The 517,275-nt window shown below is 39.5% G+C and overlaps 5 protein-coding genes across 8 annotated transcripts; 2 read left to right on the top strand and 3 right to left on the bottom strand.

Annotated features, from left to right (window-relative positions):
• Positions 1-6,861: 6,861 nt before the first annotated feature.
• On the bottom strand, positions 6,862-17,182 carry RIDA (reactive intermediate imine deaminase A homolog). Its single transcript, XM_006191957.3, has 6 exons — positions 16,991-17,182; positions 15,153-15,258; positions 13,394-13,448; positions 12,016-12,084; positions 11,416-11,471; positions 6,862-10,318 (listed from the first exon to the last, which is right to left on the bottom strand). Exons 1-6 carry the CDS (start codon positions 17,053-17,055, stop codon positions 10,256-10,258), a joined length of 414 nt encoding a protein of 137 aa, XP_006192019.1. The 5' UTR covers positions 17,056-17,182; the 3' UTR covers positions 6,862-10,255.
• A 45-nt stretch (positions 17,183-17,227) lies between these two features.
• POP1 (POP1 homolog, ribonuclease P/MRP subunit) lies at positions 17,228-51,526 on the top strand. Its single transcript, XM_006191955.3, has 16 exons — positions 17,228-17,360; positions 22,473-22,613; positions 24,216-24,383; positions 25,370-25,545; positions 27,018-27,266; positions 28,331-28,418; positions 28,854-29,041; positions 29,727-29,983; positions 30,107-30,200; positions 32,634-32,745; positions 33,345-33,464; positions 40,108-40,223; positions 42,240-42,431; positions 43,542-43,696; positions 48,136-48,465; positions 49,409-51,526. The coding sequence occupies exons 2-16, from the start codon at positions 22,475-22,477 to the stop codon at positions 50,049-50,051; spliced, it is 3,027 nt and encodes a 1,008-aa protein (XP_006192017.2). The 5' UTR covers positions 17,228-17,360; positions 22,473-22,474; the 3' UTR covers positions 50,052-51,526.
• A 26,753-nt stretch (positions 51,527-78,279) lies between these two features.
• NIPAL2 (NIPA like domain containing 2) lies at positions 78,280-150,046 on the bottom strand. Of its 3 annotated transcripts, none has more exons than XM_032467982.1 (11): positions 150,028-150,046; positions 127,885-127,953; positions 126,676-126,847; positions 112,035-112,094; positions 104,326-104,447; positions 96,937-97,033; positions 88,145-88,280; positions 86,102-86,190; positions 81,648-81,711; positions 80,452-80,546; positions 78,552-79,152 (listed from the first exon to the last, which is right to left on the bottom strand). In XM_032467982.1, the coding sequence occupies exons 3-11, from the start codon at positions 126,761-126,763 to the stop codon at positions 79,040-79,042; spliced, it is 864 nt and encodes a 287-aa protein (XP_032323873.1). In that variant the 5' UTR covers positions 126,764-126,847; positions 127,885-127,953; positions 150,028-150,046; the 3' UTR covers positions 78,552-79,039. The 3 variants fall into 3 exon arrangements, with proteins under 3 accessions (XP_032323874.1, XP_032323873.1, XP_032323875.1); XM_032467984.1 differs by lacking the exon at positions 150,028-150,046 and adding an exon at positions 149,587-149,961; XM_032467983.1 differs by lacking the exons at positions 126,676-126,847; positions 150,028-150,046 and adding an exon at positions 149,587-149,961 and having other exon boundaries at positions 78,280-79,152.
• Positions 150,047-258,173: 108,127 nt separating this feature from the next.
• Positions 258,174-260,967, top strand: KCNS2 (potassium voltage-gated channel modifier subfamily S member 2). Its single transcript, XM_032467981.1, is given in 3 exon segments — positions 258,174-258,379; positions 259,021-259,756; positions 259,758-260,967. Coding segments are annotated over 2 exon segments (1,434 nt in total). The 5' UTR covers positions 258,174-258,379; positions 259,021-259,063; the 3' UTR covers positions 260,499-260,967.
• Positions 260,968-278,945: 17,978 nt separating this feature from the next.
• Positions 278,946-512,252, bottom strand: STK3 (serine/threonine kinase 3). Of its 2 annotated transcripts, XM_032467979.1 has the most exons (11): positions 511,991-512,216; positions 487,127-487,207; positions 478,193-478,321; positions 466,612-466,726; positions 444,770-444,934; positions 444,079-444,246; positions 380,007-380,144; positions 374,000-374,125; positions 348,024-348,216; positions 337,070-337,245; positions 278,946-280,316 (listed from the first exon to the last, which is right to left on the bottom strand). In XM_032467979.1, the coding sequence occupies exons 1-11, from the start codon at positions 512,014-512,016 to the stop codon at positions 280,158-280,160; spliced, it is 1,476 nt and encodes a 491-aa protein (XP_032323870.1). In that variant the 5' UTR covers positions 512,017-512,216; the 3' UTR covers positions 278,946-280,157. The 2 variants fall into 2 exon arrangements, with proteins under 2 accessions (XP_032323870.1, XP_032323871.1); XM_032467980.1 differs by lacking the exon at positions 380,007-380,144 and having other exon boundaries at positions 511,991-512,252.
• Between the last annotated feature and the right edge of the window lie 5,023 nt (positions 512,253-517,275).

The following is a 517,275-nucleotide window of genomic DNA, read 5'->3' as shown; positions in this document are numbered from 1 at the left end:
TAGCAAAGTGCATTCTGATCCTAAGGCCCCAGACTCAGAGGAATTCATCAGTTTTGCCTCCAGATTCAAAATGCACGAGCAGGGTGAAAGGCTTGAGCTGTTTATAATGAATTAATAGGAAAACTACCATCAGGGCGCTGTACAGCCACTTTATAGTCCAGTTTGTGTTCTGTTAAGATGATCAATGAGGCAGAAAAAAGAAAAAGATGATCAAAATATGTTCTGTATCTAATTGGGAGAACAAACGATTTGTCAGCTGGCATCCCCAGAGTGAAGTGAATGTTTGCATTTGCCAACAGAGTCAGTTGCAAATCTAGGAAATCTCCAATCCAGATTCCAAAACTCTTGGCCAGAGGTGCTTTGTACCCAGTCTCTTGGAGGACCCACAGGTTAGGACTGTTTGGCCAACCTGTGACCTCTTTGCTTTTTCCACTTAAACTTTGGAGTAAGAGCTCCTAACATAGCTAATAGCCTTTAAGCAATCAAAACACCCACATCACTCTTAACAAATGCTGTATTCCACAGTTGGTCTTAAGAATGGCTTTTGAAGGAAAAAAATTTTTTTTTTACATTTAACTAATCAAAGAGTGTTCAATGGTCAAATAATCTGTGCTGTTTTGGAAAATACAATCACTTGTTAGAGCATCTAACATTACAAGCATCTCATTTTTATAAAGCTAACTTGGTGACCCAATTCTGAATTTTTTCACAAATGCCAGCGATGTGGACATCATAAAGCCATTCATGTAGCCCACATGCATTTGTCAGGTAGAAGGAGAATGATCCTCTAATAGCAAGGCATGGCTGTGTGTGAAAAGTTGAAACCATTTGCTCACAAGGTATCATTTAATCTAAAACTTTGTCAGTGCCTCTCTCCCCAGAGTTTATAAAGTGAACGAGTGGTTGGTTGTAATCTCAAGGTTTTAATTGCAGAAATAGAGTCGGTGTAATCTCAGAGAGCCGTTGACAGGTATGGAATTTCTCTTTTCATTTCTTTGTACTATCAACAAAAGTTAGGGAACTCCTCAGCAGTACTAATCCATGTAGAGTCAAATTGAAGGCCTTTAGCTTTACTTCAGAAATAGCATTTAGCAAGTGTATTGGGTAATATTTGAGATATTGCAGGCTTACAATTGTACCATAATTGTTATGCTTTATAGTGATATTGATTTTTATGATTATAATATTGATTTCTGCACGTAATAAAAGACATCTCCAGATACCAAAGCCAGGCTTTAACAGCTTTTGAAGGCAGAAGAAGGGCTCGTCTATATTATATTAATCTAAATTATCATTTCGTTTTAAAAGTGTGCAACTGACATGAATAAACACACCACTGTATCCACTACTAGGGACAGAGATCTGAAAGTCTCTCTGGTTTCCAGAAAAGGGGTTCTGAGAAACCAGTTAGGGACAATAATTTTGGTTTGAAATCTGCCTCTTTTTTTTTTTTTTTTTTTGTAAAATGTAGCTAGTTTTCAAATTTTTCTTAATAAAGTAAAAATAACTATAGCAACATCATCCATACTATCATGTAAATTTATGAAAAAAGTAATGCTTTTTATATTAAATTGATTCATGTGACCCTGATTCCAAATACTTAAATTATTCAGTGATGAGGAAAGAGGCTTTCAACAGTAGCTATCCTGATGTAGAGGGGCTTTGGGCTGGGAGGGTTTCAGCCCCAGCACCTCACTGGGAAGTCACAAGGTCCGAAAGTGACTTTTCCAACCACCTTCACACTCATAGCAATTCAGTGTGAGGACAAACTAAAAGTCATTTCAGCTAATAGTTATTCAGTGGATTAGTATGGATTTGCTTCAAGTTTTCTAAATACCAGAGTTTTGTTAAAAAGGGTTTTTTAGGGGGAAAACCACTGCTTTTGTCTAAGTACTTGAATGTGACACAGTGATTATTTAGGTGATAATTACAAGGGAGAATTCTTTTATCATTAAAATAATTTTTCTCTTAGTATGAAATGAATACACGTTCATGGTAGAAACTTCAGAAAATATAAACTTTAAAGGATGAAATCTAAGTATTATACATAATTCAGTCAGTCAAAAAATCATGTTCACGTATGTGAGGGATTGTTATTATTTTAGTGTTGCAGTAGCAAGTTAGCCAAAGCACAAATATTAATAGAAGTCTAAGTCTATTGAACCACTAAGCACAGCATTTCTGGATTTCCCTCGTTGGAATCTGTTGGGGATAATGGGTTGTAGAATGTTCCAATAATACTTGTTCTATTAGTAAATATTGATTAGTGCTATAGAGAGAGTAACTGTACCCAAGTATTTTAGCACTCAGCTGACCACAACTTCTGATAAATAATTTTTTGATCTCTTAGGGGGAAAAAAAACACTGAGTGAGCTTAATATTTTATTTAGAGTTATTTTTAATACTTTCTAATTGTTGACCAAATGGGAGAGAAAAGATTGTAAGCTCTTTAGAGAGCAGGAAAAGTGCCCTGTAGGGCCTGGTACAGATTTGGCACTCTAAATGTTTGTTGATGACAAATGCTCTTTATTCTTATATAATCATGATAATTTACTCAGAACTGAATATCGTTGGCTATCGGAAACTATGGCCAAAATTTTTATAAAACTCTTTTGTACTGCTGGTTCAATATTTACAATGTTGATTGAGTATGTTATTAGAAATAAAGTGTTTGAAAGCTTTTCTTTGTATTTTTAATGTGAATTTTTATTATAGAAGCATATTCCTTTTGACTCATTGTGTCCTTCAGAAAGAAGAGCATTTTTTAAATTACACACTCCATCAAAGGTGAGGAATGTGACAACAGCAGGGAAATAAGGGTGACTCTTTAGACATCTTATGATTACTTATTTAATGATAACACACTTCAAAGAGATTGCTATTTCTGTATGTGTGAAAGGCTAATAATATTCAATAAGTGTTCTTTTTCACATTTAACAAAAATCGTGATTCTCCGTCAGTGTGGAAAGACTTGAAATCCCAGTCCAGCCACTAACAACTCAGCATTTTATTTCCAGCTTTCTCATTGTTGGGTTTGAATTTGAAGTCACGACCTATCTGTAACTGTGTTCCTTAGACCACAGCCTGGCCATAGTATCTAATTTCCTGGCACAGTGATTGGTTCAGGAATGGGTCCCTAACGTGGGCTGGACCAATCAGAGGCTTCTCTGAGACTCTCCTGCCACAGGTATCAGGAAATGATGTCTTCCTGCTGTGGTTAGTACCTTGGTGGTCTATATGTCTGGGCCTGCAGCATCTTTCCCTAAGAGCCGGATGGAGCCAGGAGATTTCTGGAACACACATGCTTAAAGCCAACTGTACTCTGGATTTCTCTGTTATATGAACCTATGAAATCCTCTTTATTTCAATGCTATTTTGAGTTGGATTTCTGTCACTTTCAAACAAGAGTCTTAAAAGTAGAAAAAAGTGTCTTATAAATGAGCTGGAGAAAATATTAAGTATAAGAGCCAACAATAATGACAAAGAAAAGAAGGATATAATGGAAAGAATCAAAAAAGCCAAAATATGATTCTTTAAAAAGATTAATAAAATCGATAAACTTCTGGGCAAGACTGATTTAAAAAAAAAAAAAATAGAAGCCCAGATAGACTGTATTAGATGAAAAGAGGGCCCTTGAATATAATTGCAAGTGATGCTGTGGGACCCAGCGAAGCGGGCTGGTGACGCGGGTTGGGAAAAGAATTTACCAGAGGCCAAGGAAAGTTTAAGACCAAATTAGAGTTTAATAGTTACGCTGCTACAGACAACAGTGGGCCACGCAGACGAGAGCTGCCGGTGTGAGCGCCGAGGCAAACGTGTACCAAAGGCAAGGAGAAGTTTAAGAATAGGAGAAAAGTTTAATAATTACGTTGCTATAGGCAACAGCAGGCCACACAGACAAGAGGTCTGTGGAAAGAATCAAAGCATCAAGGGTGGGCGTGTAAGGTCTTTTTAGGAAGGAGGGGGCTGTGCACACAGGAGTAGGGGCTGCATGATCAATTCGTGCACAGGTACCTGATTGGTTGTAAGATCTGTCAGGGACTCCTCTGAATAATATGATTTATGACTGATTAGGCCAGTTTGTGAGGCCTGTCCGCCTAGGGTATTGTGAGACGGGCTGTCTCCTGGGGCAAGGGGAAGATTTTTTTTCTTGCAGAAATGCAAGTATGTGGCGGGTCCTGCAGTGGGGAGTGGGGGTTAAGGTGTCTCCAGGCACACAGAGAGCCCTGGGGTGTGGGTTTTCTTTAGAGTTGCTTCAGGAGAGCACCAGCTGGCTCCACAAGTGATTAAAAGGTGAAATTTAGATGCAGTGTGCTGTATGGTCAGGCCGTTCAAGGTGGCTTTTCTCCTGCTCTGGGTACATCTGCTGGACCAGTGTCTGCTTCAGCTACACCCAACTTACAGGACTGACCTTCCTGCATACTTGCCCCAGGCCCCAGCTACCGACTGTTCTTATAAAAGGGAAGGTGAGGGGCATGCGCCTCTGCTGGTTTCCCCGGCAACAAATGAGCCAACCTGATGTCAGTTTCCGGTATAAATGCTAACCTCCGCCCGCCCCTGAAAGTGAGGACGCCGCCGTGTTGTCTTCTGTCCGCCGGACATAGCGAGGGGTCGCTCCAGGACCTCGCTTCAGACATGTAAGCGCCCCCCCCCCCCCCGTCCATTAAACCACCGATGTCTTTGTCACTGACTCTGAGTTCTTTCTTCGGTCTTGGAGCTGGGTGAATACAGGTCTTGCAGGCCTGCGAGGGGCAGCCCAAAATGTGCAAATTCTGTTACAATGTAAATGACCAAAACTGACTTAAGAAAAGACTAGAAAACCTGGATGCTCCTGTTATGAAAAAAATTGAATCAGTAGCTTAAAATTTTTTCCCGGAGGGAAGGTACAGCTCAGTGGTAGAGCGCATGCCTAGCATGCAGGAGGTCCTGGGTTCAATCCCCAGTACTTCCATGAAAAATAAACAAATAAACCTAATCACCCCCTCTTCCCGCCAAACCAAACAAAATAAAAACACACAAAAAATAATTAAATAAAATTTACATGTATAAATTTTTTTTCCCAAAGAAAATACCAAGCCTGAGCAGTTTTATAGGTAAACTATCAAACATTTAAGGACAGATATTTACCATAAACTCTTAAAAGAAGAAAAAAGCCAGTCTCACAGATGAATATAAATGTAAAGATCCTAAACAAAATCACATCATTCTGAATTTGAGTGTGTGAATTGTTGTGTGCACAATGGGGTGGTCGGTCGGTGAGCCAGTGACACACAGGTTGGTAAAAGAATTTACCAGAGGCTAAGCATAAGAATAGAAAGGGGTTTACTGCGGTAAGTGTCAAAGACAGCAGCGGGTCACACAGGCAAGGGGTGCCTGCATGAGCACCAAGAGCCTGTTTTTGGGGTGTTTTGTGTTTTATAAAGTTGGTCACAAGGTGCCTGGTCGACTTGTGTCTCTGGTTGGTTGTAGGTGAGGTAAGAGGTTTAGGGTCCGTGAAGGGCAGTGGGGTTTGACTCTGATAAGGTAGGCATTACCTGGGGCTATCAGTTTGTTAGGGGAGACACACCCAGCAAAAAAACATCAGACATCTGAGAGCCCAGAAATGGGTGCTGTCTGACTCTAAAGGACGTCAGCTGGCCCAACATGAAACATATACGTTATAAATATATATGTTGACCAAGTTGAATGTGCATTGACTAACACGTATATGTTGACCAAGTTGAATTTATCTAGGAATGAGATTGGTTCTACACTACAAAAAATTCATTACTATAGTTGTATCTTACTATATTAGCAAACTGAACGAGAAGAATCATATGATGATCTCATAGATACAGAAAAAATTCAATGAATTTCAACAACCATTTTAAACTCCAATGTCACCTCAATGACCCTGTTAAACTTGTAATCCCCAGTACTCTCCAGTCCCCTTGCTTTGCTTTTCTCTATAGCTCTTAACAATCTAACATAATTTTTGTGTCTTTTTTAACTTAAAAAAATTGTAGTAAAATATACATAAAATTTACCATTTTAACTGTTTTTAAGTACAATTCAGCAGCATTAAATACATCGCAATGCTGTGCAAATCATCACCATTATTTCCAAAACTGTTTCATCACTTCCAATAGAAGCTGTACCCATTAAGCAGTAACTCCCCATAGCTTGCTACCCCCAACCCTGGTAACCTCTAACCTATTTTCTGACCCTATGAATTTGTCTAATACATAATTTACATGTTTTGTTTGTCTGCTCACCATAAGAGGAAGAATCTTTGGCTGTTTATTTTGGAATTACAACACATAACAATATCTGGGTTTTGACTCATTTGTAGATTCGTAGCTATTTATTGTAGTATATTCACAGCACTCATAACAATATCTGGCTTATTAAGTATTTGTGGAAGGAAGGAAGGATGGAAGGAAGGAGGGCTTTTAGCAAAGCCGGGATAGAAGGAAACTGTCTTGATTTAATAAAAGAAATACATAAAAAGCCCACAGCACGCATCATACTCCATGGTGAAATGTTAAAGACATTTCCTTTAAAAGCAAAAAAACAATGCAAATATGCAAATATGGGTTCATTTTGTTTTACTTCCGAAACTTACAAACATTTTAATGATTCAAACACGTAACAGAAGAAAGAAGAAATGATAAATGCAAAATTCAGGATATAGGTTTCCTCTGAGATGGGAGAGAAGGGGACAGGACTGGGGCATCATGTCTGGTCTTCTACAGCAGTAAGAATGTTCTTTTTCTCACTGTGTGGTGGGAATGGAGGAGGCCAGCATTCTTTGGTATCTGCTTGATATTAGGTGTTTGTTTTTTTTAAACCATAACATTGAATGAAAACAAGTCAGACAAATATATTCCATATTTTATTAACATAAAATTCAAAACCAGGCAAAACTAAACAATCATTTAAATGCGTAACTTCTACGTGGCAAAACTATAAAGAAAAGCAAGAACGATTAACACAAAATTTAGGGTTGTAGTTACCTTCGGGGGAAGCAAGGAGAATGGGACTGAGAAGGGCTTATGCGGGGCTTCAAGAGTATTGGTGATGTTGCCTTCTTAAGCTGGGTTTGGTATGTAGCTGTTCATTTTATTATGCTTTAAACTATGCATATAAATTATATAGCTTCTTTCATAAGTGTGAAGTAGATAATAAACTGGTTTTTTTTTTTTTGATAAAAAGCCAGTTTTGATGGGTAACTTAAATTCAGGTATTGTCCTAGACAAATTTCACCACCTGTCAAACATTTTTCCAAGCACATTTGGAGGGGGGTTGGTGGTGTTTGTCACTTGCTGATTTTCCTAAGTTTTTATATTTTTAGGCAATACCAGTTAACTATGAGCACCATCTTCTAATTGAAAGGGAAGAAATTTTCACTTAACACTCTAACACAGATGGCATTACTACAATCCTTAAAAACAAAAGGTTTAAATTTTCTAGGACATTTTTTTTTCACTCTTTTTTTTGTTGTTGTTGGGGGGAGGTAATTAGGTTTATTTATTATTATTACTTATTTAATGGAGGTACTGGGGATTGAACTCATGACCTCCTGCATGCTAATCATGTGTTCTACCACTGAACTATACCCTACCCCATCTAGGACATTTTAATGACAGAGTACCCAAATACTCCCTCTCCCCACTGCAGTTTCTGTGATTATTAACATGTTTAATTACTGTGGTACATTTGTTACAACTGATGAATACTGACACATTATTATTAACTAAAGTCTGTAGTTTACACTGGGGTTCACTCTGTGTTGTACATTCTATGGTTTTTGATAAATGCATGACACATATCTACCATCACAGTATCATACATAGTAGTTTTGCTGTCCTAACGTCTCTAGTCATCGGCTGATGGACATTTACGCTGCTTCCACGTCTTGGAGTGCATTTGATTATCTTTTCAAATTTGAGTTCCCTCCGGGTATATGCCCAGGAGTGGGATTGCTGGATCAAATGGTAAATCTTATTTTTAGTTTTCTGAGGAATCTCCATACTGTTTTCCATAATGGCTGCACCAAACTACTAATCTTTTTATCATCTCCATAGTTTTGCTTCTTTGGGAATGTCATACAGTTGGGATCATGTAATATGTAATCTTCTCAGACAGCATTTAGTAATGCTTTTAAGGTTCCTCCATGTCTCTCTGTGGCTTGATTGCTCATTTTTATTGCCAAATAATAGAAAGCCTTCTATCATCATCATAGGTATGTGCCAGGCATTATTCTAAGTGCTTTAATACATACTAAGTTCTTTAATCCTTACAACAACCTTATAAAGTAGGTACTAGTCATAGCCTCACTTTACAGATTAAACACAGGAGATATTTTACAGGAGAAACAGAACAGAGCACTTTAAGTAACTTGGCCAAAGTTACAAAGCTCGTAAGTGGTGAAACAGGATTTGAACTCCAGGATTTTGGCTCCACAGTCATGCCCTTAACTACTGTGCTATACTGCTTCTTGTAAAAATGTCTACAATGATTTTCGGTGCCTACTTGTTTTATCAATTCACAGTGCTATACTCCAACTCTGCCTGCTTGAAGAATCCTCATCTTTATCTTTTGTCAATAAATTTAGTTGTAAAAATAGCAGAAACTTTTCCATCTAGCACATTATTCCATATGATTAACAATTATTAAACACTGCTGAGTAGTGATAGCTTTTCTGAGCCTTTACTGTATGCTAGACACTAAGTACTTTCCATAAACATTATCTTATTCAATTCTTATGACATCCCTTTGAGAAGGTGCAATTATTATCTCTCAGGAAACTGAGGCTTAAAGAAGTTGAACAACTAGTTTAAGGTCATAGAGCTAATAATGGTAGATCTGGGCCTAGAACCCCACTGGAATTGAAGTCTGTGCTCTTAAAACTGGTATTCTTAGGAGGGAGGGTATAGCTCACTGGTAGAGCTTGCACTTAGCATGCAGTCCCCAGTACCTCTATTAAATAAATAAATAAACCTAATTACCTCCCTCCCCCCCCCAAAAAAAAACCCCAAACACAAACAAAAAACTGGTGTTCTTAACTGCTTTTAAATTGTCATTTGGTAGACCAAACCTTTCAAATTAGCATCACATTTCTAAAATAACCTGAAACAAATAAGTAATATGGAAGAATGTTAGGTGTGTGTGTGAAAATGTTACGGCAGCACTGGTGTTAATATTTTGCAAACATCAAATTGTTCGGAGGAATGGTTAAATCACCTAAGGTATGCCCACACCGAAGAAGACTCTGCAACAGTTTTTAAAATGAGGTAGCTCTATATGTATTTATATGGAAGGCCTGCAAGACAGAAGAAAGCAATCTGTAGAATAATACATACAGTAAAGTTCCTTTTAAAGGCTCAAAACTCTCAGCAGTGGCCGTCTTTGGGGAGGTAAGCAGAACGAACAGCGAGTGAAGGGGGCTTTCGCTTTATAATCTATATAGTTGTGTATTAAAATTTATTCTGCGACAAGGAGGTACTCACGTAGTAGTTGTCTAAAAATGTTAAAAGACTTCAAAGAACAAACACAAAATAGTTATACACAGCCTTATTACAACACTGTAAAAATGTACAAAGTCAGAATTGTAAGCTTTGAGAAAAAAGTTGGAGTTTAAATTTCATGGTTCCTCCACCCTTAATTAGGTAATGTAATTTAATGTATGAATTAAAATGTTAAAAAAAATAAGTGAACAGACTCACACCAAGGAAAATCTGCATGCTATTTTATTTCCATTAGAAAAGTATCATCTATATAAAATTTTGGCCCAGTTTCTTCTCCTTTTGGCCCAGTTTCTTCTTCATCTCTACCATTCAAACTCAAACACTTGAATTTTATTCAAGCAAAAGCAGAATCATGTATCTGACATGAGAGCTAAATATTTCACATCATTGACTTAATAGGGTTTAATTGAATTAGGTGTGCTCTTTATTTCTCAGGAATTAGCGGCTCATCTTTCCTACATGCTATTTCCCTTTCCTTTTATTTATCTGAGTAACTATGTAATGTGTGTCTCTTTTCCCACATCCAGTGATACGAGTGTTATAAGTGTACTTTATAACATCAGTAACTAGATTCATCATTAATCTTCAATTTGTGTTCAATCCCCCTTATTATATGGTATTTCCATAGTAACTTCAGATATGCCCATCAACCTTACACTTCCCAACATCAATTATAAAAAGTAAGACATTAGCTGAATTAATTAAAAACATTATTAAAATTCCAGATTAAGTAACACTGGGCCCACTTAGAGTGATGCTGTCTGGAGAGGTCCTTGGACAGCTACTGCTTCGATCTCAACATGGCCTCCCTGTCAGGAAAATATCAAAGCGATGTTTAGATCATTTTCACAGATTAAGAGAGGGCCACAAGGCCTATTAAAAGCACGTGCGATTAACAGAAAGACATGTATTTTTAACATTAAGCTTTTCAAAGGACAGGAAGGGGGACGTTCACTACGAATCGAGGAGAGGCCAGGCTAGCACGCTAAACGTGGTCAGCTCTGTTAGCTCACATGACTCTCATAGCTGCTCTATTATCAAGTGGGCTCTCAATTCAGAGGATGACACATGGAAGCTTGGAAAGGTTAATTAACCTGTTCCAGGACGCAAAGCTAAACAAAGAGGTTCAAACGCGTGTCTTGTGACTCCAAGTTCAGAGCTCCTTCAGTCACACTCTATGCCTTAATTTGATGATGCTGATCATTCCAGCTAACAACCAATTAAAGCAACAAAAATACCACTCATAGAGGAGAGATATATATATATTTTTTTTAAGGAGGCACTGGGGATTGAACCCAGGACCTCGTGCATGCTAAGCATGCGCTCTACCACTGAGCTATACCCTCCCCTCATCATAGAAGATAATTTTCTTCAGTGGAAAATTAGAATCGGAAGTCAGTGAGAGCTGCTTCTTTGTAGGTGGGAATGTTGCACTAAGGGCAGAGGAAGAGCTTCTAGTTATATTAGGGCACCAAAATAAGAACAGTGAGATAAATATATGAGCCACTGGTTTTGAGATTATTTTTTCTAATGGAAGGTCTAGATTTTTTATTATACGATAGAAAAGTAGAAATTTTACCGCAGAACTCCAGACCTGGCTCAATGTATAGTCTCTAAGTAACATGAAAACAGTGCAGCTCCCATTTTACTTTTTCTCACAATTTAAGTACTCTGATTCTATTGTGTCCATGTTCATGTGTGGTCTTGCTTTTTAATTTTCTTAACTTTTAGGTCAAATTTTAAAAATTTTCTTAAATTTCTTTGTCTCCCCTCCCCGCCATGCATGTAATATTGGGTGCTTCCTTTTAGACTTTTGAGTTCCTGCCACAGTGCTTAGTTTGTTATATTCAGAAAACAATGTAGAAATTTAAAATTGTGTACATGAGTCATTTTACAGCGTACTTACTTTGGGCAAAGCAGCAACCTGGTAGGCAGCTCTTGCAGGAAAACTACTCTTGAAATCTAAATTTAAAAGAATTTCATTTTAGTTTTCAGATATTATATTGTTACCCAACCCTGCATAATTAAGAATCTAGCAAGTAACCAACGTGAAAAAAAAGCAGCTCACTTTCATATTTGTTTGATAAAATATCTTGCCAGAGGATTCCTATGATAGGTAACACTTTAAAAAATATCTTAACTTTCTGAGAAAAAAATGAAAATACCCATATACTCTGACGTGTTCATCTTGTTTGACATGAAGGGGGTTGTTTTTAAAGTGATACTTACAGAAAGCCTGAGAAGCGTGTACCAAAATTGAGCTTTAGGAAAATGGATTTGTCAGGCTGTAGTATGTTATTCTAGAAAATGCAATAGAAATGCCTTGGATCTTTTTCACGAGGGCACACTGCATGTTTCCAACTAGGCTATTGATTCTTTTAGGACAAGATCTACGACCATTTCTTCAGCATCTCCTCACACTCTTAATTCATAAAGGACACTCATTAAGGGTAATAGATTCATTTCTCTTTAAAATGGAAAACAGTAATAAAGCCAGACTACTTACACTCTTTGTAGATGTCATTGACAGTACTGAAGTCATTTATGTCAGCCAGCATAACTGTTGTTTTCACCACTAGGAGATATATAAATTGCCATTATGTTTATTTAGTCACCTGGTCGGATCCAAAACATACTTAGAGAAACAGTACTGATGAAATAAAATTCACATTTTAAGGCAAGACAAGAAAAATTTAAACGTAAACTTTTTTCTCTGCCCATTTAGTCCTCCTCCCTCCCCTCTAGGGTGCATTGTGCACCTGCAGTGAGCCTTACCCAGACCTCTCCAATGACAGAAATATCTGCCCAGCCACAAGGTTCAATTCTTCTTCTTGTGCCAGCCATGTAACTCTTTAGAAGATAACATTACTTACTTATGACCTTATTAATGTCACTAGTTGTATTACTTGTATTCTGCCTATTTTACAAGATTATTGTTTCCTGCTTTACCAAATGTGTGACTGAGCCTCCAATAAAAATAAGGCTAACTGGATGACTTGAAATGACAGTTTCACAAGAGCAATGATTATAATAATGTAACTCTAGGTATCGGAGGAAGCAACAAGAGAGAACCACTTCCTGGACTGTGGCTTTTGCTACTGTTAACAGAGCCCTAGTCCCTAATAGTACACCGAGTGGCCTATCAATGAAATCCTCACCTGACCTGGGAATGAGCATTCCTAGTGCTGTGGGACCAACTGATCCTGAAATGCCTCCCAAACCCAAACCTTGGTTGGAATTAAGGTCAAAAGGGAGGGAATTGTAAAATAAAGAATGCTGCCCACCATCCAGTCCTACAAGAATCGTCCTTGGCCACCGCAGTCGCTGACCTACAATAATATATCCTGAAAGGAACTGAGGGAGATCAGGATAAGGCACTTTGTGCTCTGGGACAACTGGCACAACTGGCTCTCAGATATTTTCAGGAGAAAATTTAAGGAACCTAGTTTTTGGAATCTTCCCATACTTAGAAAAGCACTAAAACCATTAAGAAATCTGTTCCTTGTGAATAGCAGTAACCTTCTACTAAGGTGTGTGCCCTTTGACTGAATGTACCCCTTCACCAAAATCATATTATTTTCTGGCCTCTCCCCTTACCTCTTCAGAACAGTTCTCAGAGCTTTCTGAAAGATTGTCTCCCAAGTTATAATCCTCAGGTTGGCTCAAATAAAATTTTCCAATTTTTTCTTAGATTGACTACTGATTAATTTTTCATCAATAGTATGTATATGGGTTGGTGACTGATTCTTGATTAAAATGGGATTGAAATTAAACCAATTTTAAACAACAAATATTTGGCATGACATATTACTGAATGCCATGTATTCTTCAAAAAGATCAAAGAAATATCAAACAGAAATGTGAAATAATATCAAGTTGCTCACCATTCGTGAAGTCACAGCCTGCAGCTTTCAGAATTTCACCTATGTTTGTAAGAGCCTGTGAACCAAGGCAAAAAAGGCTTAAGGCACTGATGTTACATTAAAGCTTTAATTGAATTCAACTAACCATGTTTCCCTAATACATCCTTAAATAGCCTATGCTGCAGAAAAAATTTCCTTTTCTAGGAAATTATACTCTTGGGAGGCCACCTCTCTACAAGTGAATTGCTTCTTGGCTTTCTTTAATGGAAATACAGTGAGAATTTGTCTACTTTTGTGAGGAAAAAAACTGAAGTCTCTTCCTCAGTGCTGGGTGTGTGAAATTCTCAGCCAATGTCCACTAAGCTAAAACAGAAATAATTACTGGGGCTTCTAATTCTGTATCAGTATGAGAATAAGTATGAGCTAGTCAGCATTAAAACATGTTTTTTTTAAAGCAATATTCGATTTTTATTTATTTTATTCTGGGGTGGGGAGGAAATTAGGTTTATTTATTTATTAATTTTTTTGGTGGAGGGACTGGGGATTGAACGCAGGACCTCGTGCATGCTAAACATGTGCTCTACCACTGAGCTATACCCTCCCTCCCTAAAGCAATATTCGATTTTTAAAGAGTTCTTCCTTTTTATCAAAAAACAATATTAGCAAATTGTGTATATGTTTGACACTATGGCCTTTGGAAAAACATTGGTTTTTCACCCTGTCCTTAATTTATTATTTTTTCAGCTCATTCTTCCACTTGACTGGTCACATTATTTGATTTTTATAAAAAAGTAATTAATCTCCTAAATAAGTAATACATGGATATGGCAAAAAAGAAAAAACAACCTCAAAAGCTATAAAAAAAAGCACATACAATGAAAAGATGTCTCCTTCCCTACCCACCCTATCAGTTTCCTTTATCAGAGGTAAGCATTGTTTCTAGTTTCTTGTATAACCTTCCAGAGACACTCAGTGCTTATACCAATGTAAATGATTATATCCTTAGACAGACACACACTCAGAGGTGGTAGCTTATTGTGCATGCTGTTCTGCATCTTGGTTTTATTTTATCATGTAACAACTTATCTTGGAGATCTCAATATATTAACTTAATTGAATGGATCTAGCATGATTTACTTAACTACTTCCTTATGGATGGATATTTGGGTTGTTTTTTATCTTTGAATATTACAAATGACTCAGTGAAAATATTAAATTATAATTTAATTCTATTTATTGGATTAGAATTCTATCCCCCATTCTGATCTTAAAAGACATACTGCATGGAACCTTTGCTATATCTCTCTTTCTAACAAATGTTGACTTTTACTTCTGTGGTAGTGGATTTTTTTTTGCAAGTCATTGGCCCTGATAAGAAAATTTCCCAATCCATTTGGAAGTAGCAAGATGTTATCTGATCAGTAATTCAGGGTTTCCCCCTCCCATTTTATTGAAATATAACTGACATATAACATTGTATTAGTTTTAGTTGTTTAACATGATTTAATATATGTATATATTATAAAATGATTTATCACAATAAGCTTAGTTAATATCCAATAATTCAAGTTTAAAGTCACCTTTATCTTTTTTTTTTTTGGTTGTTAAATGATTCATAACATTTTCAATTTTCTACTGACAAAAAACTGTCCTAAGTCAATCAGTAACTTAAAAAGCACTTATCTGATAATCTCTATAAAACAAATCAGTCAAGGGGATTCCTAATACTCCTCAATATTAAAAAGAGAGAAGGGAACTTCAAATATGAAAAATCACTCACCTGTTTAGCTTCTTCTGCCACTCCTCCTGGCACAAGCTGTCCACTTGCAGGGTCCATGCCTAGCTGTCCTGAAATGTAAATGGTCCTGTCGACTAACACAGCCTGACTGCAATGAACAAGAAATACAGTGAATATATAAAATATAAATATAAAATTCAATGCTAAAAGACTTCTTTCCTAGGACAAAAAAAGCACAAAATGTAAAATAAAAATGTTGATAATTGGACCTCGTTAAAATGAAAAACTTTTGCTTGTTGAAAGACATCTTTAAGAAAATGAAAACACTAATCACAGACTGGGAGAAAATATTTGCAAAACGTGTACCTAACAAAGGACTTACATCTACAATACATAAAGAACTCTTATAACTCATTAGTTTAAAGACAAACAACCCAGTACAATTTGGGCAGGAGGTTTAAACAGATACTTCACAAAAGAAGACATAGAAAGAGCCAAGGAGTAATGTAAACCAAAACCACACTAAGATACCATTACATACAATAAGGCATCACTGATAATAACAAGCACTGAAGAAGATATGGAGCAACTGGAACCCTCATACATTGTTGGTGGGAATGCCTGGCAGTACAGACACTTTGGAAAACAGCTTGGCAATTTCTTATAAACATATACGTAACATACAACCCAGCAATTTCTCTCCTAGGCAACTACCGAAAAGAAATGAAAACACATGTCCAAAGACTTCATGAATGTTCAGAACAGCATTATTCATGATAGCCAACAAGAAAAACAAATAAAAAAACACCCACTAATAGATCCAACTAAAGGCTACATATTATTTGATTCTACTTATATGAAATTCTAGGGAAAAACAAAACAAAACCCAGAAAGTAGATTAGTAGCTGCCTCAGGTAGGAGTGGGAACTGACCACAAAAGAGTATGAGGGAATTTTTTTTGGTGGGGAAGGGTAGGTTGACGGAAATACTCAAAACCTTGTTTGTAGCAGCTGATGCATGAATATACATTTACTAAAACTTAGAATGGGTCAGTTTTATATGTAACTTGTACCTCAGCAAAGCTGTAAAACAAACAAAAGTAATGCCAAGAGTGCTCTTAAGAAAATGTGTAATTATTATCAGACAAGTTTAATCACTGCTGCTGCAGGGTCAATTAAGGCTCCAACTCCAACTGTGAGGGTACTCTTCATTTCTGCAAAGTGCTTTTGGAACTTTTCTTGCAGCGAGGATACTAAATTTCAGAATTAGGATAAAATCACAGGAAAGCGAATAGACTACACTGAGACTTGAAAGAGAGACAAACAAATCAACTTTAAAGGCAAATTTATTCGTTTCTGGATAAAGAAAGCCCCTCCATTGTTTCTTTTTTTTAATTGTGATATATATAAAACAAAATTTACCATTTTAAGGTATACAATTCAGTAGCATTAAGTATCCCCGTTTCAAAAATGTTGATACAGAAATCTTAATAATCAATTTAAATTTAGAAGTAAAACTTGTTTTACCATTACGTGTTTATTGAGAAACAGGATATCCTCATTTCTAATCTTCTAGTTTCCCATATTTTGCTTTCGAACATGCTCCAAACTTTCCTTTTACTTCATGACGTCCCTGATTTTCCCGACCATATCTCTTTTCTTTATCATTTTAAATATAAAATTGATAACTTTATAACTCGCAGCAGGTCTCCGGATGTGTTGCCCCACTTCCTAGGTTCACCTTCCCTGTTCGGCTTGTTGGGCGGGGTTGCGGGCAAGTAACCCTGAGGCCCGCCCCAGCTCTGACCCCAGCCCCTCCAAGCCCTGAATCCTGGACTCCACACTCCTGGAGTCAGTCCCGACTCCCACATGCCTCAGTACCTGTAGGGACCAAGGGCCGCTGGGGCCTTGGCGGTGCTGATTACCTTCCTGATCAAGGACGACATGGCTAATCCTGTTCTCTCGCTGCCCCTGGGTACAGCTAACCAGTACACTAGCCCCACTGGCGTATCACGAGACTAACCACCGGGGCTGAGAGTCCCCACTTTAAAGCATCGCCCGGGGTGGTTTCGCTAAGCATTCTGGGAATTGTAGTCTCTGCGAGACTCTGGGCCACGTGGAGGCAGCGGTCGCATGGGCGCATGCGCCGTCCAGCTCGCTCGCCGCGCACGTCGCGTCTGTAAGGACTGTCGCAGAGCCTTGTCATTCTGACCTGGGGAGCTCTGGCTTCCTCCCACAGAGTGTCTGGCAGGTAGGTCGTGTTGGGGCTGGCGTTCGCCAGGATCCGCGAGAATGAGGGGAGTGTGTGGGGAGGTCCCCTCAACCAGCGCTGGAGCACTGGCCAGTCTCCCCTCTGATTTTCTTCCTCACACCGGGGTGACCTGGTCTTCTTTCCTTGCTGTCTGGGCAGGGGCCCCCTCTTCCTGCCCCTCCTCCTCCTGTTACGGAAGAGCTAGGTTCACCTCTTGGTGGGTGTTGAGCCAAAAAACAAAACAAAACAAAAAACCAACCAAGCCAAAAAACCGGGAGAGGGAAGGATTTATTACTTGATGCAAGTCAGGTGAACACCAGCGGTCTTTCCCAAAGCAGTGTCTCCCTGAACAGCAAAATTGGGGAAACTTTAAGCTAAGGGTACATACATAGTCAAGAAGGGGCTTGAACAGAGGAGAATTCGGCATAGAATTGGGGCGAAGGTCAACAGAGTCTAGGCGTTAGTTGATTGAAGGCATGAGGGTCAGAAAATGTCAACATCATCTTCCCTTAGGTTCCATTTGATCCTGTGATTCAGCGCCCAAGGGGGGTTCAAATTCCACAAAACTGCACAAGAAAGTGCTTCAGGCTAGTCTTTACCATGGAAATGGAACTGGGAGTTTACAGATGATTTTTGCTCTTGCTACTTCTCTAACCTGATAATAGCTGTTCGTTCTTTTGTTTCTTTAAGATTATTATTACTGAGACCTGTTCAAAGGCAAGCATTGGGGCCAGGCTTAGATCATAAACTGGCTTAGGCCAAAAATGGCTTCTGTTGTGTTAAGAAAGCCATGCCTGGTTCTCTTCTTCTGGAGACTACACCCCCCCCCCCTAACTGCACGCCTTAACTACTTACACTTCAGCCCCTGCGCTCATGACCCCTGCCTCTGTCATTTCTCTGTGTTGCCCCACTGGGCAGAGGCTGTCCCTCGGTATGGGCTCACACCCCTCTCCTGCCACCCGAAAGGAATAAGATGGGTCATTCAGGGGACAGCACGTAGATCTGGGCGTCATTCACTTCCCTGCCCCACCCATGCTCCTTTCTCTGGAGAGCACGTAGAGCTTTACAAGGTGTCTATGTGTTCCCTTTCAATCTCAGCAGAAGCCTAGTGACTGGGGTCTGATTTCAAATAGATTATTGATCTTGGTCCAGCAAGTGACCCCAGAGCTGGTCTCTTGGCAGATATTCAGTCATGCTGTATCAGAAGCAGTGGTACTTGGCTAAATACTTTTTAACTGTTAATATATGCATTATGAGAGGCACGTTTCACACTTTTATGCGTTCACATGTACGTTCAGCAAGTGTATGTATATACTGAGCCTCTGCTTTGTGCAAGGAACTTTGTTAGTTGCTGGAGATGTAACAGAAAGAATCCCTGTCCTCTGCTTCTGAAATGTAATATCAGAAAATCCTCTTTATTCCCCCTCATTTTGTTCCACATACTGCTGAGGTTTTGGCTTTCCTACTTCCAGCACAGGAACCGGCAGAGCTTTCTCATTGGTTTAGAGTTTTGGCCTCCCCTTGCCTACTCAGTTTTATCCTCTTCTGCTCTCTCTTCCCTCTCTAATCTACTTGTCCAGAGTCCTCCTGAGTTCACAAAGTAGATTCCTGAGTACTCTTTCTTCCCTATCCAAGTTCCAACTAATGAAATCCTGTTTTCTCATTGCTTTTTCCTGCAGATTCACACTTTTTCTTTCCTGTATCCAGTTTCCTATTGCACTGTACTGCAAAATTTAATCTTTTATTATATGGGGTCTATCTCTCTAATTGTTTTTTTTTTTTGTTTTAAAAATAGTGAATACAGGGGGGAGGGTATAGCTCAACTGGTAGAGTGCATGCTTAGCATGCATTAGGTTCTGGGTTCAATCCCCAGTACCTTCTCTAAGAATAAATAAGGAAACCTAATTACCTACCCCCACCAAAAAAACCCCCAAAAAACAAGTGAATAGAGCCAGACTGCCTGGTTTGAATCCCAGCACAATCACAAACTTAATGTTACCTACCTTCATTTTATATCTTCATTATAAAATGAAGATAGTGCTAGTATTTCCCTCACAAAGTTGTGAGAATTAAATGAGTAAGGCATGTGGAATAGTACCCGGCACATATAGTTCTCAGTAAATGTTGGCTGCCTAAGATGACTAATTCTTTAAGGGAAGAGGCCACACCCCTATACTACTTCGGCATACACACAGCCCAAAAGTTTTATGCACATAGTAGGTGCCCAAAAGATTGTTAAATTTGATTAAACTGGATAACTAGGAGATATTTTTTATTTACAAAACAGTTCACCATATGATTTTTTAAATAAGGAGTTCTCTTTGAGCATTACAAATAATTGAACTGGAGTAAAATATTTCTTGTGAAACAAGGTACCTGTATTCTTAAGGCAGTTATATTAAGTCTGAGTCACCAGTTTTTTGGATCTGAAGAAATTAGAAATCACTTGTTTAATCCCAGATTTTGAAACCAGTCTACCAAGGCATGTGTCTGATCAACCAGGGGATAATGTGCTACATGAGAAAACATGACGTGTCCAATTTATTTGAAGATTTGGGAGAAATGACTTTCATGAAGCCTGACACATATTTAGTTCTTACTAAAGTTTTGATTGAATGAATATGAAAACAAACACAAACAATATTAGGAATAAATGTAAAATTCACTTGAATGTTAAGGTAAGAGACAAGATTCCTTCTGGAAGCTATTTTAAGCTAAATCCTCAGACTTCATAAGGATGTATTCTATATTCATTCTCTTCTACTGTTAGAACTATTAGAGGACTATTGCTAGTTCAATCGCTAAATTTTTAGTCTGGAATCTAAGCTCAGAGATGTGACTTGTGAAGGTTACCCTAATCCTGGACTCCCAGCCTGGCCCTGGCCCTGAGCAGAGCCAGGGTTCCCAGGTAGTGCTCTGTCTTGCTGGGCAAGTTCTGATTCAAGCAGGTAATAGTAGACTAAGTTGCAAGATAATTCTGAATAGTTCTTAATGCAGACTGATCTGAGTCATGTCCTTCACCAGCCAACCATTTCTGTAGAACTCCATTTACTTCCTACCTATTTTTTAGTTTGAAAAATGTTTTTGGCTATAGATGTAGTTGTCTTTCATTTAGGTCAAAGAAGAATGGAGTGAGAAAGTGGAAAGACATAGTTCGTTTATTATTGAAGAATAATAGCTCATAAGAAAATCCTAGTTAGTTAGTTAGTTCATTTATTATTAAAGAATAGTTAGTTCATTTATTATTTAAGAATAATAGCTACCATAAAAACCAAGCCCTTAGTTTATGCAAAGCCCCATGCTGTGTGTTACGGACATTACCTTATTTAATTCTCACAGCAGCCTTGTGATTATCCCCATGTACAGAAGGAGGAGACTGAAGCTCAAAGAGGGAAAGTAATTCTCCTAAGATTATGTGACTAAAAACTGCTAAGGAAGGTATTTGAATCTAGATTTAACTCCAAAGTGAAGGCTCTTAAACACTATGCCACGTAGATAACTCTTAATTTTGTGTGACATCTTACATTGGAAAGAGGTAAGTGAATGCATGGTAGTTAATTCAGTGGTACTCACTGGAAGTGATGCACATCTTGATGTGGCAGTTTGAAAGTTTTGCATGTGCTTTTGGTTGGCATACTGATTAGGGTAATGCTGCTGCCATCCCGCAGCATGCAGAAAAGTCCCACAGTTGTCCAGCCCTGCTTTGCATAAAGGCATTTGGCTGCATAGATTCAATATACACACAACTTTCTAGGAATACAGTAAATCAAGGCAAGATTCTACTTAAAAAAAAATTTGTACTTTACCAAGGAGTGTTTACCAATTTGGAAAGTTAGGAAGTGTTAGGAAATTCGGAAATGTCACCAGTGGCATTGCTACTTTCTCTTTGAGGTACTAGTACAACACACCTCTATTGCTTTGCCTTTGTAGCTGTTTCATTCATGGTACTTCTGTGTATAGGTACGAATAAAGACTAATATTAATACTAGTATTAATATTTAAATTCTTAGGGAATAGCTTGGTTCTGCTACTCTGAGCTTCCCAACCTCCTAGTGTCCCCCTTCCTTCAGGGCCCTTCCCTGCGTCAGACCTCCCTATAGACAGCAGGGAAAGCATTCATGACTGTTGTAGGGGGTAGGAAGGGGGCTTCCAGCACCCTTCTCCAGCTCTACAGATTGTGCCAATGCCTCTGTTGGTGCCTGTGTCAATGATTGTCCTCCGGGTTAAAAATATCTATTTTATGATGTCATCAAGTACAGTTACAGTGAAATATTTACACACAGGAAATACATATTATTTTATTAAAATTACTTTTAGTCCTCCTTTACATTACAATTAGGGCACATATTGTAGGACATGTTTTGATAAAAGTTATGGGTCTAGCAGATTATGTTAATGAGTTTCATTTAAAATAGAAAACTGGTGCTTCAAATTATTCAGTAAAAGAAAGGAGGTGTTGAGCTTGAGAGCTGAGAACTACTGAGTAAAGCCATCAGGCTCCACCAGGTTTTTGTCCTTTGTCCTTACTTCAAATAGAAATCCTTTTGCTGTTATAAATTAAAGGTACAGCTGGCCTCAGCTCAGTAGTAGAAATGAAAACATCAGTAATTTATGTTCAATTTTTGGTGAAGTTATCCTGTCGGAGTAGTGTGGCCCGTATCTCATGGATTCATGTGGCTCTTGTTTCACCTAAGAATTTTGATAAAATGTTTTAGCTAGTTTGTTTATTTGTTTATTTATTTTTTTGCCACAGCATAGGGATCTTTTCACACCTCATTTTTCATTCTTCCAACAGACTTTATGCAGTGTCTGCAATGGTATATGCCTCAATTATTTGGCAGTGCAAAATAGAACTTTTTTTTTTCTGTTGAATCAGGTTTTTGGTGTTGAGACCATTCCTGGCTCCCTTGGAGATCCCTCTGGTTAGAAACCCCTGCTGTAGATCAGTATCAGGGTGATGTTTCGATATCATCAATCCACCTGTGATAAATGGAGATTTATTATATTGAAGAGGCAAATTTTGAGTCACATGAACGTTTATTCACTAAATTTATTTTTACTTTTGAATGGAAGTTTCTTCTCCCTGTACTAAATTTATTACTTTCTTTCCAGAAATGTCTAATGCAAAAGAAAGGAAACATGCTAAGAAAATGAGAAACCAGCCCACCAATGTGACTTTATCCTCTGGCTTTGTGGCTGATAGAGATGTAAAGCACCGTAATGGAGGTGGAAAACCCTTCCAAGCTCAGAAAGGTAAGGTACACGTGATACTGCCTACACGCACTGCCACCTGGGTTGAATTGCTGCTGTCCGCTCGTTTTGATAGTTATCTCAATAGTAAATGAGCTGATTAAAAACAGATACAGTTGACCCTCATTATTTGCACATTTTGTGTTTGCAAATTCACCCAGTTGCTAAGTTTGCACCCCCAAAACTAATCCTCATGGCACTTTGGAGGTCATTCATGAACATGCAGAGTGAGAAAGAAGTTTAAATTGTCTCACAGGGACATTCCCAGCGTGTGTTCCCAGTTGCCTTCTTGTTTCAGTCTCGTGGAGGTGACCAGAGGACAGAGACTGGCGGGGCAGGGCCGTGTGGTACAGGGAGCTCCCCGCTCTGACCCGGCTTTGAGTTCCAAGTGTGGGCCCGCCTCGGGCAGGTCACGTAAGCTTATGAACTGTGTTTTTCTCTTTATAAAAGAAAGGACATAGAATAGACTAGGATGAGTTGTTTTTATGAGTTAAGATCACCATCGTATATACATGCATGCATAGATACGTGCGTGTTTTCTCTAGGAGCAGCGGTTCACTAATCCAGTGTTCCCTGTGACTTTCTAGAACATAACTGCTGGGAATAACAGGAATTGGCTGTACATGTCTTAGAGCTGATATATTTTATCTGTTCCTAAACAGTTATTATTAAATTACACATCTGTATTTCCTAATAGGAATATAGCACATTTATCATATCTGTATTCAGTTTGTGTGCTGATTTTAGAACCTTAGCAGGTGTTATGATAGTTGTTCATTAGGTAGCAACAGAAAACAGAAAATAGATTCAGATCCAACACTGGTGCCCAGCATGCCGAGTGAGAGGACTGAGCACACATTATCTTGTGTAAACCTCACAGAGGCAGACCTCGCAGCATGTCTGGTGATCACAGGGGTTTGATGATTATCACTGCAGTGGAAGTGAGAGGGAATGCTGCAGAATTCTCTGCTGATCTCTCCCCACTATTCACAGAGAGGGATTTGATGTTGTCTTAAGGCAGAATGGTTTGAATGCCCAGACATTTGCACAGAGACTCTGCTTTTATTTCTTTTTTTAAAAAAAACTTACTTATTATTGTATCATTTAATTATTTTATTTTGGTAGGGAGGAGGTAATTAGATTTGTTTACTTTTAGAGGAGGTACTGGGGATTGAACCCAGCAGCTCGTGCATGCTAAGCATACGCTCTACCACTTGAACTATACCCTCCCCCCTTGCTTTTATTTCTTTCTTCAGTTTTGCTTAGTGGCTCTCAATTTGATATACAAAATCATTTGGATTGTAGTATTTAAGGGAGCTTAGATGTAAAATCCACATTGCAGCATTTATATGGAGAAATTTCCCTGATATCTAAGGGTCTTTCTTGTGTCACACTGAGGTGATTAGCTAGTATGCTGCCTACTAGCTGTGTGACCTTGGACAAGTTAATTCACCTCCCTACCTGAGATCCCCTCTCTTTAAAGGGAAGGTAGTGATGGCCATTTGACAGGGTGGTTACAGGATTGAAAATACGATCAACACTCTAATCCTTATCTCTGATAATAGTGACGTATTTGTTACTGTTTTCTTTTTGAAAATATACTAGAGCCTCATTCTGGGACTTCACGACAGCGGCAGACCAGAACAGCCCACCACACACTGGCCGAGTCGGATGCCAACGAGCAGTCTTCCTCCAGAGTAACGTTTAAAAAAAAGGGAGGCTGGAAAGCAGGTCCCGAGGGCACTTCGCAGGAGATCCCCAAGTATATAACCGGTAGGCCTTTGTACTGAAGCGAAGTTTGATTGTACGATGAGCTCTTTGTTTCTCATGCAGCCAGATTTCTAATGCCTTCCCTAGGGTCTTGGCCCTGGCCTCTGTCTCTCTCCTCCGTCCACGTCGGGTGCTTCTCACCTCCAGCCTGGACTCAGGCCAGAGCCTCCCTGGGCCTGACTGACTGCTCTCCTTCCTTCAGTTTCTCTCCTTTCTCTTACCATCTTTTTACAGGTCTTTATTTGTGAACTGTTTGTTCCTTTTAGTCTTAAAATCTTTGCTGGCCTCATTTTCCCTTTAAAAAATGTAAAATGCCATCTACACTCCTCAGCATAGTATTTCCAAAGATAAAGCCAAATTTAACATACTGAGGGCAACAAAAGCCTTTGACTACCTGTCTCCAGGTCCTTTTCAGCCTCCTTTTTCAGCCTCCCCCACTACTGTACAGCCCTATATTCCTTGTACACACCTTAGGGCTGCCTTCTCATCTTTCTTTATGGCTTCTTGGAGGAATTCACTTAGATGGCTCCAGCACTCTGTTCATTCTTCCCCAAAAGTCTAATTTTCAGTCTAACTAAATATTTGCCACATATTTGCAAAAAGCAGAAAATATTAAGAAAAAAATCCTTGGTGTCAAAATCTTTTAAAATTTTGTTTTTTCTTTGTTTTCTTGTGGGATTGTTGCACTTAAAAATGGTTGTGATTATATTGCACATAGTCCTTTGTTTCAAAAAATTCTTTTAAAATTTATTTTTTAACTTTATTTTTGAAAAGTAAAACTGAGTCCTTATAGAAAACTTGAAAAATATGTAAGTTGAAGAACAGCCTCACAGTCATGTAACACAGAAATAATGACTATTGGTGTTCATCTGTCGGGGGTGAGGGTGGTCAAAGCTCATATACTTCGAATCGGGCTTCCTTCTGAAACCTACCAGTAAAGTGTGGATTCAAGACTAGTCTTTAAATGATGGTGCTGTTTCCTTTGACAGCTTCTACTTTTGCTCAAGCCCGAGCTGCTGAAATCAGTGCCATGTTGAAAGCAGTGACCCAGAAGTCTTCTAATTCGCTGGTTTTCCAGACTCTGCCACGGCACATGAGACGAAGAGCCATGAGCCACAACGTCAAACGCCTTCCTCGACGGTTGCGGGAGATTGCCCAGAAAGAGGTAGAGTACAGGCCTCCCTTAGTGTAATCGTTTAGCTTAGGTTTCGCCTAAAAGAAATGGAAACGTATTAACCTAATGGAACTTACTAAAAGGAAAACTAAAAAACCACATGAATGTTTTGTATATTTTTTGTTTTAATCATTATCTTTCCCACTTTATCCCCCTCTTCCCCCCAAAATTAGCAGCCTGTTGGATACTACATTTGCTTTTTTTTTTTTTTTTAAATGGAGGTACTGGAGATGGAACCCAGGACCTCATGCATGCTAAGCTTGCTCTCTACCACTGAGCCAAACCCACCCTCCCTACAGCTGCATTTGGCACCTCTCTTTTTATTTATTTATTTAATTAAAAAAAAATCTTTTTTTGAGAGGGGGAGGTAATTAGGTTTGTCTGTTTATTATTTTTAATGGAAGTGCTGGGGATTGAACCCAGGACCTCAGACATGCTAAACATACACTCTACCACTAAGCTAAACCCTCCCCTCGGAACCTCTCTCTTCTAATGATGTTAAATAGTTGATGTTCCCCTGCCAGATTTAAAATACAATTCTGACTTTCTTACTAGATAAGCAGTTTTAGCTCTGCATTTTTGGGGGCGTGGCCAGTTTGGAGTTGAAAGGTTAAAAAAAAAGGCAACATCAATGCCTAGTATTTGCCTTTTGTCTTTTTCAAAGTTGAAAACTTGAACTTATATTTAATTTTTGTTCAAGTCCAGTTGTTTTTGGCTTTTCCAGAATTCTTGGCTTGGACATTCTATGACTGTCTAAGCACCCCATGTCTTTACTAATTGACTCAGGATTTCTTTATCAAGTGCCTTCTGTGTTCTGGTAAAGCTAGGGGTGGGACTAGAGTCTGTCAAGTCCTAATCTTTAAGGGGCCCACAAAGTAGTGGAGAAGAATTTTTTCCACAGTTTAGCCTAGCTATGGAAGAGATTAAGAGTGAAAACTAAGCAGGAATTTTGTACTTTCTAGATTTATTGTAAGGTCTACTTCCTGGTGATAGCATTTAGCATTTCTCTCTGAATACCTGAGAGATATGAAATGTGTAGATTTAACCCACTTTTATATTTTTGGTCTTAAGTTTTGGCTTTAGTTATAATCTTAGAGGTTAAAAAACAATAAAACAACAACAATGAAAAGCTAGCAGTTGATTTACTCCCTCCTGCTCTCTAATATTAATAGCCACAGAAGTTTGCGTTACTGTAGTGAACATTGTATAAATGACCTTCCCAGTCCCTGAAGTGTGCCCACTTAGTAAGTGCTTCCTTCCTAGGTTTGCCTTTCTTTAAAATCTTCACTCTTTCTGTTGCCTCCTCTACTTTCATTGGAGAAACCACCAAGTTAAAAAATTAAGTAAACTAACGGAGTCTGTGTGCTGCTCCACTTCACCTAAAACTAGCTGTTTGAATTTCTAGATTTTAACTTTTTTGAGATGGTTACAAACGGGACCTGCCTCTGTTCTTGAAACTCTAGGCAGAGAAAGCAGTTCATCAGAAAAAAGAACACTCAAAAAATAAGTGCCATAAAGCTCGACGGTGTCACATAAACCGGATGCTAGAATTTAACCGTAGACAAAGGAAGAACATATGGTTGGAAACTCACATCTGGCACGCGAAGCGGTTTCACATGGTCAAGAGGTGGGGCTACTGCCTTGGGGAGCGGCCGACCGTCAAGAGCCACAGAGCCTGCTACCGAGCCATGACGAGCCGCTGCCTCCTTCAGGTGTGCTTTTCCACTTGCCCTCCTTCTGTTTTTGCTTAAACCCTTTCTGATCTAGACTCTTAGAATAGTTCATGGTGTGCCAGAGCTCTGTCTGAGAGTATTCATTTTAAAACCGATTACTGAGCATGGGGCATCCTGCTTGATGCTGGAGGTGAAGCAGCGTAAAGTTAATGGGGCAGACTGACATTATCAAATAATTAGCCGGATATACCATTGTAGGGGAAACTACAGGACATGAGGAGCGTTCGTAACAGGAACAAGAAAGCTTCCCCATGGAAGTGAAGTTGAGCTGAGCGCTAAAGGATGAGAAAATGGGAAAGTCGGGAAGGGCAGAAGCAGCCAGATAGGAGGGAAGGCTTGAAATAAATTCTGTGTGACAAAGATGGAGCGAGTGAGAGCAGGGCTAACATTAGGGTGAGATGAGTTCTAGAGAAATAATAGGAAGCAGATCATGCAGGGTCTTGTTGGCCATGTTCTGGATTTATTCAGCATTGATTCATTTATATTTTTATTTTTTAGAGAATTTTTTTATTTAATACTTTTTCTTTTTTTAAGTTCTTTTTTTTTTTTTAAGTTTTTTTTGGTGGTAGGGGGTAATTAGGTTTATTTATTTATTTTTAGAGGAGGTACTGGGGCTTGAACCCAGGACCTCAATGCATGCTAAGCATGCGCTCTACCATTTGAGCTATACCCTCCCCCACCCAGCACTGATTCATTTAGCAGTCATTCATCACCACACATATTTGAGAGCCATCTGTGTGCCCTGAGCAGTGTTCAGGACGCTGTTCTGGATGTTTGTGGTTCAGCGGGATGCTGGGAAGTTTGTTTTTGGGAGGATGGTTGGTTTTAGACTTTCACAGTAGTATTACCCTCCAATTTCTTACTTTGGGTCGATTCTGGGGAGGAATAATCCTTTACTTGGAGGCAGCAGTTTTTATATCCTACTTAGAACTTGTCTGTGAATATGGGATAAAAGACAGATTTTCTTTCTAAAAAGTAGGACACTGCCACTTACATTTTAAATGGAAATTCAAGTATTTACCTGTATCTCCTTCTTTGTGCAGGATCTATCCTACTACTGTTGTTTGGAGCTGAAGGGCAAAGAGGAAGAAATCCTAAAGGCACTTTCCCCAATGTGCAGCGGAGACACAGGTAACCTTGCTTCAAAGCTGAACCCTGTTTCAGTCTTTGTGTATTTATTCATTTCACGAACAAGTGTCTGCTGTAAGCATTGTGGAATTTAAACATGCCTTACTGAGACAGTTCTTGTGCCCGGTGAGTATGTTAATATAAGGAAAGCTTGGGGTAGCTTTTAAATCATTCCTAACATTGTTGAGTGTTAAGTGAGAGAACCATTATTCTGGTGGAGCACATTTAGGCAGGAGGAAACTCGGAACTCATTAAGTCATTTATTCAATAAATACTTTATTGAGAACTTCTTGTGTGTCAGGCTTTGATCTAAGCAGTGATCAGAATGAACACCTCATCCGTCTTGCAGACAGACAAGAAATACCGGTATATCTGTCAGGAGCTAACACTGCAGTCTCGGCACTTGTGTTCATGGCGTTTTGTTCTTGTTTATGTCAGGATTGACTTTTGCCGCGGTTCACTATTTGTCTGGAAAGTGCCAAGGGAGTCTCTTGCTTTACCGGGCCAATAAATATCCTCGAGAAACGCTGGGGCCTGTTACATTTATCTGGAAGTCTGAGAGGACCCCTGGTGACACTTCTGAGAGCAGGCAGTTGTGGATCTGGCTTCACCCAACTCTTAAACAGGTATAACCCTTGACACTATTTCCTCATCGCTCTGTTTCTGTGTTCTTGAGTATTGTTGGAAGTCAGTGCTGTAGAAATTTAAATAGTATAAAAGTTTGGCTGACAGCTTGGTATTTGAATATAGGGAGGAAAGTTATGTGACTATTAAATGAAGCAAATCTTGCCATCACTTTTAGGAAGCCCTAAGTAGAACTAGAGATGGGAACCAACCTCATTATGCAAATGGAATGTTGCATTGGGACTGAGGCTTCCACCAGCCTGAATTGGCTCATTGGTATAGATGCTTGTTAGAGCCTACCTGATGATGAGAAGCTGTTTAGAGTAATTCTGATGGTTTTTAATACTGCGTTTAGCTTTGTTTTTCTTTTTTTTTTTAGCATAGTCACTGCTTTTATACAGTAGACTGTAAATTTTCTCCTTAAACTAGTTCAAAAAAAATTGGTCAGAGTAGAGTTGTTTTCACTAATCTTTGACATTCAGGAGTTCTTTTTTTTTTGTTATTAATGCCAAGCACTACTCAGAAGAATCAAAAAAGCTTTCTGATGATGGTAAATATAGTTTAATTTGTGAGGGATAAAAATGTAAATTTTTAAAGGCAGAAAAAAATAACAAACTAAACCAACTTAAATTGATAATGTATTTAAATTTCAAAGTTTAAAAGTAAAATGTTTAAATATGTCCTTAGGATATCTTAGAGGAAATAAAAGCAGTGTGCCAGTGTGTGGAACCCACCGGATCAGCTGTTTGCATCCCTGACCCCCTTCTGACACCATCCCAAGAAAAAAGCCAAACTGAACTGCCTGAGGAGAAAACTGGCAGGAAAAGAAAACGGAAAGATGATGGAGAAAATGCTAAACCAATGAAAAAAATCGTCGGTGATGGAACTAGAGATCCACTTCAACCGTATTCTTGGATCTCTCCAGCCACAGGCATTATAATCAGGTGTGCGCCGAATGTGCCCTGAACCTTGGAGCATTTTTGGTGAAGGCTTGCTTTATTTTTGCCAGTGGCACAGACCTCAGATACGATGGAAGTTTTCATTTTAAGACCTTTTCTTTCTTTCAGTGATTTGACGATGGAGATGAACAGATTCCGGCTGATTGGTCCACTTTCCCACTCCATCCTAACCAAGGCACTAAAAGCTGCTTCTGTCCACACTGTAAGAGTAAATGTGATCGTAGTGTTTTATTCTTAGCATATTTGTGAAACCTAACATAAAATTTGGTAACATTTTGGGCTATGGCTTATAAATGTTTATTTCCCTACTTAATGCTTATTATCAAAGATTTTATCTTTCACTTCTCCTAGAAGAACTAATCTAAGTAAATGTAATAAGTGATTTTTTCTTATTTAAATACAGACTTCTCTTGTAGCTTCTGAGTCTTGTAGAAGGGTTTTCACTTCTGCCCCATAGTTGGGTAACAGGGAGCCCCTAAAATCTTGAAAGCGTATGCCAGTTTTTTTGTTTGCACTTGTGTGATGCACATTTTCTGGGGCTGGGTTTTTTGTTTGTTTGTTTGATTTTTTATTTTTTATTGAAGTGTAGTTGATTTACAGTGTTTTAGGTATATAGCAAAGTGATTCAGTTATATATATACATACGTATATATTACATTTCAGATTCTTTACCATATATGTCACTACAAGAAATTAAATATAGTTTGTTGTGCTATACAGTAGGTCCTTGTTATTTATCTATTTTATACATAGTAGTATCTGTTAATCTCAAACTCCTAATTTATCCCCCGCCCCGACCCCCCATGCGTGCAGCTAGTTTGAAGGGTGAGCTCTAAAAGGTTGACAGCAATATGCCGAGTGCATCTCTGTCCACTGGGACTTTTCTGCGAGCATGGTGTTTCTCTTGTGCTGTCCAGTATGGGAGCCACCAGCCACATGTAGCTACTGAGTGGCTGGTGTGACTAAGGAGGTGAATGTGTACCTTTATTTAATTTTAACTAACCAACAAATTCGAATAGCTTCTGTGTGGCTAGTGGCTGCCGTGTTGGCAGGGCAGGTCTGGAGAGCAGAGACCAGATTAGGAATGAGACACTTTGGGTTCGGGTTTGGTTTGTTTTCCTGTGTTAGTGCCATTAACCTTCCAGTGCCTGTGCCTCTCGCGGATTCGACATGTCTAATATGGTGATAGATCTGAACAGATTTTGAACTTTTAGAAGACAGTTTCTTTAAAAAACAAAGGTGACTTCTCTCTCTCTCTCCATTGTTTCCACGCTGGTCTCAGCCACTGTCGTTTCTTGCGTGGATCCTGAAAAAGCATCTTAACTTTCCTTCATTGATCCCCCTTTTCACTTTATTCTCCAGGCAGGAGGCAAAGTGGTCTTTTGACAATATATTCACATCATGCTACTTCCTAATTAAAGCTTTGGGATGGCTTCTCATTGTTTTTGAGATAAAATCCAAAGCCCTTCATTGAACTGGTCGTCTTGTACCTTCATGCCCGTCTGGCCTCATCCCCTCTCCCCTTCTGCACTTCAGCCACGCTGGCCTTCTTTCAGGTGCTGGAATATGTCAGATCTCAGCTCCCTTAGAGCCTGTCTGAATTTTCTGCCTCTCTCACTCTTCTTCGCTAAACCCTCCTCATTCCTTTAGGTTTTGACATCTATGTCATTCCTCCCTAGACTCTTTCTTTGATCCCCCAAGTTAAATTTTATCCCTCCTGTTGTCTTCATCCCATCTTGCACATTTCCTCAGTTTATACGTCTAGATTTGTTTGCCTGTGTGTGCTGATGTTCCTGTCTCATTAGACTCCGAGCTTCATGGTGGCGAGGACAGGGCAGGCAGGGCGGTACTCTGTCCCCAGGGCTTAACACCGCATCTGGTGCGGAGCAGGGACTCCCCTCAGCTAATAAGTTGCAGAGGGAGGATTTGAACCTAAGATGATTCCAGGGCCTATACTTTGAACCCCTAAGCCATGCCACCTGCGTTTCCTGTGAGGCAAATGGCACGTATATTACAGGCTGCTTCCCTGGGACCCGTAGGAGCACATCCTACTTTGGTGAACCTCAGGCCGAATCATGGCTATTGCTTCTCTTCCTGGGCACGCGTGTGGTGCCTGAAGTGCTGTCGGAAACCCTTCCCAATTCCTAGTTCTGTTCAGAAAAAAACGCAAGTAAAATACTTGTGTGCCTTATTTGAAATTTCTGGAAATATTATACTGGTAATATATCCTTTTGCTAGAGATTCGAAAGGTATTGGTTTTTCTTTGGTGAGGAAAATTTTATTGCTTAAATTGGTGGTGGTGAAGTTGACAGTGGCGGGAGAGGGGCAGGGAGCGAGGCCCGTCTTGTTGGCCCTGGGCTGCTGTGAAGTTGTTCGGTTCAGTAGTCTCTCAGAAAACCAGGGCTGTTTTTCTTAGTGTGTGAAATCCTGAGAGAGATATAATACCGCGTATTTGCCTCAGGTTAGAAGAGTACTGTAGTTAGTCCACTGTTAGTGACTATGTCAATTGTAGTGGCAATCTCCCTACGTCCCTCCCATAAAACGTTCATTTCCACACACAGCCAAAAAGGGTGGGCCCAATATCACCATCATTTTAACCAAAATTGTTAAGTCTGAACCAGTATCTGTTTTCCAGGAGGCAGAGGACACAGAGAAGACACCGCACCACTGGTGGGCTGAAGCCTGTAAGAATCCGGACAGCGTTTCCCTTCATCACAGACAAGAGGCCGTTTTTGAACTGTTGGGAGGTATACGGGGGAACACTGGTTATGCTGGGGAAGAAAGGAGGGGTGGGAAGTGGCTTAAAAGAGCATTTTGCAGTTGGGCTCCCTAAATGTAGTGGTGATTTTTAACTTGTAACTGTTATAATCCAGTAAGAAAGCAAGTCAGAGAGGGGCCTGAACTCAGTGAATATAGATTAGACACTATTTCAATTTGTTTATGAAACAACAATCAAATGAGAAGTTAGTATTCTAAATAACTGGCATTCTGATACTGTAGATAAATGCATAAACTAGGTACTAACCTAAAATCTGTACTCACCTGCGCATGATGGCATTCTTGTGTAGAGCTCCAGTAGTTATCATTGGTAGAAACATACACGTTCGTGTTGTAAAGTAACCCATTGTGTTCATTTAATGCTTTTTGTAAGAAACTTCACTCTTCATGAATGTTAATTCATTTTCTAAAAGTATCAATGGGATAAAAGGGGAATACATGTCTTTAAATAATTAGACTAAGATGAAAGTTTCATTAGAAAAATTTGAAAATAAAAGCAAATATATATGGACTGTGAATGATTTTGTATACGCTTGATTCTTTTTTGTTCGTTTGTTTCTTATTCAAGGAGTAACATCGCCAGCAGAAGTTCCAGCAGGTACTGTTCTGGGACTGACAGTTGGTGACCCACGAATAAATTTGCCTCAGAAGAGGTCCAAAACTTTGCCCAATCCAGAAAAATGCCAAGGTAAAGTTGTTGAGACAACCCTGGTTTTCCTTCCTGTTTTGAGCAGTCAGTCCCATTAGAAGAATTCTGCCTGTGATGCCTTTGCAGTAACTTTGCCTGTAAAAAAATTAGGGTGATCTTTACCTGCCTGCCTTTCAAGGTGATGATGATCAAAGGAGATGGTGTGCGTGGAAGTGTCTTTTAGCTGTAAAATACGTAGCCTGATTCTTATGTTTGTTTTTCTCCCTGAGTTCTTTATTTTTAGTATCTAGTAAAACCTGTCTCTCTGCAAACTGGGTTCTCTGACAATGCCGGGCTTTTCAGAATTTTAATTGTGAGGAAGGGATCGGCACCCGCAGCTGGTCTTGTGCTCTTTGGAAGCCTCTGTCTGACCATACAGATGATCCAGGTTCGAATCCTGGCAAGGCCACCCCAGGTGCTGAAGGGTAAGATGTCTTGGTGTAGACTCAGTAGAGTGGCCTGAGGGAGTTCTTTGGGTTGGTAGAAGAGGGTGGGTGGGGGACTGGCTAAAATTTTAGTCTGATCTGTGATTTGCAGCAGTTGTGTTAATGTATCATTGTATTTGCTGTCATTTAAACAAGATTAATTGGAAGAATAATTAAAATCAGCTTGTGAAATTTTGGAAAAAAGATACAGGTGTGTGTAGTAACAACTTCAGATTTTTTTTTTTTTTAACCTCCACATATAGTCAGGTAGCTTATTATGGGGGTGATAAATTACTGTCAGAACTCCATGTGAAAGGCGGATTCCGTAAGAGAGAAATTTGAGATATATTAGTAAGTTAGTTAATTGTGGAGCCTAACACTTTAGTCAATGAGTTATTGCGTCTTTCTTTTCTTTTTTAATGGAGGTATGGTCTGGTGCAACCATAAGAGTCTACTATACTGATGAAGGTTGACTGTCATGGTTTCCTCAGAGCTGTTAACTCTAGTTTCTCTTGCTGCCTCAGATCCTTTTTTGAAATAAGGCAGTTAGGTATTAAATCCTTTCTAATGCTTTTCTCTTAATATGTATCAGTTTAAGGCAAACTAAAATCAACCTTGAAAACCATGATTTAATTTCTACTGTAAAAGCTTACCACCTTATTGATCTTTTTTTAATTGAAGTTTAATTGACTTATTATATTAGTTTCAGGTGTACAACATAGTGATTCAGTATTTTCCTACATCACAAAGTGATTGCTACAATAAGTTTAGCTACCATCTGTCTCTCTACGAAGTTATTACAATATTATTAACTGTGTTTCCTGGGCTGTACATTACATCCTTGTGATTTCTTTTATAAGTTTGTATTTCTTATTCTCCCTCACTTACTTCACTCACTCCTCTCAGCCCCCTTTCCTCTGGCAACCACCAGCTTTTCTCAGTTATCTATGACTCTTTTTTTTTTTTTTGGTTATATTTGTTCGTTTGTTTTTTAAAATCCACATGTAAGTGAAATCATGCAGTATTTGTCTTTCTCTGCCTGATTTATTTCACTTAGTATAATGCCCTCTAGGTCCATCCATGTTGTCGCAGTTGGCAAGATGTCATTCTTTTTTATGGCTGAGAATATGCCATTGCATATATATATTGTATATATATATGTATTGTGTGTGTGTGTGTGTGTGTGTGTATATATACACACACACCCCAAACCTTTATGCATTCCATCCATCTGTGGACACCAAGGTTGCTTCCATATCTTGGCTATTGTGAATAATGCTGCAGTGAACATAAGGGTGCATATATCTTTTTGAATTAGTGTTTTTGTTTTCTTTGGAAAAATACTCAGAAGTGAAATTGCTGGGTCATATAGTAGTTCTGTTTTTTATTTTTTGAGAACCCTCTGTACTGTTTTCTTTGGTGGGGTACCAACCTACATTTTTACCAACAGTGCATGAAGATTCCCTTTTCTGCACATCCCCGCCTATACTTGTTATTTGTTGTCCTTTCGCTAATAGCCATTCTGACAGGTGTGGGCTAATACCTAGTGGTTTTGATTTACATTTTCCTGATGATTGGTGATACTGAGCATCTTTTCATGTGCCTATTGGCCATCTGTACGTCTTCTTTGGAAAAATTGTCTATTTGGGTCCTCTGCACATTTTTTAATCATGTTATTTGTTTTTTGATGTTGAGTTGTATGAGTTCTTCGTATATTTTAAATATTAACTCTTTATTCAGTATATAATTTGCAAATATTTTCTCCCTTCAGTAGTGGGCCTTTTTATTGAGTTTCCTTTGCTTTTTGATGCAGTTCCATACCGTGCTGCCCGTGGAACATTTTTTTCCATCCCCTCACTTTCAGCCTGTGTGTATCTTTAGATTTGACGTGAGTCTCCCATAGGCAGTATGTACATGTATATATGTGGTCACATTTTCTTATCTCGTCAGCCACTCTGTTCTTTTGATTGGAGCATTTTGTTCATTTACAGTTTAATTATTGACAAGTGTGTACTTATTGCCATTTTGTTAATTGTTTTGGGGGTGTTTTGTAGGTTTTTTGTTCCTTTATTCTTTTGCTCTCTTCTCTTGTGATTTGGTGACTGTTTTTGGTATTGTGTTTGGATTCCTTTCTCTTGTGTGTGTGTATCTGTTACAGGTTTTTGGTTTGTGGTTACCATGAGGTTCATATAAAATAATGTATATGTGTATGTATGTGATTATTTTAAGTTGATGATCTCTCAAGTTCAGACACCTTCTAACAACCCTATATTTTTACTCCCTCCCATGTTTAATGTTTTTGACATCATATTTTACATCTTTTTGTTCTGTGTACCCCTTGGCTACTTATTGTAGATACGGATGATTGTTTTTTTTTACTTTGGTCTTTTAACCTTTAATTTTTACTTGTCTGTAAAACTCTTATTCTCTCCTTCAAATCTCAGGCCTTTCTGGGCAGCATATTTTTGGTTGTAGGTTTTTTTTTCCTTTTATCACTTTAAATATATTGTGTCACTTCTTTCCGGCCTGCAAAGTAGGAAGGCAGCTAATGGTCTTATGAGCATCCCCTTTTTCCTTGTACTTAACTAGTTGCTTTTCCTTTGCTGTTTTATGATTCCCTTTTTTAAATGTAATTTTTACCATTTTAATTGCAGTGTGTCTTGGTGTAGGCCTCTTTGCGTTGGTTTTCTTTGGGACTCTGAGTGCTTCCTGGACCTGGATGTCTGTTTCCTTTCCCATGTTAGGGAAGTTTTCAACAGTTATTTATTCAAATAAGTTTTCTGCTCCTTTATCTTTTCTCCTCTGGGACCCCCATAATGTGAATGTTAGCACACTTAATGTTGTTTTAGAGGTCTCTTAAACTATCCTTGTTTTAAAAACATCTTTTTCTTTTTTCTGTTCATCTTGAGTGACTTCCATGACTCTGTCTTGCAGTTCTCTGCTCCGTTTCTCAGTATCATCTAATCTTCTGTTGATTCCTTGTAATGTATTTTTTTCCCCAGTTATTTGTATTCTTCAGATCTGTGGTTTTTCTTTACATTTTCTAACTGTTTGTTAAACTTCTCACTTTATTCATCCATTCTTTTCACAAGTTGTTGAGCATCTTTGTGATCATTATCTCAAACTCTCATTGAATAGATTGCTTAACCCCACTTTGCTTAAATCTTCTTCTGGGGTTTTGTCTTGTCCCTTTGTTTGGAACATATTCCTCTGTCTCATCATTTTGCCTAATTCTCTTTATTTTTATGTATCAGGTAGGTCAGTAATGTTTCCTGACCTTGGAGAAGTAGATTTGTGTAGGAGTTGTCCTCTGGGGCCCGGCAGCACACTCTCCTCTGGTTGCCAGGGCTGTATGCTCTTGGGGGGCCCCTTTTCTGTTGTGGTGGGGCTGACTCCTGTGGGTGCAGTGGCAACTGGGACTGGCCCCCGGCCCGACTGGCTTCCAGGCCCTGCTTCATGCAGTGGCTGCTGGCCTGCTACAGGCACGGCCAGGCTATGGAGCAGGTCCTGGGGTTCCTGGGACCGGTGCCAGCCCATTGGTGGGTTGGTCAGCCCCCGGCATGAATCAGCTTGATGAAGGACTCCAGAATGGCACTTGCCAGCATCAGTGACCTAGTGGTAGAATGAGTTCCAAAAAATGGCTCATGCCGGTATCTATATCCCCAGTGTAAGTCCCAGTTGCCTCCTGCCTCACCGGGAGGCTCTCCAAGATTAACATATGGGTCTGACCCAGGCTCCTTTCAAATTACTGCCACTGTGCAGGGTCTCAGAGCATGTGGAATTTTATGTGTGTCCTTTAAGGGTAGAGTCTCTGTTTCCTACAGCCCTCCTACTCTCCTGTACTCAAGCCCCTCTGGCCTTCAGGGCCAGACATTATAAGGGCACGTGCTCCCCATGCAGGTTGCCGGGCTGGGGAACCTGACGTGGAGCTTGGATGCCTCACTCCTTGGGGAGAACCTCTGCAGTTGTGATTATCTTCCTGTTTGTGTGTTGCCTACCCCGGAGGTGCGGGAATGACTATACTGCGTCTCATGCCCTGCCTACCTAGTGCCTTCTTTATATCTTTAGTTGAAAATCTTTTCTGCTAGTCTTCAGGTCATTCTCATGGAGAGTTGCTCTGTAAATAGTTGTTATTTTTGTACCTGTGGGAGATGAGCTCAGATGTTAACCGGACTCAGGTTCTGCTGCTCCTGCTGGAAAGCCAGTATTCGAGAGACAACTGTCGGTTGGAAAAGAAAAGGTTGCTTTATTCAGGAGGCAAGCAACCTGTTCTGCAAATTTCATTTAAAATGGAGTGAGTTTGAAGACTGTAACTTTAGTTTATTTGAATTCCAAATGGTAAAACCTTTTGTTAATTTCCTTTGCTTCTCTAAGAAAAACTTACTAAGGATTTTTTAATTTAAAATTTGGTGATCTTTAAATACATTTAAGAAAGGTGAAAATAAGCTATTTCCTTCAAACTTAAAGTCACAATTCTGGAGTTACATAGTTAATCAGAAGGCTTTTGTCTGGGCATGAAAGAGAATATGCTTTGTATGAGTCTTGGGGGAAGGACTTAGAATTACATTCAGGATTGATAGTCATTCTGGGTACCCTGAGGTACATGCTGACTCAGCTGATAGTAGTCTTTTTTTTTTTTTTTTCCTCACTAGTGAAGACTGTTGAGTTCAAAGGTCTTCCCCTTTGCCTTCAGACATCTACGTCATCATTATAGTATCACACAGAACAGGTTCAGGTAAAAGTAAGCCGTGTTCCACCTGCTCATCCCCCTAGACCCTGATCTTTTTACGGTCCCCATAGTTTTGCCTTTTCCAGAATGTCATATAGTTGGAATTATACAGTACGTAACCTTTTCAGATTGGTTTCTTTCACTTAGTAACTCAGTTAAGGCTCTTCCATGTCTTCATGGTTTGATAGCTGGTTTCTTTTCAGTGCTGAATAATACTCCATGGTCTGCATGTGCCACCTACTTTGTTTCATCTATTTCCTTGTGATCAATTTTTAGAATATTTGGAGATGAGATTGTGCTTTCCTATGCTTTATACCCCAAGTATTAGCCATCTCTTTTGTCTGCAGCCAAATCTGAATAAAATCCCAACTCTGTCACTCAGATCTATGGCGGCACGCCACAGGAAAGCCTTCAGGGTAAATAGTCTTTGATGGGGCTCATTCGCTCCTAGACAGGCCACGTGAACTCGTGCAGCACACGCGGTTACTTGAGATGCTGCAGCTTATTCTCTCGGTAAGGAAGAGCCGTGCACTAGAAAGAGTTGCTACTTCTAAAGAGCTTTCATCTCAGATCTTTTCATCAATTTTACTTTTTCTGACTTGTTGATCCCTGATATCTGTTATGTTATGACCCAGTCACTTCCAACTTAATCTTTTTCAGCCATCAGACCCACACAGGTATGTGCCATTGAGTGACCTTTCTGTGTTGATATTTTAGGACCTTAGCCTAAACTCAGCAATTGTCTGACTTTTTTTTTTCCCTTTTAAGTCTTCAGTCCAACAAAAAAAGATTCGCAAGGTTTTTTTTCCCCACCTAGTGTTTACATAATTATTTGTGGGACGTTTATTCTACCAATATACATGTTTATGACTGAAAAAGTTCCTTCTCTTTTCCCACGAGAGTACTTTTTGGCATGATATGGCTTGTTTAAAGGGATGAAACAATATATTTTACAGAAAATATGCTCATTTTAAAGGAATGGGAAAAGTATGTTTTATAGAAAAGAATATTCAGTTCAATAAAAAAGGGTTATTGGAGACTTGAAATAATGGGACAGAAGAACAGGGTGCTATCTGTGGTTCACCGCCATTGGGCCAGGGATGATATAAGGGCCCTGCAGCCAGCAGTTAAAGTATGGCTCATGCCTCATAGCACATTATCAGGAAGAGCCTCTGCAGTAGTGCCTAGAATTTGATTATCTTAAATGTGGAACTAGGCAGTTCTTTGGAGGTGGTTCAGTGTGATATTTGCATCTTTTACACTAAAAGTAAATGTCAAAGAAATAAGTTTCAGAGCCTTTGCTGTTTCACTGAAGATGAAACCAACGGTAAGAATAGCAGTTTCTACTCAAGGAAACAAACTCCTCTAGAGAAGATAAGTAAACGCCTGTAAAATATTGTCTTAGAACAACAGGTCACCTGGCATTGTTTAGAATTTGACCTCCCTGATCTAAAGAATGTGGTGTAAGGCTGTTTCTTTTCCCTCTTAGATAATGAGAAAGTTATTCAGCTGCTTCTGGAGGGTGTGCCTGTGGAGTGTTCACATAGCTTTCTTTGGAACCAAGATATCTGTAAGAGTGTCACAGAGAATAAAATCTCGGACCAGGTAACTAATGGTAAAGTCATGAACACAGGTTGAGTTCATCACTTTAGAGACCATGAAAGTTATCTCATACTTTATAGACTCCCATAGGCTTCCTTGTATTTTCAGCTTATTGATTCCTTACTTATAGACTATGACATTTTTCTGTACTTAGAGAAAAGTAATCTCTCGAAAAAGTTAATACAAAGACTTTCTGTTGAAATGGTAATCTATGGTTTAAATATATTTTTTTTTTTTTGCCCCCTTAAACGTTCTCTGTCTTTCATTTCACGGTGATTGCGCTCCTACCAGCACCAGGTATTGTACTAGATGAACTAGGTGTAGTTGAAGAAGTTCAGGGCACAAAGGAAGGCCAAAGAAGGGGTGCAGTCCAGACTAGGGAATTTGGGAAAACCTTCCTGGGTGGAGGAGCTGGCATTTGAGTGAATTCTTAGGTTCATGGTCAGAATTAACCAGACTTCTTGGGGCCAGGAGCCAAGGCTGCAGTGGAGAAAGGATTGTTGGAATTGAGAACAGCACTTAAAAGGGCCAAAAACAGGATGATGTGTCCAGGAGTCTCCAAGTCGATCAGTATGTTGGGATTAAGGGTAGGGCTGGAGCATAAAAGACCTTGAGGCCTTTTGAGGATCTGGACTGAAGATTAGGGCACCACTGAAGATTTTAAGCTGGGCCATGACATAATCAGATTTCGTTCTGGCAGTGCTGCGGAGGGTGGATTAGACCAGGGAAAGTCACAGGGGCAGAGAAGCTGGAGAGAGGGTTTGTGGTTGGATGGCCTTGAAAGAGACCCTTGAAATAGTGCAGATGACATGATGGGGGCCTGAATTGTGGCAGTGTAGCTGGAGTGGAGGGGCTGGGGTTTAATACAGATACCTGGAAGGTAAAACTGGCAAGACTCACTGGCTGATTGGAAGCTGGGAGTGAGAAAGGAGGAGGCTTGTAGGTTAGCTCCTAACGGTCTAGCTTTGTTTTAGGAGCTCAGCTAAAATAGAGCCAGAGCCAGGTCTGACCTGTCATTGCTGTCTTCCCAAGTTCTAACAAAGTGCCTGGCACGTAACAGGTGCTCAAGAAATAATTGAATGAATGAGTAAATGAGTGAACAGTAAATATTTGAAAGGATGAATGAATGAGTGAATGAACCGAGCACTGTGCGTCATTCAGCTAGCTGGGGAATGCAGGAGGAGAGTGATACAGTTGGTGGGGGGAGTGAGGTCAATCTCAGATATGCTGAGTTTGAGGGGCCTCGGGACATCCTAGAAGCAGATGTCCAGGAGATAGGTTTTGATCCCAGGGGGAAAAGTTGGGGCCAAAGAGATAGTTATTTTGGAATTACCAACATGGAGAAGGTACTGGCAACTTGACAAAAGATAAAAAAGGAGACTCAAGACCTGGTTGTGCGTGAAGGGCATCCATGAGTTAGACTTGTAGCATGGAGGTGGCTTGTGTGATTTTCTCAGCTGAGAGCAGATTCTCTCCCACCTGTTCATCTCTGATTACAGCCAGCAGCAAAGTCTGAATAGATGTTGTCATCTACTCCTTACAGTCCACTTAACAGATAACTTAGAGCATCTTCTATCTTAAATCATTCAGACCCTTCAAGAAATTTTCTCAAGAGCCAGAGTATTTTCCCTCTTGCCCCTCCTTGAGAAGTTGTTGTTACCTTGTTTTTACTTCATGACCATAAATCTTAACCAAAGTCAAAGTGGGGACAGAGTATCAAAATTTAAGATTAATCCTGATAAAAGAAACTAGCAGAATGTATATCTATTATTCTGTAACTTCAAATCATCTAGTCTATTCTAGCCCAAGTTTAAGACAATTTGGCGTTTTCTACCAAAGCTCTTGTATAGAGGAAAATCACCCTTGTACTTAAAATGGTTCACATTTATTTATTGAGAACACTTTTTTTCATGCTTTTCAAGAGTGCATGTAACTTTCTAAAGCTGCTTACAGGGAGGTGCAGTAGGATCTCCCAGAAGACCAGGCTTGTTTGTCTTGAATTATTTTCTTCCACTTTAGGATTTAAACCGGATGAGAAGTGAATTGCTGGTGCCTGGGTCACAGCTTGTTTTAGGTCCCCACGAATCCAAGGTTCCTATACTTTTGATTCAACAGCCAGGAAAAGTGACTGGTGGCGATCAACGAGGCTGGGGAAGTGGCTGGGATGTCCTGCTCCCAAAGGGCTGGGGCATGGCTTTCTGGATTCCGTTTGTAAGTTACTCTTTGATTCCAACTAACAGTTATAACATTTGAAGTACGTTCCTAATAAATGCCAAGCACTGAAAACATTCCTGACTGGATGCACAGTCTAGAAATTGAGTGCTCTTCTCCTGCCCTTGGAGCTATGGTCCTGGATATAAGATACCCATTCATAAAGCCCCTGGAGCCAGGTTTCCGTTAATAAGAGTTGTGCTGACATTTCGTGAGTTCTTGAGGTTTTAAAAGTGGTCTGGTATTTGAATAGCAGTGACAACAAAATGCTGAGGTTTTTTTTACTTGAAGAAATTTGTTACAGTTTAAAAGCAAAAGACTTAATTTTTAATGAATGTATAGAATACATTTTTTGTTTTTAAAGTGCTAACCATATATTCCTGTTTACTAACTGAAGCTAAAAATTTTATTAAAATCGAATGTGTGTTGTTTTCCTGGTTAGTTTAAATATTCCTTTGAGCTGGAGAGCACAAAGGAGATGTAAGGCTGTTAGATTCACGCAGGTAATTAATTTCAGCGATTATGCCTAGCACAAGGGGCATCCAGTTAATCACTTAGGAGTGGGAATATTTTTAAATCTAATTTTTAAATTATGAACTGTTTCAAGCATACAGAGGGTATAAGATACTGATGTAACAAATGCCTGTGTGTCCTCCACCCACCCCCCAGCTTAGGAAATAAGGCATTACAGGTTCATTGGAAGCACTCTGTTTATCCCTCTCCAGTGCCGTTTCCCTCCCTCCTTTGGAAGGAATCACTAGTCCTATTTTTGGTGTTTGTCACTATCATGCATGTTTTTATAGCTTTATTAAGTATCTGTGTTTCCCAAAATAAAATAACTATATTTTACATGTTTTCAAACTTTATATAACTCCTTGTATATATGCCTGTGCAACTTGCTATATTCACTTGACATTGAGGTTTTTACATATTGGTTGATGAAGCTCTGTTTCGTTCACTTTTATTATTGTGCGGTAACCCGTCGTAGGATCCCCCTACAATGTATTTATTTTGATGGGTGTTTAGGGTTCCCATTTTCGCCATACAAAGAACTCAGCAGTTTCACTGTAAGTCGGCACATTGACAGGATCTTTCCGGCGTTTCTTTTAGATCTATCGAGGTGCAAGAGTTGGAGGATTAAAAGAGGCCGTGATGCATTCTCAGTATAAAAGGTCGCCGAACGTCCCAGGTGACTTCCCAGACTGCCCTGCCGGGATTCTGTTCGCTGAAGAGCAAGCTAAGAATCTTCTTGAAAAGTACAAAAGGTAAGAAACTGACCTGTCCAGTTTGACATCTTAAAGGGAAGACACCTTGGCCAATAAAGTTTGCCCTGGCTTCAGTGACTCTTACTGTACCGTGTGGAGTTCCTAGATCTGTCAACATTCCTGAGACATAATGAAGAAGGTATTACTTGGGTCAGGTATTGTTCTATATCTGGCTTTTGTAGCCCATCCAGGTTACAGACGCTTCTCTGGGTTACTTGTTCATTGGTAATGATGAACACCTAAGCTGTGGATGTGCATTCTAGATGCTTGTTAATAGATTCCCAGTGTCGACCCCTGCCCCCTCAAAATGGAAATTGTGTGTTTTTGTAACTGGTTATAGATGTAGTACATATTTATGAAATTTTAATGCAAGTATGGAAGTGTATAAAAATACTTTATGAACTGGTATATTTATTCCTTTCATCCAAAGAGATAGCACTGTTTTTACATTTTGGTATCCATCCATCCAGACTGTTTTCTTTTCTTTTTTTTTTTTTTCCATCGGAGGAGTGGCCAGTGAGGGGCTTTGTTTCCTTTATACTGGGGACAGGAAATGCTGGGCATCCTGTATTTCCCACTCAACTGGAGGCTCCCGGAAGCACAGAAACTGTCTTATTTGTTGTGGCACCTGCAGGATCTAGTCAGTGCCTAGAACAGTGGGCCTTCTGTTTGTTGACTGATGAGTGGCTGAATAATTGAATGTTGTCTTCCTTGACTGTGTGCTCCACAGTCCTGCTCTCCTGTTCACTGCTGCAGCCGCAGACAAGACAGGCACTGCCGGCGTTCCAGCTGTTGTCTGAGCGCGGAGGAATGAGGGAGTGAGTGACCTGGGATACAATCCTGGTCCTGGAGTGCTGGCTTACAAGCCCTTTGAGGGCAGCCATCGTGTGCTGTCGGTCCTGTGTCTCCCATAGCGCGCAGTTGAGGGACTTCTCTGTGCCTGTTAAATAATCATAGACAATCATGCTTATTTCTCACCCTTTAGACTTTCTTATGTATGTAAATTTTTCGCAGACACAATTTTTTCTAAAGCATTGTATATCATGTACTGTTTTGAAACATACATAGTTAAATGCTTTCTTCATTCAGCTATGTGTTACGGAAAGTTTACCTATATCATTAAGTATGACTCTAAACCAAGTGTTGGCAAACTTTTCTGTAAAGGGCCAGATGATAGCTGTTTCTGGCTTTGTGGGGGTCTTTGGTTTCCATGGCAACCACTCAGCCCTGCCAGCGTGGCGCAGAAGCAGCCACAGAGGATGCGTAAACGAGCCAGCATGGCTGTGCCCCCGGCTCAATCTATGGACACTCAAATTTTAATTTCATATCATTTTCATGCGCCATAAATACTATTCTTCTGTTTTTTCCAACCATTTAAAAATGTAAAAACCATCCCTAGCTTATGGGTCATACAAAATCAGGCAGTGGGCCAGGTCTGGCCGGTGAGCCCATAGTGTGCCGACTGCAGGCTGGCTGTTCTGTGACTGATCAGTGGCCCCTTAGGTTGGTTCTGATATTCCACTCTGTGCTTCTGCAAACAGCTTTCCATGTGCATCTCTGTATATGTGTTTGACTTACTCATTTAGCACATGTTTGTTTAGAACCTGCTGTGTGTGAAACATCTCTCTAGGGCTGTGCAGTGGGCAGGGCAGGCAGACTCTGAGCTGCCCTTGTGGGGCTTATTCCTGATAGAAGCGCATGTTTCTAGGCTGAGGGAAGGGAAGGGAAGGGAAGGGAGGCTAAAATTGCAAGAGCAAAGCCCTTGAATGGGAGGAGGGGGCAGCATCCAGGGCACAAGGGGAGGAGGTGGCCTTCCATAGGATCAGGCTCAGTGTGCTCTCTCTCTCTCTGTCTTTGTTTTAATGGAGGCACTGAAGATTGAACCCAGGACCTCACACATGCTAAGCACGCCTCTACCACTGAGCTATACCCGCCCACTGAGCGCTCTCATTTTAATAGACTGGAAGGCTGACTCTGAAATGTGAACACAGATTATGTAGGTTACATTCTGTGGAGAGACTGAATAGTGCTCTCCTGATTGTGACCATCCTCTCAGTGAAAAAAGAGACAAGGTTATCAGCTAGGGGTAAGAAGGAAAGAGAGGTTGTTGGAGATTTGAGGAGAGGAATTGATGGAAATGATGTTCTAGGAGAGTGGAAGATAGGATTGACTGGAAAAACATAAGAGATGAATGAGCAATGTCAGAATTCATTCGACTTTTGTGTTTCTAGTGAGACCACTCAGGACTGTGGCGTGTTCCCCAGCCACGTTCTGCCAGTCGGGTCCTGGTGCGGAGTAGGTGGCGGGTTGGGTGTGACCAGGATGGGCTTTGCCAGGGGAAGGAGTTGAGGGTACATATAGAGGGAGTCACTTGTGAGCAGAGGAGTATAAGCTTATGAGTAGGGATGTGAGAAGGGTGGTGAGCAGTGATGAAGCGGTAAAGGAATAATAAATTCTGGTGGTTGAAGAATGTTGCCAGGGGAGGTAAATGGGCTGGAGAAATAGGAAGCATCGCTCAGTGAAGAGTACTTGATTTGAGATTTTAAGGTGGAGCAGGTGCTGGCAGTGACCAAAGCTAAGGTGTGACCAGAGAGTGGGTGGTTGAGGTAGGGTGAAGTCAAAGACATGAAAAGAGAAGAAAAGACTGGAAAAATTTCTGTTGGGGGCCCAGGGTCTTAGAAGGATGATGTACGAGGCTGCTGAAGCCATTGAGAATGAGTCAAGGTGGAGGGGAGGGCAGCGTGGCAGGGAATGGGGAAGCCCCGGGAGCTGGTCCAGGACCCAGCTGAGGAGGGAGTGCCTGGGGTTAACCGAGGGCCTGTGCTTCAGGGGAGCAGGAGGGAGAAGCAGATGGTCTGGGGGCATCAGGAGGACATCTGCCCTTGGGATGTGAAAAAGGAGCAGCCAGAAGCAGCCGGCACTGGAGAGGAGCTGTAGGGGAAAGAAAGCAAAGACCTTAGGCTAAATCCCGTAAGGAAGATTCCTGCTTTAAAAAAGAAAAGATGCGCACGTTGAGGATCTGATGTACCTGACACGTTGCTGTTTGTATTCATGTGGGGTTTTACCTCCGGTCCTGAGGGGGCCTGTTTTCCCTCACTTCTCACCAACACAGGCTGTTACCAATCCTTTAACACTGACAAAGCTGATAGATGAAAAACATGACAACTTACTGTTTTAATTTTCTTGTTTGCTTACAAGTGAGGTTGGATATTCTTAAGTGTTTTCACCTTTTTTTTTTGGTCTCTTTTCCTGTAAGTTGCCCATGTCTCTTTTTAAAGCCCCTGTGAGACCAGTTTCCCGAGAGTGGTTTTCACTGGCTATCCCTCCTGGGGGCCAGAGCGCATTTGGTTCAATCTCCAGAATATAGGCTCAAACTGAGCCCTCGATTAAGCCCGCAGGTTCACTGCCGTTCAGGGTCCTAGGGCACAGCACATAGTCAGGAATACATGGGGGAAGGCATGTCTGGGCCTGTCCCGGGGAGACCGTCAGTCAGGCGGCCCGTCCCTCTGGAGGTCATCACATACCAGAGCAGGTCCTGCTTCCCAGCAGCTTGTGGTTTTCAGAGGTTCTCCTTCACTCACACGTTGCTGGAAAGGTCAATTGGTACCACCCGTGTGGAGGGCAGTTTGGAAATACCTGTCAAAATTGCAAATGCTAATAAGACTTTTTACCTTAGCAGTTCTGCTCCCAGAACTTCATCCTGTGGGTAAACTTGTGCTCATGCGATATGTTCGAGATCGTTCACGGCAGCATCATTTGTAGAAGCAAAAGTTGAAAATAACCAGTGTCCTTCAGTAGAAGACTGTCTAGATAACTTAGGGTACAATCATCCAGTGAGATAAGCCTTGTGCAGAAGAGGTATTTTGTGCTAATAAAAAAATGGTCTCCAAGATGTTTTGATAAATAAGGTTAAGCAGAGTACAGTATGTTTGCCACCATTTATGTAAAAATTGGTTTAAAAAAAAGTATGTATATATCTGTATGTTCATAAAATATCATAGAAGGATATGTAAGAAACCGATGACGCCGTTGTCTCTGTGGGGGACAGCTGGGTCACCAGAGGTCAAGGGCGAGAGAGAAACTTCACCATCACCCCTTTTGCACCTTTTGAACTTGGAACCAGTGAGTGTGCAGGGGCATCACTGCATGGCTCCAGGGGCACCACGTACTGGCAGTCCTTCAGGAGTGGCGCCCCTGGAGTTGTGCAGTGGCCACGTGGGCGACTGTGTGGGGACAGTATCTATCACAGTAAAAACTGGAGAAAACAAAATAACTTGGCCAGTAGAGTTGGGTTATTATTTTTTTGAAGTCATATTTCATAGAAAACTTTTTTTTATATGTTTGTTGTTTAAACAGAAGCGAAGTCCGGTGGCCATCATTATTTTAATAGTCCAGTCCTAAATTGTTCAAAATTGGTTCTCCTCTTTGCTCTCCCTCAGACGCCCTCCTGCAAAGCGGCCCAATTATGTGAAGCTGGGCACTCTGGCACCTTTCTGCTGCCCCTGGGAGCAATTAACTCGAGACTGGGAATCCAGAGTCCAGGCCCGGGAGGAGTCGTCTGCAGCTTCCTCTCCGGGGGGTGGGGAGATGGGTCCGACCGGAGACGTGGTGCCTGGTGCTCCCACGCCTGGAAGGACTCGTCAGCTGTCTGGGGAAGCGGGCACCTCCCTGAATGACGCAGAGGTAATGGACATGGATTGCCCAGCCCGGGCAGGGCCTGAGTGGGCAACGAGCCGGGGTGCCACCAGCAGCCTCTTCTGTGTCCTGAGGTGAGTGCACACGACTTCCAGACGCGCTTTGGATTGTCTGTTTTTTTAATACTGACCAGGCTACAGGATGTAAAAGTTATTGTTCCTTTATGCAAAGCCCAAGTGAATTTACAGACTTTCTGGAAAGGAAAGCCAGTCCCTCAGTGTGTCCTGGAGGGCCTGGGGAGACAGCTGAATCCCATTTGACTTGGGGCATGATGCTCACTGACGAGGTGGTTTAGAATAGACCTTTTTTTTTCCTATGATCTGTTTTGTTTAGTCTTTGTTCACAAAGCAGTACCCTCACAATTGTGACAGGTGATGAATGACTCCTGCAAGTGTTCTTTACTTTAAATCACTGAATTAGGTGTCTTCTCGTCGCTTTTGAATGATCTGCATTGGTGGCCAACTAGGTCCCGTTCACGGTGAGCCTGTCATGACACAGCGGCTGCCGTGTGGCATGTGTTCCACTCAGTCCTTCTGCAGGCTGTTCGGTTCTGCGGATCAGTTTACCCTTTATTCTGTGTCCTGATTTTTAAAAATTACTCTTCCCTCTTGCAATATACTTAGTTTTCTGCACAGTAACCTATAATTTCATATCCTTCTTTGTTATTTTTCATAGAACTGTCCCTAGAGTTTCTTTTCTCATCAGAATATCAGCTCCTCTTTAATCCTCTCACTGGGATTATAGCCACAGATTCTGCCTCCCTCTCATTTTTCTCTGCCTTCAACTTCTTAAACTTGAATCCTTCACTCTCAGAATAGTAGACACATGAAAAGAAAAATATCATTACGAAAATGTGTCAAAGTGTATTTTAAACTTTTAAAAAATTAATGGTTTGCTCCTTCCCCCACATAGAGTATAAAAAAATCTAAAGGACTCCTAGAGCGTCCAGTCTTCTAACTGCGTATTTTCTCCTTGAATAACAATATCCTCAAAACATGTGTCTCCAACTTCACGCAGGAGTAGAAAATTACTGAGGCAGCTGTCGGCCTGGTGCGGGGACCGTCGGGCGGCCCGGCTGGGTCCTGGCAGAGGGCAGCAGGAACTGAGCAGAGAGGTCTGCTTGTCCGTCTTGGACTGCTTCCCCAGGGCCCTGGTGTGGGTCAGGCTGTCCCTGCTCAGGAAGGGCAGCCCCGAGCCGCACACCATGATCTGCATCCCGGCCAAGGAGGACCTCCTCCAGCTCAGCTGTGATCGGCTGTACCGCGGGCCCCAGGAATCCAAGCACTGCGACCCATTCAAGAGCAAGATCCGGAAACAGAAGGAGAAGGAAAAGACAGAGAAGAGGCAGAACAGAGGGAGCGCCGCATCCGAGGGCCTGGCAGACGGGGACCCTGCCGCCGGGCCCCATGCTCTGACCCTGGGTTTGTGGTCCGGCCCTCTCCCGGCTGTGACTTCTCACTGCTCCAGAGTTCTCCTGGGCTTTGTCACCCGGGGAGATTTTTCCATGGCCGTCGGCTGTGGAGAAGCCCTGGGTTTCGTCAGTTTGACGGGCTTGCTGGATATGCTGTCCAGCCAGCCAGGAGGGCAGCGGGGCCTCGTGCTGCTGAGGCCGCCCGCCTCCCTGCAGTATCGATTTGCGAGAATCACTGTTGAGGTGTGAAGGTCGGTTCACCTCCGGGCAGGGCATAGATAATAACTGTGTTTGCCAGTCCCTGCCATGGGAGGGTTGTTTTCACCATCTTCTGTTTTAAAATTTCATGTGAAATTCCTTAGAAACGAGAATTTTAAAAAATTATGTATTTATGCAAATGGATGAAATGTTTACATCATTCCAGTAATCTCATTGCCATCTTTCCCTGTCCTTGCTGTCACACTTTAGAATTATTTGGCACATATAGGCAACAGCTTTTGTATTTTGATTTCTTGGTCTGTGTAATTCTTGCTGAAAATAATTCAAAGCTCTGTGTTTTCTTGCCTCCCTTTTTATCAGGAACAAAGGGCTGTCAAGTCTGTTGGAAAAATCTTGTAGTCCTGTGATAAGTGACGATGGTTGTTTAATGATTTGATTGTTATGGAAGAGGAAAAGACCAGAAACATCTGGCCTCCGTACATGAAATACGGGCCCCCATCTGGGCCAAGTTCAGTTCTGTACTGTAATCAGCCTGCTCCACACTTCACACCATAAAGAAGGAAATCGTGGAAACTGTATCGCTGCCTCTTTTCAGGCAGGTTTGGTTTATGGCCAAGGTGTGGAGATGGAATTAGTGGTGGTCTGTGATTTTACGACCCCTTGTCCTGTGGTGTTGACCAGCACGGGATACTAGGAGTTACTTTTCTGAGCTTTTTGTTTCTGCAAAGATTTTTTTAAAGCCATTGAGGAGCATTTCTCAAAATATATTCTATGAAGTGTTATATAAGGAGAAGATTCCAAGGTCGGAGGGATTTGGGAAGCTCTGGGTTAAATACAGTGAAGCATTTCTTTCTAAAGGACTTCTGGAACCTTCCATGTGATAATGCCCATTGGGTTCTCCAGGAAGTGGGTAATAGTCTACAGTGTTTTCTGAATCTTTTGATCCCCAGATTCCTTTTGCAAAGAGCACTTTGTAGGACCGGTGTTCTTAGGGACACACTCTGGGAAATGTGGCTGTGCAAGGTGACAATTAATGACAAGCTACTTTTAAACGTTCATGCAGTCCCATCGTCCACCCGACCCTGGGAGCGGGTCTCATCCTGTCCCACAGGAAGGGTGGGATCACTGCTGCTTTTATTCACTTGCAGGGAACCTAGCTGCTCACCAGCTTTTAGTTGCCATCTGTGACTCACTCATCCCCTTACTCCATCATATTCCTGCCACACATTTCTAGCAGAGCGTCAGTGGCATTTTAAAAATGTACAGCGAGGTATTATTTCATGTGAACGCATTGTGTGTTTGCAGTAGCATCTGGCAATGAATGTCTTCAGAAGTGATAAGCTGGGGAGAGACACAGCAAGCATCACAGTGGCCAGTGAACTGTCTCATGCTTTCCCACTCACTGTGCCTCTGGATGTATTTGTGTCCAACACAAATGCAACTGAAAAAAAATAGTATAACTCAACGGTGTCTGTGAGCAGAATAAATGGAAATGTCACCTGGTGCTTGGTTGTTAATGTTTATAGGGCCATTCCTCATTTGGTCCCGAGGCTCTCAACCACATCATCGTGGCTTTGCTCACTCGATGACAGAAGTCTGAGCGAGCTGTGTCACTGAAGGAGCCCAGCACCTCCCTGGGGCACAGGGCACAGGGCGCAGCTCCTCTGCTTCGTGGTGGTGGGTCGAAGAACCATGCCTGAAAGGATAGCCGAGCATTTCCCACAATATATTCCTGGGAGCGCTGGTCCCTGGAAATGTTTCTTGGAAAAAAGGGTTTCGTGGCTACATAAATTTGGGGAAAGCTATAAGCTGCATTCTCCTATTGCAGATGCACAATGTATTTTAATAGAGCTGAGGCATTGCAGATACCTGCAGGAAGGAAATCTCTTTCACAGATGCTACCCCCCGCCTATTTTTTTTAGCATACCTATTGTCTGGAGAACACTAGTTTCATGGCATATACTTTGCAAAACAGTGTGACCAAATCTGCTCATAAACAGATAAACAGTAAAAAATCCATTTGTCTTATGAAAAAACTGATAGGAATGAATGGCCTTATTCTCTGTAGCAATGGAATGAATGAACGTGTTTATTGAGATCCTACTACGTGCCTCCCTGCCAAACTACCAACCAAGCGCAGCGGGGGCCCTGCCCTCTGGTGGAGGGGCAGAGAGAGCGGTCAGGAAGGGTCCTGCACAGCAGAGGTGTGAGCCAAACCTCCAGTTCCACACCTGAACTGTGTGTGAAACAGTTGATTCTGTCTGTGATTGTGCTCTGCTTTTTAAAAACATATAGAACTAATTATTAATCATCCATACTCAAACAGATAACCTAGAAAATGCAGATAAGCAACAACAACAGAACTCGTCACCAGGATGTTCCCCACCCAGCTGTGACCGCTGTCCCCTTTCTGGAACGCAGCCTTCTAAGCGTTGAGATGTGTGTGCGTAGTTTTCCTTTAAGTAGCGTCAGCAGTAAAGTATGACAACCCCCACGCAGGGCACATGCGCTTCAGTGCACATTGCCAGTTCCTCCTGGAGCTTGGTTATCATGAACCCTGATGCCCATCCTTTTATTGGAACTAGGAGGTCAGCAGGTAGCCAGCCCACTGTGCACTCAAGGTCGCATTGCTGTCTTGGCCGCCCCGTGCCGAGGGGAGTCTTCCCGGCCTGTGGGAGGTGAGGGCGGCAGCTGGCTTCAGGGTGGACCCCATAGTCGTCTTCACTGGTCTGCTTGTGGCCGCCGGCCTGAGGCCTGGGGAGCGCAGGAGCTGGGACTGGGGCTGGGCTCTTAGCATGTGATAGGAGGTAACAAAGACGGGGGTTGCTCGGGGTAGTGACCCCAGTCCCACAGCGGGGCTGGCGGCCCCAGAACTGGAGGCCTGCGGGTGCTGTCTTGCCTTCGACAGCAATGGTTATCAGGCTTTTGTCCCTGGCTGCACACTGGAATCACCCGATAGCCCAAGCTGCCCCTGGAAAGTAGTCACAGGTTGGGCCCCAGCCTCAGCACTTCTTCCAGGTCCCCAGGCCATTCTGCTGTGTGACTTGGGCTCAGAACTGCGGCTTCAGGGGGTTTGGAGCCCCTGAACCCTGGGAAAGCAAGAAAGAGTAATGAGGCCGGGGAAACTGAAACAGAGCCCCCCTAAACCTGGATTCCGTTTCCAAGTTCATGGTTAATCTCTCTACCCAATACCTGATTCCCTTGCTTGTCATCTCTGACCTCAGTCCCGTGCTAAGTGAACTCTAATCACCCAGTCAGATGACCCAGGTTGTTACTGTCTACTAAAATTGCTGTTGTCAGTAACACAGCCTAACAATAATGTTATTCACATATAAACTCATGTTGTGTCTCCAGGTAAGCTAACAGGCTCCCCCAAGCCATGGACCACCTGGTCAAGAGAATCATAAACCAGAGACAACCTAACCTCTGAAACTGCAATTAAGAAATGTCGCAAGATGCTGATTAACCCCAGCTTCTTTGTTCTTTCCCTTTAAAAGCACTTCTAACTCAGAGACCAAGCTGGAGTGGATCTGAGGCTTGCCACCCACTCTCTTGCTGGGAGCCCTGCAAAAAAACCCTTACTCTGCTATAAACCCACTGTCAGGGTTTCTACTCCGCGGGCACGTGAGCCTTTGCTGGGTTACAAAACCTTGCAATTCCTGTACCTGTAGCAGGCCCAGCGCACAGGTCTGTTGACCTGTGAAGCAGCCAGGTGGGACCTTAGGGGAGGTAGTTGAGAGGGCTGCAGGGTCAGGAGTGGGGGCTTCCACCTGGGGGAGACGCCTGGTCTCAAAGAAGAAAACAGCCTGGCGCCTTGTATAACCATCACCACTTGGGAGTATAAAATGAGGTTATTTTTCGCTTTCTCTTGGGGCCTATCCTCCAGGCCAGCTGTTCTCAACCTTGGCTGCACATTGAAATCACCTGGGCGCCCTCGAAGCCCTGGTGGGCGAGCCCGCCCCCAGGGCTGCCTATTTAAGGAGTCGGGGGCGGCCTGACGCTGGGACTCTGACGCACTTGGCCAGTGACTTGCAGCCAGGGCTCAGAACCACGGTTCTAGACTTCAATATGAGCTTCAAGGCAATTAGCCAAAAACACAGCTTGTCAGCGGCGAGGAGCCACGCTGGACCGGAGCTGAAGGCACTGCTGTCTGCGGATGGGGTCCTGCTGCATCTGCGCAAACGGCCGCATTCAGGTAACGGCATTTTCCTTCTCCCTCTTTTCTCAAAACGAAAATTCCACGAGCTTCTGCCCTGGAAGAACCCACCCTAAGCATCCGTGTGCTCTCTCCTGGGGAAATGTTTGCGAACGCGGACCTTCTCGAGGTCCTCCCCCGCGTCCCGTCGCTCGCCGCCTCGGCCTCTTCACTTTGCGCTGAACACACTGGCCGTTAGGTTCCTTGAGCAACCAGGCTCTTGGTGCCACCAGGACTTGGCCTGGGCGGTGTTTTGCCTTCATGGAATGTTCTCGCCTTCCCCACCCCCACCCCCTCTCGTCCCATCCCGCCGGGCGTGGCGGTGTTTCTCAGGGAGGCCTCCTCCCGCCTGCGTTTACTTCTATCGCACGGGTTTGTCACGATATATCATGATTCTGCTGCTGCTGACTTGTTTGTCTACTTGTTTGTCGTCTCCTTTAGGCTGACAGCCTCGTGAAGGGGAGACCGTGTCTTACTAGTTACTGTTGCACGTCAGGCTTCATCACCGTCTTCACCCATACCTTGTATTTAATAGATTTTTGTTGAATCGATGCATTAATCAAAGAGTGTGTTTGTGGGTGTAAAAATTCACTATTCTCTACATGTAAGATATATGCATTTTGTGTATGTAAGTTACAGCAACATAAAAGAAAACCTAAGTGTCTGATTCTGAACATAATTATTCAAGTCCACGAATTTGTATGCCTATTTCAGGGCCCAAACTGCACTCTTTTTTGATCACTATAACTTTATAGTAGGTTTGCTACCTACAAAATAAGTCCACCTATTTTCTTTCACAAATTTCTTGCATGTGTATGCTTCCAGGTGAATTTTAGGATCAGTTTTTCAAATTCCTGAGAAAATTTGTACTGTGATTTTTATTGGGCTTATGCCATATTTTTAGCTTATGTTTAAAGTGATTATATTTTTACAATATTGACTGTTACCATCCAATTAACATGGTTCATTTATTCTGGAACTTGCAGTCAAGTTTGACAGTATTCTTTAGGTAGGGCTTGAACATTTGGGGGTATATTTTATATATATATATATATATATATATGATGTATATTACATAATTAAGGTTTCTGTTGGTATTATAAAGGAAATATTTATCCCATTACATTCTCTAATCATTGGTGGTATATAAAAAGGCTTTTTTTTCTGTTAAAAAAAAAAGAGGATGTTTGTGGCTTAAAAAAAAAAGGATGTTTGTGTTAAACTTCAATACTACTAATCCCCAGTACGTGTTGTAATGGACTGTTGAGCCACTAGGTGGTGCCAAGACCTCACAAGAAAACAGCCTGCTCTGGAAAACAATCAGAACTACAATTCAGTTCAGTTGTGTGTGTCCTTGGATTGGGGCAGTTTATGAGGTTACAGATCAATCAGTATTCCCTCTTTGGAAGCAGACCCCTACTCCTAAAATCCTAGTTTGAAGGCCTGTGACTTTTAAAGAGGGGCCTAGAGAAGAAACACCTTTAAATGCTCTTATCTGAAAAATGAATCCCAAGCACATTATTCCCAGTAAGTTTGCCTCCCATCACGGCTGAATTCCTCCAACGACGGGGAGCTCATTACTTCACTCGAAGATGCCATCTCCCCCTCGGCAGCATGCTGATGGGCGAACTGCCCCCTCCAGCCTCAGCTTAATCCTGTCTCCCTGCCTCCCTACTTCCATCAGCCAACACTGAGAACAGCCCTGTATTTTTAGGAAGTCAGTCATTAACCTTTCTGCTTTCTCTTCTCCAGGCTAAACAAGCCTCATTACTTTTAGCTTTCCTTCCTTAGGTTTCCACCATCTCACAGAGGACCGTAAGTAATTTTTTGGACAAGGCATGATTTGTTCTCAGAACACCCCCGCACAGCTGCTGGAGCCTCAGGCAGGGGCTGCTGGCTTTAGGGAGCGCCTCAAACGTTCTGGGTCACCGTGGGCCCTCTCTGAAGTCTCCAGCCCTCTCCTCCCTTGCTCTGCAGGATTGAGCTGCTGCTCCTTAAGGCCTGTGAGAGCTTGGTTTTCCTCAAAAGCAGAGCCTGGCCAACTTACATGCAGGTGGTTTCTTTTAGGAAGTGACCTAAGGGGACAGGAATGTGGAGAAGGGGCAGAGGGAACTGGGGAAGAAGTGAAAGCTGAAGGAGTCAGGCAGTGTTCAGCCAGTCACCCGTGGGGGTGAGTGAGTGCATCCACCCTGCCTTGTCCACGTGAGGCCCAGGACAGGGGAATCTCTTTACCAGCTCTCATTCCTCCCAGGCATGGGCTGCCCCTGGGAGTGTTAATTTCCTGGCCCCTCCAGGTTTGCATGCGGCTTGAATGGCTGGGTCTGCTCTAGGGCATCCAGGGAGGTGGAGCTAAGGCAGGGAGCTGTCAGACACCCCTGTTCCCAGCACGTTGGTGCAGCAAGCGCTGAACAAAAGCTGCACCCAAGGGTAGGAGATGGCAGCACAGAGCACCAGGTGACTCCTGGTGCCACTTTCGAGGAGCCAAGGGGTGTGTGTGTGCGAGCATGCATGCGTGCCCATGCACTTGTATGGGGGAGGCGGGAGGTGCTTGATGAACTTTCTGGAATAAGTGCCAGCAGCTGGCACTGAAGCCAATCCTGCCAAAGTGGGGGCAGCTATGGTCCCGCCCCCACCAGCTCTCAGACTGGGTGGGTTTCTGCAGAGAACCTCTTGTGAGCCTAGCTCGGTGTGATTCTGAATATTCCCTATTGTATGCCTGCAACAATCATTAGGAAACAAGTCCCAAGACTGGCCTGGTAAGAGAATCCCCTGGGGAGACGCTCTGCTGGCTCTCCAGCTGGCTCTTCCCAGTCATTCCAGCCCAGTAGGCATCCCGCCTCCCGTCTCCTCATTTTTTTTTCTCCTGGTTCAGTGGTTCCCTTCTCAGCTTTTCCCAGGCCTGCAGCTGTTTATCTGTTTCCCCAGTAATACCGGGGAGGCTGGAGAACCGTCTTACTACTTAAAATGTGGTCCAGAGACCAGTAGCATCAGCATTAGAAATTCAGGGTCTCAGGCCTCACCCCAGACCTCCTGAAAGCGGTCTGTGCTTGAACAAGACCACCGTGCGATTTGCATACACAGGAAAGCTGCAGGGGCAGTGGACCGAGTCAGTGGTTTCTAAAGCTGGTTGTCATTGGAAGCATCTGAGGAGTTTGCTAAGAACATAAATTTCTGAGCATCTGTGGGGTGGCCCCAAAATCTGTAGTTTATGAAGCTCCCTTTGTGACTCCAGTACGGGCCGTTGGCACCATGTCTGAGAATCACCAGAGCAGGCATCTTTTGGGTTTTTTCCACTTCTGAAATTCTGATGCTCTTGCCACTCACTGGCTTTTCTCAAATGTGAATGTCACTCTTTTTGAGTGTTATGAATTAGCAGGGCCTAAGGGTGTGTGTGTGTGTGTGTGTGTCAGGCCTAGTTTCTAATTTCTGAATATTCTGGTCAGGAACTTGTTTTTCTTCCAGCATTTAATAGATGCCCCTTGAAGTAACTCTTGGGGACTTTGCCAGGCCTGGCGAGCTCCCACTGGGGACACTCTGATGGCGTTTTGCCTCAGCCCCTCAGGCATTAAGTGTTGGATGCCTTGTTTAAGATGCCAGGTCCTGACTCCTGGTATTGCTGTTGAGAGAGGGAGCCGGGGGTGTCTCCGGAGAGAGGTCAGAGTGTCTGTTTGCATTTGGTTTCATCAGGCCTCTTGGATGCCCTGAGCCGGTCCTGTCCACCTACCTCACGCCCACGCAGGCCTGAGCGGCCTTTGAGAAGCAGCTCCAGCCCCTTGCCCGGGGCGCCTTGGCTGGGGCCTCTGTGGTGGCACCTCATGTGCAGAGGACCTCGGCCAGCGTGGCACTAACTGGCCCCAGAGCACAGGACACTGAGCTGGGAGGATTCCTTTACGTGTCACGAATTGTTTTCTGCTCCTGAGTGGCCCCAGCAGGTCTACCCCTTTGGAACGGAGAGGAGAGAAGGTAGGGATTGTTCTGAACCCAGGGCAGACTTTGGCTTCCCCGAAACCTTGCTCTTCATTCAACTGAACACACTGGGGGTAGGGTACCCCCCTCGGAGAAGCAGGTGGCAGGCAGGGGGAAGCCGGCCTTCAGCACAGGGTGAGCGAGGACTGGGGTCTGGGGTTTGTTTTTCCTGGACCAACATTACCACAGGGGGCTCTGTCCACCCCACCCTCCCAGAGTTTGGAGGTGAGGGTGGCCGTGGGCTGGGTGTCCACCATGTTCACAGCCTGAATCAGTAGACGCCTCCCCAAGTCTGACAGGGCCTGGAGAGAGGAAAGGGGGAGCAGTGATCATGCTGGGCTCTGGCCTCCCCTGTCTTCGTCACCAGTGATTCCTCAGCCTGGATCTCCCTGTGGTGTGAAAAAAATGAACTTGACCAGTGCAGCCTTTGGGATGGCTTTTCGGTTTTCAGCTGTCATCAGCAATAACAAAGGGGGCACTGACTGAGTGCTCGCTGCCCACCAGGCTCTGTGTGCAATATTCCAGTTAATATTTACAACCACACTCTTATCATTGTCTCCATTTTACAGACAAGGAAACTGAGGTTTAGAGAGGCTCAGTAATTTGCTGGAAAGACCCAGGTTCGGGATCTGGCTCTAAGTCAGCCAACTGGGAGCCTGAGCTCAGCTGCACGCCACGTTGTGCTGCCCCCGTCCTTCACCCATGTGGGCCACCAGGGACGTGGCTGTTCTGTGCAGGCACCGGAGGGTCAGACAGAAACGGACGTGAATCAAGCGCAGGTGTGGGCTTGTCCTTAAGCCATTCAAGGTCGACAACGGACTCCCTTGGTGCCATGTGAGCGTGTTTAAGAATTTCTTGGTCTGGCACAGGGATCCGGTCTTTCTCATCCTGATGATTTCCTGGGAAAGATGGCCCTGGAGCCCCAATAAACGTATTTCATTTGCTTTTCTCTCTCATTTTGTCCCAGTAGGCCGCTGTTATTTACGAGTCAACCACCACCCAAGCCATTCATCTTGCCATCGATAGGCATTTCTGAAATGCCCGTGATTTCGTCTCCCAGTTGGCCGCTCATGTTTAAAACATCAGCCAAAAGCAAAGCCATAAAAAAATACAGCCACCCTTCCACCCAGAAAGGAGTGGGTACCCCGCACAGCATTCTCCTTCTGAACCCAGAGCGCTCGGCTTGAAGCCCTCGCCTCTCCTCCCACTCTGCCCAGTCTTCAAAGCCTTGGCTCATTTAATTCTTTTCATCCTGCCCATGAGTCCGAGGGCCTGGCCCCCTCTGCCTGCATCACTCTGAGCCCGGCCAGTTGGGTGGGTCTCTTTAGGTGCAGCTCTTATGCCCAGTGAGGATGAAATGTTAATCTCCTGTTCATGAGATTGAGTTAAGAATTCTTCTTTCCATCTGTCGCCCTCCCAGGCCAGAGTTCTGTGTCCTGTCTTCCTCCTACCTGAGGTCTCTGAGGACCAGCGGGGATACCCCCCTTCCCTCCGTGGACGTGTGCAGGGCCTTTGCATGGCAGTTGGGTGACAGGTTGGGCGCTTAAAGGCCCTGGGTAGGTCACTTAAGAAATCTGATCCTGTGTTCTTGTCAACAAAATGGATGTAATACTAATGTCCACCTCCCCATCTTGAAGCGAGACTCGAGTGGAGGAACGGAAGCACAGGGGCTCCGGGTTTACATGGTCGAGCACTTGCCATGCGCCACTCAGGGAGCCTTAGCTTGTTTCCTGCGGCTTGTCTTTTAATCCTCTCAGCAATTCTGTGAGTTATAGAAATCTGCATTTTATAGACAGGGAAACCGAGGCTCAGTGAGGGGAGGCAGTGCCCGCGTCACACAGCTAGTTGGGATCAAACCCATATCTGCCCGTGTCCTTAACTGGGTTGTCAGTGACCTCCCCTTTAACAGATTCTTGGCAAACAGGGGCTTAAGGTATTAAGGGCCAAAATAACCGTGGTCAAAGCATTGCCTGTCCGTTCGCAGAGACTTCATAGGGGAAGAGGGGGCGCTGAGGATGACCAGCGCGGGATCCCTGTTTCCCTCAAAACTCGGGATGAGAGGAGGATCATACTGGCAAGAGGGAGGGCTCCGTTTGCTCCCAGTAGGTGCAGTTCCCCAGCCTGGCCGCGGGGTGGCGCCATGGACCGCCACAGGCGCTCCTGCAGGCGGAGCCTCAGTTCAGCCCCGGGACGTCGCGCTTGGAGGGATGGAGGGGTTTCAGAGATTCAGGAACGCGACCCTTGGGGGGTTTGTTCAGTCTTGTTGTTCAGTGCTGCAGCCCGGGAACTGGATGAGGTTTACGTTCCCTTTGATTCCTTTGGAGGCGCTCTGGCCAGGGAGCAGGCCGTAGGCTTGGGGGAGCCCAGCGGCATGTATGACCAGGTCTGTCCCTGGCCCGTGGGAACCTGGGGAGGCCGACGCCGATACTGCTGCTCCCTTCGAGATGAATACGAAGAAAGCAGGACAGTTCTTCATGGCCTTAAAAACAAACAAACTTGTATTTTCTTTACCACAAACAAATGAGAATTTCATGCTTTCCTCTCTCCCTCTGCCCCCTATCCCTGCCTGCTCACTGGGAGTGACCCACCCCCATATGAAGTAGTCTGAGGGTCGTAGAGCTAAGATGAATGTCCTAAAGACCAGTGAAGGGCCCCCTCTTGCTAAGCACATCCTGCAGTCAGTACCGACCCCCCATCTCACCTGGGGCAAACCTTGGCCTCATCTAACCCATCTACCCTTTTTGGGTCAACTTCCCTGAATCCTCCAGAATTAACCACTCCCTCCTGCGTATTGTGTACCCTCCAGTCATTGGGCGTTTGCCACGTTATGTAATAACCTGCCTGTTTACAGGGCTCTCCTGCTAGACTGAAATGTCCCTGACTCCCCAGCCCCCAGCACAGTGCCAGCAAGTAGAGTGTGCACTTTAGGCACTTGTTCAATTTAACCGAGTTACCTGAGAGAGAGAGCATGTGGGATTTTACCTGCTTCAGGCCTCGCAACAGCCTGTGCACTTGGTGTTATCTGCGCTGTTTTCCATATGAGGCAGCACTAGTTGCTGCAGCAGGAAGTGTGAGATCGCAATGCCTAACGCACTGGAAGTCAGAGCTCACATTCACCTCCGGGCTGTTTCATCTAGAAATAATCTGTTTTAGTCTGCTCTGGCTGCTGTAACAAAATGCCACAGACTGAGTGGCTTTAACAATAGACAGTTACCTCTCACAGTTCTGGAGGGTGGGAAGGCCAGGGTCAGGGTGCCAGATTTGGTTCCTGGTGAGGACTCACTTCCTGACTTGCAGGTGGCTGCCTTCTTGCTGTGTCCTCACTTGGTGGAGAGACAGAGACAGCGAGAGACGGAGAGAAAAGAGAGAGAGAGAGAATGCTTTGGTTCCTTCTCTTATAAGGACACTAATCCCATCATGGGGGGCCCTACTCTCATGACCCCAGCTAAGCCTAAATATCCACCAAAGGCTCCACCTCCAAATACCATCACACTGAGGGTTAGGGCTTCAACACAGGAACCTGGAGAGAACACAAGCATTCAGTTAGAAACAGCTGCCGCTACACCGGCACACAGGCTGCCCTAGCCCAGAAGTCACTCTCGTTTGCAGTTCATTGGCCAGGGCCAGCATGTGGCCCCAACACAGAGGCAGGGGGAGCTGGGAAAGCATGGAGCACAGGCATACATGGTGCGCACGCTCAAACGGTTGCGCAACCACCGACACGGGTGCTCACACAGCCATCCGCACATATGCACGCGTGTCCACCTACACGTGCGCATACAGGAGTGTGCATACCTATGAATCGTGCTCCAACACAGGCACTAAATGTGAGCCCACCCTAGCAGACACAGAGCCTGCAGAGCATCATGTGTCTGAGAAGCAGAGAGCAAGTGTAAAAGAATCTGCATGCTGGGAAATGAAAAAGGCCTGTGCTTCTTAAGCTATTTTCCCCGCCATTATTTAGCAAAGTGTTATGCTTAGGACTAGGGGAAAAAATAATGTTCTGGGAGAAAATCTTGCAGAGCAGCAGGCGAAAGCAAGGATGACACAGAGATGATAATGTTCTCTCTGTTTCTGAGGATAATAGAGTTCTGGAGACAAGCCGTTCCGGGCGGTTTACTGAGGCAGCAGCAAGACGTCATTGCTGCAAGATTTAGCTTGAGTCCCAGAGACAATTGTTTTATTTCTTATAACTCTTTTGCATAAATATAGAAACAGGAGAGGCAGGAGGGGGCGACTGCACCTACTCCCCGCGGCTTTGTGCTGCGCCTGCCTTGTGGGTGTTGATGGCTGACTCGGAGGTTAAAAAACGACTTCAGGGAGGTTATCTGATGACATTTTGACATGACTGGAGACTGGAGGTGACATGTCTTTGTGGGAATTAAAATATTTGGGCCAATTATAACAATAAACATGCCTTAAAGGGGAAAAAAGAAAAAAGCGAAGGTTTTAAGCCCTCAGTGTTGATTGATCTCTTTCCCCCGCTCTTGGGGGAGGCTTGAAGTTAGTGTGTGGGACACAAAGGCATTCCTTCACCCCAGCATTCCTGGCCCTGCTCAGGCGATAATGAGAGTCCCTGAGAGCTTTGCGTTTCACACCCACAATTCAGTCCAGTTTGATAAACATTCCTGGAGTGACAGCTGGGTGTCCGGCACGGCCCTGGGCACTCAGAACACAATGTTCCCTTGGTTTCTGCCTGCAGGGAGCTTGCAGTCTGGTGAAAATGAGAACACACGCGCTCTAGTAACTGGAAGACAGGGGAAGGTGGGAGACCCTGTGGAGGGGTGTGTGTGAGGGGGGCGCATGGGGAATGGCTGCTGGAATCTTCACACTTGCCCTTGGATCTCGGTACCACTTAGCTGCCTGGCGTGGGAGGAGCACAGACTGAGGCACAGAGGGGCTTGTGTGTGGCGGACCCCTGCTGAGGAGTGCGGGGGGGGGGGGGGGTGGCAGGCAAGGGGGAGGCTGGGGCGGGGTCTGGAGCCACGTCACGGCCAAGGCCGCGCTGCGCCTGTGACCCTTGACTTCCCTTGGCCGCCGGAAGCCCCGCGCCAGCTGAGAAAGCTGTGTCTTACAGCGGGGCCCTGGCTGATGGGAGCACGGAGGGTCAGAGGTGACGCAGCAGTTTGGAGAGGAGGGCGTGGCTCAGGAACAAGCGCTTGTCCCCGCGGGGTCTGCCCTCAGCTGCCTGGGTGAGGAAACCAGGACCCTAGCAGCGGCCGGCACTGCTGCTCACTGTACTGTCCGTGTCTGCCTTGTGCCAGGAATCACCCCAGGTGCTTTCCATGTGGAGCCTAGGGTTGGGGAGCCCGGACTGACAGTCCTGCTCACCTCTCTGGCAAGTTTCTTGACTTCTTCAGTCTCAGTTTCCGTATCTGTGTAGTACAGCAAGTGATGGCAAATACTGGTTGGGCACGTCCCGTAAGTCAGGCAGGTAGTTTCTGAACTGGGTTGTTCGCCATGAAGCTGTCCTGCCTCGTGCCCCCCTGCTGGAGTGTGAGGAGGGTTGAGGGAGAGAATGAAGGTCAAAGATTTAGCACCTGGCACACACACAGGACTCCTCAGTGTCCATGACTGTTGTGGACTGAATGTTTGTGGCCCTTCTCCTGCTACCCCCCAATTGCTGTGTTGAAGCCCTAACCCCTCAATATGATGGATTTGGAGACGGGGCCTTTGGGAGTTAATTAGTGTTAGATGAGGTCATGAGGGTGGGGCCCTTATGATGGGATTCTTGCCCTTCTAAACAGAGACACCCAAGAGCTTGCTTGCACTCTCTCCACTCTCACATGAAGGAGGTCACATGAGCACATAGCAAGATGGCGACCACCTACACGCCAAGGGAAGGGGCCTTAGAATGAAACCTACCTCACTGACATCCTCATCTCAGACTTCCCAGCCTCCAGAACTGTGAGAAAGGAGTATCTGTTCTAGCCACCCAGTCTGTGGTATTTTGTGACAGCAGCCCAACGCAACTGAGATGGTTACCCAGCTCAATCCTTGGGTCCCTAAGTCAGTAATCATTAGACCCACATTCCAGTTGAAAGACTGAGGCAGAGGAGGTTTAAGCAGTGAGATCTGCACAACACAGCTACACAAGCTCCAATTTTAACTCAAACATGGAAACAGAGGCCCTTGCACCCCAACTCTGGGAGATGACTTGATGTCACAAAAGATAGTGTAGAGATTGGCTTCCAAGAGAGCTCCCAATGACCCTCACCTCTGGGTATGCACACCTCATGTAGCTTTGAGTCAGGGATGGCCTGTGTGATGGATAAACAACAATAGAAGTGACAGTGAGTGACTTCCAAGGCTGTGTCAAAAAGGCATTGTAACTTCTGCTTTGGTCCGTGGATCATTTGCTCTGGAGCAAGCCAGGAGGAGATTCATGCAGTCCCATGGAGAGACCTGTGTGGGCAGGACAGAGGCCCCAGGCTAACAATTTGCCAGTCGTATGTGAACTCCTTTGGGAGTGGATCCTCCTATCACAGCCAAGCCTTTGGATAAATGCAGCCCTAATGGGACTTCATGAGAGGCTCTGAGCCATAATTGTCCAGCCAGGCTATGCCTAAATTCCTGACTCACAGAAATGATGTGAGATAATCAATGGTTATTGATGTTTAAGTCTCGAAGTTTTAGAATGATTTGTTATGCAGCAGTAGCTAATGAATACAGACATGACTCATGGTAGAATTTCAGACCTTAAGACCTTTCTGGGACTGAGCTGCCCACTCCAGGAGCAAGGCTGATGCTGTGTGGTCTGGGAGCATGTTAAAATCATGTTGCTGCCACATGTGTTCCACATTGTGGGCCGCCCGCCCGCCCGCCCTCCCCTTCACAGCCTCAGTGTTGCTCCATGTTCCCACGCCTGGATGTCGCCTGTGTTCCATGGTGGCTGCCCTGGCATTCAGCACCACCAGCACGTCAGCTCTGCTTGCTGTTAGCATCTTGCCTCGGCCGTGGGCCGGCTGGTTTGTGTGAGGACCACGAGGCAGCAGAGGGTTTTCCTCCTGAGTGTCTCAGAGTCTTGGTCATGAGCCATGACTGTTTTGGAATAAAAGACGGAGATCAGTGGGATTTTTGGCTTGGGATCTGGAGGGCAGGGCTGCAAATGCTGACACATTTTTAAACATCTTACAAGTGAGATGAGCTTGTGTTGCTCCTCAGTTGTTCTAAGCATAAGGATCTGCTCAACCGGACAGGTGGGCCATTAGGGGCGGTGACCGTGTGACATTTCTCCCTTTTTCTCTTTTGTTCCTTTATTCATTCAACAGTGACTTGTAGGGCATTGTGGTGAGTGCTGTCGGGGAACAAAACAGGTCACAATCCCTGCCCTCAGGGAGCTCACATGCTTGTTGGCGCTCACCTATCTGAGTGTCACAGCCAGAAGCCAGGACCTTCCCCCCTCTCCCTCATCTTTCGTTTGCCCAGTATGAACTCCACTCCTCTTTTTGAGACAGAAAGACCTGGGTCTGTTGGGGGTGGAAGTGGTGGCTAGCTGTCCGAAGGCCCGGGCCGGCTAGCCAGACTCCCCGGGAGCTCACACTTGGCGTTGGCATCACTGCCTCCTGAGATCCTGTCCATTCTCTTCTCCGCTTGTCCCATCACATGTCCCCATGACTGGTTTTCAGCTCCTGAGAGGTGACCACTGGGTCCTGTTCTCCTCTGTGGGTCTGTCTTGTTTCTTCAGCTCCTACCAGAGTGTTGGTCCCTGGTGGACCTTCAACTTAATGCTTAATCCCAGAGTCACGTAATAGGTGCTTGGTTGCTTCTGGATATAGCCTGAGACAAATCCATCAGCTGACCTCAGACCCGCTGGGCGCTCTCTCTGTGTGCTTGTGATTTGCACACGTGACGCACTGTGTGGATGCCGATGACCACATGGTCGCTGTGTCCCTTTCCTAAGCAATTTTCAAGCTGGGCTGTTGTCCTCGCGGCTCTGGTCTCTTTGCCATTGTTTTTTCCATCTTTATTCCTTGGACCTCATCTGAGATAAATCTTCAAGCTCTCCACCCTGCCTTGAGCTGGTCTGTGACTCACAAAGTCCCATCTTTGAGAACAAACAGGACATCCCCGCTCTCCCACCTCCGCCCTCCACGACCCAGCACTCTCCCCAGCGATGGTGGACCTTAACTGTAGCGATTGGTCAGGGTTTGGTCCTGGGTTGGCGATGTTATTGAAAACAGATTTAATAATATTCCAAACAGTGAATCCCCTTGTCCCATAATAGTTCATTATAGTCATAAAGCTAAATGGGACTGTGAGGGGTCAACTAATCTCTGCTTTTAAAAGGCATGACCACACCTACGTCATTCCAGACAGAAGGAATTATCTTTTATTTGTTGTTATGTTTTAAAGACCTCCAGAGAGAGCTCAGCCTCCTTTGGAAAATCTCTCTGGTGATACAGTATTCCCTAGGCCAGGTCGAGCCCAGTGTGTGCGTGTGCATGTGCTGTGCGCCCTCCAGGGTTTCTGGGACCGTTCCTGCGCCCGCCACGTGCCCTCTGTCCCCTTCTGCAGGCACAGGGTCTGGGGCAATTACAGTAGCAGAGCGTACAGAACAGAGGAGGTGGGAGCAGCTGGGTGTGTGAAAAGGCTGCAAGCTTTGGTGCCTGGATTCAGCTCCACCCACCACTGACTCGCTCTGGGACCTAAGGTGAGGCTGATTAGAATCCCTGAGCCTCGGTGTGAGGCTTGGAAGTAATATACGTAAAGTGCCTCAGCCATAGTAGCAGCTTCATAAAGTATCTGCTAATATTGGGGATAGAGAAAAACGGTGCCTGGGTGAGGCAGTGAGAACATCTGGACTTGAGAGTCTCCCGAGGACGAAATGTGTGGTCTGCGTGGGCACACTCCCATCAGGAGTGAATCCTCCCGGTGTGGGGGGGGGGGCTCTGCCGCTCACAGCACAGGGCTCCCAGGAAATCCCAGGGCCACCCGCTGAGCTGGGAGGGGTGCTAGTCCCTCAGGCATCCCAGATACTTCCAGCTGACCGGTCAGTGCATTCGCACCCCAGGTGGTGGAGAGTGTGGGCACACGCCTGTGGGTTCCATTGGGGGTGAGGCACGTTGCCTGACTTGATGAGAAGCAACCTGTCCTTGGGCTGTTGGTTTCCATGGCAGCACAGGGAAGAGCAGCCAAGCAACCAGGCAGTTAATGTTTGAAGAAAAAAAAAAAGCATGATTTGGGAACCTAGTGATGGTCATAGCTCTGGGTATGCAGAATACAGAGATTCATTTATGTAAAAAATGTTTATTGAGCATCTACCATGGACCGGCCACCTGGGATACGTCAGTGAGCAAAACAGACGGAGATCCTTGTTCTTGGGGAGCTCACATTGTGGCAAGTGGGGGCAGAGAGGCAGACAATGACCAATGAGCATGCTAAATACATAAAATATGCAGCATTTTAGGAGGCGAGCCATGGTGTGGAGAGAAAGAGGGAACGGGGACTAAGAGTGCTGGGTGGAAGTGGGATGGGTTGCAGTATTAAGTAAAGTGGTCAGAGTAGGAAGTAACATTTGAGCAAAGACTTGAAAAGTTTCAGGGATTAGCCTGGCAGAGAGAACAGCATGTGTAAAGGCCCTGAGGCAGGAGTGTGCATGGTGTGTTCAAGGAGCAGAGGGGAGGCAGTGAGGCTGGAGAGGAGTGAGAGGAGGCAGGGGGTGGTGCTCAGGGCAAAGAGGGTTGTGGACATGAAACCACATCAGGTCATCTGACTCGGGCTTTTCTATTGAATGACCAGTTAGCCTATGGCGATAATCCAGTGGGGGATGGTGGTGGTGGCAGTGGAGGTAGAGAGGAATCTAGGGCAAGTCCTGTTCCACAAAGAGTTGCAGTTGAATACCCGAAATCGGATGAGCACGCAGATGACTGACTCAAAGTGGAATAACCTAAGAGCTGGACCCCTACAAAAATAAAAAAATAATAAAATAAAACAAAACGCAGAAGGGAATCTAAGGAGGAAGGAGCATGAAGTCATAAAAGTCTTCAAGCATTAGAGATGGGCTTTGAAGGATGGATAGATTCCACCTAGGGGCAGGGAGGACAATTAAGACAGGGGCTGCATCTGAGCAGAGCGTGAAGGTGGGAAGGTAGGGACAGAAGCAGGCCTTTTTGCACCTGTCCTCTCTCTCCTGCCTCCCCTGGCCCGCAGCCCCCAGCCGAGCATGCAGTGCATCAGAGGGAGTGGAGACAATGGGCCAGGCCAGTGGGGAAGCTGGGGCGGTGTTTCAGGTGGGACGGAAGGAGGACCTAAAACAAGGGCTGCACTGGGGGTGTGGGAAGAAGGGGAAGGTGGGATGCCGGGGAGATGGGCCACGTGACTGTTCAGTGACTGGCTGTCGGCCAAGGTTGGAGTCGGAGATGGCCCTGAGGCTCAGCCGCGTATAGGGGTACAGGCATGCCACTAACAGGAGCAGTTGGTGGCAGGCGTGGAGAGGAAAAGAGGAGAGGAGAGAGGCAGTGACTCTGCCTTTGAGCATACGGAGATGTCTGTGGGGCCGTGGTCAAGCGGGGGTTGAAATGCTGGTCAGGGTGTTGAGGCCACACTTGGCTCTGTTGATTTGCACTGATCTGTTTCCTGGAGGCTCACAGGGTCAGGGGCAAGACTGCAGGGTTAGGCTGGGGAAAGATACAGGAGCCAAGTGAAACCAAATGGCTGGACCTACGGCCAGAAGCAGGCTTCCGGCAGACGCTGGGTGGCGTCACTGGCACCTTTACAACTGAATGTTGGATGCCACCACTGCTGGTGGCAAAAGAAGACATTTTCAACCAGTCCATGCTCCAGACTCAATGTTCTGGGAGGAAGTGTCAGCTGCCAAGGGCTGGGGACAGGGGGTCTCGTCTTTCAGCTTTCACAGTGGACGTGTGGGAAGGTCTGCTCCCCAGCAGGGTTCTTGTCATGGTCGATTCCCCAAAACACAGCACGTGGACACCTGCTGGGAGCTGACGGGGACAGGGGTCCCTGTGTGAGTCTGCTAAGGCTGTCGTAACCGAGGACCATGAGCCGGGGGGCATCCAGACTGAAATGTATTGTCTCACAGTTCTGGAGTCTAGACATCCAAGGTCCAGTGTGGGCAGAGTCGGCTGCTTCCAAGGGCTGTGAGGCAGCCTCGCTCCCGGCTCTCGGCGGCCTCAGGCATTGGCTGGCTTGTGGATGGTCCCTCCCTGTGGATTCACGCTGTCTTCCCTCTGTGCATCTCTCTGTGTCTACATTTCCTGTTTGCATAAGGACACCGGTCATATTGGATCAGGGCCCACCCTAATGACCTCCTTTTTTACTCGACTACCTCTGTCAAGACCCTATTGCCAAAGAAAGTCCCATTCGGAGGTAGTGGGGCTGAGGACTGGAACGTATTTTTTTGAGGGGGGGCACACTTCAGCCCATGACAGTCCCCTCCAGTAGCCTGTGGTTTGGCTTTTTGTAACTTCGATTCACTTCTCTTCCTCGCAAGAACAGGATGGTTTTCATCCTGATGGTTTTAGAAAGATATTTGTGTAATTGTCAAATTGTAAAATTATGGAAATGAAATCAATCTGCTTTGCTGTTTCAGTCATTCATAAAAATCAGTTAACAAGCTCCGGTTTGCTCTCAGCAGTGTCTTTTGATAGGTTGTAGATGCGACATGATGCTCGCGGAGTGTCCCGGGCCACGGGAGAAATGTTTTTTCCATTAACTTTACTGTTGCCGGGAAAGTGTGGCTGTTCTCACTGCTTCTGGGCAGAGAAAACACGTTCAGCTCGAGGGCCGTGACTGAGGGGCCGAATGCCAGTTTGCAGCAGAGACCTGTCGCCCCTGGCCCACTAGGGGTGGCTGCTTCACCGGGGAGACCTTCTCCCCACACATTTGACGTCCGTGTGGTTTTTCAGAAAGGATGCTAAGTCGCACCCGCGTTAGGCCTGACGTCTGGGCGCTTCTGCTCAGCCTCAAGAGCCTTCAAGCCTTCTCTGTCTTGTCACCCGGATCTTTGCTGTCGAGTCCATCCTCTTGTGTGCGTTTTTCTGCAGGAGGATATGAGGCCTTGGTGGTGCCAGGCCCCAGTCCCCTCTCTCCGCCGCCGTCTCTTCACATGTGTGTCATCTGTATTTCCTCCTCCGTCTTCCCTTAAGGCCCAGCAGGCCAGGAATAATGAGCTTTGCTTTACAAACAGGAAAACAGGGTGGTCAGAAGCAGACACGCACCCAGCAATGGGTCTCCCTCAAAATAGGGAAAGAGAAGGGAGATTTGGAAATTAACCAGGCAGACCCCCCTCCCCAGACAAACCTACATGCAATAGAAGGAAGAGAAGCAGAAACGTGGAAGGAAAAAGCCTCACTTTCGGTGTCTTTGGAGGGAGGGGTCTCTCAGTACAGATGTCAGGCGAGGCCCCCGGCCGTGCTGAGTGAACAGGAAACGCCAGGAACCTGTTTTTATCTGGAGCTGCCTTTCTTTCCCTCATTTCAGTGGAAAATGAGTCTGCATTCCACAGACCCCGGAGTGAACAGCGACTGCAAGCGGAGGCAGCGCCGAGGCTGTGGTTCCTCCGCGGAGGTTTGGCCCTGGCTCCCCTCTGCACGGACCTTGGAAGGCTCAGCTGGGCTGGAAGCAGGTGGTTTGCTTTAGAAAAGACCCGCGAGAGGCGAGGGAGAGTGCCTGCACCCCGGGTGACAGATTTCTGTCCCCCTCTGCAGACGCCTGCTTCCTGCTTCCCGACAGCGCTGAGAGGGGGTCAGCCCTGCTCCTGGCCCCACGCTGGTCTCCGACATCCACGCTAAGGGGAGAAGATGGCTGTGGCCACCAGGCCTGAAAGGATGCCCCAACCACTCCTGGAGGCCGAGCAATCTTGGCCTGGGGGTGTGGGGAGAGACAAGGGTGGGGTGGGGTGCACTGCCCGGTTTGGCCCTAAGGCCCGCCTGCTCAGATCTGTGCGCCCGGGGGGCAGAGTTGAGGTATGAGACATTTAAGGGGCTCTTTTGTGGTTGAGCGCCCCGGTTTTTTCCTGTCTGTGACTCGGGGTGACTGATCTTTCTCTCCACGTTGAGAAGGCTTCACCTTATGTCTCCTGCTCCCCTTGGCACCCCTTTTTTCACCCCCTCTTTCACTCAGCAGATGCCTTGGCCATCCTTAAATCCCCACATGTCAGGATTACTGCGCCTTTAAAATAAACAACAAGGTGTTAATGTCATCAAGCCCAGGACCTGCCAGGGTCTCAGGTCATTTCCTTGGGCTGATCGTCTGCCTCTTTGTCTGAAGACTGTTCTTCAGTCTTATGAACTCCCAGTGAATGGTTCTGCACTATACTTTTTTTTTTAAAATTGTAGTTGATTTACAATGTTATGTTAGTTTCTGGTGTATAGCGTAGTGATTCAGTAATACATATATATACTTTATCATTATAGATTATTGCAAGATATCGAATATTGTTCCCTGTGCTATACAGTAGGACCTTATTGTTTATCTATAATTTGAATACTCAAAACAATGTCCTCTTGGTTATCATGAAGCGTTGCTCCAGGGGGCTCATCCTTTCCCTTTCTGTGCTGGCAGAGCTAACACGTGTCCTTTGGAAATCCCATGAGCCCTGGGAAAGTCAGGCTCTGTGGGTGGCCAGGCACAGACATTCTCTGCAGCCAGTCGGGAAGGGCCTGGCTGGTGGTGTGAGCACACCCGTGAGCCACATACACCTGGGCCTTCCCAACACGGGCCTCGGAGACTCTGCTTCCCGTGGAGGATCTGCCTACTTGCCCTTTCTCTGCCAACAGACTTGGCTCTTAGCTCTTCTATTCTCATGAATCCTTCTCCCCTATAACTTTAATTTGCTGATAACCGTGGTTGCTCCTGGCCCTTAGCAGTCCTTCTACCTTCACCCCTTTCTAGGGTGCCATCCAGCTTCAGCTCCCACTCCTAACCCCTTGGCTGTCTCCATGTCTCCCAAGTCAGATTCTGGAATGTGCGGCTCCAGGAGGCCCAGCTCACCCTCCTCTGGATGGAGGCCCAGCTTTGTTGCCCGAGGCCATCTCAGCGGTCTCTGTCCAGCCCACGGCCTGCCTCACTCGGTCATTTCTCATAGCACGTGATGTGCCACAAACTCAACACTTGAATTCAGTCACTATTTCTTGAATGTTGATTATGCCTTCTGATACTGATAGTGAATGACTAAGAGAGATGCAGGGGAAATGTCATTAAATCCTGATGGGTGAGTTTTTGAAAAGACACTGATGATGTCCTCAGGTCCACTGCACACCCCCAGAAAAGAGGTTAATGTCATCATTTACCTCCCTAAATCAAGCCCATTCCTGAATCTCCATCAGAGCTGACCACTCAGGACCTTCTCAGCTGCCTTTCTAGTCCTATCAGGTTGTCTTCCTCTTCATGTGACCCATGTTCCAGACATTGACCACACTTGCTTTGAGCTGCTCAGCCTCTGTCTTGCTCGTGGGCCTCCTCCTGTGTCCAAAGTCTACAAGTGCTTCAAAGGCCAGCTCAATACCTGTGACCATTTTCTGTGGCAGCTGCAACAAATCACTGCAAACTGGGTGGCTTAAGACAAGAGAGATTTATTCTTGCACACTTGGAGGGCAGAAGTCTGAAGTCAAGGTGTCCACAGGGTTGCACTCCCTCCAGAGGCTCCGGTGGAGAAGCCTTCCTTGCCTCTTCCAGTTTCTGGTGTCTCCAGGCGATCCTTAGCTTCTGGCTTCAAGACTATTCCACGTCTCCAGCTTCATGTGGCTCCTCTGTGTGTTTGTGTCTTTTCCTCTTCTGTTTCTTATAAGGATGCTTATAAGACCATCCAGGTAACCCAGGATGACAGCATCTCAAGATTCTTAATGACATCTGCAGAGACCCGTTTTCTAAATAAGGTCACACTCATCAGTTTTGGGAGTTAGGCAGTGGACGTATCTTCTTTGGTGGAGGGGTCACCACTTGATCCACTGCAATCCTCAGTTCCCTTGAAGACTCACCTGGCCAAAAATGACCCTTTTGGGCTCCCAGGCTCTTATTCAAGGCTCTAAAAGCCCTCTGACGTCCTCTGGTGCAGTTTAGAGGTTTTGGTGCTAGTGGAGGAGTTGTTCTGGGTTTGAATCCCAGCGCTGCCACTTGCCAGCTGAATGGCACTTGTCAAGTCACCTAAGCCCCCTTGCCAGGGCCAGAATGCAGGGAGGCGCCTGGGGCACACGACTTAGGTGGCCCTACCTCCCAGGGCCTGCAGGTGTGGGATTGGCCCTCTCTCTGCACTGCGGGTGAGCTCTCTGTGGGTTACCTCACATTTTGTGCCCTGGGTGCCTCTTCTCTTATGCCAGTCCCTGCCCTGCCTCTTGTCCTGGTTTTGTTTTTTTTTTTTTTCATCTATAAAGCCGGGCTTTCTCTTTGAGAGAAAAACTGTAAGGACTAAATGAATAGCAGAAGGCTGACACAGCAAGGGCTCAGCAGATGAAAGCTGTGGGTTCCCTGACCAGGCAGTAAGTTCCTGAAGCGCTGGTCTTCATGGCTAATTCATTTGTATATTTCTAATAACTTTAAACATAGTACACTGAAAAAAGTATGTGTTCAATTATGTCTGAGTGAATTACTGCGTATTTGCTAAGGTTGAGGCGTGTGGTAATTGGGTCAGTGTCTACAATCAGGCAATGAACTCAAGCTTCAAGTCCCCGGATCAAGAGTTTTTGAACTGGTTCATTTCCCTGCTCGTGTTTGGAAGGTTTAGGTGAGGTGCTTTGGACAGCAGCAGTAGAGCCCAAACCTCAGAAAATTGCTGAGGCTGGTTTTCAAATTAGAACCATGAAGGGAGAGGCTCCAAATTCGGGATGCGTGCGCACTGGAAGGATTAGCTCGCGTCTGGAGAGCAGCAGCTCAAATGTGCAAAGTGGCTTTGGTCCATGCGTGCTGGTCCCATCAAGAACGGATGGGCTCCTTCTCCGTTACATGCTTGCCAGCTCCCTGGGAAGCAGATTCTTTTCCTGGAACACGGAGACTATCTTGCATCTTGCCTGAAACTCTGTGAAACTCTTGGCGGCATCTGGCCCAGATGGGCGCATCCTGAAACACTGCATTTATGTGATGCTGGGACTGACAGTCCTCTTTTACATTGTGGTTGGGACTCATTAACTCTCAGTAAGGATCGACACTGAAGGCAGAGCTTCCTCTCTTTCTAGCAAAAAAAAAAAAAGTGTTTCCTTGGGCGGACCACAGCTCCTGTAACTGATTTGCCCTCCTGGCAAGGGATGGCATGTGCGGTACCCTGAGGCTGGTGAGAAAGGGGGCAGAATCAAGAATTCCTGGGTGGGAAGGCTCTTCCCTCCCTTCACCACAATTGCTAAAACACTACATTTAACAGCCCACAACTGGTCTGTATTTGCATGGAAACGGTGTATGTGTGGAATTTTATCTTTTTACTTCGAGATGGCCATAATAAGAGCCAGACTGTTGATGGGTCTAATGATTAGAAGCAGCATCTAAATTCCCCACACAGTCTTGTTGGGTTCAGTTCTGAGATCTTGTTCTAAAAGTTCAAACTGTGTGGTGTTTATCTAGCAACCTCACTGAAGTATTCATATTGGCTGGTGCCAGACATGTGCATCAGGTCTGCAGTTGCCCAGTTCAAGGGCTGCTCTATAACCAACCCTGGAATTTAAGTCAAGCTGTCTGGAAGGGTGTTGAAAATGTTCGTTTTAGTAACTGTTATATTTATGTCCATAATACCACTATTAAATTGGCAAGTATGAGGTAGCCTTCGGTGTGGCTGAGCGTGTATAGTCACCACTCCTGGATGAGCCATGTGTTTCGAAACAAGGTGTATGAAAAGGGTTCCTGGCTTCAGGAATTTGGCTCAGTGCTTCTACCCACGTGAGCTGTGTCCATCATTGCACCTGTTTCTTTTGGAGCCAGACTGACACATTATCACCATTACTCTTCAATAGCACTGATATTGCCCTCATCTATGAAATCTACCATTTCCCTTTCTTTCTCTGCCACAAAATAGAATCTCCAGGAGCTTGTGGGGCGGGATGGGGGGTGTTTGAGAACTACATTCTGAGTCCCTGCTTGGGAAGTCTTTTCATTGTTGTTATTTTCTTTTCAAGTGATTCTGGTGGTGAAAGTAGGACAGTTACAGGGCAAGCAACATTTAAACTGAAAACAATCTGATGGTAAAGACCTGTGCTTTAATCTGCTACATGAGAGGTTAGCCACTATTTTCTGAAGCAATTATCCACTTGGAGTGTGGGATTGGAGAGGCTCTTCCAATGCAGTTAGTGGTGCTCACAAAAGAACCACCGTCTTCTAGAGAGGAGCTGGGGCACCAAGAATGAATTCACTGCTTCCGTTTGCATCTTACATAAGCAACAAGATCCTAATGTAAATATCAAGACATGGCTCATATTCCTATCATATCCAGTTTGTTTCTTAAACTTTTTTTTTTAATTGAGTTATAGTCAGTTTACAACGTTGTGTCAATTTCTGGTGTAGAGCACAATTTTTCAGTCATACATGAATGTACATATATTCATTTTCATATTGTTTTTCACCGTGAGCTACTACAAGACCTTAAATACACTTCCCTGTGCTATACAGTGTAAACTTGTTTATCTATTCTATATATACCTGTCAGTATCTACAAATCTCGAACTCCCAGTCTATCCCTTCCCTCTCCCCTCCCCCTGGCAACTACAAGTTTGTATTCTATGTTTGTGACTCTGTTTCTGTTTCATATTTAAGTTCATTTGTCTTCTTCTGTTTTGTTTTGTTTTTTTAGATTCCACATATGAGTAATCTCATATGGTACTTTTCTTTCTCTTTCTGGCTTATTTCACTTAGAATGACATTCTCCAGGAACATCCATGTTGCTGCAAATGGCATTATGTTGTCAGTTTTTATGGCTGAATAGTATTCCATTGTATAAATATACCACATCTTCTTTATCCAGTCATCTGTTGATGGACATTTAGGCTGTTTCCATGTCTTGGCTATTGTAAATAGTGCTGCTATGAACACTGGGGTGCAGGTGTCATTTTGAAGTAGGGTTCCCTCTGGATATATGCCCAGGAGTGGGATTACTGGGTCATATGGTGTCTATTTCTAGTCTTTTGAGGAATCTCCATCCTGTTTTCCACAGTGGCTGCACCAAACTGCCAACCAACAGCATAGGAGGGTTCCCTTTTCTCCACACCCTCTCCAGCATTTGTCATTTGTGGAATGATGGCCGTTCTGACTGGTATGAGGTGACACCTCATTATAGTTTTGATTTGCATTTCTCTGATAATTAGTGATATTGAGCATTTTTTCATGTGCCTATTGGTCATTCGTTTGTCTTCACTGGAGAATTGCTTGTTTAGGTCTACTGCCCATTTTTGGATTGGGTTGTTTGTTTTTTTCTTATTAAGTCGTATGAGCTATTTATATTCTGGAGATCAAGCCTTTGTCAGTTTCATCTTTTCCAAAAATTTTCTCCCATCCTGTAGGTTGTCGTTTTGTTTTGCTTATGGTTTCCTTTGCTGTGCAAAAGCTTGTAAGTTTAATTAGGTCCCATTTGTTTATTGTTTTGTAAACTCTTGAATGCCCAAGGAACAAAAAGGAAGTTACACAGCAAGGGCAGCGGAGTCAAGACCAAAGGTTGGAAAACTATATGGCCCATGGACTGGCCACCCACTTTGGTAAACAAAGCTTTACCGGCACCAGCCATGCTCACTTGTTTACATGTTGTCTCTGGCTGCCTTCATGCTACAATGGCAGAGCTGAGTGGTTGTGACAGACACTGTATGGCCAACAACCCCCCAAATACTCACTCTCTGTGTCGTTACAGGAAAAGTTTGCAGACCCCTAGTCTAGACAGTCAGATGAGCCAAGTGTTGGCTAAAGGTCCCCATCTCACAATGCCAAGAGAAGTACTGGGCTGGCTTTGGCTGTTGTCATGTGCTGCGTAATTTAAAAATCTTTACAAGCCAGTACAAGTAAAACTCCTATTCACCTTACTTTGGAGAGGCAATATGGAAAGTAAAGTTAGGTCTGAATGTATTTTAGATGTTACCTGGACTTCTAAAGCACTGCTCGATTATATAAATGTGCATAAATCAATGTCATTTCTCAAAACTTTTAAGAGATGCAAATGCTGGCGCCCACTAAAGTACTGGCATTGTGCTTATGTCTGCAAAATTCTACAGTGCACAAAACCACGTGCTGTAGCTTTAAATGTAGTCCTACTTCAAGTAAAACCCTTCTGCCTAGTTATTTTCCAAATCTTTGAAACCAGTGTTAAAGAGTCACCAGGAATCTGTAGTTAAAGACACCAGACATATTTCTTAGCTCAGCCTTCCAGTGCCAATATGTTGGACCAATTCAGTAAAACATGCTGTAAATTATGACTGTTTTATTTGAATTAATGAGACACTTTTCCACAACGGCAGGGATTGTTACCAGGAGTTCAAAAGCCAGACCTGGGGTCTAGGTTACTATTCATACACTGGTGATGGATTCAAGTCTCACCTTTGTGCCCCGGTTTGGTGGGTCTGGTCAGGGGGGTAGGTCATGACAGAGAACAAAGCTAAAAGACCTGAAGCAGTTAAGATGACAGTTTGAATAGCCCTGGATTAAACAACCAAACAAATGCAAGCCCACTAGCTGGAGTACCGCTGGACTGGCAAGTCAGAGGTGGCCTGAGGGCTCTGGAATGTCACTGTGGATGGGGCTGATTATTTGATGTTGGTTACAATGAAGGCTAGCTCTTTTCTTCTATTTTAACTATTAGGGGATTATTCATAATGCAGATATGTTGATGAACTCTACCTCCAAGTGCAGCTTAGCAGACACGTGACTGCTGCCGCAGAGCTATTCAGGGTACGGGAGGACCTGGGCTCCCTCCCTGGACTCGGGCTGGACCACCTGGCCACGTTCTGCATCTGCAGATTTAACTGGCTGAAGCCCAGCTCTCTAAGCGTAACTGTACTTTTACTTAGAAGAATTTTGTTACAAAGCTTGATGTAATGACTTAGGGAAGAAACAGTGTGTTAGTGAAACTATCACTAAAGTCTCAAAAATCATGTTGAAATTCTAAGTTCAAAGTTAAAACATAAAAACCCACCTGATAAATTATATGACCTAAACAAAATAAAGGCACAGGACATGAAATTTCTCTTGAGTTTCAAGTATAATAGGATCACATAGCTGAAGAAAACGTCACCATTATGTATTTTTATGACAAAAAATTTACCTTTTTTTTTTTTACCGTTCTTAAATTTTTCCTTTCTTAAGCTGAAAGAAGCCCACTAGCCAAGTCTCTGGTTTTGGTATACCCCAGCAGAATGCCAGTTATAAATTCTAATTTTAAAGACACTCTTAATTTTCAAAGGACATTCATGATAGGGGCTAGTTTTCAGAAAAGGCGAATCACCATTGTAATTTGGGAACAGAAAGGTGAAAGCTTTATGGGGAGGTTCATAAAAGATGTCTTAGGAAGGATGAATGCTCTTGAACCTCTGGCTTAGGAGTGAGGTCGTAGGGCTAACGTGTCTCCTTAAAGTGAAGCATCCGACATCACAAGCCGTGTGGGAAAAGCAGCCCATGTGTTCTGAAGCCGCATCGTGAACGCACATTTTTGCGTGACACTCCTGCTTGGGCAGCCAGGCTCTACAATTAAGATCTAGCCCGTTAGATGATCACCAGGGAGAGGTCCCAGGTGTGGGGAACACTTGAGATTACATTCCACGAAAACATTAGACTGTCAAAGCTTAGGAAGGCCCTGACCGTGCACAGGTATGGGGAGGGGGTGAAGGACTGACAACAATGCTAGCACATGTCAGCATGAAATAGCTGCTGACACAGACTTAACATGTGCCGTTTTTTAAAAGGTGGTATTGAGTAACAGGCCAGCAGCCGTCCCCTCGGCACTTCAGACCTCTTTCTTCTCTCCACTTGGGTTCTTTGCTGAGTCACTTCCATCAGGCAGAGTTCCATAGGATAAGCCATTTGAATCTGGTTGTATTTTGTCCAACATTTGCTTCCCTGTGGAGATAATAATCACAAAAAATCTTCTGTGCTCTTACAGTGGAATAAATCTTAATAATTTCTCCTCTATCTAGGCCATATTTTTATTCTCTCTCTCTCTTTTTTATACTATGTGGCCACCCTCTAAGTAGAAGAGATCAATGCTGGGGAAGAAAGGCCAGTGGAACTCCATGTGTCTTGGTGTGTAATCAAGCTTCCACGTGGCTGAGCCGTCTCCCCACCCAGGTTTGCCATGCTGGGCGTGGAAACCAGGTCGGAGCAGTCAGCAGATTAACATGAAACACCCGCTCATCTGGCCTGTCTCCCCAGCGCTCCGTCTCCTTTTCCATGCTTACTCTAGTGCATGTAACAACAGAGAAGGTCTTTCATAGTGGCTTCTACAGATGTTACTGATCCTACGTGTGGTGCTTTATAAAATGAAAAATAGAGTTAAAAATAAGTCAACTTAATTTCCTATCAAAGAAAGCCTGACCACACAAGGCATCTCTAACGCACACCCTTGCTGCGAAGGCCCGTTCCTGCACTGAGTGCTTGTGGCTGATAGGACGGCTCAAGTGGGGAGGAGAACACAGAACTCACAGGGCAATATTTTCTCAGTTGTTGGGATGAAGCTTTAATGGTTTTTGCTTCAAAGGCTTGGTCCTAATGGAGCAGTGGCAGACGCTGAGAGAACATCACTGCTCCTTGTCTAGAAACCTGTGGGGCCCCCCAAAGCCCTAGCAAAGCCGGAGATTGCTGGCATGGTGAGCAGGGGCGGAGGTGAAGACACAGCTTCCGCTGTCTACCTGACGGAAGCGGGTCATTCTGGGAGAGAGTGGAGAACGGGGAAGATGATGTGTGTGAAAATGCTCAGGATGAATGAGGTAGGGGAGGAGGCTCTACGTGCGGGTGACTGCAGACGTCACCCATGGCCCCAGTGCACAGGCCAGCTGTCTTCCCAAGGAATGCTGTCCCTCCGCAGCCTCGCCTTCTGTCCTTAGCTGTCCCCTCCGGGGTCTGCTGCTGGTAGCTATTCCCACTCCTTCCCCTACCCTCTTCCAGTGTAAGGAAACCTAAGAAGGATATTTACCACATCATGCAAATCAAGAAAACAGGGGCAGTTCTTTTACATCCCAGTGTTCTGTGCAAAACTGATATTCAGACAAATGATTATTAACATTTACACCTCTGGTTTCATCATTAGTGTCCAATTTCTGACAATAAGGTTTGTTTTATATTAACAGCCCCCATCATACCAACAATTAATTTATAAGGATAAAATTTTCTGTTATAAAATTAAGGAATGTATAGCTTTACCAGGAACATTTCCAAAATCAATGTAAGACTGTGGCAGATGTTCCTTTTCTCGATTTCTTGTGACCAAAAATACACCAAGGAATGACAGAAAACACCTGTAAGAATAATGTTAATAAAGAACACAAGATTACTGAAACAGCACATGGTATTAAATAACTGAGCTCCATATTCTGCATGATGACATAAATTTCACCATTTTTTTTTCCTTCCTGTTTCTCATGGTAAGATGCCTAGAACTTGTCTTAATTACTGCAGCCAATAATATTTGTCCCCAGAACCACAACCTGGGCAGCTTCCAATAAATCTCTGCCCCAGGTTTTTACCATCTGGAGGCTAATTTGGGCTCTAAACCCTTTGGGTAGATGCTAGGTCTCATTTTCTATCCATGCATGCCCAGACCCATTACTGGCATGCAACACGAGCAAAAAATAATTTATGCTTTAATTTTCTAAGAAATTTCGTTGTCCTTGGCCATGAGAACAGTCATAGTTTCCAGACCCCAAGAAGTTTAGCCTCACCCAAAAATCTTATGAAATTGAATTTTCAAGATAGATGGGTTTTTATGTTGAAAATAGTCTGGCCTCAAGTTTGCACAGCAATGGTCATGCAGAATACCACACGAAGCAGCAGCTAAGCAGTAATGGAGTGCCAGCTGGGGCCAACGGAAAAGCCAATACGTTAGCGATATTCTGTCCAAGCTCTGCTCTCTGTTTACAAGAATGCCAGCAGCAACTGCCCCTCAAATCTCTAGGCACCCAGACACAAGAGAGGGACCAATCTTATGTTATTAGGTCCACAGGCAGTGATCTGCTCCAGTCTTGGCCTTGTATTCTCAGTGATCCTAGAGGTGTCTGTGGTTCCCTAACCTAGGGGTTCGCAAGGGTGGGGTAGGTCTGATGGAGTACGAAGAGGTGGAGTTGCTACAAGGGCCAGTGAGTGGGTTTACCTTGACTTTGGCTGGAACTGAAAATCCCCAATGTTTCAGAGCCCTCTTAAGAGAGATACTTAAATCACAAAGTCAAGGACATTGAGCCCTGGGTAGGGTGTTAAGTTGAAAAATATGTTTCTTTTAGGAACTCAGGAAACTGATGTTTCTTATATTATTTTCCAATTTTCCATGCCTCAGGTATAATGCCAAAAATCCCACATAAAAGTAATAGGATTTCACATACTTTACCTCTGAGACATTTACTCACCCAAAAAGATATATAAATACAGTGAGAAAAGCTGCACCAAGGAATTCCTGATAAAATATGATACCTATAATAGGAACAGAAGATAAAATTAATTTTAGGGTAAGAGTATTTACAATAGCTATGCACTGGTTTTCAAATTATGTTAATATATTTTTTTTTCTAAGTATAGTTACCCTTAAAATGCATATCCAGTAGTTTAGTTTAAAAATATTTGCATGCCATACTTACATTTTCAGTGATTCCAAAAGAACATAGATTTGTAGACTTTATACAACGTCAGTATCATTATTATAAAAGCACCACCACTGACAGACTTTCGCCAATAGAAATTTCTTATCCAGTCCAAGATCTGTCCCGCTGGAACATGCAAGAAAATAAAGCTCCAGTGACATTTCTCACCCACATTTTAAGCCAGGGGTCAGTAAGCCTGGCCTGAGCGTCTGGGCTTCTCACATTGCACTTACACCTCAGGCTCGCTGCTGCTCATGCCGTCAGTCTTGGCAATGCCCTGTGGCCTGTGGGTCTGGCCACATGCTCACTCAGGCACTGGAGGATGCTGTAGCGACCGACGTCATCGTCAGCGCCCTCTCCATCACCTTCTTCTGGCCTTCTGCTTTGGGTGGAGGAAAACATGGAGGTGTCATTTACTCTGAGGAGCTTTTCTTCTCTCCTTGTTGGTCTCAATGATTTCTTCTTGGTCTATGGTCCCAAAGCCTTCATAGAGTTTGTTTTTTTATTGAAGTTTAGTCAATTTACAATGTTGTTGATTTCTGGTGTACAGCACAGTGATTCAGTTGCACAGATTTTTTATATATATATGTATATATTCCTTTTTATTAAAGGCTGTTACAAAGTATTAAATAAATATAGTTCCCTATGCTATACAGTAGCACCTTGTTGTTTATCTATTTTACATAAAGTAGATTGTATCTGCAAATCTTGAACTCCCAATTTATCCCTTCCTACACCCTTTCCTCCCTGGTAACTGTTAAGTTTGCTTTCTATGTCTATGAGTCTATTTCTGTTTTGTAAATAAGTTCATTTGTGTAGACTCCACATGAGTGATATCATATGGTATTTTTCTTTCCCTTTCTGGCTTACTTAATATGACAATCTCAGGTCCATCAGTGTTGCTGCAAATGGCATTATTTTATTCCTTTTTATGGCTGAGTAATATTCCATTGTATATATACACCACAACTTCTTTATCCAGTCATCTGTTGATGGACATTTAGGTTGCTTCCATAGCTTGGCTGTTGTGAATAATGCTGCTGTGAACACTGGCAGTACCTTTTTGAATTAGTTTCCTTCATACGGTTTTAATTTAAAGATAACACTTACTTATCTCTTACCTGGAATCAAATTTTTGTAAGTGCGATGTCAGCCTTGCTACCCTGTCGACAAGTCCTAAGTGCCAGCGCTGCTTAGGTGCTGCAGATACCATGGTGAACTAGGCAGAAGCTTTCTCAGTCTGAAGCCCATCCCATCTAGAGAATAAACTTCTTACTGGATCAAGCCATGTCTCATTCTAATGAATATTTGTTGAATGAATCAACATTTCTGAAGCATTTTTCCATGTTACTACACACTTCCTTGTAGTCATTTTAATGTTTTCACGTTATTCTAGGCTAGTGCCCTATAATATTCATTTCTCTAATGGCATTTTAAATTGTTTCAAAAATTTTTTTTGCTTTAGTAAAGTATCAGTAAGGTTCTCTGTAAATATTTTTCTCAGTATTTTAGGATTTTTCACTTGAAGTGGAATTTCTGTTATACAGAGTAAGAACATTTTTTTGAATTGTAGTAAAATACACATAAAATTTACCACCCTAAACACTTTAAAGTGTACAGTTCAGCTTTGTTAAGTATACAGTCATCACTCGGTATCTGCGGGATCTGGGTGCAGGACCCTCCATGGTACCACAATCTGAGATACTCAGGTTCCTCATATAAAATGGTGTAATATAACCTACGCACATCCTCCCGGAATACTTCACATCACCTGTAGATTATAATACCTAATACAATGTAAATGCTATGTGAATAGTTGCCATCATGTGGTAAATTAAATTTCTGCTTTTTGGAATTTCTGGAATTTTGAGGGGGGAGGTATTTTCTGTCCACTGCTGGCTGTATCTGCAGATGCAGGACCATGGTTATAGAGGGCCGGGTGTATTCACATTATTGTGCAACCAATCTTCAGAACCTTTTTATCTTGTAAAACTGTACTGTACTCTTTAAATAAATCTCCTCACCCAGCCCCTGGCATTCACCATTCTACTTTCCACTTCTGTAAGTGTGACCACTCTGGATACCTCATGTAAGTGGAGTTATGCAGGGTTTGTCCTTTTGCAACTGGCTTGTTTCACTTAGCACGTCCTTGTGGTTCATCATGTTAGTGTGTATCAAACTTTCCTTGCTTTTGATGGCCAAATAATATTCCATTGTATGTGTACACTACATTTTCTTTCTCCATTCATCTATTGATTAAGGTTGCTTCTGCCATTTGGCTCTTGTGAATAATGCTGCTATGAAGCTAGGTGTACAAAATCTGTTTGAGTCCTTATTCAGTTCTTTTGGACATATACCTGGAAGCAGAATTGCTGAATCACATGTTAATTCTATGCTTAATTTTTTGAGGAACTGCCATAGTATTTCCCATAGTGGCTACAGCATTTTGCATTCCCACTAATGGTGTGCAACTGTTCCAATTTCTTCATATACCTGTTATCTTCTTGTTTTTTTCCCTTTTGCTCGCAGTCATCCTGGTGAGTGTGAAGTGGTATCTTCTTGTGGTTTTGATTTGCAGCTCCCTAATGATGAGTGGTGCCGAGATCTTTTCATGTGCTTGTTGGCTGGCCATTTGTACATCTTTGGAGAAATGTCTTAAGTCCTTTGCCCATTTTTAATTTGGCTATTTGTTTGTTTTCGAGTTGTAGGATCAAAGAGTAGAAACATTTTTAAGGCTCTTGATAACAACTGTGAAACTCAGTTCAAAAGTATAGTGCCACGGTACCCAGCTCCACAAGAGTGCCCACAACACTTTGGCCTTGTCAGCACTGGTTATTGCAACCAAAAGAACAAAACAAAAGCTTTACTAATTTAGCAGGCAAAATATGGTATCTCATTTTAATTTTAAGCTATACTTTTTGATGGGGGCAAAGAGAAGTAAGTCAGGAAGCTTCACGTCTGTTGAACACAGCAGTACCACCAGATGAGCTGTTACCACTCCCAGAAAGTCCCAAGCCTCCCTGGCTCATCACTTAATTGATGTGCTAAGTACTCAGATCAGCCCTGTTGGGCCTCCTACAAAACCCTTTTTCCAGGGGAACTACATGATTTACACGTCTTCAGCACAGTGACCTTAACTCTTACTCTGTAGGTCAAACCTATAACTGGTTTTTGCCTTGCTCTTTCTTTTCCACTAAGTCTAGAGCACACAGATGTACAATCTTTTGTTACTTCCATAAAATGCTAAAAAAAAAACCCCAAAATTAGATGTCTTGGGATATAATCTTTCCCAAAAGTAAAACTTAATTTTAAAGAGAAACAGAAGATGCATTAATTACTTTAAAAATTGCCCACTGGCAGTCACATTGTTTGCCATGAAATAAAATAGATGTGTCCACTAGGCAACAGCTATCCCTAATTACCTCCAAAGTGCATAAACTTTGCATTGGGAAATGAAGTCCCCATATCACAGGGTAGTAAAATACATCCAGTAAGCCAGCGATCTGCGGCATACCAGTACCAAACATAGGAGTGATGTCCCTGAATCGACTGTAGTTTGGTTTGGACAAGTTTCAAATTTATATGTTTTAAACAACATTGTGTCTGACGTATTTTAAACATTATTCATAAAAAGGAAAGAACTGCTGTAGTAGAAAAATAGAGACCAGAAGAGCAAAGGTAGCGGTTTCTGTTATCTGTCTGGCCTTCCCTGGAACACTGGCTTCAGTTTTGGACCCACTTGCTGAACCAGGTGGCGAGGGACAGGGAGGGAAGAGTTAATGGAACTGGGGATGCTCGGCCCAGACACAGGACACAAGAGGACCCTTCAGCTGCTTTGATTACAGAAGGGCTGGCAAGCAGAAGACTCCAGAAAGCAGAACTAAGATAAGCATCTTGAATTCACAGGGAGGCTCATTTCAGCTCTAACAGAAGGAAATACTTTCTAATAATTAGAGCTCTCCAAATCATTAGAGTGATGCAAAATGCAACTGAGCTGTCTCCAGGGGCAGAGAGCACTGAGGGTCATTCACATCAAGTAGAATAACCTGTCCCAGGAAGTGTTATGGAGGAAATTCAGGCACGCTGTGGTGTCTGATATGGAGTGGGCTACACAGTTCCTTATCACCTAAAGATGCCTGGACTTTTCTTGTTACTCTAGGAGAAACTTCACTCATGCCTGTTGTGTGGGTGAACTCACCTAAGTGTAGAGGGCCAGAACTCACCTGCGATGATGGCACTGGTTGTGAAGAAAACATGGTTCACCGGCACCACCGCCGCGGTGTTGTAGAGTTTCGTGGCTTGATTCAGGAGCCTAGAGCAGAAGGCACTTACTGAAGGTCTGTCTTTAAGAGAGACGCTCAGCAGTAAGTTAACAATAACATCAAGAAATGCATGTTCTTTAGCTACAACTACAAAGGGAAAGGAAGTGCAGTAAAAGGGCATTTCCAATCAGCAGTCATAGCTTATATGCATCTGATGTATGAGATCAGATGTCAGGTTTTACGGTCTGTTTAAACCAACAACAGTAACAATGAAAAGCAATTAATCATATTCCGAGGCCACAGAAGTTTGAGTTGGAAGCGATTCAAGCTGCTGGACCAGTATCACACTGGGGCTGATTCATGAGGATAGACTCTAGAATCTGTTAAATATCATATCTGGGGAATGGTATAGCTATCCACCGACATGCCACGTGCCAAGAAAGAAGATGGAGAAGTAGAGGAATGTTTAATGTTTCAAAAACAATGCTCAGCACTCCAGCTGCAGAGCACATGTGGGAGCTCAGCTTCCCACTCCGGCCGCCAGCCTGGCTCAGGTTCCCACAGCGGCGCTGTGCTGCCCTGTCAGGGACCAGACCTCTCCTGAAGCAGTGCATTGCGCTGACATCACCTGGGCACTTACAAAAGCACTATGGCTTGGGTCCTATTCCAGAGTAATTGGGAAAAAAAATGTGTGTGTAGAGCCCAGGTTCGCCTGTGTGTGTGTGTGTGTGCGCACACGTGTGGCTGTGTGTATACAAACATACGCATGTGGACTTGCGTGCTAGTATATATGTGCATGTATACATATATGTACAAACATCCTCAGGTCATGTAAGTGTAATGGGCAGACGGGGCTGAGAACCACCATTCCATAGTTCTGGTGTCTTCATATCATTCTGACAGGTTCAAGGACTGAAACAAGGGTGATGGAAATGTGGTTTGCCTTCAACTGTATCTGGCTTTTAAATTCATGAAGCATAGTTTAAAGATAATGATGCTAATCACTAAATTCCAAAAGATCTTATAGCAGTACTGATTAATTCAGAAGGAGAGAGAGAGATGAAACAAAACAGTAAGATTCAAGTATTAGAAACACAAGTGGTCTTATGAACAAATGAAAGTTTGTTTACAACAAATGAAACAGTGACAGAACATTGGGTTTCTCCAGTAACACACTCCTTGTAACAGGGTCCATATTCAACCCATAACAATTAGACTTTACTTCCAGCATCTAAGGAAGGAACCACTCTCTTCCAGAGTTTGGGCTCTGATTTCCTGGCTGGCACTGGGATGGTGCTTTTGGCACAGAATTTAGGGGTAAACGGAAAACTTTCTGTGGACTCCGGAGAACCTAACAGGCAAAGGCAAAACCACAATGTGAAATGGACGGGAAGTGACTGGAGCAGATGGGGGGAGGAGGGGAGAGAAAAAGAGAAATTAAAAGTGGTCCATGTCACCACTGTTAGGCCCCAAGAGAAACATAAAACAATCATTTTGCAATCCCATGGGGACAAAGAAAATTCTGGCGAAAGATGCAAAGTTTTGGGGAAAGGATTTCCCTCCCGGCCAAACGTCTGGTTTTGTCCATCTCTGGGCAATTAATGAGCATGAGCTAAGAAATGAAGGTGAAGGGTTCATGTATTTCCTATATTTAGAATGAAATCCTGGATGTGGACCTGCCCCTGTGATTTATTGCTAATGACAACCTGTGTACGATGGATATTAATTACAAGCAGAAGAGCATCAGGAAAGTATCAAAGTGCGCTTGGCTGGATTATGGCCACACTTCAGAACTCACAAAATGTGAAGGCAATGATTAGCAAAAACTTATTATTGGATGTGAAGGATAAAGCGAGGCATATGGGCTGAGGATAAGCTGTAGACCCCTCACCTTTAGAAATCAGTTGCATCTAATTTTAATTGTCATCTGAAGCCAAGAAAGATGAATGCTCAGGGAAGCACGGGAATGTTGAAAGAGTAGGGAGTACATAGGAGCTAACTTACTTGACTTGGAAAACACAAGATGCGATCATGATGATAAACATGATATAGAAGATGGGATAAGTTAGTTGCGTTTTATCCGTCACAGAAAAAGTGATCATGCCTGAGACAGCTTTTACTGAAATCACAGTCAATGAGGCTGAAAAAGAAAACATAACACACAAATAGAATACATATTTGAGACAGAACTACAAATAAAGGTCTTAACTTTACACGGTAGAGTAGCAGATACCCCTACGATGCTTTAAGAACGAAGACTGCCGGGAGAGGTGGAGGGTAAGACGTGACACTGGCCGAGCAGCGGCGGCCCGGTGGCGCTGGGCTTTCCGTTTGCTTAAATCAGTTAAAGATCTGCTGTGCGACTGGGTGCTTCTGATAATCTTGGGAGCAAGATGCTTATTTTCCATCCCTTACTGTTGAAAGGATGCGGCAGAGGTTACAATTACTAGTCGATGGGAAAGGAGAAAACAATGAAGGGAGGAGACAAGAAAAGGCAGATTGCCCGTGTGACATTAATGGGAAAATAACTATTAAACTCTACTGAAGAAGTTGAAAGCCAAATAGATGAGAAGACTGGAAAGTGAAAAGCGACTCACCCCTTGAGTTTACTAAGGGTTATACTAAGTAAACATATGAGCCCTGTTGTTAGTAAACACCTAGGAGCTTCATTAAAAAAAATTTTTTTTTTGACAAAGACATTAATAGGAAGCAGGACAGAGCTGAGTATTCTTTTCTCAGAGTGAACCTTAAATCTCAGATTTACATAAGCAATGTCCATTTTCTTTCTATGCTAAAGAGGAACCTTTCCCTATGAGAAGAAATTTTTCATTGGTTCCAAACAGCAGTGAGGAAAAAGTGACTTGATAAGGTTATGTCAACATGAAAGCAATGAAGCGTTTTCTGGAAACACCTTGTTTCTGTAGGAAGAAGAGAGTGTTTTCTTTTTGTCTTAGGTCCCTTGAGATTACTGTTGCATATGATTCTATAATTTAGCTGAAACCTACAGAAAGTTAAAAAACAATTTTTACATGAAATCAAATAACTGTAAGTCAAAGGCAATGGGAAGAAATACACCTTTGTTGCTGTTGACCTACCCGGGCATAGTATTTCTGAGCTTTATTCGTTTTAGCTTTTAAAAAGGTATTTTGTGTGTATGTGTGTATATATACATATACATGTATGTATAAAGATTATGTTTAAGATAGCAGGTGCTGGCCAACTAGAAAAGCCTTCTCTAATCTCCCTTTCCCAAAACTGAAAATATCCTTTAAGGGTACCAGGGCACACTTCCCAATCAGGCATTTTCTTTCTGTTAAAAGTCAGCATTAACAGAGGAGACCAGGTGATAAATAATTCCAACAACAACCTCCCACTGTGAGCAGAGAGGCCCTTACAGCTGGGCCCCCTTCACCTTAAATGGTTTTTGATCTGATCCTTTTACATATTTTCTACGGATTAAGAAAATAGTCATATTTTTAGCTGATCTAGAAGTTTTAAATATTTATAGACGTGTATGTCACTTGATGGTTTAAGTCTATAAGGTTAGCTCCTGAGGGACCTTGACCTCCTCCTCAACAGTTGGCTTGAAGTTAGAGCACAGCGTGGTGACGGGCTTGTGGTCTGGGCAGCCAGATTCCCAAAAGGGGTTGGTCACAGAGAGGGAGTTGAACACACTGTTCCTTTGGCCTCAGAAACTCAGGATCACATAGGTCACCTAATTCAACCACCATCTGATGTGAAGTTATACTTAAATACAAAACAAGAACAAAACTAGAATTCTAAATGAACTATCAGTTGCTATAGTTAATCATTATATTTTCAAAGCATACACAGTCTCCATCTGATTAATCACTATTTATGGTAACTCTGCAAGTTATTTCTAGGCTGGCGTTGGTCAAGTACATCTAAGTTTTTTTCTGAGGGTGGGGGAAGGTGGTTGATGAGGGCATGGGTGGAAATACCAAATTGTAATGCAGTATCATTCTAATATATATATATATTCTATTTATATATATAAATAGAAAGTACTTACAAGTGCACCCAAAAAAAAAAAAGGCTTGACGAAACTACATTAAGATACTATCAGTGCTTATCTCTAGGCACTGGGATGATGAATAACTTTTAAACTCTTTTTTTTAAACTATAAAAGTATACATGTACATTTAAGAAAATTTGGAAAATGCAGAAAAGTCTGGAAAGAGAAAATCACGTGTAACCTCAACACTCATCCCCAAATCATTTTTAACACTTCAGAATATTTCTTCTTAGTTATTTTTCTATCAAAGCATGAATATATCATAACATGTGAATCATACAGTATATACTACTTAGGAACCTGTTTTCCATTGCCATTAAGTATTTTCTATGCCAGTTAAGCATTCTTCTAAAGCATGATTTTTATCAGCTGTAAAATATGTCTTGCTGTGAATTTATGTATTTAGATTGCATCCATTTTTTGGTATTAAAAATGAAGCTGTGAGGGGGAGGGTCTAGCTCAGCAGTAGAGTGAGTGCTCAGCATGCACGAGGTCCTGGTTTCAGTCCCCAGGACCGCCACTAAAAAATAAAATAATTAATTTAAAATTATGTAAAGAAACCTAATTACCCCCTCCCCAAAGCAAAAATGAAGCTGTGATGAATATCCTTAAATATAAATCTTTGTATATCATCCTGCCAATTTCTGTAGAAAAATCACCTAAAGGGCAACTACTGTGTTGACAGCCACCATTCTTCTGAAATCTACTGGCAAACTGTCTTCTGCAAAGGACCAGACACACTCCCAACATACCATGTTACAGTGCTCAATTACATGGATCTTTATATTTTATACTGAAATATTTTATATTTTCTTGGTATCTTTCTCTGTTTTCTTAATTCTTGGCAGTAGACAAATATACTGTACTGTTTTTGCCTAACCTTATGCTGACCCGTGTTGAAAATTCAGCCCTCGCAGTATATTCCTAGTTCTTCACCAATTGCTCCTTCCGAAGTTTCCCAAGTGGCCCTCAATGTCTCCTTATTAGAGCCATAAATATTTTATTTATTAATCTGGCTGTGGCAATCCGAGTGTGCTAAGTAAGCACAGAGAAGGAACCCTAGCTTTCCTAGCTTCCTAATCAACTGAAAGGATTCTGCTGTGAGTGTTCAGATGCCTTTAAGAAGGGAGGTTGTGGGGGAGGGTATAGCTCATACTTAGCATGCATGAGGTCCTGGGTTCAATTCCCAGTACTTCCTCAAAGAATAAATGAGTAAACCTAATTACCTCCCCCTACCAAAAAAAAAAAAAAAAAAAGTAAATAAATAAATAAAAGGAGGTTGTGGCCACAGGCAAGAAGAGCCACTCACTAGCAGCCCGATCTCTTTCTTCCTGGTTGCCCTCACTTTCCATTTTTTTAGTTCCATTTTCTATATATCACACAAACAGTAACACCAATAAAACAAACAAACAAACAAAAAAAGCAGCCTCCTCTCTACTACCAGTACCTCTCATTCATTTTGTTTCCACATCACGTGTGCTTTCAGTCACAAGGAAGGTAGGTACAATGTGGTGTGTTCCTTTTCCATTTAACATGACACTAGAAATATTTTTCAAAGCTGGTACATGATTTTCATAACCATTTTTTCTTGTAAAAGTCATTAATGATCCAAGCAGCATCGGTGAGTATAAAGATCTTTTTTTTCCTCACTTACTGTAATGAGAACACTTCTGGTATTTCACCATCAGATGTGCTTCAGCTTTTGGTTTAAGAGAAAAATGATTTTCCGATTTCATGGAAACAGAGAATAGAATGGTGGTTGCCAAAGGCTGGGGGCAGGGGAAATAGAGGGTGATGTAGGTCAAAGGGTACAAATTTTCAGTTATAGGAAGAGTAAGTTCTGAGAATCTAATGTACAGCATGGTGGATATAGCTAATAAAATGGTAGAGTTAAAAAAAATAGACTTAAATTCCTGAGAATAGAGCTTAAGCGATCTCACCACACACACACACACACACACACACACACACACACACACACACACACGGGTTAACTATTAGTTATCAGGTAATGGATATGTTAATTATCTTTAGCTTGTAATCATTCTACAATGATAACAATATGTGTATCAAATCATCACGTTGTAGCCTTTAAATATATACAATTACGCTTGTCATTTCTCAATAAAAGTTTAAAAAAATGTTTTTAATACACAGGTATCTCTATGCCTCTTGTATTTCAAATTCCTTATTAGGAGTGCACATTAAACCTTTAATATGCTTTTTCAGCATCTATGAGATAATGACACATTTCCTTTTTGAGTCATTAACGTGATGAATTATATTAATGGATTTCCTAAAGGGTCAGCCTTTCATTTCCACAATTAGTTCGTTGGTAATGAATTTAAATCTTTATCTCACTATGCTCAGTTCTAGTAAAGTATACATAGTGTAACTAGAACAGACATGGTCTTTGTTCTCATGGAACTAATCTGTCAAGGAAGATGCGCTCAAAACAATTTATAAATATATAAATAGAACACATTAAGTAGAAGTGATTACAAATGTGAAAAAGAACTGGTTTCATCAAGACCACTTGGTCATGAAGTATGATGTGTCTTGCATTCCATTTGCTAATTTTTATTTGGGATTTTTACTTCAATATTTGTTAGTGAAATTAGTTCATAGTATTCTTGTGCTATTTGAGAGGAGTGTTTATACAGATTATGTAAAAAAAAAAAAAAAAGAGCAAAAGCTTTCTTCTTATGTCCTCAGGTACTCTGAACAACACCGGAATAAATCTGGTCCTCACAGAATTTAAGGCATCACCTATGAAACTCTAGGCCTGGTTCTTTTTAGGATGTAGCCTTTTAACAACTCCTCTATTTTCTCCATAGTTATTTTCCTTAAAAAAATAAGTGCTTCATTCAAGTTTTAACATTTATTTTCATTATCTGTGTATTATTTCTAATTTTCAGTACTCGATATATTTTGTCTCATGCGGATCTATTTTATTGTCTTTTAAGAACTGATGCTTGGGTTGATAAATCAACCCATTGCTTTTCTGTTTTCTAGTTCATTAATTTTTGCCTTTACTAATTGTTCCTTTCTGCCTGCCTCAGCTTTATTTCAGTGTCTTTTTTCCCCCCGAACTTCTTGAGTGTTTAACTGACTTACTTAAATTTAAAGCAATGAATTTCCTTCTGAATATAGCAGTAGTCATAAACTATACATTTAATATTAAGTGTTTTCATAATAATTTAAGAAATATAATGCTGTAATGAAATCTTGGTTTCTACTTCGGCCCAGCTGCAGTTAAGCATCTGACATTTGCAGGTGCTATGGTTTCACTGGTTTCTATTTTTGTTATTATTTTCTGTTTTTATTTCACTGTGATCTGAGAATGTGGTCTGTACTATTTCAACTTCCTGGAATTTATCAAAAATTTCTTTGTGGCCAATTATAAGATCAGCTTTTGTAAATGTTACACAGGCACTTGAAAGAAGGTATATTCTGTTTTCTGGATTTGGCGTTCAACATAGAGCTGCCGGATCAAAATTAAGCAGTTTCTCAAATTTTACCTATTTTTCTGTCTGCTTATTTCCAAGAGCTTAGAGAAGTCTCCTGTTCCTCTTATATTTCCGTTAACGTAGTTTCTGAAATAGCTGCAGCCCAGTCTACTGAGGGCCCCCTTCCCCAGCTGCCTGCTCCTTCCAAGCCCCAGTCCTGCCCTATTTAGCAACTAAATGCCAAGAGGGGCGCCTTCCAGGATCCTCTGTTGCATTTAATGCTTCTGCCTTGATTTTAATTTAGATGGTAATACCGTGACCTTCTTTAACTTTCAGTTGGAGTTACGGTGTTTTAGATAAAATTTACGTATTGAAGTCAAAATATTTCACAACCAAGGGTCAGTCGGAAAGGGTGCTATTTCAAAAACCCTTATAGAGCTGAACCAGGGCAAACTGGCTGAATCCAATTTAAGAATCGTTTTCAAAATCAACATGTGAATATTTCTGAGGTCCAGTCTGGGAATCTTCCTGTTTTACTTGGTAAATTTACCTGATTTACATTTATGATCATAGCTGGTATGTATGGTCTTAATTCTATTACCTTATTTGAAATTTCCTTTATTTTCGATATTTTTGTGTATCATGTGCATGCTTTCCCTTAGTTTTTCTCCTTCACTGGCAGTTTGGAAGAGAACAAATATAAAGTTCCTTTCCTGCTCTTTTGATCAACAGCATACCTGAATAGGTTCTAGAGTACATTTGTTTCTGTAAATAACTATCACTGATGCAAATCTTCCAATTTGAAGGAGAGAACTAGCTGATGAAATGAAGAAATGAAAGCTCCAGCACCTCATGAACACAGGGGCTGCAGCTGCCCCAACAGTCCAAGTACTATCCATTAAGTCAGAGCGAACGACACCTGACGGACGGGTCATCTCTTGGGCAAAGAAGGGGCAAAGGAAGAATTATAAATAGATTTTTAAAAAGGGAATCTTCCAAATGATTAGTGAGATCTCCTAGTGTTGATATATATGACTGTGTGTGTGTGTGTGTGTGTGTGTGAGAGAGAGAGAGACCAGAGTGGGTGGGGAGCAGTGGAGGAGGAGGAGTGGGGAGGGAGAACAGATTTCAAATGTATTGTGGGCTTATCTGAGTAGTTTTCAAATCTTACGGGTTCCTCCAGAAAAAAAGGAAATGGGTATGTAAACAATGAACAGAAGTAACGTATTTAAGAAAATCATACTGCTTACATTTATGTTTCATATTATCCACATTTTAAGTTTTTTTTTTAAATGTAAACAGGATAGGCCTCGGTAATCAATTTGTGATACAAAAGTTTCAGTTGGCCAGGTTCATTCATTTGTTCCTCTTTTATATTTTTCATTTATTTACTAAAAGTAAAAAAAATCTCCAAATTGCCAGAGAGCAAATAAAAATAGATATTTAAGAATTTTTATTTCTTGGTAATTTTAAATAACAGTTGTAGCAATGGACATACAAAACGTAGTTTGCTTCACTGAGACTCAGTTTCTTTCTAGAGATCAGAATTGAAAAGTAGAAACAATGAGAAAAAATAGGATGCTCAAATATTTTCCTTCAAACTCTTCTAGGATTTAGCATTGCTAGATTAGAGAATTAGAAACAGTTTACCCTATCAAATTCCCCAGGACATTTTTCACAGAACTAGAATAAATAATCCTAAAATTTATGTGGAGTCACAAAAGACCCAGAATTGCCAAAGCAATACTGAGGAAAAAGAGAAACTGGAGGCATAACCTTCCCAGACTTCAGACAATACTACAGAGCTACATAATCAAAACAGCATGATATGTGCAAAAGATCAGACATATGGATCAATGGAACAGAATAGAGAGCCAGAAATAAACCCACACACCTATGGTCAACTAATCTTTGACAAAGGAGACAAGACTATATGATGATAAATGACAATCTCTCTCTGGGAAAGCTGCACAGCTGCATATAAATCAATGAAATGAGGACACTCCCTCACACCATACACAAAAATGAACTCAAAATGGCTTAAAGACCAACATAAGACATGGCACTCTAAAGCCCCTAGAAGAAAATGTAAGCAAAACTTTCTCTAACATAAATCATAGCAATGTTCTCCTAGGTCAGTTTCCCAAGGCAACAGAAATAAAAGCAAAAGTAAACACATGACACCTAATCAAACTTATAAGCTTTTGCACAGGAAAGGAAACAAAATGAAGAGACAACCTATGGACTAGGAGAAAATATTTGCAAATGATGTGACTGACAAGGGCTTAATTACCAGAATACACCAATACTCATATAACTCAATATAAAAAAAAAAAACCCAATCAAAAAATTGGCAAAAGACATGAACAGACATTCCTCCACAGAAGACACACAGCCAATAAGCACATGAAAAGATGCTCAATATTGCTAATTTTCAGAGAAATATAAATCAAAACTGCAATGAGATATCACCTCACACCTGTCAGAATGGACATCATTCAAAAATCCACAAATGATAAAAGCTAGAGAGGGAGTGGAGAAGAGGGAACTCCCCTATGCTGTTGTTGGGAATGTAAATTGGTGAGGCCACTAAGGAAAACAGTATGGATATTCCTTAGACAGTTAAAAATACTTACATGATCCAGCAATTCCATTCCTGGCATGTATCTGGAGAAAACTCTAATTTGAAGATACATGCACCCTGCTGTTCATAGCAGCACTATTTACAACAGCCAATGCATGGAAGCAACTTAAATGTCTATTGACAGATGATTGGATAAAAAAGATGTGATACACACACACACACACACACACACACACACACACACACACACAAAATGGAATACTACTCAGCCATAAAAAGAATGAAATAATGCCATTTGCACCAACATGGATGGACCTAGAGATTATTATACTAAGTGAAGTAAGTCAGAGAGGGAAAGAAAAATACCATATGATATCACTTATATGTGGAATCTTTAAAAAAATTGATACAAATGAACTTATTTACAAAACAGAGACTCACAGACATAAAAAACAAACTCATGGTTACCAAAGAGAAAAAAGGGGGAGAGGTAAATTGGGAGTTTGTGATTAGCAGATACAAACTACTATATATAAAACAGATAAACAACAAGGTCCAACTGTACAGCACAGGGAACTACACTCAAATCTTGTAATAGCCTATAATGAAAAAGAATATATATATGTATAATTGAATCACTATGCTGTATACCAGAAACTAACAACATTATAAATCAACTATACTTCAATTAAAAAAATTTTTTTAAGAGAAAACAACATATCCTTACCTAGAAGTGCCACCAGGGTTAGCAGAATCACAATGTGCTTCATTCCTTTTCTTTTATGGAAATACAGGAGGATGCAGAAAATTAGTATTTCTAAAATCTAGAAATGAAAAAGATGATGAATAATGTATACATTATTCTATGCAAAGTTTTCAGAGTGTCACACTTCTCTTTTTGATTTTGCAACAATTCTCCTATGAGATTTGAGGGTGACTGGAGTTCCTAAGGACAATTTCAAGTACATGAGAACAGGATAAGCTTCAGCCATCCAGAGCCAGGGCCTATTTGGCAATGACGCCCAAATCAAGATCTCCAGTTCTGACCTCCCTGCAGCTCTAGTCTCATTTACCCAGCTGCCCACCAGACACTTCCACATGCATGTTTGATGGCATATCACACGATTACAGGTGACACTTACCCCGATTGCCCACCTTCCTTACCTGTTCCTCCTGGGCCTCCACTCGGTAGGTGGCCTTAGCACATGCCCTGTTGCACAGGGTGAAAACTCTCCCTCTCCCTCACTCCCTGCCACCCTCTCTGTCCACTGCAGGAGCTGCTAATTCTTCCCTGATTTGACTCTTGCCACCTTACAGCCCAGCCATTCCACAGCAAGAAGAATCATTTAAAAACACAACCTGGATAATGAAATATTTCATTCGTAGAGGATGTACAGGAGATACATGTAAGGTATTTACAGTAATATGACAGGTGCTCATGGGCCCTCTGCCCAACCTGAGAAACAGAACCTCTCGGTCCCTGCAAGGTCTCCCCTCCCCAGTTGCACACCCCTCCTCCTGCGACCTCTCTGGGCACCACTGCACTGCATTTTGCATTTACCATTCATTTTCTCTATGGTTTATCGCATTTCTATGTATCCCCATGTGACACTGCTTATTTTTGCATGTTTGGACTTCATACAAGTGGAATCATACTTGCTTTTTTTCACTATGCATTATGTTCATGAGACTCATTCAGGATGATACATGTAGTAAACATATAAATTAGATCTAGTCATTCCTTTGCTTAAACCTCCTATGGTTTCCTATCACATTAAGAATAAGATCCAAACTCCCTCCTGCATTACAAAGCCCCAGCAGACTGCCAGGATCGCATCATGTTGTACAATTGGCTCCTGGATGGTCCAACCTGCACCAGCCACAAATGGCCTTTTTTCTCCCACCAGTGCTTTGCAGGCCTCAAATCGCTCCTGCCTTTAGGTCTTTGCACTAACTGTTTGCCCTGCCCGGAAGGCTCTTTCCCTGAGCTACTGTTTGTACAATGGCTCCTCCTAGTCACTCAGCATTCAGGTTAAACGTCCCCTCCTCTGAGAGGTCTTCTTGAATCACTCTGATCTAACAGAGCCACCCAGTCGTCCTATCACAACCCTGAACTCAGGTGGCTCCTGTGGAGCGTTTTATTATCATCTGGCGTGTTTCCTGTTCCCACGTTTATGGGCTCTTGTCTATCTCCACACTAGCACACTCTGTGAGAACAGGGACCTGATCTGCGTCCAGGGCCCGGCACACAGTTGGTCACTCAATAATGTATAATATTTGTGGAATTAATAAATTACACCTCAAATTTAGTACGAACAACTTGCCAACAACACAGACCCAATGTCTAATAAACAGTGTTCAATAAGTATTTGAATGTCTAAAATTTTCCTCCCCTTAAGAAACTCTAGTATAATTTTGAGTTCTCAGTTTTATTTTTTATTTTTTTTCTTTTTTGAAGCCCTAAGATAACTTAAATCAAAGGGTTTTTTTTTTTTCCTCAAAGAGACAGTACCTCTGGACTGAAATCATACAGTATGAATGTTTATGTTGGATAAATAAAAGTACGAATGCTAATTTTTTTCTTAAAACTCACCAGAGTTAGGGACTTCACTACTTTCAAGACTGCATTTTACTTATGGAATCCTCTCTAAAGAAACAGAAGTCTCTACTGTTCCAACTCAAGGTTTTGCTTGTTGGCTTGTTTTTCCCTGTAGTCCTCCGTGGGCACAGAAAACAACAGGACCATATCCTTCTCATTTAAAAATCTTTTCATCTAATGTGGAAGATTAACTCATCCCTTAGCCTTTTCGTTTCCTGGTAAATTAAACCAATTGTTTTAACTTCTCCTCATAGGACTTATTTGCTAGACCTTTCGTTTAATCAAGCTGTGCTACAAAAGCTATTAAACTCCTATCTCTTTGCCTTCCCAAAAGCTACCATCAAAACAGAGCTCTCTCTCTGGGCTTGGTCTCCCCTCAACCATGGGTTGCCATTTCTCACGAGATGCAGTTACAAACAGCTCACAGCGGCACCTGGGACCACTGAATTTGTGGCTGGAGAGAAGAAAGCTCTCCCTGCACTGATGCTCCAAGCACGTTAGCTAAATCTGTCAGCGTGCCGATTATTAATTTGTGGGGGGTGGGGTGGTGAGGGTAGTTATCTGCTCTAAAAATCACGTGTGACTTTTTTTTTTTTTTTTTTGCAAATTCCATCTCTGTGGCTTCAGATAAATAAAACATGAGTTTCTATTATTCACATAATGACTGTAGTGGCCTGGGGTTCTGTCCTGGGGCCAGAGATCATGGAGCGCCTAGGAACAAAACATTCAAGCAGCATGAATTAATGTTAATTCCACCCCCTCCTCTGAAAACACCAGCACTAAAGCAGCTGTGATTTCTGCAGGTTGCTGCCACCCAGGAAGAGGCTGCTTTGCTGCGTGCTGTCTCAGAGGCCAGAAATAATAAGGGCACGGTCCGCACACTCACCACATGATTTACTTGAACTCATTCATTGCATCCTCACAGCAATCTTAGGAGGCAGGCACCATCATTATCTTCACTTTACAGAGGCGGAAACCAAGATTCAGAGGGGTTAAGTGGCACAGCTCTGGTAGGCATAAAAATGCCCTTCCCACTCCCCTCGGCTGCTCAAGATGCCCACATCCTACCTCTGGAACTTACGTTACTGTACATGGCAAAGAGGCTTTGCAGACGTGATTAAGGCTATGGACCTGAGATGGGGAGATTATCTGGGTGGGCGCGGTTTAGTCACAAGGGTCCTTTAAAAGCAGAGAACCTTCCCAGCTGTGGTCAGAGAGAGATGTAACGTGAGAAAGACCTGAGTTAAGGAATGCTGGCCGCCTCTAGACGCCGGAAAAGACAAGGAAACAGACTCCCCCAGGGGTGCTAGCAAGGAATTCAGCCCTGCCAATAACTTGATTTTAGTCCGTGAGACCCATTGTTGGACTTCTGACCTTCAAAACTGTCAGAAAATAAATTTGTGTTGTTTTAAGCCACTACTTGTGACAACTTGTTATGGAAATAATGATAAACTAATTCAGGTTTTGGTACCTGCAGTCTTTCCAGAGGAATAAAGTTTTCAGGATGAGTTTTTCTGAATTGATTCTGGGTTTTCTGGATTCGTTCTCTACTCTGATTTGATGTAAAGGCACTCACCCTTTTTTTTTCAGTGGTAAAAAGAGTTCACGGGATGATGTGACAACAGAGATACACAAAACTTCACCACTGGTAGCCCCACTTCCAGTACCAAAATCTGACCCCACATTCACCTCATTTTCTCTCACCAAGTTCTTTCTTCAAAGTACAGCCTTTGATATGGCTTCCCTGTCCAAAAGAAATGAGCTCACGAAGGTTCTCTCTAAGGTCAAGTGTGGACAAAGATCTGGTCCTTCGAGGTCAGCCTGGATTAATTCCACATGGAGAGCTATGTGGGGAATCGGGCTGGTGTGTGCACTCTGGAGGTGGACTACTGGGTTCTGAGTTCTGGCTCTGCCACTCAGTATTTATGTAACCTTGGACAAGTGACAGAACCTCCCTACCTCTGTTTCCCCGTCGGCCAACGTCTAGGGCTGCTCCGCGGGTAAAGGACAGATGGCAGAGAGAGCAGGCACAGGGCCCGGCCTGCTGGGTGGGTGCTGGCCGCCGCAACCACAGAGGCACATCTGGCGCGGACCTGCAAGTGCTGCCTACGTTCAGACAACAAAGCAAATGAACTGCATGCAGGAGACCTAGAGGCCTTAAAAATATTACACAGCTTCCTTCCTTCAGGATTTAACATCTGGCGGTGGGTGTTGAAGTGGCTTTTGCTGGAAAGGCTGACTTAATAATCGGCTTTAGGGTTGAGAATTACACCGAATCACTGGCTGGACCCCTGCTTCTGCTGATCTGACTTTTCTGTTGGGGGAAGAAAAAGCGAGCACCGTGCAGATTAGTCTGTGAAGGATTCTATGTTCACAGAAGAAGTTTCCATCTGAATAGTCTGCTGGGAAACCTGGGTGGGCAAGACAGCCCCGGTCAAGGCTGCCGAAGAACACAGAGTAACCGGGGCTCAGGGCCACACGCCGTCCTGTGGCTTCTGCAGGGACATTACTAGGTGCTACTCAATCAGAGGCCCCTGGGGAAAAGGGCCCCATGGTCAAATATGCCTGGGCGGGTGGAATGAACAGAGTTATGCCTGTCTCTTTCCTAAAGGACTTCTCGTTTCTAACATGCCAGCAGAGATGCTGAATTTCTCAGGGGGCCGTGCGTGTTTCATAGCATCTCTCCAAACTAGTATGACCTTGAAAACCCAATTGTTTGCTTTTTTGGCAAGCACCAGGTGGGACTACCCATCCGTGAATACAGGCTGGGAAAGGCTGTTTTAGTGGCCAGTAGACACCAGGCTTCTCAAATCCTTTTCCTGCCAGAAAGAGCCCCAGCTCAGAGGGGAGGCTCCTGGGCCTTGTTTTCGAGCTTCCATTTCATGTAAGCCTTCAAGGGAAAATGGGCATTGGCCTGGTACAGACAAACACTGGACACAAGGAGACGCTATTAGCTAGTCTGTAATGTGACCTTACAGTCCCCTTTTGAGATATGTAAAACGTACCCATGCTATTAATTATTTGATCAGTCCTGAAAGGTAGGTCAGGTGCTGCATTCACACTTGGTGTAATACAGAAACAGTCAGATGAATGATATTTTAAAGAATCATCTTAATTACTGCAATTATGAGGCTTTGCAGTCATGGTTTGCAGAAAAAGCACAGAGGCTGCTACGTCGAAGGATTAAATATTACTTAGATGCTTAGCAGATTTAAACCAAACTTCAATTCAAGATCTTAGCATATAATTGATAATTTCTAGTCTTCAGAGATATGACATATAAAGGGGTCAATTCCAAACTAAGGTAAACTAAGATAATATAGATCTGTTCCCCAAGAGTCTAATGCCATCAGTGTTACTCAAGTGTGACTTTACTAAATGTTTATTTTATGCTACCTTATAAATATCTGGAATTCTTTACATTTTCGGTGACATTTACTTTAAAATATATTTTCATTATTTTATAGTAATATGGGTATCTCCCAGGACTGTAAAATTCCTGCTTCAGGAATTCTCTTTCATATCCTAGTTTCTAACGAGTTGAATGAATTAGTGAATAAATGAATGACTACATTTAAGAGTTAAATTTGGAAAATGGGAAAATACAAGTAATTCCAGAATACTTTTTTTTTGGTGGAAATTTAAAGTTTAAAAAAGTAGTTTTGTTCTTTTAAATTTTTTTCTCTGGTGTTAATATAAGATACATCATCATCAAACAATGCTGTTTATTCCAGGAAATAAATCTTGATGCATCTTTAATCTCCAAAGGATTCAGCCCAAGCTTTTAATTTTCTGGTCACAGACTATGTGACCCTTTTCATACTGAATAAAGAATTTGTTTTGCCTGTAGGCAAAGAATAATAATGTGTTGGTAGGACTTCAAGTCTAGACTATCACGAAATACTCAACGAGTCCTAGTGCTTAGAAGTGATTGATGAAAGCTGTAATAGTTGGAGGACTGTGTACGGTAGGACAAGTAGGAAGATAAAAAGAGGAAGAGGGGCAGCACAAAGTATGACAGACCCGAAGAATGCCCGTCTGAGTTAGGAAGCCTGATCCTAGTTTGATGAAGGGCAGGGACAGAGGAACTGTCCATTTTAAGTGAGGAAGGAGTTTAGGGGAGAAGATACTGAGTTCAGTGTTTGAGTTGTTACATTTGAGGAACCTACGGGACATCCAGGCAGGGATGAGCAATAAGCGGACAGACTGAGAACACCGATTTGCAGCTCAGAAGAGACCTGGGAAGGAGAAGCAGGTCTGGATTTGGAAGTGTTTCTAAAGGATGATGGCAGTGGAGGTGGACAAGGCAATCACCCTAGGAAACCCTGGAAGAGTCTGCAGCATGAACAGTAAGAGTGGATGTCAGATGAGAAGGAGGTGCCCACCAGGAGCCTGGGATGGACTATGAGGAATTGTTTTAAACAGAGTATCTTTGTTGAATGAGAGAAGGGAGTAGAGTGGGAGACTATAGAGAAAAGCCCTATAAACATGTGTGTTCCAGCACTCAGAATTCTACGCCAGGAATGGCCAGAGAGGGTTCTCATCACGTGACTAGGGGCTGCCGCACGACAATGTAATACCATGCAGTTCCTGCCGGGATGTCCTGGGTTAAATTGCACTTAGAGCAAAGACGTTTACCAATAAACACGCCCCTGCAAATGCTGGTGCCACACTTTCAAACAGTAGGTGTATAAAGCAGGATCGTACTACTTTACCTGTCTTAATGGCAGAGACTGGACCAGATGGCTTTTCGAGGTCACTTCTAACACTTAAAATACACAATTCGGTGTGCTTTGATTTTTTTTTTTTTTTTTTTTTACTGACTTCATAACTATTTAACCAATTCAGTTCTTGGTTAAGTGCTCATCTAGACTCCCAATTTTCTCTGTAACCACCCGCCCTTCCTAGAGTATTCTTACTCTCCAATCTAAACTGACTTCCATAACAAGTTACATGCCAACCATTTCAATCAGTCCCTCGTTATCCCCACTGGATACGGCCATTGCATCAAACAAAATATCCCCATCAGTGGCTTCCGACTCCTGCATCAGCCCACTCCATTCTTTTACACGGCTCAGTGCCGTCCCTCTCCTCGGACAGTCTGCTGCATTCTCAGTGAGTGCTTTTTTTGAAGAGAATAGTTATCTTGAATAAAATCAAAGGAGTAAAATGTGTCTTCAGGCATTTTCCTTTGACTTGGGAAGAGAGGTTTTTTGTTTGTTTTTACTTTGAGTTGTCCTAAAACATTTTGCTCTGGAATTTGCCAGATAAAATTCCATTCAATTGTGGAAACTGTTCTAGTGACAGGTCACCCCCAAGGAAAGGATACTTGGGAAATGCGGGTGCTTCTGTTGCTGATTTAGTGTTTCAAATACTTTGGTCCTGGTCAAATATATTTACATTTTGGTAAGATATTAATGCTGGGAAGAAAAGATTGTATTAGTTCTTTGACATCTGTATGTCCCAGTGGTCTAGATAACATCGTTTCTAGGATAGTAAAATTTTTAGAATTCTTACCACATAGATGAGGAACTGCCAGCGAACAAAGTAATACTGCACTGTTCTTGCGGAGATAGTCTGAGTTATATTTGGAGCAAAGTTCACCAATAAATATGTTCCTGCAAATGCCAACGTCATGCCTTTAAATAAAATTGAAAGACAAACCAAATTGAAAGAGGAACATTTAAACCTTTTTGTTTCTGTAAACATTACCCATAGACTGAGCATTACTTGTAAAAGTCCATGCCTATTAAAATACGACTCATCAAATCCTCCCTGGACGGCATCGTGCATTCACCCAATGGCGTTACCTTTAAAGGCAGACAGGGGCCGGGAACGGATGGAGTAGGATGTAACTTCTGATTTTTCTCTTTTGTTCCAGAGAAACACATCCAACCTGGCTGTGTGTTTCCATGGGGACCAGTAAGTGCGTGATGAATCTAGATCCAGGTAGATCTAGACGGCTCAGAGCCCGGAGAGTGGGAAAGCGCATCACCTGATGATCTGCTCTGCACTTTTTCACCTTTGGAGCCTTTACACACACACACACACACACACCCACCCATAATTTTACCCTTTGAAACTCTGGTAAATGAACACCTTAATCATTGCCGTTTACTAGAGTCCTTTTAGCAGAAATAACGAAGGTGAATGCTTACTTTGCTGTAAGATTTATTTGACTCAATTTAAAATCTAGAATTTCAGGGATAGCTTGGTAAAATATCACATAATAAACCTAGTGTAGGAATGTGTTACTGTCATCACTTTGGCATTACTTATACTAATGGAGTCAGGGAATGTGTGTGGGAGGAGTGACCACCGAAGGAGGGGACTTGCCTTTCACACTGAGAACTGCTTATTTATCAATAATTAGCAGCCTAAGAAAAACTGACTTATGTAGCATTTTTTGAATAGCACACTGGAAAACATAATTTGGCCTGATTCATCACTGAGGTTGGCATTGTTGGGTATATAATTTACAACCAGCATTCACTCCAACCTGAAACAGTTTGGTTTGTCTATAAAATCTCACAATTTGAAGACACCAATTTCCTGTTGCTTTTAATCAAATGATTTTGAGTTTTGAACTCTAGTTCCTGAGAATAAACAGCATTTGATTTTTCACACAAGCTAGACAACAGCTACTCATGGTATTGTAGAAGCTATAAAATAAGCTTCCTCTAATGTAACAATTTGTTCTGTAATACTTTGTGAAGACAGAAATTATACACACAATTTTAAAAGCTATTTTCTAATAATGAGAAATTTTAAAATGAAAACAATACACATTGTTAAGCTTGTAATGAAAGGAAAAGACTAAAAACCATATATAAGAACTTGAGAAAATTATTGATCAGTTTTGTCTTTTCTTTGGGAAAAAAAGATCTTATAAGATAATATAAGTTCAATATTATGTTCCCGGGAGGAAGGGACTTAAAAAAAAAAGTTTTCTCAAACTTATGGTTACCAGTGGGTGAAAGGGGAGCAGTGGAGAGATAAATTGGGATTTGGGGATTTGCAGATACTAACTACTGTATATAAAATAGATAAACAACAAGGTCCTAGTGTATAGCACAGGGAACTACATCCAATACCTTGTAATTGCCTATAATGAAAAAGCACATGAAAAGGAATATATATATATATATATATATATATATATATATATATATATATATATGTAACTGAATGTATATGTATATATATAACTGAATCACTATGCTGTACACCAGCAACACAACAATGTAAACCGACTATACTTTAATGAAAAATAAATAGTAAAAGTAGAATAAATGCATTGAATACAATTTAAAAGTCTGAGTTCCAACTTACTTTCATGAAATCCAAATTTCTTATTTATAATGAATTCTTCTGCATATTATTTCTTTATCTCATCTAACTGTATCTAGTGTCAATTAAATTTCTTTTTTTCACATTTAGTTTTGAATGAGTTAACACATGCATACAGTAACAAATCCAAAAGCCACACAAGAGGGATCATGAAAAGTTAAGTCTCTCTCCTACCTCCTAGTTCCCCTCTTCAAAGTCAGCTACTGCCACTAGTTCCTGATCTGGGACCATTTCAGATTTAGCTTGATACAATATAGAAGTATTAATAAAATCTCTTCCTATAAACTTGTCATATGTAAACAGGTAAACAAGCTCATCCCTGCTCTTTATAGTAGACAGACTAGGTATACTGGGAAGGCATGTGCCAAGGAAAGGTAATCATTCTTTTTAAGTGATGTTCTTAAAACTACAGATTTCATAGACACTTGGGGCTGACAGGAGAGTTACCTTATGATCACCACCATAGTAAATGTGATGAAAATAAGAACTACAGAAGTAACAGCTAATACTTAAAAGCGCAATCCTAAATGCTTTATACATATATAACAACTCTTAGAAAAAACCTGCAAAAAATAACTATATTCTCATGTTACTATACTAACATACACTATATGTGTATTACATAGTATAAAATATACAACATTGTATACTATTAAACTATTTCTATCCACATTTGACAGGAGAAAATGGAGTCACAGAGGGAATAACTTGTCTGGAATTTTCTAGTTAAGTGAAGAGCTTGGACTGGAACCTAGGTAGTCTGTTTTCTTAATGATTACACTCTCTCACCTGTCGTATGCATGACACACCAGGGATGATGAATGGACAACTCAAGACTGTCAGTCACATTGCAGTCTCAGTGAGTGGTTCCCCAGGAGCTGTACAGAGCAGAACCTGAGGCTGGATGCAGCATCCCCACTGGGGACAAAAGGAATTGATTTCTCCTGGCAGTGGTCCCTGGGGTCCCTGACTAGCCCTGAACTTCCTTTAGAAGAGCATCTCCAAACTGCTCCCTAGGACTAGTTTCATAAGATGTATGCTCCACCAAAAAAGGTCTCAAGTCAAATCTATCTGGGAAGGGGTAAGTTAAACAAACTGAAATAGTTCTTTTCCTGGAAGACCCTTGAGATCGTCAATGTGTTAGTGTTTATTGTGAATCTCTTAGGGGAGGTTATGGTTGCAATATTTTCTAAACATACTTGACCATTTATATCATCCTGAAGTAATATTTGGAGGAATATTTTATACTTTGATAAATGCCTGACACTTAACTGGATCCAGCTGTGAGAACACAGCCTCTGTTTCAAGGGGCTACTGAAGTTCTGTTGCGAAAGTCCCTTATAGATACTTGCAGACTGAGGCTGATGCATAGAAGTGGTTGAAGGGAAAACAGCCTAGAATCAGGCTCCTTCTGATGCTTCTGTTCACTGGCATGTCTAACCTGCTCAGTTCCTCACCTGTGCAAGCCTTGGATTCCAGAATCCACCTGCACTGTTGTTCCTTAACTGACATCCGGTGTCCTTGCCTACCCTTCCTATTAAGTAAAATCTGAAATCTCCTTTAGTTGTCCCCACTCACCAGCTCAATGCCAGTTAGTATTAACTGCCTTTTGTCTCGCTTCTGTAATCTGGCTTGACCTGACTCCTGGTAGCCTTAAGAGTTTTTAAATACTCAGCTAACCTGACTCCAGCCTACACTACTGTCTGGTTCTCCTGGTGTCTGCAATATGTCTCCTACTCAGTTGGGGTCCAGCTCTCGCTTTTGTGGGATACCAGGCGTCACAGAATAAACTGGACTCCTTAGCACCAGACCATTTGGGGTACCTTCCCCGTGGTAGGTCTCTCCAGATTCCTCAGGTTTATGGCAGATCAATCCTGAAAGAGCCCCAGATTGAGAAGTCTCGGTCATACACAGAATCCAAATAGTTCTGAACCACCATCAGGAAGTCTCCTGTTGTTCAGGCAACTTTACAACCAAATAGCCAATCTGTCCTCTCAACTAGAAATGACAGTTTGTTTGGCTAGGTTAGTATTCTAGACACTGGCTTCAAACCAAGCTGACCTCTGGTGCAGGAGAAGGAAGGAAGGCGATGGTCTTTATCTCACTGTTCATCTCCTGACATTCAATCTGGGGAAACCATTTATAGGTGACTTGAAATAATCAAGTTACTGGTCTCTGGGGAGTGCTGATGAATTGACTGTAATCTTATTTTTATGATGACACTATCTGGACTTAAATCAACTAGGATCTCACAGACTGTTAGGCTCAGTATTTTGATGACTAAGGGAGAAGAGGGGAAAATACTATAGTTTTGGCTGTTTGAAGGGGAGAGAAATTTGGTGCTTTCCAGAGGAAAAATAATCATTAAAATAATACGAAGTTATTAATCCACTAAGAATCAGAGCACAGTCCAAAGCTTGTCATTGAGTTAATAATACTTGGCGATTCCTTTCAGACATAGCTTTTGTGAGGTCATTTTTTAGAGGCTCGTGGTGAAAAGCTTCATAGCCACAGAGCAGCATTTGGCAATAAATTAGTTCAGCTTGTTTCCACATGGTCCAAAAAATCTTCATTTGTTCCATCATGAAAAACAAACTTTCATTTGCTTGAAGCTGGGAAAAATAAATGATTTTCTTTTGTACATTTTGACAGTTAAATTTTTAGCATGCTTATATGTTAATCTTTTAAAAAATGCCACTAACTACTCTTTTTTTCTGTTTGGTTTTAGTCTCTGAAAAAAAAAAAGCATTTTTAGCTTTTAATAGAAAAAGTCAAATTTTCTCAAGGCCGCAGCAACACAGGCCCAAAGAAAATACATGCGACTTACCACAGTACTGTGTACGGCTGGGGAAAATTCTGTCCCTAAGCATGAAATGGGTTATTACATCTCAGTTCATGACAGTCAGGATATTGCTGTTGGGGGCATGGGTGTAGAATAGGTGACTAAATCCTTTCTTTTTCCTGTGACGCTAGATTAAAGTCAAGAAGTGGTCACTTTTAGCTATAGTATGAGACAAATGTGACATTACATAGATCCCTGCTCAAAAAGCATCACGTTAAAAGGCAAACAAATCCAACCAGAGTTGTGGGAACTGTTACCTGGATTACTAACCTTATTAACGTTTGCAAAAATATCTAATCAAGCTTTCCTCTCATGAACCAGCCGCGTTGTGGTGCTAGTAGTTATAACAGCAATAGCTAACATTACGGGGCACTTACTACACGGCAGGCCCTGTTCTAAGAGTTTTACACACAGGAACTCATTTACTCCTATGAGGTAGGTAATACCATCTCCATTTTAAGGATGAGGAAATTGGGGCTTAAAGAGATGAAGTCATTTTACCAAGGTCACACAGCTCTCTGATGCTAGAGACTCACCCTCACCCATCACTTGATGATTATATCAAGCTGCCATTATTAGAATAGTGGTCCACGACTTTGCTAGTTATGTGACCTTGGGCAAGTCAGTTCTATAAACGGATCATTCCTATAATTCGAACGAGACAGTTCATGTAAAACACTTAACAGTACCCGGAAAGAGTAAATATTTAACAAATGCGGGCTCGTATTAAAGGGAAATTAGCAAAGAATCAAATGATTAATAGAGGTTTTTGTTGTTGTTGTTATGTGTGTATGTGTGTGTTTCCTATTTCTTATGCTGCGGTTTTAGTATTTATTACCTCTTGGGAATGAAGTTGTACAGAAACGATAGCAGTTATACTAATAGGGCTTTACATTTCTCAAAGTGCTCATATCAGTTACGCGATCTAACCCTTAAAAAACAGTTTCTACATTTGTCAGCAAACTGCGGCTTAGAGAAGTTAAGTATTATGTTGGTCACACAGTTAATAGGAGAAGTTGAATCCAGATTTGAACCCATGAGAGTGAGTTTAATTTATATCCTCTGATGCTGGGCTAGTTCATTGATTTTAGTAATGCTTAGCTGACCTTGGTTTTCTAAGTATATAATCAAACCAGTGGCACGTATTGCTACTTCTGTTTCTTCCCTTTCCATAGTTATGACTTTCACTAATTTCCCCCTAATCCTCACTGGCAGTGGTTGTAGCTCAGTATCACAGAGAAACCGCCTTACCTTTCTGCACCTCTGTCAACAGTTCTCGTGTTATTCCTTCCGTATGCCCTTTTCCAAATGCCTGGATGTGGCCCATGCTTGTCCTATTCAGCTGTCAGAACTGATTCAAATGGTACCTCTGCTGTAAAAAATTCTCTCTCGGCTTCCAGGCTAGAGTAATCTCTCTTTATTCTAAATAAGTGGTTCTCAACTGGAGGTGATTTTGACCCTCAGGGGACATCTGACAATGTCTGAAGTCATTTTTGGTTGTCATAACCAGGGCAGAAGTTGCTACTGGCATCCATGGGTAAAGACCAGAAGGGATGCTGCCACTGTACAATGCATGGGACAGCCCCTACAATAAAGAGTTACCCAGCCTAAAATGTCAGCAGTGCTAAGGCTGAGAAACCCTGTTCTAAACTAAAGGCTCAAGGCATTATGATACATATTATTTTTGGCTTTTGAAAAAAACTTAAGTATGCATGTATTTTATCATTGACTGTATTATTTGAGGGCAGGGATTCTGTCTTAATCATCTTTTAATCTCAAGGGTTCACGATAACTGGCAAGTCTTCCTTTATATTCATCTATATTACCTCATTAAATACCTTACACTGATTTAAACATTAATCAACCATTAACTACAAAAGATGACATACGTTAGATTAAATGATTTAAAGTTTCCTTAAGACATTTGGATAAGTGAGAAACATAATGTAAAACCTAATTGTTTTAATTTATAAAACTGAGGCATTGCTCATTTTTATATCTGATCCCATACAACTTCTCCCAATGATTCCATAAACCATAATATACAAAAAGTATAGTAAAATAATATATTTGAAAAGCCACAATGCACATATGAATGCATTTTAGAAAACATTTTAACCATGAAAATTTGACAATGTTGACTAAAAACTCTACTAGCAGAATCAAACCAAGGAGGAAAAGGAAAAAGTGAAAACTCTTTCAAGACAGTAGGCTCAAGGGAAACCTGATCAGGGAAACAAATGTTCAACATACCAAGACTAGTGTCACAGTTAAAGCTCAAATTGAAAAAAAAAAAAAAAAAAAAAAGATCTCCTTAGAAGCCAGTAGACATTGCTTTATATAAAGTGCCTGAAGTATCATATTCATTATCATATGTCAGCAGCAGTTCAGACCGGATTTTGCCAAGGAAGAAAATATGAATCTCCATAATTCTTCTCACCAGTGATACTTCCAACAAGAGATAGAAGATGCAGTCAACAAATGAGAGCTTTGCCATGTAACAGAAATCTTTCTTATAGCCAGGAAGGCCACTGTTATTTTCCATTAATAGCTGTATTTCTAAATAAAATTTTGAAGGTCAACATTCTGTGTGACTTTTGGAAAGAGCTAAATACAAATTAGGTAGTTAATTGGTACATCTAATTTCTGTACATGGTTTTCATTTTTATGTAGTGCTTTCATGCAACAATCTTAACAAAAATGTCCTTTGAAGTGGAATACTCTGTTAGGTAACAGATGTTTTCTTAGATTTTATTATGTTCATAAAAATTTTGTAACATTCATAATAGTAATAATATAAAATATAATTCTGTTGTGGTCAGTAGCATGGGCAGCAGATACAAGGAAGATGCAAGTGTCTCATGTCAAGGAGCAGGTGGCAGCTCCAAGAGACAATAATGTACGCCTCTAAATGAGAATATATTCATTTCAGTAATTTATGCCCCAGTTTTTAAAGCACATATTTTTAGTCGGTAGGGTTATTCATTTCCTGATCAAGCAGTGCTATAATTACATGAATCAAATAATAACTTACCTAGTAAATCTGAGGCTCTCAAATTTTCTTTCAGGAACATAACAGAAATAATGGCACTACCTAGAAAGAAAATGGCCATTAGTGATGTTTCCAAATATAAAAAACATATTATGCAATGTCATTTGAAAGGAATTAAGCAGTTTGTGTCCTGGGCCTGACTGTGTGTGTCCTGGTCAGAAACACCCGGCAGCTGTGGCTGTGGGGATGGCTTCTTTCCCTGCATGGCTGAGTGTTTGTGGAAGCTGGCCTGGTTTACAGTGGACCTAAGGCAGCGACTGGGATAGTACGTGGTATACAGTGAGGGCTTAATAAAAGTTTACTACAGGACTAAATGAATGAATAGAAAGAAAGAGAGAGAAAGAAAGAGAGGAAAGGAAGAGAGAAAGAGAAGAAAGAAAGAGAAAGAAAGAAGGAAGGAAGGGAGAGGAGGAAGGGATGGAAAGGCAGAAAGAGACAGGAAAGGAGGAAAGAAGAGAAACTATATCCCAAACTGAAAATTCATCATTTCCCATCATCTCCTCCTAGGATCCCTATTCCAGTGACACCTCTATGGGGCACCAGCATCCCGGGCTGCTCCTAGTGTCCCCTCCCCTTCACAGACTGCTGGGTCTGCTAAGTCTGATTTTCACTATCTCACAAGTCCACCCCCTCCACTTCATTCCATTGTCACTGGCTCAGCTCAGGCCAGCTTCACCTCAGGCTTAGACCATTGTAACAGCTTCCCTCTGGGGCCCCCCATTTCACTACCCCTGCCCCATAGCACCACCAGAGTAATCTAAAATGCAAATCTTATGTAAATCCACAGCTTTAAAACCTCTTGTCAGAAGCCATTAATCCAGAGGACAAGGGCCAAACTACTGAGCATGACGTTCAAAGACAGCCATGATTTACTCCTGACACTTTCCTTGCCACATTTGCCCATGATCTCTTTTCCACGTCTCCCCTTACTAAAATAATCATAATATCCCAGGACCACCACTGAGTTTCATGCTGAAGGACTTTTGTACGCGCTGTTCCCTATGCAACTCTGCCTCCACCCTCTCATCCAACTACAGACTCAAGCTTCACCTCTGGATTCCCCCAGAATTGACCACACCACCCATATGTAGTGATTACCTTTTATAATATATAGCTTTTTCATTAGACCTGAGATTTTTTTGCCTGTCTCCTGAAAAAGATCATCAGCCCTTTTTACTCTGAGATCTATCTTATTCTTTGAAGATCTCCAGTGTGTAGTTAGTACCCAGCACATAAATAAAAGTGTGTGTGGGACCTTCTGCATTTGCTGACTGCGTGATGTTTAAGACCTCCTCTCCCATTACTGATGCTACTGAACTCTCAGCCTCACAACAGAGCCATGACCTGCTGCTACAGCCTCAGGTATGTGGGGTAAGTTGAATCTGAGTTGTTCCTTTTACAGATTCATGGGTAGAGGGAAGGGAAAATCCAAATTTGCAATAATACAAAAAAACAAAAACTAAAACCCCACAACAATTTGTATTTTAAATTTTTAACAAAAACTATTATGTAAATTTTTATTTGTTTTTTAAAGCAAAAATACAGAAAGAAAAATCATCATGAAATAACTTCATCTAGCAAAAACAACAGTTAATACGTCTATGTGTTTATTTCCCTTTGGTTGAGATCAAACTATAGTGCAAAATTTCTTTGTTTCCTCAGTTACTGTATTACAAAAAAATTTGCCATGTCACTGAAAATTCTCATAGATATAATTTTAATGAGTCTGTATTATAATTCATTAAATCAGTTAAATTTGAATGTACCTATATCTGGTATTCTAGTAATTGATGTAAAGCAAAATAACAAATCCACACCAGAAATCCTCATTCAAAATAAGGTGGATTCTCATATGTTTTCTCCATCTTTTTCTCAGCCTAGCTCTTTCTCATTCAATTTGATCTGTATCCTTACACGTTTTTCCTGGGTAGGTTATTTATAGGGATAGATGTTTCACACAAAATAAACAGAGCATGGGAAATGTCCACCAAGCATGAATTTAATTGTGTGGTGTGGCTTTAAAACATTAAAGCGATGTTTTCTGTAGATAAATTAATGTATAGACATGTAGCCCATTACATTAAGAATTGAGATTGGGACAGGTATAAAAAAATTTCTATTTCAGATTTGGACCAAAATGATTCAGGGAAACATTTCTCACTAGAAAAAGTATAAAAACCAAGACCCCCCACCTCCACCCCTATTACTGACTTCCTGTGTAATTAGGTAAGGAATGTTTCCAAGAAGAAGGAGATAGATTAACAATAAGAGGTGAAGCATTGTGACACTAACACATACCAAATGCATTCCATTTTAACAGTCCCTGAGATGACTATTTCACAGCAAAGGATTCCAGTAGGAAGGGAGACATTGCTTACATGGAATAAGGAAATTTTAGAGCTAGTAGGAGACACAAAAATAATCTACCCTAGGTTCTAAACTTTATAATTGGGAAACTGAGGTCCAAATAGATTGTATATTCATTGATCCTTTCATCTAACAAACACTGATTTTACAGCACAGCTAGAACCAGCACCCAAATCTCCTTACTCCCATCTAGAGCTCTCTAGTTCACTGTACTCCATTTCCTCCCTTGGAGAAAGAAAGGCATCATTTTCCTTCTCTTCTTGTTGTTCAGCCGCAGTTTCATAAATAATTTCACTTTCAGAAGGAAGAGGGAAGAATGTTATGTAGGGCACAATTTCATTGCTAAAAGTAAAAAGAACACGATTGGTAACAATAAACTTAAAGTATACTATATGTATCAAATTATATCAATTGCTGTAAAGTAGTTATCAGATTTATGAAACATAAATATGCTTTTACTTTCTGAAAGAATTTATGTACCTGATGCATTTCTATACTCATTTTTTTAATTTTAAGAGAACATGAGATTTTCTACAAAACTTTTAGATAAGAGAATGAGAAGATTTTAAGTTTTATTTATCTAGCAAAGAAAGTAATAAAAAAAAGAACATTCTATTCAGATACATCTACTTATAACTCATTTATCTTGCAAAACATGGTTAAAATGAGAGCTGTGCTGAGCAAAAAGACAGTTTCTGTGAAAAGCTAATAACATGACTCCTAAGTAGAGCAGTAAATTTTTAAAATGAGAAAAAAATAAACAAACTGAAGTGCTCTCACATATATTTGCAATCAGAGATCTGTCAAACTCAACCCTGTCTAGCTGTTGCTATAACAACCATTGTCTGATAAACAAGTACAAAGGGGGAAAACTATTATTACACTTTTATCCCTATAGTAAAATTTAATATTTAAAAATGGAACATTTCAAAACCTCCTAGATGAAAACATAGGCAAAACATTATCACATACATCTCAAAAATGTTCTCCTAGGGCAATACCCAAGCAATAGAAATAAAAGCAAGAATAAACAAATGGGACTGAATTAAAATTACAAGCTTTTGCACAGCAAAGGAAACCATAAGCAAAACAAAACAACAACCTACAGAATGGGAGAAAATTTTTGCAAAAGATGAAACTGACAAGGGCTTGATCTCCAGAATATATAAGCAGCTCAACGACTTAATAAGAAAAAAACAAACAACCCAATCCAAAAATGGGCAGTAGACCTAAACAAGCAACTCTCCAAGGAAGAAATACGAATGACCAACAGGCACATGAAAAAATGCTCAATATCACTAATTATCAGAGAAATGCAAATCAAAACTATAATGAGGTATCACCTCACACCAGTCAGAAAGGCCATCATTCAAAAGTCCACAAATGACAAATGCTGGAGAGGCTGTGGAGAAAAGGGAACCCTCCTACACTGTTGGTGGGAATGCAGTTTGGTGCAGCCACTGTGGAAAACAGGATGGAGATTCCTCAAAAGACTAGGAATAGACTTACAATATGACCCAGTAATCCCACTCCTGGGCATATATCCAGAAGGAACCCTACTTCAAAAAGACACCTGCACCCCTATGTTCACAGCAGCACTATTTACAATAGCCAAGACATGGAAACAGCCTAAATGTCCATCAACAGATGACTGGATAAAGATGTGGTATATTTATACAATGGAATACTATTCAGCCATAAAAACTGACAACATAATGCCATTTGCAGCAATATGGATGGACCTGGAGATTGTCATTCTAAGTGAAGTAAGCCAGAAAGAGAAAGAAAAATACCATATGAGATCGCTCATATGTGGAATCTAAAAAACAAAAACAAAAAAAGCATAAATACAAAACAGAAATAGGCTCATAGACATACAAACTTGTGGTTGCCAAGGGGGTGGAGGGTGGGAAGGGATAGATGGGATTTTAAAGTTGTAGAATAGATAAACAAGATTATACTGTAAAGCACAGGGAAATATATACAAGATCTTATGGTAGCTCACAGAGAAAAAAATGTGACAATGAATATATATATGTTCATGTATAACTGAAAAATTGTGCTCTACACTGGAATTTGACACAACATTGTAAAATGATTATAAATCAATAAAAAATGTTAAAAAATGAAAAAAAAAGGTAAAAGTTAGCATATGAAAGGTAACATGCCAAAATTCAAACAGTGGTTATGTGGGAGTCATAGGGTAAAAATAGAGCAAGAATACTATTGTAAAAGGACAGGACAAAAAACTTTCTTCCAGTATTTGGTGCAAAACAGTGTTCCCATAGGTAAGTTTATTAAGGTATTCACTTGGCCTTGATCATAGTACTGTACAGTCAGGAGAATCTCAACAACAATTGTAACAGACTGACTCCTACAGGTGAGTCATCTACACTCTTTTCAGCTTAGCAATCAGAATGGAGATGCTTTCTAGTCAAGGTTGATCTAAGGAAACTTACACATGAGCATTCTGATCTGGATTTCCAGATGAAAACAGAAGTCAAGCAAGACCCCACTGGCTTCAGCTGAACCAGGTCTAAGTATGGGAGAGGTTACCAATCCCAAGTGTAGACATGTGCCCTGGTGTGGAGCTTCCTAATGCTTCCTGATTTACACAGGAATAAATCCTGAGTTTGCTCTTCATTCACCTTGACTCTGACATCACAAAACCTGGCTGTTATTATGGAAGAATTACATAGCTTCCTGTGGTCAAGAGTTGGTACATGAGAATTCACATAGGTTGTACCAACTTGATTTGGATTTTCTTCTGTAAGAGCTACTAACTGGGATTAGCAAATCAGAAGTTAAGAATCAACTTCCTGTATGATCCAGCAATCCCACTCCTGGGCATATATTTGGAGGGAACTCTAATGTGAAAAGATACATGCACCCCAATGTTCATAGCAGAACTATATACAATAGCCAAGACATGGAACCAATCTAAATGTCCAATGACAGATCACTGGATAAAGAAGTTGTGGTATATTTATACAATGGAATACTACTCTGCCATAAAAAGAATAAAATAATGCCATTTGCAGCAACATGGATGGACCTAGAGATCATCATTCTAAGTGAAGTAAGCCACAAAGAGAAAGAAAAATACCATATGATATCACTCATATGTGGAATCTGAAAGGAAAAAAAAAAGACACTATGAACTCATCTACAAAACAGAAACAGACTCACAGACTTAGTAAACAATGGTTACGGGGAAAAGGGGGTCAGAAGGGATAAATTTGGGAGTTTGAGATTTACAAATGTTAGCCACTGTATATAAAAATAGTTTTAAAAAAGGTTTCTTCTGTATAACACAGGGAACTATGTTCAATATCTTGTAATATGAAAATGAATATAGGTGTTTATAGGCATGACTGGGACACTGTGCTGTACACCAGAAATAGACATATTGTAATTGACTGTACTTCAATTTAAAAAAAAAAGCAATGATAAAAATAGTTAATATTTCTTGAAAACCAGGTATTCTTCATTTAATCCTTATAGCCACCCTTTGACCTGGATCCTATTATATTCCCATTTTACAGATAAGGAAGACTGAGAGAAGTTGACTCACCCTCACTGCTCTTTTTTCTGATTTGCCTTAAAAAAAAAAAAAGAATCAGCTTCCTATATGTTAGCAATTAAACTCAAGGGCAGACTTTTACATGTGAGTTTAGATTTTTGTGTCTGTAGAATAATAGGTAAATTGGCATCCCCTTTTCAATCTGCAACATTAAGATACACATGCATATTTAAAATTCTTTTTCCCCCTCAAATAACAACTTTTTATCAAAGATTTACGAGCACAGAAGAGAGCTTGATAACCATTTAAATGTGTTATGGGATGGCTATTTTAAAATGATTTTGCTCATTTATTTACTTCCCTCCGTTTTTTTCATCCTTTTATGACCACTTCTTAAAAGACAAATTGAGCCCAAAGTTAAAAAAAAAAATCAATTACACTTCACCTAAATGTGATTATGGATATGATATTCTTACCTGATTCAGCTGAAAGGGAAACAAACTTTGGTCCTCAGGTCACAAACTCAAATGCCTACAGGGGCCAGTCAGATGGGAGACGAAAGAACAATGAGGGTGGTGGGCTGTGGCGATGAGGGGTCTCAGGCATGGTGGCCTGGAGTGCATTAGATCAGCGAAAAGTGGCAGCCAGAATTCAGCCCTGGCCAACTGCAAGGCCAGTGTTACCAAAGCTGATTATTTAAGACAAAAATCCAGTTTTTGTGTATCATGGTCCAATTTTTAAATATGGGAAACTGATTCGTATTTTTTTAAAAGGGTTGTTTGAGCCAAACAAAATACAGCAGTGGCCAGATCTGGTGTACAGGCCACCAGTTTGTGAACTCTGATCTAGCCCGCAAATGGAAATGTCATCAATTTTCCTTCCTAGACATTTACTTTATTGTTTAACCTCTATGATCTGAAGAGAAACCAGTGTCCATGTTTATAATACAGGAAAGTAGAAGACAGAGTAGCAAAGAAAACTCTTTTATAAAGAAGGGACCCATGACATGAAAAGAACATATTTATATAATAATGCTACAAACAGATCCTCACATGTAAATATCTGGCTTGTGGTTTCTGACCACTTTTAATGGCGACTTTATTGTACTGCTAGAATGCAAACCACAAAAGCACTTTCATGTCGGTCACAATCAAGCTTCAAACACGTGGACATGCCGAGCGTGCTCACGGGCTCAATCAACTAACCACTGGAAGTACTGACTCCTCCGTAATGATCATTCCCCGTTAGTTGTACAGTTGGAGGGGGGAAAGCATGTCAATTACAATGTATTCCATGGAATTAGGATTTGAAATTCTGAGGATGTGGTACTTAGAAAATGTTTCTTTACAGAGAGAAAAGTCCCACTAGCTTATTGGCAGGAGTGAAAGTGTCTAGTAATTCATCTTAATTAAAAAAAAAACTGCTATTGTCATTTATTGAAGGTAATGAAATTGTAGGTAATGTGCATAATTCCAAATGAGGAAATTTACCTGGGTTAAGGACAACCATCCTTTCTTTTCTACATTTTTCTTGACAGACATTAGTGATTAAAATTGAAAAGACTCCAAAAAGGTAAAAAAAACTGTCATTGACAGGATTAACTCTGTATTATAAATGCATCAGCATTTATACACCACCATTAGCAATTTCTCTAGAAATACTCTGGCGTTCTCAAAAAATAAGGATGGGTGGAGAAGATGTTTCAAATAAAGTTTTTTAGGTTTTAGGAATGCTTTCAGCTGAGAATGCATGAGCAGACATAAAAGGGGAACTTCAGAGTTTTATTCCACACATTTTGTTTAGGCTGGTTTTGGGACAAATGTGCTAAAGCAGGCAACCCAGCAAGCCACTGAAAAAAGGGGTATTTTCTGCATATTCCCAACATTCGAATAAATGTCCACATGAAGTGCCACTATCACAGGCAGCCCAGGAGGTGTGCTGACCTCATCCCAGGCTGGCACCAAGCACCGGGCCCTACAGGACTGAGAGAATTCACAGCATCTAGGTTTGTGGAACACTGCAGGTCATTTGCTCATTGGTCTGTTTATGTTTCCTTTCATTTGTTTCTAATAAAAATCTTGGAGACCCAAGTTTCTGCTTGAGATGACTTCTTTGGAATTCCAAAAGGCCTCACCAGGGCTTTCTGGCTACGCTATGACCATTGTTTAATGGAATACAGACACATTTCAGTTTACAGCTTCATAACAGCACAACAGAAATACACGAGACAACATATATTCCACGTTGCGAATTTCAACTTGAGCAAACGCCAGCATGTTAAGGAAAACTAGAGATGGGAAAGACTTGCCAGTCATCTGTCTCATTCTCTCCCCATTTCCTCAGTGCAGTCAGCTCTCCAGCCTTAATCCAAATTAGCCCAGGCACAGGGTGACTACTTCTCTTAGGAAATTATTCCAGGGCCAAGGAGCCCTCCCTGCTATTAATTTTATCATTCCAAGTGTTTGGTCTCAGGTAATTCGTCTTGAGTTTAGTCTACTTATTACTCACTTCTATTCATCTGGGCAATAATTATGTAAAATAACAAGGTTGTGTGTCTCATATAGTACCCGGCATAGTGGATCCTCATTTAGCATTAGTTAGTTGCCTTTAACTGTTTCTGAATTATTGCTGGAATTCAACATGGAAAAATAGGAGATGTATTCTCTGAATTCTTTTCTAATTAATTTCAATCAATATACTCAGAGGTACAGAACTGAAAAATGTCCATCAGGTTCTCTTTCTCCCACCCTCCCTGCCCCTACAACTATCTTCTTTCCTGTCCCACTCACTTGCCACCCCTAGATAAGTTAATTCTATACTGGGTAAAGTCTACCATGAATCTCCTTAATTCTTTGTGGCTTTAACTCTTTGGACTGTTGACAATATTATTTTTAATCATCTCTCAATGCTCAGGCACAGCATAGACCACAGTCACGGGGATGAACAGAAAAAAGAAAACATTAAAAGTAAGGTCACACTTTGCAGATGCACAAATAATCTAACTCAAACCCCAAAAGATGAGCTTATAATTCTTTTAAGAATTTACGCGAGTGAATATTCATGAGTCTTTTACAATGAAATGTTTAACCATTGTGCTTCATCAGGAATCGAAATCTTTTAAGCAACACCTTAGAACAGAACAGAACCCTTTCTTCCAACATCCTGTAACAGAACATCCTAGAACATCCAATCCTCATTTTATCACAATTCAAATTCAAACCAATTCTACAAGGCTGTATTGTGTGATTTCCTGTGCCATGCTCTCCTGGGAAGAGCAGACAGCAAACAAGACACGCACAGTCCTCAGTCTCCTGGGTCTCAGTTAACTTGCCAGGATGGACATTAAATAGGTCATTGCAAGCCTGATGAGAGCTGCCAAAGGGGACGTGTAAGGTCAAGGCTGCTGCATGCAGTCAAGCAGGTTGTGCACAGCACAAAGACACTACAGCTTAGGAGGCACCACCCACATCTCAGAGCTTGCTGATTCCTGTATTTCTCGGGACAGTTTTCTGACAGATGGCACCAGAGTGTCCTGTTCTAATCAAATCATTGTATTACAATAGTCTGCAGACAGACAGAAATAAAGCATCATGAGACAGGCTGCCTTTTTCTAATAGACAAAAAAGGCACCACATGGAAGAGGAGGGCCAACGTCAGGCGCTAAGGGAGCGGAGGATACGCCTGTTTAATTTAGTGCAGAAGCCAAGAAAGGCCTCCTGAGGAGAGGGACAGGAAAGATTAGCAGTAGTTTAAAATTTTATTACAAACTCCACAGAACATCCAACTTACTTCTTTTCACTGGATTTCTGGTATAATAATAGTTTCTCAGAAAACACATTCTCAAATTGCAGTTAGATCTGAAGGCCTCTCTGAAGTTAATTAGCCAGTGAACAAAAGTGCTATGAAGCCAGAGCAAGAAGACAGAAAGTTGCACGCACATCTCAGACTGCTGTGTTTTTCCTCTGACAAACTTGTGTGTCTGTGTTTTAAATGTATTTTGTCTTGGTAGGTTATTTGGCAATTCTGGTATTTTCCAACATGTTTTTTTTTTGAGGGGGGGCGGGTATGTGGAGGAGTTAAAGGGTAATTGCTGCTTAATGGCTGAACAAATGGCTGTGAGAAGTCTACTTTTCTGCTCCCTGAGAATTAATTATTGCATGGATAAGAACAATAAAAAGCATTTCTTGAAGTGGTTCATCCATTTTAGAGAATTTAACCATCAGCCATCTTCGGGGGCGTGCAAGTGCACACCCTTATAAAAAATAATGCACTTTGTTTCTATGTAATAATTGTAAATCACAGTGACAGTGGGTAGTTTTGTCACTGTGTCAAACACTGCCCTTAAGTGTTTGTGCTTACTCAATTCTTCCCCATGACAACTTCTGAGATAAGAGCTATTTTTATTACCATTTTACAGACTAGGGAACTGAGGCATAAACCCATTTAAATAACTTGCCCGAGGCCATAGTGCCTTCTAGGGGCAGAACTAAGATCTGAACCCTGGCATGGGGTCCCAGGGCTTCTGCTCCTGACCACTCTACTGCCCTGTTTTATTGGCAAAACTATCCAGTGGAGGCTGTAGATGAAATTGGAAAACCATTCCTTGAGCTTTCTTAATTAATGGAAAGACAAACACAAGTCAACATCTAGAAATAACCATACTGCCAGTATACAACCTGCATTTTAGTGAGAGTAAGCTTTTGCACCTATTATTCACCAGGAAGGCCCTTCAGGGAGAAAAGTAGGGTAAAAGTACAAGGTGACACAGTATATGAGGGCTGTGACCCTCTCCTTCCAAAAGCTGGACCCAGGCCTGGGCAATCAGACCCGTCTGTGTACCAGGATTCCTCCTCATTACCCAACCCCACGGCGGGCACCGGCCAGTTACCTATCCTGTCTGCGCCTCTAGGGTGCTGTGTGACTGCTTGTGAGCACTGCCTTAAGAACTCCATAAAGGGTTTTCTGCACAACTGCTGTCCCTTGAGATGCTTCTTTATAAAGGCATCTTGTGGTCAATAGGTTCGGGAAAGCTGGCTTATCGCATCTGCCTCTGACAGACTGACCGCGTGCAGGGGCCCATCCCAGGGCCCCAAGAAGTCCTCTGCTGCTAACGAAATCTGCAGAAACCTGCTTGGAATTCTTTGTTTCTTAGAACACCTATGTAACCACCAGTAAAACGAGTGCTTGAGAAATGCTGCCTCCAGGTAGGTATGTCAGTGTAAGGTGGCAGGACACAGAGAGTAGGAAAGAAGGAACAGAGGGGAAGGTGGCTCAAGGTGAGAATGTGGGTCAAGTACAAACTGACATATCCCCGGGGCTTGCTGTAGTGCTTCTTACCTGCTAGTCCTTAAAAAAAAACCCAACTGTTTGATTGAAGTATACAAAGGGAGCAGGAATTTTGATTATGTAAGACAAAACAGTGGCTCTGACATGTTAGCAGTCTGGGTATAGTGAGATGATAATCCACACAGTATCTCCTTACTTCTGGAGATGAGAAAAGGAACACAGGGTTGGTATGAACCCTGTATTCCTACCTAAGAAGGAGGAGGAAGATGGAAGAAAGTACCTTCACTAGACTTTAATTTTCCTTCCATGTTCCCTCCTTCTTTCCTTCCATGTTCCTTCCTTCCTCCCTCCCTCCCTTTTTTTTTAAATGTTGAAAACCATAAAAGACAGAAGCCAGAGAAGAATATGCAATCTCTTTTTCTTAATTCAAAGGGAGATTTGATTTATTCCTTAATGCCCCCAAGAAATAATAGGGAAAAGGAAAGTTCTAGCACAGTTAAGTGTAGACAATCTTCTGCCTTATCTGTGGACAAAGCCGTAAGATAACGTCTGTTTTAAAAAATACTTTCCCCCTTTGCCTCAATGTTTTTAGAGTTTCTAAAATCTTTATAAAGAGTCTCAAGGTAGTAGGGGGTTGTTCTGGGGAATACCCTCAATCCCCAGCACCCCTTAGCCACCCACAGCACTTCACGGCGACCTCAATTCAGCTCAGGAGCGCTGCGGGGCTATGGTTTATGAGCATACACTGCTGCTTGCAAAGACTGTAAGGCAGGAAATGATTTGTGCTTGAGGCTAGAAGTTTACTTCTTGGAATTATTTTAAATGGGCAGAGAGGGAGGCTGCTAAAAATGTTCTAAAGCTGAAATACGAGTTGGGGCGAGGAGCAGACCAAGAAAAATGATCTGTGGCACTGAGAGAAGTCCATCTCCAAGTTTGAAGGTGGGGGGACCAGCACCCCCAGGAACTGTCCAAGGGCAAGGTGGTTAAACTGAGAGCTTCCTGTTATGAATGAGAGCTTTGAGTAAGTCAGGCCAAGACGAGGAGCTCCACAGGTGGCTTCCCGGGAGGTCTGAGGGGATCGAGGCTAGCCCTTCGTCCCTGGCCATCTCCGAACCCTCACTTCAGATCCCGAGAAGCCTGGCTGATATTCCATGCCTATGAAATCTCCGATCTTTACAATAAATCCAGCCACATCTCCCCTTCTCTGAGCTAGCTGGAAAGGCTTTTTTCTCGTGCCCAGAAAAAGTTTCCCAGGACTGGGGAACTCGAGATAAATGGAGAATTTCAGTACAGTGTGGTGCACTCAACTGTCCCGCAGGCATCTGTTTGATGTACCCAGACACTTTTTTCCTTGGCTACTCCATGTGTGTGAATGAATAATTTTGCCTGCCATACCAGTAAACAAAGGGTGCTGCAGCCATCAAGGCATCAGCTACTACCATCCCCCCGCCCCCCTCAGTCCACATTGAACCGGAGGGAACTCAGGATGGAGACAAGTGGGCTGCCTGGCCTCGGCAGCCACCCCCAAGGTGCACCCCGAGGACACTCAGGACAGGAAGCACAGGAGACTGGCCCTAGATGGCTAGATGGGTATCAAAGGAATGATTTCAATGAGCCCAGACTTTTGCATCTCCTCATACACAGAAAAGCACTAGAATCATTAACCTGAGATATCTGGTTTTCTTAATTAACAGTAATCTTTTGAAGTTCTGACTACTTGGTCTTTGTTACAAAAACTCATCTATCCTGGCGCCCCCCCACCGCCCACCTCTTGGGCACAGTCTCTTAGAGCAATCTGAGAGGTCACATCCCAGGCTTGAAATCCTCAGTAAGTCCGCCAAATAAAACATAATTCTCAACTTTTACACTGTGCATTTTTTTCAGTTGACGCATGGAAACTGAGCATGAAACAGAATAAGAAACGAAACTAAAGATCAGCTCTAAGTATATAGTCACTAACATTTTCAGAACAATTGGGACCTGTAGAGGTCCCAAGGTGACAATATAACTATACCTTTTATTTATTATTTCTCAGAGTTTGAGAAGAAAAAAATATCCAGAATGTCCATATACGTGGTATGTGCAGTAGTAAACAGAGATCATATGTACTCAAATTGCTCATTTTATCTGAATGTTAAAAAAGTCAAATAATTACATAAATTGTGTGCCTATTTAGAGTAACAACAGTAGGGTGATTCTAAACTCAACAATTTCTAGAAAGCCAAAAACATGTTCCTTACTATTCTACTATTGTACATCATGAAAGTATTCTATTTTTTTAAATTTATTTTTTGTTGTAGTTGATTTATAATGTTGTGTTAGTTTCAGGTATACAGCAAAATAATTCAGAGATATATATATGTTTATACATGTATCTATACACATATATATATTCTTTTTCAGAATCTTCTGCATTGTAGGCTATTACAAGATATTGAATATAGTTCCCTGTGCTCTACTGTAGGACCTTGTTGTTTACCTATTTTATTTACAGTAGTATGTATCTGTTAACCCCAAACTCCTAATTTATCCCTCTCCTCTCCCATGAAAGTATTTTAAATAAAATAGTTTAAATGATTAAGAAGGGGAAACTACTTCCAAAATAAAATAAACTTCTCTTTGAGTATAAATTATTTCAACTTAAACTATGCTTTTAAAAAGAATATTATATAATTGTTAGGGGAAATATGAAATTGGGATATGTGAGCCCATATTATGCTTGATCTAGTTGTTACCAGACAAAAACCATTGCCTTGTTTCTATTTCAGTGAAGGTTCTAAATTCACAAACTTAGAAACATGCTGTTTCCATAGCATCAGATAAAGGGTAAAACGAACAAGATTTTATTGATTTTAACAAGGCTTAAAAAATTTGTTCTTATTTTTAGCAGTGATTTTTGCTCTTTTTTTTTTCAGTCTTTAGCAACATCTCATATTCTGTTTTCTAAATGTATTTGGTAAGTCATATAAATTTTGAAAGTAGGATAATTGTGACATTATTGTAAAGTTACACATTCTTATAGTAATGTAGAATACCTGATATTTAATTCTTAATGTAAAAGAGATGCTAAACAGTAAAGTCAAGATCAGGTATCAAAGACCCTAACTACACATAATGTCAGCTTAACATATGAATAAAATATAACATTCTATTACAAACACTTTTAGACAATTCATTAATGATTAAAAAGCATGGTGTAATATTTGCTGTTACTGTTAATTTATGAGGACTCAGACCCTTGGAATCAGGCTTTTAAACACAAATGTTATAGCTACAAAACGCAAGTTTTTTCATAGTAAATGTGGCTCCATGACAGTGAATAACTGAGGTTAGTAGTACAATTGTTCCAAGTTAATGTGCTAAGAAAACAGGAAACGGATCTTCTTTCGTGCATGTGTTCTGAGCTCTTAAAATGTCTATTTGACAAAGCACAGAAAAATGGCTCACCTGTAACAGACATACAGCCTAACGGAGCAATCAGAGTGATGGGGGCAAATCCATAGGATGCAAAGTTTCCTATCTCTCCCACGGCCATCAGTACGACCCCACCCCACCAAAGCACGCTCTTGAAGCACGGCCGTGGGTGTTCTTGGTGTGCCAATCGAAGATGAGAATATTTCTGTAAGTATATCAGAATGTAAATAAGAAAATATTTCCACCCGAATAAAATCTGCCTTGAAATTTTTGGTCCTATAAAATTGCTTCATGGTTTTAAAATTTATTTGCAGATTACTATAGAGCAATTATTATGGTTTTGTTTGTTCCAAACACATTAACAGAAGTGACTCATAATGATATAGCATCTTACAGTTTAGAGGGCCTTCTCATATATAAATGTTATTTAATGCTCATCACAACTCTGTGAAATAAATATCATTATTACTATCTAAAGATGAGGTGTATGTTAAGGAGTTAAGTGACTTTTTAGTCCATCAAACCAAAACACTTCTTTTAGACTGTCAAAAAGAGTCCAGATGCCAAAATAAACATAATTGAAATAAAGATAATAAATTAGTAAAAACACACTTTTGGGAAAGGGATTCGAACTTACGAGTCAAAGTAGCTACCACAATAAACATAACAGGGCAGAATGCTTTGACAGCAGGGAATCAGGATGGGAGAACTCTTATTTATATCTGGTTTGATTATTTCTTTGTATTTGAAACATATAAATACCTGAAAAACTAGCCATTAAATAAACCCTATTTCCCTATTGATTTTATGGTAACTGAACTTACTTCCTTATAATAAGCAGGTACCATTATAGATTACTTTAAAAATTTCCCTTAAAAATTTTAGAAGTTATTTAGAAAATAATAAAAGAATGAGAAGCCAATGTAGAACATTTAAAAAAATCTTGGCTTCTGCCAAGTTTATGAATATCTATCTAAATGTAGTACAAACTCACAGGCATTTTGTCTAAGGTACACAATACTATTAAGTGGACTATAAAACATTTAATTTTTTAAAAATCAGAAGAATAAAAACATGGATACAGTCCAGCCTGGATTATACTTGTCTTTATATCAACAAGATCATAAAATATATTTTTTATGGAAGAGGGAGTCCAAGAAGGCAAATGTGCCTGAGGCTCATTAAAGTCATAATGTGTGCCTGGATGTAACTACAGAGTTTGAAAAATAAGCTTCTTCTTACCTGAATATTTAGGGAAATGCTGATTACCAAGTTTCCCAAAATGGCCAGCAAAACTCCAAAAAGGTGAATCTATAAAAGAAAATGTTTTCTTTAAATGGTACTTTAAATAACATTTATAAGATATTTACCAAAAAAACTACAAAAAATTTAAGTTGATACATTCATACAGCAAATATTTACTTAGTACCCATCTGCCAGGGTCATTTGGAATATGAATAATGGTTTTATTAGGATTAATTTGAACTTTAATGACATATTTTTTAGAACTAGCTCAGTTCTTTACTGAATTCTCTAGATATTTGCTTCATTCATTAAAATAAGAAAATAGTCATCGGGTTGTAACTTTTTCCCACTAAGATACCTCTTGTTTACCCCTTCTGTCAATCTTCCTCAGCAACCCCTCTGATTGGAATGTTCATTGCCTCAAACATGGACTATATAATCTCTCTTCATCTGTTCTCCCTCTTTTCTTTCTCTTGATATTTTCTGGAAGACTGTGGTATTAAAGAAAGATCACTGGCCTTGGGGTTAAAGGATGAATCTGCAATTCAAATCTGCAGTTGTCTAATGGGTGACCTTGAGCAAGTTATTTCAGCTCCCTGGCCTCAGTAAACAGGGGATGTTGGATAAGATATTTCCAGAAATCCCTTTCTCTCTAAAGTCCTATGATTCCCACTGGAGACAGGCTAAATTTTCCCACCACTCAAGAGCCCACAATGCCTATCTACAGTCAACTACATCAAATATAAAACTACCATACCAGCTCCCCATAATTGGTCCTCATTCTAACTATCCATTTGTCCCCGGCACACTTTTTTTTTTTTACATACATACATACACATATATATTTTCAGATTCTTTTCCATTATAGCTCATTACAAGAAACTGAATACAGTTCCCTGTATACAGTAGGTTCTGTTGTTTATCTATTTTACATATAGTAATGTGCATCTGTTAATCCCAAACCCCTCATCTATCCTTCCCCCTGTCCACAGCACACTGAAGGTGCTCCCTCTACCTCAGGCACCTGACCCATCACATTCTCCAGGCAGATGTCATACTCTTGCTCATGTCATACCTCCCACCTCAATAGAGCATCTCCTTCCCTCAGCCCATTCAAATCATAGCACACCATCCCGGCCATCTGAGCTCTGCCTCCTTGTGACCTTCTCAAACACCATAGCCCATCTTCACTTTCTTAGACTCTAAATGGTGAACATCCCTTATTTCTTCTTTTATTTTGTCATTATATCATTATGCTCTACAAATAGATGGTAAATTCTCGGAGGGAAGAGATTCATGTCTTAGACTTCCATTGGGTCTTCTACTATACAAAATTAGGGGCTTAAAAAATAACTTGCTTGAAAAAGTATATAATGGTTTAAAACAATAACTGTAGAGGTGAGGGGAAGGATATAGCTCAGTGGTAGAGCGCATGCTTAGCGTGCACGAGGTCCTGAGTTCAGTCTCCAGTACTTCCACTAAAACTAAATAAACCTAATTACCCCCCTAAAATTTTTTTAAAAAATAAATAAAATTTTAAAATAAGTAAAATAAAAATTTTAAAAACATTTAAAAAAGAACTACAGGTTAAAAAAGAAGTTCTCACACATTGCCCAAGACGGCTACTACAGATAGCACATGTACTATCCAATGACTTCAAAAGACACACATGCTGCTCCTATCTAGGTACAAAGGTATACTATCTTCTAGCAGTATAAATTAGCAGTGATAGACGAGATCGTCCCCCTTCTCCTACACTACATAACTTTAGCTAGTTTCAAATTCCAGGCAGTTATTTGAATTTCAAATGAACATTACATCCACAAAGAACCCTTTTCAGTATGCAAACTGTCTTTGAAGTTTTGGAACTTTATTATATGTGCTGAAGTGAAATTCAGTATTTTTAAAAAATGAAGCAGAAAACTTGAAAACCCATTTAATAGTTGATATATAATATCCATAGTCTTTAATCAGTTAAGAATTTTCTTTTCCTAATAAAGGCAGTTGGCAATAATTTTGATCACTATTCCTCATGCGGAACAAGTCTATCATAATATAATGTGCTATTTCCATGCTTGTGATTTACAATTGAGTACATTTGGCAGTAATCAGAAAAAACTCAGAAGACATTTTGGGTTGAATGGATAATTATGAAAATCTTCTGTAATTATAAAAGTAAATTGTTGAACAGAAATAACTTAATTCAAAATTCTTTAAATCATTCACTAGTAGTTTAAACACCACCAGGCCAAGTGTTTAGAAATTGGCTAGCTGAGAGCAGCTTTAAGATGGCAGAATAGAAGGATGTGGAGCTCACTCTCTCCCACAAACACATCAAAAATACATCTACGTGTGGAACAATTCTCATAGAATACCTACTGAACTCTGGCAGAAGACCTTGTATGAATGGAACTACAAGGAAAATCATTACCAAACCGAGTAGTAGGGAAAAAAAGAAAAAGGAAATTGGGAGGGAGTGGTGAAAGAGGGTAAGTGTCCTCACCCTGAGAACCCCCTCCAGCAGGGAGTTTAGCTGGGACACAGCAGAGCTTCAGAGGACTGGAGGAGAGCACAGAAGCTGCACTGTGGCAGACAGAATGGAGAGAGGCTGGCACAGAGGTTCTGTGAGATCACTGGCTCAATATGTGACCTGGCTGGCATTGGCCGGGACTGGGTGCTGGAGCTCAGGCTTTAGAAGATGGACCTGGGGAGAGGACTGGGTTTGACTGTGGAGAGGCAGCCTCAGAAGCTGGAGTGTGGTGCAGGCTGAGGCTGGGAGTGTGTGCAAAAGAGCCTGGATCCACCATGGAAATCTCCACTGCCGGCACACATGGAAGGAAGAGTACAACGTGGCTGGCCATAGCAGCCTTCTCTGCTATCCCAGAGGGCATTGCTCAGCACCACTGCTAATGCATTCTCGCAAAGGGAGGGATGGGATCCAGAAATAGCAGTTTTCTCAGCTTGTTCTGGAGGGGCACAATTGCTGGTGTGCAGCTCTCAGGTAGAGGCAGGGCTGAAAATTCAACCTATTCCCAACGTTTGCATGACTTGGCAGGTGGAGCTGAGATTTGAGTTGAGCCCCAGGTAGCTGTAGCAGATTTGCTCTGCTCATGCCTTTGTGGACAACCAAGCAGAGTACTGGTGCACAGTGAGGGCAGGTCTGGCATTAACAGCAGGTGTGCGTGTGTGAAGGTGGGGCTGGGGCCTGGGTTGACCCTGTGGCTTATGATGGATCTTGATGCATGACTGCACATGCACTACAGTGGATCCCGATGCCTGACATCAGTGGATCTGCAATGATGCCTTTGAGGGTGTGGAGCCTGGGGGAACACCAAGGGTGGGTTGCTGGTGTTCCCATGGCTGAAGTGGGGACAAGGGCAGCAACAACAAACTGTACTTTGTAAACCTGTACAATGAGTGACAGGTGACACTGCAGAGGGCACCTCTAGTGGACAGCTCCTATGGAGGAATACTCAGTGTTTCCTCTCCCAGTGGAAGTATTCCAGTCCCGCCTACCATACACTGCAGCTCAGAAATGGATCTGGCAGCCACTATTCTAACAACACGGAGCAGATCTGGCCCCTGACAGGGCTGTGATAACCACAGAGCAAATAGGAGGCCCAACTCAACATCCAGTGCAGGCTCTGGTCACAACACCAATCACACCCCCAATCAAGGGGCTTATAGCCAGCACACATGGAGGAAAGATGTGGCAGCCATCCATACTAAAAACAGCCCTTGCAACAAAAATATTAGATGCACAGAGTCTATACAGAGATGCTCCCGCATAAAACAGTCCTTCAAGACCACAGTAGATAACCGTTACTTCTAAATTTATAGAGTCAGAGAAATGTAAGTAAAGTAGCTGAGAAAAAGGTGAGGAACCACTCCTGAAAAAACAATGAAACAGACCTCTATAGTCTACCTGAACCTGAGTTTAAAAAGGCAATGATAAAAGCAGTGAAGGAAATAAGAGAGGCTATAGATAGAAATGCAAAATACTATAAAAAGGAAACAAACTATAAAGAGGAGCCAATTAAAAATCAGAAAACTCAACTGCTGAGATAAAAGCCAAGCTAAAGGCAATCAATAGCAGATGAAATAATGAAGAAGAATGAATAAGTGATTTGAAGATAGAATAATGGAAATCACCCAATCAGAACAGCAGAAAGAAAAACAAATTTAAAAAATGAAAGCAATATAAGGGACCTATGGGATAATATAAAGCATGCCAATCTAGTAATAATAGGGATCCCAAAAGGAGAAGAAAGACAAAAGAGGAATGAAAAGTATTTGAAGAAATTATAACAGAAAACTTTCCAAACCTAAAGGAAGAAACAAATATCCAAGTACAGGAAGCACAGAGGGCCCCAAACAAGAAGAACCCAAACAGACCAACACTAAGACATAATTAAGATGGCCAAAGTTAAAGATAAAGAAACGAATCTAAAGGCAGCAAGAAAAAAAACAAAGAGTTAGTTACAAGTTAGTTAGCCCATAAGGCTATCAGCTGATTCTCTACAGAAATGTTACTGGCCAGAAGAGAGTGGCAAGATAAATTCAAACTCCTAAAAGAGAAAAACCTGAACCTAGGATACTATACCCAGCAAGATTACCATTTAGAACCGAAGGAGAGATACAGAATTTCTCAGACAAGCCAAAACTAAAATAATACAGCAAAACTAAACTATACTAAAAGAAATATTGAAAGGTCTTCTCTAAATAGAAAAGGAGGAATCTATAGAAAAGATAAAATCACAGTTGGAAATGGGGTAACTATAATGAACAGCAAAAGAATAAACATGGAAATGTAAAAGAGGACATCAAAATCATAAAATGTGAGAGAGGAGAGCAAGAATGGGTAGATTTTTTTTGTTTTTTTTTCTCCTTAGGATGTGTTTGAGCCTATATGATTACCAGTCTAAAGCAAACAGAGTAATGGATTAACATACTCGAAAAACAGGGTAACAAGTAAAAACATGCAACAGAGTCATAAAAACCAAAAAGAAAAGAAATCAAGCTAATACAAAAGAAAATTATCAAACCACAAAAGGAAAGACAAAAACAAGAAGAAAGGAACAAAGAGGAAATATAAAATCAACTGGAAAACAAAGTTTAAAATGGCAATAAACACATATCTATCAATAATTACCATAAATGTCAATGAAGCAAATGCTCCAATCAACAGAGTGGCAGACTGAATAATAAAACAAGAGTCTACAATATGCTGCCTACAAGAGATCCATTTTAGGATAAAGGACACACATAGATTAAAAGTGAGAGGATATTTCATGCAAATGGAAATGACAAGAAAGTGGGGGTAGCAATACTCGTATCAGACAAAATGGACTTTAAGACAAAGGCCATAAAGATAAAGGACACTATATAATGATAAAAGGAGCAATATAAGAAGAGGATATTACACTCATTAACATATATGCACCTGATATGGGAGCACTTAAATATATAAAACAAATACTAACAGATATAAAGGGAAAACTTGATGGGAATACAGTAATAGTAGGAGACTTTAACATCCCACTAACATCAATTGGACAGCTCTTTCAGAAAGAAAATCAATAAGGCAATGGAGATACTAAATGACACAATAAAACAGTTAGACTTAATCAATATTTTCAGGACATTACATCCCCAAAATACAGAATATACATTCTTTTCAAGCGTGCACTGAACATTCTCTAGGATAGACCACAGACTTGGACACAAAAGAAACCTCAACAAATTTAAGAGGCTAGAAATTATTTCAAGCATCTTTGCTGAACACACTGGCATGGAACTAGAAATCAATCACAGAAAAACAAGGCAAAAATGGCTGCATGGAGACTAAACAACATGTTACTAAAAAACCAATGGGTCAATGATGAACTCAAAGAGGAAATTAAAAAGTACCTTGAGACAAATGAAAATGAAAACACAACCATACAAAATCTATGGGATGCAGCAAAAGGAGTCCTAAGAGGGGAAGTTCACAGCAGTACAGGCCTTCCTCAAAAAACAAGAACAATCTCAAATAAACAACCTAACCTACCACCTAAAAGAATTAGAAAAAGAAGAACAAACAAAACCTAAGGTTATCAGAAGGAAAGAAATAATAAAGATCAGGGAGAAAATAAATAAGATAGAGATTAAAAAAAAAAAAAAGTCAGTCAAACTAAGAGCTGGTTTTCTGAAAGAGTAAACAAAATTGACAAACCTTTGGCCAGGCTCACCAAGAAGAAAAGAGAGGACACAAATAAACAAAATAAGAAATAGAAGAGGAGAAATTACAACCAACCCCACAGAAATACAAAAAAATCATAAGAGAATACTATATGGCAACAAATTGGACAATGTATAAGAAATGGACAAATATCTAGAAACATACAGTCAACCAAAACTGAATAAAAAAGAAACAGATAATTTGAACAGACCAATCACAGAAGTGAAATAGAACTTGTAATTTAAAAAAAAAAAACTCCCTTCAAACAAAAATCCAGGACTGCATACCTTCACTGCGGAATTCTACAAAACATACTTGAAAGAACTTATACCAATCCTTCTCAAACTCTGTCAAGAGATTGAAGAGGAGGGACTACTCCCAAACTCATTCTATGAAGTAACCATCACCCTTATACCAAAGCCAGACAAAGACACAACCAAAAAAAGAAAATTATAGGCCAGTATCTTTGATGAACATAGATTCAGAAATTCTCAACAAGATATTAGCAAACAGAATCCAACAACACATAAAAAAGATTATACACTATGAAGTTGGATTCATGCCAGGAACACAAGGATGGTTCAACATATGCAAATTAATCAGTCTCTTTGGTAAGTGGTACTGGGAAAGCTGGACAGGTACATGTAAATCAATCAAGTTAGGACACCCCCTCACACCATACACAAAAGTAAACTCCAAATGGCTGAAAGATGAACATAAGACATGACACTATAAATCGCCTAGAAGAAAACATAAGCAAAACATTCTCTGATATAAATCATAGCAATGTTCTCCTAGGTCAGTCTCTCAAGGCAATAGAAATAACAGCAAAAATAAACAAATAACACCTAATCAAACTTATAAGCTTTTGCACAGAAAAGGAAACAAAATGAAAAGACTGGGAGAAAATACTTGCAAATGATGTGATTGACAAGGGCTTAATTTCTAGAATATACAAACAGCTCATATGACTCAATAACAAAAAAATAAATAACCTAACCCAAAAACGGGCAAGAGACCTAAACAAACATTTCTCCAATGAAAACATACAAATGTCCAATAGGTACATGAAAAATGCTCAATATCTCTAATTATCAGAGAAATGGAAATCAAAACCACAATGAGATATCACCTTACACCAGTCAGAATGACTATCATTCAAAAGTCCACAAACGATAAATGCTAGAGAGGCTGTTGAGAAAAGGGAACCCTCCTACATTGTTGGTGGGAATGTAGCCATTATGGAAAACAGTAAAAAGATTCCTTATAAAACTAAAAGTAGACTTACCATATGATCCAGCAATCCCACCCCTGGGCATACATCCAGAGAAAACTCTAATTCAAAACAATACATGCATCCCAATGTTCATAGCAGCACCACTTACAGTAGCCAAGACATGGAAGCAAACTAAATGTCCATTGACAAATGACTGGATAAAGAAGTTGTGAAATATGTATACAATGGAATACCACTCAGCCATAAAAAAGAATAAAATAATGCCATTTGCAGCAACATGGATGGACCTGGAGATTGTCATACTAAGTAAGCCAGAAAGAGAAAGAAAAATACTGCATGTTATCACTTTTATGTGGAATCTAAAAAATGATACAAATGAACCTATTTACAAAACAGAAACAGAGTCACAGACATAGAAAACAAACTCATTGTTACCAGGGGTGAATAGGGGCGTGGAGGGATAAACTGAAAGTTTGGGATATGCAGATACTAACTAGTACATATAAAATAGATATAACAACAAGGTCCTACTGTTTAGCACAGGGAACTACAGTCAATATCTTGTAATAGCCTATAATGAAAAAGAATATGAAAAGGAATATATACACACATGTAACTGAACCATTATGCTGTACACCAGAAATTAACACAACATTGTAAACCAACTATACTTCAATTAAAAAAGAAATTGGTCAGCAGGATTTGGCAATGATTTCTTGGATATAACATGGAAAGCACAGGCAACAGAAGATAAAATAGGTCAAGCTGGACTTCATCAAGATTAAAATATTTTTTGTGCATCAAAGGACACTATTAGCAGAGTGAAAGGCAACCCACACAACAGAAGAAAATATTTGCAAATTGTATATCTGATAAAGATTAATATCCAGAATATATAAAGAACTACAACTCAACAACAAAAACAAATAACCCAACTGAAAAATGGTCAAAAAACCTGAAAAGACTTTTTCCAAAAACGGTATTTTATATGAATTGAAGGTTTGTTGCAATCCTACATTGAGCAAGTATATCGGTGCCATTTTTTCCAAGAGAAGTTGCTCACTTCATGTCTCTGTGTCACATTTTGGCAATTCTCACAATATTTCAAACCTTTTCACTATTTTAACATTTGTTAGGGTGATCTGTGATCAGTGATCTTTAATGTTACTATTGCAGAAAGATTATAACTCACTGAAGGCTCAGATGATGGTTAGCATTTTTTAGCAATGAAGTATTTTTAAATTGTTTTTTAGACATAATGCAATATGCAGTGATAACTGCACATTTAATAGACTACAGTAAGTGTAAACATAACTTTTACATGTACTGATGGGGAAACCAAAATATTCAGGACTCGCTTTGTTGCAATACTCGTTTTATCATAGCGGTCTGGAACCAAACCTGCAATATCTCGGAGGTATGCCTGTACATGGTATTAACTGGTGTATCTTATTCTTTGTTTTTTTGAAATTTTGCCTAATTATTCAAGGTTAATTACATGTTCATTAAATTCATTTGAAACACACCTGTAAATAGTAGTGATTCAATAAATCCTCATTCCTGACCCTAATAGTTGGGGAGGGGAACTTCAAGCTTGCAAAGTTTCTAAAAAAGGTGGTTTAATTACCTTCAAGGACAGACAGTAACTTGCGGTAACCACTACTGAATGCTGTTTCCAATTAGAGGCTCTGGTAAGTGTGTTTTGACTACAAAATCCTCCTCTGCCTTCAGAAGCATCATTTGCATACAGTGAGCAGGCCCTTATAAACCTGCCATTTAAATCAAAGATATCTGTTTACTTCATTACTTTATTCAGAGTGTTACCTGTTTTCTAGCATTTTAGAACTAGTGGAAGCTTAGAGCCCTTCTCGTCCCCCCCATTCCCTTTTCCTCCCTCCTTACCGATCTGGAGACTGCTGGTCAGGAAAGAGACCAGAGGGCCAGAAAGAAAAGTGACTTGGGCAAAGTCACCCAGGCAGACAGACAGCAGGCAGATTTTGGCCCCAGGGCACCCAGCTCATGTCTGAATCACCATTTATTCTTAGACGGCAATAGGTAACCGCCTGGCTAGTCAATGTCAATTTACCACAATTTTAAAATGAGCAGAATCTGTTTTTCTCAGCACAAATAAAGATAACAGAAGGAAAGGTTGCTTTACATCTTAACAATGCAGTCAGAAGTATAGGCCAGAAACACAGAAAAATGCCCTTAATTTTTGCATTGCTCACTCTTGTCACCCCTGTAGCTTAATTTCTGGCTCTTCCAGGACATCTTGGCAAATAGATGGTAGGGGCCACAGCAAACAATTTATTGAGAATGAGGTTCAAAATATCAGCACTGATGAGGACTAAGGATGTTTTTGTTTAATTTGGAATAACAATCTTCTATCCTACTTTTGGTGCCAGAATGTTCTTTAGATATTTCACATAAAGTTATTGACCTAGAATCCTTGGTGGGGCAGTTTGGCCGGATGGAGACGGCATATGATAACAAGAATGTGGTCGCTGGTACTTGTCTGTCCCAGCTCTGGCTTTGAACTCAGCCATATTCCTGGCTCTGCCTTCAACACATAAATTCGGAATCAGACCCCAGTGGAGCTAGCTAGCACATGGTTCAAAAGAACCCTAGATTCAGAGTTAGTTCTGAACACTGTAATAGTCATATTCAACTCAGAACTAGAATAAGGCTGTCTCCTGTTTCAGGCAGTAAAATGTGCCTGAACTGGAAATGAGACGGATTCAGTTTCCAGCACTGGAAATACCACAGGTTGAGTGATTTAGGTCAACTAATCACTGTAGGAATGAGCTTAAGAGCCTAATCCTGAAAGGGGATGATAGGTCTGTGAAACGGGCATTCAGTTCACCTCATCTGACAGGAAACTCTTAGGAATGAGCTGGGGTTCTTTTGCATTTGCACCTAGTAAACGGGCAGACACATCTCACCTCCAGAACAGCTGGGAGGGGTCAGGAGGACATTCAAACTCTTCGTGATACATCCTTAAGTATCCAGGAGTGAAGACTCATAATGGGTGCAATCTACTTTCAAATGGTACGTGACAAAATAAAATAAACAGAGAGAGCAAACAAAAAATATTTCACAATGTTAACAATTGTGTCAATTGTTAATAACAATTCAATCTCCAGGTGAAGGATATATGGTGTTTGTTGCATTATTCTTAATTTTCTATAGGTTGGAAAATTTTCAAACTAAAAAGTTTTTTAAAATCTGCTTTATAGACTCAATGAAATGAAAGAGAATATGGATTCATTTTAAGAGTTGAAAGAGGAGATGATAACAAGAAAAGAAATAAAAGCATGAAATAAAAAGGAAGCTGGATGAATCAAAGAATATTAAGGGGAAAAATAAAACCATTGTCCAACTTCAAACCATATGTAGACACTGCCTGGGAAAAACACACAAGGTGGAAGAAAAGGACATGAAGTGAAAGTGATGAGAGAGGAGATGGTGGACATGGGAGACAGACAACTGGAGGAAGCTCTCTTCCGACGCTATTCACACAGTCATGCATCCATTTGGTATTTACTTAGCAACTGCTAAATATTAGGTCCTGTGGCAGGAACTAAGGATGCAAAGTACCCTCTAGAAACTCAGAAGTAGAAGAAAAAGCAACCAATAACACAGATTACCACCTGTGGGATCTATAATCGAGGTATGTTCTGTAGAACCCGCGGGAACAGAAGGGACAGAGATACAGGCCTGCTAAGGCTGGACAGTATGCTAGTTTCCTGTGGCTGCTGTCACAAACAACCACAAACCTGGTGGCGTAAAACAACAGAAATTTATTCTCTCTCAGTTTTGGAGCCCAGAAGCCCCAAATCAATTTCATTGGGTTGAAATCAAGATGGCAGGGCCACACTCCCTCACAAGGTTCTAGGGGAGAATGCATTCCTTGCCTCTCCCAGTGTCTGGTGGCTGTTGGCATATCCTTGGTTTATGGTTATATCATTCTCATCTCTGTGGCCATGTTGCCTTCCTCTTCTGTGGATTCTGAAATCTCCCTGCATCTCCTTATAAGAAAACACATGTGATGGCATTTAGGGTCCATCCAGATAATCCAGGATAATCTCCCTATCTCAGGATCTTTAACTTAATCACATCTGCACGACTCCAATATAGCTGGACCAGAGAGGCAGGCAGGAGCCTTTCTGTGCCGTGGATCTGCCGGTGGTGCTATGGCATGAAAGGCTCTGAACTAAGGAGGATAGCCCCAGATGTGACTTTTAGAAGACTCATCCTGGCTGCAGTGTGTAGGACGGACCAGCAGGGAACCAGACCAGGGAACAGGAAACCCAATTAGGAGACCACTTCAGGATTCACAGAATAAGCAGAGGTAATGAGGAGCGTTCATTACAACAGGGCCAGAGAGAAACAATATTCGTATTCATCGCAGCAAATGTTGGAGACAACCTGACACACGAAATGCTTTTTAGATTACCGAATGGGTTGGACTATTCTTACCACTGATCTCCTTTGCCCTTGTAGATAATTAAGTTGTCTGCAATACTAACCCAAACTGAGTTAAAACTATAATCCCCTATGTGAAAAAGAAGAGAGAAAAATTTTCAGTCAAGAACAGACTTTTATTAATTTGTTATCTTGGTTTTTGTATGCTATAAGGTTATTGCCTTTCTATCCTGAAAAAGTCTCATGACATTGGATCCAAATCTGATGCTTTAAAGCCAACAGAAAAGGTCAGGGTTACATAACACAGTGTATCTTTGCTCTTCCATGAGCTGTTCTATGCCAATTTTTAATCAACCTTAAAACCTAGGCAGAAAAACCCAACATACTGCCTTCCCATACAACTAAGAACTATTACATTTTTGTCTTTTATTCAGGAACACATTTACTCACATAATTGTACATTCATTATTTTTAAAAACTGAACTTCATTAAGGATAAGCCCTACTAAGCTTACTAAGACACCACCATGTTTTTTGCTTTTGAGAAATTTGAGTTTTAGCAGAACAAATTTATGGGGAAAGTTTAATAAGACATCCTTTAGGGGCTTTTAACACTTCGTTCAAAGGAGAAGCAACAACAGGCAAGAAAGGTGAGATATCACTTAAGGAAATCTTAAACTTGGTTCTATTACAAAACACAGCAACCCTGTCTAATGTTGGGAAGGGAATCTCTGAAACAAGGACAGACATGTTGAACATAAAGAATGCCATTGTTTGCATCCAGATCAATAGGAGGTCCCATAACTTTCAAATTTTGCAAGCACATATTCATAATAAGAATTAAGAAAAACCTGTCATCCTTTGCTGCCAAAGAATCAGGATTGCAGGCTGCCTTTTGCAGGGTCAGCCCAGGGTCAGCAAGAGGATTAAAGCTGGAAACCTGTGAGCTTGCTGACTTACAACTCTTTCCCCAACACTTGCTTGGGTTTTCAGAGTACATCCCCTCCTTTGAGAGCAATGCCTGCCTTGAACTCTGGGTGTATTTTGCCAGTTCCATCCCCCTGGAGACTAAACTCTATTGTCTTTGTCAGGCCCCAGCCACTGGCTGAGTTTCTGCCTCCATATGGGGGTAGGACTTTGACATCACCATCACTGATGCACTTCTGCCAGAGACTCCTGCAGCCCCTGCCACCCACGAGACCAGATCTTTCTGACATCAAGGCAGGAATCAAGTTCCGATTTTCTACTGTAGGGCACTGTGACTGGACTCTTCATTGCCACTAAAGGACCAGTCCTCATAGCCAAGATAATTTCCCCCATTCCCCAAGCCCCTCATTCCCGGCAAAGTTCTCACATCCCACTGGCCCAGCAGCCAGGTCCCCAAACACCTCTTGGTCAACCCACATGTGACACCCACAGACTCATCGCTGGTGACTGTGATTTGGAACTGCAAGGATAGTTCAAAAGACTAAGAAAATGCTCTGCACGTAACTCACACTTAGTCCTTCCCTTATGGCTGTGGCAGCTGCTCGTCCTGTGGGGTCTGCTTGTACCTTGCCCACAAAGAACCGCTCACTTCTCCGCTGCTGTGACTCAGGCAGCTGTTTCCAAAGGTACGTTGCAGTCTTTCCTCTTCTGCTTCGGCTCTCTTTACTTACAGTTATGCAACTGTACTGTGTTAGTCCTAGGAGCTCCATGTAAGCAGTCCATCCATCAGGTAATAAGGGCAGCGTCACACCAGCACCTCAGGTGTTGTTTTTCAAGTTATTTCTAAAGCAATCTCTCCCTCTTTGTCTCTCTCTCACACACACAAACATTGCATGTTATATAACGTATAGTGTATACGTGATATAATTTATGTATATTACACATATACATAGCTACAACTTGAGGACACAGTCCATGTTTTCTGATTTCCTTGATATCACTGCCAAACACTGCTCTATTGAGAAGGGCTCTCTGTGATTTTTATCGAGTGGAACGTGGGTTGCATTCGGGTTCTCACTGTTGATTAGCTGATCAAGCTTAATGTGGGCTGTGACAAGAGGGAACAGAATGTAGCTATCACCCAGACAGCCCTGGAACAATCAGAGCTCTGCAAGTCGAGTGGCTGAAGAAGAAATGAAGACTCTCCCAGAACTCACCGGGTCCACCTCAAGCTTGAATGACATATTGGCAATGCTAATAGGGCTTCCAGAATGCCATATAGCATCACACTCATATACCATATCTATTTCACTGAATCCACTAAACTTTTAGGAGATTCCTCCCTACTGAAGAGGTGGTTGTTGATGGCACAGAAATCACTAAGCAGGTAGAGGCAAGATAGAGATTAAGCAAGGGACACTGCCTATGTCAGGAGATACCCTCTGACTTTTCCATCAATAAGAAAGACAAGAGGCCTTTCTAGAATTCCCTTTTGGGGAAGGGAGTGGGAAGAGGTGGGTAAGTCTACAATTTAGAAATAAGTCACTGCTTAGAGCTGATGTTAATAAAAATATTTCAGAAACTGATCCTATAATCTAAGCTTTTAAGGGAACCACCCACAAAGACAAGGCAGGCTAAATAGGGGCGACTTTTCAGGGACTGCTCATGTGAGGCAGGATGCAGAAAGTGAAGGTCCTCGAGGAGCTGGCCTGAGAGCTGCCCAAGGAGACAGCAATCTACAGCAGGAGGGTGCAAGCCCGCCCAGGGGTCACTGCTGTTAGGGCCACACGGTGCCCCTCCTCCTGGCTACAGGACCCTCCTTCATCCAGCCCTTCCCAAGGGCTCATGTTCTTCTGGACTTGGCTACTGGTACAGGAAGGGACATGGACCTCATCTCGTCCAGTCAGACAAAAGCCGGTGTATTTTCATTGGTTGAGTATGTCAAGCCTTCCTGCCCAGAAGAGAAAGGGAGAATGCAGGCCGGAGGAGTGAGCCTGCAAAAAATGGAACCAATGATGCCAAGGAGCAAAAGCTGAAGAGGGGAGTGAGAGCGTCTGCCATGTTGTTAGAGCCTCTGGATCAAGGCTGGTGTGTGGATCCAGAATTCTGTCCTCTCACGTCATCCAGACTGATTAATTCCCTTTATTACTTAAGTCAGGTAATGCTTGCTTTTCTGTGATTTGCAAATCAAAGCCTCTTAACTTACAAAGTGTTCTTGGTAGGAAAGCCAAGTTCAAAAGCCAGAAGAGAGACGGACTCCTATTGCAAGCTATAGAAGTCAGGCCTGTGGCCCAAGTTACTGAAAGGAGAAAATCTGAGAGGTGCCGAGAGGTGAGGGGGTGACTTAGGAATCCAGCACTGAGGCTGCAGGCAGACCTCAGTCTGACCTGCCGAGGCCAAGGTGGGTCTCTGAAGGAGTCACGCCATGACAAACACAATCTTTAGGGAGGTGTGCAGCTCATGATGAAATGTATGTTAGCCCATGTTTACATAAGGGATGAGTGTGTCTCCTGATGTGTGCCAAAGATGACAGAAGACCATGCTGGGAGTGGGGAAGGGCAAGGCAAATGACAAGGTGAAGCAAAGGTAGAGGTGTGCACATGCTGAGATCTATGTGGAGGGGAAGTGAGGTGTTACCTACCAGCCCTCAGGCAAGTGGGACACCCTGGTGGACCAGGATAGACCAGTGAAGGACTCTGACTTTATGTGAAGTGTAATTCTGTTGGATGGAGCACGTGGGGCAGGTTGTAAAAGGTGTAAACTGAAGAGAGGAATATTAGACCTTCAGGAACAAGACAAAAACAAAAAAACCCCAAGCTAAATAGCACTGAAGTCTTAACATTATCACTGCAGGAGCCTTCCCAGGTTGGGGTGCTGGTCCTACTAGTTGGTTAAACTACAGTCTGTCTGGAGACGCGGTCCCCCTATCGCCACCAAACACCTCTGTCAGCTGTTCCCAGTGCTGCATACCCATCCTCCCCAACCCAGAAGTCTGGAAAGTGGTGGAAGACAGGGAAGAAACCTTGCCTTAGTACTCCAAGATAACAAGTGTTCTGATTAGGAAATTACTGTAATTAGGAAGTGTTCTGGAATGTATGTTTGGAGAGTGAAGGGGAGGCACTAGATGTAGAGAAATCAGTGTAGATTATTAAGAAAGCAAAGTCACATCAAATAACTGACATGATTTCTCTTATTTCCATTTGTACAATAATTTCTAATTATTAGAAATATATATTTTATGACATTTCCTATAATATAGGTTGACTGTAATACTTGTAATAATAGCTAGTGTTTGAGTGCTTTCTATATGTCTGGCACTGCTACATTTGATATACGTTATCTTATCTCATTTCTGCATCAACACTATACTGTATGTAGTGTTATTATCATTTCAACAGAGAAAGCCAAGGTTTGGAGAAATTAAGAAACTTGCCAACACATCTAGTAAAGAAGCTGAGCTTTTAAAACTTCACTGTCCAAGAAGAAAAAGGATAGCTTAGGGAAATGGCATCCTTTCCATGGTACACTCTCAAAAGCCAATCTGAACAATTACCAACATTTAAAAAAGAAATTATTTAATTCTCCTAATAAAAAAAAGGAACATGGTATATACTATTTTTGACATTGTGTGGATAAAACATGCAAGTTGAACAGTCATAGCAATGCTAATATTATCTTCAAAACATTTTAAAATTGTAGAATATAACAGATACAGGCAACTGCAAAGAAAATGATACGGATGAACAAATGACTAGAATGAATGATTATAAGGCAAACGCTCTTATAATACCATCCAGATCAAGAAACAGACATTGACGCCCACCCAAAACCCTCTCTCTGCCTCGTCCCATCACACCTTCTCCCCTCCCCCAAGGAAACACCGGCCTGACTTCCCGGCAATCACTTCCTTGCTTTTCCTTATATAGTCTGATCACCCAAGCGTGCATCCCTAAGCACTGTGGTTGAAGGTTGTCTTTTTTCTGATATGTCTTTTAGGTGTATTTTAACCTACAGGTTCTCCCTCTATCCATGTGCTCCCCTTTTTTTCTTGTAAAAATGATTTTTGAGGAAACTGACCCCTGTACACCTGTAAACTGGTGATGTTTCCCACAGCCTGAACTTAGCTGACTGCATTAATGCAAATGTTATAATTAGTGTGAAGCAAGCCATAAAGAAGATATTAGGTGGATTTAAACGTAAGCACGTGTTTTCACAAGAGCATTAAGAGTCTGCCCTCTAATGAGGACCATGGGAGGATGCTAATGATGATTACAAAAGCTTTGATGCACTTGCTTTGAGGTAATATGTTTCTTCCTCCTTTTTGCTGCCTTAAACATAAATCTCATAGATAATCTGGTAAAAGGAATGCCTTGTTGGATATATAAAAAAGGCAAAAGAAAAAAAAAGTAAGCATAAACAAAACAAAAAAAAGGACTTTTTTCAAGGATCTACTGTATAGCACAGGGAACTAAATTCAGTGTCTTATTACAACATATAATGGAAAAGAATCTGAAGAAAATGTATGTGTATGTTTACGTATATTTTTAAAAAGTGATTTTTCTTGGGAAGGAAATAGAAAGGACCAGCGACCTCTACCTGGCCCTTTGGTTATTTGTAAGTTTTGGCATTTTTCTTTCTTTAAAAAGACAGTCAGATGCAGCTACTGGCAAAAAAGAGATAGATAGATGGTCGCAAAGCAAAATCAATAAAAAGGGCAATATAAAACTCAGTGCAATTTTTCTTTGGTACAGTGAGACAAGCCGCACTCATTTTCCCCCACCACGTTCTTTTCAAGCCTTAGTTTCTAAGCCTTCAGGCATAGTATAAAAATAGCTTTGCAGTTAAACCTACTTGCTGTAAGATCTTGGGGCAAGTTATTTAACATAAGTTTCCTTACATGAACAGTGAGGATAATATGTACCTTACGAGGTTGTTGGGGGGCCCCAATGAGATAATAGCTATAAAGTGTCACATAGTAAATGCGTAACAAATGTCAGTCTCTTCGATTCACCTCTTCCCTGCCAAGTTGTATCAATTTTCCTTTATGTTGACTTTAAAAATTCAAGCCATTGAAAATCAAAAGTTCAAATAAAGGACAAAAAATTTCTGAATTTTCATTTCACCCTGTGCAGAATAAACCTTTCTGACAATCTCCTTGTGAATTTAGATATTTAGTAACATACATAAAGAAGCAGCCACAAAACCCTTCCTTCACAGTATTTCCCACATTCATCCTTTCTTGCCCATTCTTTCCACAGCCTTGCTGGGTTGGTATTTATTTACTCATCAGACAGCAAGAAGGAGTCTGGGGATCTTCTAGTCTAAGCCTAATTTAACTGGTTAAGGAGAACTGAAGCCCAGGGTGACCTGCCCAATTGCACTCAGCTAGTTGACAGCAGAGACTGGACAACAGCCTCCAACACTGATTGCAAATTAAGTACCTACAGGGGCCAGCAGGTAAAAGAGATAAGAGCAAAAAGAAGGGATTAAGTGGGGAGCACAGCTGTTCTAAACTGTGAACGTCTCCTCACAGTTATCACGTGGGAAAGAGGGCCAAATTGCTAGAACTTCTAATATTTAAAAAGATCATGGAAACTTGAAACTTTATGTGTAATCGACTCATTTTTAAACTTTGGCAATGTAGTAAACATTTTTGAAACCTCTGGCAGTTTGACACAAGACCCATCTACAGGCTGGATTCAGGTCCAGTTTGGGGCCTCTGTACCCTATTAACCTTGATAAGTTTCTTTAATTTGCTTTGATTTGTTCACTCCCTATTCAAAACACCTTCAACGGCTGCTCATTGTCCTCAAGCTAAAGTACAAACTTCTTAACCCATCCTTCAAGGCAATCTATGGTATCTTGGTCTTGACGGTACCTAAGACCCCAAACCAGAAATAGACTCACAGATATAGAAAACAAACTTACAGTTACCAAAGGAGAAAGTGAGCAAGGGATAAATCAAGAGTGTGGGATTAACAGATACACACTACTATATATAAAATAGATAAGCAACAAAGACCTACTGTAGAGCACAGTGAACCTTATTCAATATCTTGTAATAACCTATAATGGAAAAGAATCTGAAAAAAGAATATATATAACTAAATCACTTTGCTATACACCTGAAACTAACACAACTTTATAAATCAACTATACTTCAATTAAAAATTTTTAAAAAACTGTATTTCTACCTTACAGTCAGTGCCAGTCTTCTACTGCAACCAGAATGGCCATTGATTTCTAATCTAGGTACAAAAATGTTCAGAAGGACACCTGCCCAGGCCACGTGGGCTGCTCCCTGGTCTCCAGACTTCTCCCCTTCTTGGAACGCTGTCCACCTGTGCTCTCCCATCGATGGAACTCTGTCTTCAAGTATCCAGCTCAGACACCACCTACCTGTCTACAAAACATCCCTGATGGTCCCTGCTAAAAGCCACCTTCCTCTGAATTTCCATAGGACTTCATATCACTCACACAACACTTAAAATCTACTGCCTCGTTTTGGAGTTACCTGCATAGCTTGTTTCCCCAAGCACCTAATAACATTAGGAAGGGAGGAAAGGTTTGAGTCTGAAGACTGAATATCCCACAGTGCTTTGTACGAAGCAGGGCGCTCCATAACCATCTTAGAAACATTATCCTTTTATACTGAAAACTTGTGGATCAAACATAAAGAAAATACCTTTGCAGAACTCTACTGCATCTATACTTTTATAGGTGGACTCCTAAGTGATGCACATGAGACAAAGGCCTCACTTCCCTGGTTCCCTAAAATATTTTCCCCACTGAACTGCTACTTCCTACTTGCTTCAGGATTCCTTCCTCTAGCAGCATTCACATCTTTCCTTAACAACGTTGATCTAAAAGGCCACTGACAAATATTCATCTGCTACCTTAATGTGTTTCAAGGGAGTTGTTCTTTTTCTATGAGTAAGTCTCATTTATCAGATCTGGTGTTTATCACTTGAAAAGACACAGAGAGCTAGGGTATCAGGAAGCAGACACTGTCCAAACATTTCAGTGGTGATAAAACTGATTAATCCCAGCTTTCTAGCAATCAAGGCTAATTTTGAGTATGGGAGTCCTAAACTCATATCTCACACTTTGTTTTTCTAGAGCCACCCCCATTTTCAGCCATCTATATTCAGTTAGTGTACAAAAAGAAAAAAATTAGACCCTCTTTTATTTTTACTGGCCTGGCCAGCACTAGAGACACTCAATAAATCTTTGCTGAATGAAGTTTTAAAAATCAATGTTCACTTTTGCTTAAAAACAAAAGTGATCACTGAAAGGATTAAACACCACAATCTTGTAAGATGGCCTAAATTTGTACAATAGTGGGAAAAGCTGATACAGCCTTCGCTGTAGCTGTGGCTTAGATGTCAGCTGAGCAGTTTCAGTTAGCACATTCCAGATACAACCTGTACAAATACATACTGTCAAAGGCCAGTTACACCTTGCAAACACAAAGTTAAGTTCTCACATTTATGTCACATGATAAGCTGTGTTTGGTGTCAGAGAGCCAAGACAATCTTGAATTCCTGGAAACGTGAAAGAAAACTGTTTCCACTCTGAAAACAATGATGCCATGGTAGGTCACACCTACTAACGTTCTAATTCCTTTAACAAAAGCCAAAAAAAAAAAAATCATACTTAAATTTTGGTATTGTGAGTGCTTCTAGCATAAGTATTGTAACATGCTTTATAACCTATGCCAGCAAGAGTGTAGCATAATAAATGTACTCAAAGAACTTCCCATAAAAAGCAACTCTTGTCTTTGTACCTCTTGAGTGGAAGAAAGGAGACATGGAATAAATTACTCTGAGTTCCCGCATTTTTCCTATTTTAGCATGTTTTGTGGTAAAACAGACCCAAAACGATTCTCTCCCCTCTGTTACAAACTTAACAAAGTGAACATGCTTGTTTTGCCTTTATATAAATTATCTTGCGTTAAATGTTCAAAAACAAAATTGTAACATTTTAGAAACTAACATCCAAAACACTTTTCTAGCATAAAAGGATTCTAGACCTTTGATTATTGGTTAAAACACCCGATCTAGACCAACAGTAATATTTTATGATTATATTGTTGTAAAATAAAACAACCCATTGACTTGTTAAAGAACAAAAACAAAGTAACACTTATGAAAACAGAAGGAAGCCTGGAATTCACCATATCAAGATCAACCTTGCCCCACTTGAAATATAAAAGCCTAGAGGAAGGGCTTTTTTTCTGATCTTAAACCAAGCCCCAGACAGGCAGCTCCAATCCCCCTTGATACTGTTAAATATGTACTTTCAGCTTAAATTGGCGTTGTTGAGGCTGACGACACTTTCCCAAAGGGCCCATGAAAAAGGAGAGACACCTGCAACCTGAGACTATCAGGGTTCCTCGCTCGGAAAGGAAGAGCTGCTCTGGCACCCTGGGGGCTCACACACGCACAGCATCAGTACCGAGGTGACATTTGGTGGCCCTTAATGAGTTCCCTGCTTCTGAGAACCCAGTGTCACTTATTTTTTTAACCGTAAAATGCTCCTGGGGGGCGGGGGGGGGGGGCACCGGTTGGAGGAGAGCCGCCCCACACTCCTAGAATCCTTCCGGGAGAAGGAGGCGGATTCAGAAGAGGCGGGATGGGTCGGGACCCGGAGGCCCAGAACCTCAGACCTGTGACCCGCTCGTGGGGACTGATGCCCAGGAGAGGCAGAACAGGGGTTCCCCGCTCTTCCAAACGAGGGGCGGTTAAGTCAGCGTGTGGAAACCATGTCAGCTCTGCCCACCTGGGCAGCCCGGTGTCCTCCTGAGAGTCGGCGGGAGGGCGGCGGAGAGGGAGGCGCCGCGGCCGCGCCCCGGGCCCCACCGGGCCCGGGGCGGGGCGTCCGGCCCTTACCTGGTTCCGGCGGTACCATGCGCCCGACAGAGAGCCGTTGCCAGCGCCCGGCGCCCCGTACGTGAAGTTCCGGGACAGCTCGTCCAGGGCGGCGGCCCCGGGGCCCCCGGGCTCGGGCGACGCCATTAGCTCTGGCTCCCCGCGCTGGGGCTGGGGCTGGGGCTCCGGCCGCGTCCCGGCCCGGCCGCAACGCCAGGCGCCGCGGAGGAGGCGCGCCCTGCGGAGGCCGCGCCAGGGCCACTTCCTGCTCGGTGCCCCGGCGAGGCGGGCGCGCCGGGGCCACCTGGCTCCCGCCACCCCCCGCGCGCCGCCAGGTGCCGGGGAGCCCCGCGCTCTGCGCCCTCCCGCGGGAAGCCGCCGCCGGCCTGCGCGCGCCGAGGCCTCGAGGGCCGGACCGCCCGGGGGCGAAGCGCCGCTCTGATATGCGCTCGGGGCCCGCACCTGTCGGGCCGAGATGCTCTCAGGGCTAAAGCCCTTTCAGCTGCAGCCGCGCGGAGTCAATGTTTGTTGAAATGAGTGGGAGTGAAAGGAGGCATGGGCTCACCCAAAGCAGCCACCTTCTCTCTGTACTTGGCAATTACAGGCCTCTATCACGGATGCAGTGTTTCTCACTTGTATTTTTAAAACTGTATATGGAAACGTTACGAATTCCAGGAAAATTTTGTAAGCAACATGAGAATGAAGCTTGGATAAATAAATCTCAGTGCCAACACCTGACAGAGCCTTAGCAAATATTCCTGGAGTGAAGGAAGGACTCTCCAGTGGTAGATGGAGGGCCCTGACGTGTATCTAAGGCTGGATGGGATTTCCTTCAGATGGAACCAGAAGGACTTGCTCAAAAGTCGCCAGCCACTGGAAATAAGAATTTAGGTTGGGAGATAATTGTTAATGGTCTTAAACTCTAACCAGATGTTCTGGTTTGATCTGTATTCAAATTCTACCGTGTTACTACCAACGATCAATTAGATCTCTCTCACTTTGAGAATTCCAGTGTTCTGTATTGTTGCCCGAAGCCCTGGAACTCGCCATTCTTTTGTTTACACAATGCTGAGATTCTTCTTATATGATGTGCTTTGACTGCCATGACTACATGAAATAGAAAGAGAGAATTGTTACCCAGCTGGCAACAGGGAGAAAGTTTTCAGTGTTCCTTAGGGAAATGTGAATGAGAGGTGAAGATGGGAAAAAATCATTTCAGATAGAGAAGAAACATCTCCTGATCTGTATAGTCTCTTGCTCGAGCACCCAGAATGTTCAGTGAATGGTTAATATGGTAGCTATGGAAAACTTTATGAGGCTGATTTATTTCAAATAAATAGCTGAAGGAAAAAGTGTCTACTTTCAATATTTTCTGTTACATTACATTGATTTGTATCGGTGACTTTATTAAAGCTTCTTTCGGTTGAGATGGTTTAGGATACAAGTAACAGAATATCCAAGTAAAAGTGGCTTAAACAATAATCATGTTATCTCTAGAGAGAATGTGGCTTTGTGTGGTTCTATGATGTCATCACTTCCATCTTTCTGTTCTGCCATCCCTGAGGTATGCACCTTGTCCCTATTCGTGGTGGTGGCTCCAGTCATTACATGCAAGCATGATCACATTTAGAAAAGAAGTGGGCTTTTCTTCTCATGCATCTTCTCATGCCTCGTTACTAGAGAGGCAAACCTTTTCCAGAACCCCCCTCGCAGCCTCCCCTCTCAGGTCCTATTAGCCAGGACTGGGTCACATGTCCATGGGAGGCTAGGAAAGTGATCCTTGGGCATTTACAGCCTTCGGAGTGGGAAGTGAGCTCTGCTGGCAAGGAAGAACGGGGATGGGGTGGGAGGGCACCACCGGCAGGGCTTGGCACAACCATTCTTCAGTGTATTCTATCAGCCAGATTGTAACTAGTCATACAAGCAAAATAAATGAATCGTGTTACTTTCCTGTTTAAAAGACTTCCAAACCTCCCCATTGACACAATAAAGTTCACACTTCTTAAACCTGTCATTTGAGATCCTTTATGATCTGGCCCCCATACTCTGCTACATTCAGCTCATTTCCATTTTATTTTTTAATTAAAAAATCATTTTCAGGAGGGAGGGTATAGTTTAAGTGGTAGAGAGCATGCTTAGCATGCATGAGGTCCTGGGTTCAATCCCCAGTACCTCCTCTAAGAACAAATCCATGAATAAACCTAAATACCTCCCCCTACCAAAAAAAAAAAAAAAAAAAAAAGAATCATGAAAAAACTAATTTTCAGTTTCTTGGCATTTGTTTAAAAACCTTTAACTTAGGAGGAAGATGGCACTTGGTGCAGAATAGGTCCGATGTGCAGCCTGGGATGTGCTATTCTCCACGTTCCCAAGATGTCACTGCAGTTGCTGTGCCTGTCCTAGCACGTGGGGGTGGTTGAAACAAAGAATTCGTGACCAGTGTTCCTTCCCACACAGTTCACAAGGAGGAGGCAAGAATGCCGTGTGAGCTATTTTGGTCCAGGCAGTGTAGGCAGAGCTGGAGGCTGTTCCTGGCTCTGTGATGGCCTCTGCCTCTTGCTGTTCTCTTCACAAAACACCAAAAGCCTTTGATCAGCCTCCTGTCCTCAGGGCTCAAACGGTGGAGGTCAGTTAATTCAAAGAATTCTATTCTGGTGCCACATCCTTTGAAGCTGGACTTCACTGTGAACTTAGCAGAGTCACATTTTGCTCACCTTGCCTGGGATCACTTGCATGTAGTAGTCACAGAATAGTGTTTTGTTTTCTGTGTTTTTAAATTCGTCTTTAGCATGAATCAGTCAACACTAGTTTCACTAATGATGAGAGTCTAAAGGGCTGAGGTAGTTACTAGGGTAAAGATTAATTCAGATATTTCACATCATATAAAAAAGCCAACTTCAGATTAGGTACTTTAATGAAAGAGGCAAAACTTTAAATCTTTTAGGCTAACCAGATGATCTCTACAGCTGACAGTTTGAACAGTCTTTAAAGTGCAGATACTAAAGGCAGACTGTCTGGATTCAAATCGTGATTCCACTGCTTTTATTTGCTGTGTGACATTGATCAAGTTGCTTGATTTCTCTGTGACTTGCATTCATGATCTCCGAAAGGGAGATGAGAGCCCTGAAACACAGAAAGTAGTAAGTGCTGGCATTTGCTGTTCATGACCTCAGGATAGGGAAGGCTTCCTTCAACAAACAGAAAAAAATACAGACCACAGAGAAAAAGATTGATACATACAATCACAATAAAATTAAGAACTTTTATACATCAAAAGCCCATAAAGTATGAAAAGACAAGTCACAAACTGAACGTTTATTTGTCACACATGTGATCAAGGAAGGATTCACTTACGGAATATCTAAATAACTCCTACAGGTCAATAAGAAAAAGTCAGACAACAAATGGAAAAATTAGCAAAAACATAAAGAGGCATTTTTCACAAGAGAAAATATAAACAGCTAATAAACACATGAAATGCTTCCATCTCACTAGGAATCAGAAAAATACAAATTAAAACCCAATGAGAACCATTTTACACCTCCCTGGTTGGCAAAAACATTTTTTTAAAATTTCCATCTTAGTTTGTTTGGACTGCTTTAATAAAGCACCATTGATTGGGTAGCTTATAAACAACAAATACATTGCTCACAGTTTTAGAGGCTGGGACGTGCAAGATCAAGGTGCTGACTTGGTCCCATTCAGGGAGGCCCCCTCCCTGGTTCAGAGCTGGCACATCCTTTCTGTGCCCTCACATGGTGGGAGGGGCTCGAGATCTCTCTGGAGCCTTCTTTTATAAGGCACTGATCCCACTCATGAGGGTCTACCTCCTAAAGGTCTCATCAGTTTGGATTTTAACAGATGACTTCCAGGGGGACACAAACATTCAGATCATAGCACGTATCAAATGCTGGTAATAATGTGGAGCCCCAAAAACTCTTATTCGTTGCTGATGCTATTGACATTGGAAACAGCCTGGCATTATTTGGTGAAAATGAAGATGCACAGATGAATTTTACTCTGAGGGCATAGACCTCAGGGACACTTCTGTACAGGGGTAGCAGGAGAAGTGCACAAGGATAACAACATCCTTTTAATAGCAAAAAACAGAACAAACTAAAACAAAAGCTGGAAACAACTCAAGTGTCCATCAATGGGAATAGTGGGCAAATGAACTCTGACGCATTTATACAATGAAATACTACACAGCAATGAAGTTGCCTTGTCTACGGCTATCCGGCACCCACATCGACATGGATGAACCAACAAACATAGTGTTGAGTTAAAAAAGCAAGTCCACAGACGATTATATACAGTACGTTTCAAGAGCATGCAAAATTAGACAATACATACTTTAAGAGAACATCCGTGTGTGGGAAAATCTAAAGAAAAGCAAAGGGAGGATAAACACAAAATTTGGGCAGTGGTTCAAAGGTACTGGTGATGGAATACATGGGCTTCATTTTATTATTATTCTTAAAGATACACGTCTATGTGTAATATGACATAACTTTTGTACTATTATGTGTTTTCTAACTAATACAAAAGCTTAATTCAGTTAAAAACACAAGGTTTTGTGGTCCTAGTTTCCAAAACTTCAAGGTCAGCAGACCTGGATTTATGTTTAGTCTTCTCCTCATCAGCTGTATGGCTTTGGGCAAATTCTCTGAGATTCAGTTTCCTAGTTCATAAAGTGGTAATAATGATATTTATCTCCAGGCCTGTTGCAAACTTTCACTGATAGGTAATGCGAATGTAAAACACCTTCTAGTTCAGTTCACCAAGTACTTTGCGCAGGAGCCAAAGACACAGGGATGAATGAAACATGGGCTCTGCTCCTGGGAGCTTGCATTGTAGTGAGTGGACAGGCATGCAAATGGGTAAACTCAAGTTAACTTCAGCATGAGAGCTGGGAGAGAGCAAAGAAGACGCACTCAAGGTGGGGAGGGTATAGCTCAGTGGTAGAGCGCAGGCTTAGCATGCATGAAGTCCTGGGTTCAATCCCTAATACCTCCGTTAAAAAAATAAAATTAAAAGAAACCTAATTACCTTCCCCCCAAAGACAATGTTAAATAAATAAATAAATGTTAAAAAACATGATAAACAAATGAAAAACTAGATAAGGAAAAAAAACGTGTACTCAGCTCAGCTTGGGGAGGCGGGCGCCTGAGAAGGCTCAGGGGCGATGTCTGTTGCGAATCCTGAAGGATGAGGGAGGTAGGGCGTGTATGTTTCCACATGATGAGATAGACCCTAAAATAAGGATAGAGAGACTGGCAGGGCCAGGAAACTGAGGATTTTGTGTGTTGGATTATCAGAGTTGGACTTGACTCGTAATAGGAGACACTGAGTGACTTTACTCAGAGGAGCTGCGGGACAAGATTGGTGCTGTAAAAGACCCCTTGCCGGAAGGACAGATGGAAAACCCCAGAGATGAAGAGTTAAGTGAAAACACCGCAATGGCTCAAGTAAGGATATTTGAGAAAGGCTGGAGAGAGGGAGAGTTTAAGAGAAGTTTAGAAGTAAAACCAGTCCAACCTGTTTGTTGATGGGACAGGGGAGGAAGGCAGAAGGATGAATCTATCTTGAGCTGCTGGGTGTGAAGCCAGAACCATTACTGATGAGAAGTGGAAAAAGGATCTGGTCTGGGGGAAAGGATGAGTTCAGTTTTAGGTTGAGACTCATTGAATTTGAGGTGCTTGCAGGGCATCCAAGCAGAAAAGGTTGTACAGAATTAGCCCAAGATGCAGGGGTGAGGTCAGGGCCAGGGAAATAGACTGAAGAGTCATCAGCTTGCAGGTGGGTGAGATTGGCCAGGGAGAGGACATGGCCTCCATCTTTTAGAGTGGGGCTCAGCACACTTCTTCTGTAAAGGGGTAGGTAGTAAATATTTTAGGTTTTGTGGACCATATGATCTCTATCTGAACTATTTAACTCTGTAGTATGAAAGCAGCCACAGACAATAGATAAATAAGTGTATGTGGATGTGTTCCAATAAAACTATTTACAAAAACAGTTGGCCCACCAGATTTGGCCCATGAGCCATAGTTTGCTGACCCCTGTCCTAGAAAGAGAGCTGAGTGTAGACAACAAGGCCAAAAAGGATCACTTGAGAGGGAAGAGACTATATTTGCTAGGCCTCTTGGCATCTGAATGATAGGATCCCAATTCAGAGGGAAATACAATTAACTCATAACTAAAATCTGGGAAGACAGGGATGGAGCCAAACCCCTGGATCCAGGAACTAGTTTCTGGGTTTGGGCTTCATCCTCAGATCAGCTTCACCTGGTGGGGGCATGGCCACTGCAGCTCCCTGTGTCTATCTTTAGAGCCTGGGATCAGAAAGGTAAAGGGAATGTGGCAGATTGGAGACTGTTCCCAGTTCTTCCTGCCCCTACACGCAGAGATATTTGCATTACACAATCCCTCCCATTGCCAAGGGGCTGCAATTCCTCCTGCCAGAGGCGTCTTCCCAGTGATGGTGGGTGTGGCCACATGACTTGCTTTGGAAATGTGGGCAGAGGGACAATGTGACAGTTCTGGGCCAAGACTTTAAGAGGTATCACATGTTGCTGCTTGCTGTATGCTCCAGTGCTCTATCCTGAGAAGAGTATGTCCCAAGTAGCCACTGGTCCAGAGAGAATAAAGAAACCTGTGAGGCATACCTGAAGCCAATCCTTCCCATATCTTGTTGCAGCAAAGTGTGTTACAGCTCAGTTGTGACAGCAACCTGGATCTGGCGAGAGACCAAGCAGCATTTGGAGGGTTGAAGAACTCAGGTTTATTACACCAGCGGGCCCAGAGGAGTTAAAACTCCAAGCTCTGGACCCCGTCTGTAGGTTTACACAGGCTTTTATAGGCTGCCAGTTTACACTTTGCAACATCATATGCAAATAAAGTATAACAGAAGTTGACTATTTAGGAACAAGCTTTGTAGAAATGGACCAATCAGGAGTGAGCTCCATGCAAATGAAGCACTACAAGTGGATCAATCAGGAGTTAGCTCAGGGAACCAATAGAATTTTAGGGGTAAGTTCCACTTTCCTAGAAGTAAGCCAGGGAACCAGATGGTGCTGGCAGGAGAGTAGTGGCCCTGCCTGGGGGTTCTGCTGGTCTTTTATTATGGGGCTTCTCACCTCAATCTCACCTATAGACCCAAGGGCAGGAAAATAAATGCTGGTTGTTATAAGCCACTGAGATTTTTGAGAGTGTTTGTTACACAGCAAAACTGATTGATTAAGGCTATTCCAAACCAACTTCAAAAATCCGGGGGAAAATTCTGAGTCGCCTGATTTGGGATATGAGACCCATCTCTGGACCAATGACTGAGGACAGAGAGATTTGGTATTATGATTGGCTCACCTGGGTCATATGTCCACTCTATTCAGGGAGGTGGGGCAGTTCCCAAGGTGAGGAGAAGAGATGCTGAGCAGACAAAAGCATGTTGTGGAGAACCAACATAGAGTAGTGCCATGGAAACTTAGGAAGGAGAGAGTAAAAAAAATGAGAGTATGCTGAATAATGCCATCAGCAGCAAAGAGGACACAAAGATGATAAACGACATCTGTTTCTTGGTTTTGGCCATAATCGCCAATAAAAGTCATTGGTGATTTTTGCCTGAGTAGTTCCAGTTGAATGCTGGGATGACAGCCAGATTATAGTTAACAATGATATTTCAATAAACTCTAATTTACTGTAGGAATGTTACTTATAACTAAAAAGGGCCTTTATAACTAAAAAGATAGGAGCAGGTTAGGAGTCTGTTAAGGTAGAGCCAGGAGTTTTGTTTACTTGCACATCACTATGAAGCCACAGGAGGCTTAGGAGAGAGAGTGTTGGGATCATCCACATGAGAGGGACATGATTCTCAAAGTGGGAGATGTTCCCCGAGAGTGGAACCAGGCTGAAGGGCGGAGCACAGTCCTGGTGTGACCCTCAGAAGCTATGGCAGAATTACACCTTTGGGAACCAGACATGAAGACAAGATCCAAGCAACATGAAATTTGAAACAGAAGAGTCTAGTGAGAGATCACGAGGAGGTGGGAGAGGCCAAGGGAGGAGAGAGCTGATGAGAGTCTCTGGTCTCAGGCCTGGAGAAACAGGAACAGAGCCAGCCAGTTGTAACACAAGTATCTGATTGACAAAATGTTAATCCAGTGTCCATCCCCTTGTCAGAGCCTGACCTTTTCTTGACTTCTTTCAAGTCCTCTTTCCTGACCCCTCCCCATCCCCTGTCCTCCATCCTCACCCTATCCCTCCTGCTTTTACTGATTGTGTACAACTTCCCAAAGCTGTGTCCCACCCAGGCAGGTCCTCCCCAGACAGTATCCCAACATCTCTTCCTCTGCCTCATCTTAAATCATACTATCTCATGTCTCATTCCTTTGTTTTCTATTTTCAAAGAGGCATCTGGGAATAAATTATGCCAAGTTCTTCTTCTTTTGTGGTTATTTGCTTTCTAGATAGTCTCCTGGTACCATGATGTCTTAATCCAAAGGAGTATTTCTGTCAAAAGAGTAAGAATCTGGGCCCGTGGAAGTGGGGTGTCCAAAATTGTCCCATAAGGAAAGTCGACTTTGCAGTTCAAGTTTGAAGACAAGAAAAGACTGATGTCCTAGCTCAGCAGTCAGGCGGTAGGAATTCCCTCTTACTTTGCCTTTTGTTCTACTGATTGGATGAGGCCCACCTACATTAGGAAGGACAGTCTACTCTACTCAGTCTACCAGTTCAAATGCTAATCTCACCCAGAAACACTCAAAATAATGTTTGACCAAATGCTTGGGCACCCTGTGGCCCATCAAGTTGACACATGCAATTAACCATCATAGTGGGCTCTTCAAGGAAGAGAATGAGAGAGACAGTCTCAGTTTTGCTTTGAATACTGATAAAATGGTCTATGAAACTGGATGTCATGAATGTGGCAGGCAGAAGTTTCACAGACATAAATCTTATTTTTGTTCTACCATTTTCCTGGAGTTGGATCTCTAGAGAAATCCAATTTTGTTCTGCAGGTTTCCATCACCATCCTACGTGAACAGAATTTATTTTCTATCTTTCTTCTCCTCTCCATCTCCTCCATCACCACAGTCATCATCACTGTCGTCATCAACATCAACATCCAAGGTTTACTGACTACCTGCTGCTTACATGGCTCTGGACCAGGAAGGAATTTGGAATTCACAGGGGAGACTAGATCTGTCCCTTGCTTTGAGTGGCTGAATTCCAGTTTAGGAGACAGAACATGTACACAAAGAAGTAAGTAGAAACCAAGTATGAACTAGATAACTAAGTGCTAAATGTAGGAGGATATTAATCTTAGATTCCAGAAAAAGGAGTGCTTAGCAGGCTGATCATGGTCTGGAATAGCTTCAAAGAGATCATGATCCTTGGGAAAGTGTGACCAAAACAAGTGTCGGGAGGAGAAAGACTATGATAGGGACACAGAAGCCTGGACAAAAGTGGAGGGTGGAGGTCTGTGCAGGGAGAGACGGTGAGCTGTGGCTTGGTGGGCACCTGCACCACTGAATAGCTTGATGCCTGGAGAGCAGCATCCAGGAACAGCTTTAGACTCAGCTTGCTAATTAAATTTTTTTAACTGTGTGTGAAAATTTCCAGGATCAGCATGGAGTGTCATTTGTGTCTCCTGGAGGCGTCTCCTCCCAAATACGCCTTCATAAACCTGTCCAGACAACCAAGCATCACTGCTGCTTTACTGCGAGTTACATCTTAATCCTCTGAAAAGCCCTCCTTCCAAATTTGCAGGTGATCAAAAGAAAAGCCACGAAAGACAAAGCCACTCCTTGTTTTCACGTGTGCAGTTAATGCTGGTCTTATACTGTTTGCACTGTTGATCTGGGTCCACAGCACTGTGGGGTCTTCATGAGTGCTTTGGGGACACGACAGAATCTGGGTGTGCTAAGAGACAGTGTAAACTTTGCCTCCTGCCACCAATAGGGCAGGACGCCCCGCATCCTGGACCCCCACCGTCCCTGAACTCCCCCCGCCTCCGCTTCCTTGGTCCTCAGTGTGGGTTGTGGAGAAAGCCGTGTTCTGTGGGAAACCACAGGTGCCTCACTCCCAACCAGCAGCATGACCTTGGGCAAGTCGTTTTATGTCCACGGGCCTCATTTTCTCATCTGTAAAATGAGAGGTTCAAACTAGATGGTCACGCAGAGCATTTCTACCCGTGAAGGATGAGTCTAGGAGAATTTTATCTTCCTCGGAGTATAGCAAACAGTTATTTTCCCCCTGGCTACTTAGGGGAAGAGAGAGCAGCCCTAGAAGGGGTTAATCCCTCTCCCTCACACGTCTCAGGGTGTCTGATGTCTCTAATCAAAGGGGGCTGGCTTTTCCTTACTAGTCACATTTTAAAAAACATCTTTTATGGGTATTTTAGAGAGATGGTATATTTAGGGGACATTAAATGTAGGCAGACTAAGATTCAAATAATGCCACAGTTTAGTGGCTGTGTGATCTGGGGCAGGTTTCTTCACTTTTCTGGGACCCTGTTTCCTCTTTTGTATAACAACAAGAAGAACCACACTCCCTAGTGTGATTGTGAGTTAAATTTGTGAGCACCACGTCCTGAGGACACGCCTACCCTTAGCAGACTTCCACAAACTGGAGCCATTAGTGCGACGGTTACCTGTGTATAGGTGAGGAGTGAGGTGTAGTGCATGGTGGTTCGCAGGGGCCCTGGCTCCAGGCAGATCTGAGTCTCACTCTGGGCTTTGTCTCTAATCAACTGTGTGGCCTTAGGCAAGTTATTTTGCTTCCTCAAGTCTCAGTTTCCTCCCCTTTGTGGGGATAATAATAGTTCCTGCTTTGTAAGATTATTAACAAAGATTCAGCGAGACAGGCATCAAAAGTGTTCAAGCCACTTACAGAGTAAACATTCAATAAATTTAATCACTATAATAAACACAAATAATAATAACAAATGCCGTGCTTCCTTCCCCCACAGGCTTCCTTCCAAGGACGGCAGTAATGGAAGGAAAATCTCCTGATTCGGGAAAGGACTGAATCCTGGTGCTAGATAACATGCTTCATGAGTGTAGGACCGTCTCCGCCTGGCTGACCTGTGGCCGCAATACCTAGCCCAGGGCCCAGCACCTAGCAGGCACTGGGAAGAAAGCCTTTACTAACGGTGGAAACAAGACAGAGATGCTCATAAATCATCCTCCTTTTACAAGACATGGCTTAGCTGCCAAGCTTTTGGTCCTATTTCATCCATGGCCTTAACAGCTCCACCCAGAAGAACATTCAGAGATGCCTAGACCTCCTCTTAAGTCAAGCCCAGAGCGTCCAGAAGAACTGTAAGGAGAGCCACATGTGGAATTTAAAACATCTTAGTAGCCATGTTTAAAAGGTAAAAAGAAACAGGTGAAATTAATTCTAATAACCTATTTGATTTAACCCACCATATCCAAAATATTATCAACACAGTCAATATAAAAATATTAATTAAATATTTACTGGTTTTGGTACTCAGTTTGAAAACTGGTTTGTATTTCACACTCGCAGCACATCTTTTACAGACAGCACGCCACATATATGTCTAGTGGCTGCTGTACTGGAAGGCGCAGCCCAGACCAAGCAAGATGACATCTCCCCTTTCACCCACCCTCAAGCCCGCCCCTCAGCTTCACTTCCTGTCTGAGGACCCAGTTCTTTCCTGGGTGGCTGCCCTGCAGAAAGGCTTCAGGCTTCTTAGAGGACACGCCCACCACCCACATGGATGTGCTTTAGCCTTACATGTCTTACCAGGAAAACCGCATCAGCAGACAACACCATAACCTCACCATCCACTCAGCAAGATACACACGTGCCACGGGGAGTTCATTTTTCAGGGCACTCAAGCATGTCATTTGAAGTGTCAACCATCATTCTCTTTTTCAGACACGCTTCTGGGCAGCTTTATCTACTGTGATCTTGCCTACATTCAACCCTCTCTGATAATTCATTAGTGCCTCCTATGTGTAATGGATAGGCAGACAAGTAAGCGGGATCTTATAACAGAGTAATGGTGGAAAAAGTACTACATACTCTGGAAGCTCACAGGAGTGTGTGTGTGTGTGTGTGTGTGTGTGTGTGTGTGTGTGTTTAAGGGGCAGTCAGGGAAGAAACATCTAATGTAAAACCTGAAGGCTGAGTTGAAGTTGGAGCGTGACTTGTTGAGGGGGTGTGGGGCTGGGGGAAGGAGGAGAGCATTCCAGGTAGGTGAGGAAAGAGCAGTCATGTGTCCCAGAAGGTGCAAAGACCAAGTAGGGGGCCTGCAAATCACCCCTCCCAGTTGGAATCCAGGAAGAGTAAGTCTGGCTTGGGTGGACAGAGGGGCGGCATCGTCAATAGTGTGGACTTTATTTAAATTCTATAGTAAAGATCTTGGAAACTTCAGCTCTGGTTCTGATTTCTCACTTACCTTCTTAATCCGTATTTCTAGCTGTTTACAGGGTATCTCCATATTTCACTTAAAATCAACATGCTCAAAGCCACTCATCACCTTCACTCCTCTACTAAATATTTCCAACTGGCTCTCTGCCCTAATTTCTGTCTCTCATAATGAGATCAGCGTCATTCTAGTCCCCTACCCCAGCTAAGACATCATTCATCCCTTCCATATCTTCACCCCTGTACCCAAGTTGTCACTAAATCTCACTAATTTTTTGATTGAGTAGGTGAAGGCTTTTGGTTCAAGCACTTTCTGGCTTCCTTGAGGATAATTTATCACTCATCTGTCTATAATAGCTTTAAATTTTCACCAAGGCTATCTAAACTCCAAGTGGTATAACTTGCACTCCTCTGAGATATCATTTGGGAACAAACCAGCAGTTTTAAAGATCACATCAGATTATAAAGTAGGAATATAGTTCTGCAGTCCAGAAAAGCCTCAAGTAATTTTTTTTGGAAAAAAGACAATTTTTAATGCTTTATTTCTTTTTGAATCCACTGTATTCTATCTTAAAAAAAAAAAAAATCATCCTCCTTCCTCCTGAAATCTTAAGGTTTTACAACCTGCAGAGAGAATCCAGAAACAGGGATTTTTATTTGTCTAATTGTGTCCCTCCTTTTCTATTCAAGCCTTTTCCTGGATACATTACCTGAATGCTCACTCACCCTAAAAAAATGTTCAACATTGTTTAAACTTGCCTTGATTACCAAGTATCTTACTTCATATTGGCTCAACAATTCATTATAACCGCACCCTGAAAACTGGACATGGAAAATTTAAAACACAAGAACCAGATTGCATTTTGTGTGTCAGGAATAAATGAGAAGAGAAATGATAATTTCCCCCAGTTGTATTTTGTCATATTTTAAACAAAATGTCCACTGGCTGGAAATTCCATTTCAATCAGTTAAGTATTTAGTGAGATTTAAGGACTGTGTTCAGCATGAAACTACTTGTTAGAGGAATGGGAACCATGTTTTCTACAGGACACATGGTGTGACAATGGGACAGAGTGCTGGAAATCAATACCACCCTGGACAATGGGGGTTCTATGATTGCCATAGTTACAGGAAATGCAAGAGAAATATTGTCCCTCAATTTATAATTTTTTATAATTGAAGTACAGTCAGTTACAATGTGTCACTTTCTGGTGTACAGCACAATTTCCCAGTCATGCACATCAGACATATATTCATTTTCATATTCTTCTTCATTGAAGGTTATTACAAGATATTGAATATAGTTCCCTGTGCTATTACAATTTTATTGGAAACACAAGTCTAACACAATTCCTTTACTTGACCACTGAATAAAGAGTTCAGTGAACACCTAGTATAGGAGGTAGCCAGTAAGATTACAGAGATGAAAAGTACAGATAGTCACCTTAAATGCTTTCTCCTTTTAGGTGCCAGCTTGGCTAGGCTAGGGTGCCCAGTTGTTTGGTCGAACACCAGTCTAGATATTGCTGTGAAGGTATTTTTTTAGATGTGATTAACATTTAAATAAGTAGACTTGAGGAAAGCAGATTATCCTCCATAATATGCATGGGCCTCATCCAATGATTTGAAGGCCTTAAGAGCAAAGACTGAGGTTCTCCCCAAAGAAAGGGAATTCTGCTTTCTGTCTCAAAACTACAAAACTGGGGAAATTTCCAGCCTGCCAGCCTATCCTGCAGATTTTGGATTTCCCATTCCCCACAATTGTGTTAGCCAGTTCCTTAAAAATTAATAAATCTCTCTCTCTCTTGCTGGAGAATTCTGGATTTTTTTTTTGGAGGGGGGAGGTAATTAGGTTTATTTATTTATTTGATGGAGGTACTGAGGATTGAACCCAGGGCTTTGTGCATGCTAAGCATGCACTCTACCACTTAAGCTATACCCTTTCCCCCTTGCTGGAGAAGTCTAATACAGGTCTCATAAGAATTGTTATTTATTTCCCATTCCTGAAGTGCATTATTAAGCATACTTGTATAATATCATTCCTCCCCAAACAGTAACATCCTACGTCGCAATATGTCTTCTAGCAATGTTTTTAAACATATGGCATTCACTTTCAAGACCCAACTTCCTGCTAAAGAGAACATTTAGAAGCTGATGTGTAATTACCAGATGGAACAAAGTTGCCTAATTTCAAATGGAGTGGAAATGAGGGAATTCGAAAGCTCGAGGAAACCCAAGAGTGCTCAAATCAGAGAGGCAACAGGAACCAAAGTACAGAGAAGGCAGCTTTCTGATGACAGAATTTGGAGACAAGAAAGAGTCTGGATGACAAGGTCTGTGTCTGTGAGTATCTTCATAGTGGAAAAAGATACTGTGGGAAAAACAAGGACAGGAGAATGAAACTGGTCAAAGCAATCGGGATAATAATCAAAATTGTTTGCAGGGAAAAAACGAGCAAAGAATGTCATTTAAGATCTAGAACTATGAGTTCAACACTCGATTAATGTTTGGGGGCCTTGGGGTTTCTGTGAGCTATTCCAGTGGAAAATGATACAGGTTGATCTGTTCTAAAAGGAAATGTGGGTGCTTCGCAGCAAGAGAATTTTGGATGGAATAAGTGATAGTTGATTTCCACATCTGATTTGAGCACGTAGCAAGCCCACTTCTCTGAACTGGCAATAGGGAACACTTAGAAGGGGGGAATCTTATAAATAATTAGACATAACTAGGTTGTCAGCTCATATATCATTATGTCTTGCCTCTCAGGGATGTTTTGCAGATTAATTAGTTGATATTTGTAAAATAAGCTTCAAGTGCCATGTATCATTGGCATAGAATCTGATTTTCAGTGTGATGAATATAATCAAGTCATGCTGATTTCATATGAACTTTCATGGCAGGATAACATCGATTCTGGAGTGTTCTGGGGGCATGGGCTCACGGGTACTGGCATTTCATCAAGAAGAGGTCTGATGCTGGGAGCCCCATGGCAGGCATTTTGCATCGTGTGTGATACGTATCTCAGGCGAGATGAGGCATTTAAAGTGTTAGATTAGAACTGTGGCTTCTACTGATGAATAAAGGTTATGTTTGTAATGATACCCAATTTGACAGTATAGTATTTAAAAGCAAATACTTTAATATCAAGATCAGCAGGAAAAAAAAAAAAAACTAAGGGTCTCAGTTGGTTACCTATGTATTCCTTGCCTATTATATGATGTGTACATTAAATATTCTTCAGTTAGGAAATTCACTTTTTTGGGGGGGTAATTAGGTTTATTTTGTTTATTTGTTTATTTTAATGGAGGTACTGGGGGCTGAACCCAGGACCTTGTGCACACTAAGCACACGCTCTACCACTAAGCTACACCCTACCCCGGGAAATTCATTTTTTTAAACCCAGAAATGGCTTTAAACATTCTCCCACTCATACCTGTTGGTAAGCACTTCTTAAATAGTATAATTGGTTGTTGACTAAAGCTTAAATGTGTATTCGTATTTTTGGTTTGAGAGAGGAATCAAAGAAGGTCTAGGACAGTGTTTTTCAAACATTTTGGTCTCAGGGTTCTTCATACCCTTAAAAATCATTGAGCGCCCCAAAGAGCTTTTATTTATGTATGTTATATCTATCAATGTTTACTATATTAGAAATTAAAGCAAAGAAAAGATTTTTTAATTTATTTATTCATGGGAAATAATAAGCCCATTACATAATAACATAAATAAGGGACTTTTAAAGAGAAAAGGTGAGAAGTGTGGCATTGTTTTACATTTTTATAAATCTTTTAAATGGCTGGCTTAATTGAAAACAGCTTTAATTTCATATCTGCTTCTGCAACCAATCTGATGTGATACATCGTTCTGGTTGCAATAGATGAAGAAACTTTGGCCTCACACAAATATGTAACTGGAAAGGGAGGAGCATTTTAACAGCCTTTTTGAATAATTGTGGATATTTCTTTTTGACTTGACACTGGAATGCAACAAGTGATAGGTTTTTAAAGGTTGGTTTCTTAAAAGTTGGTGGATTCTGAAACCATATCACTGACTTTTTGTACCCCATTGCTTTAAAAATCTATTGGTCTGTCTTGTACTGGTGTCATGCATTGGCCATTTGGAAAATATTAATTCACTGAGTTATGCAGATCTTCCAAATGTTGACACATTTCATTATGCACTTTCAAACAATCCCTTTTGTCAATATCACCACCGATTTCATCCTAAAATTCTGTAAGTATTGGTACACTGCCAAGTTTTCTAAAATTGTCATTTTTGTTATAAAGCTGGAATTTTATTATTGGCAATAAATACTTTCAGTTGTTTTTCCTTGAAGTGATAGTCTCACTTTGTTCATTTTAGAAAAAATGTCTGCCAAATACCCATCCCTGAAAAAGCATAGTTTAAGTAAAAATGGTATCCCATTAAAAAGCAGCTAGCCCAGCTCACAACCATCCTAACTGGTGTGCACTGAGGTCTCGTGAGAACTTCCATCTCACACACACAATGTTAAAATGAGATGTGCTCAAGGGTCATCATTTGCATAAAGTGAATACTTTTTACTGCTTTATCAAGGTCACTGTGAAGTGAAACTGGCACTTTAAGAAAAATCCAGGAGTGCATGGCAGTGCCGTATGTATATATACACCAGCTGTTACAATTTGGTGCCACGCTGCCTGGAGCTAGGACCCCAGCTGTTTTACCCATTTTGCCTTTGCTCCACCAATGCCATTGTCAGCACAGTGAAAATACAAATAATGTCCTCATCTTACAATGAAATTGTTTTGAACTTGTAGACGCTTTTCAGAGACCCCAAGGGTCTGTCGACAGCACCCTGAGAATCACTGGTATAAGAAATGCACTGAAGGTGAAGCAGAGGAGAGAGGCAGGGTATCTTTTTAAAGCAGCTACTTCAGGTATAGGTAGGATGATGCAAAGCAGTATAATTGGATGGAATTTGCTGCTGTTATTGTTTGCCTGTTTTTTAAGCAGCAAGAACCATAACATTCTGCCCCTAAATCAGTTTTGCAAACCTTTTGACTATAACACACAAAAAGATTTACTTTCTGCGTTGTAACACAGTGCACAGGGACATACAGATATATTTACTGAAATAAAAGTTTCATGAGATGTCCTTACAATTTGTGATGCACTCTAACATTTTTATTTTATTCTATTTCGTTTTTTTTTTTTTAAATGTTGATCATGATCCACTAAAGTGATTTTGCAGCTCACTAATGAGTGGGAAACCACAGTTGGCAAAAATCTTCTTTAAATAAAGAAGCTTTCATTTTTTAATGTGCAAACCCTCCTAAGGGTTGATTACCTTGGTTGGAGACCAAATGTACCCAGGAGTTTTTAATGGTTGCTTATTCTTGATTCAGTTGCAAATGATTTTAACGTGTAGTCAAATGAGAACCACTTTGCTTCAAGAATGCAATGTATATATTACATGAAATACCTGTTTGATTTTGTTTTCTCTGATAAAGTCTAAATGTTTACTTGGGGTTAATAAAACCTAACACTTTTCCTCCAGCGTTGGTGGATAAATATACACAATACAAATTTATAAAGGAGATTGGGCTGAGACTGGCACAGTAGTAATGATTGCTCTCATAGAAAGAACACTTTAGTACATCCCCGGGATGCAGGTTTATCTTATTTAATTCTTCTCTTTCTACTCTGCCAATTTTTGGAGAATCATTACTTTGACAGGTGCAACTAATTGTAAAAACCAAAATGAAGTGGCTGTCAATTTGGGGTTTTTTGCTTTAATGGTAAGTATTACTTCTTGTTGGTGAAATAAGAATATAGATGTTAAGAAAGTAGAGTGTATCAGAGATAAAGAAGTAACTTCTTTGACCTCTTCAGTGTTTTTCTCCTCCCTGCTTTTCCTCCTTGACTTTCAAGATCTCTCTCTCTCTCTCCCTATATTTTTCAATAGTTTTAAAATATTGACCTATAGATCTATTCTCCCTCAGTCCTTTAAAGTCAATTTTCCCTCTGTTCAAGGCCAAGGTACTTGCCTAACTTTGCCTCCTCTGCTTTGGCATCATCGACTTCCCGGCTTCAAGTGCTGTGTGTGGGAAGGACTGGGGCAGGGAGACAGCAAGTGAGAAAAAGCATTAGCTATCTACTGCAATTGTTCAGAAAAGAGATGAACAGATTCCGAATTAGGGAGCTGCCTCTGGGAATGGAGAAGAAGGAACAGACCCATAAGATTTGTCTGGTGATGGGAGTAGGGATTCAGGAAAAAAAAAGATCATTTTGAGATTCTCACTTGGAAGAACTTGATAAAGTAGGTGGAGAAGCTGATACAGGAAAATGATTAGATTATTTAAAAACCATATTGCAGATATTCAATAGACACTGAAAAATACAATAGTGGAACTAGACAGAGGGCAGGGCCAGAGACTTGAACTAAATTGGGCAGTTGTTGAATTCATGGGTATAAATGAAGTCAATGATGTAGAGAACGCAAAAGAAGAAGGTGACTGAAGATAAACTTTGGGGAAATTTGAAAGTGGAAAAAACAATGAGATGAGGATTTCCCTTCCTGAAGGAGACAGAGGACAAATCCAAGGAGCAGAGAACCAGTTAGAAGAATGTAGCTTATAGAGACAAGGTAGTTTGACAGCACGTTGAAATACTAAGTTACAGTCCTTTGAGAGAAAGGGCGGCTTCTTTCTCTTCCTGAGCAAAGAGTGACACAGAACCCGGTTCAAGGAGACATGTGTTGTGGAGAGAAATACTCTAGAATTTGGAGCCAGCAGCCAGGGATTTTACATTTTCTCATAAGTGCTTACTCGTCATGTAACTTTGGGCAAGCCACAAAACACAGATGCACAACCACAGGGGACAGCTGAAAGCTAATCTGCATGCCGTATATTGTTAGATGTGTATCAGATCGGAAGGAGTGTAGCCACCCGGTTGGAGGAAGGCAGAGAACATCACTGAGTATGTCGCATGTGAGTAAAGCGTCAGGAGATGAAAAGGATTTCAGCAGATACAATGGTGGTATATTTATACAATGGAATACTACTTAGCAATAAAAAAGAATAAAATAATGCCATTTGCAGCAACATGGTTGGACCTGGAGATCGTCATTCTAAGTGAAGTAACCCAGAAAGAGAAAAATACCATATGATATCCCTCATATGTGGAATGTAAAAAAAAAAAAGAAAAAAAATGCCACTAATGAACTCATCTACAAAATAGAAACAGACTCACAGACATAGTAAACAATCTTATGGTTACGGGAGGAAAAGGAGTGGGAAGGGATATATTTGGGAGCTTGAGATTTGCAAATGTTAACCTCTCTATATAAAAATAGGTAAAAAGAAATTTCTTCTGTATAGCACAGGGAACTACACTGACTATCTTGTAATAACTATATATATATATGACTGGGACATTATGCTATACACCAGAAATTGACACATTGAAACTGACTATACTTCAGTAAAAAAAGAGTAAAAATTAAAGTGAAGGGAGAATACATGACTTAAAAAAATGATGGTTCATTATCTGGAGAAGAGAGAATTGAAGTCATAAATTCACCCCAAAGAGAATCTTTGTGCTTTCCCTTTCCTTGGAACTTAGGGTTCTTGCTTGTTTGAGATGTTGATAATCTATAGTTTGATGCTTGATAGAAGAAGAAAAAGAAGGGGGCAAAGTATATACTTAAATGAATAGCCTTCCTTTAGGATGGACAGGTTGCTCTTTATGTTACTTTATTCACTTCATTTGAGAAATGTCCCCCAAAAGGTTTCAAGGAGACACTTCTTATGTTATTCTCAAGGAGGTTAGTAGCGCTTTATGTAGACAGTTAAGCATCTACCTGAAGATCCCTTCACTTTACAAGTAGGAGGCACAAATAAGCAACTTACTGCTTAACTTCGAGATCAAAAGGGAAAATCATACCTACAGCGGAGGTCTGGGAGATGCATATTAGATGTGAAATGAGAGTGTGTGCTCTTGGATCACATCATAGAGAAAAACAGGACTTGATTTCAAACTGAAGAGAGACACAGAGGGAACGCACTCCAGAGGAATAAACTGTTTAAGAGTATTGTGACTTTAAGATAAAATATCAGTTTGGTAGTAAACCAACATTCTTGGGCCATGATGCTGGTTCTTTGGGGGGAAAAATTGAACAAGCAAACATAAAGGCATTTTATTCCACTATCTTTGGGGAAAACACCAAAGTTCCATGTTTGACCTCTAAGAATCCTTTCCAGGAGACACTGGGCTTTATGGACCATGCAGTGGGACAGGATAGTTCGTGTGTGTGGCAGACACCCTGTCCTGGCTGAGACCCGTTTGTGAGGCACTACCAGAGGCTACAGAAATGGTCTCGGCGTGGTTCACCTTGCTTTGAGGGAAACCAGCGAGATCACCAGCACTCACTTCAGCTGAGGACAAGCTGAGGATTAGCAGCTTTTCAAAATAAAAACCAGCGAGTACTAAATGTGTCATCGTTGGGAGGGGGTGCTCTGGGTTTAAAAGGATTTGGACACATACAGGGATCATTATTATGTTATTAGGCACTTATAAGTTAGTTTATACTTGCCAAATGCAAATATAAAAATCATTTCTTAATTATACAGGCATTAAAGTCTTGCATCATTAACCACATATTTAAAACAGCTTTGTATCAGTTACAAAAACAATCTAAAATATCAGATTATTGAATTTCCTCTGTTCTAATGTCCAAGTGCCTTACAGCCAAGATTAATCTGTTTATTGCGTTATAATTAAATACATTAAAAAGTGTTATTCTCTCATTTATCAAAAATTGAAGTGCAGGGAAATGAGGCAATTGGTGCATATATATATTCATCAATCCAGTGTTAAAATCCAAGAATTCAACTCTGATATTTTTCAACCTGGTCTGTGTTTGTACAGTATACCAGGCAAGCAGCATACTGTTAAGAGAAAAGAAGGAAAATAATAAAATTTTTAAAATTATTAACTTTGAGTTGAATAACAAAGAAGGACCAAATGGAAACTCATCCATTAGCCAAGAAGGGCTATAGTTCTCTCCCCCATCCGTCACCACCAGCTGGCAGATGGGCTCAGGAGCACTGCAAGCCTCCTCAGATGCCAAGTTCTCTGCTTATGCAGCAGCCTTTGTCCTTGCCATCCAGGGAGGGGGGATAGGGGGTGGCTGGAGTCTCCAGTTCCACGTAGCAGTACATCCCGCTGTGAAGGAAACTCTTGGGGTTAGCCAACAAAAATGGAATTCAAATTTGGAACTAGACCTCACCTGATATATTTTAATTGATTGCCATGTGATTGGCCATCTGTTTATAATTTGAGTGTCTTTTCTTTGTATGAGAAATGCTTTTGTACAGGGTGGGACCCATGCGCCTCTCAATTTCTATATGGAAAAAAATATTTTCTATCTTTTCATTGCTTTGCTGAGTAGCTTTCAACAAGCTTTTGGAAAAAGTCTGGATCCAGATTTATAAAGTATCAACTGATGCTATGCTAAAACAATGGGGTATTTTATGGACTGCAAAGCTCTTATTATTAAGTAATTTTTGGTTGTAGTAATTTTAATAATAATAGTAATAAACTATTTTAGAGGCTGATGAACCTTTTAAAATCAGTTGAGATTGTTTAAACTCAATTTATGCTTTAATAACTGAATCCTACATATGATTTGGCTATAGCTGTAGTCATAGAATTTGGTTGACTATCACCATGTAGATGATTCATAGAAACTGATGCTAGCTAGAATTATGGATCAAAACAATTGGGCCCTAAAATGTCCAGAAATGCAAAAATTGTGTTCTTTTTTCAGTTTAAAGTATGCTAATCTTCATTGGGCCAACGTGATTCTCTTGTCTAAACTTCCCTTTTTTGAGTCTCTCATTAAAATTTTGGTCATTAACATAAGACGTTGGAACTGCATTTCTTAAGGAAAAAGAGCAGAGGCTCTCTAATTCTGGTGCCTCAGAATAACTGGGGGTGCCCCAGGCCCAGCCCAAACTCAAGGGATCAGAATCTGGGGTCTGGACAGCCTTTTCTGTCACAAGTTGCTCAGGTCATTCTGATGCACACCAAAGTTTGAGAACAAGTGAACTTGAGAACAAGATTAGCCCGAAGGCCAAATCCACCCACTGCCTGTTTTTGTAAATAATATTTTATTGGAAGATGGCCACAGCCATCATTTTTGTATTGTCCATGGCTGCTTTCCTGATACAATGACAGAGTTGAGTAGTTGTGACAAAGACCATATGGCCCACAAACCTGAAACTATTTACTATCTGTCCCTTTATGGAAAAAGTCTGCCAACTCCTCAACGAGATGAATGATATAAAAAGAAATAACGTTTTTCCAGATCTAGTTATTTCAATGCACCCATTCATTCATTCATTTACCTAGACAAACAGGAACTAAAAATCACAGAATCACTCAGGGGGTTAAAAATGACTTTAGATAATTGCCTTTTAAATTTCTTCCAACCTTTCAGTTGTTTCAAACAAAGAAATGAAAAACTAAGCTGAATAGTATTTTTTTAATTAGCTGTATTTGATTAAGATTTTGGATATTTAATGATTTTTCCAACTTATTGCAAAATGACTCATCACCAAGTTAAACTCTGCAATATCATGAATTTGAGCAGTGATGAAAAGAAAATTCAAATGTAAGAAAAGAGTAAACCTTTTCATCTCAAAAGGAGGATAATGTTAAAAGATTAAAGGGTCTTAGAAGTGTGTTTGGATTCAGCAAGGCAGTGAAACAGGGAAAAAGGCTAATGATCTTTAGGGCTGCCTAAGCCAAAGATAGCGATCATAAAACAAAGATGCTTTCTGGTGATACAGTACAAGAATGCTCTGTACACAGTATGAAGCATCTTGAAATGTGAATAAATTGGATGAAGTTCCAAAAACAATAGATAGGCTCAAGTGAATGGGAGGATGGAGCGGCAGCTAGGCTTTTGATTTACATAGCATGATTGTTTCAAGGCGCACACAGCCCTTCCCAAGAGCTGCGGTGGATTTTCCTCCCAGTGCCTGCAGGAGATGTTGAATTGACATCACAGAAAATTGTCAGCAGAGAACAGACTGATTGCCGGGCTGTAGGAGGGAGTTGGAGAAGGGAATTAGGTTCCTTACACCTTGTTCATCATGTCATTCACTCCCTTCTTGTTCAAAGATCCTCAATGACTTCTTATTACTTAAAGGATTAAAGTCAAATCCTAGCTGGCATTTCGGGCGTTCTCTAATCTGTCCCTTATGTGGTATCACAAAGCATTTTCATGCCTACTACCTCATTTGATCTTTACAGGTCAATGCAAGTCGGGGGGTGAGGGCGGTTTGCATTCCCATTTTACAGATAAATAAACTCAGGTATAGCTGGTTTAATAGACCGGCTGAAGGTCACCCAGCAGTAAGGGGCTGAGTCGGGGCTGGAACTCGTGTCACCTGCAGGATGAGACATATTCATGGATCTTTTCCTCTAGGTTAGACTTGTTCCTGAAACACACCTGATGCTTTGCCTTCCTGGTCTTTGTTTGCCCCATGGAATGCTCTCCCTTCTCCGTGTACAATGCCACCTTTTGAGTTCTGGTCCACTCTCCGTCTGTTGGCAAACCTTTCCTGAGCTCCTCCTCTGTGCTCACATACTTTTTGTTGACACTGTTCCTTTTCCTCAGAATCCTACTATCTTTGTGGCACCTCTACCTTGTTGGGTGTTTGTCTTGTGCAGGGAGACTTAAAGTGCTCTTCGACTTTGCTCATGGGGATGCCCCGTGTCTCCGCTGTATGCTCTGCGCGCTCTTGGAGGGAGTGTCTCAGTAGCATGTACTTTCTCCGCCATGATGTCTTGCGTAGGGCATAAAGAAGGTGGGGGCCCAGTAAATATTTGTTGGGTAAACAAATGATTTTATTCTCATGCTCTCAGAATATGATTAAGAGAAGTGAGATGAAACTGAAAAATGGAGACCAGGTCGTCTTTTTAACAGCAAATTCTTTTCTAATGAATCGAAGTATTCCAGGAACAGCCACTGATGCTTCATATTTAGCTGAGGCCTCGGATTCATAAGGGCTGAGTGATCCTAAACTGGGCATAACGTAAACTAGCCCACAGGAAACCAAGATTTGGAATATACACTGAGAAGACAATCCTTTCAGGGCTTTCGCTTCTTTAGGCCAGAAACTCACAGGCAGTTGGCACCACAGGAAGAAAGAGAAAGAGTGTTTTCCTTTCAAAAGGCTAGTGTTGCCACCCCCCCGCCCCCCGCCTCGAGGTTAGTGCAGCTCTGTGCTTTCCTGGCCTGAAACCAGGGGTGCAGCTGCAACAAGGCAAACCTTCCTTGGAGCTTCGCCAAGGTCCTCTCATCTCTCTGTGGTTGTGGTTACGAACTAAACGTAGTCCCTTCGGAAAGTCTGATACGTGGGAAAAAAAATTCATGGAAGTGTCACCTCTCAGGTTTGGTGCTTGCCCTGGGGCAGGCTGGGCTAAGCCTTCACGCTGCCCACTTCCTGCCACCCTCGCTCGTAGGCGGCACTTCCCCCCTTCCCCCCACATCTCCGTGTTGTGCATTCCCTGCCCCACTGCACTGATCCCACCCCATCCCCCAGCCCGAGGATTAGTGCATGATAGAGGGCTAATCTCACCTCCTGCATTGACCACACCTGCGATCAGCATCCTCTGGGTTCAGAGTCCCAGCCAGCTGGGCAGGGCCATGTGGTCTATACCGTTCCCCCTCTTGCCAGATGAGGATACTGACCGAGTTACAACTCAATTCGAGGTTATACCTCTTTACATTGATGACTTCCTCTCGATTTAATAGGTCTTCCTGTCACAGAAAGTGATTATATTAATCTGAGTGCTACCTGGGAAGTCGAAAATTTATGTGGTTTTTATTACTTCTGCAAGAGCCTCTCAATTATATTCTACACACATATTTCTTCACTTAAGAGTAAAACAGAGCCGTGTAAAGTGAGCAGCATGTTTACACTAGATCCCTATGGCTTGCTATCAAATTAGTGGCAAATCAGTATTATAGTAAACAGAGGTCAAAGATCAAACCCACAATTTCACATAAAATTCAAAACACAAGATACAAAACACAAAATAGAGGGCCCGTGTCACAAGACCATCAACTACTCTTAAAAAATAATCAAAACCAGGAAAAGATGAGAGGAAACAAAATTTAAACATGATTTTAGTCCAGAATCTGATGCAAAAGCCAGACCTTACGGAGATCTTTTAAAAACCATGACAACTGACTAGATGTCACTCATCTTAAATGGAAACACACATCAAAAGGTGACAAGAACCAAACTTAGCAACTCCCGGATTCTATTCATGGACTTGATACTGACTGTGGACAAGTCAAAAATCTGTCTTCATTTTTCACTCTGGAAATTAGGGTGAAAACGATTGTTTTACTTCTCTTGATGGACAACTCTGGAGAGAGTCACGCTGATAAGGAGACAGTGATAATTCTCTCCTAGATTTGATTAGATGCATTTTCGAAAGGTCATATTATTTAGTAGCATGAAATTATACACGCCACACCCCATTTTTACTGTGGGCAGCTCTCCACTCTTGGCTTCTAAGCAGGAAACTAGAAGAATCACATTTATTCCATGTTAAAGCATTCCTTGAAATAAAAAAAAAATCCATAAAAATTGATTACTGTTGAGATCTTATTACTGAAATTGGAGTCAAAAATTAGTCAACAGTTCACACCCATCATTATTAATCTAGGATTAATTAACCTTGAGTTAAAACATAATGTTTTACTCAGTGGCTTAAATGAACAGACTAAGCCAGATGACAAATATTACAGAGGAAAAGCAAAGCCTTTTAAAATAGAGTTTAGAAAAGCTCTAAAGGAATTCTGAATATTTAAAAAGAATTCAGTCAATACTTTCAATTACAAGGCTGCTTATTAATTCAGAAGTGTTTGCTTAATTAATGCCACCAGGTGTCAGTATATTCTGTCTGATTACCACTGAGTTCTCCAAACCGTCCAGTTTTCATTACAGTTAATGAAAATGATGGAGTGGCCAAATAATTAAGGCTCTCCAGAGGATTATAAATCCTACTCCTCAGCGTTGGTTATGTTATGGTAGAGGCCCCTCGGTTTAGATGCAAATTCCCAACTTCCCAATAAATCTTGGCACTGAGGTTCTTGAAAGTATGAATGCCGTTCTCTGAAAGTGATGCATGGTCTTTGAGCTCAAACAGCACGTGGAAGAACATAAACTTAAGGACCACTTTGGCTGGGCCAGCTCTACACCTCCACTTTTGTGTTTTTTCTAGCCTAGTGATCTGCATTTTCCATTTTGGGAAATGTCTCATTGGCATTTGGTGTTTAAACCAAAGGGGCTATCAGCGAGATAAGGGACATTTTTATTAATGGAGAAGATAACTTTTACTGAATTCCTAGCTACGTGCTAGGACTTTTACCTGTGTTATCTTATTGAAACAAGAAGTTGAGAAAGAAAGTTTAAAACACCCTGAAAGCTTACCGTCTCTTTTTGACAATACGAAGGACTTACAGTGAGTTCTCAAGCCTTTCAGAGTGTTCACTTCAGTTTACTAAGGGTCTTAGTAAAACTGGCAACCTTTTGCCTTTATAGGTTATCATTAAACAAACACTGGTCCATTCTTTCACAGGATAAATCTGGGGGGGGGGGTTTAAAGAACTAGTAAGGGTATGCCTTTAATTGTGAGATATATGTGCATTCTGATAACAGTAAGCTTGAGAAATACTCAAAGTCCCTGGCACTTTGCTATGTTTTCAGGAAAAAAAAAAAGAATTTTGGATATACAAGGTCCATGGTGGAACTTCACATTATGAAGTCTCAGTGTGGGATCGTCCTGGGCATGGTCCCTGGGACAGCATTGTAAGGTAGCTCCAGGCTTTTTGCTGCATAATTAAGAATGCACGTTTTAATTAGGAATAGAAGGGTCCTCCTTGATCCAAGAAGTTGATCTTGCTGTAGGCTTTGCCCTTGAAGAGAAATCCTTTGACTATTTCTTTTCTTTCCTTTTTATTTATCTTCTTTGAGGGGGTGGTAATTAGGTTTATTATTTATTTTTAGAGGAGGTACTGGAGAAACCCTTTGAAATATTGATCTCCTGTTGTGTGAAAAATGTTACAGTCTTGTTCCTTTAGGACAAGAGGAAGAAAAGCTTGACAGAATTCTTTAGACTCTACGTACAAAAATATTGCTACACCTGCAATCATGTTTGGGAAAAGATAACTGAATTTTTTAAAAAGATTTACTGACTTCAAAATGTTTGTGAAATTCACCACAAACAAAACTCCCCCACTCCCCAAACACACATGCACACATATTATTTCTTTAGCACGTAGAGATTGCTGAACCAAAGAATTAGGATTCTCTGTTGGACAATGTCAGGTCAGGAGTTTTAGCTTGGTAACACGTATGGTTCATGAAATAGGAGCCATGGTGTTTTTTGATATCTGGACTCACATACCATCATAAAGCCTTAGAAATCAGAACATTTTACCTAGGAAAAAGAAGATGCTACAGAAGTCACTCTGAGACAAATCCTACTTGACCTAGAATGTTTCCTTGTGAAAATACTTTTCACAAACTACAAAGTTAGTCATTGGTTGAATCAAAACCATGCCAGCTGGGGGAGAACTTCAGTTTTCATGCAGTGATAGTAAAACCCTCTGCTTCCCCCAGAGGGTTTCTGGGGGCACATTGATGCTCAGAGGAGTAACTTGCTAGGGTCCCGTAGGTCAGCAGTGGCATATGAATCCCAGCCACTTTCGGACATGTGGGCCCTTGCACTACTTAATTCATTATCATAGTCTTACTGTAAACGGTTTTACTCACTAAAACTGGTTTCTAGGCATTAACTAATCTTAACTAATCTTCCCAATAGATCATTAGACAAGTCAATAGCAAGTATAATTCATCTTTTAAAGCTGGAAAAAGAAAACTAGAGGAAGTGGAAGACACTTTATATACACCACCTTATTTATTCTTCACAAAACTGTATGAGGGAAGGCAATCCTCTTCATTCGACAAACAAGGAAACTGGTTCAGAGAAGTTAATTAACATATCCAAGGTCACTATCTACTTAAACAGTAGAGCCAGGATTGAAACCCAGATCTTTCTGATTCCAGACACCATGCTCTGTCCAGTCCAAGATGTTTCCAATTAAGTTACTTTCCAAAAATTACATGATGAAGGATAATGGAATTGGACACGAAACTCACTGCCAATGCACTGGACTATGTTTGAACAGGATCCTTACAATAAAATCCAACAGGACAACTCTTAGCACTAACCAACAACATTCTAATTTTTTTCCTCTCTTTTATTTCTAGTCCTGATTTATTCCACATACTCAGTATCTTAACTAAATTACAGGTTTGCTTTTCTCTCGAAATCTGTAACTCCTTGAGAAGGATAGTCCACAGATCACCAAGGAAATCAAATGTTAAGGAAATCCCAGCAAGGAATAGTATTCAAAAGTGGTTTTAAAAGCCAATGTGCTCCATGGGTATGGCCAGCAGGCTCCTGCATGCTCATGACTTTGTTCAAATGGGGCAGGAAGAGGGAACATGGACTCACAACCCTCAAGCCGGCTCAAGGCTCCACGTGTCCTGTTCTCACTTTGTAGTTCGTCTTTCCCCCATTTCTCACCTCTAATTTGAAACATTATTTCCAAAACAGAAGAGAAAGAGAAAGAAAAACAAGAGTTGATATACCCTGATGATTTTATTATCAAGTTATGTGAGGTTGATATTACATTGACAAGTGTAGGGTCCAAAAATGGGTATGTTTTAAAATTCAGTCTTGTTTATTCAACATGGGTCTCAATAGACTTAGGGGGTATAAAGTTCTCAAACAGACGTCAATACCAAGGGAGCAATGAGAAATAAACCTGTTTCCTAACCAGATAGCTCTGTTTGTTTTTAACTGGATGACTGAAGCAGTGTATACTCTGGTGTCTAACTGATGATCCCCAGTGTTTTGGAAAAGCAATAAGATCCTTCCTGGGGCCAATTTGGAGCCAGCCCTCAAAAGATCACAAAGTATTGGGCCAGAGAGGCTCCTAAGGACACCAGCACTTGCTGAGTAAACACTCATGGTCTAATGGCTGCCATTTTGCTCATGGGTACATGGAAACATGTGTAACCAAGGGGAGTGAAAAGGAACATAATTTCACGAGATTGTGCAAGGATTACTTATAACTTTCCGCTGGGGAAATTCACAGAGTTTAAGAAGCCACCTCACTTGGTGCTCACTCACTAACTGGTCCTGGCTGGGCGGGCGGTGTTCCACACTTCATCCAGCCACAGCCTTGAAGGTCATCTCATAAAAACTCCAGCTGTCCTGACACAATGGAAGGGAGATTCTCATTCCTGGGTGTCTGCGTATTCTGTGCAGGAGATGAGGCTTTCCTTTGGTTCACCCCTCTGCAGGTCCTTTGGTTATGAATGACCCAAAGCCTGGTCACAGTCTTTGTATCACTCTGGACGGCCTTTCCATAGCAAAGTGGCCTTTCCCAAGAGCTGCTGTCAGAGGGCACCCTGAGTAGAGCCAGAGATTTCAAATACTGCACATCTTCTGCTTCATTTTTAGGGTAAACATACTTCTACGTGCAGGTAAAGGAAAAAATAACCAATTGACGTTTCATTTGACCCAAAAAGGGTAAGTTCTGAAACCTCTATGAGACAAAAAGAATCTAGGTTAGAAAGAAATGAGTGACTTTTGCAAAGATCTGCACTGACAATAGAGTCCATGCATTAAAAAAATTTTTTTTAAGATCCTCAATATAGGAGTTTGGGGAGTTAGGAACCTATCAAATCACTCTCACCATCTGCCTGTTTTCCTTAATCATGTCATAATATTTCAAAGTAAATTGGCTGACTTTCTTACCTCCAACTGTTCTGATACAATGAAAAAAGAGCCTCTCTCTCTTTTTTTATTTTTAGAAACTGTTTTTTTTTCTTTTTTGGGTGGGGTAGGTAATGAGGTTTATTTACTTATTTTTTTTAAAACAGAGGTCCTGGAACTTGAACCCAGGACCTCATGCATGCTAGGCATGCACTCTGCCACCGAGCTACACCCTCCCCCTAGAAAGTGTTTTTATCAAAGTCTGGATTCAGCTTGACATTGCTGACAAGATTCCTCCCTCTGGCTCTCCACTGTCATAGCACTAGTTTGTGATCTCAACATTAATAATAAAATAATAGAACTAATAGTAATAGCTATTATTTATTGATTAATTTGCATGGACCATTACTCTGTTGAAAATCTCATATACATTATTTAATTTAATCCTCACAACAGTAAGTGAATAAAGAAGTCTGACCCCAAGGGCTTACTGTGTGTGATGGATAATTTTATGTGTCAATTTGCATGGGCCACAGGAGGCCCAGCTCTCTGGTTAGACATTATGTCTGGGTGTGTCTGTGAGAGTGTTTCTGGGGGAGAGTCCAGCACAGGAATTGGTGGACAGAGTAATGCAGACGCCTCCCCCAGTGTAGGAGGGCATTATCTAATCCCTCAAGGGCCCGAATAAAACAAAAAGGCAGAGGAAAGTTGAACTTGCTCTCTGCTTAACTGAGCCAGACATCAATCTTTTCTGCCCTCAGGACTCCTGGTTCTTAGGCCTCCAGGTCCAGACTAGAATCTACACCATTGTCCCTCTGGCTGTCAGGCCTTCCAACTAGATCGTTGGCTCTCCTGGTCTCCAGCTTACAGCCCACAGGTGGTGGGACTTCTCAGCCTCCATAATCAAATGAGCCCATATCTTTAATAAATCTCTTTCTAGTCCTGTGGAGTGATCTGTTCTGTTTCTCGGAAGAAGCTTGATGAACCCACTATGGATCACACTTTTTTCTAACCATTTACATATATTAACTCATTAATCCTCAGTAGCTGTCTATGGTAGATTTTTATCCATTTTTACCTTATTGAAAGACTACTGTACTTACTTTTTAGTTGAGTACAGATACCATCTGCCAGGCTCAGAATGATTCAATAGCTTGGCCCAATCTCGCATCTGGACTATGACATTAATTTTCAAAATGGTGCCAGTTTCCTCTCTTGCCAATCTGTCCTTCAGAGATACCAGGGCTAAAAATCTTCTTTCAATGCCTCAGTGGTTTACCACTGCCTTTAGTATGAATTCCAAATTTCTTGGCACGGTACTGGAGGTCTACCAACATTTGGGTAGTTTCTACCCAACTGACATTCCCATCAGTTCTACCATTCTCTGGGCTGAAACCACCTTGTGTGGCAGCTCTCAGCACCACTGTCATCTCTGGGGCCTACTGGCATACACATGTACTCCTTGGGTCACCTCTCCCCATCTCTACCTGCCATTACCACCCATTCTTAGGTGCCCATTTTTCATTTGAATGAATGCAGCCAGCTCCCAACAGGTCTTCCTGCCTCTATTCCTACCCCCCCCCCCCATTCATTCTCTACTTGGCAGCCAGACTGATCTTTCTAAAATGCAAAGATGAACTGGCACACACATGCTTAAGGCCTCTCAATAATTTCCCATTTCCAGAGGAATAAAGTCCAGATTCCTTCCAAGTGTCCTTACAAGACCTTGTCCCAGCTTATCTCTCCAGCCTCATCAATCAATATCCTCCTAAATGGACCCTTTTGCTCCTAGACATTTGCACAGAACGGCCCCTTTGTCAAAGTGTTCTGTTTCATCCGCACCTGGTCAATGCACCACTCAGCCGATGCCTCAACCTTCAGGTCTCAGCTGGGATGTCATCTCCTCTAGCACACCACCCTTGACTCTCGCCTCTACCCAAGGCCCCCCAGGTGGGAAGCACACCGTGCCGCCAGTGTGCCCCAGCATCCTGTGCTAATTACTCAAGTTTGCTCTTGTCCCCCGTATGGTCATGGCCTGGTTCTCATCAGTTTCTGGCACTAGACGCTGTATTCCCTAGCTGGCAGGACTGCCATCTTAGTCACTATCATTGCCCCCATGCCTGCCACTTACGGGAACTCAATACACGTCCAGTAAAGATGATGAGCAAATGAACAAATGAATGGCCATCTGGACGCTTGCCCTGCCTTCACTCCCTGATGAAATCCCTGCCTTCCTTCTTTGGCTCTAACTCCAGTTCTTCTCTAAAGCTGATCCTGCCACCGGCCTCTGCCCACCTCACTGTGGAATTAGCCTGCCTTTCTCTGTGCTCACCCGAAAATGTGCTGCAGATATGCTCCTGCTGAACTGTTAGCTCCTTGAGGGTAGGGATTATATTTTTGCCCCCTTCAAGTTTAGTCTCCAGCATAGGGCCTGGCACTTAGCGAACTGTCAGCAAATGTGTATCAGATTGAATCCTGTATTCATTCATTGCCTCTCCATTTACAACAGTTGAGAGTTTTCATTAGGGTTACATCATGTGGAAGCAACCTAAATGTCCATGGACAGATGACTGGATAAAGAAGATCTAGTGTATGTATGTGTGTGTGTGTGTGTGTGTGTGTGTGTGTGTGTGTGTGTGTGTGTATAAAATGGAATACACCCAGCCATGAGAAGGAATAAAATAATGCCATTTCCAGCAACATGGATGGACCTGGAGATCATCACATTAAGTGAAGTAAGCCCGAAAGAGAAAGAAAAATACCACATGATATCACTTATATGTGGAATCTAAAAAAAAACACAAAAGATACAAATGAACTTATTTATAGAATAGAGACAGACTCAAAGACAGAAAACAAACTTATGGTAACCAGCGGAGAAAGTGGGTAGGGAGGGATAAATTGGGAATTCAGGATTTGTAGATACTATTATATATAAAATAGATAAACAACAAGGTCCTAAAAAATAAATAAAATAGATAAACAAACAAAAAGAATTGCATCATGAAAAGTGAAAAAAATATAGAGGATACCAACAGAAGAAAATTAAGGAAAGATGTAGCATTGTGGTGAAACGATGCACCCCGCCCCCCCACGCCCCCAGCCACATAAACACCCAGCTCTGCTCCTGGGGCTTCCTGCTTCCTGCGCCTGGGCACCTGGGGCCCCTTGTCTCAAGAGCATTGCCTTTCTCCTCCACCTTCTCTCCACCCATTCTGCAATGCGTCTGCAGCCCAGATGTGCTTAGCCTCTTGGAAAGCAAATCTTGTTTTTTCCACCACATTAACATTTATTGCTGAGACAAAACTACAAGCAAGCAGGTGGCAAGTGCTCGGAGGGCTAAAGCTTGATGTCATCTGACACTTCAGTCTGGGGGCTCAACCATTCAAGGAGGTCTCTCCTCAAAGAGAGCCAGATCACCCCTTCATCTTGGCTTTGTGTTCAGTCCAGTCTACACCTTCCATTCAGCCAGAAATCCCCTCTCCTCAGCCACCAAAATGGATACTCTCCCCACCCAGGACCCCTCTTCTACACATTTATAGTGCCACTTCTGTCCTCTTGAGAATCTCCCTCCATAGATACATTTTCTAATTATTGTTACTGGGAGTTCTTCAGTCATCACTAGTTACTCTGATTTTTCCTCACAACTCAGTTCCTGTATGTAACTTCCTTCTCCTCTTTATTCCTGCTCCCACAACAAAATGGTGAGAAGATTTTGTCAGTGTTGGTTCGTCGGCGTGGTTGTAGGTGGCAGGGAGAGCTGGGCGGACAGGCAGGACGTTCCGAGCCTAGATCGAGGCTGCCCTCCAGATTTGTGGAACATACTTTAAATCCCCTACAAGTACGTTTTCGCTTCTGGCGTCTTGTTTTCCTTTGGTTTGTTTACTCACTTTGATAGAGGGAGGGATTTCCTCTTCCTGAACTTCTCAGTTTTACTCTAGTCATTAACAAAGTCATGTGGAATAAAGATCTCAAGGAAAATGTGGCATTTTCATCTCTTATGAGGAAGTGTAATTTGGGGCTAAAGGCGAGCTGAGCCTGTGTTATTGACAGAAGAAATAAGACCCTCTCGGGGGAAAATAGAACAATATGGATTGGGATAGTCTTACTTCAAACATACACCACTGTGTTTAAATAAACAAGTAACCACGAGGAAAGCACATTTAGCAAATTATGATCATGTTCCACCTACGCATTTCATCTCTGTCCGAGGTGTGTGACTGTCAAGATTTTGCTCTGCTGCCTGAGCCCCCGCTAAGTCTTAGCAACAGCCTTTGATGATAACTTTCTCTTGAATATTGTGTTTTACTCCATCAGCAAAGAAAAAAAGAAAAAAAAAAGCCAGTGACATAAACAAAAGATATTTTGGGGTTGTCCTTGTTTATTTGATTTCCTTGAAAAAAAAAAAAAAGACAGCTGGGGGCCAGGGAAGGGAAAGGAGGGTGAGAATATTTAAAAGCTAATTATAGAATAAAAATCATCCAAGAGCTCTGCTCTGGCCTCTGTGAACGTCCCAGATTTGTCTTCATGCATGAGTCAGAGCTGCCTGGGGGTCAAGCGTGTGACTACCAAATACCATAACTGCATTTGGTTGTTTTTGGGAATTCTGGAATGTAGTTAGCACCGATCCCACTCTGTAACATAAGGCAGAGTTTCTCAGTCTTGGCACTATTGACATTTGGGGCTGGATATTTTTTTTTTTTTTTTTTTTTTTGCCGTGGGGCCTGTCCTTGCCTGGCAGGATGTTTAACAGCATCCCTGGCCTCCATCTGATAGATAGATGCCAAAAGACTATCGCTCTCCAAAGACGTGACAACCGAAAATGTCTCCAGCCTGTGCAGAATGTCCTCTGGAGGGCCACCCTCCCCCCACCCCATTTGAGAACCAATGACACCGGGTCACAAAATCATTGCTGTGGAAGCAAATATTCCACAAAATCTAAGTGGGTCATTCAGAGGTTTTTTTTTTTTTCTGAAAAGAATAAAGGAAACAGGTTTTCCCCTTCCTCCCCTTTGGTCTGTGGTTGCTTCTTTTCTAGTTCTGGTCTCTTTATTGCCTGAAAATAACATTCTGCTCTAACACTTTGTCTTTATTTGATTTTCTCAGTTGTCCCAAGCAGACTGTGGCTGCCAAACAAAATCCAGAACCCTGGGGCTTGGGAACCTTAGCAAGCTCATAATCAAACATTTCTCACGCTACAAGGGGAAAAAAGGATTTTTTTTTGATGTCCCTTCTATTAAAAATGCTGTGTTGTAAAATTATATTATTTTCAATTTCCAGAAAAATTATCAAGGTTTTCATCTCCTTGAAGACAGGAACCTGTGAGTATAACTGAAATTGTTCAAAATGCTTGACATAAAGAATATACTCAATAAATATATAATAATTAACTGATTGATTAAGATTGATCTACGAGGAGCTCGACTTCCCCTAGTCTCAGTCATCAGGGACCCAGAAACAGACCTTTGAATGTGTCACTAGTGAGAAAATAAGTGTCCCTCCAATCCACATCCTCTTCTCATTTTAAATCTGCTCAGTAAATATTTATCGAGGGCTTGGGGCAGTGGGGCTGGGACGCAGAGGTAAAAATGATGCAGTCTCCACTTTTAAGGAATTTAAAGTCACTTAAATACACATCAGTGGATAAATTTAACACAATGTTGTACATTCAAAGATATAGGGGCTTAACCAGCAGGTACCCCGTAGAGGGGCACCAACCTGGCCTCTGCTAGGAGATAGGAGCAGGGTCAGGAGATGTGACAGCTGAGCTGAGTGTCAAGGGACAACCAGAGTTGGTGGCAGCAAGGGCCTCCAGGCAGAGGAGTAGCGCAGACCAGCACACGGAAGCAAGTGATCTGATGTTACTGAAACTGGGAATGATGGGAGATGAGTCTGGAGAGATGGAGGGGCAGGCCATGGAGTGGGAGCCTTCTGCATGGGGAGAAGTGAGAGGTTTTCAGCAAAGGGTGAGGCAGTCTGATTTGCATTTTGCTTCAGCATGAAGCACGGATTTAAAGAACAGAGGCCACATGAGAGAATAACATGACACTCAAGGGAAGAGGTGGTTTAGGATCTTCTCTGGGTAATGGAAGGAGGGAAGATACAGAGTCAAGAAGTGGAACAGCGTGTCCCAGAATCGGCTGAAATAGAAGTGGCAATCCTCTGAGCAAGGGAGCATCCCAGTGGTTGGGTGGCCTCTCAGAGATGCATCTGAGCTGTTGAGACGTAAAATGTGCTCCTCCCTCACCTCTGCTACTCCCTCTCAGATTTTTGGGTTTTTTCAGGCAGAGAGGACCAGCTGTCTTGCAGATTTTCCTAACAGAGGCCTTTGTGTTTTTAAAGTTCTTTAGGCTCATCAAAGAAATAAAGTTGGATGTCAAAGAGGGAGCAGCTGGTTTCCCCAAAGGGTGGTGTCACAGCAATGAGAAGGAAAAGGGGATTCAGACTTTGAAAGGAATGGAGGCCTGGATTTCCTAGGCTCAGTGCCTCTGGACAACAGAGGGCAGGAAGAGACCAGCCCGAGTGGGCAAGTAACATTTGATGTGATTAGTACCCACAAATTCAGGTGTACTTGGGAAGTTCAGGGCAATGCTGAAATCTGGAGCACAGGTGAAGGCACTTGGAATTGAGGAGGCCCAAAACCCAAAAGGTTAATAGTGTATTGGAGGGGCCACTCACAAAACCATTGAAATGTCCTAGAATAAAGCAGGGATTCTGCCCACCCCTAAGATTTGTGCAGCTTTGGCAAGAGTGCAAATGGTGGCGCCTCCCTTCTCTTCCCAACCCCAGCCCTGCTCCAGTCCCAGATGGGGTTGCGGGGAGCTTGGTCTCATGGCTATGAGACCTCAGCCTGCACACCCAGGCTCCACCCACACCCTTTCAACCACAGCAGCACTGTCCGCCCTCTAGAGGGAAGAGCCTTTAGAAGTCGGTTCAAGGCCATTTGTGTAGGCATTCCCAGGGTCTTAGGTACCCAGAACATGATCTCAAAAGAGGGAGCATGGACTTCCTATGGGATTCTTCTCTTGGCTCCTTGGATTCTTTGCCCCTCGGGAAGGGAGATGGCTATAGGAGGGCCACAACAGTGTCCTCTAAAAGGGGGTGCCCAGGGTGGGAAGCCTGGTGGGCTGTGTCTCCGGGCAGTAATGGCTGGGACTGCAATGGAGGAAAAGACTGTAAGTCAGGGCCTTGGTCTTCAGTGAGTGTGTGTGTGTTTCTGTGTGTGTGTGGGGGGGGGTAGGTGGCAGTGACGACAAATAGAGGGTGATGAAGAAGAACTTACCCTTCCTCCAGTTCTACTGCCTTAGAATCAAATGATCAAATGCAATATAAGGATACTGTCCTAGCAGACTGATTTTCTGGTTGTCCCTGGTGACCTTTAGTTCCTGCAGAATTCAAAGCCAAGCAAGCAGAGTGGGAGATGCTAGGAGAGGACACACTGAGAAGTGTAGCTAGCAATAAACAAGAGACAAAAGAGTCCCCAGATAGAAAAACCCATTAGTTGGGGGTCATTTAGTGCCAAAGGAAATGGCCCTAGTGCCTCAAAAGTTCCTCGGGACACAACTCCATTACAGCCTGGAACAATGATGAATGTGCTTTTAGAAGTTTCCATTTGAGGGGAAGAAGCATTTGCTTTCAGCTGTCTTTAAAAAAAAAAACACATTAATTTAGAGCTCCTATTCGCCCACAGTTCAGGATAAGTAAGTTGGGCATTGCTGCAGTTCCCGTTTAAGCTGGGGCTTCCTGCTGCCTCTCCTCTGGCTTGAAGCGGCCTGAGCAAGTCTTGTTGTTGCTCCTCCTCCTCCTCTCCTCCCTCCTGGAGAATTCCATGCAGAGCCGCACCGCTGGGCCCATTTCCTGGTCAGGCAGCAGAAAGTCAGCTCAACTCATCTAAGCCTGAAAATGAAGTGACAGTTCTGCTGTGACGCCCTAATTCACAGCCACATCATTAAATTGTTCATCACAGCCTCAGGTGGGACTTTTAATTCTCTTACAACAGCTGGCAAATGGCAGGAAGAGATGTGCCCACTCAACTGGACAGGCTTCAGCAGGAGAAGGGAGAAGGACGAGGATGATGGGCAACAGAGAACAAGGTCCAGTCTTCCCCCTGCTCCCCAGCTGTCAGCCCTGGGACATCTGGGCTTCCATGGTGAGGGGCTCGGCACGACTCTCTAGGAGCCAGGTCATAGCAAGGCTCCAAGAGACACATGGGTCTGGGAGAGCCCTCATGTGGCCTTTAAGAGCTGGTCTCATTTCAAGGTGGATTCCCACCGCTTCTCTGCCCTCAAGTCCTCTCCCTTGAAGGTCAGGAGTGAAGATTGTAGCCCCACCTCAAGGCAACTCAATGCTTAGCCTCTTCCCCCTGAACAAAAAGGCAGGAGTGGGCCAGTCCGACACCCCAACCATTGTTTACAGTATAGCTTTTACGGACAGGGATTCCAAGTGCCAAACGACTGCCGTGCAAGCAAACCTGAGTAAGCTGGGGCTATCTTGTTTGTACACGTGTATGTGTTTTGTGCCTACTTCTCCCCAGCACTCACCTGCAGAGTCAGCAGCCCAGGCTCTGGGGCCAGTCCTGCTCCGAGTGAGTGGGTGAGATATGATGATGATAAGGATGATCATGGGAGGAGAAGAGCTAACACGTGTCACAGTCCTCCTCTGGAAAACCACTGCTTGAAAACAATCATGCTGTGTAGTGCCTATGACTGTTCTGTGAGGTAGGAATTCCTAAACCCCTGTTAGAGATAAGGAGACTAGGCTTGGGGTATTTAACTCCTGAGGTCTCAAAGGCGGCAAGTTGAAGAGCAAGGATTCTAAACTAGCCCATACTCTTAACCAGCATCGCCTACCAGACACCTGGGCACTTACACTTTGTACTTTGTGGGCCCAGCTTCACTCAGTTTTCCTAGGACCCAGCTCTGATCTTGTCCCTTGATTCTAAAAATGAGGCTCTGTCTTGTTCCCTATGACCAGCATCCTTACTTTAGGCCCCATTCCTGGTCACTGCATCCTTATGCAATTCCCCTGCATCAAGTGCCTGTCATACCCAGGCCATCCATTTTTCTAGGACAAAATATTTGCCTTGATCTTTCCAGTACTGTTCACGAGCCCCAGCTTACCACGTGGGTCCCCAGGTACCTTCTAGATTCAGAGATCACTATCACTGTCTTGTTGCTCCTAGTGGACCAGCCTGTGGTGGAACCACACTGTGTCTCTCTGACCTCCATCTAGGCCCATTTGCAAGCTTTTGATCCTCTCTAGTCACTGCTAATACCTTATCAAGTTTTCCCATCTGTCCTCTAGGTATAAACCACCCCAGATGACACCGAAGCATTTGTAGGAGGACTAAAGCAAAACTGGATTTTCCAAAAGGGGTGCCAGGAAACCTGGACCACACATTCTGCTTCTGCAACAGGCAGGGTCACTCCCCAGTATTCCCTTGGAAGCCTGCCCTTTGGAAGATCTGCCCAGTCAATGGATTGACAATTAATGATTTTTGCCCAGCCTTAGTTCCCTTCTCACAGCTACCACTGACCACAGGGGCTCATTTGGAAACTTTCTCAAGTGTACTTTCCATTATTGATGAACTATCTAAAGTAAGAGAGCTTTATTCATCAGTAATTCTCCCCTGGACTTACTTGCAAGAAAAGCATTCAGAGCAAGCAAAGGATTCAATTCCCTGGGGTCCTGCCAGCTTCCCTGGAGCAGCAAGAGAAGACCAGGGAGCATGGAGGTGAAGTCTTGCAGCCTTCCTAGAGCAGCCTGGCAGGGTGGTGACCCCTGCGGCAATTTCTGGTGAGGCAGCAGGGCAGAGAATAAGGACAGTGGAGAGGATCGTGTATGAAGACCTGCAGGACAGGTGTCAGGGAAAGTTTTGGAGAAAAGGAGGGAGTTAGAGGCTGTGGAGTAGCTGTGGAGTGAGAGGACTGGGGATGAGTGAAAATGTTATGGCACACTGTGTTGCCTAGGATGAGAAATTGGACCCCCACCTTTGAGAGATACAATAAAGACTAGTGTGCTTTAAAAATTGTTTTTAGTTTCTGAAGTGCATTTTCTCTGAATGTGACTTTGAAAAGAGACTGGGCCATGTGGGATCCTAGAACCATAAAAACCCCATTTGGACATTGTTTCAGACCACTGAAGAAAACACAGTTGTTTTGCAAATCATCTGGCAAGTCCTTAGAAAGGACTGTTTCCATCTGGAGATAAAGTTTGCCTTAATTCCACCATATTTTCCAATGCCACATTCCCCTTCATCTGGGAATCCAGCCCACTTCCTTCCTTGGCTCCCTATAGCTCTGGTTCAAATGAGACACGGACAGTTACCTACGGCAGACAGTCTGAGAATCCCCACAAAGTCAGGCTGCCAGGGAAGTGCGACATCCTGGAAGAAGAAGGACTGGGCATCACACTCGGCAGAGTTCAGGTATCCTCACTGCCCAGTGCCCTTATCCCCTTGGCAAATGGCCTGGGTTTGTTTTCAGAAGCGGGATAGACAAACTCAATTGGAAAAGGCAACATGGCCAGTGCAGGAGAGCATGAGCGGGAAGTTTGGGATTCAACAGTTTCTTACCCTGTGCTGCTAATCCCATCACTCATATTGATGAAATATAGGCTAGCTGAAATTCTGAACTCCATCTCCAAGGTCATGAAAGAAGGCATACCATAAAAGGCCTATCAAATATTTTGAGACTCTCAGAAGCACAGAATGTTAGAACTGACAGTCCTAGGTACCAGTGAAAATGTGGAAGTAGGCCATTTTGATATAAAACAGAACAAAATATTGCAAGTTACTGAGCCCTACAGTGAGAGAAGTACGTATGCTAGAGCTAACAACATGTACCCAGACTCCTGCAGGTCCTCTTGACCCTCATAATGGAAAAATGAGCTCATATTTATTGAACAGGAGTAAATAAAGCAGCTCTCTAAATGCCAGCACCATTCCCTCGCCCTCAGCACCTGTACCGAAGGCCTTGGATAACTGCCTACAGCTCTCCTCCAGTTCACCTCAGTAGAAGTCCTACCTTTCACTCCCCTTTCCTGGCTTTGGTCTGTCTAGGGCTCTTCCAATGGGGAAGAAGCTCTTTCAAAATATTGGACATCAGGTACAGAATCTTTGGAAAATGGTGATGGTGGCAGCAGAGTTTTCAATCTGTCTGAATTCCCTCATAAAAATAGTGCAACTAGATAGCAAAACTGGAAACACGTGGACAACATTTAAACAAAACTAGGTGACAACTCAAAATACAGATAGAGACAAACCAACCCTTGCCACAAAACCCACATGGTATGTGTTTTGTTTTGTTTTTTTTTAAACACAAGAGGAAGAGGAAAGAAGCAACTTGGCAGGGTTTGATGGGCCTGAGAACAAAAAGCCAACAGGTGCACGCTGGAAAGCAGGATGAGCCAGTTTGAGAAGGGCAGCTGAAACTGGGAGAGCACTGCCAAGTGAGTGAAAGGAGCCCTGGTAGGAATGACTGAAGAAGCTGGATCCGTCTAGTGCTTTGAACTCTCAAAACTAACCCAGAGCTCCCTTCCAGGAGGGGGCCACACAGTTAGGAGAAACTTATGGGAATGGAATCAAAATGCACATAGGTAATAAGAAAGGGTGAAAGAAAAAGTGCAATCTGACACAGAGGGAAGGAACAGAGCCTGAAAGTGTCAGAAAAGAAGCTCATGTATTTATTAACTCTGCACAACAGCAACAGAAGAGGGAGCTCTGAGCGGTTAGAAAAGCTTTCCTGAACCTCATTTCCTACCTCGTTCTACATGCCTAGGAAAACTAACGTCACATAAAAATGAGCAGCAGTCAAAACCCATACAAAAGTGCTGTTTAAAAATAAAAGCCAAAGAGAATAACATCCCTACAAATAATAAAAACACACCAGAAAGAAGTGTTCCCAAAACATACCAAAACTGCAACTTACTTCAAAATGAACCAAAAGACATTAAGAAGATAATTTAAGACTTGAAAGAGCAACAGAAGTCAGAAATAGAAAAACTCAGAAATGAGCTAACAGAACTTAAGAAAGATGTAAAAAAAAAAGAGACAGAAAGAAAAGCATTATTTTAGAAATGAAGACTATAAAGCTGAGAGCAAAAAACTTAACAGATAATGCCTTAAGAGAAGTAGCGAGAGAGGAAAAAATTAAAAGTCAAAAAGAAGAGAAGAATGAGATTAAAAGAATTTGAGAAAAAAGGACAAATATTGAAGACAGGCAAAGGAAATCCAACATATAGACAACAGAAATTCCTGAAGATGAAAATGAAAACAAAGGAACAGAAAAAATACTAACATGTATAATTCAAGAAAATAGTCCCTAAAGAAAAAGTTGCTATCACGTATGGAAAAAGCACATCACTCTTCTGCTTCAGGCCAAGATGGAGTAACAGGCACTGGATTTACTCTCCAATATGGAGAAAACAAAACTGGAGAAAATACATGACACGGTGGTTTCAAGACTGGACAAAATATATGAAACAATGGTGTCACGACACTGGACGTCAGGCAATGAAGGACAGGGACCCCTGAGACACGGGAAACAATCAAAGTGAGCCCTATGATTGCTCTAACTCGCTGCCATGTGAGAGTCTCCTGGGTTTGGTGCAGGGATGGGAAACCCAGGGGGAGGCTGGTAGATTCTTCAAGTTGAGGAGACAAACCTATGAGTCTAGGGAGACCAAACAGAGCTATAGTTAACCGAACAGAATACTGAGAAGTGAGCAAGAACTCTGGGAGTCTGAAGAGGGTCCCCTTAGAGTATTCAGCCAAGTACTGATCATTGCTACCCAAAGCTGGGGAAGGAACTACCTGAAAAGATTAGAGGGAACAGTACCTGATGGCTACACAAGGCTTGGAACAAGGCCTATTCTGGCCAGGAAGGCAAAGGGGCAGGAAAGCACATAATGAGGAGAATAATCAATCATTATTGAAACCAGCCCAGAGTGACACAGATGTTAAAATTCACAGTCAAGAACAATAAAACAGGTTTCATAACTATGTTCAAAAAGTTAAATAGAAAATGGAAAATATAAGAGATCTAAATTGGACTTTTGGAGATGAAAACTACACTGTTTAAGATTTAAAATACCCTGGATGAGATGACTGGCAATGCAGACAAGGCATTCAAAAAAAAAAAAGATTAGTTGAACTTGAAGATACAACTATACAGACCGTCTAAAATGAAACATAGGGAGAAAAAATAGTTTTAAGAAGTTAAGAGAGCATCAGTGATCTCTGGGACAACTTCTTTAGCCTAATAGAAATGTAATTAGAGTCCCTGAAGGAGAGGAGGGTGAGGGGGCCTAGAAAAACATTTGAAAAAATAAGGTACAAATTGTTGCTGAATTTGATGAAAACTCTAAACTCACTGATCCAAGAAGCTTACTGAACCCCAAGTACAAGAAATGTGAAGAGAACTACATGAAGTCACATCAAAATCAAATTGCTCAAAAACACTGATAAAATCATAGAATCAGCCAGAGGTAAAAGACATTTAATACACAAAGGAACATGGTACGAATGATAGTAGATTTCCCCTGGGGAGCTTGACCGCAAGAGAGGTTACATCAATCTCAAATTCTATATCTACCAAAAAGATCTTTCCCAGAAAGTGTGAAATACAGGGGTTTTTTCAGACTAAAAAGTTTAATGAATTAATAACCAGCAGACCTGCATTATAAGAAATATTATAGGAAATCTCAAGCAGAAGAAAATGACGCCAGATAAAAGTATGACTCCACACGGAGGAATAAAGAACGCTGAAATGGTAAGAACATGTGCATAGGTATAAAATTTTTCTTATTATTTAAATCTCTTTAAAAAGTAACTGTCTGTTTAAACAAAAATGATAGCAATGTATTTTAGGATTCTTAACATATGTAAAAGTAAAATGTACATCAACAATAACACAAAGGCCAGAAAGGGAGAAACAGAAGTAAGGTTCTTACAATATGTGTGACTACAATATGTTAAAGATACATGTTATAAACCCTAAAGTAACAACTAAATAATAAAGCAGAGTTATAGCTAATAAGCCAACAAGGGAGATAAAATCATAAAAAATACTCAATCCAAAAGAAGGTAAAAATAGAGAAAAATGGAACAGAATACAGGTGAGACAAATAGAAAACAAATAACAAAATGATAGATTTAAACCTACTCATATTCATAGTCACTTTAAATGTAAATGGTCTAAATATCTTCCATTAAAAGGCAGATTGTCAGAATGGACCAAAAAGCAAATAGATGAAAAGTTAAAAGGATGGAAAAATGATGTATCATTGTAATAGTATTCATAAGAAAACTGGACTTCTGTGCATCAGAGGACACAATAGCAGAGTGAAAAGGCAACCTATGGAGTAGGAGAAAATATCTGCAAATCATAAATCTCATAAGGGGCTAATATCCAGAATATATAAAGAACTCCTGCAACTCAATAACAACAACAACAAAACCTAATTAAAAAATGAGCAAAGGGCTTGAATAGACGTTCCTCCAGAGAAGACATGTGAATGGCCAATAAGCACATGAAAAGATGCTCACCATCACTAATCATTAGGGAAATGCAAATCAAAAATCACAATGGTATACCACCTTATACACATTAGGATGGCTACTATCCATAAAACAAAACCCAACCAAACCACAGGAAATAACAAGTGTTGGTGAAGATGTGGAGAAATTGGAATCCTTTGTGCACTGCTGATGGGAATATAAAATGGTGTAGCCACTATGGAAAACAGTATGGTGGTTCCTCAAAAAATTACACATGGACCTACCACATGGTCCAGCAATTCTACTTCTGGGTATATATTCAAAAGAATTGGAAACAAGGTCTCAAAGAGACATTTGTACATCCATTTTCATAGCAGCGTTATTGATGACAGCCAAAAGGTGGAAGTGTCCATTGACAAGATGAATGGATAAACAAAATCTTGGCATATACATACAATAGAATATTATTTAGCTTTAAAAAGGAAGGAAATTCCGACACCTGCTACAGTATGGATGAACTGTGAGGACATTATGATGAATGAAATAAACCAATCACAAAAAGACAGATATTATATGATTCCACTTATGTGAGGTACCTAGAATCAAATTCACAGGAACAGAAAGCAGAATAATAGTTGCTAGGGGCTAGTGGGACAGGAGAATGGGAAGTCATTTAATGGGAATAAAATTTTGCAAGATGAAAAGAGATCTGGAGGTTGGTTAATGTACTTAACACTACTGAACTGTACACTTAAAAATAGTTAAGATAGTAAATCTCATGTCATGTCTATTTTACCACAATAAAAAATAAAAATATCTAAAAAATAAAGCTAGAGTTGATATACTGATATCACACAAAGTATATTTCAGAGCAAATAATATTACCAGGAATAAGCAAGTCTATTTTATAATAACAAAGTGGCCAATTCACCAGGACGGAAAAGCACACCATGTATATGGGAATATTGACTCCAAAGACCAACTCCACAATGTATTTTAACAAGGTCATAGGACTTTAAAGAAATAGAAAAAATAACTTCGGGCATCTAGAAAAGAAGAACACATGATATAAAAGAGAAAAAATTAAATTATCAAGAGTGATGATAGTGACACTTTACGCCAGAAGAAAATTGAATAAGATGCTTAAGCTACTCAAGGAAAGAAAATGTGAGCCAAGGATTATATTCAGCAAAACTGACTTTCTGGTGTAAACGGTACAGACATACTGTTATCAACATGTAACAATTTACAGAAACTGGCCCCTTAAGACTTCCCTATGGAGAACAAACTTTGTACAATCAAAATGACTAGAGAGACACTTGGGGGAGCATTAAATACATAACTACTTGGCCCCCTAAGACTAAATGAGAGCCAAGAGGGAGAGTAAAGTATACAGTATCTCCATGTTCTGATAATGTAGATATAGTGTAACTATTTTTTAATGGGGGAGGGTGCGGATGAGAGATCATACACATTTTAAAAACCATTTTTGGTCATCAGAGTGATGATAGGATTGGTATTGTTATTCTGAGATGGCTGTGCATGCAATGTGGGGTAAAACCAGTAGGAAGGTGTGGGATTCTATAAATTCCATCATCCCCTGTGTGCTCGAGAACCAGGACTCTTGGCATGGAATAAAGGAGATGAAGATTTAAGAGGCTAATAGAACCTCTGTAATTACATATATATATAATTCATATACACCGCCCCCCCAGCACTCTGTCCACTGAAAAGGCCTAGAAACAATGATCAACCCAGCAGCAATGGACATTTTTAGCACTCAGACTGCTTTTTGAAATGCTATTTCTTACTCAAAAGAAACAGTGCTATTTAGAGAAATGATTGACTCCAAATAAGAGACAGGAAACATACAAGATGAACAACTTGTCAGGAAGCAGGAAGCAAAGACTTATGTCGAAAGGACTCAGGAGCCCACCTGAAGCGAACCCCACCAGTGACAGGACAATATGATGATAATTTTCATATATTGAAATCCATTACATGTGCTTAAACCCACAATTTCATAATGATATTTAAATTAAAATAAAAAAGGAATTGGCCATCTACGGAGGAGGCAGGCTCTTTATCCTGCTCTGCCCGTATGAACTGTGCCTTTGGGGAACCAAATAGTAGATGAAGGCAAGAGTTTCCTTATAATAGTATCCCAACTGGTAAATAAAAATAAATGATCACAATTAGCATATCACCAACTCGCAACTCCTAATGAAATAACAAATCAAGGTGAATACAGGTATCGAGGCCACAGGAGCCAGGAGGAGAGTTGTGGGGAAGACGTCCCTTTGCTGTTCTGTGCAGACAGAAATTATAGTGACCATGGGCCTCTCCAAGTCTAGATCAGTTAGGGGTAAAGTGATGAAGTTATCCAGGTAGGACCTTGAGATCATCTTCCTTCCCTTCCCTCTCCTAGAAACTCTCTGATATTAGTTACAATAGTTATAATCACAACAATAATCCCTATATAAGTCACGCTCTTTAAGGTTTGATAAAGAAATCCTCCCAGGTAATGTTTGGTAAGGAGGTTTACTACAAGGATACACGAGACGGGCATGGCGTCCAGGATGACGCCCCCGTGATGACCCCAGGACTTCCAAGTCAAGGATGTGCAACAGAACTCATGAAGATATGGAGCAATGGGGGAGCATCATTTGGGACACAGCCTGAGCCTGTGCGACTCCCTTCCCTCTGTGTGGAGGGAGGATCTGATCTGGTCTATATGTCACCACTCATCACATAGGGCCAGAAAGTTCCAACTCAACAGTTTCAAACCAACTCCCCATCAAGGCTGGCTTTCCTTGTGTCTGGTGTACCCAGATTGCCTTGATCTGGGCCCTGATTCCCATCCCAATTAGTTGGATCCAGGGTAACAGAACTCATTTTACTGCAGGCACCTGTTGGAGCCCAGGTACCCCCATGTAGGAAGAGCTTCTTGGAACTGTTTTTCCCACCGTTCTCATCTAAGTGACTAAGCTCTGGCCACTGAGACTTCTGGGAAGTCTTGAGGGAACACAACTTTCTCCTCTTCGTCTACGTGGCAGGGACAAGAATATGGAGGAGCTCCCACATCCAGCCCTCTTAGAACACAAAGACGAGGTTTCCAAGGGCAGGCAGAGCAGGGGACTGAAGAACAAACCACATCAGTGACGATTTTGTTGCATTGCTGTTCTGGCCCCAGACTGCCTCCCTCTTTGTGTGTGAGAGAAACAAGCTCCTGTTATTTGGGGGTTTCCTGTTATATGCAATTAAACATTTCCTTCATTATTATAAGCCCATATACTCAAATCTATCAAAATTGACTAATCCTGGGCTCTTTTCACTAAAGCTATTGCCAAATGGCAGCCTAACCTGCTACACTCATCCACCATAAGGTGGCTGTGGCTGGTAACAGTGCCGGGTGTTACCTTTTCCACATATGTCCATGTTTTAATGGGAATCTTCCAGACACTCAATGCTCTTGACCTAAGTAATTACCTTCTGTGGTGGATGCTTGAGTTTGCCCGTACAACTTTCATTCTTCTTTGCCAACCAAGTGCAGATTTTGTGCTAGAATCAAGTGTCTACGTGCAAGGGTGAGGCTGGGATTCTGTGTCTCCCTTCCACACACTTGTGCTTGCTTGCTCGCTCGCCCTCTCCCCCCCACCCCCATGTGGTTTCTTGTGGTCACTTGGCTCTCCGTATGTCTGACTTACTCTTCTGCTGTTCAACTTTCTTAGTTTCTCCATGCACTAGGCCGAAAATGCCTTTGCCAGAGTTCCCAAGTTGACGTGCATCACACACTAGCTGTTTCTGAACCACAATCCTAAACTTCTGGAACCTAGAATCCTATTAGCTCTGCTCTCGTTAGGTGCATCCCTTTGATCCGGTCAACTGGGTCTAGGGAGCACTGGTGTAGGACTGACATGACAGCAATGCTGGAGCCACCCCTCTGCAAAGGTAGTTTGGGTGTGGCACTCAGAGAAGAGGCGCAGGGATGAGGAAGACACCCCAAGAAGGTATCCACTGCAAGCTTGGCTGTAGTTGATCCAGTCTGGCTCCCTAGGAACACGCTCCCAGGGCTGTGATCTCGCTGAAGCCAGGGCGCAGAGGGGTTGCTGACGAGTATAGATACTGCAGAAGGACCTCCACGGTTGGGCAGACATGTTGGATGTAATGTGCATCAATGCCACTCTCCAAGTCTTTTCTGCTCTCTGTCTTCTGGGCAAGTAGGATTTCATTGCTGAGTATGCTCTGAGGTTGGGTGGCACCACATGACCAGTTCTGGCCAATGAGCTGTGAACATTTAATTACTTGTGAAAGGCCTTCCAAGACGTCCTTCTCCTCGGCCACGAGCACTGACAATGTCTCAGATAGTGGTTGTTCCATCAGTTGGATCCTAGAGTAACTACTACAGCGCAGTGGACTTGTGATGGACACATAGTAAGTTACTGAGATGTGGGGCTGTTAGTGCAGGACGCCTAGCCTACCACAGCTGATACTGGGTGAACTGGGATCAGCATCATGTATGAAGAAAGGCATTTGAAGACGCCAACTCACAGCACCAAGTCTGTCACACAGACCCCTCCCCCCTCCTCTGTTCCGTCTCCCACGATTCCTTTATCCTTGTCTCAGAAAGAAAAGCACTACTGCCTAGGAGCAATGCCACCCAAAAATAATGTGATTGAAAGCTTATCTCTCACTTGGATGGAAGTGACTCCAAGGGGGGTGCATACAGGAACAGAATTGGGTTAGGGGAATTTAGTGCTCAGTGCAGACTCAGTGAGAGCTGTCCCTTTGCTGAGACTCAGAAGGACAGGGTCCTGGGCAGGGGGTGCCCAGGCTACCAGGTAGCTGTCCTGATGCTGCCCTCCTTCCTGCAAAAGTCAGGAAGAGAGGCTTAGGAGTCTGGGAAGACAAACTGAAAGTCATGGGTGCTCCAGGGCACGTGCAGATCCCAAATGTGGGAATGCGATGTGATGATTTTATGAAATATAAAAGTCAAATGAATTTTTCATGAAGAAGTTATCTTCCCAAGATGCAATAATGGAAAATTCCTTTCAAGAACTGGTGTTTAGACCTCACAAAAATGCGCAGCAAATTGCATTGTGATTTATTTGTCAATGTTTTTATAGGTTAGGCGTTACTTTCTACCCCACAGCTGGAGTCAATTTTTAATATTTAAAAGTGGAAAGAGAGCAAAACCTAAACACATCCAGAGCTGTCTGTTTTAGATTGAGCTTTTCCCAAACAGTGCTGTTTAGAACTGAACCCTGAGCATGGTCGGTCAGCAGCCAGCTGGCACTTCCTTCCCTGCAACATAGAATTAAAATATCTGGGACTGGGCAGATTACATATAAGACCTCCTAAATTGTAGTTGGTGGGTCTGGTGTTTATAACTGCTTTCAAATGCATGTAGCCTGTCTGCCCTCTCAATTGAAGAAGGAAGGAGTCTTTTGTGCTTTTTATTCTGAGTTTCCCTTCATGCTCTGAGCTCAAGGTGCCGTGAACATAATTTTCAAGTCCAGTGGTTTCTGGCCCCCTTTGATGGCTGAGTTAGCAGGGATTCCACAGATGGTCTCCTTGGTGATTTCCAGCACACCCACCAACTATAGGAAGCAGCCTGCCTTTCTAGACTCTGACTTCCACAGAGTCTTGCCTGGGAACTACCTGGGGTCTACCTTCTGGGCCTCCAGGTGAAACCATGATGAAGGTCTTGAAGGTGGGTTTTCAAGGCAAGGATTCAAATCACAAAAGACAGCGAGCCTTGAAGCTTAATCCCTTAATCATTCCTTCGGGCCAAGTCTCCAAGCTCATTTAGGGGCCTCATTATGTCTGGTGACAAAGAGGTCACAAAGCAAAACCGGGTCTGTGCTCTTGAGAACACAGAAGCACACATCCATACCTCAGCGCAAGGCACATTGTCCTTCATGCCCATCTGCAGCCCCCATTGTTGAAGCCTTCAGGCTGGCACTGGATGCTGCTAAGGCTGCATGTGTGTGCTTACCAACAACAGAGTCTGTAACACACAACATCTGGAGGGAGGAAAAACAGCCCTACTTGTGACAGGCACAATCCCTTTGGGTGAGGGTTGGTACCCTTCCGATGGAGGGGCTGTTTTTCCCTGCCATCTCCTTCCTGCTCCCTCCTGATTATTCTATAGCCAAGGCCACAGGAGGAGTTGACCCATTTCCAAATGTGTGCATTGGTCCAGCTGGATCAGCTTGAGGCTGCTGACAACATCCCCCATCAGGTTCTGAGAAGTCCCAGAGACAAGCTTTGGGCCACAAGAAGCTTGAGCAAACCACGGAAATGCCAGGTGTGCAACCGTCTTGAACTTAGCTTCAGCTGCCATGACCTTTGCCCAGGAAGCATGCTCAGGGGCTTCAGCAGGTACACCAGCATCAAGAGAACCCCTTCAATAAACCCCCAAATTCACAGCATCAACAAATGAAGGTCTGGAGAAGGGTAGTGATTATTCCCTATCACAAAAGGATTTCTCGTCGCACAAAAAGGATTTGACACGGATTTCCTTTTAAAAGTGCACACCCCAGGAACACTCACCATGTGATTCAATTTAAATACACAAATCTCCAGGAACACACCCAACGTATAGAACAAGGTACACTCACTCATGGGCTGTTAGGGCTAAGGCGCGGCAGAGCTTCCCGCCAGTAGGGGGAGCTCTTCCCCTGGCTCAGGCGGCCGTCACAGGTCTCCAAAGTACCCACCCTTTACCCAATAAAAAACATGCTGGAGCTTAAAGGGTGAGGAGTCGGGGGTGAGGCCCACTGTCCAAAAGATCACAGATACCCAGGGGATTTGTGCTTTATGTTAAGGGCAATGAGGAGCCACTGAACGGTTCTCAGTGACACGTGAGGTTGTTGAGTCATCTGGGTTTTTTTTCACAGTGTCTCTGATGCCTTTGGGGGAACCCGTTTTCAGGAATGGTGTTTCATGCACTTTCAGCTCCTCTTAAAACACGTTACAGTGATGATCCATGAACCAGATACTTTCCAGGGACCAAGAGTAGCTTCAAGCTCGAGGGTGTTTCTCAGGAAGTGTACAGCCTTGTTTTGTTGGGATCTGGGGAAAAGACAGGCATATTTTAGGGAGGGAGGAGGTGGCAGAAACACTATCACTGTGTGCTTCAGTGGAGCTCCAAACCTTGACGCAAGCAGCTTGGCACTGAAACGGGGCTGTTTGAGAGTTAATGGGCACGACATTCTGAGAAATGGGTTGTGGAGATAAGCATCGGGAGGAAACTGCATTTTTTGAAGTTCGCCTGCATCCAGGAAACCAAGAAAAGCAAAGCTACCCATTAGCTGGACCACAGTGCACACACGCAAACCCTCATGGAATCCAAACACTGTCCAGAGACAAATGGCTCACAGAAGCAAATGAAGAGTGACTTTTTTTGAAAAAGAGCTGGGAAAATGGTATTTCCCTCCTGTGCTAGGGAACAAAGTCACGATATCTTCTGGAAAAGACCCAAGTGAGCTCCAGAGGGCAAGGACTGGGCACCATCCCTTTGGTCCCACTGAATATTGAAAGTAAAAGAAAATGTCTTGACTTCAGAGAGCTCTGGAAGATGGAGGAACCCAAGGGGAAGGGATGAAAATGAGAAATGAGTGTTCTCTTGAAGACTTTACACCGGAATTAGGCCACTGCAATCTCCTTCCAGGAGGACTATAATGGCTTTCCCACCTCAGATCTTAATCACCTCCCCCATTTACTCTCCACAGTGCTGCCAGGAAGATCTTTCTAAATCTGATCTGCTTAGAATCCTGTAGTGGCTCCCAAAACTCTCCCGATAAAGTTCCAATTCTTTGATACAAGTTATGAGGCCCTCCATATGCTTGTCGAGATATCTCCAAGTCTCATCTCTTGCCCTTTCTGCTCTGGCTATTTAGAAAATCTTTTCAGGGCCATATGAAAGGTATGCAGTGCTGGGGGCACTGTGATGTACTGGGTCCTTTCTCCCTCCATTGGCTGGAAGTTGTCCAGACTCACATCTTTGAGGGACCCCCATCGACAGGGACACATGCCGTCTCCTGCTCCCCCTTTGCTGTTCGTCCGGAAAGCTTTCCCTCTCCCCTTGTATCCTTGCACATACCTGGGACTTTCCTTTCACCCCCTCACTTCTGTTTTATTGTGTGAATGTGGAATTCGACATCGTTCATTACTGAAGCCTTCCCTGACTCACCAAGGTTGGGAGGGATCCCCCCCTGGGTTCTCCCTCCCATCACCCTGACCGGTTCCCTGTCGTACCTTTCACACACGTTGTGTAACCACCTGCTGACCCGCCCATCGACCCCTCAAGACTGTGAGCCCCACAGAGGTGGGACTTTTCCCTGCTGTGTCCCCATGTCCAGGCCAACACCTGTTATACTGTAGGAGCTCAAATAATACTTTCTGAAGGAAAATATTCCTTTCTCCCAGACTATCAAAAGGCCACCTTGGCATTTGAGGCCAGCTTTTTTTTTTTTTTTTCCTGATCAAGTAAGATCTATTATTAATGATGCCACGGTTTGGCCTGTGAATAGTACATCCACTGACAGATGGTTCTGGCTGCTCTGTTTATGCTGTAAGGAATATCCCTCCTTCCTCGAAAGCCCTCTCTGCAGGCACTTCCACTACCTTAATATTTTATTACGTGGCCATTTTTCGGGGTATAAGGTCATCATCTCTATTTAACCAAACATCAGAATAAAGTAGTCAGGGCTAGTGGTTCACTCGGCAATCAGAAAGCTTTGTTAACAGGCCAGGTGGGCTGAGGCTATGAGATTACATGTTCTCAAGTCCACTTTTATGCAAGACGACATGTACACAAATAGAGATCAGGGACTGCTAAAGCATTTTCCCGGGGGGTCAGAGGGTCACGAAAATAAACGTTCCGTTCACTCTCTTACACCTACCCCATTTAAAGGGCCCAAGCTCTGCAGAATATCAAATCACAGGGTCAACATCTGATCTCATTAGCCTGATAATCTGCTCTTGTCAGACTCCTGGAGACTCAGAAACCTGTAAGATGAGATTACACTGGACACCTGCTTCTCAACCAGAGCAGACAGGGTGGTTAGACGTTTGACTCAGAGCTCTCAGAGACGGCTAACGTCCCTGGGGGCTGAAGGGCTGCTTACTGGGATTCCAAGGCCCACACATCCTGCAGGCCAGGTCCTGCCGCCTGCCCACAATGCTAGGGACAGTGGCTCTCAGGGTTACTGAGAGGGTTAAATTAGGTAAAGAGGTGCTTAGAACAGTGTCTGACACAAGGTAAGCATCACAATAAACATGAACTATAATTATGAGATTAACGAGAGGACTGGACAGACTTTAATATCTCTTTGGTTGCCCTTTAAAAAAAGGTCAGAAAAGTTCAAAATGTCCCCTCCAGCCTCCCTGCTGTGCTGACAGTGAGGAGCAGAGCAGCATGTCCTGTGTAAATGGTGCATATTTCATCGGGACGTTGGATGTTTTGACCCCTGGCAGTCTGGGTTTTAGAAGGGCCCTGGAAATGTAGTGATTCTGCGGGTCTGGTCAGGCTGGCGTGAGCTGTGGGAACGGGCTTTCAGAATGTGGCCCTGCAGGTTCGGGACAAGGATGTCACGGGCGAGTGCTGTTGCTTCTCAGCTCAGGCAATACAGCATTTGAACTCAAGCCAGTCCTAAGGGTTTGGTGATCTCAGCTCAGTCCTGGCTAGCAGCTCGAGTCCTCTGTAAACTGGAGCTGACTTTGTAGACGCTGCACAGCCTCCCTGGTGGAGCCACCGAGGTTGGATTCCGGGTGGTGCCTACGCCTCTGTGGGAGGCTTGGGCTAAAGTGTTCCTTCCTACAGGGTGTTTGAAGGTAGACTGACCTGGGGAGAGATGTACTTAGGAGAGAGTGAAGGAGGGTGGCTTGAAGGGAATTCAGAGCCCTTTAACAATCAAAAGGCCTCTTTTGGGAGGACACTGAAATGATCAAGGCTGCTCAGTGGGAGGATGGGGGGAGATGGGCAGGTTTGGGATCTTCGTTGGAGCCAGGCCTGACAGGACTTGGTGGATCGGGTCAGGTGAGGGAGAGAGTGGCTCCAAGGTTTTTGCTGGAACAACTAGGTGGCTGGTGGTGCCTCTGTCTGCACCCTCCTTTCCGAGGGTGAGCTAGGGTGGCTGTGACGGCCACCTCCTCCATCATCTGATTCATCAAAGCTCCCTCCTCAGAGGTCAAGACAGACCCACTGTCCTTCAGAGGATCCATGGTGATGGGGGCACTTTGGGGCATCTTTTCTTGAGTTCAAGACTACATCCCTCCAGCAAAATCTCTGGGCATCTCACTGATTCCACAGGTGGGTTGCCGGGACGACATTTCTCTCTTCCCAGGTCAAGGGCAAAGGCTGCTGCTAAGGGGGAACATCAGCTCCTTCTGCCTCCCACCAAGTATCTTGCTGTGCCATTTTCCACACTGTGGTAAAGAGGAAAAAGTGAAAAGTGTGTGGTGTTTCAACCTGAATTGTGACCACAGAATCATGGCTCAGCCCAGGGCTGCCCAAAGAGGCTTCTCCCCTCACAGCCTCAGCCGCGTCTCTTCCCAGTGTCTGCTGCAGCAACCAAGGTTGCTCTGCAGGTCTCATCTGCGGAAAATCCTTCCAGATCTGAAAAGAGTGAGCTAGCTATTTCTAGAACGCTCCTACACCGTCATTATCAGTGGCTCTTTCCCTCTCTCTCTCTCTCTTACACACACACACAGTTTTATTTACAGTCCAGGAAAGGCCCATACATTCTGAATATATACTCCACCCTCTCCGCAGACCACTGTAAAATTCTAAAAACCTACACATGCTTGTAAATAGATCGCCCATAAGTGGAGCAGGGTCTCTGAACACCCCGTGAGTCATGCAGCGAAAATGTCCCCCGGGAAGCCCGACTTGGCAGCACACATTTTCCTATAAAAAAACTGACTTCAGAGCTTCCCAGGGCAGCCAGCTCGATGCCAGGAAGAGCCCTTCTGTGTCTGGTGGGGAGGCCAGTGGTCGGGAAACCTGTGAGGCCAAATGCTATGTCCTCCACCTGGTGGAAACACTCCCCGAGGAAGTCACTGAGCGGAACAGGTTGGAGAGTCACACTGGTGGAGCAGGAGGAGGGCAGACAAGGAACGGAGGCTCGGGTCCCAGGGCAGGCTCTCCTCACAGAGGTCCCCTAGGGAATATGCCTCCCATCACTGAACCTTTGTTTCCTTGTCTCTGAAAGAAAGCGGCTGAACCAGTTTAATTCAGTAGTCACAGAGGGCCAGATTAAGTGCTGGAGACATGAACATATATTTAGAAAATCAAAATTCAGCCCCGGCCCTCAAGGAGCATGGCATCTCATGATGGATAACTGTGGCACTGCATGGTTAGGACGTGGGACCCCAACAAGGCTGAGGGTCCCCCCTCCCAGATTTAGGGGCTGAGTCTCCCTGTGTCTCCCTGACTAGAGCTGCCTCAGCTTGGGGTAACTGGGAGTGATGTCACCACAGAAATGTCACAGCCCGTGGATACCCTCTCCCCTTCCACTACTGGCCATTGCTAAACTATGGAGCCTCTAAGTTGGCACTCTCCACCAGACACTGGCCAAGCGCTGATGGGGACAGGAGAGAAGTACAAAAAGGGTCCAGGCCTGAGCTGTCCCCCAGTGCTATCCTCTCTGTGTCTCAGGCAAGCCAGGCAAACCTTAGCCAAGAAGTCTGAAGCTAAGAGAAACCTTCTTAATGAGTTTGTGGGTCTCTTTGTCGGCTAAAGGGCCACTGGGATAGGCAGCCAGCCTAGGGTTCCCGGAGGTATCTCCAGCCTGCCTGGTGCCTGATTAGTGGGACAAGCACAGCTCCCCATGGAGCCCCAGGCAGCCTCAGTCTGAAGGGAGGTCTTGGCAGTTCCTACTGCAGATGCTGGTCCCACACAAGGCACTTCTTCCTCCCACTCACCTGCTTTCCACCAACTGCCTGCCTCCTTCCACATCTGCGCACTCAGCAACCATGGCTACTGATGAATTCCCACTCGGAGGAAACAAATGGGGCCTTATGGCCATCGGCTGCCAACTCCCTCTGGTCCCCCCGTGAAGCCCCTGCCGCACTCCGTTTGCCCCTCACTCTGGGAGCAGTGAGGTCTGCCAGCCTCTTTGCCCAGAGGAGAGGCTCAGTAAATCAGTAAATCAATTTGGGCCTCAGTAAAGGCCCAAATCCCAAGCCCTATTCCTTTTTCCGCTCTGGTTTCCACTTTAACACTGACCTCTCCAAAGGCAGCTTGGGTCTTTCGTTCTATTCTTCCAAACTAAACTGTCTGCTACCACTAACTCCATGACTGGGATTCTGCAGCTCTTAGGCTGGTTAGTCACCATTTGCTTGTACCCCTACCCAACTCTTCCCTACTCTGAGCCCCTGGGGGACCGGCCCTGTGGACTACATCTCCCAGAATTCCTTGTTACCGGCTTCCCATCAGGTTTAGCCAATGGGAGGTACCTAGAAGAGGTTAGAGGCTCGGAGGAAAGGTTGGTCGGGTATTTCTTCTCACCTATTTGCTATCTTCTCTGCTTTGGTGCTGCCTCTGGCTTTCCTTGACTTATTTTCCACCCGCCGGCCCCTCCTCTGTAGTTTCAGTTTTCCCTGGGCCACAGTTACACGTTCTTCCTCCTCCTCCCCTTGCCTTCGGGTGGCAATGACGTCCCACTGTCACTGATCCGTGGGTACTTCACCAGTCCGGAGTGTTCCCAGATCCCTGCCCACACTTCTGTAATAGTCTCTGAGCCTTCTGGGGTGAGTTCTGTTTCCTGTTGTGACCGTGCTGATGCAACAGTCCTCTTGTTTTTATTTCAGAGCTTGACTCACTGCCCTTTTAAAATTATATAATTTTTCCACCAAGATCACTGTTAGAGTGAACGCTTTGCTTTTAATATCACGCCTACTAGAAGCTCTAGAAGAACTCTAGACAGGTGAAATTCCTTAATAAAACCATGAGCCACGAGAAGAAAAGGCAGTCTCAGAGACAAGATGAAAAGGCCCCCGGATAAGACGTTTCTCCCATGATTGATGGGACTCCTGGCTCTTACTCCTTGATGAGAAAAAGTGCGGGAGAGCCAGGCCCTGGAAGAGAGTGAGACAGAGTGATCCCAGATCTGCTTATTTTTAAGAATAAAAAAACAAAAACAGAAACAAACAAACAAAAAAAAACCACCTTGAAAGAACCCATGTGCCTGTCACCCGAAAGGAACAAATGCTTACTTTTAAAACTGTACTTCAGATCTTTTTAAAAAGAAATAAAACGTTACAGAGTTAAAACGCCCCGTATCCTTGCCCCAGATCTGCTCCCTTCCCTCCTTTACAGAAGTAACCACTCTGATGAATTCCATGTGTCCCTAGTCCTTGTCTTTATATTTTCACTATACGTGCATGTCTTGATAAACAATATATAACATTGTTCCATGTTTTAAAACATACATGAAAGATAGTCTCTCCTATATATGATTCTGCAACTTGCTTTTACCACTCAACATTGTGCTGTCTAGAGCCGGCTCTGCTGCCACATACAGATTGCCCCGTGCATGCCAGTTAGCATTCCACCATACGGATGCTCCACAGTTTAGTCATCTTATCCATACTCTCCATGGTGGGCATTCTGCGGTTTTCAAAGTTTGTGGTTTCTATAAGCAATGTTATAAACCATGTACAATATTTTCTCTAGGGTATAATCTTGGAAGTGGAATGCTCAGTCATTGGGTATATGTATTTGCAATTTTATTAGAATTTGCCAAAACCATTCTCCAAAATCATTATTTTAAGGCCTGCCGAATTCCTGTTTCCCTGCATTTTCACCAATACTTTGTATTGTCATAATTTTCCATTTTTGCCAAGCCAAAAGTATGGAATCAAATTTCTTTGTTTCAGTTGAATACCACTGGTAACTGGCGAGATCCAGACATCTCTTGTATACATATCGGATATTTGGGCTCTTCTGTAAATTGACTGTTTATAGTCTTTACTCATATTTTGGTTGGGCTCTTTGTCCCTTTTAAAAATTGACTTAAAGAATTTCTTTATATATTTCAAATATTAATCCTTATGACTTGCCTTTAATTTAAGGTTTTCTTTAGAAGTTTAAAATTTGACATTTTCCTTTTTGATTTTCATGTCTTATAAAATAAATCCTTCTCTCTCCATGTCATAAAAACATTCTGTGAAGCATTGAAGCATTTAAGGCATCTGGAATTTATTTTGGGGTGTGGTGTGAGGTAGAGATCTAATGTAATTTTTTTCTATACAGGAAGCCTATTATCCTAATGTATTTACTCAATGGCTCATAATTTCTCCACTAATTTATAATGCTCCCTGTATCATAAAGTCCAGTTTATGTTGGATCTATTTCTGAGCCTTCTATTCTGTTTTATTGACAAATTTGTCCATCCCAGCCCATACCCCACCGGCACTCACCCCTGTTGAAAATGTTAGATAAACTCCATAACCTCCTATCTTTACTGTCCATCTCCAACATCTCCCTCCTCAATCTTGCCCTGCATGCTGCACTCATCACCAGACCTATCTTCCAAGAGTCATCATCACCTAATTTAGTGAGTGCCTACTGTGTGCTAGGCCGTGTGCTAACTACACATTATGATTCATTTATTCCTCATAGTCCTAGGAGGCGATCCTTATTTTGCCATTCAGGACACTGAGGCTCAGAAATTGAGTCACACAGCCAGTAAATGACAGATCTGGGGTTGGAACCCATATGTTTTTGTCCATTTGTCCCCAAAGTGTTGATGGCGGTTCATTTCCATTTCTAGCCTTCAAGATGTCCACAATCTGGTCCCCATCTGATCTCGGAACCCTTCCATATGTAAGATCAGGTATTAAAATCCTCCCTTGCAAGGTTGTCATAAAGATTGTGTGAGATTGTAAATGTGAGAGCACTTAGGACAGAGCCTGGCACATACAAGGTACTCAATAAACATTAGCTAAATTTGAATAAGAAGTAGACAGCAGTTGCCAAAGTTAAAAAGAAGGAAAGAAGGAAGGTGGGAAGGTAGGAAGGAAGGAAGGAAGGAAATTAGTTTACCCTAGCCCACTTCTCCCTGCTTTAGAATCCCAGTGAGAGTCAGGAAAGAGTGAGTGGGAGTGAGTAAGGAGGGGTAGAAATCATCTTTGCATAGCTACCTCTTCCATGCTGCTTCCTCTGGTTAGGGGCTCCCAGGAGCAACAGGGAGACTGACCAGGAGAAATTGACAAGGATGGGAAACCTTAGGCATCTTACTTATTCCTGTGGAACCTCAGGGCTGAAGGTCAGCAGCCGTTCTGTATCTCTGGGCTTGAACCGCAAGCTTGGCTACTGGATGGCTATCACGACCCAGGTTTCACATCTCCAGGCACTGAGGGCTGGGAGGGGGCATCTCCCTCCCTCTCTGGGCTGTCTGGGCTTGCGCTATGACCAGCCATCCCTTTAGTGACGCCCACGGCAGCAAGGCAACTCTAGGCCCCCCTCAGAGGAAGCAGGTGAAGCAAGACAGCCTTTCCGGGCAGCTCTCTGGCTAATGGGAACCACATTGACAAAGGAAGCTGATTGACTTGAAAAATCCGGCACTAGCACACAGGCTCCCTTTAATGCTGGAGGATTATGGTCACTTGCAATTTTCTTGCTAATTGAAGTTTTCATAGGAAAAGCAAACACACATATACACATATATGCTGTATTTCCACGGTGATTCTATTTCAGAAGCGGTGGTCTCTACACTTCGGTTACTGTCTTTCTTTTACTTCACCGCTCACATCTGCGCTGTGTCATTGGCAGCTCCTGCCATGGCCCCAGGACACTCTGCAGGGGTCAGAATAATAGGAAAACAACAGTGGGGGAGGACAGCGCCCTCTCTCCTTTGTTTAACTTGGAAACCCTGCCTGAGTCTTACGAGAAGCAATTTGTTGGGCTCTAAAAGAGGAGAAAGCGGCATCCGGTTCCTGAGAGAGAAAGCCAAAAGGGCTCCAGCCTATTTCCCTTTACTGCGGTCGGGCTTGGGGTGTTGAGGCAGCTGCCCACTGCCATGGGGTTCCTCTGAACATGAGCGATTCAGGAAGGGCAGAAGTTTTCCCTTAAACAGTGCCTGCTGTTCTCCCAAACCAAGCGGGGACCTTGGGCCCCCAGAACCTTTCTATATGTGAGGAAAGGAACACTCAACCTGTGTTTAAAATTGCAGAGGTCTGAAGGAAAAGCTGTCCATTATATGGGGACAAAGTGACCCCATTTCTTGTTATGCCGCCATGATAGCACACAGGTTCCCACCTTGTATCTGCTGGCACATACACCCTCCTAACCCCCCTAAACATATGCAGTGTTTATTTGTACCCCACAGTTCTGTGTGCATGTCCAGAGCCAGGCCAGTTCCATGGAGTGGTAAACCCATTTCTTCAATTCCCAAAAGCGTATCAGAACACAATTAGCTCCAGTAGTGGGTTAGACAAAGAATTCACTCACAAAGATCATTCTTGATTGTTTGTAACAGATTCATTGTGATGCATGTCGATACTCATGGTATCATCTTGGAGGCAGGAAGCCAGATTTCTAGTCCTGGTCCTGCCACTAGCTCAGTGACCTTGGGTAGGGTACATCTCTGAACATTGGTTTCCTTATCTGTGAAAATGAGGCTGGGCTGGAGACCTCTGAGGGCCCTGGCAGCACTACCGTTCTCCAGGTCGAAGTCCTTTTGTGCTTTGAGTCACTACACGTCTGAGGTCCCTGGAAACCAGGCCATACCAGGATCAGGCTACACCAGGCCTCTGACCGCTGTTGCTGGGCCTGTAACCTTTGCCCGGTGGAAGTTACTGTTTATTTCCTATCCCCTTGGCTACCACACATTCTCCTGGTATCCATCCATTCTTCCTAAAATTCTGCCCTCAGGAAAGGATGTGATTATTGTGCACACTGGGTATCAATTACTAATGAGGGTGGAAGAGCTGCCTTTGAACAGAAGAATGGAGCTTTGAGCCAAAGGAATGAAGCCCTCATTGTGAAAGTTTAGCTGGAGAGTTGAAGGGGAAGATGTTTGGAATGAGGACCCTAACTACACCGAGGCTTAGTCTATTGTTGATGCCTAAAATTTCACCATTAGAAAGTGAGTCCTTTTGCTGAAACTATTGAGGGTTTCCTCCCCACAAAAGTAATGTATTAAAAATTCAGAAGTCATTTAGGCCTTGGTGGGAAGGATTTATTTGGATCGTTTTTTCAGTGCTTTTTTAATAAGGATGAGGAGAGGAGAATGTGGAGGTGGGGCAGAAGGCTGGGGGCTTAGCTGCTGAGGGGTGTGAGAGGAATGCCCTGAAAGGAAAAACCAAAGGGCAGGTTTGGGACCCCAGAAAGGAAACTTCAAATACTGCACAATTTCAGTGAGGGCCTGCCCACACTGGGAACCTCGCTGCAGGGAAGAGGTGGAGGGCCCAACGAAGGAATCAGAAGAAGTCATTCCAGACAGGTTAGAGCAGCGTGGGCCTTAGAGATAAAACAAAAGAACCTGTGTTGAGTCACTCCATAGAGACGGGATGTACCCCCATCCTAAACTTGGTTCAGGTGTCAAGTCCGACGACATCACACATGCACCAAGAGGATATTAAGAAGATTGTTATTCACATAATAAGTCTTTCTAGAGAGAGCAGGGCAGGCTCCCAAGAAGACCTAAAAATGGTGGGGATTTTATGGTGGTTAGCGGGTGGGGCTGGGGAGAGGGCTCCTGCCTGCTGGCAAAGGCTTGTTTGGCTCGAAGTTCCTGCTGGTATTAAAGGAAGGTGCACCTGGGCATTCTTATCGGCTTGCCCAGATATGGGACAGAATGGGAAAGGGAGTGATGGGGCTTGAAAGCTGTCGGTAGTCAAAAATCAAAAATGGGATTTTGATTTTTTTGTGGGCCAAGAAGTAGCAATATATCCTGCTTGCTTCCATGGCCCATCAAGACCCTCCCTAACACCGTCACTCCCAGGAACGCTGGAGCCGAAATGACTTCACTATTCTCAGGTTAGTGGGTCAGGAACTTTCATTCTTTTTAAGATCTAGGAAAGCCTGTTAAAATGTTTTCTGAACCCACAGACCTCCTGGCCTGTGTGTGTGTGTGTGTGTGTGTGTGTGTGCATGCACGTGTGTGCTGTGTGTCTTTAAAGGACACTGGCTTTAACATTGACCCCGAGCTTCAGAGACTCGTATAATGAAATGACTGGGCCTCTTAATCAGAAGTGGCTCACTTTGTGCCTGAGAAATTGAAATACACTAAAGAGAACAGGATGCAGCTCCAAAGGTAAAGTTGACCCTCTCTCAGCTACTCATCAAACATGTATCACCCAGAGAAAGAGTAGGAATAAAACCAAGAAGACACACCAGAATGCAAACTCAAATGTGTACCAGCCTTCCAAGCTGGTCTTGAGGAGGCCACACACTATCTGCAAATTCTGACACTGCCTATCTTGTTCTTGGAACCAGCTCCCCTTTGGGCAAGACTTTAAAGCCAGGTGAAATATAATCTTGTTCCCCTAGAGCCACAGTTTTTAAATTGCAAGCCGTATCCATCAGGAGACAAGGTCTTTAGGCTCAATCAGGTCAGTTCAAATCCCAGATGCATGATCTTAGGTAATTGTCTTCCCATCTGAGCCTCAGTTTCCTCACCTGCGATATGGTTGTAAAAAATTAGGGGAGTTATATATGAAAGACTTTGCATAGAGTAAGCACTTAATACTTATTTTCACTTGGTTGTGTGTTACTGGAGGATAAGAATTGATCTTATCATGTTTTATCATTATCTTATCACCAGGGCTCAGTGCACAGCCAGGTATTTAGTAGATGCTCAATTAACATTTGTTGAACTGGACCAGTGAAGTGATATCTGGTATATCCGCCCTTTTGGTCCCATTTACCAAAGACAGAGAAGGAAGTGAACACATCACTGAACACTTACTATGTATACTTATGTCTATTTTCATGTACATTATACCATCTTATTCTCAAAACAACTCCAATTAAGTACGGATGTTCCCATTTTGACAGATTAAAGAAAAATGAGGCTTCTCTAAGGTTAAACAGCCAGTGAGGGGGGGAACCAGGCTTTTCCTTGAAAACCCACGTACTTTCTAGCCCACATTCCTGCAGGCACAGGAGGCGGCAGTGCACTGCACGGGCAGTGCGTCAGTGGGGAGCCACCAGGCAGGAATGTTGTGCTGATGTTTTCTTCAACTGTTCACCTCTCCTCAACAAAAACACTTCCCAGATGTTTCCAGGACCTGGCAAGTCTTCAGTCGAAAAGAAAGGGATGGTCCCACACCTGCAGGAGAACGGAACTCTAGAGCTTGACCTCCCTCGGTTATGCTTTTTAATTTGTCCAAGGACCACCTGGCAGAAGCCTTGTCTCAGCTGGGCTGGGGCTCCAAGGCAATGGTCATTGTGAGGCAATAGGTCCACCCACTCTGGATCCTAGGTCATGGCAGGTGTCAGGGGTTGGACTGTGTCCCCCAGAAAGACACACTGAAGTCTTAATTCCTAGTATCTGTGAATGTGACCGTATTTGGAAATTGGGTCTTTGCTTATGTCACCAAGATGAGGTCATACTCCCTTCATCCAATGGAACTGATGTCCTTAGAAGAGAAGGGGAATGTGGATACAGACCCCAACACAGGGGAGAGCGCTGTGTGAAGCCAGAGCAGAGAATGGAGCGATGCAGCCACAAGCCAGGGAAGACCGAGGATTGCCGGCTCCCACCAGAGGCCAGGAAGCAGCCAGGGAGGATTCCACCTGGTCTGAGAGAGAGCACAGCCCCCCAACACCTTGATTTCAGGCTTCTAGTCTCCCGAATTATGAGCAAATACATCTCTGATGTACCACAAAGTCTGTGGTACTTTGTGAAGGCAGCCCCAGGAAACACAGATCCAGAGGGCTCCTGTGGGCAGCCTCCAGGGTCCAGAGCCTGGCACCTCAGCCATCCCGGGTAGGCCCACAACTTCCATCAGTCAGGATGCCACCACTCCCCATCCCCACCCCTACCAGTCCCCACCAGACGAGACAGACTTCCGCTCCCAGACACACATCTCCCCGATGGGCTTTTCATTCAGCTTTTAGCTCAGGACAACCTTTATGAATTTGAGAAACATGATTTTCTGTTAACATAAGCACCAATACCCTTGCTATGATTATACGCTCCTTGTGAAGCACAGGGTCTAGGACACGTGCTCCACTCTAGGTCTGGAGGATAGAGGCACGTGAGACTTTGTGCAGTGCACAGGGAGGAGGAAGGTGGGAAAATAAGAACACAGACTTGGGACTCAGTGCAAAATCTACCTCTGCTCCCTATCACCTGTATGACTTTGGGAGAGCCCCCTGGTCTCAAAGCCTTGGCATCCTCACCTACAATATAAGAATAATAACACCCACCCTGTGGAATTATGAGGATTAAATGCGATAGTGCCCATGAAGTGCCTGCCTTAGAAAGTAACTGATAAATATCATTACTGTTACTTTTATCACTGTTGTTGTTACTGTTTCATCTTTACGATTCACCTCCCTGAAATGGGACAGCCCACACCATGAATTAGTGTTATATGAGGGGAAAGGCACAGAGAGGGTCAGAAATGAGGGGGAGGAAATTCACTGCATTGTCTGACCAGCTCATACACCTGTTTTCTGAGCACAGCCCCTCCCACCACCGTCGGTGCGCCATTAATGGCAGATGTTATTACTTTTTTATTATTGCTGTTTATGAGGTCTTGTGTCCAAATCAGATCAGCGCCAGTAACTGTTCCTTCTCTGCCTGATGCCAGGGTCAAAGTTCCAGTCACCCAGGTGACTTCACTCCGTGTAACAGGATTATATAGCTACATGCTTTTCTATGCAACATGCATTTCCTGGGAGCAGAGTGTGCTTTCTGCAAGACTTGATTTGGCCAATGGGATGTCAGCAGACGTGACACCAACTGGACGCTGGTGGTCTAGCATCTTCTCTTGTGTTCCTGATAGTACCTGGTGGACACTTTGTATGTGCTACTCTGCATTGTCTTATTGGATTGTCATAACGTGCTAAGGTGGGTACTGTTTTCATGTCAGTTTTCACAGATGAGAAAACGGAGGCTGAGAGTGACTACGTAGCTTACCCAAAGTTACCCCGTTGTGGACCCATGACACCCCAGACGGTCCTGTGTGCTTGCCCACCACACTTTGCCGTGCCGCCTCACAAACATTGGGAGAAATTCCTCTGTCCAAAGACACAAAAAAGTAATATCTGCTTTTTTTATTTTTGAACACCAGCAATGAGCCAGGCACCAAACCATAGTTTTATAGATCCTGTTACTCAGCCCCTGAAGCTGCTCCATGGGTTTTATGATGAGGAAACTGAAGCTTAGAAATCTGACTGACCTGCTAATGTCACACAGCTGGTGAAAAGAGCTAGAATTTGACCTCAGATCTTGACTGTCCGACCCCAAAACCTGTACTCTTTTTACCTACTCACTATACTACAGTCTCCTCCCTCTGCATTTTCCTAAATTATGGGGGCCTCTGTTTCTTTGGATATAAAAATAATTAGTTTAGAGACGAGAACTGAGAATCGAGAATTTAGATCTTCTACCCTCATCAGAGAGGTGTGCTGAGAACAGTAGCAATCATGTCTATGCTTGATCAAGAGTTTATGTTAACCAAAAATTTGTATTGTTTTTTTGAATACATGGATAAATTTTTCTGGGGAGTGTTATGAAAGAGAATTTTACAAGTCTTAGAAAGAGCAGAAGGTTGTAATCAATAAAGGTCAAACACTGGAATTATAAAGCATCCAGCGGAAGCGTGCTGGGGAGATGGAGATCTTATAATCTGATGGATAATGGGGCGGGTACTGGGAGGTCAAGGCGTCCTGACCATAGGAAGGGCTGATTTGTTTAAGACAACGTTCCAGGAACCAGCCTCTGGTGTCTGGTTGGTTTATAAAATGGACAGTCAGGGCCCTGGAATTGAACGGGGGTGCCTGAGTTCCCTCCCAACACACACTTAAATGAAGCCATTTGTTCTACAAATACTTATCAGACAAGCCAGGAAGTCTGCGACAATAGCACTTCGAATCTGAGCATTTATTTCTGGCAGTAACTTAGCCTTGGCACATTGCAGCAGGCCTGTGTGTACCATGTACCTGGCTGAACGCTTCAGTAAATAGACCCTCCCTGTCCCTTCGGTGCAGTCAGTCCTAGAGGCAGATCCTTCTTCCTTAAGGATTTTACGTACAATATTTGAAAACCTTCAGCTAAACTCAATCCAAGACTACAATTAAACCGTCTCTCAGAATTTAGAAGCCAAAGAATAACGCTCTGCTGCTGATGTAGGGAGAACCCCAGGACACATTATTAAATAACTACAGTATAAACTGTGTCACTCTTGTGAGAAAGTGAGGAAAATGAAAACAATATTCATATTTGCTTGTATATTGTAAAGAAACTCTGGAAGGATGCACGAGCACTCGTAACAATGGATATTTCTTCTCTCGCTCTTTTATTTTTTTTTTGAAGTATTGTTGATTTACAATGTCGTGGAAGCAACCTAAATGTCCATCGATAGATGATTGGATAAAGATGTGGCGCGTGCACACACACACACACACACACACACACAGGAATATTACTCAGCCATGAAGAAGAATGATGCAATGGATATCTATTAATGGGGGCTGGACTGGGTAGGAATGGGGTGAATGGAAGTAGAGGTGGGAGGAAGACTTCATTACATACTTAAAATTTTTTATTGTAAAAGTTATTATACAGTGAAATTGACCTTTTCTTGAAAGTTTTTTGTAGAGTTCTATCAATTTTAACACATCTGTAGATTCATACCAAATACCACTATAATCAGGATACTGAACGATGCCATTACCAAAAAACTTCCTATGCTATCCCTTTAATAGCACTGCCTCTCACTACCTTTAACTCCTGGCAACCGCTCATCTATTCTGCACCTTAATAATTTTGTCTTTTCAAGAATGTCATGTCAATACAATCATGCAGTATATAACCTTTTAACTCTACCGATATCTTTGGGATTTCTCCAAATCGTTGTGTGGATCAAAAGTCCAATCGTTTTTATTGCTTAGCATGGTCTATGTATGAATGCAAAACCCTCCCTCCCCATCACCCATTGAAGGACATTTGGTTTATTTCCAGCTTGGGTCAATTATAAATAGACCTGCTATAAATATTTGTGTACAGGTTTTTATGTGGACGTACATTTTCATTTCTCTAGGGTAGATATGCAGGTGTGTGATTATTGGGTCATAAGTATATGTTGTTTCCCTAAACGAAAAACTGTGAAACATTTTCCATTGGGGCTATACTGTTTTGCACTCCTGCCAGCAATGTACGAGAGTTTAAGTTGTTCTAAATCTTTCTCAGCATTGGTGCTGTCAGTATATATTTTAAAAAACATTCTAACAGGTATGTAGTGGTATCTCGTAGTGGTTTTAATTTGCATTTCCATGATGACTAATGATGTTCAACATCTTTCCAGGAGCTTCTCTGCCATTCTTCTATCCACATAGGTGAAATTTAAAAACCGGATTGCTTGTTTTCTTGCTGTTGAGTTTTGACAATTCTTGATATATACTGTCTATAAGACCTTTGTCTGATAGGTGATTTGCAAATACTCTTTCCAAGCCTGAGTTTGTCTTTTCATACTCTTACTAGTATCTTTTTCGGACACTGTTTTTAATTTTGATGAAGTCTCACTCACCATTTTAAAAAAAGGATTGTGTTTTTAATGCTATTTCTAAGGGCTCCTTGCCAAATCCAAGGTCAGATAGAGCTCTCCTATGTTTTCTTCTAAAAGTTTTATAAATTTATTATGTTTAGATTTATGAAACATTTTGAGTTAATTTTTAAGTTCTGAGGTTTGTTTTTTGCACATAGGTCCAGTTGTTCCAATATCATTTTTTTGAAAAGACTATCCTTTCACCATTGAATTATTTTTTATACCTTCATTAAAAACCACCTGGCCTGATCTGTGTGGGCCTATTTCTAGATGTTCTATTCATTACATTGATCTATGTATCTATCTCTTTGCCAATACCGCATTGTCTTAATTATTGTAATAGTAAGTCTTAAAATCAAGTAGTGAAATTTCCCCAATTTTATGTATCCTTTTCAAAATTGTTTTTTTAGATTTCACATATAAGTGATAACATAGAATATTTGTTTTTCTCTGTATGACTTATTTAACTAAGAATAATATTCCTCTATGTTCACCCATGTTGTCAACAAATGGCAGAATTTCATTCTTTTTTGGCTGAGTAACATTCCATTTCCTTGGTTAATTCCTAAGTATTTTATTCTTTTTGATGCTGTCATAAATGAAACTGATTTTTTCTTCTTTGCATTTTTTCTTGAATTATAGTTGATTTACAACTGGAATTGATTTCTCAATTTCCTTTTCATATTTTTCATTGTTAGTGTATAGAAATGCAATTGATTTTTATGTGTTGACTTTCTATCCTGCTTCTTTGCTAAATTCAGTTATTCTAACAATTTTTTGGTATGGAATATTTAGAGTTTTTTACATATATGATCACATCATCTGCAGATAATTGTACTTCTTTCTTTCCAATTTGGATGCCTTTCATTTCTTTTTCCTGACTAATTGCTCTCCTAGAGTACCACTAGAACGCCCATACTATGTTACATAGGGGAAGCAAACGCAGACATTCTTGGTTTGTTCCTTATCTTAGAAGAAAAGCTTTCAGTCCTTCACCTTTTGCTGTGGGGTTTTCATATGTTGCTCTTATTACGTTGGGGTAGTTTCCTTCTATTCCTAGTTTTTTGAGTTTTTTTTTTTTTTTTTTAATCATGAAAGGGTGTTGAATTTTTTCAAATGCTTTTTCTGCATCAACTGAGATGTGGGGTTTTTTCCCTTTCATTCTATCAAAGTGGTGTATTACATTGACAGATTTTCATATGTTGAACCATCCTTGCATTCTAGGAATAAATCCCACTTGGTCATGGTATATAATCCTTTTACTATGCTATTGAATTCAGTTTGCTAGTCACTCCATTTCTTTCTTTCTTTCTTTCTTTCTTTCTTTCTTTCTTTCTTTCTTTCTTTCTTTCTCTTTCTTTCTTTCTTTCTTTCTCTTTCTTTCTTTCTTTCTTTCTTTCTTTCTCTTTCTTTCTTTCTTTCTTTTTATTTCTATCTGTTTCTCCTTTCTGCTTCCTTTTAGGTTATTTGAATTTTTTTTTATTATTCCATTTTAATTTATCTATTTGATTTGATTATATCTCTTTGTATAATTTAGTGGTTACAGTAGGGATTGCAAATAACACATATAATTTTTTATAATCTACATAGAATTGGTATTTTACTATTTCATTTGGAATGTAGAAGCCTTAACACCTCATAAGTCCTTTTACCTGCCTGGCTTTATGCTAGAGTTGACTTATGTATGCCTACATCCACATATATTGAAAATTCCATCAGGCAATGTTATAACTTTTCTTTCAATTTTCAAATATAATTGAAAGAACAAAAGGGAAGACGAATATTTTATATTTACCTAGATATTTACCATTTCTGTTCTTTCTTTATTCTTAATATTTTAAAATTCCTTCAGGTATCACTTTCCTTCTGTCTAAAGAACTTCTTTTAACAATTATTTTAGAGTATGTTTGCTGGCAATAAATTCTTAGTTTTCCTTCACCTCTGAATGCCTTAAAGTTATCTTGCCCACATTTCTGAAGAATATTTTTGCTAAATACAGAATTCAGGGTTAACACTTCTTTTCTTTCAGCATTTAAAAATGTTGTGAGAATTCCTTTTGGTTTCTATGGTTCCTTATGAGAAATCTGCTGTCATTCAAATTGCTGTTTTCTGTATGAGTAATACATCATTTTTCTCTGGTTGTTTTCAAGATTTTTTTTTGTCTTTAGTTTTTAGCAGCTTGATTATCAAGTGTTTGGGTATGGTTTTCTTTAGATTTAGCCTGTTTAGGATTTGCTTGACTTCTTGAATCTGTAGGTTTATGTCTTTTACCTAATTTAGAAAGTTTTCAGCCAGTATTTCTTCATATGTTTTTCAGCACTATACTTTTTCCCTTTTCCTTCTGGGACTCTCATGACATGAATGTTAGACTTCTGAACACTGTGTTATGAGGCTCTGGGTCTTGTTTAAATTCTATGGAGAATGTTTATGTTTTTGTTTTAGCATATAATTATTCTGGTTAATTTCTGATGCAGTTTACAGCTCATCTTCTATAGGCTATGATTCCAATATAAGTTCAGCCCTCAAAAGCCTTTGTACTGCTCTGTGGATCTGTCCTGGATCTGAACCACCCAGTGGTTACTCTGGGACCTAGACAGTGGTGTATCAGTTCAGTTCTCAAAATCTTTGGTATGCTAACAAGGATCAGATCCACACTGTTCAGCTCAAGGGTGAGCACTGGAGTTCATAAACACCTTTACTGAGTCACTTCCCCAAGCTCCTTCTACTCCACGATCTCACGGACCCTTTCTAGATACCCCTGGGCTATTCTTTTTGGTTCTCTGGCCAGAACCTGGAGCTCTAGCTACTCTACTCTGTTGTACTTTGTCATGTATTTCCTCACTTGGCCCTTATCCTGGCTCACGTGGAGAGAGAATAGAGGAAAGGATAAAAAGCAACAGGAGCTTGTCCCATCCTTTTGGAACTGTAGCTCTGCCAGAGAGGAAGTTTCCCTTCCCTTAGAGTTTTGGATCTCATGGGTTCTCGTGGGTTGCTACTGCTACTGCAACCACCAGATTGTCTGGAGGCTGGAGCACAAGACAAGAGAGATGAGAGAAAATAAAATGGAATATTTTCTTATTCTTTGGAGCATTAGACGTTTCTTTATCCAGTCCTTGAGCCAGAACTAGAGGGCGTCTCCTGGAGCTCTCTCTGCTCAACAGTGCCTACTTCTGGGTTTCTGGATGCTTTGAGTTCAGGTCAAGAAACATGGTGCGATTTGATGGTATTTTGAATTCTGGTGTTCTTCCCCAATCTGCCTGCTGCTATTTACTTTTCACAGTTTTCAAATCGTGCTTCACGTATTCTGTTCAGCCTTTATAGCTGCAGTCAGTGCAAGAGAAAGGATGAAGCATATTACTCTGTCTCACATGGAACTGGATCCCAACATATTTATCCTTACATACCATAAGAATGTACTGCCTACTCAAAATATAAATCTCAAAACTAGTCAGACCATTTTAAAAATAAAAACTACTTTGTGCACAACTCAGGCATGGTGTTATACCAACAGGCATTGTGAGCACTGAACACAGGTGATCTGTGGCACTCCCTTCTTCGCCAAGAGATTTAAAGGGCCACATCCAGCCCTACTGTCTTGAGAGAGTTCCTTCTTCCCTTCATGGGTTGAAAGCATTTCCAGCCTCTCAACCATGGGTATTCAGTAGGGACACTGAGCAGGTTTGGGCCTCAGGGTTCTCCCAGCCTCCGCCACTTCCCCACAGTTGAGGTTTTGCAGAATGTGGTCACTGCAGGCCTCAGGGAGGGGAGTGTGAGTCTTTAGAAGCTAGTAAGGTTGAAGTTCCACTGACTGTCTCCTGCCTCTTGTGGGGAAGTTGTTAATTCAGGGACATAAGGGTCAAGCTAGTGAATATATCTGCCAGGTTCCCAGCTCGTTTCCTAAGAGAAATCTTCCACAGCAGGACTGCAGAGGGCCACACACCTCCATCAGGTCCAGAGGAGAGATGAGGAGAAGCAGCAGAACTGCTCCAGAACAGCTCCAAGGAGAGCTGGGCTTCACTGGGCAGCGCCACTCCAGGAAAGGAAGCAGGATGCATTTAGGGGGCAGGAGGATGTGGCAGGACAGAGGAGCCAATCCCACAGCCCTAGTAACATCCAGCCAAGACGTCTCCTCTGAGCAGTATGTCGGCTGGCAAAAGGATCCTCTTTCCTCTGCAGTCAAGAGCTGAACAGAGACCCCCAGCATTTGGCTTCCTGAAGAGTTACTTTGTCATTTTTATTAATGTGTCACAACACTCTCTGCTTGTCCCCTCTTGCTACTGGCCTTCACCTGTATGTTTCAGGATCAATATCATCAGGCGGTTAAGAGCTGGGGTCCCAGAGTCAGACAGACCTCGGTTCATATTTTAATTCTGTCACTGACTAGCTGTGACTCAGGCATGTTATTTACATTTTCTAAGCCTTGGGGTCTCCTCATCTCTAGGATGGATATAGGACTAGTGTTCAGATTGTGAGAATAATATGAGTTAATGCATGTGAAGCACTTAACCTATGGCCTGACAGAGTGTGAGTATGTTCTCAGTGGATGGTAGTCATCTTTATCAACATCCTCCTCTTCCTCCTCCCATTACTATTATGATTATGATTATGAAGCCTCCACTTCCTTCCCTGGCCTATTTAGTATCGGGAGGGCCCAGGCTGGAAAAAACCACTGATTGAAAATCACCTGCAAATATCTACCTATAAAAGACAACTCCCCGTCACAGCCCCTCTCCTCAGGGTGGGGCAACTCCAACAGGTGGGCTTTGAGTTCCTTGACCTTTGTGATCCTTTCACAGCTCAGAGATTGGCATGAAAGCCCCACACAGAGCCCTGGGGTATCTGGGGGTGGGGCAGACAGGAAGAGGAAGTTGGTGCATAACCAGGCTCTAAACCTTGGCTGCTGGAGGCAACACTGGGCCCAGATCTGTGGGTTCACTGGGTCTTGTTCACTCAGCCAGTCTGCTCCTCACTTTGCTCAGGTCTGGGCATTGGGGGAAGCATGGTTTGGGTAAGCCAAGCAGCTCAGGGGTTAACAAGTGTGGGGCCTCCAGGATCATTAAAAAGTCTGGATTCTCAGTGGCTGAACAGCTCTTACAAGGAAAAATAACCTTCATAAAAATAGGTAAGCTCAAAAGCTGACTTGGGATTCCTGATATTCCCACAACAATGGACTTGACCTGTTTGCATAACTTCCCTAAATGTGGCCACTAAGATACATAAGCACTATTTGACCTTTAGGGGATAATCAGCTTAAAACAACTATTAGCAGGTTTCTTCTCAGCTCCTGTAGTATTAGATAATGCAATCATTCTGCTCAAAAACTTTCTTCCTCATGAGTATTACCTCAAGTACAGCAAATGCTGCAGTAACCTATACCAGGCCTTGTGAATTCCTCCCACATTGCTCTGGCCGCCTTGGTTAGCCATGACCTGCTGGTACAGCTGGGAATCTGCCTCCACCCTCATTCCTCCTTCAGGTGTCCTGGAGACTGAAGAACTGGACACAACATTTCCAAAGGTCACAGGTGCAAGGTCACCCACACCACACTGCCCTACTCCCCAAGATAATCAGACCAAGTCCTTTCATTCTTAAAACAAAAATATTATGAAAAGTAACACATGTTCATTGTAGAAAATTTGAAATGTACAGAAAAGCAACAAACAGAAAATACAACTCACAATCTAATCGCCTAGTAAAAACCACCATTAATACTTTGATATCATCTATCTATCTTTCTCTATACTTTTTAAAAATCCCCTATTAATGGACACACTTCCTTGCTCTATGTCCTGCTGAAGAACGCCTGCCAACATTTTTGCTCACATCTGCTATTTACTGTCATTTCAAGGAATGTCATTGAGTCAAAGAGTTTGCACATTTTTAAAGCTTTTTATTCAAATTGACCTCCTGGAAAAATCATACCTATTTACTCTCCTTTCAGTCATGAATGAAATTGCCTGTTTCCTCCATCCCTTACTAGCACCAGGAATTGTACCTATTTTTGAAGTCATAGTTTGATACATAAAAAGTTTGCACTCCTTTGATTGTTGGTAAGGTCGGGTGCACTGTCATGGGATTCTTGGTCTTTTGCATTTCTTTATGGTGAAATACTTGTCTGTCTATTGTTCATTTTCCTATTGAGTACTCTTCAACTTTTCCGTGTAGATTTATAAAAACAACATATAACAAGGAAATCAATCTTTTGTCTCTTGTGTCAGCTGCAAATACTTCCTTCAGGTTGTGGTCTGTATTTTTAACTTTACCGTCTTGTCTGGCCCACATTTCTACCCTAGGAGCCCTGAGAGCTGCTTTTCTGGCCTCTGTCTGGGCTCCTGTCACTTCTCCAAACCCATCTGTAGGTCGGCTTCACTCATCGCTTCATAAATAGCTCTGGATTGATTTCCTTTCCACATCAATCTGGGTATTTAACAAACATACGTGGCTCATCTGCATTGGGCCAGGCACTCACGTGGATTATTTCCAGTTTACAATGTGTCCTGTGAGGCTAAGGAGAGAAGAATCTGGTGGGAAATCACAGGGGTGAGAAGCAGGATTCCTGAACCCCTGCTGTGCAAGGCTCTGTGCTGGGCATTTTGTCCTCTGTCCTCTGTTGAACCCTCACGAGAACTTGCAGTAGTATTTGTGACAGTGAATTTTATGTCAGCTTGGCTTAGTCATGGGATGCCCAGATATTTGGTTAAACATTATTTCTGGATGTGTCTTTGAGGATGGGTGAGATTAGCATTTGAATCAGTAGACTGGCTGAAGGAGATTACCCTCCCTAATGTGGATAGACTCAGGTAATGCACTGAAGGCCTGAATAGAATAAAAAGCTGAGTATGAAAGAATTCTCATGGCTATTTATCAGAGAAATGTGAATCAAAACTACAGTGAGGTATCACCTTACACCAGTCAGAATGGCCATTATTCAAAAGTCCACAAATGATAAATGCTGGAGAGGGTGTGGAGAAAAGGGAACCCTCCTACACTGCTGGTGGGAATGCAGTTTGGTGCAGCCATTATGGAAAGCAGTATGGAGATTCCTTAAAGAACTAAAAATAGATTTACCATATAATCCAGAAATCCCACTCCTGGGCATATATCTGGAGGGAACTCTAATTTGAAAAGACACATGCACCCTAATGTTCATAACAGCACAATTACAATAGCCGAGACATGGAAGCAACCCAAATGTCCATCAACAGATGACTGGATAAAGAAGTTGTGGTATATTTATACAATGGAATACTACTCATCCACAAAAAAGAATAAAATAACGCCATTTGCAGCGATATGGATGGACTTGGACATTGTCATTCTAAGTGAAGTAAGCCAGAAAGAGGAAGAAAAATACATGATATCATTCATATGTGGAACCTAAAAACAGAAAGACACAAATGAACTTATTTACAAAACAGAAACAGACTCACAGACAGAAAACAAATTATCAGTTACCAGTGGGGAAAGAGAGTGGTAAGGGATAAATTGAGTGTTTGAGATTTGCAGATACTACTACATATGAAATAGATAAACAAGTTTCTTCTGCACAGCGCAGGGAACTATTATTCAATATCTTAAAGTAACCTATAGTGAAAAAGAATATGAAAAGGAACATATGTATGTATATGTATGACTGAATAATTATGCTGTACACCAGAAATTGACAAACATTGTAAACTGACTCTATTTCAACAAAAAAATATGAATGAATGAATGAATGAATAATAAATAAAGAATTCTCTCTGCTGAACATTGAGCTGGGACTGTGATCTTCTATTGTCTTTAGACATGGACTCAGATTGGAACTTAACACCATTGACTTTCCTGGTTCTCAGGCCATTAGATTTTGATGGAAGCTATCCTATTGCCTTCCTGGGTCTGGATTCCTCAGCCTCCATAATCACATAAGCCAGTTCCTTACAACAACTCTATTTATTTGCGTATGTACGTATATTTATATATGTGAAATGTGTACTTACATGTGACTCTATTTCTCTGATTCTCTGGAGAACCTTGACCACTTGCTCCCATTTTACAGATGCGGATATGGAGGCTCAAAGAGTTTCAGTCACTTAACCTAACCAGACATTCGCAGGCCCGAGGTGGTAGGGGAAAAGGCCTCAGCATTCAGGCTGCCTCCTCCTGCCAGAAATAAGCCTTCCCAGGAGTGGTCTGTGCTTCTGCGATGCGCAGGAGAGGGGTCTGTGTGGGGGACTGAAGGAAGGCCGCTTTTCAGCTCTCCGACCCGAGAGATCGGCCCAGGCTGCTTTTGAGGGGGGTCTGCCCAGTTCACCCGGGGCTCCCACATTCCCCATCCACATTCTCACCATTCTCCCTTCTGAGAAACAGTCCCATCCTTCTGCCTGGAAGGTCGCCTGACAGCTAATCCCATTCCCGCCCACTTTGTCCACACCAGCAGCCACATGACTGAGGGGAAATGGCAAGAAACTCAGCTCCTGAAACTGGGCCCAACTGATAGAGTCCAGTTCCTGGAATTGCAGCTGAGAGGGGGCCGGCGGGTGGGGGCCAGCCTTCCCAGGGCTTGGGCGACGTCCTGCATGGCGGGGTTTCAAAGTCCACGCAGGCCCCAGCTGGGCTGCCTGCCTCCCGCAGCAGACAAAGAACTCTGGGCCCCAAAGCCCCCTCCTCACCCAGGGAGCCCTCCTCATCCCAGCCTGAGGGGCTCTGCTGGCTCCTAACCTCTGTTGCAGGGGCCTCCCCTCCCTCAGGGTATGATCCGCCTTGGATCACACCCTCTTACTTGCCTCGAGGGGCAGTATCTGGTCAGCAGAGACCCTGTCTCCTTCATCTCTAAGAATAATAGCTGCCACTTGCTAAGCAATTTCTACACCTGTTAGCTTATTTGCTCCTCACCCTGAGAGGTAGGCACAGGTACTAATATCACACCATTCTGCAGATGGGAAGACTGAGGATTCAGGGGGAAAGTAATTTACCCAAAGTCACTGGCAGGTGGTCAAGTTAACAATTGAATCTGTGTCTCTATATTACCCAAAGCCAGTGTGCTGAACCAAGAAGCCAAGGATTTCAGACACCAAGGAATCAGACCAGAAGTATGAGATAAGGCGAAATCTATCATCGTAGGACAGGAGGTGCACCGTCTGAGGGAGCAGGCACTCTGCCCCTCCAGCTGACTTTGCCATGTAGGAATGCAGGCCCACGGCAGCCAAATGGATTTTTCAAGAGCTTGAAATCCACATTTTTGGGTGAAACATCCTGATTGTTAAATTTTGGAAACTAGTTAAAAATAAAAGCAAAACAAACAAACAAACAACAACATCATGCTGGCTAAACAGTAGGTATAGCCCATAAGCTCGCAGTTTGCAACTTTTGTTCGATGCAGTCGCACCACCACACTGTGCTCTGCGTATCTTAGGGAGACTGGGAATGTTTGCCTCATTTAATGGAAGGTAAGCCAGCCCTAATTCTGGAGAAGCTGTGTCTGCAGGGGTGGGGTGGGGAGGAGGTACAGCCGCAAATATTCCTAAGGATGTATAACTTTAAATGACACGGCTCTGATGTTGCCTGTCGGAGCAGCAGATGGACAGTCTGATACACAATATAGACCGGGCTGGTATGGTTATCAGACACTCTGAAATGAATCCTCTTCTCAAGTATCCAAACTAAGACCCTGTCCTGGGAAGAAGGTCATGGTTACACAGTGCTTGGCTCCGCGAAGACTTGGCCTCTCCAAACCATCCTCTGTGTCTCCCCATCTCAGCCCTGGGACATCAGGAACTCCTTCTCTCTCTGTCTTGTCTTCCAGAAACCAGGGATCTCAGCCCCTCTTAGAGACTTGACTGTCACCTCTCCACCTCACCCAAGTCTAAAGCCAAGTTCACTATCTTTCTCCCAGAACCAGCATGCCCACCCTCCCCTGACCTTATTTCAGTCACTTGCACCATCATTCTTCTGCTTCAGCAGCTCCAAATCCCAGTCTCATTCTTAAATCTTTTCTCCCTCCCAATCCTTCATCAATCAGCCCCAAACCCTCAGCCAGTATCTCATTCCAGCTCTCATCATGTCATACCTGGCCAATGATATATGCTCTTAACTGATATAACGGGGATAATATTTGGAGATGGTAACTAAGGCCCCACCATCACCGCCATTCCTTTTTTCCCTGTGGCCCTCCCTCATTCAAACTAGACTGTGGGACATCCATCCTTCGCTTCAAGAGACAGATGTTAGACCTTAACAAAACAGTCAAATTCTTGGCTTTTGAATTTCAAAAGCCAGTGATCAGGCTTGAGGACGGGGCCCAGTCAGAGAAAATTCTCTCTTCCCCAGGAGATAAATATTCCCTATGCAGGGTTTGGAGAAAGTGTGGAAGGGGAGAAACTGATGGGTTTCTGAGAAGAAAATCTGTGCCTTCACTCCACACCCAAGCTGAGCCCTAGATAGATCTGGGGCATGTTTCAGAGGAGACGAAACAGATGGCTCATTTTCCAGGAAGGAACTCAGCACAGCCTAGGTGTGGAGCAGCAGAACTGGTTACATAGGATGTCTGGAACATAAGACTTCAGTTGTCCTCCTAGAGTCTCCTGTGGTCCCCAGGAGGTGTGGGAAAACAGCCAGATGTCCTTAGGTTCCTGAGAGAAGAATGAAAGAGCCAAGGGCCAACTGAAAAAGGTGCTCTGGACGAAAGTGAAGGAAGCCATATCCAACTGCAACCTCCTTGGCTGATGACTGAGGACCTGCCTTGAGTAGGGATGTCTCTGTAGGTACCCTGGTGGGCAAATGATGACCAAGAACCTGACTCTCCTTCCCAACGCCCCAACCCACTATTGGAGCACTGTCCTAAGACCCTGGAATTCAGACATAATCTCTGGGGTAAGGGAAAAGGGCAAATCTGAATCAACAGGTTATTAAATCTATGCCCCCACCCCAAAGAGGAATTGTAGAAAAATAAAGTTGTCTTTTTGTTTCTCTTACAGCAACCATCTACTAATTTTTAAAAAAATTTTAGTCAGTTACAGTGTGTCAATCTCTGGTATACAGCATAATGTCCCAGTCATACATGTATATACATATATTCATTTTCATTAAAGGTTATTATAAGATGTTGAATATAGTTCCCTGTGCTATACAGAAGAAATTTCGGATTTTTAAAATCTATTTTTATATATAGTAATTAATATTTGCAAATCTCGAACTCCCAAATTTATCCCTTCCCACCCCCTTCCCCCCGGTAACCATAAGATTGTTTACTATGTCTGCAAGTCTGTTTCTGTTTTGTAGATGAATTCATTAGTGTGTTCTTTTTTCTTTTTAGAAGTTGTCTTTCTTACAACTTGATCTTGTTTCCTGTGATTCACGAGTCCTCTTTGCCTCTGTTCTCTCCATATTCCAAACTAATCTGTATTCTGCAGTTAGATCAATCTTCCTAAAATACCACTTCATACGTTTATGGATTCAAAGAGTAATTATTGAACAGCTACAATGAGCCAGGAGCTGTGTTAGGGGATTAAAAACCATAAATGGAGTGTAATAAGAAATATGCAAACAACATTACACTGAGATGCCATTTTTCAAGCAAAAAATCTAAAAGTTTGACAACACACTCTAGAGAGGCTGGGAAGAAGCAAGCACTCAATACATTGCAATTGGAAATGCAAAATGGTACAACCACAGTGGAAAGGAATTTGGCAAAATTTAGCAAAATTATATATGCATTTGTGCTTTGAACAACCTATTCCACTTGTAAGAATCTACACCAAAGAAACATTGGCAAAAGTATGAAGGAACGTATGCACAAGACTATTAATTGCAACACTATATTAGCAAAGAATTGGAAGCAACCCAAATGCCTATCAATAGGGAATTGGTTAACCAAGTTATGGAGTTTATTTTTATTAAAATACACAATAGATTACCGTGTAGCTATAAAAAGGAATGAAAAATATTTCTAAATTCTACTGTGGAGTGATCTCCAGAACATATTAAATGGAAAAAAAAAAGGTGCAGAATACTACATATGTATAGCATGCTACCTTTTATCTGAGAAAGGGGAGATTATTTGATGATATATACACAACGCTTATATATTTTTAAAATGCAAAATAACAAAAACTAATGGTTGCTCACAGATGAGGGAGGAAATAAAATGGAGAAAGGGATGAGAGCAAGACGTCTCTGAATGCACCTTGTTTCATAGATTTTTACCTTGGAACAATGGAAATACTTCACATAATTATGAAACAAAATCAAGTAGAAAATGGAAAATCAAGTAAAAATGGAAAGTAAATAAAACAATTAAAACTTTTATCAATTTGGTGACTTAAACACATAGGGAAGAATTTTTCAAATGACATTAAAACACAGTAGTTTGATTACATAATTCTGGTGAGATATAGCCTAAGGATTTTTAAAAGTACTGAAAAGAAATATTAAACTGTTTTTAGTAATTATATTGTTAACAATATTTCTACTGTTATTCTGAAATATACCTATAATAAGATAAAGCAAATAAGTAGTTCACTTCAGGATTCAAGATTTTCAGAAGAGAAGAGAGATACAAATATAAAATTAAAGAATTGAAGAAAAATCATGTGGTTTTAAATTTGAATTGGAAATCTCAGCATGAGTTCAGGATATATTTTCTCTTTAAAAGAAAAAAGATGCTTATTTTCTTTCTTGGTCTGTTGAAAAGACCTAGAGACGATGACCTACCTAGGAATAATGCTAGGGACCAGACTTCTGTCTCTAAATACCATTTTCCACTAAAAGGAATCAGAGCTCTTTGTGAAGTGTCTGATTTCACGTTTGGAGCAGGAAATGTTTAAGATGAGCTTGGAAACCAAGGAAGATATTAAAGGTTGTTGAGATCATACAAAAAAGACCCAGGAGCCAATTCGGAGGGGCTCCCATTGATCAAAGATGGGACAATCTGAGCATCAAAATGAAGAGTACTTGCAATGAATTGAAATGTATCAAAAATCTTGAACTCCATGAGGTCATATGATAATAAACTAATTGGTGACCTGCAGAGTATGCTAGGGAACTAACTCATTATTCTGAAAACATATTAATAGAAAGAATATTTATTCCACTTTTTCAGGTAGCCAAATAGTTAATGTGGGAAAGGTCTTTATAGAATAATTCTAGCCAATAAATGAAGAATGAATTATAGAATCAGCATATCACCATTTTGCAGCCCCAGTGGTACAATGGGTTAGGACACACCAATGGCTGCTCTCCCAGTATGCTATCTCCATACCAATGGTCGCTAAAACCCTTAGGTGAACAACTGACAGGGAACTTCATAATGACTAAATCAGGCTAGTAATATCTGAAACCAATAATCAATCTTAGGATGACAAAAAGAGAAATGACTAAACATTGCATGCTTTCTGTGTGATGCATTTAGAAGCACACGCCACCACTCATGAAGTATCATGTCTTCTGTGTGATGCATTTTGAAGCACACACCACCACTTATGAAGCATTCCTCCAAAAATGAACTGGAATCTAATCAAGCCTCAAGATCTAACCACAGTTTCCAAGGTACAAAGGGGACAAAAGAACATTTACTTGACACCACTGGGGTGAAGACTGCAATACCAGAATATTGCAAATAAATTACAAGGAAAAAAAGAGGGAAGGGAATCTATAAATTTTAAGAGATCTATAAGAGCTAGTTGACTAAATTCAACTTGTGAACCCTGTTTGAATCTTGATTTAAACACATCACATTGTTTTAAAAAGACAATTGAGAAAACTTAGTGACTATTTGACAATATTAGGAAATTGTTGCTGAATATTAGCTGGTGTCTTTTGCCATTATGATAAAAATTCACCCTCTGACATGGTGTTTACAGCCTTCCACTTCAACCAAAAGATTCAGTTTAAATTTCTAGATGTTCCACTTACTAGGTTATGCATTCTTGAGGAAGTCATTGAATGGCTTAGAACCACCTGTGAAATGGGTACATCATAAAATACCACCTTACTGGATTGTTGCAAAAATATGAGATGATGAATGTGACAGCACTTTATAAACCACATACATAAGCCATCTCTAATGACTAACCAACATGATTCGTTTCCTTTATTCATGTAATTTCCCCTTACCCAGCATATGCCCCTCTCTTTTGTCTGCTCAAGGATGTTTCACCCATCTTTCTATCCCTAGCTCAAGTTTCACCTTCTCCATGAAAACTTTTCTAACCAGTTCAGCCCATGCCGATCTGGGCCTCACTCACCCCACTCTGCTGTGCACCTCCCACAGCTGCACTGGCCTTCAAGTCAAGCCAAGCCGCGAGAGGACCGGAGGCAAAGTGGTGGACTCCGCCGGTTTGATGGTGCATCGAATTCTGGTCTTCTTCCCCAATTTGCCTGCTACTATTTGCTTTTCAGGCTTCTCAAGTAGTGTCCCATGAATTCTCCCTTGGTTTTATATCTGCATTTCACTGGGAGAGACAGGGTGCAGTGTGCTTATTTCATCATATCTGGATCCTGAACACAATATATTTGTTTAGATTCATCCCAGAACGTAAGCTCTGAAAAAGGTGGTGAGTTTATGCAGATTTTTTATTGGACTTAATTCTTCTGGCTTTTGGATATAATTTCCCTCGTTCCCATGTCTTTTATAACTTGGATTTTCTTGCAGTTCTATGATAGCAGTTTGGGGACTTATTTTTACCATATTAATCTCGTGAGCTGCCTCAAATTCTGTTTGGAAGTAGTTGAGCTACATAAGTGAAGAAATAAATGAAAAAAATATTGTATTTGTTGAATGCCTCATATTTCTAAGGCTGCTTTCACACCTGTTTCCATATTTCATCCTAAAAAAAAAAAAAATCCCCATGTGAGTGAGGAAGAAAAGGTAGTACAGAAGAGAACATTGGCGCCCCGCCAAGACAGGCTAGCACGAAGAGCCTTTGGGCACCCATCCTGCTCAGCCAGAGATGAGCCGTTTTACATTTCGGTCTTCTGTTGAATGTTGTACCAAAGCTAAAAGCAGTTGGGAAGCCACACTAGAGAGCTTCAGGTGTCTTCTGGGACCCCATGCCTCAGGAACCCCAAGACAAGGACAGGACTTACCATCAAGCCTTCTTTTCTCAGGCTGGCCCAGACCCATAATTGATTTATCCATACCTTGGGATCCAGGGACCCTTAGAGATGCTGGAGGTTTGATGTTCCTTGAGGGAGCATAATAATGGTTTCTCCGCCTTCCAATCAGACTTAGAATACAGACACCTCCTGAACAGAGTAGACCTGTCTACTCGGTGGGCTCTCCACTCCTATTCCTGTCCAAGAACCTAAGTATCTCTTCTGGAGAGGTAAGGCCCAGAAACTGACCTCCACTGGCTATGTGAAAGGTGATCATTGCGACTCTTTACTATATTATTCATTTACATCCTGGGGCTCCCTTTTTTAGTTCCAAAGGAGGGGCAGAGTGAGCCTTGATCACAGAAAGGCCAGTCTGAACCCAATGCCTTTCTTCTTCCTTCTCTCCCTCCCTGAGTTACACTCGGGGCAAAGATTGCTGCATCTCCCTCTGACAGGGAGTCCATTCAACATTGACTTTCTTGCCTTTGGTGGTCCAGGGAAGTGACACTGACAAGCAGGAGGCCAGCAGGAGAGGACTACTCGGAGAGGACTACTCAGGGAGATTCTTGATAAGCCCCTTCCCCCAGGTCCTGGGGCTTTAGCAGCCATAGTCAGGGCCCCCTCACATTCCTTGGGCTGAGCTTGAGCTTTGGCTATATCCATGGACAAGGTACGGACATGTCTGAATATGGTCAATGTCAAAAGACTGGTACGGGGAGCAAGGGTATTCCGAGTGACACTAAGCCTGTCACTAATACGTCTTGTAGTCCTTTCCCATGGACTTCCACCTCAAGTCCAAGGGGAGACTATGGAGTGTTACAAACATGGCAGCAGCCCTTTCCTCCTCCCTGTGCCCTTAACCTTGGCAATGTGACTTTGTAGGTCCTCCCATCAAGAGCTAGAGTCTATTTCCCATCTCCTTGATTCTCAGCTGATCTCATCATTTTCTGTGGCCAATAAAATCAGTGTAAAAGACATTCACCATTCCTGGGCCCAGGTTTTAAGAGGCCCTACACTTCTGCTCTTTCTCTTCGGACTTCTGCCTCATCACGAAGAAGCCTGAGCTAGCCCGCTGGAGGATCAGAGACCACGTGAACCAGAGTTAGTCAACCCAGTTATTCCAGTCGAGACCCCAGACACACAAAAGAGCCCAGCCAAGGTCAGCAAAGTTGACCCACGGCTGGCCATACACACAAGAGGAAGCCCAGCCAAGAGCAGAAGAGTTGCCCATTTAACTCCAGCCTCAGTTGTCAACTTAGATACAAAATCACAAGCAATAAGAAATACGTACTGTTTTAGGTCACTGAATTTGGGGGTAGTTTATTACATAGTACCGCTAACCAATGCAGGAGCTGAGCACGGAAAGAGCTATTTTTCTACCATTTCTTGGGATATTGGAAGCACAAGGTTTTAGTGGTACCAGTCAGTCAACAGAGACAGGAAATGGTTGTTAGCAGCAGTTCAAGGTTGTGTCCTTGGGGGCGTTGCTGCTGTTCCATACTCAGCAGTGACAGGAGTTGCCAGAGCAGGAAGAGCATGGAATAAACAGGATCCTATGGGATCAATTGGAGATGCAGTCTTAAAACTATCTCCAGGGACACCCAGAAATAGTAGGGAGAAATATGAAAGGACTGGCGGTCTTACAAAGTAAGTATGATTGCAGCCAGAGAGACCACATAATTTGAATATTACATATGAGGATTCGCTTGTTGAACTTTTTTTTACCTCAAATAAGAAATTGTTTGAAGACATTAGAAATAAGAAATTTTCATAAACTTATTGCACATGAATTCTTCCAAAGAGTTAAAAAAATCAGACTTCTGTATATTGTCTATATTGCCAATTCCTTAGGGATTGTTAAGAATGAAAAATGAGAAACAAAATGTGACAATTAGTGTGTATATGTCCATGTATGACTGAAAAATTGTGCTGAACACACTGGAATTTGACACATTGTAAAATGATTATAAATCAATAAAAAATATTAAAAAAAAAAAAAGAAAAATGAGAAACAGGTGCAAGACTGACGGCATGTGTCACACATTCTTTGCAAACATCCGAAAAATAAAATGCACAGCAATAAATATTAAGTTATTGTGGCAGAGAAGTCTGATGCTTGTTCATTTTGGGCTCTCTTCTTCCAGGCAAGCAGGATTACATATCTCTGCTCCCTTTCCAACAGGACAGGCCACGTGACTGGCCAGTGGGTGATGAACAGCAGTGATCCTGTCATTTCTGAGCTGTAGCATTTGATCGGTGGTCTAAGACCCTCTACCATTCTCACCTGCACACTGATGGTAAGGCTGCAGGATGGTTATGTCTCTGTCCACCTGGATCACTGAGTCACAACGTGGAGGGCAGCTGTCTTAGAAGCCACCCAGACCTGCAGTAGGTACTGCGTGAATGTGAAATCAACTTTGGTTGTGTCAAACCAGCGAAGTCTGAGCATTGCTTGTTCCCAAAGCATTCTCTGATCCAGTCTGCCTAATAATATTGAACGGCTGAAATTTTAAAAATCTGACTAAAAGAAAAAAGAACTACTGATGCTGCAAATAAATTACAAAAGTAGGGGAAAAAAACTTGTGCTGTTGCTGAATGCAGATTAGACATGGTTTAATTTTTGGCAAGGTCTAGTGTTCAGAGGAGCATTCAAGAAACTTCATGAGCATGAACATGATAATGGGAATTTTATCCATTCGGCAGAAGTCAGAGGAAAATTTGATAATATTATGGTAGAACACTTATGCATAATATAAATATCGACACAAAATAATATTGTAGCTATTTAGGGGATGAAATACAAAACTAAATAATTAAAATTGTGGCAGATGCAATGAATGAAATCAGTCTGAATAAGGTAAGAAGAGCTAAATATCACTCATTATTTTGGCTACAAATCTGATGTTGTATTTGAGACATAACCCCTGATAAATACAGAATAGATAACAATTTGGTTAGATTTGTGAATTCCAAAAATGCAAATATTTCTATATGTAAACATGTTTGATTTTTTTCCAGTAGATGATACAACTGAAGAAGCATTATAAACAGTGTTAGGGGACCACTTACAAAAACGATGGAAAATAAAATAATTTGAGGGGCCATGGATATCACAATACTGCAAATATGTGTGGAAAACACAACAGATTGAAACAGATGATTCTACAAAATAATTCTAGGGAATATTCTGTTCCTTGACTGGGTATTTTAATCTTGGTAGTAAATGGTGCAGTAAAACTCTCTTCTGACACGACTGATTTTTCATACCATCCACAGTCTATATACAACTGCTTTCTAGCTTCACTGGAATCTTGTGTATTAAAAACACATTTACCAAACATAAATTTAAAACACTGTCAAATGCATGATGGGAGAGCTGAGTTTATGCCATAATGGCACTAAAAACTCAATTAGAGACTCCAAGCAATTTTTTTTAAAGAAAATGTTTGCTGTATTAATAAAGACATAGATTGTAGAATTCAAGCCAAAGTTCTCCTTTCAAAAACATCCACTAGTAAATTTATTTGCTCTGGGTTAATTTGGCAAGATGTTTTAAGTAAAATTAGTGCTACATCCAAAATAATACAGGAGCTGAAATTCAACATAATGCCCAAGGAAGCATCCAAAGAGGTTGTGTATTTGCAGATGCTTTTTGTGGTGACCAGGAGATGGGGGTTTCCTCCTGCTGAAGCCTAGAGAAGAAGGTTGTTGGAGTCAGGACTCAGGGTGAGAGGGTGTGGTCGAAGCCCTGCTCTGAGAGGAGGTGAGCTGCCTTGCAGGTAGGCAGCAGACCAGCCCCTGTGGAAGGGCCTTTGTCTGCCCACCAGTGGTCCATGATCTTTCCTGCACGGACCTCCCATAAGCCCAGGTCTTTGGTAAAACTCTGTGAAACTCCACAGCCTCAACTTCGCTCTCAACTCAAAGTAGGAAGTGCAGTGTGTCCACAGCAGCCTGGGAGGCAGTGGCCAGGCAGCAGGAGAGGACAAGGGATGCAGGAAGATGCTGTGAGAACAGCTGGCAGAGGTGACAAGCCAGCACGGTTCCTAGAGCAGAGCTGACCACTGGTGGCCAGTTCTGATGACCACCAAGACCACGCTGTACACTACCACACAAAGTGTTGGAAGGTGTATGACAGCCATTTCAGTCCAGTTCCATAGAAAACACTTTATGAGTAATTACCATGTGGCAGGCCCTATTCTAAGTTCTTTGTGTGTATTAATTAATTGAATCCTCACAGCCACCTTATCAGTGCATCCATTTTACAGAGGAGGAAACTGAGACCCAGGGAGGTTCTATTACTTACCTTAAGTCCAATTAAACAGCAGACTGCTGGGACCTTAACCCTGGCAGTCTGGCTCCAGGGTCCACACACTTAATCAGGGTGTGATAGAATCTGGGTATCACTGTCATCAGCAAAGGGCTTACCACAGTGTTCTGAGTTTTTACCCCTAAAACACATATACACACACACACAATTTTTTCCCCAAGAGACAAATCCAAAAGCTGCCACCAGCTTGAAACTAGCTTCAAACAACTTCAGACCATCTGGGTTTCAGGAATGTTGACATCCAGCCTCAGAATCTGCCCCCCTCAGCAGGGTCACGGTCACACTGTCTTCCCAGTGACAGCTGCTCCTGCTTGTCTGTCTCCCCACACCTACGTGGCCGTCTCTCCCTCTTCAGGTGGGCTAAGAGCCTGTCAGTGTCCCACGACTGGCAGGAAACCCAGCTGCCGCCCAGGGAAAGGGCATTGCGTGCCTGGGCACCTGGGCAGACTTCCACCCTCATGATGGTGCGGCGGGGTGGGGGGTACTGCCTTCCAGAGCCTGAGGCCCCACAGGAGCTGCCTGGAAAGGAGCTACCCTCCCATCCTGACCAAAGCTCTGGCTACACCTTAGGGTCTGACTTGCCAAAGTCATGGGACACAAAAGGTAGGGTGACCAACTTGTCCCAGTTTAACCAGAACTTTCCTGGTTTTAGCACTGAAAGTCCCACATCCTGGGACCTGCACCCCAGGGCCCCAGCATACCCGGACAGTTGGCACCCTAAAGTAGAAATCAAGGGAAACTCTTCACCATAGCCTCAAGCCTGCAGATTTTTCCCCCAAGCTGTCACCATCAGGCTACAGACCAGTCCTCATCGCTCTCTGTACAAGGGGACGTGACATGCCCCTCGAAGCACTGAGAAAAAGGCACTGAGGACACAGGCTCCAAATTCCATCCGCATATTCCTATCTCCCCAGAGGGTGCAAAAAATTGGACACTGGGAGATGTAGATGCTTGGGGCTGGAGTCACTCCCGGCCTTGGGCAAATTTTCCAGGCTTTTACATCTTTGGATGAGATGGCAACACTCTCCCTTCATTTCAGAGCCACATGGCCTAGAGTCAGAGCCATGAGGACTTGCCCAGAATGTCTTTCTCTGTGATAAAGACACCACAGATTTAAATCAGTGAGTTACTGTTCAGGTAACAAACCAGTTGGCATGAATTTGGCACAAGAAGCCATGACCAGCTCCAAGGTGCCCTCTGTCCCTACTGGCTTCTCCTGAGAGGTCTTGGTCCTCACTCAGCACAGCTACAGATATTCACTGTACATAACCCAGACCCCATCTAATGATATAAGGAAATAAACTCTGGACATTTAGTGAAAACAAATCACTAGTCCATCAAAATCCTTGGGGTAAATTAGTTCAGCAGACTGGCCGAGAGACATACGCCGTGACTCACCCTCACCCAGAGTAAATAAGGGAAGATTAAGCACAACTTGATTGAATCACACTGAAGCTTGGCATAGCTCAACAAACAGATCAGCCTGCAATCTCACATTAGGAACACATAATCTCATAAAATTTATGACTGTTATTGCTCACCACATATGTTTCTGGGTTACTGTGTGCTCGGCTCCGTGTAAGCTGCGTCGCTGGGGTCTTGAGGGGCCTGCCTGCTGATCCACGACGTATTTCAGAAAGAAGACACGTTCCTGGTTGACACTCTTTGGCATGCTCTTCGGCATGGCCTGGCTGCTGCAGGGAAGGGGACCAGAGCGGGGATATTGGCAATGGGGAAGGAGGCTTACACCGTGCCCCGAGCAGGCCCCTTTGCAAGTTCTGGTTGCAATGCTGCTGGGGAGACTGGTGGGCAAGTTTTCTTTCCCCCTCTCTAGGCCATGGTTTCCTCACTAGTAAAAGAAGGTGGTAGAATTAGATGACCTCTAAGGTCTTTTCAATACTTACGTTCTTGGGGTCTGTGAAAGATCAAGGGGACAGCTTATTCAAAGAAAAATCAGGACCAAAATTCCCTCAAGTGAGATTAGTAGAGCACAGGGGTGCAGGAGATGTGGGTCTGGCTTTCTGAAGGCAGGGAGGGCCACAGGAGGCTCTGGAAAGCTGGCCCTGACAATCTGGGAGGAAAAGGTAGACAGCCGACTGCTCTGACAGGTGTTTGCTCCCCAAAGCTAAAACAGTTAAGAAACATCTTCTGAATTTGCACCACCACTCCACCTTCTACTGCCAATTGATCTAGGGCCTTCTTTCCTCTGAGCCTAAATGCAACCTCAGGATCCTTCTCAATACAAAAGCCGATGCTCACCCATCAGATCTGCTGGTTAAAGAGAGCTGCTTTCCAACCCAAATGACTCCGAGGCTCCTCCAGGTCCAGGATAAGAGATTCCAGGTCTGACTGTAGTGACTCACAACGCAGTCAGCGAGGAGCAGAGCACGAGGGAGGGAGTGGTTTCCCGGCAGTGAAGGGCCCTCACCTGTGGGAGATGGTCATTGAGGTCAAAGTTCAGGGGCTCTAATAATGAGAAGAGGCTGAGCTCCACTCATCTGCTGGAACACAGAGTAGGGCAGCAGATTCCAGGCCCCAAAGGCTGTGCCACGCAGGTGTCCTCACTAATGGAACCCACGTGTAGGAAAAGCATGTGCCTGCTGTGCTGAGGTTGGATCCCTCCCTCCTCCTTCCCTGCACCCACCTGGGCTCATTCCCAGACATTTCAGCTCACCAAGCTCATACTCATCCATGCCTTCCCTGCCAACAGCCTGGGTCTGGCCCTTCTGACCCTCAGGCCCTCTTCCAGGCTGTTGCCATTCAAATCCCAGCACTGCGAGCTCCATCCAGAATTTTAAATCAGAGACCAACCTTTTTCTTTCTGGCTCATTCATTATTATTATGACTTTCACAGCCAATTCCAGTAAATCTGCTGCATCAAAAGTCCCTATTCATCATCCTTGTTCTCCTAAGTAATCCTAGATTTGAGTTGAAGTCTACTTCTGTTAATATTTTGCCTTTTAAAAAAAGAAAGAAGGAAGAGTTTTGGTTTTTCCTGATTAGAACTCAGCTATCCGCTGGGGACAGCCCTGCCCCTCGACATCTGTGAAATGTCTTTCCCCAAAATGTCCACAACAATATTTTCAGTCCTGCGAGCTCATTCCAGACTCCTGCCCCTGCCCCTGCCCCTTGTGACTCGAACATCAAGTCGTGGAGCCTGTGCGGTGCCTCTTGACCCTGTGTGGGCCTTTCAACAGTTTTGACTAATAGAACACAGTGGAAGAGATCTGATGGGACTTTCAAAGCCGGGTCAGAAAGGCCATACAGCTTCCTCCTGGCTTGCTCTCTCTCAGGACACATGCCTTTGAAACCATGAATCTAAGAAGCCCAGCCTCGCTACAGAAGCCTCGCTGGAGAACCACGTGTAGAGACCACGTAGAGCTAGAGAGACATCCTCGGGGAGCCTTGGCGGACTGAGCATCTCCAGCCCAGGCACCAGACACACAAGTGGGGAAGGCTTCGCCGTGAGTCTAGCTCCAGCACCATCTGAATGCAACTGCAGGGGCGACCCCAAGCGAGAACCACTCAACTGAGCCCAATCAACCCCCAGAGCCGTGAGAGAGAAAAATAAATGACTGCTGTTGCTTTATGCCACGAAGCTTGGGATGGTTCGTTATGCAGCACCTGACAACCAGGGCAGTTCGCTCAAGATTGAGCAATTCCATGCTCCCTGGAACCCAAGAAGCTTCCGGAGATTTCTGCTGGGTCCTGCTGGAATAGAATGGATTGTTCATTGTGGGTTAAGAGTCATCAGATGCAGCCTCTGTCCTACCCCACATCAACTCTGACATGACTTCTAGCCCCGGTTTCAGTTCCCCAAACAAAAATCACTCACACCAAGCATTTGAGCGAGTAGCAGACTTCACAGAAAATTTAAGGTCACATTGCCACCACACAGGCTTCTGTCAACTTGCTACGTCTTCCCCGCCCCCACTGCCCCCTAGCCTCACCTGACACCTCTTCCCATTCTCACCCTGCCTCTCAGGTTGCTCTGGGAATCCGCATTCTTCTCTGCTATGGAGAGTAATTCAGCTCCCCTCAAGCTCCTAATCCAAACGTCCACGCTCAAGCACATCAAGAATCCAGCCTTTACTGGAACCTGTTGAGGTCACAGATGAGCAATTTTTCTTATGTGCACATGCTTTGTAAAAAAAAAATTAAGAGCACACAGATAAAAAAAAGTAAAAATTGCCCCCAACTCCCATTACTCAGAGGTAACTACTACTAACCTTTATGATAAATATCCTATTAACACACCACAATTTTTACACAAATGGGATTGCACTCTCCTTGCTGTTCTGTATTTGCCCCAGACATCATTAGTAGTAACACAAGCTTTGCCATTTATTTAGCACCTGATATGTACTTGGTAGTTGCATAAACAAGATACCATCTACTCCTGACCACAACCCTGAGATATACGCTTACCATTACCTTCTTTTTCCTAAGCAACCTTGGTGAGAGGCATAGCTGGGATTTAAAGCCAAGCCCACCTGGCCTGGGGTCCTCTGCTTATTCCACTGAAGCATAGTCTCCTAATTGAATTGTTTTCCCAAACCTACACACCACTGTGGAGACTACCCTGGCCTGCTTGTCTTGAACCAGACCTAGTGCCCTGACAAAGTCCCGTCTCTCTTTTAAAGGGTTCAGAGCTCCCTGGGGTCTGTGGTTGGCTCCTCTGTCTGGTGGGGCTGAGTGTCTGAGAGAAGGGAGGGTCTGGGCCGGCAGAAGGGGCAGGACGGAGCCAGAGCAGAGACCCCTCTATCTCCAGGTCTGCCGGATGGAGAGGGCTCAGCTGTGCTGAGAGTGTGGGAGTGGCCTCCTGTCAGTTCAGCCTGTGTCATCTGCCTCCGCACCCCCCAGGGTGTTTGTCCTCAGTTGTGAGGGCAGCCTCTGTGGCAGCCAGCTGTATGAGCGACGTGCCCGTGGGGAGAGTGTGCTGGTTCCCTCGCCCTGGGAGAGACTGCCAGGTGGGACTTGCTCTTCCCTGGGGAGGAACATGCAGCGTGTTCTCTGTCATCCTTCCCTGATGAGCACATTTTCCAAGCAGAGCCCTGGGGAGTCGCATCTGCTCTGTCCCCTTCCAGAGGGGCTCTGGGTGGGAGGCTGAGGTAGCAGAAGGCACACTGAGTGCACTGTGGCCCCGGAGGAGGAGGGACAGGCTGCAGGAAGGCCTGACCTTTCCTTTGGCAGCTTTCATGAGCCTCGAGCTAATTGTGAAGGACGATTCAAAACGGAGTTATCAGTCTGCCCCCCAGCTGTTCCCACAGCTGCCAACACTTGAGGGAGGCCAAGGGCAGCCAAATCTTCCTCACGGCCCCAACCTGAAGGTGGGCCCTGCCTTACTGGAGTCCACCTTTGGTACAGGGGCTGTCAGACACTCACAGTTCAGGGTAGGGGTTAAGTCAGGCTCGGAATCCGTAAGCCCCAGATGTGAATCCTGGCTACCCACTTATTAACTGGCAGCCCTGGACAATTTGCTTAACTTCTCTTATGCTGGGGTTCCCCATCATCTTAGTTTGGTTTCCTCTGCAGAAGCTGACCCGGAAAGAGCAATTCTAGTGCAAGGAGTCTGATTGGGAGGCAATCCCAACAAGCACCAGCAGGTGAGAGGGCAAGGAGGGAAAGTAAACCAATGGGAGATGCAGGATCAAGCAAGTGGGCAAAATTGAAGCTTAATCCCGCCAGGGACTCTTGGAGACAGTGTAGAACCAATGTCCTGAGGTTGTCCACCATCACCCCTAAGGGCAAGGAAGCTGCGGTACTGGCCCACCAATTCCTATCAGTTATTGATTCGTTGAGGGCTGCCCTGGGGAGGGTCCCTCTGGCCTGCTCCAGGCCCAGGCTCCCACAGCCAGAGAAGCCCTTCAACAGTCATAATATAGGCAGATGAGGTGCAAGGAAAAGGTTGTAGCAACGTTCCTTCTTCCTTTCCTTCTTCCCAGCTGATGTACAGACACATGTCTGGAGGTGCAGCCATCCTCTTGAGACCCTGAAGTAACAGCAAGAGGAAAAGACTGAGACCGTCACACAGAAGCCAGCCCTGGAAGGAGCCCTGGGGTCCTTGGCCATGAACAGGGCCTCTAGACAGCTGCCCTCAGGCTGTTTGTTCAAATGGCTCAAATTGAGTCTTCTGTTACTTGCACCTGAACACGGTTCCTCATCTGCTACTGTTCTGGTCTCTAAAACCAGCTCCATAAATGCTCTCCCAGCACACACGCATTCATGGCAACCCATTCTCCTGCTCTAAACTGTCCAACCCCTCCACATCCTCGACTTTCATTGCCAGTCAGTTCTCACACTTGTTTACTGACTTATGCACAGCTCTGGCTTCCTCCGGGTCTGAAGCTTCTGCTAGGTGCGTCCTCACTCCCTTCCTGTCCAGCGGTCCTTCTGCCGAGAAGTTTGGTGAAAGACATAACACTAGCCGGGATAGTCTCTGTTTGGGCCTCTGGACCCCTTAGCAAACTCAGCTGGAGTGAAGGAGCAGGTTAGAGCTCACAGGATGTCCCCACTGTGGCCTCCTCTTCCATGCTGGACTCCAGGGCTGAAACCAACCTTTGCCATCACCTGGTCCAACTTCTTTCTTTTATAGAAGGGGAATTTCCATCTTTTTCTTCCTAACCTGCTGGAGATTTGAAATTCAGAGACGTGCTCTTCTGCTGGCACATGCACATGTGTATGTGTGTGCATGCTGGCAGGTGCATGTGCACACGTGTGCATGTGTATGTGTGTGTGTATGCATGGGTGGTGTGGCTACTGGCCTCTTAGCCTCCAGGCTGGTTGAGAGGAAGCCTTTATGTTGTCGCATCTCAGCCCTGGGGAGTTTTCAGATACCAAATGGCACCTGCAATTGCGTAGACGGGAAGAGGGAGCGACCGAGGACTTATCTGCTGTCAGGCGCTGTGTGGGCACCTCACATGCATCACACTCACAGTGAGCCCACAAGGCAAAACTGATCACGCCCACTAGACAGACTTTGAAAACAGGGTTTGATGAGACAGAGCTCAGGACTCTGTCACTCTGGGTTCTATTCCTGCTTCCATAACTTATATTTGCATGACCGTGGGCATGTCCCCGAACCCTTAAGAACCTCAATTTACCATCTGGAAAAGAGGAGCAGTTGGGAGTTGGAGACGCTTTGATAAACTCCTACTCTGCTCAGTCCTCTATGTTATAGTGAGGATGGAAATAAATAACATTTGCGGTTTTTTTTTTTTTTTTAGATTGTCAAGTGCCATAACAATTAAAGGATTATAATTATTTTCCACAACAATAATAATAAGCTAAATTTGATTCTGGCATAAAAATGCAATAGCTGAAACTCAATGATGTAGAACAGATCAATTTGGGGAAAATTATGCTCCATCTGCATTTCACAGAGCGAGTGGACATGCACGTCACCACAGCCATGAGAAAGACCAGAAAAAGGGAAAGGTTCATTAATTCAGTGAGTCTGCCCAATTCCTGTTGACTCAAAGGCACAACAATTTATTCATGAATAACTCTGCTGGGCTTAGGGGAAGATTCAATGATTAAAATATACTCTTAAAGCCTCTCAGAGACTTGAAGTGATCATTTGTATTCTCACTGACACAAGCTCTTTAAAATGTTAGATCGCCAAAAAAATCCAAAGCCAGAGGCTGCCTGGCAATGCTTCTGCTGGTTTTATAAAGTCGACCAAGGGTTCCCATCCTGCTGAGACAACCGGCTGCATAAATAAGCCCTCACAATCAGAGTTCAGGGATCTAATCAAGTGAAACCTTCAATCAACTTAATCTGATATTGTTTTGGCAATTTTTCTGGATCAGTCCAGAATTCAGATCATCTGTCCTATTATCCAACTGTGACTCCCACCATATGACCCAATTTTGAGTTTGGAAGAAAATGTGCCCTGTGGTTCTGTGGTCTTCTATTGTTTCTATAACTCGGCTGGCCTTCTCTAAGCCTCATAAACACCAAGGACCTGAAATTCCTCGACTTGCCCCTGCTTTCTCACTCGGAACCTCTCATTCCTAAATTGTCAACAAAGCCCCCTGCCTCCATCCACTCGGTTGAAGCTTTCTGGGCATCCACTGCTAATGGTGCCCCCGTGGAGAAGGCTATTTTGGGTGAGACGGAGGCACCATCTCTTGGAGCAACTAAAGTCATCATCCCATGAGATGCAAGAGCAGTGCTGGGTTCCACACAAAGTGAGAAGCGTGGCCACTCTCACGTTCTGTGGGTGAGCCCCAGAGCAGCTCGGTGTGCACTTCTTCAACTTCCTCAGGGAAATGGCTCCTTTGGCTTTCTTTCTAAGCCCCTTGTCTGCATGGGGAAGGGGAGCCCACAAGGTACTAACCACTCTGCCTTTCCCTCCATCCATCAGTCTCTCCCTCCCTTTCTTCCCAAGGCAACTCTGCCACCAACTTTCCCCATGTTCTCCAGCCAGCAAAGGCCCTGTGCATGTCAGTTCACGTAAGGTGCTCGGAGTTTGATGAACAGACCTCAGTTCAACCAACAACGAATCTCCAAATCCCATTTTGGATTCAGCTACAACACCCTGCAATGTAAAATTTCTAATTCCAGGTTTTCTGTCCCGTTGTAACCCATGTGGCAAACCATGTGTTTCAATTTTAAGGCTTGAAAAATATGGTCCACATGGCTCTGGGGCCTTGTGCTGGCCTTAAGTTCCTTCTGACTCATTCACAGCTGTCTTCAAGCTCAGGACAATCTCCTACACCTTCTCTGCCAAATGCCTTCTAGGTCAGGCTGGGTGATGGAGGGAAAGCCTGTGTCTCTCAAACACCCTCAGTGGTCCCTTCCTTGGCCAGGGAGCACCACACACCCGGGAGGAAGGAGCTGACCCAAGCCAGAGGCCCAACAGCCAGCTCTGGTTTAGGATGGAAGGCCATTGAATCAGTCTTACTTATTTTCTCTGTACTGGTGCTTCCTAAGTTTTTCCACATTATTTCTAATTTGGGCTGTTAGGAAAGGGGAAAAATTAAAAACCACTGATCTAGAGATAATGGAATATCTTTGTGGTTATTGCATTCAAAATCAGCCAGCTAAAATGGGTTTGGAATATCTTAGAAGGCAATCTCTGACTCAAACTCCGTACAAGTCAAAGCTGGGAGAGTCTACAGGCCAAGGAGCAGCTGTAATGCTAAAGGAGCTGCCTCCCTCCCTAGTGAAAACACATGTGGAGACATGTGAGAGCCATGCTCTCATCTCCACCTCCTTCTAGAAATAATGGGATAGAGAGATGGGCGTTGCCCTTTGGATCAGGGATTCCCCAGGCGTCCCTAACATGTGGCCCTGTCACCCTTTGCCTGCCTGTCTTGCTCGTGAGCATTAATGAAAATTTGGTAAATAAATGAAGGAAAGAGGACTGGGATAAAATGTATTGTGGCTGCCTCAAATGCTTTTCTGGAGAATTAGGTATGAGGTATGAATGGGCGTGTATATGGATAAATAAATAAATGAACAATCCAATTGTCACTCATTGAATGATGGGGTCGATGAAAATAGCCACACCATTTACATCTCCTTCTTTCTCTCTTTGTTGAGAATGTATAACTTAACTAATAGTACTAAATGTGTCCATGATATGACCCCATTGTGTTCTCTACCATTCTTCTTACATTTTACCTCCAGAAAGTTCCTCCTCCATGTACACACACCTATTCACATGTTTACTAAGAAAAAAACCATTCACAAATGGTACAGGTGCTGGGAAGAAGAAAGATGGGAAGATTCCTTAGAAAACTGAAAATAGACTTACCCTATGACCCAGCAATCCTATTCCTGGGCATTCATCCAGAGAAAATGCTAAGTCAAAAGATACATGTTCATAGCAGCACTATCTATAGTAGCCAAGACATGGAAGCAACCTAAAGGTCCATCGACAGATGACTAGATAAAGAAGTTGTGGTATATATACACAGTGGAATACTACTCAGTCATAAAAAATAAAATAATGCCATTTGCAGCAACATGGATGGACCTGGAGATCATTATACTAAGTGAACTAAGCCAGAAAGAGAAATAAAAATGTTAAAAAATATTGTATGATATCACATACGTAGAATCTTTAAAAAAGGGACACAAATGAACTTATTTACAAAACAGGGACAGATTCACAGACATAGAAAACAAACTTATGGTTACCAGAGGGGAAAGTGGGTAGGGAGGGATGAATTGGGAGTTCAGGATTTGTAGATACTAACTACTATATATAAAATAGATAAACAACAAGGTCTTACTGTATAGCACAGGGAACTATATTCAATTCCTTGCAATGGCCTATAATGGAAAAGAATATGAAAAGGTATATATATGTATCTATATCTATATCTATATCTATCTATCTATCTATCTATATATATATACCTTCCATATATATATATATATATATGAATCACTATGCTGGTCACCAGAAATTACACAGCATTGTAAATTGACTATACTTCAATAAAAAGAAAAAGAAGGAAGGTGGGAAACAGATTCCAAGTGCTTCTTTTCCCTTAATAATTTATCCTCAGATTTAAGGAAACATAATTTCCAGTAGCATAGCATAACATTTCATTATTATAATGTATTACGTACTAATAAAGTATCAGCCATCTAGACCCCATCAAAAGTTTGGCCAATTAGTTTTAGTACTTAGATAAGGCTTATTTTCAATCAGCCACATGCATTTTTATGTGCCTTTTAAATGTAATCCACATAAATTTGAGTGTCTTCATGGTCCTTTTAGGTCTTTTGAAGTCAAAAGAAATAAACATTCAACTCTTAAATTCTTGAGGATTTAATAGAGATTTGGGGATGGATTTTCTGGACCAAGTGGCACAAGGATTTTGCATTATTCTAGCTGTTCTTTTATGGGAAGCCACCAATGTCTGCTCCACTCCCCTTGAATGCAACTCAATAAAATCCTTCATCTTGTTACAACTTTTCCAGAGCCAACAAACCGATTGCACGACTCCCTTTCAGAAGCACACAATTGCAGTCAAAATGTAATATAGACTGTGGTCAATGAGTCCACTCCCCACGCTCAACCTATCCCCTCATTCAACTGCGATTCTCCTCTCTTCTTCCTGGTGCAGTTTGCAGATGTGGGAATTTAAGGTGATGGGCATGCTGCCCCTGCAGCCTGCCCCCACCCCTACTTACCGCATCATTAACATCTGAGGCCATTTATCCAGCCTCTCCCACCAGAGTTTCTGCCCCTTGGCAGTCCCCACGTAATTACAAGCTCAAATGTTACTTCTTGCCACAAATAAAACACACGTCACTTACTCCAGTGTTCAGGGCAGCCTGGGGGTGACGCCGTCTCACTCATGCTGAGGCTTGAGAAATGCTTCCTATGGGAGCAACAGTATCCCTCTGGGAGCAAATCAGGGGTATTGTCTTCAACCTAAGTCCCCAGCTGGATCTGGAATATCTCTTAACCAGGACTAGGGAGATGCTCTCCCATCCATCTTGCTTCTCACGATGAGGCACACTGCTCCCCCACCACCTAAACCACCCTGGCTGCCCTCGTTTGAATTCCATTATTCCATCTTGCTCCCAGAAAATACCCCATTGCCTTTTATTTTGTTCCTCAGGCTTTATTAGCCATACCAACAGAGGGAATTCAGGAAGCTTCTCCAAGTTTAAGATCTCAAATTGTTCAGCCACTCTTTGCTAAAAGTTGCTGATCTTTCTCCCCCAAGGACTGATCCAAGTGCTTCTCATTATCCAAGCCTGCTTCTGTGGCTCCCTCGGGGATGCCTTGCTGCAGCAGCTCCTCTGATGGCAGCACAGGAAAACATTTGTGCTGGTGGTACGTTCCTAATTATGAACTCCATATATAAATCCTAGCTCCCCCCGCCCCATTTTACCCTTAACTCCCATTAGGGCAGTGAGGTGGTCAGCCATTAAATCAGATGTCTGGTGTCTTGAGAGCTGCTTAAAATAATCTCTGCTGTTCAGTACTTCATCTAACACCTCTTCCCTGCCTCCAGGGCTTGCCATGCCAGAAACCTTCCAAGAACCACTAATGCAACTCAAAGTCCTCTTCTCTGGTTCCTTGCATGGAACTTCCTGTGAATGTCTTATGCTTCTAGTAGCAATTGGCTTGTATAAACAGTTCAAAGCAACTTGCTTGCAAACCTCATTGTAGTAGCTGAGCTCCAGGGGAGCTGGTCCAAGCTAGAGCAGGGCAACAACTTTGAACCAGTCCAAGTGTATTATCATTGGCTTCCTCACTTCTTGCTTAAAAGTCTCTTATTTCTTAAAACAGAGTTGGGTGTCTAGGAGGATTGGATTCAAGGCTAATGTCCAATTTGCAATCTAGAGAGAGTTCTTATAGGCATCCTCCGTGTATCCAATTCACAAAACCCTGCGTTTGTCTAATTCTGAGTGGTAAAACCTGTTTTCCTCTAAAATTGTAACTGTCATGTTGGAGCAGTTTCCACCCTTTCTCTCAGGCTTTCCTGGGCGATAGTGCTTACACCTCATTCACCAACATTTGTTTATATTGTAATTCCAACACTTTGACAACTTCAGAAAGTGTATCTGAGGCTCAAGTCTATGACTCCTCTTTTAATTTAAGAAACAGAACACTGTTTCTTAGACAAAATCCCCCTCAGGCCCCTCAAATATAACCTGCACAAAGTTGGGTCTACTCATAGCTCTTTCTACATGGAGTTACAGTCCAAAAGCTTTGAAAGGATGGAGAACTTCCATGATATAAATTGGCCAGCTCTTCACCAAATGTGATTCCTCTTCTTCCTGGCCACACAGCTAGAGAATATTTCCCAACCGTCCTGGCCATTAGAAGTAGTCATGTGACTGGATTCTGACCAATGGAATGCCAGTGGGTGTGACTTCTAACCACATCTAGGCTGAGGCTCTAAAAACATCGCACATCCATCTCCACCCTCTTACCCCCTCTCCGGGCTGAATGTAGGTAAACTCTGCAACATTGTAAGGACGTGTTGAATCTGAGAAGGAGCCCAATTCCCTGAATCACCACTTGTTAGGAGAGCTGCCCACCAATTTACAACTATTTTAGACTTTATGTAAATAAGAAGTGAATTTCTATCATGTTTGAGCCATAAGACACTTATTTAGTATACTGGTTGGCATCACCTTAACTAACAGCACATCACACAGAAAAACTTCTTCAAATATCTTCTTACCTCCTTCCCAACCACCTAATCACCCTTCTAAAAGGACCTGCCCACACCCACAATTCTCAAAGAAATAAATCTACCTCCTGTTCCGACTACTTTTATTTCAAAGGATTGCTTTTAAACTTACCGTGGAATTTTGGTAAATTTAAAAGCCTTCCTGCTGACACATAAGTTTTGCTTAAATAAGTTAAATATGTTCTCCAACAATCTCATTTAGACCCGGCAAAAGTAAACTTCATCCCATTCCAGACTAAACAGCACAAATGATTTTTGAAATTCCAAAATAATCTAATAGAAAATAATAATGTGCTGTTATTGTACAATGATTATCAGAAAAGTATTAGTTTTTTTTTTTATTAATCAAGATAGGAGAGACTCTGTGTGTAGGAAATAACCAACTCCCTCAAACCTCAGTGATATAACTCAGCCAAAATGTATCTCTCCAACACACAAAGTCTGCATCAGATCCAGGAGACCCATGGGCAGCTTTGCTCCATGGAGTGGCTCAAGGATCCAGGCTGCTCTGATCTGGCAGCCCATGATCTCACCACGCACTCCCCAGGAGGGGAAGAGAACACTGCAGCCTCTCACACTGGCAGAGAGGTTAAATGATCTGGCCCACAAATGACACGTCACCTCCAGACACAGCACGTTGGCCAGAACAAGGCACGTGGTCCCTCCAAACTTGGAGAGGGTGGGGAAAGCCATCCTTCCATATGTCCAGAGGGAGAGGAGAATTGGATATGTACTAGAAAACTCAACCTTTGAAACTTTTGATTTTGGTTTCTTAATATTTATGCTATGAACTTCAGGTAAGTCCAAATTTTTCTCAAAACTAATCCAGTAATTAAAAATTTTTTTCACTAAGTCATTTGAATTTCCAGACTCCAGTTAGAATGAGTGTGGTGTAAGGAGATCAGTTTCCCTTAATAAAAACAAGAGCAAAGAAAACAAGAATCCCAAGAGGACTGCACCCTTTCTCAGGAGTCGTGCTGACTGGGGCAGGCTGGGGAGGCCAGTCCGCATGGGAGGTGGTCAGGGGAGGAGGCATTTCCAGCATCGAGTTCCCCACCTCTCCTATTCCCAAATCACATAGCTTCCTACCGTGATAAAAATACCCAGCGCCTCCGTCATCTTAGCAAGGTTTAATTAAAGCTGCACTAAATTAAGGAAATCTAGTCATTGTTTGCATTCCTAGATGCCTATGTTTAGTTGAATTGCACGTAAGCAAAGAAATGAAAAATTAGCTTAATTTTTTGGCTGCGGGAAGAGTGTGAATTGGTTTTCTGTCACTTGTGGGGAACATCTTGTGTCTTCCCTCAGCTGGGTTTCTCTGATGGGATTGCTTCTTCCCACCCTCCTGAAGGCCTCTAAGGACAAGCTGCTGAGGAAAACTCTAGAGCCCACAGACAGACCAGCTCAGGGTGAGCAGGGTCGGGGGGCACCTCCTGAGAACAGCTGTACCCCACCCCCCACTCCGGGCCTCTGAGCAACTGAAAACTGATGCCAAGTGGCTCGCTTACAGGCATTTGTCACCCCTAGAGCTAAGCTGAGCACTGGGGAGGTGTTCAGAAACCTACTCCTTGTCTTGAAAAAACGCAGCAGGGACAGTTCCAGAATCCCTGGGTGGGGAGGAATAGCTTCAGAGAAGCCATGAAGTGTGTAAGAACAGATCTCTGCAGTCAGCCTGTCTTGCTCTGAATCCCAGCTCTGTTACTGGTTAGCTCTGTAACCCTGACATGTTACTCAACCTTTCTGTGCCTGTTTATCCTCAGAAAATCGTAACACACACCCCAGAGGGTCATTGTGAGTATTTACCTAGTTCAGAGACGTGAAACCCTTAGAAGAGTGCCTGGCTTATAGTAAGTGACAATAAATGTTAGCTTCTGTTATTACGGAAAAGGGGTGCTACCTACCTCTGCGGATTCCTGCTTGGCTCCCTGCGGCAGCCTCCCAGACACTGTAATTTGAGAGCACCTCTCTGTTCTAATACTGGAGAGCTGTTGATTTCATTTTAAATCCAGGAAGCTGATCACCTTGAAGGACCAATATGCCAGCAATGTGTGGTCTGCAGGTAGGGAGAGGGTGGGACCCTACAAGCTATCCAGGGTTTGAGTTCAGCAGAAAAGATGTGGGAACAGAGTAATGGTAATCTTTAGAGTGAAGAATCTTTCAGGAAACTCACAGCAGACTCAGGCCCTGGAGTAACCATGGAAACAGGAGCCCACAGAGGGATGGGTAAGTAGGTGGACGGATGAAGCCATCAATGGGCGACGGATGGGTAGTTGGGTGGGTGTCACTTTCACGGAAGAGTGAAGGCCTGTGGGCAGCAGCTGTGAGCACCTCTGAGCTGGGGGAAGGTTTGGGGAGCTGGGAATGTGTCCTAGGATAGACAGTTGGCCATGGCCAGGGCTGAAAGGGAACCTTTCCCTGAGAGAATTCCTCCATGTTCCCAAAGAGGCCTCAGCTCCTCAGGAGCAAGCCTTGTGCATGTCAGCTGTGGGGCATCTGGCCCCATTTTTAGTAAGGGACTCAGAGAGGTGCTTCAGAAACAAGCTTCTCTCCCTTGTCTACCTCCAGGGGCACCTAGGGATGGGGGATACAGGGGAAGAGGAGGGTGGCCTCTGGGGATAAAGCCAAACAGCCTAGGCAAGGACTCACATATAATGAATTCAGTCTGCCATCCAAAAACAATGCAAAGGCAATACAAATGTTTACTGTTGCCTCTTGAGGAAACACTTAAGGAGGAATTGCATTCATAATGCAGCAAAACTCCTTAAAACCCTTTGTTCCCCAACTGTTCTGTCAATCTCCCCCAGCAGTCTTGTTCCTCCCTCCCCAAGACCCTCCTTCACAAGGCTCAGCCCCTCTTCCCCAGCTCAGGCCTCCCCACTTGCTTCCCTCTTCTCTTCCAGTCTGCCTCTGCCCCCAGCAGCTTCTCTGTACCCTTTCCATCATAAATCCACCTGGACAGTCCTGCTAGATCCCGTGTTCCTGTACCCATTACCAATGCCATCATAAAGGCTCAGAATGAATCCTGTTCCAAGGAGGGGAAGAAGCCAAGGTAAACGATTCTGAGAGGTACCGTCTTGGGGGAGACCTGTAGGAGTCAGGGACTGAGAAGAAGAGGTGAAAAAGGCACCCAGCCTTTATAAAGCCCCTGCTCCAGGCAGGCACTAGAGTCAGGGCGATGTGGTGGCAAGGTGTTTACTGAGCTAAGTTATGGCCCCTCTCCTTGGTGCTGATCACTGGGCTGCGCTCGGGCACACAGCTCTGTGCCAATGCCCCTAAAGACAAGTTGCTCAGGCTCTCAAACTTGGCTCCAGGCTCCACTTTGCAATCACTTAGGGGGCGTTAAGAAAACACTGATTCCATATGCCCTACACCAGAAATTCTGATTTAATTGGTCTGAGTTGAGGCCCAAGGCACGCAGGGGCATCGGTTATTTTAAAATCTGCACAGGTGATTCCACTGTGCAGCCAGAGATGAGATCCATTAGGGTAATCAATTGCCTGGGAGAGCACCCTGGGGCCCGTGGGGTCCAGGCCGCAACCCCAGGCACAGCAACCCTTCCCTCTCTGGGTGCCTCCTTGGTCCACCAGGAGGAAGAAGAGGTGGGGCCAAGACTCTGGCTGGCACAGACTAAAGTAAGACAGAAGTCAGAGGATCATTTATTCATCATTCAACCACAAATTCAATAACTACTTAATGTAAGTGCTGTGAAAAAGTGCTAGAAACTGATTGAGGGATCCAGTTTAGATTGGGCAGTCGGGTCTCTCTGAGGGAGTGACATTTAAATCGAGACCTGAGTGACAAGAAGGCCCCTGCCCTGGGAAGCTGCCATGAGAAGCAGAGAGAACAGTAGGTGCAAAGGCCCTGTGGAAGGAGCCAAGGGGCATGGGGATGGAGCATATCTGATAGAGAGGAGACCAATGGGCTGGAGCCTGCAGGCAGAGAAGGGTGCATCACGGGAGATCTGTGGGAGGAAGTGCCTTTCATTCTCAGCTCCACAGGAAGCCCCTGGGAGGTTTTCTGGGGGGAATGGCATGACCTGGTTTATGGTTTTAAGAGACGCTCTGGCTGTGATGGGGAGGGTGGCTGGCGGGCAGTAGGCTGGACACTGGTGAACAGTCTAGTCCAGTGGGGTGGGGCCCGCCTGTGCTCACACCCGGGAGAGGATGAGCGCTCAGCTCCTCCGCAGGGGGAATGTAGGTCAGGCAGCCCCGCTGCCTCAGCCAGGCCGCCAGTGTAGCCCCCTCTGCTGTCAGAGAAAAAGGCTGACTGAGATGTGTGGGCTCAACTGAGAGATCAGTGCTGGCAGAGGAGGCAGAGATGATAGTCGCCCAGGTGCAGGGATCTTGGCCACTGCCTGGGGTCCTTTTGTCCCCTTCCCCCCTCCCCTCCGCCCCTTCAGGATATCCGTGGCAGGCCAGCCCAGGGGCAGGCCTTGTCGTGTGCCTGGAGCAGGCAGCTGTATTTTAAGATCAGGGCTCAGGCCTCTAAATAAACCATAAACACAGCCAGCTTCCCGGGTACAGAAGGAGGGAGATGTCTCCATTATTTCTCTTCAGCGCAGTCACTGGGAAACAAACCAGTGGCTCTGCCTGTCACATACACTTAACCCTCTGCAAAGGCATCTGTCAGACCCCAGAGCTTCTGCCTTAGCCTTTCCAAGAAATAACTGATATGCCCCAGACACTGGCTTCTCCTTGTGGCTCCAAGTTCACTTCCCATTCCAGGAAAGGCGGATGCTTGCGGGGGGGTTGTCCTTGACCCCAGGAAAGGCTAACAAAGGGCAGGTATGGATCCTGGGCTCCATCCCTCTCCCCTGAGGGGCTGGGGGCATGCTGGCACAGTCAGTCAGCTGTGGAAAGGGATCAGAGAGAGGGAGAGAGGGAGGGAAGGAGAAGGGGGGAGGGGAATGTAAGGGAGGGGAGCTGGTGAGCTGAGAGGGGCATGGAGCCGCCCCTATGAGATGGTGAGAGCTCCAGGGACCTGGCAGAGCCCTGGTGTCTGTGGGGGAGCAGCTGTGGGTGTGGGAGAAACAAAGAGAAGCAGGAGGTGAGGCGGCGGTGGCAGGGGGGTGCTCTCTCTCCATGGGTGAAATCTCCCACAACCACAAAGGATGAAGGAATGAGCAAGAACAAAAACAGACAGGAACAGAAAGAGGCAGGCAGATAAATAAAGCAGGGGAGGGAGGAGAACCCCACAGTTATCAAACCCAAGTGCTCCTGGGGGTAAGGGACCCCCCAAATGCAGCAGGAAAAGGTGATTTATGTATTAAGCTCAACCAGGAGAAGAGTCAGGAGCGAGGCCAAGGCATTGAGAGTGGCTGGGAACAGCGGCCACGTGGCAGAAGCCACACGATGTGGTGGCAAAGCAGAAGTGGGGCTGGGAGCTTCGTGGTGGCCAGAAGCCAGGCAGAGTACAGGGAGAGGATTGGTGCAAAGGGCAGAGAGAGCCCTGGGGCCCTCAAAGCCTGTCTCCAGTCACTACTGCTAAGGGCACCTGCAGCAGAGAGATCTCACAGCCACCACCCCCGCCCCCCAAGGTGAGGGAGGGGGTTGAAAGAGTGACAACACAGTGATCATGCATGCACTCACTCACCCCCCTACCCCAGCAAAGACTGGAACACTCCCCGCAGCACCCCCAAGGGGATAAAAGAGACCCAAGGGCCTCTAGACTGCAACCCAGCCAGGTACGGGGAGAGCCCAGACTTCGGATGATAGACACAGCAGACCTAGACAGGGGGCGAGGTGAGCTTATTCCAAACACAGACCTCGAAAGAAACAGATGGAGACAAAAACAGCAATACACAATTCTCTCTCCTCTCACTGTCTCCCTCTCTGTCTCTGTCTTTCTCATACAGACACACACACACAACTCTCTAAGAGCATCAGACAAAAGAGAAAGGAAGCTCATGTGGCCCTCAGCACCCTATTCTCCCTCCCACATGGCCTGCCTCCCTGAAATCCCCTGGGCTTGCAGAAGCCTGCAGGAACATGGGTGTGGAGCCCTCTCAGCAGGCAGCACACACGCGAGCGCGCGCTGCACACACACACACCCAGAGGCAGGTGGCTGGAACAGGGATGGGTCTCCTCTGCATGAAACCAGGCTTGGTTCCATGAAGCCAGCTCAAGGGTCCTCCCCAGGTTCTCCAAGGAGCCCCAGAGCACTCAAGCTCTGCAGAGTACCTATCTAGCTGGGATGGCACTGCCAGGGCCGCATAAATAAAAGAGCCGCTGCTCACTGTGGTTGGGGTGGCTGCCCTGTGAATCCAGAGCCATAAGGTCTTTCCCAGGACTTCTGACCATGACCTGTAGTCCACAAGCTCCCAGCCAGGCTCACATCATGCTCCAGTCTTTGTGAATGAGGATCATACAAAAGGGTTGAGAGACAAAGGGGTGGGGACTGTGGGTCCATTTCTTAGCTCCAGCCCAGCCAGCAATGCTTTAAGGAACAACCTTAGGAGACCAAGAGCTCAAATCTGGCTACGAGTCTCCCGGGGAATGGGGACACAAGTACTGAGCACATCTACACTGGACCCACACCCCACAGACCCCACTGTGTCTGCATCCTCACAGTTCTCATTCCATTACACACACAGACCCTGCCCCAGTCCCACTGAATACTACACTGTGTACACACTTCACACCAACATACCCTAGGTTCCCCGTTCTGACACACTGTGCCCTCCCCCACCCCTCAGAGGTCCTTTTTTGGTCAACGTTGCATAGACATTGAAGAATCCCATTTTCTTCAGAATACACACACACACAGGTCACACACACACACACACACACACACACACACACACCTCCCTGCAATCCTCCAAAGCTAGCACACCACACCGGCCTATACACACAGAGTGCCCACACGGAACTCCCAAACAGAACTCCGTGACTCCCTCCCACGCGGGTGGGGCTTGAGCTCCCGCCCCAGCAAGCTAAACTGAGCTCGACCTCGGGCTTCCCTGCCCCCTCTTCCTCCCTCCCAATTCCTTTTCCCAACGCCCCTCTTCCCAAAGCTTCAGGAAACTTTTCTGCAGGGCCCTAAAGGGGGAAACCTGGAGTTCCTCCTGTCCTGCCCTTCCCCCCAACTCAAGCCGCCTCTCATTCCCTAGCTGGGTTCCCACCCAAGATCCAACTGGGGAAAGGTCACCGTAGGCAGCCCCCTGCCTGCGTCCCGGAAGGAGAGAAGGTGGCAACAACAGCTGTCACCAGGGGATAGGTGAGGGGTTGGGAAAGGTGTTGGCCCTGTGTCGAGCCAGGGGCGCAAAGGAGTCGCTGTGACGCGCGGGAGGAGAGCAGAGAAGCCAAGGTGGTTGGTGGCACCTCCGGAGTCTGGGCGGTGGCCGCGACTGGAGCCGGGGCGCGCGGAGCTGTCCGTTCAGCACCACCGCGCCGCGCCCCAGCGCAGGGCCCGCGCCCAGGCGCACCGGCTCAGCTCCCGCTCCGGCTCCCGTGGGCGCCTGTGGCGCGCGCTGCTGTCTCTCTTCGGTGCTGAGGGGCAAGCTGATCGACAGAGGAGGGCTCTGTGAGCATCGGGGCCACGCAGCCACCTGTGAGCCTCCCGCAACTGCAGGCAGCGGTGGTATCTCCAGCCGGAGACAGGAGACGCTCGGCGGACCCCGCCCGCCCGCCCGCCGGGCGCAGACACAGGCGCACACACACTCGCAACCGCGCGCACACGCGCAGCCAGCCGGCAGCGGCGGCCACAGAGATGCTCGCTGGCAGGTCGGGGAAGTTTCCCGCCGGCCTCGGCCGCGGGCCCCGGTGCTCGCAGGTAAGCGCTTCCAGAACGCGCAGGGAGAGCCCGGGTAGCTCCACTGGGTAAGGCGCGGCGCACGCGGCTCCGGGGCACGGCGCCAGGCAGGCGGGGAAGCCTGTGGCAGGGGGGCAGGGGGCTCCAGTCGTGGGGGTTGGACGCAGGGGATGCCAGGCCGGCCCCCTTCCCCTGCCCGGGTTTACTGACTAGAGCGGTGAATTTCCTCGCCCCCCTCCCGAAGCTACGCGCCCCCCATCTCGGCCCAGCCCTGCCCGTGCGCAACCCAGCTCTGGTCCCGCCTGTCTGCGGCGAGCGGGCGGGGGCGTCTCCTCGGCCAGCCCACGGGCAAGGTCAGCTCGCGGCTCCCTGGGCTCTCAGAGCTGCGGGGGCGAGATCCCCGCCAGCGTGAAGCGACCGGCAGAACCCCCGGGGTGGGGGTGGAGGCGCGGCCATGCTAGTGGAAACATAACCCCCACCCTAAGCCTTTCTTTGGGAAGGGACCAAACCCCATAGAACCTTCCCCCTCATCCCAGTGTCCTTCAGCACTCAGAGACCTGCTAGAGAGGACTGGGGGCGCCAAAGAAGGGTGGGGAGAAAGAAAGGGATGCCTGAGCCCTGAGCACCCCGCGCTCACCCGACACGGTTCCCTCGGCTTCCAGGTGTAGCGCCCCCGCGCGGCGCGGGCGGCTGGGCGTCTCCAGCATGACTGGCCAGAGCCTGTGGGACGTGTCCGAGGCCAACGTCGAGGATGGAGAGATCCGCATCAACGTAGGCGGCTTCAAGAGGCGGCTGCGCTCGCACACGCTGCTGCGCTTCCCGGAGACGCGCCTGGGCCGCCTGCTGCTCTGCCACTCGCGCGAGGCCATTCTGGAGCTCTGCGATGACTACGACGATGTCCAGCGTGAGTTCTACTTTGACCGCAACCCGGAGCTCTTCCCCTACGTGCTGCATTTCTACCATACCGGCAAGCTTCACGTCATGGCGGAGCTGTGCGTCTTCTCCTTCAGCCAGGAAATCGAGTACTGGGGCATCAACGAGTTCTTCATCGACTCCTGCTGCAGCTACAGCTACCACGGCCGCAAAGTGGAGCCCGAGCAGGAGAAGTGGGATGAGCAAAGCGACCAGGAGAGCACCACGTCCTCCTTCGATGAGATCCTGGCCTTCTACAACGACGCCTCCAAGTTCGACGGGCAGCCCCTGGGCAACTTCCGCAGGCAGTTGTGGCTGGCGCTGGACAACCCTGGCTACTCGGTCCTGAGCAGGGTCTTCAGCGTCCTGTCCATTCTGGTAGTGTTAGGGTCCATCATCACCATGTGCCTCAACAGCCTGCCGGACTTCCAAATCCCCGACAGCCAGGGCAACCCTGGTGAGGACCCCAGGTTCGAAATCGTGGAAGCACTTTGGCATCGCCTGGTTCACGTTTGAGCTGGTGGCCAGGTTTGCTGTGGCCCCTGACTTCCTCAAGTTTTTCAAGAATGCCCTAAACCTTATCGACCTCATGTCCATTGTCCCTTTCTACATCACTCTGGTGGTGAACCTGGTTGTGGAGAGCACACCTACCTTGGCCAATTTGGGCAGGGTGGCCCAGGTTCTGAGGCTGATGCGGATTTTCCGCATCTTAAAGTTGGCCAGACACTCCACTGGCCTCCGCTCCCTGGGGGCCACCCTGAAATACAGCTACAAAGAAGTAGGGCTGCTCCTGCTCTACCTCTCTGTGGGGATCTCCATCTTCTCTGTCGTGGCCTACACCATTGAAAAGGAGGAGAACGAGGGTCTGGCCACCATCCCTGCCTGCTGGTGGTGGGCCACTGTCAGTATGACCACTGTAGGGTACGGGGATGTGGTCCCAGGGACCACGGCAGGGAAGCTGACTGCCTCTGCCTGCATCCTGGCTGGTATCCTAGTGGTGGTGCTGCCCATCACCTTGATCTTCAATAAGTTCTCCCACTTTTATCGGCGCCAAAAGCAGCTTGAGAGTGCCATGCGCAGCTGTGACTTTGGGGATGGAATGAAGGAGGTCCCTTCCGTCAATTTAAGGGATTACTATGCCCATAAAGTTAAATCCCTCATGGCGAGCCTGACAAACATGAGCAGGAGCTCACCAAGTGAACTAAGTTTAAATGATTCCCTACATTAGCCAGGAGGACTTAGTCTCAAACCCACATTGCTGAGCTGTTTCTTGTGCCTCGGGCGCAGTCCAGGCACCTTAGGGTTATGGCGTAAGGAGTATGCCCAGCCCCAAAGGGGAGAGATGCATGGGATATGCACCCCAGGTTACTTTCACAGTATTTAGGATCATTTTTAGAGGGTGGTGTGTCTGACACCATGCCTTTGCACCTTTCAATGGAATGACACTCACTGGTCTTTGCATTGTGGGCATAAAATGTTCACTTTTCTGCCAGATGAGTACCACCTAGAATGCTAACTTTTCTGTTCTTTGTGTACTCTATTCTCGTGCTTGTGGCCGGTACTGTCTCTGAGTTGTTTGTGCTCCTGTTTCTGAGGCTGTCATGTGAGTTCTGTACAAAAAGCCCCTACAAGTCTGTCCAGTGGAAACACATCTCTGAGGTCAGCAAGAATGTGATGAGGTTTTACTCACAGTCATGTGAAAAAAAAATCCCCATTCTCTATCCATAGCTTTCATTTTGTTTTACTACCAAGACAGAGTATGTGAAGTTAAGCACACATGACTGATACAAGTCTGTGAGTTGTTTTTATAAGCGACCTGTCGCTCTGTGACTTGCACGGATACCCTGCTCACTTTTAGAATGATGTACACTGATGTTCATCTCTTAAATGTTGCTCTTTCTAGAGAATGTTATCCTGTTAAACATCTAGTGAAGATTGACATTTTTTCCCAAGAACAAATGCATTAGGGACAGGGGCTTCAGCTAAAAATAGGCCAGATCACAGGATGCTTTCAAGTTAGACTTCCATCTTTCCTAGGGTGGTTGTGGAGACATTTCTTTCTGGCTGAGGTTCCTGGTCTAGGTCCTTTGACCAAACTTTGCTGTGTCTTAGATATTAGCATGTTTTTGAAATATTTCTTTTTAAAAAGATGTTTAGAAATAAGATCGTATTGTCTTTCTCAACTGAAAAGAGGTTTACTGTTGTATTGTCTTTCTGAGGCAAATATAGTCGGGTTGCTAGCAAGGGCAGTAGCTTAGAAAATTTCCTTGCCTGCTCTGTAAGCTTATAAAATGCGAGCCCTTTTATTTCCAAGCAGAATTTACTTAGGTAATTTTGCTTCTAGGATACAGTATGTTATACACAATGCTCTAATTGCCCCAGAGTTCCTGGTGTGACATGGAAACCTGGTGGTGTGGAAGTGTGTACTCGAATATAGATATATGGCTTATCCAGGATGGAAATACTATAGCTCTTATTTCCATTTCAAGTCCTTTTGTTAGGAGAGGGTCAGGGGAGGCCAGAAGAAAGGAAAGAGTTATAAAGCAAAATGGCATCGTTACTTAATAAAATGTCGTAAATAATTGTAAACTTCTTGAAAAGCTTAATGCGATTTAAACTTCGCAACTTGTGTTGAAGGTTGAGAACTCTTTCCTTCTCCAAAATGCCCTCCTTCCTCTTCTTCAGTTAACCAGCACAAAGCATTCTGAAGGGTTAATCTGGGTCCCTTTGTAAGATAGTCCTTTGTTATATTGTAGGTAATCAGATGGTTTTGCAGTTGGCTTCTATTATCATTCAGTCTTTGGGAAAGACTGCAGAATCCAGGGGTCTAAACATGGCGTTAGGCAGGCTTTTTATTCATGGCTTGGACCTTACCTAAGAAAGTCTGTTTTGTGTCTTAGTTGGTTGAAGGTAGTACGTAATTCATGGGGGTGGGTGAGAATCTTGTCAGAGGCTTTGTGGATTTGTAGTTGCCATGGCTACTACAGAGGGGGCCATTTGTTGGACGAATGCACTAATCACTTATGCCTTTGGGTCCCCAGTTCAAATCCTTCCATCAGACTGGAGCCTCAGACGGGGGCAGGGAGGCAGCCACCTCCTAGTGCCTGATAGTCTGTCATCTACATCTCTTTCTCAGAAGCATCAGGAAAGGTAAGATGACTTAGAGGCCACCAGCCACATCAGAAGAGCAGGGTTATTTCTCAGAATTTGCACATGCAGCACTCGGCTCTGGCTGATGTTTGCAGCTCTGGAAGGCAGAGAAGTTATGAAGTAATCTCCAGCTGCCTTGAGGCAGGTGATGGTATAAACTAGTGAGGACTGTTCAGTTTGCCAAGGCTGACTTGGATTGGGTCACTGAGCCTGGTATCCATGGTCACTGACCATAAAGCCTGTGAAAAGTGGAAACAAGAAAGGAGGCTGAATAACTCAGTCACTGTCATAAGTGTTCTTTTTAAACAGGCAGGTTTTACCACCAAAGCAGAGATATCCTTCGTGGTCACTCTTTGCAGATGTGAAAGCTGGGAAACTTGACTTTCCATTTTGGTGATGACTTGCATTTATCTGGTGCCTTCATTGGGGGAATCCCAAAGTGCTTTAGAGACTGCCTTTTCATATCTCTTGTACATAAAGACACTTGTATAAAATGTTATTTTGCCCATCCTGGAACTTCAGTCACTTCTGAGCATGAGAATGTCCTAATAGCATCATGTACTTCAAGCAGTGGTTTCAGATGAGAGGGAGAGAGAACCCAGCTGGCTTGAACCCTGGAGTTATTCCCACAAAAGATGGAGACACAACTGTGATCCGGGGAGAAAGAACATTCCTCTCTCTTATGTAGCAGTTTCTTCTGGGCCCTGAAACTAATCCGGGGCGGGGCAGGTCAGATGAATTTTCTGCTCTGTTTCTGAAGTTAAGAAAACAATTATGAGGTGACATCTTTGACCACCAGGCTGTCAGACTGACCCATAAACTTCCTTTCAGGGAACAGAGTAAAAGCTTCAGATCACCTATTCCCAGCTGAGGGCTTGAAAGAAGCCTCAGTCCCTTCATTTTGAAGGTTGTTCTTTTCAATGCCATTGGGACAAATATATGGGTCAGGCTTTTCTTGAACTATATGTGATAAGCATTTTGAAAGTGCTGGCTGGGCAGTGACACTGTGTCTTTACTGCATAGATGCATATTGGTTATAGGTTTGTGTTTTCTGCCAAACACCCGCATTTCCTGCGTTTGCTCCTGAGAAGGGGCATGTTGTAATGCCGAGCTGATTTGTAGCTCCTAAGGTAGTAATTGGTATTTAATACTTGGATTTGTTATTTCTACTTATCTTAGCATTCAAATAATTCAACTACCTGCTAATTCTTGCTTCCTTTCAAAGAACATGATCTATTCTGCACTTTGGGATAGCAGTGATCTGTACAGGCTATGTGTTATCTACTCGAAGGCTTAACTGGTATTTCTTGTATGTTTTAACAGCATGACTTGTTACCGAGTTGTAATTTTAAAAATTGAGAACGCTGTATTTGCGCTGTCAGTTTCAACACTCATTAACACGCTACTGTGCGGACAAGGACGCAGCCCCGCTGAACCATTATGTCTAATGGCTACACTTGAGTCTCCTGGCCTCAACTGGGCAAGGAGGAGGAACACCGACTACGCTCAGGACTCCAGGCTTAAACAGCATGCGGATTAAACAGAAAACAAAACAACAAAAAAAGATTTATGCTCCCTGAAGGCACTTCAATTTCTTGTGGAGAGGCAAATACAAGGGCGTTCGACACTGGAACCGGATTTCCTGGGAAAGGCTGGGCTTTTTGAGCATTTGCTGGGAAAGAAGACCTGTTAGTTACTCTTTGTAGGCATGGAGAGGTGGGGCCCCTTTTTTTGCCAGGCTCTAGAGCCACCAGCCTGCTCTATAGAAGAGATGGTCATGAATTCTTGGAGCCCTCATGAAACAGACACCCCAGGCAGGAGCACCCACACTGTTCAGCATCCCTGATGGGTCTGCCAGTGCCAACCCCTCCCTGCCTGGCAGCCAGTCTCCCTGCTTCTCCAGTGCCTCCCTGCCAGTGAGTCAGGTCCTGGGTAACCCGAGTGTTCTGGCTGATTTGGTGTGACTACTGCTGGGAGAACTGGCCCTCAGAACCTACTTAACCCAGTAGTGACCTAGACTATGAGCCATTCCCAAGGCCCCGGTGAATCTGTAGGAAGGTCCTTGGGCTAACGGGGCTCTCTGCTCCTGGTCTTGCCTTCAACTCTGTGGTCTTGGGAGTGTTAACTGGCCTCTGAGCCTCACATTCCCCTGCTGCAAAATGAGAAGGTTGGATTTAATCATCCTTAAAGCCCTGCCCAGTTCTTCATCTTGAGGTAAAAACAGAATTTCTGCATGCCCCTCCATGTGCTCATTCCAGGAGCGAGCAGAACCTGCTATCCTTAATTTATTTTTAAGCAGAGCAGAGGGACTGCTCACAAACAGCCTTCTATTTACTTTCATTTCCCTCCTCAAAAGCCAGCCACAGCAGATGAGTTTCAAGGACAATGGCACCAGAGAAATGCTTGGGCTGGTGTCTGTGTCAGGTAAATAGAGTTTTAAAATAATCAATGAATTATTATGAATAATCAATCACCTCCTTTGGGCTATAAGCTATTTACACGTAATCCAAATTCCTGCTATTAAAAGTCATTAGAGAGGAAAATGCCATCAATCTCATTTGACTTCGGGGCTCACTCTTTGCCCACCTAGGTTTGTCCCCTCTGTGAAGCCCACCAGATCCCCCACCCCGTTTCCATGAGGTTATCGGGCCCCTAAGTGGACAAGGACTGGTGGGTTGCCGGCATCCCATGCTTAGTTCTCCCTGAGGGGCCGTGGCATCTGCAGTGTCCTCTTCTGTGTAACCTTCAGAAGGATGTGGCAACAGGTGTCACCCTGGTCCCCGTCTCATGGCGGCTGAGGAAGGGGACTGACAGGCAGCACGAGGAGCCAGTCACCACTACCCCAGACCCAGAGTTCTCATCCGCTGGGCACATGCGTCTCCTCCCTCCAGCAGGGGTATAAATGGGTGTTCAGGGGTATTTTGGGGCCAGGATCCCTTGCATCTTAAAAGGAAAAACAAACACCTCCTCTTGAGGGAAGAACTTAAATACTGCGCTCACACGGTTATCATCTTACTTTTAGGAGAACTTTTAACCAGTTTCTCTCTGGGTGTTAGATTCAGTTGAGACTGTAGGTCTGCAAACCTGCAGCATGTTCCTCCTTCTGTGAGCTCGTTTGTCCATATCACCACCCTCCTGGTGAAACTCTCCAAGGCAATGACTTTGTCGGCAAGTGACAAGCTGATGCTTTCAGAAGAACGTAGATACAAACAAGGTCGTAAAGACGTGGCCAAGGGGAAGGAGATACAACAGGGGAGGAAGAGGGCAGGTTTGCCTAGGAGCTGGTGCAAGTTCCTGCAGAAGGGAAAAGGGATAGGAAGAAGCCAGGAAAAAGGATAAACAAAAGAGGGCACAGAAGGAGAGAGTGAATAAAAGAGAAGGCAGAGAAGAACGAAGGGAAAGAGCAGGCAGGGAGACTAGGAGATGTTCAGTGGAGTTATTCCAGGCCTTCTGTTGAATTCATTTTGTTTCCAGTCAACATAACAAGCTCTTAGTTCACCAGTGGCCTCCCAGGAAGTCAACTCCCACCCCTCACTTGCTGGGACCTCCACTGCCCTCCCCACCAAAAGTGTTCACAGTCTGGTAGAACAGAGATATGGAAACTATTAAAAGCCTTTTGGATGAAGAAGGCAGTGAGAACACAGGGAAAGGAGGCGCAAATATTGCCTCATGAAGATAGGACTTCCAGGTTGCAAACAGAAAGAGGACAGAGGCTGGCCACACAGACATGGTGGGGCGAGTCAGGAAGGGGAGATGGAGGGAAGGGGGAGGGAGGAGACCCCCATGAACAGGGCCCTGCACCAGCAAAGACAAGGAGTGCCCGTGGGCCAGCATGTGTGAGACACGTGTGAGTCAGTGCAGCTGAAAAGAAACATGGTGCAAAAACAGTCCACAGAGAAGGCATCAGAAGAGCTTGGGTGTCATTCTTTTGTCACTGGGGTGGGGAACCCTGACCAGATTAATGCTTTTCACAATGGGAGGGGCCTGGAGACCTATTCAAGGTCACTGCCATCGTGCAGGCCAGCTACGAAGGGCATGAGCTGGGTTGGAAGGGGCAGAGTGGGTCCCCGAGGAGCTCAGCCCTACAGGACTCTGTCAATGACTGGATGTGGGGAAGAGAGATGGGGGGCTGAGAGGGCCTCTGAGTGGACGAGTGGATGGTGGTGCCACCAAGAGAGGCAGGGAATACTTGGATCTATCCCTGAGGTTGATTCCTGTTGCCCAAGTGCCTGGGGGACACACAGATGGAGGTATGTGGGGGCAGGAGGAAGCCTGGGACGGGACACCCCAGTGGAGAGACAGGATGTTGAGGCCATGGGTGAGATTATCCGAGAAGTGTACAGAGAGGAACAGAAGAAAGGAAAGGTCCCTGCAAAGTACTAGCATTTGAGGGGCAGCCCGAGGGATGATGTGGTCCGAGGTCTTGCCTTTCTCTGCTGGCCCATTATAGCTGTCATCCTATTTCTCTCCTTTCCCCGGAGAAACCCACGGTGGGTGAACTCTTCTGGTGGCCTCAGCTTTCCTCTTCATCCACTTCCTTATTTTAATCTCCCTGATCGGCTTCTGTTCCTATTTTCAAACTGCTCTCTTGGTGACCACCAGGTGCTTTCCTAATCTCTAAATCCAGTGGCCCTTCCTCAGCTCCTCCAAATTCTTTGACCCCTAGAGAATAACTTCTCAGTTCCTTGCACTCCCTCCTCTCAGATTTTTGGGCCCTGCACATTGCTGGTTCTCTGGGCTCTGCCTCTACCTGTCATATCCTCATGGGGTCTTCATCCTCCTTCTGACTCTCTTCATCATGCATGTGCCCCAAACTTCTGTCCTGAAAGCTGCAAGCTCAACCAGTGTGCAGATGACCCACGGGTCAATTTGCCTGACTCTGCGTCACTTCCGGACCCCGTGCATGTTACCCGTGTGCATCTGGCAGTCACCATGTCCAACTCCATCCCAACTCCATATATTCACCCCAAGCCTGCTCTTCCTCCCGCCTTCTCCCTTACGTCTGTTATTGGAACCTCAGTGCTCTCGGCCACTCAGGTTGATATTTCTGTCATCCATTTATTTAGCCATTCACTCACCACAGCAATCATTTCTTGACAGTTGACTAATTGCCAAGTACCATATTAGATGTGAGGGAAATACATATATTGTTCCCAGCCCTTAAGCAGTGTAGACTTTACAGCCACTTTGTTGTGCATTGGAATCATCTGGGAGCTTTTAACGCTGTAGATTCCTGGGCATCACTCCATCTACAAAATCAGACTCTTGGGGGTGGGCCCCAGGCACTTTCACTCTTTAAAAGCTCCCAGGTGGTTCTGAGGCACGTGCTTTTCCGACCCCCCACGGAGAAACACCCGTGCTGGGTCTCAGGGATACCCCTTGCTGTCTTCTCTCTGACCCTCGTTCATTTCCACACCCACCGGGACACTAGACTTGTCAATACTTTCTTCACAGGATCCCCCACGTTGGTCCCTTTGTCTCCATTCTAAAGGCTCCCAACCCACTTCAGTCTGTGTTAACTCTTGTTTTGTTAACTTCCAACAGACTCATGCCCAGGCTCTCCCACTCCCATCCATCCTTTTCTGCAACCCCCCTGCCAGGCTCATCTTTCCCCTTCCTGTGTCTTAGACCTACCGGTGACTCCTTTGGCTACTGCTGGTGCTGATGTTCAAAGTAAGCGCCACAGACATACAAGGTCACAGCTGTGGAGGTGGAAGATCTGCACTGGCCCATTAAGGCTCTAAGACAGAGAAAAGGGCCCATTTAGGAAGGAACTGCCTTTCAATGGGGCAACCAGGGGCAGGCGATAGGGACACAAAAGTTGACTGCATGAAAGGACTGAGTGTTAGATGACCAGGTTCACCTATCCAGGGATGGCCAGTCCTGAGGCCTAGACTAAAGGTCTCCTAAAGAGGCTGTGGGTCTGCCCAGCACAGAGCCACCCCTGATGTGCAGGGATGTGCTATGAGGAAGGCAGACTGGGTGAATACGGTAGAAACAGGACTGGGGTTCGAACTCTTTCCGTCGCCTACATCGCCAGACGTTTAAAGACTTCTGAGCTATTTTCAGACCTACTATGAAAAGAACTGAGGTGTTATCAGTCAGACATCCATCTAACCATTTCCTAAGAGGAGAGCTGGCATGACTCACTTTTGATCTGTCAGCTTTGGATCGATTTTTCTGGCAAATTTTGTGGGTCTGCCGGGGCTGACTACTGGGGGCGGCTGGCTGAATTGTAACCCACTGCGTTCAGGGTCAGTTACTACAAAGACCGCCGTCACGGGGTGGAAGCTGGCATTTCTTTCTGCGGAGCATATGGGAGGAGAGGAGGGAAACCACCACACATAACACCGAGGGTGTCCCGGGCTTTTCCACGCTGTGCGGATGCAAAGCCAGCCAGCTTTCTTTACGCCTCTCCGGGGCTGGGATCCGGGGACCCCCGCAAGTCATTCTGGGCTCTAACCTACAGCAGGCGAAGCCACCCTCTTCCACTCTGCCCTTCACTGTGCCCTGGCACCTGCGAGCCGAGAGGTGATAGATTACGATGTAATCTGCATGAGCTCACTGATTTTTTTAAAAGTCTCTCAAGTTAAAAAGATAAAAAAATAAATTCCAGTCAAACCCAATTCCCACTGACCTCACCTCTGCCTGAGCTCCCCTCTCCCCATGCTGCCAGCAGGAATATGTAAATTGGTGTCACAGCTGTAGAACCAGCAGGACGCTCCAGTCCTCAGGTTCAGGGACCCATTTGTGCTCATATCTCAGGGATAAGCCTGACGCCTGGAAACTGGAATATGCAGATGTCATGTGTTCAGAGAGACAGCAGAGCTGGCCTCAGCAAACAATGCCAGGAGGGGAAACGAGAGGCAGAATGAAGTCAACCACGAGCCATCACTGAGCTCGGTGACACGCCACTAGCCATGCCCTGTGCTGAGTGCAATGGGAACTTCTCTGTGTGTCCTCAGTGCCCCAAACTTTCACATGCACCATTGGGTGAAAAGGGACCTCAGATGGCCTGTCAGCAGCACAGAGAGGCGTACATGTGTGTGTACGGACGTGGGTCTCAGGATCTGTGTATGTTGGTCTTTGTGTGCATGTCTCTGTGTAAATCTGTGTTTGTGTGTGTGTGTGTGTGTGTGTGTACGTCTGTGGGAGTGTTTGTGCCTCTTTGTGTCTGGGAATGTGGGAGTGCAATGACGGGGGGGGCAGCCTTATCCTTTAAGAGAAAGAGGCGGCAACTGCTGCTCCCCAGGGCTCCCACCAGTAGCTACTTCCATAGAGAGGATTTCTCTGCACTCGCCCCAACTTAAATGACGTTTTTCTCCCACCCAGTGTCTCTGCCTTATGTCCCACAGCATCCAGTACTTTTCCTCTTTAGCTCTTCTTGTGTTTGTCATTTTTGTTTATGGGGTGATGTCTGTCACCCCCCCACTAACTGGAAGCTCCAGGGTGTGAGGATATTTATCTCCGGTGCTCAGCACGGCGCATGGCACAAAGTAAATGCTGACGAGTAGTAAATGAACACAGGGCAGAGGGGCCAGCTACCGTGGGGGGTCAGGCCCTCCCACTGGGAGTGATGCTGGAGAAATCGCAGGTCCCGGGGTAGTCGGGTTGAACTGCTGCATGCTTGAGGGTGGGGAGGCCTCAGTAAAGTGGTTTCATTGCGTGGCCACCCTGCGAAGCCCCCCAGGCTGGACACCTGCGACATGCTGGTCAGGCAGTGCCACCAACAAGATTGGAAGGGTCAGCTTCCCCGTGATGTGCATTTCTGAATGAGTTTCAGAACCAAGGAAAGGCTGCAAGACATTCCCATTGGGTAATGACTGCTACACGAACCAGTGTGCAGGGGTGTCATGTGGACGTGGATGGACGCATCGGCACCGCATTCCCCTGGGGCAGGGTCTGCAGACACCCCCCACGCTGCCAGGCTTGGGAGCAGAGGGCACCGGATGTGCCCGCTGTCGGGAGGGCAGGGGTCACCTTGTCCTGGTTGGAGGAAGCCCTCTTGACATGGTTTCACTGCTGATCCTCCAGCACAAACCAAAAACTGAATCTGAGCCCTTCGTTTAACTGTATCTTCCTTGTGACTAGAGAGGCAAAACACGGCCTGCACGCTGACTGGAGGCCTAGCGAGGCTGGTGGGGAGGGGAGCTCTGGGGAGTGTCTGCCGGGCACTCACTGTGAGCTGTTGGGCACAGTGAAGACCAGAGAGGAGGTGACATCTGAGCTAGGACGTACAGCGGAGGAGAGGCGTCAGAGGGGAGTATGTACCCAGGTTCCTGGAGGGCAGGACCCAGAAGGTACAGCCGTGTCCAACATCAAACCCTCTCTGCTGGGCTGGGAGAGAAGAAAGCGGGCTGAGGGGAGAGGACGGGAGGCCGCTGCGGGGTCCCTGCAGAGATGGATGGATGGTGGGGAGTTGGGGAAAAAAAATCCAGATCTACACGTGGGAGGCCATGGCGAGAGCCTCTGTGAGACTATTCTGAGAAACACAGACATTCTTTACTTTCCATACAGATTTCTGTACCACTGACAACAGGATTATAGGGACTGAAAAAAAAAAAAGACTGTTCCCTTTTCCATACTTTTGTGAAGCAGATACGATGCATCAGTCTGTTTTGTATAAATCAAAGTGTCTAGAACTACAGAGACGTGACCATTTTTGCTACAAAAGGACAATAAAGAAGCTTATGTCTCCCCTGGTAGAAACTATCTTTTAGGCCTTACAGTGTAGCTGAGTGCAGGGAATTCAGCAGTATTTGTCACCTGCATTCTCACATTTAATCGGATAACTGTTTGCTCAAGCGCAAAATCAATGCTTCCCCAGGTGCCCAAGTATTGGATGCTGAGTAATCTGACTCAGGTTCGGGGGATGACACAGATATAAATTTGTGACTACCAGGCCTAGTCTCATGAAAGCAGGTTGTTTTTAGTTCACTTCTCTGCCTGCATCTTTGTTCATTCATTCATTCATCTTCCCCTCCACCCATCCAACAAATACGAATGACACTGAAGACACAGTGATGAGCAAAACAGACATAACCCATGTCCTCATGGAGACAAGCAAGGGTATTTAGCAGCTAAAAACTGGGCTTGTAAGATTTCTTGGCCATCTGCTTAGATGCAGAATTTAAATCACAGTGCTTTTACCTGTGGCTCACCCTTATTCGACAAACGTATATTAAGCATTACTATGCTGGGCCTGTGCTGGTGCTAGAGATGAGGAGAACAAGGGCACAGTCCCGGCCCCGAAGCAACTTAGTTGGTGGGAGATACAGAAGAATGAGTGGACACTATAATACAGCCTGGGAAATGCAGTGATTGTGATCTGTCTGGGTGCATGGTGGGGCATCCCTGAGCTGAGCTGACAGGAGGAGTAGACACTGGCCACTTCATCTTCAGGAGGGATGGGCAGCAGCAGATGCAGGTCACGTGAAGGAGTATTCAGAGCTGAGAAGGGAGCCAGAGGCAGAGCCCTGGTATTAGAGGACAGGTTCAGTTTAATGAAGGTTATCCTGCAGGCGATGGAAATCCACTGCATCCCGGATCGATGGTGTCAGCAGATGGGAGGAGAGTGATTTGAAGGCTACAGACCTGGGGCAGAGACCAGTGAAGGGGTAGCTGCAATCTTCTGGGCAGGAGATGATGGAGCCTGAATGGGCAGGGGGTGGCACGAGGTGAAAGACAAAGGTGATTCAAGGACCCCCAGGTTTCTAGCATCGGGGACTGGACGGTAGATGTGGCACCAACTGGACAGAAATACAGAGGCAACAGTGTTTGGTCATGCTGAACTTGAGGTGCACACACATGGTTTCAAGGAGAAGTCTGGATTGAGGGCAGGGATTTGGGAGCTACTGGCATGTCGGTGTTTACTGAATTGCGTGTGACGCCACTGACACCACACAGACCTGCAGAAGTCACCCTTGTGTTTACTCTGAGAATACTGATAATGAAAACCGATATTAAATTGAATATAATGGTGTGCTTTCCAATGGTGGCCTTAGAGATACTTCTTATCTAGGTACTAAGAATGACTGGGTTTCTTCTGAGCGACAGAGTATGCTTTTATCTTTTACCCCCTGAAATTCAGAAACTTTTGTTTTATGATTATAATGTTACTAAATATAATGTATTCATTTTTTAAAAAAGTTTACAGTTGATTAGTTAATACATTCACAGAGTTATGCAATCATCACCCCAATCAATTTTAGAAAATTTTTGTCACCTCCTCAAAAAAACCCCTGTATCCATTATTTTATTCCTTTTAATTGCTAAGCCATATTCCCTGGCATGGGTATATCACACTTCATCCATCCATCAGTTGAAAGCTTTTATCTTACAGATCAGCACGGTCCAACAGATTTATAATGTGAACCACAACTGTGAGCCACATATGTAATTTTAAATTTTCTTGTAGCTATGATTTAAAAGAAAGTAAAGAGAAACAGGTGAAATCAATTTAAATAAGATATTTTTAACCCAACATATCCAAAATATTACTTCAATATGTAACAAATATTAAAAGTTGTTAGTGAGATAGTCTACATTTTATTTTGTATTAAGTCCTCGAAATACAATGTGTATTTTATACTCACAATTCATCTCAATTTGAACTATCCACATTTCAAGTGCTAGTGGCTACCATTTTGGACCTTAGAGTCATTCCAATCTGCAGAAGAGATAAGCTTTCATGTCTTTTTATAACAACCTCAAGAACTAAAGAAATGAATTTGCTTCAAATTGGACAGTGTAAGAATAGGTCTTTTCTGCCAGAAGGTGTCTCTTCCTTTCAGCCAAGTCAGAAATGGTTACCTTAGACTGATATTGTATGTATTTGTATATATTGTATATTCTTGCTATCACTGCTTTGAGTAAATGTCAGGCGAGCTGGCAAAGACATCAGAATTCATTGAACAAGCATAAAAAACTAGCAACCCATTAGATTTGTGTAACATTGAAATAATGTGGCTTTAAGAACTTTAAAAACATACTTGGACTTCTGTGATTGTCCACCATATTCAAATTCTGAGTCATATCCCAAATCATTCCTCACTTGCTAAAGCAATTAATTTACCTTCAAAATCGAAAAGCCTTGCTGAAACTTGTTAAGGCCCAGATTCATTAGTCCATTAATATTACGCATAATTTTCAAAGACCAGATTCTAAGCATGGAAACTGATTTCTGGTCATCAGCTTGGTGTGCTTTTAGAATCAAGTTCTATACGGTCTACGAAAGGTCAACAGAGAATGAATTCATGCATCTGCACATTGATTCGTTAATAATGAAACAGTTCTACATTTCAGATTCCTCAGTGCTTGTTTTTTTTTTTTTTAACATCAAAGACTTTGGTTCCAAGTGCTATTATGTCTTCTCATTTGAATATTTTTGCTAAGAATATTTTGTTTTTAAATAGGAAAGAAAGCTGTCATGGAATAAATGGGAAGCTGGGGGAAAAAAAAAGCACAGCTGCAGAACTGCCCCAAACCAGCGTGCCCTGGATACACTGGAACATTAGAAAGAGAGTATTTAAAACCTGAGAGCTTTAGTACCAAGTTTTATTTAGCTTCCACTCAACTAATTACAGTTCACCTTGGAAAATTCTATAAAAATTTAAGACAACTAGTTGCTTGGTTTAAACATGGGCAGGCACTGAATTTTCTCCTAGAAAAATTTTAAAGCTCATTAGCTTTTAGTGGTTTCTCATAAAATGAAATACTTGTTTTTCAATTGTGCAATGTAGGGTATGACACTGTTTTGTAATTTTTGATTACAAGCATCATTTCTATTATGCTTAAAAAACCCTAATTTCTCTTTGCTCTCTTCTATTTCTTTTTTTCTTCATATCCTTCTCTCTTCATTGAGAATATAAAGTGGCTTGTAGATAGAAGAATAAAAATGGGAAAATACTGAGACAGAGTGGCTTTTTTAGGGATTCTGATATGTTGGCTGACCCAGGGCTGGAGGTATGGTGCTTGCCTGCTCTTCTAAGCCAGTTTTTGTGTAAATGTGATTTGAACAGGTTGTTGAGGGCAGGGGGTGTGAGGACCAGGGCATATGGTGTTCTCTATGTTGGCTTCTTCCCAAACAGGAGGGCAGGGGATATCTCTGTCTCCAGAAGCCTTGTACCCTAGAGATTCTTTCCTCAGATGGTAATACTCACAGGTGAGAGATTCCAGCAGGGTTCTATGTCCAGGACCTGAGCAACGAATCCCCTTGTCACACATGACCGTATTTGACACCCACAAGAACCCTATGAGAAAATATAAAAATAACACATGATAAGGAACCAGATCCTTCTAAGTACAGTTGAAGGACTCATACCTTCAGGTATTTCCTTTCCTTTCCTTTTAAAAAACTCTTTTCAGTTTTTATAAATATAAGATCAGGGAAATGGAAGTACACAGATCATAGAATCCTATAAACGTATGAACTCTATAAATTTGATTTAGAACTTCCAGGGACCAAAGCAAATTGGAAAACCCAGTCAATTACATGATTCATATTTTTAAGGACCAAGAATGCTAAAGCTTTAGTAAAACAAAACTTTCAAAACATAAATTTGAAATTTCCTGATGGTTCTTCACAAATGGGGCCATAGAATGTTGGCCTTAGTAATATCCCTAAAATGAAAAGGATAGTCTTAAAAGAGTTGGGGGAGAGTTTAGCTTAACCTAACAACTTATTTTGCTCTAGGAAGAAAGAAAATACTTTAAAAAATTGAGTATGATTTTCCTCAGTGCAAATCACTACCTGAGAGAAGGCCAGACCCTTGATGGAGGACACATCTGGGTTCTAGAAGACTCTAATGCACTTTAGTAGAAGTTACAATAAACTTGTTTATCAGTGAAGAACAGAGCCCTTTTCTTTGTTCTTTTAAGAACAATACATAAAAGTTTTAAAAGTTTATTTTTTAAGCTAACATCTATGTGCTAGGCACTTTACTAAATATTTTGCATGTACTAGAACACTTGGTTTTCACAATTGCTGCATTATTACAGATGAACACATGGAAACAGACTGGCTGAATGGTTATTCTTGCCCAGGGCAACAAAAGGGAAGAGCTAGGATCTAAACCCAGGTAATTCGGCCTCTGGTAAGGCGCCGTACACCGCTGATTCGTGTTCTCTGAAGTACTCACTATCAAAGACAGACTTCGGTAAGGGAGAGAAAACGATACATTTTAGTTTATAAAAAAACATAGTTTTTATGGCACAAGAACTCCAAATATATCCTAATGAGGGGAAAAATCTTTTTGGACAAGTCATCTTGGAAACTTAAGTAAATGCACCCTGCTTTCTACCCCTGCTAGTAGAAAGCCATTTCGGAAAGGTTCCATTGAAATGGAGAAAAGGTTCAAGCAGGCTAACAACGGCCCTTCCTAAGTAAGTTTTAATTGAAAGCTTCTCCTTCTAAGATAGACCAGCAGGAGGGCTTAGCAACCCGGTCCAACAATTCTAAAGCCAGACCTGCTGTGTTTATTAGGCATTGTGGTCTAGTGGAAAAAGCAAAGATTTTGGAGACAGACAGTCGGGAGTTTAAAGCTCACGCTGGCACTGACTAGCTCTGTGATCTCATTTAATCTCTCCAATCCTTTCTTTTCTGAGAAAAAAGATCATGCATCTTGTTGTGAACGTTTGAGATAATATATCAAGTTCATGGCCTGGCAGATGCTCAAAATTGATATTACTGTTGCTGTTACCATGACTACCTGGATGTAAGGAAAGGGAATAGCTTATATGATTAATGATGACGATTTTTTTTATTTGAGCTAATTGTATTCAATGAAAATTTATTTACTACCAATTACATCTACTATCCTGGTAAGCAATGTGGGGAAACAAGATGGATAAACACCAAGTTTCTGCTTTCAGGTGCCTTACAATCCAGTAAGATAAGATAAATCAAGTAATTAGAGTTTGGAAGCAGTTTAGTTTGCTGGAAGAAAGGGCTCAAAGAAAGCAGTATAGTGAGATGAGGTCATGTCGGTTGGGGCATGTTGTAGGCCATGAATGGCAGGAGGTAGAGTTCATTCTTAAACTTAATAGGCAAAATTCTGTGAACTGGGGAGACCCAGAAAATGAGAATTTTAATTTAAGGAGCTTAATCAAGTGAAAAAAATGGTGGCAGGGAGCCTTGCTAATGATATGATCAGTGTGAGGAGAGCATAGACTTTGAGCTATTTTTCCAAGGCTGGTGGAAGAACTGAGCTGGTCATTTGCTTTCTCTCTTGGGGTCTTTTTATGACTCAGGGAAGACTTGGTTGAGGTTGAAGGTGTTCAGTGTGGATGTGCAACAGGGAGAAGCTGACTCCATGGAGGATGAGCCACTATTCAGTGTATCAGACCACCCAACGAAGGTGTGCAAACACCCTTGGGTATAGATCTCATCAGACTGCTCAAACAGCAAGGAAAGTAGTTCTCTCATTAGACCCCCCCTCCCCCAGATTCTTGGGCTTTGGGGCCAAAATAAAAAAAAAAAATCTAGTATTCCAAAATTGCATTTTGATGAAATATCTAATTAAATGCCTGTATTTAATAACAATTTAGTAATGTAATGCAACTCCGATTATTTTTTTAAAAAAGGTTCTATTTAGAATGCTCTATCAATATTTTCAGGATTTATTTTAATCATTAATCTTTAACGTACAGGATAGGAAATGAAAATAGCATTCCTATTAAATGCTAACTTGTCAGTAATTTGAAAAGATTTCCTGTGACTAAGTTAAAAACATCTTATTAATATATTATATAATTTCCGCTGGAGAAGGTACATATTCTTCAGTGAGTAGAGAGTGATTTTACACCTTGGGGAATGTGATTCAGTAAATAAGCAGAAGAAAGAAATACAAAAGCATGCAAGTAATATGTGTAAGGTTGTTTAGTATAGTATTTGACACTTAGTAAGTGTTCCAAATGGTAGGTATTATTATTTTGAAATTCATCTAAATAAATACATTTTCTTTGTCCAATTTATACTGGCCAAATTAGCTCATATTTTGAACATAAAACTATCTATGTTACGATAAGCTAAGCATATTGCAAATCTATAGAAATGAGTCATCTAAGTTCATTTAATAAAAGAAAAAATTTTCTCATCTACAGGACAACATATACAATGATGCTGGCTTTTCAGCAAGATGAAATTCTGACTCATTAGCTTCAATTACATTTACAATACTGTATCCATTAAAGGACGGGGGTGTACAGAAAGTACACTTACCTATTTTTGGAATGTTCTCAGCAACCAAGGTTAAAATAGTAAGAGGCTTCTTCTTAAACTCACTAAAATAACTAGAAAACTCTTTCCTAAGAATAATGATTAATCAAGGCTGACCTAGACTTGAAGGTTTTTATCATGGCTTTTGGTTCTTCAAAACTTTAAGTTCCTTTTTTTGATTGGTGGCAAGCAGGGAGTGAGAAGACTGGAATATTTTAAAGCAGATTATCCTCAAATGTTCTGCAGCTTCCTAAGGTTCTACAACTAAGCAATGCCCATTGTTCTTAACTCTCTTAAATATGTATGTTTCTATATATTTAAAAAGACAAATATAACAGTAGTATATCAAGTCTATTTACATAAAAATTACAATATGATTGGAACATGGGCTATTACTTACTAAAAGGAGAACTCTTGTTGAGACTATGTTATTAATAAGAGTGGTTAACAGATCTCACTGAATTAGTTTGCATAAATTTTCTAGTTTAGCAAACTAAGAGGAATCATCTTCATAGGTTTCTTGTCATTTCCTGTAGGTGGTTTTACTTGGATGACAGCAAATCAGTCATTTGGTTCCATCAAATCAGGCGAGGTATTAGGCTGTTTCACTGAAAAAAAAAAAAAAAAGCAATTAAGAAAGGAAAAAAAAGGATGTTTGAGCTGATTGACTCATCTGACCATCCCAAATAAATGTAGCATACATAACCTTTGTAAAATGCTCAATATTCACCACTATTTAAACAATCTTATAATTTGTATCTAATTACACAATTTACTATTTGTAAGGACCCAACACAGCAAAGACAAATGTTGCTCCAGGCATTACCTGGGGCACAAATGCCATTTTAAAAAGTAATAGAAGTTTCCAGAGATGACATACCTTCTGTGGCAGTCATTAATGAACCTGCCACCATGTGCCTTCTCTCCCCTCCAAGCATGGAAAGGTTGCCTTTTCCTGCTCCCCGAAATCAGGTGCGGCCATGGAAATAGTTCTCAATACTGCTCATGGCTGACCCGACGTGTGACTGTGGCTGGAGCTGCTGTGAGACTTGTCAGGGCTCCTTCCCTTGCTGTGGTGACCACCAACGTTGCAGATGGTGGAGGCTCTGTCAGCAGGGTCCCTGGGTGTGAAGGACAGGAGCAGGGCGCACGAGTGACAAATAACCGGGGTTATGTTACGCCACTGAAGGTTCAGAGTTGTTATCACTGCATAGTCTAACTGTCCTGACTAATATACCTTCCTTGCCTGGAAAAGACAGAATCCAGGTCATGAGTTTTTTAAAAAAAGATACAGAGATGAAAATGTGCTGGGTGGCACAGTAAAATTTATTTGTCTTTATGATTTGCACATAATAATTAAACACACAAAAGAACAAATGCTGTCAAAATGGCCATATGTAGCTTAGAAAATGACTGGTCCCAGTTCAATCATGCAAATGTTCACTCAATTAGAAAGCAGTTTCTTTTTAATGGTTTTAATCTTTTTTTTCCTCCTGTAGTCCCCAAGGCTTGCACAGTTCAGTACAAATGTTTTTGCTACTTTGTTATCATCAGGCACATGATGTTTACCAATTCCCAGGAAATAAATGAAATCAACAAAAAAAGTCCAGTGAGCACATTTTCACAGAAATGAATGTGATGAGCTTATTACAATTTGATGCAGTTTAGCTATCAGACCTACACATGAAACATGAAACAATATTAATAATTACATTTGTCTTAAGGATTTCTTTCTTTTAAAATATTTACCATACTTTTTTGTGCAAGGGTTCTATGGATTTCTTTGGTTTTAAACATAGCTCTGTCTGACCTAAATATATATAGTTCTATTTGTACCAAACATCAAAAATAAAAAAAATTAAAATTTCAGATGGTAAAAATGGAATTATTGCTTCAGTATAAAAAACGTCTGGCCCATTTGGGTACTATTGCTATTATTGCTTTGCTTCTATTGGAAAACCATCCTGGAAATCAAGGAATGTCCCCCATCGGTCCCTGCTTATAGTACAATTTGGTTGTATATTATTACCTATTAACATGTTTCTCCCTTCACCAAAGCTATCCTGATTTTGTCCTTAAAACACAAAACAAAGTGAAATAACATAAATAAATAAGTTTACCTAAAGGAATACAATAAATAGGCTACTAGAAGAGAATAAAGAATATTGTAACATAAAGCCCTTCGGTGCTGTACAATTAAACAATAGCTTTGGATTTTCAAGGTTTCTAAACACAGCCTTCATTTTATAACACAGTTTTAGTGCTGGTATGCAGCTGATAGATATAGAGAAGAATGCATTTCTACTGTTTTCATCATTTAAAAATGAAAACACAGTGGATACAGTATTAAGCTCTGTCTTTTGGGAATTTACCTGGGTTTGTACCATCATCAGTTTTTGATTGTTGCCTGGTTGTAGAGCACAAATCTTAGAGATTAAAAAAAAACTTAATATTCCTTCAATTCTTAGTGGTTTCTTGGTCTCCAGAATAGTCAACAAAACAAACAGAAAGGAATTAGACTCAAAAGTTTTGCTGCCTTCTTTTCTTTGCATCCATTGCATCCAGAATGGGCTGCCTCTTCGCAGTGTATCTTTGACGAAGCTCTTCTATTTCTCGTTCCATCATGGGGTCCAGCGCTTTTAACCGCATCTGTAGTTCTTCTAAACTTAGATTTTTCAACTGGACATATAAAAATGAAGATATTAATATAGAAGAATTATCTACAATAGGTTAAAGTCTAATGAGTTTCAGTATGAATATTTCAACTCTTTACATCATCTTTGAAATAAGGCTCAACAATTAAAACAGGAATTGTTTCTCTGAAGAACCAAGAAGCCACATCTTGCAAGAACCTCAAGTAATTTGCAATGAAACAATGAAAAAAACCCCTCTGCTTTTAGGAAAGAACAAATAAGAAAAATAAGCTAATGAAATGTAACTGTTTTTTAAAAAAGGCAAAAAGACAAATCCAGCATCATCAACAAGCAGACTTTTGGGATATGTTCTGGATACATTTGCTCTAATCGCTGGCATCCTTTCCAGTGACAGAGCGCTGTGATGATCATGAACACTCGCAGACATCACCCAAGAACATGACACGGTTGAATACAGGTTAAATTAACTGTTGAATTCTGCATTTTACCAAATGCTTAAATTTAAGCACTTGGTTAATTAGAAAATTAAACCATCTTGAATACTTTTATCCGGAGCATTTTGATAAAAACAGGATTTTAAATTTATGACTCAAATATCCCAAGCCTGATACAAACAGTGCTGTGTAAGTCTGACCTGGGCTTGGCCAGAGTTGTCAAATTTTCACTATATCCACTGTAGTTTGACAGTAATGATATGATTTGACTAAATGATATAGTCTGACTGTAATGATTTAGTTGGATCATGCTGGCTACTGGGGACACCACTAGCACATCCTTTACTGGTCTCTGTGTAACACTAGGAGACAGGCCTCGTGTCTGTGTGTACAGGGGATAAAATCTGTTCTATGTAATAGGATCCATGGCATCTGAGCTTTATTGTACTTATTTATGCGTCAAAACAGCAAGATATGGATTATCTCCAGAGAAACATATTTCAGGGATGTTTTCTCAGGGCTTATAGGATGCCCCGAAATATGTAACCTAACACTTGGGCCTTTATCTTATTAACATTAAAAAAAAAATCCAAATCTCTTTCTCCTTCAGAAACTGACCATTAAACCAATAGCAGACAGGTGGTTTACAATATCTGTTAACACACAATGATTTGCTATCTCCTGTTACATACTTAGCATCTTGGTAGGTACTGTAAGGAAAGCAAAGAAGTACAAAATGATTTCCTTGTCTTAAGAAACTTACAAATTAATTTGAAGGGTAAGATTAGCAACTATAGACATTTAGGGACAGATGCAAGACCCTACTCATTCATGCAAAACCCTACTGGATGTGGTACAGATTATAGTGCGAGGTTCTTAACTCAAATCCATGAAAAAGTTTCTCATGTGCAGAATTCTGCATGTTCATGTGTACATTTTCCTGGGGAGAGTACCTGCTGTTTGTTTGGTTTTTTTATAAAAACAGATTCCCAACAAAGAGAGAGGAGCCTCACTATAAATTTAACGGAGAGAAGACCCCCTTCAGGGAGCAGGACCGTGCTGGTCCCTGGAAAAGGGGACGCCTCAGAGCAGGGAGCAGGGCTTTTCAGCAGGTGCTGCCATGCCAAGAAAGAAGGACTGAGGACAGAGAACAAGGGGCTGGTGGGGCCCCGGAAGCCAGGCAAAGCGGGGTTTGGACTTCGGGGAGCCACAATCAACTCTGGAGCTGGAAACTACAGGACAGTAATCCAGACTTGGTCTTAATTTGATAAAATCTGTAGCTTATATCTTTGCTTATTTTCTGAACCAAGTCAGAAAACACTCTCATTATAATCACATGTCAACTTTAACCCAAAACAGCATTTTTCAGCTTGCTCCTCCACCTTACTCATCATACCTGGCCCTAAGTGCTCTTGGTTCCAAAAATCAAATCCATTCTCAATTGAAAAAGATTTGTTACCACTGAGGATACTAAAAAGAATGAGTCACTGACTTGGAAAGAAATTCGAAAGAGGAGTTCCCAAAATATAAGAATGACTGTGTTACGGGAAAGAGTGGATGGCTCCCAGGATGATGGCCCTGAAGGTGACAGCCACCTGCTCCGGTATGCAAGTTCTGGTACGTGTATAACACATGCCCTGTTATGTTCAGTCAAACATCACTGAGAGAACCCAGCTTATTGTATTATACTATTACCTTCATTTATAGGTTAGGCACAGTATTACATTACATTTTTTTTATTAATTTACTCCAAGTATTAATCTGTTACATGGTCACCACTGTTCAAATCACTGTGGGGATAAAGAACAAGCCAATGGGGAACCCTGAAACTTCTGGAACTACATAAACAGATGACAGTGAGATGAAGGCCCACAGAGACCACACGCAGCCACGTTTCCCCGAGACACACCTGGGTGCGGTCTGCATAAGATCCCCTTTCACTTCGTCCCTATTTCAGTCTATTTTATCTTTCTTGTGTCTGAATTTCTACATAACATTAATAATTTAAACACCACAAGTTAATATTTGATTCCAGAGTCATGTATTATTTTAGAATTGATTTTGATGCCTGGGCTTCATGTCTACTCCAGGTATTACAAAAGTATTTAAACTTCAGAGCTTGTACACACCTAGGAACGATTAAAATCTACTGCTGAATATCATGAAAGAAAGGTGGGGAGATAAACAGGAACACAGAATACATGACTCAAAGAAATGAGTTACTCTAGAATTAGGAGAAATAACACCATACAAAACAAACAATTTTTACATTAAGATATTCCTGTAAACATCTTACACTACCTTACTGGGGCAAACTGCCAATCGTTTGTAAATATTATACTATAGTAATGATGGACTGAATTCTAGGAAAGAAGCTACTTGGAAGAAAAAATGTCCTTCTTTAATAGACTTTCATATTTTCACTATGTAGAACTGGTGAAAAACAAACCTGTGATGCGGTAGGACTATTACCTGGCATCGTTCGGGAATTAGGTGTTTCATGTAAGTAAATTCTTGAAGTATCGAAATCTTAGTCCTTTAAGTGATAAAACTGTTTCATTTTTAACAGAAAATCTTTACGAAGTACTTTACAGAATATGCTGTCTCCTAAAGCAGAAGACGCAGACCTTAACAACCTCTCCTTGGTGATGAACCATCATTATTAATATCTGTTACTAATCTGTGCCACGTATGAATTTTCTCTCCTTTTTGGCTTTTTATCTTCATTTGAAGGAAAGCTATCAGCTCTTTTTCATGGCCATCATCAGGCAGGTATATCCTTCTCTCTCTACTGCAAGTCAGTTCATTTAATAGGAACCAGAAGAGCAAGTAAACAATTCTATAACGCATTATACTAAATAAGAATAAATAGGTTCTTAGTCAAAGCCTGAGACTCTTTCAGGAAAGACAGAGCACGGCTTCACTGCTGAAGCTTGTTACACCTGGTGTGGGTGGGAGTGTGGGTGGGTGTGGGTGTGGGTCTGGGTGTGTGTGTGTGTTTACAATCTGAGCTATGCTTTCAGGTGGGCCATAAGAGAACTTAAGAGGACTCATTTATTAAAACATTTATTCATTTTTTTTTTTTTTGCTATGGACCAAGTATTGTAGATGCAGAGATGAACAGAACACTACCTTCATCAAAGAGCTTGTGATCTAGTTGGCAAGACAGGTAGGTCCATGCACAGTTAATTCACTATAGGATGAATAAGCCGAGAAGGTGGGAAACAGGACAGGGGAGAAGGGTGACAGCATGAGCAGAGACGTGTGAGGCACACAAACGCCTGGCATTCCGAGACGTCAGGACCCATGGGGGATGGGGATCAGGAGATGACACGGAAGGAGAGGAGAGGCCAGACTGCTAAGGCCCAAAACTGTGTTGCTACAAACTTTCTGTAGACAAGAAAGAAATGCTAGATAATTGTGAGCGTAATTGGTGACATGATCATAAATGAATGAGCTTTAGAAAAGTATCTCCAGTAGCAGGTAGGGAAAACAGGCTGCCATCCCGACAGCAGGTCACTTCAGTGGTCTTGTGACAGGATGAGGCTTGAACCAGGAAAATGGAAGTGGAGACTGCGAAGAAGAGAGGGATTTGAGAGACTTGAAAATACAAATACAAAATGAAACTCTTTGTTCCCCGACCGATTATGAAGGGTCAGGAAGAAGGAAGGGTTGAGGATGATTCTGGCTTTAAGCTGGGGTGACGGGGTACAGACTGATACCATCAATAAGGCAGGGGAGTAAATGAGATTGGCATCAAGGTGGAAATATCAGATATGGATTGCAGTTTGGGGTTTTGGACCTTAGGAGAAAGATTCAAGCTAAAAACAGACTCAGGGAATCATCAGCATTCAGGTTACAGCTGAAGCTTCTGATGAGGGTAAGATTACCCAGGAAATAAGATTTCCTCGCTGATCTTACGATCTATGATATCCAACAGAAAATAACCCCCAAACCTCAACATTTGTGGTCAAAGGGTCTTCTCATTTTGTTAATAGAACAGAAATATCCATGTATTTCTAAGTAATTCTGGATTATGATGTCGTCTAGACCAAAAAAAAAAAAAAAAAGTGAGGTTAAGTAGTAGAATTTTTCGCTTTTTATACAGTGGGTATGATGACTAATAGACATGAACTTGTGGCGGGGTTTTGACTTCGGATTAAGCCCTAATAACATATATTTAGCACTCTGTGTTTCTGTAGCTATTGAACCTCCCACAAGCGTGAACACGGTTTGGGGTGGGAAACGTGACAGAAGCAGCTTTTTCAAGCTCTTGGAAAACAGTACTGCTCAACACCTTGGTAGTTAAAGATGCACAAGCCAGATAAAAATTTATGGAGACTCATTAATGATAAAAATGACCCCATAACATCATACAATCCACTATCACTCTCTTAAAATGTTAATCCAAATTAAAACAATTTTGGGGGCTAATAAGGATAATATTAAAAGGAAAAGTTGAGCTTCCTGAATTAATATCAATATTATGTGACAAAAGTTTCCTTTACTAAAATCAAGTTTCTTGAAAATATTTATAAAAAGGAAGATGAAAATCACTTCAGAATTATGTTTATAGATTAACAGAGCTTGTGGCATATCAACCTGAATTGACTTTTTTTTAATATAGAAAAGAAATGTTACTTATGAACCTTCTTTCTACATGGAACACAGTGGCTATATTACTGTAACTGTATTGCCAGGTGACTAATTCCAAAATAAATGCCGAGTAAACCAGAATTGGAGTATCAAGTCTTTGTTCTACATTTGTCAGAGTTTAGAACTTGGTAAGCCAAGTCAGAGAAGAATTTTAGAACACACATACATTATGGTTTTTATTGTATGTGAAAAATGCACAAAAATTATTAACTCATCTGGAAATGACTTTTACCTCTTTTAGGTTAATTCTATTTAACAAAATTTAGTTTTGAACTTAATGATAAAATAGAATTTGCACAACTAACAATGACTCCTAAATCTTCAGGCCTTAATACTGTTATAGAATATTGTAGTTTGACAATCTTTACAAACATTAAAGACACATAACTTGATTAAGTGACCAAATGAGCTGCTATGAAGTAAGAGGAAGAATTCTAATGCAAAAACAGAACCCACAAATGCTTAAAACACAAGAGTTACAGAAAAAGAGATGAGTTTCAGAACAATATTGCTTCACCACCCGAGGCATTTTTTTCTATTCACAATAATGTTTGCTCTTCTTGGACATTTGAAATGACAAATATCAGGGGGTAAGACATATTAATAAAAGCAGAGAATGAAATCAATTTCCATATAAAATCAATTTCCATAAAAGAGTTTAAACTGAAATTCAGTAAATTTAATTGTATAGGCCTGAGAGAAACATTTTGAGATCCAGGATTATTAAAAGTCACTGCATATGACTAAGTCATTTGTTTAAAAGAAGCATGAACTATAAAAGCTGGGTTAGGAGTTAAGCCTCACAGAACCCCACTGCAAAAGAGAACCTCAGACATGATCTACTCTAACTTCCCTACTTTAGGGGAGGAAATGAGGGCTAGCTTGTTCAAAGTTACACTCCTGGCTAATGGCAGAGACATGCCCTGACTCTTAGGTCCATGCTGTTTTTTATTCTACCAAGTTTGACATTCTTAATCTAGCATAACCAGAGAGTTCAAAATGTTACCACAAAATCTGGGGTGTGCTGCTGAGAAATTTCTAGGGTCTTCAGCCTGAACTGAAAGAAAATATAGGTTTTTAAGCAACAGCTATGAAGGCCACAGTGAATAGAAAACACTGCAGGTGACATTTCTGTAGAGCAGTCATCTAAAACGGAGTACGCTGCCCAAGTTCAGGGAAAGGCACTACGGCCGTCTTCCTTTAGCTTCAGGCCACCTGGTAGACTAGGACCTCCCAGCACTTATCAAAAGTTCAAAACAAGTGAAAGACTCTAAGAAAAACTCTAAGAAAAACCCTAAACTTTTAAATAATAATAATTAGATGAGCGGATGGATACTTGTTTATAAATTAAATGAAAAAGTCAAAACTACTCTTCAATAGGAGTCAACATTTTGTTTGAAAATTGGTAGAGTTTGGTACATGAGTGATAGCTTGAATAAGCAGCTCATTTCATTAACAACAGCCCTGGATTATCACATTTTAATCCTGGAGGTTAGAAGATTATAGATCAATATCCAAAAATATTATATTTTTCAGTGTCCCTTAAAAAAATCTAAGATAGATATGCAAATTAATTAACTCGTTTACTAGCTCTTGCATAGAACAGCTGCACTATAACAGAAAAGAGCAACTCTGACTCCATATTGGATCTGTTCCTTTGGCTTTAACCCTGCGCCCTGTTTTCCAGGCTTAGTCTTGCCAGCTCTGCACTTTTTGTAAAAGAACATTGCCTTTGGCCTGAAATATATAGGAGAGCCTCTTCTCAAAGCTCTGACCTTTAAAGATAGTAACACTTTTGCACTTACATAAAGATGACAAGCTGCAGAATAGAAAATAACATTTGTTTTGTTAGAGGTTTTATAGGGGCACCATGACCTGACCCACATGGACAGCTACAAGAACAAAGAATTCCTACACCAACAAGTTTGCCAACCATACTGCCACCCCTTGTTAGTATAAAAAGAGCCTGAATTCTGACTTGAGTAAGATGGTTCTCTAAGACATTAGTCTGCCATCTTCTCGGTCTGCCAGCTTTCTGAATAAAGTCACTATTCCTTGCCCCAGCACCTTGTCTCCCTATTTAGTGGACTGTCGTGCGGTTAGCAGAACAGGTCTAGACTCGGTAACAGCATAAACAACTCAGGGATGTGAGAAGATGAAAAATAAGATCAAACCAATCCACCAATAATTCTGACAGTTCAAACTTTTAATAATTAGAACTATTTCTGAACTCTTTAAGAAGTATTGAAAAGCTGCTTACTATTGTTCAAGAATAGCATCAGTAAAATCAGAAGTTTCTTTAAGTTTATATATCTGGTATACCATAAAACCGAAAGTATCTTATTCTGATGATAAGAAGGAATTACTTTCTAAAATCATCTTGTCTTAAGAGCTATATATGATGAAAAACATTTAGATTTTTACATTATTTTGTTTTGTCAGAAATAGCCCTAATTACATGAGAGTTTTTTTTTTAACGTCTTGATCTCAAAAAATAGCAGAAACAGGATTATGAAGTTTTTTATGCTTAATGTGATAACATTTCAAGGCTTAACAGGTGTACAAGTTTCTGGTATAATCAGTCTGTCAAATGAGACACCACCACAGTGAAGCAAATAGTCACATTTTAATGTTAACACATTTAGTCAGTCGCTCAAAAAAACCTTGTATAAGTTTTGCTGTGTTTACTGGGAAAACAAACTCTTCCTAGCAACTGTTTAAATAAATCTCACAGATGCTACAGACCTTATTAGTGGCCTGTGATTAAAAAAATATGGATTGCTAATACTGTATCCTGACTCATCTATTTTCCCATCTGCTAGCAATTCTAACAATATGGACTATCAACAGAATGGCTAACAACAATAATTTTCTATGGCAATTTTGATGCTGAACTGCCTATAGCATTTTGTAAGATTTACCAGTGCCTGCCTCAGACTGTTTTCAGTTGTTTGTGGCCTGGAGCAACATACTCCTTTTCCCCCTAGTATTCCATTTAAGTTCAAATTTTTAGTGTGTTGAACAGAATCTGGTTTGGTGTTACAGCACACTTTTCATGGAGGCTGCCACACTCATTTTACTAACAAAGTACTAGCAAAAACCCAGTCAAGACCACTGACTAGTCAGATGTCTATAAACAGGTAACGGGCCTTCTGCTAAGCAATCTGGATAACAGGTAGCACTTTAAAAAATTTAAAAATCAATATATTAAGGAATTTCCTGATTTAATTTCTAGCACTGAGGAGAGTACAATAAAAGAGTCCTCAAGTCAATCCAAACCACTATGAAGCCTGCTTAAAGAAAACCCTAGATATACATTTAAAACACACATTTACAAAAATAATGAGGACAGTGGTAATTCCACACTCCTGACACATTACAGAACGAAAGCTGAACTCCTTGCTGTACATGCTTTAAAAATCTACATTAACATTATATCTATTGGCAAAGCCTTCTTCCCAAAATAGACACTATTTACCCATCTGGATGGAGCATTGTATATGTAACCCTGTTCTGAGCCAAGCAGCCCCTGTCTACGGCTGACTGACGAAATGACTACAAATATTCTGGGATTATAACTGGAAACTGTCATGAAGCGTCTGTTTAACCTCGGAGCATTTAGAGTAAACTTAAGACATTTAGATTTTTTCATTCCCAAAGAAAAGGGAGAAGAACATCAGTGGAGGGGAAGGGAAAGTGCCAATAATCCATCATTCACAGTGTGTCAGACTATTCCAGGTCCTGTGCAGTAAGTCCTTTAATCCTAACGATCACCTTATCAGGTAGATGTTACCAACCTCATTTTATAGGCGAGGACAGAGAGACCAAGCAACCCAGCCTAGGTCACACAGCTAGCTGTACTTACGCAGGCACTCAAATAGCAAATCCACCCACATAAGTTTGCCCAAAAGTATTTCGAAGGCCAACTGTCATATAAAACTGTTTTTAATAGATTTTTTTATAGATTAAGAATAGAGAAACCTTACTTAAAAAAAAAATCCTGCCTTTCCTCCCAGTTTGTACCTAGTGAAGTATTTTACTTACAAGATTAATATATTTTAGCTATAATTGACCTTATGAAAAATAAGTGTCTGTTTATTAATAAGCATTTTTCTATTTAATTGGCTCTCTAGAAAAACAAATTTCTATGTAGTCCTTTGGGATAGATGCCATAACTTTATCAATAAAAAGAGATACGCTGTGATAAAACCAACAAGACATGTCCCTCGACACAGAAGCAAGACTGCCTGTGTCTATTCAGACCGTCCCATAGTTGGTCTGACGTTGTGTTTAACTTAGATCCAGCAATGAGGTCCAAGCTGATGTGTGTTACTACAGTCACCCCGTCCTAAAGAAATCTGAGCCACTCCTATAGAAAAAAGGATCAAATTTTAGAAATTGCATTTCTCAATGGCAGCTGGACACCCATTTCTTTTATGCTTTTCAGCTTCTAGTAAGTAGCTCTGCCTACTAAAATATCAGGAAAAAAGTTCATTTATGCATAACTCTTCTGTATGGTAAGCAGCTCAAAAATCCTAGGCCCAGAACAACAAAATCTGAGTAACTTGAAACCAACTACTAATGAAATCTTCCTAGACCTATTAAGGGGCAGGTGAAAAAGTGCTATTAGCTTTGATGCCTGATCTCAGTGATTCTGATTAACATTTTGAATATTTTTAAAAACACTAATAAAACCACATTTGAGAGATAAATTAAGTGATTAATTTTCTTTATATACTTTGTTTCTTTAAAAATTAACTATACATCTAGTTATGGAAGATCATAAACATTAAAAAAACACACAACAGTCCTGAAAGTATACCTGTAACTAGCTCATTGGGCAGTCAAAGCTTTGTGTAACTATTATTTAAACTTAAAATTGTTTCATTTTTCCTCACACTTTCTCAGCTGTGCTATGCCAAATTTCCCTGACACATCCCTTAAGGAATCTCGGGCAGCTTTCACTGACTTTTGGTCACTTTCTATTATTAAAAGTTCAGTCTCGCATTAAATATAAATCCCATCCCTCCCCTCCGCATGGGCTCGCACACAGAGACCAAGAGGCCTCTGGGGAGGCATGCGGTCTGCATCCAGAAGCGTCTCCCCACATCTCTTCAAGGTCTAGCCCCTCTGGTGTTGGGAGTTGGGAGAAAGAGAGGGATCTTTTGATATAAACGGTTACTTGTCAGTTGAGGGGAGGTTTCCTGGTCTTGCTCTGGCTTAGTGGTTTGCGCTCAGAACGGGTGTGTGAATGTCCTGATGCAGTGGTCAGTGTTATCCTGGTGCTCACCCCTCTTGGAGGGGGCAGCTCTCTGAGCGGAGCGTGGTCTCCTCTGGTCTGAAAGCCCCCTCGGCAGTATTATGACTCCTGACCGCTGTTTTAGAGCCACAGAGATTACAGAGGTTCTTTTCTACATTTGCCAGGGGCCACCAGGACCTACGAAAGGGGAGAGAGCCCCCATTCTCTTCTTCCCTAGAATACTGCATCACAGCCCTTAGCTATCCAGCGGGCCTTGGCCCCACCTGCAGACGTCTCTGGGAGATAAGCAGACATCTTCTCTCCACATCTAAGTTAACCCTCCAGACTCCCAGGAACTTGCTCGCTGGCTTTGCTCTAGTGACACATCAGCGGGTCTGCAGGTTCAACCACTTGAACAAGCAGCTGGCTGGGCCACCAGATGCCAGTCTCCCTTGCCTGTGGGCACCGCTGGTAGTCTACGAATTGTGGGAGGTGGTCCCTGCCCCCACCTTCAACTTTAGTCTAAGCAACGAGAGAGCTACTTTCTTCTTCCATGAGACCACCAGATTGTAGACTGTGAATTATATTAGGATAGGAACTTCTGCAAATAGCCTAGAACACTGCCTGGAACAGAGTAGGTACCTAATAAAGATATACTGAATGAATGAAAAATGGTGGGCTCTTAGTAAACCCTGGAGGGAGGTGTCTGGCCTCGATTGTTCATGGCCGTCTCTAGAATATGGGATACTTGGAGCTTGCTGTTTTCAGTTGTGAACTCAAGCACTCATGTGCGGTAAAAGGAAAAGTCCCTTTCAACATTGTGGTACGTGTCTGTTACCTCTTAAAAAAAAAAAGGTGTGTGTGTGGGGTACCAAGTAGGCGCATTTACAACTGAAATAAAGCAAAAAGTATCTGGGGAAATCAGTATTATCCAGCATATTTCATTTACTTCAGTACAGTACAGTCCCATGCTCCATTACATGTTTATTCTGCATGTCTGATACTACATTTAATTTTGACCTTGACTCATTTTCTCAGAAAAATGGCTTCTGTCAAAATATTCTTCAAAATGATAATAAATACTCCTTTGGCAAACATGCATGGAATGAAGTGTTCAGGGAGGTCATAATTCTTACGAATATCACTGAGTACATGCAACGATTTATGCAATTTTCTGCTGCAGTAATACCACAATACTTACACTGACTATTTATACTATGTCTATCTTCATGTCATAGAGATGCAAAATTACTTTGCCTATCTATACGAAGGGTTTTAAAGTAAAATAGAGGTCAGCTGAAAACCACAAATCATGAAACTCAGATTTAATACATGATATTTTTTTTTAAATAGCAAAGCAACACTTAACAAATAAACAGGATTCCTAATGCTTTGGTTGTGAGGCACTTAAATTTGTCGTTCTTTTAAAACATCATAGAATAAGAATCATGGTCTGATAGTTACTTATAAAAAATATGAACTCAAAATATGGTAAAATGTTTTTTAAAAGCATAAAGAGCAACAATAAATTTTGATTATAGTTCTTCAACCTTACTTGCCACATGAGCCTTAGAAAATACAATTTACCAAAAAGGAAACATTTTAACATAATCATTAATTTTAGAATGGCATGATTTGTGCCTAAAACAGTATTTTTAATTTCCCAGATATTACCAGACAAATGTACAAATTCAATTAAGCTCCTATGAATAGATCTGGGAATTTAAAAAGATGGGGGAAAAAAAGAATAGGAGGGCTCCTATGAAAACGTTAAAAACGTAAAACCCTTGCCTGCTTTAATAGCAATCAGTCTTGTGCAAATTTAAAAGCAAAACCATCAAATGAATAAAACTGAAGCTGACAGCTTTGGCCCTTGTCCTTTCATTAATCATGGTTTTAAAATATGTTTGTAAATGCTATTAAAGTAAAAGAAAATAGAAAATGAGACTAAGTGAATATAAAATTGGCTAATTATTAACCTAAATGTATCTTATTGGGGAGGCATCAACTTTTAAATGTAAATGTTTCAAACTTTCAACTTTCTGGTTTGGGGAGAGAACAATAGTGTTTGTGAGTTATTATCTTAGACTGAACAACTAATATGTATAAATCACTGAAAATAATGATGAGAAAGTAATGTGCCAGTGTCATTTGTAAACAAAATAGCTTAGAGTAAAAGTCTATTACAAATTAAAATTTTAGTAAATGAATTTTTCATAAAGACTTTTTTTTATCTGAGAATGGCACCGAATTAGATCTTTAAAAATTATTTTTGTCATCAACTGATTTAATAGAGAACACAGTATCAAAATTTTATCTCTAATACCACTTTGCAAAATGAATATGTTCCCAAAAGTTTCCAGAGCCTTTCAGCGCTGGGCTGGACCAAGCTGTCACCTCTCTTAGAGGCAATAAGTCTTGGTCATCCCTTGAACCAAACACCTCCTTCTGAGTGGACTCACCACTAAGGCGGACATGGAAGCAGAGGCAGAGGACTGCGACTGAGGGGACTTCATAAAGTGCAGCTAACCCCACTCTGCATCTACTGGGAAACCAGGAAACTGTGGTCATTAGTGGAAACTTGGGGGTCAGAATTTGAGCTCTGGTCTGAATAATATACATCAATGTAGAGTAGTTTTGCTAGTAAATCTTGATATTTTATTCTTCAGGATGAAATTTCAGCTGAGTCTTAAAAAGTCCAACTTTAATCAGGATAAAAAGAAAATGCATCTTTAATTACTGATCAAATAAAAGACACACTGTTGTCTACTCCTGTGGAAGAGTAACAAAAAAGCTACGTGGCTATTAAATTCTACGTGCTCTTGAGGAAACTTCTATACGATATTGTTAGCAAGCGACTCACAGATGCTTGTTATTCAGAGTGCTGCTAACCCGCTTGGATCATTATTCTGAAAGTATTTTATGTTAACATACAATATCATGTAACTCCGAAATCTGAATCAATGACCTAACAGATTTAGTGACTAGTTTTGGTACCAACAGATGTCAGAATCCTCCAAAGCATTCTTACACAAGAATATTGTGAGCGAAATTTCCTCTGCCTTGTTAGATTCAGACTAGAGGTGCAATACTGGAAAGGATGAAGTGATTCTGAAAAACACTGCACAGAAAGGAATTACCTTCAACCTAACTCAAATACTGCAATCTCTTCCATGCTACACTGCCAGTTTCTGGGTTCCCATGATATCCAGCCTGTTTTCAGCTGGGAACATCCATTTGAACGAACCTCTTCCTGCCATACTTCTTTTAACCAAAGTGCATGATCTTGTAACTGTCAGGCCCACCTCTAGTCCTGCTGCACCTCCCCCCTCCGCACCCCCTCCAACTCTTCTGCTCACCCTGTGAGAAACAGGCATGGACCTGAGCCTTGCTACCCTCTCCCAGTTGTGTTCACGGCCTCATCACACGTGGACTCTCTACCAGGCCTTTTAAGCAGAACACCCTCATTCCCTCAGCCCGCCTGATCCTCAGAACAGAGAGCTGTGCTGAACCATGCTGTGAAAGGAGAGAGGACTCAAATATTGAGACAGTTGGAGAGTCTGTCAGCCATGTCCTAATTTTTCAATCACCAGAAATTTTGTTTTTCATTAGCCTTTAATGAGCATCATCCTGAATTACACCAACTAATAACACAGAGGGCAGATTTCCTGGACTGACAGCAGTGGAAGTTTCCCTATCCCCTGCCAATCTCTACACTGACTATAAAAAAAGATGTTGTTTATTGATTCTTAATATGTTGTGTGGTTTTAACCTTGTGGAGTGCCCAAGTATTGAAATAATTGGTAATTATTTTGTAAAACCTCTTAAATTCCACTAAGAAATTAACATACAGAATACTGGAGGGATAGCTTCAAAAGTGGAAGCAGGAGGATGGGATAAAGTTAAATTCTCCTAAATCAACGGAATTGAAACCAAAGTGACTTGTGAATAGGCAGGCCTCTTCTGAAAAGGGCAGCAGGTGAAGTGAAAGGCTTGACTGGTTTCAGAAGTCTAAAGATTTATGAAAGATGGGGACAGGCTTACAGCTTGATTCCTGGTCCCTGAGAGGTAAGGAAGGTGCATCACTAACAGATCAATGGTATTTGGAACTGAGAAAACATGATGGCACCCGGCTCCCCAGATAGGATTAGTGGTAGCTCCTGAACTCCTCTCACAAGGGCAAGATCTCAGGCGCTAAGAAACGGCTAGGTCGCTGGCTATCCACCACCCTCTAGTGGCCAGATTTGGTATCACAATTTCTGCCTTTTAAGAGGAGAAACCTGCTTTTATTTTTTTAATTAGGTATAAATTAAGCATTCAAAAAAGTAAACCATTATAATGATTCAAAGAGAAAATGTTCCTCTGAATATACTTAAAATCCCATGAGTGAAGCTACTTAAATGGAAAGATGTGGCCAGTCCTTAGCTATTTAAAATTTATTTGCAGGTATTTACTTTTATACATGGATTTATATTGTTGAAAACTTCATGCACATAGTAGCCATAATGTTGTTTTGAACACTTAGCACTGGCAGACTATGCTCAGTGTTACTTAACCGGGAAAATTCCTGTGACAAAGTAATACCACCGAAGTTAATACCACCATTTTTCAGGGTTCAAACTTTCAGAGGCACCAAGAGCTTAAACTTAAGCAAGACATTTAGCTACTAAAAGGTGGAACCAGGATTTGAAACCAAGGTAACCTAATGTTGGAGCTGGCACTTTTAAACATTATACTACGCACACAGAGATACATAGTTTATCGACCATAATAATCCTTCTTCATCCTGACAAAGGGAGAATTTCGTAAAGCTTTTGAATTAGATTAGTATAGAGACCTGCAGGTCAATGATGCTTAAAAGTTAAACTAAAATCCTTCTGCCAACCAAGTGTTCATTTCCTACAATATTTATTCACATGCACTTAACAACTGAAGAGAGGCTGTAATTGGCCATGGAGAGCCTGAGATCTAATATTTTCCAAATCATAATATATTTTAAAATATTTTATAACTTACAATGTATGTTTACATGTATTATTATCAAATGGATCTTATGATAATTCTGTGAAATGGGACAGATAATTCTGTAAATAGGCATTATTCCTACTTTCCAAGTAAGATTAATGAGGTTTAGAATGATTAAGTAACTTCCTTAAGTAACACAATTTCCTCAAAATGTAAGATTGAATGGACAGTGAATTAGCCCTAAGTCTGTAATTTTTATCTTGTTACACAGAAAATAAAAACGAGAATTTTCTCAATAAACCAAAAGAAAATTTTACTTATCCTAGATAATTTGATATCACTCGATTTCTGCTTTATCTACAATAAATATTTCAATAGTAATTATTATTGCTGAACTAGCAAAAATCCACAGGAGGATGAAATAAAAACCAGAAAGTAAAAAGCCATAGGAAAAAAATAACAGGTATGAATCATAAAATCCCCACTGAGTTGGGACCAAAATGGCCCAAAAATTATGAGGTTAAGATGAACGATTACATAAAGTACTTAACATTTTAAAGTTCTTTAATTTTGTACAGTGCCTTCAAAAATTTGATCCTTTTTTTAATAACCCCTAAGAGATCATTGGAAGGCATAACAGCCTTTACATGGCAGATCAAGAACATTTCACAGCACTATGAAAGTAAGCTATTACTTTTGTTTAAAAGAAATAGCTTGTGATTCTAATTACAAGACAAAGCCCCAGATTCTTTCTGAATATAAAGCAATGCAGTTTAGAGACATTCCTGCTCACCCATCTTCCACACTCCCGGTTTTAATGGAAGACACGTGCCTCCCTCTGATCCAAGGCCAGACAGCCCTGGAGTGGTCTCAGAAACCAAACTACATGGCTATCTTCCTTCTCTTGTGCACCTTCAACTCTCTTTTAGTCTTTACCATCAAAATTGAAGTACTTTCTAAAACTATCCTATCTTAAACAAACCAAGATAAACAGACCTGGCTTCAATTCCACCTACCCCTCCAGCTGTTACGATTTCATCCTTCTTCTCTTCAAAGTCATAGTTCTCAGAAGTGTGGAGAAAGCAGTCTCTACCTTCTGAACTGGTAATCACATTTCAACTCACTCCACACTGCCCCTGGGCCCCCATCACATTCTCCAAGCCACTCTTGTTAGGTCACCAGACTCAAATGAATTCTTTTCATTTCTATCCTGTTTGACCCCTCAAGTGCACCTGACACTTTGTTCACTGCGTCCTTGTTACTCTCCAGATCCGAGCATTTAGCAGGTGCCTAACAAATGCTTATCACATAAACTAACGGCCAGAAAAAAGCAGAGGCATTTTCCCACAGTCTAAAAGCTATCCTAGCCTCATAAGTCTCTAAAACTGTTATGCTTTTTGGGTCTATAATTCATTTTGAGACGTTTAATTTTGAGGTGGAATTTTGTCTTGGCTGGACACTGAAAGAGCTTAAATTCTTAAGAATCAATGTGTAATTTTTTTTAAAGATTTGGCTATCAAGGACAAAATAATAAATATAACTATTTTAGTAATATCTGGTAATAGTAGATATTAACAAGAGATAACTCGTCACCATCCAATCTGTGAATCATCAGCAATACATTAATAATAAGAGCCATCTTCCATTTCAGAAACCACCATGGAAGATTCTATTTATCAGTCTATCAGGGTTTATCACCACTGTGGAATTTTTAAAGATAAATATGAAAACAATTCAATACTAATCATTAAAGATGTTACTGTGATGAAATTTCCTGAAGTCAGAGTTCATCTGTATATTCACATTCAACAAGCTAAGATATCTTAATGTATCAGCACAATTCTTAAGCCTTATTAGGAGCCTCAATTGAAATGGTTGACATCTTAACTAGCTGGGTAGAGACCAGAAGGTTAGTGGAATCTCAGGTTCACACACCTGAAAGGCCTGTGCTCAGATGTGAGTATAACCTTAGTCAAAAGCCCCAAGAGCAGGGGCCAGATGAAGAGGCAGAACGCAGAAGAGACTGTGACAGCAGAGATGGCTCCTCTTAGCTCACCTCAAAGCCTGATGTAGTGTGATGTTCTGATTTATTTCAAAGTGAACCATCTACACCTTAGATACATTTCAAGGCAAAAGTAGGTACACTGGGCAGAGAAAACATCAAGATTTAACATTTAACTCAACATGTACTTAACACGAAAGTTTTTATTTAAACCAGAGGGAAAGAAAAGTTTTATGTTCCACATGTATTCAACATAATAATGCCCTCCGTTTTTTCCAGATAATTTGTCAAAACCAGAGGTATGGGGGGAAGGTGAGAATCATGAGTTTCTTACTGACATGAAGACTTGGGAACACCCTAGTCCAGTGCAGAGAGCTTTATTGCCTCATAGCTCTAATACTGAGCAGACCTGAGACTATACAGGTTAGGTGATAAGAGGTCCAAGGTAACTATCGAGACTATCAGAACTGCAAAGGGCACTGACACGAGGTCACTGCAACAGAGGTATATTATATTTATCTGCCGTCTTAAATGGCTATGGGTAAATGTTCTGATTGTGTGGCCCCCTTGCAACTGGGATTTTCATTGCAATAGAAAAGGGGAGAAAAAAAATTGATTCCAGGTGGGAACAACGTTGCCTCTATAGCTCTTTTTAAGTTGAAAACTGGCAATCATGTTACTGGCAAATGAATAAAGAAAATATAAGTGCAGGAACAGAGTTTGGTGTTGCAATAAAACAAAACTTTCAAAAAAAAATCAATGTGGCATTTTAAATGACATGAATAATAGATATTGAGCAAGTGATAATTATTCATAATTTATTTCATTCCAAAAGTAATCATGGCCAAAATCATTTTTATAGTCAACCCCTGAACGTTTCAAGTCCCCTAACATCTGTAAGTCAATCACTGTTGTTGACTTCCCCTACTACCACGTATATTATCCTTCATAAGACATGTCCTAACTGCAGCTCCCTGCTAGCAAGGTGCACTGTCAGTGCCCATGACCAAGGACTGAGGGTTCCCATATTCCTCCTCTCCACAAATCCCACTCATGGGTTTCTCCCTAGAGTCCATTAGCAGCTCAGTCAGTGCTTCGCCCACCCCTGCTCTTCACCAGAAGGGGCACCCCTGCGGTTCTGACTGCAGGACAGGCTTGCAAAGGCTGAAATTGTGAGGCGTGAACTGTAATGGCTGGCCTGGCACAATCATTACACCAGGGGGAGTGGCCTTAATGAAGGAAAGGAAGGGACAGGGAAGAGAAAGGACACAGAGAAAGGCCCTAGGAATCTCCTCCAGGGTTTCTGGACCTTGGCAATATGGGTATTTGGGGTTGGGCAGTTCTTTGCTATGGAAGGCTGTCCAGTGTGTTGCAGGAGATTGAGAGCCTCACTGGCTCCTACTCACCAGACACCAGGAGCAGTTGTGAGAATCAAAAATGCTTCCACACATTATCAAATGGTCCTCTGAGCCAGAATCATCCTTGGTGGAGAATCAATGATCTACACTGAGGGTCTTGGCCATAGAGAGGTAAAGGGAGAAAATTAAAGAGACAAAAGGACCCACAGGACTCTTGGGCTATGTGTGGAAGAACCAAATGCCTCTTGGTAACCTGCTTCTCTCTCTTTGAACATTACTCAACATAACAGAAATTCTGCAGTGGACATGAGGACCAGGACACCGAAGGTCAGAAGTGAGAGCAATCTGTAGGGAAGAATTCCAACCTCAAACAACCCTCCTCTCACTGACAAGGGGATCGCCATGTGGTCTTCTGAAGAGCACTCCAGTCTTTTTCTTAAGGCTCTGACCTGTAAAGCCCCTCAGGAAGCAGAATGAGACTGAGATCTGCGGGTAGGGTACGGGAGGGGACAGGGAGTTAAGACGTGGAGAAGGGCTCACCATAGACACAGGCATATAAAGGGAGATCAAGTTTGCATTCTGAGCAGTGAGCTAAGAACTGACACACATCAGAGGGTTGCAGTGCCACTTCTTGGCCAGCTTGTCCAGGACAGATGCCGGAATTCTCACTGAGGAAGCTGGCAGAACCTAGAAAGACCCCTACCAGTGTTTCCAGAGGGACTTCAGATGACTAAAACCAACCTTAGGAAAGCAAAGGGACATTTTATTTTCTGCCCAGTCATTTATTAAGTTGTGTGACTTGGAGAAAAATCATCTGAGTTCTATCAGTTTCTGAGACTCTCAAAACAGAAATACAACTCATTTCACAGGGTTGTTCTGAAGCTAACATGAGACCACAGACATTAAAGGCCCAGCACAAAGGTGGGCACAGCTGGTTCCCTGCCGTCTTGTCTCTCCTTCTTTTTAAACTCTCTTGTAGCTCATGTACACATGCCCACACCTATGCCCAACTCCATTAACTAAGCTTTCTTCCATCTACTCTCAGACACTTTATTTCCTAGCTCCAGTCACCATCTCATTCTGAGATTTTCCTCTCCCCCCATGTTCCTCATGAGGTGCTGTGGTACTCGTTGATAAATGCATCTAAACTCATACCATTCATCTCTGGTGACAAGAGTGCATGGGTGGCAGTGGGCAGAATGCAGAAAAAAAGGATGCCTGTTGCGAGGATGACAAACTCCATCATCACTGTTTCACCCTCGGGAGCTCTGACCAACTCCATCTGGGCGAGGGCATGAGGGCCTTCCTTCCTGTGTGACAGCGCAAGCATGCAGATTAGTAGGAAACTTGAGAGGCAGTTAAGGATTAAAAAGCATAACAGGAGTTCAGCTTTTTGGTATGTCAGAGTTAGCTCCTAATAGACTGTTTTACAGAGTACAACCTTAAACTGTGGATAAACAAACAAACAAAACCAAAATGACAACAACAACAAAAAGAATTACTGAAAGCTCTGGAGAGTAAATAAAACCATATTTCCCCCTCCACAACAAAACATTTACAATGTCTGGGATGTCATCCAAAGTTACTTGACATAAGAAGAATCAGGAAAATATGATCCACTCTCAAAGGAAAAAGAAAATCAACAGAGATCAACCTTTATATGGCCCAGATATAGAAACTGACAGGACTTTAAAGCAGCTGTAATTACACTCAGTGAGGTAAGGGAAAATATGCTCATAATGAATGAAAAAATGGTAAATCCCAGCAGAGAAATAGGAAGTATAACAAAAAAAAAAAAAAAAATGGAAATTTTAGAACTGAAAAATTCAGTGTCTGGAATAAAAGTTTGCTGGATATGCTTAACAGCAGAAGAGTGATGACAAGAGTAGAATGGAGATGACAAAAGATCTATTGGAAAAAGATAAATACAAGTTATCCAACTTGAAGAAGAGAGAGAAAAGATTGAGGAAAAAATGAACAGAGGTTCAGGGAACTTTGGGATAACATCAAAAAGTCTAACAGGTTATTTGTGGAGTCCCAGAAGGTGGGGAATGAGAGACAGAGGGAAAAAAAAATCCAAAGAAACACAATACATCCACAAATTTGGTAAAAGATGTAAATGTATAGATTCAAGAAGCTCATGAACTGTAAAGAAAATTTAAAACAACATTAATCCCAAAAATCTATGCCTAGTTTTGCTGAAAACCAAAAATAAAGAAAAAAAAATCTTGAAAGTAGACAGAGAAAAATGACATACACAGGGGGTGCATGTAAATCTCCTGTAAGTAACATCATAGACTTTTTAGAAAACATGGAGAACAGAAGTCCAGGGGAACAACATTTTAAATGTTCTGGGGGAAAAGGTACACTTCATTTTAAACATGAAGGCACAGCTAGGTTAAAGTAAATAAACATAAAAAGACACAGCATGCAAACAGTAAACACAAGGAGTGACTATATTAATATCAAGAGGGAAGAAAAGCCTATCACTTGCCGAGCTGACACAATACAATTTCAAAAAACAAAACAAAACATTTAAACAAAAAACCCCACTCACCATGAACAAACAAAAAAGCTTCTTCAAATGCACTGTGGCACTGAATTCAAACTATCACATAATCTAGATGACAGTGTCTCTCTGTAACAATCTTGACCGGCATACATCACAACTACCGCAGAGGCCACCACGAAAGAAACCCAGCCTCGGCATGCTCTCCACTACTCTCTCCCCACCCACACCAGGAAACCCAACAGAAAGAATCATAACCTACTAAGTCAGAGGTTCTCTGTTTGGGGGGAAGAGTCAGACTATGCTCTTACGTCACAGCTGGCTGAGAAAAAACACACACAAACACACACAAATAAAGCAAAGATGGCAAAATGTTAATGTTTGTTGAATCTAGGTGGTGAATATGTGTTTACTGCACTACTTCCAGCTTTTAAAAAATTTCCACGATGAAAAAAAGTTGGATGAAAACGAGCTGGAAGAACTTTATTCAAAATACTCTTTCCTCTCTTTTCTCCATTATTTTGATATCTTCTTGTGGGCGAGAGGGGGATGTCAGGGTACCAGCTATATATCTGGGAAAAGAACCTTATATAATTTTATTTCATTTTCAGCCACTGTAAGAAAACCCACATGGATAAACACTCTCAGAATTATGTTAAAAAATTCTATTTTGAGATTATAAAGTCTAGGAATCCTATCAAGTTCTTAAAATTCCAGAATAGCCGTTTTTCACTCATTCAGCCAATATTCCTTGAAAACTTACTGTGTGACTACACAGTAGTGGCTAGAAGTCCTAGCCTCCATTCTAGGGAAGGAGAGACAATAAGCAAAAATACATGTCATTGGGTAGTGACAAGTGCTACTAAGGAAGAAAACAAAGCAGGGTAAGAGGACAGAGTGACTAGAAAGTGAGGGATCTGTGGGGAGGGCATCCCTGGCTGTGACAGACACAGCACAGGCCACAGCGAGGGAGCAAACCTGACTTACTTGAAGACCAACAAGACGACCAGCACAGCTGAAGCAAAGTGAGCAAAAAGAGTGGTAGAAATATGGTCGGAGAGAAGGCTGGGTGCCAGACAGGAATGGCACCAACAGATCATAGCAAAGACTTCAGGTTTTTTTCTCTGATGGAAAGGTCCTGGTGTGTTTTAAGCAGGGGAATGACAGAATTTGATCTACATTTAAAACGAATCAACCTGGCTCCAGAATGGAACCAGAGAGAATAGTCAGGAGATCAACTGGTTATTACCAAGTACAGCCCATCATGAGTGGAAAATACATAAAGAATTTTTAAAAACCATCCCACCCAAAGTAGGAGCATATATTAGGTAGGGAGTAAAAATACTGTACACTCATCAGTTACTAAGGTTTAACTACCAGTCTCTGTCAGCTTGTGTAAGTAAGAAAGGAAGCATCACCTGGAAGAATTATTGGCCAGAATACACTTGGTATTTTTTAAAAAATGGAATGAAGTTTTGCTAACCAAGTTTCTCCTGGACTTGTCACCTCATCCTTCCATACTAAAAAAAATTAGTCACTGAAGCAATATTTATTCAACTGAAGCTATTTCCACACGTATCTCACACTTACCTTAAGTTAGCATCAAAAATTAACTTAAAAGATAATGAAGGAATTCAAATTCAAGGTTTTTCCTGCCTACCCTATCTCAGACACTTTAAAATAAATGTAAACATGTACTAATGTCACTTTGTAGCATTCAACTTTCCAAGGAGCTCTAAAAGAAAACACCATGTGAGTGGATTTTTGACGTTCAGATTTTGCAGATAAAATAACATAGCATTCTTACCAATCACTTATATATTTTTAAAACATTATTTCTCCTTCAATAAAAATAAACCAGAGCCTGAATCCTAAGAGCAATTAAGATAAAAAGTAAATGTTCTCAAAACAGTTTTACATAGCTCCTTTAAATTATTCTTTATAAAACTTTAAATAAGAATGACACACAGGAGATACGTTTTTATAAATCCTGAGAAGAAATTACATAAAGATTAAAATGAAACATACCTAAAAAATACCGTAATTTGTAAAGGAGAGCAGGAATTGGCAATGCTGGTGTCTAGGATAACATATCCCCTTAAGAAATGGCCCTCAGGAGTTCACTCTTAACATTTGCTCAGCAGCAATTCAACAACCAATATTCAAACAGCACCCCCTTAGAGACTCTGCATGACCTCTCGCTGCTGGGTGCCCCACTCTCCACATCTGTCAAGCAGAGAGAAGAATAATTGCTAGCCACCTCTCCAGCAATTCTAGAAGATTTAATGAGACAAGGGAGCCAGACCTCCATGGTGAGTCAATTATTCCCCGGGAGGAAGTCATGTTATTTGTGAGGTGCTGTAACTCTAAGGATAACAGAGTATTGTACAAGCAACATGAACAGCTATTTCTTGATTCCCAAAAAATGTTTACATTAAAACTTTCAGAATAATGTACTCACAGTAAGTAACAAATAATCCAATGTTTTATAAAACAGTTTGAGTTTGATGGAATGAAATCATCAGATTTTATATAGTTGTTTCTCTTCTGACTATTAATAAGGAAGACAACACCCATCTTTCAGGACCAATGGGATAAAAGGAACACAGACAAGGAGGAAGTGTTCCAACTGAATCCAGACCTAATAAGAAGGCCTGGTACAATGAACTATGTATTTCATTGAGCCAAATCCAAAGTCCACTAATTTCACCTTGCCCAAGACAAGGTAAGGATACTACCCCAGAAAGAAAAGATATGGATCTGCCAATGAAACATGATTCAATTCCTAAAAAGAAAAGTGGCCCAATATTAATTGACATGATTAACAGAACACATATAAAGGCAGTAACAAACACTTGAATTTGGATTATTGAAGTCACAGGCTCTTTAAATAGTTCACACAGGATGGTCATGCTCTCATAAGTTAAAATGGATAAAATTGATTTTTTACACCAGATTAGCTACACAATATTAATCATATAAAATATTTCCCTGAAAGTCTTGGCACAAAAATGCGCCAATGTGTTCTGTTGTGGATATTTTTTTTCCAAAGTTAATTTAGATGGGGAAAATACTTCAGAAAGTAATCATGAATTTCAAAATCAATCAATTCAAATTGTTTTTAAGGCAGTGAATACACAGGCCTGCCAAATGCTGCAGGAAATTGATGTACAATCTGTCTGGCAGCTGGACCATGTGAAAAAATTTTAGGAACGGTCTTAAAATAACCAAGATTCTGAAGCCTCAAGAAACCTCGTTTTAGTAAGACCATTTTCCTGGTTCATACAAAAAAGATAAGGAAGTAAGGGGTGGGATAACCAATTTAATTTAGGAGGTGGTGAATTATCTTGGTATCTTTCAGTGGTACTTTCATTTGGGTCTGGCTCAGAAGAAGTGGTTTACCATCATCATTAAGACCAGCTGCTCAGTGGAATGGTATTAAGTTACCCAAAAGAACCCAGGGGTGTCTTTGAAAACAAGGGGAAAGACAGTCCAAAAAAACTAAGACTGCTACCTCCGTTCAGTGAAAATTAGTCAGTTTCTTATTACCTTTTAAAAGCTGTGTCGACTAATCTGGCCTTGAACATTAGCAGACTGAATGAGAAGATTCAGTTTCCTAACACAAGTGCCATCATAGTTTAAAGACTTAATACAGGCCACTTTATTCTAAGTCCTACAGTTTCTAAAAAGGAACAAGAAATATTTAAACAAAGAAAATAATTTCCTTCATACAAAAATTGGGGGGAAATGCCAAACTCTGTCTTTAAAAATAGTCTTAGTTTGACACTAATGTATCATTAACACTTTAAACAGAAGTATTAACGTATTTTACTGTTCACTTAAAAATTACAAAAGTAGAGCACATTTAATAAAAAATTCAAATAATACCAATACAAAAATGTATGAAATGGTGAAAATCTACTTTTGACTCTCCACTCCCAACCACCTAACTCACCAAGGAAAAGATTTATTGTATCAGAACTTTTCCCAACACACACACACACAAAATATTTTTTTAAAAAAAAAGGAATCATTTTTCTGTCCTATAACTCATTTTTATTTCTCTACAGAGTGTATCATAGGCAGCCCTTTATAGCTGTACATACAGATCTGCCACTCTGCTTTGAATAAAGGCAGATCCACACGCACGGATAGGAACACACCCTTTAACTATTAAGTTCTTTCATTTGTCTGTTCATTCATTCATTCTACAAGCTTTACTGAATGTCTGCTATATTTCAGGTGTGGTGCTAGGCTGGGCATGCCAACTGCCTGAGGGGAAAAAAGCAACTGCAGGTGTTGCTAATGTAGGATGGGTGGTCCTTAGGGAGGCTTTCCTAGAAGAGGTACACTTATGGTTAGTCTCGAAAAGTAGGTAAGAGTTAGCAAGGTAAAGGAGTCCACGTTAAATTTGAATATAGTTGTGCAAGTTTACAGACTTATAATACAGTATTTATACTTCTATGTGAAAGAACTATTTCATCATATTTTACTGTTTGCTTTTTTTCCCAAAGTAAATATAAATAACACTGGAACTAAATTTTCAAGAGTGTAATTAATAATGATCAATCTAAAAATATTCTACATAACGGAAAATACAAGATTCAAAATTTTAAGACTCTCCTTTTTATATATGTGCATGTTTATAATACATATATATGTGCATGTGAATATACACATACCCTCATATATACAAACTATATACTACAGCATACTATTGCAGAATAAAATCTGATCTTTTTTGGTATTCTTGACAATAGCAAACTTAATCAGTTAATTTATCTAGAATAATTTTACTTATAAATCCAGTGTTTTAGTGGCAGGCCAGGAGAAAACACATATTCAACTAGTCAATTTAAATTTTATGTAGAACTTTTACTGTTGCCTTAGAAGGCAGATTCATTTTAGTCATCCAAAATCTTATGAACTATGTTTTACAGACAAATTATTATATGAAGCTCTGGAATATAGTCAGCTGAAGACACAATCCTTACTCTCAAATGACTTCCAATTATCATCAGGGACATATATAGTCACAAATAATTATAATACAAAAGCAGCACACAGAGAAAGATTAATTCCAACCTGGGGAACTGGATGTTTAATGGAAGGGACAGGTTAAGCTGGGTGGAATTTTAACTAGCAAAACAGGGAGCAAGGCACAAGTAAAGACAAAGAAGTTGGATGCTGCCATGTACATGCAGAGGATAGTAAAGTGGACACAGAGAAAGCAGGAGTGGGAAATAAGGCTGGGGTAATGGGGACAGATTATGGAGCAGAGCAGTTACATTCCAAGAAGTTCAGCCTTCATTATAGGAAATGAGGAGCCATCAAAGATTTTTCCAAGGAGATGATATGACAGAACGATGACACATGAGTAGGGATGGAAAAGACACGAATAGAAAGACAGAGAGGGCACTATGACAAAGCTCTAAGAAAGAGGTAATGAGAGCTGATTAAAGACTGTCCAGCAGAAACTGGAAGAAGGGAATAGATCGAAAGACAGATTCTGGGGGCAGAATGAAAAAGGCAAAGAACTTGGGCACCAGGAAGTCCTGGATTTCAATTTTGGCTCTTCCAAATACTTTCCTGGCATTGGGCAAGTTTACCTCCTTTAAGCTATAAATTTTTCATGTATAAAATACAAATTATGCAATTTGCCTGTGTGAAAAAACTGTAACGAAAACATAGGAAGTTGTCTAGATAAATCATGCCCACACACTTATTTATTCAACACCATATAATGATCCGAAGAAGAATAAAATGTGGTTCCTAACTGGTTGGGAGAACAGCTATATAAACACACAGAGTGTGTGTAAAGGCATTAAGAATTGTGTAAAAAGAAAAAATGGTGAAGGGATTCAAGGCAGTTTTCACAGAGGTGTTTGAACCAGGCTACTCACAGCTTTGAGGTGTTTTATGTTCCCCTTGACTTACCAGGGTCTCCACTTCACCATCTACAGTCAATGCACAACCCCCAGGACATTGTGCCGTCTGACTTCAGAGGTGAAAGGAAAGTCAAGAGTAAGTGGTAGAAAGAAGTTGGGGCAAGGGGAGGAAAGAGAAAGGAAGAAAGATTAGAGAAATATGAATGAATTTTAGGCAAATACCTTCTCAGGAAACAATACTTGAAAGAAAGCCAGATAATATTTAGATTCACAGTGTGATTCAATGTCAAAGCAGCAAAACTCGAAAGAATCTAACGAGTTCTAGGCGGTAGTTTAGTAAATGTTTTTCATTAGGTGAAGCTGAGTTCAGGTGGCTACTGTCAGTGTCAATGCTCTGTCTAAACAAGTTTCAACTTAACTTCAAGCAACAAATACACACACACACACACACACTTTTGTTTAGACTGAGTGCATTCATCTACTGCTGATAAGACTCAAAATAACTTCTCGAGAAAGTGAGAGAAAAGCCTGGTTGCATATATGTTGTCCTCAATTCTTTCACATGCATCAGGTAATTTTATCTAACCTATTCAACAAATATTTATTGAGTGCCTGCTCTGTGTAAGGCACAGTGGGGGAATACAAGGATGGGTATCATACAGATCTTGCTACTAAGAGTGTCATAAATAAGTTCACTATAAGGTAGAAAGTGATCAATTCAACAAGAGGTAAAATACTACACAGCGTGAAAGGGGGAGATCACTCTGAACTGGGAAGATTAAGGATGTGCCACTGGCATTAGGACAGAGGGGACTATGCTGTGATATTCATCTGACAAACATTTAATGAGAACATACAATATGCAAGCCATTCAGCTAACTGACAATGAGACTTTTGAGGTGATTTAGTCAATTCCTTCACTTAATTCACTAGGAAACAAAAGCTCAGAGACTCGACTAGTTAATTCAACCACATCGTAAGAGGTAAAATTAGAAGCGGTATCTCCAGGCTACAAGTCCAGGAAACTACGTTACTATGTCTCCTTCAGAACCCTCAATGTGAATGTTTTGTGATACACAGTCACTATTTTAAAACACAACCCATTCTATTTCTGAATTAAGTCAAATTTGTTGTAAAATGTCTCCTCTAGCATTTAGTTAAAAACTACCCTCATTTCTAACCAGTGGCCCACTCTGGGGATACACAGAACGTATAATCCTGTAGTCGTATGGCCATCATTCACATATATGAAAACAGTCCTCATGTCTCCATTCTATTATTAGGGATTCAGTATATCCCCATGGTTGGGGAACAGGCATTGGAATTAGGAAGAGCTGGATTTGAATCCCAGCTTCGATATTCAGTAAATATGTGATCATGAGCAAAGTTACTAAATTTATATAATCTGTGTGCTTATTCAGATAATGGGATTTCTGTACCCTTCTTGCCTCCCACTGAATGTAACAGCTAATAGCTATCATGGAGAATTGGTATAACTTTTGGCATAGCTGTCTGAATACTAGAGTTTCTCTATATACATTAAATCGAGCACTGAATCATTTGAGGGGACATGTTATAAAACTGAAAAAGATGGGCAGCGTTTGTTTCCTTCCCTCTCTCTCCCCACCTCCCCAATTCTCTCATTCCTCTCCTACTCAGGCACCGATCAGTCAATGACTGCTGGCTGTGAAATACTGAGGAAAATCTAGGTAACTGTCATGGCTTCACCAGACGGACTATGCAGACAGAGATGTGGCAAAGATGCAGCAGTTTTATTGAGATATAATATTGAAAAATATTCCCCTATCATATAAGGCACATACATGCTGCTTTTTTTCCTTTTTTAATTAGAAAGAAAGATCCTTGAGGGTGGGATTCAGATAGTTTTATAACTTTATAACTCTATAACTTGTGCCATCTTATATGTAGTAAAAGACAGAAAATGTTACAAGGACTGCTCCCTTTATGTTCATAAGTTCTCCTGAACAATGCAGTAGCAAGCCGACAGTGTTTCCTAGTTACCTGGGGAGGATGGGAAGGGAGTGGAAAGGAAGAACAGAAGATTTAGAGTTGATTCTGTTCCTACTTCCAAATGTTACAAACCAGCTGGTAATGTTTAGTAGCAATAACCTCATCTTCTAGGCACTGCAACTAATTTCCCATATTTGGGCAGGAAAAGTGCGTCACGTCTCAAGAATGACATAATGACAGGGAGTAGAGTGACTGACACTAAAGGAAGACACGTAGCTCCTGTGTATGAGTAGTCAAGATGCACCTAGATGATCTATGGATTGGACACACAGTTAGCAGAAGTAGAGACAGAACGAGTCAGTGTCCTTAAAGGAAGGGCTAAGCCAAGAAATGAGATGAAATGGGCTAAAATGGATGACAATGCAGAGGTGGCTGGAGTGGCAGACTGGCAGCTGTCTCCCAATAACTGTTCTTTCTTCTACAGTAATAATATTTTTAGCCAGGCACATAGCCACTCAGAATAAAGACAAAATTCTCCAGTCTTTCTTGCACATAGGTGTAACCATGAGACTAAATACTGGCCAGTATTATATGGCAGTTTCTGGACATCTTCCTAAAAAGATGACTGGGGCATGTAGTTTTTCATCCTCTTCTCCACCCTGAAATGCTGCCTGAAATGGAGATGCCTCCACTTTCGACCATGACAATGAGAGCATCACCCTAGGAACACTGAGTGGAGAGTTTCAAGGAGTGGGTCTCTAGACATACATTTTCAATTTTCACTAAACAAGGCAGTTAAAGTATCCTTAAAATTATCTTTTGCACGTATCTATTTCCTTAGATTATGTTCCTGGAAGTGGGTAAAAGGATTAAAAAAAATTCTGAAGGTTTTGACACATATGACCAAATTGCTCTTCTCAAAGTTTAAACTTACATGTGCTCCCCTTCTTCCCACGCCAGTATTAGGAGTTAATCTTTTTGTCATTATTTGGTAAGAGCTTTTTTAGATTAAAAGTGTGTGCATCATATTTTACATACTTCTCAATTTATTTGCCTTTCAATTTAGTTGATTATTTTGTTGCCCAGAAACCTAAAATCTTTATGTAGTCAAATCAAACCCTTCAAAAAAGTGATTCCTGCCTTTACTATCATACATTTAAAAAGCCTTTTCCTATACTAAGATTATGTACACATCCATCTACATTTTCCTGTTACTTTCATTTACTCTTTAATCCACATGGATTTCCCCCACACATTAGATGATTGTACCAAACCTAGATTTAATATATTCAATAATACATATTAAGTATGTAATTAAAAATTCATTTTATTATATTCTGGTTTCTAAAAGTTGGTACTAGACTGTTTTAATTACTGTGGCTTGGAAATGTTTTAAAACCTGATCATGCAAATAATTCACATTATGACTTAAAAACATATTTTTTGCAGGAGTCTGGTTTATTCCTTCAAGTGAACTTTAGAAATACATTGTCAGGTTTGGCAATGAAAAAAAACCTGAAATTTTAATTGGAATTGTATTAAATGATGGAGAGCAATTTTCTTTTGAGGTAGGTGGAAAATGTATAATTTTAAAACATAAACTTCCTATCCAAAAATATGGAATGTTTCTCCATTTATTAAATTGTTTTTATGCCTCTTAGTTAGGTTCTATAGGTTATTTCACATGGTCAGTTCTATAGTTTACTTAAGTCCCACAGTTTACTTCATAGGGCAAACTTCTTAAGTATTGTTGTAGATCTTTTTCATGTATTTTGTTATTATGAGTAGGATCTTTAAAAACATATTTCTACATATGCTGGTATAGAGGAAACATTAATTTCTGAATTTATTTTGTAACTATTTTACTGGTATGTTTTTAAATTAAATTTTCATAAATGTTGATTATCTTGGGTTTTCTAGTTAGACTAATTTTCAGTTTTAAATAATGATGGTATTTCTCATTTTGCAATATTTTCCTTCATTTCATTTTCTTGTCTTACTGCATTAGACAGAACTTTCAATTCAATATTCAGTAACAGAGTCAACAGAGGTAATAGCTGACGCCTTATTTCCACCGACTTTACATCTTAGGCCGTTTTTCTCTTTTGCCCTGTGTAACAGTTATTATATGTATCCAGTTTTCTCCACCCCTTTTTATACTGCCCCCAACTATTTTATAAAATTGAAGGCAAAAACTGTGTTTTAGTTTAAACTTAAATAACTGTAGCACCCTTAAAATAACTGCAGCACCCAGAACAGCGTCTAGCACAGAGAAAATAAATCATTAAACTGGTAGTTCTCAAACCTGGCGGAATCACAGGAGAACGTTTTAAAAAAAGGACTGCAAGTTCCATAAACCATTTACAAACTTCAAATTCTCTATTCATGGGGGTGGAAATCTAGATGTTTTAAAAGCTTCTTAGGTGAATCTGAGGATCTACCAGGTTGGAGAATCACTAGTATAATATTTTTATCACTTCTAGAGATTCTGTTTCAGAGTCAGGGATCTGATTTTTAACAAATCTTCCTAGATGTTTCAGAGGTGGGTTTGAAAATCATCAATTTAGACAATAATTTTGAGAAGAGATCAGAAGTTTTTTTTATGTTTTCTGTATTTTATATTTTTCATATACAAGTATAGTGGAAAAAATAGCAAGATATATAAAGAAAAAGCTCTACCTCCTTGAAATAACTGTTGATAATTGCCTACTGGTATCCTTCCAGAACTTTTCCTTGCTTACACAAAACACAATGGTCTGTGTGTGTGGGGGTGGTTTTTATTTGTTTGTTTTTACCAAAACAAAATAATAACAAACCCATTATTTTGTAATTTGGCATTATATTCCATTATTTGGCATTGTATTCCGTTGGCATTATTATTCGTTACTGTGAGTAAATGATAATGAATGCTCTCAGGACCATTTAGCATACTTAGTAATAAAATGAAAACCAATATCTACTTTCTCACTTATTAGAGTTAAAAATAGCAGTGAGTATAAAACAATTTTCATTTCATTCTTAATTCTTTAGCAAGTATGGGAACAATTTTGGAAAACTCAGCTAGGAATTTCAAAAACTAGAAGTTAATACACCAAGGATATGGGATCATAGATCAAAACAGTACCTTAAAAACCATGAGGACAGTGCTGATATAAGAAGGCTAATAAACATAGCATATAAAGCTTTCTTTTCTACACAAATAATAATGTAATTAAAAACTACACAAAATCCTATTATAGGTGTTACTTATGCTTTGTTCTTACTCATCCTTTAGATAAAGGCTATTTTTAATACACAAGCAAAGTTAAGGCTCAACTGACCTCCATTTAACATAGTTTAACAAATGTATGCCAGAAATAAAATCTAAAATAGAACTGCTAGTAAGGGGAAAGAGTGTAAATTACTAGCTAAGAGAAAAGAACATATCCTAAAAGACCAGGTCATGACTGATGAAATCACTACATTATTCATTTGTTACTACTAAATTTTCATAAAGTTTCTTTTCCATAAAGCTCAGTAAAACACACTATTATATTGATTACTAAATAGTACAAACAAATATTTCTAAATTTCCAAAACTGAAAATGAGAAGACAGTATGGGAGTTGCAGAAAATAATGAGAGAAAAGTTAAAAAAAGAAAAGCAACAAACAAAATAAGAAAGGTGTCTTCCTCTATCAAAAATGAATTAAACTGTAATTTCTGATTCATTCTGCAAGGATCTTTCTATACAAGCAGGACTTAAAGAGAGTTTTAAGAAAATGATGTCTTCCTGGCTGTCATGAGCTTGTTAGAATATTTGACTCTGTAAAGTAGGAAAGGAGGAGAGAACGTAGTGGAGAACTAAGTTAATCCAGAAGACGTGTAAAACTGGAAGGTCTAAAAATCAAGAGTAAATATATTGAAAATAATAGTAATAATAGTAATAATGATGATAATAATAATAATAATAATAATTATTATTATTATTATTATTTACAAAGGGAAAGGATTTTGAGAAAGGGAAAAACAATAGTGTTGTGACTAAAAGAAACTGTCCTAACAGTAAGTGTTTTTTTTTTTATGTTTTTAGTGGGATTAGGATGGATTTTATGGGTGGGAAGATCACGGAGACCCAATGGCAGCCCAGGTTTGAAACTGCTAGATACTTGGCAGAAGAACTGACAAATGGAAAGGGAAGTAATTCTTAGGTGTCATCTCCAACTGCCACTCCTCTCCTCATCCCCAAGCCGGCACACACCCTTATTCCCTAACTGCCCTGACCCAGAATAACACTTCTTCCCACCTAGACTTAGTTTATCTATCACTGCTCTGGGTCCCGCCCACCCTCCTTCCTTAGGGACTTCATCTCACTGATTATCTTTAGTCAATCCTCAAACTCCTACCTTAGCTCTTTCTTTTCAGCATGTAAAAATCTTCCGGTTTTTCATATCTAAAACCAAACCAAAATAAAATCAAAAGTTTCCCCTTTAACTATCATGTTCTATCTCCTCTTCACAAGCGGCTCCTGGAAAGAAGTCTACTTCTTCCCCTTGACTCACTCCTCACTCTGAAGCAATCTGGCTTTGGACCTCACCTTCTCACTGAGGTTGCCTCACTTAAAAGCAACATTGACCTTTCAAGTGTCAAATCCAGTCTCCAGTTTTTTAGCTCTCATATTGATTTAATCTTTCTGAAGCCTTTTACACATTTATCTCCTCTTTCTTGAAAAGCTCTCCTCCCTCAGTCTAAGACATCACATTCCTTCTGCTGCTCATGCTCCAAAGGGGACCCATCTCAGTCCGTCTATCATTACTCTCCCTCTGTAGTCATGACTTCAGTTACACCAGCTCAAACGTAACCCACAATTCTGAATCTCTAGCCCAGATAGATATTTCTGTGGAGCTCTAATTCTGGATATGTCTAAAAAACAGCTCTTTCTGAATGTTTGACAGTATTTATATGTCTAAAACTAATTCATCATGTTCCCCCTAAAAAGTCACCATTCCTTAACTTAGTGAATAGAGCCATCATGCACACCCAGTAGTTCAAGTACAACATCTGGGAATCATCTGAGATCCTTTCCTCTCCTTTACTTCCTAGATCTAATTCACTAATGGCTAGAGATTCTCTCAAAACTGTCCATTTCCATCCATTTCATTGCCTGCACTCATTTCTCATTCAGAGCATGTCATATTGCAACATTCTCCTTAATGATTTCTCTAGCTCCAACCTCAATGCCTTGCAAGTTTCTGGAGATTAGTTCATTGTAATTTTTCAGTGGCTCTCATTTTTCTATAAGCTAAATTCTAAACTTCTCTGTATGGTATAGATGTACCTACCTACTTTCCTTCCTCATTCCCACCACTTCTCATCAACCTTATGCTCCAGCAACACTGAACGTGTCTTCCTCTAATTCTTCTGCACATGTTATAACACAATTTTCCCTTTTGTCTGCCTAGTACATGCTTACTCATTCTTAGGCATCTGTTTAAATGCTAACTTCTTAAACAACATCCCTTTCCTCTCTTAGGTAGATTTTGGTGTTCTTTGTATATTCTCAACTGTAGTTTTCAAGATTCTTCCATTAAGCAATGACCTTATTACATTAGAATTGTTTGCATGGGCATCTTAATTAATTAACTGGTTTAGGTTAGAAAATTAAAATAGGTCTTATATCCCAGGTCAACAATTATCAAACTATTCCCCAACTGAAAAAGTTTTATAATAACATATGCCCAGAGAGGAAAGTCTTTTAATTAATTTTAAGTGATTTGATATTGAAGAACAAGAGATCACTTATTAGTTCCGTTTTGCCATTGCTTAGAACAGTGTTAGCAGAAAGCAGATTTTTGATACATATATTGCTCTTGATTTAAATCTAGTTAAAGATCTGTAGCATTTACCCAACAAGTATTTCACTGAACAAATATTGTTTTAGCAACTATTATTAGCCAGAATAATAGCTGGTGCTGGGATACAGTGCCGACAGTCATAACCTCTACCCTGGAGGAATTTAAAATATGGAGAAGACAGATGGTTAAAAAGTAATTCTTAAAGTGTATAATGATAGCTTGACAAGAGTCTACAGAAACATTTATTTGGAGATCTAAGCTATCTTTTTCCTTGAGGATATCAACCTTAAACAGTGTGTAGAAAGACAGGTGGATAAAGACAGGGGTCATGATGCTAGAGAAGTCCAGGGAACCACAGCACAGATACTGCAGAAGAGAGAACTGTGAGAAAAGAGCTGGAGGGGACCAGGAGCCAAATTGTGAAGGGATTTCTAAGAGAAGTTTAAGCTTTGCACTTCTAGTAACCAATTCAAATTTTCTCCATGAATCAAACCACTAAATTAAACACCTGTTTTCTAAAAGTACCACATTCCTTAACCATAAAGAGAAAAGATCTTCTAAATAAAACTCTTCTTGGATTTCCCATCCTATGGCACCCACTGTGACTAAGCACTGAGGAAACAGATTAAACTAGAGATGTTTTACTTGCCATCTCCAGGATGTGTGAAAATGAAAACAACTGAGACTCAAAACTCTCAAGAGTTATCAGAGTTCTAACCATGAACTTGGGTGTGCAAAGCAACATATTAAATGCTCCCTTTTGAAACAAGAGGAGTATATTTTACTTTTCTATCTGGGATAGAAGATTAGATTCTAATCTTTTTTGGTTTCATATTCAGATGAGCAGTAAATGGGATCATGCTTCTTTATTACAGGGACATGTTTTTGAAGGTCTGTGAATACTTTAATTTAAAAGCCATGGACAGCAAACTAGAGGAGCTCTGACCATGCAAATGTTTTATAAATAGTTCCATGTGCACTCTTCATCTGGAGTCTCACTAGAGATGGATAATGACCTTGTATTTTGTACTCATTTACTGTGAATTTGCCAAACCTTCTGTTTTTAATTACACACTTAATTCACCTAGCATGGTCTAATTACAGAAAACAAAACTTCATTTAAACAAAAGGTGGCCTTGAACTTAATCTATCAAAACACCAGTTAGTTTTAAAAGTTTTCAGTTCTTAATAAACTGCGAAGACATGCAATAGCAATTTTCCAAATGTGATCATATGCTTTTACAGCAACAGATTTACTACATAATCAAACATCTGTAACATACTTTCAAAACTTGATGTGTTGTCTCACTATTAATGCAAATCTACTTAAATTTTGAGATCTAAAAAAATCTTAAAGCCAAAGTATTACACAATAATTTTTAATTATCCAAGATCATTTTGGCCTTGGAATGACAAGTTATCATAATTATGGCTACTTATTTACAAAATGGTCCAGGATTCTGTATATGCTCATCTGTGGAATTTTTCCCAACTCCCTCCAGTATAGAACCCTTCTCCTGTGTGCTACCATTGCACCTTACATATCTCTCAGAGTATTTACAACCCTGAATTGTGATTACTGGCTTAAGTATCTGTCCCCTACTTAGACTGCAAACTTTATGAAAGCAAAGTTTATGCCTTTTATCTCCCAACATGGAGCACAGTGCCTGACACAGAGCAAGTCCTCAATACACGTTTGTTGAATTAATGTATTTACATACAACACTGTAAAACTATCTCAATTTGGGGATGACATGATCTTCTATACAGAAAATTCTAAGGAATCCATCAAAAAGCCAAGAGAACTAATGAATAAAGTTCCACAAGGTTGCAGGATATAAGATCAATATACAAAAATCAATTGCAAATTAGCAACCAGCAAAACAAAAATGAAATTAAGAAAAATAATTTCATTTAAAACAGCACAAACAGAATAAAATATTTAAGAATTTAACAAGTGCAAAACTTATACTATGAAAACTACAAAACATTTCTGAAAGAAATTAAAGAAGACCCAAATAAATGGAAAGACAGTCCATGTTTGTGGGTTGGAAGACAATTTTGTTAAGGTTAAAATACTCAAATTGATCTACAGAATCTAGAGATTTGATGCAATCCCTACCAAATCTCAGCTGACTTCTTTGCGGAAAATGACAAGCTAATCCTAAAATCCATATGAAAATTTATGGAATTCAAAACAGCCAAAACATACAATGGAATATTATTCAGCCTTAGAGAGGAAGGAAATCCTGTCACAAGCTTCAACACAGATGAACCTTGAGGACATCATGTTTAGTGGATAAGCGAGTTATAAAAGATAAATACTGTATGATTGAGGAATTGTCAAACTGTTTTCCAAATAAGTGCAGACTGTCTTCTAGGCTACACTTATATGAGGTATCTAAAGTAGTCAAATTCATAGAAACACAACAAAGTAGGGGCTTTGGTTACCAGGCGCTGAGAAGAGGGGAAAATGTGAGTTGTTTAATGGGCATAGAATTTCAGTTTTGCAAGATGAAAAGAGTTCTGGAGAACGGTTGCATAACAATGTGAATGTACTTAACACTGTGAAACTGTACAGATAAAAATGGCTAAGATGCTATACTTAGTGTTTTTTACCAAGAAAGTTTTTTTTTTAATAGCCAAAACAATCTTGAAAAAGAGCAACAAAGTTGGAAGACACACTTCCTGATTTCAAAACGTACTACAGAGCTATAGTAATCAAGATAGTGTGGTAGTGGCAGGAGGGTAGGCATATCCCTATCAGTGGAATAGAATTGAGAGTCCAAAAATAAATCCCCATATTTACGGTCAACTGATTTTCTAGAAGGGTGCCAAGACAATTTAATGGAGGGAAAGTAGTCTTTTCAACAAATGATGCTGGGACAACTGGATATTGACAAGTGACAGAATGAAGTTGACTCTTACCTCATGCCATATACAAAAATTAACTCAAAATGGGTCAAAGATCTAAATGTAAGAGCTACAACTATAAGACTCCTAGAAGAAAATGTAAGTGTAAATCCCCATGACCTTAATTTAGGCAATAGTTTCTTAGATGCAACATAAAAAGCACAAGCAAGCAAACAAACAAATTGAATTTCATCAAAATAAAACATTTTTGTGCTTCAAAGGACCCCATAAGACAGTGAAAAGACAACCCACAGAATGGGAGAAAATTCTGCAAATCATGTATCTAATAAGCAACTTGATATAGAATATATAAAAAACCTTTACAGCTCAATAAAAATACCAATCACCCAATTAAAAAACCGGCAAAGAATCTGAATATTATTATATTTTTCCAAAGAATATACACAAATGGGAAAGAAGATTATGAAAAGATACTAACATCATTAGTCATTACAGAAATACCAATCAAAAACACAGTGAGATTCCACTCATACCCACTAGGATGGCCATAGTCACCCAAAATATAGATAATAGCAAGTGTTGGTGAGGATGTGGAGAAACTGGAACCCTGATACACTGCTGATGGGAATGAAAAATTGTGCAGCCACAATGAAAAATAGTCTGACCATTCCTCAAAAGATTAAACTTAACACTATCACATGATTCAGCAATTCCATTCCCAAGAGAAATGAAAACATACGTCCATGCAAAAACTTGCACAAAATTGTTCATAGTGGCATTATTCATAATAACTAAAAGGTGGAAACAATCTAAACAACCATCAGTTGATACATGGATAAATAAAATGTGGTATATTCAAACAATGGAATATTATTCAGCTATAAACAGGAATGAAGCGCTGATACACACTTTAACATGGATAAACCTTGAAAACATTACGCTAAGTAAAAGAAACCAGACACGAAAAGCCTCGTGTTACATGATTCCGTTTAGATGAAATGCCCAGAATAGGCAAACCTATAGATTTAGAAGACAGAAAGTAAATTAGTAATTGTTTAGGGGTGGAGGCAGGATAGTGATGGTTAGGGGTGCTAGGTTTTCTTTTGTGGTTGTTAGATGTTCTATTTTTATTTAATTAAAATAAAATTTAATTTTATTACTTTTTTTGGAAAATGTTCTAAGATTGATTGTGATGATGGATACCCAACTCTGTGAATATACTAAACAAATATGCTAAACAAATTTTATACTTCAAATGAGTGAATTGTGAATTGTATATCAATAAAGCTGTCACACACACACACACACACAAACACACACAGAGACAACTTAGAATATTAAATGACCAAAGTATATTTCTGGGGAAGCAGCAAATGATAATGTGAAAGTACAGTTGACCCTTGAACAACACAGGGCTAGGGGTGCCAACACTCCACGCAGCAGAAACCGGTATATCACTTAGAGTAGGCTCTCTGTATCCGGGGTTCCTCTGTAAGTGTTGTTCCACATCTGGGGGTTCAACCAATGGCAGATGATGTATTTGCTATTGAAAAATACTTGGTATAAGTGGACCCACGCAGTTCAAGCCCGTATTTTTCAAGGGTCAACTGTACAAAGCTGCAATGACTGACACAATGCCTTCACACCTAAACTGTTCTATTAAGAATAATGGGAAAAATTACTAAAAATATAAGCGATTTGCTTACACTTTAGATACATTACAACATAGACTCCTAAATGTTCTCCTTTTCAGATAAAAATGTGTCGTTAGTAGTACAGTGATAATAAGTAACCTATTAAGGAGTTTCAGAGTATTTTCAGAGTAAATTTTTCTTAAAAAAGTATTTAGGCAACATTAGAAGGGAAAAACTGTAACAGCTGAATGTTAGAAATGCTCATATAGAAAATGATGGCAGTAACCACAGAAAAGTAGCTATTGAAGAAGAAAAGACTATCTTGAGGGTGATTTCAGCCTAGTAAAACGAAAAACTAGATGTAGGTTCAGTAAAGTGAGAGCTGGGGAACCAAGAGAGAACTCATAAAAGGGGAAGCCTATAAGTTCGCCAAAGATGGGAAGGAACAGAGTTTAGAGCTAAGGTTCAGTAAGTCATAGCAGTGAGAGAGAGCTACCAGCTTAGAATGGAATTTTTTAAAATATATGGGAAAAAATCCTCCTAAACCTTCTTGTTTTCAAATCTCCATGTGAAAATCAAATAGAAACAGGAGTAGAGAAAATGCCTGTTATCAAGTTCTTCTAGTGTGGACAGGGCGGGGGGTGCGGGGGGGTGGGGTGGGACACGACTCTTAAATAACCTGCTAACGAGAAGAAGAGATCCAGGAACTAACTCCCGCGTCCCACTCCGGAGTCACATGTGTCTCTATTGTGCGTGATAAACAGGAGTAGAGGTGCAAACCCCCGCTGTGGCGGGTGCTACACAAAGCATGACACGGCCTTGCCCTTCAAGAGATTTTCTTCATAAATCATTATTCCATGTTACTACAATAATTTTTCTTTATCGCTTCTGGAGGACTAGGAAGGATCTTTTGCACTTAAAGCATTTATGCCCCCCCAAATAAAATTAAATTTTAAAAAAGTTTATGAACATAAACTGCTTGTCAAGATCACCGATGACCTCCTTTGCTGCTAACTGCTCAGTGCTAAACCATCAGTCCTCATCTATCTTGAGCTTTAGCAGAGACTGAACCAGCTGATCACTCCCTCCTCACTTGACTTGCAGGACATATTCCTGGCTGTCTTCCTACCACCCTGATTGTTCCTTCTCAGTCTTTTGCTGGTTCTTCCTCTTCCCAGTCTTTTAACATTTACCACAAAAGCAAGAACACTGGATACTGCTATGGGAAAGGGAGAGGATACACAGGGAGCTTCTAAGAAACTCTAATTTATACTGCTTAACCTAGGTGGTGGGCACTTGGGCATGTGTATAACTATTCTTTAAACTATACACATAATGTTTGGTGAACAAAATTTAAGAATATAAATACAAATGTAAGAATTATAAAAGGTAAAGGCAGAAACAAATACAAATAAAAGCAACTACAGGAATATGAATATAATTTATGTATGTTGTCTTAGGTCAAATATTTTAAAATGTTACACACCTTGACAAAAAGGAGCATAATTTACAGAAAGGGAGTGTATATATTTTCCCTAACTCTTTATGATAAAGATTTTCAAATATCCACAGAAAAGTTAAAATAGAAGTACAATGAGTACATCCATATACCCTCTGCTTAGGTTCAATAATTGGTAACAGTTTACTGTATCTGCTTACTTGCTTTCTACACACATACACATACTTTGTATTTGGAACCACTGGAAAGTATATGCAGAACATCATGGCACTTCACGTCTAAATACTTCAGCATGCATCTCCTGAGAATAGGGACGTTTTCTTACGTTATCACATGCTACTATTGTGCCCAAGAAAATGGATGATAAGTCTATAAAATCACCTAATATCAGGGACCATATATTTTTTGAAGAACAGAAAATCTGAGAAACATACAATAATAAACCTAACTGAAAGGTTGCCCATAATAAATTCACTGAATATTCTGAGAAAATAAATATTTATTTGCTTTAAAAACTCACTAAGTTCACCACCTTTAAATATAAGTTTAAGGATTAAGTTTAACGAGGCCAAGAATGGTGGAGCCAAATTTCCCAACAACCTATACAATTAGCAAATTTTTTCAATAAAAAAATCGCATGTGGTTTGACATTAGAATGGAACACAGGAAATGAGAACTATCCAGGAAAACTTAGGCTGTGTGGTCACTGTAAACAGACAACAAAGAGATCAGAGTGGTTCTGTTACAAGGTAGGTTTAAAAGAGACCATGTAAGGAAGCTGTCTTCCTCAGCTGGAACCAGGAAAAATAAGTGTGAAAACTGAAGCCCCATGCAAGAGGGACTAGGCTCTTGAGGCATAAATATACAAGTATGGCAACTGATTTCCTGTACATATAGTAAATAGATTTCCCTGCCCTAGTATGTAAGGTCCTGAAAAATTCACTTAAAATTGTTACAGTTCAGACTTCAAATTATATCCACGCTGCTTTAAGAAATACTTTATATTATCTATTAATATAGTTGGCAGATTTCTAAGTCACAGAGATATGCTAGTCATTCTGCTATTGTAATCACCTATCTAGTAGAAACGTGGCTCATATTGTGTGATTCCATTTATATAAAATGTCAAGATAGGAAAACCCATAGAGACAGAAAGTAGATTGGTGGTTGCTAGGTATAGAGGGGAGGCGGACACTGTGGGAAAATGAGGGGTGACTGCTAACGAGTACAGGGTTTCTTTTTGGGGTGATGAAAATATTCTAAAATTGATTGTGGTGATAGTTGCACAACTGTCTATATACTAAAAATACCCAAACCCAATCAGTTGTATAGTTCAAATGCGCAAACTGTATAGTATGCAAATTATATCTTAATAAAGTGGTTATAAAACTTTAAAAAATAGTTGTGGCTGATTAAGTTTTAGATTAATTAAAAATAAGACAAATTAGAGAAAATATTATGGGAAAATTAATTTAAAATTCTAACAACTCAGGACTAAGAATTATACCATAATTTGATAGAAATTAATTAAAGTAAGCAGAATTATTGGTACACATATTCTAAAAAGCTTTCCCAATAAACATTTTAGCCATATGGTCTTGATCTCTTTTAAGATGCAAAAAAAAAAAAAAAAAAAAACCCAAAACCGGAAAGGTCAAGTTAAAAATTAATGATGCATTCTTACATGCCTTATAAAATAAGTAAACAAAAGCTCAGGGAAACTGATCTAAAAAAATTAAAAGCTTTCCAAAACTCATCCCAAATTTGTCCAATGAAGTCTTTCCCTAATCATCTACCTTAGGCTTTTTTTTTAAATCTAAGACGTTTGTTTAATGATCTAACCTGTTAGAGATTCAGCGTATGATGAAAGGGAACTCTCAGAAAGTAAAATAATTACAGGAACAAAATGCCTTTCCTTCTCTCCCCTTGAACAAAATACATTTGGACAGGATTAAATGGCAATTTCTTAGGCTGTTCTCTAAGATTTTCCTAAGCACTCTTAAGGTTGACACATCCATGCGAATTTTATTTTACTTTAAAATCTTTTAAAAATAACACAAGTAATTCATGCTCATAATAATTTCAAATAGAGGTATGTGTGTATGTAAAATGTATATTCATGAAAAATCTAGATTAGATTCATAACATTAAAATACTTAGGCTGTTTTATATAAGCTATGTTGTGTGTCTTGTGCCACTTAGACTATTATGCAGGTTGTTAATAGGTTATTAATAGTATTTCTAGAACATGGGAAAATATCAGGTTAACATTGCGGCTATGTTATTCTTTGTATTTTTTGAGACTAGTTGAGATTATATGGTTTACATATAAATTAATATTTAATGTTTTAGTTTTAATTTTTTTCTAGAGTAACATAACAATTAAATCTTCTTTTAAGTTTTTAAAGTTTCATTTACTCAGCAAAAGTATTTTAAGTACCCTCTGTGCACCTTTTCACCTCTCTTTAGAAACTAACTCAGTCAAGGTATCCACATGTAACACATCCCTGTATTGTGATCTGCTCTTCCCACCTTATTCAGAATAAAGAGCATCCTATTTTATCTATTATGGAGCTGTTATGCTTTAGAGTCTAACACAGTCAGCTGCTTTGCCACCCAGTGAAATCAGATGCTTGCAAAATTGAAGCAAACAGCATTTTACCCACCCTCAGCTGCCAACAACTTTATTAAACTTAAAGAATTAAATAATTATAAATGATATATTTTATGTATTTTTACTGTCAGTCTGTTTTATATTTTCTTGTTTATTCAAATGTGAATGCTGTCTGTAAAATACTGGATTTAAATATCTTGTATAAATTATTACTAGTTCAAAAGGATACTAGTTCGTATTATCATCGAGAGGAAGTATGAATAAGTCTTACAACTAGTTTGAATTTATTAACAGTTTTTAAAAATTCCTGATGTTACAGGGGCTAAAAAAGAAAAAAAAAAGGAGGAAAATCTGTGGGTGGAGGTGGGGAGCATAGGGCCCTTTGGCCTGGTAAGAAGTTTCTAATTATTTGCAAACTGATTAAGAAATTGGAAGGAGAAAACCAGCACAAGTAACTGTCTTCTGATACAGACAAAACTTAGACTTGCATATTTGTGGTGTGCCTCTGGATTAGGTAGCAAACTGAACTTGACTGCTGAGTAATACTTCATAGCAGCATAAGAAGATGGCATCTAGTGTCCCTCGTCACCCTTTGCTCATTACAGAGATTCATCATGTATTAGAATGATGAGCGTCCGGACTATTCTTTCATTTTGTCAGTTTTGTCTCTGATGTTTTTATATTTGTGTGTAACTGAACACCATTAATGACAGAATTCATTTCAAAGCCTAGTGCTTTTCCTTTTTAAACCTTTCTTTTGAATTTATTCTAAGTTATCATTTAATAAAATACCTTCATATTGAGCCCTGTAAAATTTCAAAATAGATGTCTTGAAAGTAGAGGACTAGAAATACTAATTAGTACTAATTAAATACTAATTAAAATAAAAATAAGTGAATAAAATCTAGTGAGACAACTGTCTGTTCATATGGGTTGAATCTGATCACTTCAAATGTAGTATCTAGTAATTTAATAATTACACATCTCACAACTTTTAAAATATAACAATGTAAAGATAATTTTAATAATATGAATTAGCTATTGTATATTTTGTACACCTGTGATTATTTTTATCAGCGATGCAAAAAATTAAACTGAATTTCTTTTTATTCTAAAGATCAAAAAGCAACATAAATATGTACATAATCATGCTTAAGTATTTTAGAACATTTTCTCTTAAAGGAAAGCAAATCGATGCCACCCTAAATATAAGAAGCCAAATATATTGTTATATTACATCAGTATGAAATTGAGTAAAAGTATAAACTGGTATGTTTCTTGAATGCCTTCTCTTATACTGTAATTCTTTAAGAGTTTATAATGAATTAAAATAATAGCTTCCTAAACATGATTCAGGGAAATATATAGGTATATAAATACAATCTACTTTCTCCTGGAAATGTATTATCAATCTGAACACAGAATCTAACAGAAAAGACCAATTGTTTTGAAAGTACTTGCTCTGCTGTTAGAAGATGGTTTCATTTGATACTTACTTTAAATCCATGTTTGATAACTCTCTCTCCTTATTTCAAAGCTCTTTCTGGGTGATCTCATGTATTTTTTCTAAACCAAATATTCCCAAATCCACAACTTCATTCTGTATTTTCAACTACCTAGTGGATTTGCATGTCTTCCAGACATGACAAATTTAATACATCTAATTAGCTCACCCTCCACACCCAACCTCCAAAACCTGTTCTTCCCTCCTTTTCTGTTCTGTATCTCAAACAGATACAGATGGCAACACCATCAATCAGAAAACTTCTTTATTCTAATCACCTACACACAACTGGTTATCAAATCCAGATGATTCTTAGATTATTTCTTAGATTAGATTAGATTAGATTCTTAGATTATTTCTTAAATCTACTCTCTCTTCTTTAATTTCATGATCTTTGTCTTAATCCACTTCGACAATTTCAACAGCCTTTAATCCAGTCCTCCTAGGGCTTCAGTCTACCCAGTTCCTGTCTGTGCTTCACCCTGACACTAAAAAAGAAATCTGATAAGAGTTAACTTTCTTGATAAGAACTCTGCACTGCCCACAGGATTAAGGCTAAATACATGCTAGAAGCCCCAGCTTGGCAGTTAAGGCCTTTAAGGTCACTCCCAAATCATACCCAGTTATACTCTGTTCAGTAGGCACTGTCTGCTTTAGGACCTGTTCTCTGGCCCAGCTGAAGTGTGCAGAAAAGCATTCTGTGTTGCTGGCTAAGCCAGCTCACTTTTGGCTTATTCACTGCACCTTTGCCTGCACCATGTGTGAAACCCTACTTTATTCACTGGTCTTCATCAGTTTTGCCTCTGCCCCCCCAGTTTGGGTTCAGTGCCATGATTGACCCATCTCATATTTTTCTTGATTTCAGGCTCAAGCTAATCTCTTTACTGAAGGCTTAATAATACTGTAATTGTTAAGTAGCACAGGGAAAACTCTAAAGTCATACTTCCTGGGTTCATATTTTGGCTCTGTCACCTAGAAGCTATGTGACTCTAATCTTCCTCAGTTGTTCAAAAAAAAAAAAAAAAAAAGAGTGGGGGAGGGATAACAACAGTATCTTCCACAAAGGACCATTTTCAGGAGAGTGCTTTGAAACTTACTCAGCACACAATAAACTCTCAGTATTTATTAGCTATTATTTCTACTAATCATTAGCCAGAAGCAAAAGAACAGGGAAAATTCTGAGCAGCAAAATTATACATGTAGACAAAGCTGCACATACCACTTTGAACTTAAAGAACCGGTTAGTTAGAAAAACAATTTCAGATGCTCAGATTTTACACTTAATGCAGCAACCTACCATGAGTCACAGCAAAATGTGGCATAGCACCCACATGAATGGAAGCCTGAGAGCTCTGATGTGGAGTCAAGAGAAAAAAAAAAGCATAAGTGATTACAGAAGAGGAAGAAATTCTTATAGGTGAGGGCAACTGGTGTCAAATACAGAAAGAAGCTCAAAGATTCTAAGGTCTAAGTTCTGAAAAATACTTAAAAAAATGACAACAAAGAAGGTGACATGTTAGCATATGTAAAAAGCTGCTGTTAAATGATGACTACTAAACTGGTAAGGGTTGGATAATTTATTAATTTCAGCTTTTTAAAGATTATTTTTCTGGAAGACTATACCTATAATTCTATAATAAAGGAAAATGGAAAAGTAGAATTTGTTTGCAGGTATTAGTTGTAATTCACTGATTTCTGCAAATCAAGGGGGAACTTAACTGTATCTTGTTTCTATTGTGCCTCATAAGATTTGCTAAGGAAAAGTCTCTCAATGTTCATAGTCCGGGTAAGAATGACTAAATGTTTAAAATCAAAGTAAGGAGTTTTGCGCCATCACTGAAGTTCTAATGAGTTAAAAACAGTAAACTTCTTTTCATCAAATATAATCACGAAAATGACTATCTGGTTTAGATCTTTCTTCCATTAGCAACGATAACCCACAACTGACTACTCATTTCATGTGACTAGTTAGTAAAAGACTGCATGGTTATTAGCTTTTTAAATATTTAAATATTTGTAATCTTGACTTTGGATAACTTAATTTGCATTCTCATAGTAAGACAAAGCTAAAAACTAAATTGAAGGCCTGTGGAATTAGAACTTGATACTCTAATCCAGGTTACTGAGTCCTTTATAAGACACCTTTGTAAAGAACAGCTTTAATTACATCAGTATACTGAAAATCAAATTTAACACCCACCATTATTTAATTCATGAAGGAAAAAAATTCTTTTGTTAAGTACCATGAAAATATGTCTTAAAGCAATATAATTAAGATATCTCTGTTCCAAAATTCTTTTATCTGCTACTGTATGTTAGTTTGACACCCTCTTTCACTTATCTCTGTAAGATCTGTCTATATTTCTGTGAAGATGTTTCTACTATTGAAGGACAAAATTACAAAACAAAATTAGTTTGGTTTTGAACCAACATAACTAGGTTTTTGATTTTTAAAAAGCTGTTATTCAGCAATTTTCCAATAAAGACACGCAAGTGGCCAATAGGCACAAGAAAAAATGCTCAAATATCCTAAGTGTCAGAGAAATGCAAATTAAAACAATGAAGTATCACTCCATACCAGTAAGAATGGTCATCATTAAAATGTCCACAAACAATAAATGCTGGAGAGGGTGTGGAGAAAAGGGAACCCTCCTATACTGTTGGTGGGAATGGAGTTTGGTGCAGCCATTATGGAAAACAGTACGGAGATTCCTGAAAATAGACTTACCATATGACCCAGCAATTCCACTCCTATGCATATATCTGGAGGGAACTCTGATTTGAAAAGATGTATGCACCCCAATGTTCATAGCAGCACTATTTACAACAGCCAAGACATAGAAACAACCTAAATGTCCATCAACAGATGACTGGATAAAGAAGTTGTGTACACATACACACACACAATGGAATACTACTCAGCCGTACAAAGAATACAATAATGCCATTTGCAGCAACATGGATGGACCTGGAGATTGTCATTCTAAGTGAAGTAAGCCAGAAGGAGAAAGAAAAATACCATATGATATCACTTATATGTGGAATCTAAAAAAGAAAACACAAATGAACTTATTTACAAAATAGAAACAGACTCACAGACATAGAAAACAAACTAATGGTTACCAGGGGGGATGGGGGTGGGAAGGGATAAACTGGGAGTTCAAGATTTTCAGATACTAACTACTATATATAAAATAGATAAACAACAAGTTTCTTCCGTATAGCACAGGGAACTATATTCAATATCTTGTAGTAACCTATAATGAAAAACAGTATGAAAAGGAATATATGTCTGTATATGTATGACTGAAACATTATGCGGTACACCAGAAATTGACACAACATTATAAACTGACTACACTTTAAAAATAAATTTTAAAAAGCTGTCATTTACTGGAATGTCTTCCATCCCAATGAAAGCGAGAGGTAGAATGGGAAAAGGTTGCCAACCTAACGTCAGGACAGGAGAGAAAGGTACACTAGTTTAAACAGGCCAAAAGAACTGTGTACTTCTAACTGTGAGAGTTATATATTGCTTACTGACTATACATTCAAAATGAGGTTATGAACAAAAAGTGCATATAGTCAAAATAACTTCCTCAGACATCAACATTAGACGTAAATTATGCCTGGAGTATAATACCTTTGTTTTAAAATGTAAAGCAGCCAATTTTTCAACACAATCTTCTAGATAAATGACATTTTAAAAAGAATAAATTACTGTGAGGAAAGTTTATGCTTTTTAGGACTCTTTTTGGTAAGCCATTTTTCTTCTTGCCATGTGCTTTAAACATCTTAATAAATTCCAACACGGTGACAAGAACCCACAGACTGCATCTGTGCTTTCTATCTTAATTAATCCAATAAGCACAGGCCTGTACACTATAATTTGTAAAGGAAATGATGATGTAGTGAGTTTTAACTTAAGGCATTAATTACATAAATAAGCAGAATTAGCTTAATGTTTCAGTAGACCCTGCCTAGATACAACCATCAAATAAAAATTTCTGAAATTATGGAAGGCTTTAACAGCATATTTAGGAACAAGAAAGCAAAATGCTCATTCTACACTAGGTAGCCAAATGAATTAAACTATACTGAGAAAAAAACAGTGTGGCAGTTTGGAGACACTAAAGTTTCTGCTGTCTTTAACTACTATAGAATCAATTAAATGCAGTTTAGTTGCCAGTGACTATTAACTTCTTCTACTTGCATATAAACATTTATCTTTGAAGAAGGTCACTCTCCTTTCAAAACAGAGGTTATGACTGTCTTAAATGCCTCAGTAGATTGATGGTCAAAATCTTACAAAAATCTACATGGCCCTAGACAATCACATGCTACAACTGTGCATACGCCACACCATCTGTTGGACACAACTGCCAGCACAGATTTCGTGAGCTGGCAAAGGACGGCAAGTGTCAAGAATTCTGCAAGCATTTCAAAGTGCAGGGTTCTCATTAACTTTAATTTCCTGTTGGCTCTATAAGGAAAGAGTGAGTAGTGGAAGCACAATGTGCCACATACGCTCGAGTTCATGCCACATGTACACCTGTAATCATAAACTCTGATCCAGGGCTCTCCACTAAAGCATTTGAGATTTAAGATTTTGTGTTTATTTCTTCTTTACCCTAGAAGAAATAAATCTGAAATATCTACAGTTATCTTTTCATACTTTGTTAATACTCTTGCAAACATCTGGAAATACTTGACAACAATCATTTAATTAATGCAAAGTTAATCGATGACAATATGCTTAAATACTTCACTCAACTGAAGTGGTTTCCTCAGTGCACACAACTGGAGACTGAAGAGAACAAGAAGTTCTTTGACTAAGGAATACCAACATGGGAAACTTTTAGCCAACATCTCCTTAAAGAGCAAAAAGTATTACCTATACTTAAATAGAGAGAGGAGATGGCAGCATACTGCCACGCCGGTGAAAACCGGCAGATGCTGCCGCCTTAAGTTTTTACCTCCAGGCTTCCTACAGGGCTGCCGCTGCTGAGGGCTTTGCAAAGGGCTGGCACTGCTGCCAGCGTTGGCGTGGGCTCTATGCTCCACCACTGTCTCCACTTTATCACCCTCCACAGCCGCTGGCTGCCTTATCTAAGAGGGTGAAAAGATCCTGAGAAAGAAACAGTTCCCCAGAACAAGCGATGATTCCTCAAACGCCCCCTGTGGCGCCAGCAGCAGGGCTGGTACTTTCTCCAGGTTTACTGCTTTCTGCATTTTGCAGCAGTGAGGTTTTTTGTTTTCTTGTGGGTTTTTTCCCCCTATAACTACACTGATTTGCCAATCCAGAGTCAGAGGTAGAATTGTAAAAAACTCAGGAAAGTCCAAGGCAAACAGACACTTGAAGGAGAGGACATTTTTTCCCTCTGCCACAATTATTGAGACTGTGTCTCCAGTGCTGCCCTGGAGGATTTTTGTGTCCCTTAGCTCAAGAGAACAACACAAATTGAATAAACATTTAAGAATCATAGCAATCAAAAATGTTAACTTAAAATTCAGTTTGAGTCAAAAACAAAAAAAATAATTGATTTACCTAATTCCTCTTATAACTAGTAATTATTGTCAATCCACTTTCTTTTTTTAAATTTGGAACCAATATGGTGCGTTAACAGATGGCTTTTAACATTTTTGTTCTTATTCCAAAATCTTTATGTTACCCAAAATATATCTATTTAAGTATGAATGATACTGTAATTTCTGCAAAACATGATCTACATGCTCTCACGTAACACTAAACAATCTGGATGCTAAGGCTGTTTGGAAATAATTCTAACAAAAACTGAAACATTAGACTAGTGCTATAATAAACAGACTTGCCTTTTACATTTGTTTTAGAAACCACAGGCACACCCTAAAACAGAACTTTTTTAGTAGGATTAAAATAATTGGTTCAATTAGCCCAAGTATATTTTACCCTATCTTTATACAACCCCCAAGATGGTGAAATCACAAATTAATTCTCTTATCATCTCACTGCATCCAGGAACATAACATGAAACAACCAGTTCATAGAAAATCCAAAAGACAAATGCTAAAGAAAATACACAAATTACGTTGCACATAGGCCTTAAGACAAAGAATGCTTCCTCCTCAGCACATCTGTCTAGCAGGTGTCTCTCTGAGTAAGTTTTGTCCGTTAGGAATCTGCTCTGAATACTACAAAGGACAACGAAGTAGTCTCTTTCATTTTTCTTCCTTGAAACCTCTTTTCCTCAAGGCAGAAAGAAAAGCCTTCTATGTCCTGGAAATGTGGTCAAAGCAACTTCGGGTTGTTTTAAGCAACTTCTATTTAATAGACATAGGAATCACATAAAGTCCAGTTCTTTCGGAAGGTACCCTTGAGATACGTCATAAAGAGGGAAGATAAACATGTAAGCCTTAGCACACTTTCTACTTTGATGAGTCACATTTTTAACATTCTCTACCTAATGTATGATGGAACGAATAAGACCAGATTTCCCTTATCACTACCAGCTGGTGTCTTAAGTGGAAATCTGTCTCTGCTTTTAGTCCATTTCCTTACTTTGTAAGCAAAGTATTCCATCAAATCCTTTACACTTTGCCCCACCTCTGCTTCCTCTTTTCCTACTCTCGTTCAGCCCCTCTTACATACTTTTCTTTGTCTTTTACGACACTCAGTACTACTCTTAGCAATTCACCTCCTGGCAATCCTTCCTTTATTCATCTCTTATTTATTCCCATTTACATTCCCTCAGGAGCTATTACAAACATTTCCCCCTTTCCTCAAAATGATCAGAGGGTTGAGCAGTTGCAGATGACAGGTGCAGTAGTGTTGGGGAAGGAAGAACTCCTGCTCTAGTTACTCCATCTCTCTTCCCTTTTAAGGCTACATACCCTGTATAAGTCAGAAGAGAAATAATTCTGCAAAAATTAAATCCAGTCATATGATCTCTTGGAGCCTCTTTCCAACTGTGAGGACATTTTCCTGTATCTTTTTAAACTTCACCTTCTATTATTTAGCTCATCTTAACTTGAATGGTAAGATCTAGTAAGTAAGCTATTTTTGTTAATTAACCTTTTCTAGTCTTTTCTCCTACACCTATCCCTGTTTTTGTTGTTTGTTTCTTTTCATTACTTTATTATTTCAAGTCTGTTTCACATAATTGATTTCTTCTTCCTATCAATCAGTCCTGCATGCTACCATCAAGATGCATATTCTTAAAACACTTTTCATCATGTCATTCTCCAATTTTAAAACCCTCAGTGGATTTCCACTGTATAGGAAATAAAATTTCAGACTTCGTAATCTTACACCAAAGGCTTCCACCATCTGACCCGGACCTCACTTTCCATTTTACCTCCCATATTATTCCAAATGAACTTGAAGGTCTCCACTTCACTGCCATTCAATATATTTTGTGGTTTCCTACCGCTAAGCTTTTTATTACACACATCATTCTTTGTACCGTCTGCCTTCCCTCCTTCTGCTATCCATCTTTCAGTGCTTAGACAGTCCCCCTCTGCTGAATAATTTCATAAACTACTCCAACCTTTACTGGGTCTCCCTCTTATGCAAAATTGCAGGACATCCAAATTATTGGTCTGGATAACAATTTAGCACTTTAGTAATGTATAGCTTGTCTTAATATGTGTGTGTATATATATATGTATGTATATATATATGTGTGTGTGTGTGTGTGTGTGTATATATATATGTATGTGTGTATGTATGTGTATATATATATATATATATTTTTTTTTTTTACCCACAGGGCCTAACACAATCCAAAGCAGAATAATATAACGTCTGTTAAATTAGTTTAATGTTTTCTAGCAAATTTTGGAATTTCCAGATAGAGGGACTCCAAAATCTATGATGGGCTGAAAATATTACCAAAAGTTTACTTATAAGAGCCAGCCACTAGAAAAATTGATGCTCTGACTTACAAAACTAGAATAAGCTTAAAAGGGACAGTAGAAGGCTACCTGTCAAAAGGTGTGTGTGTGAAAGTATTTTAAAAGTAGGGTACTGAAATGGCCCTTATCAAAATCACTAATGACCTCCAATTTCCTAAATTCATCATTCTAAATCTCTTGAATTTTAATTACGACAATTTCTAGTAGATTATTTGCAAAGATGACTGCAACAATTCTGTTCATCCCAAAGGACCCTCTGCAATGTGACCTTGCTGTTCTTCCCATCATGAGGTAAAATCTCCTTTCATACCCTTTGAATTTGGATTGGCCTTGTGACGTATTTTGACTAACAGAATATGGTAAAAATGACACTATGTGAATTTTTTTCCCTCTTACTGTTTTTTTTTTATTGCAGTATTATACACAACTTAAAATTCTCCATTTTAACCATTTTTAAGTGTACAGTTCAGTAGGACAAGTACATTTATACTGTTATGCAACCATCACGACCATCCATCCCCAAGACTTTTTTCATCTTACAAAACTGAAGTTCTGAACCAAAAAACCCCCTCTCTTTCCCTTCCCCAGTACTGGGCAACTACCATTCTACTTTCTGTTTCTATGAATTTGACTACTCTAGGAGCTGCATATAAGTGGAATCACACAGTATTTGTCCTTTTGTGATTGGCTATTTTACTTAGCATATTATCTTCAAAGTTTATCCATGTTATGGCTTATGTCAAAATTTCCTTCCTTTTTAGGCTGAATAATATTCCATCGTATGCATATCTATTCATCCATCAATGGACACTTGGACTTTTTTCTGCCTTGTGGCAACTATGAATAATGTTGTTATGAACACGGATGTATAAACATCTGTTAAAGTCTCTGCCTTCACTCATTTCTTTTGAGTATACACCCAAAAATGGAACTGCTGGATCACATGGTAATCTATGTTTAATTTTACTTGAAGAATGCCATACTGTTCTCCATAGGTGTACCATCTGATATTCCCACCTGCAGTGCACAAGAAAAGGTTCCAATTCCTCCACGTCCTCATGAACACTTGTTATTTCCTCTGTGTGTATGTATGTGTGCGTTTATAGGATGGGTGTAAAGGGGCATCTTGTGGTTCTGATTTGTGTTTCCCTAATGATTAGTGATACTGAGTATCTTTTCACTTGTTTGTTAACCATCTGGAGAAGTATTTATCTGAGTACTTTGACCATTTTAAAATTGAGTTGCTTAGGGGTGGGGGATACAGCTCGGTTGGTAGAACGTACGTTGAGCATGCACGAGGCACTTGGTTCAATTTCCAGTACCTCCCTTTGAAAAAGAAAAAGAAAAAAAAAAGGAACCAAAACTAAAATTGAGTTGATCAGTTTTTTGTTAAGTTACAGGAGTTCTTTATATATCCCAGATGTTAAACCCTTATCAGATATATGATTTTAAAAGGTTTTCTCCCATTCTGTGGGTAGACTTTCACTCTGCTGACAATGTACTTCGATGCACAAAAATTTAATTTTTATACTGTCCAACTTATCTATCTTTTCTTTTGTTGCCTTTTCTTTTGGTGTCATATCTAAGAAATAACCGCCAAATCCAACATCATAAAGCTTTTCCCCTATGTTTTTTCTAGAAGTTTTATAGTTATAGTTCTTATGTTTATCTGGATCCTTGATTCATTGAGTTAACTTTTGTATATGGGATAAGGTAAGGGCCCAACTTCATCCTTTTGCCTGTAGCTATCCAGTTTTTCCAGCATCATTTGTTGACAAGACTATCCTTTCCTCACTGAATGGTCTTAGTGCCCTTGCTGAAAGTTATCTGACTGTGTATGTGAGGGCTTCTATCTGGGCTTCCTATTCTACACCATCTGTCTGTCTGTTTTGATTACTGTAGCTTTATAGTAAGTTTTGAAATCAGGAAATATGAGACCTCCAATTTTGTTTCTCTTTTCCAGGGTTGTTTTCACTATTCCAGTCCCTCGAAATTCCACATAAATTTTAGATGGATTTTTCTATTTCTATAAAAAACACTACTGGGATTCTGACAGAGATTACACTGAATCTGTAGACTGCTTTGGACAATACTGACATCCTAACAATATTGTCTTCCAATCAGTGAACATGAGATGTCTTTCCACATATTGGTGTCTTTCATTTCTTTCAGCAATGTTTTATAGTTTTCAGTGTACAAGTCTTCTACCCCCTTGGTTAAAATCATTCCTAAGCATCCATTCTTTCTGATGCTATTGTAAATGGATTCTAAGCATAGGTCTCAAAAGGCCTTGCAACTTCTATCATTTCTTGGAAGACAGCTACCAAGACAAAAAAACTCCAGGCTTGCCTGTTAGGCTCATATGGCCTAGCCAACTGTTAGCACAACTGCCAGACACATAAGTAATTTTGGAGAGATTATTCAGCTCCAGTCAAGCTGCTAGATGATTATAGCCACTTGCAAGACTTCCACGCCAGACTAGCAGAAGAACCACCCAGCTGAACCTAGTTACACTGCTTACCCACAAAATTGTGAGCAAATAAAAGTTATTTTAAGCCACGAAACTTTCAGGGTGGTAGCAAAGACTAACTGAAACAGAATTAAATCATTTTATTTATTTCTTAACTATGGTAATTTATTCATTACTTTGTAGCTCATTTCAAGCTGTTTCCTATTAGGATTTATTCCAACTGAGAGAAGACAGGGTTCTTTGATGCCAAGTACTCTACATTATTCATGTTCATGAATGATTTAAAGCTTCAATGTCAGCATTCTAAATAATTTCTATTTTTTAAAAAGGAGATAGTATAAAATGAAATCTTACTAGAACTAAAGAATTACAGATTCTATTTTTCTAATTTCTAATTTCAAAACTGACAAAATAGTCAGGAGATAGTACAATTAATGTTTTCAGACTAACCTGAGCCATTGCTAATATTTGCTAGCAGTAAGTACTATATTTATTGAGAATAGATTTGAAACTTTATTACCTAATTATTAAAAACTTAATCACAGTATTTAGGAGAAAAGTATTTAACATTAAAAACATTCATAACACCAAATCATTTAGAGGCATGGTGACTAAGCAAAATGGCTTAATATTACCTAAAATTTTTAAAGATATAGATATATCTGAAATTTTATTTACTTATACATAAATATATTTAGTAAAAAATACAGCTATATAGGATTATAGTTATTTTATGCAAAAAGCCTTACAGAATAATATGCAAAAGTAAATGCTATTCACTACCTACTAAAGCAAAAATTTACTCCGTAAGATTTCTACTCCATTAAAGAACTCATTTTTCTCTGAAGTTATGGAAATAGTTGTTTTAGAATTATCTGTACTGTATACATTCTTTTAAAGAAATAAATAATAAGGAGCAGAGCAAAAGAAATAAAGAGAAAATGTTAATAAGAGGTGATAAGGCACAGTTTTATACTAAAGTTTATATTCCTAACTAGACATAGAATAGGACAATTATTTCTGACAACCAAGTGAAATTAATACTTAAGTAGAAATTATTACAGTTAACTTTCAAAGCTGAGGCAAATTTCTCAAAGTCTATGTCATAAATAACTTTGCATCATTTGTTTAGGAAACTTAATTTACTGACTGTAAAAAGTATCTCATATTTACATTATTAAAAACATCTTTGGAAATAGTTTGTCACTTTAGTTTTAAAGAGTCCTAAGTATTTCTCTAAATTTGGGCTATAATTTATTTAAACAAAAGCAATTATTTATATTTCTCTGCAAGTACATTTCTACAAGCAAACTACGGTTTCACCGTTCCCCTACCCACACATATGGCAATATACTGAATGTTAATATACAGTCTATACTTTTATATGTACACACATATATACACACAACCTATGCTTCTCAATGTGATGACAAAATAAAGGAGAAAATAAATGGGGAGAATTAAAATGTACTTACAAAGTCAAAGTCTCCATCTTGAGGAACTTTCCAGTTATCAGGAAAAACATTTTTAGACATAGGGAAGGGTTCGTGCCTGTTCTGATTACAGTTTTCATGGCTCTTATTCTTGAAGTCCTGTTTATCAAAGTAGTCCATGAAAGACGGTCTTTGTACTTGTGGTGAAGTTGCATTTCCTTAGGTAAACAAAGAACATAAGGAGGACATAAGTTGTTACACTTAAAGAACTACGATTTTTGTCAAAGTATGATTTTTTTAATTAATCAGTATGACAAATTTGCACTGGTCAGATTGAAGGCCAACACAGTCAATTTAATGAAGAATAAAGTAAAGTAAAATAAGAATGAAAAAACAAAAATATCCAAGCTGTACGAAAACTCAACGAATGACTAGGCAAAGATCCATAAGAGTCTTAGATGTAAAAACATTCCAGAACTTTGGCAGAATCTTTATCATAATTTGATTAAAAATCATTTCAAGTGTATTTGAAATCTGTCAGAGAAAGTAAAAAATTTAGACCTAAGTGTTTTTTTTTTTTTTAACATTTAAGCCTACATTGTTACTGTTACTGTGCACCACTGTCAGCTGTAAGAAGTTGTAAGAACTTACCCAGGTTCCTCTGTATCTCTTTGACTGCTTCCTCACAGTCTTTCCAACTGATTCTACCTCCTCCTCAACTCCCATGGTTTCGCCTGTCATATTTGTATCTGTCACTCCTAACTCTATTTCTCTAGAACAGACCTTGCTCCTGGGTTCTGTGTCTGACTTTCCCATTGCAACTACTGCACCTAAGGTGAGTTGGAGTTACTCTGAACTCACCAGTTCTAAAGCTAAATTCAAGATCCTTCTCTTCAAGCCTTCTGCTTCTCCAGTTGCTTTTTGACTGCTAAAGTCAACATTATTTACTCAATCCCCAAAGTGGTCAAGTTGAGAATTAACCCAGGCTGTCTTTTCCCATCAAACCAAACTGATGCTACTTTTCTATCCATCACTGCTACTGCCTTCATTTAGCTTCTTACCATTTCTTGTCTGGGCCTCGGCAGCACCCTCCAACGTATCTCCCTGCTACATCTCAATTTTTTATTTTCATCATACTGACAACATAGTGACCTAACTGCAAATCAAACCATGTTTTTCTTCTATTTAGAATCTTTTGATGGCTTCTGACTTTCTATACTGAATGAGTAAAGTAGAAAATAAACATTTGGAACAACTAGATTTTTCCCATGATTTTCACAGTGGATTCCTTAAACCCTAGAGTTTCAAAAAAAAAAAAAAGGTCCCAAGAGACCACCACAAAGACATATCCCTATATAGTTCTCCAGACAGTAAGTTACCTACTTTCTTAAAAATATCCTGTGATAGAAATATAAGTCCCCACAACAAAGTCTGTTGGGCAACTCTTAGTTACAAAAATCATTTTTTAAACGTGAACTTGAAATCTGTCCTACTGTAATTTACACTCATGTTCCAAATAAATTCCTCTTTCATGTATCAGCCCCTCAAACATCTGAAGACAGCTATGGCTTCTGTTTTGGTAATCTTCATCAGGTGAAAACATTACCAGCTCCTTTCATAGAACATGTTTTTCAGACTCATCATCATCTAGTTTACTTGCCTGTGAAGACATTCCAGTCTCTCCACGATCCTCTAAAATCAGACATAATACTACTAATAGTGACCTGGCCAATCTAGAATGCATTTGTAATAGTACCAATGCAGCTTAAAACTATAGTTAGTATTATGACAACCAAGTAACACCATTGGCTTGGGATGAATTATCAGGTAATTTTAGTCAAATGAATACAACGCTAAAATACTTACTTTTACATTTTCATTCTCAAGCAGAGGATGTAGGAAGAGGTAGGAGCAGGAACCTTCAGTTTTACTATGCACACTTCCATTTGAAACTTGAAATCCACTATTATATAGTGGTTTAATTTTCACTAACATTTCAGATATATTACAGTTTTAAGGGTCTTTTACAGGTGAAAAAGCCTATGGTAAAATGCCTATTTGGCTCCACACTCAAAATTTGGAAAATAACTCATTCCCATATTAGACATAAACATTCTCACAGAGAGTTAACAAAACTCTAAAAATCAACTGAAAAAAAAAAAAGGTGGTCTATTCCATTCGACTTTTCTGTTTGTATGACTATAACAGGGTATCATTAACCAAGATATACTTACTCATAGTTTCTTATTCAAATGTATGTGCTTATACTTCTAAATACTTCCAATTGTTTAATTTAAAACTTACTATTAACATTGAGCATATCTTTTTACATACAAAGAAAATTTAAAAAAACAATTAAAATAAATTTCAAAGGAGGACAATAGGTTAGGCTTGTTTTAAAAGTTAATGGGAGGGAGCAGCCACAATTGGACAGAAATGTGTAACGGCACGATATAAAACACTTGCCCACGGTGTGCAGCTGAGTATCTAGGGAGATGCATGCTCACAGAAGGGACAAAGAGGATGTTTCTGACTTACAATTTATTTTTTAAAAAAGAAGTAGTAGGCCTTTCAACAGGAGAGTGAAGCAGGAAATCTTAATATAGTAACCACTGTCATGTGATTGTGGTTGCTATGGCAAATACTGTTTTTTAAAAACAAACAAAATAATAACATAAAATTGACATCAATTTCTCTACTTGTAGCTGAATTCTGACCCTTACAAAATTTTTTTAAATTTTAATAATAAATTTAATGTTCAAAATTACCTCATTCCTCAATTTTGGTCCCAATTCCTTCAACTATTTGCTGCAGAACTAAAAACCCATTAGCAATAAAGAATAAAATAATCACCACTCAATCCTTTTCTGTATGTGAAATTAAAAAACAAATTGTTTTTTTTCTCCTTCATACATTCCCCAAAACATATAGAAGGAAAGTAAGTTGTATGGTATATGATACCTTTTGGAAAATATGCCAGTCCACAATTACTCACTAACTTTTCTACTTTGCACATGTCTTCTAAAGAGGTGAAAAGTCATCACGAAAATTTAAATATGTAAAGGAGTTTTTGTAATACTTTAACAAATTGTAATTTGCTTAATTTTTAATTTCTTAGCATGATTATGACAAAGAAAGTCAAATGTAGAAATGAAATTAATCATAACTTTAGCATAATGTATTTCAATATCAAAGGATTTGTGAATATTACCTAATTTGTTCTTCTAAAAACATTTTAAGATGTGGGTGTTCCACCTGATTAATGATCTTGGAAATCTGTCCTTTAATTTGTTGCCAAGAGTATAGTGAATACACATAAAAACTAGGATGTTAAAACAGAAGCTAATTGACATCAGCTTTTTCTTAACTTCATCAGACTGTACTTTGAAACAAAGGAAGATACAGACAACATGCAGAAGATCCAAAGGCTATTCATAAAAGAGATTAAAAGCTTAGAAAATAATACCTGCACAGAGGTTAAAGGGAATGAAATTGTTCAGCCAGGAAAAGTCTGAGGATACAATTTAGTAAGTATCTGAGTATAAATGAAGGATTCTTCCACAGAAAATAGTGACCAGCTGTTTTCTATCTCCAGTGAGGGCAGAATAAAAGGAAACAGTGCAATTGAAGCCCAAGGATTTTAGCTAAATAAAAGAAATCATTTCCTGTGTGAATAATGAGCATTGCAATGGCCACTGTGTGTCTACGGAAGCCCTTTCTTCAGAGGCTTTTACAAGAAAGACTGATTTTCATGTGTACAAGGAAGACTAATATTTACATGCTTGTCCCTGCTCTGTGCTGGTAAAAGAGGTATCCTACAACCAAAATACCTACGCTAACAGGCCTGAGCTGGGTCACGCGTCAAACATTCCACAGAGCATAGGCACGCTGAAGAACAGACCATATTCAGCCCACACAGATAACTCCAAACCATTGTAGCCACACCTTGGCTGGACAGCCAACACCTCTGCAGAGGAAAACAAAGCGTTTCTAACTGCCTAGTAAGATGCTGGGTATTTGTGCCCAGCTGCAAGTGAGACCTGCAGTTTACTGCTGTCACCTTTATTGCTAAGTCGTTGGCAAAATTAATTGCACAGTTAAAGAGATATATAACAATTTTTCACAAAAGAATGGTAAGCTCTCTGGAGAAGTGGAAAAGTGATCCATCTATATGCTCTCCTAACCTGGTTAATTGTTTCTTGGCACCTGAAATTCCATCCTTCGCTATTTACTCCTTTGGCTCAAAGCTTTATAGTTCTGGGGGAAAATATAAATATTTCAAGAACATAAGACACCATTAAGCATTTTTATACCTGCATATCAGATACTCTTCTGAATTAGGTTTTGGGACGAAGGAAGAAGGAAAGGATCTGAACCAGAACTGGGAGAGAAGATATTACTAAGCAAAGAATGCAATATGGAAGCTGTTGCTTGGAGCAAATGGTCTCATGCTTACAGCTGTGTCCAGGGCCATTAGATGAACTAGAGAGGGGAAAACCTAATGGTCAGTCTTCCTTTCTTGATCTCTCTCCTAAATGCTTTCTAAATCAATCTAGTACCTATTTCTAGGATGAATCCTAAAAACTTAAAAGAGAACCTAATTTGCTTTCCTTTACTGATTAAGTGAAACTACATACATGTGTGGCCCAAAATGAAATGATAAACTATGATAAATTTTAAAAATCACTATGTAACACAGGCATATACAAAGAAGGAATCTGAAAAATACATAGGCAACTAAAATTACTTAACCCAGTATTTAATAATTGATAAACAGAATTATAAAAAGTTTATATAAACAGAGAAAATAAAAGCAAAATATTCAGAAATGGGTTGTTCCTCTGCTCATGCTTCATACAGCATGGTCTCCACCCACGTTGCTGCTGGCCCGCTGTCTGCTGAGTGTGCTCTGCTGTGTCTCCACCCTCCCTACATGCAACAGGTGAGTTCTAGACACTGAGATCACAGCGAAGCTGCTTATTCCCTTGTTATAAAAAGTGATTACCAGTCCTAGCTGCACCTCATAAGTACCTGAAGAGTTTATTGTTTTGATATTTTAATTTACTTGTCAAATAGAGATGCCCAGGCCCCACGCTGGTCTGCAGAACCTGCATCTCTAAGGGGCTACTGTTAACGATGTACGCTTGTGAGGTGAGTTAAGTGGACCCAAGAGCAGGGTTTATCTTGTAAATCAAGCCTACTTCTCTAGCCTGTGGGGTCTCTTAAGATCCTGATTCTGCCTTAGAATATATTTCCCTTTTGCTCCACTTCTTGTCATTTACAATTCTCTACTGTTTCATCCAAACTTCTGTAAAAAATGTTGAGCTAGCTAGGGCTGAGGCCAGCCCTACGGCATACATGAGACCTCTTCTCATTGACAGCAGTTTATTATTTAACACTGTCGTTGGCTGAAATTCAGCAACCATTTCCATTGCCTCTGGTGACTCTCTTACTATACAGGCCAGAAAGCTCAACACCGCATTGCCCATAACACCCGAACGCTGAGTCCTAGATGATGCACTTTCTCACGACTGGGAACGCAAGAAATGAGGCAGAGACCAGGAGCCTGCAACCTCCGCTACTTCCTGTGGGCAGCACGGTCACAGAGATGTGGTTTTACAGCAGCATCCCGGTGACCAGTCACCAGCCGCACAGGTGTTAGGAGGTGGCTGTGGTCGCAGTGGTGGCTTTCTAATCCTTGGATAGCAGCAGGACTGATCTCAAACTCGTACTGAACTCAGGACTGCCAGTGGCAGCCTCGGGATTCACACCCTCCTGACTGTCGTAGTGGTAGCAGGAGTGCTGCTGTGGTGCTGGGGTCAAACCTGCAACTGCATACTGGGTCCACCACTTACTTGCTTCGAGATCTCAGACAAGTCACTTCACATTCTCAGGTCTCAGTTTCTTCAGTGGCAAATGGTAGTGACAATGCTACTTTTACAGAATCCTTGTAGGAGTCAATGAGATAATGCATGCAAGGTCCCAAGCACAATGTTTGGTCCACTCTAGACCCTCAATTAATGATAGCTGTAACCTGAGCAGATTTACCTTTTTCCTCTCTTTTCTGAAAGTAAAATTAAATTAAATTAAATTAAATTAAATGAACTCTTTCATGCTTCCATGGCACTTCCCTCATTTTCTCAGACACATCAAATTTCACAGTGGATGACAGTTCTCTCCCCTGCAAGTTATCTCACACATTGCTGATCATACTCCCAGCTGGGAGACATCAGATCAGCCGAATGCTCTCTTACCACTTCCTCATCTTGCCATTCAAGTGTCTTGTATTCATGTTTGTGCTATTCTATTCATTTTGGAGATCATTATTCTCTATATAACCCCTCTGGCTATCTTACTGGATAAAGAGAGATGCAGCAAGGTCTTGGAGGAGGCAGAGAAAGGTGTAAGCAAGAGTCTTCCCCAGGAAGGAAAAGAACAGAGCTGTCTGACGGCTCAACATCCCCATTCCCAGTCCTAGGAAGACCAGTCTCCCTCACTACACACTGGAAACAGGGCTGGGCCCGCCAGATGCTCCAACTTCCCAAGTTGTTGGAAGGACAAACTGACATCATGGGCACATGGACATTATTCTTTATTGATTACCTACTTTGTTTAAAGCTCTCTGCTAGGTACCTTATGTATTTATCTAAAGTAATCCACATTCACACACATACAAACATACATATGCAAGAGAGACAAACATACATCCCTGAAGCTCAGGGAAGATTGAGTAATACACAACTAAAAGTGGTCTGACTTTAAATCCCATGCTCCTTCTGGTACACAACATCATTTGGTCAGAAGATATTTGACGAACTCTTACTATCATCCTAGGTGTTGTATTAAGCACTCAATACAGTGGGGAATAAGCAGGCAAATACAATACAGTGTGACAACTGCTATACAGTGTAAAAGTATTAAGTGAGACGGGAGCTGACGGGAGCACCCATGCCCAACCTGGCCCAGCAGAGACAGCAACTCCTTAACTGAGACTTAAAGTATGAATATGAATGAGCCAAGGGATGAGGAATCCAAACAGAGGGACTAAGCAGTGCAAAACAGAGGGACCAGGGCTGTGCAAAAGCTCAAAGGAAAGGAAGGGCATTTTAAGAGATGAAGGATGAAGGAAGAAGGATGAAGAGGGGAGAGTGAGACACAAAAATAGAAAAGTAAGCAGAGGCCAGATCATAAACTGCCTTGTAACCCATGTTGGGCTTTAAACTAAGAGCAATGGAGAGTCACTGGGGGGTCACAAGCAGAAGAGAGAGATGATAGGATCTGAATGGAAGGTAGGGACCAAGAATAGAGACAGGGGATCAGCTAGGTAACCTTCCAAGTGAGAGACTCTGGGAACCTAACTCTGGGAACCTAACACTAGAGAAATGCAAGCAGAGATGACAATGGAGGACACAGATACCCAGATGGCAGAACTGATATTAACTCAGTGAGGGGTGAGGAAAGAGAAGTTAAGGATGCTTCTCATTTCCCTATCTTATTTCAGAGTCCATGTTTAAAATACCTATATAGCTTCTCTACATTCTCACATTATATATATACACATATACATATATATATATATATATATATATATATGTATATATAATATATATTATATATAGTGAAGTAGGAAGCCATGTCAGGTCATCTACTGAGGCAAGAGGTGTCAGGAAGAGATTAGTGAAGGTATTAAACAGCCACTTTGTAGAATGAGAAAGAGCTGAGCAGAGAAACACAGGCCTACAGGAAGGTTCTGAGAGCCCACATGGGCCTGAAGGCCATGGACTGGTGATCCTCATCTGTACAGCTGTGGACTGTCTCCTTCAGCATCAGCAGCCACAGTGAAAATGCAGAGAAGACAAACAGGCTGATTCATAGTCACAGTTTTGCCAGGAGGGGCAGAAAAGAAACAGAAGGGCAGAGGAGTTAAGCATGTAAGTAAGAAAGCAGCTAAAGCCATGAAATGTAGCCTCTCACCTAACTGAAGAGTGTGGCTTCTCCTCAGATACTAATAAGAGTTTCCCCTCAGGGCAACCGGACCCACCAATTCAGCCCCAGCTCTGCAAGACCAGAACAGTCCACCACAGAATAGAGCTGAGGAGATCTGAACAAGGTAAAAGGTCCCTTGCTGAAAAAATTACTCCTCCAGAGTCACCCACAAAGAAATAATCTCTACTACTTCATCAATTTGATCACAATGGATTCTTGACTTGGTCCAAATCTATTTCTTCAGGATTAAAAAGTCCTAAATGTTGACTTCCTGAATGACAACCAACGTGCTTATACCTACTATTAACATTCATAATTCCAACTGGTATGGACCAGTCTGGATAAAGCATGCTATGTAGGGAAGTAGAGAGCTGTGTGTGATACTGGCTAATGCCAGGGTGTGGAAGAAGTGGGTGACCAGCTGAAGCCTGGACATCACATGCGTATCGAGGCCCCAGGGAGATGAGAATGGGAGGAGTGGGAGTGCGGTGATAAAAACAATGTCACCACTGCTGAAAACAGGTTTGGAGAGTTCTTGGGACATGCCCTGAGGGTCCATGTCTTATTTTAAAAATTAAAACATTTCTTGTCATTTTTTTCCACTTCCCTTCAAAAGATCTTTTGATAATTTTGTTTCTTAGAGTCAGATCACCACACTTCTAAGAAGTAGGAAAACAGGTCTGTAATTTCTAGCTTCATGGTAAAGGAATAAAAAAGTATGTAAACATAATTTAAACTGACAAGAATATGAAATCAGGCAAATTTTTTTTGAAACTCAAATAGAAAAGATGATGGAAATCAGAATCTTCAGCACTTACTGTAACATCCTAGAGATTTTAGAAAATTAAATATACTGCTATAATCCTTTTAGGGAACAAAAATGCTAAAGACACATTAGCAAATGAGGCTTTCACTAATGTGACGTAACTTGAGAGCTCATACCAACTAATCTAAGAAGTTCTAAAGAAGATTTAGATCATGAAGAAATACAGAACTAAAACTAAAAGGACGTGGTTTCAGGGAAGGTAAGTTCTGCCTCAGTAACTTCCTTACACTCTATACTGTTGCTATAATACAGTATGACAAAACCTGGGAGCTATACCCGATTGGATTGTGTGGAACATGGAAGTTCCACATTATAAAATGACATATAAATTGTGGAAGCTTAAAATATAAAGGAAGTTGGCTCATGGGATTTAAAACTTGCTGAAGCATACAAAACAACTAACTACACAAACCACTATCTGCTCAATTTAAAAATAAACTTTCAATAAAATCTCTGTGACCAAAAAAAGTCATACTTAGGACAAAAAATTATGACATATACTGAATGATTTCTGTGGCTGTCAAAGCTAAAAGTCATTACACAAAATACGTGACAATCTGTTATCATGTATCTCTTCCTCGAAATGTAACAGTGTAACACTAATTTGATTCCATACTTATTTTTTTAAGCACCATTTATAAGGCTGATGTTCAACTATCTGACTAAAGTTTATGTAGGAAGTTCAGAAATTCTAACAATAGAACAAAGCCCTCAGTGATCTTCTAATTGGTCTGTCAAGAATCATAAAGTTTGACTACAAGAATTTTACCAGCTGTGGAAAAATGATCCTATCTGCTGATGGGAAGTTTGTTGTAAACTGTCTTACCTGTCTTTTCAATCTATAGGGCATATGACTTGTACCCTAACGCTAGGGGCTTTGGAGGCCACAAGACCATCCAATGCAGTTGGATAAGCATGTTATGGACACAGAAGCCCTGTTCTAGTAAGATGCCCAGCTAGGAATCCACACCTTAGGCTGCCTTCCAGGGCAAAGGCTTAGGACCCCCATCAGTCCTGGGAGATTAAAAAAAAATTCACATCACTCTCCCCCTTCCCACCCAGGATCAGCTATGTGGCAATCTGTTTTCATTTTGTGCCTCATGACCCCCTCTTTCAAAGTCTACAGGCAGAACGGGCGATGTGTACTAAGAAAGGTGAAGAAAGCAACGGCAGTGAGCCAAACGACTTACCAAGCAGCCTCATAGAGGGAGCAGCAGAAAGGAAAAGGCGGGCAAAAAGAAAGCAGAAACGTCAGAGAGGAAGTTCCTACCGATATCCATTTTACAATATCAGCAAATTGCTTGAATATTTATAACTTTCTAGGCTCCACAATGCAAGAAATCGCGTCTTACTGCTTTTGTGACGTTTAGAAGTCCTGTGAAGTGGAAAACAGCCTAGTGCGTAGACTTTGACATTAACCACACAGGACTAGGGTGGAGGGGGTAGAAAAGAGTCCGCAGGTGTCAAGAGGTAATTAATCTGCTTTTGCCTATAACGAAGAAGTCACAATGTCCTACACTGTTAACTGCAATCTTAAAAGCCATATTTATAAAAAAGAAAAGTAAAGTAAAAAAAGAAATGCTAGCCTGTGAGAGTATCTCTATCTTCATCACTTTGTAAGCAGCGGAGATCTTAATCTTTGTTTTAGCCCTGCAGCGCCCCTGGCACTGTGCCTCGCACGTGACAAGCAGCAGTAATTATTCACTGAACTGATTTTTCTGCATGAGTATCTCTGTGTCTCAATTCTTCTTTCTGATGTTTCTTCTTTTCCCACTTTAGCCCTTATTTCTCCTCTTAGCTTGTTCCCCTCTGTCACTGTAGCTTAACTGATGCTGTATTTATTGCAATAGAATTTTAGGTTCACTTTTTTAATTGGAAAAGCAAATGTTAGGAACACCATCTTTTAATCTCAAAAATGCTTCACAAATTAAATTATGGGTTAGCATCCTTGAACAGGAAAAAAAATTCCATAATCCTAAGATAAAGATATGTTGCTTTTTGCAATGTTAAAAGGATTTTTAAAAAATTATTTCTGCCATATTCCTTTCACTGTCAAGAAAAGCCAAGAAACAAAAATTTCCACAACTCAACTGGCTACAAAAAGTAACACATGACTATCCTGGCTGCTACAGAAGTATACTTTCAAAATGGAAAATTAATATTCAATGGGAAAAAGCCACATACTTTTCATAGTTCCATCTTCTTCTTCCTCGTCCTCACTGTTTATAACCATGGTCCCCAGGTCAGATTCTAACATTGTGCTATTATGTTCAATCATGGTCTGGGCTCCTTCACTCATCGTGCTGGTGGCCCTCATTGTGCCCACACTTTCTGAGCTAGTCTTCACCATGGTGTGGGAATCCAGCTCATCTTCATCCTGCAAGCAAAACACTGCAATGAAGGGAGACTTTTCTAACACAGCTGGATACCTACCTTCTTAACAACAGTACAAGCATATTACACTTTTAATAATGAAAAATACTACTGTTACTACTAATTTTAATATAAGGACACACATACAAAAGTTATCATAAGAGCCAAAGTCATCCAAAATAACCTAAAGATTTAGGTAATTAAAGCTCAAGCAACAGGAATTGTTTGATGAAACAGAAGGCTTCTAGTTGTTTTTAAAATAAGGATTAAGGTTGGTAGATTATCCACAAGAATACAGTGACAAAATAAACAAAAGACAGTACATTAAAGGTAGAACATGTCGGTACTACTATAACCACCTTAATAATGTTTATAATTTTGTGCAAAAGTCATTAGTTTTTCAAAAATTGTTTAAAATATACAGAACATAAAATTTACTGTTTTAATAATTTTTCAGTGCATAATTCTTTAGCATTAAGGGCATTCACAGTATTGTACAATCATCACCAACATCCATTTCCAGAACTTTTTCATTATCTCAAACAGAAATTTTATGCCCTTTAAAAAATAACTCCTCATTCTTCCCTTCCCAGAATTCCTGGTAACCTCTATTCTACTTTCTGTCACTACGAATTCTATTCTAGGTCCCTCATATAAGTAGAATCATGCAATATCTGCCTTTCTGTGTCTGGCTTATTTCACTAAGCATAATGTTTTCAAGGTTCATCCAAGTTGTACCCAATGTCAGAATTTCATTCCTTTTTAAGACTGAATAATATGGTGTGCATCTCACTGTATGTTTACCCAATCATTTGCTGATGGACATTAAGGTGAGTATACCTTTTGGTTATTAAGAATAATACTCTGCGCACTGACGTACAAGTATCTACAGTTAGGTGGTCCCTGACGTACGACGGTTTGACAGGATTTTCCGACTTTACAGAGGTACGATTTTGAACCTTCCCCAGGCTAGCACTATGTGGTACGGTACTCCTGTGATGCTGGGCACTGGAGCAAGCTGCAGCTCCCAGTCAGCCACGTGATCAGGGAGGTAAACAATCAGTACATTCACAACCATTCTGTACCTATATAGCCACCCTGTGTTTCACTTTCAGTACAGCATCCAATGCATTATGTGAGATTTCACACTTTATTATGAAGTATGCTTTGCGTTAAGTTATCTTGCCAAACTGCAGGCTAATTCAAGTGTTCTGAGCACACTTAAGGTAGGCTAGACTGAGTTATGTTGTTTGATAGGTTAGGTGTATTAAATGCATTTTTGACTTCCAATATTTTCAACTAACAACGAGTTTATCAGGACATAATCCCATCATAAATTGAGGAAGATCTGTATTTGATGTCCTGCTTTCAATTATACCCAGAGGTACAATTCTGCATCATACGGCAGTTCTATTCCTAATTTCTTGAGAAACCACCAAATTGGTTTCCACGTTGGCTACACCACTTTATACTCCCACCAGCAGTGCATAAGGTTCCAATTTCTTCACATCCTGACGCTTGCTATTTTTTTTTTTTTGATAACAGACATCCTAATGGATATGTGGTATCTTACTGTGGTTTAATTTGCATTTCCCTAATAACTAGTAATGTTGAGCATCTTTTCATGTGTTTATTGGCCATTTGTATACCTTCCTTGGAGAAATGTCTACTCAAGTTCTTTGCCCATTTTTCTTGTAGGTTGTTTTTTGTTGTTGTTGAGTTGTAGAAGTTCATTATATATTCTGGATATTGATCCCCTACAGGTATATGATCTTCAAATATTTCTCCCCATTCTGTAAGTTGTCTTTTCACTCTTTTGATAGTTCCTTTGATGTACAAAAGGTTTTCATTTTGATGAAGTCTAATTTATGTATTTTTCCTTTTGTTGCCTATGCTTTTGTTGTCATATCCTAGCTATTAGCTTTTAAATGTAAATTTACAGCAGAATCAAGTCAGTAATATTAAGTACGAACCAAAAAAAAAAATGCTTTTTAGAATGTTCACCAAGAGAGAAACTGGAACAGGGCCATAAAAATAAACTAACAAATTCTGTTTGAGAAACCAAACAATCTGCTATTTGGAAAAATTTCATCATGCACTGAAATTCATTTATAGCTATTCCACTTCAAGTAGAAACAAACAAAACCTAAGTTCTGACAGAGGTCAAAATGCAGCTATGGAAAAGAGGAGCATCCATATTGTTCTGAGCTGTCTGACTGCCCTCCTCTTCCTAAACCCACATGATAAATTCAGCATTAGATCCCGAAGTCCTCTGCTCTTCTTTCATGAGCCTCTCTTCTTTCAGAAGATTTCTTCATTCTTACGCCTTCAACTATCTAATATGTTGAGGATTCCCAAATCCTAAAATCTTCATGACTTTACTTACTACTGAAACACTTAATGATGTTTAAAATTCAACATTCTCAAACCAGGTATCATTTCATCCACCTCCTTGGCTCCTCCTGTCTGATCATCAACAACCACCATTACAAAGCATGGGCACCTCCACTAGCTACCCAAGAGTAAAGCTTCAGTGTCTTCTCAGGTTTTTCCTCTCTTTCATTCCCTGTACACAATCAGTCAACAAGTTCTTCTTCAAAAAATTCTCTCTCGGCTCAGTTCTTCCTTTCCATTTCCACTGCTATTGAGTAAATTCCTCCTTACCTCATGTCCGGGTTACTGCAGAAGGAGCACCCTGACCTTCTACACTTAAACAGATATTAGTTCAAATCCTGGCTCAAATCACTTATTAGACTTAAGTCCTTTAGGGAAGCTATTTAAACTCTCTGAACTTAAGGTTCTTTCATCGGTGTTACAATGATTAAATGAGAAAAGTTATGTAAAATGCCTACAAGCTACTAGGAACAAGGCAGTTTCACGCCTTCTTCAAAGTGCACATACTACACTGATCTTTCCTGAATACTATTTGTATCATAATACTCCTGCTGAACAATCTACAATGGCTCCCAGTTCTTGCCTGCATTAAAAGCCAAACAAAGCTGCCTAAATTTTAATGTCCGCTATCTTATTTTATATGGCCAGCCCTATCTTCCCATTGTTCACATATACTCCACTATAGTCAAGCTGATCTTGACTGAGTCTCCAGCTATGCTCATTAAGACGTCATCTTTGCTCACATCTTATTCTCTACCCAGCAAGCTCTTTCCTCTCCAATCCATTTGGACTAAATCCTACCTAGTCCCAGATTAAGTTATCTACTAACTTCATGGCTACTTCAGTCTTTATTAAGGCTCTTCCCAACTTCTAGAATTTATAATCTGCATTACACACTTTTGAATTTAAATTCATGAATCACATTGTAACTATTTTGTAAAATCTTTCATAAATGTAAGTACCTATGGATAAGAATGCCATATAGCACAACTGAATCTACTCAAGTGTTTCACTGAGTATTCCACACACAGTAAGCATTCAATATATATTTACACTTTCAAATAATTATAAAATCACGGACCTTTAATAATTCAACTTCTTATATTTTATAGAAAAAATTGAGGTCTTCAGATAGTAAGAGCCTTCCCAAAGGTCACACACCTACTCAAAAGTAAAGCTGGGACTCAGAAAGTAGTTCCTTTATTTCTTAATCCATTATTCTACCAAATACATGCACCCTGCTAACATTTAATTTCTGATCTACAAATGCTTAAGTTAGAGGTACAGGTTTACAATTTTAACAGCTTATGTCACCAGCTCCTATGCCCAAAGAGTCCCATATGAATTATTTGGTCTATCCTAGACAAAGCCACTATCTTCTCTCTGACTACTAAACAGCCTCCTAACAGTTTTCACTGTTTCCACTCTTGGCCCTTTTAGTCTCCCACACAACAGGCAGATTGATTCTTTCAAAAGACAAATCACATTATGTTACTCTCCTGCTCAAAACCCTGCATTTGGCCTCCCATCACACTTGCAATAAAATCCAAAATCTTTATCATGGCCAAATGTGATCTGGCCCAGTTATATCTGCCAACCCCATCTCGTATCACATTCCTTCTCACTCACCAAGTTCCAGCCATGCTGGCCTCCTCTGCTGTTTCTTGAGCATTCTAAGCATCCTCCTCGAGCCTTTAAATTGGCTGATCTCTCAGCCTGGAATGCTTCGCCCTAAGACAGCTTTATTCTTTGCTTAACTTAGGTCTTCACTTAGATGTTACCGCCTTAGAGTTTTTCTGACCACCAATCTAAAATCAAAGTCCCCATCAATCTTTTATTCTTCTGTACTCTTCATAGTCTGTATCTGGCTTTTCTATCATTAGAATACAAGTTTGATGAAAGTAAAGACGACTTCTTTTTCACTGATGAGTCCCCAGTGCTTAGAACCTGAATATAGTAGGTACTTGATAAAAACTTATTTAATGAATGAAGCGACTTCTATTTTTACTTATTAACTCATTCAATATTTATTGTAAATTTATATGTCAAGGAGTGGACCAGGCAGTAAAAACACACAGATGAGTAAGAAACAGTTTTGCTCCATTTTTGTTTTTTTTAAGGAGTCTGAGGTCTAAGAGAAATTGTCTGACATGTGAACAATGAACAAACAAACAAACAAACAAATAAAGGCAATTTGCTAAGTGCTATAAGAAAGGTGTTGGCAAAGTACAATGGGAGTACCAAAAGTAGAGCCTCTAACTCTACCTCTCTCAAATGAAAGCCTCACAGAGGACACTGTCCTTAAATTAGGTCTTCAAGGATGAGAAGACTACATATTTAGTATATAGACATAAATTTGGGGGGTGCTTTACAACTTTTTTTTGGAACATAAGTACACTTAGATATCCTCTCTCAGCTAAGACACCCTGAGACTGCCACAGCTTATACCGTGCTTATTATACTGATCATACACCTATTACAGAACACTGAAACTGCACACTTGTCCAAATTTCCCATAGGATTCTAAATTCTGTAAGGGCAGTAACCAGATCTCATTAGCAGTTATATTCCTGACATGCAGTACAAAACCTTGTTCTCATTACATAATCTATTAAGTTAATGTTAAAGTTCTCATTATGAGGTAGTGCCAAAGCACAAAACGTTATGTTGTGTAAGGTTCTAGTGCAGAACTTTATTTAAACCATCATAATTATTTAAAACATGGAATGGTTATTGAGAAGCTTAGGGAGGGAAAATAATGTTATTACCTAGAATTATTCAGTTGCTCATTTATCAAATAATGATGAGAACAGTTATTATCAATGAGTTAGAAGCACTCAGGACTCAGGACTTTTTGCAGGCCACTCCTATTTAATGCTTTTATTAATCCTGTGAGAAATTATTATCCTCATTGTATAAATGACAAACCTGAAGTTCAAATGGGTTTAATAATTTGTCTATTATCATACAACAAATATGTGGAGGAGCAAGGATTCTAAAGTCCAATATCTAACTTCCAATTGTGTAAGGCTTTTAAATTATTTACAGCATTTGTCAAGTCTACCTTAATTTGTATTACAGGTTAGCTGGAGAATGTTTCATCATTTGCTAAATGAAAAGATTGAAAAAAATTACATACCCATAAGTGAACTAATTTTCACTTGATCAAAAGGCTAAAAAAAAAGTTGGCATTTACTCTTTCCAGCAATAAACCCCCCTGAAGAGAAAAGAAAAAAGTTGATTTTCTATCAGTTCTCTTTAAAAACCTACTGCTAGTTTAGTATTTTATTGCGGTTGCAACCAGTTAATTCCCAAAACACTACATCTATTTTTATATGTGTGAGTCATTTATCTCTTATCCTTCTAAGAGCTAATGCTGTGACCATTTAACTTAACAAGAAACACAGCATCTAGCTGGTCTAAAATAACACTTTTAATCTTCCTATTTTCTTTATTAGAGTTGAATCTATGAAGAGATAATGAAGCTTGCACGTCTGGATTCACACAATTGGCTTAGATAATCTATAAAATTATAAAAACACTGAATCAATTTTGGAAGGGATCACTTTTACTGCATATTATTTTCACCTCCATAGTTACTTTGCTAAAGGATGCTAAACTGATTTACAAAAGGACAGTAGAAAAAAAAAAGTCATGAAAAATACAGAGAGCACTCAATTCACTAATGAGAGGGAGGCACCCAAACAGTAACTAATGAAGTACAGATGGAATGAGAAATAGTTTATAAGAAATTAGAAAACTCAAACACTAATAATTTGGTGATGGTGTTGAAAACTTTTCAGCAACACATTTTGCTTTTTAAAATCATTAATTCAAATTATTCTTGATATTTTAGATTACTGTTAAATTTCATTTGATACTTTTAACATTTTCATAATGAAATAGTTATTTATAATGTTCTTCCAAAGTTATACTTCATTTATATGTACTCTGTTATTCCTTACGAAAGAAAAGCACAAGAAAAACATGTTGATACTTTATAGAAAGAGCTCTGCAGAGCAGATGCTTCCCCACTGCAGAAAGCAGCCAATCCCAGTAAGGAATACAACAGCATTTTCAATCAGTGGTCATCATGTGCCAGGAATGCAAAACAGAGTACTGATGATAATCCAGGTTATGAATCATAAGATCCACATGGAATACAAATATTTGAAAACATTATTAGGAAATCCTACTCCACTGCTAAGACAGATTTATGCTATAGCAGTCTAAGAAATAATCAGTCTTTGCTCTAGGTATCTTTACATTTGCAATATCTGCTACCTTAAAGGATTTTCTAAATACTCAGCTACTATTTGATTGACTTTAACGATATTTACACAAATGATTTTAGAAACCATTTGTCATTTGTAACATGCAGGAGATAGACTATTCTTATATAAACAGGTGTCTTTCTGATTGGAAATATCCTAATTATTTAATTTCTCTTCTTGAAATGATATTAAGCACTTCTTTATTGCCTATACAATTCTACAACAGTACATTATCAGTAGAGAGCAGTGATCTTAATGGTACTGATTCAACTAGACCTTTCTGTTGAGTGTGCATTCTGCTACAGCACGGAAAAAATTTATTTTTCAGGAAAAAAATAAATGTGTAAGACATAAGTGAACCAATTATACAAAAAGTTGCACTATTATAGTGGTCTAGATATCTGTGAAAGCTTTTACAGGTGCTAAGCAGGAGCATCACTGACAGCAAACAGTAATTTAGCAAACATATGACAAATACAACACCGAACTTTCAAGGGAAATCTCTAAGACCCCCCAGAAAGACCTAGGAACCACAGTGAGAGTAAGATAAATCTGACTTTTTGCTGCCTTAGGGGCATGTGATGACGGGGGTGGGATGATTATGGGGGTATTAATTTTCATGGATAAACAGTCTTTGTATTCTCTCCAAAGTAGAACTGAAAACCCTACATCATGAGAATCTTGAAGGTCTACATCCTCAGCGAAAGGACACACAAGAAAAAACATACAGGTAAAGGAGATCACACACAAACTTGTGTGCTTCACCTGGCCTGTGGGTAAAGATGGGGAGTGGATGGTGAGGGGTTTTCCCTTTAGAATGTACAGACACGGTTTGGGCTTTCTGACATCACCCATGTGGTCTAGGGAACCCCATGCTAAGAAATTAACTGAATGTAGTCTCAGTACAGAAGTGCTCTGATGTCTGATAAAAACAAATAAAAATCCACCCTAAAGGGACTTATGCTCAACTTTCAACCCAGAACTCACATCATTCTCACAGATAAAATTCAGTTAAACTTAAGCTTACAATCCAAGAGACAAACAATGAATAAACAAGTTGCTGAGGTGGGTGGGGAAAAAAAAAGAATTAAGACTGATTTGCTCCTTTGAATTAAGTTAGTTTTCTTAGAAAGATCCAGCTAGGACAAAAATTAGGAAAGAGTAGACAGGAGCATTCTAGGTTGGAAAAAGCAAGCACAAAGGTAGAAATACTATGGCTAGAAGGGACAGCATTAAGTGAATCTGACTGCATTAAGGGATGGCTACAGGTTAGAGTGCTTTAAACACTGGGAGCCAGCATAAGCTGCTGGGTAGAGGAGTGACAGGGATCCTGAAAAATCCTGGAGAAGAAGGAAACGAGAAAGAGAGACTGGAATCACAAGGTTATTACTGAAATCTAGATTTGAGGTAATTAGAGCCTGCACTGAAAAGGTCCTACAGAAATAGAAACAACAAGTTGAATCTGAAAAAATAAAAAAGAACTGACATATCCTGGAACCTTTCTGGATATCAAATACAACAGATCAAAAATAACTACAATATTCTGGACCTAAAAGAGGTCAAACTGACTCTAGAGAGAAAATTGCAAAAGATTCTAATTTGAATAGATGAAAATAGAAAACAAAATAGATAATACCAGTTATTTGTAACCCAAAAATGACTTGTCACTTCAGCACATGATAAAGGCACTGAAATCTAATGATTAACTTATGGTGAAAGAGTGAACTAAGAAATCAACGAGGCACGTGTAGTGCAATCTCAAGGAAATGAGCACAAAACTGGGGAAAACTGTGGCAGGGATCTTTTACTTGTCTCCCCATGCAGGACTAAATCAGGGGCTGGTGGTGTGCTTTCATGCTAACCCATGTCAGTAAATACATTTTAATCATTACCTGAGTTAGAAAAGGCAAAGATCAAGGGGAACTACTGTACGTTTTCTTGTAAACTAAAACCACTCCCTACTACAGCAAGGTGAAACTACTAATGTGACCCAACAGGGCGTTCATTATCTTTAAATTCCACTCCCAAGCACAGTAAAGGATAGCACTTACCCACTGTCTCTGTTATCAACACACCTGCAGTGTCTACTGTGTCTGTGTTACAAGTGAAATAGCCCCGAGTAGGGTCAGCTGGTTAACTCTGGTCTCCTTCAGTGCCATATAACCCAACTGAGCTAAGAACTACTGAGAAAACATCAGAAATACTCCCCTTCAAAGAGCTGCCCTTAAGCACTGCTCCAATGTCTGACAGGGTGAAAAAAGTAGTAATTTATAAATTTCTAAGATTTGTGGTATCTGAAAATCTGTATAGTGAACTTTCTTCCCGTTGCTGTAAGTAGGTGGTCCTTCTATCTCACTGCAAAGGCAGCATAAGAGCTTATACAGCTGCTGTCTCTGACATACCTGTCTTTAACAAACAGAAACGTCTGCCTTCATGGATTCTAACTTTTCACATGTTCACAGGCATGTTTCAAAGTTACATCAAAGCTTTCAGGATCTCCAGAAGTCATAAAAGACATGTTCATCAGTACAGTAAGCCTAAATGGTGAGAAGCGTGTGGGCAGGACTTCAGAGGCTCCATGATGCAAGACTGCACAAGTTCTTGGCATTGTATTAAAAGCTTCCAAACAAAAGATTACCTTACATCCCCGGTGCACAATACTGATAGACAATAGAGTAAATTAAAGAGTAAAAGCAACCTTCACCATGCCTTTTCTTTTTTCTCTCACAGCCCAAAGCATGTTAAAGGATTAACAAAATATGAAGATTATAAAATCAAGTATTTTAAAATAAAAATAACACATTTAAAAATCGTTGTTGTTACAAGCAGTTTATAAAAAATCCACAAGAGGGCACCAAAGACAAAAGACTAGAATATATTTCATTAACTGGATATTTATACAGATAAAACAGGTTCGTAAGATGGGTTATTACACTTACTAACATACTAGCAATACCTTTCAGAAACAGACTACTGGATACCAATTTTCAAAAAAATTAATAAATTTTTAAAATATCATAACCACTGTTATGTTATAATATCTTTTAAAATAAGCAACATTTACATTTCTTAAGGGACATTTCATCTACGTTCAGTAATCTCCCCAATGACTTGCATATGATAGCAGGAGTGCAGTGAACAGTTGCTGATTCCATAAAATTGACAGAAACACGCAACAGGAAATATCAAACATTCCTATTACTTTTATTATTGAATTCTAAATTGCTTTCAAATAAAAAGATTTATGATCGTACATCTTATGTTCTTAGAACAAACAGAACTAAGAGTTAACTCATGTCTTTGAAAATAATTGATTTTCCTCACCCTTTCTTTCTCTTACTCCTGTTTTGTTCCATTATGATAGTGTTTAACAGCAAATAGACACTTTAATACATATGTAACCAAAGAAATATCACTTGTATAAACTTAGAAGTGATAACATTATGAAATGAGTGTAAGAAATCAGCTTCCAAAACATACAGTTCAGAAGAAGACTTCTTGGAGCACAATAAAATAACAATATTAATTTTAACATGCAGTTTACATTACTGAAATTCGTGATACAAAAGGGAAATCTGGGGCGGTGGGGTGTCAATCAGGGCTGTGGAAAAACAAGTGATTCCCCCCAAAACCAAAAATTTATTACATGTTTGACTTAAGTGCTGCTGAGGAAATACTTATTATTTTTAGATGCAGATACATTCTGTGTTGATGTATGGGATAACCTTGAGGCACTAGGCTAAATAATAAGGGGCAAAGTCAGGTAAAATCCATTATAAAGCAACTTTATACACACATTTGTTGATTTGATAAATATTGATTAAATATTTATAAGTACTTACTGTGTGCCAGGCAGTGTGCTAGATACAGTCTTTGTCTTCGAGAAATGTACAGGTTAGTGGAGAGTCATAAAGGAGACAAATAAGTTCAGTGAGACGAGCATTCTCACAGAGCTAAACACAGGACACCACGGGAGCACAGAGGAGCACCTGCCTCACTGAGGCCTGGGAGGAGCATCACAGGAAGTTCCCCCTTTCCAGAGGCACCAACGGCTTAAATGACTCCGGAGGGATGAGGAGTTAATCAGGCAAAACAGAGTGAAGTAGGACGTTGTCTGGGCAGAAGCAGCAACCTATGTTTTTCTTTTAACACTTCTTGAGCAATCCCACTTTGGCTCATGGTTTACCTACCAGCTACGGAAAGCCTAATTCCCTAACTGCCTGAGTTCTCCCTTGGGGTTCAAACCTGCATACCAACTGCCTGCCACGAAATGACCTGGCTGGCCCATGCACACTTCAAATCAAGCAAATTCTAAAGTGATCTCATCTTACCCAGGAAGTTGCCCTGGAAAGCGTACTGCTGGAGAGTATTTCAGCCACAGCACAAAAAGAGGTGGGGACAGAACATAATGAAGTGAAGAAACACAGGCTCTGACTATTCTATCAAGAAGTTTGGTTATGAATAATTTGTTGTTGTTTTTGCATTATCTTTTTAGTTGTCAAAATGCAACTACATTTTTACGCTGAGGAGAAAGGCCCTAGAAGAAAAGGATAATGTGACGGACTGAAGAGGCTGCAGAGACACGGCTGACCTTGTAGAAAATGTCGAACAACTGACAAAGATTCCTGGAACTAAGCAAGTAGAAATGAGTATAGCAAAGTCACAGGATGCAAGGGCAATATAAAAAATGCATTTGCTTTCTATATATCAGCAATAAATAATTGAAACTTGAAATTTTTAAAAAAGCGTCTTTAAGACATCAAAAAAGAAAAAGAAACACTTATTTAGGTCTGACAAAATATGTATGGAATCTGTGTGGCACTGATGAAAAGGAAGCAAAGATCTAAATAAACTGAGAGACATTCCACATTCATGGACTAAAAGATTCGAAATGTGGTTAAGATATCATTTCTTCTTACTTAACGTATACATTCAATTCAATCCCAAAAGGCCTAGAACAGCCAACACAATAATGAATAAGAAAAATAAATCCTGAAGATTCAAAGCATCCAATTTAAAGACTTCTATAAAACTACAGTCATTAAGACAGTATAGCACTGGCAAAAGAACAGACACATGTATCAGTGGTATATCAATGGAACAGAACAGAGCCCAGAAACAAACCCATACAAAAACAGTCCACTGATCTTCAAAAAAGGTACAACGACAACTCAATGGAAAAAGGATAATCTTTTAAACAAAGGGTGCTGGAACAACTGGACGTCCACATGAAGAGAAAAAAAAAAGGAACCTAGACAGAGACGCCATGGCTTTCACAAAAATTAACTCAAAATAGATCATAGCCCTTAATATGTAACATGCAAAGCCAGAACACTTTTAGAAGAAATCATAGGGTCAATCTATGTTACCTCGAGCTTGTGTGAGTTTATAAATAAAACACCAAAAAGCAAGATCCATGAGAAAATGAACAGGTGACATTAAAACTAAAATTTCCGCTCTGTGAAAGACACCATTAAGAAATGAAGAAACAAGCCATAGACTGAGAAAATAATTGCAAAACACGTATCTTATAAAGGACTTGTGTCCAAAATACACAAACAACTCTTAAAAATCAACAATATCTTAAAAATCAACAATAAGAAACAAACAAGACAAAAACAATTTAAAAATGGGGAAAAGTACTGAATAGACACTTTGTCCAAGATACATAAATGACAAATTATCATATAAAAAGATGCACAACATCTTTTGTCATTAGGAACTGGAAGTTAAACCAACAATGAGATACCACTGAACACTTGTTAGAATGGCTAAAATGCAAAAACAAAACAAAACAAAACAACAACCAAAAAAACCCAAAAACCTGACAATACTAAGTGCTGGTGAAGATGATCAGTAACAGAAACTCTCAGACATCGTTGGTGGGAATGCAAAATGATGTGGTAACGCTGAAAGAGATTTTGGCAGTTTCCTACAAAGCTAAACATATCATAACATATATCAATTATGATCCTTGGTATTTACCCCAACTGATTTGAAAACTTACATCCATACAAAAGCTAGCATGAAAATGTTCATAGCCACTTTATTCCTAACTGCCCCAAACTAGAAGTGACCAAGATGTCCTTCAGTAGGTGAATGGATAAACAAATAATGGTACATCCATGCAATGGGATAGTATTTAGTAAAAAAAAAAAAAAAGAGCTGTTTAGTCATAAGAAGATAAGGATGAATCTTAAATGCATATTGTTAAGTGAGAAAAGCCAATGTAAAAAGGCTACATACTGTATGATTCCAATTATATGACATGGAAAAGGGAAATGTATAGATGGTAAACAGATGAGCAACTATAAAGGATTCAGGGCTAGAGGGAGGGTGGAATAGTTGCAATATGGGGGCCTGGGGGTGGCAAAAATATTCTGCATGATACTGCGTGAACACACATTTGTCAAAACTCATAGAACTTCACATCATAAAGAGTGAACCTAAATGTATGCAAATTAAAAAAAATCACTTAGTGGGTCAGCAGACCCCAGGGTGGACTGCAGAATGTGACACATACACACAAATCTAACTGTATTACAACTGTATAAAAAACTTCACTGAGGGAGGTGGGGAGAAAAGGTGCTAATCTAAGTAAATTTGGAAGTGAATAGAGTCTTTAAGACTTAAAAGAAAAAGCACCGTCCACTGTGCTCTAGTTGATACAGTTGTTCCCCATGGAGATATGGGTTAATAATTCTGAAACCACTATACATGTATATAGAGATCTAAAATATTTACCAAAAGGATGGTGGATGGTGGGAGCCAGGTTTCTCATCACTACAATGAGAGTTATAACCAACCAAGAAGAGGCAGATAGAATGATTCGTGTGGTAATGGATTCGAGTCAGAGACACCAGTACGAACTCATGTTTAGCTTAATATAGACACAGATGGAGATATACATACACACACGTATGTATACATATATATAGATATGTTTGTATACACAAGTTGGTACACACACACACACACACACACACATCTCCTTGCTTTGTCAGCTGAGAGGGTCTATAATTGACAAGACCCCACAGTAACAACAAGTACAGTTCAGATCTCGGTTTCTAGTACTATTCTCTAATAAAAGGAACTAGTCTCCTAGGACTCTAGGACTGTAGCAAGAAATACGTAAGTTGAGTCTGAAGTATCTCATAGCATTAGAGAATAAGGAAGTGTGTAATATAAAAGCAAACCCCACAATGATGGGGTTATGTCAAAGGGACAAATGAGCCAATTAAAAAAGGCTCCCAATGACCAAAGCTGGAACAATGTAAACAGGAAAATAAGATAGTATTGGATTATAACACAAAGTGTAAACTAAATAACTATGAGTAAATAAGATATATGCTTGAACCAGTAAATAAATGGGGAAAATTGGCAAATCTGAGTAGAAGAATTCCAAATAATTTATGTGGAAACTCTGCCCTCAAGGAGAGGGAGCACAACTCCCTACTCTTCAACGTGGGCCATGTATTGCGATTTCCTCCCAGAAAGTAAAGTATGGAAAGAAGGAAAGAGTAATTTTATTGTGAAGAACTTGATAAATGCTACCTCAGCCAGGTGATCGTGGACACTGACGAGTCATGTTAACAGAATGTACTGTGATACTGTGATTTAAGAAGAGATATGTATTTGATCTTTGTCCCCAGTTCCTAGTGAAGGGCTTCTAAAACCCTTACAGTTTCCTGAGTGATATGTATGGGAGGAGCATGCTTTGTCATTCATAATAAGCCCTGGTCACCCATACCTGAGATTATGCTAATAAGGTGACTCTCGGAGGATGGGCCCTAGTTGCCAGAGGAACCAGCCCTGTGATTAGAGGGTTGGAACTTTTACACCTACCTACTCCCTGACCTCCTGGATAGGGAAAAGAACTAGGGATTGAGTTAATCACCAGTGGCCAATAATTTAATCAATCATATCTATGCAATGAAGCCTCTATTTAAAAAAAGCCCTACGAGAAGGGTTTTGGAGAACCCCCAGGTTGGTGAGTACATTAAGGGGCTAGGAGGGTGGCAGGCCCAGGGAGGGCACGGGAGCCCCATACCCCTTCCCCAGGCCTTGCCCTATGTGTCTCCTGTTCCATTTGGCTGTTCCTGCGTTATGTCCTGCATTGGTAATGGTAAATGAAGTGTTTTCCTCAGTTTTGTGAGCTATTCCGTAAAATTAATGAACCAGAGGAGGGGCACCTGGAACGCCTGACTCACAGCCCGTTGGTCAGAAGTGCGGGAGGCCCACACTCATGATGAGTATCAGAGAGGGGGAGAATGTTTTGTGCGACTGGGCCTTAACCTGTGGAGGCTGTGCTAACTCCGGGTAGTCAGTATTAGAAAGAATTAAATTGTGAGACACCCAGTTAGTGGACTGGATAATTGTTTGGTGTGGAAAACCCACACATTTGGTGGCAGAAGTGTTGTAAGTAGGAGAAATGAGTTTTTCCTTTAGTATTCTTGATATAAATGTGACGAGACTAGCTTTGACTTCTGTGATCTTTCTCCCAAAAACCAATAACCCCAGGGTCATCATAAGAAAATATATCAAACAAATTCCAACTGAGGGACATTCTACAAAATATCTAACCAGCATTCCTCAAAGTTCTCAACGTAGTCAAAAACAAGGGCACTCCTATAAACTGTGACACCAAGAGGAGCCTAAGGAGGCATGATGACTAAATGTTAACATGGTGTCCAGGACGGGTCCTGAAACGGAAAAAGGACACTAGGTGAAAACCTAAGTCAATCTAGATGGAGTACAGACTTACTATGAACGCTCCTTGGTAACAACAAAACATTGCATTTTAAAGTTGTATTGAGTAGAGAGAGCAACTGTTAGTAGATACACTTTAAAAAGTAGACTTTCTACAAGCAATTCAGGTATTTATAATATATATGAACAAATATAGTTATGTTTTTTAATCAACTCACACCAAAGATTTGGGAATATCTACCACTAACATCAAGAAAAGAAATTCTTAAAAAAAAAATTCTTACCATACAATATAGTTGACTCACCTCAGCATCAAATTTGTATCACTTCCTTAGAAATGCCAAAAAGATAAAGAAAAAGAAGCTCTTTGCTGGGTTTAACAGCGTTTAAACTAGCACAAAAACCTTGATATTGGGATTAACCTGCTGCAGAAATCTGTTTGCAATTTCTTTAATTTTAAAAATCTGTACAATTACCTCAGCACTGATCAAAACATGTCAATTTGTCAAGCTGTATTCTCATCAGACAAGCTTCTTTTATAATAGGTATAAAAATCAAATTCATAAGGCACTATTTCCAATCATGCCCCATACCGTTCTTGAATAAAAAATATTTAAAGAGATTTGTTTATAATGGTTACAGGGCACAGGTGTATAGCACTAAAGGATTTTAAAACAACATATCTTAATGGTTCTCATATAATATTTCCTTTTCAAAAGTCACATTGAGAACTGATGGAAATGTCGATTTAATTTTAGGCCACTGTAGTAAGTTGAACTATATAGAAGTAAATTAAATTTGGAAAAATCGTAAGTTGATATTGGTATAACCCATAAATTCTCTGAAAATTGCACTTACACAAAAGGGAATAAGCAGGCTCTATAACGGGTTCAAGTATTAATACTGAATATCAAATATAAATATCTCTTACAATGCAGCAACTCAACATGGTCAATTTCACAGTGCTAGGATTTTGAAATCAGGGAAAGAACTTGATTTATATTATCTCAAAATTTAGCATTATGAAATTTTTCAGTGGTCTAGTGCCAAACGGGCTCTGTGTCATGTTAGCCCAGTCACTGGAAAAGAACCAATCCAGGGTCGGGACTAAAGACAGCTACCATAAAGGCCACCAAAGAATACAGGTCCCCTGTATTCTTAAGCTAAAAATAAATGCAGAAGAAAAACTTGGCAACACAGATCTCCCATGATGCTGAAATGACCACTCATTTTTGAAATAATAAAAAGGAGGGAAAAAATGGAGAAAAATCTCAAATGAACACAACTAGTATATCAAAATACACGTTCAAAATCTTCTGCTATATCCTAAAAGCTAGCCAGTCCCCAGTACCATAAATAGCAGGTACTGGCCAAATGAACCCATCAAATTGGAGCAAATTTCAAAAAAGAATCAGCCAAGTTTCATGAGCCAATGGTACCAAGATGAGTTACAAATGAATATACGGGCAGGTTACAAAGCAACAACCTTGACTTCACAAATATAGATGTTAAAGCAAGCACAGAATCAATCAAATAATGGCTCATTATTCTACAACTGTTCTCATATGACTGGAGAGACCAAGATAGCACCTTTGTTCCCCTAGGTATAGAAAATTATTTCGTAAAAGACTCAGTGGTTCAGAAAAAAAGAAATAACCATTTACTTCTTTCCTTCTTTAATTGAAGTATAGCTGATTTAAAATTCTGTGTTAGTTTCAGGTATATCTTTATTTCTATTCTTATTAACTAATTTGGTATGACTTGCCTTAAATTACCCTGATATATTGTAATGTTATCTTTTAGAAGTTTTCTCTTCCCTTCTTGGATCATTTTAATTTACAAATCGTCCAGAATAAACTAGAACTGAACAGACCAAAATTTTTCTTTGAATTGTGATAATTTGAGTACTCAAAGTTTTAAATCATTTTTATAGATTTATTTATAAAGATACATTAGATGCCATCACATTGAAAACTGAATATTTATCATTTCAGAACACCCAAGAAATGACACACAATAGGAATTTCCATTAAAATGGAGGACTGAACATAGGGTTTTATGCTTATTCCACTCAAAACCCTCAAAAATTTTTACTGTATAAAATTACAATAAAGGCACAGGAAAAAGATAAACTCATAAAGACAAAGAGCACAGAGGAGGAGACAACAGCAAATAGGAGATGTCAAAAAATTTGGAAGGTAGAAAAAAAAATCTGGAAGCTATAAAGCAGACAAATAGTTAAGTAGTAGCTCACTTAGCAGACCAACGAAACCCCAAACTTTAGCTTGTAAGGAGAGCAATCACAAGAGGCAAGCAAATTCGGGTCCCAGAGCAGTGGGTCCTAACATCTTTTATAGTAAGGTTCACAAGTCAACTAGTTCTATTCTTACACAGAAAGTTTCCAGGAGGCAATTTTAGTGTTTCTCCTAAATATGATGATTAGATGCTTGAGGAAAACCCATAAAGTGAAAAGTTAGATATCAGAACAAACAAAAAGGAGACAGACAAGGAAGAAAGCAAAAGAAAACTCAAAGTGATAATGATAATATAATAACAATGAGGAAGAGGAGGATATCTTGGAAATTATATATTTGATATGGAAAAATATAGAAGGGTTAGAAGATAAACTTGAAGAGCCCTCCAATAAAGAACAAAAAGATAAAGAGGAAAAAAAAAAAACCAGAAAAGATAAGGTCATTGAAAGATAAATACACAAGGTTTAACAAGCAAATAAAAGGAGAGTGAGACAGAGAAAGATCGAGGGGTTGAGGGAGAAAGAGAGAGGGTGGGAGGGGCAGAGAAGGGGCAAAAAAAGGGGGAGAGAGAGAAAAGAGAGGAAACTTATAAGAAGTAGCATATATAAAATTACACAGAACTTAAGGACATTTCCAAATTGAAAGGGCCAAAAGACACCACAAAAAGAATGGAAAAAGACCTACACTGGGGTACATTCCATGAAGTTTTAACTAACAGGAAAAGTGAAGATCTATCAAACTTCTATAAAACGTTCAAAGGATTAAGCATCCAAATGACATCTGTCTTCTCATCATCCTTACTACTGAGTCAAGAAATAAAGCAAGACTTTCAAAATTTTAAGAGAACGTTATTTGCAATCCAGAGTTTTATACCCAGAATTTTATACTCAATCAGTGGTAAAGGTAGAATAAAGACATGGTCAGATACATGAGGTCTAAAAACACCTACTAATGTCTGAAAGCTCCTGGGAGATACAGTCCATCAAAATAAGGAAGTAAAACAAGAAAGACAAGATCCAGGAAACAGGGGATCCATTAAGAAGAGAGGAAAAGGAAATTTCCAGGATGCTGTTGAAGAGAGGTCTTTGGACTATAGCTGTTCAAAACTCTAGAAAATAACTGCTCAGATGAGAGGAAGATAGAGGGCTAGAGAAAGAATGGGTCAAGAAAAAAGTATGACACTAATAAATTATTTGTGTTTGAACATACACAGAAAGCCTTTACAGCTCCTGCAAAGTGTGGGAATGTAGCATTTGAGACTAAATTAGTGCTAGGTACATAGAAAAATTAATGATAAACAAAAGTAACAAAAACTGTGACAATTACTAGCTCCAGAAATCACAAAAATAAAAAATATGTAATCATATTATGATGTTTACGTAGTCATAATATCTAAACACTGAGCAGGGATTTTTTTTTTAACAATTATGCATTATTTAGAAATATGCTAGAATATGGAAAAATGAAGGATAACAAGTAATCAGTTCTTTTAAAGAGTTTCAATTTGTGATCAATAATTTCATCTCCAATATAAATGTTCCTTAAAATCTAATTTTTCAAGAAGTAAAGGAATGAAAATAAATTTTAAAATTTTCTTTACTGGTTTTCTTTAAGCATATTTTTATTAGCTTAAAGTAGGTTTATAAAAATCTCCACCAATTCTTTCAAACATATTTGGCTATTTAAAACTTGTTTTAGGGGGAAGGGTATATAGCTCAAGCACTAGAGCACATGCTTAGCATGCACGAGGTCCTGGGTTCAATCCCTAGTACCTCCTCTAAAAATAAATTAAATTAAACAGACAAACAAACAAACCTAACCTCTCCCCCCAAATAACTAAAATAAAATAGATTTTAAAATACATAAATAAAAATAAAATTTGTTTTAAAGAACATAAAAAGAAGTTTTCAAAATACACTGGTTTAAGTCTGATCAGCGGTGTTATTTTGGTGGTCCTTAGAGAAGCAAAACCAGCAGCAGCAGCAACTACCACGAAAGAAACCAAAAACTAAACCAACAAAATAATAACAAAAACAGAAAACCCAGCCAAAATGTTATAATAATAGCAGTAGTGGTGCTATAAGTAGTAGCATTAATAAAAATGAAGCTAAACTTTATTGAGCATATTATGTGTGATAAACTGGTAATAAAGATAAATATATATATGTATATCTATTTTTATTACATTCCCATAACAGCTCTATGACGTATGATCTATCACTATCCCCTTTTCACAGACGGTGAAATTGAAGCAGGGAGGATAAGTAACTTGGCCAATGACATAGTTACTTGGGAACAGCATCAGGACTTTAGTCCAAGCAGTCTGTCCTGTTCTTAGATAAATTCTACCCCTTGCCCTCCCATTTAACCAATTAGGTACCGTAAAAGCTTCTGGACTGGCGTGGGCTGATTCTGACGCTGTACTATTCTCTACCAGTTTAAGAGACTCTCAAGAGATAGACTGACTGGAAGTTCCTTTATTAAAAAGGAATAGGAGGAAGACAGAAGGTTCTGAGAATGCTCACCTGGAGGCTGTATCACCATTTCTAGGGGACTGGATTTTTCCAAGCATCCTGGCATTTCTCCCCACACCCGTGCTGAGATTACTGCTTCAGTGAATCATATTTAAAGGGACTATGTCTTCTCTCAGACATTAAGGACCACAGCCTGACAAGTTTACAGTTCAGACCATAAAGAAATCACCAGAGAGTCCTCATTTCTTTTCCAAAGATAGAAGCTCTAAAACATCATCTAAAGCCAGTTAAAAGACAAAACCTTTTTCTCTGAATCATTACTAAATTAATATGAAATAAAATAACACCTTTCTTTAAATGAAAGTGAAAATAAAAGACCCATTACATGCAGAAAAGTGAAAAGCTCTCATGCAAGCCTACCAAGAAGTATCCTACTTCCTGTTCAACACTTACTTTATTTAATTCTTTTGCATCTGTTTAGATCCTTATATTTTACTTAAGTTAACACTGTGATCCACACAGGAAATATCTGAGCTGCAGTGACAAAGCAATTCTTGTAAACTCCTTATCATTTAATCTACTTTAAAAATGACCGCTTGTCAAAGATGCATTTTATGTGATCTTATAAATTCAATTTATTAAAACCATTCATTCCACTTTTAAATAATCCTCCAATGTACCATGTGTGAAGTGTTTGCCTTATTTTATTTTAAAACAGCAAGCACTAACTTTTATTGTGTAATTATTTAAACTTAAGTGCCTATATAATATTTAATAAGCCATACCAGCTAACTTAAAACTAATCTTTTAAAAATCAATGATTAATTAATTAGATTTTAAGGGAATGTATAGTTTAATGTATAATTAATAAGTCACCAGAATGCATGCTCACAGCTTGAATGCCACAGATATATTAGTATAATCTGAATGGAAACAAGAAAAAGTCCTGTATGCCTACAATTTATATAGATGGCCTATGTCAAATTTTGTGTTGACCTGGTCAGAAGTGAAGGCAAATTTCATGAAAATGTTTGAGTATTATGAAAATTAGAGTATCACTTTAATGACAATTTGGTCATGAACATCAAAAGAGATGTAGCTTTATGAGAATTTAGCTATTTTACTTTAAACTATATATGTAATCCAATTTTTTGCCAATTTGCAAGAGAATTTCAAAGGAATGAAAAATATAAAGACAAATTCTATGTAAAATTTTGAGCCTTCAGTGTCAATAAATGATTCTGAGAGAACGTTTAAAAATTTGGTAAAAATGAATGGCAATGAGGAAACACACTCTGACGTAGGGAGACTTCAGATCCACTCTGCACAGTGTGTCTGTGTGTGTGGATACTTATTTATATTCAGGGCACAACTGACAAAATGATCTCAAGATGGAAACTACTGCCTGAGAACATAATCTAAAGCATAGCAAATGAATACTGCTCAAAGTGTAACTCTGCCAAGACTTTTAATTTTTTATGATTTCAATTTGAACAACAAAATATGGCATAATACTTTCACCAGAAACACTAGCTTGGCTCCAGAGAATAAATGCTTATTTGAAAAATAAAGAAATCATAAAAACCTAATGTGATTTTTTAGATCGGCCCTCAATATTCTGACAGTCCCCCATTCAAAAGGTAGAACCTAATTCCCCACACCTGGATGTGCACACATACCGAAAACAATGGGATGGCTTTGGAACAGGGCAATGGGCAGAAGCTTGAAGCACTTGGAAGACAGTCCTAATAACAGCCTGAAAAGTGATAAACTTTTACCTCTTACATTTTGGTCACTGATTCATCCTATTAGACCTTATAGTAAAAAGTCAGTGTATACGATAAGAGGTAGGGGTCCAACATCACTTACATGTGGCTAATCCAGCTGCCCCAGCACCAACAGTTAGAGACCGCTCTTTTTCCACTGAATGATCTCCATACTTTCATTGAAAATTAACTGGCCACAGATATCTAGGTTTATGGACTCTCAGTTCTATTCCATTGGTGTATATGTCAATCTTTACGTCAGTAACACATCAATTTAATAGCTGTAGCTTTGTATTACATTTTGAAATTGGAAAGTGAATCCTCCAACTTTGTTCTTCTTTTCCAATACTGTTTTAGCTACTTGAGGCCACTTGTTTCATATGAACTTGAACACTGGCTTTTCCTTCTTGCAAAAAAAGACCACTGGGATTTTGATAGGGACTGGATAAATATGTGAGTCACTTTGGGGAGTACTGTCATTTAAACAACAGTAAGTCTTCTAATCCATGAAAATGGGATATCTTTCCATTAATTTAGGTATTTTTAAATTTCTTTCAGCAATGTGTTGTATTTTTCACTGTCTAATTCTTTCACCTCCTCAACCACGTATATTCTTAGGCAGTCCATTCTTCTGGATGCTATTGTAAATGGAATTGTTCTCTTAAGTTCCTTTTTGCGTTGTTCATCACTGGTGCATAAAAACATAATTGATTTTTGTGTGTTAATCTTATACCCTGCAACTTTGCTGAAAGTGTTTATTAACTCTAGAAGATTTAGATGTTTTTGACAGACATCATCCAGGAAGCTGCTCCAGTTCAAGGGGACCAAAACAAAGGCAAGCCTCTGTGCCAGTCCCCCAGGGAGTTACCAGATAGCTCAAAATGCAAAAGCACAATCTTTTGAAAACAAGGTTCTTCCTCCTCTCCCACCCCAACCTCCACCACTGTTCCCATGGCTGCCACTGAGCTAAAAAACTGGGGATGGCAGGATTGTAAAGCAAAAATGCCACAACACTTTCTTACCAAAACTTAACTGCCTTTCTTCATTAAACACTCCCCCTGGCTGCTTTTTTTTTCCCAGATTCTAGTGTTTTGAAAGGTTGATTTTTAGTTTCGCCAACTTAATAGTTACTTCTGAGGAGCCACTGATTCTTAGATTTCACTACTCCATCATTTTCCATGACCAGTAACTTCTTGTAGCAAATACAGTGTGGTAGAATTGACAGTGTGTAACTCCTGAGACTATGTCAAAAGGCACTGAGATGTCCTCCTTGTTCTCTCTCTTGGTAGCAGTCAGTTGCTAGACTGTGATGACTTTCAAATACCCCTGTGGAGAGTCCAATGTGGTAGGAAGCTGAGGCAGCCTGCCAAGAGCCAGATGAGTGAGTTCTCTGGGAACTCCAGTCCTTGAAAAGCCTTCAGATGACTGCACCTCTAAACAACATTTAAACTGTACCTCAGGAGAGACTGAGCCAGAATCATTCAACTCAGCCACTCCTGAAATACTGATCTACAGAAACCACGAAGTAATAAATGTGTGTTGTTTTAAGCTGCCAAGCTTATGATATTTAAAGCAGAGGCTCAAAATATGAGAACCTTTATATTCAATGACTTCTCAGGGAAGAAGAGTGTTTCAAGCAGTGGGAATGGGACATGCACAGGCCCTGAGTTAGGAAAGGTCATTGGCATGTATAAATAATTTAAAAATCTGAAAGAAGATCAATGTAACTGGAGCTTAGTGGAAAGGAAAACAGTGAAACAGAGGAAAAGAGTGAAGAAAGAAATCACCAAAGTGGCAGAAAGTAACCAAAGTGACTACAGTAAGGTCTTAAAAACGAGTAACATAAGGACCTACGGTGCAGCACAGGAAGCTATATTCAGTATCTTGTAGTAACATATAATGGAAAAGAATGTGGAAATACATATATATATGTGTATATATATGTGTCTAACTAAATCACTTTGCTGCACACCTGAAGCTAACAAACATTGTAAATCAACTATACTTCAATAAAAAAAAAACCCCAAAAACTAGCAACAACTGGAGCAGTCAATGGTTCCCTACCCATCAGAAATGGAAATCAGCCTATAATTAAGCATAGGAGGACAAGAGAAAAACAAAATAGTCATCTGTCCAACAACAGCTAATTAAAGGCAGGTAACTAGTCCGGCACTGATAAGAAGCTTGCATCAGGTGAAGGAAAGCCAATGGGTACCACCCCAGAAGGGCAAAGAAGAGACTTTTTGAGAACATAATCTTCTTAAAAATTATATAACTTTGATAAGCCAATGTTATTTGTTTTCAGAAGTACTAATAAATATTTGATTGAAAAGTTGGCATAAAGTCTTAATGAAGGAGAATGGGAGTTTAAAAGTAAAAAAAACGTAGTTTTATTCTTAGATCCTCACCAGCTTTGTGAACTTTGGTAAATGACTCCTAACCTTATTTCAATCAACTGCAAAATGGGTAATAATATACACATATCCAATCTTACTTCTTTTAAATATCAAATGAAATAATATGACAAAAGTGCTTCTGAAACTACAGAAAAACCCACTAAAAAATTAACCTTTACAGTAAGATGTGAATCATTTGTAGCGAGAAATAAAAAAATAACTTATCCATTATCACACAGGAACCCAGAGTGGGAACTATAAAACCCTTTGAAAGCAAGAACCAAGGTCTTTACATCATCCCACATCACTTATGAAAAAAAAAAAAAAACCAAACCTTTATGAGGATGTTATTTAAAATTCTGAATGGTGAATTTATTGCCAAAACATTTTATGCTTAAAGCATCTGCCTCACCAGGCAGTCCCTAGTCACTGCCAAATGAATAACTGATGTAGATGAATATCTGAAGAAAATGATTATAAATCAGCTCTGCAAAGATGCACACTTGTCTTTGTCCTAGGCTACCATAGGACACAAGGTTTAATAACTGGTGAAGAGGTGGGGACAGTATTGCTCAGTGGTAAAGTGCATGCTACGCATGCACAAGGTCCTGGGTTTAAGTCCCAGTACCTCCATCAACAAATAAACAAACAAACAAACCAACCTAGTTACCTCCTCTGCAAAAAAAGAAAAAAATTGAAAAAAAAAAAAACTGTTGAAAAGGGTAAAAAAATTTCAAAAGAAATCCCAACTGAGTAACCAGTCTCTGAAATTAAAAGTAAATTTGCATTAACAAAATAATACTATTTGTATGCATAAACTGTAAGATCAAAAAAAAAGACGTCTAGGGGAAAATATAGACGATGTTATCAAAGACATTTTTAATCAATATAAAAATAAAATATTTGTGTTATCAGATTTAATGGCTCACTGGATACCAAGATGTATTTATCTCTATATCTCATCTTTAACTAACCAGAAAAAACATTTGTAATTTGAAACAAGGGAAAAATCATTAATGAAGCACAGAAACATTAAACATTATAAAATGTGATATATAGATACAACTTTTATTTGATTAAAATGCACTGATGCACTAATATAAAGTAAATGGAATGAACTGGTCCTTACATGTCACTCAAGCTTTTTTCTATTGTGGTACTCTACCTACAGCACAGTTGATGACCAGTTAAAGAGTTAAGTTCTAGAAGATATGACACAAAATTGACCAAATTCAAGACAATATTTATCTAACAAAAAAAGAGTGTCAGTTAGATACTAGATACTGTACAAGCCTATTGTATCAACTTTACACTCCCATTAATTACTAATTCTTAAGACATCAGAAAAGGATGGCAAACATTTTAATGAAAACAAAATATATTTTGAGATTTACTGAACAAGCGTACTCAGTCGTACCATAAAACAGGAAGTGCTTTTGATATACTTAAAGAAAAAAAACAAAATTAAAGGAAAATAACTCAAAAGAAAAAAATCAACTTTTTGAGGGTAATTACGAACCGAATTTTCTTCCTCTTCTTCCAGTTCTCGCTGCTGTTCTTCATGTCTTTTTGCTTTTATCTCCATAGCTTCTGTGATCAGGTCTCTTAAAATCGATACAGGTTTTGCATTCTTGATAAAAGGATGCTAGAAAAGTAAAATTCAATGGTATAACTTCAAAGTTTCCCTGAATTATAGCTAAGAAACATTAAAACAACATGGAAATGTGAACCAGTCATAAGCTTCAATGATTAAAGATTTAAAAAAATGTTAGTGCTAAAGAAGAAATTACTGACATTTGGAAGAGGCTTTAAAATGGTGAAAATATCATTTGGGAAAACTATGGGTAAGAATTTTACCAGATTATAAAAATTTCTAGGATTGATGGCAAAGAACCAATAAATTCTTTTATAGCAGTTTTAGACTGATCACTAGATAAATTAAGTTCTATCAAGATACCTGTGGTGGAGACTCCTAGTCACCTATCCAAATAGAGCTGTGGCTGGGAACTACGGCTGCCCAGGTAGGTCCTACATCTCTCAGCCTCCCTTTCAGCTGGTTGTGATTATGAGACTAAGTTCTCACCAGTGACATGTGAGTGTCAGCGTTGTTTTCTACTTCCTGATCTGGGCCTTAAACCCCTGTGAGTGTGCACTCTTCCACGACCTCTCTTTCTGCTAAGCTGGGAAACAGACAAAGACAGTGCCCTGGAGGACGGTGGAGGAGCAAGTAGGAAGAAACCCCAGTCCTAGTCTGAAAAATTCTGAGAAACATTGGTGGAAAGGTCATAAAAATTAATAATAATTGAAGACATGTTCTTTACCCTTAGGGAACTTATTATGTAGAATAAGGAATAAGAGGCAAACATAAAAAAATTACAATGTGACATATAAGTCATATTCATGATGACTCAGCACAGCATGAATGATTAAGAGATGTAAAAGAAAAGGTGAGGTAATCTCAGATCCCTCATAAAGAAGAAACAGACCGTTTTAGGGAGAAGGGAAAGCATGAGCAGCATGAACACACACACAAAGATAGGGGATGTATATTAAAACACCACAGGAAGATCTGTCTAGTCAAAACAGAAACCCTGTTTAGAGAAATGGTGTCCTGTGAGTTTAAATACAGGTTAACAGTAGGACAAGAGGGATAAATGCTTAGGATGAGATACCTGAATTTTGTCTGACAGCCACTTCCATTACATAAGCAAGAGCATAGTGTTAGGAAAAGAATGTCTATGATAGCACAATCTCGCAGGAGAGTCTGGAAATGAAACAGGATGGGGAGAAACTGTAGTAATACAGATGTGAATTAAGAACCTGGGTTAAAAACACAGCTGCCACAATCAAGAGGAAATACAGAATCTGATGGAAGAATTCTTAAGAAGGATTTACTGACTATATTCTAACAGAAGTGAAAGAAGACCAATGCTCCAAAAAGTGGGAACCAATAGAATTTTATTTCTCTAAAAAAAGGACAGACATCTCAAATTGTAGTGTACTTTTATCTTCTCAGGAAAAATTATGAGTCAATCCTCCAAGCCACAATTTTGTCTTTACAAAATGCCAAAATATACATATGGTACATCCAGTCTACAGCAAACCTACTTTCATGCAGTGCATTTATGAACTGACTATACAATGTGCTGCTACCATTAGTCTATGGAGCTCAACGTTCCTAACCTCAAAATCTCGGCATGTCTGACTTCATCTGAACTAATGTTTTCTTGACCAAACTGCTACAGACATGATTTTGAAAAACAAAGAGGAACTGGTTAATAAAGTTAAAAGGGTACTTAGAGAACAAGGCCATATTATTTGAGCATTCTTGATAACCAGAAGAGAAGTTTTATCAGATAGACTGGCAGATTTTTAAAGAGTATTTTTAAAGGCTTTTAAAAAATAGCAGGTGATAAAATTCTAAAATGCAAAGCAACACAGAAAAGAACAGAACAACAACAACTGCAAAAAACAAAATGAGATTGTGAAAATTAAACACGGTAACTGTGACTAAAATGTTATTAGCATAAACCAATGTGAATAAATGGGTTGAATTACAATTTATTAAACAGTATTTTAGTCAAGTACTAAAAGCCACTTGGTTCATAAGATAAATTCAGCTACATGCTTTCTACATGAGATATACTTAATTAAATAAATGCAAATTATGTGTCTATAGGAGAATACTGTAAAGAACTTGGGTTAAAAGTCAAAGATAGGCAATGAAATATTAATCAAATATAAAACAATTATCAAGAATAACATGATCCAAAAAAGTAGAATTGAAGGCAAAAAATCGTAAATGAAGAAAAAGTCATATAATTTTGATAAGGGACATAATATACCCTGTCCCATGGTAGTAAGAAACCACTCCTCCATCCTAACGCTACCTGGCAGAAATAAGACGGCTCCCTTTACTCCACTGAAGCAGTGTCAGAGGACTCCTCTTACCACAGAAAATATAAGATCCAGAGTCTCATAACAAAACACCCCAAATGCTCAGGTTTCAAACGAAAATCACTTATCATAACAAGAAGCAGGAAAATCTCAACTTAGGCAGAAAAATATAAACAGGTATCAACATCAAGACAATCTGGATATGAGAATTATCCAAAGAAGATTCTAAAGCCAACATCATAAAAATGCTTCAGTGAGCAATTACAAACATGCTTGTAAACAAACAAACAAAAAAAAACTAGAAAGTCTCAGTAACGAATTAGAAGTATAAAAAAGAAATGAATGAAAATTTAGAAATAAAAATATAAGAAAAATAAAAACTTGATGGATGGGCTGGCTCAATCGCAGAATGAGGACAGAGGGAAGAATCAGTGCATCAGAATGTGGAACAGTAAAAACTACCCAATATGAACAATAGAGAGAACTAGAGTGAAATAAAATGAGCAAAACCTCAAGAACCTATGGGACTAAAACAAACAAACAAACAAAAAATCTAACATTTGTGTCAACAGAGAGTCCTAGAAAGAAGAGGGTAGGGCTCAAAAAGTGTTTGAAAAAATAATGGCTGGAAAATTCCTCAAACTGGCAAAAGGTACAAACCCAGAGATTCAAGTAGTTGAATAAATCCCAAACAGTATAAACCCAAGGAAATCCCTATCAAGACACATCATAATTAAACTTCAGAGAATTAAGACAAATAAGAAATCTTAAAAAGATCAAGGGTAGAACAATTTAGATGACTGCAGGGTTCTCATAGGAAACCATGGATGTCAGAAGGAAGTGGGACAACATTTTCCAAATGTTGAAAGAACTGTCAACCAAGAATTCTATAGGCAGTGAAAATTTCCTTCAGGGGTGAAGAATAAACAAGATGTTCTCAGATGAAGGAAAACTAAGAGAATGAAGAGAATGTGTTACCCAAAAAGAATGACTAAAGGATATGAAAATGAGTATGTGTATATATATGCATGATTGGGACATTGTGCTGTGCACCAGAAACCAACACACTGTAACTGATGATACATCAACTAAAAAAATAAGAAAACAAATTAAAGATTTAAAAATTTTAAAAAGAGAGAATGGCTAAAGGAAGTCTTCTAAACAGAAAGGAAGTAATAAAAGAAGGAACTCTGGAACATTAGGAGAAAGAACAATGGAAAGAGCAAAAATAGGTTAAATATAATAGATTTCCCTTATTCTCTTGAGTTTTCACAATTGTTTGAAAATTAAAACAAAAACAAACATCATAACACTGTTTGATATGAATCTCAATATATAAAGAGGAACTATTTAAGATAATTATATTAGAAATGGAAGGGACGGCAAGGTAGGCAGAGTTTCTACTCCTCACCTGAACTGGTAAAATGAAGAATAAGTCACAGGCCATGGGAGTTCAAAGAGTGACCCATGACCACCTGTGCTAGCCAAGCCCATGAATCAGCTTGAATAATGGCAGATCTCAGTCAAGCTAATATTCTTTCAGAAGCCCAGCCTATGGCAAGAGCTGACTTTTAGGTTCTAGGCTGCCCACATGCAGGTGTAAGGATCATCTTCAGATCAAAGAACTCTAGTGCCACTACGCTGAACCTGAACCTTGTCCGTGGGGTTTCAATATCCTCATGTTTTTAAAACTACTGAGTTCAATTCAACAATCTCAAAGGATCCCTTCAGTCTATGATTCTTTTAAACTTACACAATTATCAACTTTGTGTCAGAAAATAAACCACTATAAAAAATTCAGCATGAATTCCTTTTTAGAAACTTTATCAAAATCTAGAAGTCAATATGGTATAATCTATACATGTAGATTACAGAAAAGTGTCCACGAAAACTTGGTAATAAGATTGTATTCTGAAAATTAAAATATAATTTAACTCATATAATACTTAAGACACATGCAAAACTCCTTTAAGAGGAATTTTACTTGAATATTTCTTAAATGCTTTTTTTCACCCTAAAAACTTTAGGTTAAAAACAAAATTTCTTAAGAAAGACCACAAAAGATTAGGAAGAAAGACAAAAAAGAAATACTGGTTACATTAACCAAAAATCAGTTACCAGATATATTTGGATGTATTTTCATTGTCATATTTTGTAGTATTTGTTTCACTTATTCTGTTTCCCTCTATCCTTTCTTGACTTCTTTAGGGCTGAATAATTTAGATACTCACAATAGCACTAACAGGCCCTTGATTTATGTGATCAAAATTCCTTTGAAATGCTGGTGATCTTCAAAATGAATGTTTCAATTAACTGAGTTTTGAAAGGTAATATTTGCACATAACACAGAATTCAAAAGGCTCAAAAGAGCCTTCAGCAAAAAATAAGTCTCCATCTCACTCTTGCTTCTCAGCCATACCATGACCTTCTCCGGAGGACAGTTTCTTCCTTATTTTTCTAGAGCTACTCCACTACGAGCATTGACATATGTACATATGCATATGTGTGTGCAGATGTGTGTATTTGGCCAATCATTCCTCTCAATGGACCTCAAATTGCTTCCAATTTTTTAACAGATATTTATGTTGTTTCTAATCATTTGCTATTACAATGTTCTATGAAGAATTTTACACATTATTTCACACATGGTTAAATTTTTCCATAGAATAAATTTCTAGACATATAATTTCTGGGTCAAAGAATATATGGTATTTTATTCTAGACAGATATTGCTAAATTGCCTTTTGTGGAGATTAAGTTAAATTTTCATAGTAATAAACCTTATATTTAATGGCCTATTTCCCATACCTCTTTTTAAAAAATAGTACCCTGGAGAAATCACTTTTTATAAGAACTATGTTTCTAATTCTTTTGTCACTTAACAAATATTAAGTTTTGTTACCATGTACACTTAGCTTAGCTTAGAGGTCTGACTCAATTCTGCTGGGGAAATAAAGACTCACAAATACTCATTAAAAGTATTAACTTATTTGTATTTGCATTTAATGTCAAAGCAGATTAAAAAAAAAAACAAAAAACCTCCTGATAACTCTGGATACAAAGTCTAATCGCACAGGGACACTGAACCTCTTCATTTAGGTAATCTTGTAACCAGTATTTATAACAGGTGATCTTTTTAAGGAGTTCAGGGATCTTGTAGTTACGTATTTTACAGAGTAAAAAGTCAAAGAAGAAATTCTGGGTCAAGGAATAATACATCACGAAAAAAATGTAAGAAGCAGTACCAATGAAGACAAGAACTCATTTCTGAAATGAGAATCCTTTGGAAGTTTTATTTTAAAACAACTTCAGGAGGAAAGACTTGACAACAAAAATTAAAAAAGAAGGGAGCAGGGGAGGCAGAAGACTGAACTTGGCAACAGAAATAAAAAAATGAGGAAAGAACATACAGGAGAAGAATGGGGTGTGTCTGTGTGTGTGTGTGTGTGTGTGTGTGCGCACGTGTGCACTCGCACATGTGTGTGCGTGTGTTTCAAAATTAATCCACATTTCCTGGGAGGTTTACATCTTTAGAAATCAGTTAATGAAACTCACAGAAATTCTGGTCAATGTCAGAAAACTAAAAGGTATGAAGAAAATATCCTACCCTTAGAGACATACACACTGACCTGTAAAAGTTGTGTTGCAGTAGCTCTCTGCTCAGGATTCTTCACTAGGCATTTTTTAACAAAATCGGTGAAATCATCAGACCAAAGTTCTGGCTTTCTGAATGTTGGCGGTGGGTTTGTGGGAATCATAAAAATAGCCTAGTAAAAATGAAATATCCAAAAGACACAGTAAGAACCCTAATAACACACCAAGTAAACAAATCTCTTTATCTTTCTCTTTATCAGACTCTAAATCTGAAAAACAAATTTAAGCTATTCTAGGATTTCCTGGTAAGATTGCAATTCAGGAAGGAAGTCCATCTGCTACTAATGTAATAATTTCCCATTAAATTTCCTCTATTTGAATTGTAGCTCATTGAGCACATCATTCTTTACCTATCATTTTAAATCAGTCTCCAAAGAAGACTGCATTTCTAACCCTTTTACTAAACTAAGGACACTCCCTGGTTAAACAGATATATCAACAGATATATCCTCAAGTTTTGCTATTGCAAGGAGGGGAGTATGCCTCAGAGGTAGAGTGTATGCTTAGCATGCACAAGGTCCTGGCTTCAATCCCCAGTGTCTCCATTGATAAATTAACCTCCCCACCAAAACAAACGAAAAATTAGTCCATCAAATTTTGCTATTGCATGCTAGATTTACTTCCAATTTCAGTTTTATATAGGCATTGCTTTTCAGAATGGCTAGCAGAAGTCCAATTTGCTTCTGCAATCCAGAATATTTAAGTATATATAGAATTACTGCTGTGATTTGAAATAACACTTGACACAGCCAAGATGTTAATTTCTCTTTCTAAATATGAGTCAGAATTCCAAATGAAAAGTTTTAAAGGTAATATACCACTTTAATATATCACTAATGATTTGATTTAGTATTAATAACTTAGTACAAATGATAATATATACAGATAGTTCAAAACGCAAAAACTCTTAAAAGTCTTCCCTGTCATCCTTTTTTTGACTGAGAGAATAAATCCCTAGTATTCTTAGGAAATCACTGTATATAATGAATTAACTTCTCTCCTGGGCTCTAGAATAGTTCCTGATAAAACAACATCACTAAAACATCATTTTCTTTGAAAAGATATGAAAACAGTAATCCAGTTTAATTAAATGTACCAAGCACTTGACAGATACTCGCTATTATCATTTTCATTCCCACATGTTAGTTACTCAGTTAGTTAGTTAGTTAGCTATCATTAAACCTTTTATTCTGAGATCATTGCATGGACCTGAAATAATACAGAGATCCTTTGTGTCCTTTACCCAGTTCCATCCATTGGTAACATGTAAAATATCACAACCAGTATGCTGACATTGGTACAGCTAAGATCCAGGATGTTTCCATCTCCACAGGCATCCCCTGGTTGTCCTTTCATAGTCCTTAACCCCGGCAACTACCTATCTGTTCTTCATTTCTGTAATTTTGTTACTCAAGAATGTTCTATAAATGGGATCAGGCACTATGTAACCTTTAGGGATTTTTTTTGTTTGTTTGTTTTTTCACCCAGCAGAGCTCCCTGGAGATCCCTCCAGGTTGTTCCCACATAAATGTTATTTAAAAAGATAAGAGGCAAATATGGCAATGACAAAAATTTTACAAAGTAAAATTAACTCAATCATATTATAACCAATTGTAGTTTAACAGGTAAGTTTATATACAATTATACAATCAACACAACAGGTGAAATGAGGAAAAAATGGCTTTTCAGCAATCAATTAATATATACACATGCAGAATATACAAACATGGACCTCTCAACGATATATTCAGGGGTGAAGTATCAAAAAAACTCCCTTTCTAGGCTTCAGAATTCTCTGACTTTCTGTCTCTGTTCTAGCTTATTTTTTTCACCTGGTTTTTGGTGGTCCTCTCTCTTCATGTGCAAATTTCATGTACATGAACATTTATGTCCTTTCTTCTTAATACATAAAGAAAGTAAAGATGGCTATACTACAAACTACAATAATACTTAGAAACTAAGTTTTTTTTTTTTAAACCACTGGGAAAAACTCATCATAGTTATGTTTAAAACTTCTGTTCATCTATGGAGAAAATATCAAAACTGTAGACAAAGTGATAAATATATTCTTGGGGTTATCAATTTTAATGTATTCCTTTGATATAATAAAACCATTCCACTTTCCACATGATTTTTACTGTTAAAAAGCCATTCACAAGTATCTTAAAGTCACAAGATTTCCATAGTAAAAGATACATGAGAGATCATTTACCTCAATATTCTCATTTAACAGAAAAGGAAAAGTCCAGAATGTTTAAGTGACTTAAAAACAAAATTTCAGACCTACAAAGGGGTCTTTAAAAAGATTAACAAAGTATTCTAACGTTTCTACAATGTTTGAAGAAGGAGGAGCAAGGAGGGTTACTAAGTCTAAACAAGCAGCTAATAAGAAGATAGATGATAAATGATGGTTGTGTTTTCAATGTATACATCCTCCCTGGTCCTCCCTCTTTTATTTCCAAGTGGGGAAAAAAGCACAAGCAAGTAGCCTTTAAGACAAGACAGTGAAAGAAAGGTCTTAAAACTTACTATAGTCACAACTCTAATAGTAAAGTTGAAGATCATTCAATGAAATAAAAACGAGGGAAAGACTATTCACTGGTGAAAATATAGTCTTCAACAAATGGTGCTGGGAAAACTACATACATCCACATGCAATAAAAATGAATTTGGACTCTTACATTACACCATATACAAAAATTAACTCAAAATAAATTTAAAAACAGTAAGAGCAAACAGGGGAAAAGCTTCATGACACTGAACATGGCAATGATTTCTTAGATATGACACTAAAAATCAAGGCAACAAAAGAAACAAACAGATAAACTGGACTTAATCAAAATTTAAAACTTCCATGCATCAAGTATACTATCAACAGAGTGAAAAGGCAACCCATGACAGATGAATGAACAGAATATGGTATTTATACTGTATATGCATATACAATGTAATATTATTCAACCTTAAAAAGGAAGAAAAATTTGACACATGCTACAGCAGAGATAAACCTTGAAGACACTGTGCTGAGTAAAATAAGTCAGTTGCATGCGGGCAAATATACTGCCTGACTCCTCTTATTATAAGGTTCCTAGAGTAGTCAAATTTATGGAGACAGAGCGCAGAATGGTGGTTGCCAGGAGTTGCGGGAAATGGAGGAGAAGGGAGATAGTGTTTAATGGGCACAGAGTTTCAGCTGGGGAAGATAAAGAAAAGTTCTGGAGAGGGATGGTTGGTGATGGTTGTATAGCAATGTGAATGTTCATGACAGCACAAAACTGTACACTTAAAAATGGTTAAAAAGATTAATTTTATGTTGTGTGTATTAAAATACACAATAAAATATGGATGAGGAAAAATGTAAAGTACTAATCAAGTTCAGGAATATTTGTTAAATGCCTGCTACACACAAAGCATGGTGTTAGACATTATATGGAGTTCAAAGATGCAGCAGGAAATACAGTCACTACCCTTAGGAAACTTCTAACCTAGTCTGGTAAAGAAAGAACAGTAAAAGATTTAAAGAATAATAGAATAAAACAAATGATATAAGGCATTATGAAGAGGTCATTCCCCTTAGAAGAAATAGCATAAGGAAAATTGAGAGCATGAAATAAGATTGTTGGGAGGAGCAGAGAACAAGCTGATTACCCTGTAAGCAACTAAGAAATGATAAGATTAGAAGGTGGAATGGAGGATATGGAGTTTGGTCAGCAAAAAAGTGCACAACTGAGAGAAGGTTTTTTCCTGAGGGGTGTGTGTGTGTTTATGTTTTTGCTTTTAATCAGAGTTTGTTTATGGCTCTGGAAAAGGATTAAGGAAAACAAACAAACAAACCTGGAGACACTCTAAATATGGAATAGAAAAGGCAGCTAGGGGCTAGTGTAGATGTCCCAGGATGAGTAATACAAAGTTCAAATTAGGATGCTATCTACAGGAATGAAATGGAAGAAATGAGTTATGAGATATTACAAAAGAACAAGAGCACATCCTAACCTCATTTGGGGTCTAGAAAAAAGGAAAATCAGAAGACTATTGCAGAATTCAAAAATTAAAAAACAGACACCTTAATTGCAAGGCACTCAGGTATTCTAACAATTTACTATATTATTCTTTTGAAAGCCCCCAAAATATACAGCGGTTTACCACCATGTGTTATCACTGGTTTCTAACTTGGAAAGTGATCCAAAGGACTTTCTGTGGACAAAGCAGTGAAGATTCAATGTCCAAGTCTGTTGATTCTAGGTAAGAGTTAATCTCTTTATTAGTGTATTCATCTTCTTTGAAAAAGAGAAAATCCTTTAATAGAAGAGAACATTCTTATACATCTTACATCATATTACATGTATTACAGCTAAGATAGTCTTTCAAAAGCAGTGTTGCCTGTTTTATGACACAATAAGCATCTACCAAATGACAAGTACGTACCAAGTATTGTCTGTGTGCTCCAAGCTATGTTCCACTAAAGAAGAAGCAAACTGATAGGTCACAGGTCAAACAGCATCAGTAGATACACTTTGTTCAGGCAACACTGAGCCCATAGTCCCACAAGGTAAAAGTCGGCTGGAATTAGACTGATTTTACCCAAGATGCATGTTCTCCCTTTTATATGGGCCAGACCATCTGGCCTGGCTCAATTACTTACTTTACCTGATGGCCCCCCCTTTATGTATCTAACTTTGTAAGCCCTGCCATTACAGATTTTAAAACAAGACGCATATCTCGGATCCACAGAGCTCACAAATTGTTGGGGGTGGGGAACTAACACATACGAAACAAACAGCAAACAGTGGAATGCTAGAAAATAAAATTATTCTGTAAATAACCTAACTAACCTCAGCTCTATAGTTGAAGGAGAATGTAATCTGGCTTTAAGGATGGGCAAAATGGGGTTGATATCAGCTGCTGCAAAAAGACACACAAAACCACCTGCTACTTCAAATTAAAGAATAAAATAAATTTGAACTCTCATCTCTGCAAAATAGTTCAAAGTACCTACCTAAGCCCCTATACAGACTGACCTCAAACTGCAGGTAAATGATACTAGATTGTCTAGATAAATGTTGTTCATCTGCACTTCTGTTACAAATTGATGGATAACAACTCAGTGATTTATGTCCTTGAAGCTAATGCTCTCCCCTTTGAACTTTGAGCCAATGAGTTGCAGTCTTATCTCAGATAATCTTAACATATAAAGCTCACCTTAGCAGTAGCTATTAGAAACCCTAGGATAAAAAGCTTAACTCTAACGCTTATTTACCCAGTACTATCATAAAGTGATCCTAAAATGTTCACATTCCTATTCTCAAACAAGCATTAAACTGCATACAGTTCAAACAAATAAGTCTTAACATATGATCTACTGAAATATAGAGACTTGAAAAGTCTCCAGGAAAACCACTATACCTTTTATTTTCATTTTTTAGGTTAGATAATCAACAACAAACTGACAGATTCTCTCACAGACTTCACCTTGTACAACTAATTTAACCTAATCATCAATCAGAGAGAATCCTCTTGAGGATCTCCAGGTTTTGTGCAAGCTGATTAGGTAACAGGCCCCTGTAGTAGAAAGTTTTGACAATCAGTGGCTTGTCATACACTAACAATTTACTCCCTTCCTTGCCACCAACCAAATCGCATGAACACACATTACAGCCATATAATTTATCTTATCTCTAACACCATTTTGATTGAAGAATGTTAGTACAATAAATGACATGATTATCCCTGTGTTTGTTTCTACACGATGTGTTGCTTAACTACATATTGAACCTGTGATTAAGTTTTTAAAAGAACTTCCCTGATCACAAGTAGTCTTAAGAGGCTAAGAAATATAATCACCTCAAAACAACTAACTATCTTCATGCCTGGAACTTCATGCCTTGGACTCCAGGAGCACCCGGAGGATGTGGAAAGAGCTGGAGCGGAGAAACCACAATGCCTGAACTTTACAATCTCAGCAGAGTGAGTCAACACATGAGTCTGAAACTAAGGTAGCTGGATTTATCTGCATACAGAAGGACAGGCTGGAACAACAAAGAAATCTGTGCCACTATTCAAGAACCTCAGGCCCATGAGCAAAAAGGTTATCTTCACAGCAAATAAATGAGATAAAGGATGAGAAAGCATTTTATAAAATTGCAAAGAACTAAAAACAAACATAACTGTTTTCTTGATAGTAAGCGTAATACAGAGGTAGAAAGCTAAGTCAAATAAAAATATATAATTCCTAAAAATATATAGTAAAAATATTTTTAAAAGAGTACTAGGAATAAGAGTAAACAGCACAATGGATTGAAGCCAGCTCTGGACTTAGGTCAGAAAAACAGGCTGAAGTTCTAAAATATCCTCTGATTGTGTGGCCTCAGTTTTTTCATATAAGTGAGATGGTTGGACTAGGTATTTTTCATTCTTTTTTGGGTCTAAAAGACTCTGGCACTCTAACTTCCCAGCAATCTAGGGGTTAAATAAAAGCCAGACAAGTATTAAACTGCTGCTTAGAAAGAAGATGGAGGTAGAGGAGGAAAGGATAACAAAAAGCCTGTGCGATGTTAATGTAAAAACACAAGTCTAAGTTTTTATCACCACTCCCTCAAAAGCAAAAAGAGACAGAGGTCTGAAGAGAATACTAAAATCTAGAGTTGCCCTTGGGTGATCTTGGGGTGCACTTTCTACACTATGCCCAGGGTTAAGGCATTGCAAGCATGACCTCATAACTCACTCCAGCTCCAGCTGCAGAAATTTCAGTAATCATTGATCTAGCTCATAAAAGCCCATCTGCCTGCCTAGGAGCCAAATTAAGGGAAGGGCACAGCTGGTGCCCTGGCAGTGCAGGGTGATCAGCCCTAGAGGTCTGAGCCAGCTCTAGATGGCACTGGGCACCGTAACACCACCAGTGAAGGAAGCTTATCTGACACACATTACTCCTGCATTTTAAAAATGGAAATAACAGAATGATAACAGGGCTATTTCACAGAGCTGTTCTGAAGTGTGCATGGGTTAATACATGGAAAATACTTAGAACAGCACCTGCCACACTGGAAAGGCACAATAACATTGTTATTATTAACCCAATTTTACCACTGAGGCTCACTTAACTAGCTTTTTCGAGCTCACACAGCTAGTAGAGTGGCTGTCAGAACTAGAAATCAGGTCTAATCTGGCTCCTTAACTATATCACACTATCTTCATGTTTCTATCAAACTTTTTTCCACAGATAATTCTATTATAAGGTAAAGGCTCTATGACACATATTCAGTCTCCAGAAAAGAAAATGCAAAGCTATTTGTACAAAGATGACTATAGTTCACTTACCGCAATAGTGGCAAAAAGCAAACAAAAAAACAGAAAAAAATTAAGGAATGGCTAAAAGTAAACTACTATATATCAACAAAATGGAGTAACATACGGCCATAAAAATGACAAATGTCTGAATTACAAAATCACAAGGAAATGTTTTATTAAAAGAAAAGTGAAAATGAGAAAATAAAACAGTAAAGAATGATTACCTTCACAATAAAATGACAAGTATGCAGGAACAGAGACTGAAAGATGGTACAGTCTCAAAAATTCAAAATATCAATACACTATTTACAAGATTGCATAAGATTCCTCTTAAACTTTTTATTATAAAGGCCACTATATATTCAACTTTTAAAAATTATATTTGCAATTGAAAAAAGGCTTCATTTAATACCACTGCTTAAGTTATCACCTACTTGCAGTCTGCCTCTACAACCACCTCTCACACAAGCACAATTTAAATCCCAATACCTTTGATTGCTTCCAGTTATATCTTAACCATCTTTCAAGGCTGAAATATAATATCCCTTTAATATAATTCAAAAATATTCATAAAACATGGCTATCAAAAGTGAACAACAGCCAACACTTAAGGATCTTTACATTCCACTCTCTCTAAGATCTCTCAAATTAGAACCTGTGTGTGATCAGTTCAACTAACTTTCTGAGCACTTAAAATGTACCCAAACCTACAATATTAGAATTTTCAAGAAGCTTAGATTCTAATGGGATAAGAAAACACATACTAAATCATTTCAATAAAATAGTATATATGCTAAAATAGATGTGAACAATGGGTATTAGAAGATGACTTAGCCCAAATTGATGTTTAAAAAAAAAAAACACTGAGTCCTAAAGAGTGAGTGAGGCACAGAAAAGGGAACAGCACATTCAAACATGTGAGTTCGGAAATACCATGGGGTCTAGGAGGGAAACTGACTTGTTTCAGGTATGTGGCAGGAAAATTATAAAGTGAGACAAGCATCTTATTGGCCCTTAAGTGGGGGTGGCTGGGTGGGGAACTCACTTGAACTAATCAAGCCATGTCAAAAGAATTTGCCATCTAATAAAACTTAGCTCCGCCCATAAAAGATTCTGATTTAATTGATCTGAGGTTAAGGACCAGGCACAGTACTTATCATGTCTCTCAAGAAATTCTAAAGTGCAGCCAACACTGAGGGCCACTGGCGTAGAACATAAAATATATGGTGAAGCATTATCACACCGTATACCTGAACTTCAGCAACTTCCAGAAAAGTAGATGGGTAAGTAACTCATAACCAGCTCAAAAGATCTGAGAAATCAATGAGAAGCAATCAGTTCCCACCAGGAAACAAACAAACAAAAAGGCTAAGAAATTAGAAGCACAGATACATCTAAAGATAGGAGATAATCTGTAGCAATGAGCACACCTGGCACCCAAATCGTAGTTTCTAAAATGCCATTCCCACTAAAAGAAACTTGGGTGCCTTGAAAAAACAACGTATTTCAAGGCCTGGATAAGGAAATTACAAGGTGAGCCTGGGGCATCTTGTTCAGCCTTATTCTTACAAGGAAGCTCTCAAAGATTAATGAAATCATGTAAAAAGGCACAGGACTAGCCAAACTTAGGATAATTTAACATCAAAATGGTAGTAATAACGGCTATAATTGATTATACCATACTGAAAACATGAAAATCAATTAGTCTACAGTGATATTTTTAAAAGGAAGAGAATTTAAGAAAGGCTGTTCTTTATGGAAAAATACCAACTCATAGATTCAAAATGTTGAATTAATTAGAAGATCAACATTTGTCAACCTTAATGTACTATAATGATCAGTTCGGGCAAGGATCACCACTGCCAGTGACAAGTTACTGGAGAAAGGATACTTGTAAGATACAAAAGTACTACCCCCACAGATTACCTAATAGTACAAAAGAGAAGATGTACCTTTACAATAGAGAGAGCTGCTCATTGCCTTAACTAAGTGATCAATCTAAACACTGCTGAGTGAGACAACCTGACAGTACGTGACATCTGATGTGATACAATACAAAGTACACACCACCACCCACGACCTCCTTCCCCAAAATACATAACCTGAAACTAATCTATTGAGTACAGGGATATCTCGTTTTATTGTGCTTTGCCTTATAGTCTTATGCAGATTTTGTGGGGGGGTTGGGGGTTTGGTTTTTTTTTTTTTTTTTTTTAACAAATTTAAGGTCTGTAGCAACCCTACATCAAGCAAGTCTACTGGTGCCATATTCCCAACAGCATTTGCTCATTTCATGTCTCTGTGTCAGTCTGGTAATTCTTGCGATATTTCCATTGTTTTCATTATATTATTATATTTGTTACGGAGATCTTTCACCACTGATCTTTGTTCTTACTACTACAACTCATTGAAGGTTCAGATGAAGGTTAGCATTTTTTAGCAATAAAGCATTTTTAAATTAAGATATGTACATTTTTAAAATATAATATTGCACACTTAACAGACTACAGTATAGTGTAAACATAACTTTTATATGCACTGGGAAACCAAAGAAATTCATGTGACTCACTTTACTGCAATATTTACTTTATTGGGGTGGTCTGGAACTGAACCTGCAACATCTGAGGCATGCCTGCACTGGAAATGCAGCTAGTGTAACTAAGAAACTGAATTTTCAACTTTATTAAATTTAAATTTAAACTGTTATTGAATAGTGCAGATATAGAAAATTTCCATCTTAGAAAACATTCTACTGGATTTTCCTGCTGTAGATCTAACTTCCAGGTTATACGAAATATAGGGAATAGAGGGGAAAGCTAAAAAACACTAATGAGCAAACATTAAGGAAATCTAGATTACAGGAAATTCTACCAAAAAAATCCTTGCCCTATCCTTTCAAAAGTCAATGTCACAGGGAAAAAAGTATGTGCATGTTGGTGGGGTGGAGGGTACGGTGCCTGAACTAGATTAAAAGAGGCCAAATACAATGTGTCAACCAAAGAAAGGTGAGTATGTACTAGATAGCAGATTATATTAGAAAATCACTGTTAATTTCCTTAGATGTACTCATGGAACTGTGACCTTGCAAGACTATGTTCTTATTCTTCGAGGATGCACACAGAAGTAAATGTTCAGGGATAAAATATCAAACAGTTCAAAAATAAGAGATATACAGGCAGACAGACAGACAGACAGACAGACAGACAGATGAGAGATATCTAGCAGACAGGAGAGGAAGAAAGGGAGGAGAAGGACAGGGAGCCAGACAGACAGCAGGGAGAATAACGGCACCCTCAGCACACACCAAAGGTCCACGTCCACGTCCTAAGTCCCTGGAACTTGCGGATATCTTTCCTCACGTGGAAAACAACTTGGCAGATAGCAATAAATTAAGGATTTTGACGTAGGAAGATTATTTTTGAATTATCTGGGCAGGCCCAATGTAATCAACAAGTGTCCTTAAAAGTGAAAGAGAGAGGCAGAAGAAGAGAGTGAGAGAGAGATGAGACTTGGGAAGAATGGTCAGAGAGGTGCAGTGTTGCTGCTTGGAAGACGGAGAAAGGAGCCACAAATCAAGGAACGTGTGCAGTCTTTAGAAACTGGAAGGGGCAAGGAAACAAATTCTCCTCAGGGGCCCCTGGAAAGAAAGACAGCCCTGCCAACACTTCAGCCCTGGCCCAGTAAGCCCCGTGTTGGACTTCCAACCTACAGAGTTACAGTGGACTTGTGTAAGCCACGAAGTTGGTGGTAATCTGTTAGATCAGAAATAGAAAACTACTACAGATAGATTGTTGGGGGTGGGGGGAGGAGGGAGGGAAAGGAGTGGGGAGGGGGAAGAATAAGGGGAGGGAGAGAAGAGGATGAGAAGAGAGAAAAAAAGAAGAGGAAAGAGAAGCTGTCTCCCAGAGACAGGCAGCAGGCAGGCTGGTGTGGCAGTGCTATATACGCTGCCATCAGTTGGCTGCGTCTACCTTCCAGGGTGCCACACGGTCTAAGATGGCTGCTCAGACACAAGCCACCACATCCTCACTGTCCTGACTGGACCAGAACTCACAAACGTTCTATGTTCCCTCCCAGACATCACCCTATGAGTCTCTTCATTGGGCTCGTTCTCCTGATTTGTATCCTTTGTAATAAAACAAAAAGTACAGTGCTTTCCTGAGTTCTGTGAGTCATTCTAGCAAATTATCAAACCTGAGGAGGTCAAAGGAACTGCCAAATTTGTAACCAGTCAGAAGTACAAGTGACCTGGAGATGGCTAAGAACTGTTGGCATCTGAAGTACCAGCAGTCGTGCCAGGGAATGTGGCCTCTACCTTGTGGGGTCTACACTAACTGCGGGTCATTAGTGCCAGGACTGACCTGCACGATGCCCAGCTGGGGCTGACACAGAATACCAAAATACAGGTAATATTCAAATATGGCAAAATACTGAAACTGATACACAGGTTTATATGAGAAGCAGCCCTTAGGCAAAGGTGAAGGAAAATGTTTCTCTACAGTTTTTCTCTACAGTTGTGGCTCTCATAGTGTGGTTCATGAACCTCTTCATGAAGTCACAGGCCCTAGCAGGTCAAACCTATTTTCATAAAAATACTAAGACATTTTCCTTTTTCTCTCTATTGACATTTGCACTAAAGGTGCAAAAGTAACGGTGGATAAAACCGCCGGCACCTTAGCAGCCAATATTAATCTACCCCCAAATTGCAAGAACCTGTGCTAGTCCCTATTTGGAAGTGAAATGGGTTACTTCTATAGCAGCTAGATTGTGAACCTGTTATAGTAACAATCTAACACAGCAGCAGTAGCAGCAGCAGCGATGAGTAACAATATGTTTACATGCTAATAAAAAGGAACCAGTAGAGAAGAAATTAGAGAAAAAAGGTGGAGAAGAGGAGGGGAAAATATAAAAGGAAGGAGGAAAGGAAAGTAAGTTACAGATATTTACTGTTACAGACTGAACTGTGTCCCCTCAAAATTCATGCTGAAGTCTAGCAATTCCCCAATGAAGGCATACAAATGGCCAAACACGCATATGAAAAAATGCTCAACATCACTAATTATCAGAGAAATGCAAATCAAAGCTACAATGTGGTCAGTGAGGTACCACCTCACACCAGTCAGAATGGCCATCATTCAAAAGGCCACAAATGACAAATTCTGGAAAGGCTGTGGAGAAAAGGGAACCCTCCTACACTGTGGGTGGGAATGTAGTTTGGTGTAGCCATTATGGAAAATGGCATGGAGATTCCTCAAAAAACTAAAAATAGACTTACCATATGATCCAGCAATCCCACTCATGGACATGTATCTGGAGGGAAGTCTAATTTGAAAAGATACATGCAACCCAATGTTCATAGAAGCACTATTCACAACAGCCAAAACATGGAAACAACCTAAATATCCATCAACAGATAACTGGATAAAGAAGTTGTAGTATATTTATACAATGTAATACTACTCAGCCATAAAAAAGAATATAAGAATGCCATTTGCAGCAACATGAATGGACGTGGAGGTCATCATTCTAAGTAAGCTAGAAAGAGAAAGAAAAATACCACATGACATCACTCATGTGTGGAATCTTTAAAAAAAAAAGACACAAATGAGCTTATTTACAAAATAGAAACAGACTCACAGACATAGAAAACCAACTTATGGTTATGAATGGGGAAAGGAGGTGGGAAGGGATAAATTGGGAGTTCAAGATTTGCAGATATTAACTACTATATATAAAATAAACAAGTTTCCTCTGTATAGCACAGGGAACTATATTCAATATCTTGTAGTAATCTACAATGAAAAAGAATATGAAAATGAACGTATGTGTGTTTATGTATGACTGAAACATGCTGTATACCAGAAACTGATACAACATTGTGAACTGACTATACTACAATTAAAAAAAAAACCCAAGAGGCAATGAGTATAAGCTATTCTTTCAAGCAGTTAAGCCACTAGGAAAAGACAAAGACCACATGGGAGCCTACAGGGGAAAAGAGATTTTCTGGCTCTCACTAACCTGCTCCTCAAGGAATCACTGTTTCTCTTTCACCACCACCCAAACAGCCTCCCACACTGGAAACTTCAATCGTTTTGGCCACCAAATCCAGGTGATCTAACTCCAAGTGTCTTTTGTATCCTCAGTTCTAGGTACAATGTTTAGCATACAGCAAATGCTTGATAAATGTCTGCTGAATAAAAAAGTAAGAATATAAAATATAGAGAGGAAAGATTGAGAAGAAAACAGAAAAAAGTTCTGTCCCCGCTATACCCTTAAATGGCTATGTGGCTTAGACTCAAGTTTTAAGAGTCTTCATCGTAAAGTAGAGATGACAGGAGTGTCATTTCATTATTTTTAAAATCCATCCCATTTCACTTACTTGTTATGACATAACAGCTTAATTGAGACATAATTTGCATACCATATAAAGTATAGCCTATACCTAGAATCTGACTACTTCTCAAAACCTCTACCTTTACCACCCTGATCTAAGCCACCATCATCTCATACCTGGACTATCAAAGAAGTAACCTCCTCACTGTTCATTTTGCTTCCATCCTTGCCCTGCTATAATTCCTTCTCAAGAAAGAAAAATACACCTTTTAAACCATATGTTAGACCATATCAGTCCTCTGCTCAAAATCTTCCAGTGGCTTCCTGTCTCAGTCACAGTAAAAGCTAAAAAGCTCATCATGGTTTATTAAGTCTCTAAGTGATCTGGTCCTCTGCTATGTCTCTGACCTCATCTCCTGCTTCTCTCTTCTTCTGACCCAGCCTCCAGCCATATAAATCCCCACATCTTCCTTAAACACCACACTGCCACATCACTTTCCTCTGACTAGATACTCTTTTGCCAGAAATTTACTTACCTCCTTTAGATCTCAACTAAAAGTCACCTTATCAGACAGATGTTTCTTGACCGTCCTATATACATTATCATAAACTCCCTTGTCATTCTGTATCCCTCTTACCCTGCTTTATTTTTCCTACATAGTAATTAGAGCACTCAATATTTTAGTTATACTATAGTAACTATGTAACTAAAGCTATCATTTTCTGTATCTAATTTGTTGTCTCTCCTCACCACAAGAACCTAAAAGGTAGGAAATTTGTTTCATTTGCTGAAACATCCCAGGGCCTAAAACACTGTCATAGCTGGCACTCGATAAACGCTGGATGAACTAATATATAACAAACAGTCTCTTTAAGCTTCACTAAAATTTTCAATTTCCAAAATAGAAGGATTTAAGATGTAATGACAGCTTTAAAATCTATAAATCTAGCAGAGACAGAACTCGATAACTGATGGTAATATATAGAAGTGTAAGCTGGCCTTCTCAGAAAAGAAGGAAGACTTGACAGTAAATGATTAACTACCAAAAGAATAAAGTTTATGAGAGGTACTTCCAAATAAACATGTGAAAAACTTTATAATAAAACTATATAATTAAGCACAGAGAACAAGACTATCTTGCCAAGATTTGCTATCATTGGCAAAAATCCATATTAAACTCAGCTTCCCCAATTCCAAATACAAATGGAATTGTGAATTTGGCAACTCACTGGAGAGAAAGACTGAAGTACAATCTGGGTTCACATTAAAGTTACCTCATTCTTCTCAACTTAGATCTGACCCAGAGGAAAATTTTTAACAGATTGTGTTGGACTAGTGCCATACTATATTCAGTAAAGTTCAAAATTAGCATTTTAGATGCTAACCTAAAAGGGTTCTATTTTGTTTCCCTAAAACTAATGTGGACTAAAAATAACATATGATGAATTATGAGCATAAAATGGATTATTTAAAGAAACTATTAGTCAAAGAAAAAGCAAATTATAACACCAGTCTTTCCCTCTTATTTCTTTTGATTTCTTTCATGCAATGTCTCACCCAGAGCTGAACACATGGTAGCACTCAAGCTGTTAACTGATAAGAAAGAAATAATGCCTTCTTTCCTTTCAAGGTTTATCCAGATTTTGTGATATATAAAATAGACAAGTCCACCTCAACCTTCCTAGTTATTAAAAAAAATGCAAATAAAAATTATGTACTTCAAATTTATATATATGCATTAACCAATTATTTTATATCTATTATGTCACAAAGTATTACATTAGACACTGAAGACATAAGATAGAAGCTACCCATGCTGCTTTCAGTAAGTGTATAATCTGGTAAAAAAAAAAAAAAAAAAAAGTTAGACAAACTATAATAGAGTGTGATAAATTCTATGACCTTGGGGTACACAAGGTGCTAAGAAAGTCCAGAGGAAAGGTTCCCAGGTTAGCCTGTGTAGAAGACAGATGGGAGAAAATGCAGGCACAGAAAAGTAACACTGAACAGACGGCAGCAGTTAAGAGCCGAAAATATCTACAAATTAGAGTATGGCTAAAGGAAAGGGGATATCATATGAATAAAGAGATAGGCAGAGTCCAAGGCTTTTTGTAACACCCTAAGAGTTAGGCTCTTAATCAAATGGAAAAAAAAAAACAACCCCATGCATTTTAATGGCAGGATTTTAAGTAAGGGCGTAATATGATCTGTGTTTCATTTTAGAACGATCAAACTAGCAGTATCATGAAGGATACTCTGGAAAGGGGGGTGAAACCAAACACTACTGGAACAGTTAGAAGACTTGTAGGAATCCAGAAGATAAATTTTGAGGCCTGAAATAAGGAAATAAAGATGTAGATGGAAAGAAGGGGATATATTTAAGAGATATTAAGGAAGTAACATGGATGGGAATTTGTGAATAATGAGAACTGGGGTTAGCTCAGTGGCAGAAGGGCTAGACAGGAGGGAAAGAAATTTTAAGAAATTAGGAGACAGCATCAGTAGGACTTGGTGGTTGAATAATGGTGGGAGACTGCTAGCACTATTAACCAAGATAGACAATACAAAGCCAAAACAAGTCTGTTGAGAAAACAGTGAAAACAGATCTGGAGATTTAGATTTAAAGGGTCTCATGACAGTATAGAAAAGATAATTATCTAAGTAGACAATTAGAAGTGAGTCTAAAGAAACGAGAGAGATTTAAGGAGAAGAAAATGGTTGCCAACACCAAACAGAAGTAAAACTGTGAACAATTTCAGTAGAATGGTGGGGGAAAAACAGCCGAAGTTTGTTTAGCAGTAAATGGGAGGGAAGTGAGGAAACTGAGGCAGCAAGTATCCATTAGTTGTTTTCTACATGGCTTTGAAAGGAAGGTTTAAGACAGGGTAGCAAGAAACCCAAAGGAAACTTGTTTATTTGTTTCTTAAAATGAGAAGACCCTGGGGAGTGGGTATAGCTCATGTTAGAGTGCGTGCTTAGCGTGCACAAAGTCCTGGGTTCAATCCCCAGTACCTCCACTAAAAGCCAAATATAAATAAATAAATAAATTTAATTACCTACCTCCCCCCCAAAAAATTTGAAAATAAAAAAAAAATTTAAAAAAATATGAGAAGACCCTGAGCCTGTAAAGTTCCCTAACAGAGAGGAGATTAGTGATGGGTAGAGAATGGAAGACAAGGAGGAAAGGAGCATGCCCTTCCACTAAATCCAGAAAAAGACCAGAGAAATCCAGAGAAAGACCCCTTAAAGTTCAAGCACATGATAGCCATTTAACCAATTTTTTAAGATAGTAATTGTTTTTAGTGTCATAGCTTCTGTATATAGACAATGAGCATGGCTAAGTAGTTTTACAAAAATTCTTTCTTTTAATCCTCACAAAAACCTAATGAGGGATTATTACTCCACTTTATATAACAGAAAACTAAGGCACAGGAAGGTTAAATGACTTGCCCTGAAATACTCAGCAAATAAAGAACAGTTAGAAATTAAACCCAGAGAGTGTAGCTCCAAAGCTAATGTTCTTAACCATCAAGCTATACTGCCTCTCTGTAGATAAAACAGAATATTTTTAGCTGACTAAATTAATCTGAAGACAACATAGTTCCTACCAGAAAAAAAATCTCTAATTTCAGAATAGAAGAGAAAACTAGAGTTTACTAATCAGAAACTTGCTGAACTATATTTAGTATATTAAATAAGAAAACCTACAGAATAAATAGCATATAATTTAAAATAACTCTTTACTTAACATCACTAACCACTTTTTCATCTGTGAAAACAAATATATACAACGATGGTCTTTTAAATTTTACCACAGATGAGAATTCCTTGGAGGTCATGCTGAAATGCAGATCGCTAAACCCCATCCAGAGAGATTCAGATTCAATAGGCCTGGGGTACAGCTCAAGAATTTGCATTTTTAATGTGACCACCCTTTTGAGAATAGTAATTCTATAAGGATTAGGTGAGATGAACATAAACACACTGCTATATGGTAAGCAGCCAATAAGTGGTATCTGCAATTAACATTAATAATAATAATAATAATAAGGATGACCATTACCATTATCTGTATCATTTCTTAGATTTTTTGTATCAATTTTTACTCACAGACAATATAAAATCGACATACCATTTTAAGATCACAATAATCCGCCTGCCAGCTCTATCTGCCTCTGGTATCTCCATAGTGCTTGCAAAACAGCCTTTCTAACATGTAAATCTGCCTATCAGCTCCTACTTCAAACCAGTCTTTCCCCAACACTTAGAAAATAAAGTACAAACCTTTTGGCATGGTTTATAGATACAACTCTTTGCCCATGAGCCACTTTCTAATTACTCATCTTTCAATATCCAATTAGAGTATTACCTATTCTTTGAAGGTTTCCCTAATACAACTCTCCCTATAAAGCTATACATTCCTTCCATGAGTCCAAAGCTCCTCTAAGATAATAAGAGAACATTAGTAGTATTAATCTACATTTGTAGGACACTTCCCAAGAATTTTATATGAATTACTTCATTTAATGCTCATAACAACTCAGAATAAAGACTATGATTATTCTCATTTTACATATGGAAAAAAAATGAGACATGGAGTGGTTAAATTTGCCCTAGGTGATAAAATCAGAAAGCAGAACAGCCAGGATTCTACCATTGCAATTACACTATACTAACAATTACTAGACTGTTTAGGTAGTAGATTTTCTTTTAAACACTAATCAAATAATGTCCTAATTCACTTTTACATTATTTAACTAATTTTACTGCCTATTATATGCCAGGCATTGTGTTGGCACTGAGGAGGATCAGATAAAAAAAGGAAAAGCCATGCCTGCTACCTCGAGACATGCAATCTGGTGGGGAAGACACCTATTAAACAAATGAACAAAAATCACACAAAATTTTTCACAAATAAATTAGAGACAAAATACAAGGTTCTCTGAAATTATAATAGGAAAATCTATGGCTACTGTCAGTGTCCTAATAAAAGGGTATAAGTTATGCAGAATATATGTGACTTTCAGAATGCCAAATAACTCCTTTTAAAATGACACTTTCAAAATCAAATTACATCATTTAATTAAAAGATCCAAGTCACACAGTTAAAATTTTAAACATATTATTAAAATTGACATTTAAATTCTTCAGCTTTTTGTTCCCTTGGCAAATGTAGCTGCTGCCTCTCTGAAACAGAATGTAACAAATATAAACTATAAAAAACCAATAAAATAGCATTTGAAGAGGCCACAACATTAGTCGTGACAAAGGTAAAATAATATGCCAAATTCCTGAAAGTCCTGGTAGTGCAGAAAAGTACTTCCGTTTTGGTCAATGCTAACTTTCTTAAGATTATTAAGGAGGAATTAGATCTATGACTTAATACACTTCATTTGTAAGATTTTTAAAAAAATCTTCCACAGTAAGTTTCGTAGAGGAAAATCAGTATTTTTTATAGGGAAAAAATGCCTAAAAGTCCAAATACTGATCTTACAGAAAGACATGAAAGGTAAAATCAAGTATGAACCAGGTCTGGATCCCCGTATCTTCAGTTTCTATTTATCAAACAGAAAAATCTTTCCAACATTCTCCTTTCCTGTATAAGACCAAAACTATGCGATATTCTGTTTGTATTACAATTACACTAATTCAATGCAGGTCACTTGATTTTTACTGAGTCCAGATGACATTCAGTAAACTAAACATGGGCCAATTAGTTTAAAAAAAAAAAAGAAAGAAAAAAAAAAGAAAAGGAAAAAGAAAGAAGTGCATTCTGATTGCCTTTGGGTAGGTCATACGGTGGCTACAGAGCATCATGGCCTGAACTTCATTTTGGCTAACAGCAACCATACGCTAACATTAAGGACTAGCAGTTTTCATTCCTTTCAGATTTCTCACATTTGGAAATTCTAATTTAAATACATTTTCTGGTGGAAGTGAGGACAGCATTCCTGCACAATATTGGTTTTCCCCTCCTTCAACTCAAATATCTTATTCTGGAGCTACTAAGTTGGAATCTGCATACTCCCTAAAACTGTATAATGATTCTTTAAAAATCAATTGTTTTTTACTTATCCCAGTTTTAAATGAGTAAATAAAATTGTTGATTTAGCTGACACAAACACACAAAAAAGGATGCTCTAAGGCTATAAACTTTCAACATCAATAACTGTAATCTTAAATCAACCTAAACCACCATGTAACCAGATATATAACAAACTGGCTAATAGGAAGAAATATTCATAACTAAAGAAGCAATAATTTTTTAATACCTTATCAGGAGTTGGCAATCAACATTTCCTTATAGTTTATTTTGTAAAGAAATTTGGTTTACTATTCCTTTTAAACTCTGCTCACTAATAAATACTTCGGTTAAAAAATTAAAAGCTTTAAAAAGTCATAACATAACCATAGGTTAAAACATACATATGACTGCTCTTCTACAAAAAACTACATTAATTAATTCCTCACTACATTTACACTTTATTAATTGCTGGTAATTTAAATTAAAAACTATTCACTCACATTATTACAAAAGTAAAAGTCCCCAAATGTTTAAATTAGCCTGATTTTTAAAATTTTGTTATTTATTTTTTGCTTGATTTTTAAAACTTGTATAAATTTAACTTTAGAATATTATGTTCCTGCAAGTGTTCATGAATACAAAGATACAGTAATGGAGATGGAAATTATTTACTCTGAAAATCCTGGCTGCATGACTGTTAAATCACTTACATACGGCTAAAAGATCTACAAGGAAGCAGGGAGGTCCTGAAATTGTGTACTGTATCCATTTTCAACTACTGCACAGGTGACACAATTAATCAAGTCATTACTGAAAGAGAATGGGGATAGAAGGCACTTGGTGAGTAAAGGTGACTTCTCTAAACAAAATGGAAAATAGACTTATCACCGTCTCATATTAAAAAGTACTCAACAACTACAGATTAAAGAATATTTTCTACTCTGTCTGGTGTTCAGCAGTGTAGACACTTTGGGTAGTATCTACATTATATTCAACACATAGAATAATACAGAAAAAAGCCAATATGTATAACATAATTCAGTAATAACAAACCCCCTAATAATAAAGTTTCTTTAACAAAGCTGATCTTCTCTACAGAGATTAGCTAGTGATCAAGGAGAAAGAAACAGCAGCACCATCCCTCTTGCCAAACTACCAAAGGCAGGCAAGGGAGCAAGCCCACTCCCAGGGAAGAGCTCGGCCAGGGGAGCAGCGCCCTGGTGGTGAAGGAGGCGTGTGTGGCACCGTGTACAGGTTAGCAGAGTGGTGGCCATTCAGTACAACTGAGGAGGATCAGGAAGTCCATCCTACCCTACCTCGAAAAGCATGAGGAAGGAAATATCCTGAACTGAACTACAATGAAGAATTATTTATATCCTGGAACACATCTCTGAAGTTCCCATCTTTTTTCTACTCTTGACAATAGAGGAGGCTATCAGAAATTTCTTCATCAATAAGTACTTTCAATTCTGAAGAAATGACATTTTAAGTGCCCTGGAACATTAACACTAACACAAAATAGGCCTACAATGTTTATTCATTTACTTTAAGTCAGTAAGTCAACTCTACATATTAAACACACACACACACAATATATCCACAAGCGACCCTCGATCACACTACCTTTTCTGCATATGGAATTTACTGTCAATCAAAACTCCTAAATTCTTTTTATATCTGCTATTAATCCATGTCTCTACCCAGGCCCAACCTTCCTATCCTCCTGCATTGGAATTGAGGGTAGGGGAATATTCAAGCCTGATATATGTTTAATTTTATCTTCTTGGATTCAATCTATTGCTTCATCAGGAAACTGGTTATTTGCTGGCAATGGGGTAAGAGTAGTGGCTGGAACAACACAGTAGCAGCAGGCATCTATTAGGGCTATTCAAAAGAAGAAGAAGGGATTGAGGTAATCAAGAGGCAAAGGAGTAAAGAAATACTTCTGACTAGAAAATCAGAACGAATAAATTAGGCAAGACATACCTGCACTATCAAACTAAACATTTTTAAAAACATTTTAAGCTTTATCAGATAGCCAAAGGAGCTGAACATGGAGCACAGAAGGGGTTTAAAAAATGTCGTTTTCCCTCAAATATTTATAGGAGAGTCCTTACCCGTCATTAAATCAATACGCGCTACTCCTAAAAACTTGGAAAGAATGTACAATGAAATACTGCTTATGTAAAAATCTTATTTAAAGTAGTAATTATATTCTTAGAAAAGGACAAATGTTTTAAACATTAAATTAAAAATTGACAACAGGTAAAATGGGCCTATGGTCCAAAATATAATACTATATGTTATAGGAAAGGTTTACCATTATGCATCTATCCATACAGCTTTTTAAAAAGCTGTAACAGTTACACTAGTCTGTAGAAATAATATTCTAAAAATCACAACACAGATATTAATCCTCCTAAAACAGATGGGGTTTTAAAATGCAATACTGTAATTGTTTCAGTTTTAGAGTTAAAATTTGCTCTTCCATTGTTGAAAATGACATGATACTGTAAATACTTTATTTTAACACAGGATTTTTTGATGTTCACTTAATAAATTTTCATAATGTTTACTACTTTAAATCAGCTGCATAACTGCTAATGTTTTGGAGGAAATTTGCTTTTTTATTTCTTCATTTGCTTTTCAGAATCACAGGATATTATGCTCCTTTATGCTTCTATAACTAGGTTTGATCAGAGGTCACTGTTACCTTTGATATCTTTTAAGGGTTTTTCCATTTTAATTAAAGACTTATTGACCTTACAAAGTAACGAATAAAGTAAAATATATTTTTATTCAATTTCCAAAATTTTTTTTCTCATTTAGACAAGAAAAGATGCCTCCAGCCAAAGGCTTTTAAACCTTCAAACATTCTTTACAATCTTTCCTCTTTTAAGCTAGCCTATATAATTTCATATTCTTTTTATTCAAAATTGTGGCAAGGTTTCAAGGAAGATATTCCTTTATAGTTCTGTAATCTACTGAAAAAAGGTGAAATAAAAAATACAATATTTAATGATGTACTAATGAAGGGTTCCTACTATTCACTTCCACAAATACTGATTTATTCTCAATCTATTTTATACCATTTTTCTTATGAAAATATTTCTCTTCAACATTCTCATTGTTGTCAATAAACAATATTAAAATAATTAACAGTCTGTACTTATTATTAAAGTATTAAATGTAAAATCCCAAATCACTTCCTTAAAAGAAATATGCCAGTATGATTTATTTCAGTTAATCATTCTTGGTCAATTGCTCATATTTCTCTCTATATATATACATTATCCTAACAAATTACTATGCATTAAATATTATCAAGCTTTTACTTTTTTTATTCTCAGCAAGAAAACACATATGCTCAAAGTTTAAGTATAAAAATCTATTTTCTAGCTCATTAAAAAAATATAAAATAAAAAATATGATTAAACTATTTACCAATCTTAAATATTTAAGAGTAATATTATAAACTTAATCTCATGACATTTCAAATACATTTCCTGATTTCCTTCACTTACTACTTTAACTTAGTAGCTTACAATTCACAAATTTCCCAGCACTATCCCACCTTCCCATAGGAGGACTTGCCATACCAGTGACCACTAACACAAAATGTTTAAGTACTACTTAATCACAGATTGGTTATTGAATTTCTAAAATATTTAGATCTTTTATTTCTATCTACTGCTAACTGATTTTAGACCATTTCACTGTTAATTCAATTAAAGATCCAAACTGGATAAGTTCCTGCTCTCTAAACCAGGAGCGACTCTAAAGCAAAGGCATCAGCTGACTGCAAATTCTGCAGAGCTTATCTGCTAATTTAAGCATCAATTCTAGACTGTTGAATCTGACCCCAATCTAATACCAGAAGCTTCAATACTCTTAAATATTAAAGGTTTATCTTTGGTAGACAAGATTCATTCATTCAACAAATATTTATTGATTACTTAACCACATGCTAAGTACTGTTCTCGTGCTTAACATACACTAGTGGATGAAAGAAATAAAATATGTTGCCCTCGTGGAGCTAACTAACACTAGTGGTACCAATTTACCATGCCTGGGCTTTTCTCCAAGACTACAAAGAACATTTAAGGAATATTTAAGGAATATGCCTTCCTTAAAGAATATTTAATCTAATTATGGCAACAGCAAGAAATCCTCAATATAATTTATCATACAATGGTAAAATACGCATATGTAAATAGGAGCAAAAGCATACACAAAGTGCTGTGGGAGTAGAGAGAAAGGCACTTCTGTGCAGATGTTACTGAGTACATTGCTACGCAGACAACAAGTCCCTCTGATATCAATCAAATATAGGCATTCCACCTTGAGTACAGGAATCCCCAGGACAACAACAAAGTTTTGTAAAAGAAGAAAGTTATAGTTAAACAGCGTCTAACTCTGTATCATCTTTTCCAGAGGTCAATCCATTAGCATCTTCAATAGTAAGTGTAGAAGGTGGGAAAATTCAATTATTTCCATCTGCCAATTGCTAGTAGCCAAGAAAAAGGTTCTCTAAGGATGACAACTGGAATAATTAACTTCTGTAAAAATTTCAGTTTCTAGATTAACGTTGGGCCTCAATAATTCCTATCACCCTTATCTCTTATATACATGAAGATACCCGCTTCCATTTACTAGGGGCCTCCAGCAGGAGAGGTACTTTATATACATTATTTCTAAGGTCTACATAAGGAAGGTAGGTAATTTTATTCCCCTATTTTTCAGATTAAAAAAATTGAGGGTCAGAGGGATTATGTAATTTTCCCAAGATGGTCCAGAGTTGGGCTGGAATATAAACCAAATCTACCTGAACATAAAATCAGGGATCTAAACAGGGAACAGAGATCTTTTCACTATATTTCATAGCCTCTCACTCTCACAGAGAGTCTAATATTGAGGGATATTCATTCTTCTTCCATAGTTATTTTGAAGTATCCTACAAATAGATACATATGTGACTATCTAAACAGTTAACGTTCTTGTTGAAAATAGAATCACGTAAGATTAGCTAACCAGAGAGAGAAAGATGAATGAAAGAACAAAATTTCAAGTATAATGCTATCTAAAATTGTTTAAATCTACTCCATGGTAAACTTCCAAGTCTCCAGTGGCAAGTACATAATCTACCTGACTGACATTATTTCAAAAAGCACAAAAAGAAAAAATAAGCACATCTCAAGATCTTTGTAATAACTTAATTACCTCAAATACCTCATATTACTGCCCCTCTGGCTCACTCCAGCCACACTGGGCTCTTAGTTGAGCCTCAAAGGGCCAGGCATCTCCCCTATCTCACAGTCTTTGTGCTCTTTTCCCTCTAACCAAAGTGGTCTTACTCCAGATATCCACCTGGCTCACTCCTTCGTATCCTTCAGGGATTTGCTTAAATGTCTTCTTCTTACACGACCACCTCTATCACATTTAAAAGTGCAACCAGACCTTCACATTCCCCTCTAGCAATTTTCAAATCTAACACTATATACTGTACTTATTTGTTTCACTCATTATTTGTCTAATGCAACTGGAATGTAAACATCATTTAGGCAGAAATTTTTGTTTTATTCAATACTGTAACTCCTCCGTAAAATAGTGCCTGGCACTCAATAATTATTATTTATTGACTGAATAAATCAACTTCATTATTTAGAACCTAAAGAGAAATTTTTATCACTGCTAAAAAATTCAATTAAGGCTTCTTCAAAAGTATAGTTCTGTATTATTCAGTACAACTGAATCTCCCTGTCTTGTGAAATATTTACCTCTTTATTCTGGTCAACAATCTTTTCATTGCCTTCCAGAAGTTTAACATAAGAGAAATCAAAAATTTTCATTTTTAAAAGTCAAAATCTGAACGAAACTAAACTTGTATAGACATATCTATTAGCTCTCATTTCTATAAACTTATTAATAAACATATAGCATTTTGAAATAGAAATTAATAGATTAAGAACTAAAGTTAATATTTTCTTTGATGCTTTATGGTACTCTTTTTCTTAAAGGGGTATCAACACTCATTATATTGAATACATTTGTTTAATATTTCTAAATTATAAGTTTTCATTAGAAAAGCTTCTGAGAAAATTGTGCTCCTTACGTTGTATAGAGACATTCAGTGACCAAATATTTTATTAGAAGACATTCACATGAATAAAGTGTCCCAATGTAAGAGAAATTAAAATGCTGTATCATATTTAAGCTTTAAATTATCCATGTCCTTGGATAAACTAGAGATTATCATATTAAGTGAAGTAAGACAGAGGAGGACAAATGTCATATCATATCACTTGTATGTGGAATCTTATAAAAAAAAAATACAAATTTTATTTACAAAGCAGAAATAGATTCACAGACACAGAAAACAAACTGTGGTTACCAGAGGGGGGAAGGGGGATGGCATAGATTAGAAGTTTATGATTAACAGATACACACTACTATATATAAAATAGATAAACAACAAGGACCTACTATATAGCACAGGGGACTATATTCAATTTCTTGTAATGAGTTGTAATGGAAAAGAATCTGAAAAAAAAAATACATATGTATGTACATACATAACTGAATCACTTTGCTGTACACCTGAAACTGACATTGTGAATCAACTACTCTTCAATAAAAAATAAAAATTAAAAAAAAAACCAAACTATCTATGTCTCTTTATGCTTAACAAAGAATCTCGTATCCAAAACTATTATTTAAAAATCTTTTTTCCTCAACAATGATAACCCTTCTCTCCTAAGGTAAATGAACATTGCATCCCATTATACAACTTCTTATTATTTCAATTAAATAATTAACTGATACCAGCATCTTTTAATACCATCCCTACACATTTAGAAAAAGTAAATAACCTAGAGATCAAAATACACAGTAAAACCGTAGGAACAGCAGTTTTTCATTGCCAGTTCTCTCTATATAAACACTGAATGCAATTCTATGGAAGTATGGCTCCACGTATTAAGATGAGGAATATGTCTGTTTACATGTGTCTCTTTCCTGCTGTACGTTATACTGGAACCTGTGTGTGCTGCTGTGGTTAAGATTTACTGCATATTCATATTAAAGTCCCATTTCCAACATTTAAACACAGCCACAAGGACCAATTACAACAGTTATTAGTACAATCCTTGGTGTACCAAAGATTTGGGAGTTCATAAAACTGGAATTCATTGTTTATGGACAATTACAGGTACTGAGATTATTTAAAACATTTCAATTTTTGTTTTGCTCTACTGAACCAAACAGCCTCATTTAAACAAAAGAACCAGATGCAGAGATTTCGACTTCTAATCAAAAATCACCACTAATGTCTTAGCAGGGTGGCCATTCTCTTGTTCATTAAACAGTTCTTTAAAGGTGCAAGGACCCTGGAAGCAAGATGGTATTGGAAACATTTTCAGAATAAACAAAAATATGTCAAACCTGGACTTTCAGCTTAAAGCAACATGTAAAGTCCAAGAAATAACTGTGTATTTCAGATACCAAGAAGTAAATAAGTATAATCATAAAGCTGTTTTAGGCTAAATGACACATACACAGTACATTAGAAGTATTTTCCCACTGAACACTAAATAATACATTAAACAAACATAAATGAACACATTAGAAAAATTTGAATGAGTATTTGCATATACCCATATGATATCATACTCATAAACTGTGAACTAATTTAAGACAGAAAGTGGGCTGGATTCATTCATCTTTGAATTACCAGTGCTTAAATAAAGGGTTGATATTCATTAAATACTTACTGACTGAATACATGAATGAACATAACATAAAGATAATTATGTAATGACATTTCTAGGAGAAAAAAATCTTTCTCACTACTTTTCAATGTCAACTTGAAGAAAAAGAAAACAGTAACTCTCCAACAAAGTTTAAATCTACCCTAAACTCCTAAGGATCAGTACTACAACGAAGATAGATGGCACAATACATGAAATATAAAAAGTCTGTGAGCTGGACATTAGTCTAATCTCAGAATGCTATTACTCAATACTCTTCAGTGTTATTACTCTTCAAATGTCATCACTGTGATGAGCTACCTCTTGATTGTCTGTCTTTCCGTATTCCTTCTAGTGACAACTGTTAAAGAAAAAGTCAACACAGCAAAAAAAAATGTGACAATGAATATATGTATGTTCGTGTATAACTGAAAAATTGCGCTCTACACTGGAATTTGACACAACATTGTAAAATGACTGTAACTCAATTAAAAAAAAGTTGGAAAAAAAAGTAAATACATCAAAAAAAAAAGTTAAACTATTTTCAGTAGGAAGTGTAGCTGCAAGGCTCCGTTATACTTCAGAGACAAGATCCCCTTAAAACCAAACAGGCACTCATGACTTCATGAGTTTTTCACAGTGAACATAATAACTTACTTTTCTCAGGATAATTTCTTTCTGTACCTCCTGGCCAGCCTGGCTCTTACTGCCTCGTCTGTTCTACAAATCCCTAGTTCCTAGACTGCCTCAAATTTTCTAGAGTGAACTGCAATCCACCTTTCGGGTAACAACATGTCAACTCCAGCACCAGGACAACAGCACTGAAAGCAGCAGTCCCTGCCATCACCAGACTTTGCCTGATCTCAATTCTGAAAGCTAAAAGTCTTAAATGTAAAATGAAAGAACAGCATTCCACCACACTGTGTAAAATCTAATGATGCCACTAGCCTCCTCTCCTCCCGCAGTTATCTGTGCAGTCTCAAGTCCACAACATCAACCCCTCCCCATGTAAAACAGTGGGGAGGGAAGGAGGTAAGAGGTCAGCTTGAAAAACGTCAAAAATTACCTAGAGTTAATCCTGTTCATTCCATCCTTCCTATTCTATCCCCTATTCCTACAAGCAGGAGCCTTCTCCCAAAGTCAGTCTGAAATTTCAAAAAACCATGCATCTGTAATTTTATAATTAGAAAACGGGGCTACCGCTTCCTAAAGAACACTCACCTATCTAATTCAGTCTAGAAACAGAGGTACTAAATGAAGGCTAATAAATGCCAAATTAAGTTTATTCCTGAATAATTGTATTTATCCTTTAATTAACAGATCTAGACATAGTCAATATTATTGATAATAATCAATAAAAATTACAGAATATTAAGCTACACAGAACACAACTTTTCACTTTGAATAGAAATGATCCTAATAGATATTTAAAACAAGGAAAGCAGACTTTCAAGCTCCAATTTCTAGCTTTCTAGCTCCAATTTCATCATCTTTCTAGCTCCAATTTCTTTCTATGGATCATACAACTTACCTGGCAAATGGCTTGCTCCAGCAAGCACTGTACCAAAATACTGAAAGGAAGAAAAAGCTTTCTTGTTTTCCCAACTGGTAATGTCTCCCAAAACTTAAATGTCAGTCTATGACATTTCATTGACAGAAAATTCACAGAATTAACTCCTGGAGTTTTCCCAGAAGGTAAATCGGAAAATTTTCTCTTTCCTTAAGGCACCCGGTATATGTCAGGAATTCCATAAAATTTCAGCAATATTTTAACTTGGGACAACCTCCATCAAAAGCAACAATGGTCCCCCCCTCTTTATCTTTGTCATTGTCCAACAATGTAAACTTCACATTTCTACCACAATGCCCCTTTTCCCAACTTCTCACCGACACCGAGTGTCATAACTCTTTAACTTTGGATATAAAATGACTGTCCCATTGTTAACTTCAATCTGCATTTCCCAAACTATTCTTGATCATGTATTTTTTGGCTATTTGGATTTGCTCTTCTGTGAGTTATCTATTTATATCTCTTGTATTTTTTTTTCTACTCTAGATTGTCTTTTTGTTGTTAATTTGTAAATTTTCTTATATCTTAGATATCAACCATTCATCTGTCACTGAGTATAAATATTTTCCCCCAACCTATTGTTTGTCTACTGAGTTTGTTGGATCCTATACAAAATTTCTGATTATTATGTGATTAGATTTTTCTTTCATACTTTCTGGTTTTTCAGAGTTGATTAGAAATTTCTCTCCAACTTCTAAATCACATACATAGTGCAGAATTTTAATTTTTTATCTGTTTAAGTATTTCATTCATCTAGAATTTACTTGGGGTATTACAAGAGACCAAAGATTCCATTTTATTTTGGATATATATGCTGTCTTGACAGTATATCATTTTTCCCACTGAATTAAAATTTTCACCTTTATCAATTAAATTTCCATTTATACTAGAATCTATTCCTAACCTTTCTATTCATAGATACACGTCAGTGCCTTCCTATTTTATGACAGTGGCTTCACAGTGTATTTTCATATCTGATATGGCTATTCACTCTGTTTTAAAATTTTTCTAAGTCAAGAATCATTAATCTCATTTTATCCAATTCCAAGATAAACTCTGATGGAATTTTGATTAGAAGTACAATAAATTTTTTTATTAACTTTGGATAAAAAGGAATTATGACATAGTTCTTAGATGACAACACTATCATAAGAATTGAAAATCTGTTTTATAAAACATACATTTTTCTTCATTTCAATTCTAGTATGTCCTTCAATGAAATTTTATAGCTTTCTTAATATAGAACTATACTATACTCCTCTTACTAAATTCATTCCTAAGACATTTTCTACTTTTTAAAACTACTTTGAGTTGGTTACTTTTTTCCAATTTTTCTTTTATAAGATTATTATCAGCATCAAGAAAAGCTACTGATTCCTGTGGATTGTAGCTTACATACATTCACTTACTAAATTCTTTTATTAATTCTGGTAATCTTTTACTGGTATTTTTTACATTTCCCAGGCATATAATCAATCATATCAATACAATAAAATACTCTTCTTTTCTAGTATTATATTGATTATTCCATTATTTTACCTTACTGAACATGCCACAACATATGAAACAAAATACTGAATAATAATGATAATGCGGGGTATATCTATAATTAGAAATAGATTTAGCATTTCACTAAATTTAAAAAATAGCATTTGCTTTTTTCCTTATTTTTTATATACTTTATTACATTTATGTACTTAGGAAAGCTGTTAAATTTTATCAAATTTTTTTCAGCATCTAAGTTTCTTCCTTCAATCTGATGAACCCTATATACATTGTTCTTCTAATTAGTTCAGAGTTAATTATTTTTGGTTAAAGGCTATTGGTTAGAATGTCTCCCATATTTCAAAAATTCTTGTCATACTTTCAGTCACTGTATCATTAGTCATTTGGATTTGGAAATATATATTGAAAGGATCATTGCTCTTAACTATTCCCTCTTCTCTTCATAATCTTCTTTTGATGTCTTGATTCTGTTTCATTTGCTGTTTGATAGAACCTGTTCAAATATTTTCCTCAAATGGGGTACATGAGAGATATATTCTGTGAATCTCTGAAATATCTTTGACTCTGAGAGGTAAATGGAATACTGGTTGAGTCATTTATTCATTCATCCATTTGTCAAAATTTTACACTATGTAATATATCCTGTTTTAGGTACTGGAGATAAATCATGAAGAAAATAGTCTTTGCCGTTAAAGAATGTATACTAAAGTTGAGGGAGGCAGATAGTCAGCTCATAAATGAATAAATAAATAAAATATAAAGTAGTTATTAAGAGCTAAGAAAAAACGTAAGGCAGGGAAAGGAGAATGATGCTGGAGCAGAAGTGCTATTATATGTACACATATAGAGTAATCAGAAAAGAGCTGTCTGATGACAGCATCGATAATGAGGACAATGACAGTAATGATGACAGTGATAGGAGTGACCCTGCATATAGTGCCTCCTAAGTGCCAGGTACTTTACTAAGTACTGAACACACACTAACTCATATAATACTAAACAACTCTATGAGGGAGCTGGCATTAAAATAGAAACTGTATTATATCCTTAGATTCAACTTTAGAATAAGTGACTGAAACAATAATTCATCACATCTATAGAAAAATGTTTTAATTACAATGTTTTATCATCCCATTATCAAGAATTGATCAGATAAAGTATTCAGAATTAAAATGCTAGGAAAATTGGCATTTGAGAGTATGTTAATGTGATTTTAAAAGATTTCTTTCTGAAACTAAGTACTAGAATGAAACAAATGAAGAAACAGATACAGTTTCAATAAAAATGGAAATAAAACTAGGATGTCTGTATACTATCCTGTTGTAAGAACATCTTACTGGATTCCTTCCACAAAATCTCTCATATAATTCTTCCAGTAAGTCTTTGATTCCAGTAAGTCTATCATACTCATTTTCTATATGAGGAAAGTGAAGTTTAAGAGAATTAATATCCTACCTAAAGTCACAACAGGAAAAAGGGGGAAGAAATAAAAAGATGACTTTGTAAAGAAGGCATGATCATAGATTATTACATATCCCAGAACATCTACTTACCAAAGGCAATGAGTTCAGCAAAGTTGTAGGTTACAGGATAAACCCAGGTAAGTGCTTCCCTATCAATGCTGGATTGTGCCGTGGAAAGGAAACGGGCTACTGAGTCACATATGCTTGGTACCAGTCAAGCAGACTAGCCTGGAGAGCAAACTCAGAAGCACATGTTGCTGAGACAGGTCTGTGGGGTTATTTTTGCAGTAACTCGAGGGGATGCACCAGAGACAAAGGTGCTCAGCAACAACAATTTTAAGCAAACCTAAAATGCCTTATCAAGCAACTCTATGCCAGGCTCTTAAAAAGCAAAGGCAACCACCTCAACTGCGTAAGGAGTTAAAATCTTAACTCCCCCGAGCCCCATTCTCTCCACCTTTTCTCAATAAAAACTACCTTTGCCCTCTGTTAACTACCTCACTCTTCTTTTCTCCTTCTCTCTATTTGACTCTTTCTTTCTGATTTTTCCCTCTCTTCTCTTTTCCATTAACTTAATCAAGAATCTCCATTTGAAGAATTGCTTTCTTCTCTCTTACCAACAGAGTTTGATTTCAAGAGCACATACATATATATATACCTTCATTACCACCAAATATATTTTGACCTCAAAGGCTATATCTCTTCTTCCACTACTAGTAATTTAAGGAAAATTTAAACAACTCATCATATGTTATAGAGTGAAAAGTGAATTGAAAACACTGACCTGTGTTATGTTAAAATATTATGTGGCTTTCGAAAAAAGTATGCCCTAAACGTATATTAAAAATCATTACATACAATTTTTAATTATTTTGCAAAATTCAAGGAGTAAAATGTAACTTATTTAACAGGTACTCTAAGAAGATTAGTATCAGAAAGAAACTCAGTTATTACTTTAGTGTCCCTCAGCACTACATTTCTTTTCCATTTGGACTTAATAACACCACACATATATAAATGATTCACAAAAGAGTGACAAGTCATTGACAGTTTGCTATCATGGGAATCAGAAACCGGTAATCACACAATGCTTTTAATTCTTATCATATTACTAAAATTTTATCAGAAACAGATGTCAGCAGCACGATTTTGATGGAATTAGTTAACTTTTCTTTCACTTTCATAACAAATTAAGCATTGCTCAGTTGAAAAGTTTTAACGTCACAAGCCTTGAGGCAGCGTTAGGTGCTATAATTTAAACCTGTGCAGTGCAAGAGTTTGTATGCTATTGGAAAAGAAACTGTTAGCTTCGTTACTGATCATTATTTTACTGGTAAAGTAACAGGTTCTTTTAAAACTTCCAATCAGTTAAGTATCTAAGGAAACTAAAAAAAAAATTCAAGATCTCTAACCAAATAATTAATTTGGCAATAGATAAATCAGCAGTAAAACAGGTGGAAAAAATAACCATTGATACGACTTGAAAAGAACAAGTCAGGCAAATGGTTTATGTCCCTTAATAAGTTAAAATTTAGAAATAAAGAAACTTAGTGGGTGAGCAGGAAAGATAATCTACACTTAAAAATTTTAAATAAATGAGGGGAAAAGACAAATAAATAAATAAATGAAGAGGATGGACGGACAAATAAAATGTGGTATAATACAACAATGGAATATTACTGAGCCATAAAAAGAAGGGGGATCTTGTTACATGCTACATTATGGATGAACCTTGAGGACAGCATGCTGAGTGAAATAAGCCAGTCACAAAAAGATAAATAAATACTCTATGAATCAACTTATATGAAGTATCCAACATAGTCAAAATCATAGAAACAGAAAGCAGAATAGGCGGGTGGGGACTGGAGGGGTGGGGGAAATGGATAGTTATTTAATAGGTATAGAGTTTCAGATATGCAAAATTTAAAAAGTTCTGGAGATCTGTTGCACAACAAAATGAATATACTTAACTATTTTTATATATACGGTTCAGTAGTGTTAAGATGGTAAATTTTATGCTGTGTTTCTTCACTAATGGAGGATGAAAAAAAATTGTAGCAAATTTTTTCTCACAGGCAAAGAAATCCTGCAGATAAAACACATTTGTTATCCGTTACAACTTTAAGAAAACTAAAGGTTTTAATATCCAATGTTCAATGCATGTAATATAGTGGCTCTCTCTGTATCTGACAAGCAATACCAAATTGATTTCTTAGAACCAATCCCTGAGCCATACTCATAACCTTCCTTCCACCAGAGTTCTATGGTTCCAAACAAAGATCTTTTGCCTTGAAGCCCTTTACCAACGTAATTAGTCTCCAACATACAACTTGCCATCCAGGAATGGTCAGCCAAGACACCACATTAGGTTTCTTCTTTTTTTTTTTTAATAGAAGTATAGTCAGTTACAATGTGTCAACTTCTGGTGTTCAGCATAAATGTTCCAGTCATATATACATGTATTTATTTGTTTTCATATTCTTTTTCATATAGGTTATTATAAAATATTGAATATAGACCCCTGTGCTATACAGAAGAAATTTGGTTTTTTTTAATCTATTTTATATACAGTAGTTAGTGTTTGCACATCCCAAATTCCCAATATATCCCTTCTCACCCCCTTCACATTACGTTTCTCTTTCCCTCCTCTCTTCTCTTCTTATGCTCACTGAAGAAGCCACTGCTGCTTGGGACTCCCCCTCTCTCCTCAAAAATGAAGAAAAAATTAAGACATTCTCAGACATATGAAAACTGAAAGAACTCACTGCTAGCAGACCTGCCTACAAAAAATACTAAAGAGAGATCTTTAGGCTGAAATGAAAGAACACTGGACAGTAACTTGAATTCACAAAATAAACAGCACCAGTAAAGGTAACTATGTAGGTAAATCTAAGCAACAGTATAAACTTATTTTTTTAACTCTATTACGGCATTTCCAGTGAACTTAAATTACAACCAAAAAAACAAAAAGAAGAAGTAACATTATAACAGGTAAACAGTGGACCCATCTCCAGAAGTGGCTTTTCTATTTCTGGAACAGAGACAGTAAAGACATATAGAAAACATAATAGAGGGATCTTTGAAAAGAAGAAAATGCTTCAAAACAAACATGTGGTGGATGACCTATACATGTCACAGACATACAGTTACATTTGTAACTTAATAGTTTGGTTCAATGTGGCTTTAAAACACTAACCTTACTTTGTTCATTTACCTCCTTTATATCTCTTCAATCTGTCCCTTCCTCTCTATCACCACAGCTAATACCTTAATCCAGGCTGTCTCCATTTCTCACTTGGATTACTGCGAGTTCCCTAATGGGCCTTCCTAACTTCCTAATCCATTTCCTGCATTGCTGCCACTGGCGGCACTATTCTGCCGACACCTATTCCCGCTTCTTTCTGCTGATTCCCATTTAGCTGACCAAAGATTTCACTAGCATTCTGATGAAGAGTCACCCCTAAGTCACTCCACAAATAAAGTACTATGAAACTACAACAAACACCAAAAAAAAAAAAAAAAAAAAAATGGGGGGGTGGGAGTGGGGTCAGCACTTCACTACAATCCTGGACTCCAGTGGAACTGATTCAATGCTCGTGCAGTCTGGGTCTCCATTTCTTCACCTGTCCCATGGCAGTCATAGTATCTACCCAATCTTACCGGGTTAATTGTGAGGACTAAAGATAATACTTTATGTAGAACTGTCTGCTCAACAGACATAAATTTTAATATTTATGAAAACACTTCATAAATATTAGTTAATAATACTCTTGCTATAAAAAGGTCAGATAGTATATATTCCAAATTTTAAGCACAGACTGTCCTTGCCTTTTCGGAACCAGGTCTGGACTTCAAAGCCCAACTTTACTTGGTGTGGCTGCATACACTGATGCCTCATAAGGTGTTCCCCTCAAAGACACTTTATATTTCCACGCATAGAAATGCTTTACATATTAATTGAAAAGACATGAAAGGGACTAACAAATTCAGTGAAAGCATAAATGATTATGAGGTGAGAGAAAATAATCTCTGGCTTTGGGGATTTCTCTCAGAAGTGCTTAGGTAAAGTAGATAGCATAATTAAATACATGGACCCCAAGTCCTACCTTTAATCCATCTAAGACAAAATATTCTTATATTTTCACATACTCTATTCTCTTGCTGGGGCACTCAGCACTAAAAAGCAAATTCATGGAAAGAATGAAGAGTGTAAGGATGAGTGTGCACTAAACGTTAACTTCCTGCTGTGCATCAGACACGATGCAAGGCACTTTTATTTAGTTTCTCATTTAATTCACACAACAACCTTAAAAGGAGTTAAATCTGCTTTTTAACAGATGATAAAACTGAAGTTTAAGAGGTTGTTAACGGTATGTCACAGAGATAGTACATAGCTTAGAGAGATTAGAAATCTATACTTAAAGATCTGACTTCAAAGCCAGTTTTTTCACCACACTATTACCCAATGAAACAGCCAAAATTTGTCAATGCAACCAGGAACTTGTATCTCATTTGAGCTGTTGGTTAAATAAGCCACTAAGATTTATAGGGAACGTTAACACAAGTTCTTCCAGTCCCTTCTAAATGAATGAACAACATAAAATAAATATCTCCTAATAACTGGTTTAAACATGAAGAAAATTTACCCTTCTTTCAAATAGCATTCTATTAAACCAGAATGATCTCCTCACCTTGACACAATGGTTTTGGCAAATGTCAAAAAATCATACTGAGAAACTCCAGCTCATGCGAAGACATTTTCCATAGTGGCCTAGTAACTTATAAGTAAAATAATATATAAGAAAACTTGGGGCAGAGGAGTGATTATTCAGTCACATGTTCCTCATTAACAAAAATTTTAAAATTATTTATATAAGAAAAAGTAGTCTTAGAATGAAAAAGAACAGCAGAATATAACTTTTAATAGATGCCAAATACTTAGGGGTTTTGTTGGTTCTATATAAAGCTCTACCTAACCTAATCAGGTTTAGGGATTCAGCCTCCTATAAATATTTCCATGGCAAGACAGAACCTATATTAAAAAACACAAGACAAATTTAAATAAAACAAAGATTCGCTGGTCTATACACCCAATTCTTTCAAAGTAAATCAGTATTTTCCCATATGAATTTTTCTTTGGAAAACACAGGAATAAATCCCACTTGACCAAGGAAATTGCCAAAAAAATACATGTTAATCAAACATGGCTGGCTTAGTTTGCCTACTACAAGACAGTCAAATCTGGTCTCTGGACATAGAAAACTAATCATTTTCAGCCACTTGTTTTACTGTATGTAAGTCTCAATTACCCACAACTAAAACAGATAGCATAATGTCATTTCATGGTATCCCAACAACATTAATCAACAATTCAACAAGGAAAAAAATAAGGCAGACCCTAATAGAAAAGGTAATATTGTTGTCGGCTTTACCTCTTTCCCACAGGAGTCTCAATAGTGAAAATTTTTATTCACATGCCTTTACTCCTCAGAACTTTCATTTAAAAAAAGATCATGCTGGCTTTTAAAAAAATCTCAACTGTTAGTAAATGAATGAAAGTAAGTATAGCTTTCCAAGTCCTTTTTTTCTTGTTGCTGTCAGTTACTTTTTAAATTTCTAATTCTAATTCTAATAAAAATTCTAGCATAACTAAGAAAGACAAACTAAAATTACTCAGGGACTTTTATGCAAAACTTCCAATTTTGTGTCCTAAACTCTTTTACTCCAAAGTGAGTTCACAAACTCTGACAGATGTTTTATAACTCTGTTTAAATATTTAGTCAGTAAAAGGATGAAATTAAAAAAAAACTCAGAATGATTTCATTCTTCTCAAAAACCAGGGTGGTCTATGGGCAATTTTGGTACCAGTGGTGTTGCCGGGGGAACAAAATGAAAACAGGTGCCATCAAATTCAAATTAAAGATTTAGTTCTATTTTAAACCACCTTAAACAATGTTTCCATAAACTTTCTAACTGATACTACTATAAATTTGACAATATTTTATAACAAGAAAAGGATTATAAATTGTCTGTAGACCATCAAATTTTAACTGTAACAAATTTAGACTGATTGGCAACACTTCCTTTTAAAAAACTTTCTTTCGTTAAATATGCAGCATCATTTAAAAAATGGAATGACTATATAATAAACGGCAAGTCAAAATAGGGAATCAGAGCAAGTACAAATTTTGATAGTCTTTTCAGAAAGATTCTACCTTGATTCGAATCTACACAGTTTTAAAACTCAAAAATCAAACACTAAAAAAATTTAAATTCACAACACATAAGGGGAAAGTTATGTAATTAATAACATGATGAAAAGCTTATAACTCTTCCTCATAAACTTAATTGTGGTATAAGCTTTATTATTAAAAATCAAATGATGTTTTCTCTACCAAAAATTCCAGTAACTTTTGTTTTATTTTAATATTGAAGAGACTATAAACAGCTGGCTTCTATCATTAAACAGCATCTTTTTTTTTTAAACTCCTAAAAGAGATGAAGCAAGTGCCTCAATATTAAAGTTAATCAATGTTTCTAAAAGTACACTACAGTATTAGACATTTTCTTACTTGTTTCACATGGCATCAGTGACAAAACATTTTACTTTGTTAAAAAGTTTTCTTCTAAGAAATGAGCTTATACGAAATTTTTAAATAGCTACTATAGAAGAGTCCTTAAGAAAGAGTTAAGTACTTTGCTCCCAATGAAGATCCTAGATAGACAGGTAAGATGAGGTGTACATTCTGCAGTATTATTAATTAGAAAATAATTTCTCTTTGTATCAGCTTCGATACTTAAAATTTTTAAACTGATAGAAGCATTTCATCTTGCACAGATGAGAATGCTTTCATTCTGATCATAAATAATCAAATTCTATTGTCATTTCAAATCTTTCATATAGTGCAAAGTTCTATTTTTAGCAATGCTCTGAGGAAACACAAGTTGGTTTATTAGTGTGGAATCATAACTTTCAGTCAGCTCCACTCATTCAGTTCTTTCCAATACTTCATCATGCTGAAGGTTTCATCAACTTAAAGTTTTCAGTATTAATAGAGAAATGTCTTTGAAACTAATCTTTCTAGTTTTAAATTTTCCCCCATTAAATTATATTTGCAAAAATAATAGAATCTTTTTTTCAGATTAACACTTGTAAGAATTTGAATCACAAAAGAAAAAATACACAGTATTATATGAAGTTGACCAATGTAAAACTTCCTTTACAGTTATGTTAAAGTTTCAAATAATCTCACTTGTGTATAATTATGAAATTACTGTACTGGTCTACTGCTTACTTTGAAAGTGATTAATCAAAGTCAGAGAAAGCCAACCATCAACTGAAGTATGTTTCAAATTTCCTTCTCAGGGAAATGTCTAAAAAAGATGAGCTAATTTTACTTTAATTAAAACCTCATCTAAAAATACAAAAATAAATGTTTTCTGTTTAATTCCAATTATATTTCAATTGTGTCCAGGTTTCAAACTGCCTCTGCTACTTGATTACACGTGCCAAACTAATCTTTTCTTATGGATTCATGTAAAAAGACTTAAAATCAAAAGACTTAGGTATTTGATTATCTAATAAGTATATAGTATTTTACATCTTATTCTAAATCAGACAGCTCAACAAAAAACAAACTATAAACAAATTAACCTCAGTTCATTAATGACTGTTTATTATAAGCAGTGCATATTTAAGAATACTTAAATGTTATCTTTCAAATTTTAGAAATCTCAATTTTTTTCTTACATTCTCCACCATCTCATTAGAGCACAACAAATTTATTGGCCTAAATTTCTTATTCTGTATTGCTTTCTCAGAAGAGTTAAAAGTAATTCTTCCTTCTAGAACTAGGATCTGTTTGTTATAGCAACCTAATCATAAAATACCCTACAATTCTGTGAACCAGGAAAGATTCCTTTAACACTAAATGATCATAATGTCAAACCTACAAAATATCCTTAGCTAAGTTTTAGGTACATGTATTTGGTTGCTTCAAATACAAGAAGACTTGTCCTTTGTACATCCTAACATCTTCAGTGACATGTTTTCAAAAGATAAGAAGGTTGGGGAAACAGATTCACCTAAAATACTTGCTTTGCTAAAAAGCAGCAATCATCCAAAAATTAAAAGTGGAAATTTTATAACAAAAAACACTTTCTATTATGTCTTCCTAGAGTGCTCCACACAGATAGGCAGGGAATCAATGAATAAGTAAGGGAACATAGAGCCTACAATGAAATCAAGCAACACACTGCATAACCAAAGGTAACACAACACCAACTCCCTACAACACATGAGTCAAACAATCTCCTGCTCCTCCCTTTCCTTCATTTACCTCCTTTCCTTTCTCCTATATTGTTCAATTTATGGCCTAGTCCTTCAAAGGCATCTGAAGGTAGGAAAGATTCAGAATACCTTTCACATGAGAGAAGAGATAACTCACTGACGACATGGAGAGATGTTCAGAGAGGGCTCAAGCTCCCAGCATCCTTCAACCATAAGCTCTTCCATCTATACCTCTACTAAATAACTGGATTTACTGTAAATAACCTGAACTCTTCAAGGGTTTCATGTTCACAAATATATGAAAATTCGTACTTACTACAATGTATAAAAAATGAATACATATGGAAAAAAGAAAGTACTGACTCACAATAAGGAACAATAATCAAGAGGCAAATAGAAACAATTAGATTTTATATCAAATTCTTAGCCTCAGTTAGAAGCTTCCTCAATCTAAGCAGATCAACACTGTGTTTAATACAAAAGAAACAGTCAACACTAAAGAAAAGGAAGAGCTAGAAATGTATTACTGATGAGGCAAACGAAATCAGAGAATGTATAATAAAGTAGTCTGGGATGAGAACATTCTCGTAACATTTTTATCAACTGTCTTTCAGAAACATTACCTAGGAAATTAGAAACCAGCCTGTAGGACTAGAAGGGCTAACTTCTTACATGGGGAGTTTGCACCTAGAATTCTTGTCTAAACCCATCTGAGGAAAAAACCCACTTTCTGCTAGAAGCAAAGTAAAGATATAGTTAATTATAACTACATGCAAATGAAAATACCATAAAGTCAATGAAGAGTCCATATGAAAAAGCAATTAGCAACATGGTTATTTATATACATACGAAGACAGCAACAAGTAAAATTTTTTAAAATTATGTGAAACAAATGCTTAAGGACAGACTGATCAACTTCTCTGAGGTAAGTGTGATATCTGGATATAGATTCTTTACTGCCTATGGGGAGACATTTTCTATAGTGTTATATATCTAATATTATAATGAAATCAGGGCTCAAAATTATGTTTTACATAAAACCTCTCAACTGCATGTCATCAAGCTAATTACTAAGACACCATCATTATCTCTTCCATTGGTTCTAACAGATTCAGAAAAGAGTTTAGTGTTTGGTTTTCTTGTACTCAAAGTTCAACTAAAAGTAAAGGCCTATAAAAACAAATCCTTATTTCTCCCAAAAATTTCAAAGTAATTGCTTCAGTAAATCAAAAAGATGATTTCTCTCTATTGGCCAAACCATATAATTTAAGAGTAAAGGTAGTTATTTAAGATGATTTAACTTTTCTCAAGCAAAGAAGTGGAAAGTTAGGTGGTAATAAGGTTAGTTATCAAAATTCTGGGAAACTGTCAAATTCTGGTACATTCTGATCATCAAACTATTACTACTGCAAGGAGGGGGACATTCTTGAAGAACTTTTGATGCAGGCTTTAATTCTACATAAAGAGAAGCCATATAATTGTTGTGATGCTTCAGAGCTCCAAGAAGCAGCTACCACACTTTGCTGTGTTTCTTTAAAAATATACTTATATACATATTGACTTTAGGTGGTTTATCAGCTCCAAAAATACCAAAGTATCAGAAAGATAGTGTCTCTAATTAACATTTGGTCTTACATGTTTTATGTATGGCCTCTAAACTTTCTCATTATTCAAACATTCAGCTATACCACTTAAATTTTCCAGCTGTCACAGAATTCCCTTTTCAATTTGGTTCAGTATATACTTAGGATCTACTTCATACAAGGATGAATACAATACTATCTCACATCTAGGTTAACAGACTAGAACCTGGAGTCCACTGCCTGGCTTCTAATCCTTGTTCTTCCAATTACTAGTTATTTAATCTCTCTATGCCTTATTTTTATCATCTATAAACTGTAGATAATAGTAGTAAGACCTACTTTACAGGGTTGTTGAGAGTGTTACTGGGACTCTCCCCCTGCTCAGTGCTCAGTTCTATTTAACTGCCTAACATTAGGAGTAAATATTAGTACACACAAAACACTAGAACACAACCAGAAAAAGATACAAAGTACTGATACGTGGATAAAAAAAACATCGTGCCAAGTGAAAGAAGCAAGACACCAAAGACCACATACTGCATGATTCCACACATGAAGTGTACAGAATAGATAATAAATCCACAGAGACAGAATGTAGACTGGTGGTTGCCAGGATCTAGAGGAAGGGGGAAATGAAGATGAAATGATTAATGAGTACTAAATTTTATGTTGGAGTGATGGAAACATTTTAGAACTAGATAGAGGTGGTATTTGCACAACCCTGTGTGGTACTAAATGCCACTAAATTGTTCACTTTAGAATAGTAATTTTATATTACATGAACTTCTCAGTAAGTTTAAGTTAAAAAAGAAAGAAGTAATAAACTATTTGACACTTTAAAAAATGTTTAAATAGTGGCAGACATGTAGAAAAAGTTCAATGAATGTTATTAGTTAATTATTATTCATGCTACCAAAAAACTATTAAATACATAGGATACTATGTTATATTCTGAAAATTCAAATACATACAAAAGCTTAGAGTTTTATGTTTACTCTTATGTATGCATTTTATAATTTATTTCCCTTAAATTCAGAATGGGTATTTTGTAATTTATCTACCAGGAACTCATTTTCTCAAAAAAAAAAATCATACAAAAAATACATTTGAAAAATGGCAACTAAAAAACTACTTTGTATGTTTACTGTTCAGGTTATCCAAGTTGTAAACATTAATTCTGACATATGGTGCACATATGGTGTTTATCTGGGAAAAAAGGAGCTAAATTATTAAGAAAATACATAGAAAATGGCAACCAAAGGAACCATTTTCTAAGTTTAACCCCACAAATTACAACTATTATATTGTTATACTTAGATGTTAAAATAATGTAATATGTAAACTACCACTAAAAGATTTACATATACATCTATAAACTTAATGGAAGGTTCAATTTGTGATGAATCTGAAAAATTCTTCATAATGGAAGACAAAATGGGAATCAAGAACTGGGTCAGCCAGGGAAAGGAAATTAAAATTAAAAAAAAGAATACAAAATCATAAGGCTATATTTATGGCTATCAAAGATCACAAATTCATCTTCCTGTTTTAAGATGAAAAAAAGATATAAGTAGAAAAAAGTATCCCATATTCCAAACTTGAAGCCTTTATCCTACAGCACAGGGATAATATGTCAAAAAAAGAGGACATCACAGCTCCCAAAGTATCGATTATAGCAGCGAAGAGATCAAGTCTGAAAACCCTTCACCTCAAATAAAAAGCTACTAGAAGAAACTATGAGACATTTTCTACTAACATCTCAAAAGAAAAACCATGAACTATTCCAAAAGCAAGAGAATAGTTCATACTCCCCATTTCTTTGCCTCACATATTTGTTTTACTATTAGAAGGCTGTCTTTTTGTTTTCATTGTCATGCCTAATGTTTATCTTGTAAATTTCCATTAAATGTGTTACAAAAGATTTCTGTTGGGACTGAAAACTATATTTCAAATACACATTCATAAATAACAGAAAAGGAAACTGTCATTAATAATCTTAATATGAAATTAAATTGTTAGAATAAACTTTCAAATATTATATGTTGATATCAAAGAACTGGGGCAAGAAGCATGTAACCTTTACTAGTTCAAAAGCACAGAGTTTAGGTCAAGCTTTTTAAAACAGCCAAATGTTTAACAATTGAAGAAAAACACTCATTAAATGCTTATGAATAAGGATACAAGGTTTGTGGGAAATACAGCACTCTACATTCTATATCACACATCAACACTGTTAATAGCATTACATGTGCTATGAGAAAGAACTTTATAACTATAAAGATGATCATTTTTAAAATGTTATCTTTTTTCTGAAAATCTTCAATGAGGCAGCTAACTTCCTGAAATTATTTAAATATGCTTCACACTTAACACAGAGATGTAATTTTCTTGCATCCCATGAGGTCCATAAATATTCTAATGAAAATATTATACATTCTGTATGCCCTCTGATCTCTATGTCTAATATCAGAAGAGTTGGGTGAGCTGTGGAAAACAATATGGTAGTTCCTCCAAAACTTAAACACTGAATTAATTACCATATCTGCAATTAAAAGCAAGAACTCAAACAGGTATTTGTACGCCACTGTTCAAGGTTCATAGTAGCATTATTTACAATAGCCAAAAGGTAGAAATAATCCAATTCACCACCAATGGATAAATAGATAAACGGAATGTGGTATATATACACATAATGTAATGCTATTCAGGTTTTAAAAAGACTGAAATTTTGACACAAGCCACAACATGGATGAACCTTCAAGACATTATGCTAAGTGGAAGAAGTTAGGCACAGAAGGACGATATTGCATGATTCTGCTTGTATGACTGAGGTGCTTAGAATAGTCAAATTCATAGAAACAGAAAACAGAATGGTGGTCACTTAGGTCTGGGGAGATAGAGTAATACAGAGCTACTGTTTAATGAGTACAGAGCAAACGAACTACAGGAGACGAAAAGTTCTAGAGGTGGATATAGGTGATAGTTACAGAATAATGTAAATGTATTTGATGTTACTTAAAAATGGTTAAAATGGCAAATTTTATGCTGTGCATATTTTAACCACAATATAAAAAGAAAAAAACTTTAAAATAAAATTCTGGAAATGAATGGTAATGATGGTTGTACAACAATGTAAAGGTATAGCTGACCCTTGAACAACACAGGCTTTAACTGTGTGGGCCCACTTATACGCAGGAGTTTTTTTTCCCATAAATACTGTATATATCATTGAATTGTACACTTAAAAGTGGTTAAAACGGTAAATTTTATGTTATGTAGATTTTTCAACAATTGTTTTTTAAGAAGTTGAGTGAAGTCTTTCAGCAATCAGTTTCACTCTGAATTAATTATTTTAGAGCAAGTCAGAATATAGCTGCTAAGAGGTTTCTGAATACTTCTTAGCAACCGAACCACCACTACAGCTAACCAGCACTTCAAAACCAAGCACTGCCCAGCAACAGTATTGCTGCCCTTCAACCTACTGGCCTTGTCTAAGCCTGGTAACCATACAGAATGCTGTATGCACTGCTTTTGCAGCAGTAAATGTTGGGCTCTTAAAATACAGTACATGATGTTCAAAGCATGAGCATGTTATAAACAGAATACACTTTAAGTCTATTTTCCCCATGGCAAATGACTGCACTTTCACTCATAATCACATTCCTTTCTACTTTGACCAGGGCCTTGTTCCACTGTTTGTCATCCTTGGCTCCCCCTCCTTATATCTTTAATCCTCTCCCTGAATTCTTCAACTCATTCTAAAATCAGATTAAGTCTCCTCATCCTATTAAAATCTTTCCTCAACCCTGATGCCTTTAAACTATTTCCCCAACTTCTCTCCTCTTCCTGGTTGCCAAATACCTCAAATAGATTCTACCAGTGCTGATTCTATTTCCCTACTTCCCCTTCAATCCTTGATCCCGCAGGAATAAACTTCTGCCCTATCACTCAACTAAAGCACACTCCTGAAAGTTAACCATGGCCTCCACTCTGATAACCTCTTCAAACCACCCAATCTAAAGGCAAAAAAGAAGACAAGCATTGGTTAAAAAGTCATCAATCACCTCCTTCTTAAAACTCATTTCTGCCTTGCCTGAAACGTCATATTCTCCTAATTCTTCTCTTACTCTGACTTCTCTTTTATCTCTCTCCCCCCAAATCCCAAACATGAGCACTTGTTATTCTGTCCTTCTTTTTTCCCTCTCTATTAGGAACTTTTCTTTTTGAAACTTTGCAAAATATTTTATAGACGCAGAGTACCATCAGGACAAGGGATACTAGGAGTCAGGTAGTTAGAGAACAATTACACTTATGCCAAAAACTAATTAGCTAGCAATAAGAGGAATGCTTCCCTGCTGCATATGCATAACTAGTGTTCAAGGTTAAGAAAACCACATTTGTGTTTTTTGGCAGGTAAAACACATTTTAAATGAAAAAAACATTTAGAATGTTTTCTTTTTTAAATGATTGTACTGCTTGAAGGAAGTATCTAACAATCTGTTCATTATTAATTGCATGTTTTCTGATATGGTTAATTATTTAGGCTTGATGCAATCATTCAGCTGGTTAAGACTGCTAACTTGATACTAAGGTAAAGATAGAATGTATAAATTGCAATGTAAATATCAGCTTCTTAAGACTCAAAAATAATTTCTTCTAAAAGAGTTTTAAAAATAACACACAGAAATAAAAAATGAAATCCATAGAGAATCAATATGCTGTATCTTAATTTTAAAATTGTCAGAATACTTATATTCTTTAAAAATAAAAATTTATAATTAACAGATAATAATTTCTTGGTATTAAATATTAAAACCAAGACATTTTTACATACTTAAGGACTGTTGACTAGCAATGGCTTCTTTACCCTAAGTTGTTCCCTTTTGCCTTAAAAAAAGAAACTACTTAAAGTTTTATCACAAAAGTAAAATATATATGGAATTATTTCATTTAAGCAATTTTCTAAACATTTTAAGGTTTAAAAGACTTAAGAATACGGTAAAGTTATCAAGATATAGTGTTAGTAAGAAATTAAAATTACAAAACAATACAAAAATCTCATGATTCCAATTTTGGTTAAAAAACAGTGTGTTCTCATGGGCATGATTTATATGCAAAGCAAACAAGAATACCATATATCAAAATGTTAAATATGAACCTCTAGGCAGAACAAGTATAAGTGATTTTTATTTTCTTCTTTATATTTTGCTTTCTTCCTTTACTCCTTCCTTCCGTTCTATAATATACATGCATTACATTTGTAGTTGGGCTTCCTAGGAGAATAAACTCTACATTCCATTCAATTTCCTGCCTTATATTTTGACAGAGTGGAAAAGAGACCATCTTTCAAAGCTGTGCAGAATGGCTTTATAGTATTTTCAGTGTTTTCATGCACCTGATCTATCAACAAATTCTGTTAATCCTCTTTCAAGATATACCAGAAACTAATACTTCTTACTATCTTCACTGCTTTTACCAGCCTCATCCAATCATCTCTTGCTTGCTTTATACAATTCTCCTAAATTAGTTTATGTGATTCCACCCTTATAACTCTTCAGGCTATTCTCAAGTCATCCCTCTATTCAGAAATCCTCAGTGACTTCTCATCCCATTCAGAATAAAAGCCCAAGTATTCACTGTAACTTTAAAGTCTCTATGATATGTACCTGGAGTCACCAGGTACACCCCCACTTCAGGACCACTGAACTTGCAGTGAGCTGCCTCTGCCTAGTATATCCTGTACCCAGATATCTTCATTTTCATTAAGTTTTTATTCAAGTGTCATCTTCTCAGTGAGTCCTTCACTAGCAATCCAATACTATACATCAACCACTCTACCCACTGCTGAAATTTCCTATCTTCACTTGCTTGTTTTATTTTTTCTACTTTAGGACCTATTACTATGTAATATACTATATGTTATATTTATTTCTCTTCTTTATTATCTCTCTCCCTCATTAGACTATAAGCTCAATAAAGGAAATCTTTTTTTTTTTTTTTTTTTTTTTTTTTGCTGCTGTATCCTCAGTACCTAGAACAGTCCCTAGCACACGGTAAATGCTAAGTAAGTATCTGCTGAATAAATGAACAAATGCATCCTGTGTAAAAACCAGAGTTTCCAGGTCAAAGGACAAGCTGGCTCATCGAATGTCATAAATGACTGCAACTCATTTATTCATATTCTGAAAGTCAGTACCTAAAATGACTCTACAGAGGGCTAGGAGCTTAAGGACAGCTCTCGTAGACAATAATACAGTCATATTTTTTCGAGCCTAGAAGGGAGCATCTAGGATCTTCCCTTCAAAATTTAGCAATAAACTTATTATGACCTGATTTGATTTATCAAAAGTTCTCTGGGAGATCACACTGCTGTGATACATTATTGTTGATACTAAAAAGTAAGCAATATGGCTAAAACCGTACAGTTACTCTTCTACGTTTCCCACTGGAATATTCAATTCCAGTCTATGAGGCTGGATATAAAACTTTCCTTATGTGTAAACAAAAAACAAGCTGAATATCATACTACTATGCACCTGAGTATCTGTTATCTAAAAGATCTTGGGATATTTTATAAACATCAATCAATGCTGTGCAAAGAAAGCTAAGGGGGAAAAGGCAATTAGATACTGTGAAAAACTGGAGGCAATCAGAAGAAATACGGTCCATGGTGGCAGTGACACAAGCTAAGCAGGAGGTATGGATAATCTGGGTAAGTGCCATGGAAAAATAAATATCATGATTGGACTTGAGGCAAATGGAAACAGTTCAAATTGGCTTCGTACAGTACTCTGTGGAACATATGATGTCCATATGTCCATTACCAACAAACTGAAACATGGAAAATAACAAAAGCCAATGCTGTGATGGCTGTAAGAACACACCCAATGCCAGTCTCTACCACATCACAGCAGCATAACTTACTACAGCTGCCAGGTAAGTTGGCTAAGAAGTCAGAAGCAATAAGAAAAGTAAAAGAGAAAGACCTAACGATAAACTGTTCTTTTTTTTTGCACATAAGAAAAAGCCAGGATCTACACTACAAGTAAAATGTGGCCACATTAAAGGCTGAAAAGTGCAATTTTTTTTTCTGTAGACAGTTTCCAAAAGTATAAAATACTTCAGAATTAAAGAGGTCAGCATTTTATCCAAATCTACAAATGATTTAAGATCCAAAGAACTAAGTAAAATAAGAATGGAATAGAGTGGAATAAAATCCAAGAAAAAAAAAAAAACGTGTAAATGTGACCTTTCAAGTCTGAAACACATAACAGAGAACTAAAACAAACTGACGGGAAGATGTGCTGGGAATCCATTATGTTGTATGTCAGTGCTAACAAGTCTACCAAATTTTCTTTCCATATTCTCTAAGCCCCAAAGTGATTCAAGATAAAATCATAGTTGATATGAAAGAAGTTGTGCTTATGCAAATGTCATGAAGCACAATTTATACAGCAAAGCCAAAACTATAAGAAACTTATAAAAAGTAAACTAACATCTTAGAGCCAGCCTATCTGGTGGTCCTGACCTTTTCAACCAATCAAAACCAGATATTCCCAGCCAGGTGAACTGCATAAAAATAACCTCAGCTCTAATTCAGAAATATATTGGTTGTCATTCACAGAAACTACATAGTAATAAAATCCAATAGTTAAAAATACATAACTATTTTATAGTAAATATCAATGTCATTCTTGTTTCAACCTGACTTCCCATTCTACCCTCAAACCCCCAAACTTGAAACCAAGTACAATTTCTCGAGTAGCTGGAGTGTGGTTAAGGAAAGGAAGCTATGCTTGTTTGTAAGGAATCTGCCATTTCCTCCCTGCCAAAACACTTGTTTAAAAAGTCATGTAATATTTCTATTAAATTGTAAATGCAGCCGACAAGGAAATGGCCTACTGGCAGTGTATTACCTTTGTGGCAGTGCCAATGGGCCTACAGCAAAATAGTGCACATGATAATTTCAACATGCATTCCCAAGAAACAAAATTGTGCTTTACATAAATACCACAGAACCTGAGCAAGATCCAGAAAAAGCAATGAAAATTTGCCCAAGCTTTCATGCTTGCCTATATCAATTGTATGTCATAACTAAAGCAAAATAGAAAAGCATCTACATATGTCCAAGAAGCTTGTGAAGTTAGATCATATAACCCTGGGAAAACTATTGCAACTTAAATCTGTGTATTTCTTGTTAACCACTGTAACAACTCACTAATAAAAATTAAGAAAAACTGTGGGTATCAAATGAACCTAAATGTACTAACTACATACAAGTCCTTAAAGACTGTAATGCAACTTATTAACAGGAACACATGTTCAGTGTAAGCCACAATTGTTACGTTAAATTACTTCTTCCTTTGATATCACTCATTTGATTACAGAATTTAAGAGATTCACAAAAAATGGTGACCTTCAGTTTATAAGTCACTTACTACAATGCTTATAGTCACCTCTGATCACTTACCCCTTACCTTTCATTACACAGCACAACTACATCTAATTATACTATTTAAATGATCCCAGATGTAATGAAGATGATTCTATTTATGTAAAAGTTATACTGAAAACTAAGTTAGCCTAATCAAACAAATAATTTGTAATTAATATAGTCCCTAGGACAGCTGAAGAATTCTATTCTGCAGGAAATTAACTAAAATATATAGTCTTTGCTTAAGTCAGATACATCCTATCTTCATTTTTTCAAAATATATCTGACCAGCCATGATTTCAAGTCAACTTTGCTATAGATGGCACTTCCTCCAAAATTATTATCAATTTTTAAGTGTTATACACTTGAAATTAAAGAGTCAACACTTGCCCTCAGATACCTCCCAACTCCCTAACACAAACACACCTAAATATTTATGTCTTCTAAAATAAATGCTAGCTTATGTGTTTACCCAAAACAGTCTCTATGACTGGTTTAAAAACAAAACAAAATACAACAAAACTTACTATGATCAATATAGTAAGTCTATACAATTGCTTTCAAGGCCTTCAAAAGAGTTAATGATAATATCCCCATTAGCAAACCAAAGCTACTGTCCAGAGGCCAACACTAAGCACGCACACTAGTCTTTCTGATCTCCTTCAGCAAGTAAACAGGATCTAAAATACCAAAAAAAAAAAAATTAATATAAATTAAATCAATTTAAAATTGAAATTTTAAACAAATAAACTACACTTAGTAAAAGTCTGCAAGTCAAGCATGAGCAATGACAGGGCTTTGAAGTTGTATTTAATTAGCATTTACTTTCATTTTTTAGTTTATTTCACTGATTCTTATTCTAAGTTATAAGTACAACATTATTATTTTAAGAAAGAAGAATCTGAACTTGCTAGATTTCAATATTAACATGACAAAGTATACCTGAGATAGGAAAGGGAATTGAGCACATATTCAACAAAAGCATTTATTGGATGCTGTTATGTAAGTCACTCTGCTAGGTTCAGTTAGACACACAAAGATGAAATACATTTGCATTTAAAATGCAGATCTAGTAGGTGAAATAAGAAAACTATATAATCACTACAATACATAGTAAGTTAAAAAGAGCCATAAAAAGTACGTAGAAAAGATGATAGAGAATTCAGAGAAAAAAAATTTTTTAATCAGTGAAATAAGAAACTTTGAACAGTAATTAGATATACCTAAAACTAACCTTTCCAAGGTGTTGGGGTAGTTGAGGGGGTGGGAACCATAGATGTCATATGCATATGTATTTACTGGTTCTAGATGAAAATACAGAATAGTGACATGCTGCGATAAAGTAAATAATAAATAAAACCATATCCTAAATATATACAATATAACAAGAAACTCTCTTCAAAATGTAGAATAGATAAACAAGATTATACTGTATAGCACAGGGAAATAGGGAAATATATACAAGATCTTATGGTAGCTCACAGTGAAAAAAATGTGACAATGAATATATGTATGTTCGTATGTAACTGAAAAACTGTGCTCTACACCGGAATTTGACACAACATTGTAAAATGATTATAAGTCAATAAAAAAAGTTAAAAGAATTAATTGAATTTATAAGAAAAAAATAAAGTAAAATAAAATAAAACAAAAAAACCCCAAGAAACTCTCTTCAAGGTCACTGATAACATGACTAAGAGCCATTGATCTCAGTCTTTTGAGGTCAAGAAATCCTTATTTTCACTTTTTAAAACTTTTTATTGAAGTACAGTTGATTTACAATGTTGTGTTAGTTTCTGGTATATAACACGGTGTTTCAGTTATACATAAATATACTCTTTTTCATATTCTTTTTCATTACAGGTTAATACAAGCTACTAAATTTAGTTCCCTGTGCTACAGGAGGACCTTGTTGTTTATCTATTTTATATATAGTAGTTTGTATCTGCTAATCCCAAATTCCCAATGTATTCCTCCCCCACCTTTTCCCCTTTGGTAACCATAAATTTGTTTTCTATGTTTATGAGTCTGTTTCTGTTTTGTAAATAAGTTCCTTTGTGTAATTTTTTTTTAGATTCCACATTTGAGTGATATATGGTATTTTTCTTTCTCTTTCTGGCTTATCTCACTTAGTATGACAATCTCCAGGTCCATCCATGTTGCTGCAAATGGCATTATTTTATTCTTTTTAATGGCTAAATAATATTCCATTGTGTATATATACCACAAGTTCTTTATCCAATCATCTGTCGATGGACATTTAAGTTGCTTCCATGTCTTGGCTATTGTAAATAGTGCTGCTATGAACACTGGGGTGCATGTATCTTTGCAAACTGGAATGTTCTCTGGATATATGCCCAGGAGTGGGATTGCTGGATCATATGGTAAGTCTATTTTTAGTTTTTTAAGGAATCTCCATACTGTTTTCCATAGTGGCTGCACCAAACTGCATTCCCACCAACAGTGTAAGAGGGTCCCCTTTTCTCCAAACCCTTTCCAGTATTGATCTTTTGTGGACTTTTTAATGATGGCTATTCTGACCAATGTGAGGTGGTATCTCACTGAAGTTTTGATTTGCATTTCTCTTATAATTAGCGATATTGAGCATCTTTCCATATGTCTATTGGCCACCTGTACGCCTTCATTGAAGAAATACCTGTTTAGGTCTTCTACCCATTTTTTTAAATTAGGTTGCTTGTTTTCTGTTGTTCTTTATTTTTGAGTTGTAGGAGCTATTTGTATATTCTAGAAGTTAAGCCCTTGTCAGTCACATCTTTTGCAAATATATTCTCCAAGTCCATAGGTTGTCTTTTTATTTTGTTTATGGTTTCCTTTGCTGTGCAAAAGCTTATAGGTTTAATTGGGTCTCATTTGTTTATTTTTGCTTTTCTTTCTATTGCCTTGGGAGGCTGACCTAGGAAAACATTGCTACAATTTATGTCAGAGAATGTATTGCCTACGTTCTCTTCTAAATTTACAGCACCCTGTCTTATGTTTAAGTCTGTAAGCCATTTTGAGTTTATTTTTGTGTATTGTGTGGGGGAGTGTTCTAACTTCATTGATTTACATGTGGCTGTCTGGCTTGCCCAACACCACTTGCTAAAGAGACTGTCTTTACTCCATTGTATATTCTTGCCTCTTTCGTTGAAGATTAATTGACCATAGGTGTGTGGGTTTACTTCTGGGCTCTCTATTCTGTTCCACTGATCCATACGTCTGTTTTTGTGCCAATACCATGCTGCTTTGACTACTGTAGCTCTGTAGTATTGTGTGAAGTCTGGGAGGGTTATTCTTCCTGCTTCATTCATTTTCTTCAGTATGGTTTTGGTAATTCTGGGTCTTTTGTGATTCCATATAAATTTGAGGATTATTTGTTCTAGTTCTGTGAAAAATGTCCTAGGTAATATCCTAGGGATCGCATTAAGTCTGTAGACTGCTTTTAGTAGTATGGCCACTTTAACAATATTAATTCTTCCAAAGCAAGAGCATGGGATATCTTTCCATTTCTTCAAATCTTCTTTGGTTTCCTTTATCAGTGTTTTATAGTTTTCAGCGTGTAAGTCTTTCACCTCCTAGGTCAGATTTATTATTAAGCTTTTTTTTTTAATGTAATTTTAAAATGAATTGGTTTTTTACTTTCCTTTTCTGATATTTCATCATTAGTGTAAAGAAATGCAACAGATTTCTAGATATGTTAGTCTTGTAATCTGCTACCTTGATAAATTTGTTTATCAGCTGTAGTAGTTTTGAGTGGTATCTTCAGGATTTTCTATATATAGTATCATGTCATCTGCACATAGTGATAGTTTTACCTCTCCCCTTCTAATTTGGAGCTCTTTTATTTTTCTTATCTGACTGCTATGGCTAGGACTTCTAATACTAAGTTGAATAGAAGTAGTGAGAGAAGGCATCCTTGTCTTCTTGTTCCAGATTTTAGCAGGAAGGTTTTCAACTTTTCACTTCTGAATATTATGTTGGCGGTGGGTCTGTCATAAATAGTTTTATTATGTTGAGATATGTTCCCTCTATACTCACTTTAGTAAGAGTTTTTTTTTCTATCATGAATGGATGTTAAATTTTATCACATGTTTTTTCTACATCTGTTGAGATGATCATGTAGTTTTTGTCCTTTCTTTGGTTGATGCAGTACATAATATTGAGTGATTCGTGCATGTTAAATTATCCTTGTGACCCTGGGATGAATCCAACTTGATTGTAGTGTATAATCTTTTATGTGTTGTTAGATTCAGTTTGCTAATATTTTGTTGAGAATTTTTGCACCTATATTCATCAAAAATATTTGTCTATAATTTTCTTTTTTGCTAGTGCATTTGTCTGATTATGCTATCAGAGTAATGGTGGCTATATAGAATGAGTTTGGGAGTGTTTCCTCCTCTTCAATCTTTTGGAAGAGTTTGAGAAGGACTGGTATAAGTTCTTCTTTGTATGTCTGGTAGAATTCTCCACTGAAGGCATCAAGTCCTGGGCTTTTGTTTGCAGGGAGTTTTTAAACTACAGATTCTATTTCACTTCTAATGATCAGTCTGTTCAAATTATCTATTTCTTCTTGATTCAGTTTTTGTGGACTGTATGTTTCTAGAAACCTGTCCATTTCCTCTAGGTTGTCCAATTTGTTGGCATATAACTGTTCATAGTATTCTCTTATGCTTTTTTGTATTTCTGTGGTGTTGGTTGTAATTTCTCCTCTTTCATTTCTTATTTTGAAGAAAGCCTTATTTTTATTTGATGAAAACTGCAAACTCTCTCATCAGAAAAAATGTACATCTGCACAAACAGCAATATTAAAAGCAATTTAGGGGGTCTATTGACTCTGAATTTTCTGCCCCAGAAAAAACTCATCCCATTCTCTTGTGACTCACAGTTTCCATCACTGAGCTAGTATATAGTGGAAATGGAGTAGAAAACATCTGTGTATCATAGTCTGACGTTAGAAAAGAGAGAGTCCACATGTATCTCTGTCCTCATGGACTCATTATTTCCATAGAATTTCCAGTAGAGGCTGCAGAAGCCATCTCAGCAGCCATAAGCAAGGGCTTAAAGCTTTCAGCAATCTCCCCTAGCCGGCAATAAATTCCCATGGGTAGTATATAAGGTCCCAACACCTCCCACCCATCTTGATAACCCAAAACAAAATCAAGTGATGATAAAGCAACTGCCTGATCCTTTCCATAGCCAAAAACTTCCTAAGTAACAATGATAAATATTATTAAATAGGCACCCCCTGCAAGAACTGGCACTAATTTACAATCTCAATTTGAGACATGAAAACTTAATAATGCTACCTAATATTTCTATAGAATTTAGTATTTTACATGTGTTTCTCATCTATATTATCTTGTGTATATGATCTTCACAACAATTCAGTGAAGAGGACAGATGAGAGTCCATTATAACTAACTCACAGATAACAAAATTGACTCAGGACTCACAAGTTTCAAATACCAGGTCACATCACTACTATGTGGCAACAATGAAAGCACTGTGGCATTAGAAGAATTCAGATTTCCAAAGGCTGGTACAGCAATTCCTGCTCTTCAAATGTAAGTTACAAATAATACCAGGTCATAAAATCAACTGAATGGATTTGAATCACCTATTTTTTTTTAATGAAAAGATGAAATAGAAGAAAACAGAAGACTGTGATAGAACAGAAATCAGAGTGGATCACAAATAGTGATTCACAGTATGAAATGTATTTCACATTGTGACCCATTATGCACATGCATAGTAAGTACTGTTTCATGTATTTTTTGGTTCAGTTGTGTGTGCACATACATGCATGCACACATGCACATAATAGGTCACAATGTGAGATACATTTCATACTATGGATCACAGTCAAAAAAGTATGAAATCTTTCCATCATTAGTAAATCAATTTAAATTGTCTCCGGTAAATGCTCCCACACAAAAACAGAGAAGCATTGCCTTTGTCAGTATCCCACATTAAAATCTTAAAAAGACGGTTTCTAGTGTAACTCCTTCTCAATAATTCTTTCTCTAAGCAATACTTAATGGAAATATGTCTTCAACATACAATTAATATTCATGTACTTCATATTATATGTCAGTGAGAAAATGATGACTGCTTCCTCAGTAGTTAACAAACTAATCATGTTTACAGAGGACTTGGCAACACCAGCAGCAAGGTTTGACTACAAATTAACAGTGGGAATTTGTCTTCCCTGTGAAACCCTCAGGGGTGACCCCAGCAACTCAACCAAGAGAAGCTGAAATTTGTTTATTCTGTTCTCTTTGCTTATTCATCTATTCAAGAATAATAACTCCAACTTTGGACAAAAATACATTGAAACTGTCACTGTAATAAACCTTAATCCTCAATTTTGGGGCTGGAATGCCTAGTGCTCCCACATGTATTAGGACCATGGGGCAGAACAACCCTACCACTGAAATAGAGTGAAAAAACATATGTCCTGAAAGTAGTACTACAATTCTCCAATGATCCAATTTGCCCCACTTTTGCGGATCCTTGGCTATTTCTGATCTGAAAGTTTGGTTAATATAATCAAGGTATCACTTAAAATAATTAGGCAAAAAATGTAGGGAACAGATAGGGAGGAAGAAAGGCAATATGAAAAGAAATAAAAGTAAAGGTGTGAAAGGGATTATGTGAACATTCACGTACCCACACTGTCAAGGGATAGGAGCTAAAAGAAATAAAGGCAGCAGCGGGAAGAAAGGGGGATAAAAAGAAAGACGAGAAAAACCAGTAATGTATGTAATGACAAAATAATAAATATCATATAGCCATATCATCCTATATAATTTATAATATAGATACATATATAATTGAATAAAAGTTGTTATAGTGTACAGTTCTATATTCTAAACTGAGTATATATGTACACTCCCTACACACACATACACACAGAGAAAGCTAACTAATTCTAACATGAGAATGCTAATTATCGCTGGACTGTAAGTTCCAAGAGAACAGGAAACATACCTGCTCTGTTTACCACTGCATCCTCAAAGTCCAACTATGACATGACAAACGTGCACTAAATATTTGTAGAAGGAAATAAAGAAAAGGGGAACAAAAGGAATACACGAAGAAAATCATGGGGTACTTGTCTTCAAAAATCAAACATCCATACTTAGACGACATTTAGTTTCTCTTACACAAAACAACCAATGTAGAACAAATGATATATTCTCCAACTGGCCCAAAGATTAACTTCCTCACCTCCACATCAGAATACACATTTCTTCTATTTTAACAATAACACTGAATCAAAAATATTTTAATATTAATGATTAAATTTTGTATTTTTTGCTAAAATGGTTATGTCCTATCATAAAAATACATACAATTACATGGCAGATAAGTTTCAAAAGTGTTATTCTCATCACTAAAGGAATCATTAAAATTATTTTTTTTTAAATTCAAAAATTTTAAATGCTAATTTACAACTATTAAATATTTACACAAATTCTCCAGAACACATCTATGGCACAAAGCAAAGTAATACATATAACCTACCCTATGCTTATAGACTAGCAAGTATTTGCACATATAAACAGGAAGTTAGAACCATTTTGACTCAAAGATCTCGCAGTGGATGGATTACAAAGAAAGAATTATAAAGGCTCTTGGACTGAGTATTAGAATTGGAGTACAAAAAATGATAAGGGGACGGCTGGAAGGGCAATAAACAGAGACTGCCTGTCTGTCAAAAAAAAAAAAAAACGTCAAAAGACTAGGAGACTTCAGTCAGCAAACAGAAAAAGGCAGATTAATAAAAATGAGATCAGAAATTCAACAACAACCAAAAACAACCCAATTAAAAAATGGGCAAATGATCTGAATGGACTTTTTCCCAAAAAAGATACACAAATGGGCAATAAATACATGAAAAGATGCTCAACATCACTAGTTATTAGGGAAATGCAAATCAAAACCACAAGATAACACTTCGCTCCTGTTAGGATGGCTATTATCTGAAGATAGAAAATAAGTGTTGACAGGAATATGGAGAAACTGGAATCCTTGTGCACAGCTGGTGGGAATGTAAAATGGCACAGTGCTGTGAAAAATAGTATGCAGGTTCCTCAAAAACTTAAACATAAAATTACCATAAGATCTAGCAATCCCAGTTTTGGGTACATACCCATTAAATTGAAAGCAGAGTCTCACAGAGATAATTGTACATCCATGTTCATAGTAGCACTATCCACAGCAATCAAAAGGTGAAGCAACTCTAGTATCCATATATGGATGAATGGTTAAACAAAATGCGGTATACATATATACCATGGAATATTATTCAGCTTTTAAAAAAAGAATGAATTCTGATATATGTTACAACAGTGGATGAACCTTGAAAACATGCTAAGTGAAAGAAGCCAGACACAAAAAGACAAATATTGTATGATTCCACTTATATGAGATGCTTACAATAGTCAAATTCATGAGTTAGAAAGAGAAACTGTGGTTTTGAGGTATTCAGGGCTGAGGGATAATGAAGTTATTATTTAAAGGGTACAGAGTTTTAATTTGCAATGATAAAAATTTCTGTAGTAGATAGTGTGATATGAATGTACTTAGTGCCACTGAATTGTATACTTAAAAATGGTTAAAATGGTAAATTTTGTTATGTATATTTTACCACAGTAAAAAAAAAAAAAAGCCGAAACAGAAGGAGATATGTCCTGAAATTAGTCATTATTAAACTTAAACTATACATAATTTGAAAAAACAATATATTATGGGGACATAGTGGGTTGAACAGCGGCCCCAAAAAGATATGTCTACATCCTCATTTCCAGAACCTCTAAATGTAACCTAATCTGAAAAGAAAAAAATCTTTGTAAGAGGCGGTCATCCTGGATTATTGGAGTGGATCCCAAATTCAATGACAAGCGTCCTTTTAAGAGAAAGGCAGAGGGAAATTTGAGATGGACAGAAGAGAAAAAGACACAGAAACACAGAGGAGAAAGTAATGTGAAGATATAGGCACAGACTGGAGTGATGTAGCTACAATCCAAGGAATGCCAAGGACTTTTGGCAGCCAACCACCAAAAGCTGGAAGATGCAAAAAAAAAAAAAAAAAAAATGGAGTCTTGTTTAGAGCCTCTGGAGGGAGTACAACTCTGTCAACACTTTGGTTCAAACTTCTGGCCTCCAGAATTTTGAAAGAATAAATTTCTATTGTTTTAAGCTACCAAATTTGTAGTAATCTGTTACGACAGCCCAGGAAACTATCACAGAGGGTAAAAAGATAAAATAAAAAGTAAGGGAGTAGACCTCATGAGCACAGAACATGTCATTCAAGCCAAAATTTAACTATAAAAAGCAAGAGAAGAGGGGGATCTTGGGCTTCGCCACTAAGTCATACTCCCTGGCTACAATGATGTCAGAGGGCAAAGTGCTGAAGTCCCCCATTCAGGATGTGGTAGAAGTATTATTGGCACACACTCCTGGCCCCATGTTTCCAGGATCTGGCACAGCACCCCAGCAGGGGCACCAAGATGTTAGACCACAGAGGAAGGGTGCACTCTGCTGTCTCAAGCTTTAAGAGAGAGGTCTTGATCCAGGACATTCCCATCAAGTCATTTTAATTCTGTGAATTAACACCCCCATATTCCTCCGTCCACTCCCAAAATTAAGATACTTGTCCTCTGCACCCCCATGTTAAGTAATCTTCCAAGAGGCAGTGCCATGCACACACACTAAGATGGCCCAGGTATCTACCCAGTCATACACAGCAGGAACTGGGAGACAGGAAGATGTGTAAGTGTGTTGGGTGTGGTATTACTTAATTCACACCCCCTAACCAAGCCCAGTCTTCCAGAATTTCTCAACTTAATTTTATTATTAATTGGGCAGGAAAGAGGTCATGGATTCATTTTTTTTAATTAACAGATAGTTAACTCAGTTTTCACTTCTTAAATACAGATATATTTACCTTTTTTGTATGTCCTTTTTTTTTTCCCCAAAAGAAACCATGTTGGATTAGGAGTATACTTGGTTGTGAAAAGAGCAGTGTCATATAACTTTCGATGGAGAAAGCTACTGCGAATGTGTTCTCTTTTTTTTAAACAAATTTTTTTTAATTTTTTTTTTTGGTGGGGGGAGGTAATTAGATATGTATGTATGTATGTATGTATTCATTCATACTGGGGATTGAACCCAGGACCTCATTCATTCTAAGCACTCACGCTACCACTGAGCTACACTATTCCCCACCCAGTGTTCTATTTTTTTAATATGCACCATAAAGAGTGATTTTTTAATCTCGTATTGTCTGTTTTTTACCTTGTGTATACTGGAGCAATTATTTTACTCACTAAAATGCTATGTTTCTCAAAAAAAGGGGGGGGGAGTGGAGACACCAGTTGGAAAAAATAATGAGGTTAAGGAAAAGGGTTTTCAGAAAAGAAAGAACACCATTTTCAAAAATATCATTCATCAAAAATTACTTTTCCATTTTGAAAACATCTACAGAGTTCCTTTCTTTGTAAGTGGTGTGAAGACAAACACATACACAGACACGTCTGTTTTTAGTCTAAAGTAGCTTCTAATTTACTCTTAAACAGAGATTGTCAAGTTGCATATAAGTTGAATTTCCAGAAATTTGCCATTTAAATGGCTTCGTCTCCTTAAGTCACATTCGACATAAATCTCCCTGAAACATGCCATATATTTGTACATCTAATTTTTTAAAGGTAATAAACATTCAGTATTGAGTAAAAGTCTTAGTTTGATTTTCTGTCCTTCAGTTGATGTCAAGAAACCATCAGTCACTTTGCCTAGGTCCTCAGTCTGACTCAAACTGTACTTTCCTTGCCCCTTTCTCTATGGCTGAGCAATGAGTAGCTGAAACATAAATGCTTGTAAAAGAAAACACAGCAAACTATGTTAAAAAATAATCAATATGGTCTTAACGATGTCTAAGGAATAAAGTGCTTAGGTTTGGTGGAGGGGGACAGTAATCGACATTTAGAAAAATGATACTATCACTCGTTTCCTGAGTTTTTGAAAACTGTACTTCCTAAAGGACTGAAACAGATAAAAGACTGATCTTAACAGAACTACATGATTAACTGAGTTCAAAATTCATTTTTTAAATCTTTTATTTATTTAACTGACCAAAATTAACTTAGTGGCTTCATATTTAACTTTTCAAAATACACTGAGTTTTCATGAAATTTGTCCCCCTTAACATCTTGAGCAGATTTACTTCCATCTGCCATTACTCACTAATTTTAATCTAATATCTGGAGAGCACATATTTTTATTCCTCTCCTGTTTACAAAGCTTTACATGTTTTTTCCCCCTTCTTTTATTGAAATATATTTGATTTACAATACTGTATTAGTTTCTGGTGCATAGCATAGTGATTCAACTATATATAAATATATACATATTCTTTTTCATTAAGATGACTATAGAAGCTTTACAGGTTTTAATGTGTACACCATTGCTGCCCTTTACTAGACAGATAATTATCACTATGTACCACGGTGAAGATTTGCTTTACATACAAGTCTTTCTTCAAAAAAAGAGAGAGCTGCATCAAAATTAATTTAGTTTATCCCTTGCCATCAAATAAATCCAGTGTTTTTAATCACCCTTTTTAGTAGGAAATTCTTCCATGAGTATCTACATTCCAAATACTGTTTATTCTCTCAGGAATGATTAAGTATCAATCTCTGATAAGCTAAACCCTATAAAACAAATGACCTTGGCCTTAAAACCTTCAATAGACCCATTCTCAATTAACTGCCAAGTTCCAATTTAACTTAATCACTTCTATTTTCTAATTCAGTGCCAACTTTAAGTCCTTCACATCCCTTAGGTTATGACACTCAAAACACATCTCCTACAGAACAGCTAATCAGTGAAAAGCACCATATTAATCTGTGATTCTTTAGGCAAAAGCAACCCCATTATAAATTATCCAAAGTTGATGTATCACTTCTTGCCCGTAACTCTTGCCGGCCTAACCAAGAATGGGTCTCAAGCACATGGGGAGCAGGAAACCAAATCACAGTTCACTCAGTCTAGGAATTAGCACAGCTGTTCTGGGGTTGTTCCTATCACAGGCATCCAGAGAGCAGGCATAGTGGAAAGGGCTACACTCTTAGGAGAAGGGCCAAAGGGAATTTCAGAAGACTGAATAGAATCCTCACTCCAATCACACACTATCAACAGTGGCTGGGCACCCGCCCACCCCTACCCCGGATGTGGGGGCCAGGGAACCTGGCCCGTCACCTCCTAACTTTGTCTCTTATTTTAGATACCCACTATATGCAGTAAATTGTATAGCATCCTTTACTAACATTAAAATAATTTGCATTCTTTGCCTCCATCTGCTATAGTGATCTTCTTATAATAATTATAAATGGAGCATAACCTCCAAAAATTGAGAATCACTGTGTTGTACACCTGAAACTTACATACTGTGTATCAACTACACCTCAATTTAAAAAAACTGTAAAGTGTATTTTCACTATGTGTTATATGTGTTAATTTAAACTGTCAAGTGATATTTCAAGATCCTGAAAGACAAGGGGCAGATACTTTAATTCTTTGCTTTCTACTAGAGAGAGTACCTCACGGTCAAATTTGATATGTTACCAAAGATATCTAACAATCAGAGAAGAAAGGAGAATGTGTCCTGCTGATTTTATGCTGACCTTGTTATTTTTCATGTTAGAATTTTCAAACAAACAATTCATGTTACTTTTATGTTTCACTCTAGCAAAAGGAAGTTATATGCACAAAGAAGATTATACATATTATATATAATTATATTACTCAAGGAATTCTCTTGAAAGTGGCAGGTAGATTTTTAAATATTTCCAGCCTAGTACAGTAATTACCTACATTGTTGAAATTCAATCCACAATAGCATTGTAGTATCAGATACAAATCCAATTTTTATATGCTTCAGATATTCCAAACACTGCATTCTTTTTCCTCCCCTTTGTTTACTTCACACACTTCTCCAGTCACCCTGAAACCATCATCTCTTCTCTTTTCTATACACACCCACACACTCACTTTCTCTCTCCCTCCCTCTCTCCCTTCATTCCTATATCCTTTCTTCTTGAGGTGACTACAGCCACTAGAGGGCAATAAGTTTACAAAGATAAATGTACTTATCAATAATGAATTGAGATTCGTATACTAATAAATTTTAAAATTATATCATCACAAATCCTAAAGCACTGGCAATTAGACATGAATACACAAGGTATGTACTTCAAACTCAAAAATTATCCTGGAAAAAGAGTTCATAGAAGCATATAATAATGTTCAAAAAAGGAATTCCATTTTCTCGCTAAGCACTAACTAAAAAAATAAGATTAATTCATTTACAGATACATAGCAATGTTAGATTTTTTAATTTTTTAATATTAATATTAGGAATTTTTTTAATATAGCCAGTCCAGAGAAGAAAAAAAGGGAAAAACAAAAATATAAAAAGATAGAATTTACAGGGTGGGTAGAAAAGAATCAATTTCTTCCAATGCTACATTCAAAATACAATGAACTGAAGAATGTAATCGATTTACCAACCCTTTCTTCTATTCAAAGTATGGGGAAATTTAATGGTGATTGGAGAGAGAAATACAGGCTTCACTTCTCTCACAATTAAGGATGTGGGGGGAGAGAAAGTAACAGTCACTAATCTCTGACAGAAAATTTTACTATTTTTTTGCACAGACCTCAAATTCAAATGACCTTCTTCGTATTTATTTACACTGATATTGCAAAACTGCAACAGTTTTAACATTGACATTTTCCATCATTTTCTTACCCTCATTGGATGTATATCAGCATAAGGAGGTTTTCCTTCCGCCATTTCTATAGAAGTAATGCCAAGGGACCAGATGTCAGCCACACAGTTGTAGCCTATTTCTTGAATTACCTCAGGAGCCATCCAAAATGGAGTTCCTATCACAGTATTGCGTTTTGCCATTGTATCCTGCAAAACCATTACACAGACAATAAATACTACTACAAAAACCTAAGGAAATTTGGTTGTTAATATAGTCTTTACACTACATGCATGAAACCCTCAAATACTACAGATAATCTCTGAAACTGACTATTTGCCTAAAATTTCAACTATTTGTGACATGACATATTTAGAAATTTTGAATTCTGAAATAAGCAAGAATCTACAAGTGTCTTATCTCCACCACCTTCATTAAAGACAGTCATTAAAGATAGCACTATAACAATAAAATTTACAGAAATGAATCAATGTAGCTTTCCTTTCTGAACATTTAAGCATTTCTTGATGACAACATATATTTTCATATTTATTCAACATCTCTTAAATTATAAATAAAAATAATAAATAATACCTAAATTATGGCTCCTTCTCCCCAAGAATAATGATGTTATGCGTTTCTTTCCATAACCCCAAAAGAAGTTATCAAAGTTTAGCCACAATCAAACCACATATAAACCAAAAAAAAGTTTCCAAAAAATTATTCACTTACTGTTAACTGACCAGCAACTCCAAAATCTGCCAATTTTGCATGTCCTTCTGTATTGAGGAGAATATTTCCAGCCTTTATATCTCTGTGTATTTTTCTCATAAAGTGTAAGTATTCTAGTCCTTTCAAAGTCGATTTAAGAATAGTTGCAATTTCATCTTCTGTTAACTGGAAAGAAATAGTTTAAAGACTTAATTGAAATACCACATTAGATAAACTCTTACAAGAGAGTACTGTTAACAAGGACTTCTTTCTCATGATCATTAAACCTCCAGGAAAAGACTAAAAGGTAAAGAACCAAGAATCTCTTTCTCTGATGAAAGAAAATTTCATCATTAAATTTCTCCTTTTTTCGAATTTATCAATGTCACTCCTAAAGCACATAACATATCCCAAGAATCAACAGACCCTAAGAAATCACTGTTTCCTACATCGTCTATCTCTGAGGTGGCAATATCGCCATTATCCGTCCTGAAAAAGTAAATTCAGACACTCCTGTGATACCTCCAATTCTTGACGAAAATAGAAACCAACAATGTTACATAAAGGAGAGGAAATGAGAAAAGGTGGCGGCTTGCCAAGGGTGTTCTGATGAAGCGTTCACACCAATACCACTCCTCCCACTTCCAGCCGGGTCAGTCCTAATCCACCCAGGTCCTGGATTCTGACCCTAATAATGAGAACTCAAAACTGGAAACGTCAGAGAAAGACCAGGAAAGTGGAAACAAAAAACACAGGCTCTCAGAGAAGGAAAAGGTGGGGAGGGAGGGAAAAAGAAGGCCAAGGAGGAGAGGGGAGGGAAAGGGGATATTCTCAGCAGTTGCAGCAGTACAGCCAGTGCTATGTGTACTAGGCCCTGTGCTAGAGTTTCGCACGCACTATCTCACCTATCATTATAACAAGCCTATAAGGTAAATACTGTTAGCACCACTTGACAAACGAGCAAGTTATTTCATAGGGGTTTGGTAACATCCTTCCGATCACACACAAGTAAGATGGAACCAAGATGTGAGTCCTCTCTGATCATAATCTATGCTTGGAACCACTACACTGTAGTGCCTCTCGATAAACCTTATTCAAGTGCAATCTGTGAAAGTCTCTATTTTTATTGAAAACATCTTATTTTTTTAATACATCCAAGTGATATCAGTTGCTCAGGATAATGAAACCTACTTCTCACTGTAAGCACAATCACTATAAGCATAAACCAAAGAAGTAAGTTGAGGGAAGGGAGAGAGTCTCAGTCTATACAAAGACAGAGGACACTGCTCTATGTAAGAGAAAGAGGAGGAAAAAACACAAAACAAGAAAATCAGAAACAGTTCCAACGGCTATAACCAGAAAAATAGAAAACAAGTGCTGGCCCCACAATGGGATAATAGGAAGAAAATATAAAGACTCTTGAGAATGTGAAAATAACTGCTTGAACAAGCTTGCTTCTGTCACCACCACCAACTCTACAGTGGTTCATGTCTCATAAAGAAGTAACTTGGGGGACAACTAGATATTCACATGCAAAAAAAAAAAATGAAGTTGAACTCCTACCTCAGATCATATACAAAAATTTACTCAAAATGAATCAACAATCTAAATATGAATTAAAACCATAAAACTCTTAGAAGAAGACGTAAGAGTAAATCTTCATGACCTTGTGTTGAGCAATGTATCATTAGATATGGCATCAAAAGCACAAGCAACAAGAAAAAATAGGTAAACTAAACTTTATCAAAATTTAAAACTTCTGTGAATTAAAGGACATTATTAAGAAAGTAAAAGGACAACCCAAAGAATGGGAAAGATATTTACAAATCATATATCTGATAATGGTCTAGGATCCAGAATATATAAAAACTCTTCCAACTCAACCAAAAACAATCCCTTGGGCAAAGACTTGGACAGATATTTCTCTAAAGATACACAAATGGCCACACATGAAAAGACAGACGTTCAACATCATCATCATTACTCAGTAAGGAATGCAAATCAAAGCCACAATGAGGTATTACTTCACACCCACTAGGAGGGCTATAATCAAAAAAACAGAAAACAACAAGTGCTGGGAAGATGTGAAAAAATTGGAACTCTTGTGCATTTCTAGTGGAAATATAAAATGGTACAGCTGCTGTGGAAAACAGTATTTAAGTTCCTCAAAAGTATTTTTTTTTTAAAGTTAAACACAGAATTACCAATTTCATTCCTAGGTATATACTCAACTGAAAACTGGTATTCAAACAAATATATGCACATGAATGCTCATAGCACTATTATTCACAATGGCCAAAAGGTAGGAACAACCCAAATGTCAAATCAACAGATGAATGGATAAACAAATTATGGTATATACACACACTGGAATATTATTCAGTTATAAAAAGGAATAAAGTACTGACATGTGCCACAATGTGCATGGACCTCGAAAACATTATGTAAATGAAAGAAGCCAGACACAAAAAGGCACATATTGTATGATTCCATTTATATGAAATATTCAGAATAGGTAAATCCACAGAGAAAGTAGACTGATGGTTGCCAGGGGTTTGGAGAGGAGGGAGAATGGGGAGCAACTGCTTAATAGACAGGGGGTGATAAAGACATTTTGGAATTAGATAGAGGTAGTAACTGCGCAATATTGTGAATGTCACTAAATTTTTCACTTTAACATAATGAATCTTATGTTACATGAATTTCACCTCAGTGAAAAAAAAACCTTATATTAAAATTTCTAAGCAAATTGGAAGGTGGTTTACATTTACAGACAACACCAATATATGTCATAAACGCATATGTTTATTTGTATGTAGTAATCTTAATGTGTTAGCTTAGGATCAATTTGCTTTCTTCATCAAAACAAACAACTTGGACCTTCTTCCCCCAAGCTCTAAAGTACCAATTACCCATAACACTATCCAGATTAAAAAACCCTAAGGCTACTCTAAACCATCTCTCAACTCTACACTTCAGTGGTAATCTAAGAATCTTACCCACTTGATAAATGCACTCCAGTGCAAGATACCCGACCGAGAATGCCATTTATTCACTCAGTAAGTATTTATCAAGCACCAACTACATGCTAAGAATTACTATGGTGGCTGAGAATAAGCAGTGAATAAAACAAGAAGTATCCTTGCTCTCATGGAGCTTATATTCTACAGGGGAAAGAATAATATAATGATAATTTGATAGGAAACAAGGTAACACAGGAAAACATCAGTGATGACTGAGAACAGAGAATGACTAAGAAGCTACCTGCAGTAGACACCAAAGAAGGCCTGATAGATATTTTTGCTGAGGTCTAAATGACAGGGAAGAGCCAACTGTGTGACTGGCTAACTGGGAACTTGACATTCCACACAAATGAAAAAGACAAAAATGCCACTGATTCAAGAAAAAGCCTCCCACAACTGAATTCAAAACAGAAAGCTGAAGTTCAGTGAACGAGGAGGAGACTACTTCAAGATGAGATGTTGAAGGCCACGACCAGATCACGTAGTTTTACAGGCCATGGGTAAGGAGCCCAGATTACTTGAAAATTCTCACACTTCTAAGAAATGATTCTCTGGCTCAGACCAGATGGTCTGACTTGATTATCCACAGAAACCAACCACTATGCTCTCAAGCTGCACTATCAAAACAGTAGCTCATAAGCATTTGAAATGTGGCTAACCCAAATTGAGATACTCTATAAATGTAAAATATACATCAAAGGCTTAGTACCAAAAAGAGAATGCAAGGTGTCTCATTAATAACTTTTAAATGAGATTTATATATTAATTATTTTAGAAAAAAGTATGCTTAATATAAGTTGATATTAATACTAGATACTAGATTATATAACATTAATGTTACATACTAATATACTTAATGCATTATTAAAATTAATTTCACCTATTACTTTTTCTTTTTAAATGTGAGTACTAGAAAGTTTAAAATTATATATGTAGCTCGTGTCATGTTTCTATTGAACAGTACTACACTAAGACAAGGGTCCACAAGAGCAGAGATCTTTGTTTGGTTCACTGATGTATCTGCAATGCTTGGAATCATGCCTGGCATACAGACAGCACTCAATAATGAATGAATGGGTACAGACTTGTAGTTACAAAAAGAAAGGAGATACCCACATCTGATGTTCCCAGCCTTTTTAAATTCGTGGTTTGCAGCCAAGGTGGGAGAGTGGGAGGCAGGTGCACTGTTTAGGGCCGCCCCACCACACCACTGCAGCAGGAATGCGAGATGGTGGTGCTGTCCTCCGTGCCTGGGCTTTCGCCCCTCTCCCTATTCACCAGTCCCCATAAGGATTAAAGAGCTTGGAGTGTTAAAAAGGCAGTACCAGTCCATAAAATTGTGTTGTGTACAGTTACTTTAATACTGACCTTTTCAGTTACCTGGATTTCAATTTTTATCCTCTAAGCATTCCACTAATTCCAACCAATAAGTCACTATCCTTCATTAACTCATTGATTTGTTACCTCTGTTCCTGTACCCTATATTACAGAGCTTACTAGAGAAAGTTCAGAATTAAATAGACACACTATACTTCAAGGTCTCAGGAATCTATCTGACTTCAGTGCTGTAAAGCATTTGCCACTGGACAAATCCAGTGAGACTAAAGGAAGACTAGCCAGAGATATTACACTGATTCATGAACTGTTTGGCTTTGCTAGAAGATTTCAAAGGTTCATTCCAACTCTATGATTCTATAATACATTAATAAAAGATCTTCATAGTCTTTTCCTAACAAATAATAAATCCACATGAATTTGGACATCCATTTTTACTCTTTCAACAAATATCTACTTCATTGGCCCTCTCATATAGATCCTGTTGAAGGCGCTGGGTATACAGTGGTGAACAAACTGACAGTCCTAGTTTTTATGAAGCTTACAGGAATATTTGAGTCCATTCCTTGTATTTGGCCCTGAATTATTAAAGATGGAAAGGACAGATCTGAAGCACATGTGTTAAGTTTCTAAAGTCCCTCTTTCATTATGCTTTTCTCCGTTTGGTAATGAACCCCTCTCCCTACTTCAGGGGGTCATTTTACACGTTTCCCTAATCAAAAAATGATTCAATATCCAATCATTCATACTAGCACATGGGTATGTTTTAATTTAAAATTATTTGTGGTACAGTATTATTTAACAATCCACTTGAATATTAAGGCTCAAATGTGGTATCTGCACTTTAAGCCTTTTAACTTCAATTAAGAAATGAAAGCTCTCTATCCCTCAATAAAATCATTTTAAACGATAAACAAGAAATATTTCCTAGAACACAGGGATATAATATTGACTTAAATTTTTACATTACTTTACAGTTACAGAGTATTTTATGAGTTTCACACAATTAAGTAGACAGAAATCTATTATTGCCCCTTCTTATAGATGAGGAAACAAATTCAGAGGAATTAAGTGATCTGTCAAATGTCATACATATTAAGTGGCAAACCCACATGCCTTATGAATCTACAGTCTACAGACTATTACACCACTGCCAGATGTCACAAACATGAATGTATGAATTAGTCTCAATATAAGAAAATAGGGAATTTCAAGACTTGTTCCTAAGGTGATATTCAAAATACATATTCAACAATCAGTAAAGGCAATGTCTAATCAGAACAGTCATCAGCCATAATACCAACCAATCAGAACAGCTACTGGTAGTTAACAACAGTAAGAATAGATACCAGGCATAAACAAAGGCTAAAACTGAATAGCAGCCCCGCATAACAGGCAGAGTTATCTCTGCCCCATCTCAATATTAAAATTTAAATTATTTTCATTGGTGTTTCAGCCAAACAAAGCAAGTATACCTGTAAATGAATTCTGCAAATAAGAAGACTCAACAGGACTGAAAAATAACCTTAACTAAAGACATCATAGGTAGTTTTTATGAGTGTTTTATTGAAAACAGATCACCAGACCACCAAAATGACCACATAGATCAATTATTTAAACATTTTTAAACACTTAAATAAAAACAGACAAAAATCAAAGTATCAAATAGTAAGAAGAGTTTTTAATCAAAAAAAGCAAATGAAGAATTATGAGAATTTATTAGCTTTGTCTACATAAAAACAGTAAGTTTAGAACACTTAGAAAAATATTCACAACAAATATAGTAAAATATTGAGTGTATAGAATTTTTAGAACGTAAAGAGCTCACTTACATAAACCCTTCAGAAAAAACAATAAAGCCCCAATAAATAAATAGGCAAAGAAATGAATATTCTTTGAATTCACAAAAGTTAAAATAAAGCTAGTTAACATACATGGAACATATTAAATTGCAGTAATTATCAAAGAAAAGCAAACTGAAACAATGAAGTATCGATTATAAAATTATCCCATATGGGTCACAATGTTGCTGAGAATAAAAGTAACATGTGTGTCACCTACAAGAGTATAAACCATGTGTAAAAGTGATCTAAGAATGCATAAGTATTTTTCAAAAAGACCTAGATAACATTATTTCACTGAAAAAACATTTACTGAGCACCTGCTCTATGTTGAATTTGAATCTGGAAAGTCTCTAACCTAGCCTCACAGAGTTCCAATCTAGCATGAAAGACAGACTTAGAAACTCATAAACTATTATAAAAGCACTTTCCAAGTGAAATGGAACCACAATGGAGAGCAACTAACTAGGGAAGGAAAGAGGAACTGGCATTAAAATTAGGCTTTGAATAAGAAAAGTAGTTCACTGTCCAGAGAAAGGAAAGGCTGTTGAAAGAATAACTCAAATAATTAATTGAAGAACAGAAATATAATACTTATAAAGTGACACTCAGATATCACGTGAGGCCCATTTTCTTTACTTCCACTAAGATGCAAAAAATGGCAAAAAGTGATGGGTCAGATTTTAGCCTTGAAAATGCCAAAATGCAGGTAAATCTTAGCGAATTTAGAGGAATAAGTGTTTACTGGTCTTTTTAAAATATCAATAGCAGCAAATGAACTTTGGAAAAGAGCAATATTTATATCAACATTTAAACCACTGTACAAGCATTTTGTGTCACTAATGGAGAATAAGGAGGAGACAGGAAGCTGTATAGATTTAATGGACACTATACAGAAGGCCTTGATCTAGATGGGCATTTCACGTCCTTTAGACACACACTGATTATTTTCAGAAAGGAAAGAGAAAGAAAAAGAAGGAAAGATGAAAGGAAAAAGGACAGGGAAAAGGGAGAGGAGAGAGGGGAGAGGGGAGGAAAGGAAAGGAAGAAAGAAGAGAGTGGGTTCATTGACATTGTTTTCAAAGAATCTTTAAACGCTTCTAACAAATTTCATTCACATACAAACACAGCCAGTTACCAAAAGTGGCTAGATTTCTATTTGGCAACAAAGAGAACTATGTCTTCCCATTACTGTAAAAATTTTAAGTAGTACCTTTTTCATTTCTATAATTAAGACTTTTCATCAATTCAGACAGACCCATAGCCAATATTTCAAAATCACGACATTTACATCAAAAAAATTAGGAAGAAAAGAAAAAACTCAAGAGAGAGGATCTGCCTTACACACAAAGAGGTAACAGATTTCAGTTATAAGATGGAAAATCTCAGATCCATTCTCAAACTGCAGCTAACCCTTCTTTTAGTAGTATCTGTCAAGAATCCTTTCCAATGAAAGATTTTTATCAACAGAGTATTTCATTTGTGGATCTAGTTAGGTTATCTTCAATACATTACAGGTTTAATTTTATTTCCATCACTATACACATGGGACAATGTCATTTTAAAATCATTTGAATCACATTTTATAGTCTAATTTTTAAAAAGAAAGAAAGAAAAAAAGAGTGGAAGAGGATAATAAAACATGAATGAAACACTCAGTAATCAGAGATGGAAATAAGACTTTATAGATGAGCTAATATATTAAAAGACAGAAGTCTACATCTGGTTTCAATACTGGTATGAATTCATTGGCAAATTTTAAAAGAATCTCATTGTACAAAACAAAAAGATGGTTTTGATAGGCTTTAGTCCTCTGGTTACTTTTGTTTCTAGAGTCATATGATTAGTATAATAATATGATACATTTAATATGTCACTGAGTATATGGTTTTGATAAAAATGCACCCACCAACTTGTCTCAAGGGCACACGCACAAGCTGTTTTAAAATACACATATTGCCTTAATGTTTTTACATCAGTAAAAACAAATTCAAATGAGGTTTTGTAAGTTCATACAAAATTAAGAATTTTAATCTTCTGAAAATGAATCTTTGACAACCCTGGATAAATCCTACCTTTTTAACATATTTATGCACAGAAAATAATACATTAATTCTGTATCTCATACTTATTATCTATTAAGGAAACAAACCAAAAAATGAGACATAGTTTCTCCTTTCAAGAGCCATAGACTGACAACTATAGATACTTTATTATAAAATTTTTAAGTTTCAACTTCCACAATGACTTTTCACAAACTCTTGAAAACCATTTGAGCAAAACTCACCAATATAATCCAAATAAAGTGTTCTACGGCCTGGATCAAATCTTGCCTCTTTCAAGAAATCAACCCTAATTCCCCAAGTCAGGATTTACCTATGCAGTGATGATAATGATAATGCCAACAACAGATTACACTTACCGAGTTCTTACAGTATCAGCCACATCGTAGGTGTCATTTCACTTCAAACACAACAACAAAAGGTAGGCACTGACAAAAATTTACTGAAAGCCTGTTACTGTCCCTGCCTTCACGGTGCTCATAATTCAGTGGGAAGGGAAGGGAACAGGAACAAATAATTACCATTTTAAGCAATGCCTGCTACAGTAAGATTAGCCATAGAACACTCCAGAACAGCAGTCCCTAAGCTAATTATGCATTAGAACCAGGACTCTTAAAATAAAACCCAAATGATACACTTCAACACTCAAGGCTTTGAACAGATAACACATCCTGCCAGCCTTGACAATCTCACACTGCTCTCCTCACTACAGAATTCTTCACAGAGGGGGTGACTTGTGAAGAATGAACAAAGTTTGTCAGGAGATCAAAGAGGGACTGAAATACTAGGTATAGGTAAAGGCAATGGGCATAAAAATACACCAAGCCCTGTGCCAGGGAATGGCTCTCTGTGTTTGAATGTGGCGTGTCCAGGAAAGCAGTGCAAAATGTGCAGGCAGGTTAGGGCCAAACGCCGCTTTATGTGCCTACACGTTTTTAAATGGAAACGTGATATGATCGTACCTGAACTTTTAGGAAGGAAATTCTGATGACAGACTCTTAGCAAAGACTAGAAGTAGGAAAGCTAGTGCAGAGGATGTAACAATAAAATGACTTAGAGCAGCAGCAGCAGCAGCAGCAGCAGCAGCAGCAGCAGCAGCAGCAGCAGGAGCAGGAGCAGGAGCAGGAGCAGGAGCAGCTGCAGCAACAGCAGTGCTAGCTAACAGGTACGTAAACTCACTGAAAATCCCAAACGAGTTTTTAGTCAAATTTCCTAATTTTGCGATGGAGAGATGTCACAGCATGCAGTGAAGCAAGGTACTGAAAGCAAAACCCAAAGTTCTGTCATAATTCAAACTGAAATCATCTCAGTACTAAAAAAAAAAAATAACACAGGGCTTAGCACACTCTGCACAGAAAAAAGAAAGAAAGAAAGAAAGAAAAACTGTCCTTAAAAATAAACATGCCCTCTAACACAGTTATTCCATTTCTCAGAACATACCCAATGGCCATAAGCACACAGGTAAGTCAATATATACCTACAAAAGTTTCCTGCAGCTTAGATTAAAACAACAAAAACTGGTAAGTTGACACTTATTTTATCCAAAGTACTGAAAAAAAAATTGTGTTACCTACACACAGACCTATATGCACTGCTATGGGAAAATCTCTTAAGATATAGCAGAACTCAAAACACAGAAAAAGCCAAGGCATGGAACACCACATGAGACAGTATGAATCCCTTGTGTAAAACAAGGTATGTATACATACATGCTCAAAGAGCCCACAAGAAACTTAACTGACATCATGTCAAGGAACTATAACTGAGAGGTGAGGAGGAGACACTAAGTTCCTCTTCTGTACCACTTGGAATTTTTACAATGTGTTTATATTACTTTAATTTTTTCCTTAACTTACATAATTAAAATGGGAGAGGTTTACACATTCTGGCTAGAAGTATAAAGAATTACGCAATACAGTTTTTAATGAGCTCCATCTTAAAAAAAAAAAAAAGATTTCCATTTAAAATTGTTAAAATTAAGAGATTTTATATCTAAGGACCTAAATTTCAACTTTTCAAAATTAACTTATATTTCTTGATTTCCTAAGATTAAACAAGACTTCACTGCATAAGACACAATGATCTTTTAATACACTTTTCTAATAATGGATAATATCCACTATTTCAACAAATATCATAAAATTCTTAAATTACTAGTAATTAAAAATTAAGTATCATTTTTCAAGTTTTTGCCTTAACAGTAATAAAACACAATTTACATTTGTACAGAACTTTATAGGTTACAAAATGCTCTGACATACATCATCTTTGTTCCTCACAAGAAAACACTGAGGGAGGTAAGGCAAGTAATATGATCCATTTTAGGATTAGGCATCTGAGGTTTAAAGGAGTTATACAATGTACCCAGGGTCACAGAGCTAATAACTAACAACCCAGGAACTGACTGACGTTTGGTCTTCTGATTCAACATCCAGGAGTCCTTCCTCTAAACCACATCATTCCAAATAACCTGTGCTAAGGGTCAGGCTTATGACAGGGAGGGAGGGCTCATCATAGATCTGGCAGGGACAGGCAGTTTGCCAGGACAGGAATGTACGATATAAAAATAAAGTGCATGAAGGTGGGTCTGACTTACGAAAGGGAAATAGAACTGGGAGAAATGCCAAGGAGAATAGCAACAAAGGTGAAGACTGGGCAACTTACCAATAAGGGAAGCCAAGGAAATACCTTTGTAAGCTTAATTTACTTAGCTAAGGTAGAAGAGAAAGTCTACTGGAGGGATGATATTGCAGTATGGAAAGACCATAAAGAAAAGTGTTTATAATCTAATCAAAAGATTTAGAAAAGATGTAATGGAGCGTGATGTATCTGATGTATTTAATCAGAGATTAAGATGTGACACATGATTGCTATGAAATATGCGAAGGGTCTAATCCTACAGTGCATGGTCATGTTAATGCTGGGGCTTAGAACTTTAAGAGGTACGTGAAATATACTTAGAACTCAATCTCACTCTACGGGAGATACCAAATAAGGATCAAGAATTATTTTCCACACAAAAAGGACTCACTCTCCTAAGATTCTAGTACAGCACTGAACAGCAGTACCTGCTCAGGGTGAGAAAATCCTTGTATGAGAAGGGGCCATGGACATCAGAACTAATACCAGGGTTAAGTGACACTGGTCTAAATGGAACAATGGGTCTTTAATCTTGATAAACAGACTTTCCAGGAGAATTATTACAGCAAACATTTACTGCTGACACAGCAGAAACAGGATCCTCGAGATACATCAACCTGGCTGTCCCTAAATATACCTTATTGTGACAAAAGGGGGAAAGGGTTAAGGACCACAGAGTTTTAACTCCCAAGGTCCCCAGATACCTCTTCTAACATTTAACATTCATTTTGTGAATTATTTTGGAGGGGTGGGTGTGTGTGTGTGTGTGCGTGTGTGTGTGTGTGTGTGTGTGTGTGTTTTATTTTTGATACGTCTTGTTTAAATTTTAGATGAGGTACATAGAAATGCCATTTTTATCTGTTATTTTTTGTCATTCTAACAACCATTCACCCTTCTCCTGCTAACATATTCTGATTTCTCTTTAGGAAATCACTACTTTCTCATCCTCATACAATGTATTTCTAGCCATCAGCTCCATCCTAGCACCAGGTTACACACATGTCCTAGATCTAATCCAATTATCACATCACCTTCTAATGGCCACAAGACTTTGCTCAGAGAAAGGTACATGATCCATTCAGAAGTAGTGAGGTACAAGACTGGTGGATTTCAACTAGAAAGGTATAATCCAGGTGGCTGCTGGCAGCCATCTTGTAACTATGAGGCAAGAGTCTGAGAGTGAAATCAATACACAAGGATCAGAACAAAGAGATGAATTCACGTAGTTCCTTTCACCCTAAATCAAGCCATGTATGAAACTGGCTCTGAAAAAATTTGTAGTTATGAGAGCAAACAAATTCCATTTTTGGCTTAAGTCTGTTTAGGCTGAGTTTTCTGTACTTTATAACCAAGAGTTAAAACTAATGTAATAAATTTCAGGTAGATGCCAAAAAGCAGGGAAGTTCCTGGAAAAGAGGTTTGTAAAAGAGCACAAACCACTGACCAACTCTAGAAATGCTAGAGATCATTTCAGATATTTAACAGCATGAGATCTCTGAAGTTGATTTCTATTTTCTGCTCCCAAACTAAAGGGTTACAATAACTGGGAACAAGAAAAACAGAATAAATGTGTCTTTTAAAAGTAGCATGCATTTTTGCCTTCATTTTCCTAGCACCACCTGTCCCAGCCAACAAATGTTTACTCTAAATTGTATTCATATTGCATTTAGATATCTCATTTACAGAACTCCTTTCAGTGTTCCATTAGTTTTTATGACATACATGATAAAATCCATACACAGTGATAACTAAAACCCCTTGCTAAAAATCAGTGGTTTAGACAAACTTGAGGAGTTAAGTAGCAATCTCTGAAATACCTAAATCTCATAAGTAATACTTAAGTTTACATATAAGACTTTATCTGAACATTCATCAAGCTTCAGATTTCAACTTCTTTACAATCAAAATTTCTCCCCCTCTTACTCTTTCTCTCTTGGGAAAAACAATATATATATTTAATGGGGCCCTTAGGTATTCAACATGAGGAAAACACTGGAAAAAAACAACAGAGCAACTCAGTAATTCCCTTCCACCCTTCACCACTCTATCTTACCCCACCCAAAAACAGGATGGTTGAAGGTATAAAATAGCCATGGTTTTAAACAATAAAAAATGTACAGGATTCTTTCAGAAAAACACAAATCTGCTCAACACACAGTACATACATTAGGAAACATAACTAGAATATTTCAGCCATTATTATATACAAAAGGGCAGAGAGAGGTTGTCTTTCACGAAATCTGGATTGCAGATGTCTGACAAAAAAAAAATTAATACTCTATCACAAAGTCCCACAACTAGTGATTCAAAATGAAAGCTTTCACTACTTACACCATATGTAAATATACACATATACACGTTGCTTATAATCCCTTGATCTGAGGAGAAAGAGAACTGATACTCTACTGTGAAAATGGTCAGTGGGCAGACATTTTAAAATCCTTTCCCACATGAAAAGATTCCTGAAAAAGAGATCAGAAGACAACAGAAAAGCACTCAATATATATGGAGTTGTAAAGCCCGTATGAACTCGTATCTATTACACAAAGGAGGAACATGCAACACAGTGATTAGGGAAGTCAAACATGAATTAGTCCAATAACCAAGAGGCAAATATAAACCCCAAAAAGCACTTTAGGGAACAGAAATCCACACATATCAAAAAGATGTCTATTATTAACAATGAAATAATAGTATCAAACTCTGAAGCACCAAATAAATCTTAAATCAATACGAAACTGGTACGCCTTCACCAAGGGAAAAAAAATCTGTTTGAAGAAGTACATAATTAACATCAAGGCAAAATACATATTTTTAAAATACGACAAATCAAGCATTTACTAAAAAGGCTATTATGTACAAGGCATCAATTCTAAGGGTATTAAGATAAAATATCCTAGTATATTTTGAATAGCCACTGCCTGATTCTACTAAAGAAACCCTCACTGTACCTGAAAATGTAAGCTCCTTCTCATGGAATATATACCTCCCTCATGAGCAATGATAATTCAAAGTACCAACTGTGAATGCCAGGATTCTGTCCTTGGTTCCATAGTCCTCTGCATATTCTACTCAAACATATCATCTGATAATGTTCACAACACAAAGACATTCCCATCCAAGTGGGAAGACAGGATGACGATGACAGTATCAACAGCAAATACATATCAGGCTTTTTATGTACCAGGTGCTGTTCCTAGCACTTTACATTGGCATAATCTTCAAAACAACTCAATGAAGTACAGCAGTGTTCTGATCCCATTTAGTTGATGAAGAAAATGACTCACAGAAAAGCTAAGAAGCTTGACCATGTTCACACAACCAGTATATAGCAGAGCCAGAATTCAAGACACTCTGGCCCCAGAGTCTATGCTCCTAACTACTGCAGTTCAATTCCAGCAGTTAGCTATCATTTCAACCCTTTCTTCTCTCTAATCTACTTTACCATTCTGATTCAGCTTCTCATCTGGAAAATGCATCAATAATAGTTTCATCTCACACTGTTGTTCAGTCCTTACATGAAGATTAAATGCAATAATCCATATCACGTGTTTAGAATAGTGCCTGGCACATACCAATACTACAGTAACGGTTCTCACAATGTCTACCAAACATCTGTCAATTGAGTTGAGAATCACTGTTATAAAACTAACAATCAGGAAGAATTTACTAAGCAGAATGGTCTCAATGTGTTCTTCACACTTCTAAAGTGATGCCTAAATAAAACTTGACTTTCCCAATTATTTCCATTATATAATAACAAGTCCATCACCAGCCTTAGGAATTGCTCTCTTCAGTCTAGAATATCCACTCCATTATTTTGTGTTCCCTCAATGCCCCTTCCTCCAACCCCCACCAATCACAGAAATACATCTCATTCTGGTAAAAGTAGACATTAAAAATTTCTCTTATATACCAAACTGGACATTTATATAAGTTTTAAGACACAAATTCGACTTGGTATTTTAATGTCATTCTCATCTACACAGCTGGGTACTGAGTACTTTGAAAGGTTTCAACCAGAATACTACTCTCAAGAGTTTGCCCTCACCAAAGAGATACAAATGATGGAGACTAAAGGAACAAAAGCAATCCTCTAGTCCAGGGTCTAGTGCCGACCAACATTTAAGTTTGCCCCTAATTTTCTCCTGTGAGAAAAGTCTGGGATATGTCTCACTATACAATTGCGCGAGGATTTCTCTAAGAGCAAGATGGAAGAGGAGAACCACTGGGTGGATCCTACGGTGCTTACATACTCAATTTTACAACGGATTATCAAACTGGCAAGACTAGAATCAGATAAGCGGAACAATAACCCCAGAGGAAATACAGATGATTCCAGGAAACAGAAAATAAATTTTTCAAAAATTTATTTTTTCATAGAGTGATTAGAAAAGCTTTTGCATCCAAGTCTCAGCATCAAGATACTACAAAAATGGAATAATCAAAAACAAAAGAGTTCCTGCAAATTAAAATATAACTGCTGAAATAAAAAGTTCAGTTAGAAGAGTCAGAAATAAAGAGAAGAAATTATCCCTCGCCCCACCCCCCAAAAAAGGACAGAAAATTTAGAAGGAAAACAAGAATAAAATTCAGGAGATGTCACTAACCAATGAAGAAAATAGAGAGGAAAATTATCAAAGAAATTTTTCCAAAGGTGAAGAAAGACACAAGTGTTTATTTGAAAGGAACTACTGAGTTCTAAGCATAACTAATAAAAAGGACTCACAACCAGGCACACCCTTGTGAAACACCTTCTCCCTTATGTAACATCAGAAACATCAGAATAAAGAGAAAAGTCTAAAAAGTTCCACAGGGGCTGGGGAGGATCTACAAATAAATAAGACTCTGACAAGTATCAGCTATAACATTAGCAACACTGGCCACTAGAAGATAATGGAGGAAAGCTATCAAAGCTCTGAGAGAAACTTACTTGCAATGTAAAATTCTTCACAGGCTACTATAAACCAAGTGTGAAAGCAAAATAAAGGTATTTTCAGATAGGCAAGGATCCAGATAGTTGACCTCTTACTCTTGTACCTTGAAGAAGACAGTTTGGGAAGAATACAAACAAGAATGAAAAGCCAAAGAAATAGGAAATACACAAGAAAATGGTGGCACTAACCCAAGAGTCCAGGGAAAAGAAATTCCAAGGATGCAGCTGTACAGCAGACCTAAAAAGCAATGAGTCCACATTAGAACAGGAAATCAGGAAGCTCCAAAGAATGTTTTCTCAAAGAATAACATAAATTCCAAGAAACAGATAAAATGAGTAAGAAGCTAGAAGATATCAGTGAAATGATAAAGATGGCATATGCTGCTTCTTTCAACATGAAAAAAAAATGGAAAAACAAAAAATATATATGAAACATCATGATCCTAACATAAATCCATCAAACTAATATATGGCAATGATTTTGAGAAATTTAGTGTGAGAACAGTAAACCCATTTAAATGAGATGCTGGGAACATTTTCCTTCAGGTGACCTAGGAGTATGACACTGGACTTTTAGAGATGGAAATATAATTTTAGCATATCTTTGTTTCCTCTTCCAAGATGTCCTTCACCCTCTCTTCTCTGAGTCATCCATCCATTCATTCATTTATTCATTCACTCATGCATGCAACAAATATTTACTGAGCATCCTACACGTCAGGCACTGTTAAGAGGAGTGGAGATAAAACAGTGAACAGAGAAGATAAAGCACTGCCTTGTGGAACTTGTATTCTAAAGACGCATGACTCCTCCTCTTCCAGTATCTTGCTAAGGAGTTCTCTCTTCTGTGAAGTTTTCACTGAACTTCCATGTTAGGCTAAGTGCCTCTCCTTTACTGCCCCTAACTAACTCTTAACTCTTTACAGAATCAAATTTAGCTTTTTACATATGCATTACCTCAACTAGTAAACAATGCAACAATAGCAACATTTATTAGTTATTTGTAACTCTACAGCAGAGCACTGGGCCTAGAACAATAAATGTGCTTTGAAACTTTCCATTCAACCAAAATGTAAATAAAAGCACCGAATAAAATGTAAAGCACTGAACTAATGTTACTTATTATTTAACAAATGACGAAGCTGAAGTTCCCAGATTATAAAACTAGTTTGTGGAAGAGCCAAAACTAAAATCCATAGTGGTAGGTTGAATTAAAATAAGTGGTCAAATCAAAAAATGGGCCAAAATGGGAGAGACAAACCTTAGGCATTTTCTGAAAACATTCCCAAATAGACAATAAACATCTAAGACATAGATTCTATTTCTTCCATATGTCAAGGCACAGTTTAACAATTACGTAAAGATCATTTTGAAAGCCTCTAATCAAAAATATAATCTATCTTTTAAAAGTTTCCATTTCACAAAGTTGTGTATTTCTATTTTGCAGTATATACTTGAAATACATGTTTATTTAGCTGTTAAATGGCATTTAACATAAAATATATTGGTTTTTAAAATATTTCCTCACAAGGTAGCCTTCAAAATCACTGCCATAAATATTCTATGTATTTATTCCCATAAGTACTGGACTTTTTTATTCTTTTTAAACTCAAAAACACTGAAACAGAAAAAAAAAGTAATGCTTACATTAACTTCCAATAACAACAAAAAGGCAGATTTCATTTTCATCAGCCAAAGGAGGCCTATGGTTAAAGTTATCAAGATATACATTCATAAAAATAACCAAAAAATTAAGTTTACATATATATTACATACATATTATATATATATATAACTTCTGTAAATATCAGAGAACTGATGCAACAGATCCTGTTATTTCACATCTTCCAAGGTTACTGGTAAGCACACTTTTTACATCCTTTCTGGGGTATATGATATCTGTTCAATAACCTAGAACATTAATATTAAATAGTAGTAGCCATGCAAATTACAATTTATCTAAAAAACGTAACACTGAATAGATGAGTAGGATTTTTTAATATTCACATAATAAGCAGCCAACGAATCAATCCTATTTCAGTTCAACAAACATTTATCAAAGCTTGCTAGATGCCAGTTGCTACTCCAGGCACTCGTAATATTTCCAAGATTAATATATAAAAATTCCTGCCCTTGAGTGGTTTATAGTACAGGAAGCCAATTGCAGTTACTCTTCTCCTAAAGACTAAAAGCTGACTAGTTAAATGTGACTTCCAAGTACAAGATATCACAGGAAGGTTATCTACACATAGGCTTCACCAAACTTAAAAGACAGTTTTAAATAATGTAAAAAAAAAAAAAAAGTGAGTTACTAAAGATATATGAGATCAAGACTTCAGCTGTGTTTGTGAGTCTGATCACAGAAATTAGGAATTTAATTCACATATACTTATTTATAGATCCTCCACTACTTATAAACTGAAAGATTCAATGAATACTAATAGTGAATTTTACCCTAAATGCAATCAGGAGACTCAAAGGAACTTTTATGACCCACTGGAATATAGGAGAGTTTCGCCTTCATTTTACCTCTAGTATCACTACCATTAATTACCACAATTACCATTCATTATCAGCTCAAGTGCCAACTGTTAAGCAGCAGCACTTTAACAGACACAACACAAACCCAACCCTTTGGGATTCAGCCCCAGTTTCAATCATTGGAATATGCCTAATTAACCCCCAAACTTAATTTTATGCCTCTGTCTTTCCTTAGATGTTTTCCTCTCAAAAAAGGGCATAAAACCTCTGAAAGAGATATTTTAAAATTCCTTCTTTAATATCTATGGTGACAATCAAATAACTGGCTCTTTGACTTTTAAAATGGTATGTGATGGACTCATGTAACTATTAGCAAACTGTCAAGCAATCCTGAAATCTAATAAGAAAAAGACCACCACCAACATCAATACAAGGCAAACTACAGGCACAAAAAGGAAATAAAAGAGGCAGTACACATATGAAAAGATGCTATCTACTAGCAGTCAAAATATGTAAATTAATAACAGTAAAAACTGTAATAATAGTAGCTAGAATTTATTCTGCTTTTTATGTAAAAATGAATATGCAATAAAGATTTACCTAATTAATTAATCAACAAACTATAGAACAGATAAAAAGCTACCTATGAAAATAGGGAAAGTTTCAAAGAGGAGTTGGTCCTTCATGGGTACAAATTCACTAGGCAAAGACTGGGGATAGGGGAAACACTCGGAGGGGGAGAGGATGAGGCAACAGCATATACCAAAACACCAGAATATGCATCCAGTTTTTATTCTAGGAGCCAGTTCTTACTGTGAAGCTGGAGTCTGAATAGCACAAAAAAAGTGACAAGTTATGAAACTGTACCAATAAAAGGGAGGTAAAATATAAAGTGTTATATACTTCAGGCTAAAAAGGTTGAACTTAAATTTTTTTAAGTGTGTAATCAGATTTGTATTTTCCTTTGCCTTTAATTTTCAAGGAAACATTTGATAAAAAAAACAGATAGCAACTGAATTAAAATCAAAGACAAGCATAAGTCTACAAAAAGTACGTTACTTAGGTGGTTTTCCAAGAGTCATTCCTCTTAAAACAAATCAAAAATGTAAAAGAAACTGCCAATCTAGAATTCTTTACCCAGGAAATATATCATTCAAAAATGAAATGAAATAACATTTTCATTTAAAAAAAAAATGAGATGTTATCATCATCATACCCATACATAAGGAAACACTAAAGGACACTGTTCCTCAAACAACTAAGAAATGCAGAAAAGAATAGAGATTAAGAAGTGTAACTGTAAGCACTGGTAATAGAAAACAATAATAAGAACGCCTTGTGCTGTTTAAAACGTGTATAGAATGAAAAGAGACAATAAAGCATATAAGAAAAGTACACATAAACCCTAAAAAAAAAGTTCTCATACTCTTAGGAAAAGACTGATTGTTCTGTGACCATGAAAACAATTAACTGCTGGAGTAGGTTTTAACATATCAAGGACAACTGTTTCACTGGTCACATTTTTGAAAGCTAGCCAATCAGTAACAGCCATGCCTCTGAAACTGAGACAACCAAGATTATCACTCCAGTGAACACTCCCATAAAATGACCCAATATTTACAATGTCCAAGTGTTTAAAAAAATTAGAAAGAGGGAGATCCATATCCCCTTATACTGCCAACCTTCATAACAATGGTACTCTTTTTAGGTAATACATAAATCAAAGAAAAGTAACATGAGTAGCATACAAATATTCTTGAGATTTAACAGGAGCTGTTATCAAGGCAACACCCAGACATAATACACCTACAGCTCCTAAGCCCTCTCATGCAGCTCTGGGATCTTTTCCATATCTGGGAATCAAACTCTTCTCTGCCACCCCAGTCCCAAGGATAACCATTCCGTGAGAATAATTAGGACTATTCCAAATGTGTGGTCCCCAAACATGTTAGGTGGAGTCTGTCTTCTAAAGAATAATGCAAATAGGGTAAAATTTTTCCTTTGATAACTGGTAAAGGAGATTCCTGAGGATAATGATCTCATCCATATCTGTCTTTTAGAACTATAGTATACCTCCATGGTTTGTATTTATTAGCAACAAGAAATGAAGTACTTGGATCAAATACTCCTATCTACTCAAAATGGTAAAATTAGCATTTAAAATAAAGAAAATGGATTTTCCATTTCACATAGTTTTACTTCCCATTTCTGCTTGATAATTTTAAATACCAAATGCACTGAGTTTAGCCCTGAAATGGTTTTAAAACACTTCTCTAACTGGAGTATAATTATTTTCAATTAAAGCATTGTTCTCCCACTCAAGAGTCATCTGATTTACATAAATGTTAGTTAAGCAGCACAGCAATTCTAAAATATATAATTATAATGTCACAAATCATTTAATCCATTCTGTCAAAACAGGGATTATTTTAACTTCTGTTTCACTTCCTTCCAAAGAAATCCTATTTACTTTATTTTCTCTAACAGAAAGAAAAACTAGTAGGATAAATTTACAATGTACTTCCCCAATCAAACTTTAAAACGATTCTGGTTAACCACAAATTGACTCAAGTAGTTAAGTATCTTTCTGAATGTATTTTACTAAAACTTGTCTGACAACATATAATAATGACATATAGTAATTGGGTTACTGCTTTACAGAATTACAAATTATTTCAGTAATTTATTCTTAGTCATTCTAAGATTTTAAAGGTGGGGGGGCATTTTTGTCCTTATAAATTATCCAAATAAATTAGGTGCATTGCTAACCTAAAGTAAACAATTCTGTAAACAGCTCTTTTACTTAGGGTTAAATCATAGCCATAAAAAGTTATTAAATAACACATTTTACTAAGCTCAATTTACCAGAAAAAAAAATATCTAGCCCTTTTAAGATTCATAAACATAAAACTTCCAACTTTTTACCAGCCATAGGTTGAAAACTTAAGATAAAGAAACACCACAAATATTACAAACTTTAAATAAAATTCTAGCCTACCTTACTGAACTCACATTAATAATGCAGACATGCACAGACATAGAGAACAAATTTATGGTTACCAGGGGTGGGAAGGGATAAACTGGGAATTCGAAATTTGCATCTCTTGGAGAGTGATGAAAATGTTAACTATGTTGTAGTGGTGGTTTCACTGCTAATACACATCTGTCAAAATTCATCAAATTGAACATCTGAAATACGTGTAGTTTACTATACAGGAATCATACTATAATAAATGTGTTTAAAAAAAAAAAACAGTAATGCAGACACGCATATTGATTCCAAGTGAAGAAGAGGAGTGTCATGGTAGTTTCTCAGTGACTAACCAAAAATTATCCTAATAAATAAATTGAACAACCGTATGACTCCTGTATTTGCCATATAAAGATATGTGGCTGATTCTGACATCTCATACTAGTTCTCTTTACATTGTAAAATCTTTTATTTTCACACTAATATTTTCTTTGTAACAAAACACTACCTAGTCAGACTCTCAAATATGAATCTTTAGAAATGAGATTAGCAAAACAATTTAAAAATACTTACTGTTTTGTTTCGTAATCTAATTATGTCTGAGACAGAGCCAGCTCCACAGTACTCCATAACAATCCAGAGGTCTGTATTCTTAAAGTAACTGCCATAGTACTTTACAACATATGGGCTAAAGAAAAATATAATTAAAAAGACAATTTAGAAAGATAATTAAAGTTAGTTAATTCTCAAAGAAAATTATTTCTTAATCCCAATGCAAAGTATTTTCAACATTTCATAATGTTCCAATAATAAACTTACTGAGTAAACTACTATGGTATATCTAATTGTCTCTATGTAGGGTTCACCAATTGTGTATAATCAGGATTTAATTCACGGATGAAATTTAAGAGGATTACAAACTAGAGGAGGTCCAAATGTTCTGAGTGATTCCCAAGAAAATAAAGCTTTGTTTGGCAAAGGATATGCTATTTAATATAAGGAACAAATGAAAATATGTTCCTTTATCTAAAGCATTTTAAATATAAATCTTCTAAAAGACTTTGCATCCAGCCAACTATTAACACTCAACTTTAAAATACTTTATATTTCAATGAGGACAAAACAAAAATTTTTAATTCTCTTTTATTTTGACCTTTAAAATTCTGGAGAGAGATAATTTTTTTTTTTGCTTTAAATTCAGATAATTATAACTATTAACAATTTAAAATACTTCTGAGCTGAGGCTTTATGTCTTTCAGAGCAGAATAAACTATTTTATAGCCAATTTGTTTTTAGAAAGGCTGAGAAAGGGACAGATGACCATCACCATTAATATTTATTAAAGATATGCTTTATACATTCGATATGTAAAACATCTTGCCCAACTCAACAAGGCAGAATATCCACACTCACAGAGTACATAAAAAGATGAAAAATACAAGGTAGCATAAACTAAGTAGTACACAGCTTAAATGCTATAAGAGCTAGAAGAAGGAAGTGACCATGGTGGAGCCACTGGAGAGAACTTTGTAGAAAAGGTGGCATTTAAATTATGAAAAAGGGATTAAAACTTCAAAATGTAGGTGGAGAAGAGAATTCAGAGAAGAGAAAGGCCATGAGCAAAGGCACAAAAATAGAAAGGGAAGAACCAAGAATGGTATGTTTAGGGAATAACTTGTTCAAACAATATTTCTATCTAGAAGTAGCCGTCATGAAAAGTGGCATCAGTGTAAGATAAAATAAGACATAGGAATCAAATAAGTGAAAGAGAATTTTTAAAAATAGAAAATATTATAAAAGACCACATAAAGATACAACTGAAAGAAGAGGTTAATAGAAAATGGTCAGGGAAAGACTTCTCAGTAAAGTCTTTACAATTTCAGCGAAGTCTTGAAGTCAAGGGTAGAGGAGACTGGTTGGAGCTTTAGGGCCTGAACTACAACAGGTAGCTACAGGGCTAGAATTCAGTCCTGTTTTATCCCTGCTGCTCCTCATTACTTCTTGCACAGACCCGCTTCAGTCTCCTTGTCATGGTTTTCTCCCCCATTTAATCTACGCTCCACATAGTTGACAAGGTAACTTTCCTTCAAAACAAAAGTAAAATAAGCTGATCACATTGCTCTCCTGATGTAAAAACAAACAAACAATACAAAAACAAAACTCTCCAATGGCTCTCCATTACCAGAAGGGAAAAAACATAACTGCTTCATATTACATACATGACCTTTCAAAGTCTTTTCCTCTCTACCCACATTCCTCATTATTTTCCATCTCACACCTTAAATTTGCAGACAATACTCAACTTGGCTAGGTGTTGGGAATAGAAAGTACACATTAAGAGTTCATAAATATTCACTGAAACATTTAAAAGTGTTTACAAATGAATCTAAACTACAGAGCCAGAACTTCAACTCATGGGAAATATAAAAAAGCTTTCAGTACATACACTTCGTTGGGGTATGAGTGCCGGTGTAGAAACCATTATAGGAAGTACTGCTCTTACACCGGCACCCAACCGTACATCAGAAACACCTGTGACCCAGGCACCCACACCTTAGAGGTTCTAACTCAGTAGGTCTTTTAAAACCTTTACAGGTGACTTTGATATACACCCACAATTAAGCTTCACTCCAGAAGACAGACTGCATGTCCTTTACAAAAATTCTTTAAATATTAACTTTCTTATTCAAGATTTTCAAAGGTGTTAAGTCAGCAATGAGTTAAAGATTATGTTCACTGAAAAGCACATAGAAAATGCATATTTTAATCTTACAATCTACACTAAGTAATCAGTAATTCTAAGGGTAGGATTGACAGCTCCTATGAAAATTAGGGATTCTAATCTGGGCAGCTGCCTAAAAAGGCAGCTCGCTCTCTATCTTTAGAGGTGAGTCAACAACTTCGGGGAAAGGTAAAATTGTCTTCAAAAAACATTTTGTGGTCCTTTCTAATATACAATCAAGTAGATGAATCAAGGTCCATCAGTCCTATATCATAAAAATGGCCTCAATAATTTTAAGCTAGAAAAATACTTAAGCAGATAGGCCTAAGCAGTCACACACCCCCAAATATAGCTTCTATTATTCATTCATTGATCCTATATTCAAGTCAGGCATTAGACCAGATGTTCGATCTGCAGTGATAAACCAGACAGACACAATTCTGACTCTCATATAGCACACACCAGCATGAAATACACAGGTATTAGAGAAGTAAACCCACAAATAAATATAATTACTAACTGTGGTAAGAAGGAGTGCCGAGATAAACTGGCTGAGATTTTATTTTGCACTCATCACTTCTACAAATAAAACTGTCCCTAGTTCATAAAGAATGGAATAATATCCATATTCTATGGTAGCCCCTGACTTGGGAAGCACTGGAGTATATGAAAAAACTTCAAAAGTAGACATGAGTGAGCTTTAACAGTAACATATCGGGGGGTGGGAAGGGACAGACTGGGATTTCAAAATGTAGAATAGATAAACAAGATTATACCATATAGCACAGGGAAATATATACAAGATCTTATGGTAGCTCACTGAGAAAAAAATGTGACAATGAATATATATATATGTTCATGTATAATTGAAAAATTGTGCTCTACACTGGAATTTGGCATAACATTGTAAAATTATTATAAATCAATAAAAAAATGTTCAAAAAAAACCCAGTAACATATGCTCCCTCCACTGAGTGGCTGTGGATTACAAATTACATTTGGAAAAGAAAGAAATGTTTAAACCCCAAAGTTTATATGTAATAGTGGCCTATTACTGGTCATCTTCTGATATCTTCTGTATCAATACTTTATTTTAAAGAACTTACAACATCTTGTAATTACTTTGTCATTGACTTTCATCTTTCTCCACCAGAAAAGAAGCTCCATGAGGACAGGTGCCAATCTGCTTTGCTCCATTTTTGCCTCAGTACCTCCCTTCTTATATGCACAAACAAAAGCAATGAATAAGCAAACAAGAACAATCACAGAAGAAATAGCAGAAGGGACCTAATTCAGGCCTCCCCGAAGGAGTAACGTTTAAGCTAAGAGTCAAGGGTTGGCTACAAGTTAACCAGTTATAAAGAGCATCCAGATACCAAGAACTGACTGTGCGAAGGCCCTAAGGAAAGAAAGAGTAAACCACTTTCAAGGAATCAAAGATCAGTGGGATGGAATAAAGTGAGTAAAAAATAAGGTAGAACACAGCAGATGGAGGCAGGAGCCTGGTAATGAATAACATAATCTAATTTATACTTTTAAGATATCTCTGGCTGTTGATTCAAAGCTGGATTGTAGGAAAGCAAATATGGATATGGGTAGACCGGTTAGCAGGTTTTGTTGGTCTAGGCATGCAAGAAATTGTATTAAGTATATCCTTTTTATTTTCTGTACTTGTGATACTTGGACATCTGGGAATGACTGACAATACCTCCACTGCCCCTCTCTGAGTTGGCTAATTCCTAGCATCTGTGAGCATACCTTTCACACGCAAACAAGCCAATCTGGAGTCTATACTCCCCAACACCTCCACAGCCACTGTTTCCCAGCCCTAATCACCCCTAGGCCATGTACCAAACAACTAGGAACAGCCCCAGAGCCCAGAAATTATTTAAACTAGCCAATCCTAAACCTGTTTACCCAGTCTCACCCATTCCTTCCCACAGAAACCACAATAAAGACTCTTACCCACATTTCCCCTTCTCTCCTCTGCCTCCTAACTCTGGTGCTTCCCTGTATGAGTCCTCCTTCCCTTTCTCTCCCTCTTTTGGGATCTGCAAGTATAACAATCTATCTCCTGATCTGCTGGCCTCATCATACCTGAATAATAATAAAACCTACATTTTAAAAAAGAGATGGTGGCTTAGAGTGGGAGTAGAAGAAATGGAAAAGAGAACAAATTCAAGAGATATTTTCAAGGCACACCCAATGTAATTTGATAATGATGCAGACTGGCAAGTTGGGAGACAGTAAGCAATGTTTCTACTGTGTTTTATCCACTGTTCCTCCCTTCAGTTGCACACTGAAAATAAATTTAAAACAGGCAAATTAAAGATTAAAATTTAGAGCCATCACTTTGAAAAATTACAAACCAGATACAAATAAGCTCAGAGAGTTCAAGACCTGGGACTTCTAACTCAGTCTGTTTCCAGTGACATAGATACCATTCCCTCATCACTCATTCACATATCATTTTAAAAACAATCAACAAATATTAACTGAACAACATATATACCCTAGTGGCAGATGCTAGGGAGAAAAGTGGGTAAACTTCAGACTAGTGACAAAGAAGAAAAGGCAGTCTAGGCAAGGGAACTCCAATGATGGAGTTTATGCAAGAAAATAATCAAGTATCATTTAAAGAGGATTATCCTGTTCAGGACTGTCAGGGCCAAAGGTGACTGTTCATTCTAGCAGGGAAGTTAGCTAACTGTACAATTATTTAGGTATACTAACATCTGTTTTTTAACCACACATTGATTATCAAAGGCTGCAGAGGAGGCAGAAAGCATTTTCTTCAAAACACCAGCTCGGTGTTATTTTAACTTTAAGCAACACCCAAAGTTTTAATTCAGCCATAATGCCTAAGAATCTTGACTAAGCCACCATATGGACTTACAGGACACACAAGAACCCAGCAACTCTGCGTATTGTTGGCAAAGTAAAATAGTTAAACATGACTTTGAAAATTCCATCGTGTGGAGGGACAAGAAAGACACAAGTCAAATTACAAGATATACCAAGAAGCAAAGGTGAAACACGATGCCGTGATAATGGGTGAAACTCATTAGGCATAGTCTACTCCTGTCTCCTGTGCCATCCCCCTACCGTTTCATTCTCCTGTCCCATTCATTTCTTTCCTTTCCCTACTTAGCACCTTCAGCCTAATGAAACTATACAGCATGGTCCCCTTTTTTGTCTTTTTCTCTTTTTATTTTTTGGCTTCCTCTCATCTCATGCCTAATGTATCATATTCCTGCCATTCTTCTGTCTCCATTTCCTAGCATCCATAAACCCTTATCCTCACAGTCTTCCTCTAGTATCAACTCAAAATAGTAGTATGAAAAGAGAAGCGAGGAAAAAAACAGAGAAACCACAGAGGAAAAAAAGAAAAAGCATTACAGACTTCTCTTAGCTATTTGCACCTTTTATAGACACTACACGTGATGTAAGTAATTTGGATTGAATCATTATGTTTAAGCCTCTTATAGACATTCAAATGCTACTTTTTAACTGTTTAAAAATAACATTTTTATATTAACTTGAATTTCATCTTCATTGAAGAAAACCACATATTGCTAAAGGCATTCTTTAAATAAATTTTTACTTTTTAGAGCAGGTTTAGGTTCACAACAAAACTAAATAAAAGGTACAGAGATTTATCATATGCCACTTGTCCCCATACACGCATAGCCTCCCCCATTGTCAACATTCCTCACAGGAGTGATACACCTGTTACAACTGAAGAATCTACACTGACACATCATTATCACCCAAAGTCCACACTCTACATTAGAATTCACTCTTGGTGTTGTACATTCTTTGGGTTTGGACAAACGTACAGAGACTGTATCCGCCATTATAGTATCATACCGAGGAACTTCACTGTTCCATCTATTCATCCCTCCCAGCCCTCAACCCCAGGCAACCACAGATCTTTTTACTGTCTGTATAGTTTCGCCTTTTCCAGAATATTAAACAGTTAGAATCACACAGTATGCAGCCTTTTTAGACTGTCTTCTTTCAGTTAGTAATATTCATCTAAGTTTCCTCTATGTCTTTTAATGGCTTGATAGGCCATTTCTTTTTAGTGCTAAATAATACTCCATTGTCTGGATATACTATAGTTTATCCAGCCACCTACTGAAGGACATCTTGTCTGCTTCTACATTTTTGGTAATTATGAATAAAGCTGCTATAAACATACATATGCAGGTTTTTGTATGGACCTAAGTTTTTAACTCCTTGGGTAAATATCAAGGAGCAAGGTTGCTGGATCATATAGTTAAAAGTATGTTTAGTTTTGTCAGAAACTGCCAAACTGACTTCTGAAGTGGCAACACTGTGTTTTATTGCCACCAGCAAAGAATGGAAGTTCCTGTTGCTCCACATCCTTGTCAGCACTTGGTGCTGTCAGTGTTCCAGATTTTGGCCATTCTAATAAGTGAGTAGTGGTATCTCGATGTTGTTTTAATTTGCTTTTCTCTGATGACATATGATGTGGAGCATCTTCTCATATGCTTATTTGCCATCTGTATACCTTCTCTGGTGAGGTTTCTGTTAAAGTCTTTGGCCCATTTTTTAATTGGGTTGTTTGTATTCTTATTGAGAATTCTTTGTATATTTTTGATAACATTCCTTTATCAGATAGGTCTTTTGCAAATATTTTCTAAGGTATATTTTTAATGATCCCATTATGATCACGTGATAATTAAAATACTAAAGAAATGACTATTTTTCATTATACAAGTTTCATTAACATCCTTCTACCATATTAATAGTGTTCTAAACTTCATAGGGTTAATACAGTGTTTTCACAAAGGCAATGTGAATATTCTCCTATGAGAACTGAATTGTTTCCAATATAAATCTAAATCACAGCACTTTATTTCTTGGCCCACCCAAAAATGAATATACATACACATGAACTGATATAAACTGCCAGAGTTCACCACAATTCCTTCAATATGGTGAGTTTCAAACTTTTTTTTTTTGGCATCAGACACATTGTTCAAATGGAATCTCACCCAGAAACATCAGCAAACAGAACAGATGGGTGAGGAACTGCTCTGGTAGAAGACTGAGCAGATAAGCTAGAAACACACTATTCCCACCACAAGGATCGCCTCTCCTCTCTGCCCAGCAAATCTAAGTCATCTTCCAGAACTCAGCTTGGGTATGATCTCCCTGAGGAAGCTTTACCTGAATCCCCAATGGTGAGCTGTTAGATATATCTTCCAACCTACACAGTTCCCCATATTTACCCCATCAGAGCTCTTATCACACTGTACTGAAGCAGCCTGTCCATCCAACTGTCTGGTGCATCTGACTGAAAGTCCCTCTAAAGTCTGAGACTCATTCATTTTTACATTCCTATGCACAGCACATAAGGGCTACCTTCAGTAGGTACTCAACATATATTAGTTGAATACATTTATTTATATAATAACATATATAAGTTGAATTTATATAATATATACATACAGAAATTGAATAAATTAGATGAATAACCATGTGCCCTGATTGCATGTGTTAACAACACATTTCTCTTCGTTTAGATATGAGAAGTTCCTTCTCTGAAATATAAGCACCAGGAATGTAGGAGCTGGGTCAATTTTGGGTCCCTTGTATCCACACTACCTGGCAGACAGTACTCACAAGTATCGCTGATCAGCTCTTGCCTCCACCCCTGCACCATGGCCTTGAGAGTGCTTTACTTTGAACTGTCAGAATCTTTGTATAGATGCTGCTTTCTTCAGCACTGGCCCACCTGTCTGCAAATGTGGGTTCTTAGAGCATCCTAGTCATTAACCAGCTGTGTGATCTAGGCCAATTCCCATAAAATTCCTAGGTCTCATTTTCTGTTACCTATAAAATAGTTCTTAATTATCCTTTAGCATTAGAAGTCTTCCCATAAAATAAAATTTTTGAATGAGCTCCAATATAGAGAAAAGATTAAAAAAACCAAGAGCTAAGTTTCTCCTTCTGCTCAATTCTTTACTGTTTAAGGTAAAATACCCCTAGAAGAAATATTCCTTAGAGCTGAGTACATTTGAAAAACTCTAAATTAGTAGACCTACAGAGGCCTAGTGTAGCACAAACATTCTATGATTTATACATTCCACGAATACTTATTAAATGCCTACTCTGTGCTAAGCACTGGACTAGACACATAAGATTCAGCAATAAACAATGTAGATGGGCTCCCGCAAATATCTGTGCCAAAATGCAATACTGAACTCACGTTTAGTATTCACGAAAATGAACAAAAAAAATTAAAACACTCTCTGGTCTTTTTTTAGAGTGTAGAAAGCAAGACAATTTGCCAAATGGTCAAACAACTGAACAGAATTAAGAAAATATTTCAATTTCAGAAATATAAATCTCACTTTTCTCTAACCAAAATTCCAATGTCTTACGTGGGAATTTTTCAATTTGTACTGCTTTCTTCCTAGCCATTTTTATACCAATTCTCAATAACACATCTACACTAACACTAGTAATTAGTAGTTAAGTGTAATGGGTGCTCCTGTCATTTCCTAGTTTTTCACCTGCCCTATCTTTTAGCATTTTCCAGATCTTTTAACCAACTAATTTTTTTGATCTTTCACGATTTCACATGTCCAGTAGCAATGTAAAAGTGAAATCAAGACAGGAGCCATTTTTATCAATATTTGTTTCTCCATCTATTTCATTCAACAAATATTTGAAAAATACTTATTATATACAAGACATTCTGCTATAAGATGGTACAAAATTTCTAGAATTTATTCACATTTTCTTCCTCTTCCATTCATTACTTTTCTTTCCCCTTAGTAGCTTACAAGAACAAGGACCAGATTTCCCTAGGGTTCCCTTAACCTATAAATGCTCTTCCACACACCATATGTATACATACATGCATATACACACACACACACACGTACCATATATGCATATATATATATATACACATGCCATATATACATACATATATATACCATATATACATACCATATCCATTTACATTCATTCAACAAAAAGTACACCGCTAGGCACTGTAATACACGCTAAGAAATGAGATTCCTTCTCTTAAGGAATGAAGAAAGGATAAAGATAGTGAAGACATTTCAGAAGGAGACTCTACAAGACTTAGTGTCATCAGAAGTATTAGAAAAAGAAATAGATGACTCTCAGTTTTGTTGAAAGACTAGGTAGATAATGATGCCATTAACAAAACAGGAATTTGAAAGGCTTGTCTGCAACAATTAAAAATTTGGTTTCAAAATGTTAAATGTGAAGTTGCTCCTGGATATTCCAATTGAGTCACCCAGATAGGAATCAGTAATACTCATCCATACTTGAGTAACTACTATGTAGCAGGATCCAAGGGCAATGAGTAAGATATAATCCCAAATTTAAAAGTCACATCACAGAGAATGCATGTAAATAGGTTCTTAAAAGAAAAACTCATGTAAGAGAAAAGACTGGAAGCATAAACACTACCCAGATCTTGAAGGACCTTCTATGCATCCTTAGGAAACTCGATCTATCTAGGCAATGGGGAGCCACTAAAGGTTTTAAACAGGGAACAGCTTGATTAGGTTTGCATTTTAGAAAGAACACTCTAGATTCAGAAAAGAAAATGGGTTGGAAGAGGCAAAAATGAAAGACAAAGTGAAAACACAGGAAGCTGCTGCAGAAATCTGAGCAAGGGCTGATGGGTACTAAGATGCACAAAGGTTAGGGGAAGAGGTGTATAATAGGTAATACTGAGACACTGCTTTTCCTAGATTACACTCAATAAAAATCTCTAAAGCTCAACACTGGTCCCTGAACTACTGTTAACCATAATAAGAAAATAATAAGGCAACATGGAAGTATTAAGCACCTGATAGACCCCAGCAATACACTATGCTCAAATCTTACCTTTTCTACATCAAACTATAGGAACCACATTTTTATCAAGTTACCAAATTAAGAACAAAGTCTGGGAAAACTTTGCAATTACATATTTTGATCTGAGAGCTGAGGAATGTATTGTTATTTTTTTTTAACTACTTGAATGTCCAGTTATATGGCTGTTATGGAAAATATGTAATATAATCTAAATATATACCAAACAGTAAAGAAAAGTGAAATTGAACAGACCCAACCAACAAAGAACCTCTAGGATTATTCAGTCACTTCACTGGCCAAAGAGCTTATAATATATGGACTTATATACTGTTGGAAGAGAAACTCTTCCATAGCTCTCTTACTAATAGGACTCTGATTTGATTAGGGTGCACAATGTGTCCAGATTCCCCTAAGTCTCCATGTGACTGACTTCTGATGAACAAAACACGAGCTGTGGGTTTCTGAGAAAGCCCTTTCCTGCTTCTTCCTGACTGGAATGCAGACATCAGGCTGGAGCTGGAGCAGCCTGCTATAACCATGAGAGAATATGCACGAGAACAAAGGCCATCTGCTAAGGACGGCAGCGTGTAAGGAAAGGAGTCTGACACAGCTGTCACTTCATTGCTGCTACACCAGCCCTACCTCTAGATCTTTCCTAAAGGGAGAATAACAAATCCCTCTTTGATTAAGTAATTATAGGCTAAACACAGTCCTAATTTAAATACTCTGCATCCCTTATAAAGCCCAGGCTACTCAGTAGGGTACTTAAGACCTTTCATACTCAGCTCCACTTACCCATCCAACCTCATTTCATACCAATCTCTCTTACTTTCCACTCTAGTAATTCTAAACCTCTTCAAAACAAGCTGTTTTCCACCCCTCTACCTTTTATTCTCTCTACTGTCTCTCATCCTTCCATTTCTTCTCCAAATTAACTCTTCCTCAGCATTCCAGACTTCCTGAGTCCTGGCGGAGGCAGGTGCCCTGCCTCCTTGTTCTCACATGACCTCATACACCAGTCAGTAAGTATAACGACTGTGCTGTATTATAGCTATTTGTTTAAGTATCTGTCTTCTCAACTAGATTACCAGCCCCTCAAGAAGAAAAACAATATTTTAGTTCCCATGGTATTCCTAGATCCTGGCAAAGTATCTAGCCCACTGAAGATGCTCAGTAAATGTTTGTTAAATAAATTAAAGTTACATAAAACATGACTGTTTTTAATTAGTAAAACCAATTAAATTAAAGGGACTATTAAATGACTTCTCCTTAATATCAAAAACTAATTTTTACCGATAAATCTTCCCTGAAAGTGAGATAACTGATTATTTCCTATCACCACATACTGCTCTATGACATCATTTCTGCTTTGGGGCTTATGTAAGTCTTGAAGACAACCCTACAAAGCTATTCTCATCTGTCTGTAAAGATTAGTCTCACTTACAATGGGAAGTAAGAAAAGAAACTAAACAGATGACCAAAGAACGTATTTTATCATTCATTATTAGCAAAACTCATCAAAATTAAGGTAAATAAAGAAATAAAATCTCTTCATACCTGTCACATTGCTGCATTATGGAAATTTCTTTGATTATTTCCTGAAGATCTGACTCAACAGGTACTTGTTTAATTGCCACAACTTGACCAGATTCCTTATGTATTGCTTTAAATACACTTCCATAAGACCTAAAAGAAACCAAGACATTTCTTTATTTTCTTTTTCCTTTCAAACATAACTATTAGAGAAAAACAGTCTATTACAAGTTTTTGCATGTAGTCTTTTCTAGTTTAAAATACTATTTAATGGTGACAAGTCAAAGTAAACAAATTTAAAAAGTGAATTATACCTTAGTTTTAATGCTTACATTATAGACTTAAAATTTATTAAAATCATCAAGTTAATAGAAAAAGATCTGCTATTTTTCTTATGAATGAAAGAAACAGACTTACGGTTTGTCAACTCAACAAATGCAGCATTAAGAAGATATATAAATGGAAGTTAAAAGAATGGAATATAGAATAATAACAGCCAAAGTCGCATGTTAGGAGAAAAGGCTAATCTCATCTTAAGCAAAGTCATCCCCAAAATATCCAAGTCCCAGGCCTGTTCAGATTGCTTAGGACGAACTGAAACCTTCAGCTGGGAACCACATGATACAGAAGTTACAGAAGCAGGGAATCCTGGACCCCCTGAGTCATGGATCCAAGGTTTCTCAAATGCTCCTTTCACTATCCTCTTCTCCTCAAGAGCGAGACCACACCCTCACAGATAAATAAAATGAGTAATAGGATCTAATGGCCACTTGCCCAAAAACTATCCCTGCTAAAACTCTTGAAACATTGCCAGTTAAACATTTATGTGTTTTAAAAAGCAAAAACAATGAGAGAGGGAAGTCATTTGTATTTTGGTATAAATTAGAAGGCAAGGTAAAAACTGCTAGCACTTACTAAGTTCTTATCGCAAGTCAAGTACTATGCTTGGCGTTTTATGTGCATTATCAAATTCAATCCTCTCAACTGTAAAATAAAATACTATTATAGCCATTTTAAAAGACTCAGATACTAGTAAACAGCAAGGCCAGAATTCAAACATATTGACTCCAAAGATCATGTTTTTTTCACTACATTATTTCTACAGAAGAGAAAGAAGAGAAAGGCACTAGAGACATGGAATGTTTCCTAATATTAGGAAGCTGTGCAGAATCACTTCCAAACCTACAGTCTTTTAAAATATGTGAAAAAGTGAAAAATAAGTAATAAAAGCAGCTACTTTAACAAAATAAATCCTACCCTCTTGTTTCTTTGGACTTTCTGAAATAATTTAATTTAGTTTGATACCCAGTCACCTTTGAGTGTCTGTGTGTATGTGTGTGTGTCTGTGTGTACAGTCCTAACTTACACACACACACACACAGAGAGATAAACCCCACTTTTCAAAAGTTCACTTTACACCACTTCGCTTTTACAAAAGACCTAGATCAGGACCTGTTTTGCTAACAGAAAGAAATCTGAAGAGGATTTTCACTTTCATGAAAAAAGACAAAAAAAAAAAAAACAGCATTCAATGTTTCTTTTCCAAGAGTTGTTACAGAGGCAGAAAGTATCAGGAGCAGCAAGAATGGCACAGAGAAGCTCCTCTCCCAGGAACTACACTCAGCAGCTCAGCACCCAGCCACCATAGCTTTAAACTGTGTCTGTGAGGGTCTACATTTTATCTCAATTTATTTTGTGCATCTGTTAGCAAGCTGTGTCATAAGGTAACTGCTTCTTTGCTTTACGCCATTTCAACTTACGAAGTTTCATAGGAATGCTCTACTTTCAGACAGCAGGAGAAATCTGAATCTGTTTCTCCCTTAGAAGTTTTATAAACACACACACACACACACACACACACACACAAATGTATATGTATACAAATGTGTGTGTGTGTGTGTGTGTGTGTGTGTGTGTGTGTATTCCCTCAAAAACTAATACAGAATTCAGTGCTAGATTATCTATTGTCAATTAAACAACAGGACCACTTCCCTCTAAGGTCTTCTTGTCTGCAAAAGAAAGCTGGAAGCCACACTTCCCAGAATTCCCTTCCCTGAATGGATCCCAGTTAAGAGTTTGACAATGAGAAGAACATGCATGAAATGTGAATGGTAAAGTTGAGGAGAAACCATCAAACTCCAGATGCAGCTGTAGTAGATGCTATATGGGATACACAGTGGCTTCTGGCTGAGCTTCTTGATAACCATCACGCTGCTGTTGCACACTGAGACAGTTGGTGGGAGCTTCTCAAAGACTCTTCTTTTTTAAGTTTTTTTTTAATTGAAGTAGAGTCATTTTACAATGTTGTGTTAATTTCTGGTGTACAGCATAGTAATTCATTTACACATATATATTCCTTTTCATATTCTTTTTCATTATAGGCCATTACAAGGTATTGAATATAATTCCCCATGCTATACAGTAAGAGCTTGTTGTTTATCTATTTTAGATATAGTAGTTAGTACCTACAAATTCTGAGTTTCCAATGTAAGGATTCCAGCAGATCCCAAGTGAGCTTTTCAGAAACACCCACTTCAGTGCTTCAGACTGAGATCTTCAATGTTGGCTTCTCTGATCTTCAGCAGCAGATTACATGACCTCTGCATCTCTGGCTCTTCCACAAGTCATTTGAACCCCTAATTTCATAATAAACTCTTTATACCCAGAGTACATAGAGTAGCCTTTCTTTTCCTAACCCGGCCCTGATACCAATAGTTTTGGGGAAGGAGCTGGTTCCCAGGGAAAGAATCTTAAAGATGGGAATCTTGTATTAGTTCTTTCTTAGATTTGAAGATAGTAATGACTTCAACACAAGTGGCAAATAGAACATTGAAATCCAATAGTATTTGGTGGAAAAATAATTATTTCAATTTTTACCCTTTGTTGCCTGGAGTCTAGGCAAGACTAGGCAAGAAGACCAAATACCTGTATCAATTGAATGTTAGAGTGAAAATAAGAGTATAAAGACTGTAGAATGGGCTGGCTGCCACTGCCTACACTGGAAAAGTCATAAAACAAACAAGCTCAGGGCTTAAATTCCCAGCTCAAGACTGAGAGAGTCAGAAACCTTCCAAATGCCCCAAAAGAATTTCTTAACTCTTCTTGGCCCAGAGCTGAGACTTCTGAAACCCAAACTCAAAGTCTAATTTTCCTGCAAGGTGAATTACATTGCAAACTGAACTCACATCACCAGGTCTTATGTTAAAGTTAGGCTTTTAACTGTAAAGAGAGGTACCTAGAGAACTGGCATTGGTACATTAAGGTAGATTATTATTAATTTGAATACCTCAAACCCCCAAACCCTACCAAGCTCCTTTGTCAGCAAAAGCAAACCTATCCCCTAGTCTAAGAAAATTAGCATCACCATGCCTGAAGACTCTGTAAGACCTTCTCTGAGGCAGGCACTTTTCAGGGAAATGCAGATCCTCGTCCAGACCACCCTACCACCACCTCTCATTGTTCTAGACCTTATAATTACACTCAAATTCACACACCAGAGGGATGAATATAAAATCTGACCCAAGATCATCTACTATTCACACCAAAAAAAAATTGTATGATTTTGTCAGTTTTTATCAGCAGAACCCTAAAGAATGTGTGGGAAAGGATTCTAAGATTTCCAGGGAGAAAGAAATCTACTGTTATCTTAAACAGTTGGGAGTCTGTTATCTTAAACTGTTGGTGAGCCCTAACAGTTTGCTCACCTAGTTAACTGAAACTGGACTCAACAGCGGCCGACATTAAGTGAGATGCCAGGGATCCTCATACATTAGAGGAAGCAGATCAAAGGCTCAAGTAGATGGAATAATGGAATGGATATCTGACATGTGACTTGCCTGCCCACCCCTATGGTCACTGAGAGTCCAGAGGTTACTCCCTTTACTAGCATCACTGAAAGCTTTTAGTGCAGGTCAGAGATAAGACAGATGCCAACAATGAAATGAGCTTCCTAAATTTAATGGATGATTAGACCCGTTAAGAAGAAAAGTGGTAACATCTTTCCATCTGAGATAAAGGTGGGCATGGTAATAATCATAATGGGTAGCAAAGGAGGGCTGAATTACATACAGGTTTTTTTCACATACATCTAGGTTTTGATATCAAAGTTACGTTGGCTTCATAAAAATAACTGCAATTATTTCTCCTTTAATGATTAGATAAAACTTAGTTGGTACTTTGTTTTAGTAAAATGCACATAACATAAGTTCACCATTTGAAAGATTTTAAAGTTGTGTAACCTTTACCTCTATCTAGTTACAAATTATTTGGAATCTGCTTTCTGTCTCTAAGGATTTATCTATTCTGGATATCTTAAACAAATGGAATCATACAATATGTGGCTTTTTGTATCTAGCTTCTTTCACTCAATATACATTTCAAAGTTCATCCATACTGTAGTATGTTATCAGTACTTCATTCCTTTTAATGGCTGTATAATATTCCACTGCCCAGATGCAGCACACTTTGTTTACCCATTCATCAGCTGATGGACATTTCCATATCTGACTATTGTGAATATTGCGGCTATGAGCTGCTATCTCTTTAATTAACATATATTTAACTACCTTTCCATCTTGTCTATGGTAACAGATCTATTTAAGTTTAAACTTCTATGGGGGTCAATTCACACAATTCATATTTTGTTATGAAATCATCTACTTTTAGATTTTCAAATGAGTTTTCAAAGAGCAGCATCTAGTACCTTCTTAATTTTTCAAATCATTTCTCTTATCATTGGTTGTATCTTCTTTCTTATTCCAAATCTTTGATTTTGCACTTTTTCCTTTAGTCAAAGTCAGAACTAGGTTTAACTATTTTACTGGTCTGCTCAAAAAAAGTTTCTTTACTATATTTATCATTTTTAACTGTTTTTAGTTTCTATTTCATTAATTTCAGCTTTTTATTTTATAAATTCTCTCTTCCTAGTTTCTTTAAATAAACACTAAGTTCTTTTTTTTGTCCTTCTTCTTTAATAATGAAGGAATTTAAAACTAAATATTGTCACCTAAGTACAGCTTTGCTGGATTCCATAGAAATAAGTATAATTTGTTCTCCTTTTCACTCTTTTCTAAATAATCTGTAACTTCCTCTTTAAACCATAGGTTACTTCAGATTACATTTCCTAATTTCTAGTAAGTGTGTTTTAGCATATTGTAATTATTTATTTCTTTTTTAAATTATTATTATTATTTTTTTGGTTGGGGAAGGTAATTAGGTTTATTTACTTATTTTTAAAGGAGGTACTGAGGATTGAACCCAGAACCTCAAGTATGCTAAGCACGCATTCTTGAGCTATACACTCCCCCTTATTTATTTCTAATTTTAGCAGAATATAATTAGAAATGTAACCTGCAAAAGATCTCATTTTTAGAATTAGTTTTTTTAAATCAATGGTCCATGAACATAAGCAAAAAAAAAAAAAAAAAAAAGAGGAATGAAAGAATGGTTATGTAAGTATAAATGTATATTTATAAATATATAAAAAACAAGTTTATTGATTGCTATATTTAATCCCACTATGTCCTTTCTCTCTTTTCCTATTATTTCGTCTAATTCAGAAAAAGATATAGCAAAATCTCCAATGTGAATACATTTTTATTAGACTCCGCTGACATTTGTAATAGCTTTCCTTTACAAATTTAATTGTCATGGTGACTGACAAATATACGTTTTGTTGTAAGTTGTCTTTTAGATTATTACATACTACCCCTCTTTATTCTTTATTTGAATATTATCCCCTCTTTACTCACTTAAGATCTTTTAACTTTAACTAATATACCTGATATAAATATTGCTACTCTGCTTTCTTTATTTTCTGGTGTGATTATCTCTTTCTTATCCGATTATCTCTAATAGGAAATACCACTATATATCTACCCTCTGTATTACATGTGCCTCTTACAAACAGCATACGGCTACGTTTTGCATTTTAACTGACCCTATTAGGTTGTCTACGGGAGAACTGCCATTTAGTGAAAAATATATTTCATTTTATTTTTCCAACTTACATTTAGCTTACTATTTTATGTTTTTCTTTATTTCCTTCTCCTTATTCTTGCTGATTTAAGCCATTTTAACTGTGTTTTGTGTCTTTTATTATTTTGGAAGTTCTCCTTTCACCACTTCATTAAATGCCCCTATGTGCTTAAAAGAAACATGTTTCTTTCCTACCGTTTTCAAATCATATCAACCATTCCTCTGCCAATACATACATTCTGTTTTCCTCACAGAGACACTCTATTTACATCTATTACTTATTTTTCCCCAAGCAAAAATATATGAGTCCAAACATCCTAAAAGGTGGCCTTATGTTCACTTGCCTAACAAAGTCAAAATTTTTCAAGCTTATTAATCAGAATGTCATAAAGAATGAACTAACAAACTTCTTGGGAATCATTTTACAGCACATTTCTTGTTTTTCTCTTATATACATGTCCTCCTTCTCTGAAAAGCACTATTACCAGATCTAGCACAACCTAGGCTTTACAAATGCATTTGACTGCCACAAAGTATATTGATTTTAATTACTATTACTATCTTTCCTTTTCCTTTCCAGTTTTATTGAGGTATAATTAACACATAACACTGTATTAGCTTAAGGTATACAACATTATGATCTAATACATGTATATATCACCAATTACATACATCATCACCTCAGAGTTTAAAAAAATTTTTTTCTTGTGATAAGAATTTTCAAGATCTACTGTCTTAGCAACTTTCAAATACAGAATACAGTACTGTTAACTGTTATCACCATGCTGTACATGTTATCTCCAGAACTTACTTACCTTATAACTGGAAGTCTGTACCTTTTGAGCACCTTCACCCATTCCCCGCCTCCCCCAGCCTCATCCCCAACCTCTGGCAACCACCATTTTTCCCTCTATGAGTTTAATTTTTTATATTCCACATTATAAGTGATATCATACAGTATTCGTCTTTCTCTGACTTACTTCACTTAGCATAACACCCTCAAGGTCCATCCACGTTGTCACAAATGGCAAGGTTTCTTTCTACTTTATGACAGTAATATTCCATTTTATATATATACCACACATTCTTTATCCACTCAACCATCAACGAACGTTTAGGTTGCTTCCATGTCTTGGTTACTGTGAATAATACTACAATGAAGGTGGAGCTGCAGATTCTCTTTGAGATAGTGATTTCATTTCCTCCACATGTATTTACCCAGAAGTGTAACTACTAGATCATATGGTAGTTCTATTTTTTATTTTATGAAGATCCTCCATACTGTTCTCCATAGTGGCTGCACCAACTTATATATCCCTTTATGTATCCCACAGCAGTTCCCTTTTCTCCACAATCTCGCCAGTGTTTGTCATCTCTTGTCTTTTTGATGATAGTAATTCTGACAGGTATGAGTTGATATTCCATTTTGGTTTTCATTTGCATTTCCCTAATGATTAGTGATGTTGAGTACCTTTTCATGTACCTATTGACCATTTGGTATCTTTGGAAAAATGTGTGTTCCTCTCCCCATGTTTTAACTGAAATGTTTAGGGGTTTTCTGCTATTGAATTGTATGAGTTCTTTATATATTTTGGAGATTAACCTGTTCTCAGATATACGACTTAAAAATATTTTCTCCCATTCCACAAATTGCCCTTTCATTTTACTGATGGTTTCCTTTGCTGTGCAGAAGCTCTTTAGTTTGATGTAGCCCACTTGTTTATTTTTGCTTTTGGTGCTTTTGCTTCTAATGTCAAATCCAAAAATTCACTGCCAAGACCAATTTCAAGGAACTTATCCCCTGTTTCTTCCCAGGAGTTTTATGGTTTCAGGTCTTACATTCAAGTCTTTAATCACTGTGAGTTGATTTTGTATATGGTGTAAGGTAGGGGTCCAGTCTACTTTTCATTCTTTTGCATGTGGTTGTCCAATTTTTCCAACATCGTTTATTGAAGAGACTATCCTTTCCCCATTGTATATTTTTAGCTCCTTTGTCATAAAGTGATTAATTGATTTAATTGATTGAACTAATGTGTGGATTTATTTCTGGGCTCTCTATTCTATTCTATTGATCTATGTGTCTATTTTTATGCCCATACCATATTGTTTTGATTACTGTAACTTTGTAATATAGTTTGAAATTAGGGAGCATGATGCTGCCAGTTTTGTTCTTTTTTTCTCAAAATTGCTTTGGCTATCTGAGGTTCCGTACAATTTTAGAATTGTTTGTTCTATTTCTATGAAAAATGCCATTGGAATTTTGATAGGGATTACACTGAATCTATACATTGCTTTGGGTAATTTTAACAATATTAGTTCTCCCAATCCATGAGCATGGATTATCTTTCCATTCATTTGTGTCTTCTTCAATTTTTTTCTACAATGTCTTATAGTTTTCAGGATATAAGTCTTTCCCTCCTTGGTTAAATTTATCCCTAAGTATTTTATTCTTTTTGAATCAATTGTAAATGGAACTATTTTCTTAATTTTTATTTCCAATAATTTGTTATTAGTGTATAAAAACACAACTGATTTTTGTATACTAATTTTATATTCTGCACCCTCACTGAATTTATTAATTCTAACAGTTTTTTGACAGACTCTTTGGAGTCCTCTATACGTAATAATTATGTCATCCAAAATAGACACAGCTTTACTTCTTCCTTTCTGATTTGGATACTTATTTCATTTTCTTGCCTAACTGCTCTGGCTAGGACTTCCAGTATGTTGAATAAAAGTAGAGAGAATGGACATCCATGTCTTGTTTCTGATCTTAAAGGAAAAGTTTTCAGCTTTTCACCAAGGAGTATACTGTTAGCTGAGGGCTTGTCATATTGGTCTTTATTATGTTCAGGTACATTCTCTCTATTCTAACACTATTCAATTCAACCAAATACACTCTAGTGACAGACTAGTATTATATAGTATTTTATAACTGTTCCATCATTATTTAAATGTTAGTTTCGTATTTGTTGTACTTACCCTTCTCCCAGTTTCTCTAATACATCAAAAACTTCTTCAGGCTGCTTAGTCAAACTGTCTTCACTCAGCTTTTTTAGCTTACTGATAAAAAAAAAAAACAGAAAAAACATTTTCCTTAAGATTTTTATAAATGTTTTAATTTTATTTTTAAAAAGCAATATATTCAGACGGTTCAAAAACCAAACACCATGAAAAAGTATACAGTATATAGTCTCTTTCCAACCCCTGTGATTAATCTTCCCAGAAACACCTCAAAGAATACTTTTATTAGCTTCATGTGAAACCTTTACACAGATATGAATATATATTTTATTTCTCTTTTTTAACACACAATACAGCACTTATACACACTCTTTTTTATCCACACTGTTATATACTTTGATGTTTTTACCTAACAACATATAATCTATATTGGAGAGCTCTACACTATATGTCTGTAGAAAGCATCCTCATTCTTTTCCTTTTTACATCTACATCCTATTCTGTTGCAAAGATGTAGTATCTCTTACTCACCAATCCCTTATTTATGGATATCCAGGTTCCCTTTTGCTATTATAAACAACACTGCAATAAATAAGCTTATACATAAGTCAATTCACACATGTGCTAGTAGTGTATCTGTAGGATAAATTCCCAGAAGCAAAACAGTGAGGTCAACAGAATATACATACATGCAAATGTAGATGTATATATTGATAAGTAAGTATATTGACTGTAAGTATAAACATGTCATAATATAAACTTAATATGTAATTTAATAATATGAATAACAAAATTACTATATTGTATTCACTATACTGTAATTATTAAAATTCTTGATTGATTACAATATGGTATATTTTATCTACTATAATTGTATGTTATATTAATATATATGTATGTTGATAGATATTAGCAAACTGCCCACAGGGGGCTTGTATGAATTTAATCTCCTATCAGTTATCTACCAGTAATGTATGAGAGAATCTCTTTTCCCACAGTTCCACCTACTGAGTATTTAACCAAATATCTGGATATCTAATCTACAGAAACCATGTATATGAATTTGTTCTGGAATAAAAATGTTGTCTATCTCAAAAAATCTAAAAGACCTAGTGAAAAGTAAAAGCCAAAAGAGATTTGAAAACTACCTACAGTTTTCAATGTGCTCCCCAGCCCACACACAGACACACCAGCAGAGAGTAGAGGTCATATGATCTCAAATGTTTGAGCACAACCTCTTCACAAATCATTGGCTAACAAGGCAATCCCAAGGAATTCTGGCTAGAAAATAAACATAAAACAACTGGGCAGAGGCATTAGCAGCCAAACAATTCAGGGAGATAGATATCACAGTTTAAGTCCAGGAAGGTTTAAAAAAAAAAAAAAAAAAAGCCTGGGAGGGAAAAAGGGAAAAGTCAGAGTTCCTACAATGTATTATTTTACATGCCCAGTTTTAAGTAAAAAAAAAAAAAAAAAAAATTATGCAACATGCAAAGAAAAAGGAAAGTATGACCCATACTCTGGAAAGCAGTCAATAAAACAGAATAGAAGCAATCAACAAAAAATAAAGCCATCAATAAACAATGATTCAGAGTGGGTCCATATACTGGATATATCAGACAAAGGCTTCAAAGTGGCTATTTTAAATACATTTAAAAAATTGAAGTTCTGCTCAAGAAATTAAAGGAAAATACCCAAAAAATGATTCAACAAATAAAGAATCTCAATAGACACAGAGAAACTAATAAAAATGTAAAATTCAGATATGAAAAATAAAATATCTTTAATGAAAATACACTAGAAGGGCTCAACAGCATATCTGAGGTATCAGACGAAAGAATCAGTAAACCTGAAGATAGCTAAATAAAATATCTTCCCTTTGAAAACAGGAAAAGAGTGAAGAAAAATCAACAGAGCCTCAGAGACTGGTGAGACATCAACTTACCAACACAAACATAATGGAAGTCTCAGGAGAAAAGTGAGAGTAAAGGGCAGAAAAAAATATTTTAAAAAATAATGGCTGAAAACTTCCCAAATTTCTTAAACAAGAAGCTAATTGAATACCAAGTAAGATAAATACAAAAACATCCACATCTAGACACACTGTAGTCAAAGTGCTGAAAGACAAAAAGACAGTCTTGAAAGCAGCAAAAGATGCATCATTAACAGAACAAGAATATGATTAAAAGCTGACTTCTTATCAGAAACCAAGGCAGTCAGAAGGTAGTGAAAGGAAATACTCAAAGTGCTGAAAGAATAGTATCACCCAAGAATCCTAAATCCAGCAAATTTATCTTTTAAAAATGAAGGGGAAATAAGAACATTTCCAGATAAGCAAAAACTGAGAAAAGATGTTGCCAGCATAATTTCTCTATAAGAGATATTAAAGGAAGTACTTCTGGAAGAAAAGAAGTGGCAAATATTTACAGAAACATTATATATACTTATTTTTAAATATAAGATTATTTATATCAATAATTTCAATATTGAACTATTGAAATTATAAAATATTTAGGTAAAATATATATAAAATAGCAGAACAAAGGAGGGAAAAGGAAATGGACCTATACTGAAGCAAATTTACTATATTTTACTGGGATTAGGTTAATCTGAATTTGACTATAATAAAGATGCATACTGTAATCCTTAGAGCAACTATCAAGAAAAAACTGGGGAAAAAATGTAATTAACAAAGTATTTGGATGATATATCTGATTATAAGATTTCAAACTACAAATATCTTTAAAAGTTAAAAAAAAACTATAGGTTAATTACATTAAATATATACAGTCAAACCACCCAATTAAAAGAGGAAGATTATGAGATTGGCTAAAAAACAAGACAACTACATGCGGAAATCACCTTAAATATAAAGACAAAAAGAGGTTAAAAGTAAAAGAATGTGTATATATATATATATATATATATATATATATATAAACTAATCAAAGCAAAGCTAAAGTGGCTGTATTAATATCAGGCAAAGAAAACTGCAGAGAAATTAATATTGCCAGGATAAGAAGGATATTTCATAATGATAAAAGGGTTAATTTATCAAGAAGACATAACAACCCTACATGTGTAAGCACCCTAAAACAAAGCTTATAAAACACAAAACAAAAACTGAAATAATTAAAAGGAGAAGAGAACAAATCCAAAATAATTGTTGAAGATTTCAAAAACTCCTCTCTTAGTAATTGATATAGAAACCTTACAGAAAATCAGTAACAATATATAAGACATACAATACTATCAATCAATTTAAATTCTTTGTCTATTTCATCTCTTTTATTCCTAGCATTTCTATTTGACTCTTTTTTAAAAAAATAATTTTCATTGTTTTGATAAATTGCCCTAACTGTTCACAGGTGCTGTCCATCTTCCACTAGACACTTTTAACACAGTAATCATTATAACATCAAAGTCCCTATATAATTCCTACATCTGTATCATCTCTGATTCTGGTTCTGTTGACTATTTTATCTTTTGACAGTGGATCATTTCCTTGCTTTTGTGGGAGCAATCTTCATTTGAATCCCAGGCACATACACACACATATGCATACACACACATAAGCACTGACACAGAATGATCAAGTTTAAGTGACTCTGGAGAACAAAAGCCACATTTATGAAACAGGGATTGTAACCAAAATATATAAAGAATTCTTAGAACTCAATAATAAGACAAAAACCCAAATATAACAATGCAAAACATCTGAGCAGACACTTCACCAAAAATATAAACAGATGACTAACAGGCACAAGAAATGATGCTCAACATTGTTAGTAATCAGGAAAATGAAAAGTAAAACTACAATAAGATACCATTACATACTCATAAAAATAGCTAAAATTTAAAAGATTACAATAACAAGATGTGGAACAAGATTTCTCATACATTTGATGTTGGAAGAAAAATTAGTCAGTTTAGAAAAAAAGGTTAGCAGTTCTTACAAACTTATGGACACAAACTTATACAATCCAGCAATTCTACTCCTAGGTATTTATCCAAAAAAATGAAAACACATGTCTGCGAAAGACATACACAAATATTCATAGTAGCCTTACTCAAAACAACCAAAAACTGAAAAAAAATATTCAAATGTCTACCAACTGGTAGCTGAGTAAACAAACTACCATAAAGCCATACAATGGAATACTACTTAGCAATAAAATATAACAAACTACTAATACATTCAAGATCCTGAACAAATCCCAGAATCTTTATTGCCAAGCCAAAAAAAAAAAAAAGCCAAACCAAAAGAGCACATTTTACTATATCTAAATTACACCTCAATAACATTAATTTACAAGAAAAAGTATCTACATGTTGTGGTAAGAAGACTACTGGGCACAAGAGCGACTTAGTGGAATGGTAGAGTCAGAAGACAGGCTGCAACAGTTTGAGACAACGGGATAAAGCGAAGAAGTAGAGACAACAACTATGGATTACCCCCCACCAGAAGTTTCTGGAAAGGACAAGTGACTGGAGACAAAGGACAAGTGACTAGAGACATGAGTTTGAGAAAGAAGATAAAGCCTAACAAACAAAAAACTCATCAGAAATGCCTGTATAAATATAAGCACTGTTTGGAATGAATTAGTAAAATAAGAAAAAGTTGAAAATACTAAAGAGGAAATAACTACTAAAGCATGGCCCTGAAAAAGGGTGGAAGAAATGATATCCAAAGCCATGTGGATAGGACTGCCTTAACCTGACAGGTTGGGGATACCTCTCCCATTATAATAGGAAGAAAGGATAAGCAGAGTTCTAGGTGAGACAGTAGGCTGGTGGCAGAAAGCTGAGCAAGTTCTCAAATACTGGCTTCTATTTGCGTTATGAGGAGGGATATTCATCTACTGTAAGTGAGGAAGTTAAAAATTGCGATTTTAAGATACATAACTGAATTAGAAACAGCTAGAGTAGAAAACAAAAACAAAACAAAAAATCTCATGAAATTTAATAGGATTAAAACTGGAGGCTTTGTTGAGATCAGAGACCATGAGTTTAAAACGGCAATCTTTGAGGTTTCATATCTTCTTCAGCACTGCTCAGAAGGCTTAAGATAGGCAAAAAGGCGGCAGAGTAGAATTTGGCATTTTGCCAGTCAGATGCCATGGAAGAACAATGAGACAAGGGAGTTCAAGATACTGGCAGAAGAATGGCTGAAGACATGGACCAGGTAAGAAAAAAACAAATATAAGCAGCAGCTAATGAGCAAAGGAGAAAGATAACTAAGAACTAAAAAAGAGTATATCTCTACCAGAAAAGGAAGCCAGTCTCTTAAATTTCCAAAATATTCACAATTTTGCCTTGGAAAGAAAAAGTGCTTCATGTCCTTCATGGCTAAGCAAGCGCAAAGTAGCTCAAGATGAGCCATGCACATGATACAGTGATGGAGACATTATATTAACAAATCTGTTTAATGCCAAGCCAAAAGGTACTCTAACCACTTCTTAATTCTTCAGGAGTTATAAAAGTTTTCTTAAAATAGACGCACAATCTGGCTCACTTTAAACACGCAAGTCATAGGTCCCCCAAATGAATCCAGTAAACAATGAGAATTTTCTATTAGTCCACATGTTTCATTTTCTGAACATGTGGAACAATTGAAATGTTACTAATTTATCTTAGGCAAAAAGATGGTCTCTGGGGCATTTCTCAAGTGAAAACACATGATTTATTTTGGTAAACGATTCATGTTTTATGTCCTTTTGTCTTTATTTCTTCCTTCCCTTTCTGGTATTTTAAATGAAAACCAACCATTTCAGTTATGGTTTAATTTTAATTAATTTTATACTGTCTACTTTTTTTATTCACTATTGTATCATTTTATTTTATTTTATTTTATCTTGGTGAGGGGAGGTAATTAGGTTTATTTATTTTTAGAGGAGGTACTGGGGATTGAACCCAGGACCTCAAGCATGCTAAGCATGCACTCAACCACTTGAGCTATACCCTCCCCCATTACACTGTCTACTTTTAAAGCTCTTACAGCTTAAAAAAACTCATAATTAAAAGCCAATTTAAAATAAACACACACACAAAAATACATTTTCCCACTTTCCTGCCTTGGCAAACACAATATAATGAGCATCATTTCACCTGTACTTGACATACTGCAGTTTTTAACACCTCAGAATTTCATCAAAAGGATATATTTTTAGTCAAAGATCCAAAAAAAAATTATTCTTGACAGTCTCTTTAGAACATGCACTCTACCAGGTGCCAGGGAATTTTGTGGAGAATAAGTCACCCTCGAGATCTCTCTCTCTCACAGAACTATTAAGATAGAGTTTATTACATACTTAAGTAGACATATCCTAGAATTATCTTTTTGAAATACTTAAATAACTAATACAATCAGGTTTTCCTGTCACTTGATTTTCTATCTCATAAAGTAAGGAAAACCTAATCTATTATACTGTCATTGCTAATACAGTGGGAAAAAGCTGTCTTTTCCCACATTGTTTTTAAACATTATTCTTGTTTTTTTAAAAGCTACAATCAAATTCTCTAATACTTCAAGATTTAAATGCCTACTTTAACCTCATACCCATCTTGTGGTATCTCACTCTTGTGTTTCCTGCTCAATGTAAAAATTTCTGAAATGTTAGCTATCTTGATTGTGGTGGTGGTTTCATTAGTATATACATCTATCAAAAGTCATCAAATTATACATATGAAATATGTGTAGTCTACTGTACAGGAATCATACCAGAATAAAGGTGTTAAAAAGAAAAGAATTTCTGTTATTTTTCCCAAGGTCTCAGGAGAGAACAACCTTCTACATAGACTAGTCTTAGTTATCTCCAAATTCTCCTTTGTATTTTATCATCTTAAAAATAATTCATAAGTAGAATTATACCTTAGATAATGTATTATGGTGATACATTGTTAAAATTTGTATCTTTTAGAGATGCATACTGAAACAATTAAGAATGCCACGCACTATTTACCATAGTCAAGACGTGGAAACAACCCAAGTGCCCTTCAACAGATGATTGGCTTAAGAAAATGTGGTATATATGCAACAGAATATTACTCAGCCACATAAAAGGATGAAATACTGCCATATGCAGCAACATGAATGAACCTAGAGAATATTATACTTAGTGAAGTCAAGACAGAGAAAGACAAATACTATATGATATCATTTATATATAAAATTTAAAAAATTATCAAAATTAATCTACATCCAAAACAGAAAGACTCACAGAGATAGAAAACAAACTTATGGTTAACATAAGTTATGGTTATCAAAGTAGAAAGGGAAGAGGGTGGATAAATTTGGAGTATGGAATTAGCAGATACAAACTACTAATACATAAAATAGATAAGCAACAATAATTTACTGTATGGCACAGAGAAGTATATTCAATATCTTGTAATAACCTATGATGGAAAAGAACCTGAAAGAGTGTGTATATATACACTATATATATTCAGAATCTTAATAGTTTCAAATGTACAGCAAAGTGATTCAATTGGCAGTAGCCCCTGGGAATGTCTTAGAAATGCAGATTCTCAGGCTCCACCCCAGACCTGCCGAATCACAGACTGGAGTGGAGCCAGCAGGCTGTGTTTAACAAGCCCTCCAGGAGATTCTGATGTGCACTCAAGTTTGAGAATCACTGCTCCTGCATTGTGGAATTTAGGCTACAGTAAACCACCCCTGTAAAATAAAACACCTTCATGGCCTTGATTGTAATCCTGACATTTAACAAAATTTGATGACACTTTAAATTGAAAACTTTAAAAAAAAAAAAAACTGTTTTAAAAAGCCTCAACTAATCATCCTTAAAAGTGATATTTTTACACCCTGAAGTCTATCAGTAATGTTTTATGTATTCTGGAAATCATGTTACAACTGTATAAAGAATACTGTTCAGTATTAAAGAGAAATGGAGAGACAAAAAAAAAATTCACTTTGCTGTATACCTAAAACTAACAAAATACTGTAAATCAACTATACCTCAATTAAAAAAAAAATTAAGAACTCCATAATGATATCAGAGATTACTTCAAAATAATAAAGGGTGGTGAAGTTAGTAATTGTTTAAACTGGGTAATGGGTACACATAGTTGGGTATTCTCTCTTCTTTACAAAACTGTTTGAAGTTTTCCATAATAAAAAAGTTTTTTTAAAGAGTAAATGGTAGGATTTAAATCAACTTCAATTGTTCTTAGAAATAATTGGAGACAAAAAAGCATGTATTCAATGCAAATTATTTATAACAAAATACAAAAGTAAATAAATGTCTAAACATAGGTTAATTAACTATAGAACATCCATTCAAGGAGATATTACTAAAAGTCATGTAGAAAACTCATTGATTTAAAACAAATTAACAATACATTGCTAAAAGAAAAAAGGATAGGTTACTAAATAATGAGCACCTAACTAAACCATTTCATTTTTTCTTCTAAGCATGGGTGTATCTGCAAAATTGCGTGCGCATACAAATACTGGCACCAAACTAACGGTAGATTTGTTTTGTTCATTGCTATACCCTTAGCACCAAAAACTGCCTGGGACACAACAGAAACTCAAATATTTGTTACCTGTAAACACTTTAAGATTCCAGGCAACAAGGTTTGAATTTGGGAGTAGCTTTCCTCTCTGCTTTATTTCATAAAGTTTTTACAATAAACATTCATTTTTTTCTATATAACCCCATCTCATAGCAAAATTAAAATTTTCTTCATGATTCAATAATTATTTCATGGAATGCCTTCCATAAAAATCATTTTATACACTGAAAATAAAGGTCTCTTCTTTAGGTGGAATTAATGAATAGATCAAGGCAATGAGAAATAGTAAAAACACTATCTGTTAATCATTTTATTCTTGTGAGTGAATTCTGCAACTACAGAGAACTATCTTTAAGAAAACTAATGTTTCTAAAACAAATCTTCAACGTGGGCACAAAAAATGATAAAACTAGATTTAAAAGTCATCCATTTATGTTCATTCAGTATACACGTACCGAATTTGTAGAAAAGAAGCTACCTGCTAGGGTAAGGCAAAGGAAATTAAGATACAGCCCTAATCTAATAGGAAAGACAGACACATTAGAGCTAATGAAACATAATAATACAGGTAGTTAACATTTTTTAGGGCTTTTCATGGCCTTGTGCAGAGCACTGAACAAGCATTTTCTCACTTAACCTCTATAACAAACTTTTTGGTAGTTACTAAAAAAACACTCAGTTTTTAGATAAGAAAACTAAGGCTTAACTGACTTCCGCCGTCGTTTGGGTAATAAATAACAAAACAGAAAATCAACCCACGGTCTGCCCACGATACTGAAAGAAGCTTCTTACTCTTAGGAAGCTAGCAAATACCAAGATACTGGATAATTGCTACATCAAGTATCATACATCAGCCACATCTTTTAAGGAGGACATTCTTCTGTAAGTGTTCCCAGGAGTTTTTCATCTCCAAATCAGTTAGTTTACTCTGAAATGTTCTATTACAGCCACTAAACTATTAGCTCCAAGAACAGGATTTAGCAGGTTCTTTTTTTCTTCCAGGGCTATCCTACGCACTCAAGAGATTAAGCAGATGAACTATTAACTTATTTTATGCTTCTTAAATTCCAAATCACTGTATCATATTATATGAGATGATAGGCGATCTAGGCAAACAGCAATTTAGATTATGTTTTAGAAAAATGTGGTATAGGGGAGCCAGAGAGATGAAATTCTGAAGGACATTATAGTGACTACGGTAATGATGGAACACCGCTAACTGTATTAAGATAAACCAAGGTACCCTGCAGATTGTCCTATAAGCAAATTACATAATGGAGAAAGTGGTTTTGTTTCTCGCAACCCAGAAACCTGGTGACAAGGATCTGGGTTTTAAAAGTTAAAGTGGAAATGACAGGAAAGAACAAACTCAAGAGATACTTTGAGAAAAGAGTAATTTCTCAATACATACAAGAGACAAATCCTGACTGGGGAGCTTAAGAGCCTCTCAATCACCTTATTTCCATTACCTACACTCTAGCTACCATGGACTACTCCTTAAAGATCCTGAATTTTCACACAAGAAAAAAATCAGCTACTGTACTGTATAAAAAGTAGATATTATACAGTGATTTGTACATAATAGAAGATATACACATCGTACCTCTATTATGTTCATTCTCTCTTACATGATCTTTCCCCTCTTCTCTGCCTATCAACCACTTCCTTAAAGATATAATCAATAATGTTCTCTGAGAAGTTTGCTGTGATACCCTCCTCTCCTCATCCACCATCCCTACCTACCCACCCACCCATCCAGAGAATTAATCTCACCGTCAACTCTGGTCCCACAGCACTTAGCACACTGAGTCATTATTCCTTTCATCACTAGAGCTAAAGTGGGGAATTCCATGAAACTACAGATCACATCTTATCCACCCTCATAATTCCAGTAAGTACCTAACACAAAACTTAATACATTACTGTTCAATAAACTTTCGTTCAATAAATAAATGAATAAACAAATGAAAAAAAGAAAACAATTTTGCTAACTACTGGAGAGCTAATGGAACTTCAAAATGCCAGTCACTTACGCAGTGCTAAGGGGAAAACCTATATTCCTATATAAGGTGTAATGGCTTATTGTGTGCTGCTTCAAATTAAATCAGTTTCACCATCCCAGCAATTAAAAGTACATATGGCTAGAAGCTGATCCAGGGGCCAAAAGCATCCACACAAGGGCTAAAACAGCCAATGGGGGATGCTCCAAACTTCCTAGTTACAAAATGACCCAGTTAACCTTCGATTTCAGAACAAAGATGACAAGGGTCACTGGGGCTCAAGTCATTATTCCAAGGACTCTAAGGTGCCATTCCCCCTATTAAAGGAGCCTATTTCATATCCCAGACTTAGAGTCACTGAAGCTCAGAGGTAATGAGCTGCTGACTAGGCACCTTCCCACACTACCCTATGCACATTTCCTGAGTATCCTCACAATAAAATTCTACTACTGAAGATCATCTGTATCCTTCTCTTTCTTACCGTCTTAAAAAAAAAAAAAAAAAAAAAAAACTCAGTAACAGAGTAACTAATATAGGAAACCAAGCAGAGGAAAGACTCACATCAAATGCAAACTGGAAAACCGGTGACATCATTAATTAGTACAGGTCAGACAGAAGCAGACAGAAGATAAGGATTCCATTTTGAACATATTATCTTCGAGAAGACAGTAAAGTAGTCAAATGTTATTCAATAGATTAGAAATACTGAATAAGAGACTAAGTACAAAGATTCAAAGTCTCAAAAGAGTATACTTTTGGGTCATTTTGGTCAAAGTTGAAGCCACGAGAGTGGATAAGCTCACTAAGAAAATGACTATACTAAAAAAAAAGAGGACGAATGTAGAAAACAGAAAATACAAGGTCACTGTCAATTATGAACTGAGAATAGCACATAGAACTGTCTGAGGAATAGAAGCAATAGAAAAATCAAAAAGCCAGAAAAAGAGAAAGCTTCAAGAAACAGAGACAGAAGGGGGATAAGAACTGGGAAAAGGTTTCTGATCTTACCAAGCAATGACTGATGCAACCTAAAAGCAGTTTCATTAGACAGACAAGGCCTGAGCATGCCAGAAGATGAAAATGGAATGAAGCCTAAGAAATAGAGATTTTAAAGAGTCTAGAATTGGGGAACAAAAATGTGATTATAGGAGTAGAGTCATAAAAAGTGTGAGAAGAGACAGGCTCAAAGGTCACATGAAAGTCACAGGGGAAGAGAAGAAATTCCCCTTCTGAGGTTTGGATCAAAGTCCATAAGGTACTTCTTCCTAACAGTCATAGAAGTTCAACATTCTCTACAAAGCAGACGAAATCACCTGTGTAAAATTATGTGAAAATATGATGGTAGGCCAAGAAGAGAGAGTGCAAATTTAGGGGACTGGAGCTCTGAAGCTCTGAAAAGTCGGCTAACACCAAAAAGCAAATTAGCCCCACATAAGAACACAATCAAAAAAGACATAAGGGGGAAAAAAAGAAGGGACTATATTTAGTCCTCTTCCTGTCTTTTCTGTTTCCAGCTTTGGAGCAGCAGTCTGCAAGTTTGTAGACAGGCTGTAACTTTTGCTAAGGATGTCTCTTCAGTTCTGAAGAGACGGAGGTAAAGTTGTTTATGATTGATGTAAAGTTTTGGGGGTTTTTTTCACTTGTAGGAAAATATACATAACATAAAATTTACTATCTTAACTATCTTCAGGTATACAAGTAAGCAGCATCAAGTAATTTCACACTGTTGGGAGAGGCTACAGCTCAAGTGGTAGAAAGCATGCTTAGCATGCAGAAGGCCCTGGGTTCAAGCCCCAGTACCTCCTCTAAAAATACATAAACCTAATTACCTCCCCTAACCTGCCAAAATAAAATAATTAAATAATACAATAATAAATTTTAAAAATATATTTTTTTAAAAAGTAATTTCACACTGTTGTGCAACCACCATCACTATCCATCTCTAGAACTTTTCATCATCCCAAACTAAATTTTTTACCCATTAAACAAATTTCCATTTCCCCCACCCCCCAGTGCCTAGTCACCATGATTCTACTTTCTATCTCTATGATTTTGACTCTTCTAAGTATCTCATTTAAGTGGAATCATATATGTCCTTTTATGTCTGCCAGTATATCAGTATGTATATACCACATTTTGCTTATCCATTTATCCATCAGGGGACACTTGGGTTGCTTCCATCTTTTAGTTATTTGAATAATGATGATAATAAACTCTGATGTACGAATATCTCTTGAGTTCCTGCTTTCAATTCTTTTGGGTATCTACCTAGAAGTGGAATTGCTGAACCATACAGTAAGTATATGTTTAATTTTTTTGAGGAACCACCATACTGTTTTCCACAGTGATTGCATTATTTTACATTCCCACAAGCAATGTACAAAAGTACCAATTGCTACAAATCCTAGACAACAAGTATTATTTTCTGGGGGTTTTTTCAGTGGCCATCCTAAAGAGTATGAAGTGGTATCTCGTTGTGATTTTGACTTGCATTTCCCTAATGATTAGTGATGCTGAGTATCTTTTCATGTGCTTATTTATTTGTATATCTTCTTTGGAAAAATGTCTACTCAAGTCTTCTGCTCATTTTTATCTGGGGTGTTTTGGCCAAAGACTTGTAAACATAAACACAAAGGAAGGCTTTGTACACTGCTAGGTCTAGACTCCTAGTTGAGAATAATTAGGATATGGCCTCTAGATCTCTTGGGAAACTAATCAGAGAAGAGGACCTGGCCAGAGTACAAATCCAGCAAAGGAGAAAAAAACTTTCAGCTCTGCAAGAACAGAGCCACCTTCATATAGCACCTTCCACCTCATTTCAGCTCTGCAATTTTCAATGTCTTTTTCTCTTCTGGCAAACTTCTCTGTATGTATTGATTATATTATTGATAGCTTTATTACTATTAATAGTAGCTATTTTACAAGTCAACTGTTATTAACAGTTATATTGTTATTATTGCCATGTGCTAAGCACTATGCCTGATCTTACATGCAATATCTCATTTAAAATTAAGATCTAGTCTTCAACCCTAGCAATTTCATCTTGAATACTGTTAGAAAAGCCATACATCTTTAAAATGTACGAAAGGAAAAAAATACATAAAACACATGAAAGGTTTTTATCCTTTAGTCCTTCAACATTCCATTATTAAACAATGTCAAAAAGTCTCAAAATTAGTCTTAAATACTGAAAAGTTTCTAAATTACACAAAGATGAGCCTGATCATAAATCCACAAACTCAAACATCTTTTCTACTTCAACCACAGATAGTACATTTTACTTCAAACTAATGAAATTTAAGGGTCATTTTTTTCTGCTCCCTTTTGCTTTTTAAAGACCAAACATTGTGTAAATATTTAGCAGATATTTAGCGCTAAAGTAATAAAACTGATTTTCTTTTTTATTTTTAACTCAACTAGAATATATGTATGCATCCAAGTGAAAGCTGTCCTTTTATCCCCTTGGGAAGTTACGAGTTTTTTCAAAAGATGTCAGACACATTTTTGAAACATTTTGGAAACTGTCTTCAGAGATAAATGCTTCACCAATCACTTATTTACAATCATTTATTTCCCTACATCTTAAAATTTTGAAGATAAAATATGAGGATTTAGTCTCTATATGCTCATAACTCTTCACTCCCATCCCGAGAAGAATACTAGATTTAACTGCAACAATCACAATCAATACATTGATTAAAAGTGTAACTGCATTAATAAAAGTGTAACTTCAAGGAAAGTTTAAACTCTGACAATATTAACATTTGTATCATTCGGTGAGTTCTGTACTCTGACTTCTGCTTAATTTTTAGAGACTTCATTTAATCTGCACAAAACCCAAAAAGAAGGTACTATTATCATCTCCATTTTATAAGTGAACCAAGACTACGGAAAGTTAAGCAACTTACCTACCATTGCATTGCAGGAAATGGCAGAGCTAAGGTTAGAACCAATCTGACTCTAAAGCTTGGGCTCTTGTTTCCCTAGTAATTATCACTTTTTTAACAGTAAAATAGATGTAATTGATGATCTCATAGTGTATTTACTTTATAAAACTACATTAAAGTTTATGAGAGTTTAGTTAATTAGTGGCAGTAGAATGAACTGAAATCCATCTCAGAAAACAGATGCTCTGTAATAAATGGAAAACTTTTTAAAATTAAATGAAAGTCTTATTTTTCAACTCTATCATCCCATTTCCTCTCAGGTTGGGCTCTCTGCCCAAAAGTACTCTAAAATTATAATTTCCTGGCAAAGAGCTTTATAGGAAAAGAAGTTGAGATTTTGCTCTTTCCTTCACCCTTGGAGTCTTTCATTTTTATTTTCTAAGAACTTTTTCACTTACCCTCAACTGGAAAGTGACATGATTCCTTCTAATTTCTTGTAACATACCTATATGAAGTTAACACATGCTGCAATATACTACCCAGCCCTAAAGACATGTTACTGCGTTTTTACTTTCTTAATAACTCATTTTTCAAAAAACACAAATCCAGAAAATGTAGACAACATAAAATAGCACATTTGAAAATTCTCCAACATAGTCACATCTTATTAAAATAAAAATTAAAAATAATTTTATAAGAAATATGCAGACCTGTCTCATAACTTTTAATCCAGTTCATTACAAAGATTTTTAAATATCAACAACCATATCTATATTTGAGAACTAACAAAGGGAACAGAATCTTTAACTGATTAAAAATAAAAGAGGATACTTCCACATGAAACTTGCCAAGGTTTACCCATGAACCTGCTAAAAAAAAACCCACTATGATTTGTGCTGAAGGGACTACCTACACTGAAAAACTGGATTTACTCATGTTTTCTTCTGCATTTATTCCCCTACACCTTAGATTTTGAAAATAAAATGTGAGGATTTAGTCTCTATACATTCTCAATTCCTCACTCCCATCTCTAGAATTAACCGCAACAATCCCAAACATTAATACATTAATTAAAGGTATAACTACATTAATAAAAGTATAAGCTCAAGGAAAGTTTAAACTCTAACAATATTAACACCTGTATCATTCACTGAGTTCTGTACCCTGACTTCTGCATAATTTCTACAGGTTTTTATAAAGAGAAGCGAGGAGCTGTGGAGACAGTGCTGCTTTCAGTTGCTTGCAGAGACAGACTCTATTTTGCTTGATTTTTCAGCACAGTTTGATTACTTACACAGCAACAACACACAGGAAGCCACTTCTCAGTATTTCTCTAGTTCTTTCTAAATAAATTAAGGGGAGGAGACTGAGAAATAGCTCATGATTTTGGTGCTTTGTGAAAATAATTTTTGCTTTTTTTTAATCTAGAATATTTTTACCTGTTTGGTTTTTTAATAGAAATAAAAACAAAATTTTAAAATTCCAGCTGTATCTAATAGGAAAATCATTATAAGAAAGATAACTAGCCTAAACACGTCACTCACAGAAATTAAAAATAATCTACTATAAATGTAACATTACTGTATCTGTAAAGCTATAAATAGCCTCTGAAACTCCAATTCACTTTGGTAATACCATGAGTCTTCAAAATCTAACTGATGCTCCAAAATGACAAAATTTTTTTAACTTGGGAATTGTGTGGGCTTTTTAAGGTAAAATACTCTTCTTTTTTTGATGCAAAAAATTGTTATTTTCATATTAAATTTTAGAAATTAAGTAAAGTTTAAATAATTTTTTCTCTCCTTCCTCACTGTACAATAATGTCTTTAGTCAAAAGATGATTTCAGGATGTACTATGAACCCAGAAGAGAAAAAGGCCTCTAGTACGCAAAAACTGACACAAAGAGCACATGCTTTACTTTGGGAAAGGCAGAGCTACTGTTAGGTCAGACCACTATTCCTAAGATAAGCGCAGTTTAGAGAAGAGCGCAGCAACAAGAGATAACAGAAGACAGTAAAACACAAGGCTAGACTTACAGGGGAAAACCCACCTATACACAGCAACAAAGCTTCTCATGCACCAAAAGAACACACTTGACTGTCTCTATAAATTAAAACTATGAATAGTTCCATGAACTTTCTTATGGCTTCTATGATCTAAAATTTATTTATTTTTTTAAATTAAGTAATCAAGAAAGCAAATAATCAGTCTCAGAAGACTGGGTCAAGTGTCCTCACTTTGGAATGAATTTCCATCAAATTGGTTATTTTAAAAGTGTTTCTTAAAATATTTTAGAAGTATAATGCTTGAAATGGTTTACTTCATTTATTTGGGAAATCCATTATGTGGTACACCATACTTCCCAATAATGCTCAATGTGTTTAAAGTTATCACCATATCACTATTTGGGGAGACTGTTTCACATCACATGACTTTTTAATGAATTTTAATTAAAGGTGACTAAACAACTGTTGAGAGTCTGTATATAAGGGGGAGACCCCATTTTCTTACCATTGGCCTGGTACTTGAATTCTCTTCTATTAGGGAAAAAAAGAAAAAAAACACCTTGGAAGTATACAGTGAGAATCAAGTGCAATGAAGGAAAACTCAATGTACCAGGAAAAGAAAATTATCAAAATACTTTCTTCTCAAGAGTTAATTAGTACATATATTTTTAATTTCCACTGTAATTTTATGGATTCCATTGCTTAATTTCATCCTTGTCTTTTTTTTTAAATTCTTAGGAATTACATGAACTATAAATTTTATTCAGAGCAATCATTTCTCTCCAACCTCTTTCTATGATCGAAATTTCACTAATTATTAAAAATATTTGAATAGATATCATCACTGGGAAATGGCTACTGGCTGCTATTTGATAGCAAGATGACAGACTAATTCACATATCAACTTATAAGTGCAATGTGATGCCTTTTAATATAGTAATTATTACACCAAAACTAATTATTTCTAAAGTTATGTGACAAATGTAATTTACCAACTATGTCACTGGGACAAATATCTCATCTCATTTATTCAAAAGCACAATAAAACTTAATAAGAGGGGCTAATATCAAAACTGAAAGGGAGTAACAATGGCATTTATTATCTGGATGTGCTCCATTTTATAATTCATTAGACTGTAGTCAGTTAAGGTTGGATTTATAAAGCAGCTTCAAGATGCCCTTGAATTTTGTTTATTTGTACACAGATACACTTTCATTTTTGCAAAACAAGGCAGGCTAAAAGTTCTAACCTAAAAAATAAAGTTTGAAATCTGATCGTATCACTAGTGGTGCTATCTGTCTTGGATTCTTTCATTTTACCTATCTTTTTCATTTAAAAAAAAGTAGAAACTAAGTCACCTGAAACATTTAGAGGTGAGAAAGAAGTGAGGCTGGATATTAGAATAACAGTAGGTCAAAGGGTAACCAGAGTATGACAGGGAGAACATGAAGATAAAAGTCCATTCTAAATAGTCTCTACCACGGAACTGTCTATAGATGTCCAATTTCTGGCTCAAACTTAAAAACATAAACATAGAGATATTATCCAAGGAAAGAAGTTCAAAACTGCCAATGCCATCATTTTTTGATAGAATAACCTATGGTCTGAAAGATTAAGTCAGTTCTCCTACATATAAATAAAATACTATTTAAAAAAAAAACCCACTATGTTAGTGTTCAGGTTAGGGTCTTAAAATATCAACACTCAATAAAAGTAGGGCTTACTGGAGAAGGTTGATTCCAGATCTGGGAAAGGAAATGGGCAAGATGAGCCCTGAATATCTTATCACAGCAAACAGCAAAGAAGCTGTACAAGACCACTAAGGTCATGTTGTCTCCTGAAGGGATTCCTACTGACCAAAGATGGGACACTTTAAGCTTCAGCAAAAGTAACTTCAATGGATTAAAATCTATCAAATATGTTTATATCTATCAGCTTATAATAGCATTTTAAAAAAAGAAAAAGAATTAATCACCTTCAGAGGAAAACAGGGAACTGATTCATTATCTTGAAAACAGGTAAATAAAGGGGAAGAACCAAGTGACTCAGATACTCTTGCCAAACACCACCTATAATAATGCCTAAGGGACTGAACTTGAGTCTGATTCAGTCTCTGGATCCAGCTGCCCTTTTGCAGGAAATAAGGAGGACAAAGGAACATGCTGAACTGCGCCTTGAGCAAGCAATAAGCAAAATCCAGCCTGTGGAAAACTACAATTCCAACAGTCTGCATTTGCAACAGGAAAAGGAAAAGAAAAGAGATGGAGAGCAACCTAAAGATTAAAAATCACAACTCATATAAAAACTATTTTTTAATCGGCAAGACTAACCTATGATGTCTAGCAATGCACCTTTAAGTTATTACTGTAAAATTAAGAATTATGGTTACATATGGGGAAAGGTGGCTGTGATTGGGATGGAGCATTCAGTAGGTGCTTCCAAAGAGGGTGGCAAAGTTCTATTTCTTAACCGACTGGTGATTATAAAGATGTATGCATTGTAGTAATTCATCAAACCATACAACTGTTTTTTTTACCGGTTTCATTTTTTAATAAAAATTTTTTTTTTAATAGCAGGTCACCTGAACAAAGGCTTGCTATGTTTCCCATTCTCTAGTCTAAAGTGGTGGAAAAAAGAGGTTAAAAAAAGAAATCAGTGCCCATCATTTCCTCCCTACCCACTTCCTCTTCTAAGGCAACCACCTAATACACATTTTGGGCCAAACAGATTCACATTCCTGGGCATCTGGAATTCTAAGAAAAAAACTATAGATAATCTGTTCCTCTCCTAACCCAACCTGTTCCTCACCCAATCTTTCCCCATCTCCCAAGTTGCTCAAACCCAAAACCCAGGAGCCAGAACTGATTCCGTCTTCCTCATTCCCCACATCTCGTTTGTCAGTAATCCTTCATTTCTAACTGCAAAACTAACTAAAATCTGCCCACTTCTCTCCATCTCCACTGACTCCACCATCTCTCACCAAGAACTACTGCAACAGCCTCCTAACTTGGTCCCTGCTTTTAATCTTAACCCCCTACAATTTATTCCACCCAAAGAAACCAGAATGATCTTTTAAAAATATAAACTGCTTAAAATACTGCATAAATCCTTTAATACAGCCCACTCCACTGATTGAATACCAAATTCTTTTCCACGGCTTGCATCACTGAATCACTGCCCATCCCTCTGACCTCATCTCCAACCACTTTCTCCCATTCTACAACCCAGCCACAGTGACCTCATTTCAATTCCTCCCACACACTGACTCTTTCCCACCTCCAGGCCTTCTCATAGCTTTTCCCTTTGCCTGGAATACTCTTTTCCGGTTACTCACAAGGAATACTTCTCAACCTTACCTTCACAGCTGAAGTACTACCTTCTCAGGAAAGCCTCCTTCAACTGCCCTATTAAAGCAGGTTCCACCATTTTTCTCCATCAGTACGTACTACTTCTATTCTTCCTAGCTCAAGCTCCAACTAGAGCGGATTTCTATGATAGTGTATGTTCTATCTCATCTGTTTCGTTCAACAATGTACCCAGCATCTGTCATTTGAAAGATAGTCAATTAATAATTACTGAATATACAAATAAATGAGCAAATTAATGAACTCAAGGCTGACAAAGAAAATTTCTATCAGATAGTATAAATTTTCTCTTTAGAAGAAAAATCTAAAGACCTTTGGTAGATGGGGAGGGTGGAGCTAGTAAAGAGTCAGAAGTCGAGGTCATCATAATTATAGTGGGATATTTCCAGTGCACGGGGTCATTCTACACCAGAAGGCAAAGGAGCGTGTGCCTCAAAGCAACCTTCATGTATTACATTTTTCCTTGTAAACTCTATCAGACATCATGGATAATCATTTTCCATCTTCTCATACTTTAACTGGGACATATATAAAGTGTTCAAAAAACAGTAGCTTTTAAATAATTGTTTCCTCTCTGCCTTTCACCTCTTCCCTTTTAAACTCTTAAAGAATACCTCTATCTTATGTATAGGTTGTTACGATGATACCACTCTGATTCCTCTGGGCTCTTCATGCTGAGGAACTCATGAGCACCATCTACTTTACCCTCCTGTATCCCTGTCCTTTCACCTTTGCGTTCTCATTCCATAATAATCTATCTTCTGGCTGGTACTCCATTCACTCATAGTAACACTTACTCTCATGAAATGACTGGTTTTTTTTACATTCCTTTTTCATTTGTATGGATGCACTTTGTAACCCTAACATTTTGACTTCAGTCTTCAACTTTTACTTCCTCCAAACTACCCTTTCACACTATTAAAAAATAAATTAAAAAAAACAATTTGCCACAGGATCCAACTATAGCTTAAATCAAAGAACACTCTTCATCTTGAGAGTAAATAAGCTTGAGTCGCTTACTTTCTTAATATCCTTCCAGTGTTCTCACTGTTCCACACCAATTTTTCCTCTAAGTATAACTTAATCAATGAATTTTAAATTTTAAATAACTATTAATCCTATAACGTAACAGGAAAAAGGCCTGTCTGGTAAAGCATCCTTCTGCAGCAGTGATACTCCGTTCTATCTCTGACGAGTGCTGTGTATGACTATCCACCCTCCAGCAACCAGAGTCCTCATGCTGCCCCTCTGTCTGTCATAGAGACCCACCTCCCTTCTACAAATGTTCTACTTGTAGAAGTGTGTATGTTTGGTGATTTTCCTTTCTACTATCAAAACTTACCTATTCTGTCATTTTTCTGTCATCTAGTGGTTCCCCTACAAAGAAATCTGATAAACTCAACCTACCAAAATGCTAATAATTAATAGCCATTTAATGGATTTCCCTTACCAAAGGGACATCATTTTAATAAGAATTTCTGAGAACCTCTGTGATAGGCCTGTTAAGGAAATCTGAGGAATCTAAAAGATATTTTGATCTTCAAGTCACTGACATGGGTGACCACAACTATTGCCTACGTTTAACACAAAGCTCTTTGGGGAGACCAAATCGATAATGTGAGGGTAAGAGGGGCCTTACAAATTGTCTAGACACTAGATTCTCACATCTGGCTGCCCACTGGAATCTCCAACTCCCAGAGGAGAAGAACGACACCCAAAGAAGTAAATTTCAAAGCCAGCGACAAAGCTGGACCTAATGATATGTCAGATACTCATGAACAACACACTAAAAGTATAGACATGTATGGGGAGGACAAATACCCAGTTCAGGATAGTAACAACCCTTTTGGGGATGGACAGGAAATCCAAGTGAGAAGAGATATACTTAGGGGGCTTCAACTGTATTGGTAATATTTTATTTCTAAAGCTGGGTAGTGATATGTAAGTATTTATTAAATTAGTACCCATTATCTTTTGGGTGTCTAAAATTCTGTAATTAAAAAAAGAACAATTTGAAGATGGATACTCAAATGGATATCATAGTAGGAATACAGAGAAGTATCTTAGGCTAGAAAGTACTCAAATGCAATATTTTATGAAACAGGCCTTGAGGGAAAAAAAAAAACACACAGATTACTAGAAAAAAATAACACACTTTTCTAAAGGAAGAACACAAACAAAGGCAAAGTTTGGAGTACCCATAGTCTCTAACCTAAATAAAAAAACAAAAGGGAAACTTTAGAAGGACAGATTCAGCTCAGAGAAGTAACAAAAGGCTAGGGGTTAATGTTGAAACCAAGTGATAGGGGCCTGGGGTAGTACGTCAACTAGTGTGCCCCAATCCAAAACAAAACAAAACAACAACAAAGAGAGTAGCATGACTGAAGTGATCTTCTAGCAAAATAAACAAAAGCCACATGCAGGATGAACAGATAGTGTTCTTTGGGTCATTAGGAGGTTCTGTAGGATGCCAAAAGAAGAAGGTAAGGCGCGAGGAACCAAGTTCTGGTGCCCTGCCCCTACTCCAAAGAGATCCCTTCTGCTGTTAAAATTTTTTGATAACCAGTGGACTACAGTGCCCGAATGGAAGGCACTACTATAAATCACCTGTGAAGGTCCTAAAACCCTGGAATGGGGTAGTAGTACTGGGAATGAAAAGGGGAGGGGAGGAATGAATCCACAGACTTTTTGATGGAAAATGAGACAGGTTCCAGTGACAAACCAAATAGGATAATGAAAGGGTAGATCTACACACAAAAATCAAAAATACTAACAGTGCAACAGCTACTGGTCATACAGACTTGATCAACAGCACCATATATGTGACCATGTAAAAATGTCTGAGCCCTAAGGAAGTGCTACTCAAGGCAGAAAAGCAAAGTAGCCTTCTTACGGGGAGTAAGAAGAGAACAAGCAACGGGAGTAGGAGAAAGAGATGACCAGCGCATCATGGAACACTAAGAGAGCAAGCGAGAGTTTCAAAGAGGCATCACTGTACACAAATGAGAGGGAACACAGCCCTTGTAGCCAATCAGACCCAGGATTCTGGCACCAGCTCCACCTGACCAAGTTATTTAACCTCTCCAAGCCTCATTTAATAAGGAAAGTACAACCTAACAACTAACATTATTGAACATATTATAGAGCCCTGTGCTAAGTGCTTTACACATGACCTCACTTACTCCTCACAACACATTTTACAGATGAAGAAATTACATTTAGAACTAGCATAGTAAGTTGCAGAGCCAGGATTCCTTTTTCTTAGGACAATAAAGTAATGGAATGTATATATAAAATTCCTGGCAAACAGTAAGACCTCAAAAAATGGTAGCTATATTTCATTATCAGAATGTAATGATTAATAGGGGCAACTCAAAAACTCACGGTCAGTTACCCCTGTCACAGCCTTCCATGTGGCAAACTCTCTTAGTGTCCTCATCTATAAAATAGGAATAATGTCTGTAACCCAACCTACTCAGCGGAGCTGGTATAAGGATTAAATGATATTATAAAAAAGAAAATGTTGTGAAAAAAATTTTAAGAGACATTCAAATACATGGGATTGTCATGTATCTTTTGCTCTTTAGAAATGCCTTCCTGGATCAACATAAGTCTCTCTGAAGAGGGCTAAAAATAAGTCTCTTAAATGTACAACCACCACTTTGAAAAGTGTAAGTCACCATGGAACGGTGATACATACCACGCACACCTCACCTCAACCCCTCCAGGTTCTCTCCCTGCAAGGGCAGGGGTTCTCTTATACGGTAATGAAATTCTGATAACTTTGAGAAGAGCTGATCAATGAAAAGCGCTTCTACTTCAATTCAGAGTTGTTCAACTCCGCTGTATGGTCCTATCCCAGAGGTGCCCCTTACATTCCTTCCAAAACAACTTTTTTCCATTTCTTCTATAGTATTAAAACTGTGTGCCCTCTCAATGTTAGAATTAGGATATTTTACAAAATGTTAGAAAAGAATCTATGAAGGGCTCTGTCTGACAGCAGGTCTCTTTTGGAAACCCCTCCACAACCCCCCCTTTTTCACCTGAACAGATGGTTTCCAGGCCTCAAGGCTCACATATCTAGTCACACAATTCACAACAGCTCACAAAGTTCCTATCTTTTTAATTATTCCATGTTCTTTAATATACCACCTTTCATCTAAAGATCTCTAGGTATCAAAACACTCTTTAATCTTCACAACAGCACGGTATGGGAGAGAGATTAGCACTCTTATTTTATAAATTAAAAATGAAAGACTGAAGTTGAATGTTTTATCCAACGTCGGTTGATTGATTCATTCTGGGGGAGGGGGGAGATCCACGTTATGAACTTGTATCAATGGACAGCCCTGATTTAGCTTTCCAAAATCATTTAAAAAATCAGTTCAAACGTATCTACTGTGTACTCTTACACTCCCAATTTATCAAAGAATAAATATAAACTAAAAGTAAATACCAAAGCATCACTATTTTCACCTGCCAAAAGAAAAACAGAAACAAAAACAACTATATGGAGGAGGGGTTCTAATTAAAGATTCCTACTGTCTTGCATCCATAAATACTTTTGAACTTGAAGAGGAAGGGGGGAGGAACACCTGTCAGTGCAGCATATCCACAATAAGTTTTACAGACTGTGTAGCTATTAATAATTAATTCCTTAAACTGTAAATAAACAACCTGCCTTCTCAAAAAAATAAGGACACTGTTAAGAAGAACACTTGACAAGAAAGCCTACATGGTTGTAAGAAGCCCAGTAATTTCCTAGTTTTACGTCTCCCAGGCTTCGTGAACTTGCCACGAGGGAAAACTCCGCCCTTCCCAGGAGTCCGGCCGCGGGGCGCCCGGCGCTGCCCACCGATTTTCCTCGCGCACCAGGCCGGGCCAGCTGCGGGGGAAGCGAGGCTCGGCGTCCGCTCGGGGCCCCTCGCACCACGGACAGACGCGGCCCGGCCCCCGGACCTGCCTCGCGACCCCCTGCGCGCCCGGCTCCGGGCCCTGCAGTCTGGGAGGGGGTCGCAGTCCCGCCCGGCCTAGCCGCCCCCGCCGGCGCCGCCTCCCTCCTCCCGGATCCGCGCTTTCGTTACCTCTTGGGCGCCGGCGGCTGCTCCATGGCGGCCGGGGACAGAAGGAGGGACCAGGAGGGCGGCGAAGGCCAGAGGCGGGCAAGGAGCCGGGGCACCGGCCGGCCGAGCCCCGGGAACCACAGAGGGAAACTCCAGGAACTCGGACCAACTTTCCCGTAACTCCGCGGCGGATCCCCCTCCCGCTCGCGAGCGCCGCTCCTCCCGGCCCGGCCCGGCCCGGCCCGCCCCGCCCCGCCCCTCGGCCGCCGGCCACGGTCGGCGGAGGGTGGGCGGAGCCGGCCGCGTTCCACGGGGGGTGGGAGGAGCCGGCCGCGGCCCAGGCGTGGGGGCGGGGCCAGGCCCTGGGGAGGGCGGGTGGTGGGCGGAGTCGGGGCGGACGGAGGGGCAGGCCATGGTCCTTGAGGCGAGAAAAGGAGCTGTGACCGCAAGGGCGAGAGGGTGAGACATGGTGAGGACCCGGGGCTTCTCTTTGCTGGCCTGGGGCACGTTCCTTTGAGGCGGCCCGAAGCTCCCGCTCCTCACTTGCCTTCATTGCTTTTGCCCCAGTCTGATTTGACTCATTTCTCTGGATTTCCCAAAGATACCTCCCAAACATCTTGAGCAGCCGTTTTAAGTATTGCTAACTGCCCACGCTTCTGTCTCTAGTTCTTTTTATAATTACAGGTTATGTTTTCCCCCAGCCATCCCCCCAATACTAGGGATACTTCTGGAAATTCTTGTTTGATTTTGATTGTGGACAAGCTCCTCCAATAATTACGTCTAATTACAAAGGAAATAATTACTGCTATGAGATCTGTCTTGCACCAAATTCAGTGCACTGTGGTCTTGATGGCTTTTCGACTGGATAACCTGGCACCTATCACAAAGTATGATGCATAGAAAAGTACTCAAGAAAATTTTGTTTCCTTCCCACTTGCCACCCTCTCCCCCAACTTACCCCCAAGGCCCTTACCCCATTGTAATTTGGTCCCTTCAGGCAACCATAGTGTGTACACTGTTTAACCTTAAATTTCATCTATAGATACCTATCTTTCACATACCACTGCTATGTAAATATGTTTTTGTGAGAAATTGTCAAATGTAGTGTCATAGAGTTTTCTGAAGATTAGAACAAAGAATATGAAGAGAATGTTGAATAAAGGAAATTTGTGAACATTAATCCAAATTCAACTTACCTACTAACAGATATTCTTCTTTTTCTTTTAAGTTTCACTATGTAATGAACTTACATTATTTACTTTCAAACCATTATATCCCCCTCTAAATTTAGGTAATTTAAAGATAAGACCATTTGTTGTTGAAACCTAAAGTCAAATTCTGTGAACAAGAGAGATCATTACAGAATTTATACTCATTTACATTTATTAAGGATCCACAGTCTATCATTCAGAAGTAACAAGACAACCATTAAGACATCAAAGCTAGAAAGAACCTTTGAAAGTGTTTCATTCTCTCCCTCACTGTTATCCCTACTTTCATGCCCTGTTCCCATCTCCTTATATTTTACCAGGAAAATCTCAGAGAAGCTCGTTTCATCTTTTTAAACATTTTTCAGATTTATTAATGGGTTCAAATTATACTTTAAAATGGACTCTGACTTATGTTACTAATCTCCAGGAAGCCTTTCCCAGTAAAACCAACCGCACCACCAGCCAGCTACCTCCAACATTTCAGCTGTGAAAGATGCCTCTCTTCCACGTGCCCAGAACACACTTGGCTAACTTGTGTCTGATGCTTATCACACTGTATTGAAGTTCTGTTTATTTGACTGTCATCCCAACCCAGCTGTGAGTCTGGTGAGCATTGTACTGTGTCTTTATTCTCTCTCTTGCATAACAAGTGCTTTACACAATGCAAGAGGACTGGGTTGGATGGCTCCCTTTTGCTCCCTTAGATTCTCTCTCCATCCTTCTCCACCTGCTCTCTGCCCTGGGGACTGATCTGTATGGCTAGTGTCATTGGGCCCCAAGCCCTCTGACTTCTGTTTGGATCTAATGACAGAGAGAGCCAGCAGGAGATCATCTGGCAGAGAAAGGAATGTAAGGTCAGACTATTTATTCCTCTGGTTCCTTTCCTGTGAGGTCTCCTAGGGCCCAACTCTCCTAGTCCCTTTGGACCTAAGGGGACCACTCTGCAATTCCTTCAATTCCTCCTCTAGACCCTACATTCCCCCAAAGCTGAGCCCTCCTCAAACTGCCCTAATTTGCACGTACCTTCAAAAGGGTTTCCCATTGGAACCATGACTGAGACACCCATAAAGAAGGTTTGTGGAAGGAGGAGAAATAATATCAGAAAGTAAATCTCTGATGTCTCCCCTCAATTTGAAAGGAAGGAGGCTAACAATTTTGTACGATCCCAATGGATTCAGACACTTGGCCTATATTATCTCATTACACCCTTAAACCTGCCTTATTAGGTAGCCATTTCTGCCTTATAGGTGAAGAAACTAAGGTTCAAATGGGTGGAGGGAGTTACCCCAGACCAAACAGAAAATCTGCATTCTAACCCATGCCTTTATAACTCTAAAGCCATGCTTTATCCCACAGTAAGCCAGTCAGTAAATATTTGTAGAACATTTATATATGCAGGCATTATTCTAGTTACTGGAAATTCATTAGTAAAGAAAACAGACAAATAGATGAAACTTCCTGCCCTCATGTGAGCCCAAAGAAACAGTAAGTGCTAAGGCCTGAGGCCATTGTGCCTGGAGCGCTCTGTGTTACAGAATAAAAGGAATGGTTTTTCTTCTGAATTACTCAGGGGAAAAAAAAAATCTCAAATCTCTGTTTTAATTGGTCTGTAGAAAGCCAGCCTGAGGATTCCAAGAAGGAAAGCATAGAAATCAGCATTCAACCTGCCAATAAGAAGCAGCAACATTCATGAACAATTGAAAGCTGTTGGAAAATTAGATTCAGATAAGGGTCACTCAGCTTCACTTAACTGTGAAAGCATCGTAATCTGTTTCTGCTTACAACCTTCCAACTGGAGTGGAAATTAAGTATGCACCTTAATTATACTAGCAAACAGCTCACCAGAATTCTCAACTGAGTTCTCTAAGAGAAATGGGAGAGAAACCTGCAATTTGGGACCCAGTTCCTTGGAATAACAAAAGTGCATTCATTGTCCCTGAATACATACACCACCATGTTTTACAGGTAGAAAAATATTAAAATTAAAAAAAATTTTTTTCCTTGTTACACTAGTTGTGCTGTTCATTGAAACTCAAATTTGTATTACCCTTTTTCTCAACTTTATATTTATTTGAAAAATACTAACAGCTGTTTATCTTTTCTACTAGGAAGAGTTTAGGACAAAGAGAAAGCTCTGGTCAAATATATTACATTACATAATTTTTTTATTTGCAGGGGAATTCAGAACTGTTTCCTCTCAAGAGGTGGCTTTACAAAGCATTTTCTCTTGATCTGTTTTCTCTTTTCTAACTTAATTTTATAGTTAGCCTGGAACTAGCATGTCGCATTTGAATTCAACCACTATCGCATTTTATCACAGCAATCTTAAACTTAAATTTCATTTGTTAGTTTCACTTATTCCCAAATAAGGACAGTATTTTATTCATAGTTGTTGTATCAAAAGTCTAGCATGTCAGTTAACCACAAGCAACAATTCAAAATGACTTTTAAAACAAGAAGCTTAGACGTGGTGTTTCTAGGTTTGATTAATTCTTTGATTTACTTCTGTTTCCTGCCCTACTGTGCGCTGCAGGGTGTCCTCAGGCTGTCTCCCTCCCGTCAAATGGTAGCCGCCACAATCCAGGCGTCACATGGAGTCGTGACAATGTCCAGCAACAGAGGAAGATTATTTCTTTCTGATTACCACTTTTTAAGATGGTGGGAAAGCCTATTCCAAAAGCCCTTCTGCGGACTTCCCTTCATGTCCTATTGGCCAGAAGTATGTCACAGACCTACCTGTGAGAAAGAAAATGGTGTCACAAAAACCTGTGTAGACCAACTGCAATTCACCCCACGAGGCTGGGCATGGAGCCGAGACTGGGAGTCACCTTCCCTGAAGCTTATGGGAAGGAGAAGCATGAGAGAAAAACAAAATTGGGCTCCTATTATTAACAGAGAATGGAGGAATTGTTATTAGGCAACAGCCCATGAGTTCTAGTAAATATTAAATACCTAGAGCAATACGATCACTAAATAAATGTTTGTTGAGTGAATGAATGGATCTCCATACAAAGAAAACATCAAGAATTTTAAGATACGTAAATCATATATAAACAACATATTAAGTGAAAGTGAATGTGCCATTTGTCCTTTTTATTTCCTCTCAGTTTCAAATTCATCCTCCGTTGTCTGCTCTGTTAAAATGGAGCTGCTAGGTCCATTAAATATTTTTCTTTATCAGATGGTAAGGTGTTAAGTGTTGTCTCTGAAGGACCCTGGAGAGATGCTACGAAAGAATAGAGTTTTCCTTCCTGGTTGGTGTGTGTTCCTTTGGCTGTAGGACCGGGAGCTGCTTCTCTGAATCCTGCAACACATGCAGCACCCCCAGCACTCAGTGGCCAACGGTTTCCCTCCCCACCATAACTTCTCCCTCCCTTGGGCATTTTTTGCTGCAGAATGCCCCCAGTGAGATGCCTTACCAGTAACAGCTTTTCCCAGCAAACCAAGATTTCCAGAAAGTTCCAGAGGGCACATTTCCAGCAAGTTCTGCTAGCATGTCACCACAGCGACTTCTCTGCCATTCAGCAGGACATAGCTGTGTTCTCTCCAACAACCGACATCTCAGCCCCAGGAGAGTATGGCTCCCAATTACTGCTATTCCTACATTCTTTAGAGTTCTCTTTGCTTCTTACTGGCCAATCCCTTGTTACTCCAATCCCCGGTTATGGGTAATAGTTCTTTATATTAAGCTCTCTCTATTCAAATAACTGTGTGGTCTCTGTCTCTTGTGGTTTCTGTATCAGATTGGACCTTAACTAAGTATAGAGAATAATAGCAAAGAAACTCAGCCCCCACTGTAAGCTCAGAAAAAAGATTGATAAGATCAGACTGATTTTCAGTTCAATACATAATCATCTACACCAGCAGTTCTCAAATTGTTTGGTCTTGGGTCCATTTTACACTCTTAAAAGTTATGGAGAAGTTAAAGAGCTTTTGTTTATTTGGCTTACATCTATTGATACTAAGAAATTAAAACTGATAAAGTTTTAAAAACACAAGAGTACATAAGTACACATTCCATTAACCATCAAAGCAATGACATCTTCACATGTCATGTAGCAGCTCAAAAATTCCACAATAACACACTCAAGAGAG

Source organism: Camelus ferus, chromosome 25, assembly GCF_009834535.1.
Source record: "Camelus ferus isolate YT-003-E chromosome 25, BCGSAC_Cfer_1.0, whole genome shotgun sequence".
In the NCBI taxonomy this organism is placed as follows: Eukaryota; Metazoa; Chordata; class Mammalia; order Artiodactyla; family Camelidae; genus Camelus; species Camelus ferus.
The sequence above is the reverse complement of the archived record's forward strand: the minus strand, read 5'-3'. Positions and strand labels throughout refer to the sequence as shown.

Coding starts and splice junctions, on each gene's coding strand:
- RIDA (XM_006191957.3), bottom strand. CDS start 17,055: ATGTCGTCCTTGATCAGGAAGGTAATCAGCACCGCCAAGGCCCCAGCG. Junction 15,259..16,990: donor GCGGCCCTTGGTCCCTACAG/GTACTGAGGCAT, acceptor TGTTCATTGCAG/TCAGGCTGTGTTAGTCGACA. Junction 11,472..12,015: donor CAATGACATCTACAAAGAGT/GTAAGTAGTCTG, acceptor TTTTAAATTTAG/ATTTCAAGAGTAGTTTTCCT.
- POP1 (XM_006191955.3), top strand. CDS start 22,475: ATGTCTAATGCAAAAGAAAGGAAACATGCTAAGAAAATGAGAAACCAG. Junction 22,614..24,215: donor ACCCTTCCAAGCTCAGAAAG/GTAAGGTACACG, acceptor AAAATATACTAG/AGCCTCATTCTGGGACTTCA. Junction 29,042..29,726: donor TTCACCCAACTCTTAAACAG/GTATAACCCTTG, acceptor ATATGTCCTTAG/GATATCTTAGAGGAAATAAA.
- NIPAL2 (XM_032467984.1), bottom strand. CDS start 149,712: ATGGCGTCGCCCGAGCCCGGGGGCCCCGGGGCCGCCGCCCTGGACGAG. Junction 126,848..127,884: donor GCATTTCCCTAAATATTCAG/GTAAGAAGAAGC, acceptor ATATACTTACAG/AAATATTCTCATCTTCGATT. Junction 79,153..80,451: donor TGATTTTGGAAATGTTCCTG/GTAAAGCTATAC, acceptor TTATCTCCACAG/GGAAGCAAATGTTGGACAAA.
- STK3 (XM_032467979.1), bottom strand. CDS start 512,016: ATGGAGCAGCCGCCGGCGCCCAAGAG. Junction 444,247..444,769: donor GAGTTGCTGGTCAGTTAACA/GTAAGTGAATAA, acceptor ATGGTTTTGCAG/GATACAATGGCAAAACGCAA. Junction 380,145..444,078: donor CTGATATACATCCAATGAGG/GTAAGAAAATGA, acceptor CATTTTTACTAG/GCTATTTTTATGATTCCCAC.